Genomic DNA, 576,716 nt, shown 5'->3' on the forward strand with positions numbered 1-576,716 from the left:
TTTATTGTTTTCATCCTCATGTGTACACATATGTAAATCTGTCTTTACAGTTATCCCTTTCCTTTTTATTCTTCATTCTAAAATAAAAATACAGACATTTCCATAGTGTGATGGAAAGATTACAATAAGGTCACATCTGCTAGTCATGTTATATGAATGACTGTGAACTCTCACCAAGAGAACTATTTGGGTTACATGCAGAAGGTTGGAAGTTGTTTTCTACAGATGCATCAGAACCAGACTTTCTCGCCCCTTGTTCTTAATTCTTTATCCTTGGTATAAAACTCATGTGTTGTCTCTGCCTGGCAGAGCTTTTCATCCAGACCTGCTTCATTACTGATTGTCCTACAAGCTCTCTGTATTGTGCACAATATATGAATAAACCTGATTGAGTGATTTCACTTGAACAGTGCTTGGAAATAGTATTTGTTCCACGACACATAGTAATAATATCAACAAGATTAAATCAATTACATTTTGGTTTGTAATTTGTTTTCTGTATGAAATTTTAAACTGATCAGTCTAAATAAATCTGGGTTAAGTTGAGATTTTTTTTACCCTAGAGTTATTGCTTAATGAGGAAAACATACGGCCCAAAATTAAAGCAAAACATTTGTATACCACCTTGAGAGAATACATTTAAATAGTTTTCATTTGTAGCCATCATTACAATAACTTAGTGATAATGCTAATGAGTCAAACTTGCTAGCATGGTGAACTTTTTAGCTACAAGGTAGACATCCCAATGATTAACATATTTTAGCTGTGGTTGTCAAGGAAACAAAAATGTACATGGCATCTCCTTAGAACAGATTTAAAATATGTATTATTATTTTAAAATATGCACATTTTATTCTAGGTTGATGGAGTATTTACATGCTTTGCTTGGTTGAATACTAACAGCTTGTGTTTTTTTCTGTATGGCCCCTGCCACTCTGTTATAGAGGTTGAGCCAAGAGCTGCTGAGTAACAACCGGACGTGGGCTGAAGAGGAAGAAGGGGACAGACAGTAGCTGTCATTTCTCAATAGGCTGACAGAAAATGGCTAAATCAGTTTAAAGCTACTGCAACTAAAACCCATTGAAGGGAGAAGGAAGACTCCCAGCGGGCCGAGGGAAAGAAGGAAGGACTTTGGTGTGAATGACAGTAATCCTTGTCATTGTTAGAGACTGAAAATGCTCTGATTCCCTTCATTCTTTCTAAAACAAAGCTTGAGAAAATCACATGCTCATAAATACTCTCTTGATTTATATCACACTTCTAAACCCTTGTTATATTCTTCAAACACTGCAGAGCTTTATGTATATCAGAGGCAAGCTGCAGATTTGTCTCTGATATAGTATTTCAATGATTATTCAGCATTTTAATTGCTAACAGAAAACCTAGTAACTTCTAAGATAAGATAAATTTGTCATTGTCATCAACAGATTACGAGATCAGTAACTTCTAATGTACATTTGAAAAGAGCATTTTATCTTAATCTTTCAAATTGCTCACTGTTGATTCAATAATTTGAGTAAAGCTCATGAAGAGCAAATGTAACCACATCAATATACACAAAGTTAGTCACCTGTAGTGTTTCTGGTGAAATGCTTGTGCCTATTCCCTCTTTGGCTGCTTTGTATTCAAAGCACACGTCGATTTGACTGGGTCACTTTGACAAGAGACTTTTAATTTCCTAATGGAGTACCAGCAGTGCAGTGGGCGTGTGTCGTTGGAGTCGATGACTCCAACCAGAAAGGCAGAGCATGGTTCCGGTAAAAGGTTTACACAAACACATCATCAGCATGATTTTTTTTTTAGGTTGTATCTATTATTTGAACTACAAGGAGTAAATATTTTAAATACAAATTAGATTCACAAATTTGATTTTTTGTATTCTTTTTGATTTCCTGTAATCCAGAGTCAAATATGTGCATAAAATTATCTTAATATTTTGTTAAAAATCTCTCAGTTCATGATGCTGCCACCACTATGTTTGACATTTGACACCGTATTCTTTGGTGTTGAAAGTCTTACCTGAACTTCTCCAACATACATTATCATTGTGGTCTAGCGGCGCAAAGTTTGTTTTGTCTGACCATAAAAATGTTCAACAGAATTTATTCAGGTTGCACATTTATACACCTCCAACCAGCTGACTAAAACTGCAGGAAGGGTCATCCGGGCTGACCTTTCTTCATCCCAGGAACTGTATAGGACTAAGGTCAGGAAAACGGCAGCTAACATCTCCACACGCCTCACACATCCCAGACACACACATCAAATCTGGTTTTGGAAGGTTAGATTAAGCATCCTATGTGGCTTTCTTGATGCCCTGTTCTCACCTAGAGTGGATTAGAGAAGATAAAATTTAAATTAAATTATGTGGACTCAATTCTTCTTTTGCTTTATCCTTTCTACTCTAACAAAAAAAGTTGGAGTAATGTCTAAAATTAATATATTTTCTCATGTTGGGTGTAATGTATGTGTGTATAAGCTGCATATGAAGTGGGTAAATCTCACTGTTCCTAGTACAAAGTTAGAAGCTAAAAGTATCAAACACAATTTCAAAATTCTGAAGATTTTGTTCGTTTTATGTAGAGATTACTGTTGCTTTTGATGGAAGCATCAGATTGGGAGGCAAGTCATGATTTCCAAAAGTCATCCCACTGACCTGACTGATCTATGCACAAAGCAACTGAGCAATTTGCTCATGATTTATGGAATTAATTTCAGGAAACAATGATGTGATGAAAGTAACCAGCATCATAAAATTTAGCAGCGAGAAAACCCATAAACGCATCACGGATGCAAAACGCGTTCCTCCATTTTTCCATTCTGTCAGAATAAATCATGACATCAGTCGATGAACATAAAGATTTGCATAACATCGTTAAATCAAAGATATTAAAATGTGGTGGATGATGGAAATACAGTTAGATATATTTTTTCAAAAAAGCAAATGAAAAAACAAACTGAATTACATCAAGAGGGATTTGATGGGTGGCATATGAATGTAGGGTGTATACAGGTGCATTTTAATATTCAAATTCAAATCAATTCAAAACTACTTTATTAATCCTAAAGGGAAATTAAATTTTGTTGGAGCTCATTAATTTAGACTCTTTGAAGAGTTATTGAAGATCGTGGTGGGTGATGGCAGGACAGACCTTCTGGAATGATGAATGTTATGCAAGAATATTATTGAATAATGTTTTTTTGTAGTTCAATTAAAAAAACCTGAAACTCATAGATGTAGAGGGATATACGTCCACAAAATTATTGTGGTTTGCAGCTAATATTCACTCAAATTATCAGAAAATTGGAAGATGATGTAATAGAAATAAAAAGGATTTTTAAGGCCCATTCAATTACTGTAAATGCAATTAATGTAAATTATGTGCATGTATTAGTGCTAACAAAACGGTTTGTTCACAAGGTGATGTATTTTATTGTACATTTTAATGGGAAGTTGTAAGGAAGGAATACGTTTGGCAAGCTTTCTTTTTTGTTGCAGTTTGCTCCCACATTGTACTTTTTTGCAAGCAGACTATAATTTGTAAACGAAACAGATAACCATCGTTGCTCCCATTGACTTGAAATTACGTGGGCAGGAGAAAGCACAGACACGGAAAAATGAAACCTTGTAAATCTTGCGCGCTGCATTCTGTCATGCACATTTGTGTTCTAATTACAACTTAAATATCATTTTGAATGTCACGAGCAGCTCATACAACACAGATTTTGAGATGTGATTTTCCTAATTTTGAAACAGTGTCTGCAAATGTGTGACACATGCTGAATGAGATCGGATGCTCTGCATGTTCTGATCTACAACATGGTGACAGCAGCGTCGATAAGCAGAAAACTGTGAATCAGGTACGATTTCAGTACAATCAATACATTGAGTAGTAGTGTTAGCAACAGTGAAAGGCTGATTTTTACCATGATGCCCACCGACAGTGGCTCATGAAGTTCAAAAAGATGTATATTTCCAGTAGTTGGTTTGTATCAGGGCCGGTCTGTATTCACACCAGAGGCACCAGAGTGGTGGCCGGTGGTCTGGTTGTTTGATCCACGTAAAGATTTACTTTACGTGGATCTATTCACACCTGCACAAAAGGTCTGACCCAACAGTGGAAACAAACTCTGGTTCATTTAAAGTAGACAAAATGTTAAAATTAATATAGTAATACCCAAAATTAATATGAATAACCATGTATCTGTAAGATACTTTGTAAGTGATTGGTCTACACATGGTCTTAATCTATTAAGATGCATCTGTACTTCAGGTATAAGGATGTTATGTGGGTTTTACTGCATAGTTACTGAATTTGTATGGAAATATCTCTATAGTTATAAAACCACAATCAACTCAGAGTATTGAACAGGGAAATAAAACCACAGAGTATTGGGGTGTGATTGGCTTTCTTGAGTTTTTTTTTTGTTTCATTATAAATTCTAAACAGCTGGAAAAAAAGTAAAAACATGATACATCAACATCAACACACCACAGTAATCACAAACAGTGTACAGTACCACAAAATATACAGCATACAATAAAAAGAGAAAGAAGTAAAGCGCTGAGAATATCTCATTTGACAAAATAAAATCAAAAGTAATGCAAAATGTCCCAAACGATTCTATCTTTTCTCAGCAAGTGAAAAAGTGTGGAAACAATAAAACTCAGTAGTTCCAAAATTAAGAATCCCCTCTCTAAAAAAACCAACAAATTATATACCACAACAATATTATATAAAGCATGGCAAAAAAAGAAGAAGAAAGTAAGGACAGCGATCAAAGTCTCATTTCTGCTGAATAAAAACAACTGACATTGAAAAAAACAATAAAAGGTTTCTGGCCACAGATAGTGGTTTGAGGTGACCTTTTCTTAGGAAATCTATTAAGGTCATTGGTTCCAGTGTATAACGAAGTAAAAAAATATGGATTCAACCTGCTACCCAACCTTTTTTGGCCTGCTGACAGTGAAAGAAACATGTCTCAATTACGTACCTGAATACTGACAATATGATGTGTCTGTCGCCACATTTAAACTGGTAAAAAATGAAAAAATAAAGACACAACTCATATATTCCAGAAACAACCCCAAATCTTATTTTCTCTCTTCCCTACATGCTCCAAACTAGTTTTACTTCTAACAGGTGAAGTTTTGACTAGACCGCTGCACGTCCTGAAAATCCCATTTTTCTGTAATAGAATAAAAAGCTAGTTTTAGACTTTTGCCAAAGATCCCTACTTTTATAGTTTAAAATGGAGATCATGAAAATGTGAGGTCGACATCCAAAAATACTCTAATTGTAACAAATGAAGCCCAGCAGTTTGTTCTAATGTCATAATTTGTAGTTCCCCATCTGAAAAATGCAATTGAATGTTCATTAAATTTGGAAATTTCACTTCAATTTCAAGTCAGAGATCCCAAGCCAGCTTGAGCTCACCTTCATAAATGAAACAGAGCTGAAACTGTGGGAATAACTGTTTACTTTCAATTTTGATAGCTTGTAACTTGAACCACTATTTGGGAGCAGATTTCTGTTTTCATGCATAAAAATAGAGGAAAAAAAAACAACACTTTTAATAGCTGGTATCTAATGCTAGTTCCAAGCTAATTCCACAGTTTTTCCCGACTTGCTACCAGAAGTAATTTAATTTGAGACTGAAGTCCTTCCGAGATTTCAAGATACATCAAACACAAGAGTAGGAACCAATTTCACCATGTTCTCTAACAATTCAAAACTGTCTCTCAACTTGCATTGAAGGATAATAGCAAAACAAACAAAAAAAAAAACAACAAAAATCCCAGAAACTGACATCATATACATAAATGAAAACATTAAAAACAATTTACAACCAAAATGCTGGCTTGTTTGGTGTTTTTCAAACTGAATTTGAAACCATATGGGATTCTAAAGAGACTGATTACGTACCTGACTCTATTAAAATTATGGATTTTGAAAAGAAATTTATGCAAAACATAAGCAGCTGGCAACAATAATGTAAAACACCAGCAAATCAAATACAGACTCTGAAGCAAAGATTTAACAAACGGTTTGCTTGAAGGATAACCTTGTGTGAGAGGAAATTCTCTACAGAAGTGAGTTAGATAATAGATTATAGTTTTTCCCAATATCCCCAGCAGACAGGAAACAAATTAAACACAAATTACAAAACAGAAAAGCTTACTGCTTAATCATTGAATTAAGACACAAACCAGAACAAGTCACAATGGGTTAATGAAATGGTTTGATTGCCAAAAAAAAAAAAAAAATCATGTTATCCAGTGAAGCATTTTATTTTTGTGTGAATTGTTTTGATGCTGTGAGTTAGATGGAGTTTTTAACAATTTTATTGAGCAAGAAAATTAAAACTCCCCACCCAGCTGCTCTAGCCCAGGTTGGAAAACAAACAACCTGGGCTAGAGCCCATGGTAATCCTTGAAGCTATGAACATGCATCCGTCCCCAGCACCACCCAGGTTATCTCCTTCACAATCATGAATCAGAAACCAAAAAAGTCCTGCTGTCCTCAAAACTGTCATCTTCTGTCCTTCGTCCTTCAGAGTTATTTAATCATCTGGGTTGATTACTGAAAAAAAATAAATAAAAAATACAAGTAAAACACTTCAAATTATTGGAAATATGTCTGACAACTACCTGTTGGAAGTATTTTATATTTTATTATCATTTATTTGCTTTACCTTTATTTTATATTATCATCCATTTTATTTACCTTTGCATTTACATTTTAATGACGTGTTTTGAGTGTTTTGAAGTGAGTTGAGTGTTTTAAAGTGTTTGCAGAAACTCTGGAAGCGGCCTGCTGAGGAGTGAAAAAGGAGGATACCATGAACGAGACACTCCAGCGCCAATTGTCCAGGGGAACTGCAAATCTATAGTCTTACCTTGTTTGTATAAATGAGTTATGTTCATGTGAGTGTGCAGCTGTTTTCTTTTCCCCCTCCCTTCAGAGCTGCACGCTGTCATGTAACTAGGGAGTTCCTAATTCTAATAAAAGCAGGGCAAGACTCAGTTGAAGCTTCAGAGCATAGGTAGAAATCTGTAACTGGGTTTCAACTGTGCTCTCCCTGCAGGTAAAACCTAGTTCTGACTCTTGTCTCTTCTTTGTGTCTGTGTTTAGGTAATTTAGACCTAACAGACTAAATGAAAAAAATATTTTTCTTTAAAATATACTCTGATATTTATTATTAGTGTTTTTTTTTAAATCAGCTCTTTCTTTTCATGTCTATGGAGCCCACGAAGGGACATTAAAGGAAAAAAACAAACAAATAAACAAACAAACAAACAAACAAAAAAAACGCTCTTATGTACATGAGAAAGTTTTTTTTGTTTTTTTCATTTTTTTCCTTCAATGTCCCTTTAGGGATTCCGTAGATGTTCAATTCAACATGAATAATAAATAACAAATATTTGTCAAAGGCTATAAGATACAGATTTACAAATGAACTTGTAATGTATTAGCCCTGAAAATACATACACTTCCATTCAGTTTACACAATCACCTCAGCTTTAATGCTATAATAGTTTTGGTCTTTTAATTGAGTTTTGAGTCTGATTTGTGTTTGTCCTGATTGAACACCAAGTTATGCCAAGTTTCATTCATCTAGCTGTTGTAAAGTTGATGAATTTGGAGACAATCTTCATAATTTGTTATTATTCAAGAACTTAATGCAAAGTCACTGCCCCATTAATAATGAAACAAACCCCTTACCCTGGCTATTCCCTTAGAGAATAGACCTTAAAATACTTTTGTTAGTTTCTAAATCACTGAATGGCTTAGCACCAAAATACTTTAAAGAGCTGTTGTTGTTGGATGAACCATTCAGACCACTCGGGTCTTCTGGTTCAAGTTTACTCTGCATCCCCAGAATCAAAACCAACATTCAGCTTCTGTGCTCCACTAATTTGTAACAAACTTCCAGAAAACTGAAAAAATACTGAGTTTCTTTACATCAAGGATAAAAAAAATCCAACATGTTTTGAGCACCTTTGCTTTTTCACTCAGTCTCGCAATTTACCAACCCAGGACTCTGGACCAGCTGAACAGATTGGGTCGCTGAAAAAAATTCTAACTTTTTTTTCCTAATTCTTATCTCAGATTTCTGAGATTAAAGTCAGAATTATATGTTTTTCAGTGGCCCTAATCCTCTTCCAAATTTTTTGACAAGTTATTGTGGAAGATGACAATAACTTCCAAGAAGAGATCTTATTCCTTATTTCTAATCTTTTTACCACTGTAGGTAGCTGGCCCTGCACAACAGACCAGTGCGGGTAGAGAACTGTAGCTTCAGCCTGTTCTAACCTGTTCTGTGTTGATCTTTTTGTTGAGGAGTCCAGCCTCCTCATTGGCCTTGTCCGTCTTCATCTCCACCACAATGTTGTTCACCTGTGCAGTAGCCCTGAAAAGAAAACACAAAACAGAAGGAAAGTCACTGAGTACAAGTCAACGATTACAGAAATGACATATTTGATGTAAGTGGTTTACTTGTTAATCTAACCAATCACAGAAGACTGTGCTGTTTATTTTTGCTCAAAAGGCAGACAAAGCATGACTGTCAGAGTTTATGCCATTGGTCTCTTTATGTCATCTACTCACGCTTCCTTCTTATCCTTCTTGCCGCAAATCGTGGTCTTCTTGCTCAGGCAGTAGAAGAAAGCTACCAGCAGCAGAAGAAGAAGAACGCAGACCACCACGGCAACCACCACAGCGCTGGAGCCTTCCTGCTGCTTCTCAGCTACAGCGCCACAATAGAGGGAATGATGGAAGGGAAGGAGGATGGTGGGGTTGGTGGGACATTGGGGAGCAGATTTAAGGGAGCGGGGGAAAAGGGAGGGATGATCAAAGTGAAGAGGTGGGGGAGCGGGGATGGAAAAGGGGGGAGTTTTTGATTTGAAGGGGGAGCAAAGAAGTGTGGGGGGTGTTTGATTTGTGAGTTGATGGGGGGGATAAGGAAGGATTGGTGGAGGGGGGTTGATTTGATTTGGGAAGAGTTAAAAAGGGAAAGGATGGGGATTGATGGGATCCAGGTGAAGAGAGTTAATAGGTGGATGGGTGGGAGGGAGGAGATAATAAGGGAGTGGGGATTGGATGTGGAGTTAGACTAACTTCTGAATGCAATGACTGAAATGTGATGGGACCCAAACACAGGGCCAGGTTCCTCAAGGAGAAAACACACAACTGACCAGAGCCAGAAAACAACACTGAACATACTCACCCATCGGTTCACACTTGTATTACTATAATTTTGAGGACAAGACATGACATGGCATGACAGAAGTGTTTTTAAACTGACTTTGCCCCATCAGGGCAAAATCAAAAATGGGATTTCATGGCTATTATAACTACTTTTAAATTTTTCTCCTGGTAAATGAAGAAACATGCTTTCCTTTATGGAGCAGTTTTATAGGAGGTTTGATGATGGACCGTTTCTTGGCTTGCAGTGCTGACATTCTGGCATCTCATCTGTTTGCCTGGCAACCACACATTAAACACAAGACTCCAGCTAAATTTTTGCTTCTGGTTGTGAAACATTATGAGACCCTTTATTAGGTACTGAGGGCTTTCTTAAAGTCAGTCCTACCTTCAGAAAGTTTTTTACAATTTTCCCTTATCACCAAAACAGAAACAAGTTTGTGGCATTGTGGATCATTGTGAAATGGATCAAATCTGTTGTAAATTCTTAACTAATTAAGTTACTTTTAATATACAAAAAAAGGCAATTAATACAGCTACAAGACATCTGTCAATTTAGGGACTTATTTCTATAAAAAGATTTAATTAAAAGCAATAATCAAAAAAAAAAAGAATTTGGATTGTAGACTGTATTTCAACTTGCCAACCTGAAACATTTCATTAAGGGAACATAATTTCCCAGCATCTTTCATTTTACTCTTGCAATAAACCATTTCCACTGTGGGATCCAAAACCAGGCTATTTAGGTAAATGCTGTCCACCAACCACGACACTACAGCCAGAATGTAATTGAAAACAGTGAAGTCAAATTAATACAGCAATAAAACTAGACCTTTTCCGCAATAGTCATGGCTTACTAGCTAGGTGAAGTCACTCCAAACCTTAAATGATTAACTGTAACGAATTTTAAGTTAACTGCCTGAGTCATGTCACATAATGTATGAAGGAAGGTTAAGGAATTTCTGATCCCAAAAAAGCTGTGATTTTTGGCAAAAGATTTCTCTTTCATTGCGATTACACGTTAATGCTTATGAAGAATTTCTAAATGTTTTTTTAGAAAAGGCACACATTTAACAAATTTTGAGGAATTTACTCATTTTGAAGCAAGATGAGCTCTATAAACTGGCATTATAACCGTACATAACAGAGTCATAAATTGAATATTTCATAGCAAATACTTTCTACACTTCTATTTCAGTACTCAGAAAAAGTTTGTAGCAATCGTAAACACTTAATTAAGGCATATGTATCACATCTATAAGAATCAATAATGATACAAACAGAGCAGTCCTGGAGGTTGTGATTTTTGAAGGAATCTAACCGGTAGAGGACTGAAACATCGTCTCCCAGGATGCTAGGAAATTTAACCAGCAAGAAAGTTTGAGGAATCTCTCATATCAAAACCTCATCTATTCTTAAGATTCCATCCTTAAAGTACCAACTATCTTCTGGAAACGTTTTTTGAAATAAATTTCTACTCCTTGAAACAGATTTAGTCCTGGCTAAGTGTAAATGATGGTTTAAAAAACAACAAAGGAAAATGCAGATTCCTTGAAAAGGCTTCAGCAGTGGAAATGTACTTTAAGGTATATTTTTTATTTTAAAAATATATTTTTTCAAGTGAAGGTTAGAACTTCTTTTGGTTATTTATCCTAGAAAGTAAGATGACAAATGTTTTGCAAAAAAAAAAAAAATCTCAAAAGTTGGAAAACAAAATTTTCCAAAATCAAGATTGATTTACTGTGAAATAAGGCAAGAAAACCCTCATGTTTATGTTTTGTGTTAAAAATAATATAGTCTAAAACATTTTATTTTAGTGTCTGACAATAAAATGGAGATGTAAATGTGTAACTCCATGCTTCCAATGCAGCAGCATAATCACACGGCAAATCATCTTTATTTAACCTTTATAAAGGTTAAATAAATACTAGTAATTATAAGTATTATAATAATAATAATAATAATAATAATTAGTATTATTATTTATATTATAATACTAATACAGTATGTTGTTAAAAGACATGAAATATTGAAAAAAGTTTAAAATAATAATTTAAAACTTTTCTGTATTTGCAGTAAGGAAATTTTAGATGAAATAATTATTTGACGAAATAGTAAAGCTAAATGACCATTAGTCAGTTTAAGAAAACTTTAGGCTGCGCATTGTACAAACAAAAAGCTATTTTTCCTTCTTATAATGTCCCATTTCTTTTGTCCTCGCAACTATAGTAAAACAAATAGGCTACAAATACACAAAAACATCAACTGCTCTAAACATAAATACATTAACCTGTGTGTGTAAACAGACATCAATACACACACAGTAACTTGCAGCTCTAGACAAACACCATTGACACAACATGTCAGTAGGGTTAGCCATACAGACCTGACGTAAGCACAGGGTTTCCAGAGAGCAGCACTTTGAAAGAAAGAGAGTTTTCAGTCCCATTGCATAGCAAAGCAACAACCAAAAATGACACACACACACCACTGATAGCATTCGCACAAAAAAGCCAAAGCTACTCTATCTACATACAGCACTAGGAAAAGGAGAAAAGCAGAAAATAGAAGTGCAGTTGGAAAAAAGGGGTGACCAAAAAGACACAGTCAGGAAACAAAGAGAGGAATGGAAGGAATAGAATAGAATATAATTCTTTATTGTCCCCAAAGGGCCACAAAAACTTAGTTGCATCCAGGAAATATTGGACAGACATCATACAAAGGTGACGAGAAGAAGAAGAACAATATACAATATCCACAGTGTTCGGTAGCAAGAGGGCAAATATACAAGAATACAGTACGACAGAGGAAGATGAGTATTCTGAATGTGCATGTGTGTGTTTGTGAAAGATGGAGGGGCTGGGGCAAGAGGAGATGGATGGATGGGAGGTTTCTAGATTACAGGGCCTGTACAACAAAGAGTCCTGAGAGAAGAAGTGAGGAGAGGAGGAGAAGGAGGGAGAAGGCTCTACCTTCAGCTGAGTTTGCTGCAAGAGAGAACAAGAAACAGAAGAAAGATTCGGAGTTATGTTGCTGCAACATGGCCGGCTACAATTAGGTGGTGGCAACTGTCGGTAAATCAACTCCCAAGTTTGTGATACCTTGCTGGATTATAGATACACAAATGTCAGAAGTGATGTAGTGGAGGAAAGAAGCTAAGCTGCGAAACCACTCTGGCATAGGTTATGGATTAATACAGAATCTGTTACCGTTTGCACAAGTTACACACACTCTCACATGAAAAGAAGCAATACAAACACCAAGAAAATATAGTTTAGTTGCAACATTTACATCAATTTTAACTCAGTAGTAGTAAATATTCTGTTTTTTATACTTATGTTTTAATTTGAATAACAACTTGAGTAAATTGAGTCAACATGGAAAAATTAAGTTTTTTAAATGATGATTTATTTTATTAAAGAATAAAAGCTATTCAAACCAACCTTATGTCTGAATTGTAATACTCTATTGAGACCAAGATGTCAGTCATGTTAAGCCAGCATTGGAAAACACTTGATACAATGTGACTGTCATTTCTCCTTTGAAGTAACAATAGGTCCAGACCCAGGAGACCTTCTTTGGTAACATGAATAAGACTGTCATGCCACCGTCATAAACATGACCTAACACCTGTCATGTTAACACAGTCATGTGTTTTCATAAAGTTTTCATAAAGTGCCATTCGGTAAAACATGACACTTTTAATACAAAGTTGACATTATTCCAAATGTCTTTGTTATGACAACTTGACATTACCAAGAAATCACGATCTGACATAAATTAGTTTTAAAAGTATTACTGATTAAACTTTAGCTTTAATAACATAAAGCCACATAATTTTTAAAGTAAAGACAGTCTTATTCACAACCCATCAAATAAAGTGTTACCCCTTCTTTACTTTTCTACATGGAATGTGGCAACCCTAGATAACACAAGAGAGTCTGACCCTAATGAAGTGTGTCAGTCATTTTTAGAGGTGCTTAGAATTTCCTGTTATTTTTCTATTCACAGTACAGGCCACAATGAATTTGTGGTACTGTAAAAGTAATCTACTGAAAATGCACACTCTGTTCTCTGAAACTGCAGTGAATGTATGGTAAATGTAAGATATCTTGGTAGGTTTTTTTTAATAAAATAAATTGTGTTGAAAGAGGGAAAGACAATCTTCACACTGACCTTGTTTGACAGCTACAGAGAAGTCCTTGCTATCTTTTCCAAACTCGTTGGAGACCTCGCACTTCACACCGCTCTTCATGATCTCAGGTGTGGTTTTTAGGGTCAGAGAGCTTACCACCATGTTCTCTTCCACTGAGATGGACTGGTAAAAAAAAAATGGAAGAAAGAAAGCAGTGAGAGGAAATGTACTATTAAAATTTAAGTGAATTGTTTTACCAAGCCCCAAGGTTCCCAAACTATGATCCCACTGTTGGTAATTGGGCTGGTTTTAAATGTACTCAGAGGAAATTTTGGTATTAATGATTTGCAAGCTAAATAATAACTGGGACGTAATTGACACAGACAACCAGAAACAAGAGCTAATGGCTACTTATGCTGCTGTTGAAACCTGGATCTGGGAATGATATGAAATAAAACTTAACCTTGTTCCATTTCCAGGTCAAAAAACATGTAATAATTTATTCAGTGATAGAAATAGTGACAGTATTAATGGTAAAAGCTACTAATATGTTTTTCTGCATTTTATTTTTATTTTCAAACACAGTCACTAAATAATTATTACATGGCTCTTAATACATCAGTGTGTGTGATTAATATGTCAGTGGAAAAATGTGCAATTTATATATATATATATATATATATGTGTGTGTGTGTGTGTGTGTGTGTGTTTTACATAGGCTACATCTTAAGGAATTAATAAATGAATCCTATTGAAGCTTATGGTGATATTATTTACAGGAATGTGTCCATTAACTGGAGATCTTCTCTAGTTAATGGACTGTTTTTGTTTTATCCCATGTGCCTCGTTCAGCTTTCAGCTCTTTAAACTCTACCTTCTTGTCAACTGTCCAGTTTTGCTGGTTACTCCATTGGTACCAGTTTATTTACAAGACAATCATTGGCAAAACAAATTTTGTTACTGCTGCCTCTTAGGTTGATGTTAAAAGAACTAGTTCTCTAGGTCACCTGGTCAGATAAAGTTTGAATTAAGTTTGCTGAGCCAGGGAAACATTCAAATACATGCAGGACACCACTCCTGTGGATATCAGTGGATTAAACGTAGGTGGTACTTGTTATAATACATTTAAGAACTTCTGACCAAGATTTGATGTAAAGTTAAGTCAAGTCAATGAACTACGTCCTACTTGTTATGTTTTGTAGTTAATGCCAGAGTGTGATTTCTTCATTTTCCTTATGCTCTTACAAATGATCACTCGAGCAAGTTAAAGGTTCTCCTAATCTAACATGCATCATTATTTTCATCTGAAATTATTCAGTTTTTCAGAATGTTCATTAAAATTTAATCTTATAATACTTAGTAAAGCCAAACTAACTGTCCGAATCTTTTTGCTGCTTCTTGGGGAATATTCACTGAGTTCTTTGTTGTCTGAGCTTTTTTAGAAGAATCAAGCATAAAAATGTGATAATGTTATGAAAAAATTTAAAATTCCATTCTGACACAAATGGAAAGAAACATATCTCTTTCAGGAAACCTGCTGTGTTTTCAGATTTGTAAGTGATACAACAGAATGTAGATACAAAGGATAAAGAGCTGATTAATTTTGATTCTGTCTTTTTTGAAGTGGTTACCTCCTTTCCTGAGGCTGACCATGTAAACTGAGGTTTGGGAAAACCATTGGCCGAACACTTCAGGGTCACTTCATCTCCTTCTTTTGCCACCTCCCCAACAACAGGGGTCCCAATCTTTGGTTTTCCTGGGGAGGGTGAGAGAAAGTTGTGATTAAACAATGCAAACAATAAAGAAATGTTTCAAACCAAGAACACACTGTTGAATTTTGTGATTTAACGAATGACAGGAAGTTAGCAACGTTTCCTCTACAGTGCTTCCATCAAACATACAACATGCTTCCTTTAACTAAAACAGTGCTAAAACATTAGCATTGTTCTACTGTTCACTACTGTTCTCTAACAATACGGTATACTTCGGATATTTAAACTTGATGAAATGACTGTGTAGTTTTTTTTTTTAGATCTGTTGAACACCAAATGTGATAAAAACATATTTTATTGACACCATCATTATAAACCACAAACTCCAATGTATTTTTTGGCTTCTATGTGCAAGAACAAAGAAAGAATGCACATTTACGGTGAGCCTCAAGCTGAAGAGTTTAAGTATCTTAGTGTTTTGTTAAAAAGTGATAGTAGGAATGTGTGGCACATGGACAGAGAGATATGAGGTATAATGTGTCACAATGTGAGTATTGCTGTATTCTGATGTGATGAAGAAAGAGCTGACATAAAGAAATAAAACTCTGAAATTGCTGGTCCAACTCTGCATTTGGTCAACAGGATCATCCTTTTCTCTCTCTGGTTTGTTTATCTATATAGATAAGTAGATAGATAAATATAGAAGTACTGTACGTGTCCATCAACTTCTCTCAAAACTTTTTAAAAGACAGAGTGAATAAAAGTTTATTTTTTCTCTTACTTTTTCTCAGATTGGATGTGCAAGGTTTGGATGAATATTTAGAAATTATCTGAGTGTGTTACCTTTCACCGTCAGCTTTACAATGGTCTGAGCTGTCAGTCCCGGGACTTCTGGAACAGCGCCAACACACATGTACTCTCCAGCGTCTTCATAGCCAACATTTCCAATTGATAGAGTGCCATCTTGAGAAAGCACAATGGAGTCCTGAGGAAGAGAGAAATACTGTAATAAAACCGGTTGGATTCACAGTATCACCCCTTTCATACTTTCTTTATGCTCCCTCTGTTTAAAATTGAAAGCAGAACAGCACAGAGAATATCTAGACGGAGGGCTTGGTGGTGTGCTGGGAAAGCAGGGGAGCAATCTTCACACACACTGTTTGACAGTGCAGTGATAACAGATCATCCTCGGTGATAAACCTTTCGTTTGCAATTCTTCTCCCCTTCTTCTCATAGGAATCCTTCCAACTCAGAACAACATATTCCCAACACAGTTTCTACCATACCCACGAGACACAACAACAGATAATAAGACTAGAACAACAGGCCTAATGCTGCAGGAGCATCACACACATAAGAGGAGAAGCTGTGGTAAATAGCAAAGCATTAAAGTATGATAGTATGTGGTTTTATTATAATAGACCACATAGAAATGCTTCAAATAGTGTAAGAAAGAGCAGATATTAATTTAACAGGTTAGTCACAGGAAATAATTACTGAACAAAATTAGTATGATTCGAAAAAAACGTGACATGACTGAGTTGAGGACATACAATCTAAAGATACCTATTTATTTATTTACTTGATTTTTAAGCAAGAAAAGATTAAATGAATGGCTCAGCATAATTACTGTTTCAGAGCAGGTTACTGTTCCGCAGAAAACACAAAGATATGCAACGTAACTCAATAACATAGACACACAGAGATACCAATTTACAAAATAACGGTGATCGCAAACAATGGAGGGGACCAAACGAGGTGCATGAGTCGTTTTAAAAAGTGCCAGTGTTGAGATGGACTTTATATGTTGTGGAATGTCATTCCATGCTTTAGTATAAACAAAGAAAAATCATCTTTGGTCACAACAGTTTTTAAAGTACTGACCAATACTCAAGTATGATCTCAGATATAAATTACTACCTTGTATGTTATTTTACATGTAACCAAAATAACTTTGAAGTTTAAATAATTTTGTTTGAATAATGAAAATGCAAAATTGCATGTAAATTAGCATGAAAATTCGCTTTAATTTTTAGTTTTTCTTGCTTTTACTTTTTGTCTGTTTCAAAGAATATAAGTAAGGTAAAATAAAAAAAATAAAAAACTTTGATAAAGTTATTGTCTTGTTTAATGTATTATCAGTGTACGTTTATTATATCTGTGAAAAATAATGTGAAAGGGGATAAAAAACATGAAGCAAATAGTATTTATTGAAGGCTGTGTTGAGGACTAATACCCACAGCAGCTCTACACTATCCTCTTTCTATTTTGACTATTAAAAATCAGAGTCATAAAGAGTCTAGCTGGATTCTTATACCAATAAGAAAGAAGTCTTAATGTACCTTTTTCCACAGCACAGTGTGATTTTTAGACGCCTTGGTCTTACACTGCCACTTAACCTGCTTTCCCAAATCGATGATCTGATTCCCAGTGGGAGTGACGCTCATCTCGTCAATGTCTAAAGAAAAGAAAACAAACAGACGCTTAGCAACATGAATTGAGACACCTTGAAACCCGAGGCTTGTTACAGAGGGGGTAAGGAAAAAGTTTTAAATAAAAAACTTGCTCATCCATTTAACATCCATGTAATAAGACTCCAGAAATTACAGTACATAACAGAGTATTGAATTTTAAACTTACTCTTAATTTAATCCAATTCTGAAGCCAGAGTTAACATTTTTTCAAGGCTATCAACACTTAATGTGTGTGATAAAATCAAATTAGACACTGTGGTGAAGATAGCATTAAAGTAGATGAACTGTGAAGAAGTGAAGCAGACACTGAAACCCTGAAAGGATTTTATTATCGCTAATTTCATGCAAGACTTTTTAATTTAAGGATTTATGACTCAAATGTGAAAAAAAAAATCTTAAAAGAATGATTCACTGTTAGGTTGAAATAATTTTTTATGTATTGTACTTTGATGTGCATTTGTGTACGTGTGTGTCTCACTCACAGTTGACATTAAGGACCGTGCTGTTTGACTTCTCATCATAATTTTCTGCGTCGAACGCAGAGCACACGTATATTCCAGAATCCGTACGCTTGACATTCTCCAGTATCAGAGAACCGTCCACACCAGAAAGTTTACGTCCCTGTAAATTGAATCACAGATTTAATACCTGAGTGATGAAGCCAGGTAAATATGATGTTAGTTTTTTATGTGAAAGATTGATAATCTTGATATGTTTACATACATCTTTTGTAAAGTCAAACGAAGGCTGTGGGTTTCCATCAGTTTCACATTTTAGGGTGACATTATCACCCTCTTTGACCACAGTAGGCTTGAAAAGATTAAACATAATTTTTTCAAAAGGATCTGCATGATGACAAGAGCAGATGTGGAACAGGTGAAAGTTCAATCAGTGGTTAAAGTTACAGTTATGCTTTACATAAATGATGAGTATGACATTACATTACAATCTACAACCATTGGAGATCAGATAAATATTGTCTGTAACAGCACCGAATATTTGGACAGGCTTTTATGTGCTTTTTAACCCTCAGGTTAGGGGTCAGACAATTAGAGAAATACCATGGTGATTAAACCAATGCAAATGGAATCAGAATAGTCATAATCCCTCCTCAGCAGAGGGAAGCATGGCATGCTCTAAATTAACCAGTTGATGGCTGCTTATGCAGGTGACACAATTTACTAAAATGACAATTTTTGTCCACTCCTTTCATGTCCTATGCCCAGGGCTAAGATGGAAGACAACCTATTAGACATTGCAAAGGACTTGAGACTAGGGCGGAGATTTGCCTAAAAGCAGCAACAAATGACTGTTATCGTACAGCCAGTACGATAATTGAATGGTTTCGAAGAAAGTTTTATTATATCTTACAATAGTTCGGTGAAAAAACAGACCTAAATCTAAAAGTCTGAGGCAAGACTTCAAATGTATTGTTCTCCGTTCTGACTGGAGCTTTGGCTATTTTGTCTGAAGCTCACGGAAAAACAGGCATGCTAAAAACAATGAGCTAATTACAATATATTGCTGGGTAGCAACATAATCTTTGTTGGAAATTGTTTTGTTATCTGCTGTTTACATGTTCTGTCTGAGGCAGAATGAGTGTTCAAAGTTTCCAATTCCTGTGACTGTCCAAATGCAGTCATGTAACGTTAACTAGTAAGTCTAAATTTGCTGAAAATGTGTTCTGTTTCTATTAAAAATATATCAAACAACCCCCAATAAAAACACCTAAGGACCAGTCTTTCTATATTTACTCAAAAAACTGCTCCTAGATTTTCACTCACAGCGAAGTTCAATTTTCATGGGTTCAGACTTCTTCTGGATGTTCTTGTTCTTCTCTCCTGCCAGGCTGTACTCCACAGTACAATGAAATATAGAGTCCTTGTCGGCCTTCGTGGGCTGCATGTACAGTGAGTTCTTTATGGTGTAAAGACCCGAAGTCTCCTTCACCGTAGAAAGAACCATGTAGGTCTCTGGCAAAGATTAGTAAAACCATTAATCATGACATAAATGCCTTTGAGTGTCTTTAGCAAGACAGCATCAAGCTCCATCGTCCAGAGGACACATACTTTCCCTTCTGTCTTTGACCTCAGGAAGAGGCTGGTTGTCTTTGAACCATATGGTCCTTGGAGAGGGGAATCCATTGGTTGCTACGCAAGTGCCAACCTGATTCCAATTTGAGAAAACACAAATTAACTTTTAATGGCCATGTCAAAGTAATGCTTTTGTTGTCCTTAAGCCATTTTGTGACATCAACACTAGTAATGGCCACTGTCTCAAAACAAAGACAAAAAACTGAGTTTACTCTCCAGGAAAATAAAAAAACAACAACAAAACATGAAGATTTTTTTTTTGAAGTCGTCTATATTCCATTCCATATTTAATTATAAAACAACATTGTTTTGTAATACCTAAGATTTATAATAATCACCATCCAGCGCAATGTTAAAAATTTTCAGCACTGCATGAAGCTGTTTGACTGTTTTCGGGCTTCTGGAATCATATAGATCAAATTTGTTTTAACATTTCCAATAATAGGTGCATCTACAAATAAAACTTTAGAATCCAACAAAAATCAAAATCAGAATCAGCCTAATTGGCCAAATAAGGGATTTTACTAGGGTTTCATACATACATAAAATATAAATATATAAACTTTAGAGGAAATAAAATAAGGAAACATGAAACATACACAAGATGAAATACAAACCTCTGAGCTGGTCTGTCCTCCCACTGAGATGGCCTGAGACGGTTTTTTGATTTCTGGTTTCTGGGGAGCAACTGAGATGGAATAGAAAACAACTATTAATCATTACCCTTCATCAATAGAAAGGGGTTTTTAGATGCAACATGCAAGTGCTCACAATCACTGACTTTCTACATTTGTATTTCAAAGCACATACCCGCTGACCTTGTTAATTAAATCTAGTAGTAAATAACCTTGCTCATAGTATTCCTTTGCTAACTGGATTCATCTGCGTAGAAAAGGGTCATACGAGGAAGAAACTCCCACTTCCCACTTCCTACTCAACACAAACACACACATTCAGCCACAGGTGTGAGCACTCCCATTTGTTTCTCTGCTTTATTCCCAAGCTAACTTGTCCAAGGTTATTTTATCTCTTCCTGCAGTTGTTGACTGTGCATGAAAATAAACAAATTAAACCCTCCAGATGGAGTTTCTGTCCTTCGTAGCTCCATGGTGTAGGACCTCTACCCTCTCAAGGACTCTCCAAAAGTACTGGCAGGCCAAGGGAATGGGAAACTGAGAGTTGTTTCTCTTTTGTAACGCAGTTCCAAATTCCCTTGAGAACTGTTTATATTCTGGACAATAGCAGTGCAACTAGATTTATCTCCTCTTCCCTCCCACATATAAAGTAATGTTTTCAGCAAAAAACTATTTGGGTAATTGTAGTTTATGAAAACTTGGCCAGAGGAGGGGAAAAACAACATAAAATAAATGAAAATTAAATGAAGTTAAAAGTCGGTAACCAGTACTACGGTATTGAAATGCTTTAAAAAGTAGGATTTTGAAGTAATTCCAATGGTTTAAAGAGTTTTTCATAAAATGCCAGAGACAGTGCAGGAGCGGTTGATGTTTTCTCCAGATGTGTAGAGTACAGAAATGCAACATTGTCCTCCCACTGTCCCATTGTCCTGAGACAATGGGAAACACACTATTCTCTTGTTTACAAAATATTGTCTGATTGGAAGTGCTTCAAGTCTGTTTGAAATCAAGAACTGTAGAGACTTCTCTCACTCTCTAAAATTCAAATAAAGTTTTATGCTGTTTTATGCTGTAAGTTTTTATGCTGTTACAGAGTGATTTTGTTGGATATAGTGGCTTTTAGAGACAATTTTATTCAACATATACTGCACCACAATAAAGATCTTTAAGCAAAAGCTTGATGTTCTGAGTTCTGTTGTGCTCCTCTTACTGCTTCTTTTCTGTTGTCTGTATTCAGATTTAGTAGCTATGCAGTAGACAAAGTTACACATTTAAGCATAAAAGGGTTACTCCGAGGCTTTTACAGATATTGGTATTAGATTGGCACTCATAAATCCTGGTTATGAGCATAAACAATAAATAAGTGCTATTACATTATTGTTGCAATATTATGCCTGTGATTTTTATCATAAAGCATAATAATCAATATTACATTATGCGTTATGTTTTTTATGCTATAATGTGTTGTGTTATTGTAGCGTTTTTGACTAAAAACTATTATACACTGACACTATAATATTTTCCCTCACAGTTACTCTTTGAATCTCATACATGATGCCTTTTCACAAAGTAATTGCTGGTTTGCATTTCAGATATTATTTAGCAAAAATGTCTAGTTATTGGGAAACATGCATATAAAGGAATAATTCATAGTCTCAGTTTTTAGTCATGTAGCATTTTTAGATGCTACATGTCTATATGGTTGTTTTTCAGTATTTGAAAATAAAAAAAATAAAATACATTTCCTTTAAAGAACAACTGAAAGTCCAATACAAGACACAAGTAAGTGCTTCTTATTTAAGATTACATGGTAAGGGAGGGGCAAGGAAGCATCGCTCTGCACCAGGGTCAGGCCTTTGAATGACGGTGATAAATCTTGACTCTTATTAGGAAGAGATATATGAGACGTGACAAGTATGATTGAACTATTTATCAATTATGCCTAGTGCCATTAAATTGTGGTTAATTGACCTCTGGGGAACTTGTCAAAGGAATTTGGGATCAGAGAAAGCCTAAAATTATAACACAAACCAAAACATCACACAGTTTTTTTTGGTTCTTGAAAAGTCCAGACTATTGCAACAAATTTCACTACATCTCATTTAGGAGACTTAAGTGTAAATGTATACATGTCTCAAATCAATTCAGTATGCATTAGGTGTGGTTAAGTTAAGGCAAGCACAAATGGACACCCACATAAATCTCACAATTTTGAAACCTTTTTGAAGGTGACACAAAAAACTCATCATAAGTAACTTTTGAAGTTCAGTAGGAAAGTTTGATATGTTAAAGAGAACTGGTCTACATACCAAACACGTCAAGAGTAGTTTCGCCTTCTCCAGACCCGTCCTTGCCAGCAGTGACCTGGCAGTAGTATTTGGTTGGATCAGAGGGTTTCACAGACTTGATGGTCAAAGTGAGGTCTTCTTCGAGAGTGACTCGATCAACCAGAGGAGTGCCGGTGTCGCTCATTCGCTCGCCAGAATTTTTACGGTAGGCCACTCTTACTCTTTGATTTTCATAGTCCTAAAAAAAGATTTGAAGAAAACAAAAAAAATGCAGAATCTCTGACAGTGCATTTGTACTTTAAGAGCTTCAATGTGAAAATGCTTCTTGTGTGTAAATATTTTGACACAGTATATAATCCACTTGCTGCACAGTGGTAGCACTGTTGCCTTGCAGCAAGAAGGTCCTGGGTTTGATTCCCGGCCTGGGGTCTTTCTGCATGGAGTTTGCATGTTCTCCCTGTGCATGCGTGGGTTCTCTCTGGGTACTCTGGCTTCCTCCCCCGGTCCAAAAACATGACTGTCAGGTTAATTGGTCTCTCTAAATTCTCCCTAGGTGTGAGTGTGTGTGTGCATGGCTGTTTGTCCTGTATGTCTCTGTGTTGCCCTGCGACAGACTGGCAACCTGTCCAGGGTGTACCCCGCCTCTCGCCCAGAACGTAGCTGGAGATAGGCACCAGCAACCCTCCCGACCCCATTAGGTACCAGCAACCCTCCCGACTAAAGGGACAAGGGTGGACAGAAAATGGATGGATGGATGGATGGATATAATCAACTTACAACGTGCCAACCAACAACAACATCTGGCAAGGCTGTGCCAGAATATGCACAGGGCAGTTTGGCTGTTGTTCCTCCGTCCGCCTCCACCTTCGGATTCACCTTCACAGTTACAGTGCCACAGCAAACTGGAAAACAAGCAAAAGCAAAAGAGTTGATTATATGTGTCATCCTGTTTATACAGACCTACAGTATTTAATACATTTGAATATTATTGAAAGGTTATTTTATTTCTGTAACTCAATTCACTAAGAAAGAAACATCATGTAAATTAATTACACACAGAATAAAGTTTTCTTGCATTTATTTTGCTAATATGATGATCTCTCCGATTACAGCTAATAAAGACATGATATTTAAGATTTAGAAAGAAACAAACACATGGTGGGAGTCTTGTGATGTCTGGAGCTGCTTTGTGACTTGCTGTAATTAATTGAACATGGCACTCTGCTGTCTACATGCAAATCCTAAAGGGGAATATCAATAATTGGCCTTGAGCTTAAGTGTACCTGGGTAAGTAGCACAACAATGTTCCAAAGCACACCATTAACTCTGATATAGAGTTAATGGTGTCTCCAAAACCTAATTTTGTTTTTTTGTCTTTGAGCCATAATTTGGACCTCTGATTTAGATCCTGTTACATGAGTTTAAACAGGATGTTCAGGCTGGAAAACGCTCCAAGAAATGAATGAACTCTTTAAAGTGGGCAAATCGTCCTCCTTAGCGACTTAAAAGATGACCTTCCCTGTTATCAACATTTGATATCTATTCCACCCAGGTTGACAATTATTTATAAGGCTAAAGAGCTAATTAAGTTTTCACACAGGGTCAGGCTGGTTTGTATAGCCACAATTTGTTTTTCCCAAGGATGTTTGTTAAAAAATGAATTTCATTTCAGGTCTCCAAAATATATTCTTTCAACACATCTGTTATAAAACAATGTGAAACCTCGACAGCAAGAATGCTAAGCAAGAATGTAAGAGACAAAGAAAGACATATAGGTAAATCTTTCTGGTGGCAAGATAATGTCAGAAGGTCCAAAATCTTTGAAATATCTAATCATTCTTGAATTGGTTCTGGAAACTGTATATTAGGACCACAGCTGTTCTTTAATGCAAGAGCAGCACGTCCACATTGTTAAGGTACCCCAGGAGAAGCAGTGCAGCCCTTGGGACTGGTGTGCTCCCATTTCAACAGACATTAGGATGCACCCAGTGTCCCAGATTCCCATGAAAGACTATGCAGCTGAGGAACAAAATGGGCCTTGGCTACTTTCTCCAGGGACAGACAACTTATTCCCCAAGAAGACTGAATTACAATATGAGCTGTTGAGAAACAGGATGGAGAGCTGGGGGAAGCAAAGGAGCTCAATTTCTGCAAACACAATCTGCAAGTTCCAATTGTTTTCAATCAAAATGACAAAAAGCTGTAGGAAAAAAACAGTACTATAAAGGGTTAATATAGTTATCATGCTATATTTAATTAGAAATCCGTCGATAAGCATGACCGGTCTTTGTCGTTCCCAGTTTTGACATGCAATTTCCGGGCTTGTCAATATAACTTATGTCAGACTTATTCAACATACGTTTTTTAACAAGTGAGCCATGCTTGTGATAAAACAAAGCATTGAACCAAAGTAGCTAATCCAAAACGCTTCAAAAGCACCCTTATATGTAAACTGTAGTTTAATATTTAAGCTGCAGGCATGCATACGGCTAATGAAATACACAGACCCAATATTCTGTATGATCACATAAATTAATCATACCATCAATTTCTAGACTACAAAATCCACCACTGAATAATTTATTTGTTGTGAAAATCTGCCAAGAGTGGAGAGAATATAGACTTCTGGGAACCGTAGCGGTTTGACAGGCTAGTTTTATTAAGGAGGCAGAGAGATGGAGAAGGAGAGGATGAAAGAGAGTTTTTATAAAATGTCTGCAGAGAAATGAGAGGAGCTAAGTGATGGATGTCTCGTTATCAGTCTGAAGAATAGAAGGGAAGACACGGAGCATTAAAAAATTTGGGAGGAGATAATAGGGTGTGCTGTCAAAATTAAGCACTATTTTAGCTTTGTGTTGTTAGTGAGACACATTCCACTGTGGTCAGAAGCTGAGATTCACCACAACCCACAAACCACAGAGGGGCCAAAGACCAGTGAAGTGCTGACATTTGATAAAAAGATCTCACGTCTCTGTCCAACATTTTACCCTCTCACTTACTTTGCTCGCTTACTTTTTCACTTCCCTTGTCTCTATTTTTAATCTTGCTTCTCTTTTTTTCCACTCCTCCTCATAAAATTATTCAATCTCAAGAGGACTGGTTTTACAAACTGATACTCATGGCCTATGTTTGTAAAGGGGGGAAAGCCGCTAAAAGTATTCTCTATTTTTACGCCAAAACAAACAACAAAGGAGCCAAGCAAATGTACGGGAATGTTTGAGTAAATGAAGCGCAGAGCTTTTCAACAGCACTTAAGGTTTAAGCATCCCGTTGAGTGCTACATGGGAAAAATACACATTGTCGCACACAAAACATTAAAGTAAAGACTTTCTGGCACATGTGCAGGACGTTTTCCCCTTTACAAGGTGAGATACAGTAATTGGAATTCTTTTAGGTTTATAGTAATTATGGCACTAATAATTGCAACTTTTGCTAAAACATTTTTAAGCTAGACCCATGCTACAAGAAACTATGCCTGAGTGGTGAGATACTGTAATCAGACCACCCAGGAAATCTAAAAACAACATTGCTTTGCTTTGATTGCTGTTTTCAAACTCTGTTTTAACTAATGCAAATGTGGACAGATAAGTAAAAACTGTGCAATTTGGTTTGTGTTCATGTTCTGTATGAGTGCAGAATTATTCTTCTCTTCAGTGACACCAACTGGTAAAAAGAAAATCAGACAAAAACAGGAAGAGCAGTAAATGGAGTAAAGAGCAGTACGTTTATATTAGAAAGTGTATTTTCATTTAAAAATGTTTTGCCAGATGTAGTGGGACATACTGTCCTAGAATAAGCAGTGGAAGAGTCGCCTGTGGAAACACAACACCTGCTACTTTACATGTTCTCTGCAAGCAAACCTTACAGTTGGGTCTTCAGAGGTTAAAACTTTGCAACATTTCCACTTTAGACATGATTAAACATATTCAGACAACAAAAATATTCTTTTGAAGGGATGAATTAACATTTCCAATATTAAAATTAGAGATCTACCAGGAATTCACAGGAATTAGATGATTTTTAAAATTGATTAAACCTGATTGGTGTTCAGTCTGCAGAAGCTAAAGAAAATACAACCTTTCTGGTCAGCAACCATACTAGCTGCTACCAGGTTGCGCAAACAATAAGAAGGTGTTATTGAAAAAAGAAGACATAAAGTTAGCTACCTGAAAATCAATAGGAAAGCATTAAGAAGTGATATAAAAAGAAACAGTATTTTCTACATTTCAAGATTATAGAGAGGAAAACTTTCAACAGCCAGCACAAAGGCAGAAGTAAGTACAGCACAGACCGTGCACTATTTTATTCTTTTAAACGTTAATGAGATTTGGGAAATCTCAAACATTACTAGAAGTCTCAGAGTTAGGGTAAGCATCGACTTTCTCTATTTTTTAGCAGTGCAAACTGAAAATTTCAAATGAAAAATGATAAATCCTGGGCAATATCAACCCTCAACCCTTTCATTATCAATAAGAAGTTAAACGTTGTTGTACACCACACTCTTTCCCACACACACAGTATGGCATCGTCTCTGCTTCCAATGTACATAATTAATGGCTTGTCAAAGCACGAAAGCTAGAAAAATGTGTTGAACTGTTTTCCCATATCTACCTATATTACAGGTTTTGAAGAGACGTCTTCATCTAAAAATATCAAAAATCCGAAGTGGCAGATCAGAAATCGGACAAATCGGTGCATTGTCTAGTTACAGCTGCATGTAGCAGTGAAAAAATGGTTCCAATTATAATCTTTAAAAAGGTTTGCAGATAAATAACTAAAATGATTTAATTTAGACGACGACACACAAGCTTTGACAATAGTTGTAATACTTTATACTGCAGCTTACTTTAGATGCCTTAAAGTGCAACAAACATTTTTCAGTTTCCTCACTAGTGTTTGAGCCATCTGTTAGAACTCAGATTGGACAAACTTGTCCTGACCTCTTAGTATTTCTGACTGTTACTGATGTCACATGAGGAGAATAAATTGAGAAAAATTTAAATAAATAAAGGTTTGGCAGAAAACCTTGAGCATTGATGCAATAAGGGGAAAGAAGACTCTTCTTGTAACAATAATGCATGAGGGTAAAAGGGAGATATAGCCTTTTCCAGAGCAAATGTGAAGCTTCCTCACTGATTATTTGAGGATGCAGATTAAACATTCAAATCACATTGGCTAACAATTCATTTTGAGCCATGCAAGTCACACTAAAGCAATCCTATTTCAACCTAGGAGGAAATACTGTAACATCTGTGTCTCATTCTTGCATCACACATTAAGAACATTTTTCAACCACTGGTGCAAATTTGCCAAACATAATCGGTTTACAACCGCTCCACTCTCACTTCCACAACTTTTAATGCCCCCTTTTTTTATTTTACTGAATAATGATGTAAAACTGTTATGAGTTGAAGCATTCGGTGAAAGACTGTTACCATAATTTACAGAACAAACAACCCACTGAGGACAATTAGGTGGTGCTGACGTCTGGTAGGACTCAATTATAAGGCATGAAAATCTAAATCAGCAGAGTCCATCTGCATCACATCCTGCTTCTTCTAACAAATTGCTGCTCACTGATTTTATTTTCTGTCTCCTTCTCAAACGTATCTTTTGGTGCAATTCGCAACATGTTGAGTCCGGAGTGATCAATCAGGCCGCCGCTCTGTGTTTTATACACATGGGGCAGCTGGACAGACGGGCAATTAAAGAATAATTAGGGAGTCTTCCATCCAATCTGAGCCTGGAGCAGCATGTGGGTGTGTGCTGCAGTGTTAGTGTATTTACAGAAACAGGCTGATGGCTATCATATTGTGTGAGAGCGAGAAAAAGAAACAAGGGGGAGCAGTGGGGGCTACTGGAGTGTACGGAGGGGTGGGGGTAAGTGGTGGCAGAGGGGCCTCGTTAGCTGATGCAGGCTAGATAATCGGATTTTGTTAAAGAGAGGGAAAGTGTGTGTGAGGTGTGTTTGGGGTGTGTTTGAGCGGGTAGAAAGGCAGATGGGAACAATATGGTCAGACTGCGACCTGTACACACCTACATAAAACATAAACACACACACACCCTTACAGTACATCTATAATGCATGGGATATTTATGAGCATCCTAACTCCTTTAAAAAAGCTCTGGCTAAGTACGTTGTGTGAGGAAAAGCATCCAAAGTCTGCAGCAGAAGCAGAGAGGAGGAGACCCAGAGGGTTGTGTCAGTCCCACATCTACTGAAAAGTTAATGTGAAACTAACTTTAAAACCCTCCTGTCTGCCTCCTCTCTCTGTTGCATCTCTTTCTTTTTCTCCTCTCTCTCACACACACACGAGCGCACCCCTACACACACACACGGACACACGAAGAGAGAAAAGAGGGAGCCTCTCATTATGAAAAGAGCCAGCTGGAACCTCTCGCTCTCTTGTCCTCTTTTTCTTCTCTTGTTTTTGTCTCACCTACTGTCATATTCTGGACATCATACCGGGAGCCTCTTTCTCTTTGGCATGCCTCCTTTTATCCCTGAATCTCAAAGAGCATCTTTTAATACCCAGTGCTCACGTCTTTTATTTACAACAGAAGCTAAGGATTTGCAAGTTGGCGATATAATAAACCAAAGAAGAAAGGGGGACGGAGGGAGAGAAGAAATGAAAAGAAAAAACACTGTGCTGTACGACAGTCAGCTATAACCCCAGTTTTTTAAGTCACCATATACTATTTTTTTTTTATATATATTACCTGCTTGTCTCTTTTGCTAATCCAAACACAACTCTTGTAAAAAGTGATAGATTGATGTAACTCAGAGAACTGTTTACCTCTGCATAATACAGCTAGGGGTCCAAGAGAGGTGACTTAGACTTCAGACTGCATATATTACAGTGATGGATCATAAAACCCCGCATCAACACTGCCACAGGAAGTGTACAGAAGATTATTCTGAGCCAAACATAGGAAAGGGCAGCGCACACACAAAGTGGTGCCTGATGAACTATGAATGTCAGTGTGTGAGTGGGGGTGAGTGTGTGTGTGTGTGGTCCAAAACTCAGACAGGATTAGTGGCTTTGAAAGTTGGCAAAGCAAACAGTGCTGGGAGACACAGCTTCAATGTCATGAAGGACTTAATCACCTACAGTATGAGGTAATGAAGCTAACAGCAAAAACACAAGCAACTTACAGACATTTTCACATGATGTCAATCAGAAGCTTCAATGCATTTCATTGGGAAATTATGTGACAAATCAAAACAAATACTACATAATTGTGAAGAAGAAAAAAAATAAGACATGGTTTTCATATTCTACAAATTAAAGTGCTAAAAGCTGTGCTGTCCATATTTGGCAAATCAATGTCAATATTTTGTAGAGCAAAATTTCAAGTCTTGCCACAAATTGTCATCTAGGGTTTGAATTTTAACTGGAGAGTTGCAACATTGGGTAATAATAGGTTAAGATTTTTGTTGCAACTTTGTCAAAGAACGAGTTGCTTGAAAAATCTCTTTGGCTAAATAAAAAAAAGTCTAAGAGTGCAAGTCTCTCTTGAGGTCTTTGCAATTGTTCATCAACTATTAATAGATGGAAAAATCATTCTAAATATACTGAAAGAGCTGCTGATCAGTCGAAAGAGTTGAATACTGGAAGTTGCATCATGCTTTTCTGATTACCACATGCTGAAATCCACTCAGCTCTCTACGACATCGTTTCTTCTATATTTCACTCAGTTTGCTGTGCTTTGAATTTTTTATCATGGCTTTTCCATGTTGTGACTTAGCAACTCTTTTTTGGTATGCAAGTGTTGTACTTTTTACAGCTGTAAATAGCTGCCTTTTCTTTTCTATTTAAACAGATTTGCCCAGTTAAATTTATGCTAATGAAAACTAATATTCGGAGGTGCATTCAGCTGGAACTGAGACGAAACACGTTTCTCAAGCTTATTTTTAAAGCAAGAAAGCCTAGAATATTTTTGATTTGAAGCCATCAGAGGATGAAATTGATTGTAAGACTATCTATTTACTCTAACAAAGAAAGTAGCAGAAGCACAATGCAGTTTCACTTCCACAAACAAAATGCTGGCATAGCCTGTGCACAAATCTTTATAGCTAAGGATCAAGTCATCTTCCCCTTATCTAGCCAGCACTGACAATTTCCTGTAAATATTAAGGACTGGAGCAGATTCAAATCTTGTTTTTATGGGCCTCCTTCACTAAGTGCTCACATTAATCTGCTTGCCATGCCATATTGCAACAGTATGACAATACAGTTTGTTTAGGGAGTTTCATTTTTGCAGGCAAACCTGATCTATCTCAGACATTTATCCCAAAGGTGGAGACATAATGGAGTAAAACAAACACTAAAGTGTCCCTGTGTGTATTCTGTAAGTAAATTCAGTGATTTTCCTTTAAGTTGCAAAAACTCACAGCATCCCAAAGACGGTTGTTTACTGTATTTACAGATAAGAAAGAATAAAAAATGAAATGTTATTATGTAATGTTTAAGTATCCGGAATCAAATTCAAACTTCATTGGTGATTTCCTCTTGAATCTCCTAAAGTTTGAGTAGGTGTCAATTTGAGACAGAAATAAGCATGGGTTTACACCACATGGCACATATGTGCGTGTGAGCTGGGTTTGTGTGTGTGAGTCAGGGCCTTTCCGGGGTAGTCTCCCTCTGTCAGGGTGGGACCTTGTAAGGCAAGGAGTCCATCAACGCCTGAGTGATGAGGCAGGAACAGGTGCAGCGCTGGGGAACGGCAGCTGCTAGGAGCTCCAGACTCAATCGGCCAACCAACAATGAGGGCCACATAGAGAGCAGCATGGGAGAGAGTGAGAAACCTCGAGTCACACAGATGACAGACAAACAGCAAGACGGGAAGTAACATGGTTGGAAAAAAAAAGTCATACCGTTTGGAGAATAAGGCTTTTAGTGACCAAGGAGACAAAGACACAGCTAATGAAAACAAGCTAGACGTCTGTCCTCTTGGAAGGGTGTAAAGGTAATTGCATCCTAACATGATGCATGCAGATATGTCCACTGATGACTTTATTGTTCTCTAAATGTTGACCTCTAAGATAAAATTACTGGTTACTCTATTTAGAATTGAACAGATGTTCACCAAAGTCGTAGGCTGGAAGCACAACAAATACGGAGGAAGAAAGGAATTTAATTGAGGGTTGTCAGTTCAATTTATTAAAAATAAACAAAAATAATCAGATTTTATTCTGATGCGAAATAATTTAGAGTTTGGAATTTATTATTAATACATTATCTTTTCCTTCAACATAGAAAGTACTCCTGGTTATGCTTCTTAAAGGACAAAGGAAATGACGGAGCCATGGATTAAAATATGCTGTCACACAAAGGTGCAATTGATGGTTAACAGAGTATAATATGTATTAGCTGAACAAAGTATAGTCAGTAGTAGATGGCAGGTTGAATATGTAGTCTGCTGAGGAAAACTAGGAAAGTTATTTTTTTTCTGAAAGAAAGAATATAACTGTTCAACTGCTGTGATCTGCCACCATGCTTGTTTGTACCGTAAACATTGAAAATACTTTGCCAACGTACAAATCACAGGATTACTTGTATCCATTCATACCATTAACTTTGTGTTTTTTCTTTGTTTTATTTCCTGTAAACACATTTAGATTTATTTGTGTCTTTTCTGTCATTACTACCCAGCATGGATAAATGATCAACTGAATATGACTGTATTGTATTTTAAATTGGTTTGAACTGGGGCCATTAGAGCTGACTCTAATTATGACTTAGTAAAGTATTAATAAGGAATATTAATGACTCATTTTTAGCTTTTCACTATGACTTGAACAACAAAATAAAATAATTCTAAAAGCGTTAAAGTGTAATTGATATTTCTTAAAATAATGTTTTGCAAAATGATTGTAAAGAAAAATTACACTGAAAATTGTACCATCAACTGAAAAGAAAACAAAGAGAAAGAAAATGTAAAACTCAGGCCATCTTAAAAGATATTTGTTGATAAAAATAGTCATACATTTGTCAAAGACCATAAAAATAAGTCTGACCACTGATCTAATAAATGTCCAATATCCTGAAGCACTTACAGCCTCATCCAGTTCTTTTCGTAGATAGATTCCACACACAGTAAACAATAACATAAATTTCTCTCTTTTGGCAGACAATTACAGTAACTATGGCTGTAGTCTCAACTATTTCCTATGTGTCCTATGTGTTTTATACAGGAGCCCTTTGCAAACCTTCCCCATGACAGATTCATGCACAGTTGAGACCAAATGATGTCATATAACCAGATACTAAACACTTTATGAAAGGGTACAACTTTGTTTTTGCACTGATTGACACTAAATCTGAGTTTATTTTCTTTTTCATCTAAATTAGAACTACTAAATTATTTCTGCTGACTAAATGTCAGAAATATTTGGTAATACAAACATTCATTTTCAAAAACAGCATGAGAAGTTTACACTGACATTACCTTAAAGAAGTTACAAAAGGTAAGATTATGAAGTCATGTCTTTGTAAGCTTAAGTTAATTGCCAACATTCATAATGTGACACAATATTGTAATTTGATTTGATCCAAATGTATTTATAAGGCATTTCTATCAAATGCTACAAAAAATATATGTAAACTTCTACAGTTTGGAAAAGTAACAAGACTTATCTAAAAAAATATCTTGTTATTCTGAAATTTTGCTAATATAAATAATTTGTGGGCGTCTTCACTGAATATAAAACAACAACAAAAAAAAACATATACTGATTTCATGTCAAACAGCAAGAATTTAGAAATCGTATTATAATGTTTGTAACTATAGTTTTAATTTGATGTTTTATGGTGTTTTATGGTGAACTGTAATTTAGGATGATGTGTACAATTCCCTGCTTCTTCTCCAAAAACAGAAACTTGATGTTCTGAATCTTAAGACTCTCTGAACATCCAGTAAATCCTTATAAACTTGTTCACTCAAACACCCACGGATTAAGTAAAGTGATCATCAGAAGAGTCCTGGAGACGAAAACTTTTTTTTGAAGATCTTGGCTAAGTAGAGCATTGACAGCAGCACTCTAAAGTCCCAATTACAGCAATCTGAAATTCAGCTTCAGATTTATGAATCTTATCTGATACCCACAGGCCCTTTAAAAGCCTCTCTTCTCATAACCTTGACTGGATGGCAAAGATTAATGTCCGTCATAGACGATATCTGGGCCTCTAATTGGAGTCAAACAGGATTACATGTTTAGTTCTCGCATGTCAAATAGACGTACCCTCATTTTCAGTGGATTTCCTGTATTTTATGAGGGCAAATGTCATATCTGTGTGTCTTCGGAAGCAGGATTGTTGATTAAAGGTGAGATAAAAGGATTCTGGCTATTACTCTGATGCCACCTGCTAACTCCTCCCCACAATTACAGGATAAATGACGGTCTGCTCGTCTTCCTGTCTCTGCTTGTACCGATGCTGCCTCAAGTAAAAATAAAATTCACACCTGGGACCCTGCAGTCACACACAAATTCACGTAGTTTTCACAGTTATACCTGAAGCCTATCAGACTTTTTATCCTGTTTTCTTTTAATATATTGATATTTGAAGAAGTTCCTATGTGATGTCTTCACAAACACAGAAGATAAAACCTGATATGCCTGAAAATTCAATCCCATATAAGTTAAGGCTTCGGTATCCTTTTAATGTTTGGGTTTAGTGTTAACTTAATTTTTCTATTCTCTTAGGCTGCACTTTTATAGCTCTTAGATCAATCCCCTTGGTTAAAATCTGTTTCATCTTCTGTGTCTGAAGTGCAAAACACACTTTCAATGGCACCAATTTGATTAGCACTTAAAACACGTTTTACTTTATGTGGATTTAGAGGTCGTGCTTCGTTTTAAACAAGTGAAATGAGACGAAGGCTGGGGCAGAATGGAGCAGGATGGAGAGAACACAGAAATGAGTTGGGAAGGTCAGATCTTCTCGGGGACTTGATGTTGACGTAATGCAGCTGAGTCAAACACAAGCCGATTTGCAATGGGCTGAGATTGCGTCAGCAGTCTCCCCCTACTGCCATAAGGCTCCACGACGTTCACATTCTGCATTAATGCTGTAAAGCAGGGCGAAAGGGGAATGCAGTGTTTAATGACTCTGCAAATGAGTGAACAGCAGTACCCCCCATAAGGTACCATAAGGCAAGAAGATTTTAAAATATTCCCCAAAATTTGGTGACTTCTCCTTGACAAACAGATGTACATAAACAATGACATGAGGCTACAGAAGTAGTAATAACCCCCCAGCAACAACGATCATGTGCACTGATGACTGCAATATGACATGACTGTCTAATCATCATACCAAAGGTAGTTCAGTGATACACCAGCCCCAATGAGGCTCAGTGGTGAACAAGAGAAGCGAAGGCTGACCCATGGTCCAATCTAACAGACAAGCTAGTGTAGCTCACATTGCTGAGGAACCTTATTGTCAGTTTAAACAGTTCATAACAGTTTATAAAATATGAGGTTACATAGCCACAGACTAATCAAGGTGCCCTATGTTGACCCTTGTTCACTGCTGACATGCCAACAAAAAGTATGAGCACAATAAATGGAGCATGAAGAAAGGAGGGAGGTATCCTGGCCTGATGAATCATGTTTTCACTTCAAACAGGTTTCAGCCACTTGAGCCTCCACAGCTAAGTGGATTTTGGCAATATTTTTTAACAAAGTTATGGTAACAAAGGTTTTCAGGCTTCACGAGTTTTTAATTCATGGAACATTTCCATCTGATTTCTGCAACAAAATGGCACTGAAAGTAACATTAATATTTTTAGATGTATTTTTCTTATCAGGTTGAAACAATTTTATGTGGTCTTTGTTTTACATTTCACAGAAGAAATTTTTATCTCTTCTCTTTTTGCAACATTTTTACAATGTGTTTTATTTAAAAATCTAAAAATACATTTAAAAAATAGCAAATTTGGTAGAACAGATATATATATATATTACTTTTTTAAGACATTAACTTGGGCTCCAAATTTTCCAGATCTCAATCCAGCCATGCATTTGTGCAGGACATTGGGAAAATTTGGAATCTCCAAGGTATTCACTACTTCCAAGTCCAAAATAAATATGGCTGCCTGTGGCAAACATAGGGCTGTTAGTTTTAGTCAAAAAGATGTGCTGTCGGTTTGAATTTTACTAACTTGGTAACACACCAATGTACGACCTCTATTAGTAAGAATGTTGTTGCAGTGTTGCAAGGTAAGACATGCCATCACTAGACTGGTCATGCAAATAGTGCTTGTTTTCCAAATTGAACCTGAAATACTGTGAAGCTCAGTAAATTGTCATTCCCAGATCTCTGACTTCAATGACATGAGTTAGGAGTGTGGGTTTTGTTTCCTGTAGGCAGTAGGGATTGGCACTGGGTCTGCACTGCAGTAGAGGGCAAAAAGGTAAGATCACAGCGTGTGTCACTGTGACTGATAAATCACAGCTTTACGACTTGTGTGCTCTATCATCTCATGGTGGTTTAGGAGCTCAAGACAAACAGTGTGAAGTGGACTACAAGGTTGGCCCGTCATGCACTCTTGTCCACTGAGAAATTCCCCCTCATCAGTCTTGCTGCCCTGGCAACGGGGTGAGAAGTCAACTCCCTTCAAACAGAAGAGTTTGCAGCTACGCAGTAAATAAGAGGATTTGTACGTGCGTGGGAGAGGGAGTGTTTGCCCTCTTCGGACATAAGCGTGCAAGTGGGAAGGTGAAAAAAGGAGAGATGGAAGACAGGGAGAAAGAGTCCACAAGAAGAAGATAAATCCGCCTGATGACACTGCAGTCTACTGTCCTCCCTGGAGCAAGCAACAGTTGTAAAAAATAAAAAATAAAACAAAAGAAATAGACTCAAGTAAGAGATTAAAAATAGAGAGAAGAATGTATGAGTCTGGGGAATTTTAGTGCTGTGTAAGCACTCCTAGAAAGGTTGCTTTGATATATTGTCTTGGTGATAGAGCAAAGTGTCCTTCATCATTTGAATTAGCTAAGTAAAACCCTGCTCATCTCTCACACTGAATTTCTAAGTCATTCATAATGCTAATACATTTCAGTTGATGCAATCTGCATGCACTGACTGACTCCATTTATAGTGACTAAGATTTCCCAAAAGGCAGAGGGAAAAAAGATACACTCGCCAGTTACTTAGTTAGATGCACTTATTCAATTGCTCATGCTCAAATAGTGAATCAGTCACTCATATGACAGTAACTTCAGTAATTATAGTCTAATGAACATAGTAAACATAGTTATCTGAAGCTGAAACCGAGGATCAGAATGAGGACAAAGGGAGATTTAAGTGACTTTAAATGCGTCGTGGCAGTTGGTGCAAAATGAGCTCATCTGACTACATCAGGAACTGCAGATCTCCTGGGATGTTTACGCACAATCCATCCATCAGGTTTACAGAGAATTGTCTGAAAAAGAAATAGTATCCAATGAGCAGCAGTTGTTTTTGATGAAAATAGTCTTCTTGATGTCAGGAGTCTGAGAAACTTAAGACTGTCTGAGTTTATAGAAAATAGGTCAAATAATCACTTTTTGCAAGAAGATAGAAGATGCATAATCCACGTATCTTCACTACAAGATACGTGGATTAATTTAAAACAAACCAGATGGACAACATCAGCAGGAAACCACATTGTGTGTTACTTCTTTCAGATAAAATAAACTGAAGCTCCAATGTGCATGTGGTCTCCAAAATTAGACAATGACAAAAAGGATGGTTTGATCCTGGTTTGATGAGTATTGATTTGAGTCGTAACATTCAGCAAGAAAGCATAGATTCCTCTTAACCATTGTTTTCAGTACAGATGACAGCAGTGCTATGGTGTGGAGGATATTTTCATGACACACTCCGGGCTGCATAGAACTGACAATCCAATGACCTCCACTGTCACTCAATCTTAGTCCATGCCTTTTTAACATGTGGTGGAAAAGGAGATTAACATTTTTAACTTACAACCAAGCAATCTGATGAAATGAAGACAGTACAAAGGAAAATTAAAATAAGGAATGATTCACATTGTTGTATTTGTGCCTCTGCAAATTATGGCAAAAGGGAGTGCAACCCAGTATGATGAAGGTGTACGTAATAAAGTGGCTGGTGACTGCATAAATGTGAATAACACACAAGAATGGATTAAAATATAAACTAGAATTTTATAAGTCTATAACTCAAAATGAACCAAACATAAAGCATCTCCAATTACAGCAAACCACCTAGTCTTGGCTGGCTTTCATTTTTAGGGAGAATTCAATTTGGAAAAAGATTGAACAGGACAAAAAAGTGTGTCTGTGTGTGTGTCCTGACCGACCTAGAAAGAACCCAATCAGTGGATGTCACTAAAGGGGCAGAGATGAGAAAATGTGTTAATATTTAATGTTTTGGGGGCCCCAGAATCAGGGCCTCCACTCTCTTTTGCCGCAGGCCCTCCAATTACCATATTCTATCCTGTTCTACCCACACGATCTCTTTCTTGCTTTTACTCTCCTTCCTTGAAACGCATCTACAGGCAAAAAAGGATGGAAAAGGACCAAGGAATGGAGAGGATGAAGAGAAAAAAATGACAGGAATAGTTTGTTGAACAAGGTTTTTTTAGGGACCAAGGTAAGGTAGCCAAAAGGTTTCGCAAGACTGCATACATATGCAGAAGAGAAATGAGAAAGCAAAACTGAAACAAACAATAAGGAGGAAGATGAAGTGAGCGAATACAAAAGTCCCCTGTGCGTTTTCAATTCCACTCTGCCTCTACCCATTTATCAAAGTAAATGAATTGCCTTAATGGGCCACAATAATATGCAGTGTTTGGCAGAGGTAATCTGCCTGCATATGTTGCCGCTAATCTTGCTGGTGCCTATAATGGGCTGTCCTAATGAGTTGCATTCAGTGATGGAAGTGGCGGAAAACACTATAAATTGCCCACAGGACCAAAATAAAAGGTAAGACAGCAAAGGGAAGATGATAGAGGAAGGAATTGCAAATCAAAAAGAGAAAACTGGTTTATCTATCTGTCTCACATTTTGAGAAAAATGTCAACAGCCCTCCTAGTCATTAAGCATGTTGTTCTTTCATTGAGTAACGTTAAAAATCTGTGAAACTATTGAGCTACCTGCTGTTATGCACAGACTCCATAAATATGTATGTATATTCTCAATTTATCTGCATATAGTTAGAATTATTGCTGCCAATTTATGTTCTCTGTTTTTCTTCTTTCTAGAGAGGGTACCCCTGGTCTAGTGTTTCTATGTTTAGTTGGGTCTTTTTCATGGAAGAAGCCATGGCACATACAGCAATGGGTGCAATTTCTACCTTCATTTTCCCCATTAATATTATCCCTGGTTTAGTGACTCTGTGTATCTATTTTCTGGTGAGAGACATTGGTGAAGGTAATACTCTCAATAACTTTACAGTGCTTTTTTTTTCTGTATGTAATTTTAGTCCTCTCAACCTTGAGTCACTCCCTGCAGATGGTCTCTGATACTAAACCAGATTTTTCTTGTCAAAAATGATGATTTTTTTCTCCACTGCAGATACAGGTTTGTTCAGGGTGTTAAACTGATATGAGTCAACAACTAAAAGCAGTCAGCTGCGCTTTCTTAAATTGCTTTTTGCCACCAGCATTAAATGATCAACTGAACTTGACTGCATTGCACATTAATAATAATTAATTTAGTCTGTCCAATATGATCCAAATCTGGCTACATGATTATGATAGTTTTGTGTTTTGGTTATTAATTGTATTCAATTAAGTTTACATTTGGACTTAAATGAATTATACATGACCACATAAAGTTACATTTGAATCTATTTCAAAGTTTTTTGAGGAAATGTTTTGAATTTATTTTTGTGGTAGAAGTAAAGGAGTTTTATTCTATACTGGATAAAACTGTATTTACTGCAAGTGCCAGTATTATTCTTCTAAAAATGACTGGTACTCTCTACTGCCTTGTTTCCATTGAATTTGTGCAGTGTGCTATTTTATGATACAACAAATTCAGGAAAGTGTTTACATTGGGTTTATTTGGGCAGATGGAGTTCAACCCAAATGGCTAATGTTGCGTCTTTCTAGTGCAACGATAAACGTGACAAACTTGTATGTCTAGTGTTTGCTGCAAGCTGTGACGTTCTTCTATCCCACAGTCAATGGACTATGTTGTGTGAGACCAATAGCTTTACACTAACCTTACCATACAATTTTCTTAGGGACCTACAACTGAATTTGGCCCAGGAATGTTGTGGTACGGGTCAGTTGTATGGGCCATTTTACAATAGAAACAGACAAAATAGCATACCAAAATGCACCCATCCCTGTCTTACCACTCAGTAGAAATGAGGTAAAAACCTTGGTGGTTAATGCTTCTATTTACTGTGGAGTACTTTAAATTCAGTTTGTGAGATGTTCTGAAAGGTCAGTGTTTTGTCGATTTTACATTTTGATTAAATGCATCACAAAAGAAAAGGAGCTGCAATGCTCAAATATTTCTAGAATAAAAACATTTGACTCCATTTATAAAGGTTAGTGTATTCAATATTGAAAACCTTTTATTTTGGGATGATTTCATAGACATGTAACTGGAGTGCTGAGACAGGAAGGAAAATGTTCTGAGCTAAAAGAATCTTCAGTCATATTGTCCTTTACAGCATCTAAGTGTATTAGTTTCCATTTCTCTACTGCACAGAATTGGACAACCATATTTTCCTTACTTTAATTCCAGTGATTACCTTTCTCTAAAATTGGAAACGTTCAGTAAACGTCAAAATATGCATTTATTTCTCATGCAGATTATTTGTTCTTAGAAATGAATTAGAATAGTCTGAGCTTCCAGTCTGACAGGATTTTTTGGGGGGAAACTCACTTGAACATTCATCACAATCCAGTTTCCTACACAATCGTCTCCACCAGTCAAAATAAAAACTGACACTGCAGCTTGAAGCTTGGTAAAGAGTTTTGCAGTTTTATTACTAACTGATTAGACACAGCTAAGAATCTCCATCCTGACGTCAACTATCCGCAGAGCATTACAACCTCCAATGTGGTTTCAGTGGTAACTATGTGGAGTTTAGAAAGGAAGCTACAAAGCTACACTGGTGGTGCAAATTTATAGATTCAGCAAGTCTTTGTTAACAAACTACTTCGTCAGGACGTGTTGTGATTCAACTTTGCAATGTTGTCAATCTTAACATGAGCTTGAATTTGATACTGAATAAAAATACATTACAATTTTTTAAAAAAGACATTAAAGCCCAGGTTCAGGCTCTGAACAGCATATGAGTGCAAACCACACAAACAAAAAACCTCAAATATAAAACTTTAATTGGTTTTGGATGAAGTTGGCAAAAATTAGGTTTAATTTGCATTCCTCTTTCCCTTTATTTCCCCTTCTGTGACTTTATAAGGCCAGCTGGTATACAACCTCAGCATACCAAAAAACTGATATGCGCTCAAAGTATAGACAGGACCCTTAAGTCAGGAAGGATAAAAAGGATAGCAAAGCTGACTTAATAGAAATGAGTGGATAGACATTACAGCTAATCTCACTAAAAGGGTTAGGACAAAGTGCTGCTGCCTCTGCTGTCGCTCTCGTTTCCCCAATAGATCTATTCTTGAATCAATTCATTCTGCAAGCCATTTCCAAACATGCTGTGCAGATAAATACTCTGCATTAAAATAGCTCTTTAGTCCATTTGATGTAATAAAAACCAACTCCATTAGCGGATGTCCATATGTGAGTGTGTGTGTGTTTCCAAAAATATAACAGGACAAGTAGTGTTAGGTAGAAAATAAAAAAAATTAAAAAAGACAGACACTGTGATAGAGAAAGTGAGATTTGCGATAGGCAGTAGAGTGCGGAAATGGACAAGGTGCATTACGTGTTTGTCTGTAGGTCAAATATCACTGGCTGTGCTGCCAATTCTCAGTGTATTTTAATACTAATGAAACTGAAGATGAATATCTATGGGTAACCTATTCACCAGCTCATACTGCTCCAACTCTAAACAGCTAAATCACACATACAAACATCGATATCTACTTTTCACCTCTCAACATCTCTTTCTCAACCACAGTCTCCATCTGTAATCTTTCTTTTTTTTTCCCCAGCTCTCACCTCTTGCTGAATTGTATCACCGAAGTGTTTGGTTGGTCTGACAAAGAGGTCTCTCCCTGCATGGGTGGGTTACACAAACAATGTGAGATGAGGTAAACATAAAGAGGGCCTATGGGTAAATAGCAAAAATGTTCTGGCTCTCTAACCATCTCTCTCTTTAATGGAGCAGGGAGCAATATGATAGAATTGTAAAGATGACTGCTTCCTGCTTCTTCTCATTCTGCATGTAATCAATCATGTTTACATCAGATGCAGGTATAACAATTCATCACGCTGGTTTCACAAGACAGGACAACTAGCTGATAGTAAAAATGACTAAGTTGTGATTGCAATCATTTAAACACACACTAAATTGTGACTGTAAGCTTAAGATTAATAATTTATGATAAATTCAGAACTGTACTGCAACAGGAAATCTCTTTAAAGAGTTTTAAGACCTACAGGTATATTTAAATAAACTAGATAACTAAAAAAGGAATGCATTTTAATACTTTTTGAACAGATAACAGTGAAAACAGAAGATAAATCAGACAAATAGTCATGCCAGTTGACATGCAATTTCTCACAGTTGAAAAGCAGCAAGAAGATAGAAGATCTGATGACTTCTTGTTCTGTCTCATACATATCAACATTTAAGCAACATTTAAGCATCCCCAAACCAGATAAACTTCCATTCAAAAAGCAAAACTCAGACAGATTAATTCCACAAAATGATATATCTCACTTTTATAGAAATAAACACTTTTATTGTGTTTATTTTTGTTAATTTTGATTGCCATGGCTTCTCTGCTAATGGAAAGACTGCGAGGGTTTGCAGTCTACCCTCTACTGAGGGTTTCACAGGAAAAAAAAAACTGCCAACTGCCCTGCAGTTTTATATTTGCTAATATTCAGTTCTTCTTTTGGTTTTCAGTTTTATTGTGATCTATAATCTTTCCAAAGGCCAATTTGAAGCTTATTTTCACAAACAAGAGTGAAAATGATCCTATTTAGTATAATTCTACCCACCTTGGCCCTAATTGCAATTTCAGCTCTGCTCCAGCTTGTATGTATTTTCCATAAATCATTTTGGCTCTACTTCAGTTAGAATTGCTCTGTCTGCATTTTCTGTATCTGTTGCATCCTCTTCCAGGGTCTCTCTCCTCCCCTTGCTTGTCTCTCATTCACTGTCTGTTGCAGTGCTGAGTAGCACTCTGCCCATCTCATTTAGAAGCAGCCCTCCCTTCTCATCTAATGAGGCTTCAGCTTGGCAGAAAAGGGAGAAAAGGCAGAGAGAGGAAACCAGCTGACAGCAGTTCCCTCTTGAGTTTCTTTTCCAATACCCACATGGGATTATGTTAGAGAGCTGGAATAGGGGAAAATGGTGGAACAAATGGATATCCACTCTTCCCCATTAGCCTCCATTATCTGGAAGCATCATTTCATAACTAGTGACTAACAAGGCCGCAGTGGATGTGCCTGTACCAGTGTTGTAGGTGCAATTGTGCGCCTCAGTTGGACCAGGATACACAAATCTGGTGCGGACAGCTCAGAAACCAGTGTGAATCTGCCCTTCTTTGTGCCCAAGCTAAAATGCGAGAGCGCTTACTGAATAAAGAGGGTCTTATAAGGGGGTGAGGGTCCTCCTTAGGGGCCCAGTCAGTCGGGCATGACAAGCCAGTGCCGCTGTAATGAGATAACAGGCCACTGGTGTACGACTTGATTCATTCCTCCTTTCTTTTCTTTCTCTACATCCCTTATCCTTTATGCTGTTTTCTTATCCACCCATTGCTCTATTTTTTTATACAGGCCATCATGCTCAGCAGGCTGGTAAAGCCTGTGTGTAAGGGACAGATAGAGGGATAAAGAGGAATGGGTAAACCCAGTGGCAGGGAGATAGGGTGAAGGGGAAAGACAAGGGCACAGGGGTGTGAAAGTTAGAGCTTCAGAAGGAGCATGCCCCTTTGTGTGTGTGCGTTTCTGGAAATATACTCTAGCAAATGATAAGAGCTCGGAAATCTTAAATTCAAAGAAGGGAGATAGGTGTAATCAAGAGACAGACATATGACGGGTATACAATCACCAGCTCTGTGAAGGCTGAGCAAAGCCAACCTTCAATCCTCAAATATCAGAGAATTACCACTGCTATTTGTGAAAAAGAATTTCCAAAAACATCAATGTCTAGATGTGCAAAGCTGGTAAAAAAATATATAACAAATAGCTGTACCTAGCTTGTTTTATCGTTAGCTAATTGCCATTATAACTTTCTCCAGTTGAACAGAAACAAAACTGAAGTTATTATTTTTGGACCTAAAGAGGAACGATCTAGAGTCAATGCACAGCTTCAGTTATTACAACTGAAAACCAGCGATCAGGCCCGAAACCTGGGAGTAGTGATGGACTCTGACCTGAACCTCCAGAGCCACATAAAGACAGTTACAAAGTCGGCCTTCTATCACCTGAAGAACATTTCCAGGATTAAAGGACTAATGTCTCAGCCAGATCTAGAGAAGCTCATCCATGCATTCATCTTCAGTCGTATTGATTATTGCAACAGCGTCTTCACAGGTCTGTCCAACAAATCAATCAAACAGCTGCAGCTGATCCAGAATGCTGCTGCTCGCGTTCTCACTAAAACCAGGAAGATAGAGCACATAACACCAGTTTTAAAGTCCCTCCACTGGCTCCCTGTAGCTCAAAGAATAGACTTTAAAATACTGTTGTTAGTTTATAAATCACTGAACGGCTCAGCACCACAATACATTAAAGATCTGCTGTTGTTGTATGAACCTTCCAGACCTCTCAGGTCTTCCGGTTCTGGTCTGCTCTGCAACCCCAGAACCAGAACCAAACGAGGAGAAGCAGCTTTCAGCATCTATGCACCACAAATTTGGAACAAACTTCCAGAAAACTGTAAAACAGCTGAAACACTGACCTCTTTTAAATCTCAACTAAAAACCCACCTGTTTAGAATTGTATTTGAAATGTAATCAATTATGGAACTTGACTTAATGCTTTGTTTTGATTATTGATTCTATATTGCATTGTGTTTCTGTGTTTGTAATGATGTAAAGCACTTTGAAATGTCTTGCTGCTGAAATGTGCTATACAAATAAAATTTGATTGATTGATTGATTGATTATAATAGCATTGTCTGCAATACAAAAATATATAGACAGACTGCTTGGATGCCAACACTCGATTTTCTGAATGTTTCTGTTTTTGTGACCAAAGTGCAACAGCTCACAAAGAGTAGTGGGAACATTATTATGAAGTTACAAAAAAGAAAAGCATAATCACACATTTCCCAAGATATTGTGTGACTATACACTGGTAATATGTGCGTTGACACAGAAGGTTTGAATAGAAATGCACCCCTCACATTTTTGCTTCTAAAGCATTTAAAAACATGACAAAACGCAAAAATTTCAAGTAGTAGTCATACTTTAGCGCACTACATATAAGTGCCTTTTTGTCTCTAAGCAGCAATGATTGATGGCCTCAACTGGCCTCCTGGTATGATTTGCAGCTTAACTTTCTCACTTCCTCAATGATTCATTAGCATGCTTCTTCCTAAATCAATGTGTTCTTATCATACAAAGACCTATTTATAGTTGGGGCATACAGACGGCCAATGCTGAGATTTAATCTCAGTCACATGAGCTGACTTCCTGGCTATAAACACTAGCACCAACATTAAGGGCTGTCTGTGGACCCTAAATCCATGTTCTCCTGATTGCCACACAGAATACACTGCAGACTATAACACATACAAAGATACCTTTTAATACCCTTCATCCCACCCTCAGTTCCTTCCACCGACCCTACCTCTACCCCCACACGCTCTTTTTGCCTATTATGGTGGATTAACTTGTAATGCTTGGATGAACTTCAGTAAGTGGGGGGTACAAAGTCACACCTCGATACCATTGCTGGCAGGCAGGCAGATATGGTCACAGGACTGCTGGCACACACACATGGAGCCTTCTGGTCTATGGTGAGACACATGCAGGCATCAACACGCAAACACACGAATGCGGGTATACACACAGGAACCAGATTGCCATGCCACAACAGAAAGAAAGGTACAAAATCCAAACCAAAGCCTATATTAATCCCTATGATCCCTCAGAGATGGAATAATTCAGAGTTAATTACTATTCTCCTGCTTTGCCTCTTTTTTTTCTCCTTGATTTCTAAATCCACTATAGTCCCTCTTCCATCCATGAGGCAACCATTCAACTATGCTGTCTACAGTAGATTCTTCTTTGTCTCGGCTCTACAATTGTATTTATTTTCCCCCTGCTGCTCGCCTTGTGCCTTGGCAGACTCTTCAACACTTTGTCTTGACTGAGTGAAATGAGAAGCAAATATGGTTACCGGCCCTTCTGACACACACACACACCAACCCACGTAGAGGGTCTTGGCAAAAGGCAAATGCCGAGTCTGGCATCGAGGTTGTGTCTTTCTGGTTGGAGTTGGGAACCACAGCGAGTTTTATTAGAGTGAAGAGAGGCACCACATGGATGGTTGACTTCCTGGTAAGACTGGCTGAGAGACTGAGGGGTGGAAAGGCCCGCTAACAACCACCACACTGTGAGATGCTAGCTGTAAAGCAAAGAAAAAAATGTACACAAGCAACCAACAGTTATAGCTGTAGACACAGTAGCTGCACTCTCATTTGTATGCAGTGTGTGCTTTCAAAAAATCCTTCTGCCTCAAACCGATGCCAGTGGTATTCCTGAGCAGATAGCTCATTAGAGAGATAAAGCAACCTTATAATTTAACCTAATTTATAACTAAAAGTTTGCTGCATTCTCACTCTCATTGCTCTGCATTATCTTATGTCTCATCTGGCATTTTGTTGCATGGGCTCTACTTGCTTTAAGAAACATATTGAACAAAGAATGCATTTGCAACTCCCTGTTACTATTTTCTGCACCAAGACAGGCAAAAAGATAAGATGGAGACGAGGAAATGGAGTACTGGGGTAAATAGCTCTTACCTGTGCATAGGTATGGGTGACACACACACATGCACATGGCAAGAGACGGAAGAGAGTTAAGGTATTTGCCCAGTCATTCATCATGGTATAGGTACATTCTGTAAAACACACTAGAGGTAATAACTGCTTGCTATACACACTTGATTTAACCTTTCAGCATTCCTGGATAATTTGCAACATAATGGCACACCTGGCTTCTCCTAAACTCAATTACAGTGCCTTGCAGATGTACCCATACATTTGTCTCATTACAACCACAAACTTCAATCTATTTCTCTGGGATTTTATGTGATAGACTAACACAAAGAGGTGTGTAATTGTGAAGTAATGGGAAAAGGATACATCTTAAAAGTAGAATGCATTAGTGTGCAATATCAATATTGCTAATACAGTTGCAAGGTTTTCCGGGTGTCTCTGTTCAGACCGATTCATTTTTCAATCCCTATTTGCAAATAAAATCTCAAGATGAGCCTGTTTTGGTCAAACAGTTCATTTTAACTGGACCTCAAGCCATGATTATGCTTTGATTAGTCTGTTTGGGGTTGTTAGGTTGTTAGGCTGTGCCAGCACTTGCAGCAAACTGCAAATAGAACTTCTTCTAGCTTTCTTTCAATATTGGCTTTCTTCTTGCCACACTTTCATAAAGGTCAGATTGATCGGAGTACATGATTCGTAGTTGTCCTGACGGCAAACTCTTCCACCTGAGCTGTGGACCTCCACAATTCCTCCAGAGTTACCATCAAGCAAATATACCCCTGATCCAGTTCAGGTTGTGTCCATAACCACTATGACCCTTCATGAAGTTCTTTTAGGGGTGATAAAAGATTCAGATATCACATCCTCCCATTTTCATATATTCTGAAAATTTTCTGGATCTGCAAAATCGGATGAAGATGATAACTTTGCTCACAATTAAAGCACTGAATACATTTGGACATCATGTATGAGGATGGTGACACAGAACTCAACACTAGGGAAATCTCCCAGGGGAAATTCCCTGCAGAAGAAGACTGCCAGTTTTAGACCGAATCCCTTTGATTCTGCAGCCAAAGGAAAATGAGCTTTAAGCACACAGATCTTGGTAGATTGTATCATGTGACATAACAAAGTAATCTTTAATGAGGTTTTCTGGTTGTGTGTTTATAAGGAAAAAGGAACTTCTGATTAATGCTTAAATCTTAGGGTTTTGTTTTATAAATAAACACTGCTTCTCTTACATAATGAAATAATAAAAAGATGCAAATTAATTTTATTTACAAATTATAAGATTTTGGGAGGCAATTGATGGCACAGGGCTTTACTTAGGGGTATCAGAGTAAATGGGGAGGGGGAGACTACAAATGAGTGCGACATATTTGTGAACCATTAAAAAAATATGACTTTCATTTCATTTCACAATTATGTACTACTTTGTGTTGGTTTAGCATAAAATCAAAAGACAATAAATTGACGTTTGCGTCTATATTGTCGCAAAACATGGAAACGTTTGAGGGGCATTAAAAGTTTGGCAAGGCACAGAAACACAGAGTCATAGTAAATTAAGCTTATTCAGGGAATAATATCTTGTTCACACAGTCCGTTGATTTTAACTTAATTTATGAATCTATTACAAGCAGTGGCTTGGCTTTTGCTTCAGGGGATTGTTACCACAGTAATAGACATAGAGGTTATGGTTACAGCAAGACAGGCATTACACTTTGTAAAAGTAGAAATAACTGAGGAAGAGAGGGTCTTTTCTGGGGCATAGGAGGGTCAGACATTGGAATATTGCAAGCCAGGGGGCGAATAACTTAAGCAGCGGGTAGGCAGGCTATGGCTCTGTGGGTCACATTATTATTGATTGCCAGACATTATGAGGACAACATGGGAGTCCACAGAGACAGTGGAATAAATTGTGGCTTGACATCAAAGTCAAGCTGCTGACACTGAGCCTGCAGGGGACAGGAGCTACCCAGCGCTGGATTAGAGTTGGATACATACCTCTCAAGCCCACAGAGAGAGAGAAGAGAGGCACAAAAATAAACAGACAATGAGATCATTGGCCGCCAGTTACCTGATAAAATAAAGGTAAAGACTGAGCATGAAACGGAAAATGGCATAGCATAACAAGAGGAAATGTCAACCGCGGAAAATTCCAGCTCCACGCTTTGATTCCTTCGGAAGTCACTTTTTATAAATTCAACACTTTTCATACAACAGTGTCTTATTCACTGACACATCAAGGCTCACCAGAGACTTTTCCTAAGGTGCATTATTCCAGGCCTCATAAAATTCCAATCTGCTACCCCAGAACATTTCCACATTCATTAAATCTTCGTTTAATCATTATTCACAGCATGACCGATGATGATATTAGAAAAGAAATGGAAGACAACAGATGAAATAATTAGGCAAATGAAGCTGCGATATAAATATTCAATATTCAGTTTCATTTAAACTGATTTCAGGGACACACGTCTTGGGAGTCTGAGCGCATTGGAAATGAAGCGTCTGATAGGGGCGTGAGGTTAGCTGAAAGGATAACCACACGACTGCCCTGACATGACAAGGACACATCTAAAGAGTGGCTTTTCATCGTCTCTTGGCATCAGGCCTAACTCGCACTGCAACATGCGTCACCCCCTGCTGTGTGACTGACCGCACTTCCATCAAGACAGCTGTCAGACAAGATAGTTAACTGGAACTTTGGAGATATTATCTGGAATGCATCAAACTGAAACTAAAGAGACAAAACATGGTCACACATCACATGTCCTGACCTGCATCGACGTGCAGCTACAGGAGAGACAATGATAGAAATACCTTAGTGGAGGGGGTCGGAGGGTGCTGAAGAAGATGTGAGGTATGTGATGGGGGAGGTGTTGCAGGTGATGACTGCAAGGGTTAGTGGAAGAAAAGCAGACAGAAACAGTGGGGTGTCGCTACGCTTTGAGAAAGAGACAATGAGGAGTGAAGGAAGGGGTGAGGAGGCTTGGGAAATTATTATGACTGGATGAATTCAAATCCTTGGAACCAACAGAGTTCTGCAGTTCCCTTTAAAGTAAACACATTAGATTTGAGCCAATAATTGTTTCTTGTTTACTGCTCGAACAGCGCGTATGTTTTGCTGGCAAAAAGCAAAGAATAAAAAACTGTTATCAATTATTTCTTCACCCCCGAGTGCAAATTCAGGCCATATGCTCACATGTGGTCTCCCCTGAGGTCCCGCCACAGATTGGCCTGTGACCCTTTGAATTATGCCTACGTTTGCACCCACACATGCACAGGCAATAATTCATCCTGATGAACAAAAGGAAATAAATACACCCTTCTGCAAGGTTCACATTTTGCACTGACATTTTGTCAATACAGGTTACTGAAATGTTCCTCTTGTGGTGCCCCTAGAAAACTCAGCTCATGCCTCTTTAATGAGGCATGTTAAAAGGAGAGTTCAGATTTGTTTTGAGAGGTTCTGTAAAGTTATCAATAATAGTTCCCTTATCTGTAGTGGAACGATTTGTGTAACAGCGAGTTTGTAGAAAGTAGAAAAAAAAAAAAAAACATAATGCAGAGTTGTAAATGACTAACAGCAACGTACCCACACAAAAATGAATTTCAACTATTTAGAACAATTTAAGGTGAAAATGTTCACATTCATGTGATTCAATGCTATCAAACAATAAACACCTTCTGAAGAGACTTTTGTAAACTGTGTCGCGTGGTTGTACCCAGACCTACACTGGTTGAAGCTTCCTGCTATATAAATTTGCTACAACTACCCTGCCATCCACCACATGGGTAGCATTAGCCTGAAGGGACGTTTTAGGGCATTTATGACTAACTGCAGATGGATTCATCGAGATTTTGGGGTGTGGTAGCCACTGTTTTCACAGGTACATTGTCGCACAAATAGTTTAGCAGAGTTTGCCGTTCCTGATGCAACATCATCACACTTTGACAGCTTTGACTTTGTGTATTTTTGTCTCGATTTTAAATAAGTTGAGTCAACATTTCAGATGCCCCTATCAGACGCTTGTGTCACCATGTTCATGGCTGAATGATCAATCAAAGCAAAATCTATTCTGAGCTTTTAAAATACCAATTTGATGACTCCTTGTTAGAGGACAGATTTAAAAGATAATGATTCATCTGTCAGAAAACGGATGTCTCTTGAAGATACCACATTGAGAGAAACAATGCATTTACAAAGTCTGAAAAACACAAATGATCATGTGAGGATTGATTGAACCTAGTCAGTATAGATGAGAAGCCAGACAGACACTGAAGGCGGGAGAGTGTGGAAAGAAAAGCACGCAAGTGACAAAACTGGCAGAGAGACACAAAGTCAAATGCAGGCACACCAAGATGAAAGAAAAGATGAAGTATAAGAATGAAGCATGTCACTGTGTCCTTGTACAACTTCAATTGTGGCTCCTGCATACCACAGAGGCACACAGTGTGCAGGAGGTTTTGTTCCAAAATGTATCAGGGCTGAACTGGTCTGGGTAACAATTGCAATGTAATTAAATGCTAATCTGTCAGTGCAGAGTGTGAGTTCTGCTCTATATTCTGGGTTAAGCTTAACTTTAAATCCATTTACAAGCAGAAACCCACAATGTCAGCAAACGTTTGTGTTCACTTATCACTGGCATAAAAACCCTATTAATTTGGGGCTTTTGATGATGCAATAAAACAGTTCTTTTTCGGGAAGCAACTAAACATTGAAACTTGACAACAACCGTTAGTGGACAAGTTTAAATTTCTGGTTGGTTTCCTGCCCCCGACTTAACATTTGTGCATGAATAACCCAAACTTACAATAGGATCAATGTCACAGTCATTTCACAAGCTTGTTGTGCCTACGGTAATTTTTCCATTCCAAAACCAGCTTCAGTGTGTTTGGGCACTATGTCCAGGTGGGATTTCCAAATTACAGGATCTCCTCCATCAATATTTCATCCACCAGGCCAGAGGTACTGGTTCAACTGAGCCTCATTATGATGCTATCATCATGCCTAACAGTCGGTAAAAGCAGAACTGAAAGATATTTTTAAAGCTGTTTGTTGTGTTATCATTTCACCCTGGAAATAGAAAAGACCAAATTAATAACACATGATTAATAAATATAAACTTCTCACTAGTACTGTATATGCATTATATAACCATGCATGCTTGTAAACACATACTACACTTTATATAGCATTAAAGCTGAAACAGACTTTCATTTGCTAGAAAAACTTCCTGCTTTTTGACCTTCCAGATAAGGCTTGGAGTGAATGTTTACCGAAGCAGATGGTCCAGGTAGGCGTTGCAAAAGCTGTTTGTTTACAAGAATGGAGATGGAGAAAAACTCATCTTATGGTTGGGAGCCAAAAAGACAGCCGTATGTGTTTGTGTGTACTTGGAGGAGGAGGGTTTTTTTCTTTTCTGATTTTGCTTGGTCGATGAAGCACGGCTATCAGAGCCTCGACTAGTCTGGCATCATCTCATCAACCTCCTCTGTCTCCAAAATCTGGTAATAATAGGGAAACAGTAAAACATCATGGGTGAGACAGGATGGATGGGTGGATGGAGACGGAGGAGGAGGAAGGAAGTGGCACTGAACCAGGATAGAAAGGTGGGGTTAAACAGAGGTTAGTGGACTAGAAAAAAACAGAGGAAATGAATGAGAGAGCAGAACAAGTGTGTCGTAATTTGACTGGTTATCAGAATAACATTTTTTAACTGTCTGCAAGAAAATAACAAGCTGGAATGCTCCTATATATTATCATTGTGGTGCAGTCTAGTCTTAAGATTGTATCCATCGCTGTCAATGGGAGTAGCAAGAGGAGGAAAAATAGGAAAAAATGAAAACCAACCAGATGTTACTAAGCTTCTTTCAATTAGATGGACCAGTAAGGAAGTAGCCTGTACCACTGTGCTGAGCATCATATAATATTCTCCCTACTGTGCTCAAAATGAAAACTTCATGCTTAGATCTCAAGTTCAGAATTCCATGTAACTTTTTCATTGTTATAACAAGACCTGTGTTTCTCAAAGAAAGTCCTCTAAGGCTGTATGGCACAAAATGCCATTAAGAAATGACTTAGCTAAGGTTAGAATTAGACACATTTTGCAGACGGATTAGCAGGCCCGGGGCAAACTTTGACATTTATGGTGAGGAGGGCGAAACAGCATTTTCCAGTGGTTAGCAGAGAAAGGCTACAGCTTGTCCATTCAAGTTCAAGAGAGAGAGCGAAGGCAAAAAAGACAGTGGAATGAGGGGGGGAGTCTGTCATAACCTGGAAGATGTGAGAAGGCTGACGACGTGTCACCAGAGGAATGTGAAAAAGAAGTCAGCCAAGTTGACGGACACGAGATATGGAAACTGTCTGTCACGGGCCGCTTCAGAATTTTCCATGACTCCAACACTCCATGGGGCTGCACAGTGGCGCAGTTGGTAGCACTGTTGCCTTGCAGCAAGAAGGTCCTGGGTTCGATTCCCGGCCGGGGTCTTTCTGCATGGAGTTTGCATGTTCTCCCTGTGCATGCGTGGGTTCTCTCCGGGTACTCCGGCTTCCTCCCGCAGTCCAAAAACATGACTGTTAGGTTAATTGGTTTCTCTAAATTCTCCCTAGGGGTGAGTGTTGTGTGTGAATGGTTGTTTGTCCTGTATGTCTCTGTGTTGCCCTGCGACAGACTGGCGACCTGTCCAGGGTGTACCCCACCTCCCGCCTGGAACGTAGCTGGAGATAGGCACCAGCAACCCTCCCGACCCCATTAGGGACAAGGGTGACCAGACAATGGATGGATGGATGGATGGATCCAACACTCCATCTCCAAGTAGAGATGTTGCTGCAGGGCAAAAAAGTCAACCCTTTCTCTCTATAATGAGATATGAACCAGAGGTGGAGATGGGAGATAGAATGCTGGGAGGAAACACTCAAACTTAAGCTTTAGCCACTCCTAGGTGAAAGCAGAAAGAACCAGTGTATTCAGCTGTATCCCCCATGATTAAAGAGGCGTTCCTGTATGTGTTCAGCATACCAGCACCCTGATGCTCAGCATCCTCCGTTATAAATCAAACCTAGTGCTTGTTCCATTCTAATAGGTTTCACAAAAACAGCATGTGATTATATTTAGAAGCTATGCCCCAGAAAACACACAGAATAAATTGTTTGAGTAAAAAATGGACATGCAGTCAGGTAAATTAACTCAGGTAAGCTAGCAGTCTCACCTGTTTCTCACTGATTCTGGAAGAGTCATTCATGGAGGCAGCAACTTGGAATTGCTCTGTTACATTAGTTCTGATTTGCTCTCGTAAGACTTTTAGGGTTTTAAGTTTATTAACATTACATAACACTGTTTTTACCAGTGAAACTCCTCTTCACACCCACATGTTAAACAAACAGTAATAGCTTCTGGCGATTTGTTCCATTTTGGACTGAAATACACTAAACACCAGCTGAAGCAAACAAACAGAGGCACAGCAGTGTATAGTATCACTGGCTAATATGGTTCATGGACTGAGCCTGGCTCAGTCTGATATGGTTGCTTGTTTCCTCAGTCTGGAGCCAAGTAGCCAACGATTTGGATATTGTCTCATGTTTGTACTGGAAGCCTGGTCTGCCCTCTGCGAGTCGACTGACTGATAATCCACAGCAGGGGCTCTGACCACATGGCAGAGTGAGAGCATAGGGAGACTTGAATAAAGAAACTGCAAAAAGAGCAACCTCTCAATTATTTGTGGAATGATATGAAATCAAATACAGACAAAAAATGTACAAACAATATTGCAACCAACACTCTAAAACCCTGGGAATAAAAATGACCCATTTTTGATGTGTTTTGTTGTTGTTGTTAACATAGAAATGGGTCATAAATTGACCAGTCTAACTCTGGATTGAACCAATACAAGAAGATGTGTTTTAAATTAAATTCTGTATTAATAACCAGATTAAACAAAAAAAAGGTCAATGATTTTCTCATTTGAAACAGGACGAGGATTATATTGTAAAATATTGCCTCTATATTGGGGATATAGAAAACATATGCAATCTTTAAGATTTAAATTTACCATTTAAATCTTTAAATGGTAAAGATTGTTGTAGGTTGTCCTACAACAAAACTTTCAATGAGAGAATTTGAAAAATACTCAAATTGTATATTAAATTGTATATGGTACCGATTGGTCTCTGCTTGCAGCTTTCAAATGTTTTTAGGAGTTTTTTATCCTGTTAAATGTACATAGGATGTGACAGATGGTCAAATGTTAAACGTTTTACCTCCATTCATTAGTCAATAGTCTAGTGAAGTGACTAGACTTAGTAAAGGACAGGTGGGTGTAGTAAAGGACAGACAGAAGGACACAACCAAAGCAAGGTCAGAGAGAAAGCAGGTGCACAGCCCTAGGAGAACAAGTGTGTCGTAATTTGACTGGTTATCAGAATAACCATAAGGTCCACCTCTTTTTCAGTTGCTCTGAGCATGAAGCTTTTATCAGGTAATCTGAGTGTAGAGTTAGCATTAGCTTGGTGTTTCTGCAGCACGCTGACTTTTGAGTGCCTTCTATGCTGCCATGCCGATGGTGGGCTTGGCTTTGGTACTATCCTCAACCGTTCAACCAACTGCCCCATAAACACAGCCAAACATACACACGTCCGCACACCCCCACGAGCAGATGGGGCAACATGGGGTGTGTGTGTGTGTGTGTGTGTGTATGTGTGTGGGTGAAGGGCTCCTGAAAAGGGTGCGGACCCTCAATGGTAGATTTTCTTTGGCCAGCTTTACTTCACCAACATCCTTGCCAAGGAGAACAGGTTTAACTCTGACAGCCTGGATTATATATCACCAGCTGTTAAGCGAGAGGGCATAGTATGGTACCAACAAACAAGCAATATAGCCACAAGGTACTAAAATAATCTAAGCTAATGCAGTTTATTTTTACTAACACAAAAAATAAAATAATTTAATCAACATTTGAACTTGCAAACATTTTTAATGAGTATTTTTTTCAATAATTAAAGTAGGGAATGAGGCAATGCATACAACAAAGACAAAGCCAATGAGACATAATGACAAAGGCAAATCAAAGAAAAAAAAGAGGTTGTTCTGTCCGTGTGCAGTCAGCAAAGAATTGGCTTTAGAGCAAACCCACTGCTGTCCTATCGCCCACTGGTACTCCCTCTTGAAGTGGGATTGGACACACACACACACTCACGCACACACTTATTTATAACCTCTGTTAAGTCCGGATTCCAGGTTGTGTTGGTGTTCCATGTTCACATGCTTTTAACAGCCCTGACTGCCCCAAGTGACGAATGCCCACACACGCAGCGAAGTCTGGTTCCACACCAACTGCTAACACTCCCCTTTGTCTCTCTCTCCATCTCTTTCTCCCTCTTTCTCTCTTTCTCTCTCTCTCTCTATCACACACACACATATACACATATATGATTGGTGTTTTCAAGCAAACATCTGTAAAACCCCACATCTGCAGTTACAGATCTGTCCACTCACACGTTTATACACGCATACAAGTATCCAACCATGTGTGCATAATTGCACATAAAGTTTGAGTAGTACCAAGTACAATCTTTCATCGGGCTCTCGCTTTATTGCTGCCTTCCTTCACTCCCTTCTCTCTGCACCTCATCTCCTGTTCCTTTCCTTGCCCTCCCCACCAAACCCTCCTCTGTCTGTCTCTGCAATGTGTGTAATCAGCCCAGTTTTAATACCTGCATTCCAATAGACTGAAGGAATGCCCTTACAATGTAACATTGTTCAGGTGCAAACAGAGGAGGGCCTAGCTGACAATATACACAGAAAAATACAGGTTCACTTGAAAAGTTATATTTGAAAATTTATTTCAGCAATTTAACTCATACATCAGTTCCATCACAACTGTATTATGGGAGTAGAAGCTGATTTATATTAAAAGAGATTAAATAATAACGTTTTTGACAATGAACTTAAAACCAGAGAATTCCTGCTTTCTTTCATGTCTGTTTTTAACTCAGTCATCTGACTCATTAAATATGCTATTGGACTGAAATACAGTTTGACTTAAACAATTCCAACAAACACATGGTTTATGTAGGGGAAAAAAAGTTTGTTGTAGGTCTGTTCATAAATAATTAGTTGAAGCAAAATCATGGTGTATTCAACCGCATAGTTGCATAAATACTCTATTTACTTTCCTGTCTTACATTTGCTTCCAAATACCTATAACATTTTACAAAATAAATGATATGCTAGTAGAGAAAAGTTAGTTAGCCAACCTGCTAGCTATCCAACATGCAAGGCCTAGCACCTTAGCCAATGTTAGTATTTTAGCAAATAATAGTTGCTGTTAGCATGCCATATAATAGTGTAGCATTAGATTTAGCTTCTTGTGTGTAAAATGCTATTTTGTTTAGGATTTAGCAAGTCTTCTATGTTTGCATCTCAAGCACACCTTTTGAAATTCAATGAATTTAATCTTTTAGGTTTTTAGCTTTCCTTCTGTTGTCATCTGCTTGCTTTGAATTCTTAAGTTTTTTGTGGTTTTCAATATTTTGTTTCTGTACATTTCTTAAAAGTACACAGTCTTTCAATCGGTCAGCTAATCTGTACTCTTCAACAACTGTCTGCTGAAGCTCAGCATTTTTAGCTGTGTTCTGCTTAAGTTTGCTGTATTCTATCTTTAGTACATTTCATTTGAAATGTTTGGTTACCGGTAATTATTATTGATGTTATCATTTGAGCTTTAGCAAATATGCTTCCAAATTTACCTTTCAGCCTTAGTTGTATATATAGATAAATCCAAATTACTCTCACTGTTTCTACAGTCCTATAAATTCCATATTATTATAATTAAGCCAGGTTAAAACATTTTCATTTATATAATGATGCTGATTTCTAGCTCTAACTAGAAATGAGACATAATGAAAAGCGGTGACACATTGAATGTTCCATCATCCTCCCATCGTGCTACAAACCCTCCCCTCTGCTTGCCCCTCTTTGTCAGGACTTATTATTAAACATGTGTCCTCTCTGCCTATGTCATTTACCCGTCCCCACCCACACCCCCATCATACACTGCTGTCAATTCACAGGAATAGGGAACGACACAATGAGCAGTGCAAACGCCTGGACTGCTAATTGACATGAGTAGTTGGTACATCTTTAATCATTCCCCACAAACACAATCTTCAAAAAGTGTATGTGTGTAGGGAACTGGATCAAAGGGATCCACTCAGCTGTCCTGGACCTTCACACCTCTCTCAGGACACAATGTGGCAGCTAGCACATACCCTTCCCAACCTTTACAAGTACAGCATACAATATTCCCACTTCCACTTAAAAAACATTCAAACCCTATTTAGAACATTTGATCATAATGTTGCAACAAGCTGCAGGGGCAAAACGCAAGATGCTCTCAAGGCAAAGATTTGGAAAGTAATTACTTTAGTCCCTAATAACAAGTCTCTAAACCAGTTAAGTACTTTGTAGTTGTAACAATAACTATCCATCACATGTGTTTATCTGCACTGCAGACATGTAATTGGGAGTCATTTAGTCTGATGGAGTCATAACACAATGGAAAGCTATTGATTTTGAATTAAATATTCATATTGGCCCGATGGAAGCTTGTAATACTTTTCCACTAAATGGACAACAGAAATGACAGAAATAAATTTGACTCTATTTCTATGACAAAAATATGGCCATAACTAATACAAAAAGTTAAAATAATGCTTAATGCACAGTATCTGTAACTTAACCTAATGGACTCTATTTTATAAATGTAACATTAGCTCACTCAAATGTCAGTGAGACAAACACCTTTGAACTTATTTAAGTGATAAGTAAGTAATTATTTGTTTTTTCTCAAGACGGAGGAAAACCAAATAACACAGTTGGAAAGTAAGTTGTCTGTTGACTTGACTTTACTGATCTTCAGCATTATCAGTCCTCACTGATAAAGCAGAAAATACAAAAATCTTTTTTTATTTTTTTTATCCATGAACGTGCAACTACAAGGTCACACTAAACGTTACTTTTCATTGTGGGTGCTGATACTGAGATGATCCAAAGTTAGGTATTCTTCTTCTTCTTCAGAAGATCATAATCACAGAGATTATCATTCTAATCTCTGAATCATAGAACATGCTGGATCATAGAAGATGCTGGATATGTTTTTCGAAAAAATGCAAATGCAGGCTGTAGTTTAATAACAACAGTGAAGAGAATTCACTCACTCTCTTCACTGTCCACTTTCTTCTTTATTCCAGAGAGAGTGACCTCTGGAATAATTCCGTTGTTTCAAAATGGTAAAACACTGTTTACGGCAACAGCTCTAAAACCCAGAATCATGTCACATCTGGTTCTAACAGACAAAATTAATGATGACCAATAACAGCAGGTAGATCAGAAAAAAATATTGCTGTTCTTATATCTTCTAATATAATATCAGCAATCAAATTTTCTGCTTAAGGAGTTTACAAAAGCAACCACCAAATTCTAATCACTGAAGCATATCAAAATTGTGATTTGCAGAAAACTGCATATAAAGAGGATGGAGACTGAAAAACTTCCTAAGGACAAGAAGAAAAAGCTTTAGAGCAAAAGACTTGCTCTAAAGTTAGGAACATGGTGTGATTTGAGGAGAAAATTAACATTCAGAGCATAGGAACTCTTCTCTTTCAAAGTCAAGTTCACACAAGCAGAAAGCAGCAAAGGAAACTGAAGTCTTTGGCTATACTTTTAGAGGGGCTCTGGTAAGAAAGAAATCCATAAAACAAAGATGAGTTATCTCCTCAGGCTACAAGACTGAGTCAAAGCCCTGAAAACTGATACTAGATCTGGTCACTGCTGCTGCGGACTTGTTCTCACATGACTTCCTCACTAACATGCATCAAGTCACAGGAAACTATCAACTTCAAAAGCAAACAATTGCATGCAGGTGATGCAGCACACACATATATACCCCTTCTGTTTCTCACACACAAACACTAGAACTAGCACTCCCCTCCTCCTTTTCCTTTCTACTGCAGAGGATTAATGTTGCCTTGCTTGTCTCCCATGTCCCCCTGGCCCAGTTAAAGCAAGAAGATCTCATTGTCAAACAGTGACGAGCCTCACTGGGGAGGGTAACACAGCAGCTTAACCATTAACTAGATTAAAGTTGAGGTCTCATCAGGAGTGCTCTGACATACGGAAGTGGCCATGAAAAATTGTGTAAAAGAAAGAGAAATTCATGTGATTTTGCCACCCTAGATTAAAATATAACTTGCAAGATTTCATTTTACAATAAATATTTTAATGCTAAAATATTTCAATGCTCAGCTTAGAAATATTTTAGCAAATTAGGACAAAAACATATCTTCGTATTTCCTTAAAAAGACATTGGACTCAGGTTTACAAAATAGGTGATTGGCCATAAAATAATAGATGGGTACATAATCAATTCTTAAAGTAATAGGGGGGAAAAACTGAATTGTAAGTTAGAATTGTGCATTTGGGTGTTTTGTCTTTCACACACAAGTCAAAAACAGCAATGTGGAAAGACAGAAGGTGCTAATGAAACCCCAGTGTGTGTTTCTGTACGTGCTAAAAGAAAGTGGCTGTTGTGTGGCTTCAATCGAGGGATGCATTCAACAACTGCTGCTGAGGCAACTGTTGATGTCTGAGAGGCAACAGCTTGCGGGGCTCCCAGCGGGCCCTCTCCCAGCCAACAGTCAGATGGTGGGTTTAGGGTTGGAGGGGCACAGGGGTTAGGATTTCTTCTCTGCTTGCCAGGAAAATGATCTCCTTGGCCACAGATCCAGGGATTCTGCATGGCATTCCCCATTCTTAATTGGTATTCCTCAATCCTGCCGTTATCCAGCATGTCATATCTTTATTCCTGCAGTCATAGATTTATTTTTAATAATATTTGATTAAATTAAATGGCAACGACATGGATTAAATACTGAAAATCCCAACAAAATTATCGTATTTTACCTCTCAGTTTAATGCATCTGGGTTAAATATGGAATTGTTAAAAGAGCTCAAGCAAATCCTGCCTTTCTTTGTGTATTCTAATGAAAAATGGACTGAGGCACAGAGGTACTTCCTCTCATCTTTCTACTGCACGCTCTATCTAAATGGGCTAGCTCTTAACCCCGTATCCTGAAAGAGCTTTGTGAATTTTCAATTTTGTTCCAACCCAAGCTGTATCACCCACCCCCAACCCAATTTGCCAACTGCAGCAGCAAGGACACACATACAGAGACATGGAGTCTCTTTTCAAGGCTGCATTCAAAATTACACATCAACACCGACTTCCTCCCCAAAGACGAGAACAATAAAAGTCCACAGTAGCAGAACAACGCTCTGTTCTAATCACTCTCTCATCCCACTCTTTGATATAACCATGTCCATCCCTTTCACCCTGCTTCCTTCCCTTCCACCCTGCTTCCTTCCTTCCCTGCTAGCAACTCCCACTAATTTCACGGCAGCACTGCTTCAAAGTAAAACAAAAAACAACAAAAAACCCACGCTCATCACTTTTTGCAGTGTCATGCACCTCACCTTTCCATTTGTCATTTTTAAACAATGCATTTTAGTTTTCAAGCAATTAAAGGGCATGTATCACTTTTTTCCCTTTTTTTAAGCTCATAACTTACAATAGCTGTTGATTTTCAAAAACAATAGCTTGAGAGAAAGAAAAGCAGCACTAGAATGCCACTGCAAGTTGTCATAAAGAGATAATGTCAGGTCTGAAACACCAAGGGACAAATAGTGATACTAAAGTTTCCAGCTCAAATTTGGGTTTATGATTTAGAAGGTGATTTATTCAGAAGGTTTGAAAAGGTTACAAGAAGATTAGTTTAGAGACTCAACAAATCAGTATCTTTTGGAGAGATTCAAAAGTGCTCTGTGGCAAGTGTAGTCATCCTGTATTTTACTTCAGCAGGGAATGATCGCATGGGATAAAAACTCTAATTTGAAACATTGAAATTCTGGCATTACTTAGGTTAAAATGTTGCAGTTTTTGATCCAGTTCTTACTTTTATGCCCAAACAATACTCCAAACTACAGTCACCAAAACATTTTAGATTATAGTTACATCTCATCTTTCTCCACATAATCAACATTTAACAGTTCATCAAAAATGTAGCCTTAAGCCAAATAGCCGAAGGGGTCTGCCACACCCTCAATGACCCATTAGTGGATTTACTTTAGCCAGAACATGTCATTTAGCCATAACAAGTACTTCAAGCTAACTAACTCACTACTCATCTGTTGGTTGTAAGATAAAATATATCCACTATAGATGGATCCGAGGTAAAACGTTCTCTTCTTCATTTGGTTCAGATTCAGATTAACACTGGATACATTTTATGCTCATAAACAACAGCTATGCCCATGCAGTCTGCCTTTTCTTGAGCCATCTCTAATGGTCGAGTCATAAACTATGTTGTTTTTCCTTTCCTCTGGTTTGGGATGTTCCTTCCCTTAATCCCAGGCTTCAATATGTCTTTGTTTTATCCTTCTTTGGCCAAAATTGTTTACAGCATAAAGAATGTTTTACAGTGGATGTGGAAAATATGTTCATCAAGTAATTAATATATTAATATGAGAGAATCACACACTGAGGTTTCAGACAACCCATTATCATACATGGATGATGTTTTTTGTGGATATGAGTCAAAAAGCTTTTTTGGTTTCAGGAATAATTTTTTATATTTTTCAATTTTGTTTTGTGCTCTACAAAACATGATGAAATGTGGGCGGTAAAAACCCAATTGAAATACCAACCATGGCGTTGATGGATACAAAAGTAGACAAAGTGCTATTCATAATGAAAAACAAGTGGGCAGGTCAAGTAGGGGGGAGGATGGTCAGTCTTATTTGAAAAATCATTAATAGTGGTCCATAAATCCATTGTGAAAGGGCTCTAGGGACGGGCGTAAAAGCAAACAGACTCCTCACCCTCTAAAAACCAGCAGGCTGTCTTCCTGAAGCTTGGCGGGGTCATTAACAGTTAGCCACACATTAGAGCACAGCAGTTTGTACAGGCAAAGGCTACCTGTTAAATCACAGCAAGTGATGGCACGTAGCAACAATAGGAAACAGATAAGTGCAGTAAATCTCTCATCATAATGGAAACATAAACAGACAGAGAAGCAAACAAAAATAAAGGGACGAATCAGATGGATGATAAGGACAGTGACAGTGAACATAATCTGGTGAGTTCCACCTGTAGATTAAACTTGTGGAGGCTTGTGTAGTCACCTCTTTTTAAAGTAGTACATAACTGTCTGTTATAGCAGACAGTATAACAGACTGTTATACTGCATATATATACAAATGTATACTTTATATACTGCATATATATACAGTACAGACCAAAGGTTTGGACACACCTTCTAATTCAATGGGTTTTCTTTATTTTCATGACTATTTATAAGGCAAGAAATCCCACTTATTAACCTGACAGGACACACCTATGAAGTGAAAACCATTTCAGGTGACTACCTCTTGAAGCTCATCAAGAAAATGCAGAGTATGTGCAAAGCAGTAATCACAGCAAAAGGTTGCTACTTTGAAGAAACTAGAATATAAGGGGTATTTTCAGTTGTTTTACACTTTTTTGTTTAGTGCATATTTACACATGTGGTATTCATAGTTTTGATGCCTTCAGTGTGAATCTGCAATGTCAATAGTCATGAAAATAAAGGAAACTCATTGAATTAAAAGGTGTGTCCAAACTTTTGGTCTGTACTGTACTATATATATATATATATATATATATATATATATATATATATATATATATATATGCAGTATATATAAAGTTATATATTGCAGCTCTTTAAACCTCCAAGCTTGTAAGAAAGAAACAAATGAAAGGGAACACTTTCTTTCATCTGCACTCTGAACTACATTCACCCTATTAACCAACTTTGGAGAATTAAACACGTGTGTGCACTGTACCATGTGCTGATGCCCAGTTGTCTGGGGCTTGCTGCCAGCTCACCCGCCAACATCAGTGTCCTGTCACTTTGATGAAATGGCTTAACATGGTGTTCAGAGGAAATCATAAACTGCACTGGACATTTTAAATGGAGTTCAGAGCTTTTCAGTTTTTTTAAACCTTACTGAAAACAGCCTCTTATCTATAATGCTGCCTCAATGGGGGAGATAACCAGTAAATTGTGGATGCTTGTTTGTGCACGGATTACTCTCTTAGAAATGTGGTTGGAGGGGGCAATAAAGTGAGAAAGGAAGCCTTCTTTCTGTAGAATTTGAGCTGATGACAAACTAAAACACATATTACATGGCAGGTAACAGCATGCTCAGAGGAATGCCACTTATTCCAACTCAGTGATTTACTCAGTCATTATCTCAGTCACACATATCCTCAAACACAACCATTCTGAATCCTCCGTTTCAATCCCTACTCCCCCTAGAGACCCAAATGACAGAGGGGGCAAACATGTGCTTACATTTCCAAGCAGTGACTAACTCAAAATTCAGTTACAGTCCCTTGCGAATTCATACCCCTTAAACTTTTTAACATTTTCACAGTACTAATTTTAAAGTACTTTACTGGGATTTTATTGATAGACCAACTCAAAGTAGTGTACTGTCATGAAGTGTACTGTGTGGATTACTTTGATGTTCCACAGTTTTGAATTTCTATTTATCCCCAGACTCAACACATTGTAGTTTAACCTTTTGCTGCAATTACAGCTTTGAGTCTTTTGGGGTATGTCTCCACCAACTTTGCACACCTAGAGACTGAAATGTATGCCTATTTTTCCTTGCAAAATAGTTTAAGCTCAGTAAGACTGGACAAAGAATATATACGACACAAATTCCTACCTGGGTTTAGGTCTGGGGTTTGATTAGGCCATTCTAACAAATGAATATGCTTTCATATAAACTATTCCATTGCCTCTGGACAAACTGCTAAAGAAGTTCAAGCAGTGTGGATATTTTTGTTATGGACTGGAAATGGTAGAAGGAGCCAACTTGCCCATGCATTCCCAAGCATTGTGCCACTGACAATTCAGCTATAAAGTTTTAGGTATTGCTTGACATCAGGAATCCCCATTAGTCATATACGTGCCCATATGACAATTAAAGGTTGCATGCCTGCACAGCTATAGATCACTGAGTAGATGACATCTATGCATACCTCAGTGTGTGGCTTTACAAACCTGAGCCCCAAACTGCCCCAGGACAGCTGTTAAGGGAGGTCCACTGGATTTTATCTTCCTTTGGCTTAAATGACTCTTTTTCTGGCCTAATACCATAATAATTACCCACGGCTGCAGGGGGTGCACTTCTGATGCGTAGCTGGCAGGGGGTACAGAAATTAAAAAGTGAGGAAATGAGTATGGGGAATTAAGGCAGCCTTAGACAAAAAGGCCAACTCTATGTGTCAGAGGCCGACACCTTGATCTGAACAGAGCCTTGTCAAAATGATTCTTTACACCCAACGTTAGTTTGGATTCTTCTCTTTTCAGCTGTTACAAACACATCTCAAAGCTTCCTTTCCTGGCCAAGATTTTAGAGGAGGTTGTAGTCAAGCAGATAACTGCTTTTCTTGATCTGGACTACTTTATGGCATGTTTTTGTAAATCCCATTCAATTGAAATGTTTCTTCTTAGAGTCTCAAATAATTTTTTGACGCAGAGCAATGCAGGTAAATGTTCTGTGCTGCTTATCTGAAACCAGTCCTCAGCTTTTGATATTATTAACCATCCAATTCTGCTAAAAAGGCTAAAATATTTACTGGTGTTTCAGGTTTTGCTTTAAAATGGTTGTCCTCATACTTGCATGACAGATTAATCTTCCTGACTACATATTTACAAATCAAATTCAAATCCTGCTCAATTTGGTGTTCCACAGGGCTCAGTTTTGGAGCCATTGATGTTTTTGGTTAATGCGCTCCCTTTTGGTCCCTCACTGTTATCTTTTAAAAATCTCTACTATCATTGCTATCCAGATGATATTAAATTTTATTTTTCTTTTATTACGAATACCAAAAGAATTTCATGCCTATTTGGACTTTAATCTTGTAATTTCTAGAGACACAGAGCTCAGCAGCCAGTAGTTGGTGCTTTAATGAACAAGATTGACTAAGTAGTAAAAGCTTTCTTCCATAAACTACTGACAGAGTTGTTAACCCACATAAGTGACAGCAAACATCTAAGTGGTCTGTGTTTGTGTATTTTTTCCTAATCTGTGCTCAACATTGACATAGTTGGAAGCAGCAAGTATGAGACCAGCAATCTAAAAATGTATGTCTAAGAGACACAGTTTCTGTGAAAGTCAATAAGAGCCGCTATTGTTAGACAAAAAAAGACGCTCAAGGGAGACTGAAAAATATGAGATTCCCAAAAAGAAGAAGACAAAATCTTTTTGTTTCTTTCTTTGGAGCAGCATTTCCAGGGTGTGGGACAGCACGGAAGGAGGGAGGGTTGGGGAGGAAGATTGGGCGGAGATAAGCTTAGCACCTGGAACCAAGACTTTTAATCAATGCAGTGCAGCTGTGTGATATGCTGCACACCCAGTTCTATCAATTACAGGGCACATTATGGGTTGGACTGCAGGCTAAAGGTAGGGAAACAGCAGCGCAGGATAACTTCGTCACTTCCAAACAACAGACCCAACTAGAATATTTAAAAAATGGTAGAATGAAAAAGAATGAGAACTGAGAATTAAGCAAGATTGAGGTGGAAAGAAAGGAAGAAAAAAAACCAGAATGGAAGAACCGTGTCACTTTCACAAGAACTGAAAGTGACACAATTAGCTCAGGTTCACTGCTGAGGTTGAATTAAATTTCTGTCTTTGGCAGCTGGAACTTTCCCCAGGTGAAACACAGCCCTCACTAATACGCCTTTTTATTTCTGTAGTGGCAATATCATGCTTTGGGAATGTTCAGTAATTAAAGGGCAGCTTGTCAAAAAGAAAGATAGGTAGAGTGACATACAAATCCAAAGGATAATGGAGAAAATGGCAAGTACTAGTTGACAACTGCAAGTCTAAATACACACCACACTTTTCAGATTTGTTATTGAAAATGTTGAAAACTACTCCATAAATATGTGCTAATTTATATTTGATCTATCACACTAAGTAATAAATGCTGCAATATCTGTAAAAGGTCATGAGGTGTGAATACTTTCACAAGGCACCATAGTTCAGCTTTAAATGTCTGCTGTGAGACAGAGCTACTGGTGAAGGAAGAAAAGCACTGAAAGAGAGGAATCACCAGCACTCAGGCTCCACCCTTCACCCCCTCCCTCCAAAAAGGTAAAAGGCAGGGCTGTAATTCTCAACTTCCAGGATTCTGTAAGTGTATGTGTGTGTGTTTACATATATTTCAATATCATACAAATGGTACTAAGCAATGTGCATGCACGGATTCTAGATTATTGTGATGATTAAAAAAGGTAATTATATTCCCCAGCATGAAAAGACAACAAAAATAACAACAACAGGACCATTAAAGATGAGCATCAAGCGCACTGTATAAATAGTCCTCTAGGGTAAACCATGACCAAAGTTCGTTTAATACAGATCAAATAAGGAGAAATACAGGTTGGATTTTAGAACTACTAAGTGTTTCTGGCAGCACCAAAGGAGAGCTGAGGGTGGAGGCTCAGTGCCAGCAAGGGAGACATAAATCCCAAAGATCAGACATCAAAGAGCTGGAAAACAGCCTGATCTTGATCCAGAGGTATGGTCTTCACAATGAAAGGGACTTCTAAGTCCGAAGGGAGAGATTTACTGAGGAGATTTTAGGATTTGGCAGTATTTTCTTTATGGGTTTTGGTATTTTTTTCAGCAATTAAACATTATCTGCGACAGACTGGCGACCTGTCCAGGGTGTACCCCGCCTCTCGCCCGGAACGTAGCTGGAGATGGGCACCAGCAACCCTCCCGACCCCATTAGGGACAAGGGTGACCAGAAAATGGATGGATGGATGGAATTAAACATTATGAGGAATTAAAAAATATATTCATATTTATATAACATTATGTTTTTAATGTAGACACTACTAAGTGTTTATTGACTGAAACCCTCTGAAGTAGCAGGAGTAGCATGTGAGAACTTCCACTAAGAGTCACCTTTCACACTTCAACCAATCACTTCACGCTCAGCGGCTGCGCAACCGCAAGGACTTTTTATTGCCATTTCGAGTTGAAATAAATAAATTCCGTTCAACGCACAAATGTTCCCGCTTCTCCACCTGTTCTTTTTGTCTTTTGTATAAACTCCAAAACTGAACAGGTTTCTTAACGGTGAAAAATTGGGAATCGAACCAAACCACAGCGAGTGGAAAAGAAGTTGCCACGAGCCGCGGGGGAAACGCAACGCGGCGTGTACAGACAGGTTCGGTGTCGTTCTGAAAGTCGGAGTCAGCGGAGCACAGAAGTGGGGAACTTATAGCCTGCAGGCACGAAAATCCAACCTGCACCAGTTCGCGGCAAATTAAAGTTATGTGTATGGTTTTTTTTTTGTTTTTTTTTTAAAGTAGCGGACTTACCTTGAATTATCCAGAAGAGCAAGGTGCACAGCGCTGTTCTGCGTCCCAACCTTATTCCGGCCATAACTGCGTCTTCAACTTTTCTTTTTTTAGAACAAAGTGCTCACTCTGTTTTTATTTAATTTGGAGGGATAAAGAATCTGTAAATTTGACCCACTAGTAAGTCTTTCGCTTCTTTCAATGCTCCAGCGATGTTTTCCCTCTCCGTATCTCTCTCCCTGCGAAATGAACGCCTCTCTCTCTCTCTCTCTCTCTCCTCTTCTCTCTCTGTTTCTCTCTCTCTCAGAAACCTGATTCGAGTGGCAGTCTAGTTGGTTGATATATTTGCACAAAAGGTGACCCCCTCTTCTCCAAATACAGCCCCCTCCTCTCTTTTCCTCCCTGCCTCCTCCCCTGCCAGGCTCTCCACCTCAGTTGCAATGAAAAGACTTGGTTGACTAATCGCGTAGGTCTGCTGGGGGCCCGCGGGACTGCTTTAAAGAAAGTTAAAAGTGATTTTATCATGAGGCTGGGTGACTCATAGCAGACCCTAAAACTGTAGCTGCGCTTCAAATATTAATAACTAAGTTTCTCAGAGAAGATCTAGATCGTATAAATCAGAAATTAGTTTGCTGCTGCTAAATAACATTTTAACATCACATTAAATGGCCTCATGAAACTGAGAAGTGAAAGATAAGTGCCGTTCTTGCATGAATGACGCCCTGGGAAAGGCCCCTCCTAAATATGCAAAGCATGAAATTCTGGATCCTGTGTCTACAACATGTTGGAGGGACCCCATGTTCACCTGGACCATATTATGGTCTTATGCAAGATAGAAACAATAAACATAGTCTCAACTTTACTTTCACATTGAGAAAATATGAAATAGAATAGATTTTTGATTTACTTTATTCAACAGACTCATGGTCCACAAAGACAACACAACATATAAAGAATAAAAGACAAAATAAAATAAAAAATAGAATAGTTTGTATTACTATTTTCTTATTACAAACATGAAGGATAGAAGCCCCGGAGACTATGCTGCAAAGTGTACCTTTACCTTTGCCTTCTTTTCAAGTATTGTGATAATGAATGCTGTTTTAAAAACATAAATTGTAACTCAGTTTATAAACCCTGCCTGGTGCACCAACTTGGAATAATAAACAAATTTATTTAAGTGATATTAGCTAAAAAGATAACTCTCAGTTCCGAAGAGCCAAGCAGAGAACAAATGCCAATATCACAACAATATTGTCACAGAGTTTAATGATGATGCAGTGCTGCTAGAAGCAGCCTACAATTATACTAATTACTGTTATCTATTAATATATTTTGATTGTTTTATTATTTTGAAGTATATGTTTTACTTGGAAGTTATTTATGTAATAGCGTGACAGTAAAGTGAAAAACTGTTGCAAATGAACTGAATTATATATGGAAATGTGAACCGATTAACTGCTGATTAAGTATGAAATTGGAAAAGAGACCATTTTGCATTTGTACACATGGGAAATCATCTCCATCTAATAATGGTTGGAGGAGAGTTAATTTTTCCAGGTACTCTTACTGTTGGAGGGATCATATATATATATACAGTATATATAGTATATAAATGATGTTTGGCAAAATAATCAGTTTATTTTCAATCATTTTATCCCACAAAATAAAGACTCTTGTTTGTTACACTTTTAACAACTACCTTTTTTCCCCAGATGTAATTCAGAAAGATTGTTGGATCAACTGGACACAAAGCTCTTCAAAGCATGTTAAGCTGTCTGTCATTGTCTGACATACTATTCATTCCTAGACACATAATCCCTCCTGAATTTGTTAGGGTATTTACAGGGTGTGTCCAGAAGACCCAACAAGCTTAGTTTATCTTATTTACAATACTGTATTTATGTCTCAGTACTTGGATTTGGTATAATTTGACTCATAAAACTGTAGCTTGAGACTGGACAACATAACTGGCAATTATTCCAGCATCACCCAGTGTAATAAAACTAGTGTACACTTCAGTGGACAACGCAAATATCTATCTCATATGGCACACTAAAGCATCAACGTGGCCTTCAGGTTATAAAAATCCTACAAAGAGCAGTTGCATTCAAAGACATGCATTCCTAACATAGCTGTCCCATAACAGCTGGTTAATATTTTCTCAGCCCTGTTTGAAGAAAAGCTATACCAGCAACCTGTTCCATGTCACCAAGCGCACACAGCAGTCACATCTTAGGATGGGATCTGTTAGCTGAGCTCTCAAGAATGCACACTCACAGCTGCTCTTCACATAGAGGACACTGGGAGAAGAGTATAAATCTACTGAGAGTTTATTGGGACAGAGACAAGAGGAGCATCTAAAGCCCTTTCTTTCTCTAAAAGTTGCTCATCCCATCTATTCTTGGATTTAACAGCAGGAGAAAGAGGCAAGTCTTCCCAGCAGCCTCCGAACATCAATACAGCCAGTGATTCCTAATATTGACCCACTCATAATCATCTCTCCGGGCTGTTGAGACATAAAATCCACTAACAAGTGTCCTGTCCTGTGGTGAAGGACTTAGCACAGCATGATCCTTTTTTTCTGCCTTACGTAAGACCTGTATCATGCTGCATTGCTGTGAAGAATGCTGATTTAGCCAAGCATGGGCGATTTTTTTTTTTTTTTATGTAAGGCTTTTAGTCATACGTACAGTAGCAGTGATTTACTGAGCTGGTTCATTACCTAATGGATCTGCAGTAGCGGAGAGGAGTGATGAGGACAGAGCTGGGAATGGAATTGGATTGTAGATGTAACAGCAAAGGAGAAATGAAGGGAAAATGTACATGATAACAGAGGACATAGACTGATTAAAAGAGCTTCGTAAACACACACGTTCCAAGTCACTTTCTCAGGCTTGTCTGGTGAGGCAAGGCATGTGAAGCAAACTTAAGACATCAAATGGAAGAAGCTAACGAGGTAATTATGCCAGTCATGTGACATTTCATAATGCCACAGAGGGAATCTTTCTTCAGGGAAATGGCTGTCTGTGTAAAGGGCCTTGTCAAAGTATTTACAACCTCCAAATCTTTATACTTTTTTCACGTCGCAAACACAAAGTTCAACATAGTTTTGGGGGGTTTATGTTGAGACTAGCACAAAGTAAAATATATGTAGGCTACATCAGGAGTATTCTTTAAAAAACCTACTGAGTAACTGATCATAACATCTGATTTGATATTTTATAATATCAACAGACAAAAACATAATTATGTGCAAAGTCTGATAGACTAAAATGAAAAAATGAATACAAGTCAAAGACGAATAACAATAATAACCTTTATTTAACCAGATTTATCCCATTGTGACAAATTCTAGTAGGTAATATGAACAGGGTGAAGTACTTAGAGTTACAATGTATAGTGTTTACAGTATATTCACTTCCACATGACAGTATAACCGGTTCAGCAGACTTTAGAGCAGGGGTGGGCAACTCCAGGCCTCGAGGGCCGGTCTCCTGCAACTTTTAGATGCGTCTCTACTTCAACACACCTGAGTCAAATAATGAGGTCATTAGCAGGACTCTGGAGAACCTGACTGCACTTAGGAGGTGATTCAGCTGTTGGATTCAAGTGTGTTGGACCAAGGAGACATCTAAGAGCTGCAGGACACCGGCCCTCGAGGACCAGGATTGCCCACCCCTGCTTTAGAGCAACAAAGATTGTGTACAAACAAGAAGGTTCACTTTAATTTAAGCTCCAGGTTTAGAACAAGTACATTTTTGGTTTAAACATGTTTTTTCCTCATTCAGTGAAGTTATTCACAGTGAGGAGATTATCAAGAGGTTTTACTCAAGTATTATAATACTCTAAACTGAAAAGTACAGTGTAGTAAAGCTAGATTTAAAAATAAAGTTATTCAAATAAATATAACAGTCAATGTAACTAATTCATACCCACGGAGTTTCTCTTCTAGAGAAGCCACTGAAGGAGCCACCACTACCACTAACTTCCCACTTTTCTCTAAGTCAGTGACTCGATGCAATCTCTCAGGATTCCTTTGATGGAAAACTATTTTTAACCAATTTGAATAATAAACAGAATTTGACTGCATTGTCTGGCAACTAGATTCTATGTAGAACTGGATTAAATCGAGTTTCTTCCATCTAAAGCGTCTTCAGATGACACTTGTGAAATTGAATTTAACTGCCACTCTATTTTCAGAAGATTTAAAGTACTTTGTAAGATGTTTTTATAACATAATCCAGTGTTACACTTGTACAAGTATGAATTAAAGGTATGGATTCTTTTAATCGTGATCAAAAGTGTTTAACACCACAATGTGTATTCTATAAAAATCTGTATTGTAACTTCTTTCCACATCATGCCATTGGCACTAGTACCAAACTACATTGGTTTTGTTTGCTTTGTTGCCTTTTAAATCAAACCAGGTGCCTTTGTCTCTAAAGGTTGCCCGAGTTCTGTTTTCCTCCTTAATCCATCCATTTCTCTTCTGCTGACACAGAACCAGGCTGCAGCTGAACCACACCGAGCCATTCCACATGCCTCTCTGCCTTGGTATGTTCCCAGGGCAGGTGGGGTTTAATCACCTCAGTTTTCTTCAAACAGACATGTCCTGAATATCTCCAGTTGAGGTAGATCCAGAGGGCATTCTGCTTGAAATCCCATGTCTATGCAGCTTACATCTTCTAACGTGAAAAAGGATCTATCCTGCTCCGAGTGATATATGTTCAGGCTAGTCTCTCTTTAAAATAAATTTGACCTAGTTGAACTAGTAGATCATGTTGTTTTTCTCCTGAGTTCTTATGCACAGGATGTGTTTAGAATGCAGATCAGCTGAACGATTTAAAGTTTTGCTTTTAGCTTCAGTTCAACAGTTAGGTGCATTGCATCAGTACTGAAGTCACAACAACCTGCTTGTAAATGTCAGACTTCATCTTCCCATCAGTGATGAGTAAGACTATGTGGTATTTGATCTCCCTCTCCTGGGGCTTCCAAGCCGAGGAGGAAAATCCTCTAATTCTCAGAAATACATAATGGACTCTAAGGGTGTTTTCATCCAGTTGCTTCATATTCAGCTACAGTCTTACACGTTTTCTGAAGGAGCCAGACTCAATTCAATGAGATTCTCAGCTTAACTTGTTTGCGGTTTAAGTCAGCAATTTATTCTCATGGTGAGCATATATTTAATTTGCGCTTTATACAGGCTTAAATATGTTAATATAGCTGTAGTATTATTTGAGTAAATGTCTTGGCAAGTTGCACTTCAACCACATATGTTGTAGCTATTAAACATCTGGCATAATCCAGGCTGGATTTTTAATAAATAACATTTAAATCAAATGGTAGGTTGATATGGATGCAGTTTTTTAGAATAATCTACAGACTTCCAGTAAGACTGATGTCAGGCATCAGGCAAAGCATAATGTTTGATTTGTTTGGGGTCATTCTCCTGTTAGAACAACCAGCTGCATCCAAGTTTCAACCATCTGATTAATACCGTCACCCGCAGAGTGAATGAATTTGTTTATGGTTTTCAAGAACTACAAGTTTGATATAATCAGAGACTGAGAGGTTGCTAGCAAAGAAAGAAGCCTTTGCTCAAAAAAAAACTACTGGAATTTGCTGATGCTCCCAAATGGCTTCTGGGAAAAGGTTTTATTGTTAGAAGAGATTCAGCAATTTGGCCACAATAACAAGAGTTCTGTTTGGAGGACTCCAGTACATACCTTTAAACCTGCAACACTAACAACTGTGCAATGTTGTGAACTAAAACCTGATGGTTAAAACAACTTGATGTTCTAAGAAGACAATGATCTTAAACAATCAGGGAACCATTTAGCTTGTGAAGTGGGCCCAGCATCAATCCTGTAAATAGTTACGCCCTGTTACTTTAAAGTTGGGTCTGTGCCAGAAACCAACCAATTTAAGCGACATCATTTTTTATAAGAAAAGTGGTCAAATATCAGCCCTAATTATGACATTGACTGTTGGTAGCTGTAAAAATTTAACCAAATTTCAGTGAGGGTGTTTGTTTTACCATGTCTGTATGTGTAATTATTACATAAAACTGCTTCCCCAACTCTTGCTATTAAAATTCACCAGAGCTGTGTGTCAAATGCTCATTCCATCTCGAGACCGACCACAGTTTATATGACATTCATGACAATGATGAGTAAATCTCTGGCCAAAACAACATGAGGCAGATGCATAATGGTTTTAGAGCCCATTTCAGGGAAGTTGCAAATCATAGCCTCGTTTTGTTTCTTTTTTCCAAGTAAACACATCAACACATAAGAAAAATACAAAATAATGCAATTTTCTTCAGAGTGGCCAAGCCATAGTGCAACAGATGCGCACTGTAGAGCTTATAGAGCAATCTGTCAAAATGATATTTTGACAGATCCATCCTATACCTCTTGTCCTTTCTGTGGAGATGTGCTTTATCTTAATGGCTGTCACTAAAATGATGACATGCAGAACATCACACTACATAGCAGCTCTGCCAACACAAAGTTGTCAACATGGTTTGACGTGCGTTGAACCTTGGTGTAAGTTGAGTGTTAAACTGTCAAAATTACAAATCAGCCTATTTTTTAGTCCCTTGTTTAATATGATTTCCACCCCCACCCCTTGTCAGAAATGAGGTTACCTGACAGAGGGAATATTTGACACACCGGCCCTAAAGCTAGAAGATAAAGAGAAATAGAGACATGGGGGAGCTACAAAGGGAACAGGGATGTGTAATGAAAGAATAATGAAGAGAGCAGATTAGGAGAGGAAGAGGAGGAGAGAGCTTTAATTCCAAAGTCTGAGGATGGGTAACACGTAGCCCCAGGGAATAAAGCACAGAGAAATAAGAAGAGGAAAGATGAAAAGTGAAGGTAGCTGTAATCTCATATTAATTCTCATGTCCCAACGTTGTGGCAAAGAATGATATGCTGAGGCTCCTTCCTTCGTTTCCCCCATGATGCTTTGATCTCACCCTTTGTTTCTCTCCTATGTGTCCCCACTCTCTCTGCCTTTTTGGCAGGGCCACAGACAAAATCATTACAGTTTTCTGGGCACTGATGCACAGTGGGCCATGAGTCACGTGAAACCTAAGTCATAATGACGGACAATGCACTGTGAAGAATCCATTCTCAGGGAACTCAGCATTACACATGCATTCTTGTATTACTTGGCTTTCCTGCCAACTGGTGTTGATGATCTGTACAGCCAGCAGTGTTGTCACTGAAATGAATCTAATATGATTAACCACAGCATCGTTTTTTTAATCTAAGATACGATGTGGTTTGATGTGAAACGGAAGAAACAACAGCAAGGTTTTAATGACATGAACCGAGCTTCAACACAGCTGTCTTTGTTTGCTGAAAAGTGTCACAGTGGACTGTAAGCCTGTCATGGTGCCACCCACTCCCAGAGTGGCTTCATGGTGGATCTGTCCCTCTGAAAGGAATATACAGAAGAATATGGGAGTTGCCCTGACACTTCTGTGCCTACAGGTTAAGGTCATGTTTGTGGGAAGTGATTTTCATTCATGAGTACTTTGGAATTTTAAAAATATCATCAATGAATTGATTTACTTCAGCGGTATAATTGAAAAAGTGAAACTCCTTCGTTGCGCACAGAGGAATGTATTTCAAGCATATAATTGAGCAATTATTGATGATTATGGCTTACAGCTAATAAAAATACTAATACTCGTTTCTTAGAAAATTAGAACATTACATGAGACCAATAAAAAGGGTGTTAATTCAGAAATGTCAGCCTGCATAGCTGTGAACTGCGCAGTGAATGGAAATCAATACTTAATACCTGTTATGGGCTCCGTCTGCATGACTTTCTATATCTAAGCAGTGTGGCATGGAAGCCCAGGTTGCTATAGTGGCCTTCAGTACATCTTTATAGTTAGGGTCTCATCTTCCTCAAGACAAAACTCCAAAGATTTTCTGCTGAATTTAGGTCAAGCCAGTCAGAGGTAGTGATGCCGTGTTAATGAAACCAGATACTGGTACTTTTGGCAGTGTGTTCAGTTATCAAGTCCTGGTGGACAGCATGAAGCATGAAGTTCTCAAACATTTCCTGGTGGATGGTACAACGAAAAGTGATTACATGCCCTAAAGTTCAGCATTCACAGTGGAAAATGTATGTTGGACATCAAGCAACTTGGATTCCACATCGGTGTGTGATGACGAGTAAATCTCTGGTCAAAACAACACAGTCTACACCTTCTGGGTCTTCCTTAAACTCAACAGGGCTTTGCATCACAATCTTCTCAAAAATGTTTGCTGCATTTTTTTCTACTAAGGTTTTTTCTTCCACCTAACTTTTCTTTAGTATGATTGCATACATTTAGCAATTACGTTTTTCCTGCATTATTGGTTATATGCATCAAAATAAACACTCAAAACATCTATGTAATAAATCTCTAATGTTCCCTTTTGAATGAAATAGTAAACCTTTGATATTCTAATTTAATGAGACGCATTTCTGCATCCACATTTTCCAATTGAGTCTTACCTAAAACATATTCAAATTGCAATTTGTCTATAAAGAATCTCTCTACAGAAGGGGACAATCATTATGTAATTTCCAAACCTTATGAACAGAAAGGAAAATACCTTTATAGCACCGTTACAAAAAGCAGCCTTGTGATTAAACTGGGATATGGAGAGCGATTTTGATTCACCTCTATGTGGCATTCAAATAAATCTCTCACAAATAGTTTGAACCCCCTGAATAGATCAGTGTCACAGAGATGTTCCAAAGCCTCATCAAACATAATTTTCATCACAGTGCAAGGAATACACTTCAGAACAGCGTCTATTTTGTTCAACTTTACATGAGGGAAAATCTATTTCTATGAATTTCTGTATTGAATCATCTTGTTTTTTAGCATTCTTTTCTGATTATTATTGATACAGTATTAAAAACCCCTTTCTCTTTGATATGAGAAAACATAATTGTTTTATGAGGTTTTTTTATGTGAAAAGCAACCTTTTGTTTTCTTCCTCATCTATAAAACATTACCCAAAAGTCTAGGGAACCTTTTTATATTTTTGCTCATATATTGTCAACAACTAAACTTGAATCACTATTTGAGATTGAACATGCTCTTCGTAGAGTTATGTTATAAAATCTAATTTTGCTACCATGAATCCATTTCAATATAAAGTGAACAAACAAGCTTTTGTATTATTAAATTAAATGACATCTTCTCTTATGACTATTTTCCAATATGATGTCTGTTAATTCTTTCTATATTTTGGCTAATCGCAGTAAAAAATAATAAAACAAAAGCTTGAATCCTTCATGAAAGAAAAAAGAGAAGCTGGAACAGAGAGAAAACAAGAACATATTACTTTTATATAAACCCTAAATGTAAATTTTAAGCAGCTTTTATTCTCAAAAACTACAGCTGGCTTCCCTTCAGAAATGTTTTTAGCAAGGGATGTTAATGTCGTTTTCAGAGGAAAATTAATTAGGAATCAGCTCTTTTGCCTTCAAAGTCCCCAGTGCATCCAGCACTGCACTTTATGTTGCGCATTAACACACATTCACAATCCAGCATGCCTGTTGGGCTTTGTGGACTTTATCAACCCTACACCAACTCAACGTTTGCGTCGTGCTCATATTCAGACCCTCAGGCTTTGAATGAGGATTCATAAACTATTTTACGGAATATTAATCATCCTTTGCCACTGAATGAATTGCAAGCAAGTGCAATTTATCTGTGTCCTCCCCAGCGGTTACAGCTGAAATATGAAAGTGTTCCCACCTCTGTCAAACTTAAATGGTGTATTTATGTGCACACATTCTTATTTGCATGTTGAGACCTTCTTGGGGGGCTTGCTAAGATTACACGCAGCATTCTGATTCACTTTTGATGGGTAATATCCCCCAAAAGACGCATTAATGGTTGTGTAAACAGTGGAGTCAAAGTTGCTGTGGATGTCAGCTTTTAAAGAGCAACAACTAGGTCAGAAACATGCAATCTCATCATTTACCTGCTATAAACAGCAGCCAGAGCAACCTTAGTCTTGAAGACAAATGGTCTGTACTTGTAGAGCACCATAGCTAGTCCGTGGTTTATCTTAGTCATTCACATACTGTTTGTGGTAAGCTATACTGCAGCCATAACTTCTGACAGAAGTGAAACAAGGACACATCCACTGACAGATGAAGCAGGGGTTCAAACGAGCAATCCACCAGTTACAGAATGACTATACCTCCTAGGTTAGGAGTTCATTATCCCCTCATCTGTCGCCCCAGATGAGTGGATAATTCTAGGACAGTCAAGTTAAATCTAGTCAATGGAGGACCAGTTCAGGTGATTATCTAAAACAATCTCAAACATTCATAAAAGTCTCAAATATTATTTTCACTGTTTTCACGCCCTAACTTTTGCATGAGATATTAGACTTTTTTAAAACTTAATTTCCATCTATCTGGGTGTAACTGTAATTTGAAATTCAAGCATGCAAAGATGCGTTACTGGATAAAAGAACATGTGATGAGAAGCCATTTTTGTAAACAGGAACCTGAACAGATGTACTTAATAAAGTGGCCCATGTAATTAGAAAATTATTTTTTTTTTTATGACAGACATAGTTTTGCCAACCACTGATAATCAGAATTCAACCAGCAGATCATGATTGACTGCCCTTGTCATTTAGCTTTTACATGGCAATGTGTGCACTTTGTGATCCAATAAAGGGCCCCATTTGTGTGTGTCCAATGAAGCCTGAACATCTTTATTGATGTGACCCCCCTACCACAGGGTGCAGAAAAGCGTGCCCCTCTGAAACACGGTGCTCCAGACAGGGTGTTTCTCACGGAGCACACGCACACGCTGTGCAAGAGAAAAAAACAAAAAAGACTGGACCATCTCCTGTATGTCATGCTGACTGTCAAATATTTCACCCTTTACTTTGCTCTTGTATCATTTCTCCCAGTCATCGGTCTGTTCAATCAACCTGGACCGCATGATCGATTCTGCCATCTCATTCTGTCACTTTCTCCTTCCAGCTGAAACTAACTCCATCTCTCCCCATCTTGTCCATAATGTGGGGGTAATTACCTTATTACAGCCACAACAGGGGTCCGAGGTACTGCAACACTTGATCATACATTAAGGCTGACTGCAGGAGGGCATTAGGATTGGGTGGAGTCAGAATAGGTTGGGGTAAAATAAGATTTGGTGTGGAGAGTTAATTAATGCAAGTAGAAGGACGAGAAGGACAAAAGCATCATCTTCATGTAATGGGTTGTAACTCCTGCGGATGGTACGATAAAAAAAACAAAAGAATAAACAGAGTACATCTACAGGAAAGGATTGACTGACTGGAAACAGAGAAGCAGACTAATGTATTTCAGACAGCGCCAAATCAACTTGGGGCAGGAGATGGAGAGAAAGACCAGAAAAGAAGAGAGAACAGAAAGAGGTTGTTTCTGTCAATAAAAGCAAGAGGGAGTGTTTGCAAGCCGACGGGCTCCCTGTGGCTGGCTGTGTACTTTGTTTAGCTTGACTTGAAGGGCTGGGCAGAATGTTTGGCATGACGAGATTTAATGCAACTCTGTAGCGAGCTGCCAGTGGGAATGTGACTGGTGGCTGAGTTGTAGATCACGCTGCTTAAACAGCACAAGATGAGACAGCTGCATGAGCAGCTAAAGAAGCAGTATTGTGCAGAAAGGGGATTTGTTTTGTAAATTTAACAATATATTTTAAAAGGAATGAAGTCAATATGTACTGGGTGGCTGCTTAAAGGCACTGTTGGCTAAGGTTGTCTGTTTGAATCAATACTTGTTACTGTAATCAATTGGCAGCAGATGGTTACAGCTAGTAAGGAATTCAGCTGAAACATGAGTGGTCAGCTGTATGCCACTTAAGCAGAGTGCATTAGAGGCCCCGGCCCAAAACAAAAACATCAATTAGTGCCCATGTCTGTGGGTGTTTCTGTATCCACTCACACTCCTGGCAGATCACATGTTCATGAATCCTCTGAGTTCATTCAAGGCAGAACAATTCTCCACATCCATTCCATTGTGAGGTAAGCATGACTCGTATAAAGAGAAAGAAAGTTGTAATGTCTTTACTGTCATGTATCATCATGACCTTGTGGTCATTCGTCATCACTTTCAAAATGTGGGGGAGTGCTGATGCAGCAATGGACAATGGGAAAGCTAATAGTCTCATGTGATCATAGAGGACACTTTGGTGAGTCATTAGGAAGCACAGGGGAGCTGCTGGTGAAACTCTGATAAAATCTGCATTCTTTTGCTGCCTCTAACTCGTTTTCTTCTAGGATTGCCTTGTTTTTAGCACCCACGCATATCACCGATGTGTTCATTAGGAAGTGCAAGGACTGTTTTCTTTCACATTTAATGTTTTAGATGAAGGCCAAACAGTTCAGTTTTGGTCTCATCTGACCAGAGCTCCTTCTTTGACATGTTTTTGTCCCCCTTACATGTGTTAGATCAAAGTTCACCTCCAATGGTGTTAAATCAGCAATGGTTTTCTTCTTGTGCCTCTTCTATCACTGCAAGGTTTGTGAAGTGTGCACTTGTTAGTGTGGCAAAAATGGCAGCTTGGCTGATACACATTGAACAGTTTTGTCACATACAAAACTGTTCAATGTGAACATTTTGCCCCCTGAGCAGTTTACTACAGAGCCCATCTGGTGACATGGGTGGCCACATGGTTGGTCACAACTTGCTAAGTCTTGGACACAAGTTTCCCTCCTCCCAATTCCATCAGATAGCCTCAGTAGTTTACTGTGAAACACAAAGTATTAAATTGTAAAACATGACCTTTGTGCAGATGTGTCCATTGTATGTTCGCTTTGAGTGCATGCGGAAATTTGCATTGTGAAGTGCACCTGAGCATGTGGGGGCCTTGACCCGACCCTTTTCTTTTTGCACTAGACTGCATTATCTTATCAAACATCGAGTGATTACATCTAGTGGCTAATTTTCCATACGATAGAGCCATAACCTCAAAATTTAAATGAATACATTACCGCATCACAACCTTTATATGAGCATTTAGGATTTTGAGAGGAAACTTGTAACACAAAAAACATGCCAGCTTCCTCTGCGCTTATGTAAGGTTAAATGATTGAATTAAATGAATTTCCCATCTGTCAGTAACATTTCTCTTTTTATCGCAGGATCATTCTTGCGCCTTTGGCACCCCCCTTTCTAGCTTTTTATCTTTCCAATCGCATCTCTGACTGTAGAGAAACCCCCTGCTCATCTGCATGCTGAGCATCTTGGTTCCAGCTGCGAATGAAGGATTGAAATGGAAATTGGGAAGGGGAGAAAGCACAGTAATGCTCCTCAAACACATACACAGACTCCCAACTGACAACCAGCCCAGAACTCGAGAAATGCAATAAACATGGGAGAAATTTTGGAAATTTAAGCACCAAAAGGAGAAGATTGAGAGGGAATGCAGACGATCAAGAAAGCATGCCCAAACTACTGAAAAAGTAGATCAAGAGCCTCTCTCACTGTCTGATACAGATACAAAGGTGCTCTTTATGCGCACACAAACACAGTCTAATGGACGAGACAAGATTCATGTGAACAAACTTTGACTGGCCTGAGAGACGGCCAGACCTTGAACCTGGGCAGCTGAAGGAGTAGACATGCAATCTCTGAAAAGGTTGGTTTGTTGTGTAGTACGTATAGGTACAGTAGTACATTGTGTACTGTCAAACAGAAATGTACATCTCTTGTCTGATAAATGTGCAAAGTTGAGTTGAATGTTATCTGCAAAACTGCAGGATATTTTTAACAATGAGTTGTTGTCAAAGAATGAGAGTGGTTCCTGTCAGCTCAGAAAATACGAAAGTTTGTCAGAAAATCCAGCGCTTAATCAGAACTGGCAGCAAAAAAAGACAGATCCTCTTCAGATTACAATCTGAATATTGAAATTAATCTAAATTCAACACCCACTTTTCAAATGTCAGAGGCCTGCGGGTGCGTTGCATTGCTATTCATGAGATTCCTACGTCCCGGTGCCACAGCGGAGTGACGTGTGTTAACCTCAGCTGGAACGGCCAGATGGGGAAAAAGGGAGGGCGATATTGAGCGAGACGATGAGAGAACTGTATTCGGGAGAAATAATTTAACAGAGAAAACAGAAGCCAGACAGGCGAAACGCTGTATGTGCATTACACGCCACCCACTTTGGTCAGGCCCTAAGGCGAGTGCACAGTGTTAGCTGAATGTTGCATCAAACCCAGCTGGACCTGGCTGCAATATGAAATGCACTCTTAGAAGACTGGTCTCTGCAGTGTGCTTTTATTTCCACAGTGGGAAAAATACAATTTCTACTGTTCTCAGCAATCAAACACAGATCTTATTTTTAGTTGCTCCTGACATGTCAATGTGACCCAATTTAGTCCCAGAAAGAACCAGAAGCAAAATAATAAAAATAAAAAAAAAACAAGACGGTCACCTATTATTGAAAAATAATCATATTATAGCATAAATGGCTCAGTTATTTGATGCAAATTGCTTATGTTGTAAATGCAAAACAGAGTCAGACGTTTCTCTAGAGATGGTTATTGACAATTAGACTCAGGAAGTTTTGATGGCCAACAAGTGGTTAACAAGGTTTCTGTTTCTCAGTTTTCCCACGATTGTTATACGCAGGCATAACCATTTGGGTGCCTTACAGACAAATGTTTTGTGTTATTTTAGGTTAACAGACTTACACAGCTGTTCAAAGTAAGTCATTTTTGGAGCAGAACACTTCATTTATCACGTCTTGGTTGCTTTTATAGTTACAGATTTTCATGTTTTGCTTTTGTTTAAAGCAACAGTGTTGCTTCAGTAGTCAACAGCTACATGTAAAATTATGCTTTGCTATGGTTTTTCTGACTACAACAGTAAAAAAAAAAATATATATATATATAATCCTGCTTCTCACCCTACCAGCCATGACAAAATTGCTTGTAAAACTGCTCTGAGCGCCGTTTCTCTAGATGTCTTTTAGGCTGTATTCAAATATAAAATTGAAACACAACAAAATGGCCCACTAGGAGGTGGGGGTGGGTGGGTATTGCTTATATCTATTGACATGCTTCAAAAATGTTCATTTAAATATATTAACTTGCAGTGCCTTATGGCCATGGGCAGAGCAACAGCACTGTTTGCAAGTGCAATGAGAAACAATGTTTCTGAATGAGCATAACGTAATTGGTTCAGTTATTAGTTGCAAATTGTTTAATGCTGTAACTGCAAAGCAGAGTCAGACGTTTCTCTAGAGATGGTTGGTGAGAATTAGACACAAAGCTTTGATGGCAGATCAGTGGGTAAAAAGCTTTTTCCTTCTCAGTTTTCCCATGGTTGTTATATGCAAGCATGTCACCCAAAAGCAAGGCTTCTAAATATGTACATTAATACATATTTACAAAATAGTAGAGCACAGAAGAATAATCCATGTTTATTTTATGCTGCTACATCTTATTAGACACAAAAAAAGCCATTGAAAAGTTGATTTTACGAAATTGGTTAAAAAATATAATCTCGTGTAGATTCATTGCATGAGTAATATACTACAAGGATTCATTTCTGTTTATTTTGATCATTTTAGCTTACAGCTAACAAAAGACCCAAAACATAAATAAGTCTCAGATAAAATTCTAAAAATGAATAACATTTTTTAGTTCTGAAATGTTCACCGAGAGATGTATCTGAGTATATTACTACGAAAGGTAAGTGGAAGGAATGATTTGTTCAAACTTGTTCATCACAATTTAGTGAAGAGACAAACCAAGGCGAAAAAATGCAACCACAACAAAATTTACTGAACGAGACCGGAGAACCAGGATCTCTGCAGAGTGAAAGAGACATGTTATGATTTCAACAGCATGACAAAAACCTGGAAATAGATTCCCAAGGTCTACACACACATGCTCAGGCACATAACACTGCACATCTGTTATAAATTCATATGTTTATGTTGGTAATGGTGGGACAGACAGGTCTTTTTTTTTTTTTTTTTCTGTCATCTCTTCTAAACAATTTTTTCTGCACATAGATAACGTCCAATGGTTGGTATGGCAACTTGGTGACCCCAGCATGCCACTCTCTGCTTAAATTTTGTTAGAGATTGGAAGCTTTCTTTGCCCTAAATTTATCTCTGCAAAAAATTGAGCAATTTATGACCCAAAAGTTTTATGTTCATGCTAAACCCCACACAGAATCAATCTCAGCAGAAGGTCTAAAAATGCAAGATGAGCAGACAGTTTCATCCCAAGGAGTATCTCTAACATCTTCACATTCACACAATTCTTAAACCTTTTTTTTCCCCAGTTAAGTGACCTCGATCTGAGATGTGTGGGTTTTTAGGCTGAGCATCCAGGAATCTGGTAGAAGCTGCTCTGTTGGCCGAGTTCTTAAAAGATTTGGACAGTTTCTGACACTTGGCATTTCTTTGAAGACATGCCATCTCTCCCACAGACATAGATATTGGAAGTTGTAGAGAAATGCAAGGTTGGAAAAACACAGAGTTTCTTCCATAACATTCAGCTAGTGTCCAGTATCTCCACAGCCGTTCGGTGTCACGCTGTCTCTCTCTGTCGCTCTTTTGTTCTGCACTGAAGAAGCCGCGCACCCAAGGCATCAAAGTATGACTGACTTTTAAGCTTCTGAGGGTGCACACACTGAAGAAATAATACAGGCTTTCCACATAAACACGTGCACATATTGCACACCGTGCAATTGAGACAGTTTGACTGGCTGAGCAGACAGCATCTGTTCTGCACCCCGTCATCCTCCCTTTGTACCCCACCCTGTGTGACAGGTGGAGGGGATTCAGACTCAAAAGCTAAGCAGCCACACACTCAAGTCACTGACACACACACACGCACGCCAGCGTGCAAACACACCTGCTGGGGGCCGTGCAACAGCGCCGTGTGGTGCCAGGCAGACTGAGCGGCACGTTGCATGTTTACACCACCTGCTGTCAGGCCAAACAGGATGAGGAATTAGAGTTGACAGCACACAGATGAACAGCAACACACATATAGAAGACAGATGTACATAGCACCCTCTGACTGTCAAGTCTTTCTTTCACACACAAATGAAACACCATCCATCTATCAGCTGCTCTTAGATGCAGCAGCAGAGGAGTGTGTGACCCTGACTTCTGTCCAGGCAGGGGTCACTTACTGATATCAAGGTAAAGATTTTAAAAAGTTGCCAGCATGGAGGAGCAAAGGTTTTGTTCAAGAGCAAATGTTGGGTTTTTGATAGTTGTGAGCTATAATCATCGAAAATGCCTAAAATATATACATTTCAATATAATGGATCTAAATGTTTCAATTTTTGAATTGATTTAATTTAACATTTTCAGTGGTATTATGGCTTACATTGATGTGTATTTCTGCATAAAACTAAAATCAAAATAAACAAACTGGAGTAATTGTAAATAACTTTGGCCACAGTAGGAATAATTTCTTAAGCAAACTATTTAGATCACATTAAATCATACTTGATTTTCACTTTCAAAGTATGAATATAATATTTTTTATTGAATTTTTAATCTCACACCAACCCATGCCTACTTTTATCACAGGGGAAGTTTTCTTAGTGAAGCTCACCTCTTCAGTGAAACAGCTTTGACCTTTTAGCCCATAATTTCTGTGAAGAGTCCAGCAAACACGAACAACCCACTGCAGACGGCATGAAACACACAGCATGCCGATTCGAGATTAGATCACCACCAACGGCTTAAGATTCGATATCAAGCGCACAGGGAAGATTTAACTTTCTTCTCAAGTAAGATTTGGTTTTAAAATTGCAAAGTAAAGTGAAACTTGAAATCATTCTTCAAATATGAAAACAATGCAGATTATGAGAAAACATTGCATTCCCCAAACAGGAAGCATAGTCGTTATCCTTACTGGGCGGGCTGCATCTGCATTCCCCCACTGCTCCGTTGACTCAATGTGACAGGGCTCTGGGAATGCCGGGAAAACTTTCTGGGGAATGTCATGTCTTCAGAGAAAACATGCCACAGGGCATGAAGCTGTGGGCTGACAGTGTGTGTAGGCTGTCCTGATAGCGGTTCTATTTGGAGAGGCCTGAGCTGCAGCGAAGCATTTCTTAGTTATCTACGCCTTCCAGCCCCGAGGAGGTGAGAGGCAGGTCTGCATCCATTCCCGGAGTGATCAGGCTCCCAGCTGCCAGAGACCTGGCTGAGAGAGGGCGAGCGAGAAGGTGCAGCCACCCCCACACCAGCGCAGGGCCCTGACTAACTACTTGAGTGTGCATTTGTTAAATGTGGTAATTGCTCAGCAGCAGTGAAGCCTGCTGATAATGACAAATGGTGCACAAACAAGTTGACTGACTGCAAAGGAAATTGCCTGGAAAGAAGGCATATACTCTCCCTATATATAGATAAAATCTACAGCCACATTCATGGACAGTGTGGAGAAAACAGAAATAAGTGTGTCGAGATTCCACACATTTCTATCTTCCACTCAAGGACATGTTGCTTCTTCTCTCCTCTAAATTACAGGGTAGAAGGAAAAAGCACAATCAGGATGGGGGAGCAGGGGGTGAGAACCGGAGGAGGGGGAATGGAGAAGGTAGGAAGCAATGATGGGTTCAGGTGTTTAGAAACAGCTGTTCTCCAAACAAAAACAGCAGGGAGTGGGCGGACGGAGGGCCGAAAGAAGGGAAGATTGAAAGATGAGGGAGCTAGGATAGCAGCATGAAAAGACTACAATGTATTCTCAGAGAGAAGTACAGAATAATTGGAGACTGTTATGACTGATATAGAAAAAAAAACATAAAAAAAGACAGCTGTATACACTCAGTCCGGCGGGACAGCACACAATGCACTGTGTACTGTACACACATTGATAGAGAAGTTGACAGACTGGGAAACACAGTGAGGCTTACTGTCAACAAATAAAATATCTTCCAAACACAGGAGTCAGAAAATACTCGCTTTGCAGACAGGGTGAGCAGAGTCGAGCTTCACGGTGCAGATCCTCCAAAATTCACTCAAATTAACTAAATAAGCATGTTGCAACATCATTACATTCACATATACATGCAAACTAGTGCTTTACAACTCCATCTTCAAGTCCAGATGAGGAAGATTAGTGATAATAAATGCCAAATGCTAATTTAACAACCTATTCTAATTAAATCAAACATTGAAATGGGTTTTCAAGGATTTGCTTTCATTACTAAGTGATGCATTTCAGCTGTTTATTTCACTGCTTTAAAAAAATGTTGAAGCTTTATCCAGCATTAGCTAAAAATTGACTGGAAAGAAAATGCTTTGTAGAAAACATGCGCATAATACAAGGATAACTGTAGCCTTGACACTCAGCCAGTCCGTACAAATGTGAATCTAGGGCTGCTGTCCTGCAACTTTTCTATGCAACTCTGGTTCAACACACCTGAATCACGTAGGTAAATTACCTCCTTAGTATGCAGGTAAGTTTCCGGCTTTCAATTAATGACCTAATTATTTAGTTCAGGTGTAGAGACCTCTAAGAGTTGCAGACCCCACATCTACTGTAGTGTACGGTAATGGTTCCAACTCTCAAATCCCTGTTTAGCCACATATACTGGGGCCACTAAAAGGATCCCCCCTAGTTACTGAAGGGCTACTTCAGAATCAAAGTCCCTACATCTGGAGTAGTTTATCAAGACAAAATCCATGCTAGTTGAAGACGTTAGAATTTCTTGGTTTGTCATTTGGAAAGCCAGTTCATCTGATGATATCTGCCCATTTTCCCCTCTACTTTATGGATTTCATTTTCCACCAGCAACTGCCCACACTGCCAAAAGTACCAATATCAGGTCTAATGGTTATCACCAAGCTTGATGGACAAGCAAACTGCCAGACCTGAAGCCCATAAAGAATCAATAGAGTATTGTGAAGAGGAGACCCATCACAGAGCAATGCAATAAACTAAAAGCTGCTTTATGCCTCTTTGCGTCAATGTAATTCACAAAAAAGAAGCCCAAACCAAGATGTGTGTATATACACTATAATACATGGATGGGTATTCAGTTGGCTAAATTTTCAGCATTAAAAATTCTTATTCAAATTTTAGTCGACTTTAAAATAGCTGCAAGTCATAAACAGAAACTAAATAGAGCACCAAGAGTAATTTATTTCCTGTAAGAGTTTTATTTCCAAACCAACCTTTTTGCTGACATTCATCTGTACTTTGTGCATTTCCCAACACCCCTTGAAGCTGCTGCAGTTCATTTCCATTATATTCAGCCAATCTTGACAGCTTTTATACTTTTAATCCAATTTTGGTTTCCACATTTTTAAAGAGCCTTATATACAACCACTGCATAAAAATGTGGTTCAAGAGCAACAGCTTTTATATTTAAAAAGAAAATGGAGGCATCTCTGTCCAAGATGATTCATATTCTGCAGGCTTTGGCACCCTCTACAGGATTGTAAACACTCAGTTAAATTAAGCGTCTCGTGCCCCGTCTCCATAAGCTTTAATTAGCAGTGCAGACAGCCTCTTAAGCAAACCCAGACAGCCAAACCAAAACAAAAAGGAAACAATACAATGATAAAAAATAACCTTTGTACAGCTAAAATATTCATGTCAGTTTTATGAATAAATCGACTTAAAATAAGGGTTTGCTATATAAAAAAAAAGTTTTTGAAATTTTTTTAAATGAAATTAGTTTCAAGTCCAACATAATAAATAGATTATTTCTTTTGGTAAAATAAATTAAGTGTAATTTTAACCTCCAGGTGGCACTGTGGTCCCCTATATATTTTACTTGCAGATTAACTGTGCTGCTACTGAAAATCTAATCATCTGCTATCATTGTTCTTAAAACATTTGCTCATCATGGGATGACAACCAAATCTCTACAAGCTGAAAAAAGGCAACAAGTGAACACAGTGGCAACAACAGAGCTCTGATGTGACAGAAAAAGAGGGCGCTTTAACAATCATGTCTGGCCATTTTCTGGAGCCTGCAATGGCTCAGTGAAGGAGCAGCTCTCTGTTCATTTCTTAAATATTTAATGAATACAGCACCCACAATTAGGCTTTTGAGTGAAAGTTCATATTTGATCACCAAAATGACATGCCATGCACTTAGCTTACTGCCTTAAAATAAAAAAGCTTTATGCTGAACATGATTTAAAATGTTAATTTTTCCTCAAATAATACACACACCAATTTTGACTTTGTCCAGAAAAAAAGGTTTATTAAACAGACTTCTTGTTTGCAGCTGCAACCTGTGGAGAAGAAAACAATATATTATATTTTTAAATTCAGCTTTCTGCTGCTACAAATGTGTGAGTTTGGGGATGTGGGGCATATGGTTGGTACAAATGGCTAACCATTTAATCTCCTTCAACTCCAATCTAATCAAACTTCCCATCTGCTTAATCTCCCATTTGTTCATCTTTTACTTCTAATTTTCACCCATTTCAGTTTCTGCAATAGTGTTTCAAACAGCGCCTGCAACACATGGGAGCGACTTACCATCAATTCACAAGGATTTAAGAGGAACAGATCTTGGAAAAGAAATCGTTCCGTTACAGTTGTGGGTAATATCAACATTAATACTATAATACAGAGCAGAAGAGTCGCGATGAATGAATAAGCCATTAGAAGCTACATAACGAGAGTTAAGTTGAGCCATGCCAACATCTTGCAAAGTTTAGTGCAGCAGGCAGGAAGGCGGGGCCGGCTCAGGTCTGCTCATCTGCATACTGCTCATTAGTATGGGTAAACAAGGAGAAAACTGGTGCCATACGGCAAACTCGCCAAGCATGAAATTCCCTCCTCATGTTTACCCCTTTTTACCCTTGGCTTGTCAAGACGTTGCTGCTTCTCTTGATTTTTGACAAGGCCCAACTGTGAGGGTTTGTTTTTAAACGAAGGGCAACGATTCTAATAACGTGCTGCAGAAGAAAATCTGCCCTAGGACAAGTGCCGCCAGAAAAGCTTTGCATGTCTAAGTGACACGGGGGGCTGGCGTCTTCCTGCCATTGACACGACGCAGCATCAAAGCCACAACAGCAACCTTGTGATGATTTCAAAAGCTTAATGCTTCACTCCGTTTGTCACTAAATTGAGCTACTGCAAAAACTGAGGATGGAATAACATTAAAATGCTTAGAAGTACAAGATTGAAGCTTTTTATTTCAACAATGAGTCTGACTTACAAACCCGTAACACAAAATGTTCTCTCATAAGCTAGGTCACATCTGGAGAAATCATAACCAAATCAAATTTTAAGCAAATGAGAATTCCTACTGGACCCATCTTCCTTACACATCTATAGCTGGTTTTATAACATATTTGGCATTAAGAGTGTAAAAGATTGTTGAGCTTTATAGTCTGCATGTCGCACAAAAGATAAACCACACAACTGTGAAGTTGGCCTCGGGTCATGTAGTGTGATAATGGGGTTTTCACTGCTTGGTTGGCATCCAGACCAACTCACATCAATCCTTTTAAAATTCTCAACTCTTGTTCAATCTGGATTAGATTATCCGATGCTATAAACAGATTCTTTAAAGCACAGTTCATAATCTGAGACCTTTTATTTGTTGCAGAGTGAGCAAAATCAGTTTTGATTTTCCACTGTTCACTAATTGAGCTAATCCAGATGGAAAATATTTTACTCATACTTAATCAAACAGGAAAAAAAAAAAAAGCAAATTCAATATGTTCCAGATTCTAAAGACTCCAGAAAGTGTGATGCAAAACAGGAAGTTGTTTGGACAACAATGTTTCAACCACTGGCACAACTGCAATGAATGAGCATCTAAACAACTAAAACAGCAGTACAACTGATTGGTGTACATTTACACCAATAGGGTCTCTCTATGTGCTGAAGAACGTCAAAACAAAAATGAGCTGGTTCAAGAAAAAGGGACTGTGTATCTGGTGGCCTAGTTTTAATTTATATGGTAATGCTGAAGCATCAGAGTGATGTATCCACTGTGATACAGGCACGAGAAGGTCCAGTTAAACAAGGACTGGTGCTGACACATTTCTCACCTAGACAGCTGAGCTAGATTAAAATTACTTTTGACTAGTTGAAGAAATTTTTGATAGATTTGTCGACATCATTAGCTGAAGCCCTAGTGAGAAGGTCATTTTATAGAAATTATTACAGAAAACGTTTCCTGCTCTGATTTTGATTTAAATGTATTTTCCTCCCAAAGTCTGCAGTTGGTAAAATGCATTAGAGAAAAAAACACAAACATTCATTTTACTGTTATAAAAAAGGAAAATTAAGAGATGCAATCACTATAGTTTTAGTATGAAACAAAAACCAAATTATGTTCTTGGATTTTTTTGAGTTTGGTAAATTGTGGGACAATTAATACAGAAAACTGTTTCTCACCTGGCCAGCAATTCTGTCCAGGTCTCTTGTTCCCTGGGAGGTCAGTCTTCGGCCACTAAGTAGGAAGACAAAAAAACAGATCAAACTCTGAATTTATTTATACCCCATAGACCAAGTGACAAGAGTAAACTGCTGATCAATTCTCCAATAGGAGATGCAAAACTAGGGAGGGAACAAAAAAAAACTCAAAAGACTAATTTACAATTATGCTTCAGGTGCACTTTAAAACAAATGACAATCAATTGTTTTGTAATTACATCTCAATTGCTGGGCTGCAGTTCAAAAAACTCAGCAGTTCTTAATCATCGTTTTGAAAGTAAACGTTTCAAAGAAAAAAGATGAGAATTGGTGTCTGCTAACAGGCAGTTAGCTGGCCGTTTATGTCAAAGAATAATAGCAACAGTGTTTCCAGAGGGCAGCATTAGCTTCAATGAAGGCACAACAGAAAGGAGAAACGGTTGTTGGGACAGAAATGTTTGAAGTCACATTCTGGGTTTTCCCCAAGACGTCCAATCTAGATTTTGTTTTCACTTGCCTCCAGAGTCATTAATAAAATGTTGGTTTTTACCGTCTCGTTTCAAGCAGTTTTGCTTTCATTAAAAAACATCAAGAGCAAGACAGTCATTAACCAAAGGCTGTTTTGTTAACAAGTTGTGTTTTGCTCATGTGTAATCTGTGTTCCCATTTGCTGCTCTAAAATGCAACTCTGTTCTGAGCTGAAGTATTCTTTCTGAATATAGCAAAGTCAGAAATGGAAAATAAAAAAGCATTTCCCTTTGAATACACAGAATATATATATAAAATCAGAGCTGTAAAAGCTGACAGAATGTTTAGCTATTAAGCAGCACAACTGAAAAAAAAGTGCTTATTTATAAGGAGTTTTGAAGATACAAACTATTGCTGGGCGAAAAACATATCACAAAGTAAGCATTTCATGTCAGTTGATGTCATGATTAGTCTTTTGTTTTAAATATTCCAAATATTGTCAAACTGGCAGTATTTTATCCACAATTTCATCTTAAGCTGTTGTACTCATTTTCCCCTTTTACCTTACTCTGTCTTTTTATTTTTCAGCAGTTATGGAGCGATGTGACAAAACATGACCCGGCTCCCACATACTGAGTTAGAGAGAATGAAAATCATCAGGAGCTCATTCACAGGAACCAAGAGGTCGACACCAGCTACTGAAAACAACCCTGGTAAAATCATTTCCTCGCCACCAAACTTCACACTCCGAGACCGACAATAATACAACTGTTGGAAAATGTTGGCTTTTGTTTTAGTTTGAAATGCCAACAGTTTTAATTGTGGGCTTAGTACATTTTATTTAATAAAAACCTACATTTGCAATAAACAATTAAATATTTATTCAAATAAGTATATGCAAGCTTGAAGCCAAACAAACCTTTATCATTAATTTATTCCCCTTATTATGAAATCTAGTTTTGCAACTATCTGGCTAATAAAGTACTGAGGTTTTCAATAAAATTTCATAGAGTGCAAAAGCATCTTCAACAGTCAACATAATCATAATCAGAACTGGTTTAGTTGCCGGAATAAATACTTTTGATAGTTTACTCAATGTTAAAAATACAAGTTGACAAAATGAGACCAGGTCTCACCTCAGCAAATGGAGAATCCACTGAATCATCTCCAGAGGAAAATGAATCAGTATATTTGGTGTAACCTTTATGAGTTATATTTAAAAAATGCTGAACTACCAAACATTTAATTCAACAAGCCAGAAATTTGCTAAACATTTCTGATGTAAAACAATACAGAGCATTTCTACATTAACCAGTAACATGTTTAAAAACATTCATTTTAATTCAGCTCAATAAAATGTAAAACTATTTACTCTGGAGTTCTAGTGCTTCACTAACACTGATGCAATGCAGGTATACTAGTAAATCTCATCAGTTTCACATCCTTGCTGTAGAAAAATGACATGGACTTAGTTAAAACTTCTGTTGAGGAAAGTATGACATTTCTGCGAAGCTCTCTGACATTTAGACATCAGCTCAAGTTTTAAACCAGACTTATGACCTTTAATTATGGAAAAACTAAGTCAACAACGCAGAGCAAGCAAAATATGTTGTAAAATAAAAGCATTTGGAGGCTGTGTCATCACCATAACGTGATCAAGCTACAATAAGAAATTGATGAAAATGGTGCCTTTCACTGCAAAAAATGAAAAGAAAATGAATCCATCATGCATAGAATCGTACAACATGTGGAATCGAAACTTTAAGGCAACCTAGAACAGGTTTAGGATCTATAATCTACGCTTTCATCTCTTTGAACTGAAATATTGCCTAAAGCAAAAATAAATAAATAAATACTCCACATTGAAAGTGATCAGAACAACCCGTCATAAAACACTTACTCTTTTGCTAAACTCTTCCAAACATTAAATACAGACAGGTGCACCCAAGTCAGAATAGAACTCCCTGTTCACAGATATGTAAGAGAAGCTGATGCATAACATCACTTACCCATTGGGATCCTTCTCAATCATCTTGAGGAGCTCAAGAGCCTGCAGCACCTTGCGAGCCACATTTTTTGATCCAACGCTGTAGTGGGCAGGGCATACACCGTTCCTCTTGCGACCACCATAGATCTTAGTCATGGAGCCAACACCAGCACCCCCCCTGAGATACAGGTGGCGAACTGTAGATGCTGCAGAGAAAGATTAAGAATAATAAATCAGGTATTGTTAACCCCACGCAGAGGCAAATTAAAACAAAAGTCAAGTTGTTCCACATAAAAAGCAATCATGCAAATTACTGCTCTCCTACAATACAGAAAATGATTTCAATCACAAAAGATATTCATACTTACCAGCTCTGATGTAGAACCAGTTCTCATCACTGGGGGAAAGCTCTTTGTGCTTACCCAGCTTGACAAGGTCCACCCAATCAGGCACCTTCAGCTTTCCTGACCTGGAGGGGAGAAAAACACCAGCATCAAATCTGATAAATCTACTTTTTAAATGGAGCCAACAACACAAAATTCACATCAGCAGTTTCCAACAACCCAAGTAATTCAAACATACAAAGAAATCAGAGAAAGTTATTCCACAAATGATAGTATGGAAGAGAGACAAGAACAAGGACTCTGTAAAAGTTCTGAAAAACAGATGCAAAATACAATTTAGTAACAATCTATAAAAATATCAAATTAACAGGTAAATAATACTGACTTCTTCAGGAAAGCCGCAAGGGCACGGACAAACTCCTGCTGGTTGACGTCTTTCACTGTAACACCAGGCATCTGCAAGAGATTAAACATCACAGCATTATACATGACAGTACAACGTCAGATCAGAGTCTGGATAAGATATGCATTTCTTTAATCCCAGAATTAGGAAATCAGATAGCAGCACCATAATATACAGGAAACAGAGTATATTCAACACAAATAAAAAACAGCATGCAAAATAAAAATCAACATTTTTATACAATAAAATTTTATTTATAGGGATTAGAACTATTATTAAAAGTAAAAGCAATTTGAGAGAATAACTTTTAAATGGTTTGATAATGTCACAAATTACAGAGGAAAATAGTAAGTAGTCAGAAGTACATTAGTGATCACATTTGAAACAATGCTATGAACAACAAAGGTCTGTCCACATGTAACACTAGACTGCACACAGCACATGCATTAGCAATGTTCTTCAGGGTGTAAATTAAACATGGAGCTATAAGGCTATGGCTGTATGATATAAAATCTATTATAATACTCAACAATATGCATAAACACTTTGTCCCCACTTGATTCCGCCTTAACTCCACTGCTCTTACTGAATTTCAGCATTTTGTTCAACATAATTGTGCATATGTGACATGCAATGGGATTAGAATATAGTAAGCAATTTCATGTGGGTTCAAAATGGGTAACTGAATTAAGGATGATATTTTTAAAATGACAGAAAAAACATAAGCTTTAAAAGTTAAAGGTGGCTCAATAAGTTATTTCTTTATTTTTAGTTCAAATTTTTAATTAAATGATGATGTTCAAACGTCTGAAGCCATTAGGGTTTAACAGAGTACACAGCAAGCATCCTGTTCAAGAAGCTCCATGTGCTGGCATCAACTGCAGTGAAATGAATTATTATCTTCACGTGACTGCTGGAAAACAACAGTAATGACGTGATTTTAATTTTAATTCAATTTTATTTAACTAGGGACAAAAAGCACACAATATTACGAGGACCTGTGCATTAGCTTCCTAGCTACCGGCTAATTTGCTGACCATGTCCCTTGTTGTGCTTATCCAGTATTAAACACAAGTGTGGGAAATATATTTACGTATTTAATTAAAAAGCAAACTTAAAACAAAGATGCATTATTATACACAATACACCTATAGACAAAGTCAGATCTAGGACACTTGGAGAGCTAACAGATGTAGCCGGCATGTTAGCTTCAGAGTCGCATGTTAGCTTACTACCACACTTGGCGTAAAACACTATTCAGTAAAGCTTATAAACCAATATACTTAAAAAAAAGCTATGATATCCATATGGTGTAACCACGTAACATATTAAGAGGAAAAGACAGTTAAGTGCGGTAGCAGGCCAAATGAGGCAGCATGGGGGCAGCCATTACTACCAGCACACTGAAAATCAGCACTCTTAAAATACTTAAAAACTAAGAGTCATATTCAACTATTTACGACAACGACCAAATACTTCAATTAAATAGGTATTATACCTCAGCAGGGTGAATCTGAAAAGCAAACTTATACGTTCTAAAGATATTTATGAACATAAATGTTATAAGAGAAAAACAGCGCTTTACCTCGCTTGTGGACAGCGGAGGGAAGAGGGAGGAACGGGGTTTCCCACCCGTGTTGAAACGGGCAAATCTTGTTTTTTCTCGCGAGACATAAGTGCTTCCTGTTGCAACTGTTTACAGAAAATAAAATAAAGTAACAATTGAATTAAACTTGATAAAATAAATAGAAAAAAAAAACCAGAAAGTGAAATAGCCACATAAAGACACATGGAAAGTTGACAGTTATTCTTCTTTATTTACCATGCCTATTGTCTTCAATCTCGTTTAATTCAATACGTAAATAAATACTAGAGTAAACATGTCTTCAGAATTCAATGCTACGAACCTTTAACTTTTAAAGATTATGCTTTTTCTGTAATTTTAAAAATATCATCCTTAATTCAGTTACCCATTTTGAACCTACATGAAATTGCTTACTAAATAGTGAAATGAACACTTCATTTCTACTGTGAAACATGGTGGTGATGCTTTTCAAAACGCTTTTCCGTTCTTCAGCAAGGCTTGAAGCTGGGATGGATGTTCACTAAACACTTAACCAGAACTACAGTGGAATTGTGGTATTTAATTCAAAGTACACTGATGTGCTACAATGGCCCAGTCAAAGTCCAGACTGAAATTAAAATGAGAATGTGTTGCAACACTTGAAAGTAACTTTTATCCATCCAATCACAGTTTGAGCTAAGAAAAATAGGCTAAATCAAAGATTTGCAGATGTAAATATAGAAAAGATAAGATAGGTAAAGATAAAATAAGAAAAGATTTATTTGTCATTGTCATCAACAGATTACAACAAGATTGAGATTTGCTCGACTTGAGTTAAGATGCAGGTTATGTGTATATACCCAATATACACATAACCTGCAGAAAAGCAGTTCTACTTAGTATTAACTCATCATCATGCAAATGTGGCACTGTACATATTGACAATGTGATTCATTATACTGTGCACCTCTATTTGTTGCACACTATTTTTCTGTCTTGCAAGCATTTAGTTTGTAATATAATAATACCCAGGTGGTTTATACTAAATATTTTACTTTGTTTTTCATTTTCTGTTTATTTGCAAAGCTGTTTATTGTATTGTATTTTTACAAAATAAACTAAGTTATGCAAAAAATGAATGGTTAGAAGGTTGTACATTTGCAAGTACAATTAAACTTCAAATTATATTTTTATACATTTAAATATAGAGGCAGACATATTATAAAATATGTGTCATAATGAGTTTTGTTTATTTCTGCAAATTGTTACATTGAACTATAAAAAAAACATTGCTTAATGTCGTCAATGTTTAATGTAAATAACATCACATTTTAAAATGCAATGTTAATTAGTTCGAACATGTGAAATTAAGTATTCTCCCATACAATTTACTTCATGAACCTCATAATTTTTAGTTCAACATTGTTATTGGAGTCTTTAATATATGTAATCAAAATGTAATTAATTTTCATGTAATCTCTGACTTCAAAAACCAATTATATATAATCTGTCACCAACCACTATTAATAAACAAATATATATATATATATAATTAATATATTATTATTAATAATATATATGGCGTAGTTTTAATATATATATATATTTAAAGTGAAAGTCTATAAACACAATTCTTTGTTTTATTTTTCTGCTCATTAAATTTAATTAAATTTTTTCAACAAGGCTCCTTTAGGACCTAATTCCAAGATAAACAGTACTTACATTTAAGACTCCATCAGGATTGAAGTTACTAGTCTGATTTCTGTACCTCATATCCACGATGGATATGTGTTGTTGTGAAAGGCAGTTTGTTGATTCAGGTCAGTGTGACCCTGCCTGGAGCATGGCGCTGTTGGTAGAATAATTTGTGCACAGACTTGGGCTTTGAGCATTAAGGCTTCACTCTGCAGTTCAAGGAAAATCATTTGCATTACATTAAAATGAAAGATGAACATTCCTAAAGTATAAATAAAGAATTGCAGTAGATTTGAGCTTTATTCCTTAGTTGTTGTTAAAGGTGCTTTTTTTAAATTATTTGTCTGAATATTTCAAAATCAGTGGATTAATTTGCCATAAGGCAAAAATTTAAGTGCTTATGTAGAGTTATAGTGCATGTGAAAACTTTCGACTTAACCTTTCAACTATGGATAAATTTAAAGGTGCCTAAACTCATGGAATGTATAAATAAAGAAATACACACGACTCGGAATTCCTTCTGCCCATAGTCGAACGGGAAGAGATTTTAATGCACATGTGTGGAACCAAAACATCACATTCACATCGTTACAGAAATCCAAAATCTCTCGACTTCTACTTCTGACATCAGTTTTTTATAGAGTCCCAGCTTTACTGGTGTGTATTGGGAAGCTTTGACCAATGGCGTTACTCCCCTCCATGTGCGTAGCACTTCTGGCTCCGTTTTACACTGGATATGTATTGGAAGTTCCAAGAATTATTAGTTGACCTCCTGGAATAATTAGAGACCTCTTGACCTCAACATCTGCTCCAATTCAAACGAACTATTAGTCAAATTGTTTGTTCCTTATCTGTCTAAACAGAGGTTCTTTCCCAAGTCTTGGGCTCCAGCCCGGTTCCTTCGCAGGCGAGCAGGGGAAGGATCGGTTACCAGAACTTTCTTGCACAACAGCTTAAATTAACAACTTTCCTCTCTTAAGTGATTGTTATTCCACATCTCTCCAAATCTGAACTCCTTCCTGACTTCTAGGTCATATTGATCCAGTCCATTTGACACAGTACATTTCTTTTAGGTTAAAACATATTTTAGTGTGAACCAACCAAACAACATAATTTTAAACTATTAATGTAATTATATTCCTCTACACAACCTACAGAAATGCTTTTCTCCAATCCTTTCAAAATGTCCTTTAGATATAATCAAATTAACCTTGTTTTAAATAAGTGGACACCAGAAATCTCAAAATGTCAGGAGCAGATGGCCTTGCTAAATGTTTATTTTCAAAAAGCTTTGTCAGAATGTCTGTTAATAATAGTTAAAGTAGTTTTAATAAATATATCTTATTTTGCTAATTTAGACATTTTTTTAACATTTAAAGTAATTGATCATTATTTGTTACTTATTGATCATCAAAGGGGCTGCACAGTGGTACAGTTGGTAGCACTGTTGCCTTGCAGCAAGAAGATCCTGGGTTTGATTCCCAGCCCGGGGTCTTTCTGCATGGAGTTTGCATGTTCTCCCTGTGCATGCGTGGTTTCTCTCCCGGTACTCCGGCTTCCTCCCACAGTCCAAAAACATGACTGTTAGGTTAATTGGTTTCTCTAAATTCTCCCTAGGTGTGAGTGTGTGTGTGCATGGTTGTTTGTCATGTCTGTCTCTGTGTTGCCTGTGTCCCTGCTGTAGACTGTCCAGGGTGTATCCCGTCTCTCGCCCGGAACGCTAGCTGGAGATAGGCACCAGCACCCGTCTAAGAGACAAAGGTGTACAGAAAATAGATAGATGGATGAATGATCATTAAAGTCTTAGTAATGAGATTGTACTATAACTAAAGTGCTAGTTTGATCAGGATTATACACAAAAATATTTTCTAGCTTTTTCAATGTGACAGATTTTGGTGAATACAACATAGGTGTTCTAAATTTGATTCTTCATTCATTCCACCTACAAAATAACATACTGATTAAGAGCTCTTATCTCCACCATCCCACACAAACTGAAACAAGAAAGAAAAAAACGAGTGAAAATTGAGTGATTATGGCTTCTCTTTCCTTCACCTTATTTTAGTGTGTGCCTGTGCTCCTTTATTTGCATAGTTGTCTGGATGGCAGAGATGCTGTTGCCCTTTGCACATCTTAGATGGAAAGGGCAGCTATGCTCCAACATTGACACAATTGATATGTTTGCAGAGACAGGAGAGAGATAGAAGGTGGGTTGATAAGCAGGAGGTTTATAAATCAGGTTCATTGTGTCAGTGAGGGTGTAGGCAGAGTGAGGAGGGGACAGAGATCCTGAAGGGAAATTAAAAAAAAGACAGATTAGACTTAAAGAAGACCGATAAGAGCCTTGTATATTGCATCAACCTCATCACAGGGCCTTAAACAGGTAATAGTCCTCTTCTTTTTCTTCTGATTGCCTTCCTGAAATCACACAAACATCTGGGTAACTATGACCTTTTCATATCTTTTTAACCAGTTGCTGAAAAGTTTGATTAATTGTAAGAGATCAATTGATGAATGAAGACAATTAATTACACTCCAAGACTCCAACTAACAATTTGAATTGAAAATTCACACAGAGGATTAAAGCTTAATAATTAGGTCAGTAAATCAATTCTGCCCAAGCACTTCAGATGGAGAGACAGGAGACGACTGTATAAAGTGATTATGAAGTGGAATATAGGAGTTATTCAAACCACGACTACTACTGAAGTGACGTCTCACTTCAAATGTTTCAAAAAGGTCAAACTAATTACATTGAACAGACAAGTCACATAACGAGGCAGCAAATCTGCTGTTTGAATCTTCCTGAGCTTTGCTTTTTTTAACGTTTGTTTGGAAATTGTACTAAAACTTGCTGCCAATCATTATGAATGCTGAAAATTACTTATCGAGGCAGAGAAGTGAACTGGTGTAATTGACTGGTGTGCAAGCAGTGCCCAAAAAAGTACTCACACCTCTTGACGTTTTCACATTTTGTTCTGTAACAGCCACAAATGTTAATGTATGTTTGAAGGATTCTGCTGTATGTTTTATTTGTACATAATTGTAAAGTAGAAGGAAAATTATACATGGCAAAAGGGTGATGTGCTATTGTAGTCCCATGTATAATATTTTACTGAATTACCTTTTGCTCCTTCTAATGCTAGAAATATTTTCAAGCTTTACATGTCAAAAGACTGAACTTTCTTCCTACGATTATTTGCAAAATAGCTTAAACACAGTCAGATTGCAATGGAGAGCTTCTCTGAACAGCAGTTTTCAAGTCTTGCCACAGATTATGAAGTTAGTTTAGGTCTGGACTTTGACTTGTCCAGATCTAACACCTGAAAATACTTTTATATTCCATTCCATTCTGGCTGATTGTTAGTTTAGAAATATCCAACTGACATGTCAACTGTGTCTCTTGGTCTTCATGAGGTTGCTAGTTCACTAAACTTCTTTTTTTAAAAGGTTTTATTGACTCTAGTAGCCTTTATTTGATAGTTAATTGACAGGAAAGTTGGTAATGAGAGTTGGCGAAAGACATGCGGCAAAGGTCGCCAAGCCGGGAATCGAACCCGCAATTGCCACGTCGAGGAGTAGCTAAGGCCTCCACACATGGGTTGTGCTTAACCCCTGCATCACCACAGCACACTCAGCTCACTAAGCTTCTGGAGGCAAATTGACTTACTTCTATTTAGGCATGTCAGAGTAAAAGGAGTTAATTACACTTTGATTTGTCAAACATTTTGAAAACCTTGTGTCCTTTCCTTTTAACTTATCAACTATGCACTACTTTGTGTAGGTCTACTACATGAAATCTAAGAGGAATACATTGAAGATTTTGTGAACATAGCTTGATAAAATGTGAGATGAATTGTGTAGATCTTTGTATTACATGAATACTTTTGCTCGGCACTTTAAATGTTTGGGCCTATTTGTGTCTGAGAGATAGTAAGTGAAAGAATGGCTGCACTGCACAGGAGAAATGAAACAAGGTCAACACTATGAAAGAAAGGAAAATGGAAAAAGCAGTGTTAACATTGTGTTGCCACCCAGCTTGGTGCTTGTTGTTGTGTGTTTGCATGGAGCTCACATCCTCAGAGGAGAAGTTCTGTCAAGTGTGGTCCAGCCTGACCTTTTCACTCCCTGGGCACGTTTCCAGTTCTCCAATACCTATCAAAAAATCTACTCTCTTTACGTTGGGAGGACAAACTTGCATCTTTCAATACTTTCTCCTGCACTCTTGCCAGATGTTTTAAGTATTCTGCACATGAACCCAGTGTGCTTAACCTCAATATTTCCTCAACTCTTTGTCACTCTTTTCTCATTCATATTCCCTCTCTCCTTTGGCTTTCTATTTGTGTTTGACCGTTCTTTTAACAATCTATGCTGCTTGAGCAATTCTTGTGGAAGACCTCTGTGGGCACTCAGGGCGCTGCCAGCAGCTACTGTAGGAGTAAACAAAGCTGCATTTGCATAAGCACTGATATAAACACATTTCTTTAACTTTTTCTTAAACTTAAAGTTTTTCTAATCTATTTTTCGACTTTTAAATAACTTTTTTATTTTGTTTGTTTCCTTTCAGAAATGGAGTTCATTTGGTTGTACTCCCTCTGCCAGTGCACTCTTTCTTTATTTCTGATTGTGGTCAGTGTGAGATTGTGCATGGCGGTCAGCAGCAGCAGAGCTGTGGCTGATGTCCACCAGGAAGCACAGGGTGGCGGGGTACAACCTGGAAGTGTTTCATCCTGTCTCCGGCTGTGCCTGGGCTGTGTTGGGGCCGTGGGTGGGGCAGTGGGAGTTCCTGTAACTCTGCTGCTCAACCTGCGAACACCCCACTGTCTCTACACATGCATGACACTGGTGTGTTGCCCTTTGCTGATCCGACAGTTTACCATGTTCCTGTTAATGCTGCTCACACTGGACACCCACTTGCAGCATCATTTGGCAGACAGGTGAGTCTGACAAATAAAAGAATCAACATCCAAATTGAGCATAAAAAGTTTCCAAATTGGAAAATGTATAAGTCAGATGTTGTACATAAAATATTCTCAATAAAGAAGAAAACATGGGAGTCGTGGTGCTTCTTTTTAGTGTGAAAAAGTTCAAAATCTAGGTACCAATACCAACAACTCTGTTCAAAATAAATCAGCACAAATGAAGACAAACATTTTGAATGTTTTCTTCTATCAATTTGATTTAGATTAGAAACATTACTCTAAAATCCAACAAACATGATAGTATAATTAATAATTCAAAATGTACCTGGTGCCTATGTCTGGCAATCATTGGGGAAGAGAGACAAAACAAGGCACTAATTCTTAAGGGCAGTTCAGAGTAACAAATTAACATGCTGTTAGACTGGAGAGAACCCAGCTAAGCATTCAAACTTCAAATAAATCCAGTCTGACTAAATACAAATGCAGCATTTATATCCCCAACCTCTTTTGGGGAATCATTAATTAGGCACTAATGAAACTGTTGTTTAATTTCACCAGCCAAACTTAGCCCTGATTACTACCATACCTGTAGAATCAAGAAATCACTTAAATAAAATCTGCCTGACATTGAACACATTGGGTTCTGAACAGGTGAGAAACACAGTTATTGTCCATCAGTATGTAAAGGATTACCAAGCCATTTTTAAGAGGTTGAGACTCTAGTGCACCACAGTGAGAGCCATTGTCCATAATTGCAAAAAACTTTTCACAGTGATGAATCTTTCCTGGAGTGACAAGCCAACGCACATCTCATCCACTAAGTCACACAATGACCTTGAACAACATCTAAATCACTGTAAGCCTCATGTGCCAAAGTCAGTGTTCATGATGCAACAGTACAAAAGAGGCTGGGGAAAAATGCCCACCTTTAAGAAGTCATAAACAAAAAAGCACAGTATTGCCTTATGAGCCTGGTGTACATGCTGCTCATGTATTTGCAGCTGTGAATAATTCATCAAGTTATCCAGAGGACAAACATTAGCTGGAAAAGCATAGATGTTGTTGTTTCCAGCAGATCGGCTCTAAGCCATGCAAGGAAAACACCTCTGCAGCCCAGCTTTCCTTCAAGCACAATCCTGGATTATGTCAGTCTTCACTCAGCCAATTCGGCCAATTGGGTTGCCCTGCTCAGCACTTGGCAACACAGCACACTCCTTCACACAAAGCCATTCACAATCCTGTATGCAAAATTGAATGCCTGCCTTGTCTCCATATAAAGACAGAAAAAGCTGTCTCTGTTATGGTGCATAGAGAAAAGCATATACATTGTTTTCCTGGAGCATGAGAGGCTGCTGTATGTGCTGCCGTTCTGAAACTCATACAGAAATGGCAAAATTTGCACAGTCCTGCAGAGGATTTGCCACATGGTTTCATAGCAAGTCCACCCTGATCTGGAAATGACACAAATTGGCAAAAATAAAACTCTTACTGAAATATGTTACTTTGAAATTCTCTTTACGGGGCAATTAAGCATTTGTTTTGCATGTTTGTTTGCATTTCACAAGTTATTTGTGAAATGCAAATTTCACAAATAACTGTGCATTGTAACTTAGAGGAGTTACAATGCACTCCTCTAAGTGATGTTGCATATTAATTGAGACATCAGTTGTTGACACTGACGGCATTAGAGCTATTTCAAGTCACAAGTCAAGTCATCCAGATATCTTTATTATAGACTAGTGTCTAATTTCAGAACTTACTCTAACATTTTTATAACTTTTTGGCAGATACTCTTCAGTGGTGACCCGTCGCCGAGCTCTGTGTGTGGTCCTGTTGTGCTGGTTGGGGTCAGTTCTCTCGTCCTTTGCCCAGTTCATAGGCTCAGACGTCCTCAGCTCCTCCAGAAGTGACAGCTCTGGTCTCAACACCGAAGGTCATGGACTAAAAGCCAACTGGACCACTTCCTCACCCCCTCTTACAACAACCCCTGTACCAAGGTACTTTCATGACCGTGAGGTAATTGGGAAGTTCCTCCCATATGGAGGTTTCTTGTCAAAGTTCTATGTGGAGGATATGAGCAACTTCACCTACGCAGAAATCCACAGCAGCCACTGGGGCGTGTGTGCCCCTAATGCCATCCTAAGCCCGCAGTTCATCGTCTACGTTCATGGAATGACCGTCTTTATCCTGCCCTTTCTCTTCTTACTGGCCATTTACTTTGACTTGCTGTGCAGTAAGCCAAAAAAGCCTCTTTTCAGCCACACTATTCCTGAGAAACGATCCCATTTGCTCCGCTTTCTGGTCCTTTCCATGTCTCTTTTGGTTATGCTTTGCCTGCCACTCTATATCATCCAGGCTCTCTTGCTTTTTAACCCCCATACCCATCTACCTTTTTGGGCCCATGCAGGTGCCATATTCCTCTTTCAAATATATACTCTGGTTCCCCCGATCCTCTTTACTCCTCCAAGGAAGCAAGTGGGGGAGCAGCAGGCATCCTTTCAACTTGCTGTTCCCAACCTCCAGCCTTCACTTTCTCATTTCAGAGGAAAGTCTGTCCACATGGCACTGCATGAGGTAATGCAAACAGTACCGTGGTCTTCAGCTAAAAATTCTCTCAAAGCTAAAGTGCGCCCAGAGGCCTGAGTTTTGAAAGGGTACAAATCTGTATTTTGTGCACACTTTCACAAATAGTAGGTAAACAATCCTGTTTGCAAAAGAAATATTTAAAACAAATAACCTAATTCAAAAAAATATATTTTGTAGCATTTTTATCTAATCATCAACACTTGCTGTACATATTATGAGTTAACTTGCAAACAGAAAAGTCATTTAATTATCAGGTCCCACACGAAATGTCAGGGAAATTAAGTCTCCAGATGATAGCCACTATCCTGATCACAGATGCCTGTTTCCTTTGACTGCTCCTTCCTCTGGGCTTTATTCTTCTCCTTTTATTAATCCCCACTAAGCTAACAACTAGTGATGTAGATAAATGTGTGACAGAGACTAATTAAACATTCCCTAATAACAGTAGTCCAGGGAGGTTCTGGTATTGTAGGCGAAGCATAATTAACCCCTGGTTATGACACAATATTCAAGGCTGCTTTGACTTTAGTTGTGAATACAATGTGATGCTCTTTTGAAATAAAAAGGGTCTTGCTCACAATAATTGGATTGTTCATCTTGTACCATGTTGGTGTTACGAAATCACTGATGGAGAAAAATATGATAAATTCATCTCCCTGCTCATAGAATAGAGTCTTGAAAGACATCTTTTCTTCTTTGCTTCTTCGATTTGTCCTGATAATAACCAGCAATTTCTTTTGAATTTTACCTTCATCAGCTCTCATAATTGTCCTTACTGAGCCACGTACAATGCCTTGTAAAAGTGTTAATAAACCCTTAAGTACGTCAGATTTTGTGATATTACAAAATGTGTGCGTGTGTGTATATATGTACTTTATGTGACAGACCAAATCAATGTAGTGCATAATTATAAAGTGTAAGTAAAATGTTGTGTGGTTTTCAGCAGTCCCCCTCCCCCAATGTCTGTCAAATTTTGAATGAATGTCTGTGAACAAAAATTTTGTAGTCCACAGTCTCTCAAATTGAATTAGGTCTGGAATTTGATTGGGGATTTTTGATACACATTTATGCTTTGATGTAAACAATTTAATTGCTTCTTTTTGTGTGTGTTCAGAGCTGTCCTGAAAGAAAATATTCCATGAAAAACATGAAGACATTTAAGGGTTTGAATATATTCACATTTCTGCATTTGGTGGCTTAAAAATGAAGATGTAGCAATGCAATTAATATCAAAGATATTAATAAGCTAATTAGAAGAAAAGCTGTGAGTCAGGCTATGCGAGAGGGAGTAAGGGTGATAGGGTACAGTGGACCTCCTCCAATTCACGGTTTAGGACTCACCTATCCATGGATTTTCTGTAGAACAAAAGTCCAAACTATGCACAGAAAATGTGCCTATTGGCAGATGTTTTCATAGAAAATATCTGCAAAAAATTTAGAAAGAAAATGCAGCTGAGAAAGCTGAAATACCTGGATACAATGCTACTTGACAAGTTGTTGGCTGACGTTTGCAAAACAGACATTTTGAACACCATTTATTTTTCTTGCCATTCCCTGGTTATATCCCCAAGAGCAGGGAAATGGATGTTAGCTACTGCTTTGGTGATAAGACCATTATGTGCCTTATGGCATCTTAAGATATATTTGGTGTTTGACTAGGTACTTACAAGCATTATTAAAGAGAGTCTCAAGTATTTATGGATGGGTAGCTATGGTCCCTAATCTTTGTGAATACCAAGTAATAACTGTAAAAATCATGTCAGCATAGGGAAAACTGCAAAAAGAGATAGAGAGGGTGTCATGTTTTGGTTTACTCGATTAACCCACATGCGCAGAACACACTAGAGAGACCACAGTTAGTTCAATGATTTATTATAAACACGGTGCAAAAATGTGAAAGACATCCAGGATGGAACACTCGGGAGGGCGGAACCGGACCAATGGTCTTCCTGAAGAGGAACACAGAAGTGAGAACAGAGTGACGGGAGGGAAACAGAAGTTCAGCGGTTCGAGGCCTTACTTGCTGGTGGAAAAGGCGGAGCTGAGAGGGATAGGCAGCACGGTGGATCAGGGGTTGGAGCAGAGAGGACGGGCGACTGCGGCGTTGAAGGGCGGACAGGTGAGACAGGATCTTCGGAAACCAAGGAGGATCAGGTCATGTGGTCTCGATGATTCCTCCGGCTACTGGGAATCCAGATGGACAGAATGCCGGCAGTTCCGCGGCAACGAAACCTGAGGCAAGGCCACAAGAGCAGAATATTAGAACGGAGCTGGTGGTCTGAAGGCCAGCAATAAACTGGATCTACCATTTACGAGCTAACACTCTGGCACTAGAGTGTTGACGATGTCCTCCTGAAATAATCCTCCCAACAAGGTAAGTGGCAGCAGGTGTGCCGGTAGGATCCGCCGACCACGCCCACTACGATGTTCCTGAACGCCCCCTGGTGGAGAAGGCCGCAGGAACCTCATCCAGTCCTCCGGAGATCCACAACAGAGGGTTGGAAAGTACAGGTACGTTCAAGGAAAGAAGATGCTCTTTAAAGAGTTTCTTGAAGATAGACAAAATATGGAAGACAGAACATATTTCCAAAGTACCGAACGGGCAACCTCTTGTGAGCATAATGAAACGTTATTCTCTCATTCTTGCTCTACATCTCACTCCTTTGTAGTTAGAGTTATACTATGGTTTATTATGGGCACTGTTGAGTTTTCAGTCACTACAAAAAGCCTACACTGGAACACATTATTGATAGAGCAATTTGGTAAAGGCAAAGACAGGAAGAGAGGAATCAGAGTGCCCTTTCTTCTGTGGTGCAGCTCTCCATTTGATTGCTCTGCTTGTCTAAAAGCTTTCTGCTTCCTGATTATGCAACACCAAGATACACAAGTCACCTCAATCAATGCCTCATGCTAACAGCATCATCACTGTGTACACATCGGTCTGTGCCATGTGAGATTCCCACTGTCACAAAAGCAAAATAACAAAAGATGTGTTCAGGTTGCATTCACAGATGGATACAACTGTTCCAATGTACCATGTTCCAGCCAAGAAAATAAATAAGCTCAAGATCCAATCAAGTGTGATATTTACTGTAACTCGTAGAACTGAAATATGATGTAGTAAATGGGTCATAACTGTGAAATTCACTGACATGAGCCAGTTTCAGGTCATTAAACTGTTAAACTAGATCAGAAATAAGTAATGTGGATTATTCATAGGCTTTTGGCTGTCAATATACTCCAGAATATCACTAAATTCACTAGATTATGTTGGGTAAAGGTTTCAAGGCCTAACTTTCTTTTAGATTGTTTTCCAATGAGTCAAACTCTTCTGCAAAATCATAATTGGCATCTTGAAGTCTTTAATTTCCCTACTTTTTATTTACTTATTTATTTACGTGGGAGGACCTAAGTTGTGCTTAACAGTGTGGACACATGTTTGCTCAAGAAGTTGGAGAAATACACGTTTTCTTCCAGGTAAACTCAGTTTTTTATCTCGGTGTATCTGCTCCAATGCACTATGTTGCATCAAGGGAAAGTAATAAGTTCACGATTCTTTTCCACTCATTTCCTGTCCAGGCCTTGTACCTGACCATGACAGCTTATTGTGCATTGTGTACTGTGGGCTTAACAATGTGAACACAAGTTTTATCAAAAAGGTAGACAGGTGCAGGACCAAAGAAAAAGGATTAGACATAGAAAAAAAGTATGAACTATATCTGAAAGTAAAGTCTGTAAGAAATAGAAAGAATTTTAGCAAAGTCCTGACACAGGATTTACTTGATGCATTAATTGTCATGATTCCAGCCCTTCAGCTCTGCCTTGGCTGTGCTGATTGCTTATTGCCCTCACCTGCACTGAGCTGGTTCCTACTTAAACAGCTGCTCGTCACCAGCTCAGTGCGAGATCGTCTGTTGCCCCTGTCACAGCTTTCAAGCCTTGTTGTCCCATGTTCCAAAGAGTTTTCTGGTTTCTGATCCTGCCTGTTTTTGACCACAGATTTTTGCCTGATCCTTCTGCTGTAGAGAGTCCTGTTGCTGAACCCTGACTGTTTCTGACCCTGCCTCCTGCCTTTTGGATTTTGGATTTTCACTGCCTGAGAACCTCCCGTGCATGACCCTGGACTGTTTTACGACTTTGTCTCCGGTTGGTGGATTTTGTCCTCATCGTCTGTTTGCCCCCTCAGACCCCCCACAGATCTCCCCCTGTCCATTCCCCCTACCCCCCCCGGCTGGACTCCTGACCCCTGTGGATTCCTCGTCTCTGACCCACCAGTCTTACCACACCCTTCAACACCTTTTACTTTTTTGTAATAAAACCTTTTGGTTACCATCCTCTTGTTGTGGCTGCGTCTTGGGTTCTGGCTGAATCTGCTTTTAACATTACAGTACGATCTCGCCAGTATGAAACCACAGCCAAATCCCAATTGGTGTTCTAAAGTAGAGGATGCTATTACCGGCCTAGAAAGAAATGTCCAGGAGCTCTTACGGGGACTTTCTTCTCTAAGGGATTCCCAAGCCCAAGCTAGGCCCTCAGTTATGCAGCCACGTCCACTTTCTGCCACTCCCACAGTTAACGCTAACAACGAACCTAAGATTCCCCCCCCTGAGCGTTTTGATGGGGATCCTGAACAATGCAGACCTTTTCTAACCCAGTGTTCTCTGCTTTTTGAACTCCAGCCCTCAGCCTTCCCCTCTGAACGAGCCAAGGTGGCCTACGCTATCTCTCTACTATCTGGTAAGGCTAAGCTGTGGGGAACTTCTGAGTGGGAGAATGATGCTGACAGCTGACTCATTTTTAGAGTTTTCTGATGAGATGAAGAGGGTTTTTGATCCTATCCGTCCTGAGAGAGAGGCTGCCAGGAGACTGTTTTCTCTCAAACAGGGCTCTCATCCAGTTACGGACTATATCATAAATTTCCATGCCTTGAAATCCAGTTGTCTTTGGAATAGTGAGGCCCTGTTTGACGTTTTTTACCAGGGCCTGTCAGATGAAATCAAGGATGAGATTGCTACCCGTGACCCTCCCAAGACCCTCGAGGCCTTAGAAAGGCTTGCCACACGGATTGACCAACGCCTGCGTGAACGTAAGAAGGAGAAGTCTTCATCTAGTTATCAAAGAAGGGTCTCAACTGTTCAGGTCAGTCCAAGCAGCATGCCCAAAGTCTTTACGTCCCCCCCTGTTAACACTGAGGAGCCCATGCAGTTGGGAAGGACCAGGCTCTCTGCTGAAGAGAGGGAGAGGAGGTTCAGAAACCACCTGTGTTTTTACTGCGGGGAGAAGAACCATCGAGCTCTTAACTGTCCGTCAAAAGGACAGGCTCAGTAAAGCTCGGGGGGTCTTTACTGAGCCCTATCCTCAGACATCAGAATCCTCCCCATAATCAGTGCACCATCAGATTTCCTGACTCACCTGAAGGGAGTGGAGTCCCTGTTTTCATTGATTCCGGTGCTGACGCTGACTTTATCGATGTCAACCTAGCTCATAAGCTCGCACTGGAATTGGAACTTCTAGAGAAACCACGTGAGATCTTTGCCATAGATGGGCACCTCATTGATACTATCACTCACTGCACTAAACCTGTTTCTGTACTGATTTCAGGAAACCATCACGACAGGATCACGTTTCTACTGACCAGGTCTCCTGAGATTCCGGTGATTCTGGGACGCCCTTGGCTCATCAAACACAGTCCAGTCATTAACTGGTTCACTGGTGAGGTTCAGTCTTGGGGACCATCTTGTCCCACTTCTTGTTTAAGGGAAGCTCCTATCATGACATCTCCATGTGAGATCATCCATGATTACCCAGATTTGTCTAGGGTCCCAAGGGTTTATCATGATTTGCGTGAGGTATTTAACAAGTCTAAGGCCACTTCTCTGCCTCCCCATAGAGAGTACGACTGTGCCATTAACCTTCGCCCGGGAACCACCCCACCTCGAGGCAGATTGTATTCTATTTCTGGCCCAGAAAGAGGGGCAATGGAGGAATACATTTCTGATGCCCTCAAGGCAGGTCTAATCAGAAAATCCTCTTCCCCAGCAGGAGCAGGATTCTTCTTTGTGGGCAAGAAGGATGGCTCTCTTAGACCATGCATCGATTATCGAGGCCTTAATGAAATTACTGTTAAGAACAGGTACCCTCTGCCTCTCATGACTTCTGCTTTTGAGCTCCTTCAAGGTAGTACCGTGTTCACTAAACTGGATCTGCGTAATGCTTACCACCTGATCCGCATAAGAGAAGGAGATGAATGGAAGACAGCATTCAACACCCCTTCAGGGCATTATGAATACCTGGTCATGCCCTTTGGGCTCACTAATGCCCCAGCCGTTTTCCAGGCATTGGTTAACGATGTGTTAAGGGACATGCTAAACAGGTTCGTTTTTGTATACCTTGATGACATCTTGATTTTTTCAAAGGATGTTCCTGCCCATATCAAGCATGTGCGGGAGGTTCTCCTCAGACTGCTCCAAAATAAATTATTCGTTAAGGCAGAGAAGTGTGCATTCCATCAGTCATCTGTATCTTTTCTGGGGTTTGTCATTGCTCCTGGCAGGATTAACATGGATCCTTCTAAGGTGGCAGCAGTCTTGGAGTGGCCAGAACCATCCAGTTTGAAGGAGCTTCAACGATTTCTTGGGTTTGCTAATTTTTATCGCCGTTTTATCAAGGATTTTAGTTCTGTGGCTGCCCCCCTTCATCAACTCACTTCTTCTAAGACTCAGTTCAAGTGGTCTTCAGAGGCTAAACAAGCCTTCTGTAAGCTTAAGCATCTTTTTACCTCAGCTCCCATTCTACGTTTTCCAGATCCATCTAACCCGTTTGTGGTGGAGGTTGATGCCTCTGACACTGGGGTCGGCGCAGTCCTGTCTCAACGGTTCGCAGATGATGCCAGGCTACATCCTTGTGCCTTTTTTTCTCGCCGGCTCTCTGCCTCCGAAGGTAACTATGACGTTGGAGACAGAGAACTGTTGGCTATCAAGTTAGCCTTAGAGGAATGGAGGCACTGGCTAGAGGGGTCCACACATCCTTTTACTGTGTGGACAGACCATAAGAACTTGGAATACCTCAAGTCTGCCAAGAGACTGAATCCACGCCAAGCTAGGTGGGCACTATTCTTTAGTAGATTTGACTTCACCCTGGCCTATCGACCTGGCAGCAAGAATGTCAAACCAGATGCCCTTTCGAGACTTCATCAATCTTCTGTCTGTCCTTCTGATTCTGTTGACCATGACTACATCCTTCCCTCCAAGACCCGGCTAGCTCTTACCAGTATTGAGACCTTGCTCAAGAGGAGTCATCAGAAACAGCCACCTCCAGTTCAGTGTCCTAAGGGTCTTCTGTTTGTTCCTGAAGAGATGGTGTCTAAAGTCCTTCAGTTCTGTCATGGCTCTAAACTTTTCTGTCACCCAGGTATAACCAAGACTCTAGCAGTGGTCCAGTCAGGATTCTGGTGGCCCACTCTCAGAAAGGACACACGAGAGTTTGTGTCAGCATGCGCCACGTGTTCCAGAGTAAAGCCCTCCAGACGTCCTCCAGCTGGTCTACTAAGGCCCCTGCCTATTCCACATCGACCGTGGTCCCACCTCTCAATGGATTTTGTCACTGGCCTACCTCCCTCTCAAGGTAACACTGTACTCCTCACAGTGGTTGACAGATTCTCCAAGATGATCCACCTCATTCCTCTACGCAAGTTACCTTCAGCACCTGATCTTGCTGAAGTGATGGCCCGAGAAGTGTTCAGACTTCATGGCATCCCCCGCAACATCGTTTCTGATAGAGGACCACAATTCGTTTCCCGTTTTTGGGGTGAGTTTTGCACCCTTCTCGGCATTGACATCAGTCTCTCTTCAGGTTTTCACCCTCAGACGGATGGCCAGACAGAGAGGATGAATCAGGAGGTTGAGTCCAAGTTGCGCATCCTTTGTATGGATGCTCCTAGTCGCTGGTCCCAGAACTTACCTTGGGTTGAGTACGCCATCAATGGATTACCATCAAGTGCCACAGGTCTGTCACCATTTCATGTCGTTTTTGGCTATCAGCCGCCTATGCTCTCTGTTCAGGAAGGGGCTACCAAGGTTCCTGCTGCCCACTTATCAGCACGTCGTTGTCTCAGAGTCTGGAGAAAGGCCAGAGCGACTCTCTGCAAGACCTCTGCTGTTTATGCCCGCAATGCCAATCGCCACAGATCCCAAGCCCCACGATACCTGGTGGGTCAGAAGGTGTGGTTATCCACCAAAGATCTGCCCATCAAGGTAGAGAATCGCAAGTTGGCACCCCGTTTTGTGGGCCCATTTCCTGTTACCAAGGTTATTAACCCAGCAGCGGTGCGTCTCCATTTGCCTTCTTCGATGCGTGTACACCCCACCTTCCATGTCTCCAAGGTCAAACCTGTGAGGTCATCCAGGTTTTGCCCTCCTTCCAGACCCCCTCCACCCCCCCGAATCATTGATGGAGCCCCTGCCTTTACTGTCAGACGCTTGCTGCGTTCCCGACGTTGGGGCCGTGGCGTCCAATACCTTGTCGACTGGGAGGGCTATGGTCCTGAGGAGAGGTCTTGGGTGCCTTCTCGCCTGATCCTGGATAAGGGCCTCATTCGCAATTTCCATTGCCTGCATCCGGACCAGCCCAGAGGGGCGTCACGAGCCGCCCCTTGAGGGGGAGGTGATGTCATGATTCCAGCCCTTCAGCTCTGCCTTGGCTGTGCTGATTGCTTATTGCCCTCACCTGCACTGAGCTGGTTCCTACTTAAACAGCTGCTCGTCACCAGCTCAGTGCGAGATCGTCTGTTGCCCCTGTCACAGCTTTCAAGCCTTGTTGTCCCATGTTCCAAAGAGTTTTCTGGTTTCTGATCCTGCCTGTTTTTGACCACAGATTTTTGCCTGATCCTTCTGCTGTAGAGAGTCCTGTTGCTGAACCCTGACTGTTTCTGACCCTGCCTCCTGCCTTTTGGATTTTCACTGCCTGAGAACCTCCCGTGCATGACCCTGGACTGTTTTACGACTTTGTCTCCGGTTGGTGGATTTTGTCCTCATCGTCTGTTTGCCCCCTCAGACCCCCCACAGATCTCCCCCTGTCCATTCCCCCTACCCCCCCCGGCTGGACTCCTGACCCCTGTGGATTCCTCGTCTCTGACCCACCAGTCTTACCACACCCTTCAACACCTTTTACTTTTTGTAATAAAACCTTTTGGTTACCATCCTCTTGTTGTGGCTGCGTCTTGGGTTCTGGCTGAATCTGCTTTTAACATTACATTAATCTCCACTTAATTCATCTTTATGCCAAGTTTTCTGATAAAAGGTTTTATAGAGTCATATTGTTATTTTCTGTCTCTCAAGCTGTTTGCAATTGCAGTTCTGCAAACGAAGTGTCAAAAGACTTTTTAAATTGGTTTTGTTGTCTGTTTTGTGTTGACAGAACACTGGTTTATAACTTTTAGTTTAAAAGTCTTTTTATGGCTAAATGATTTATACAGAAGGGATGTAATAAACAAAACAAACCAATCCTTCTATATATAGTTTGGTGCTGGACACAAAATAAAACAGCTAAAGTCCAAATCAAAACTTTGAAACACCTTCAGAAAGCCCAATGAGATATTGTTTAAGGTAAATGACAGTGAAATACACAATTTGAGTAACTGTCTATGGCTAGAAAAGCTAAATACAGGAGCAGAATCTCAATATAACAAGAAAGTTTCTTCCTATAGCGAGAAATTAAAGTTGGTATAAAGAGTCAATACTTTCATAAATAAGATCAGCTTTAGGAGAGAATTTACTTTCTTGTGCCCAGATAGTTTTTTTAATGTTTTTATGTCTTTACGATTTTGACTAATGGATCTCTGTCACTAGATGTCATCGAGAAAACAAGACATCATGAATTACAAATTTAAGTTTCCCTAGCATTCCAATCAATACCATAAAACCTGCTTCTGGTATATTTATTTTATAGAACATGTCTGAGATTTTGCAACTGCTATAAAACATACATTTATTTTAAGACTTTTTCACATCTTTATCAGGAATGTCAATTAATGTGCACATGCGGTGCTATTAGGTTACGCAAGCAAGATAGGGTTTAACTTGATTGCAATTTTCAGTATAGATTAAAAAGAAGTCTATAAAAGAAAAAATATAATTTAATGTTTAATGTCTCTCCTTTTTAAAGAAAAAATTATGAAAGACAAAGAACTTACATAAAAAAAAATAAACATCTACCGGTACTTGAAGGGTATACACTTCTCTCTGGAAGACGTTCAAAGGAACAATATTCTCTGTTTTATTACTCATCGACCACTGCAGGTCTGATAGCGGGTGCTACCAGACCTCCCTTTGCGTCATCATAAACTGAAGATATGTCTCAAACCGGCTGAATTGTTTGCAGTTGAGAGTGTCAACGCATGCTGGTCGGGCCTGGCAAGTCCATTACTTTGATTGCCGTTTGACAATCTGTCTTTATGACAGGCGACTGTGGAGCTTCGGCATCAATGGGAGAGAAACACATCGATCCATCTCCTTGTGACCTCCAGCTGCTTTCAAATCTAGCCTTGCACACAGATGGACATGTTGAGTGCTCCTCGACAGAATCGGGTATTGATTGCGTGGAAGCTAATGGCAGAGTCATATTTTTCTGTGTGCATCTGACTCAACCCTCCTGTCCCCCCTTTCTTCCCTGCTATCTGTTCTTGTGATTCATTAACCTGGCAGCAGATGTGTGTTTTGTTTATTTCGACTGAGCTGCCAGTGTTAGCATCTTTCATCCTCTTAATATCTATCTTACTGACTACATTTCTGCTATTCCCCTTTAATTGGATTGTTCTGTACTTTCTCAAAGTAATCAGAATCCTGGAACTTTTTCACATTTTGTCACATTACAACAACAAAGGTCAACGTGTTTCAACGAGATGCTCTGTGATAAACCAATACAAAGCAGTGCATACTACTAAAGCAGAAAAGAAAAAGTTTTCCAAAGCTTCCCACAGAGACCTATCTAACCTGTATACTGTGCCTTTTTATTCACCCCAGAGTCAATATTTTTAAGGCCATCTTTTGGTGTAATTAGTTGCAGAACCTTTGAGTTATGTCTTTTTCACATTTGTACATCTTCAGTGTTAATTTTTGGCCAGTCTTCTTTGTAAAATATCTCAGGCTGAGTGAGATCTAAATGAAGAATGTCGGTGCCACGGAATGATAAAGGCTTGGCGTTTGACTGTGCCAACCTCTCATGTAAATATACTAAACTGTAACCCATTCTATTGTATCTCTGTCTGTATGTTTAAAGTGATTATCTAGCTGAAAGGTTAACAGTCTCAGATTTTCCACTCTCCAAGATGTTTTCTTTTACAATTGTCCTGAATATCAGCTTCATTCGTTTTCCCATCAGTGGTAAAGGAATCCCACTGATTCCTTTCCCACTCCCTGCTAAGGAAAGGAATCCCTACTGAATGATGCTGCCACCAACATGTTTGCAATAAGGATGATGAGTTCAAGGTAGTAATATACAGTGTTGGTTTTCTTCCACACATAGCGTTATGCATGTCAACAGGTTCAATTTTGGTCTCCTTTGATAATAGCACCTTTTTCTGCATGTCTGATGTCTACGTGGCTTTTGGCAAACTAAGTTTTTTCAGCTCAACTCTCAAAGAGCCAGATGTGTTAAATACACAAGTCATGGTTTTACAGTGAATACATTCTCCAACCTGAGCAACGGATCTATTTAGCTTCTGCATTTAGTGTCAATTTAGATTTATGATCATGTTGAAGTATGTTTGCACTTAAACCAAACTATTTCAGTTTTAGAGGATATATTTAATAGTTTCTTTATAGAATGCTTAAAGTTTGGGATTTGATTTTTCTAAACTTGTTCATATTTATTTATTTAAGTTTATTTGATAGGGACAGACACACATCAACATAGACAAACTGAACAGAACAGTAGCCCCATGTTTGCTAATAGCAACTTGCTATTGCTATTAGCTTTGCTTACAGCAACAGCTAATTCGCAGCACTTGTCCCTAGATGGGCTTTTAAACAGTGCATCTTAAAACTAGTAATAATCATTTAAAATAGCACAATATAACTCACTTCTTAACTAATTTGATGTGTTCCTTAGTGTTTGTGATGCTATTTGTTCTTTAATGTTCTCCTACAAATGAAATCTCTGCAACACTCACACTACAGATGGCTTCAACATTAAATTACATGCAAGTGGACTCTCTTAATGGGTGACTTCTGAAGACAACTGGCTGCACTGAAGTTTATTTGAGGTTACAGAGCAAACATTGCTAAACCCAAAACACAAATACATTGCTTTTTGTTTTTTAAACCATGTATCATTAACAATAACTTGTGCTGATCTGTCAAGTTAAATCAAATCAAAAGACATTGTAGTTTGTAGTTGTGATGTGACAAAAACAGAAAATTAATTCCCACGGTATGAAAACTGAATGATTCATTTCTTTCCCCCTGTTTCTCTAAATGACAAACAGCACCGGCTGATCACACAGACACAAGAATCAGTCTGATGAGGTTATTTTTGTATTCTTTTTTTTTTATTTTGTCGTGCTTTGTTTCTTTCCCCTATAAAGAAATAGTTAGCTATATATATCAACAGTGGCACATGGACTCTAAAATAAACAGGTGTGAAAGACAGGAGAAGAGACAACTAGGCACAGGAGACAAAGAGAGAGAAATACTGGGAAAGAGAGGAAAGGTAAAGAGGAAAAAGAGTGAAAAATGACAGCAAGTTTATTTTTTCTACAGTAAAACCAAAAAAAAACAAAAACCATGGGAAGTGTACATTTCTTTAACATTTACAATTATAATAATAACAACGGCAATAATAATAACAGTAACAACAATCAGAATTGTTCAAATAATAGCAATAATTATTTAAAAAAATCAATAAGACCTCTGTTTTTTTCATAAAGACAATTTTTTTTTTCATTTTTATATTTTCTTTAAAGATCACTGGACAGTAGTTTGTTCGGTGTTGCACCTCTAAAGGCTAATATTCTGTGTTAGTATAGTTGCTTTATAATGCGTTTCAATAGTAAACAGTTTTCTTAATTCTTAAAAGTTTAATTTAACTCATGTCACTGTTCTTTTTTATACAAACAAAGAATTCAGAGATATGTATACTTGTTCTGTGGACGTGTATGTATGGATGTGTGCATGTAGCTGCATACGCCGGTTTTGTTCTCTTGTTCGCTCCTTTTTGACAGCTCCCCTCTTTTTCTTATTGGAACTTTTTAAACCTTTTTATCCTCTTAATGACATTCTAAAATAATTAAGCTTCTCTTTAATGCCTCTGCAAGTCATATTCCTTTCTTCCTTCTTGGGAACGCAGCCCGACGCTAATCCTTTCATTATTACGGGGCCAACAACAGGGGAACGGTAGGGGGGGGGAACACTGAGAAGAAGAGGGACTGAAAGAGAGGGAGGAGAGCATGGTAACAGGTGTACGGAGAGGATGTTGAGAATCACCTTTTTGTTTCACTCTTGAACTGAAAGGAGGGGTATCACTTTAAGTTTTCTTTAAAAACTAGCTAAACAACAAGAAATTCAGCTTATTGCCACAATCCAGATACTTCTCGCAGCTTTGGTAGGGAATTATGGACAAGCTGTGCTTCGTCGATGAGATACGACCGTAATATGAAAAATCTCTGTAATTTACCATCAAGCACAAAGTAGCTTCTGCTCAAGTTTCCCCTCCACCACCTCCTTCCCCACCCTCCCTGCGCAGCTCTCCTGCTGTCCCCTTCGGTTAGAGATTGGGCTTTGTGAAATAGATTCTTCTATTCTCCAGGCGGTGAATTACAGCAGTCATCTGCCTCTAATTCCCCTTCCACTTTGGCGGCTGCACAGGCGAGGCAGAGAGGGGCCACTTTTCATTGTGTGGCCCTTTTCCTTCTTGATCTAAATAATTATGGGATCATTTCGCTTTTGCCTACATTCACTTCACTCCGTCGCCGCTCTTTCGCTCTCTCCAGCAGTCCGGGACTTACAGTTCTGTATATTGCACAGTCGTTGATGTCTGGTGGGGCCGAGCGGCTCTCCGTCTCTCGGTCTGTCTCTTGGGTTATGCGAGTGTATATGGAGGAGATGGAGTGGAATGGAGTGTGATGGATTGGCTATGTGTAGTACAGTCGCTTTCCGAAGGCTGCCTGTTATGGCGAATTGTGTCGGAGTGTTGGGGTGTGTTCGTGTGTGTGTGTATTTATATATATACTGTATATAAGGTTGGAGGCAGGGAGCGGGAGGGGTAGGGGTATGAGGTCAGAAGAGAAGGGATTAACAAAATGAAGGGCTACAGTAGGTACTCCTTCTTGCCCTGGCTGGCGTCGTTCCCGTTGAGAAAAGCCTCCTGCACCTCGCCGTGTTCGTCCAAGCCGCTGGCCTCATGGGTGAGATAGGAACCTGGATGGGAAGAGCGAGAGAACAGAGAGAGAAAGAAAGAGAGAAGAAGGAGATTGTAGTGGGGTGGTTAGGTGGCAAAGCGTCATGATCATTGCAGCGCCATGCAGCGTTTTCACACCAATCAGCGCTCATATTACTGTGTTCCATACCTACAACTGATTAATCCATTAGTTTACTGATTGTTAGGTCAATACCAGGCAAGGATAGGCTCTCGTGTACGGTATGAGCCTACGGGGCAGAAAATTAGAGGTGGTGGATGGACGCATGGAGTCAGAGGAGGAGGAGAAGGTAATAGAAAAAAAGAGAGAATTATAGACAGAGTAAAAGAAGGAGAAGGAGAGAAGAAAAAATTGGTAGAAAAGGGTGGAGGTAATGTTAAGTGCAGGAGAACAAAATTTTGCTTGCATCAGCCACAAAACTATTCAAACTTATTTAAAAAAAAATAACCCAGGGGGTTTGTTTGGGGTACCGTTTTCACAAAACACGTTTTAATCTGGTTTCAGGACATATGAAGATGGATATGATTCTGCTGCGGTTGCACCTCCTGTATGCATGCATAATAATAATAAAATAACTACATAATAATAGCTGTTCTGACATGCTCCATTGTTCATACACCTTTAGATTCAACACCTTCAAACACAGTAACACCTGTTCATGATTGTAAGTCAAGAAGTTCTGATTTAAAGTCAAAGTTTTTTAAAACAGAGTATTTCTTTCTTGGGGAAGCAGCTGGTCACAAATGACTAACAAGAACAATTTGATTTCATCTCCGTGAGGAAACTATAAAAAGCCTGTTTTGGGAGAAAATCTTTGTTCAAGGGTTTACGAGAAGGCCAAATAACCTGCTCTAAATTCAGGGCTACATCAAGGGCTTTCTGATTTTGTCAAAATGTAATAATAGCCAGAACTGCAGCACATGATGATATAAACACCAAAAATAAAATAAAAATGATGAAATGAATAAAATTTAAGATATAACTGAAGATAACTTAAGTCTGTTTAGGAAAGTTAGGCTCATTTGTCTAAGGCCTTAAATTGAAAATGTTTAAAAACTATGCAGACATCAGTACATGACCTTATTAAAAAATCATTTTTAGAGAACTTTTACAACCATCCTTAATTAACAAATTATATAAATAAATCAGATAATAAATTAAATATTGAGTTCCATCTATGAAACTGGACAGAATAGGAAACGCTTTCCATCAGGAGATAGGTTCAAGCTCAAGCAAGTAACAGGAAAATAAAGTATTTTTGTTATTATCTGTCTAACGTATAGTAGACTCATGTCAATCAAAGTCAAAATGAGCCTGATTTTGTAGCATAAGATCTAAAAATCAACTGTGCTAAGATGCCTTCCATGTAAACAGAGTTGAGAAATGGGATGGTGAGAACCAAACGTCAGTGAAAGGAAACAGCCACATCCAGACTGGAGAAAGGAACTGCATATCATGGTAAAGAAGTTTTTAAAATGAAGAATATGATGTGTTTAAGGGCCTCAGAGAATCAGTGTCCCCGTTTTTTTCTTTTTACTAAAGAAAATACCGTCAAGGAGTATTGCTGAAAATCAGATTCAACCCTTTCTATAATCTCCAGAGAGGGAGGGAAAACTTTGACCTGTTAAACTTTAATTAGTCTTATACATTTTCACACCCAGAGACATGTCTCTTTTAGGGTTAAATAATATGCTTGATGTTTTATTTTTCTGTTGACTAATCATTACAGATTAGTGTGATTACTAATAAGTTAACTCCAAATTATATTAGTGAAAAAGCTCCAATAATTATTCAATTTAATCAAAGAGTTAATATTATTGGTTCTTATAGAAGTTATAGTTTTATTCTGCATATACAAAACCTTTTCACTGGACTTCAGCCAAGGGATGTTTCTGCAGTAGTGGCTATGCTAGAAAAGAGAACAAAACCCATGAAGCGTCTCTCATGTGTTTAACTTTTAAGAATAGGAGATGCCCAGCACTTGATTTATGTGTTTTGTTTTGACTCAGGCCATCTTTTGTTCCGCAATGCAGATTTAGTGTTCAAATAAATACTTAATTTTTTCTGTTTGGTACTATTTCAAATACTATTTCTACTTGCTAAATGCCAGAATAATGAGATAGATCTCCTTAATGAAGTTATTTAAAGTAGCCAGTTCAACTTCACTAAGATTAGTATGCATATAAACAAATTGGAAAGCCCCAGAAGATGACACATGTTGACATTCATCTATTCAAACATGTATACCCAGAGGACAAACCCCATGGGAAAAGTCCACTCATCATACCATTGAGGATAGAGATGGGATCTGCTGAAATGTGTGCATATCAACCGTAGAACAAAAGCAGAAGACTGTATGAAGATGCTGTCTGAAGCCGGTAAGAATGTGTTCAGAGGGTTATCAACAATGACGTAAGTCCTGGATGGACAAGCACTGAAAAGCTACTTAGAGCAGAAGAAATCATAATCCAAAAGCAACATAAAAAGCCAGACTGCAGTTTGCAAATGCCCCCAGTAACAGAGAACACTATGTGGAAGAATACTAAAGAACGAGCGCAAATGGATCTTCTAAATGGATCATGGCCACAAGCATGCAGACAAATTAATTACAAACTGCTTAAGGATGACAAATTAAATGTTTTGGAGCGCAATCATAAAGCCCTGATTTCAGTCCCATGGAAAATGTGTTGCAGGGTAGCCTACAAATCTGCCTCTGTTACATCAGTTCTGTCAGGAGGAATGAGCCAAATATTCCAGCACGCTATTGTGGATCCATAGTGGAAGGACATACAGAACATTTTACACAAGCTGCACAGTTTAAAAGGCAATTCCAGCAAACACTAAGGAGAAGTACTGTATGTACTTTCTTTATATTCTTTTGAAAACGAGAAAGGTTTTCAAAATCTAAAAAAGAAAAATATTACTTTGGCATTCAGCAAACAGAAATACTCTTAATTTTCCCAAAGATAAGACCCTTACAAAAAGAAAAGAAAAAAAAACAGAAAAAAGTAAGCTGTATGTTTAAAAGTAAGCTGCATGTTTTTTAACGTCAGGTCTCAACTGAGTATTTGCTACAAGGAAATTCCTAGACAGTGATTTAGGTTGGAACGGACCTTTTACTGCATCTTCAACAACGTTGTACTTCTCTATCTGGTTTCAACTGAATAAGCAGCTACATGTAACTCAGAGAGGGGCTTGTCTTTGCAAGTTGATGAAGAACTGTTTTGAGAAAAAGGCTTGTGTAATACAGAAGCAACACCAGCAGAAGTTATCTCCCAGCTGAAGAGTCCTTTCAGTCACAAAGTGAGTGACACTCTATTTCTCCTTACCATAGAGGTTGACTGACATGTTGACAGTTACAATGGACCAAAGACAAAGCTCTAATGGCCCCTGTCTCAACATTTATTGGTTGTAACAGTGCTGTCTCTCTGCTGATTGGCGGTCAAGTCATGGTGGATGTTGACAGACAGCTTGTCTGGCCATTGGGTGAGTTATCCTGTTTGCAGCTAGTCGCACTATTCCTAAATAATTTATTGGCAGCTGCTCAACATAGTGTAACACTTGCAATAATGGGGGCACTTATAAAGATAGAAAACAGTGGGAGACTTCCTTTGAGTCTTGATGCACTAACATACAGTAATAAAACATCTAGGTTACGCCTGTCTTTCCTGCTCCACCCTTTCTCTTTGGCTTCTCGGGCCAAGATCATTTATTATGGATAGCGCTTTGCCAGAAAGGAGCATCCAATCCATCCTAGTTTCTGTTGACAATTTTAACACGTTAGTTTAAATGATTGTTTACACAGAATCTAGATGTACCCAACTACTAATAAACTTTTAATAGGAAATTTACCAAAAGCTACAGCTGCAAGGAACCTTGCCAGTAGTAAAAGAATATTTTGTTATATTTGTGTTGTGCATTTGATATTATACTTTACCTTTCTGCCGGACAGAGCACCAGATGGTGACAATGAGGACACAGATGACGGTGAAAACCAGAAGGGCCAGAACGCCACCTATCACTGCATAAGGTACTGCGCTGTGAGTCTCAACCACTGCGCCGGGGTCTGAAAAAGAACAAAGCAAAAGAAAGAGAAAAAAAGAGAAAAACTGTGCATCAGTTCAGCATTGGGTAATTTAATAGGAACGTATGCAGATAAATGGAAGAAACAGAGGACTCCAGGCAAAGAAACTGAGACAAAGAAATAGATGGATCAAAATGAAAGCAGGACATAAAGGGGAGGTCAAAGAAAGCCCGTTAAAACGTTAACATGGGGAGGGTACCAGGAGCAAGACGTGAGAAAAGAAAATTCGATATCTCCCACCCAACTTGCATTATCACCCTTCATCACCCCCCACTGCACAGAATGCCAGACAATCTGAATGAGTGAGAAAAAGGAAAAATGAGAAGAGTGAATAAAGAAATAAGGTAGTCAGCCTTTACAAAGACACTTCTTCCAAGCACCTGTCAGGAGAACAATACAGTTTGAGTGATGGAAACTTTAAGTGTGTTTAGAATCCATGTAGTGCAACCTTCAAAAAAAAAAAAAAAAAAATCAACCCCGAATGAACTAGAGGAGATAAAAGGCTTGAAAAACCTGTGACCATTTTTAGATAGAAATGAAAACACAAGTATGTAATACTGTAAGCCTAAAAACACCTTATAATAACTTCAGAAACTGCTTCAAAGTAAAACACAGTTTAATAAAGAGAAAGAGAAGAAAGTTTGAATGCTCTCAGTGTGTTGCAGTCTTTATCACTCAATGATATCAGAAGGATGCAGTGCAATTAATGGGTGGGATTACTGGTTATCTCAGATAAAAGAGTAAAATAATTACCTTTAATTTCTAAATTAGCCCTTTGTTTTGTCACATATGCACGTTTGTGATGTGAAAAAATATTTTCTCCCCTGTCTGATTTAATCTGTTTTTCCTGTTTTTTTGTCACACTTAAACATTTCTGTAACAAATTGTTCTATAACAGGTTTGACTAGGATTTACCAAAGCCTCAGGAAAGAACTCTAACTCCAGACTGATCGACATCAGTCAGTTTATCTCATCATTGCATCAGTGTATGATTTCTTTATTGTGCAGATCAGGCAGTTATCTGGCCTGGTTGGGGATAGGGAAACTAAACAAAAAAATGTGGTTGATTATTAACAACATAGCAATTTAGTAAACATGCCTACACATATGTTGGTTTGGATGTTTTCTGTAACCGATTCTTGAATTTGAATGTTAATTTTGAATTCATATTATGTTCAAATCACACATTTTATTTTCAGCCAGAAGCAAACCAGCTGGATTCAGATTTGAACACAACACAAAAGAGAATACTCAAAATCTTGCATATGTTCTTTCATTTCCAGTAGGTTCCCTGCATTATTTGCAATAAACTCCATTTTTAATGGGTTAAAATCAATCAGGACACCAGAGTTAACCTTATAGAATGGTAAGAGCTTTTTCACTCATCTCTATGGAAAAGATAACAGGTAAGAACTTGCAGTTAATGGGCTGTAACATTCAATTAGTCTGCTGAAGGAAAGTCAAGCCCTGAGATATTGGGATGATCATGACTCGTTAGCTGAATAAGGAACCTGCAGCTAAATTGTTAGTTTCGCTTAATATACTCGTGTGGACTGCATCGCTTCAACAACAACGACTGTGTGGCAACAACAAAAGCAGCATGCATAAAGAAAAAAAGAAGCTTAAGATTGCATTCGAGATGAAATATACATGTCTGCGGAGTCCAGACAGCTGAGGCGCTGACAATAACAAAAACCTTTTGATGTGTTGCTGGGGAGCCCAACAGAAGGCAAGGCAGTTATTGATTCAGGATCTTTAGACTTCCATTGGACAGAATTAAAACATGAATCATTAATAAAGTGCTAACACACAGATCAAAGGGAGAAGGAGAGATTGATGGAGGAGAAGCAGGAAAAAAATGAAGAAAAGAAAGCTCATTCTTGTATATGTATTCCTTGGGCTCTCCCAAGGCGCTGTAATAAACTGATTAAGTGCATGATCACGTATTGACAGATGCGTGTATTATCAAAATGAATGCATCTGCAGTAACATGACGCATGGGATTCAAAGGCATTAAGACAGAGCGGTTGGTCAAAGCAATATTTCACAGGAGAAGAAAGAACCAAGCACTAAAGTGCACCTCATTCCCCCCATGCTAACCTGTTCTTAATCTGCTGCAGCCCAGAGCTCCACAGGAAATGACTGACATTATTTAAAATTGTGCTGTTTCTCCAAGGAGCCCCATGGAAGATGCACCAACGTTGACTAAACATCCGCCAAAGTGCTTTTCTTTACAGCTTTTCTTAAGACGTTTTTTTTTTTTTTTTTAAACTGCATCTCCTCGCATGCCGCAGGTGAACATCCTCCACCTGCCACAGAAGATGGCAGAGGCAAAAAGAGAGAACAAGAGGGTTGTTCCTGCTCCCTGTGCCTCATCTCTCCTTTTAAGTAACAGAGCAGACAGATAAGCTGAAGATGTGGAAAAAAGAAAGAGGAGATTACAGCAAGCATGTCTTTGTGGAAGAGCATTTATGAGATAAGTAGATTCTTTAGATGGAAAGAATTGAAAACCGGTGGAGATTTTTAAGTTACGCATTCAGGATACCAAAGTAATGGCAGTGTGAGTTTCTTAGACCTGCTGTGTTGCCCTTTTCTGGCAAAATGTGATCAAAAAGACCACCTGGATCCCAACTTTCACACCCCTGTTTTTCACTCCACATGTTGGCGTGTATTTATGCGTGTACGTGAGTGTGTGCAGATAAATATATTGCTCTAGCCCTCTGGAGACCTATGTCAGTCTCTAAGCTCTTCACGCAGATTCATTAACAGTACCCACCAAGCAGCAGAAAAACCAGCCGAACATCACAGACTCGCAAACACAAACGCTGACTGGGCGGTGTGTTTGTTAGCAGGGAGGCATCAAACAGCCGGCGATAAGAAACCAGAGAAGGTGATCGCTGCGCGTGGCGCATATCCGAGCTTACAGAGGCACATATACTAATGCAAATAGAGGGTCGAGGAAGGTCGAAGCACAAAGGAGTGTGTGTGTGTGTGGGGAGGCAGATGCAAGTGTGGGAAGAGGCCACCGGAGAACAGTGAAATTGGTGGTGAGGAGGGCGGCACCAAAAGCTGAGCAGGAGACGACAAAAAGAGAGACGGAGGCCAAGAGAAGCTGTAACCTGCAAGAGATGGGTCATGAGAATAATGGAGGAGGTTGGGGCCACAACAGTATTATTCCTACTTCTTTATTTTTTTCCATTTTAATCTGCATGCAAAGAGCAGTGTTACTCATGTCTCCATTATCACTGAAAATACTATATTAATAAGAAATGACTTTCAAGGAGTCTGTTTGGTAAAATTGATTTATACTTTCATTCTCCCCACCACGGAGCAGTAATGGCAACAATATACACACTCACACATGGGCTGTTAAATGTGCCAGCAAACAAATTACACCATGAATTCAGTTAATTAGACTTCGAGTGAGTGAATTTCAAAATTAAAAGCACAGTGCCAAGATGGTCACAGCTAACAGAATTATGTGAGCGATGAATTGGAGGAAGCAATTTTAGCTAAGTAGCCACAACCAGATCTTAAAATGAAATGGTCTGCTCTTGAAAACAAAATAAACACAAGAATTAAAGAAGTGCAAATTCTTGAAATATAAGCTGGAGTATTTAATGGATATTTCAACACGGAAGAAGGTAAAATTTTTGAATCATATTTGTTTTCAAACATTGATTTCCTATTGGTGATGTTAAATCCCAAAACATTTTAGCCTTTTTACTGCAAAACATTGCAATGCCTAGCCCAAATTTTCATGCTGCTTTAACTTCTTCACTATTCCAACACAAAGTCATGCATGATTTGGAAGGGAGGATGGGGGGGATTGATAAATGGCTTTCAATATTAGTATGGGCACAATTCTATAAATTGTGTCATGCATTTGATTTCAGCCAATAGCCTTTGCAGTAACAGAAACAAGACTTTTGGAGTGTCTACCAGGTTTCTACAATTGATGTATACTTTTCTTAACTCAAGTTCTGTCAGATTAATGAACAGCCATTTAAAATGCTCCTTTGAGATCATTTGAACAAACATCTTTACAGAACAGTCATATTCATATTGTAATTAAATGCAACACAGCAAATAAATTATTTAGGGTAATCAGAAAAAAAGGAGCTGTATAAGAATGCCTGATATAAGGTAATTTACAAATTTTATGTAACTAAAAAAAACTTATAATTTTCCTTCCACTTGACAATTTCGCAGTATTTTATGTTTGTCTATCATATAAAATTTCACTAAAATGTTTTAGTTTTTTGGAACAAAGGTATGAATACTTTTCAAAGGAATTATAAGTTTGATAAATTAATTTGGCTCATCTTTCATTAATTAAGGAGCTAAACCAGGCCATTACATATTACAGTACATTGCAATATGTACATTTTATTTAAGCTTTGCATCATTATTAAGTTTTTATTGATTAAAAACAGCATCATATTAGTAAATGAATTGTTCTTCTTGCAGGTTACAGCATTCGCTTAGCAATCTTGCTTCGAGGGTAGCAGAGGTGGGAGGAGAAAGTGTGTGTGCATGGTTTACCTTCTGGGTCCAGAAAGCGGCTGTTTGGCTTGAGGAGAGAGGTGGTGGGAGGAGTACTAGTAGGTTGGGTGGGTGGAGTGGTAGGAGCCATGGTAGTGACTGACACATTCTCTACAGACAGACAGGGAATGGAATGGCACAGACATACACAAACACTATTATCTACAGCATGCAGGGATACTAAAAAACACAGACATACTGTAGGTTTCACATTAGGGTTTACATAGCACATAATACATGGCAGGCGATTTGCTGAATGTAAATATTAATTGAGTTAATGGGTGCTCTCCTGTTAGCTTTGGGAGACAGACAAAATTACAGATGAACAAGCAACATCAGAGACATGTACATAATATAAAGCAGAACCCATAAACCTGAACACCTTTCATGAGACCTTGTTTTTCCCAGTAAAACCCAAACGAAAATGTTGCAATAAGTGGTCAAAACCTTAAAAGTCTTGTTGATAAACCTTGTGATCGATTTCAGTATTCAGCTTTTGTATAAACCTTATTAACATGCCAAATATTGTCCAGGCATATTTGCCCACTCTGCCTTGAAAAAATTCTTAAAATCAATCAAATTGTGAGGACAGCCTTTTGGACCAGCTCCTCTCCTGTCTCATCAATTTGGAAAAAAACATCCAGTTTTTGTAATGCGGCTGCTGTCTCATATTATCTCCACTTATTTATGACTGCCTTCACTGTACCATAACAAATAAATATTCCTAGGCATTTTTGTGCCCTTCTCTTGACTGGTAGCTTTGTACAGTTAGCTCAGTTTCATCTTTAACCTTTTTAACCTCTCTGAAAAGCTTTGTTAAATGATGCAAATGAGTAATTGTCAGGAAAGTCCTCATGGGGCAGCAAAACATTATTTCAGGATAATTAGATTTACTGTAATTGATCGCAGGTCTGAACTCAAGAGGACTGAATAAAAGTTTTGGAATGATTTATAAGGGTCTTGTTTTTCTTCTTGCACCACAAGAACTTGGTGATTTACCAGGGGCACATACACCTTTGACTTTCACTGTATAACTAATAAAGTCACTCTAAAATAGGATTATGAATGGCAAAGAAGTTTTCTTTTTCGTTTCCTAAGCTGCAACAAAACAAAGTTTGCTGTATTTCAGGGAAGAAATAATCTTTTTACAGCTTTGCAGGACAGTCAACTGGAACCCCCTTTGAAAAGATGTCAGCTCTGCCTTTTCAACATTTTGGGTCATAAAACAGAGGTATTTTAAATATTTCAGAATTTTCATTCATTTTGAAATAAATCCCAGTCACAGCTACAGAGATCTAACCCCAGTAAGTATGATGGTACTATTACCATGTTTCAATGTAAGTATGGTGTTCTTTTGATGATATGCCATCTTGTGTCAAACACAGGGAGTTTTGGTTCAAAATATCAAGCTCTGTTACTTCACACCATCCATATATGCGGAATACACCAGATCGATTCCTGTCAGCCTTTCCTCTGTTTCTGAGTGTTTTCCATGCCCTTTTATCATATCAGGGTCTTATCTAGTTTTTGTAAAGTCACTGTTATTCCATTTCCTCCAATTAATGAGATACAATCATGTGAATGTACAAAGTGATGCAGAATTCTCCATCTAAAATAGTAATATACTTAAATGTGATTAATCCCTTCAAATATCTGAATGGGTTCAAAGCAAAAGTCTACAAGCTTTAAAAGTTTGATGGAAATCTACCTGGCAGACTGGTATTCTTCAGGTCAATCGGAATATATCAGGAATAAATTTGTGACCAATGACACATTTTCCAAGCTTCGGTGGAAGCAGTGAAAGTCTGACAGATGCACACTCGTTGGAGCAGCGCCATGCGGGGGAACTGTCTCATTTGATGCTGAACAATAGCTTGGATCCTGACACCATCCTCCAAATCAATGGCAAAAACACAATGGCGAACGGAGAAGTAGAAAGAGACAAGTTCATATTGCTGTTAAACGAAAAATAATGGCTGACAAGAAGTACGAGGGAAATGAATAGTTAGGTGAGAGTGTGTGTGTGTTCGTGTTTATTAGTGCACGGTCCTCGGCACTTTTGAAGTCAGAAAAATCTGTCTTCATCAAAGTAACTTGAAAACTAACTGCAATATACGAGGCAGAGCTTGTTTTCAAAGATTTTGGCACTCATGCACGGTCATTCATGCTAGGTGAGCACATATGCTTACACAACAATGCATAATTGCTCCCCCCCTAACATACACACACAAAGATGCTGCCCTTTCTGCTCAGAAGTAATTTATTGGTAAGTATTCCTCTGTCTCTTCTCCCTATATCTCCCACTGGCCCTGAGATCATCAATCTCTTTTTGCACTCTTCTTTGTCAGCACTATACTTCGCTGCCTCCTGCTTTGTTTTTTCTCCTTACTTCAAGGCTAGCCTGTGTCTTTCTCCCTTTGAAATAAGTGTGTGATACGTTCTATAAAAAGACTAAGCAAAAGGGTGTAGGAAAAAATCTATTTACAGAGAAATTACCAAACTCCATCCACAGGGCTGTGGAAAAGTCTGCTTTTCCCCCCCTTTTGTCAAACTATGTTATGTTTTGTATTACCAAAATATATTGGATAACCCGAGTAAACACATAAAACAGTTTTTAAATGAATGAATTGAGCAAAAACACTCAATGCAGCACTAAAATAATGAAAGGCAAACCAGGACGTTCACCCTTGAACGGCTTCAAAATGAAGAAAATATATACAATTAAGATTTTGGAGTGATATGTTCTCCCACATCCCACATCACAGCTTCAGCTGATTTGGAGCATTTACTTAAATCCGAATGAAATAGAGGCATGAGCTTAAACACAATGTTTATGGTTGAACCTGGTTCCAGTCTGGCTGAATTAAAACAAAACTTAACAAAACTGGCTAATTATTGCAAATTCTTGATGGTAGTTGTTGCAAAGGGAGGAACAACTAACTATTATGTGTGGGTGCCTTTACTTTTTCCCAAAGGGTCACGTTTGCTTGAATACCTTTTTTACCTTCATAAAGTAGAATTTAAGCTCCTTTTTAAAAATTTAAGTAATATTTGTCTGGTATTACCATTTGTTTGATGATTTAAAATGTTTACAAAAAAAAAGCAAAACCAGAAGAAATCTCTGAAGAAGCCAACGCTTTTTTTTGGCACTGTAAGCCTCAATGCAGAGCCAAAGTGCTCCATGTTTCTGTGTGCCTTGAGCCTTTGGGATGAATATTATAATAGCTGGGATCGCTGCTCTAATTAACTGCAAAATGATTAATGTCTTACCTTAATTTACTCACTTTGTTTAACTTTTTCTTATGTTTTTTTTTCTTCTAGAATCTAATACTTCCTCTTTGTTCTTTCCAATCAGCCGTAACCTAGCCCCTCATTTGCAACCCATGCTTTCACTAGACTTCCTTTGGCCGCCTCAGCTGGCTTCTCTAGTTTCTTTCCTTCGTGGCTACATTCCCTCGCCGCCACTCTTCAGCTTAATTAAGGAGAATGCCGTACAGCTGTCGTTCTCTTGGCCGATAGCATCCCTTTTTTTCCCCTCCACATCATATTGTTATTCATTAACACTATACGCCTGCCAATCAGACACACAGCCCACGTTATTTCCAGGGATGGGTGAGGCAGCACTTGCGATAATGACGTTGCTGCTTGTATCTCATTCTTGCAGTGGTGCGCCTGAGGAGACTGCATCACCAGCATGGATTCTTTCATGTTCAGCTTTCATGATTATAAGGGCCTTGCCCGGAGCATTTTTTGTCTATCCAGTTGTCTATCAGTGAGCTGAGTGCTAGATATTGGTGGAAGGTCCATGGCTGAGGGCAAGGAGGCCAACGCTGTTCAACTGAAAGCTCATTCAAAATTTACTCTGCCGTCAGGTGCATAGTCATGTGTGGAAGAAGGCAGAGCTGAAGACAAATCCGTCTCTGAGTTATCTCAGAGTCTGGCTCCGTCTGTCACTAGCCTCCAACCTTTTTAGTCTCTCCTCTCATTCTGTGCACTTTTAAAAGTCTCACTTCATTAAACGTAGGTCTGTGTTTTTTTATTCCAATCATCTTGACAGCTCATTACAACAGTCAAGAAGACACCGACTAATCCCTGTTCACCTCTCTATCAACGCTACCTGTCCTTTTCATCTTTCTGTCATCCCATTCTGTTTTCAAAGAATCTTAGAAGAAAATTATTAGTCCTCCAGTTCTCTCTGTTCACTTCTCCCTGCTGGTTTTCAGATGTCTATCCATGTATGTAAGCGTACTTTTTATGTAAAAGATTCCTATCGTTCTCTCTCAGTCTGTCTTCATGCATTTCTCCAATGGTCTGCAATTCAATCCTAATTGGTTTTACTGGCTTGGCAATTCATCTCAGGGCTGCAGCTCAGTTAAATTACGTAAGGCGGCCCTGTGGACCTTAGCAGGATTGTGGACTTTTATCTACAGTGTACTGCAAAAAAGTAATATGTCTTGGACTTTTTCACCTCATGTCATGTTACAACCACAAACTTCAATATATTTTATCGGAACTTCATGGGATACACCAACACATAGTAATACATAACAAAGTGGAAGAAAATTAGAATGTGCTTACAAGTAAAAATCTGAAAAACTTGCAGTGTTTGAATTCAGTCCAATTTCTTCTTATTCCCTGAATAAAATTCAGTCTAATCAGATGATCTCTAAACTTTTCGAGAACATCAGTGAACACACCAGACATGCCAGGACTTAAGATGTGGAGCATTTTCAAACAGGGTTAAGTAACAAAATCCAAAGATTTTGGGTATCTCACCAAGAGCCGTTCATATTCTGATAATGTAAAGAGTTTGGCAACAGCTGTAAAGGTACCAGGACAAGACTGTATGCTGACAGGCCAGACTAGGAGAACATTAATCAAAGAAGCAGCCAAGATAACGCTGGCCAGGCTGCACAGCTCAGATGGAAGAATCTGTTGTCAATTTGGCACAAGCAACGTAGGGGACAGAACAACATGTGCAACAAAAAAATGAGTTTTTGGCCTATGTGCAAATCTCCTCCTGAGAGGAATACCAACACCCTAAACACACCACTTCCAAGGGGCAGCATCATGCTGTGGGGATGCGTTTCATCAGCAAAGACAGGGAAAATGGTCTGAGTTAATGGACAAATGGGATAGAGCGAATAAAGGCTGGAAAACACTTGAAATTGGAGTAAAGGTAAGGCCAATAAACATACAGCCAGAGCTGAAGCGGTTTAAATCAAAGCATATTCATGTGCTAAAATGACTGAGTCAAAGTCCAGATTGATATCCAACTAAGAAATAGTTCAAAATTAAAATTCACAGATGCTTTCCAGGCAATCAAACTGAGTCTGAGCAAGGGGATGCCTTATATGTTTTGTGAGGATTCACACATCAGCTCAGTGCATTCACACATCATCATCTTTATAAAATAATGGTCTAAATCATTTTTGGCCAAAAAGGATTTTATATTTTTGCCTGAGTCATCTTTGGCAAAAAGGAGATGGTGTTTTTATTCTTTTCCAGAATCATTTTTGGCAAAAAAAAAAGACACTTTCTTAATAATATCCCTTTCACTTCATTCCTATTCCCTACTTTCTGTTCATGTATTACAAATTCATCCAAATATAATACATAACAGTTTGTGGTTTAAAAGTTACAGAATATGAAATAGTTCCATGAGTGTGAATACTATTGGAAGGCAACTTGAAAAATTCAGTTTATCACTTCGCAGTGGTGGGAAAAGAATTAAAAAACCAACAAAAGAAAATTGCTATACTTTTTTTTCCCAGGAGAGTTTCTACCTTCATGAGCATTAAGTTGGTCTCCCTTCATAAAGAGACCAACACACCTGCATCAACTGACTTTTACTTGAGTTTTTGGTGGAAAATAACTCTCTACGTGAGCTATTTTTTTATTTTGAACTTGCAATAAAACTCTTTATTTTCCGCTGACTCATTTTATATCTTCCAGCGCTCCCTCTTTGTTTTCACCTCCTTCCCCAGTGCACTGTGGGATTCCTTCCGGGAAGACCAGGAGCCACACGAACTGACATTTAGTTTATCTGACGAGCCGAGGTACTGAATTCTAACCCGCCTTCGACCTCTATTGTCCTTCCTCTATAACTTTCACTCTTTTCTTCACTCTCTCCATCACTTTGTGCCTCGCTCACTATTCCCATCATCCGCTCTTTCTCAACTCCGCACACCTCAACGCTTATGCTTCACCCTCCCGCATAAAGAAACTGAAGTGCAGATGGACCTATAATAGGGGGCAAATGGGTGGCAAGGTGAGAAACAGTGGTGGTGTTGGAGAAGTGAGGAGAGAGGAGGAGGCTGAACAGGAGGTGCAAAAGAGGTGAGAACAGTGAGTAGAGCATAAAGGCGGCTAGATATTGAGGAAAAACATATGGAGAGCTTGAATGTGTGCAGTGAAGCAGAGAGAAGAAAGCAGTTATAGAAGAAAGACTGAAACAAAAAAATCAACATAAAAAGCTTTATCATTTTTTCTGTCAAAACAATGATTAAGAATAAGGGAAGATTTTTGCCATAAAGACTGATATTCACAATTTAAAAGTAGTAAAAAAAACACGAATCTAACAACGTGGGTGTTGAAGGTGAAAAAAAGAGAGCATACTCTGGGTAGGTGCTGGAGTTATGAATCATCTTAACATATTTTACAGCACAGAACGATATTTATTTTCCATATTGACTGATGAGCTTCATTTAATTCCCAGAGGCATTTCTCTAACACCTTATTAAATCATCCATGGTGGATTATTTGCACTGACAGAGATGTATAGCTTATGCAACTCTCCAGTTTTGTAGAGCATTTCAAAAGACACACACACACACGCCCACCCCCCCACACCCCTACATACATCTCTGGAAACTTTAAAGCTGAATGTAAAGAGGGATCATACCATATTTCAAAAGAAAGAATTAACACCATCTTTGCCTCATTATCCACTGTGACATTTGTTCAAAACTCAAGAGCAGTGTTTAATATAATGACGTGCGGCAACAGCCCTGATCTCTTTCAGATAAAGGTTTGAAGAGAAACAATCTGCTCGCTCAGTGAGTTCATACTTTTTGTTAAGAACCGTAACACCACTGCTGACACAAAGCAACAGCGTGCGGGTTTAAAAAGCTGATTGCTGTCAAGCTGTTGTGCACAGAGAAGCTGAGTTTGTTTTAAAGTTTGTTTCTGTGCTTATTTTTTAAACAAATGCAGATGTCTAGCATAATATAAATTATTGAGAAAAGTCCAGTGCTGTAAAAATGTATCGTTATATTTATATTCTCAGTTTTTATCACACTGGCATGTTATACATCATCTAACTCATTTTATTACAAGACAAAGGTAACCTGAGTAAATATATTGGCTACTTTCAAATGGAAGCATACAGTGGTTGGTTGTTTGCAAAGTTGTTTTAGAGGACCTGCTTTTGAATCTGCAATTTGTCTTTTTGCATGTTCTCCCTGCACATACACAAGTTCTTGCCAGGTACTCCAGATTCCTGTCATAGTCCATAAACAGTCTTTAGCTAATTGGTTATGCTAATCTGGCTGTAGGGGTGAGTGTGTGCGCATGGTTATTAGTCTTGAATGTCCCTGTGTTCCCCCTGATGAACTGGAAAATAGATTGTTTTCAAATGATTTTTTCATTTAAGAGAAGAAAGCTCACAAATTGAACCAGGTCTTATGTGCAAAAGTGAAAGCCCCCAACCTAATATTTGGTTATGCCACCCACAAATGGTAATGGATCATTTGTATTGTGATGGAGGAATTTTTGTGGAATTGTTTTTGAAGAGTGAAAGTACTTTGACCAAACCATTGCACAACCTTTATTTATTTTTTTTAGAGCATTTCAGTAGATTTTCTAGCATGCTTTCATCATAGTCCTGCTGCATAATCCAAGTGTGGTTCAATTTAAGATTACGAACTTATAGCCAGGCAATCTCCTTTTGCATTTGTAGTAGAGAGCAGAATTGCAAAATTCTGCAGAGTGGAGCATGATGTTTTGTTTTTTGGGTGGGGGAGTTACTTTTTTGCTAGGGCCATGTACAGTATGTTGGGATAATTTTTTTCTCCTAATAACTTAAATAAATAGGTTGTCCGTTTCTGCTTAAAATTGATGACCTACAGTGTGACAAAAGATAGCAAAATCTTTAAATGGAATAATGTTATTTCATCATACACTAATAGGATAGACCACAGAGACAAGAAAACAAAATCTTGAAAGACAAGAAATCAGAAGAAAATGTTTCTCCAGATGCATTTGCAGATGTCAAAGCCTTAAATGTCCAACATCCTAAGAAGCGCATAGAGAAAGAAAAACAAGAAGCTAGTGGGTGGGGATATCATCTTTTATCTTGCCACTGCTGCCACCCTAAAAAACTGTCATTATTAGTGTCACTGAAAGGTTGTACAATGGCATGTACAGGGCATCGATGTGTGAGAGAAAAGTGGTGTTAGTGTTATGGGTGTTGAGGGGTTGCTAACTAAAAGCAGCTCAAAATTGTTCCATAATACATCTCTGTTCTCTGCATTCACCCTTTCTGCTTCTGATCTCCAAATCAGGTGCTAGCCGCAATGACAGGAGCCTCCACCAGGGGCTGGGGAGCTTGGATCAAAAAGTAGCAAGCCCTGCTGAGTGACAGTAACGTTGGTGTAATTAGGCCAAATCAAAAACAAGCCAGAAACCGGCCACTAATGATGAGCTCACTTTGCAGTTCATCCTCATTGCTGTCCTCACATAAACAAAATCCTGTGTTGTCCTCACACCACTGAAAGTTTAGTCAGTCATTTCACGCGGCACTGACACATTACCATTCATCAAAACCTTGCTTTTTCAGACGCAACTGAAGCTCCGACAGAAAGTTTGCCAATTTGTCGCAGCTGCTGACAAACAGACGTATGAGATTTTCCTGAGGTCTGTATTATCAATTCCACTGAGCCATGATGCCAAGTAACCAAACTGGGTTAGCTATCAATAAAGGAGAAAATACCACCGTATTATGAAGTCAGAAAGCCTAGACACTTTGAAAGTATGAAACAATTAAAAATCAGGCTTTTTCATTTTTACAGCTAGTTAAGTAATTTTAAAATTCATTCTTCACATCAGACATTTTGGAATCACTACCTTGAAAACCAAGGTTGAATGCCTTGAACAAACGTAAACAGCCATACTGCTGAGATGCCCGCTAGTCTTGCAAGAAGTTTGTCAGGTAAGATAATTGGTTCTTCTGAAGCATTTTCATAGGTTTTACTTTTCATGAGTCATCTGTCTGCAAAAAGAAAGAAAAACAACTCTGATAATAGGAAAGAATCCAATCAACAATCTTACTCTCTAAATATTACTTCTGGATGTTCTCCCACATCCCACATCACAGCTCCAGTTGTGATTTAATTTTTCTAAGTGTTTGAGCCAAATGAAGGAGATATTGCAGCTGATGTGATTTTAACTTCCCTCCCATCAACCACATGTGTAGCATAACTTAAAACATATTTTAACCTTGTATATATACATATTTACAAGAAAGAAAAACTTACTTACTTATTCATATATTAATATTTTAAATGTCTTAAATGAGGGCAAAGCCAAAGCAAAGACTAAATCCTTGTCTGTGTGAACAAACTTGGTGATTAAAGCTGATTTATTCTGAAATGACATTTGACCAAATGACTTGTGGTAAGAGACTGATGAATCCTCAGTAATGCGATGTAGTAAATATTCTCAAGGTAAATATATACTGATTATAAGTAGAAAAGTGAGACTTGCACAACCTTTGCATGGGTTTCTGGCATACTTATGTATTGAGAAATGAGAGGCCTGACGGATGTGTACATCACAGTGACAGTGGAACATTTTTAATCTGAATCAGTACAGAATCTCAGAGTTTGCTACCTGAATTTCAGTGTTTGATCTTTTGGATATAGGTGGCCATTTTTTACTATGTGAAATTACAGGCAGAGCGAAGGCATTTAGTGTGTGGTTTTGTTGGGTCTACAACCTTAAGCACTACGACAGCTTCTCTTCTTACTTGTTCTTCCTCACAGGATAAATCACTTTACAAACATTTTTGATCCTTTCTCAGTTTCTTTTTATTCACATATTTCTCCATGTCAACAATGGAAATTAATGTTGTGATATATACGTAGGTCTAAAACTATTTCGCAAATGGAAAACTTATAAAAATACCAGATATGTTCTGGAAGAATATAGTCACTATCATTGTATTTAAGTGAAACACCTGGGAAATATAAACAACAAAAAGTTCCTTGACTAACTCTAGCTCCTCTCCAATACATCTGCTTATGCAAAAAAGAGCATTGATCTGAATTTAATTGCAACATATGCTTAGCTGTTGTTTGTCTGCCAAATTTAATCATGTAAACATGTAAAAAAAAAAACTGAACTCTGTTGTCTGTTTCTGGTGTGTCAGTGAGTTTTGAAAAAACACAGACCACCCATCTGTTGCACAAGGTCTGGAGCCTATCCCAGACTTGGGTTGGACCAATGGTAGGTTACAAGGTTAAGAGTCCATTATGGTGCTAACACAAAACACACTCAATCACACACAACCACACTTACAGTCAAATTAGAGACACAAGTACATCTACCATTCACATATTTTACTCTGGGGGAGCAAAACAGGGCACTCAAGGACTGTCCTATCCAGGCACTTTAAGGATAAGCAAACTTTATACAAAAGAAATTGAAGGATAAGTCCAAAACCTTTACTGGTAAAAAAAATAAAATCAGCCGTCTTCACTTATTGCACTCAAGAGATTTCAGTTCCTCAAAATTCCCTGAGGAGAAAATTGAGTCCCAGCAGAGATAATAAACGAGCAACACACAAAGAATATACTAAATAATAATGTTTGGAAGCTTTCTTGTTGAAGCAGTCTGAACATCATGTGGACTCAGTTGCACAGGATATTCAGCAAGAAGATCTGCTATGACCAGAGCAAAAGTAAAATATAATTCATAAAATAAAACACAGCCTAAAGACAAATAAAATGCATCAAGATTTAAAGTGTCTGTTGCTCTGTGCAATAACAACCATATTCTGAAGATGCTGGAAAGAAGAGATGATCAATAAAAACTCAAAAGAACAATCTCAAACAAACAACAGTGTAACAAAGAACATGAAATTACTAAGAACAGTTAACAACTTAAAAGTGGGATGGAAAGGAAAAAAATCAATGGAACAAATTGTTGGCATACTCACCATACACCAACAAGGTGTAATGATCAGCTGCACGACCGTAGTTGTTCTGGGCTTGGCACAAATATGTCCCGTTGTGTGATTGGCTGAGACGGGAAATCTGAAGAGTAGGCCCAGAAATCTCTGCTCTCTCAGGCAAAGTGTCATTTATCTTGGACCACGCGATGTCTCTTGGCCTAGGAGGAAAAATTGAGTGAGAATATTAAAAATGATGCTGAATTCAGTGTATGCGCTCAATATGATATGGGAAAATCACTCATCTAATTTTGATATCTACCAGAAGCGACAAGGAGTGATGTCAATGACTTTTGTAACATGTTGAACTTGATCTTTAGACAAAAATCACAAATTTTGCATTGATAAAAAAAAACAGTTAAACCTTACCATCTAGATTAAAATGACCAGTATTGGGCTGAAAATACAACTTAGTTAGGAATTTATTTTCTTAATCTCAATCCCCCCTCAGGCTTGACAAATTCCACTAATTGGAAAATCTAGTGAAGGGTAGAGAGGTTTTAGGTCACATTTTAACATGTTTTAGATGCTGGAGTAAGTCTTAAAAGTCCCAACGGGAGAAATCCTTCCACTTCATCCAAGCATGCATGCTTTTCAGTTTAACTGTAAACTGAAACCAACTAGACTGACTGAGATCAGATATTGAAAACTTTTTTTTTGTTCAGTTTTGCTAACATATCTCCATCATGGAGGTGATGGAATGGTATCTTGTATTGCTTTTTTGTATTTTGTAATGTTGCATTGACAAAACTAATGATATAATGACCAAAGGACAGTACATACTGCACAAGAGCAGATAAATTAGTTATTTTACTCAAGGCTGCAATAGCAAGAACAAAGTTCTTGCTGGCAAGGACATTTCATACTTCACAGGAACTAAAGCGCAGACCTACCTGGCAATATTCATAGGTCTCTCCCACTGCAGGATATTCATTTCATATTTCTCAGATACCACAAAAGAAAAAAAAAGTTCTGCCCAGAATATGCATCAAGAACAAGAGCTGGAAAAGCTCCCAAACTGTGAATAAAAAGACAAACATGTCCTTTTGTTCTTGTGGCAATGGGGAACTAATTTCCATTCCTGCAGAGTTCACTCATATTCAGTAAATCAGAATGCATTCTGATTAAGGTCTCTTGTCAGAATAAAATTGCCTTTTGAAAATAACATTAAAGCACATAATAAACATTTTTATATTGAAATTCTTAGTGGTCTGGTGTAATACTCTAATATTAAATTTTATGTTTTCATTTGCTGAAAGTAGAACATTATAATTCCAGTTAAACAAAAATAAAGGACTGAAACATCTTTCTGAAATTAATGAACTTTTCAATATTATTTTTGACAAAGTAAAGTTATTGTCAACTTAACTATGTTGATTTACTACCTGAATGCTAATGCATGCACCAAGCAAGCAAGCGCAAATGTTAACTTGTTTTGTTGTCTGAACTGCCATAAATTCCCACAAACTCCTTACATGTCATCTCTAATGTCCATATTTGGACCTTTAGGCTGAGCTACTAACACAGAGATTAGCTTTCTTTTGCTTATATACAGTTAGCTTGAAAATGGCAAAGCACAATAATTCTCCAGACACCTGACTTTAGCTGTAGAAGTATGGCATAAATGGCTCATTTCTACTTCACCAGTCAGAAAATTTCAAATTTCAGTTCATAATATATAGTGTTAGAAAAATGGATATAGTAAAACAAACAAACAAAACAACAACACAAAAAAACCCCATTTAATTCACAGTTCAACCAAGTGATTGTTTCTGAATTATTTGCACAAATGCTTTAACTCTAAAACACTTATTTAGTATAAAATATCTAACAGCATTTTATGGATAATGTTCATAATTTTAAATAAATGAAAGTTATGATATAATTACATCTTCAGTCCATGCATTAAATATGTTAGTGCATTTGTTTCACATTGTTTTATGTTAACGTGTTAAAGAGATTTGACTCCATTTGCAATATTATTCAAGCCAAGCACAGACAAATTCTTGAATCAATAAAAGATTTATACTGAGAAGTATTTGCAGTCAAAATGCAAAGCTAGCTTATGACACAAACCAATATATTTTGCATAAATTGTAAATTAATAAATGGGTGAATATTTTAAACACCACAACAATTTAAACAATGTTCTGCAGAGTTTAGGTGTTGGTTTTGTGAAAAAAAAGAAAGTCAAGTTAAAAGAATGGACTGCAGCACAAACAGGCAGGGGTGCTATAAAAAGAAAGGTGGTAAAGAAGGGTAAAGTGGCCCATAGGGCGAGGGTGAGGGAGATGAGAAGACAGAATAGAGGGAGTTTTGAAGAAGAAGCCGATGGTAACAGGGGGCCGAATCCTGAAAAATAATGAGGAGGTAGGTGGTCAGAGAGCAGCAACGGTGTGAAACGGGTAGCAGGAGGGAGAGAGTGGCAGATGAGAGCGAAAAAGGGTGTCAGGTGTGCAAGGTGGTAAAAAAGACAAAAGCAGGAGGAAAGACTAATATTACTGAGGGAAAAAGAGAGGGGAGATGATATGGAGGAAAATGAAGGACAGAAACAGGCAGACAAAATGATTTGGTCATGAAAGACAGGCAGACAGAGAAGACAGGAGGTGTGAGGATTACAGAGACATCCGGGTGAAGAAATCTGTATGAGTACAGCGTGTGTTTCTGGCTGGGTGTCATGGCTCACGCCACTTTGGACAGATTACAATCCTGACTCATCTGGGTTCTAATCCTTCAGGAAGTCTAATTAAACCCCCATCTTGCTCAGTCCCTCACATGCAAGCCCTCTCTCGTGCTAAATATGCAATACAGAATCTTACTCTCTGCTTCAAACTCATAAGTACACACTTATACCCCTGGCCTCTGTAATCCCCTTTAAAGCTAATTCACAAATAAGGAGGTAAGCGAGAAAAGTGACTCGGCGGCATCCCCGTCTTAATACCAGACACACTAACTGTAACCTTTCACCAAAACATAGTGGCATTTAATTGGTCCTTGTTGCCTAACAAGCGATTAACAAACTTAGAGAAGAAAACATGTGGGTGGCCTTGGAGTGGTGTTTGTGTGAAAAACATGAGATCGAGGTCAGAGTGCAGAGCCGCCTGACGTCCCACCCAGTGATCTCCAAAACACACGCTAACACACATCTATACATACACACAGTGCTCCCAATCAGCCTCTACAAAGCTTCAGAGAGGCTAGGGCCAACACGGTTTTCAGCCAGTCCCCTCAGTTGGATTTCACTAAAGACATCACACAAAAACATGAACACACACACACACATTCACTCTTTGGCTGCACGGAGCTTTACTGGGGGAGCTTTAGTGGACCTGATGCCCACAGACAGACGGACCATCTAGGAGCAGGCTTAACGGCTTAGGGCCCAATATCATTCTGTACAGTGCACAGAGTCCATGGACCCTCTAGGGGAGAATAAAAATAAAGGTTTGTTTCAAAGTTGGCTATGAAAAGTGTTAACGACTGATCAGATTTTGTGCATGTTTTACACATCCAAGTCACGCACCCTCACTAATAAGTTCTTAATTAGAGTAAGAGTTTGGAGCAACCTCTTAAATTCCCATTGTCCTTCACGCTACAAAATTGAACTCAAACCAAAGAAGCTTCTTCTGAATACAAAGAGGATAATTTGATGAAGGCGTTAGTTTTCTTTGCTGTTTACAAAGGCACTTTCTTCTCATATTGGTCGTGCTAATAAATTGACAGTTTGAACAGTTTTAGCTTTGCTTAGGAAAGTTTAATCAAACCTCACTGTAACAGTCCTTGTCTACTTAGTTCTGTGAAAGAAATAACATGAGAAGTACTCAGTCTTCATTTCAAAAGTCAGCTTAAATAAAGAACAGAGAAGTCCTGCATTAATAATTAACCAGTAATTTGAGATTGGGGGACCTGACAATTATTAAATTTTCAGAGGAATTTGGTAGAATAATTATTATCCTGGTGTATTAAAATCTGTACCAATGGGTGATGTAGCACATATGTGGCCACTGTAACTCAGTGAAAGGAATCATTATTATGAAATCAGAAAGTTGTGGGTTAAATTCCAGCTTCCCCTGCCTCATGACGGTGTGCCGCCAAGCAAAGCACTTAGCTCCAAAATTGCCTACTATTCTACATAACTAGGATATGGTTAGAGCAGCTTGGTGAGTGATAATCATAGCATATAAGCACTTTGAGTTTTTGGTATTACTAGAAAATGATACATAAGTTCAGTCACAGCCTATGTACCATTTTGGTTAATACCAGCTTTACTGTGACAGCAGACTTTCAACATAACATAAAAAAACTTATAACCCTTATTTTAACAATATAGACAAAGGATTTTGAAAACCTTTTACACAAATCTAGAAAAAACAACAACCCAAGACTAACTAATTAAGGTAAAAGACGGGATAACATTTAAGAAAACCCAGCGAGAAGAAAACTGCATGGCATTGAGAGCAAAGGATGATCTGAAGAGAAGTGAATAAAACTGGAGGGCAAATATACTGAAGAGGAGATTACTGGTTAAAAAAAAACAACAAACAAAAAATAATAAAAACAGGCCAGTGATTACTGATGTGTAGCAGCTGTGAGGGAGGAGGAAGCTTGAGGCAACTGAGGGAAAACAAATGAGAGGGAATAGCAAGTTCATAGATCTGTAAAAATTAAAGTAATAGCTAAATAAACAAAAGAAGCATACAAATCCCAAAAACAAAGACTAAAGCACAAAGGGAATCATAAAAACAATGGCTAAACAAAGTGCAACAAAACACAATAATCTATAAAAATTACAAAATAGAACAAAATAAGTCCTTAAGTTTATGATGAGTTTGTGATCAAAATATCAGACAGAAAGAAAATAAAGCAGTATAAAGAGAACATTACAGCATTAAAGTGAACAGATTTAATCAATTTTTACTTCCACTGTGTGTATTTTAGACTGTTTCTTCACCCAAAAATAGTTTAAATAGCCCTTTTTCAGTGTGTGTTTCACATCGGAAGATCAATAGTAGTACACTACCTCAAAACTCTATTTCCACTGGGAAAAAATAATTAGCTTCAGTATGAAAATCTGACTAATGCAAGTACAAGTAACACAGAGCTCCTGTGACATTATTGAGGTAATAAACTGGTAAAATTTCACTTCAAAAATATTGAACTATCTCTCTAGTAAAAGAGAAATAAATTGTTAAGTCTTCATAGTTAAGACATATTAACATGTGTGCTGTTAAGAGAAAAAAGCATATAGAGGTAGACTATTTCTGTTGTTTATAAAAAACAACATTGCAAACAAAAAATGTTAAGGAATACTTACAAAGAAAAGCATCTGTACTTAAACCCATCAGCTGACCTGTGAAATTGTCAGGGTCTCAGTATGAAACACCCAGTTTACAGAAGATTTGCTTCCTGCTGAATAGCTAAAGTGTATCAGTTATTGCAAACTTTAACCTGTGTCTCTCTTTATATCTCAACTGCCTTTTTTTTATTGCATCTCATTTCTCAGCTTTAGATGCAGACAAATGGTGATGATGAATGTGAAACACTAAACATTATGTATCTGTAAAATCATTGCGTCTGCCTGAGTTATGGTGTTTTAAGTGGACGTGGCTATATAATGTATACAGCATACCAGTGATATAAATAAGAAATATTAAATAGAATGACACATTTGTTATGCTGGACTGCCTGGTATCTGTGTATTTCTTTGGGTGGAAGTGTGAAGCTTTTAAGCTCTCTGCCTGAGCCAGACTGTGTGTGGAAATGTCACAAAAAGCCCAAATAACAGAAAATTGTCCAACTCCGGGTATAAAGTGTATTAACAGCCATTAAGAAGAACCACGACACTAGAAATCTGTGAGGTAAGTTTTTAAGGGCACTAATTTTGATGTGCAGGATTTACCAACAGTGTGTTTGCAAATTCAGTTTTTACTTTCATTATTAAGAATTTTGTAAAGCAGTGATCTGTGAAAAATGATGTGCAGTCAATATGTTGTGGTTTATGGCTTCTGGACAACTGATCCAAACTATCCCCTTAAGAAAACTGGCACAAGCGGCTATGAATGCCCACGAATGGACAGACGGACAAACAACTAAAAGACAACTAAACCTCTCAGCAATATTAAAGCTGTTTACCCTTGTGGGTTTCTCTGCAGCTATCTGCTGCCTTGTGGTAGATTAGAATTGAAATATCATATTTTAGCAAGTTAAACTTCACTGCGCAAAAGGGTTTTTATCCGGCTTTTTGCATGCTGTTAATTTCTTATGTGCTGATACTGTCTCTTCCAACCTTCCCTGTGTTCTCCTCAAAGCGTCTTTCGTAAGCATGTTCCAATAAATTTTTTTGCACAGGTTGCATTTTGCCCTTTGTAAAAGTAGCCATTTCATGTGATTTAGGGGGTGAAGTGAAAGATACCTGTCTTTTGTCTTCGAAATTTAAAGAATTTTCTGAAGTAACTGTTGCAAACTTTGTCCTGTTACGTCAAATGTAAATCAAAGCAAATATCCTCAGAAACATACTTCTAGAAAATGACTTTCAATGCAAACAGAAACACTTACAAAGGATTCCCAGTGATAGAGCAGGTGAGGCTGAGTGAGTCGCCCTCACGCAAAATCCCTGTGGGAGAAACAATCCGCACTGTGGGAGCAACTGTGGAGAAACATAAAAAGTGAGAGTATGTCAGTATGTGGGTACGATAGCAAAATCTATACAAAAACAGACCGTAATACAGCAACAGTTCAGGTGGAACAAAAAGGAATAACAAAAGACAAAGGAAAATAGGGAGAGATGAGAACAAAAATGAGGACCAAGGGAAAAGTGATAAAGTGGCAGGAAGAAGAATCTTTAACATCTGTTTCCTAGGCAACGAGCCCACAATCCTACGGTTTGTGACACCTATTATCATAAGCAGTCCACCGCTCCACCAGCTGCTGTACCACGTTTACTTTAATAACACAGCAACAGGAAGCCAAATTCACACAGACGAAGTGGCCATTGTTACCAGTTCTGCGACTGGAGAAGCCACCAGCATGCAGAATGTGGCGCCTGATAAATATTAATCATTTGGATCCATCAACAAACAGCTATATGCATGTGGTAAATTAACTGTTCTCAAAGGCTGATGCAGAATTACTTGCTGAGTGTGAATCATATTGCCAAAAGTAAATATTTATGCATGCCTGTGGAATGTTTGACTTTGCAAAATTATGGACATATTGCTGGATAAGAGTCCCACTGAACTGCCAGGCATGCTGATATGAGGGGAAAACAAACGATGCAACAGAATATTGCCCTCGTAGCATTCGATCAGCAGATTGAGGTGAAATGCGCTAATGTCTAGTCTCCTGGTTTAATGTGCACAAAATGTGCAACTATGGGGAAGCTGTTTGGTGAACACACAAAAGGAAAATAAGAATGTCAATAAATTGCAATCCAACTGAACTGAAAGTAACATTATTTTTGTTATTTAATAAAAGATAGTGATATTAACAATGTGCATATTTAATAAATTGTTACAAATAGCAGAGAAATGTTCACTACAGAAATACGATGTGTATATCTTACACTAGTTTCAGATTTTTCTTTTCCAGAAGTGGAAAGTTTGTTGCTTTTGTCCTGAAAAGCCAAACGTCCTGATGACTTATAATTCCTGTTGTCCACTTGTACTACACAATACATTTTATTGGGAAAACGTATTCTTAATCTTCATTTTATGCCAAGTAAAAAACATTTGAGATGTTTCAAAGTGAATTATAAATTTCAAAACATGGAGTAAGGCTGATTTTAGTGACAACATGAGAGATCATGTAAAATTTCAGATCAAACGGAACATAAAGTTATTTTATATTGCAAACTTGAAAGTGTTCTTATTTGTAATGATGTCAGTATAACAGTGAGAGACTAAGATCTTGACAGCATGTGATGTTTATTTTGTTATGAAACAACTTCAAGTCATAAATACAGCAATAATTTTCAGAAGATACAGGCAACATGAAGAGGTTCTTATGAGCAATTTGTGGATCAGAAACCATGAGTGTCTTTGGCTAATAAATCAGACACACAAATATGCGCCTTACCTCTTTCAACTAAAAACAACATTATTGCAATTCTTAGTTTTCCCCAAAACATTGCTAAAGTCTCTTCTCATTTTTCTGTTGTAAACCTAATATTTTGTTTGGTTTTGTCTCATGTGTCAGATAAAAGCCAACTGAGAAATTTTGTCTCTATGTTCTATTTCTTTTCTGAGTGAATTCAAATTTATTGCAAAAAATCTGCTGTTATGATACTAGTCATAAACTGTTAACTGCTAATAATGCTTAACTTAGGATTTACAGCTTCCTGATTGTGCTAAACTAAAGAACTATTTAAGTTTTTAATGAGTCTAGACTGCATTTAATTACCCCTAGTTAAAAATATAAAATGCATATGGTGATCAAACTGAATGGGGCAATTTTACACAAAAAAGAGATTATAAACCATATGGGAGCTGCCATTGTATCTATGGAAACACAAAAATATAGAATTTTTAATCCATTCTTGGCATTAGGGGCAACTTAACATTAGTGAAGCATAAAAACGTCAATAAATGAACAGTTCAATCAGGGAATGGTTTATTTTACACTGATTACAAATTATTTGAAAGAGTCTAAGATTTGTGAAACCTTAATACTATTTGTGATACAGAATCCTGGTTTTGTATCTTATCTTAGCTCCCTAAGAGAATATCAAAACTAGGGAATTAAAACTACTCCAAGAATTTTAATGCACTTCCTCCTCTAAGACAGCATTAGATTTTTACTACTTTCTGCAAATAAGCCTGCTGGGATCAATCCATCCCTAAGCAGTCCTAAGATCATTGTACATACTAATCTAGCAGAGATTTTCATTTCTTCATGTAGATGTTAGTAAGCTCTTAAAACCACAGGCCAGGACCTTGACTTGGCTACGGCTCTATTTCTGCAACAGGATCTCTACGTGTTGCACTTTAATGAGAGCAGGACTCACACTGGGCTGCTCTACATACCTCAGAAAATCTGGTCTAAAATAAATCATTCATTGTTTAAACAAATGAGTCTAACTATGACAAATTTTTGCAGGGGAAACAATATAATGAATACCATTAAAGTATTAATTTAGATGACAGCAGCACAGATGGAGTAATGAGCAGTTTTGAAATATTTAGAAGAGAACATTATGCCTTTTCATTTGCTTGACAGGTTGTAAGAAAGCGCCGTAATAAGGCGCGAGGACTTACAATACACGTCCAGCCGATAATGTCGAACCCTCTTTTGGCCACTCAGCGCAGGGTGGATTGCCTCGCAGTTCAGTGCCGCCCCGTTGTCTTTCCTCTCCACTGGGATGCGGATGGTGCTGGATACGCTGAAAGTCTTCCCATTGTCCTGCTGTGACACAACACCTATGGAGAGGAAGAGAGAATAGATGGGGGATGAATGTGGAAGTTAGCAGTCAAAACACAAATTTGTTCTTTCTTTTTACCCCCAGCAGCGAAATCACAGTATTGAAAGGAGAAGGCAGCGGGGAGGAGATTGTCAGCCAGGGCCTCAGAGGAGGGGGGGGCAGAAGAAAGTATGCCAACAAAGAGGTAGAAGTTAGTAACAGATGAATGAGTTTTTTAGAGCTTCAACAGGCATCCACAGAGGGGTGGATGAGTGGAGAGCAGAATGAAAAAGGGGCAAGAAAAGAGAAAGCAATTTGCATCTACATTTCATGGCAATTATGAGCAGCAGCACTGTTTGTATTCAGATAGCAAATCAACTAAATGTTTTGGGTGTCTGCAACCAAAAGAAAGGGAGAGGAAAAAGAGGGAGAGGAAGCAAAGGATAAAAGAGGGAATATGCATAAACCAATTGAGATTTTAACTGAAGTAGACACTGGGTGGGGGAGTGGGACATCACAGTAAAAGTGTGAGACAAGAAAAGAAAAGGAGGCAATAGAAATATGATTGATGTGGGTATGTGTGCCTATATGTTTGAAGGAAAGCAGACATGAAAGAGGACGATAAGAGCAGAAGGCAAGATGAGGGGGGCAGCGAGGGAGGCAGAAGGAAGGAGGAGAAGAAGCCGGGGCGAGCTAATGGGACTTGACACGGTCACGTACCAGGAGTTTGTGCTTGTTTAGGCAGAATACAATATTACTTTTATCACACTGAGTTTTCAATTATTGCTGGCAAGCAAACGAAAGTTGGCCTAATCGAAGCCTGGGTGATGGCGGCAGTGAATTCTGATGAACAGAAATGAGGGAGCGGCGGAAAGATAGCGTCTTAATTAAAGAGTGCCTCCTATATCTGCTGGGGATCTGCTTCTAACCTTTAGTGTCACAGTTCGTTTAGCTCAAGGCTGAAGGATGAAGAAGGTAGGGAGAGAAAACGGGAACAGGGGAATGAAGGGAGGAGAAGACAGAAGGATAAAGCCACAAAATCAGACAAGAGAAGTAGAGTTCCCATCTGTCTTTATGACTTTTGAGGGCCTTTGCAAACTTTAACTGTGCCAAGATATGTTGCAACTTTGTCAGCAACAGAGTTCAACAAAAAAAGGGAAAAGTATCAGATTAAAAGAACGGTCTAGGAAGTAAGTGGGAGCACAGAAACTATAGTCAGAATGATAAAACAGGTGTATTCTGACAGGGAGGAAGAAGAATGGGGATGAAAGAGAGAAAGAGTGTCACACAACAAAGGGGAATGAGATCATGGCTGACATGAAGTTCTCAGGTTGACAGACTGCTTATTACATCTTCTGTAGCTGTTTAACGCTGATTATTAAACAGTACTATGGCATGACAACCCGTCGTACCTGAACAGGCTTGTAACTGTAATCAAATTATAAGAACTGAAAAATGTGGCATGTACATGTTTTCAGCCAAAGAGTCAATATTGTGTGAAGAAATCTTTTAAGTTATGATTCTTCGCACATCTTGAGCAGCTGAAGCTCGTTCTGAATATGAATATAGATATAGATTTTAAATTTGTCTCATTTGGACGTGAACAACATGCTTTGATCTTAAACATTGTTGACAGTGTTCCAGGATTGTCTTGTATTACTCTCCTTTGATCCCTCATCATCTCTGAGAAGCTTCCAATGCTGAGTAAACCTTTCTTTACACAACATGACACTGCCTTCACCATGTTCTACAATGTGGATAGTTTTCTCACTGTGAAAAGTAATTATTTCAACAAAACACATTTTTTGGCCTGTAAGCCAAAACATTTCATGTTGGTATAATCGGAGAACACCATATGTTTCAACATGTTTGGTTTGTCCCCTAAATAGATTGGGGCAAAGTTTAAACAGGACTTCTTATTGCTTTCTCTCCACAATGACTCTTCTTTTCAATCCTCCATGCAGACCAGATTTGAGTCACAAATTCTTTCATCTGAGCTGGGGGTCTCTGTAGCTCCTCTAGAGCAACAATAGACTTTCTAGCTGCTTCTATGATTAATGCTTACCTTGCATGACTTTTCACATTTGGTATACAGCCAGTATTTCTAGTTATGCTGTTGAATTAAAAGGTGCTCTGTAAGATGTTCAAATTGTGGAATATTGTTTTATAACCTATCCCTGCTTTCTCCCTGACCTGTTTGCAGTGTTCCTTGGTCTTCAAGATGCTATTTGTTCACTAATGTTCTATACTCACAAAGCTCTGTGGACTTCACCAAACAGCTGAATTTATAAGATTAAATAACACACATGGAGACTGTATTTACAAATGATGTAGCTTCTGAGGAATAATGATTGCACAGGATTAACTAGGGATGTCAGATTAAATGGAGCTGGATATGAATACCACTTAATTTGTGGATTTATAATTTCATTATTAAAATTAATTGTTCATACAATTCACAATTCTTCCCTAATTTGTGTTTTTGCATTACATAGAATCCCAATAAAATACATTAGCTTATGGTTGTGACTTGAAAAAAATTCAAGTGGTTTGAATACTTTTGTAAGGATCTGCAAGTTAAGGTTTTTGTATTTATGGACCAATAACTGCTGCAAATAACTACAAGACTTATCAGGATACACAAATCAACCTCTATTCCACCATTTTTTGCATTCTTCCCTACTTTTTGAGTTAGGTACGTTTGATTTACCATCCAGAAATGCACAATGTTACAGTCAGTGGTGCTAAAGTTGCTAAGGGGCCTAATCTCTTATGAAAAACGTTTCAGACAGCTTAAAAAGTCAGTTTCACAATCATTTTGTCTTTGTTTTATTGCAACAGTAAATTACTGTTTCAGTGCAGAGCTGCTTACAGTGCTACTCCTCACTTCGTGCACATTGGAGTGTGTGTAATTATACACGTCAGAAGCCTCTGCTCCTAATTTAAATAATTAATGACCGTTCATGACAGGAAGCCTCATTAAAACACACAGTATAGTCATAATAAAATTAATAAAAGATTTAACAGTCTAACAAATCCAACAGTAAATCAGAGATTTTTTTCTCTCACCAATATTTTAGAAAAAAAAAGAAAAGGATTTCCTGTGATACAGTGCTCTTCTGTGTTTTTTAAAAAATGTAAATGGTCAGGAAGCACCATGTGCCTCATAAAGAAGATGTATACTTTTTCAAGTTGGTTTTATTTGTACAATAGGGTTGATAAACAGTGCAAGGAAAGGCACAGAGTTTGATCATTATCCAGGTGTGGAGAAGTATAGACAAAGATACCAGAACAAGGAAAATTATTTGAGTTTGTAACTATTAGTTTGACATTAGTTAGTGAAAAGAGACTGAAAATGTTTCAGTATGGAAAAAGAATATCATTTAGACATGAAACAATGGTATGTAGTGAGTAACTATGAGCAGCAACACTTTTAATTCCAAAACAAATCAGATAAAAAAATAAAAACATACAAATATATATATATATATATATATATATATATATATATATATATATATATATATAAATTAGGTAGCATTAATTGGGTTCTAAGAGAGAAATCTAAACTAACCCTTTCAGTACCAAAGGTTCCCAAAAACCACTATGTATTTTGCTTAAAAAGTATATTTGGTACCTCTCTCCTGTGCTGTAAGCCTTCATGAGAGCTGTAGTAACATGGTCACAAGCAGTTTAGTGAATAAACCAAGAATTTAAGGAATTTTATATTACGTCTCGCATTAGACACATAAGTCGAGTTAACAACAGAGACTATTTCTCCTGGCTCAAGGTTTCAGGAAGATAGATTTCAGATATGTTATTGTGTCAAGCACCCCTTTAATAGAAAGAAATAGAAAGAATGAGAGGAACTGACTTAAATCAAGGTAACAGTCTAATAAAATGCTCTTGGATTTATCAGAAGCAAAGGACGAAAGGTTAGAGGGTTATAAATGAAGCTGTCTGCCTTTCAGAGTCTGAGATAAAGAGAGGAAGAGAGAGAGCTGGAAATCTAAAATAAGAGTGATCTGAGCCTTTGTGTATTAGTAAGCTTGTCAGATTATGAGCAAATAAGATAAACTTTTTATGTATTATTCCAGACATCTCTGTTTATGTTTATGCATTCAGTAGTCACTTTTATCCAAAGCAACTTTCAAAGGAAGACAAAACAATGCAGTTATGTCTTCATGACTAGAGAATGAAGACCTCTAGTCATGTTCTGTCAGAGTGGGTGGGAGTGTTCAATACAAGTGGGACAGTGGGAAATGCAAAGAGAAATAGCAATAGGAGGGTTAAGGAAGTAGAAGGGGAAAGGAAGCATAGGGTAAGTTGGAAGATGCTCTTTAAAGAGATGGGTCTTCAAGAGTTTCTTGTTGACAGACAGGGATGTCCGTGTACTGGTAAGCCTCAGAAGGTCATCCCACCATCTTGGAAAGAGTCTAGATTTCTTGGGTATGATGTAGGAACTGCTGGCTGACAGTCCTTTCTGGAGTGACCAAGTTGTGACGCATTTCTTTGCAAAAGTTTTGAAGTAGATGAGAACCGATCAACTGGACTTTGTAGGTTAACATCAGACATTTGAATTGTAAACTGTAGCCTAAAGGTAGCAAGTGGTGGCCAACGAAGGGGTGATGATGTGTGTTTGGGAAGGCTGTTTGAAGACCAGACACTCTTTTTAACCTTTATTTTACCAGGGAAGTTGATTGAGAACAAATACTTATTTTTCCTCAGTGACATTTCTGGAAAACCTGCACAAGTTTCACAGAACAGGCTGAAACCTTTAGCTTTTTATGCCAATTTCACGTAAATTTTCAAACTGAATACGAGTCAGGAGTTTTGGGGATCTTTGGATAATTATAGTCAAGAGTGGAGAGCAGGGAAGAGTTATAGCTGTTGAATGTTTAGAACTCTTTTTCAACACTCAATTAACTCAAAATCTGTCTGGTGGTCAAGTGTTTGTTTGTTTTTTTCACCAACTGTAAAAGCTTTCGAGTTGATTTTGAGTGGGATTGGTATTGTGAAGAGTTTCTGGCAAAAAAAAAAGCTCTTTGTGTAAGTGAAAAAGTCTATGTAGAAATTGCAAAAACACAAGAAATTCATCAGAAAAATGGCAAAAATTCATGAGAGGACGAGTGAGCACTTTCTTTGGAAAATAAAAACACATCAAAAATACGCCTGGTGCATTGGTAAGGTACATCCAGTGCATCTTTCCAATATTGAAGGCTAAAACAACTCTCATGCATATAAAAAAGTCCCTTTCCATGTCTACCTTCCAGAAAAGATTCAGGAGTAATATTTAAACCTTTCCAAGGAATGGTTTAAATGTTTGTTCACAAATAAAAAATAGAAAGGTGGTCCATGGATATTAATTGTGCTTTTTTACTCTGATACTGATGGAAAACTATGCCTGTACATTTCTGCTGCTGAAGACATTTTCAAAAGAGTTGCAGCTGTATTTTTAATCTAATCAAAATTTGGCACTACAAAGTACTGACTCAGGACTACTAAATACATATACATGCCAGACTTTTTAGATATGTATTTGTTAAAATCTGCTAACAATTATGGCAAATTTTTCTTTCACACTACATTGTGGGGCTTTGAGGTTATGACGTGACAAAACGTTAGAAGGTTCATGGGGTAGGAATACTTTTGCGAGGCACAGAGAATAGGCTCATTACCATAATAGTTTTTATTCTGGCCAGAGAAAATTAAGATCAACTGTATCCAAAATAACAGTCATAAAACAAACAGGGTAGGCTTGAAATATTTATGAACAAAAGCATCCAAAATGAAGGCTGTGTGACAGCTCAGTGTTTACTGATGATGTGATAAAAATAAGAGACTTGCCCATATGAATTTTAAAACGTACCATAAATATACAGAGAATAGACTATCTTCTCACATCCAGGTAAATTTAAAAAGGCGGATTTGAAGAAGCTTCACAGAACAGATAGCCAGTGACCCAAAACATATTGCAAAAGCAAACCTGAAGATTTTAGTGGTAAAAAAAAGAGGAGTATCCTGCAGTGGCCAGGGTCAATCCCTTAATCTGAGACTCACTGAGGTGCATTTCACTTTCTGAAAGCTTTATTAAAGGCAGAAATACCTGTGGATGCACAAAAGCTGTAGCAAATACTTAAAAATATATAAAAAATAATGCTTTCCGATTTGGTTTCCATGTGGTGCACCAGCTAGAGACTCCAGGGCTCATCGGCATATCATGAGTTAACATTTAATATAATTGAATCAATTCTTAGAGCATTCTAGTAGACAAAAATGAATGTATTTTTGTTTAACACCTCAAAGTGATATAAAATGTGTTACTTTTCAAGAATTGCTTCACCGTACTGTAAATTTGTTTTGATTTTAAGTGTGAATGTACTCTAGAAATAATAAAAATGTGTGAAAACATTTGCAGATGCTGATGATCTGTTGTCTCTGTATAACCTCCTACTAATACGCAACATGGTGGGGTAATGAACTGATAATGACTCCCAGAAACAACAGGACTGCAAAATTACTTCAGTTCCAATGTGAAGAAATGTTTGATTTAAGTGATAAAAATGGAGGAAATGTTAGGTAAAAGTCTGGCACCTTGACAGCTCAAATCCTAATTTTTCCTCCATTTATCCACCCGTCCTTACCTGCTCTTTTCCCCCTGATTCAGCTCCCTTTCATCCTGCCAAGCCATCAATCACCCATCCATTTATTTCCATTTTATTCTGCACTCAGTCTGTGGTGTAAACCTACCATTCTACTTCACCTGTCTTTTACCATCTCATTAACTTTCACATTCATCTCTCCTAATCATCTACCCATCCATCACTCCATATCTAAGCTGTGTCCTTGTACCTGGTATCTCACGGCCGTTGCGCATCCAGCGCAGGGTAGTGGCCGGCTTGCTTCGCGGTGACACGCAGGTGAGCTCGGCCTCGCCGCCCTCCACAGCCTCCTGCTTCACCTCCACCGTCGGCGTTTCTGGAGGGACGGAAACAGATAGCGTCGCCACCTGGTGGTGCGTAGCATCCGTGTACAGCTGGCAGAAGTAGCCTCCCTCGTCGGACACGCTGACGTTGGTCAGGGTGATGCGCACCAGTCGTTGCGTGAAGAGCACCATCTGGAAACGGTCGTCCTTCAGAGCTAGAGTAAGGGGGAAATAACAAGAGAAAACTTACTGTTGTTGAGGTTAACACAAAAAAGGGAGTGAGGATAGCGAGTGCACAAGAGTGGTAGTAGCAAACAGTTGGATGGTAAGAGTAAAAGTCATACAAAGCAGAAAATTGTTTTGTTATTTATGAATTGAAAAGTTTAATTTAAATAATTTTATAAAAATTATTTTTGTGAAAAACCTTCAGACCATTCCTTTGTGTGTTAAGGAGCCAGACGTTGAAATATTTTAAAGTGGTGACAATCTGTAGTTATTCAATCTATCTAAATGTCTTTCAGAGTTTTTCTTTGTTCTTGGCTCATTTTCTGTCAAGTGCTTGTACCATTTGTGAAGTAGTTTTATTGTGTCTCACTCCAAAGTGAACAAGCTCCTGTTAAAATGCCAGACTTTGCTGATTACAAAAGTAGACATCGAAGTAAACATTTAAAAACCTTTTCCACATTTAGTTACATTTAACTGAAGACAAATCTAGTAAAATTAAGGTGAAAAACATTTGTGGGAGGAAATATTTTGTAAAAGTAAAACGGTGCATTAATGATACTGCACAGCTGTGCACACACTTAGCATAATTTTTGAAGCAGCTTTTAATTCAGTTAGGGCAATAGTTTTTTGGAGTTCACACCTGTCATCATTTGACGTGAATCTGATTAACCTGAATAAAGTTATCTTATTCTAGTTTGATTTTACTGACATTTACTAATTAGAATCCTTTAGCTGAAACCATAATTTGGAGGGAGGTCACCAAAGGTTAAAATGACATAATCTCTGAAAGGTATCAGGCAGGAGAAGCATACAAAATAAGTGTGCATTGTTATATACACACCATAGTCCAGCAAAGACACCAATTAAAAACAATTTGAGAAACTATGGAACCAAGGAATATTACTAAAAGTTCAAATTTTTCAGTAACTGAGACAAGGCAGAAACTGGTAAGGAACACCAAAGGAGCTGGAGGGAATTCTGGGTCGGACCAGTCGTCTTCTACATGTGACTGGAGCATCCATAATGGATATAGACAAAATAATTTTTTTTCATCCAAAACTCCATTCAAAATCTCCTAAAACTTTGTGTGAGAATGAGTTGAGGTCTGATGAAACCAAACCTCACCTTTTGGTCACAATTACTAAAGTTTAGGTAAGTTTAACATAAAAACAACAAATCCCCAAAAGATCACAATACCCAAATAAAATATTGTGGTGGCACCATCATCCTCAGGAGTTACTTTTGCCTCACATGAAATTAGATTTACTGAAAAGGGAAGTGAAATTACTGAAAGGCAGATTTGATACAAAACCTTCAGGTGTCTATACAGCTGAATATTACCAGACCTTTAACTACTTAGCGTCATTGTGAGTCCTTGCACAAGACAAAGTCAACAAAACAATGGCTGCACCAGCTTAATATCGCTACCGTGATAGTGATATCAAGCTATCGCTAAAGGTCATTACGTTAATGACCTTTTTTTGACCTATAAATTAAAGATCATTGAAAAAAAGCTAGTTGCACTTCAGTGTGTACGGTGCAGCTTTAAATGAGCCTCATATCTGAATGACTGTAGTCTGGTGTTGTTGCAAGTGATTTCAAAACATATTGTTTTACTCTTGGTAAATCTTTTTTAGTGCACATCTCTGTAGATATAGATAACCTTTTATGTACACTGTCTGGTAAGTATTAACAAATTCCTAAGAGAAACAGAGGCATAATTCAGTGGCATGACATTTTCAGCTTTGAAATCAGTTATTACTTGGCCTCCAGACAGTTAGCTCTGTTTTCAGTGAACAGCCGGTTCTATCTCATAAAGCGAGGAGTCCGAATAGAGTTTCAACATCTAATTTGTGATGTCACTCTTAACAGCTCAGCACACAAAATAGAGGCTGTGAGCATCCCAGATGATTGCTGCCCTGGAATTGATAGCACTGCTAAATCTAAGGTTTCGTTTGAGGAAAAAAAAGAAGAAAGAAGAAAGTTCAGAGCAAGTTTGCAAGGCGAGTCTCCAGAGCTCCAGAGTCGCTTCAGTATGTGGATTGATACAACTCAGCCTATATGTTGGCTCCCTCATTTCCTGCTCATTTTCTCCTGAGTACTGATTGGACTGTCATGAGGTATAATGGAGGCGCTTTTTCTTGTTAGTTTGTTTTTTTCTAATTTAAGAGAAGATTGTTTTAAGATTTTAATTATTGTCGTTTTCCCTGCCTCATCTTAGTGCAATGCAAATAATGCTACATGTTCAATGAGACAAACCTATAGAATGGCCAGCTTTTGACAGGAGCTGAATACTCCAAGTCGTAAATTGACATCAGCTTTCAAAATGCAGCAATTGCAGTCCACCTTGAACCTCAAATCAGTGAGCTACAAAACATCACAGTGCATGAAGAAGAAAGATGGAGGAACATTAAAAGCTTGAAAGTGAAAAGGTGAGCTTGTAGCAGTTTTTCTTTTGAAAGGAAAGGAATCGAGTTAATGGGAGGAAAAATCCTGGTAATACCCAATAATTCAATAGCTGTCTGTGGATGACAGTAACTCTGTGACCACAGATTCACATAAATGCCTCTAAGGCTCAGTTTGTATTAAGCTGACCGTGAAACCACTAATTTTGTGTTTGGTTCTGTCCCTGTTTTGTTTCTTTTGTGTTTGGCTCAGCAAGATAAAAAACACCTCCCTTATGTAACACCCGGCCACCTCACAGCACAATACACAATATCAGAGAGAGAGAGCTAGAGATATTTTTTGTGGATAAGTGTATTTTTGTTTGCTTTCTACAGGGAGTGAAGAGGAAAGGAAAGCAAATTGAAAGAGATAAACTAATATAAGTACATTCTGTAACAGGGCTAGCAAAACTTTATACGGTACAATACTGAATACAATAGCCAGGCTTGGAGGCATGAAGTTAGTCCACTCCTCCAGATCCTATGCCACAATAATCTCTCCACCTCATCCAAATCTTTTTTTCTCTCCCCTGAATGGTGGTATGAGGATTGTTAGAGCTATTCCCCACAGACAGGTAAGTCTTTTTCCTCCTCTCTCCACAAAATGGCAACTAAATGTCAGACTGCTGTTCTAGTCCAAGTTCACCTTTATTGTCCTGTCTCATTTGCATGCTGATGAGGGCTGGCAAAAGGAGAAGAAATAGAGACATGGACCACTGAGGAGGAGAAAGGCTCCATTTGGTTAGTTGCCCTCTTTTGCTGAAGCTGACCGTCCCCACATTGTCATAAAACACAACTGCGACAGGTTGCTTGCTTGCACAACATGTCGCACAATTTTCTTTGCTAACTGCAGTGGCTTTATTTTGGGAGTTCATAGCTAATAGGAATGAATGGAGAAAGATCCTGGTTTATGATCTGGTTGGCAGATGGATAATAGCCACGAATGTATGGAAGTGAAAAGTCAACAAGATGTAATTTATGTTTTTGGAAACTGCCCCATAATGGGACTTTTTATTTGCTTCCATAAGTGTACTGCAAAAATATCTATACTAAACTTATCCTGCTTTTGTCAAGTTTTAGTCACAAACTTTAGTAATTTACAGGGATTTTATGGGACAGACCACAAACCTGTAATGAAGTGTGAACTTGCAATAACCTCAAGCTAATGGATATCTACAGTACTTGTTCTGGGAAGGTCTGAAAGGTTTGTTAGAAAACATTAGTGAATTAACAGCATCAGGAGGAGCAAGGAACACATAAAGGCATAACACTATGAAGAAGTTTGGGTTAGAAAAAAATATCCCAAGATTTGAATTTCTCACTGAGTGCCGTTTCATTCAGCACTGTGGGAAATGACACAACTGCAAACCTACTAAGACAAGACTGGCCAACTAACAGGAGGCCCATGCTAACTGTGGGGAAGCTGCATATATTCACAGTTCTGGTAACACGGGAGACCAAAATGTTACTTTTTGATCTAGACTCAAAGCACTGTGTGGCGGAAAACTAACACTGAGAAAACAGCAATAAAAAACCCATCTTCATTTAATCCTCATTTGGTGATGCTTTATTTTACCAAGGAAAAAGAAAGTGTTCAGAGTTGATGGGGAGGTGGATCGAGCTAAACACAGGGCAAGCCTGTGAGAAAATCTGTTAAAGGTTACAAAAGATTTGAAACTGAGCCAAACGTTCACCTTTCAGCACGAGAATGCTAAACGTACAGCCAGAGTTAAAGCTTGGATCGAGGGATTTCTATATGTGTGGATGCCCCAGTCAAATCCAGACCCAAAAGCAACTAAAAACATATAATATCAATTGGAAACAACTGTTCACAAATGATTTCCATCCAATCTGACTGGGGTGGAGCTATTTTGCAAAGAAAAAAAGAAAAATCTGAGTCTATATATACTAAGCTGGTAGAAATATATCCCCAAAAGAGTTGAGCTACAGCGAGAAGTGATTCTACAAAGCATTGACGCTGTGAAAAGGCGCTGTGAAAAGAATCTAAAAAAGTACACTTTTTAGATTTATATAAGCCAAAAAAAGTTGTAAATCATGAATCCTTCTTCTTCTACTTCACAATTATCTGCTACTTTATGTAGGCCTATCAAATGAAATCCCATTGAAACAGATTGTAGTATGTGGTTGTACGAAAAAGTTCAATGGGTTTGGATACCTATTCAAAGCACTGTGGCAATATAAATGTTACATATTCTCTAAAAACTGCTTCGCCTCCTTAAGCAGTGTATTTTTCCCGTTTCCCTTTTTGCCTCATCCCCCTTTACTCCTCCTGTATATTCTCTCTCATTTTCTCTTTCATTCTCAGCTTTACACCACATCTTTCTCTTTCTCCGTGTTCTTATTAGTCTTCGCCATGCATTCCTGAAGGGTGCAAGTCAACGTCTCATGTGAGAGCAGACAAGGCAGCTCAGCTTAAATACTTAATGGAAATTGCAGTTGTGCTGATCTGATAGAAAGAGAGTCAGGGCTGAAAGTTAGATTCTGTGCCCAAAAGCACCAACTTCAACTCTCCAATTTAGTCCACTTCTTGATTGAGGTGACAGACAAGTGAAGTGGAGAAAAAATCAACAGAGCGGAGTGCTGCATGTGTAAAAAATGAATGGCTGCAATTTTATCCTATTTCTAAATTTCCCCAGCTGAAAATAAAGAGCAACTTCTATATAGTCAAACTGTTTTTCTAGTGAATAGTCTTGATTGTCGAATCAAAACAAATTGCTGTTTGTAGGTTTTTATGAATAGATGGTTAAAAATGTGTTTAAATATAAACTTTTCAAAACAATGTCATAACAAATGATTACAGAAAAACAAAGTATGACTCACTGCTGTTTGCTTTGTTAGCTGGCAACATCAACAAAAAATATGAAGCTAAATTCAACAAATAACCGGGCTTTGTGAATGATGCACAAAGCCCAGTTTTATTAATTTTCTTACGATTGAAAGTAAAACATCTAATACAGTTTAAGCACATTTTATCCTCAAGAAATCTCATGATGCAAAAGTATTGCAATCATTTTCCTTTTAACATGTTTTCATCAGATTAAAGATGAGTTTTAATTTAACCTCCAGACTTTAGGCTATTTATTAAGCTACTGTTTATTACCTTGAACTGATGCAAGCTTTTCTTTCGTTAACAAGCTTCTACGGTTATTGGTTAGTGGCAAATACAGTGATTTGAAATTATGCTTTGTAAAAAAAAAGGGGGGAAGTTCAGGGCATCTTGAAATCAGGGGTGTCTCCAATGATTAGTTTTTGATATTGGGAGTCTGGGAAATTTTCGAGCTGACTAACTTTTCTAAATACTCACCAGCCACTTTGTTAGATACAACTTGCTTGAACAATGTTGGACCCACTTTTTGCATCCTGAACTGCTTTTATTCTTTATGGCATACATTTAGCGTGTGTTCGAAAACATTTCTTTATTAATATGATAGCATTGCACAGTTGCAACAGATTTTTCAGCAAAATGTTAATGTTTCTAAAAATCAGTTTAAGATGATTAGAAGGTTCACTGTCGTCATAAAGGGATGGGCATAATGGTGTGGCATTTAAACGATACTCAGCAGGTACTAAGGAGGCCAGAGGATGTCACAAAACTTGGATTTGTCTTTTAAGGTACTTCATTTTGTTATTTCTCTGTAACTTAGTAAGAGACATTTAATCAAATATTTGTAGGATTGCAAGCATATATTTAATCCTGTGCGTATTTAAAAAAACACCCAAATCTTATTTTTAAACTGTATCAAACCGCAAATAAATCACCAGAAGCCAAAAAATTAATAGCTGAATAATTGATGAGTATAAACGCGTAACTAGCTCTGCATATATTATTGTTTTATTTAATTAAAAGTTATTTCTTATGCAAAAATCAAGCAAAATTAAATTAGTAAAAGTTAAGAATGAAGATGCATTGAGTCAGATTTCTGCTTTAAGAAAAACAGAAATTTTCTTCACCTGTTCTGTGTTTTTAAATTAATCTCACAACTCCTGTTAAAAATCTTTTTTATTTTGACTCAAATTCCACTGGGGAAGTCTGATGTTGCATTAAATTCATAAACTATTAACTGTTGAAAGCATTGATTTAGCTCTGTAGGAGTCTCTTACATTTAATCTTGTTTTAAAGCTACTTAGCTGAGTTTAATATTACATAATGCTCTAAAAAAATTATGCAAACAGATCCAAACTCTGCATAAAAAAAAACTCCATGTAGAACTCTGTGCGCCTGAAAACCTTGTCCTATATCCTACATCATTTTTTTATTCACTGCACCTGCATTATGTTTTTCTTGGGTTTGCCTGTCTCCAATTTTCAGATGAGGATTTCTAGTCTCTACAGAAAGACAGGAAGCTTGCAGTCTCACACATGCAATTACCGTAAATGGCAAGAAAAAGGCACAACTTAAAATTGATTACCCAAGAATACAAAGCTTGTAAAGTTTTTGGGAAAAAGGGAAATCTCACACTTATCTTAACTGTGGATAAGACTTAATGTGGATAAGACTGACCTATGTTGTGCTTCTGGTCCTCTCGCACTATCTTGTGGTACCCTTGCTTGTAATGCTATCTTATCAGATACTGAGCTATGACACAAGTAACCCTTCAACCCCTTACTTGAAAAAGGGATTGGAAAAAAATCAGGCAATTTAGTTGCAAAACTCTAAGTTGCACACAAGCAACTTAGTGTTTGCCTGTGTGCAATTTTCTGCTTTAATCAAGCTAAATGTAATTTGCTTTTCAGTTAAGACCAGAGCAAACTTTTAAGTTTTTGGAGGAAGTCTTTTTTTCCCCCGCTTTCCCTGAATCAAGCATAGAAATGTACCAACTGTCACACAATGAAACAAGCAGAATAATCCTTTAACAAATCATAATCCATAAAAAGTTTTAGTGGGAAAAACAAGATATGAGAAGAGAATAAGAACCACATTTGTGAAACAATAAAATCTTACACAAATGTGGTTATTATTCTTTTCTCAAACAGGAGTTTTGAGCTGCAAGGTAAGCAGGTGCTTTTTCAAAGGAAGTTTGTTGTTTCCAGTTGGCTGCTCAGCCAATCTGTTTGATTATTTCTGCACTGAAATTCAGCAATGTTTGGTTTTGTTATTGTTTTAGGAAGGAGAAAAAAAACATGTCTAAAATTAAGGTAGTGTTAAAAAATGACCTTGTGCACAAATTTCTTCTACTTTTTGCTCGGTAAGAAGACACAGAATATTTCAGTGGCTTTTCAGTGGAAAATGTTATATTTTTACACAGTCAACTTTCTATCTTTAAATAACAATGTTATCCTAATTTGCAGCTAATAATCTTTGTTTAGTGGGTTATTTGGACTCACTTTAATAGACATTCAGTAGGCCTCAAAAGTACCACCGGAGCAAACTTCAGTTAAAATTGTAGTTTGCTGACAGGTTACAAAAAAATCTAAATGATCCGATTGTAACAATACTCCCATATATTTTCCAGATCTCTACATAAAAAGTTAAGGCTCAAGTCTGGATGTTTGGTTTTTATTTTTATCTTCCAGCCTGGCAAAAAGTCTTAAAAAAGCACTGTGGCAGAATATACCAACAATGAAACATGGCGATGGCAGCATCATGGTTAGGGTTACTGATCCTCAGATCAAATAAAAGTTTCTAACAAAGTTGGGATTATAACATCTAAATGCCAGTGAGTTTCAACGTGAACATTCAGTTTCCTGCTAGGAAAAGATGAAAAACTGAAGATGAAAAGGATGAAGATTGCAGAACTAAATCCAACAGAACATGTGTGCAGTTTGGATTCTACAGAATACAACTCAAAATGTTAATATTTTAAAATAGTTTATCGTGCAGTGGCGGCTGGCCAGTAGGGGGCGCTTGGGCGCCGCCCCCTTTAAATTGTTTAGATAATAAATGATTTCTATTCTGAACTGCAAAATACTTAGAAATGTATTTATTCATACTGTGTGTCCAATAGACATGTTAGAATTTATTAAAATAGTAAATACATAATTCTAATTGCTCACATTGTGCACACTTCCTATGTGCAGGGCGCCGTCCTAATGAGAGTGTATGTAGGCGCATCAACTTTTGGCAAGCAGGTGATCTGAGGCTGACTTTTAATTGGTTGTTTAAGGTTTTCCACAGGGCGCAGCGCTCTGCGTCCCGGACACACCCATTCTGTTGTGTCATTACTGGTAGAGCGTCAGTACTGGCTAATTTTTTTTAAAAAACATTGTGTGATTGGACAATCCCCGATTCGACTCATTAGCGCAGCTGCAGTTCGTTAGGTCGATTCACGGTTACGTTTGCATTAAGCAATGCATTTTACTGCTTTCCGTGTTTGCTATTTCAAAGTTCTGGCACGGAGGCAATGTGGACAACAACTGGGGTAAGAGACTTAAAACATCTTTCAGAAAAATGCAAACGGCACGAAAACAGCCGCAGCCACCTAGACAATGCAATGAAGCTAAGTTTTTGGGGGAAACTTAGCATAGCTGAAAGGTGCTTTTCAACTCTGAAAAGAATCAAGACTTTTCTGAGAAACTCAATGACTCAGGACAGGCTGAATGCATTGGCCATGTTGTCAATGGAGAAAAGACTAGTCACAGAGATGACTGACTTTAACAAGAATGTAATTGAGAAATTTGCAGGGCAGAAGGAAAGGAGGGCAAAATTCATGTTCAAATAGTGCTATTTTTTAAGATTTGTTTTGTTTGTTTTTCATTTGTTTGTTTGTGTGCGCCCCCCTCAGTTTTTTTAGCACCAGCCGCTACTGTTATCGTGGTTTCATTGTTTTACATCACAGAGTCCTTTTATTTTAACTGTGCTGTGCACACCTTAGAGATAAATTGTTTTTAGCCAATTCTAAAAATGTGCCTTGTTGTTGGAACATGTCATGTTTCCTCATTTGCAATAATTTGTCTAAACTCTTGTTTGTTGCAGGTAATTTCTGAAAGATCTAGTTCTGACTGCTCTAACACAGCTGCAAGAAAACCATTGAAATTTAAGCTGATGTACGCTATAAACTAGACAACATTAGAGTTTAGATGTGTAGTAACACACACCCACAGGAACAGAACACCCCTAGATAAATCATACAAGCAGATACAGATAATTTAACCATGGAAATTAATTAACTTCATACAAAATGTATTGATTAGATTTGGAAATCTAGTTATTATATCAAGGATAAAGATTGTTTTGGTATAAATTTTATATAAATTGCCTTGTTTCATGTGCAGGTCTGAATGTGCATGTACTCTCCATCTCCAACCGCAATTCTTTACATTCACTTCTTCAGGATGCCTTTTTGTAATTGCTGCTGATTCCAGGGGTCCTAATGAAAACCTCTACCCAGCTAATTATGGACTTCACAAAATTCTAATTAAATCCAATATGACTTGAAGAGCATCCAGTACCTGACAGGATCTTTAACATACAGCAATCTGCTGAAAAATGCCTGCCTGCCAGTTATATTTGTAATATTTCCCTTGCTTGCGGTTCAGCCACACAAAGTGGATAATGATTAATTTCCTTTTCAAGACTCATGCATTGAACTGGTTGAAGTTATTAAACTACATGATGACCAGTTAAGACTAGCTGATACACCAGTTGAAACAGGCTGAGATTTCTGTATCACAAACTCACTGGGTGAACTCTTTAAAGTTTAATTCAGGTTTCAAAAATAAACTATTATGAATATTTGCGTATATGACACAGAGCCGTTAAAAGGTTTTCACACCCATGTAGCGTTTTCAACTTATAACCAAAAATGTATGTGAAATAACACAATCTAATGCATATCTAGGTTAGGTTATAAACTAATATCAAAACAGCATCCTACCCATAATTCGAAAATGGAAAAATTATGCAACAATGGCAAACCAACCAAAACATGGCTGTTCAACTAAACTGAAGGACTGGGTAAGGAGACCATTAATCAGAGAAACAGTCAGTAGGCCCTTAGTAACACTAGATGAGCTGCACAGATCCACAGCTCAAGTGGAAACATCTGTTGAAGAAAACTACTAAGTTTTACACTTCACAAATCTGCTTTTATAGTAGAGAATGTGTGAAAGAAAACTTGTGGGATGATGCAACAGACTTGACATTGAGGTTCATGTTCACATTGTAGCAGGAGAACACATTGATTGAGGAGGGCTTAATACATATCCAGTTTCTTTGTGATACATTTTAAAAGCAATGAATCTCATCTTATCCACCTCATAGTTATGAGCTATTTTCTATTTAGTCTGTTGCACAAAATCCTGAGAAACTACATTCAAGTTTGTGTTTGTAGTGAGACAAACTAAAGAAACCCCAGGGGTGTGAATACGTCTGCGAGGCTATCACAGTGTTAAATGATCGGCAACACTGTGTTAGCTTCTGGGGAGGTGCATAAGGTGCAGAGAAGAAATCAAATATTCAAATGTTTGGCTTGGAGGAAAAAAAAATTTAAAGATTTACTGGTGGAGATCCAGGTCAATATACATAAGGTTGATAAATATAACTGAACTTCAGAAGAATTGACTGGTGGTAGAGCCAAGAGTCAAAGGAAAAATACTTTTGATTTTCCACTTCTGTCTGATTTCAAGGTAACGTTTAGTGGAGATACAGATGGGTATAAAGCAACATCTTTTTATTATGTTTTTTAAGTGATTGTAAGTTTAGAATATCCAAATATTTGCCCTCAAGCTGAACAATTGCCTTTCAAATTGCAAGAGATGTCACACAGATTATGAGGTACATAAATATACCCCGTTATGCCACAAAACACAACGGGGTTTTCTGCTTCATTTAGGCAGCCACACACAAATTTCAAAGGCAACGCTTAGAATCCTTGATCACTGTTCTTTGGCTCGAAGGTTTCCCAGCAGCACTTACACAGACTCTGGCGAAGGTAGCAACTTGCCCTTGCATTTAATTAGCAAGTAAACACATCTAATGTTTGCCCACCCCCAGGATGTAAATTAAATGTGCCTTGATTATAATATTGGTTACAATGATAATTTGCCAAGAAGTTGCTTTTTTTTTAAAAATAACTTTGCAAGGTTGCGCTCTAATGAGGACCGTAATAAGCTCTGATCTCATCAATGGGGTTAACTCTGGATTATGTAGAAAGATTCAAATTATGCTTTTAAAACCATCACACTATGAGTTTAGAATAAACTTCAAATAACTTGGTGATTATCTGAATCTTTTATGTGAGATACTTTTCAAGCAAAAATTAAAATGATCAGGAAGAACAATACAAAATGTGATGGCTTGGTGTGTTCATGCCAGAGCCTCCATCAAAGACTTCCTCCAAATGTCAGAAATGGCAAAAGCATTCACGCAGATGGATTTGAGGCCACAAACCTCTTGTGCCGTTGAAGAAGAGAGTCTGCCGGCGGGGATTCTGGATGACCACAATTGAGCCATCGTAGTTCTGCAGGCGGCAGGAGATCTGGGCAGTGCCTCCCTCCAAGACTGTCACATTCTCTGCTTGCACTGCTTGGCAACGGGCTGCGGGAGAGAAAGATTGATGTTCATAAAGTGATGCAAGGACTGCTTGATGGAGAGCAAAGACACAGAGAGAGGAGAGCGTAGGGAACAGATGCAGAAGAGCAAAAAAAGATAAATTCACAACTCTCTTGAGATAAAATCTTTCAAAATAAGGTACTTAACGCATTGCTCATTTATGTCCCATTTATCATAAAGATACAACGATAACAACAGCAAAAAGAAAGAAAAACAGAAAGAGAAGGAAAATAGACAACAGGGAGATTGAAAGACAGAAAGATGACACTGAAAAGTTCCACATGTTAAATAAGGTTTTTTATGAGCAAAAGCACTATAATTATAATAAGAGGGATAATAACCATCACCATTAATCCCTTACCAACTATTCACATGCCAACAACTACTTTGCCTCTGACTATTCTAACAGATTTAATAAATTCAAGGGTGAAAATATTCAGTGGTAGCTGCATTTATTGGCACCACTGGCGAAAGTGTGTATTAAAATCATCTTCTACTGCAGCTGCATAATTTCACACCGAGAAATTTAGAAAAGTTTAACCTTTTTTAAGTAGGAAAAAGGATTCAGTGTTAAGATGCATCTGTTTTGAAGGAAATCACTGGTGCCACAGTTGTTCCTCCTGCTGGAAAGTCATCTCCTTTAACACTTCACAAGGTTGGACCATATGGTGAGTGAAGCGTTTGACCGTCCCTCTTTGCATATGTCCATGAAAGAATGTTGATTTTGTGCCAAATGAAGAATTTCCATTTTGATTTGTGTTTGGATCATTATTCTGCTGCTAGATCCAGTGACGACCCATTTCCTGTTTACTGGTGCAATCCACCATATTCAACTGTGAGCTTAATGTGATTTTTTACATTTTCATCCTTCGTCTTACTTTAATAGTATTACTTTGTATTACTTTATTCCCCCCTGAAGAGTTAGATGTAACTTTTTGACAGCAAAGTCCCATTTGAGCAAAGGTGTCAGTTCCAGTTAAACTCCCAGAAGAATTCATCAAGCTCAACATATTTACTTTTATGATAAAACAGAACAAGATTTTGATTTGCTTTGTAAAGTACCTATCGCATCCCAGATCAGCTATGGGTGATTTCACACATATCCAAACCCATTCAATAAGTCTGAATATTAATAAATACACTATTCCTTAAGCTCCACAGATTTACTTTTATGACAGTAGGACAGAAAATATATTTTTTTCAGCATTAATTCAGGATTACTGGTTGGCATGTAGATAGCATGTCAAGGTTCTTATGATCAGGATGTGATGCTTTGTGGCAGTGAGCTTGAGGATAGTTTTAATCCTCAAGCTCAAGCTTTTAAATACATTTATTTTATTTAAAAATAAATATGGTTTCTCATCCAGTCTAAAAGATACTCAAATTCAAAGTTTGGACATTTTTTGATGTGATGTTTGGTGTTGTTTGCACTCAGAAACATGATCAACAAGGCTCTAACTTTTTCTTGACTTTTTTAGTGAACTGGTTGTTGACATGGGTTATAATTTTACTAAGTCAGGTTGTTAACCTGACACACAACCCTCCTGATTCTACTTCCATGCTTGGGAAAGGCATTGGCGCACATGAACTGCGCCAAGTGTGATTGACTGGATCCATTTGAGCTCTGGAACCAACTGTGTCTAATTTAATATTGCAGTCTCATTGCATGAGTCTGAAGTGGAGAGCACTGATGCACCATTACACATTCATAATGCAATTCATCATCCAGGTGCGTGCTAAACCCAACTGATTACATCCCATTATTCAAATCTAATGGTTCCTTATTAGAGTGGCAGGATGATGCACCAGCCTTGGCACTTGCGAACGGCTAACTCAGACATTCAGAGACCTTTTCTAACACCAGCTCCTCATAACTGCTCACCTGCAAATGAGAACAGAGATGGAATTCACACAGTGCAAAATTAGCACTCGCCGATACTTCCTTGAACAATCTGTTAATTAAAACTGATTGCTAGCCAACATCTTTAAACAATGGAAGGTGATAAAACAGCAAGGGGTATCTTTGATGTTTCTCAAAGCACCAAAAGTCAGTTACAAAGACATTGGCTATTCTTTGCACGGCCCATGTTTGCTGACAAAACTTAGCCGAGTGTCCCCCTCCTGCTGAGCTGAATGGGATAGTGTGGGCCATTGTCTGAATATGAATTATTTGACGAGCAATTAGTCACATGGTTTGGAGCCAAAGGTTACCTTCAGAAGAGGAGCAGCTCACTGGTTCTCTCCAACTCCTAATTTGCATCCCTATTTGCATTCCCTCCTTCCCCTGCAAAGTGTTGGCCGCGGGGAAGATTTAGGTAAAGAACAACATCAATATTGAACGGCAGTGATGAAACAGGCAATGAGAAGTGCAGAAAAAGGCGACGAGACTGTTGGCACATATACATATCACTGTGGAGTGCAGCAGTGTCTTTGAGCTCTGTAAAACACCTTTAGAAAGCAGGAAATGTTGGGAGACAAAACAGATGGTGGCTGCCACGACAGGAGGTGCTGACTTGACTGCTTTGGGACAAAATAAATGTCTGTATCTGCAACCCAGGTGTTTGTATGTGTGTTCATGTACAATAGGTGGGCATGAGCAAAATGGAGAGGGTGGCATATTGCAATTAAGCTACTTTGACATCATTTAATCTTCCCAACTTAATCCAAATCCAATTCTCTTCTTGATTTTAATCTCTTTTAATTAAATACTTAAAGCTTACATATTCATCATGTTGGAGGGGCGAAACACTGAGTCATGCCAGATACACTGAACAGAAAAAAATAAAACCAAGTGGGAATAAAGACAAAGGAGACTCTAATTCTCCGTGGAACTGAGAAAAAAAAATGGACAATTACCACTAATTGAAGTCATTATTGCTCCCATTCTCTGCATCAATATTGTGATTCATATCAAGGGCCATCAGGGCCTGCCACCGCCATCCCAATTATTTTTCTAATGGAAGCTATTACTCAACACCATAGCAACTGGGCAGGGCTATGCGGCCATTGTTTTAAACAATGCTAATTGTAATATAGTACTGCTATGCATCCCAACAAAAAGTCAAAAGCAGAGAGTGTCTGCCTGTGGGTTGAGTGACCGATCAGAAGCTGAAGTGAAAAAAGGATTTCATATGGGAGAGGAAGAGAGAAAAGAAGTGGTTAAAGGTTTGCGTGTGAAATGATGCCAGAAAAACTAATTAGATGTCCATTTGTACTTTGCTCCCGTTTCTCTTGACAGCTGTCTCCCCTTCAAAGGAAATTAGCTGCAGTGGCATAGCAGCACAGCTCAAAGAAAAGTCACAAAGGAAACTAAAATATTAACAAGCATTTACGGCTGTTTCAATTGGGTTGACTGATTTCCGTGGCTGCCTGCTGAGAGATGCCACCCAGAAACACCTGCTGGCTGGCGGTGGATGGAGATGATGCAGGCTCTAACCACAAAATTCTAGCGGGGAGTTAGGAAGTGAGGGTTTGGATATAATAAAGCAGCTGGGGAGGGCTGGACGAAATATACGAGAGATGACGCATTCCTCCACTTCTGCTCATAACGCAGCTGGGTACGGCACTTTAGTTTGACTGTAGGTTTTATAGGATCTCATTCATATGAAGGCCGTGAGCCTGCGCCTCTGATCTGCAGAGCAGCGCACAATCTGGGGAGAAATTGTGAGGCAGGGGCTGGGGGGATGTGGGTGGATGGGCGAATCAACCCCCGTGACAGAGGTATTAATCTCAGCCCCATTAAAATGTGTGCCCATAATAAAATACTCCGCAAGACCAGCCTCATATTAAAGGAGAATGCCTCAAACAATCAATGTTGTGGTACTGCACTGACGGCTATGATCAACTGATAAAATACTATGAACCTTTTCACCTTTTGTCATGTAATAACTACAAACTTCAAGGTATTTTAGTAGGATTTTCTGTGACAGATCAACAGCACGTGATGGAAGGTGTTCTGTTCATGCCTACATGCATAATGCTAGGTGGAACGAAAAAAAATACTGCACAAAATCATAAAGAAAAAAAATTGTTACGGTTAAGCATGATAGTGATTGCTTAATGCTTAAGGAATTTTTTTTTATCAAGGAAGACAGATGGAGTCACTTACAGGGCAACACAATGGCTCACCAAAGTTTTCAAATTTCATTTGTAGAAGAAATGGAAAACTATTCATTTCTTATGTACTGTTTATGGACTACTTTGTTTTGTCTATCACATGAAACCCCAGTAAAATATATTGCACTCCTTTGCTTTAAAGTGACAAGATGTGAAAAAGTTCACTGCTAAATCAAGTGGGGCAACACAAAGAGGCAATTCTCTTTCCAACCAAGCGAGGGCAATATTTCACAGTAATTAGTCTTCTGCCCCACAACCACACGCCTGGGTGAATAGGAACCTTTATTTATAAGGTTAACAGACATATGAGAGAGGTCATCATTTTGAAATGCATAAACAAATAAATGAATAATAGCTCACAATTTTATACGACAGGGCAGTTCAGGGTCCCAGCCTAATGGTCCTGCAAGAGGCTGACTTATAAGCAAAGAAAGAGAGGGAGAGGATGGAAGAGGATTGAAACAGAGAGGGGATGGGCGGCTGTAAGGGGCTTTATCGAGTTAAAGGAGGGGGGCACATGGAAGGCAGCCAGGTGGACTGCTGGCTCACCCTTACTCACAGTAAATTCCAGAAACTATCTCCCTGATTCAGAGTTAGCAGGCTGAGTTACCACATTGGTGTGCACCTATTGCTCCCTGTCCATGGCTGTAAGGGCGGAGCGAGGTGAAGACTGAACAGAACAGACAAGCAGGATAGGAGATGAACTGTCTCCATTTGCCCCAAACAAGCTCCCCTGTATCCTTGAATCAGCTGGAGTCGCTGTCACCCCATTCATTATCTGTCATTATCTTTCAATTGGAGGCGGGCCAGGAGCCTGTGTTTTCTTTGCATGCCGGCCACGGATTTACAAGGAAATCGATGCAGAGGGGGGAAGACTACAGTGCCTAACCCCTTATGTTGTTGCTGCTTTAATTAAAACAATAACAACAGCTCATGGATTCCACTCATATGGGGTCCGCTGGCAACCATTCCATCTCTTCCCATCTGGATGTACATTTTTTCTCCTCTATCCCGGGAGTCTGCGAGGCGAGCCTGTTTCCACAGTATCTATGCAAATGAAGTGTGCGGTGTTTACGTGTGTGCGTGCATTTGTGTGTGTGAAACACTTGCTGTAGGTTAATCACAGAGTTTTGCGGTGCACTGACTCCATGAAATAGCTGACTTTGAGGTTCTTCTCTCCCGTAACTTCCTCTGTAGACCTCTCCCTCTTTCTTTTCCCAGTCTAAAATTATCACTTCATCTTTCTCAGGGAGAAAGAACTCTGCCAATCATAAAAAGAAATAATAAAATGCAAAGAAAGAAATTCTTCCTTTATAAATAATACATAATCCTTTTACAAATCTTGCCGCCGTGTCTCTCATTACCTCTGTTCAGTCGGCATCTCCTGTCCTGTTTTTCTCCCCTACTCTCATCCCTCTCTTTAAGTGTATTTCTCCTCATTTATTCTCACTGCTCTCCTCTCTTGCTGCTTTTGTGTCTAATCTCATTCTCACATCTGTCTTTTGTTTTTATTTTAACCCACAGTCTTTCCCTCTGCCTGATCTAATCCTTGATTTCTCCTGCCGTTATCATCCTTCCTCTTTTCTTCCTGTCATCTTTCCTCCTCATTGCCTTTATCTCTTATTGCATCGCTCATCGTGCATCTTCCTCATTAGAGCTGTCCTAAAGGTCTCATTTCCTCCTTTTTTCTTCTCAGTCTCAGGAGAAGTGTTGCAAGCCATTCTCCTCTGTTCCTGGTTTCTTCTTCTTTTCTGATGCAGTTTTTCCTGCCCCTAAAATTGCTTCCTTTCAGCCTGCAATGTGCTTTCATTTTCCTTGCAATCTCTCTCATTCTGTCTCTTTTTGTGACTCAGTGGGAATCTTTTCCTGTCTCTCTTTCTGTTCTCTGCTAGTTCTATCTTGCGCACTTTCCTTCGATAAAGTGATTTGCTCTGCAGCTCAAGTCTGCGGGATAATCGTGTTGCTTTTCTAGCGGAAAAGAGGAGGTAAGGCCATGATGCGGGTAGGGGGATGTTGGATGGGCAAAGGACTATATGGGACAAAAGGACAAAGCATATGAATGGAGGAAATAGTTATTTTTTGCAATTTTGCTCTCCTTGTGATATAGATTCCTTTATTTGGCTTTTGTATAGCCCAGGATTTTCCTTGCAATTCACGTAGCTTAAATTTCTTCACTTTACTTATTTCAACCACAAACATTAATGTATTTCACTGGATTTTGAAAAGAAAGACCTTCACAAAATACAGCATGAATGCAAAATTACGTTGAGTCAATACTTTCTAGAACAACCTGTTGCAGCAATTATTTCTGTGCACATCTGGTGACAAGCATTTCTGCCCAATCTTCTATGTGCAGTCAGATCGGATGAAGGCCGATCTGACTCTCTTGAGAGACAATCTTCCCGTTACAGAAAATCAGGGTGCTTGTTTTCCACCACACATAGTTTTTGCATGCAAGAAAAAAGTTGACTTTTGGTCTCATCTAATCAGATAACGTTCAACCTCTCACTGCTCCAGAGTTTCCATGGGTGAATTATGTGATATTGATTCATACCGCAGTCCTGACTTTATGTTTTCCATAACTTCATCCCTAAGTTGCGTAGTAGGCTCCCTGGTTTTTATGGTCCTGTTTGTTCACCAGTGTTGATTGAAAAACCTCTAAAGCCTTCAAAGAACAGCTGAATTTATACTGAGAATAAATTACATACAGGGAACCTGTATGGATTAGGTCAGGGGTCTCGAATCCCCCGGTCAATTAGTACTAACCACCACGGAAAGAACTTACAATATTTCTGTTTTATTTAATATTTGAATCTGAACAAAGTTTACTTTGGAAAATAACCAGATTTTCTCTGTTGCATCTGTCTATCGCTCACTCGGGCCTGACTCCTGTGTCTCCACATGATTCGTAGCCACTAAAAACATCCCAACAAGCTAGCAAAATGAGTAAAAAACAAATGTCTCTGGAAATTTTCTTTGCAAAGGGAAAAAGGTTGAGTGAAGAGACAAAAGAAGAGTCTACAACTTCCAAGAAAAAGAATGCTACATTTAACCGACAATACCTGGAGACCTACTTAAAATATGAAGTTATCGCGACAGGTGATTTCAAGGCACCAAGCCTGCTCTGCATAATATGTGGTAACCGGCTTTCTAATGAGGCAATGAAGCCTTCTAAACTGCCCTAGATGGGACAGTCTAGTTACAGAGAAACAGGCACAGGGATTCCACTGATTCAGCACTCTGGTGAGTTGTAAACATGCCCTTTATGTTTGTTCTTGTTGTATATCTTATTTTAAAGCCATGCTTAAATGCTGCCATAGTGATCAGAGAACAGAGCTATTACTCATGTTATGTTGTTGGCGTGATGTTACGGGAACACTGCTAATAAAGTTGCGAGTACACATTGGATTTATTACGGTATTTTAAAAATACCCCAGTTTTTATGCCAGTATTGTCATTTTATTTTAGTTTGTTTATCCGCCACACCTTGAAAGCCAGTATGTGAAAATCTTGCCTGATATTAAACCAGTCCATGTTTCAACAATAGTCCGGAACCATTAAGTTAGGTGACGTCTAGAGGCGATTGGTTGAAAGGTTTTCATCCAGGTGGTATCAGAGTATTGGTGGCTGAACTCAAATGGCATATTTTGTTTCGTCAAATCACATGAAATCCCCAAAACATCCATGAAAGTTTGTTGTTAAAACTGAAAACAGCACTATACTCCACTATATTTTTAAATGTAAATTTTCTCACAATCACATTAAGATTTCACTCTCCTCTGTCATGAATTGTCTTATTCTCATCACATATACCCTTAATGTCTAGCATCTTGACACTTCATTTCCACATATCTCTCAGTTTGACCTTCATATCTTTATGTCTTATCTGCCCTTTGGCATATTGCAATCGCCTTGCTTCTCTCTTGTCCCAACCCTCTCTTCCATTGGCTGCTGGGTTTCCTTTTTGTCCCCTTCTTTTCCTTTCTGGACCGAGCTGGTTAGCCTTGCCTACTTTGCAGCATTTTATGGTCGACGTCTGTCACAGCCTCAACAATCCTGCGACAAAAGCCGCCACACAATACCCTCTACACCAGAACAGCAGCTTAAAGGAAATTTACAGGGCTATTACACATCTGCGACGACACAGGAGATTCACAACGGCCAGAAGAGCTGAACGTTTTCTCTATTTAAAAGAGAAAAAAACAAACCAGAGGCCAGTAAAACATAATTGGAAGATGTCTGTGAGACAATACTGTGAATACTGTTTAAAACCAAATATCTATTAAATGTGTGTGAACAGCATGATTTCGAAGCCCAAATGAAAATGCTCTACCGGCATTAATTACATAACCAAGATGACTGCCAAGACACAATCCCCTTTTTATTCTTGTACTCCAACGTTCATTGTCAAAATCCCTCAACATTGGCATAAACAAAAAAACAAGGAGTTGAATTAAAACTTCAGCAAAATGCTACTCTAGTTTCCCATTGAGCAGCAGTAATAAAACCAAAACACCCCTATGGATTAAAAAGATGCATTAATAGAAATTTCCCTCCACCTCTGACTTTTCCGTAGCCTGTGTTCAATCAATTTATGACTCTGCTTCATCTCTTGGCCCCATGCAACTCTCTCTGAGGCCCTGTGCCTTGTTTTATCTCTGTACCAATCCCCTCCATCTCTGTCTTTATTCCATACACACACTGAATCCACTGTTCTCCATCTCTGTCTCACTTTTTTCTTTTTCTGCCTTCAGCCACTCCCTCCCTTCCCATCTTGCATAACACTATTGAAAACTTTCGTTCTTTGTGTCAATTAGTTTCTCTGTTGATACATATTGGACTGTTAAGATTTACCTTTCCACATCACTCTTTATTTAAGCACCTTTTCTTTTGGTTTGTCTTGAGAGTCAAACTTTCTTTGATTAGATTTCTCTGATTTAAGCTGATAAAACAAGACTTAAACCACTGTTTTATCTCTATCTCTGCCTCTTAATTATTTTGATTGAATTTACATTTAGATCCTTTGGTCCAGCCACTGTATCATTAAATCTTTCTGGTAGGTCCTACTTTTATATCAACTCCTCCCAGTTCTTAATATTCATTACTAATTCTGGTTTAATTAAATCCTTTCAAACAATTCAAAAACTGCCTTTTTGTGATTCCACAATTAGACATTTCATGTGCTTAGCACCGTTCCTAGTCTAATTTACTATCATGTTGCAAAAATCACTCTCATATTCACAACAGAGTTCCATTTAAAGATAAAAGAAACACTCCATTGCTGCATTTAAACTTACATCTGTAAGGAGTTTCCTTTAAATGAACAGAAATTGCCCTCACAAAAAAGTGGCTTATCTTGTCAGTGGTAGCACGTTTGTGTGCATTCCCCCAACTCATAGATATTTGTTTGGTAGTTTGTTATTTTGTTACTTATTTCAGTTGGACATTAAGTCTGAAATAAAAGTCTGAAATCTATCTATCAGTTGCCCGCTAAAGCAGTGATTTGGAGAAGAGGGTTGAGAAAAATATTCTGTATTTTCCCAAGTGTGCTGGTCTATGCAGAAATGATTACATACTGTAGGTCTGCATGTGATACATTAGTGTATTGAGATTAAGAATGTGGAATTCACTGTCTTCAGCATAATCAAACAGGATACCTAATTATGTTTAAGGAATTTCTAACCATCTGGAAATCAAATTTCAATACTCCATTAGTGCCCCCAAGTGGTCAGGTAAGTACTAGTAAAATTAATTGGAAAGGAAGTCAGGTGTTTAGTTTCACTTTCACGTTCAAGCATCTGGCATGCCGAAGTAACTTGGTGCTCACCAGTGAACACAACACAGCGTAATGTGGAACGTGAAATTGTATATATATATTTTTTTGGATGAAATGTACATGGTAGCCTGGTTTATCTGGTTATCAATTTGTTTATGCTACAGTAGTCAATGCACATTAAGGCAATGCTATTGTGTTTTTTCCCATGGCATCATTTCTTCATATGCCATTGAAATAATAAAAAAGAACTATCTAACACTGGGATGTGGGTGTACTGGATAATCTTCCAATATTGCATTCCAGACTTGTTTCTGCATTACACAGATAAAAAAAAATCCATGATGACAGCACAACGTACAACAAGGCAAGGTCACTACGGGTGTCTGTCGATTCCTTTCTGTATGGTCACCATATGAAACAAAGCCCTTGTGCTGATTTTCTTGACAGTGTTGAAGCAAACAGAAAACCCTCAAAAAACTCTGACATAAGGCAGTCTCTTCCTTGAAACGGTTTGCACCTTGAGTGACTTATAAAGTATGACTCAATGTGTTTGTTATGTGTGTGTGTATTTACATGTATAATATCAACACCAAATAAATCAACACTTGTAACTGATGACAGCTATCAAAAAGCAGGAATATTTTAAATTTCAGCCGAGGTGATTTTGAATTATTGTAGTTTGATGTCGAACCATTTAAAAAAAAAAAATAATTCTTTTAAGTAAAAGGTTTATTCATTAGATTTATTAGATAACTGATGGCTGATGGATTGCTCAACATTATTTTTATTGTAGCAAAGTATTAACTTTTTTTATTTCAAGGAGGGGTGACACATAATCTGGTTCATATTGTTTAAGTGAAGAATAAAGTTCTTAAATATCAAGACAAATGTGCAAAATGATTAAATCAAGGCCCCTAAAATGTGGACTTGGCTTCACAAGCCTGAACTGAATGCAGCACATCTCATTCAATTTACAACTGTAAATGCGTTGCATGAACTTACGAGTGATGCAGAGTAAGAGCAGGACCAGGACGAGGCTGTGCAGAGTCAGCGAGAAAGATCCAGGGAGGAGGCAGCAGAGGCCAGAACTCCGGACAGGCCTCATTGTGTATTCAGGTCGAAGATGTGTGTTATGTGTGTGTCTGAGCCTGCAAGTGTGAGTGGCTGTGCAGATTTGATCAATGACTCTTCTGTAACCCTGCCTGAACTGCTACAGAGACACGGCTCTGAACACACACTCACTCATGCACTAATGCACTTGGATTTGTTCTCCACTGCAATGCTGCAGACACGTGCGAGGCAGCTCGGCTTTTACTTCAGTGCTGTTAGAGACAAGTTGTTTGGGAACGACACTTAAATAAAAGAACTCTTAAAGAAAGAACCCTCTATCAGAGCACAAGCAATGAAACTTGTTTTTGTAGCAAGGACACACAGGACGAGCTTGCAGTCAGAGGCTTATGTGGGTAACACAGCAGTTTCTAAGAGCTCTGGGTAACCAGAGTTAGTATCTTAAATTCTACATCAAAAACCATCAAGAGACAGAGTTAACATGGCAGTTTCTCAGCAGACTATAGCAACTTGTGCCAGTCTATAAGAAAAAATCATTTAGACAGCTGGAAATGTCTGAAAATGCACATTTCCGATGTGAGAAAGCAATCCAAAAATAGAAAGTTATTTTTTTTTTTCTTGTGCTAGATCTTCAAATGGCAGTACAGGGCAATACTGTTCTCTTTCCCAACAGATGCACTTATGCAACTGACTGAATGAACAACAACCTAATTAACAACGCTGTATCACAGTTTCACACTTTGAGAAACCGATATTCTGAAGAAAAGGGGCTCTAATGATCAGCCAACCCTTAACCACACCAGCAAATGGTCTGCATGTCAACATAGAACCACACTACTCTGTACCTGAAAGCATCAAAATCCATGTAATTTAGTTAGATATAGCCCAAAACTGTCTTCCAAAGCAAGTCCAACTTATCTCCGAGGCTGGAAGCAATATGCTACGTCACTGAATCCTCAAGCCAATCTCTCAAATACACTGTATTCAAATGGATCAAAAAGGAACGTTTCTGTGCTTCTCGCCCAGCAAATCAAGTATCAGAAGTCAATGTTCTTCTGAGCAATATACCGAAAGCCAATCAGCGCTCTGGAGAGACTGACTCGCTCACTAAAACTCATCTAGAGATATCTAAAGTTAAATAAAACTCCTCAAGTCGAGTGATGCACTTTAAAGACTGAGAGTGAAAGTACTTGGTCTGTGTGGAATGGCCAACTCACAAAAGCTTCAGCAAGCTCCCTTGGTTTCAGATATTTCTGTTTGCCATTTGTCCATAACATTATTCACGTGGATGCTGGGGTCTCATCAATGCACTTCCTTGTACACACTGCAGCATGAATGGAGAGTGATTTATCATGGTAATTTACACTTCTCAGAATAATCATAGGTTATCAGCCTGCATGATCGTGCGGCATCGACCTTTCTAACACTTCCTATGCAGCCTGCTCCACCGGCTGCAACAGAACTGCTTGCTGGAATCCAGACACACACTAACTTACAGGCGCTGATCTGAAACCTGCTGCGTTTAAGGTCGTGGCAGAGCGCCGCTGATTATCAGAACCTGATGTGATCTTTTGGTGGGGCGTGCAGCTCTGTGACGTGTGTGTGTGAGTGTATCCATAAGCGAGTAAAACAAAGCGTGACGAGCAGCACCGCACACCTCGCTGAGCACTATCTGATGGAATAAAGTGTGGGTATCATTTTAATATCACTACACACACACGCCTCGCCCTTTTTCTGTGTCCCGCTGTAAACACGATGAGCTCTGACGGCGATGGCCCTGACACCTCGGGCAAAGTAGAAAGTGGCTCATCAGAAGTCTTCTCCACAGCGCTTACTTCATCGGTCAACTGGCTGTCGCAGGGAAAATTGCTCTCAGTTGGTGTGCAACCAGCAGCTTGTGTACAGCCAGTCTGAGGCCTGGTGCAGCACAGATGGAAACTAAATGCACGTGCTCAGACTGATCCCTAAATTTGTCTTTAGTTTATCGGTCCTTGCGTCCTCTCTTAGTCCTGCTCCTTCAGTCTGCCTTCTCGCAGCAGCTTGTTAGTTCCCAAAAGTGAGTCCTTGTTTTGTTTCTCTTCATTCCCCGTAATCTACAAAGCCTGTTAAATCCCAAAGTGCGAACGCCGACGATCACATCCATCTGTCCCTATACTGTCCTCTGCTTGTTTATATAAGCTTGGCTTCCCTCCCCCTGCTTAGAAAATGTGCTTTTGTCAGGGTTGGATCAGTGTCTGCATATTTTAAAATTCAAGTTTGTGAAGGTTCGAGATGTGCATCTGGGGATGGTGTCGTTGACAATGGGGGTCTTTCAGGTCGAAAAACAGTGGCGGAGTGTGTCTGCACGTGAATGTGCTTGACTGTCCAGTGTTGGCTAAAGCAGGGTGTACATTTGTTTGAATGTTTGCCTCTTTCACTGTCTGCTGCCCGTTAATGTACCCATGCAGAGTCACAGAAAAACCTCATAGTGCCTCTTTATGTTCAATGAACAGTTTTACGGGTTTTACAGAGCCATGGGAACATCCATGGCTCTGTACGTTTGCATGTTTCGTGTCCAAAACAGAAAAAAAAAAAAAACATGGGCTCAGATTGTCTTCCAAAAGTAGTAATACCCATGAAAACTGCCTTACATTATGCCATAGCACAGATTCAAGATTATATGAATAAAGTAGACTTCTATAACGTAATACTGTTTTACAAAAAATCCCAACTAAATGTATTCAGGTTTTTTTTGCCATGTAACAAAATGTGAAAAGTTTAAAGTGTATTAGCATCTTTGCATGGCACAGTAATTATGTTTAGTAATTTTGTTCGATTTGTTATGCTGATGTAAACATGCCCCATAGAAAGGAATCTGTCCTGAACTTTTATTGTTAGAACCCAGAATTTATTAGGAGTCTAATCAGTCTGTCAGCACATTTTGAACTAACACATCAAGCATAATGCAATTCCTTTGTTCAAGCTGATGCCCACATGTACTATCATTACTTCTATTGACCATAAAACTGGCAATACAAAGCCAATAGCGGGTGCTAACTACACCAGGCTCTTCGTCTTTGACTTTCATTATCCTGTAAACCGAGAACAGCAACACGGTTTTGCTTTTATATTAGCACCTCTGCTTGTCCTTAATCAGTTGATCATAAACTATGTGTTCTAATTTGCTGCAGGCTTTATTTACAAACATTGCCTCCAGTTCAATTGGAAACTCCCTGTTATCAAGTCAAATAAAGTCAAATTCATTTATCAACAGCTTTTAACAAAATAGGGTCATTGCAGAATGCTTTATAAAGCAAGAACGAACATAATTACAGACAGAAAGAAAACACATTGCAAATCATTGCACAAGTATGTGCGCATTGGCATGTCTGCAAAGCTCCAGTGTGGGCAGCCCCCCTGATGGGTGTATTTGTTTTTTGTCGCAATGTGTGTGAAAGCAAAGGAAGATTCCTGATACCCCCCTTCCTCTCTTTACTTTCGGCCTTCCTTTCTCATCGAAATCAAATTTTTAATGGGCTTCATTGGTGCCACCATGGAATAAGTGTTGCCAAAGCACTTAAGGGGCTTAAGTCAGCAGCGTGCTAAAAATATTAAGCACTCAAACAGCCTTACATGGATCCATGCCTGCTTAAGTATGCTGAGGAGGTCGTGCCGGCATTTAATACCAATGGTATTAAAGCACCCCGACAAGACGGTGGAACAGAAATATGAAGCCATACAATGTGTAGCACAACTGGGAGTAGACAGAGAGTTGGGCGTTGAGGCATGAGGAGACATGGTGAATGGATGCAACAAGGTGAAAGAACCGAATGCAACTGATGATTACGGAAATAAGGGGGAAGACAGAAGAAGTTGTGCGCAGAAACTGGGGAGAAATAAAAGAAAAAGAAGCTAGCAATGTGGCGGAGGAAAGATACGAGGGAATTGGGCCAAGGTGTGGGAGGTAAGGGTTGATGGGATAGCTGTGAACCAGCAGCAGAGGGCTAATGCAGAGATTCTATCGGGAGGCTTATCCAAGATTAAATTTCTCTTTGTCCTTAAGGCGCTTCTTGGGTTAGCGGAAGTGTTGAATTTATTTCTTATGTCTCCCTTGAGGTTGTTGCGGGCAAGTGGGTTGGGAGCATGCTTGAATGTGTGTATGTGTGATGTGTTAGTGAGTTTGTCAGGAAGGGAGGGTAGATGTGAATCCTCAGGGTTTATTAGCTGGTAAAGTGAGAAAAGAGGGCATGCGTTTGTGAGAAGTAATAATACATCAAATGAACATCCCCCTGGGGGTGTTCCAGGATAAGTGAACATCTACAGGCAAGATGGGATTATTGCAGACGTGTAAAAGCATAGAAATATAGCTTAATATCTGACTTTTGTTTCTTGGTTGATGAATACCGGGCCCAGCAAAAGTATTAACTTTTTTCACTTTGTCACCCAACAACCATAAATTTGTTTTATTTTTGGAAAGAATTTGACAAAACTTTCGTCCAGATGTGCAAAGTGGGTAGAGGCATAGTCCAACGCACCTGCTGTTGTAACTGCAATGCTTGGCACTATGAACAAATACTCCCTTATTAACAAGCTCCACATGCTCCATATGAACAAATATTTAGATACAAATATCAAGACCTAAATCTATTGATATGAAACTTATGTTTGGTTTGCTTGTTGGTTAAGTTGTCCAATAAAACTACTCATATAGCAGGACTATATTAGTAACCCCCAAAACAGACAATATTCTCAAGGTGGATACTTTTGATATTTTCTCCACTGTTCGTTCTGCGAGAGCAGAAGCAAAGATTAATCAATTCAAAAATGTGATTGAATCTGGTTACTTTGAGAAACATAATAATTAAAAAAAAACATACGTCTTTATGTAGTTGGTGTATTGAAGAAGCCAAAAAGTACACTTTTTGGAGGACAGTTTTGTTTGAGACTATGACTGCAGTGACATGCAGTCATAACCATAAAGGTGCCTAAAAATAATACTGTGAATAATTTGTAAATACATTTTCTGTTCCTTTTATCAAAACAAAACTAAATATCACAAAATGTCCTGATTAAATTCCACATCTTCCATCCCTACAACTTAGACAACAATATTACTTGGTTAGGTGTGTGAAAAGATATCTTTCACCACAGAATGCCAGAAAAGGGGTTTACAAATATGTGTTCACATTGATTCAACTTTTATTTAATTTCAAGATGTGGTTTAAACACTTTTTGCAAAACACAACAGAGACAGGGAAGCTTGTTCTCTGTGATTTTTACAACCCTATTATGACCAGAGTCATATATGGGCCATCTGGATTTATTATGATTTTATGGCTGTGGAACTGTAAAAAAATAAAAAAAATAAAAAGATAAAATAAAAGTGCAGTGAGTGAGTGCTTCTGCCCCTTTTCCAAGACAATTTCATCTTTTAGGATCTGGCAGTTATTCAGCACAAATTTAAATGGCAAAAACCAAAAAAAGAAAAAAACAAAAAAAACATGTCAAAACCTTTCTGCTCCATTATGATAACAACAAGAAGCTGAGGTTTAAGACCCTGAAAATTAAAAGTAGGATGTGAGGAGATCTCACAATATTGAAATGTGATAATACTTCCTGATTAAAGCAAGACTGTCTTGCTAAGACAACACGACACATTTTTTTTTTTTTTTTTTTTTTTTGTGGCAGCAGTTTGGACAACTTGGTAAAACAGTAAAATAAAGCAGTGTTACCTAGACTAACAAGACCTTTACAAAATCTAACAATTTGTACACTCTGATGGCTATTATTGCATTACACTGTTGCAGCCAAATAACTGAAGTTGGCAGATCAGAATTTAGAATTTTTTTTAAACAATAAAACATGTTTTCTTTGGCTTGTACACACAATAGACTCTGGACTTCATTAGTACATCATTCATTTTAAATCTAAATGCTGAGACAAATCAAACCCAAACTGAAATGTTCTCTACTGGTAAGATTTTGTAAAACCCAGTTTATGATTGGGAAAGCCTTTACTCTTTTTTGCTAAGTTCTGTGGAACTTGTGTACCATCTTGTCTTATGAGCTGAATTTACTGTTACACCACTAATTTAAATAAATGCTTTATTGTTGATCAGTTCTTTAAAGTCTAACTTCAGCGTGGAGAACCACTAAAAGTTGGGATTAACGGCTAGTCAAACCGGAGATGTGACTCAAACAAATGATATTTTCTGCAGTTCCACAACTCTGTCTCCATTAGATCATTTGAGTTTAAATATGGTAGCAGTCTGCTATGGAACAGGGCCCACCTTGATTGCTCGTGAGCGCTGAAAACTAATTTGTTTCTCCAAACAGCAGTTGCATTGCTTTTTGCTGCTGCTAAAGTACTTACTGAACACAACAAATCCATATTACATATTAAATGAAAAAAAATCTACCTATTCCTCTTACTTGATCCGAAAGAATATATGGTTTTTACTAGTTTCTTTGAAGATTTTGCAACTGTTCTCCCAACTTTTCCCTGTTCTTCTCCCACACTCATTTGATTGTCTTCAAGTTTATGTTGCAGACGTGAGTTTAATAGCAAGCCTAGAGCAATGCACAAGGTAATCCAAATCAGTTATGAACACACTAATTAGAAAAGCCACAGTTCCACGATCTATGGGCGCCATCAGGGACTGCATTTTCCAAAGGTACAACTCGAGCTAACCTCTTGCTCCTGGGCAAAGGGATCAATACATCCCCATCATTTAGGTGGCTTTCGAGTGACACCTCCCTTCTTACTTCACACAATTCAGGATTACACAGTTTTGATTTCCTTTATTTTCACAGCTTGTTGACAGCGAAGGACTCTGGCAAATGTCAATATTGCTCTCCACATGACAGGCTAATAAGAATACAAAACAGATATCAGGATTTAATTCAATGCCTCTGAAATCCCAAGGACGGATGAAAATGCATGTACAAAAGTGTGACATTGGAAATTATGTCTTACCTTTTCTGTGAGTTTTGTGAATACATATATCTGCACATACAAACTTAAATCTCTCTATATTATTTTAAGACTGAAATATGATTTTGGTAAACAGAATAGGAACCTATCCAAAGGTTTTATAGGGCTAGGGGGAAAAAAGCACGAATGTCTCAGAATTCCTTTTAGTTGTTTCATCCTCTATACATTTACTATGCATCTCCTATGCAGTAAAAGGATCCAACTTTTACTTATTCTTCTCCGGCCAGGCACAAAATTGAGCAAGCATTTTAGCTAAGAAATACCAGTCAGCAGTAAGTGAAGATGAAGAATGATATTGATGACTGGTACTAGTTTACATGATAGTGCTAGCTAAAGCTTAGTGCTGTAGAATGAAATGTTTTTCTTTAGTCTACTTTTACACTCTGATGGCTATGTAGAGATAGAAGTGGAGAGACAATCCACTTCTATCTGTTCATAACAGAATAATAATTTAGAAAATATTCCTCTAAATGAAATCAAATCCAAAAGATTTCAGTGAAAATGTCCATGAGGGTGGATAATTATATGGCAAAAATATCCAAAAACGTCTTGTGCTTAAAGTATTTCGGAGATTAGTGTGTTTTAGAATGTAACGTGATTTTGATTATCAAATGTGAATACATAAAAAAATATGTAGAAATACTCAAACTCAACATGTCAATGTTATCAAGAAAGATAGACAAACTGCTATGATGTGATTCTTGTATAAAAAAAGTTAATGTTTTATATCCCAAAAAATTCCACTGCAAATGTGAAAATTTCTTGATCCGAAGATGCATCTCAATATAATAATCAGGGATTCTTGGTCGATGCAAAGAAAACAAAAATATCAAGGGCTGGTTAAGGTTAAAAAAATAATAATAAAAAAATGTAGTACGCCCTTATTTGTTTTATCAAGTGCAAAAATAAAGCTGCACTGTCCATTCTGGAAGCTACAGCCAAAAGTTATTAAAAAATAAAGAAATAAAGATAAAATGCAACAGCAAGAAATAAGTGTAACTATTATGGTAATTTTACATAAACTAACGTCCGGTTTACTTTGCCCTTTTGTCAGTGAAGGAAAACAGATTTCCACAAAAAGTGATAAAAAAAATAATAAACTAGCATTTTATGAAAGCAGACATTTTGGGGAAAAAAAGTAGGAACTTAGGAAATAAGGCACATACAGTTTGTAAAGTCTACCTAGCAAAAAATTAACAATATGAAAAAATACTACAGTGTTTAGCTCAGATTAGTGTCAAAGGCCACTAGTACCACACTAAGACAGTATTCAACAACGGGGAAATAAGAACCAAACCTGGTGAGTTTTTTTAATGCACTGATTTTTACTGAAAAGCAGTAACTTAGTAAATCACACAAGGTCTGTCGAGTCTGTCGGACTTAAATCAAATAGCACTCACATCAGCATCCGGTTTACTATCTGGGTTTGACGACTTAAACTCTGAGAAATACTCCATGTCGGAATATTTCAATGAGAACTGAGGTTTTCTTTTGACTGAAAGAGAAGAGAATCAATAAAACAGATACATGTTTCAAAATGTAAGAATGTAGGGATTGTTCTACTGTGGAAAACAACAAGACCTTGGAGCCATGGTGTTAGTTCTCATCAAAAATTTCTGATACATGCTCCAAAATGACACTGCAGCCCATGAAAAGGCCTCAACTGAACAGAGTTGGTAAAGTGGTTTACAAAAAAGTGACTTCAGTTTTTCTCTTTAAGCAGAGTGCCATTATTTTCTTAAAATGCTTTGGGTAGTACAAATTATATATTTTATCTTTATGCAACCTTAAACTCTGCAACGCAACAATAGATGCATTCCTTGGTTTTACATCAAGTTTTACCATAATTTCTTGACTGTTGAGCATTCCGCTTTATGAAAATACTGTAGGGGAAAAAAAGGTCATAAACACATAAAACGTCTTGTACTTTTTTATGTGCTTATGTCGCTTACAAAAAACTAACCAATTCCGAAAAAGTAATTTACTTTTCTTTATTTGCCAGCTAGCGCTTTTTCCATGAGCTAAATGTGACTGTGTGGTGAAGCTAACTAAAATTGAAACAACTAACTTTTAGACTTAACCAATTAAATCACATTGAAAAAAAGAGAGAAATAATTAAGCAAATCTTATCACTTCACCTACTGGATGTCACAAACACAGGACCTGAACCCAGAAACTGGCAGGAGAGTTAACTACAAAAAGGTATTTTTGTTTTTCCATTTTATTATTTAGTGAAATTTTTAACAAATAGACTATATAAGCATATATGTATGTGTGCTACGTTGTGTGGATCAGAAGCACTGTTTGGTGTGCCATGCATATCGCGGTTACATTAATTTTTGCGTACCCTCTGATTAAATCCTGCAGACTTCATCACCCTTCCTCAGTCTCTCATTTGTATCAATCTCAATGCACTTTTACCATGCTCTTGAGCTTGTGTTTCCCTCTTCATTGTGCAGCAGTTCAGCCATTTGAAACCCATTGGTAAAAAAAAAAAAAAACGTATATTAGCTGCATCACAGTGTTCAAAGCGTTTGAAAGAAGCTTTTAGTTTGGAAATTACAGTGAATTAACAAAACAACTGGCTGGTCAGTGAGAAGCAGAGAGGAGCAGTTCACCTATAGTTTAACTGGAACACATAATGCACATCACTGAGTGAAATAGGAGGATTTGTAGTATTTACTGATGGAAAAATAATTGGGTGCACTTAATTATACCCTGAATTACTCTGCTACAAATTTACTGGCTATTACATTTGTTTTGTGGACTGGAGAAGCCACCGTTGGATGACACAGATACTAGAACCGAAACTGCAAGTATGTTGGATAATTAAAGAAACACCTCAGCCTAAACATTCTTCTTTTTTTAAAACAAATCTAAATAAATGTAGGAAAATATCACTGGACACATTGTAGCATAACAGCAAGCAACACATTGAGAAGCATAAATGCTTTGAATCAGTCTCATCAAAAGATGAGGTATAAGCCAAGATTTATAGCTTTACTTTATAATAGAAACCACATAAAGTAGCTTTGTGCTTAAAATATGAGACGATTCATTTAACTTGCCTATTTAAAAATTCTGCCAAAAAACATTGTTGAATCACAGATTGAAGCATTTGGCTTCTTATAGTCTGGTAGTGAATGAGTTAAAAGACTTGTCATACAAATCAGACATCCTTTGAGCCGATCCGCTCTCCACATGAAGCCAGCTGTGGTATGAGTGCCTGAGGACTGTCTACAAAAAGTTGGACATCTGACACATGTGTTACCACTAAGAATGCTTAAACTGGCTCCATATGCTGTCAGTTGTATGTGAATAACATCAAAGAAAAATCTGAACAAGTAGATTTAATTTTGAGCAGTAAAATTATTGCATTCCATTATGTTGTCATAACACCTCCCATACTTATTGGAACATATAAAACCTACATGAAAAGCCATAAAATAAGTGATTATTTTGCAGGAGTACAACAACTGTGGAAAAATCAAAGTTTTAATTTGACTCACTTATTCAGCATGGAAAAAAGATCTCTTAAGAAATAATTGTTTTTATTAAAACTACTGAGGCGACAACTATTGTCGCACCTTAAAATTCCTATAAAATAAGCACAGCAGAATTATACTTTACCTTTTTAAGCTAATTGGAATTGAACAGCTTTAACTTATAAGCCATGTATTCCTGTTCCAGGAAGTGATGTAGAAGTTAATTTCCATCAGCACTCATGGTCTGACCTGGAATGGACTCACTATAATCACTATGTACAAGGTCACGATGAGTTGCTGCTGAACAACTAGTTGTTTGATAGCAAGGGAAAATAGCAAAGGGATTTAAAATAAAAATAAAAATCATTCAACAGCATATTGATCCAAACATAATCAAACATTTAAAAAGCAGGCAGTTGTGGTATATTCACTTTTAATGAATAATACTTAGACTCTTCCACTGAGTTGAAACAGAAATTAAATATAAAATCCACTGAAAAACCTTACCAGGTTTAAATAACAACTGTAAACTGCAAAAGAAAAAAGAATATTTAAACTATAGTTTGAAAAGTAGCAGCGATATTCCAAGAAATGTTCTATCTGAAAGAAATAGAAAACATAAACTGTCAAGAAAGCCACCACAGACTATTTTAATGGCAGCTACCTCTTAGTCTGAACAGACAAAACAAGAGGTGCACTTGTGAGAAGTTACCACAGCAGTCGCACCGGTTATTGTATGTGAGAAAAATGCTTCAGAGAAGGCGACAGCTCACGCCAGTGCGAATAATAGCTGTAACACTTGCATTGAGGAAAGCTACAGCAGGAATCCAGATAGCTGCAGTTTTTTCTCATTTGCTCAGATAAAGAGAGCTGCTGGATATAAGGTGTTAGACTTTACAGGCCATCAAGGCGGTAAGGTTTTAACACAGACATGACACTTGCTGCTCTGGGCTCTTGCTGTTTTCCTGGCTGCTTTGTAAAAAAAAAAAAAAAGAAAGAAAAAAGAAAAATAGATATTCGGTTTGAGTAAGAGAATGCATTACAGGCATATTTTATGCATCGCCATGCAAGTCCTCCCCCCGCGCCCCGCCCCCCTGTTGTGATGCAACTGAATGCTAAACTCAGCCATCCCTTACTCAGTAAGATAAATGCAAACAGTGTTTCCTGCCAAGTTGAGAACGTACTGTCGAAGCTTCCTAACGAGTGTGTCTGTGTGCGCCGAGAGCCACATAGAACACTGCTACCTGCTGGGAGTTACACTCATTATCCATGTGGCATCACACCTCCCAGTGACAGGCTGCAACTCTCTGCTCACTGCTTTCTCTGCCGCTGTGCACGTGTCAGTCTCTCTCTTCTCTCCCTTCCCGGTGCATGTGCTAACATTTTTCTGTTGCCGGAGTGCAATTTTGTTTTGTTCCCTGATGTGAGGCCGACTAATAGTTGTCAGAGTGCCAGATGAGCATGTCAGATCCTGTCTCGGCCCTTATTGCTCACTTATACAGCGTCTTGCAAAAGTATTCAACCCAGAGAAGTTTTTTCCACAATTTTATCACATCAAAACAAAAAACGGTGATGTTGAAGTTTTATGTGGCAGGCAAAAACAAACAAAAGTATTACATAATTTTAAAGCGGATTCAAAAAAGACATATGGTTTTCAAACATATTAAAATTAATTGCAAATCTAAATCTGAAGTTTGAAATGCACTTGTATTCAGGGACCATTAAACTGACACATTAAATAAAATCCTAGTCAACAAATTGGAAAAAGAATCCATCAGTCTGTAGCACTGATATCTCTGTGAAAACCTTAGAGATTTGTTAGAGAACAGTGAACAAAGAGTATCATGAAGACAAATGAGCACAGCAGACAGCTCATGGATAAAGTTATGAAAACGTTTAAAGCAGGATTATGTTATAAAGCAACATCCCAAATGCTCAAGAAGCACTCTAAATCCATCATCTTGAAAATATGGCACAACTGAATGAACTGTAAAAATCACCAGCAGCAAAAAAGTACTTGTCTTCTTTCAGTTTCTACAGTCAGATTAATGTATGCAAGCAAAACACTGTGCGATAAAAAGTTGACACTTTTTATTCTGTGAGCTGGATGGACTCTGCACACACTGTCCACTACAGATTGAGTTTTCATAGTCGAGTGGACTGATTGCCTACAACGAATTCCTTCATTTCCCAAAACAAAATGAAGGAATTCATTTTGAATAACTCCTGCTATTCATTCAGTCCAAATGAATAGCAGGAGTTAGTTGTGGCCCTAGCCCAAGTTCTTCTCTAGCAGGTCACCAACCATGCAGCTCAAAGAAGTAGTCTGGCTGATGCGCATCCTTGTGACTAGATGTGCTGACTCTCAATTTCATCAACTCAGTGTCACATAAATAACAATGTGAACACCATTTCCTGCCAACCAAGTTTCTAAGTCACACATAGTATGCATCGTAAAGGTTTACTTTTGCACGGACGTGTCCGGCGGATGTTCGCTTTAAATTCACACTGAGTCTGTCTGGACCTCTGCGGAGTGAAGAGCGATCAAATATGTAGGGGCCTTTGCCATCCAATAGTCAACAAACCCATAAGATTCCAGCCAAAGCTAACTTGACTGAACTTCAACCTCCAGATGTGCTAAGCTGGTAGAGACCTGCAGCCGTAGCTATGTGATGTGATATTCAAGGCCACACCAGCTTGCTAAGGCCAAAGCCTTTAATGGCTCATTTTTGTGTGCTCTGCAGGGGTGATGGTCAGTACACTGCAGTGAGTCTGTGTAGCTGGAAGCAGGTTGCTGTCGTGGCATAAGGTGGTTGATTAGAATTGAGCAGCAATGGGCCACCTTGCTGGAGGGAGCCTTGCCAACCGCCTTGCCCCCATTACGCCAATCCTCAAATGCCTAACAATGGAGTAATTTCACCCTTGCATGATATAATCTTTCCTTTCACCCAGTGACTCAATGGAACCTTTTATGGCTTTTTATCACATCTCTCTCTCCCCCTCTCTACCTTCATCTCTTTCTGTCTTCCTCGAATGCTTACCCACCCCAAACCCGCTAACACTCGCTGCCTTCGTTGCATTTAATTCCAAACCTTTTCTTGCCCCCTCTTCTCTCACTTCTGACCTTAAAGAGTCTCTTTGCGTCAGACTCACTCCTTTTACTCTTTCTGCTTCTTTGTCCCCTTCTATCATTTTCTCTCCCTCTGGAGGAAAATCACACACTCATCAGTTTGCCGGCTCTGCACCTGACGAGCAGCCTCGCGAGGAGAATATTAACGAAGCTCCTCAGCCAATTAACACCTAAAGCACATAACAACCTTTTATGCCAGTGGACGCACCTGAGTGCATGCATGCATTCATGCACAGGCAAAAAGACCAATTCCGTATCTAAACACGTGAACAGAAATAAGCAATTCTGCCCAGCATGCCCAATTTTTCACCAGCTATTTCCAATAAGGTGGTTTATGTACGATAGATAATCACACATACACATACGCTGTTCTCCAATAGTACTCTGGTAGAAGATGGAAGAGATTTATAGAAGCTAGCAGAAGTAATGAAGACAAGGTGATGAACAGCTCCAAGGAAGAGGAGAAAGCCAGATTTATTTACTGTAGAAAAAGGATTGAAGAAAAGGGGGGAAATCAGTGATAAAAGGCTGCAACCAGATAGCCTCGAGCTAATTTGAAGATTGTGGTTGTAGGTGAGAGTGTTCAGACACACGCACACATGCTGGGCACTGACATGCACCCATCATGTCTTTGCCCAAGCAACACAATGCATAAAACATGTGTTGGAAAGGGCATTAGTCCTGAACTTTTACACAAAGTCTCAAACACACACACATTTTCTGGACACAAGTAGGGCAGTATCCTCGTATGCATAAAACATAGTGAAAGAATGCAGGCGCAGGGAGGGGTGGGGGTAAGGGAGATAGGAAGAACAAGTGCGAATGGACAAAAAGTGTATGGTAATGACCCGGATAACGAAAGCCGCCCGCGAGAGGTGGAGAGTCAGATGCAGAGAGAGAGGGGTGAGGATGAATGCGATAAAGTCACAGCAAGGAGGGAGAGAGAGAAACTTTCCTCACGGCCCGCCGCCTTTGGATCAAACGGCGTGCAAATGAAAAATGGAGATGAAATAATTAGACAGGGTGACTAGAAGCGCTCATCTAAATATGTAAATGCACTTAATTTTACTTTGATTTGCTCCACCGCTTCCCTATCACACTCCTACTTTCCTCTTACCATTCTTTCCCTCTTCTGTTTCCATTATGCTGTTTTTAGATTTTTCAAAGCGGTTTTTCTTCTTCTCTTCACTCTCCTTCCTCCATAAAGATGGAGGAAGGCTCCTCTGGCCTTGTTTTATCTGCTATGTTTCATTGCATATTAGAGAAAAACTATATTTACACACGAGGGTTACATTTTACAGACTTGCAGCAGTGTCTGAGGAGGAAATAGTGTGTTCAATTAGCTCATTCACGCCTGTCTGACTTTGATGTAAAGTGCCTTTTGCACAAAAATATGTGTGTGTTGTGCATAATTATTTTGTAAAAAATAAGATGTTATCCTGGGCTGAAAAGAAAATCAAATTTTTTTCCTTCTAAATTTTAAGTGTTTTCACTCCTAACAAACGCAACCTTGTGTTTGTTTAACTTCCCTGAGTGAAATACAGTCACGTTGTCCTACTTTTCTGAAGGTTTTATTAAGATTTGTACACAGGAACTACCAACATGGTCTGTAGAAAACACTTTGAATAATATACAGGGTTGCTCAAGCTTCTAGAATATCCCTCCTAACTGCAGCATAAATTGGAAATGTGCATATATTAGGATTCTATTTTCAGATAGAAGTTCATAAGAGTCACATTTTGCCTCTTTGCAAATCCAGTGAACTCTTTCAAGTCTCCAGACTCTCCAGCCTTACAGCTTTGACCGGCCTTCCTCTTTGTATCATGCTGAATGGAGAAACTCAGTTCCACTTCACACTAAGAGATACCCCATGAGGATATTTTTCCCTCCAAACTCCAATACCAAGCTCAGATCTGATATTTTATTAAGACTAATGACATATAACCAAACAATGTGTACAACCTATAATAGTTTTGCACCAGAACATGGCGAACTGGGGTATGACTAAAATGTAACAAACAGTAGATCAATGGCAGGTATTGAGAGCTTGGTTCTGTTATAGATTCTGATTCCAATCATTTAGAAATGCCTTGATCAGAATGTCAATACTTGAGATTAGCTTTGTGCAATATCACTGAACTTGTTTTCATACATAAAGAATTAGTAACAGGTCAAATGTCAAATTTTTGTGAATGCCATGGAAGCAGGTTTTTTTTTATTTTTTTTTTTTACTTTTTAACAGCTTTTAAGCACAAATAGTTTAGACTTTTATGAATTTGAATATCAGGAAAAAATATGCTAACAAGTGCAGCTGAAAATAGGGAAAATTTCATGCAGCAAACACCATAAGTGTATCTAGTTGCTGCAAAACCTCTGGACAAATATCTGTCCTACTTACAGATGGGTTGAAGTGATTATCAGGATGCTGTAGAAGGGAACCGGTTTGGTGAAAATCAAATAGCAAGGACACTCATACAGCCCAATCTGGTGTATATGTACAATCTGGTTTATCTGCAATCACACACTAATGAGGACATGTAGAGCGATGTCAGGTTCAATACAGTCCCAAAAGACCGCTGCTGTTGGAATGAGCTCAGGATCAAATTTCCCAATTGAAAGACGACCTTAACCACGGCCGCTTTTAACATCTCCACACAAGGCTTCTGCCAAATGTATTCAGCTGTCGTGCACATAAAATACACGATGCCTCAAAACCAAGTTCTCCTTAAGCACTTTTAGTTAGAAGGGTATTATTCTACAACCATTATACAGAGGAGAGATAACAGATCATTATAAGAGATTTTATTACCTCCTTCAGCAAGGAATACTGCATGGGAGAGCAATTAATCAATGCCAACCTAGATGTCTATATTATATGAAAAATAAGAAAATATTGAGAAGTTTGTATATTTATCCAGATTTTAAGGCATGTGTCCTGTTAGATTATGTGTTTATACAGTTTTTAAAGTTTATTTAAGAACTGCATTTCTTTTTTTTTTTTTTTTGCAGAACGCATGAACCTTGCAAGCAAAAAGCCCTACATGAGCCTACAAGGCACAATATTAAAATGTATTTCCCATGCATGTTTAATTATATCGGTATAATGAAATCTAATAATTGCTTCCTTTTTTTTCTATTTTTTTCAATAAACGTTTTATGAAATTAGCGTTTAAATTGCAGCATTAGCATTTTCCCTCACCATGGTTTCTTTTTTTTTTTTTTTTTAAGTAGAGCTTTCAGTCTCAATATGACAACAGTAGCTTGAGGCAGAAATGGAAACATCAAAATGTGACTTGGTTTTTATGTGTGGCGTTTGTGATGTGTCTGTGGCGGATTATTAGAGGGCTGACGAACAAAGACAACCGTCCCTCTTAGAGGCAATCTGCCAGATCTCTGATTTAAGTGCTCCACCTCTTGTATCAGTCTATCACTTCTTTCTTCACCTGTGCTCTTTCCTTCAGTGCAGCTTGTACCAAACATCTCTCACTGGGACAGTCCCTGCTCCAACAAGGTGACTCTGACAGCACTACCTCTGACTTGACTTCTTACGATTTCCCTATTGTAAACTCTTGTCAGTATTGTCAGTTTACATTTGTTTCCTTATAAAATAAAAAAAACACCTTTTTTTAGGTTGACATCTTGGGAAATGAAGTAAATAATTATATTACTTAGACTTTATTATTCTTGCGAGGCCGTTTCTATATTTCCACATTCAGAATTTTGATCATTGAGTCCTGACTTAACTTTAGTTTATAAGGAAAACTAACTTTAATATTTATGAATAATTTAAAAGCAAGAGATTCACTTTAATAGGAAATAAATCACTTTTTAAAGTGGGGTTAGTGAGAAATATTTATAGGAAGTTAGTATTTCACCTGAAATCAGCAGCTGTCAGAACAATCTCAGTTTAGAGAAACTAAAAGAAGTTTTTATGGGGAGAGAGAATAGCAACTCAGATGCAGTTTAAACGTCTAAAAGAACTCACTCTAAACTTTTCTCAAAATTTTAGCAAACATTACACCTGATCACTTTGGCACCTAATGTTGTCACTATCTTCTCCACTAAAAAGTGTTACTGTCCCCTCAACTGAACATTTGTGCTGTTATGGTTACTCCATGGATAACCTCTGCTTGAGAGAACCAGAAGTTGTGTTGTCCCTCTTGACCCAGAGATTTTTTCAACATAAAAATTCCTCATATTTATCTTGAAAAAAGAAAATCTAACCATTATTAGTTGTTAAATCAACTCCAGCAAATCAAAAGTGTTGTGTGTCAGTGTTACTAGAAAACGCACCAAAGCAGTGTGAGATTTTAAGACCAATGAGAAAACCTGGATTTCACAAGCAAAGTTTGCTTGGAAAATGAACATTGAAGACCAGATAATGTGAAAAAGAAAATTCTATTATCGATGACTGGAATGTATGAGGAAAAAATGCATATAAATTATTGGCATGACACCAACTATTTTTATTAATTCATACAGGAATTTGTGATTTCAAACAGCAAGACGACACATAAGCTGTGGTTTACAGTTCACTGCCAGCAGGAGATTTGAGATTGTGAGTCAGTGAGTCAAGATTTATTTACTTATCTATTTACACAACTGAATTACATTTATCTGTCTAGTTGGACTAGAACTTTTTATTTATTTTTTAAAAAGTTTTTGTGGTACTAGTGGTCAGTAAAAAATGAACAGAAAGCAGGGCAGAGATTGAAGGAGAGTAAAACCTGGGACAACTTTTTTAAAAGGTGGGAGATTTTTAATATAGGTTACTTTCTAGCTCAAGCCAACTAAAAATTAGATTCAAGGATTCCTCAAAGATGCCTGAAAGATTCAAAGCAGCTCTCCAGGTATGTTTTTGATGAGGGAATAAAATCATAACATGAAAGCTCAAAAAGGTCATTTTACATAGTACCTGCCATTTCACAGTTTCAGTTTTTACAAGGTCATAAGCTTTCATTTTGGGGTTGATTTACACATTTCTAATCAAAGCACGTTCATCTTTAAGAGACAAAGCTCATCTCCTTCCCGAAAGGTAAGATACCTTAATGTCTTTAGATTATAGGGTAGTGAGCTCAATAATTAACCAGATCCTAAAAAAAAAAAACTAAATCTGGAAAGGTTTAGTTTTATTGAGGAAAAGGGAGAAACATTCTGAGTCTGTTTTGTTTATATCTAGATTCAAGTGTTTTATTTTTTATTTAATAAATTAAATGTGTCACACTTTTGCAGTTCAAAGTATGTCTCTTGTGCAATCATCAGATGGCTATAGAATTTAATAATAGAGTGTTCCCACTCGACATACTGCCTACATGATTCTGTACAGGACTCAAAAAGTTGCCATATTCATAAGCACTTATCACTCTGCCTCCACAGAACTGACCCTGGCACATCACTCTTTTATTCAACGTTCTTCACCTCTTCTTTTCTTAATATATTTTAGCTAACTTCCCCCTCAGGTCTGTTTATTCACAGGTATATCCATCAGTACTTTTAACAACATAATGTCATTATAGCACCCTCTTTTGAAGAAGACTATAGAAAGAACATATGGCTCACATGAGCTCCAGATAAAAATACCCAACATTCATCCATTTACTGCTACGTGATAATTATTAAGTGGCCTTATCTGCACTTTTGATCAATTTAATAAGCAGAGAGGGTCGAGTTTAAACCAATGTGCACACTTACAGATCCTTAAATAGGCTCTCCATTCTGTTAATTGTTTCTCATCTAGACTGCTGATTAGTTCTGATTAAAAAAGCAGAAAATAATGGAAAATTGGCACATTTTTCCTTTATCATCAGTCCTAAAAAAGATTGTCATTCACAACTCAGTGGCTCATAGCTGATGCGAAATGAGACTAAATGTGAAACCCTCTTAAACTAAAAAAAAAAAAAAAAAAATAAAAAAAAAAGATTGATTTATCCACAGGGCTTTCTTTGCCACGTCCTTTGTGCGATAGCTTTCTGGACGCTGTTTCCTTTAACAAGCTAACGCTTGTTCAAACTGATTTAATGAGCCGATCGCAGGTCTTACTACACAACGCATGGCAAACTCAGCTCACAAGCAATACCCAGCGCCCTCATTCCTCTATTTACTCAAGTTTGACAGAGAATTTGTCAAACATCAGCAGAGGGACACATCACACACGGCGCCAAACCTGACCAGTCTAAGCTCAAAATATTTTCTCCTTTGAAAAACACAAGATTTCACATTTAATTTTGCTTGATCAAAAACGCAGCAGGGAAGAACCAAGGGGACTCTGTGCTATTCAAAGAATTAGCAGAAAAAGAGGAATGAGATCCGTCGCACCTACACATGTAGTCGAGTCGCTATCAGACAGAGTTTTATACTTGCGCCCCCAAAACACCTGTTGATAATTCTAATGAGCGGAATAACGCTCCCAGCAGGGGACTAAATTAAACTGCAGGAGTCACAAACAGACCTAATAAGACACTGTGTGGCCTTTGAACACCGTTACATACAGCAGATCCCTGGCTGGCTCTGGGCGGGAGAGGAGAGCGTTGCAGTTATTAGGTGACCTCAGAAACTCCCTCATGGCTTAAAGGATGATTGTATTTCCTTAATATATATGTATTTTCTCATGCCAGAAAACACACAAACTCATGAACATTTATGTCTCTGAGTGATGCTTTTCTTTATATCTTTGTTTCATTTGTGCCATTATTTGTCCATAGCAGCTATTGCTCTGCTATGCCTGCAAGAAGCCATCAAGCACATAAAACTCATATATACAGGTACAACTCTATGATTTAGAAAATTATTGGGAAGTTAATTTTTTTCAACAACTCAAAAATTATATAAATTCATTTAACATGGTGAAATAGTTCACTCATCTATTTAATTAATTTTGGTGAATAAAAATCAAACTCCAGTTAAGACAGTACAGAAAGAAAATACAAAAAAAAGTTTTTCAACTCAGAAATGTTATTTTATGGCCTGCACAATCATCATGGGAAAAAAAGAGTTGTCCAGCTGACAATAAGTGACATCCTCCACAAGGAGGGGAAGCCACCAAAAGGTTGTTGTTGGAGAAGCAGATACAGTGTGCTGTATCCAAGCATATTAATGAAAAGTCTAGTAGAAGAAAAAAGTGGGGTTGCCTTAAAAGCATTATAAAGAAAAGCCCATTCAACATGTAGAGAGTGGAGAGGCATTGAATTCAAGCTGCTTGAAGTCCAGCATTAGGTTTCCATGGCCAGTGATGATTTGGAGAGGAATGTCCTTTGTTGGAGTTGGTCCAACGTATTTTTGCAAATATTTATCACAGCCATCTATGAGAACATTTTAGAAGACTTGCTGCCTCCCTTGTTGACAAGCTGTATGAAGGTGCCAATTTCATTTTTCAGCCAGACTTGGCACCTGCTTGCTCTGCCTAAAGTGCCACTACCTGGTTTAATGACCGTGGTCTATCTATGCTTGATTGGTCAGCAAACTGCCCTGAACTGAAATCCACTGAAGAAAAAAAACAGAGAGGAAGAGAGAGAAAGAAGTTTCACTTTTTGAGCTTAATACCTAAAAAAATAAAATTTTGACAATATTCTAATTACTTGCATACTATATCATTTGGTTTACACATAAGTAACTCTCCAGCTCAAACTTTGAAGAAATGTATAGAGAACCAGAAGAATAAATGATGTGCACACATGCCCCCAGTTATATACAATCACCCTTTCCAGCTGCTCCCTTTTACACACCCAGCTGCTCATACTAACATCCACTGCCTAGCAACCACCTATCAGAAAATATGTCTGATATTTTTTCCCAAGCAGCCGGCCTCTGAAAGACAACCAATCAGGTGAGTGGCTCCCCAGAGATGAATGGCTGTGATCAGAAAAAGAGGTGTGGGTTTAGTCAATAAGGCTTCAGTATCAGCAACCTCAGTTGTTTTTTCTCTTTTTTTTCTTTTTTTTTGCCAAGCTCTTTTTATATTTTTTGACACCTTTATTGGTGTCAGAGCACTCAAACCTCATACTCGTCAGGTGTTTCACCCTCTCCTGTGTGTAGGAAGCACTTCATAACACTCATGCCCAAACCTGCTTTGGAAAACACACTGCAAAGATGTATGAAGTGACTATGGACTTATATATTTTTTAGTTTTTCCAGTTAAGTTCATAGCAGACACATCTGAATTCTAAATAAATACATTTCTATTCAGAAAAATGAAAACTAGTGTCACTTATAGTTTGATATTTTTGTTTTCCACTACACATTAATGTTTATCAAACCTTTCATTTTTCTAAGTTAAATCAAATCTAAAATCAATGCCTCAGACAAAAAGACAGTGTTTATAAAGCAGCATATTTGGAGAAAAGATTGGGTCTTGACAGAGGATTTTATGTCCTCTAGCAGCCGTCAAGAGACCGACAGTAAGCAGTAGCACAGTGATATGAAAGCACTCAACCTGGGACTCTGACACAATGAGATAATAATAAAGCAGAACTCTAACAGGACCAAATCAAAGCTTCATTTTTGCTGTGATGGATTTTCTGTCTTTGGTCATTTAAAACTGTGTAAGTTGCATTCACGTTAGATGAAATGCATTTTTTTTTTTTACCTGATGGCAGAAAAAAAAACTGACCAGCTTGAGATTTATTTTTGGACTTCCAAACTTTAAAGATCTCTAAATCTATAAAATTCAAAGCACGCTACAGGAGAAGATTCCGAATCAGTGTGTTGCACACTGTACAAAACTCTTGCGTGTTCCACCCTGATCCACTATTGAAAAGAAAATCCCATCTGGCAGAGATTTTGATTGGGATCTTAGCAGCCTTTGAGTTGTGATTATCCCTGGATATTACGAAGGATGTTACAACCATCTGACAGCTCAGAGGTTCAGAATATAAAACATGAGATATGCTTAGTCCATAGATGACCATGGTTTCTGGTCAAGCCTAGAAACAACAGAACATGTGGGCAAATCAGCTGAAAACCAACCTGATAAAAATCACCTGGTTCTCCCAATTGCTCCTATCCCACACTGAATCTCCCTGTACTTTAATATCTTTTCAAAAATAATTTTACAATTATTAGTGTCTCTCACAATTATGTTGGAGACAACATGAAAATTCATAAGCAAAATATGCAAAAGTAAAACATACAAGACAAAATGTAGGTTCCTAAATAATGAAGCCATAAGCTTCACCAACTCTCCATATTTCCCTTTCGGTCCACTTGATGACAAAACAACAAAAAAACAGACTGGATCCTCTTGATAAAGTTAAACGGTTTACTTCAAAAACAAAAACGATACAGATGTTACTTATCCACAAAAATAATACAGAATAAGACAAAAGAAACGAAAGAGGTCAAAAAACTGTGTGGCTCCTCTCCAGCTGCCCAACTCACTCTACCTAGCCACACCCTAAAATCCTTAACTGCAATTAGATATGCAAATTTACAAGAGGGCCTTAGGATAGTCTAATATAACAAATTCACATGCATGAGAGATTTAATTGGTAATAATTTTAACCTAATAAATGAATTATCATAACAAATATAAACTGAATCTATCCTAAAGGTCTGAATGAACTAAAACTGCAATTAGGCTTCCAGACATAATTAATAAATAAATAAATAAACATATACTATATTTATAGCATTAGGTACAGGCCAGTTTCTGGTAGGAAGGCATAAGTAAGATCCTTGTAATGATACAGTAGCACAGCACTGCCCCTCCCTTACCTGTTGCTGCACATTGGTAATCAATTGGTTAAAATGAGGCTTTTGAAGTGTGCATTCACACCAGCCTAGGTTTAGAAGAGTCCTGAATCAGACTCTATTCCGGTTGTCTAGAAAGTCTGATTCGTTTGGGAGGTGAGAATGCAAATTTGAATTCCAAAATGGACTATAAAAGCAAACTCCGATCCACCTAAAACCGTAGGTCTCGGTCATTCCTGCTCATACTGCATTGTAACAGTCTGGTTTTGTGGACAGACTCACCCTGCGGAAGCGTAGCTAGTGTTAGCGGCTAACAGGCGATGTCCAAACCAGTAATGTCTATCAATGAAGAAATCCTACAACCGCTAAAATTTGACGCTGCTCCGTTTTTGTTTACTTTTTGTGAAGAAGAAAGTTGCGCTGGTCTTCTTCAGAGATTTTGTGTCGATTCGTTCAGTAGTTCTTGGTGCAGCGCCACCACAGGCGACAGAGGGAATAGGTTTTTCAGTTAGTTTGGGTCGTTTGACACAGTGGTGTGCAGTGGTGGGAAGTAACAAAGTACAAGTACTTCGTTACTGTACTTAAGTACAATTTTCGTGTATCTGTACTTTACTTAGGTAGATTTAATAATGGATACTTTCTACTTTTACTCCACTACATTTAACAGTAAGTATCTGTACCTTCTACTTCACTACATTTCTATATAGCGTTTCGTTACTCGTTACATCCAAGACACATTTCAGTTTTTTATTTGTTCGTTAGTTTGAAAGTATCCAATGGCGAGAGCAGAATCAGTCCGCTGAACCAATCCAAAGCGGGAAATAACCATTAGGCCCTCCCTCAAGAAGAGCAGCACAGTACGCAGGACCTGCAGAATCATTAACTCCCAGAATGGAGTCCAAGGATAGTCATCCTCCAGAAGACCTGCCCCACCCATGGCCTTATTTAAAAGATTTCTTTGAAATAACTGGGTCAAAAAACGCTTCCTGGAGATTCCAATGCCGCCTTTGCCTTCCCCGAAAGCATGAAATTCTATCTTTCAAAAATTCACCATCAAATTTGAAAAAACATATTGAGGTAAGTTAAGTTGCTAAACGCTATCGATGTTAAATTAATTTGTGTTAGTGAAGTTTTATGTAATCTTAGCAAGCTTTTTGTTGAACTCGACTGCAGTAAATAAATACGATTACTGTATATTGTTATAAGCTAGCATGAACTTGCAAGTAACAGTGATTACTGCGGTCGTGATCACGTCTCCCGCCATGAATGTTACATATAAGTTGACGCTAAACTCCTTCACGTCCTGGTTATTGAATAAATGGTAGCGCCATTACAATAATCTCCATGTAACAGTTACAGTCATATTCAATAAATTAGAATATGGGTTCCAATGAGACGCAATTGTCGCAAGTCCAGCGACATTGGCGGACATGCCCGCCCACAGAGTCAGCCGTACCCCCCCTGCCTGGAAGGTGTTTATTGTCAGCCCCTTTCTGTTAAGAGTTCTCTCAAAATAGCTGGCAAAAAAGTTAAGTTCATGTTTTGTTAGGACGAAAGACTAGATGCTTCCAAATCGCTTGATGTTTGTTAGGTCAGTTTAAAGTCCCTTTTTTCAGGGAAACAATTTTCTTTTGAACGTGTTTATTTTGAATTAAATAAAACATTTCAAAGGTATAATAATTTCTCTCTCTGGAATTCTGATGCATAGAATAAAATATCTAAATCTAAACTGTCACAGGGGGTAAACACAATAAAAACATGCTTTATCTGCAGCATTGCTCATTAAAATGGTACATTACTGATTTATTAAAACTAAATACGATAGGTACACTTAATGACATTATATAAGCCGTTAGGTATTATGGTCGGCAAGTACTTTTACTTTTAATACTTAAGTAGTTTTAAAAGCTTGTACTTTCTTACTTTTACTTAAGTAAAATAATAATGTGGTACTTTGACTTTTACTTGAGTAAATTTTTGTCTGTGTATTTGTACTTTTACTTAATACATTGTATGAGTACTTTCTCCACCACTGGTGGTGTGAATGCGAACTACAGTTCTGAAAATTTAACAAATGTTGCAATTTTAGTCCTCAATCAAACGGAGTCTGCTGGACTATCTGGTGTGAAAACACCTTTAGAAGATTACTTAGAAGAAAGACAAAAACAGCTGTTTGAAAATGTCTCACTGCTCAAAAAGCTGGTAAACAGTCACATTCAGCAACCTAAAATATAAATTCCACTAAGGTTCATTTGTTAGGTTAAGGAAAACGTTTGAAAATAAAAACCTTTATGCAAGGGATAAACCTACTTTTTATTAAGCCCATATTTATATATATATATATATATATATTGATCTGATGGTTTATTCTAATCTTAAATGTCATGTTTTCATTAACTGTAAGCAGAAATGTCATTAACAGAAATAAAATCTTGCAAACACCACTCTGTGTGTAGTAAATACATAGATGATGTGTTTCACTTAGTGGATTACATTCATATATATATTTGTAATTTATTGAATATGACTGTATATTTATAGTGTTAGGAATCGGTTGGCTTCTGGTATGAAGGCTTAACAAAATTTATGTTTCTAAATTTACTGAAAGTTAGGTGTTATACTTGGTTCTTAAGATTGGCAAGCCCCTCAGTTCACAAATCTTTTCCTGATTTGGGGACAATGGCTCTGACTGTGGTTTGCTAGAGTGTCAAAGCCTTAGAAAAGACTTTGTAACTCTTCATGACTTTGCTCTTCAATTACTTTAGATTGGGGTCATTTGAGATCTTTTATTTCTACTTCATGCTCCCAGTCAGGGTAGATTTATGAAATTTCTGAGTATTGCAGGCTGGGTGAAAAAAACCTGGTTGTGGCTATTCAAATTCATTTTGGTTTAAAAAACATGTTGAAAATTGTGGAGATGGAGATTTAAATAATCAGTTAATCAAAGGTGATCTGATTTGCTCTAGATTCCTTAAATCACATCAACATGAAGCCAGTTAAATTAAAATTGCTGAAATATTCTCAGTTTCTCAGCTAAGTTCACACTTAGAATTTGTATGTTGGTCCTGGGTACCTACAAGGGTGAAGATGAAATAAAAGTGCTTTGGCCATGAACACAATTATAGTGTACTCTGGTGAATTATCTTGTTATCGTTTCTTTTCACAATTGTGCAAGACTGAGTATTCTTTGCACAGTAAAAAGGAGCAAAACAGGGAAAACATGCAAGGCAGAAACTTGAAATAAGCTAAATGTCACACTACAGGCCTGCAGTCTCTATTAATTTACCCAGGAAACTTCTGTATTTAATAAGGCATACTGGGGATATTGTTTAAGAACAAGTTCTTCCATCAGTCCAGGAGCTCTAATATCACTCTGGGCCTCCACATTTCTAATTATGTCTGATCCTTGGCTAGAGGAATCCATCAAACATTCAGCTATTATCCTACATTGCCTTGCAATCATTTCTGGTGACAGGAAACACTAAAAACCTCCTGCTTTTTGTCTCATTTCATCCCTCTGCCTTCCTTTTTCTATCACTCTATCTGCCCGAGTGGCTCAGCTGCGATCTTTCCATCATTTCTATATCTCCCTGGTGTGTTGTGCTTTTTCGCCTCATTGCTTCAACAGCACCTTTTCCCTTTCTGCCCCTCCCCCTACCTCAGTTGTTCTGGCTGTCTTGTACCTGACAACCTTTTCCACCCCCACCCCTCTTCTCCCATCAACCCTCACCAGCTCTGGCATGATGCTTCTCCTTGACTCTAACCTTTTTCTTCCTTTCCCCCTCCCCCTGTGCCACTTCATGTCACCATGCATCATGGTAATTCTTATCGGAGTGTCATGTGTCTTGCTGCGTATTTGTAATCCCTTACACTATCTGCATCTCCTTGTCTCTGTGTCCCGTGATTCATCTTCATAATGTAGTTATGGTTCCTCCATAGCGAAACCTGTCTTTCATTTTTGCACTGATGCTTCAAAGTATATTTTGTTTAAATTCTGTATGTGAGAAATTTCGCGTTTTTTTCGAGGACAAAGTGGCTGGTGTTAGGGCCAATATTATGTGTTCAGCTTCTGACCCTTCAGTTGCTGTCAAATGCTCCACTGCTTTGTCTCAGTTTGAACCTGTTACTTTGTCTTTAATACATGAGACTGTAGGTCATCTTAAGGCCTCAGGTTCTGCAGCTGACATTTTACCCCCACGACTTTTTAAAGAGGTTCTTCCTGTTTTAGGGATTTCTATTACGGCTATTATAAATAGTAGCCTGATCACTGGTGTGGTTCCAAAACCTTTTAAACAGGCATTAGTTCAACCGCTGATCAAAAAACCTGGCTTAGACCCTTTTCTGTTATCTAATTTTAGGCCTATTTCAAAGCTTCCATTTATGTCTAAAATTTTAGAGAAAGTTGTTTATAATCAATTAAAGGCCTATCTCGATGTAAATAATATTCTTGAGGATTTTCAGTCTGGTTTTAAAACTTTACACAGCACCGAATCTGCATTGTTGAGGGTGTTTAATGATATCCTTTTGGCTACTGATGCTGGAGATCCAGTGATTTTAGTTCTTTTAGATTTGACTGCAGCCTTTGACACGGTGGACCATGATGTTTTACTTTCCCGTTTAGAGCATTATGTAGGTCTCAAAGGCACAGTCTTAGTGTGGCTTAGGTCGTATTTGACGGATAGGTCTTTCTGTGTTGACATAGATGATTTTAGATCATCGTCTGCTCCTTTATTGTGTGGAGTACCGCAGGGCTCGATACTTGGACCTCTTTTGTTTTCTTTATATTTGCTTCCCCTTGGGTCAATATTTAGGAAACATAATATTGCTTTTCATTGCTATGCGGATGATACACAAATTTATGTGCCCCTCAATCGTAAGGGAGTCAATACAGTACCAATTTTAATGGAGTGCCTTGATGACATAAAAACTTGGATGGCTCTGAATTTTTTGAATTTTAATGAAAGAAAGACGGAAGTTATTATTTTTGACCCTGGTACTACCTGCAAGTCCACTCCTGTGGATTTGGGTCCGCTATCACATTACGTAAAGCCATTTGTTACAAATTTGGGCTTTGTAATGGACGCAAATTTTAAGTTGGATAAACAAATCAGTGCCGTTGTGAAAACGAGCTTTTTCCATTTGAGGCGGCTTGCTAAGATTAGGAATATGGTACCAGTGGATTATTTTGAAATATTAATCCATGCTTTTATTACAACACGACTGGATTACTGTAACTCCTTATATGTGGGTGTCAGCCAGTCTTCTTTGTCCCGTCTTCAGCTGGTCCAGAATGCGGCTGCTCGGCTCTTAACTGGATCGCGGAAGAGAGAACATGTTACCCCGATTTTATATTCTCTGCACTGGCTGCCAGTACATTTCAGAGTGCATTTTAAGATTCTTTTATTTGTATTTAAATCTTTAAATGGCCTTGCTCCCTCCTATCTCTCTGAGCTGCTACATATACACTGTCCTCCTCGAGCTCTTAGATCAGCGAGCCAAATGAACCTGGAGGTGCCGAGGACTTCCAGGAGGCAGAGAGGAGACAGGGCGTTTGCTGTTGCAGCTCCCAAACTTTGGAATTCTTTACCTATGTTGGTAAAACAGGCCCCCTCTTTAGCAATTTTTAAATCTGCTCTTAAGACTTACCTTTTTCGGTTGGCCTTTGATTCGGTTTGAGATGCTGCTTTTCTGTATTTATCTGGGTATGTTTATGTATTATATAGAGTGTTTTACGTCACTGCATTGTTGGTTTTGATGTGTTTTAATTTTGTTTTTATTTGTTTAATTTTGTGATTGTACAGCACTTTGGTCAGTGGTACTGTTTTAAAGTGCTATATAAATAAACTTGCCTTGCCTTGCCTTGCCTTGCCTAAATCAATCTTCAGTACGATCTAGCCACTGGTTATACACTGAAGAAAACTGCTTAAAATTAATTTTCCACACAACTTGCTGGGGAAGTCCTGGCCCGATACCTCATTAGAAATCAATGCTTTACATATTTTTGAAGCTTCAAAGTAAAATACCCCACAATATTTCATCAGTATTACAGAGTCTAGGGAGAGTGAAGCTGTTTCTCTAGACAACATGCTCTCTAAGACAGTAAAATTGCAGGGAGGCCTCGATACGCTGCACCAACACTACATTAAATGGAAGAGGAAATCTGCAATAATGACTACCACCAAAACATGCACAACATTACCATTTACTTCTAAAAATATACCTGACTTGACATCCAACTATAGTCCTCAGTTCCTGGTATTTATGTTTCCATGCAGAGCAGCTTTCTGGAGTGCATAGCTAAAATAGCATTTCTTATTCGTTTTGACCACTTGTTGATAATGCAGCATACAATATATTTCCGACATAGTTCCAGTTAATTGTGTAAAGACAAAACAGCAACTGCTTCATTAATGTAAAGCTTTGTTTGAGCATAATGCTTAATGGCCAGTGTTTCAGTTGCTTTCTCCAGTACAGCTGAGACTATCACAGTAGACAGCACAGAAACTGTCATATTGCACATACAGGGAACTGCAGCAGTAAATGATGAATTATTTTAGCCAGCAATGCATACAAAACCAAGCAGGTTTTTTAACAAAGTCCACCTGGCTAAATGTATTGTTGAGGATGTTGCTGAGATAAGGTAACGAACACAGAGATAAAAAAGATTTGAAAAAAAAAAAGAAATTAACTTTGTCAGGTGCTTTCACTACAGATTATTTAAAAAAAGGTTTGGTTGACCTGACACCTCAGATTTTTTAATCATGTCCATCCATCCATCCTGTGCTTTGATACCTTCTTTATTTAAAGCTTACTAAATGGAAATATGCATAATATTTTCATGGTAATTTTTTACATTTATAATTTAAAAAACTCTTAAACTTAACTTTTAAAAAAATAATTGAATTTTATCATGAAAATTAGCAGTAGCCCCTAATAAGCCATCAATGATTTTCTACTTTGTTCATCTCACAGTTTTACCCACTGTAAACTATGGTGAACTGCTTTCCCTTGCAGTATGAAACAAATTAGAATGCACAAAAATATGCCAAGAATAGAAAACTATTTTGATTATTATTATTTTGGCAAACAGGGTAACTTTGTCAGCAAATCTTTGAAAGTTCCCAAATTTTCCCTCTGAGGGACAATAAGGGCTATTTCTATTCTATTTTTATTCCCATATTTAATGGTTATTGTTAAGAATAGTGGAGCAGAGTTCAAATAAAGGACAGGGTAAATGGAGGTGAAAAATATTCCACCTAATCACCTCCCAACCTTCCTAACACACACACACATCCACGCCTGCACGCTCAAAGGGAGCCCACAATTCAAACTGACGGTCCTCTAGCATATTGGACATTGGGGACACAGAAGTTATAGCCACACAGACCAAATGTAACATTAGAAACTGGTGGAAGCCTGATATAAATTCATATGGACGGCATAGAGATGGAACGAGCAAAAAAAAAAAAAAAAAAAGTTAGGATACGAGTGTGGAGATTGTGGTCGCATTATCACACAAACATATCCACAAACACCCCACCTCCCCCACCACGCACACACACGCAGGCTTACTGCAGGGAGCTGAGTGCACTTTGATAATGTCACAGCCCTCAGGCCTAAATCGTCCCTAAATGTTCAACCCCTGCTTGCTTCAAGTCAGCATCTTACAGTTTGGTGCACGTGTATGTCAACAGATGCGAGTGCATGTGCTCTTTTAAGGGCGCTGATAAAAGCTGCCTGCGGCGTCGCGACAAGCTTCACTATGACACCAAATGCACCCTGGAGGACTGTAGACACCCCGCTGCTCACAGACAAACGAACGAAGTATGGTGGGACGAATGCAAAGGAAGGCAGGGGGTGGAAGAAAAAAAAAAAACAAGGCTGATGGTAGATGGAGACCGATGAGAGATACTTACAAACAGAGAGAGTACTGCGCTCAGAGAGAAAGAGTAAGAGTTGAGGTAATTTGTGATGACAGAATGAGAAATGGAAAACAAAGAGGTAGACAAGTAGAGAGAGAAAAAGAGGAAGAAGAGGAGATATGCAACATGATGGATAAAACAAAGAAACAGCATAAGATGAAAGGCGTCACACAGAGTGACAGAGAGACTCTTCATCATAGAAAGAAAAGGTAGAAAGATTATTTAACCAAGCCATGAGAGGGGCAGTAAGTGAACATGTAACAGAGGAAAAAAAGAATAAGTGAAGAGCTGCCTTTTTGAAAGCTATTTGCTTCTAAACCACCTTCCATTAATTCAGCTTGCATTTAGTTCCCTCTCTTTTTGAAGTGCTTCGGTAACAAAGCATTCATCAGGCAGCCAGCACCATTTCAATGCAACTCCAAGAAGGGACAAGGGTATAGAAAAACTGAGTGCAAGAGGGAAAAGAGGCAAAGAAAAGGGGATGGAGGAACAAGAGTTGAGACATGCTTGGTGTGTGATGCCCCTTCTTTGTATTGAGAGTTATTCATCATGAGAAAATGCTCAGCGGAAAGCTGAGATGTCAACTTTCATTGTGAGAAAAATGACTTATTGTTTATTCACCAAGTAAGACAAAGAGAGGCAGAGGGTATAGGGATGCTTTTGTGTATACATGAGTTTGTGAAAGCATAAGCTCACAGTATGTTAATATATGAGTGTAGAAAGTAATACATTAGGAATCAAAATAATTAGTTGTGAGCCATTTGCTCCATCCAGAAAATTAGGGAAATAAAAGCAGAATCCAGTTTAAATGTCACCCTGAGATCCATCTTTGTGTTCGCATAGGGAGTTGGCGACCCTTTGCATTTTCAGGAAGTCACACATTTTTGTCATACTCAGTTGACTGCATAATTGACTGTCCAGTCCTCCTCTTTCCTCCCTGTCCGTTCCATTATTCCCTGGCGCCTTCCCTCACTTGTCTCCCTCTGCTGGGGTTATCTACCGTTTACAGTAGGCCAACTCTAAGGCATCGTTTGTCATTGCTGTCGTCACCCCGTCTTTGTCAGCTCTCTCCTCTCTCTCCTCTGTCCTCTCTCTCCATGCTGCTTATCAGACACTGAAGTCATTGTAAACTGCAGAAATAACCAGAGATGCACCAAATAATCAGTGAGCTGTCAGAACTGGTTAACTTTCCCCTGATCTGATCTGTTTGACTGGAAAATCACTGAAAAGTCAGACTTCTCTGATCATTAGGTCTACAAATGCATAAAATAACACCACATACTCCCATACATATTTGATGGATTTTCAAAACATCTGAAAAAGATCGCTAACATACACTCGTTGACCAATTTATTATATATGTTGGTAAAGAGTGGGACTCAAATGCCTTCATAACTGTCTCAGTTCTTTGTGGCAAAGATTTAGTAGTCTTGAAATTTTGGTCAAAATTAACTGCAGTTGCTGCAGATTTGCCAGCTTGCATGTATGATATGCAAATCTGCCGTCCCACCAAATCCCAAAGGTTTTGGGCTCTATTTGAATAAGGCTCGGTGAGTACAGAGGCCATTAGAGAACAATGTTCAAGAAACCGGTTTGAGATGATTTGAGCTTTGTGACATAATGCTTTATCCCCCTGGAAGTAGCCATCAAAAATACATTAAAATCATATTCAATGGACATTGTTAGCAACAATACATAAGCAAGCTGTTATGTTCAAATGATGATCAGTTGGTACAAATGACTACGTAAGTCTATATCCCTAGTATCTGAATGTTGCAGCTGAAATCAACACTCAACAAACATTTCTTCAATCTGTTTTTGTCCAATTTTGGAGAGAAAAAGGAAACTTTAGCCTCAGCTGAAAGGAAGAGCCAGCTTGTATGTTCGTATGTATGTATGTTTTACGGACAGAATTGGTAGATTGGACTTAATAAATGTCATCTGTTTCAGCAATTAGAAGCCTGATTATCTCGTCTTCAGAAACATCATTGCAAAAATGAATTCTCATCATTTTATGTTTCCCTACTTGTCTTGTATAGTTAATTAAAATTAAAATGTAAAACTTTAAACTTGGCATCAGAGAGCAAAAACTACCTCATCTCCTTGCCTTTACAGCTGAACCCCATAGGCTGTGATAGTAAAGCTCATTCAACACTGGGACCAATAAACAACACAGTAAACACTCAGCAGAGGTGTTGGCCCATATTTACACTCTGAGCCTCTATAAAGTCCCATGTTTTATCCTCGCTGTGGTCCCATTATTTTGCCCATCAGTGAGAGAAGGACTATGTGTTTTTTTAATCAAGATTTATTAAAACAGCTTAAAATGAATTGTTCCATATTTCATGTCTTCGCTCATCCAGCAAACTTGTTTTGAATCCGATCACAGTTGTTTACAGTAAATGAGGTCCGAAGAGGTGGCTCACGAAATGCTCCGGTAATAAAACATGACAACGAATGGGGATAAAATGCAAATGCTGTGCTGATTATGCACCAGAGCCTCTCTAAATTGTGAATGTTATGAGATGCTACTCCTTGCCTTGGGCAAACAGACACAAAAGTCTCACCTTTTCTAACTCTGGTGGTCAAGCTGCCATGCAGGTGTAAACTTTTTAATTTCACCAGCAGTGTCAAAAACAAAACTTATTGAATTGACACGACTGCAGAGCAAAAATACCTCACCATCCCACAGAGGACCCTCAGGGAGCAATACACGCTAACCCTTTGAAGGCTCACAATGATTTCTTTCTTTTGGAAACTTCAAAGAGAAATATTTGTGCATTTCTTTTTTTCATTTTGTCAGAAATGTTCTCTGTCATTTCTTTTCCCAGTATAAAATCTTAATGTCACTTCACACAAAGACTCTCAGGTTCCTGCAGTTCCAAAGAGCCAGTAACCAGCAGCCAACCAGCGCTGTACACAGAACAGCTGAAAGAAAAAGAGCTAAAAATTGTATTTCCAATTGTTCAGTTTTCATTAGCATTTCATGTTATAAAATTTTAATAGAAAATCTTAATATCTTTACATTACAATTAAATATCCATTAATCGTGAGTCATTTTAAATCAAAACTATCCATATTGAATCTATTAGAGACAAAATAATAATAATAAAAACAAAAACATATGGGAGAGCAAAATATACAACGTAAAAACCTGTTGCTTGTCCCAGATCAAGATATTGCATACAGTCTGAATACAATCAGACTGATCCAGATCCTAAGAGAAGGATCCTAGAGAAGTTGAAACAAAGGAATCAGATACAAGTATTTTCCAGGCACAGTATCAATGATAAGATAAAGCATGGAAGTATTTTAAAAATTCCAGATTTTTTTTCTCTGCCCTATGATTGTGTCCATCTATTAGTTCCTCTAACCCTCCCTGTGTCCACCCATATCTCCATCTGCCCCTTCACAAATCTTTTTGTCCATATTTCACTACCTACATTTTCATTTGCTCATTCATTGATCTATTTGTAAATCCATCCATCCATTTGCAAAAATTGGCTCAAAAGGACAACACTGGAAAACTGAGTATAGGGAAGTAGAACTTTTGACATGAAAAACATTGAGGAACCCTGCTTGTATGTGAACACCAGAGAGAGTCACAACAACATCACCGTTGCTTCTGCAATGAATTTGTCAGTTCGACTGAGCCAGTGTTTTTTCTCATCATTGGGTCTTGTTACGTCAGGCTATCATCAGTCTGCTGACCTGTACACACATGCCCAAACACAAACACACCTATGCACACACACACACGTCTCTGACAAAAACTGAATTCAGAAACCCCCCTGAGATACTCGGTGCATGAAAAGGCTCTCATCCAAATGGCTCATGTATTCAGGTTGGTCCCCCAGTGGACCTGCCCTGTATTGATAGAGCAGAATGGTGAAGCCACTTGTCAAAGCAAGAGACAGAACAGAGCGACACAGTTCTCACACTATCTGAATGACACACTGGACAAAACAACAATGCGTCCCACACTTTCAGGTGCAATTTAACTCAAGAGTGGAAATGATCCCACTTTCGTTGTTTACCTTTGGAAAGATAAACAAAATCTATCTTGTTGGAATAAGACTTGTTGGAATAAAAAAATTGGCTACTTTTTAATAAAAAGGAGAAAAAATCAATGAGGAAAACTTGGGGAATAGGAGATGAAAAGAAAAAAAGGTTGGTGATTTTCTTATAACACACCTTTCATCTAGCTTGTCAACCTTGAGATCTATAAATGATGTGTGATGGTGATGTGTGTGTATCAGGAAAAATAAAAGCTACACAAGTTCATGTTGGTGGTTGGGTGACAGGTTATATAAAAGAAAGAGCGGATTGGTGCCGAATATGTACAAGAGTCACAAAGAGTCTTACAAGTGGGTAAAGCAAAATAAATGAAAATCATGGATTAAAAGTTTTTTTTTTTTTTTTTAAAGGTCTCTAAAACCTATTTTAAAATCCCCTTCACACTGGACCATGTCCACAACATGACATAAAAAAACAACTAGAACATGATAGTGTTTGGAGGGACTGAAAAAGCTCTTTTGGAGTATTCTAAGAACTCAGTGTCCTCCCTGTTATGCATAACCAAACCGACAGTGCCCAAAGTCATTTATTGAAATATTTATGTAGAAGCCCCGGCAACATACAGTATTTAGTGATAGAAAATGAGGAGAGGAAAGAACAACGTGAGTAGCAATCCATAGGTTTTAATACACTGCACTTGGCGAGATATGTGAAAAAAGCATACAGATAACATCAATTTAAAATTACTGTGCAAAATTGCCTGCTTAATTGTATGTTATAATTGTTTTAAAGCAAAACTAGCCATAAAAAGTATTATTTGTTAGGCTCTTGTACTTCTATGACCCTGTATAGAATAGTAGGAAAAGCAACTCCTCAGCTGTTCACTTTAAACAGTCTCATTGATTTGACACAATGATCTGTATTAAACTTTTAAAAGCAATCTATAATGTGACAGATGAGCTGCTATTCTCTGTTATTGCCGATCCTCAATAAAGTTCAACAAAGCACTACATGCTAATAAGCGAACTATAGCTAATCCCTGATAAGTGCAAACACATCTTTTCAATGCAGAAATGTTTAGTTACCCTAAAGAAGAACTGTTTTCTGTTTCTGGTATAACATGTATTGCAGCAGCTAAAAGACCCACTTAAATAGAATCCATTATCAACTGTCAGCTAAAGCCTGTCAGTAGCTTCTAGAATAAGACACACATTAACTTGAAAAACAATGACTTGTCCACAAACCCACAGCTTGAAATTTGACAAGATGGATTATGTCATGAGCCTGACCATGTGAGAATCCAGATGCTTCACAAGTTAAATGACTCATGAGCCATTTGCAAATATGAGGTTGGAATAAAGAAGTGACAGAGCCTGCAGTTGGAGGACGTAGGCGTGGTATAGTGATGAATCAAACTAAAGGCTTTCATCCAGGAGACTGCAGAAAGTGTTTGTAAGAGAACATGACCTTCTGGTGTTTCTATTAGTTCCACCTCATTAGTTTTAATTCTAAAGTTTAGGCATCCACTTTACCTGGCAGGGTGAAAGAAAAGGTCATGGTTAAGGTTCGAGAAGACTCCCGACACAAAACAGTTACAACAAGTAGTTTAGAGACTCGCTGTGACAGGAGACCGTAGGATTACCTAACTATATTAGCTGTGAATGTAAGAAAAACAAACTTTTAATACCCTAAGTGCATAATGTTTACTCCAACAAAATGCTAAGATATTCTTATTAAATTACTCAAAAATATAATTACCTGTTTTCCAATTGTATAATAAATTTCAACAGCCCCTGGGGTTACACTATGTTTTTTTCAAGTTAATGTGCCTAAAACAGGGCAATTTTCCCTTTTATGTGTAGTTGCTGATGGGTGGATTAAATTAAAAGGGGAAGTGTGGCTCTGGCTTGACAATTTGGAGGGGCTGGAGTTTCGAAAGAAGATACTGTACTGATGGAAAAACGGTGATGTTCTGTATTGTCGAAGCATAAAGCTAAAAGAAGGGCAGCAGGAGGACAGCAGGCTCAGTCAAAGGATATGCTCAGGAACAAGTGCCTGGTGGGTTTAAAGGAATAAACCGAATGGCCCAGAGAGAAAGTATTTCAAACTATGTGTGGGTTGATGTTGCTCAAGCGCTGTGCACTTACTCCTAGGATGAAATATTGTCTTAAAGATTGACTTAAAGTCTATTCTTCGTTTTCACATATATTCTAAAAACATAAAATTACATAGTGAAATATTGAAGATGTAAAGGTATGTTCTGGTAAATCTATTTCTAAGAGACATATTGACAAAAATGTACACTATGTGTAAGTAAGACCCAAAGTAATCCACAGATGAAACATAAAAACAAGTGCACATAAAAATTAAGTGAGATGTCAACGGGAAATAAGTACTGAACACATGAAGAAAAAAAAACAGCACAAAGTTACAGAGAGACAACAAGTAAGCTCAAAGGAATCCTGCCTCCTATCAGTGCAAATCAATACAAATCCGAGTCTGATCAAAGGGTATAAATTCAAGAAAAAATATTATGCTAAGCACGCAGACAAGGAAACTCTGAATTGGTTTCAGAGAAAGAAAATAAAGGTTCACGACTGGTCCATTGGACTAGTGTCCCATTAAAACTCTATGCAAGAATTGAAGATCAAATTGAATAAAGGCTTACAAAACCTTTAAGAGTTGAAGAAATGCTGAATGGAACAATGGGTCAAAATAACAACAAAAGCTTCTCTAGTTAGTATTTAAAAATTTGTAGTAAGCTTGTACAAACCTTTTCTCTTTTCCAATTTATAATACATAATTGAATTTGTGAATTAAATTTTATTGTATTTTATCACATTTGATTTTATTGTATTTGGATCACTTGGGCTCTTACCAACATATGGACATACATTTTAAGCCAATATGTTTACTTAGGTAACATTTACATGTTTATTTTTTTAGGCTGCATTAATTATCTGAATAAGAGGATACAATGAAGTTCTCATCTAAGCAAATTCCAAATAAAATCTCTATTTAATGTGGATTCTTTTTAGCTTAGATTCTTATTTTTAGTTAAATTAGCAGTATACTTGCTTGCTGTCTTCAAGTTTGGTTTGTACTTTTTATTTTTGGATTGTTTTGTAGTCCTTTCTCCCACTGATCATTAACCTTTGTTCTTCATTCTGTTTTTTATTTTTCTGCCACACTTTCTCTGTGTAAGGTCATTAATTTTTGCCAGCATGTAAGCTCCTTTGCTTTGCTTTGCGTCTTCCAGTGTAAGAGCCTCTTCATTATCTGCCTCTGTTGCCCCTTCCTTCCACTGAGCATAGTTACGATGCGATTCAGCTGTGCCTGGTTTAATGTTTCAAATTTATAGTTATCAAATTACCTATCTCTACTGTCCCTTTGATCTACTTTTTTATTTTTTAAAGGTAATTTTGCTTCTTTAGGATTTTGTTGTTGTAGATATAAAGTCCTATAGTTACAAAAATTTACCTTTTTCCAACAAAATTGCCCTTTTCCTTTATAAGAAGCATAAGATTTTAATAACAGATCATATTATATTTCACCAAATTAATGCTGTATAGATAACTTTAACTAACAGAGATCATGAGGGAGGAGGGATAGATAACCTCATGCACTCTGGAAAATATTCTCTTATTTCCCTCTTGGACAAAACCAGAATATTTAAAAATTACAATTTTAAATGAATGTAAATTAGTCACTCAAGCCTTGATAGTTTTTAATTTATTCCTCAATTAGGAAAGGGCCATAATTATAATAGTAAAATTATTTCAAGTTGCAATGTACAGCAGTCCCTGACATTGTTGGGCTGTGATAATTTATTTGCACATCAACAAAGTTTTTCTATGCACGTGTCAAATGTGCAGTTGCTAGAAAAGGTCTGAAAATGAAAGTGAAAAAAGCATATCACACGTTTCAGCTCTTGTATTTTTGACGATGATAACGAACAGTACAGTTTTAATTATGAAGCCGACAATTTCATAAAAGGACCTCGAAGAGTGTGTCCATATGCCACTTTTCTCGGGTTGAAATAGGCTGTCAGGGCACAGGAGAACACTTCATCTCAGCACCTCATTAAAAACCTGCTCCCACACACGTGAGAGTTAATCACACAGCTGTCAGCAAGCCTGCAACTTGTATAGTGACAAAAGGAAAAAAAAACAGAATAACAACACTTAATGTCTGACTGATACGGTTCCATAAATGGTCCCTTCTGTTTTTCTTGTGATAATTTCAATCTGTATATTAGCTGAAGGTGGAAAGGCACAGACATCCGTCATTCCGTCTTGGTTGTTGGTCTGACACTTATTTTCCATTTAATTGGGGACCATCCTTACTGTTCTCCTAAATAAAGCTTTCTCTTGCAAAATAAGGCACAGGGTCTCTGACCAGAGAGTGGAATCTCAGTGCTAAAGCCCCCAAGACATTGGTGCCTATAGGAAATAACACAACTTAAAAATACATTTACTCTAGGAGTAAGCAACACTGATTTTCTAAAGGGAAATTCTAACTAAATATTGTAAACTATAGTAAAGTTACAATGGCTGAAGTAGTAAAATAAAGGCGAGGTGCACCAATTGCAGTTTTCCCGGTCAATCAGCATTTATCATTATTTGGCCGATACAATTTTTTTTTTTTTGTCTGAAATGTTGTTAAATGTAGCAAGAAAGTTGCTGAGTTGGTAACAGTGGGATGACTATTAACTGCAAATTTGCAAACATGACCTGGTGGGTCATCTATCAGTCAAACCTCTCACAGTAAAGCAGAAGAGTATGATCACCAATCTCTAAAAATTATGGAAATCGGCCGGCCGATAAATCAGTGCAGCCTTAAGATAAAGACATAAAAATAATTCAGCAAACGCAAAAGCCCACCTAACTGATACCCCAGCCTGACATGTGAAACTGCTGGAGATGATCTGAAAACTGGCGGCATGTCTTTTATTCAATAAGGGAATAATATAAAAACATATAAAACTCAAAAAAGTCAATTTTACATAATAGCCCCACTTTAAGAATCACCAAAACATGCAGAAAAAAGTTGCTTCATTCAATTTAGGTTGTGTATGGTCCATATACTGTGTTGCTATATCGAGTCACAGATCCTCATTAGTTCTCTCTCTTTCCTTGAAAGAGTTATATCCTGATTTTAAGGTTAGTCTACAGTGAGTGGGGAATAAGAGCCATGACTAAAGAAATGTATTCCAGTCTTGTGTGTGAGAACTTACAAATGGTATGTTTCTGGGGTCAGAAGATAAGGCCAATCAATGAGAGGTCAGGATGAGTTCACATAGATCTGACACAGCTTCCCATTAAGTCTTGTCTCTGTATATCAGCGTACCTGCATCTGACTCATTGTGCTCGAGAGTGTCTTAGGGATCAAGCATGTGTGCATGATGCAGTGTTTAGAGGTGGCTGAGTACATCTCTCACTGTGTGCAATCTGCAGCCTGACTATAGTTGTTGTATCTCCCCTCCTGAGCCCCCTTCCCCCTCCCCTCGGTTGGCTCATCTCAAATGGCAATTTGTAAAACATGGCCCTCTGTTAGCCTGCTCCCTCTCTCTCCCAGCCATCCCTTGCACCACTGCTCCTCTACCTCATCCGTCTACCCCTTTTCCTCTTCACATCACTCGTTTTACTTCCTTTCCTCAACCTCTCTCTCATTTCCATACCTCCTGTGCCTTCTACATCTTCCCTCTGTCTGCTTGTTTATCTCCCTCTGTCGTTTTGTTTCTCTCCATCTCTCTCATTTGCCCTTCTGCTTGCAATTTTTTTTTCTTCTTCTTCATTATCAGGATGTGTTTTCTCTCAGTCCTTCGTGGGTGTAGCACTCTGATTACTCCTCCGTCTGGTCCCCTACAGCTAATTTTAAGATTTTCTTCTATAGCGATCTCATTCAGCTTCTTAATATAATTAAGAATTTGTTTCCCTGCTTTCAGAGACAAATTGAAAAGATGCAGTCAGTGTTGAGTCTCTACTTTACACTGCATGCTTTGTGTCTTGCTACTCACCCTGGCTTCCATCCCAAGAGGAAGTTGGAACAATCAAAGTGTCTGCTGTTTTGCTGTCACTCAAACTTTAAAGTAGAAACCCCACTGCTGGTTTGGCATACATTTGTCACTGTAATGCCATGGTCTTATTTTAATCAAACAGTAAGGAGTATAACATACTAGGGAATATTGGTTGAATTTAGCAGGGAGAAAGAAAGATATTTGCATTTCAGTTAATAGTCAATCCATGTGCCAACATTGCCAGTACTTAAGTGTTTGTCTCGGGGCCACTGACCAAATATATTGGCACTGATGTAATTTTATTGGACATTCTTCCGAGCTAGCACAAAGATTGGTTTGAAGCCAGAAAAAGAAACTTTATCCACATACTCAGTCCATCACTTTAAGTGTCCAATTAGCTGATATCTTTGTGGATATATTTGATCTTTGGTATTTGATCCTTTTTCTCTTTCTTTCCAAGTTACTTTATTCTAAACCTGGATTTTTGTGGTATAATGAAGACCTCATCAGAGCCACAAGATGAAAGAAATTGATCTAAACAAAGCTGTTCAACATGCTGTAAGAGCTGCTGGAGTTAACCTTTTAATTGAGACTCCATCAGAAATCAGCATATTTTTCAATAACATTTAGGAAAATCGAGTTTATCCATTTTGGTTCACTGCTTTCTAGTGGTGCTTTTCTGAAATTTAAAGAGATTATATTTAATCAGGCAAAGTAATCTACATGTGCAAATGAGCATGCAGCCCTGAGAATTAGTATTAATATTACATTTCCCAATTTTGTATCATTAAAGTCAGAAACTTTGAAGTACTTTATACATACATAATATTTTGTACAAGTGTTTGTTGGTTAGAAAATAATACATGGTCTTAAAAAATTTTTTTTTCAACTAAAGACCTAAATAAAATTAGAGCTGAAAATTAACTTGCTAATATCGACTAACCTAAGCTTTAATGCATTAAATATTTTTATGCAATCAATCATAATTCTTCTTTTTACACACAAAAGTCCAGACTTGGAACTTTGTATTGTGGTACCGGTATACCACTAAACTAGCTGGGTGGGTTTGTACCTATCAGATGGTTGAAAAACCTAAATATCCAATCAAAAATAATACATTTATTGTTGAGTTTGTGTCTTTTTATTGCACAATTTAGCAACAAATATTTTTTTTGTTGAAAATGTTGCTTATTCTATCAATATATGGCTTTCGATTAAAATGTGATAATCATCATTTGTCAGTCTCATTTGACCAGAGCTGCTTCTTCCACGTCTGGTGTGTCTACCTGATTATCGTTCTCCTTGCCTCGCCTGTCAGTTTTGGTGGACGGCCATGTCTGCGTTAGAACTGCTGTCAAGTCACACTCCTTCCATTTTCTAACAACAAACCAAATGGTGCTACATGAGAGTTTCACAGCTTGAGAAATGGTTTTTATTCCACTTTTTCCCCTGACCATAATGCTGTTTGTTCTTAATGTTCTCTAACTATTTTTTAAAACTATATACAGTTAGACGTTTTGCTAATTAGGTGACTGGTGAAGAAAAAGATCTGCAAATGGTTTTATTTAGAAGTGTGAGAGTAAAGGAGGCTGAACAGAAAGGCACACCACAGTTTTAATTTTCCGTCTTTTTCATAATAATGAACAACGCTGAATTAATCTGTCACATAAAATGCCAATGGAATCACTGAAATGTGAGACTGCAAAATGACGAAATGTGGAAAAGGTTAAACTTGTATAAACTTTTGCAAGTCACCCTGTCTCACCTGATAAACTATGCAATAAAATCTTAACAAAACATATTGCTCCGATTCTCCTACTCTTTCCATCAATGTCGCTGGTATTGTAGAACAAAGCCAAAAGGCACATTAACAAGAAAAGTGACCCATGTCTGAGTACCAGAATCTTATTGACGGCATTAATTACATTTTGTACTATGATTTATGTTTTTTCCTTTACTGTGTCTAAGGCAATCTTTACCTGTGTAACGCTCCAAAGCAGCAAACGGAGAGCGAACCTTGAAAATTGAAAGAGGAACTGTTGAGGGGAATGACAAAATTATAAAGTATAATAAGTGATGCTTAAATGGAGACCATGAATAATAACCTGAAGGACAAAGAGGAAAAGAATGATGAGCAGATGACATGCAGAGTATTTTTCTTCATTTGCCTCATTTTCCACCAATGACCTCAACTGTTTTCTTTTGCCTGCTATTTACTTTCATTTATTAACTTTGTTTCTGGCTTCTCTTGTATTTTGCATCTCTGTCCAGAAGTAGCTCCCTGTTCTTCCATCTGAGTACTCCAACCTTAACTGGGGTAAACAGTCTCTCTTTCATCTTCATTATCCATCTATCTGGCCCCTTTTCCCTGTTTTTTTCATCTTTTGACTAATCCATCTATCCAGCCACATGCCAACATAGCCTTCTGTATGTGCCACTGTTCATTTCCATGACAACGTCAACATGAAAACCCAGCCCAACTCCAGAGATTCCGCACATTTGCATCTCATTTGCATGTTTCCCGAGCGACCGGCAGCATTTGACTTTGACAGCGGCAGGGAGACTGGCATGGCCCTGTCCAGTTTTCCTGTCCCTCCTGTTTGTCCCCTCTAACTATGCCTGGTGGTAGGTCATCAGCTCACTCTCTACTCCTCAGTCTTTGTTCCCCTCATTCTGTTCTCTCCCATAATTGCAGCCACCTGAATGTCATTCTTTTGTTAGTGGCTGTTTTGAAAACAGATCTCTTTCACAAGTCAAACTGCTCTTTCTATCACCTCCTTTTCTGTTTCTTTCATTTACAAACATTTTTTCCCGCGTCGTCATTTTCCAACCCTCTCTATTTCCACCATCAGTCTGAAAGAAGCTGCGACTGTATGTCTTTCATTCCATGTCTGAATAAGAGTCACATTTTCACCCTATTTGGAACTGAACAAAGGGCTTTCCATCCATTTCTTTCACAGACAAACACAGCTGCTGGTAAACACGTGTGAAAACACGGGACACACTGAAAACCATGCCCACAGTTATTTACAATCTGTAATAAGGAGCTACTGTGCTGGGTCCAATGCATTAAAATATGCACATATAGCATGTTTATATTTTTTCCAAGTCAAAATTCCATCACTATTTTATAAATTTTATGACAAACCAGCACAAAGTAATGGATATTTATACAGTGGAAAGAAAATAACAGGGTCTTCAACATCTATTTGAAAGTAAAAATTTGAAAGCATGGCCTCATTTGTGTTTAGTCACCTTTAAGGTACCCTGAAATAAAATCTTGTAATGTCAGAAGCCACCCAATTTGTAAACAGAGTGGCACAATTACCTAAGTTTACAAGCAAGGTGAGTTAAAGCATAATTTTTTGGTTGAAGCAGTTCATGGTAACTCTGGAGCTGCTACACAGTTCCCAGCTTAGGTGAGAGATTTGTCAACAGGGCAACAATTACTTGTGCACTCTGCAAATCTGGCCTTTTTGGACATATGGCAAGAAAAAAAGCTGCTGTTAAAAGACAGCATTCAGAAGTCCAGTCTGCAGTGTTTAGCCAGGTAGGACACACAGCAAAAATGTGGAAGCAGGTGTTCTGTTCACGAGAGGAAAACTGAAATTTATGGCCAACATGCAAAACGGTCTGTGTGGTGAAAATCAAACATTACACAGTGCCCTGAAAACACAATTCCCACCATGAAAAATGGTGCCGGCGGCATCATTCTGTGGGAATACGTTTCTTCAGAAGGGATAGGGAAGCTGGTCCTGGTTGATAGGAAGATGGATGGAGCTAACTACAGGGTGATCCTGGAAGAAAACCTGTTAGAGGCTGCCAAAGTCTTAAACTGGGTTGGAGGTTTACCTAGAGGGACAACAGTCCCAAACACACCGCAAAAGCTGAAATAGAATGGTTTAGATCTGAGTCTTTTCATGTTTTAGTATAATCCTGTAAAAGCTCAAGCCTAAATATGATTGAGAATTAGTTTCAATACCTAAAAACTGATCCACATTCAATGAGACTGAGCTTGAAGTATTTTACTGATGTATAAAACTGGTAGACATAACCCCAACACACCTGCAGGTGTCTTGTTAGAGAAAGTTGGTCCTATACACTTTTGACTCGGGGGAGCAGAATGTATAAGAATGATGCAATTTCACTTTTCATTTGCCTGACCCTTGAAAAAACAAGTTACTTCCCATCTGTTTTACAAATATGCACCACTTTGTGTCATCCAATTGCCTGGAATCCTAATAAAATACATTCATGTTTGTGTTTGTAACAAAAAGTGACAAAGTTACTAATACAAACATGTTTTCAGGGACCAAACAATATCCATCAAAGTTATTAAACAAAGAATCAAAGTCAGGCGCACTACAAAAGCCATTTACACTCCACACACATATGCACAGCCAAAAAGACATCCTCAAGTAGCTGTGAAATTAAACTTCTGTTTCATTTTGACTTGTTAGAAAAAAACTCTTTTGAGTGGTTAACCAGACACAAAAGTGCTTTTCACCACCCTTTTGTTCCATGATGAGGATTTCCAATTAAACAAATTCTCCATAACTGAGATTAGCATCACTAATTTGCCTCCTCCACTCCACAACAAATTACATTCTAACATCAACAATATGGCAAAGTCACCTCCAGTTCTCGGTGGTCGGAACGAGAAATTACAAAGTTAAACTGACGTGAGATTATGACAGGCGACTGAATTGCGTACGTCATTATCTGTTTCTCGTCCTCTGCTGTGGAAGATTTAGAAGCGAGCTCAGGATGTGTGTGGTAATTGGCTGGAGAAGAAGTTAATTTGTTTCTGCCATCATTACAGGCAACTTGTGGCAAAACAAAACTCAGACTATATCTCTGTTCTTTCTATAAATGCATAAAATGCTACACTGAGATCCAGATGTTTATGTTGGTTTGGGTGTGCATTAGATACCTAACAACATGACTCACCAAATACATATGGGAACATTTCTGTCAAGAAGTGGAACAAGCATTCATTAATGCTTGAGACTATGTGTGGGCCGAACTTTGCTTCCATTCAGTTGTTTGTCAAACAATCTTTGTGTGTCAAAGGAAAAAGAACATCATAACTTTCTGGTTTACATCTGACATTTTAAAAAGCCAGCCAGCAAAATACAGAGAAAGTTTTATGAAAAGAGACTAACTGTCCAGCAGAGCTGGGAAAAAGACAGACTGGCAGCTAGAAACCCAGAGACATTACAGTTAGAGGAAGAGAGAGAGAAACGGATGGAGGAGAAAGTATTGAAAGAGAGAAAGAGGGTAAGAGACAGAGAAAACACAGTAGGAGGGTAAAGTATTCTGATGATGGGAGAGGGAACAGTATTCAACGAATCATGGGGAGAGGAAGAGCCTGTGCAGTTTCATTGATTTGGAGCGGCAGGAGGAAGGGAAAGTGGGTACAAACGGGGGGAGCAAGGAGACAGAGCGGCTACTGTAGGAAAATGGCTTTATAATAGAGTTAAAGAGTAGGACAGATGACGCGGAGACCCAAAGACAGTGGGCTATAAAGAGCCAGCCTTGAAGAAAGCAGCGGATCAGACAGAGAAACCCTCAATTTTCAGATTTTTATGTGCTGAACTTGAACTTCAACTCTCCAAATGGCACCCAACACTGAATTAGCATTCTGCAGTGCTTCTTAAACTGCATTCACACTGCATAATCAACACTGTGGTTGTCAATGATGAGAGTTGGTACATAGAAACACTTGGATCAATAAGCTTTCACGAAAAAGCTTTGACTAAACATCATAATCCAAATGACAGAAAAACTGATTTACGAACCTTTCATAACATTTTGTATACAGGATTTTTAAGGTGACATCGTTCAGAGACTCGACCATCACTAAATCATTTTTATTATGTTTTCTGCACTTAGTGACGTAAGAAATTTATGACCATACCAATAACAATTTTGAATTTTCTTTTAAACAAGTTGAGACTGCTAAGAAGAGAGGAGTGGAGACTGATGAGACAAACTGAGAGCCATGTGACGATACATAAATTTATGGTTATTTGTAGTAAATAACCACTAGCCATAAAAACAAACCAGGAACACATTTAGCAAATGTTCAAATACTGATATTATGCAGGTTACTTACTTAATCAGACAAAGAAGAAAAGCAACATAAAAAAAATGAGTGAACTAAGATAATATGGGGTTCCTCAATGTTCCAATCTTGGGCCACTTTTATTCAGGTCTCTCATAGCTCAGATTGTAGAGTGCTACAACATCTCTGACTATACCTGTGCTGATAACCCCAGCTTGATGTTTCTGTGCCATCACATGACCACAGTCCACTACAGTCACTGAGTCAGCATCTATATAATATCAGTAGGTGGGTGAGTAAGAATTTCCTCCACCATAATGCAGAAAAAAACATAAGTCACTCTTTTTGTCCCCAAAACTGAGACCATGCAAGAAACCTCTGTGTAAATTTTGACAACCACATAAAGTCTTTCATTAAATCGGCCTGATTCTATCTTTAAAAAAAAAAAAAATATATATATATATATATATAAAAAACATTGCCAGAATAAAGCGATTCCTGTCCAATTAGGGTATAGATAAACTGGCTCATGCTTTCATTTTCATAAGGTCAAAGTAATGTAACAGAGGTTTTAGTAGAGTCTACAAAGAAAAAAAAAACAATTAGTCAGCCACAGCTAATCCAGAACACTGCTGCCAGAGTCTTGAGAAACAGCAGGTAAACAGATCATATCTCACCAGTTCTTAAATCACTGCAATAGCTCCCTGTTGGTTCAAAGATTGATTTTAAAATCTCCTTGATGGTCTATAAGTCTTTGAATGGTATTGGGAATAAATACTTTTCAGTTCCTTTTACATGTGTTCCTTTATTCTCCAACTAGGTTAGTATCCAGCAATCTTCAGGAAACCATTTGACAAGGTCACATATCAAGGCTAAATAACTTCAATGGGGATTTGATTTTTTATTTTTTTCCCCAAGTAAAATTTACCTTAAAAGATTTTTCTTGACAAGAAAATAGCAACAGAAATAGCTACTGCAGAAACTCACTCTCTCTCTTTTTTGCCCTATAGATTTTACCACTGGCTCATTACATCTCTGTTTAGCTGTAGTGCTCTCTTTGACAAATCCAGTAACAGACCCACTGCTGCCAGTAACTCTGTAGGCTGTTTCTGTAACATAGAAAGTACCCCTGGACCTGTGTTTTGCTTTGTTTTTAATCTGTTTTTCTCTCAGACCCATAGTAATCCCAGCATATGGCCACTAATAATGACTCAGTGTCTGCTGGAAGCTTCTTTCTGCTAAAAGGTTGTTTCTTTCCACTGTTGCCACATGCACATCCAGGATGAGATTTGCTGTAAAGTTAATGACGTGAGACTTTGAGATGCCTGAGATGGACTGGTGACCTGTCCAGGGTGTACCCCGCCTCTCACCCGAAAATAAATGAATGAATGAATGAATGGATGGATGGATGTCATTTGGTTATAGGGATTATATAAATAAACTCATTTAAATTTAACTAGATGCATTTTTTTTTTGCAATTTAAGTTCTGAAAAAGCACTTTTACAATCAATTTTTTACCCTTATTAATTATATTCTAAATGGTACCTAGAGCAAACATACCTAAAGATGCTAAAAATACAACTTTACCTCCTAACCACGTACAATGTATTTTTTTATTATGTTTCATGCATGAATGTGCCCATCAATCTTAAGGGTAATTCAGAGAAGCCAATTATTCTAAACTGCAAGTTTGTGTTGATGGGGGGGGGGGGGGGCAGACTATCCAATTATACTGTTGACAGTAATTTATAGAAAAAACATACAAATGGAGTTTCAGCTTCATCCAACACTGAAGAATCAACACATTTTCAAAATAATTACATTTTTCAGTATTTTCTTTCTGAGAACTTGCAGGTTTTCTGCATTATGTCAGCTGCAAACTCTTAATTCCCTTGGTCTGATCAAAACCAACCTGGTAGAGTTGAGGGATGGTGTTGCAATGAATAAAAAAAACAATGTACTGATTGGTGCACTTTATTGATGTAAACTTGTTGTTCTATACATAATGTTCTAGACAGTATTCTCAATTTTCTTGGAAATCAAGGTCATGCAAGGAGTATGTGCCAATAATATACAGACTTTCTGAGTGTTTCTAAATAGGAGACACTACACAGAATGAGATACGTAATCAGACATTCAAACAGAACCACGCAGCTCTACAGAAATGAGAAGGCTGAGTGGAGAGAGAAAATAGAAAGAGACAGACAGAAAGATGAACAGATAAGCCCAGAGCTCAGAGGAGTAAACAAGACCAAGCTGCACTTTTCTGTGACCTCTGATGACCCGCTGACAATGTGACTAATGGCCTCAAAACATGGATCAGGGGAGATAGAAATACACGTAGGTAAGAGGCTGTGGGCAAGAACAATTCATATCCAAAAGAAAAAGAAAAATCAATCTTGGCAATGACTTAGAAAGTGAATATAATCCTTCAGGTAAAAGTGTTGGTTTTGTCTTTTTCTGCCTTCCTATTTAAAGAGAGACCTCAAAAAAGTCTCTGTATCCTAGCTTTAGCGCTGACTATTTTCTTTATTATTTTGTAAAAAAGAAAGACGTTTCCAACTTCTATGGTCTCATTTACATCAAGAATAATTTGAAAACCCAGCCGCATTACTGCAGCTTAAAGGAAAGATGCTTTATTGCATAAAAAGTCATATGTTCCTCCGATGCAAACCAAGATGAAGCATTCAGCATTTGGCACTGTGGCAGATGGTGGATCATGGTATTCTGTTATACTGAATATCACATAATCCACTTGGATTTAGTAAATCATATCAGAACATGACATTATTATATACTTTCATTGTCATTACAATATGCTGCATTATCGAGAAGAAAAAAAAAAGTCTAAGCCATCTGGAGTACAGAATTACACAATGCAAAAGCAAATACAACAGAAATTCTCAATATTACTTCTATTACTAATATTTTTGTGCTACAGTGTTATTAAGAGATTCTGAGTCCATTGGATCTTTATGTATGTGTTAAAAGTAATTAAAAACAAGCTCAGTAGGTGCCTGTATGTTTTTATGTAATTAAGTACATTCTCTCCAAGTGTTAAAGAACAAATAAAATGATGTGGAAAAGGTGTAAACTATGTGATGTCATTATTAGTAAGTGTGAAACAGCAGATATTTTGAATCTAAATGTGTCATATGTTTGCTAAAACAAAAACAGGAACAAGAGATGAATTTTGTGTCCCCTTACCACAGGAAGTCACTTCCAAATATTTTTATCTCTCTTTACAAAATAAAATAAATAAAAAAACTCAAGAGGAAGGCATTAAAAACTAAAGTAGAAGATTATACACAGCAGAAAGTAAAACTTTTAGAGCAGATTGAGCAAATTAGGAGACAATTTGAGCTTTTGGTGATGATTACCAGATAGAACAAGAAAAAAAAACTGCTACACATCTGCATGAAGACATTAAATAACTTGAAAGTGAGATGGTGGGTTTATTTTGCAGCCTTGTACCCAAGGGGATAATGACTTATGAAGCTGCCAATGAACTCCTTTGTATAAGTATCTAGGAGCTTAATGTGAGGTTTGTGCTGTGAAGTTTGTGCTGAGGGAATTTAGCCATGGTATGTTTAGCTCAACCACATAAAACTGAAGATGGACAACGGACATGCAGAGAATGCATTATGTTGCATAAATTGACTTCATTTGTGTACTGTTTTTCTATTCATACTAAACACTTAAAGTGCTTTACACTAGAGCTCCATTTACTCAGTCGTTCTGACAAACACATTTATGGGTCGATGTTTTCCTGTTGGTAAATTGATCTTGATTATTGTCTTTCTTTCTAGCAGATTTCATTCTGAATCTTGTTAATTGAGGGCTTTAATGAAGTGTCTGAACTGTTCTTTTTCCACATCTGAATGAATAACTCCAATGATGATCAACAAACAATATTAGGGTGCACTCATATATATCAAGATACAGATGTAGAAAATAGGTAGTCTATGTTCCTCTTTTCGAATTTGATTTTATTTAAATGCTGATGTCTGTGCTCTTACAATCTTATTAACATTTGTTGCTGCAACTCAAAAAGAGCTGTCTAATAATTTTCAGCAACTCCGGTTACAAGGTTAATTTAACTCCCCTTCTAATCCTATTATATGGAAATTACAAAGGTTGAAAAATGTATGTCCAGACTGGCAAGTGACAAAATTCAAGATTGAAATGGTACTAAGCTCATGCAAACAAAAAGAAATATGTTGTTAAAAAGAAGGCAATGTGGTAAGCCAGGTACGCTCACACATCAATTACTTCCATGCCCCCAAGGAAAAAACATGTTTGAGTGATTTATGGGGCTTTTCGTATAATAGTCTGTGTGGTAGACTGAATGATGGGGAATGGAGTGACTAATTGGTTTTGCATATAAAACAGTAATGAGGACCATACTTAGTGAATTGGAGCAAACTGAACTGGGTCTCTTGGAGTGAATCTCAATGGAACCAGCAGGAGCAGCTTCTCAGGACTGGAGTGGCAATCTGATCAGCACTCAAAAGTTTAATCAGGTCAACTCAGAATATTTGTTTGACAGTTTTTGGTTTCTTGTTTCCCATCAGGCATGAAAATGGCATAACACACCTTTCCTTGCAATAGGCGTTCATGTTGCTGGAATCATTTTAGATTTCGTCACAACTGTCAAATTTAAACAAAAAACTCGAACACTTTTGATTCGATAAGATAGACCTACAAAGAGTGTTGGTGTGTGGTGTGGATCAGAATTAAGCAATTTGGAGAAACAAAATTTAGCTGTCTTTACAGATGCTAGTTACCATTAAAGGCACCTCTTTTAAATAAGAAGGATTCAAGGAACAGATAGTTCAGTTTATGTTAACACACTTTTGCTCTTAACAGTTGAAGTAATCCCATTGTTTTCTGTCAATAATAAATAAGTAATTTTTTTTATCCTGCAGAAAAAAAGAAAAGGCACCAAACATAAAATGAAGTGTGTTGGTCCAGGAGGCAACAAGTCAGGATTAAATTTATAGAAAGTTTGGGGAGGGGGTGAGATTAATAGAGTGATTGATTGCCCAAACCGAGGGATAAAAAAGCATGGTGTGCTATTTTTCATCAGCCTCGGGTTTTTTTCTTCCTCTCAACAAGTTTCATCCTCCTGTCGACCATCCTTTCATTCAAATCCTGTATCCTTTTGGCACTTGTATCTCTTTTTCTAATCTAATTTTGACACCATGCATATCTCTGTCTGTCTCACTCTCACTCCCTAAATGTCAGATGGAAGGCTGAGGTTATAACAATCCATAGCAGTGGATACAAATCTCCCCAGTAGCTACACCTCGTGTTTAGCAACCTTCCACCAACATCCAAAAATTATTCTTGGTTTTAGCCATAAACCTAACTTGCCACTAAGCATTGTAGAGATGACCAGACATCTAATTAAGATCCGTTTGTCTGTAGACATCTGGGCTGCTCTTGTAAACTACCTAAAAATTAAATTTGTTCTAAACTATCGCTACTTAATTAAAATCAATACACTAATGTTGACCTCAATTTTGTCCAAAAGTGAATGTTATAAGACAAGTTTAAACATTAAAGGGATACCTGTAAAATAGAGGAGAAATAAACTGTTACAAAGAACATAGATAGCCGTTGTTGTTGTTGTTAATTTTATTGCCGAGTGCTTTTACACGGACATGCCGGTTAAACTGTAAATAAAGTAAAAACAAAACATCAATACTTAGTATTGCAATATTCAATAAACACAAACTTAAACACAGATTTAGGAGCTAGGCTTGACTTGACTAACCGGTTATAAGGCAAAGTTTACTCTTAGAACACTTCGTAATATAATAAACATTGGCATTCAAATATCAGTGCAACACACAGCTAGCATTTGGCTAATTAGCTCTAGCAAATTCACAGAGTACACGCTTAGAACAGATAACAAAAACTCATCACCCCACAGCTTACAACGTTAATATAACTCACCACGTAGGGCAACACTCATGAACGCCAGTAGAATATGATTTTATGGAAGATTCAGCTTGTTAGCTTCAGCTAACGGCCGTCTCAGTGCATTACTGGCCTGCCGTAAGTTTCTTCTATTGTTTCACCTCCCCTCCCGTACCAATGCAAAGCAACTACAGAGCCCCCTAGTGGAATGGGAGGTGTGAATCCACCATAAACTCTCTGCAAACTTCTGTCAAGCAAAACTCTATAGAATAACATTATGTGTCAGTATTTCTTTTTTTACTTTATGCCAAATGAATAATTAACAAACTGAGATTTTCTGATGCATTTGCACTTATCCTTTCATATGGAGACCTTTGGTTTCAAAAATGCTTTCCAATGCTATATTTTTGGGAAAACCAAAAATGACAATTTACTTTTAATCGCCCGTTGTTTTCACAAACAATAAAGAGCAGTAAACAACAGACAAACATGATTACTTATTTTTTATGGGTAGTCATTAAATTTTTTTTCCTTCCTGCCACAAGGATTAAGCCACCCAGTAGTTCATTCAGTCTTTAGCCAAATTAAAGAACATGAGCAAATAGATGAACAAGGAACTAAAGTGGCAAAAATATATATATATATATATATATTTTTATATAAATATATTTATATATTTTTATATAAAACAATATTTTTTTTGCACATTTTTTCTGAATACATTTTAGAAGTTTCTGCCATAGGCCTATGTGATCATTGTCTTCTGGTTCTCTGAGGTTGCCAATTTCTCCCAGCAAAGCCACATTACAAATACAGTTCATATATTCTGATTTTCAACCACTGTGCAAACAACTCAACTGGTAGGTCATAACGCATTCAAGCATGTAAGCATATAAAGATCCCAAATGTCAAACAAACTAACTGACTGCTTAAGTACTGTTGTAAGGGTTCACTTGAGTGGGAAGAGAGAACCAGGAGTGACAGCACGCTGGAACAAAAACGGAAAGTTAAGCCACGAGAGACAGATGTGTGCAACGGATTGTAGATTCCATTAAGATTGTAGACACAAATCCTGTGAAGAAAAAACCCCAAAACTACTACCTTTAGCTTTCAATCTAAGTGGTTCCATTAGGGATGTAAACATATTTCTAAATATTCATGAACATGCATGTGTACATTGTCAGTGTATCATTGGAAAATCTGTTATTAGATGCAGTTCTTGACGTTTTTTAGATTTACTTTTGAAAATTTGGTGATTTCTGATTAATGAAGATGGACTTTTAAAGTTGAGTCTGTGAATAAAGTCCTATAGGACTATTTTCTTTTTCTGCTCTTCATGTAGAGCAGTGTTATTTTCCCGCCAATTATTTTAAAAATTAATTATCATATGGCATGTAGATTAAATCTTAACTAGTGTACAATATTCACACTATTCTGATTTGCAACAAAGTGTTCTGCCGTTATTGTAGGACAGTTGTAAGGTTTTCTTTTTCTTTTCCCCTCCAGGGGGTCTTTTGTGGGCTCTAGTGTCCCTTATACAAAAGTAGGCTGACAGGAAAGGGGGAAGGAGAGGAGGGAAGACATGTGGCAAATATCGCCGGGTCCGGGAATCGAACCCGCGATGGCCGTGTCGAGGACTCAAGGCATCCAAACATGGGTCGCGCTATGTATGTATTGTATCATGACGTTCTTCTGAATCAAAGCATTGAATTGGATAGACTCATGGCTGAGTGGCAATGTTGAGTGGCTTCTAGTGTTGTATGTTTAACATTATATCCAGACATGCTTCATATAATCCACATATAATCCTCGGCAACATGAGGCTGTTTGCAGTCAGATATCCTCTTTTTATTTGGTTTTAGTATCTTGTAAAAGTATTTGTAGCATTTATTCTTTTTCACACATAGCAAATATATTTTAGTGAGAGTTTTTATGAGAGAGCAACACAAAGTAAAGCATAATATTGAAGTAGAAGAAAAATGTTGAAATTTTAAAACTGTTTCAGTTTTGAAATATAGATATCTTATTTTTGTTTATGTAGAGACCAAATATACTGCCAATTCCTTTTAAATAACAAGCACAAGGTTAGACAGTGTGTGTCTGTTCACCTCAATTTTCAGCTGTTGGCAGTAATTCTTAATTATCTCTACTTCTTGATATCCTATTGTAGCTTTCACGCTAAAGCCGTACTGTAAAGGTTTTCTTCCCAGACTGTTCCATATGCCACTGCTATTTTGCATCATTAGCATGGTTTGTTCAGGGTAGTGTTTTACAAATTGCCTAAATGTTCTGTTCTACTCACAACAACTGTGCCACTTTCATAAAGAGTCAATATACTGAATTTTGTAGTAGTTGCAATGTGAAAAGTTCAAGGGATAATAACACTTTTGCAAGAATACTGCAGATTTTATTCAGGTCAGTGTGGAACCTTGTTAGAGCAGGCAGTTCTTAGTTTGATCATTAAAAAAGTCTGTTTCTCTTCTTTGAATGTGTCTGATTATCTCTGTGTTGGTCCAATCTTAAAAAAACTGAAAACCTTATTATCACTTGAGTTAGGCTTTTTTTTTACCACAACAATGTTAAAAAGACCCTATTATTCACTTCCAGATGTTTTCATTCCCCACTCTGCCAGCTCCTTGAAGTAGACTAGAGAGCCCTCTTCTCAAAGTTTCTTCAGGGGTTCAAGTCTCTGAAAACCAGCTACAAATTAGGGGAAAAGCTGTACCCAACACACGTTACTAAGAGGCAAAATCGATCAAAAACTCCTGAGGCTTTGAACATGCCCCACTCCATTTTTAAACAGTTTTTTCCTCCCTTTGCCTTCTCTTGAGTCTCTCCGTGTCCTCATGTTGCTCCCACTCGCTTTCTTTGTCATTCAACTTTGCTGTATTGTCAAAGTCAGAGAAGAATGTTGCACTTAACGCCCACATTTCCACGCTTGATGTGTGGTTATGCAAACATGCAAGCATGGAGAAAGACAAAAGTCACGTCTCAATACACTTTTGGCTGCCTACGTATGCGTGTTGCATGAAGTCCTGTATAAAAACATGCATTTTGAACATGTTCAAACACAGACCCTGCTTCATAATTTTCACTCTGCACCTGTCTCCCACTTGGTTGCGGTATCTTTCTCTCCCTCCAGACCTCCCTCTTCTCTCTTTCCCTTTGTCATCTACCTTTACTCCTGGGAGGCAATTACCGTTTTCCCCTGGACTCAAACTAATTAGCTTAAAAACTCCCACAAATAAATAAAGCATTTGGTGATTGTGTGTAAGTCTCTGCTTGCGCACGGGGGTGTGTGGGCATGTGTTTGCGTGCATTCACATGTCTGCAGACAATTTGTGCACCAGTGTGCTTGCGCCTGTGAGTAAATGAGTGGAAAATGAAGTTGAATATATAAATACTAATATGGCACAGATTTAGGCAAAGCCTAAGCTTTAGAGGCGGGTTCCTAAAAAAATATGGCACTGAAGTGAGAGCTGAAAACATGCACGCACAAATGCACATGAAATAAACTTTCAAAGGGAGCTCAGTATCGATCAAAAGTATGCACGCCAAAGAGACGTACATCTCCACCAGCTTAATTTTGATCACATATGAAACGCAAACATGAACGGAGCAGCCTATCTGACAGCCCGTTTTGCTCCAGTTGCAGGGCCAGTGAAATATAAAATGACACCAGTAATGGTAGGCAGCTGTGTTGCAAAAAGCATTTCTACTTGTCACTTTTAATGATTCACTGACACTTTTCTTTTCAATCAAGGCTGAAGGAAAACAGAGAATGGTGATAAAACAGCAGCTCCGGGCAACAACACAGAGATACAGGTAGTGCCTGTTATGGCCACCAAAAAGAGGCATCTATATCAAATAAGTGTAGGAATTATCCAATTTATAGTGTATAGAAAATTGACAATCAAAAAAATAATGTAATAAGAAGTGAATTGTGATTTGGAGAATCCACGAAAACAATATTTCATGGCCTTCACATTGAGGATTTTGCCTAGGCACACCAGAAAACACGTCTCAGCTACACAAAATAACACACACAAAGGAATTCATAGGTACATTAGCAAACCTGTAGCTTTAAAGGATTGACTCAAACTATAACAGAGCTACATAATGGTGTTTTTCAGTAAACAAAACATCAAAGTAAATATACTGCTCAAAAAAATAAAGGGAACACTTTAAGTGTTAAACACCTGTTTAAGTGTTCCCTTTATTTTTTTGAGCAGTGTATAATTATTTCAGCAATTCAGTTTAAATATCCAGTGCCATATTTCAGAAAGATTAATTATACATAGATGTATTTCAAACCTTTAATTTTGAAGATTGTGGTTTAAAACCCCAAATCCAGTACCTCAGAAATTAATATTAATATATGTAATAAACTAAAGGAAGATTGCTAGGGAAGAAATGCTATGGCCTACACCATCACAAGGAATACTGCGTGGCAGAAAAAGGTACACACGTGCTAAGGATAACCACAGCCTTGAGAGGATTGTGAAGGAAAGCCCTTTTAAGAGGGCATGAAAGACTCACAATGTGTGGACTGCAGCTGGAGTCAGTGCTTTACAACTCACTGATGTACCCGGTACATGAGCTACAAATGTTGTAATTATGTGCTAAGCAACTCATGAGCCAGAGACATCAGAAGCATTGTACATGGGCTGGAAAAAATGGACCTGACTGTTGCTCAGAGAACCAAACTCCACTTTTCAGATGAATGTAAGTTTTATATTTTATTTGGAAATAAATACCACAAAGCAATAGAGAATCCAAGTTGTTTGAGGTCATTTATGACGCACTCACAGTCAGTAAAGATTTTGGAGCCATGTCATCTGCTGGTGTCGGTCCACTGTGATTTGTCAAGACCAAAGTCTGAGCAGTTTTCAACTGGGAAATATTTGAGCAATTTATGCATCCCTCTGTGGACAAGCTCTTTGGAAATGCTGATTTCCATCCATAACCACACAAAAAAACATGCTAAAAACACATCACTGTGTGTGTAGTAAATCTATGCTCTTTACTTTTGTAAATGAATTACCACAGTAAATGCACTTTTCAACTAGATTGTAATTCATTGAGATGCACCCATGATTCTTGAGTTGCTGATTTCTCATGAGGAACATGGGGCTACTCTTAGTAATAGCACTGTCTCTCTGCATCCAAAAAAAATGAACATCAACAGACCCGTGCACACACAAAACACTTGGCAGCACGATGGAAGAGAGACCATGTCCCATTTTTAATAACAAAAAAGCTCAGGGGAGCTGTGCGTGTTGATAGCTAAATGACACTTACAGGTTGATGTGTTGCGGATGTGGCAGGAGAAAAATAACAGGCTGCCAGACACAAGGGAAGGAGGCCAGGCCTACATGGGGAATTCATGCAGCTTTGAGGAGCTGATTAAAGTGCCAGGCTGGAAAAAAAAATTTAACTAGACACTGAGGATCAGGGCTAGCCGGGGAGTCTCCGTTTGCAGGGTAACAATTCTGATCCCTGCAGGCACAAATGTTGTGTTTTTAAAATTGTGCACGCTCACTGCAGGACCATAAAAATATTTCAACTTAAAGAGCAATGGGGCAGATTGAAGGGTTAACTCAATTTAAGATGCTGAGAAAATCTGTTCTCCATCAAAACTGCTACAAAGTTCCACATTTAAGTGCATTTTATTATACTTTTAGAAAGCATTAACGGGTAAGTGTCATAAGCAGAGCTTTTCATCTGCAAGGTGTACAAACAAACATGAAAGAAAATTCTGTTGCCTTCCTGAGAGGTTTCAACATGTCAGTTTTTCATAAAGAGCTTAGACACATTACATGTTTCTATATTATTGCTAAAAACAGCACATTGGTTAAAAAAAAAAAAAGGTAGAAAATCATTTTTCTTCAGCCTGGAAATGTTACAGCAAATATAGACAATTAATTCACTGCAGTTCACATGCAGAAGACCCTTAGGCCAAATACCACAACAAAGCTTGTGTTGCGCTTAAAGATAACTGGAGGAAGATGTGATGGCTTCAGACGCAACTGAGGAACTGACCGATAAGTTAGGATAAAGTTTTTATTGCCTTACTTGAGTATGTTTTAAATATTCTGGAAGAAAAAGTCATATTTCTCAAAGCTCTAGGAGAATTACATGTTATGCCTGTAAGAATTATTCAGCTCATTATGAAATGTTATGCTACAAGGCAAAAAAGACAAAGTATAAAAACCCCAAGCACTAACATGTTTCTAATGGATTAAATTAGTTGTTAAATTAATTTCCATGTTTACCACTTAGAAAGTTTCCGTATTTGGCAGGAGACAACTTAGCCTTAGTCTGATTTTACCCTTGTTTGCCATTTTTTAGGCCTGCCCCAACATTTAGTCCAATTAAAAAAATAAAGGTTTGGTTGATTCATAGTACTTCTAGCAATTTAAGATTTTTCAGAAGTGCACTAGATATAAGTAGGGAAATGTGTGACCGCAGCAACAGACATAATGGTAACATTACTGAATGGGAATCAGCCCTAATAAAATCATTTTCTAGTCTAAAGCGACTGCAACAGAGATACATTTTTTCTTTTCTTTGTGCAATTTGAATTTATAGATTAATTGCATACATGTGCAGAGTGCGGAATGTGGAGAAGACAGTGTATGAAAACAACAAAAAAAACAACAACAAAAAAACCAGTCTGAGTGACTTTGCTTCGGACTAGAAATGTGAGCTGATCACAGCCGACCCTGGTGACTCTATAAAGCACTGGGCTGTAGGTTAAAGATATTAGTGATGTGAAGTAGGAATAGGTGAACAATGAAAAACTGTGTAGTACTGTACATATTTGCTTATCTGTGTTTGTAGCCCTTTCGCCCCCTTTTCATTCTGTCCCACTCCCTGACTCATATACATCTCCATGGAGATTGCCGCCTGGCAACAGCTGGAGGAGAGCCAGTTTCCGTGGTGACACTAACGCCCAGCAGTAAGGGCCGATGATGTCACAGCCTGTCCAGGATGGGCAGGCTGTTGCAGGCAGCCCAGATGATGAGTGCTGTGAGAGTTAAACTCTCCTCCTCTCCTTTATCGTGGTTATCTATCAAGCGTCGCTCCTCTTCAGTGACGGATTCTCTGTTGTTCATCTTCATTAGAGGTGTTTCTGTGCTGTCTTTGTTCATTTCTCTTTATCTGCTTCACATTCAGTGGCTCAAGCTCTCTTTCTGTTTTACTCTCTTAATTTGTCTCTCTGTCCTATTATCTCTCCCTCTAATTTTTCCTACTCATTCCTTCTTTACATCTTTCATCAATTTAATACAACTCAAGAGGCTTTAATGGCCTTTCAGCATTACCTTTTCATAACACATTGCATATATGCAACTCCACTTAGATTAAAATGGACAAGACTACACCCCCATACTTTAAAATCAACATTATGTTAATGCATTCAAGCATGAAAGTCTTTACATAAAAAGGGCACATTTTGCTTTTAGGCTTTTTATTTTGCGCCAATGTCTTAAATAGCTTTTATGTACTTGTGACAACTTACTAAGGTAGAGATACAAACCAAAGTGAGACATTTCCTTGCATCAAATAGTTATCAAGAGTGAACCAAGAGTTTTTACTAAGTAGAAAAGATCTCTTTTCAATGTTTTGTTTACATCGCAATGTAAAATGCATAATCCTGTCACAACAGAAGAAAAAAACTAAAACTGAGATTTTGACAGGCTTGCAGAAGGTTTTTGCTAATTCAAAATCCTCCTAACAGAGTTGTTCTTAACATCTAACAAGCAACAAAGCTTGGCTGCTGACTCTTGATTCACAACCCAGAAGACATCTTTACCTTTAATATAACTCAGATGCAAATAACTCCAACTGTCCACCATCTATCAAAATCTGGCATGAGAGCCGGATTTTCTATGCAGTGTATGCAACCACGTGGGCCTAAGATCTTCATTAAAGGTAAAAAGCCTCCTGCATCTCACAACCCACTGAGCTCACAATTATGTATCACCACTCTGACAAAACTTCTACTTACAAGTTTTTCTGTCCATAAAAGGTATGTCGGGCCAGAAGTTTCTTTGTTTAACCACATTTCCTTCGTAGACGACTCTATTGTGATCGTCCTAGATGAAGTCACCGACAAAGCTTTCTGAAAGGTAAGACTTGTTCTGTGTTTCTAAGGTTTTATTTTCTGTTTCTGCTTCCTGTCCTCTCAAACCACACCCAGCAGTAACAGACCGTCCCTCATGTTGACCCTGGTTCTACTAGAGATTTCTTGCTGTTATAACAGATGCATTCCTCTCTACTGTTGCTAGGTGCTTGTTCAGAATGAGGAATTGCTGCAAAGTCACTGACTCAAAGCAATCAACTGGATGGCTCAAGATAAACTGCGACCAAGTAGCATTTTATGAGCAACTAAATTTTATTGTGATGGATGTTAAGAAGGATTGAACTAGACTAATCTGACTGTAACTACATGCATGGACTCCACTGATTTGAAATTAATTCAGGTTGAAATGGATTCTAAATGTTTGACATGTTGAGTGTCATTTGTTGTAATTTGGCGCAACATAAATCAACTGAATTGAACTGGTGTCCTCTGGTGCATCAATAACCTTGACAGAGAGGTGTGAGACGGTGCTGGGTCCCTGTTGGGAAGTCTAGTCCTTGCCTGCCATTGGGAATGTTAAAGCACTGCAGCATTTTTGCACTTGTTGTTTGTTGTGCACCTCTAGGGACCTAGCACTACCCCTTGCTGCATCAGGAGGAGGTTTGGGGCTAGAATTTTAATGAAATGATTCAACTTAAATCGTGAGGCGGGCTTCATTATCAAGGTCCACCACATATAGCAGGGAGGTAATTTTAGTTGAGTTAAAATAAAATGATTACATTTTAGGCTATAAAGACATATACATGGAATTAAAGAATAGTAAAAATAATAATTAAAATAATTAGAATAGCAAGCGAAATAGCACATGTCAGAAATGAACAATTTACTTAAAAACATCCATTGTCTATAATGACTCTGAGTGTAAATAATGATGTTAACAAGCATTTTAACAGTGGATATTTCCCATTATTACTTATGTAATGTTTTTTTTTTTTTTTTGGTTAGACTGTTGCAAGAGGAAGGTTTTTCATATTGATCTCTGTTATTGATTTAATATAACATCTTAATGTTTTGTACACTTAAAGAGATTATTAGACTACATAAAATACTGTGTCATGGTTGAGACTAGAGGGCAACATTTTTGTGTAATGCTTTGGCATTGTAAAATAGAAACAATAATTTATAATTACATCTGATACGTTAATTTAAAATTGCATTTATTTTTAATTTTTATTTTACTAGGATAATAAAAACTATTGAGATTTAAAACCTCTTTCAATAGAGTCAGGAAAATGGTAGAACTATCTGTGCAATGGGACACACTAATGAACTGTATTTACTCAACCTTAACACTGCTTATAATCCCTTATATTTTTCTCTCAGTTTAATTTCAGCTTTGACTTTACACATGTTTTCATAATAAGATTGTAATCTCTTTAAGGAGTTCTCAGAAGGATAAAAATATTAGGCAAGAATGCAACACACAGATTCAGACAACTGTTCTTGTCATGGTTAGCTGGTGACCTCAAGAGAAAATGAGAGCTGGGAAGCCAAGTAGCGAAAGAATTAAAGCCTAAGAGGAGAAACAGGCATGTGATGAGGAAAGCAACAAGGCAAGAGAGTGTGGTCCTGCTTCAGTTGGCGCACCGACGTGATCTGAAATGCTCCGTGCTCAAAGGAGACTTAATTAAAAGGCCTGCACTGTGCCTTTAGCTAGGCTAATGCTAAGAGTAATGAATAAAATAACATGGAGGCTAATGCTAGGGGAAATGCTGCAGACAGTAGAATCTAGTTACTGGGGTGGAGGAGATCAGCACTAAATGGCCTGGTTTAGGCAATTTGCTCCAGAGAAAGCAATTACTCAGTATAGCCATGAAATTGCTGGGAAAATAAATACAGACACTCTGTGGATTTTCTGGTTTCAAGTATGGTGAAAAGATTTGGCACACATATGGTATGCATCTTTGTAGCTTCAAGTTTCGGTAAAAAATGGAGGCGCTTCTACCTTCTTGTCACACTCAATTCAGATCATCAAACAGCTGGACGACTCAAGAAAAATTGCTACCAACTAGCATTTTATGATCAACTGAAGTTTGCATACAGATACAGATCACCAGATGCAGATCACCAGATGCAAAATGTAGTTTTCAAATAGTAATTTAAATAATGAAGGGATAAAAGTTATTCATAACAACCTGGGCTATATGAAAAAGTAGTGCTTCCTAAACTCAAAACTGATTTTGCCATATTTAATATTAAAACAATTAAGTGTTTGCAATAACTGGCAAAAGGTGTTTTCCATTTTTGTTCTTAAAATAAACATTTGGCTTCAGGACTTTCTGGTAGAAAGCAGAATTCATGTTTCCATTAATTGCCCAGATTCTGAAGTAACAAAGCTAATCCAAGTTATTACACAGCCTGCTCCGTGTTTGACTGTCAATAGGACGTACATTTTTTAAGATTGTGTTGGAGTTTTATGGTCGATGTAGCAGGACACATACAGTACAGACCAAAAGTTTGGACACTTTTGGTCTGTACTCAGTTCAGACCAAAAGTTTGGACACACTTTCTCATTGAATTCAATGAGAAAGTGTGTCCAAAACTTTTGGTCTGTATTGAGTACAGACCAAAAGTTTGGACACACAGTTGTGTCTAAACTTTTGGTCTGTACTGTACCTTCTAAAAAGGTCATCAAGATATTTCTGGCAAATGTAAGATGGGTATTTCTGTTATTTTGTGCATGTCTGTGACATTGTTGCTCATCAATTGTTAAGTTCCATATGACCAGGTGTGATGTGTTGCTTTTCAATATCTTTTGGTATGCTTCAGGTTTTCTGTCACAACCCATGACTTCCTAATTCTTGGTGTGACAGTAATCAAGCCTGGGTAAGGCTGGTGAAACTAAACTGCTTTCCAAAAAAAAAAAGGTGGCTCATCACATTTAATTTGTAATGTAAAATTGGGAAAGATACATTTTTCAACATAGGGCCAGATAAAAACTGGGTTTTATATCTATGAAAGTCTTGATGTGAAATGAAAATTTTTTAATGATTTGACCAAAAAAAAGAAATGCAAAACTGGTTAAGTTTGTAAAGGGAATAAATCAGTCGCAGCTTTATAAGCCCTTTTTAAAATTCCTGTAGAAAGTGATTTCTGACACTTAATTATTGCACAGAACTGTCAATGTTAGATTACAAATTCACTTCATAACAAAAAACTACTTTCTCTGTATTTTTGTTCTGGCACAAAATGATCATCAAATGATAAACAAGTAAAAATGTGAAAGATTACAGCAAAAATAGCTCAATTTAATTACTACAGTGATTGCAGTAGAAAAGACACAGATGTGATTGGAATAACTGTCTTCTTTTAAACATGGTTACCTCCAAAGAAAAGTGTGCTGCCGTTATGGATTTGTATCAAATGCATTGAGATTGCTACTTGTAATTTTGGCCTTGAAAGAACTTTTTCCTGCATTATCAAAAAAGCTTCAAGGTGATGTATAATCACAGTGAAGAAGGCTTTAGGACATCCAAATGTCCTAAAAGCACCAAAACAATCTCTTCTTGAGAAGAATGCAACAGCGTGGTGACATGACAGGAAAAGTATATGACGAGAGGAGGAAACTCAATCTGTCATTCCAAAACTGAACCATTCTGAAATAACTTTTGTGTTGGGTTGCATCTGGCCAAATGGAGGCATTTAAGTCTTAATTATTATCAAGAACTATGACATGAAGAAAAAGATGAATCAAAACTAACTTTAACCATTCAGGTCATATTTATAATACTTTTCAGTGTAACTGAGCTAAACGATAGCATGGTGGAAAGATCTAAAGATCTTGAGAAGAAATAGGAATTAGTGTTTGATGCATAATCCATACATTTATTCCTGTTGGAGGCACCTTGTCATCACAATAAAGCAGAAATTGCATCTTAGATAAATATCTATTACATGTGTGATACTACAATTAATAACCTCGACTTGATTTAGCATGTGTTTGACCAAAAAAGCACTAATGACTAAGTGTAATATAATTCAATACTTAATATTTTAAATACTGTAGATAAAAATACTGTAAATAAATTCAGTCAATATAAAATAATAAAAATAATAAATATATTCAAGCGGTTTCTGCAAATGAGATGCATCCTTCAAAAAACATTCATCAGAACAATTCATAGAGGTGGATTCTGGACCCATGCGAGAGAATACTCAAATTTAGAAAATCCCATTGAAATAATGCTGCTGATGGTATCTATAAAATGGTAGACAGCATAGGCATGTGAATTCCAACATGCAGTGCAATGCCCCTTTCTCATTTCTTACACATCTGTGAACAGCCTTCAGGATTAAGTGCTGACTTTAACCTCTTGGCCTTCTGTCAGGTCTCTTATCCCATTTTCTTAGCTTGTTTAGTCCTCTGCCATCTAATTTGTCCCTCTTTCTCCCTGCCACGGGTCTTGTTTTTCCTTCCACTCCATTTGTTTCCTGTCCCTTCTGGTCGTTGCTCCTGTTCATCTCCTTCCCTCTCGTCTTGCTGGCTGTGTTGTGCATGCAAATAGCCTGACACAAATTAACAAAGAATGCTCCAGCATCCACAAACAACACAAGCATTTCAGAGTATCCTAATGGGAGAGCTGGACGATTGATTGCTTCCCATCAAAAGCAGTGGTTACATGTAGATAAGAGCACTAATCCAGGTGCATGTACAGATAAACAAGTATCTCACAGACATATTTGCCACCTGTTGCAATGTTGAAGACATGTGTAAAAATTCTCTTTTATATACTTTTTAAAATTTTTATTTTCAACCATCAGAGAGAAAAAAAAAAGAAAATTATTCAAGCTTTTAGCTCACGTTTTCTTCTGGGTTTTTTTGGTTTACTTCTGTTCACAGTGACCTTCAACCAGTTCGAGGGCAACTAAACTAAAATGGTTTAGAAGATTTATTTGAGCTACTCACATACAGGTGAATCTCACTGAACTAGAAGGTCAGTGAAATGTGAATGTGTGTTTTGCATTAAAGAAACTAAAGCTTACATAAAGTAAATACACATTACAGATTGAACATAGAATTCCAGCTTTTATTTCCAATTTGTGTTTTTGCGGTCTTACAGTGTTACAGTGTTGGTCTTTTTTTAAGACCAACAAAAAAATAAGTCCAATACAAAAATGATAACCTATTGAAAACTAAACATACTGTAAGCATAACATATAGTTGGGTCTCCTTTCGAATGAATTGCTGCATCAATGTGGTGTGTAATGGAAGAGAGCAGCCTGTAGCTCTGCTGAGATATAATGGAAGTTGAGGTTGTTTTAATTGTTTCCTCCAGCTTATCGGCATGGTTGGGTCTGGTGCTCTCGAAATGAAATAAAGTTTGTCAACAGAGGGAACTAAAGTGCTATAAAGTTTTCTGGGTGCTGCACTGATTTTGGACTTGATAAAAAATAAAAATAAAAATTCAACACCACAAGAGGATTTCATGGCTCCTTAAATGTTTGCAAAACAAATGAAAAATTCACTGTCATCTAAAAAGAAGACACAGAGCAACATTTTAGGGTTAGGGTTAACCCTAGGGGTTGTTTTTTTTTATTTATTTATTTTGCAATTTAGTTGTAAGGCATAATATGCTAAATTAACAAAAAGCAATACATGTTTGGAACATATATAATACAATGTGTGTAGTAAATCTACATAATGTATGAGTTCAATTATTTTATTCAAATTGCTTATATAAATTAACTTTTTGAGAATATTGTAATTTATTGAAATGCACCTGTAATGTGGCGTTGTTATGACAGCACATCAAATCCCTTTTACATAATGGGCTATTTTGCAGCTGAATGTAAGTAATGCACTTTTTGTGAGATGGGTTTGACATTTAAAGTGGATGATCTCAATGAGAACATTGCCCACCAGACAATACTACCACAAAACCTGTAAATACTGTCATATTTTTTCTGCTCTATGCACTAAAACTTGAGACACATGTCTGACTTTATCTTCTTTGGCGCACATTTTTAGAAGCTCGTTTTAAGGTGTATTGTAAAGATGATCAGCTTAACGAAGAATTATGGTGAACACGAGACAAACGTGGACAAAATTTATTACAAAGAAACCCAGAATTTGTTCTGAGGCCGAGGAACCGTGACAGCAAGACCAGAACATCCATCTAAATGTTAAGATAGAGATAGAGGAAGTTGATTGAGCCCACACTTTTCTCACAGCTCATCGTAAAGAACGCACACACACATGCACACGCCATTAAAACAACACAGCGAGGCATCAGATTCAAGGCCAATTAAAGTGTAGTTGACACTTTATTGGAGATATACGGGTATGCTTAGCAGACTTGGTGTCAGCGTGCGTCTGCGTGCGTGGGTGAGAAATGGCGCCCAGGAGCGTAGGTTTGTACGAGCTGTGTATGTGTGCACGCTTAATCTTTTACCCACTTAATGTTTGAGCTTGGTGAATACACATGGGAGAGCCAGTCTGTGTGTAGGCACGGCTTGAAGAACTCATTACTGCATTTGTGTGAATCCAACTATCTCTTAAAGGATGTTTGACTCCTGTCTGGCTGAGATTTCGCTGTATGGGTGTGTGCGTGTGTGGGGGTGTTTGGGGGAGTGCACGCAGGTGTGTGTGTTATTATTAATAGATAGGTAATAAAAATCTGAGCATCAGACAGACCTGTGTCTCATTTTAAATGTAAAAGTCTGGCTTATAATTGACTTACTGACCTCAAAATTTGTGTCTTTAAAGTGAACTGTTTCTTAAGCACCTGTAAGCCAATCTATCTTTGTAAGCAGTTGTATTCGGTGTAGAATATTATAGGTGATTAACAGACTCACAAAAGGTAGAGCGGTTCTCCTCATTAGGGCATTTTAACACCTTCCGTTCATTATTGGAAGCCTAACCCAAAATCTACCATCAGCTTTCACTGTGACCAATTAATGGCCAACCTGCTCCCTCAACTTAACCCTAATCATAACTTTATTTTTTTAACATGGCTGAAATTTGGCTGAGGCACTTGACTCTAGCTCCCAATTTGTAACACACCCAAACTCTCCACTGGAGGAGTGCATTGGAGGATATGTGTAGATTATTTTCAGAATTTGCTGGTTTATTTGCCAGCCTTTTAACTTTTATGCTTCATTATGAGGTAGAAATCTAACAAGATTGTCCATGTCATTTAGATGCCATTGTATCTCCTTGTGTTTTACTTTTTAAAAGTTTTGTATTATTGTTTTCCTTGTTTGTTTTGTTAGCCAATGACAAAAAATAAATAAATTCAGTGCCACAACTAAGCATGGACCAGAGTTTTAAGCAAATTATTCCTATGGCGGCTAAAATAAGGTCCATTAGTATAATTTTGTAATAATACAAGCAACTGTAGTAGTAATTTTCCAGGGCTTTTTATATACAAGTTCTTCTCTTGATGGAGTAAGCATCCGATAACAAGTTGATACTGGTTGGTTATTCAGTCCAGCTAACTGCCTGGTTGGCCAACATGTAACAGCATGTTTGACAGCTAACTTGCTGTCAAACATGCCAGTTTTTGTTTTAGTAATACCTTAACAATGGGCGACACACCTATTTTCAGTTATGTTTCATAACTGAAAATATTTTCAATTTATTCTGTCTTGTAACCATGTGTAGAACTTAAGACATTTTTCTGCTGTAATCGGTCGATGGTTCTTTAGATATATTTTATTTCTCACAGAATGGCATGATTAAATTAATTTGACTGCATTGTATTGGAACTTTACTTTGACCTCATTGGACTGACGTGATTATGTCTGTCTGTGTAGAAAATGAATTCTTTTGACTTGTACTTTTGCTTTGTTGTGAAATGGCACTAACTGAACTCAAATAAGTTGGCAGATTACAGCAGCAGGTGGGGATGGGTAAGAACTGTGCTACTTTATCCGTACAGTGAGAGACTCCTTACAGTTTCTCTGGCTGCTCATTAAAATAACTTAACTGCAGAAACAGCTTGACAACCGATCTTTATTGTTTATGAACCCTGCTAGTTTAAAACTTTTGAATATTGAATCCCAGGGCTGGAACATACTTCTCTCTGTGTTTTACTTGAACTATTAACCACAATAAAATCTGGTTTTAAAATCAAGCTTAAAGCTCGACAGAAAAAAAATAAAATGTGGGGGCCCAGCATTCTAATCTCAACAAGCAATGTAGGTTTCTGGTCTTTGGGCTCCTTGAATACAGTATAGCAAGCCCCCACACACACGCACACGAACACAAACTGCCTGAAACAATTCACCAATTCAAGCTCCTCTTCAACAACTGCCTCGCTGTGTTTCTTCCTTCTAATTTGTCCTTTTCTCTGTCTCTCCTTCCACTCCTCCCACATTGGCTTTGCTCTCTGACGGTCATGACAGTTAGACTGACAGATGCACAATGACAGACAACACCCTCTGCGTATTTCAAAAGGCCCCACGCATGTGGGTCTACGCACACATAAGCTCGCATGGAGGGGTGCACTGTACCCGCACACACTAATACAGTACAGACACGCATTTCATCATACTTCATGCATTACACATTGTGAATAAACAAAAAGTCCAGTGTTTTAATAAAACTGCTAAGAGAGGATAATAGTGGCAACCCAAGCAGATTAGAGAACAGACACATGCACGCAGTTCCAAGCATCCATACATATACACAACATTTTGCCAATCTGAAGAAAGATGAATCTTGGTGGTGTGCCCAGTGTGTGTGGGCTGGTAGAAGCATCAGAATGCAACAGATTTATAAACTGACCATCATGACTTGATAAGAGGAACCAAATGTTGACCGTCTGTGCAGTTTTGCAGGCCTTCTCGTTTTTCTATGTCAGGCCGCTAATGGCACAAGCATTAAATATGAGACAATTCAAAGCTATTTGTTTCTCCTACATTCACAAAGGTGCTAAACCTGTAATGTACACATGTCCATACTGCCTACATTTTCTACATCCCACAAGCCGAGAAACAAGCATATGAAAATCTCAAATGGAGCAGAGTTTGATGAACAATGCTTGGACACAATGTCAATAAAGGTGAACAGGTCTCACTAAAGGTGGTAAATTACGCAGGCAGTGCACAATAGATTGCTTATATTTCAGCGTTTCCACCATAGCCAGCCGGCCGAAGAATCCCGCTTCACCTGAATTTTCAATACTGCAGCAATCTGTGGTGCATAATATTGCTTTATGGTATCACTATTGGCCAGCCATCACTCAGATTGACACAGCAGGAGTCGCTTTGTTTTTCGTTCTGCTTTGTGCATTTGCTGCCGTAAGCGAATGTTACTTTTCGTTTTAAATTCAAGAGCGATTGTGCTAAACAATAAATGCATTTCAGCATATGAAAGGCCTTTGGAACACTTTTCTATAGTAGGCAGAAAATTTGGGGAAAGGGTTTTCTCCTTTAACATATTGTCCCTTACCAGTTAAACTATGAATCGAGGCTTTTTATTCGATGGGGCTAAATATTTACGATACAGTCTAGTTTTTAGTTTTTCAGTGTATGATATTTTCTGCCTTCATCCTTCTTTTATACAAGGCCAATTCATAACATTATCTTAATGTAATGGAAAAACAGGTCTAAATTACACCTACTTGATGTGAAATCCAATTCAATTAAAAATGATTTCTGAATCAACTAAATTCACTCCAATCACATTCAGACCCAAATGTATGCAGTTCAGTCAAAATCAAATTTAAAAACAAGACAGACAACTCATTTGATTGCATGGAATCATTCTGCAGAAATTTTACACAGGTAAGGTCCTTTTTGCACAATGTTGTCTATTGTGTTTATGCAAAAACAGAAAGAGAACATAGCTAGCACTCACTGATGCCGTAGTTTCCAAATCTTTTTGGTTTGCATGTATAGGGACATGATGTCAAACCTTTGTGTCCAGACAAAATGCTGTTACCATGGAAATGAAAGGCCAAAATGCAACAAAACATCTGTATTTTAATGTGCTGACATTATTGTGTAAACAAGGCCTAAACCCGCTAATATCATTCTTAGGATTTTTTTCATAAATTGTGAAAAGGGAGAGCTGATGCATATTTGGTTCTAATCCCACAGAGAAATGTTTGAATGATCTGTAATGGTCAGTAATTCCTCCATAAAGAGAGAAGTTACATCAACTTAAACAATGCTACCCTCAGTTCAATAAAAATTTATGATGATAAATGGGGTGCTTCTCTCACATTACTGAAAAGAAAAACTGTCACAGGAAAAAATGTTTTGGAGACATTTATGCGCCTGCACATCCATGTACTTATACTTTCACGCAATCAATAACTATTATTCAAACAACAACAAAAAAACATTAAATATGGTGACATCTTAGGTTATAATAGCCAAGCTCAATTTGGTTTCTGATCAGTTAATGAAAAATGTCATGAAGAAATATGCTTAAATGATGAAGTCAATGCATCACAAGGTGGCAGCCAGAGCATGTTAAAGAATGATGCCTGCAATGTGAAATCTGAGTGTCTTATTGGACCTATGTGATAAGAAAACACTGAACAACTTTATTAGTGCTGCACTGATAGAAGAATTTGCTGGTCCAAGTTAAGCATGAAGGGAATGTAAGCACAGAACAGCAATACCTGGCCTCTAAACCTAATGCATTCACCGCAAGATTACTATGTCATCAGTGGCCCGTGTTTTATTATGTAAGAATCTCATTTAGTCTTGTACTTGAGTCGGCCGGTCGGTATTGAGTAGCAAAGTAATTGATGAGGCAGCACTGGGAGAATCCGCTAGGACACTGACAGCTTTAGTAGTGGCCTGTGTTAAATAGAGTGCAGTCCTACACATTTTTCATGTCCAAATGATCAGCTCATTTTTTAAATATTAGTATACAGGCTGATCTTAAATTTACTGCAAATACATATCAACTAACTTACAGGTTTTAAATTTTAGAGGTCAATAATAGGTAAATAATAGGGCAATCCATTACTTGTTTTCAATTTAGAAGGCAAAAGGTGATGACTAAATCCTTCACAAATCCTTCAGAGTAACAGTTGCAGTGAACTTTGTAATTAGCTTCACCTTTTTACTGAGTTATAGGGAAAACTTTAGTTATAATTCCTTGATTACAACCATCTCCAGTCTCAAGATTAATATTCCAGCTATTAAGGTAATGTCTGTTTTAATACCATCTACAATTCAGATAGGTATTATTAACTAGTGAGATTTATTTATAAATTAAACACACATTTCCCTGAAGCATTTAGATACTAGAGATTATTGGTAGACCAGTAATAAAATTACACTTTCTTAACTATCAGTATATCAATATACAAAATCCACCTGCAGTTAGTTAAAAGTGGGGTTTCAGCGCCATCATAAAATGATGAAAATCAAGTTTGCAAAACTGTTCTTGTAAAAAGGCTTAAATAACTGTGGATAAATCATGCACTGCCTGATAAGTCACATGATTTATCATCTAATTGAACTTTAAGGCCAACCTTTATCATTGTTAATGACATTTTCTGTTCTTCAATACAATTTTGTAATAATAATTGTGTTATTGCCCGGTTTTAGTGCAACCATTTTCATCTGGCTCCATATAAAAACAGCATGTTGCACATTTCTGGGTAAATGTAAATGATTCTTTATCTTTGTTGTGTTTGAAAACATTCAGCTTTTTTATTTTTTACACTTGGCTCTTGTCCACCAGTGTCTTCCAGTAACATATAATTACCCAATTCTTTGAAGAATCTTGATGAGCTACAACAACATTCAATTTCCCATTGGGATTAATAAAGTATTTTTAAATTTGAATTGAATTTGTAATATTTTGACCTTTCCTATCAACATAACATTTTTGAATACAAAAAACCTGGTGACCCACTGGTGAACTGCTCTGGCACCCGACCACCAGGCTTTGTTTAATGGTGGAAACCCTGATCTGTCTAGGCTCTAATTTATCCACACTTCTGCAGACCATAAAACTATTTAAATCAAATACTAAACTTTTGCAGATTGCGTAGGAACCCTGACCTCTACAATGACTTTACCACATCATTCCTTTCATTTCTGTCTAAATTCCATTGAAATGATTTAAAGGCCAAGAAGAAATAAAACATCACAGCTTAAAGGAGCCAGCACAGGCTCTTGTAAAGATAAAGCCATCTGTGGGCACCGAAAATCATTAAAAAAAGACTTTTAAATCTTTAAAACATGATCATGTAAATGTTGTTAGCTCTATCTCTTGAACATGAGGCACTTCAGATGCTCACTTTCTGACTACCCACAACTTGCTTCTCAGAGTGAGCTGACATCACGAGTTCCTCTGCGCTACTCACAGAAACACAATGAAAAAGCAGTCTTCCATTCTCACCAGGACACACACACACTCACATAAAAGAACTACATGTAAGCCCCCCACGAACACTGGAAGCCACAAACTTATCACAGAGGCATATATAGCCTCTCTGTCGTGCACAGAGCGTTGAATCCAGCTATATCCACATTTTCCCATCGAGATAGAGTAACGCTACAGTGGCAACCAATTCCATTCCGTTTTTTTTTTTTTTTTTTTAGCTCCGACTCTCTCCTGAACCCTCCTTTCCCCACTTTCCCAATCTCTCACTCAATTCCACTTTCTGCCTTTGTATTCCCTGCATCTTGTCTAACGCTACTTTCAGTTTTCCTTATTCAGTCTCCACCTCAGTCTGTTAGCAGCTCCCTTGTTGCATTTGCTCCCTATCCCAGTCTTTTTTATGCTCCAGAGAGACTGCTGACAGTAACCACTATACAGTAGGTTGCAATTAATCTTTCAAATAATTCTCTTTCACCAGAGACAGAGGACACACTTACAAAACCGACAGGGGAGAGGCAGCAGAGGAATGAGACAGCCAGCACAAACAAAAATGAGACACAAGAGACAACATCTATTTCTATTTTATGCATATGAAGAAAAATAAACTCATGCCTGTATAGCTGTAGCCACATTTGTTTTGCTTTAATATTGTGCTGTAATATTCACTCTCTGAGGCGGCACAATGTTTGGGTGCCAACACGTCACTATCTCAGAAAGGATAATTAATCAGAAATTGGTGCATGAAATAGGGAGTCCACATTTCATAATACATACAAAACCCTTTGTTGTGACATGCGGTGTTTAACACAGTGGCAGAAAATCTAATTTGTTGAGATGTTGGTAAAATTAGACATTCAAAAATGCTCAAATTTTGAAAGGTCATTTGCGACTGTTGAGACAGGAGAACATTGATTGAGGACTCGGCACTTGAATAAACACGAGCCCCCTCTCTGCTGTGCACAGCTCGCTCTGTTTCCTTTTTTTATTTATTTCAACAGGAGTGTGGGATGGTTTTTGTTGGTTTTTCCATGGCCAGGCAACTCTTACGGTGTACTTTTCTCTGGATTTAGAAGAGTTTCAATCTGAGAAAAAGGATTAAAGGTTTTTTTTGTTGTTTTTTTTTTTTACTGTTACACATCCTCAAAAATGTTCTGAACATTAGAGAGAACTTTTTACTGCAAAGAGCGGCCTCCGTGATTATTCACATCATCAGAAGTGTAGAGGACACTCTTGACTAGAGAAATTTTTTTACCTCTATTACCATTCTCTTCCCAGTTAATAGTAAAAAAAATATGAATGTGTATCTGCATTCAGTGTTTTTCACATTTCCAGATATTTTTACCTGTTTATTATTACTGTGGCTATAGATATGGGCAAGTGGAAGTACGGTAAATGTTTATTTTATTCTAGTGATTCCTGTTTTAGAGGACCAACACCAATTTCCCTTTTTTGAATTATGTTGTAAAGTCTTTTCTATTTTGAAAAATGGCTCAACGAGGGATGGCATGTTCCAATATGGTTTCTCATTTTGAAGAACTTGGGGAAAGAGAAAGCTAAAAGTTACCAACTGAAGGACTTTAGGGGGGTTTCAAGCTTAGATTTTGTTTTGCCAAATTAAAAAAGGCAATTTGAACCCTGTCTTCAGCATTAGCTCTAATTTGAACTTTAACAAAGCAATATTCATCTGCTTATATGTCAAATATGACATTTTCTGACAGTCAAATTCTTTCCAAAGAAATTGCCTTTTTTTAATTGGAAAAAACAACAACTTTTTAAGTGTAGCAAATAACCAAATAAAATGATCAATGACACAGCATGAACCATCCTGTCAGACGGATTTAGTAGGATGCTGAGTCGAGCTTGTGCTTGACTGTGCACGACCATTTCCCCGACTTTCCAGTGTCTTCTAATTACACTATTTAATTAGCATTTATCCACTTACACATATTGCCCGAGTGTCTTGTATTTTTGTTATACAAGTGAAATATGCCCTTGTAACATTAAGTCCTTCTGTATATTTGCCAGCAAAGCAAGAGTAATTAAGACTAATTGCAATTCTTCTGATTGAATTTAAATGGAGAGGTAAACATGCAGTCAGAGGTATATTATTGAAAGGAAAGTGTCAGTTAAAAGATGTTAGCTCAATCAGCCTACAAGAACAGATGACAGATTGGATGACGGGAACTGTGTCGTTTGAAAATCATAGAGACCAATGATTTAAAATGACGTAAAAGAAGAAAATAAAAAAGATGACAAAACGAGTTGAAAACAGACCAGTAAAGTATATCAAGATATCAGCTGTTTGTGAAAAAGGAGCAATATTGGAGAAGGAGACCGATAGTTGTTGTAGACAAGGAGAAAGGATCAGATAAGACTGATGAGAATTACAGAAGCGCACTGTGACACACAGAGATGCCGGCATGAAGTCACACTTGACTCTTATTGTCAGCAGAAGACAATAACGGTTTAGAGGCAGTGTGTGTGTGAACAATGCTGTAATGTGTACATCTTTGCAAATATTTGCATGTCTGTTGGTGTTTGCTGGCAGCTCTACTTTCACAAGAAGGGAAACTGTTGGAGTTGAGTAAAAGGCTGAGAAACCACAGCAACAACAAGCAAGGACAAGAACAAGATGGTGCTCAGCATCAACCACAAATCTGTGAGAGCAGAAGGGAGTGATGTTGCGCAGAAAGAGAGATTTAGATGTTAAGTACATGATCAAGGTTGTCTTAAAAAGCAGTGTGCAGAAAAATTATCAAACAGCAAATCATGATCTTATGAATTCCCAATAAGTGAAATCCTTTCAGCTCAAGCAGAGCAGTATGCATCAAAGGCCAAATGTTAAGGTATAAATTCCTACAGTTAGTTTGAATAGATTTTGCAAAAATGATGTTACAATTACATCAGTCAATCAGTTCTGAGATCAAAAGAATGGTGATGATATGACAGCAACAGAATATCATCTTTTGCAGGTTTGCTTACTTGTGATATTGGAGCCGGATCTGAAGCTGTGATATGGTAGCCATCATGGTTCCTTCAAACCTTCCCCTAATGCTTGATTGCTGCAATTTGCATCAAAATTGTATTCCTCTCTGAAATAAAAAGTCAGTCACGTCTGACCATGAAGATATGAATTTTTTTTTTTTATATTCAATCACAGGGACTGTTTTCCCTGGGGGTGTTCCATGGGGTCAGATTTTAATTCTGCGTATAAATTCTGGAGAAAATCAAAGAAGTGCTACACAAATATGAATCGAACAATAAATCTACACTATCTAAAAACTATTTAAAAATTTACATTTTATTTTTGTAAATTAAGATAAATACTTTTGAGTGTTTGACTAAATTAGTTACATTTTAACATCAAAAGTAATAATAAAGACATTTTGCCAATCTAATTCATGTTAAGAAAAAGTAAAAACTAAGTGATATAAACTGCAACAGAGCTGAAGCAACTACTGCATCCCCATCATTTAATTTTAGTAATAATACTAATTAATGTTAATTTGAATGTTAATAGCTAATATTTAACAACCTCCAAAATTCCTTTTTACAGTATTTGAGTCAATGTATGCAATCACAGATGGAATAGCTCTTACAGCACAAATTCTGTTTTCCTCATGTGTTGCCAAAAAGGTTATATTGATAAAAGCACTACATTTAATGAACAAATAGTCAGGTTGTCAGTCATATTGCTCAGTTTCATATTAAATATTAAACTGAAAAACTGATTAATGTCATGAATTGTGAGTTTATGGATGGACCAAAATGCAAACTGGAGCTGGGAGCATGGATCATATTGAAAAATGTTTAATAAAAAAATGATGGACAAACTTACAAATATAACAAGGAGCCAGAGCAGAACAAAAACCATAAATCCAATTAAACCAGCAAGCAGTGTGAACAGGAGAATGCTTTAAATACTGTGAGATTGAATGTTGGAACCAAAGACCTCATGAGCTAACAGGTTGCAGGTATGAGGGGAGAGAGCAGAAGGCAAGCTGAGGAGAGAGCGAGAGAGAGAGAATGACACAGGGGGTGAGGGAGAGTACAGAAGGGACTAGGAAATGAAACAATTACAAAAAAACTGGACATTACAATTAGGAGCATTATGGATGAGCTTCAAGTTCTGATCATACACAATAAAGAAGTCTTTTTTTAATTACACAGTCTAAACAAACATACGGCCCACATTAAGTGTATGAAGTATCATTCAGGTCAGCAAGCACCAGAACCAAACAGAAATAAAAAAAAATAAGGGTTAAGTGCTTATATTTCAAAGACGCACTGTAAAAAAGGTCAAAGAGGGATTTTTTCTCTTTCAGTCAAAGCCTGAGACATAAAACTGAGACACAGTCTTGGCGATGGCACGTGGACAGATTAATTAAAGATCTTTATCTTTCATCTTGCTGGCAGAAAAGAACAGAAACAGAAGAGACAATTGGATAAAGGCAGACCCTGAGATGAGGGATGCTAAGTAGAAAAAAAGGATAGATTGTTGTTTGGAAGGGAAAAAAGGAAATGTGCCAATGGCGTGGAAGGGAAGAGAACAGACTCTGAGAGAGGAGAGGAGGAAATGAGACACAATGTAATGAGAAGGAAAAGCAAAAGGGTTGGAGCAAAAGGTGTGGTGGTGGAAGGGCATTGGGGCTTAGGCTGATGAGGTCTTCTGGTGTGGTATTTTTACCACTCCCCGATGATCGAGTGACGAGAGGTGGGAGGTGGGGATGGGAGCGGAAACTGTAATTAAAAAAAGACAGGGAAGAAAGAGACAGGGGGGCTTTGTAGCTAAAAAAAGGAAAGGGAGTGCATAAATCTTCGCTCTCTCTAAATGAATGTTTTTAGCCTATCTACAGGTGGATTTTAAAATAAAAACCACCTTATGACAATAAAACAAATAAAACACAACGACTTGCTTACACTTACATCATCATAAAGCGAAAGGCTCCAAATTATCCCCAGTTTCACAGCACTTTAGACGTTCACAGTAACACTGTTTGCATTAAAGCGAGGCGGCGCTCAGGATGCAGTCAGGTAATACAGCAAATCATTACTGCAATTATCCCCTTCATTACACTGTGATATCATTTTTACTCTTTTGCTTTGTGGAACGACTTTGCATTGCTCTTCGTTTATTTATGTAAACACCTGTTAATGACCAGCAGTTTAGATTTTTTTGTCAGGTTTGTGGAACAGCAAAGTGCTAATTGTCGTTCGCATATCGTCTAGCCAGTTACCTCATTTTGTCAGCATCAAAAATGAGCAGATGACAAATTAAAGTGTTAAATCATGTGTGGGTTTCATTAACACGTTTCACCAAAATTTGCCACACACACTTGTACGCACAAATGCATGCCAGTCTCAGTCAAAACTTGTCAAATTTACACTTGGCTAAAAAATCTACACATACAGTTCTGTGTATCAACACTACAAATCAGTGTGTTGCAACTGGCTGACTCTGTTGGCTCAGAAGAGCCCACTCAGCAGCTGTAAAAGAAAAACACACACAAAAAACACAATTGTACCAACAATCAATGTCAAAATTGATGTTTGACCCTGCAGGCTTGAAAGAGCTCACTCATCAGCTCTGAGATTTACAGTAATTCTGCAAACTGTAACGTCTTTCCACAATCATCAAGTTTTGTCTGCTGTTTATAACTCTGAACTACAACTGTGTGGGCCTCCGAAGCTGACAGTGCAGTGATGAAATCTTTGCCCACTATCTTCTGATTTGGACTTTTCAAATCAAGCTTAAATGTTTCAGGGGAATAAATACTTCAATATTAGACAGAGATAACCAGAATAAGCACAAAAATTATTGTTTCGCAACTGTGATTTAAATACTAAGGAAAAAAAGCAACTCCAATCTGACATGAATGAAAATGGAAGTCCCATTAATGTGGTTGTGCCACACTTGGCAGCGCCAAGTTCTATCAAGCATTGTGTTAACTGGAGATACTCTTTTACCTTGATGTGCAGGAAGTTTGCTGCGCTGTTCGTTGGAAAACTGTTTTAATTAACCATTTTAGGAGGGTTCCCTAGTAAGTATGTATTGTTTAAGAATATACCACAGCATCTGAATTAGACTTCGACTAGGCCACTAACCCAAATACGCTTTAAGTGTGATGTCCCAAACTTATAGCCGGATATTATCCTTCAGAATTTCTGATGAAGAGCAGAATTCAGTACCGCATGTTGTCCAGGTCCTGTAGTGGCAGGGCAGCTCTGGAGCATCACAGCCACAAAAACATTTGACTCTCAGCGTGATGTTCATGTGCTGAAACATTGTTACTTTATTGCAAAATGTGTAAGGACACACGCTTTCCAAAACTTTCCATGCAGTACATTCCAAACAACTTGGGGATGATCAAGATCTTCCTTGTTAAATGTCTTCTTTCTGTTCTTTCAGATTTGCCCTTGAAATTAGCTTAGCAAAGTTTCTTTATCACGTGGAGCCAGGAACACTGACCTTACCTGTAGCAAATGAAGCCTCCCTCTAGCACTTTCCAATTTGTTCTGGGTTCTGGGACGAGTCATCTATGCATCATAGGACTAATTCTGGTAGGCTGGCCACTCCTGAGAAAGTCCCATTCAGTTCCATGTTTTCTTTTTTGGTGAATAATAGATCACACCATGGTTCACTGGACTTCCAAATCCTTTTAAATGGATATGTAACTCTCACAAGTCTGACAAGTTTTATGACTTTTCTCACCTGGTCTTATATCCCTTTAGCTTTAGCTTTAGATATGTTGCTTTTTTGTTTTTTTTAGCCCTTTTCATATTGTCAAGATATTTTCTATTTAAGCAATTTATTGATTCTATGGGTCCATTGCTAATCAGGCTTGGGTTGATCATAATTTTTCAAGGGAGAAAATTATCATTTGACATGACACCAGTTTGGTTTGTGTAGCATTTTCCATGCAAAAAAACAAAAGAAATCTGTAAATTTTATTTTGTATTTAATGATCCTTTTCTTCTAATCATAAAATGTATTTAATGATTTGTAACATTCAAGTGTGACAAACGGCAAAAAGAAAGAGTAAAGGAAAAGCAAATACTTTTTCTTAGCACTGTGTATGAATATAAGTTGAACCCTTAAGCCCTCACTGTGCTTGTTAATGAAGGACTTTCAGAGATGGTTTCTGGTTGTCTATGGGGCACTTAGGATTCAGGTCAACATCACTTGACCCATGCGGTCAGGCAAGCTGAATAGCACTGTAATAGGCCTAGCGTCTGAAAGAAAAAGTCATTATATAGAACCGACAGGCTAAGAAAAAGAAGATGTTTTGATACTGAGACTCTCTTCTTACTTTCCTGTCATACAGCTCCACCTTCCATGTCCCAAAGTCGAGCTTTCCTCCACTTCAGGCATTGCTCAGCTCCCTTCCATCATTTAATCGTGCTGCACTTTTTCTTTGCTCTTTGCGTTATCTCAATTACTCCAGTTCTGTTTGTGCCTTGATGAGATCAGTCGTTTAAACGCCTTTTCATCTGTATTTTAATCTTTCTTTTCTCATTCTGTATTTCATCCATCTCCGTCTCTCTCTCTCTTGATATACTTCTCATCATTTCATTTTTCCCTCATCACTCTCAATCAACTTCTTGCCTTGAGACATTTCCTCTCCTTGTATAAAACTCCTCTGCTGAAATCCATCTCCTTCTTTCTTTACTGAGTATCAGGTATAGGTCAGTTTCTGGCACCAAGTAAAGGTATAGTTTTGAAAAATTACCTGTTTTAAAACTGCTGAAAATGTCTGCCATGTATTCCTGGGGTTTAAAGTTATTTAATAACATGCTAGAAAAAAAGGGCTGCATCAGGGATACTGATTTGAGTTTCCTGGTATGAGGCTTGGGACTCAATAAGAATACTTATTTTATGTAATCAGGATTATAAGGCAGACAGTCATTTTAAACTATGAATGCGTAAATAATTTAAATTGCCCCAACCGACCTAAGGCAGTGTACAAATGACTGGTTGTCATGGTAATCTTATGCACAGCTCATATGTCATCTTTATTGTTTCGACAGTAACAGCAGTAAACAGCTTCTAAGTTTGTCTGTTTTTATTGCTATCATCGACCAGCTTTTACAGTATGTAAACCACAGACCGCAGCTCTGATGATTCTGTTGTTTAAGGTGCGTATGATTTATTAACCGGGGATGTTGGTGGACTAAAAGCTTTCAAGAGCTCGTAACTCGACGTTTATGTTTACTGCAACATTACAATAACGATCACAGCCAAATGACTTTGGGTCTTTCTGAACCAAAATGAACAGAAATGATCTTTGGATTGTCAGTTTTATTTGTGTAGCTGTGGAAGCTGTGTAGGATTTATCTTTTGGGGGTTAGATTAATATTGTGGATGTTCACTCTGGTGCAGATCAGATGACGTGAAAATTAGAGACAAAAAAACTAAAAATAAAATAAGTAAATATATACATATAGGCGTGTGTGTGTGTGTGCGTGTGTGTCCATGCTGTGACATTGGACTTTGCCACACTGTCATTTCCTGTTTGTTGTAAAGCATCGCTTCAAGAGACATGAGGGTAGATCTTATGAAGCTTTACAAGCATACCAGATTTCATACCACACGCTTTTGCAAAACCCTTAAAATACTTACATTTCATGCAAGCCTGACTCATGTCCAAACTTTGGCGACTTTTGTAGATGTCTAGGCCTCCAAACAGCCAATTCACTTGAGAAAATATAAACATTCAGAGAATGTTTATTCAGGCCTAATAAACAGACCTGTTTGTTTTTGGTCATGAAAAACATAAACCCATAGGATATAAATAAATTAAATATCTAACTAAGAAATTCATTTTGCATAGCTAATTAAGTTAATAATAGGTAATGTACAACTGGCCAAGGTGTGGCATGTCTGCTCAGCAGTCAATTTCATGTTAATTTCTGCGTTTTCCATTAAGCAAAATGGCAAATGTAAACACTGCAGAATCATTTCAAGAAAACCTGTAAATTTACAGAGTTTTTTATGCTTACTCAAATCTTCAAAATGGAATGAAAACAATAAATACATTTAAAGGTAAAATTATTATACATGTAATACTCAATGTGTTTCTATTTTAGCTGCTGTTAGAATATTTGCTTTTCATTCAAGTTTAATAATTTTGTTTTTGGCATTAATACCCAAGGTTCCTGTCAGAATCTCGATCAATGCTCATTAATTTCATTCCATGACCATTACAGATGGTGATAATGCTCAATGGCAAAAAAAATGATTGTTTTCATCAAATTTATTATTTTCTCTTCCCTTCTCATTTCCCTGGTGACCATAGCTTATGCCTGACCTTGCAGGCTCAGACAGTGCTCCACTGGTGACCTAATTCTGAAAACTGGACTCGGGTTCAGCTCTGCTGCCTCTTTCCTAATGCACTCTCACTAGAACTGGAAGCCTGCCAGGCAGCCAAGGCCAGTGCTGGTGAAACACTGTTATACAGCAGCTCCACAAACACGCCCCATCGCTTCATTACTGGAGGTTAACTCTTAACATCTTTGGTTGATCTTCGTATCACATCTTAGTTCCTTTAAACTGACCTTTCTGCTTTGCCGAAAAGATTTTAAAGGTCAAAGATACAGGATGAGATTTGAATCTATAGATGTACTGTTCTGAAACAGCGGTATTTTACAAAGGTTTGTCTCAAAGCCCTTTCGTTTCACACCTTATAGAAAACATATAGTCCAAGTTAGAAGTAAGGTGACCCTGCAGAAAAATGTCCTCTGCTTCACTTTCTTTCAAAATAAGAAAGAATTGTATGTAGAGAATTTCATCTAAATTAAATATTGTCAATACTTAAAAATAGTTTTCTAAAACCTCTGAATTCACATCAGTTTTATTCTAGTGACAATTAAAAACAACATCCTTCCTTCAATTGTGTAAGAACAAACATCCTGATGTCAATCAATTCAATTTATTCCATTGGCTATATTTCACCAAGTGACACAGTTCAAAACAACAATGCTATGATAATGATGGCATGCAGAAAAAAAAAAATCAGAAAATCCTGATGATTGTTCATCAAAGGAAATCACTTGATTGTATCCAATCCTCACTTTAATCATTCATCAAAAACAATCACAGGTGTCAGCGGAAGGAACAGAAAAAATCTCCAAAAGAAATAATACCACATGAGATTTTTAGCTCCCTAAAGTAGAAACACAAACAAGAGAAAAAGTTCTCACTGCGCAGTTTTGTTATAGTTTGTATTTTAATTTTTGTACACTTTCATGTAACAAATTAGCTAAAGTTTTGTCGCCATCTCTTGTTGCATAACCTGCTCTTCATTATGATCAGAAAAAGGCCCCAACTGTCATATTTTCAGTGAATCAAATTAACATATCTAATGAATATATAAACACATAAGTAAGTTATAAAATATATAGCTGATATTGCAGTAAATCTTACTCTACATAGGCTGATAGTAAACTGAGGTTTGTAAGAATCTTTATAATCCCATCATATAATCACACTTGTCTTTTGTTTCAATGGCATTTTAGAAAAATGAAGCTCCAGCATCGCATTTCTACACATTTATTTATTTAGCATGCATAATATGATCACCAAATGAGCCATGCTGAACAGCAATTACTCAACGACCAGCAATGACCCAATAATAGCATTGCTTAATCACATGCAGTACATGAGTTACTCACATCGGCATGCTGGATGCTGAAAGTGAAACAGGCAGACCTTCTTTTTTGTGAAAAGGGAGAACATGCAAAATCCATGCAAAAAGACCCCAGATATGGGTCAAGACAATGGTTCTACCACTGTGCAGCCCTATTCCTAAAATATTTATTTTATAAATGAGGATCATGTAAGCAATAAGCAGAATTGCAAAGTTATAAAAAGTAATAAAGCAGCTAAATTTTACATCATGCAGTTTCTATAGTATGAAGCCCTTTTGAAGAGATGGTCAGAGAATGTATCAGTGACTTTGAAGTTTTTTCTGGGATAGTTATGCAGCTAAATCTAGCTTTTTAAGGTAATATTGTTTTAAAACTACAGTTGAAAAGTATGAGTGGCATGTCTACCAGATCAGTTAATTGATTAACCCGACTAGCTTGCAATAACTCTGCTAAGCTACAAAGGTGAGATTAGAAAAAGGGAATGATGTCCTGTGCAGAAAGCAAATTCAGATGGTGTTTATTTTGTATTTTTGTTAACTTCATGCTTAAAAATCAAAGAAGCAAAAAAATATGTAACACTCGACATGATTGGAAGTATAATAAACACTTTTACTGCAATACTCAAGAAGCAAAGAAAGGGGAAAGAAGGCAAGCACTCAATTCTTAACACCATCATCATTATTTGGATAGGATATTATTTTTGATCCTATAGGCTTTCAGACAAAGAACATCACTTAATCTAAAGAATGATAAGAGGGAGAAGGTTTAGATGTTTGTTTTCCCCTTTAATTTCATGCCATTTCTCTTCAATCTTGCTTTGCAACTCAAGTGCCTTCCCTGCCACACGCCTGCTGATGGCCTAAACCTGCGAGTTTATTGTTTTGCACACAGGAGTGATTTCTAGTGTGTGATGATTACATCTGGAAAAAGGTCTGAGGCATCCGTGTTACACTTTTGTTTCTCAGGTATGATGTGATGTGTAATGAGGTGGCTGGATATTTGCCCAGGGTTTGGTTCCATCCGTTTGTATAAACTAAAGTGGGTGGCGCCGTTTTATGTTGTCCTCAGACAAGGACAACACTTCATGTTTGAAGATGCTGTCCTTATGTGTGATTTTTTTTTCTGCGAGTGTGAAAAGTACACTGAAAGCAGGGGTGAAACCTATCAGTGTAAATGAGTGTCGGCAAGTTTTCACATGTGTCTGGGTACAAGAGACAGAAGGAGATGGTGAAAGGTTAGCGCTGAAGAACATCTCTAAATATGGCACGAGCTGAGATCAAAGGACTGCAGTGGTGAAAAGGGGGAGAAACAGGGGGGGAATTATTTCTGTGCAACGCAACTCCACAGTTCTTTGCTTTTCTCCTCACTGTCATATTTCTCTCCTTTGAAATTGGTTGTTCTTCCTCTTCTAGCTAAATGCCACACTAGGTTGTGCTTAAAAATCTATCCTCTCTCTTTGTTTTGGCTCTATAGACAGGGGCAACCCTTCTTCCAATATAAATGCTGGAACATGCATTGTAGGCCTTTGCATTTGTTTTGAAGATTATGCAGAGAGAAAAAGCGGTCTGTCCATCCACCAATCTGCTCATTCAACGTCAAATCATGCGGGTAACTAGACTACGCCTAGTTCCACCCATGAAAAACCTGTGACTTTACCAAAAGTCTGTCTTATGTTAACACTGCAGTCATAGAAACTATATCCTGCAGGAAACAAATTATTCTAATTGCAGACGTCTAACAGGCTCTGTACCCCAACGTAGAAGATTTGTAACATGACTGATGAAGACATGCTTCACAACAGCAGGCCTTCATCAGTCTATTGTGTCGCCAGTGTACAAACGAGCACGAGAAGGGGCGACCCCCTTCTATTTGACAGATGGACTGAGAACAATCTGTAAGTACACTGAGGTTGAACTGAAAGTACATAGCCAGCCTCAGCGGGACACAACTAAAATGAGATTGTGCCTAAAAGCAAACAGATAGATGCAGAACATTATAGATAGGCAATAGACACAGAAATAGCACTGAGAGTTTTTTTCTTCATTTTTCTCTATTGATTCATGACCACAAAGCAAAATTTCAAGTAAAAGAAAAAGGAAAGAAAATCTTTCATTACAGCTTCTTTAGGGGAAACTGTTGTATTTATCCAAAAAAACCCCTCACTAATATGGATGTCTTCTTCACAGATATTTAAGTGGGCTTATTTGTTTGAGTTTGAATTTTTCGTTTGATTTTCTCCTTCCTTTCCAAATTCAGCTCCCAAAGGAGTGTGTAATTCATCACACTCTATCTCTGTGTTGTTCCCCTATTTTCTCTAACACTTTGCCCGACTCTTTGTACACGGGTGGAACAAATGGAGATCAGACGGACTAAAGCTAAGTTAGGCCCCTCATTGCTCTGACAAAGCTGTAACATTACCCCTCTCATTTAACAGGCCCTCTGATCTGCTGCCTTGCTCACCCCGACACACACAGGCTTAAAAGAGAACATTTTATTCTAATTCCACTCCTTAACAAACAAGCATTGTGCACGTACACACGTTTGGAGTCTTTCATGCAAGCTTTTCATGCACAAGTGACATTTCAGTCCTTGAACAAAGTTGCCCAAAAGTATCTGATGATTTTGTCTGTGGTGCTCTTTAAAGAATTGTTCCCTCAGGCAAAAGAGTAAGTCACTTTTTGGGGGGCTGGGAGAAGTTTTCATGTTGTTGATATTTTATAATAATAATAATAATAATAATAATAATAATGCATGTTTATAAAGTTTTTTATCTGAAGAACATCCTACATTATAACATTTTTGTGTCTTCCCATTTTCTAATACCACAACAGGGCCTCATAAGAGTTCCATGCTAACAGCTAGCCAACATTTGAAGGCAAATTTTAAGACAACTCTGTGTAGCAAAGACCCACTGATTTGCTATACATAACTGAATTACCACACACTCTAATCAAAACTCTATTTCTTTTTAAGCACTAAATTCATAAAAAGTCCTGCTGCACTCTGAAGATGTAAATCTTCATTTTGCAATTTGTCATTATGTTGGGGGCTTCAAAGTCCAAAAAAAAACAACAAAGATTTAATGCATCTGATGCAACAGCTCACCAATTACACGGTGACACACTTAAGTTGTGTCCAGTCAGATTTCTCATACAATGAAATTGTTAAAACTTCAGGTGACCACTTGTGTGGTCTTTCTTGCTTGCAGTGACTGTATCAGAACTTCAAACTATATACACTATAGTGGTTCTACATCCTACTCCTTCAACTTTTCAAACTATACTTCTCATGTTGAACAGACAAACTGTTCAGAATAAAATTGCAGATAGTAATTCCTATTTCTGCTTTTAAGTTATTTATGTCACTTTATTGGTATTCAAAGATAGGTGGATATATAGCAGTAAACAGCACAATCATAAGGAATGGCAAGTATACTTACTTCATGAAAGCTTTTCAAACATCTGGAGTGGTAGAATAAACATTATAAATATAAAGAGCTGCACAGCACATGGTAAATGGATTAAATTTATATAAATGACACTTTTCCAGTCCACTCAGAGCATTTTTATGCTACATGTCACCTATATCCATCGGTACTTACAGCCTTTACACAAACACACACTGATACATCAGTATATACATTGTGCCTTCCTTATACACATTTGTATTGGCTTATTTGTTTCAGCTCATCAGAAACAAACCAAATAAAAAATAAAAGCATTCTGTAGTGTAATTTTTATTAACTGTATGGTTTCAATCAAAATGTATATTTTAAGTGTAGTTATTCAGAAACCAACCGGTACAACAGGTTTTATTCTAATTTGTTGGCTATAACCTGCATGTACCAAACTGTCTAAATGAATGTAGTAACAAGGAGCTTTACATGCACAGCCATGAATGTGAGAAGGCACACAAAAGCAGATCAGCTAAGATGGAACATCTTTTTTGTCATTTTAGTTTATTGTTTTTCAACTAAAATTACAAAAATGACAAGTTTAAGCTTTTTACTATTGATGTGGCTGTTGACAAAAAGTATTTTACAACTTCTTTTAGTAGACTTGTCACTTCTTTAAAGCCTAGGTATTTTCTGTGTTATTGCAGTAAAGGGGCAATTTTCTGTATTGATCTTACAGAAACTGACAAATAATTTCTCTTCTTATTGTCTCCCTAGGAGTGAAGTAGTTGTGTGGGACTTATTTTTTTTTCTTTTGAAATAAACTATTAAAACGACACATACACAAATCATATACAGCAAGTACTTGCTCAAATAGTGTACCATGCAAAAGGTTTGGATACCCCATGTTAAAATCTGTTAATGGTATTTGAATTTTCCAAGCATGCTAAAAATGAAAAGATGCAAAACATGTATTTTTATAGGGTTTTAGATAATTTAGTAATTATTTTGCATATTTTCAAAAGAATTATGTAGAACTATCCAAACCATAACTCATGACTCCTAACGTTTTACCAAAGTCTAAAGCCCTAATGAACTTGTTTAATTTGTCACCCCTTGTTATGAAAGGTTAGTCAATGTAAGCTGCAAAGTTAACTCAAAAAGTTACACTATAGTTGCACTAAACAACTACATTTAGCCGATTTAAAAAATAGAATTCTTCAAAAATTACCAAAGAAAATATGCACTGCAGCTGATCAATAGCTGGTTGATGTTTGGAAGATCCAAAAAACTCCAACAGCAAACTAAAGGTAAATATAAGAAGAAGAATAATAAGCAAGTTTTTTCTATTGAACTATACTATTCTGCTGTTCAAAAACAGATGCACACATATAACTTCATTTTTTTTGTATTTCTGCTTTAACAAAATAGAGGTCAAGGCAAGGCTACAGCAAACCTAGCTGTCATGAATCGAGATCCTTCACAATATTCACAAGGTTGCCTTAAAGACTAATAACAAAGTCCAATATCCATACCAAACACTGATGACTATATTCAGTTCATAGTGAAACACCTAACCTTTGTAAACACTCAATGTAGACACAGGAGGTCCTTTACAAAAGATCAGAGCAAATATCTGAAAGCTTTGTATGCCTTGGGGCATGTTGCTCAGACGAAGTTTCCTGGAGAAACTCTTTCCTGTGTCCTCATAACAAAATTCAGCATCAGATGTCTGACAGCAGAGAACACCATACATACATATGAGACACAGCCACACCAGGCAATGACCCAAATTAGGTTTGAAGGGAATGAGATTCAAAATTTATTGAGAAGAACAACCCACCAGCTATTAGTCATCATGGCGGTTTGATTGCAATTTGGAACGAAGCCATACAAATCTAAATAAAGTTGATAAATTATTACAACTCAAATACAGAAAACGGAAGCTAAGATTAAACAAGACATACACATTCTGGCACTAATCAAGCCTCAAATTGGACTGACGGCTTCTTCAAAAAAGTGTTAACTGTAATGTTAACTGTAATGTTAACATTTTTTGTGGGGATAGAGCTCAAAAGACTAGCAAAAGTATGATCAATATACTTTGTAGATATACATTTGACATTTGCAAGAATATGGATCAATATCACAAGCAATACCTTTAAGAGTGTGAAAAGTAAAGTTTTTTTTCCACAAAGTTTTAGAACCAAAAGTTGGGTTTTTACTCATATTTTAACCTTAAGTGAATGACCCATATTTAAGAATTGCCAGGTCAGGCTGACAACAGTCATTTAGTGTAGAAGGTATCACTGATTACCGTGTTGTTTAAAAATGAATTTAGAAGAAGCATGCAAAGATTCAGAAAGAAAGCTGTATTTTCTAGAAGCAAGGCAACTGTTCATTTATAACATGGAGTTAGACTTAGTCAATAACAAGAAGCTTAAAGTTTTACAGCAAGACAGCCTTGTTTAATCCTCTTCAAAGTCCAGTTTTATCCATCAAGGTAGCTGCTGGATTAGAAACCGTTGCCAGTCTTCTGGAAATCTTATACTTATCAATAAGGGTCTATAGACAGAGGTTGTTTGCAAGTAGAATGTCACATTTGCTAGCCTTCCTAATTATGTGAATTATGTGAATACAAGATCCCAAAGGCAGTTTACAATGGCATTTTTGGGGGGTATTGGTGTCATTAGTATTATTTTGTGATGTGCTTTGAAAGTTTGCTTAATTTGTTTCACCACAGCATTCCTCTATAAATAATTATTTTACACCTCTGGTCCTAGTGTAAATAATTAGTGATCAATCACAACAGAAATGCTGCCTGGGCCGTCGGTACGGTTACAATAAATGAATCAATGATTCAACAGTCTAAGTATTAACAGCAAATCTAAACGTTTTTTCTCCAGTATTAAGTTTGACGATGCTGATATTTATTTTCAATGAATCCTACATAAATCTTGTTACAGTGCACTCTGACATTTTTAGGCATGCACAACAAAACTAGGTAAGATGTAATCTGCCTGGTAAAGCAATGAAGGTTATGGTGTAATCCATAGTTTAGGAGAAATCTTTAAAATTAATTGTCTTTTTTCACACAGCTAATCACCCGCACAACAACTCCCAAGAAACCATGGTGCAGACATTTTTTTGACATCAACCTCTCTACAGGCCACCAACAAAAAGAGGTAAGTTGATCTGCTCTCTAAGAACACAGTACCACAGAATTTAACCTAGTCAACTCAAACACTGCTTTTTTCTCTTAAGCAGCAGAATAGTTATATTTTAAGACATTACATGCATACCCACGCACACAAACTCACCCACACACAAGCATTACAACATGATGAGACATTACGATGTGTCTTGTACTTCAATCAGCCAATTAACCTGGAGCAGTGTAGAGCTAAACATTTGGCATTTGCCAATAGGCCTGCAACCTGTCATGATAATTACTCTTGGAGAGAGCACAAGCACATCCACATATCTGTATTTACACACATGGCCTAAGGTGCTAAATATCTCACATGTCATGTTGGAGATAATGGTGGCTGTAGTCCAAACACAATCCATTATTTATCCCTGTCCAAACATGGACAATGCTGAAATACTGTGTCAGTGCATTAACACACATAAATACAATCACACTTACACAACAGAGTGATGACAACTGAATGTAGGCAATATAAATGGGGTGATTCTGAAGAATGCCCCAGGGCATCAGAATACTCAGCGAAATGAATGGCCTACACACATTCTTGAGTAAAGGCAGAAAAAAAGCACACTGAGACTGAAGCAGATGAATAAGCCCAACATGTTGTGTACAATTGAGACATTTCTTTCCCAGAGACAGAGCGCCTCGGTTCTGAAATGTCAAGATAAAATGACGTGACTGTAAAGGAGGAAAACATGGGGAAATGTTTGAAAGAGAAAGAAAAGAGAGAAAGACGGCAAGGGGGGTGCAAAAGCCCATGTATATTTGATCGAGAGAGGAAATGCAGAGAGATGAATAAAGAAAATGCAGAGAAAAAAAAAGAGAAAAATGATGGAGAGTTACAGTAAATTGCCGCGGCAGCTTTTGGAAGTACGCTCTAAGGAAAAGAGAAATAAAGTGAAACAGAGAATAAGAGGTGGAGGGGCTTAGAGACAAGTGCCGCATCAAGAATGGATTGTTAGCTGGTAAACGACTGTCACTTTTTTAGGGAGATAAACTGATGTGACACCTCTGTATTCTTCCTCCCTCCTCATCCCTTCTTTTTTCTCACTTGACATGGCCTGACAACTCTTCAAATATAATAAAAGAAAGCTAAAAGTTTCTGCCTTTTTGTTCCCTGCTGCTCTGTACCATCTCCAGATCCTCCACTGCGCTCCTCTCTCTTTTTTCTTTTGCGACAAACTCTCCCTTCTGGCAAAAACAGAAACATATAAAAAAATAAAAACAAAAGCAAGAGGGGAAACCGTGAATAAAGACCTCGATTTTATTGCTCTTGTCTTCTCTTTCTCACTTGCCTTATGACAAGATTAGATGAGGGAAGGAGAGTGAGCCAATAAAAATCAAAGGAAAGAGATTTCTTTCCCAGAGAACAGAAGAAGTAGAGAGGGTTAGAGAATAGAAAGGAGTGAGGAAGACGCAGCGTGTAAACGACACTCAAAGGGATCAGAGAGGAGGTACAAGTGGAGAGTTTGGAAATGGGGAGATCAGCACTGAGATGAATAGAATGACACAAGTTGAGTGAAAAGGCTTGTGATCAGCTGTCACTTGGGATCTGCATAATGAATATGCATGAAAAATGCATATTAAGTTACAGAGAAAAACTACAAACTTGTATGAAAACAACTCAGAGTGAGAGGAAGTTTTAACAATCCTTTCTGATCACTGCCAGAGGAGGAAGTTTTAACAACCCTTTCTTTCTATTTTGTTCCTACGGAGGCAGATTTTTTGCTATATTTTTTTTCTTTGGACTTATCTTTTATATGCGTCTGATATTATATATACTCATGCAGTGCAAAATTATAATTTGCCTACTACAAATCTGATGCAATATAAATGCCTATTTCACAGTTTTCATAACTTTGAACTGGATTTTATTATCCTTATTCTAGAGCATGGGTCCGCAAATGCAGTACTGAAATTTTAGCTATTTTTACAGCAAACATGGATAAGAGCATGCAGTATAAAAATAAGAAAATGATCCTAAACTTATTTGTCAGAATTAGACCAGAGCAATGACCTTCTGCCACTGCTGTCTGTTGCACAAAATCAAGCCTGACTTTTTTTTTCTGAATATCAGCTGATATTGATGATCAGGTATTGGCTTATCTTGGACAGCAGAACCCACAAGTCAAATTATTATGATCATTAGATCACTTCACAGATTGTTTAATATCTGTGGTGAGATATTGTAAGATATGACCCCAAATCTTTAAATATAACCGCTGCTCTGTGAATCATGGGTGGAGCCTTGGGACCTATCATTGGCCACCCCCTGCAGTTCCGCTTCAAAACAGTTGGTAGCAGCAGTGAAATATGCTTAGACAGCATAAACTGATAAATTTAGGTGTTCATTTATTCACTTCAAGGAAATATTTTCGATCATATTAAATGATCTGGAAAGTTCCAATGCTGTTGTCCAATCTGGGTCTGGCAGGGATCAGACGTTGGCCCTGCTGAGTGAGCAATGGTCCAAGCCTGGCCACGCCTTCAAAAAGGTTCTGGCTCCACCATTGCCATGGATTATTCTGTGCAGTGGCTCCCTGACTTTGCAGAGTGAAAGTCGGATGCTTTGAATGCAGCTGTTTCCAGATGTTGTCAGACAGCGTTTTTTTAAGAGCATAAAGCTGCCAGGTTAAAAGCGTCAACACGCAGGTTGAAGCTGACATTGAAAATTAGGTAGATGGATGAAAAAGACCCCGATATGAAACATGTTGCAGATTATTCCAGTGGCCTTGTAGTATCCCTTTGGTAAATTACTTACACACTGTTTATACAATTCAAACTATCCGACATTCTTCACCTAGTTCCTCATCTTTCATCTTTCTTGAAAAATCTGTTTTGTTGACGTAAAAATAAAAAGTCACAGCACAGAATCTACAAGTCTACCATTTGGTGCAACTACTAGTTTCCACTAGAGTTAACCTTGAGACGCACACAAAAAATCCTGCAAAAAAGCAGCAACAAAGACTTGTTTTATCATAGCAAGCAAAAGAAAGTCAAAGAGAAGATAGGGAAACTAAGGTGATACCGAAACGGGAGGGTGAAAAGCTGGAACAGCACCAGAGTGAGGCAGAACAAAGTAGTCTGGATGCTTTGGAGCAGTTTGGTTGCAGTGTTTTCTCTCTGTGATGAGGAAAGTTGTTCAGCTGTGATAGCAAGGCCACTGGAGAAAAGATGAAGAAAAACTAAACAATGTGAAAATTAGGCCACGCAAACACTCACACAGACTCTCACACACAGTACAAACACATGCACATGTGCTATTTTACTCCCCTCAACACATGTTATTCACTTGAAGGGGGCTGCTAGAAACACAAAGCAAGCCTCCACTTGTTGGCATGTCACTCAGGTCCCCACAAACAGCCTCACAAACACACACATGCATCTGAACTGCAGACTTTTATGTAGGCAGTGGTAAGAATAAATAAAACACAAGCATCCAACAAATAAAATAAATTTTTAATCAATGAAGTCAGCTGAATTAGCACTGCCATTAAGTAAACAAGAACAAGCCTTGGTTTGAAATATTCATGTTCGGCCCTGAATTCATTAGACTATTAGGAGGTGCAGTCCCCCAGGGGCCTGATTCAGATCTGGGACAACACAGAATGATATATATATATACAGAAAACACTACATTATATTGGGGAGCGGGTGGGCTGTGAAGCAGGAGGCAAAATCAACTGCTCACCCTAATATAGATTTTTTTTTTTTTTTTTTAAAGATTTTTGGAAGAGGGGTTTGACACAGTGGGGGTAAAAGGGAAGTGTGGAGGAAGACTGGAGAAACTAAAAGAATGACAAAAGTGAGGGATTAAAAGAGGGAAAGAATCAGGGGGGAAAGGAGAGGATTAAAAGATCACAAGACACATAGTTTAAAGAGCAAAGGAAGCAGAATACTTTTGCATGTATAGGTACATGCAAAAGTAGTAGGTAGTGTGGGGTGACAGCCGGAGAGAGAATTTAATTCACAGTTAGATCAAAGGAGGTGTGGAGAAAAGATGGGAAACATGGTTGGGGATGCTGCGCTGTGGCTTAATCTGTGGAGAATAAGAAGGGATTTATATGTACAACCCATGTTATGAAGGTTTAGCGTGTACCAGAAAGGAAAGGTAGATAGCAGAGATAAGGGGGTTCTGAGAAACAAACAAAAAAACATGTATTATGGGTTAAAAAAGAACAATAAGGGAATTGGGGGGGTGGGGGGGTAGTAATCAGACACATGAGAGTGATGGAACAGATGAGAAGACACAAAGTGAGGCCAGTGAGTCAGAAAAGACATAAAAAAGCGAGAGAAAAAGGAAAGGAAAGGACAATTAAGAAAAAGGGGAACTATGGGCAACGGCTTAATGACTTTAATGAAAGCACTGAAATACCCAGTGGACACTTTAGATATGACTCCGGGGAACTTGCAAGAATAAAAAGACAGAGGGAAAGGGTGGGGAAAGGGAAAAATGAGAGGGAGAGGTGAAAGAGAAGATCCTGTGAATAACTGTAAAAAAAAGAAAAAGCAGCTCACACAAAGGAAGCCATTGGGCTGCAATTTCAGCTGAAAAATTGAATGGTGTCTGTATGCATGTGTACGAGGACGGGTGAAGCAGGGACTGGTGAATACAACAAAACATATTATAGAATTTTAATATGATGAAAGCTCTGGGGGGTTTGGCACAGTGTCTTAAGAGTAAATCTTCCACTGCCTCAGGCGTTTATGGGACTGTTGCGGACATTGGGTTTTGCCTTTGCTTTCATTTTTTAAAGGGACAAAAGTCTTTTTGTGCCCCTGTGTGCATTTGTGTGTGTGTTTTTGGGATGGAGAGGCACATGAGAACATTTTGTTACATTATTTGCAATGCTAAAACAGCTCCCTGCTGATTTCATAATTCTCTAAACCAGATCTATGCAACACCATTCAGTGAAACTGAACATTTTCCACTATATAAACAATCTTTTCAATCTCAAAGTCACAGTGTGACAATATTTTGAGACTTGTGATAAATGGTGAACCAAAACAAATGCAGCAACAGTTGAAGTCTTGTCTTGTTTAAGAATATAACTCAAACTATTTCCGGTGTAACAGGAACCATGGTCTCTGCATCACAATGCTCTCAAAGGCTGAAGTTGTCCCTGTTACTTGCGTGGCTTTTTCTGCTGCACTTTTTCCTTCGACTCAACTCTCCATGTACAGCACTTTGTAAGCAGTCAGATTAATTAATAATGACCTTTTGATGATTCCATGAGGGATAATTCTCAAGCCACAAACATGACTATGTAGACCATAACTTGACATTTTCACACCAGCTAAATATTATATGCTTCCATAGCAGCTGTAAGCCAGAAATAATTTATACAAAATTATGATTCACTTTTAAATTTAATTACACAAATAAATGAAAATTTGGATGAAAATCTCATTTATAAATATGTAACTGTGATGTTACAGTGAATGGTGGTTTATTGATTATTTTGTTTTTATTAGAGTTAATTGGAGGGGGAGATTATTGTGTGTTCAAATTAAATCTAATACGCATATTCCATGAAGTTGGTGGTCAAAATACAAATTTATTGAAAAGAAGATGGGATTTGAATGTATCTATCCTTTTTGAAACTATTTACTGTCTTGTACCTGTTTCACACAGTGGTAGATAACACTGTTACTTTAAAGACTTATAGGTCCCTTGAGATTTTTCTTCACATGTATATGTGGGTTTGCTCTGGTTTTACCACACAATGTTAAAAACATGTCAGATAGGTTAATTGCCTTTAGGTGTGTATAGTGATTTCTCTGTGTTGGTCCTGTGAGGAACTGAATATCCAATACTCTGCCTCTCGCCTGTTGGCTGATGTGATAGGCGCCTCACAACGCTAAACAAGGTAAGCAAACAGAATATAGATGGATTTATGCTAGAAATGCAAGTTTATTCTTTTTTTTAATAGTAACATTTTGTGTCGTGGCCATTTAGATTTTAGATAACAGATTTTACCTAACTTGAAATTGCACATCATTGTGACAATTGTGCAAGCAGTCCTTAATGAGGCAGTGCCCACAATCTAGTTCAGGCAATCAGCTCAAACTGTGCTGCAGCTTTACACATAATCTTTCACACACAGAGATTGTGACATTTACATATCCATCCATCCATCCATTTTCTGTTCACCCTTGTCCCTAATGGGGTCGGGAGGGTTGCTGGTGCCCATCTCCAGCTACGTTCCGGGCGAGAGGCGGGGTACACCCTGGACAGGTCGCCAGTCTGTCGCAGGGCAACACAGAGACATACAGGGCAAACAACCATGCACACACACACTCACACCTAGGGAGAATTCAGAGAAACCAATTGACCTGACAGTCATGTTTTTGGACTGTGGGAGGAAGCCGGAGTACCCGGAGAGAACCCACGCATGCACAGGGAGAACATGCAAACTCCATGCAGAAAGACCCCGGCCGGGAATCGAACCCAGGACCTTCTTGCTGCAAGGCAACAGTGCTACCAACTGCGCCACTGTGCAGCCCGACATTTACATATACCTAACTAATTTAGGTTGCCGATTTGAGCTGCAACACCTCACTGTGCTTTTGCTTCTTTTCAGCTCACCCACCACCCCAGCATCTCCCTGTGGGCTCTGAGGTGAGACACATTCTTCATACATCCTGAAATAGTTTAAAGACATAGTTATCACTTCATTATATGTGAAGCAACAATCCTCAGAGAAATAAGATCAGTGCCTAGATGCAAAACCCAAACTCATATATTTTGTGTAATACAGTAAACTCACAGTCATGTTCAAGATAGAAATTTGAGATGATTTGAGCTTTGTTTTGTCTTGCAATATCCTGCTGGAAGCAGCTATGAGAAGATGGGGTCATAAAAGGATGAACATTTTCATCCACAGTATTCAAGCAACATCTAAACTCCACTGCCTATGTGAAGGATCCAAAGCATACCAACAAACTATGTACAAGACCATCAAGCCATCAATAGTAGCTTGGATAACTGGGACAAGGCATGACTGATCCAAGTTTTCGTGTTTTCTTATAAATCAACATGTTGCAGCTGAAATCAAAACCAGGGAATGTTTGTTTTCTGTTATTTCGTTCAATTTTGGTGAACCTGTGCAAAATGGAGGCTCCATTTGTTATTCATAGCTGACAGGCGTGGCATCTGATTTGGTCTTCTGCAGCCTATCTACTGTATTATTTGATATACACTGCTTGGTTGTGATGAGTGATTATATGAGCAATAGTTGTCATTCTATAACTAGCAACTGGTTCAGCTGTTAGCCTTTGACTACTATTCACATTTTTACCTTTTTTTTCCATATGGCCAAAAGATTGTTTGTTGTGCATAAAAAAGCAGAAGATAAATACTTTCTGAAATTATCCATCCAACAATTGTACCATATGCAACATCATTCAACTCTGTACTACCAAATACTAATCCTCACTTTGATCTCCAGTATAACCATGCTTGCCTAAACACATTAATTTTCTGCCATGTGATTAATTGAATCACTATTTGGATTAACAAGAAATTGAACAGGAGTACCTAATAAATTAACGCATGAGAGCACACTTGAGCTCACTATCAGAACTATAACATGATGGTGAGACATTGACCTTGGGGTAGATCTTCAGTCATTCATGAATTGAAATCCTAAGAAATTATGTGCAACCACTCAATAAAAATATCTCTTCAGTTCTAAACATGAGACTTTTAGACATATTTTGTTTATATGCCTAAATCCTGACACTAACTTGGCCTTTGAAGTCACTGAGTGACTTTTTCATCCATCTTATGAGGTCTTGAGATGGAATAGTTCCTTATAAGTTCAACACACAAACTGTTTTGATCGCTTGTTTCAGGTTGTGAATTCTCCTGGGGAACGAAGTCAAGCTGCCTTGTAGTTGTTTGACAGTTATAACCTCCTGATCCATGATCAGAACTGAAGCTTTTGAGATGAGAGGTTAGCCGTCTTCCAGACACAAGAAAAGAAGTTCACTTGTCTTTTATTCAAGCACTTACGAAGGTGAGACTGTGTATAGCACAGCTCTACTACTGAACATCTTTCAATCAATTTACTATAAGGAAGAATAAAAAGTGAACTCACAAATTAACTTTACACCATACTGTCACCCGACATTATCATTTACAAGACCGTATTATTTAAAAGTGTTAGACTTCAGACTGGCCCGCGAGACAGAGGCAGGAGATGGCACTTAAAACACTTGTCCTCAACCTCCTGTGCATCACAATAACATGGTTTGAAACAGTGTGTCCATCTACCTCTCCATCTATTCCTCCCTCCCTTCCACCGGCTGAGTGAACAAGACAGACTGTGGCAGACAGAAAAAGGCTGGAGGTGAGACAGGGGTTAATTTAGTGCTTTAAACAGGACAACCAATTGGATTACCGGCTCTGAAGATCAGGCAGCCACTCTAAGAATTAAAAAGGACACACCTCAAACACATGGACAACCCGAATTAGTCTCCCACCCTCTCGCACTCCAATTACTATGCCGCTCATGGAGACAAGCATTTGCAGGGGCGCGTAGGGAGGCCAAACAGGGTTTGCTTTGTGTAGTCAAACCCTATCCAACTTAAGCAAATGCGAAGAGTTTTGTTTTTAAAGTGAATTGTATTGAGCTTTCCAAAAAGGACAAGGGTGACCACAAAAGATGAAGGTTAAAATAATACCCTCACCCACCCCTCCAACATACTCACAGACACATGCACACATAAAAATACGTCACAACAAGATGAAAGAGAGTGGACGGGATGGAGGGGTGATTGATTTTCATGCAGCTCTAAAGCATGTCCCTCTGGAGGTCTGGATAACAAGTGAGAAAGGGACGGTGGTAAACAAGGCAGAACATTTGAAAAGACAGAGAAATAGAGAATAGCAGACCAGCATACAGTAAGTTGCAATAAGCATTTCCACCCCTTGAACTTTTTGTAATTGTTTCATGTTGCAACCACAAACTTCAAGGGATTTTAATGCGATTTGATGTGACAGATTAACTCAAAGTATCAAGTAGTCTTTTAGCATTGTGTACCATCAAAAAATAAGTGTGGCATGAAGTCTTTCAGGTATGTCTCTAATACTTCTGTACATCCAAAGACTGAAAGTTTTGCCTAGACTGTGGTTCAAGCTCAGTCAGATCAACAAACATGAACATGGATTTTCTGCCAGGATTACCCTGTATTTAACTCAATCCATCTTTCTGCCAGTGATGAGATTGCTTGAATGACACAACAGTTTCAGTGAGACGTTCAAAGCTTGGGGTATCATTTTATAACTTAACTTCTCCAGAACTTTATCAGTGACCCATGTCATTGGTCTTCATGATACATGTTGTTCTCTAATGTTCTCCAACTTCTGAGGTCTTCACTAAACAGCGAGAGCTTAAATTACACACATGTGTACTCTTACATAACTTCCAAAGGCATTGCACAAGATTTTATTTAGAGATATCACAGCTCAACAAAGCTGCATGCCAAACCTTCCAGATTATAATCACTTATATCTTTCTTCACAATCTAGTGTTACTTTGTGTTGGTCTTACACATAAACACCCATTATGTTACACAATGTGAAAAAGTTGAAGACAAAGACCTGATACTTTCATTTTACTTTGTTCATAATAAACTTTTTTTTCTTACTACTATAATCTCTTCCAGTGTCTTTTTCACCAAGTTACAAAAGAATACACATTTTCTGCAGAGCAATAGAAAAAAACAAACAGACAAAAATACAGAAAAATGCAGTGATTGAGGGAAAGATGGGGACTTAAGGGAAAGGTGAGTGGAGTGCAGAAAAAAGTTGGTGTATCAGAGTCTGGAAACCACCACAGAAATTGGAAAAAAGGTGTGTGTTTGTGTGCAGGTGATTGGCTGCCTATCACCTTGTCAGCGTGTGTGGTGGAGTCCTCACGAGTGTGTGTGCTAGCAAGAAAGGACAGCTACAGAGATGGAGCAAGAGGTTGGTTGGCGGGGGGTGAATCAGACCAGGATAAAGGGCTTTACTGCCATGAATCTCAAACTAATAAAACCCAGCTGGACACAGGGGCTCAACCTTTGAGGTGAGGAATGACAAAAAGGAACAAGGAACATGCAGAAGTGATAGGAATGGAGAACAGAAAAACAGGCAGCTGAGAGAGATTAAGGGAAACAAATAAGAAAGAGGAAAAAAGTCATCATTCAGGCTGACATAATCACACAGCCTCTGAAACTTCCTAATGAAACAAAAGAAGCAGGCTGTAGAAAGTACTTCCAGACAGGACTACAAAGGAAGAAGAAGGATGAGAGAAATGAGAGGGGAGAAATGTAAAAGAAGAAAAAAAGAGAAACAAACAGAGGTGGCCAAGGGGTGTTCGAGGAGCAAGATAAAGGTAGGATGAGAGTGGGGAGAAGAAGGAAGAGAAATGAGAGCAAGGCCGCACAATGTTTGTTGATATCCCATTTTCCACAGGAAAGATGAAAGAGAGAAAGAGGGGATTAGAAAAGAGTGGGCAGAGGAGACGAATGAGCTAGAGATATGAGAAACCAGTGTGGGGGGGGCAGAAACAAAAACCGAAGACCGAGTAAGGAACAAGGAAAAGGGAAGGTTGCAATGGAAATGCCGGAAAGGAAAGAAAAGGAGGACAGGGGAGAGTTCTACTCCACTAATCTGCAGTGTGGGGAATGTTTGTGACGTGGAAGAGTCATCATTACTGCAATCTAAAAATAACATTGGCATTGAGCACCAGTGGCCTGAGAAATGGAGCGGGAGCAGAGAAAGAGGTAATTACAGCAGGCCTATTAGCATGCACGATGCCCTCATTAAATATTCACATAGGAAATTGGGACGGAGGAGTAATGTTTCTGGGCAAATGCCAGGCATGCCGCCTGCCATCCAGCCCTGAAAACTATTTGGTCATGCAGACAGAAGCGCAGATAGGAGAGGAGGCTACCGAGTCATCCATCAGGACAAAACATACACAATTGGAAAAACACAAATGCACAAACAAAGGTGGTCATGTATCCATTTCTTCCTGGCTATCAAAAAATGTATTTAATGAAACCCAGTCTATTTTCTTTGAACACAACATAATTAAAATAAAACTGTACATTAGCAGAATAAACAGAACCCAGGGGAATAGTTAGGGAGCATTAAGTGCAACTGAGCTAACTAATGAAGTTACAATTAAAAAGATGCTTTTTGTGCTAAAATCTTTATCTTACTATTTCTCCAGTAAAGTTGCTCCTAGTGACATACCCTGCTGGTCAGAACAGAAACAACAAAAACATCTCAAATGCATCATTAAAAGCCTTGAACTAATATAAATTCATCTTGTTGATGAGTGTATGTCATTGCTCTTTAACAAAGCAGAAGTAAGGGGTCAGAATTTAAGTGTTTTTATTCACCATAACACACATAGACACTGTGATCCAAGCAGCCATACAGGTAATTAGCCAAGATAGATGAACAGCCAGACAGCGACGCTATCTAATGAACAGTAGCAACAGATCTACTTTACTAACACCATGTCCTAAACTACAAAGTTGCAGATCAAGCTGGTGTTCAAGTCAAGAATAGATTTGAACAAGTGTGCAGCCTCTACACCCAAAAGGCTCATCTGAGTACTTCAGATCAACCAAAAGATGAAAGCAGGAACAATGTTCTCACATTATAAGAAGACTCACCTGGAGACGCAAATCTGCACAGACATTTTGACACAACATTTCACCGGCACTCCAGGCCATCAAAGTGAACACACTCACACAAACCCAGGGTGCCTTTAAACCCTCGCTAACTCAGTGACATTAATCCTGTCTGACATTTTGACACAAATTCAGAGCAGAATGAACAAACACACATCCACAACACATTTAAAACTGAACACAAGACTTCTGGCATTGACACAAGCAAACTGTCTGAAACAGAAGCAGATATGACAGTCTTTTTCTGATATCATTGCCTTTCTGTAATGACATCAAACAGAAAGGCACCACAAACAAACAGATAAGCAAGTACTGTAAGGTGCTTTGCCACCATAAACTCGTCTACAGTAATGTGGAGAGACAGTAACTAATTGTTGTTTTCACTGAGAATGAATTTAAGCTTTTTTTCACTTTTTTATTAAACTCTTTATATAATACAAGTCAGTTTTCAGCCCCCTTCACTCTTATGCCTTTAAATAAAATCCATTACAACTAATTTGCTTTGAAATTAGAATATGAACATTTTCAACAGCACCCTTACTTCTAGTTTGTACTACGAGTAATGATAAAAAGATAACACATGACACCTTATGCATAAACAATGTATGTTGGACATTGAAGCTGTCCCTTACAAAACTAGATGTTTTTATTGTGTTGTCATTTTTTTTTTTAAAGTCCAAGATAAAAGTGCAAGTTTGTGTTTCCAGGTTTTTGTAGTTTATCTTTTTTTTTCTTTTCTCTTCTTTCATAGCATTAAGCTTAAGAGAACTTTGCTGAGGTTTACCGATACCAAGAATAATTTCTATATACTTTTACAAACATTATCTGTTTATAGTAGACGGATGCCTTGGTCAACTATACTCTCCTTTCTCCTTTTACAAAATTCAAATAATTTGGAAATCACAAACGTGATTCAGGAAATGCTGAATGATAGAGCAATGATGTTTGATCCCAATTAGGGACAAGGACAGGCAATACTGGATCGAAACTTTACTACAACGATAAACAAAAGAGGTCACTCAGGCTCTTGGATGCTAGTCAAATTATCAAGAGAAATAGTCATTATTGTTTTTTTAAATAAACAGCAAACTATTCTTTTCATCAAACAATACTTCAATTTAGGTTGAAACCAAAATAAATGAGCTCCACTGAAAACAGTGGATCAAGTAAACATCATCACATTCCTGGTAGTAACACAGACATATCAAGATGTTCAATCTATTATGTACTGGATATTTCTAGTCACAAAAATCTCCACTGCAGATTAGAAAATATATTGTTCTAGCAGCACAGTGTCTGTTTTATCAATCAAGTTTCACCGACAGGGTTTTAGAAACAGCAAGTTACGGTAGACACAGATAGAGACAATGTCAGAAAAACAGACACAGGAAGTCAATAACAGAGCCAGGTTCCCATACTAAATTAGCCACAGTCACACCTTGGCACACACTCACAGCCAGCTTCCCGAAACTAACAAGTACAAACATGACCTAGCCTTGTCCCTGAGAAAAATCACAACGGCGAGTTGGCATACAGTGAAACAGCTCCGTGCCAAACATGGACACCCACACGCAGCGTACCTGCAGCACACTGACATGTGCATGCAAATGCAGGGAGCTTGGAAATGGAAAACACTGGATCAGAATTAGCAATCAGCGTCCACAGTCAGGGACAGCGATTGTAGGAGAGCCATCTGGCCCCCATTGCTAGCAGTAACACTTGGATGCACATGTCCATGGTTCACAGCCATGCAGGCATTAAGAGAATTCACACAGAACTTAAAACAACAGTTACCTCAGTGGTTTTTATGTTTGTATGTGTTGCAACACCCTTTTGTTTTCTACCCTCAAGCACTTAACGTGATCTCCAAGTGTTTTATCAAAGCTTCTTATATGAACGCGCAAATAAGTGCTCTCTTGCTTTGATCAATCAATCAATCAATCAAATTTTATTTGTATAGCACATTTCAGCAGCAAGACATTTCAAAGTGCTTTACATCATTACAAACACAGAATCACAATGCAATATAGAATCAATAATCAAAACAAAGCATTAAGTCAAGTTCCATCAATAAATTTGTAATTGATTACATTTCAAATACAATTCTAAACAGGTGGGTTTTTAGTTGAGATTTAAAAGAAGTCAGTGTTTCAGCTGTTTTACAGTTTTCTGGAAGTTTGTTCCAAATTTGTGGTGCATAGATGCTGAATGCTGCTTCTCCTCGTTTGGTTCTGGTTCTGGGGATGCAGAGCAGACCAGAACCGGAAGACCTGAGAGGTCTGGAAGGTTCATACAACAACAGCAGATCTTTAATGTATTGTGGTGCTGAGCCGTTCAGTGATTTATAAACTAACAACAGTATTTTAAAGTCTATTCTTTGAGCTACAGGGAGCCAGTGGAGGGACTTTAAAACTGGTGTTATGTGCTCTATCTTCCTGGTTTTAGTGAGAACGCGAGCAGCAGCATTCTGGATCAGCTGCAGCTGTTTGATTGATTTGTTGGACAGACCTGTGAAGACGCTGTTGCAATAATCAATACGACTGAAGATGAATGCATGGATGAGCTTCTCTAGATCTGGCTGAGACATCAGTCCTTTAATCCTGGAAATGTTCTTCAGGTGATAGAAGGCCGACTTTGTAACTGTCTTTATGTGGCTCTGGAGGTTCAGGTCAGAGTCCATCACTACTCCCAGGTTTCGGGCCTGATCGCTGGTTTTCAGTTGTAATAACTGAAGCTGTGCATTGACTCTAGATCTATAACTCTAGATCGTTCCTCTTTAGGTCCAAAAATAATAACTTCAGTTTTGTTTCTGTTCAACTGGAGAAAGTTTTGGCACATCCACACATTTATCTGTTCTAAGCATCTGTTCAGTGATTGGATGGGCTCTGAGTCACCTGGTGACATCGTAATGTAGAGCTGTGTGTCATCTGCATAGTTATGGTAGCTAATATTATTTCCTGTTATAACCTGAGCTAGTGGGAGCATATAAATATTGAATAAAAGGGGTCCTAGGATTGAACCTTGGGGTACCCCACATGTGACCTTTGACCTCTTTGATGAAAAGTTTTCAATTGAAACAAAGAAATCCCTGTTCTTTATGTAGGATTCAAACCAGTTTAGCACTGGACCGGAGAGTCCGACCCAACTCTCCAGTCGATTCAGTAATATATCGTGGTCAACAGTGTCAAAAGCTGCACTGAGGTCCAACAGAACCAGCCCTGTGGTTCTGCCACAGTCCGTATTTATATGGATGTCATTGAACACTTTTACGAGGGCGGTCTCTGTGCTGTGGTGAGCACGAAAACCAGACTGGAAGGAGTCAAAGAGGTTGGTTATAGTTAGGAAGCTAGTTAATTGTTTACACACAGCTTTTTCAATAACTTTGCTGATGAATGGGAGGTTTGTATGTGTTGCAACACCCTTTTGTTTTCTACCCTCAAGCACTTAACGTGATCTCCAAGTGTTTTATCAAAGCTTCTTATATGAACGCGCAAATAAGTGCTCTCTTGCTTTGATGCATATAAGGTTGCTGAAAAGAATTAATATGAATGAAAAGAAGAAGAAAAAAACATATTTGTAGTTTTGCCTTCTGTTCATAAATGTGTGTACAATCCAGACTTAAAAGTTATCCATCCGTCCAGCCATGGAAGTAGTAGGTCCAGTAGGAAAAATCTGAATCGCTATTGTTGAGTTCCAATTTCTGGACCTTCCCCAGGGTCTTCTCGCATTGGGACATGCCCGGTAAATTTTCAAAGGGGGAAGCATCCATGAGCAAACCATTTCAAATAACTCCTGCAGAGAAGCTGCAGCTCTACTCTAAGCTCCTCTGGATCAGGAGCGCCTAGTCTAAGGCCGAGTCTAGTCACCCAACAGAAGAAGCTGCTTATGTGTGAGATTGTGTTTTTTCAGTCGTTAACCATATATTATGACATTAGGTGAGGGTCAAAATATAGAAAACCAGAGTAAATTGAGAGTTTTGGTTTAGCCGTTTCCTCACTATGAAAATCTAGAGAAGAGCAAATGCGACTGCAAATGAGCCCCCAGTTTGTCTATTCATCTCTATCCTACTTCCTCCCATTAACAAGACACTAAGATACTTAAACTATTCTCCTTGAAACAGAGACTGGCTGCTTACCAAAACACAAACCACTGTCGGACTAAGACCTCCATGGTCATAAAAACGTTTCAGCACAGAATGTAGAATCGCATCATCTGCAAAAAGCAAAGCTCCAGATGTTTCTGACTACATTCACTTCATCATGAAAACACTAGATGAACTTGTTCCCAGTTGTGCTATTGAGTCATAAATTCTCCTAATCTTCAAAACAACGCTTCAAACTTTACTGAATATTAAAGTTTATCTTTGATGACTTTGGGCCTGATCACTAGTCAAGTGATTGTACTTTATTTTGTCCTGCTGATCATTTGCATCTTATTCTTGCACTTTTATCTTCCTCTTCTCCCAGTAAACTGAGGCAGATGGCTACTTTGACCAAGTCTATTTGACATCCTTTTCTATTTAACCAGGCAAACATACAAAAATAATCAATGTCTAATCTTGAATACCTGGCTGTGTCATTGTGTATATTTTTCTTTCTCATAAATAGGTGGAAAAGTTTGTCTCAAAGAGGTAATAGATCAAATCTTATTTTATTTACTCCAGGGAGAGTTTTATAGTGCTGCATTTTTATATCCCTGTTACTACTGAATGTAAAATTGTTATACGGGCACCGGGAGGAATGGCAAAATGTTCTGGCAGACTGAAAAAAAAAGTTTAAAAGAAACAGAAGAAGAAGAAGAAGAAGAGACAACACGAGAAATAATGCAAATAAGCATTACTCTCCTTCATAAAGACATTATAATTAAACTTGATGAACAACATAGGTAAAATCTACACCAAACATACAAACTTCCCCACACTTTAAGTTCAATGCAAGAAACTGAAATGGTTACTGTTTAAAGTTGCATAAGTCCCAAGTTCTTGCAAGAACTGTGAGCTTGACTCCTGTTTTTTTCTGTTAGGAGATCAGATTTGATTTTTCTTTTTTCCAAACTGTGGGTTGAAGCCAAACTCCATGCCCGTAAGACTGTGGAAGTGCAAAAGTTGAGGCTGCATGTCAGATTTGATATCCATATAATGTCTTGTTTTTAAATGTGAGTTTATTTTGCATTGTGTTTTTTGATTAATGGGCCAAGTTCTTTGGCTTCTCTCACTAAAGTCAAGTAATATGTCGAAAAGGGAAATTTTTGTGACTTTTGCTATTGTTTCTATTGGTTTTTCTTTGCGTAAGTGCTAACATTTATTACAGAGGTTGACTTATGTTTCTGTTATACAGCTTTAGGGCCTTTCAGAGTGTACTGTCAAAATACACAAAAGCTGTATTGCCCCGAAATGGATTATTGTGAACCCTGAATCTCTCTTCCACTGACTCTCAGAGGGTCTCTTCTCCTGAGTGGTCTAGTTGTTTGGTCTTTTATTTCTTGTGCTTTGGAGCATAAACACTATCCATCTGTCCGTACATTGTTCATGTCTGCTTATCCTCGCAGGCTGGAGGAAAGGAGGCTGGCAATCCCCAGCAACATTTAATTTTACAATTTAAAACCCAACATTATAACCTTAATTAGACAATGTACTCCTTCTGATTCATCAGATGTTCTGAAGAGAAAGCTTGTGATTTGAAAATGCGTTAGCGTTAAATTAGCAGAAAATAAGAACTGTGGAGGTAACATTATCTACAGTTCATATTTTAGTCAACTAAGCTTTCTGGGATGGCCAACATGTAATGCTGTGCAAATTCAAACAATCTCAAAAGGAATTACCTTCCATCCATCCATCCATTTTCTGTACACCCTTGTCCCTTAGAGGGATCGGGAGGGGTGCTGATGCCTATCTTCAGCTAACGTTCCGGGCGAGAGGCGGGGTACACCCTGCACAGGTCGCCAGTCTGTCACAGGGCAGAATTACCTTCCCTCTGGTACATTTCTCTCTGAAAGGTCCAGGGTAATATCAAATTGCCATATCTTTCTGTCTGAGCCATTTTCTGGTGTGAATTTTAACCTGACTAATCTATTTTCACCCTTTCAGTTGTACTGCAAACAGAGGGGGAAAAATAGGATGTAACAAAAGTGGCTTCTTTCCTAGAAAAGATTCCAGTACAGTTAGATACAGTCACTTATACTGCCTGTACGTCAGTAGCCAGAGAAGAAACTGTCGCTAAATTGTTAATTAATATCCTGTATATAACTAAAAAAATCCATGTACTACGCAGGTACGAAGCAGGTGCAACATTATAGCACTTGTGATAGCTTATTTACTAAAGATAGCTTATTTACTAAACTATAAAAAGAAAGATAAACTACATTGCAAAAATGGCAAACTGACTTCAGCATTGTATATTAGTAATTTGCATGGTTTGCACAATTAGCTAAACAAAGCATCAGTTTCCATTTTTATTCCCTCATTTCATGTCTTATCTTAACCTATGAATTTCCAAAATGATGCAGTAACCAGTCAATGTAGCTGAAAATCTCCCAATGCCTGTCCTTTTTCTTAAAAAAAAAAGGACAAAAATTTAAATAAGAGACAAGACCAATATAACTTGAATATTTACAAAACATCCATCCATCCAGTCGTCCATTCATTTTCTTTAAACCCTTGTCCCTACTGGGGTTGGGAGGGGTGCTGGTGCCTATCTCCAGCAAACGTTTTAGGCGAGAGGCGGCGTTCACCCTGGACAGGTTGCCAGTCTGTCGCAGGGAATGTTTACAAAATAAAAGAGGGAAATAAATGTCCAGCAAAACTTAAACCTAAGGCACATTTGAACATAACTAAAAAAAACTTCTCTTCATTCTGAAACTATGTTGGCACAAAACACCACTAAGTTTCAGAAAAACATTTCACCAAAACCAATTTGATAAGTCAAAAGAGGTTCCAGTCCTTTGCTAACTGTCTTCTCAGTGATTCAATGAAGCCACAATTTCCAGATCTCCCCATCCACATACCAAACAGAGACCAACAGTGCATCCACAGTCTTACACATTCATTGTATAAATCTTCTTCCTACATGGTAAGTCTGAGCATCACCCCAGGCTGTGAATATGCATGCATATAAATAGGAGTCCCATTGTGCAAATAGGAGTTTCTCCTGTGCGTCCTTGTTTCTCAACCATATGTGCCTCGCCATGTCTATGTGCATGTCTGTTTATTTCATCCAGAAATCTTCACCCAGCAGACTGCAATGCAGTGTCTCAAATGTCGATCCTATAAATGATATGAGCAAAGGTGCTTGAAACTGGAGGGGTGGCAAAGGTCACTCAAGCATGTTTGGAAAAGGTTGAACAGGAAAGTACAAAAGGAACCCATAATGAAATTCCTTTCTTTCTAGTTCATGAAACCCTAGTGAAAGAGAAAAAAAATGTAGTTTGTTCTCTCAGTTCACAGAACAACACTCTGGTTTGTTCCCCCAGCTGCTGCAGATGCACGCAGTGGCTGACTGATGGTTTGAAAGGACAATGTAATTGGGTTTTGTAAGAGCCTCTTCCCTGGGGAACTGCCCCATGTTTGCTTGTGTGATATCTGTGACACAGAATGGCCTTTTCTGTTCAAAACTTCTGAAATTTAGATGAGAAAAAACTGATCGTTCAGAGAAGATTTGTAATAACCATTGTGGTTGATAGTAGTCAAATGGCTATGATATTGACACATAGGTAGCTAGTAATTTGTCAACATAAAAATAAATAACTAATTTGTGTGTTGCCTTTTGCTAAAGCCATAAAAAACATGGAACAAAAGCTGTTATTTGAGAAAGAATAAATAGACACGTGAGCTCACGTAGCACCATTTCTCTTCACAGCAACCCCGGGAAAGTCATCTGGCTGGCACAAACTTAACATTCTGGTAAACAGAAAGAAAACCCTCTCCTTTTTTGTATTTCTCTAATCTAATCACAGTGATCTTGGGCAACATGCCCAGGATACACAATGCAAAAACCACTGTGAGAACAGGATTTTTAAATTTTTTTTATAAAACAGTAGACAGGAATGCATAAACCTCACTGCTTAACTGTCTTTTGATTTTGTTAAACATGTTGACACTCGATTTAGATCTTATCACATGTTATTTGAGAGTTTAACCGTTTCAAACCACTTGAAGTATTCAGAGATATTTGGCAGTTTTCAACACACTTCTTCTAATCTAATCACTAATCTAACTTAGACTTGGTTGCCATTTTGACTTGGTTGTCTTCGGGTCTTTTTAAACACCTGAATGCTTAGTCTCTATTTATTGATATCAACATTAAGTAAAATTGTTACCTTTTACTTCAACCGACTAAGACAAAATTCTAAATACCCAAATAGAATTTACTAGATTATATGATTTGGCCAAAATAAAACTGTTCCTGAGCAGATGAATAGATATAAGTCAGTTTCAAATATATCTTTGTCAATAAGACGTGTGCAGAATGTGTTTTGTTTTCTTTTCTTTGTTACAAGTTGCTCAGCATTATCTTGGTTTATTTTTAGTTTGAGCAGATATCATTACACTTGTTTTGTGTAAGTGCTAACACAATGGCTAGGCCAAAAATTTCATTCTTGTGATAGGTTTTTGATTCAATATCAGACTGATTATGAGTGTAATTTATGTACATTAATATAGTGTAGATTATGACACATACCCAAACACTAACATCCATTAAAGCATGTACTGTTAAATGTAAATCAAGAGGTCGATATTCAAAGTAAAGAAAACTTTGGAGCCAAGAATTTTTGACAGGGAGAGAAACATACTTTATTAATAGTAGATATGCTGACTTGTCAAAGTATGAAAAGCACTATTGTAGTAAATGAAATTAATGATGGCAAAGTTCTCATTAGTTCCTCTAGCTCTTTATAGTCTCTCACAATGTCTTGACAATGACCCAGCATGTTCACCAGCAGGACCCGACTCACGCCCCCCCATCTCATTTCCAAATTTGCACACACTGTAGTTCCCCACTCAAACTCTTGCCTTTCATAGCCATTTCCACCATATATGAGAGCAGGACAAGAGAAGGTAAAAGGCATTAACAAAATGAGGAGTCCTTCCTTGAAAGCCATCATTTTAAACTGATGTCAATTAAATATGACTCGTGACCCAGCTGAATAATCTAGTCATTGTTTTATTGCAGCCCAATGTTGTATTTTATCTTTATGGTTTGTTAGATGGGCATTGGATATATTGGTGACAAAGTGTGAGTCGCATAATCAAATTTATAATTTGAGATTAACGAGCCACGTTTGCTTCAGATGTCCCGATGCCATTAAAACCTCTGAAACAGATTCGCTGGCGTGTCACACAAGTTAGAGGGAAGCAGACTAAGTGGTCTTTAAATAATTGTTTTTGTGCAATGTTTCTTGATCATTCAGTGACCTGAGTCCTTTTTCTTATCTTGCCCTTTCTGTTGGATTTAGATCTTGGGACTGATATGCCCATGAAAGAGGGCTGATTTTGTGTCTACTCAACAGTTTCTATATTCATTTGAATGTAATTTTGTGGTATGGTATGTTTTCAGTTTACTACAGGAGAAGACCAGATTGATATTTAAAATATTCTGTGATTTCAATGATGGCACGCAGAGTTCATGGGGCTGTTTCAAAGAAAAACAGGCGCAGGATCCCCATTCCTCAACCATACATAAGTGCAGGCATGTAGTGCTATATAAATATTAGTTCTTTCTTTAACATTTAGACTCCCTGTTCTCTTTTCCTTCTCTCTCTTTTGTGCCAGATAATGCAGCTGCAAAGAAAGAGCATTTTTTGCAGATGGAGGGGAGCCATGTCAATTCTCAAACCTCCAGCTGTTTTTTTTTTTACAAAGTGAGGTACTTTTGAAAATATTTGTCATAAAACGATGGAGAGAGAGGACGAGGACTATGAAAACAGAGAAAAGAGAAAAATCATAAAATATTAGTCAGTCATTATTAACACATTTTTCCAGCTGTGACTGGTCAAAATCCACATTGTGAAGCAGGTTCCATGTCACCCTTAATTAGCAGCCAGCTGGCTGCTTTATAGCATTGAGTGTCACTTTATGAGTCAGACCTTTGAGAAAGTGAAAAGAATGGCAAGAATGTACGTGCAGCGAGATATATGCCAATAAATCGCCTGGAATCAGCCAACATCTGACCTGTTGACAGCATATCAGAAAAAGAAAAAGTATGATTTTCTTTCTTTTATCAAATGTATCCAAACTATTACATTTCACTATTTAAGGTCAGTAAACAGATTAACTGATAACATATTTTTGTTTGAGCCTAATAACAAGAGAACTTAACATAATTAACAAAAACCTACTTAATTGAGGGAAATATTTTTTAAAACTCCTGTATTTTTTTATTTTTTATTTTCCGATGTATTCAAAACTATTGTTTCAATTCAACAGGTGGTCACTCATGCACAAAGCAAGCCAACAAAAAAGACATTTGAGGCTCTGATAAAAACCTCAAAAGTAGAAATCATCCAGTGTTACCCTTGACAAAATTTAAAGAATCCTGTAGATAATATGATTTCTCGGTATATCAGCCTGTAAAATTCAAACACTGATGATGACACAAAAAATATTTTGTGAATGCTGTTACCTGCTGTTTAATAGATAAAGGCCCACACTGGTGTAATGGCAAGACGCTACAGTTATCATATCTAGTTATACAAAAATGCATGGTTGTCCCCTTTTAATGTTATTTTGATAAAGCCGTGGGGTGTTGCAGTGGCCAGAGGTGTCGGCAGAAAGAGGGACTCGCACAGGAGGAAAAAATAAATAAAAAATAGGAGTGTGAGAAGCCCCCAGATACAGAGAAAAGTGGTTGTGTTTGGAGAAGATAAGGCCAAGGAACTAAATCACATAGTAAGCGAGGTGGTATGCTATTAAGCAGGACAAATATGCCTATTCAAACAGCTACTTTCACAGCCCAAATGAAAATACGCCAGGGCAAGAGACGGAGGGAAGAAGCGAGGGAGAGATGAGGAGGGTTACAAGAAGGAGAAGACAGGGAAGGGTAAAAGGGGCAATGGAGGGAAGGTGCCAAAGATGGATTGTTCCCAACAGAGGCAAGGCAAATAGATAAAACAGAAAAGGCACCATTTCATTTGTCTAATTATATTTATCTATCGCTTGCTCACAAACAAACAAAAGAGACAAATGGTCCTGACTGAATAAACTAAAGACTGACTGGGTACAAACAGACATGAAGCCACACAAAGCGCAAACACACATTTTAACCAAAGGCATGCTGCAAGAACATGAAAACATATCCAAGGGAAGGCAAAAACTAAAAGCAAGAGCAGAAAATACAGGAAGTGAGAATAGTGGTGAAGAAATGAAAGAAACACTGAGTGCGAGGAAGATAGTAGGGCTAAGGGCACAAGCCAGATTGACACTGAAAAATTAATGCGCAATTGCAAAGAGGGATGTGAGCAAGACAGAGATGGAAAGGGAATGTTTGAGTGACACGAGGATGCAGGAAGAGAACATTGGCCCCAACGGTGACAGATTTAGGGTTATGGTCTATGCGCTACCTCACAATCACACATTCAAATTTTCCAGATGTCTTCCATTTCATTTCCTTTTTATTCAAGTTTGGGTTCTGACACTTTTTCTCCCTTTCTATTCCTATTTCATGCTTTCTTGTTTAACTTCTCCCATTCTCTTTCTCCTCTGTGACTTGTTCTGTTTTGGTGTTACTGGATCTCAGTGCTGCGCTTCGCAGACTTGCTCATGACATACAGGCTGACCGATTGGAAAAGTGGGTGGGATTGTCTAATGTTGCACTAGATTGATGTGCAGAAACTGTTGCCTACTTAGAATCAGGATCAAACACACATTACTGTTTACAATAGGGCTACAAGATATTTGAACATTTTGTGACAGCAAAAATATTAGTAAATATTGCGATAGTGATACGAGTCACGATACATTAATATTTTCTTCTTTCCTCACAAGTTCATAACACTGGGGATGTATTAATCAAGCGTTATTGCACCCCAAGCAGTCCTTTGCTATATGAATATTGCACACATGATATTGCCATGATGATATTCTTGCAATGTGTTGTGCAGCTGTAGTTTACAGTCACTTTCTTATAAAGCTCAAAGACCGTTTCATCAGTTATTCATTTTATGTCGTAATCATTTGCTGTTTTAAAATTGCACAATTTTTATTTAGTATGGTACTTAAGTTTTTACTGCTATTTGTCATGCATTCTTAATGTAATATTCTTTGAACTAATTTCTTTTTTTTTCTCTCTTAAACAGTTTGAATTACTCTATGCGTGAATGGTGTCATACAAATATAGTTAAGTTGCCTTGTGGATCATTCTCTGATTTGGCCATTAGTTTTCTGAATGTCTCACACCGACTCTTGCACATGAAGGCACACATGGGCCCTCCAATGACTGTTCATCTTCGTAGATCTGATTGTGTCAATTTGTCTCAGTGTCACGCCACTTTCCAATTTGCCATCTGCCTGACAGGATCTTATTGATTGGCCCACACACTTGTCATTCTTCCAGTCTCTCGCCCTCCCATCCAATCTCCACATCTCCATTCGAGAATAGTTTTCACATATCCCCTCTCCTTACACCTCCATACATCCCTGCTTCCTCTCTTTCATTATCACACCTCCTTTAACACGTATATGTCTCCATCTCTCTGCCCTTCTCAACTCGATTCCCACATCCCAACCTCACTTCTTTCCCTTCATTTCACTCTGAGCTTTATAGTACACACAAATCAGAGCTATGGGCTTTTATGCTGTGATCAGTAACCCAAATGGAAATGCAGGCATAATAGTGATTACCTGTCATAGCAAGGCTTTGCTTATAACAGCACAGGAGCATCCATCGTTGACTCGAAACCACAGACTAACAATCTTAACAGCCCCTGTAACTCTTACAATTCTTCCCAGTAGTCGGGATCTGTGTTGCTCTCTTCCACGCCTGAAAAACTTTGGAAATTATTATGAAGTTCAATTTCGAATGATGAACAGGGAAGGAGTAAACCAAATCAACCCAAAGGATACAAAAAAACACTTACTGAAGTTTCTCTTTCTTTTTACCTCTACAATTTTCCTCCCTGCATTTAACCAGCCATCGCTGTCATTCGGTGTGCTGCAGTTTTCCATTTTATATAGTTATTTTTACATATACTTTGAAGTGTATTCCTACATAACTATGCGTGTGATTCAAAGTCTCCTGGGAAACATGCTGAATTTGGAACTCCATCACATATCCTGCTGACAGACAAATCTTGTCACTGTGCAGGAGCAATCTATCAATGTAAATGCACTCTATTCATTCAAAGGAGAGAAAAAAAAATCATTTTTCAATTGTTTGCTTCAGAAAATAACTGAGGGAATTTCCAGATATGTTCCATTTAAGACAATGCACTCAAAAAAAATATCTAGCCCTGTGTGGTTGTGTTTAAACCCATCTGGCTTTTATGTGACAGACCAACACAAAGTTGCACATAATTACTGAAGTGGAAAGAAAGTGACATAACATTTTTAAAAAACACAAAAATTAGAAAAGAGTAGCATGTCTGAAGGTGCATTCATCCCCTTTTATTCTTATATTCCTAAACAAAATCAACTGTTCACCAACTGTTCAGTTTAAATCTAGCCTTTTTGTGAAGGCCTCAGTATTTTTGTCTTGTATGACATTGTGGAGAAGCTTAATGTATGGGCTAACCCATAATGCCATATAAAAAACCTCAGAACATTTCACAAAGCAGTGTTCATTCCACCACCTAAAAATTAGAAATTGAACAACTGCAAACCTGACTGTCCACCTAAACTAAAACTCCAAACAGGAAAAGCACAAGTGAGAATTCTCCACTTGCCTGTTTAGACACTAATCTTGCTTTCAGAGTGCCACACTCAAATATTTTTGTTTTTTTTCTCTCTCTTTGACATCATTAGAAAGCTTAGAATCCACACTTTCAGAATCTGTAAATAACTCAAAATACCCCCGGGAGGAGACTTGTTCCTAGTTTTGTCGTGCCCAGTCACATATATTTATGTGTTAAAATGACCCAATAAATCCAGACCAAAGTCCAGTTGTGAATCTCTAAGAGCTCTTGAGAACTGCTGTCCGCACACACTCCATCCAATAGCTGACTAAGCTTCAGCTATTTTACAAAGTCGAGTGGGCAAATATTACAAAGTAATGCCTCTGGAGGAGAGAATCCATATGCACAGTTTTATTTATGAAAATAATGATTTTTCCTCCCCTTGAAAATGGTAAAACTACTCTGTCCTCTATATCCCAATATAAAGCCTTTAGCTGTGTGAATATAACGTGATACAATGTGAAAATGATTGCGGGGTTGAATACCTTTGCAAAGTACTAAAGACTCAACACTAAATGTGCTACAGGTATTTTCCTCTATTCTTTGCATTGTGTTATTCCTTGTTCTTAATATAAAAAACCCCATCAGGTTAAAATTCAGTGTCAGGTTTGTATATTATGTCAACAGTTACACAGTGTGCTCATCAGGAGGAATCGGATGATGCAACAGTTACAGATTCTGCATGCGCTATTTCAGCCTCTTTTTTGCATTCAAGGTGTAAAACTGTCATCATTATTAGTTATTTTTTACAAGAATCTGTTCTTTTATGGTTAATGCATAAAAATGATGAAAAGGCTCTTATCTTCAAATAAAAAAAAGGAATGCGATACAGGAACAGAGCCGAGCACAGATGTTTTTCCCATTGCTCATTTCCAGTGTCTTATTTGTCAGAACAGATCCACTAGGTAAATAATCGCAAGTTTTGTACCATTGTACCATTTGAACCCATTTCAAAAGAGCTTTTGTCATTTGGCTTTTTTGGTCTATTAATCCTGAAGAGTGTTGTTTTTATAAGCCTATTACCTTTTATTATTTTCCGTTTTCCAGGAATGTTACCCTGACAATCCCTTTGCCATTTTCTACCCTGTGCTTAGTCATATTTAGTTGTTAAAATAAAGCACACATTGCCAGAACCCTTTCCAGGATTAGTGCGTAATGTCATGATGCAATCCCACACCTTTTTTTTTCTTCTGACAGTAGCTGCCATAAAGCACAATGTACCCAGAGAGAAGATACACACAGCAGATGACATGTCGTCATGATCAATCAAAGCCTGGTGAGACGTGGAGAATAAAGAAAAGGCCCATGTAAGGCTGTCAACTAAGTGATGTCTGCCGAATGCAAGCATTGTTAACTTTGCAGCTATATGGAGACCCCTCAGGCCTGATATTTCATAAACGGTTTCTATTCACACATATAGTTTGTTGAAAAATATGTTAGCCTCTTTAGAGATTTCTTCTGTTTTTTGGCAAACTTGAACATTTGATTTAATCAAACTTTTTTTTTTTTCTGCCACAGAAAGACACCTGAGTAACCAAGACCAAATTCAATATGAGAAAAAGCTAACCAAACCTGCTTTAATGTGACTTAAGAGCTGGTTGTCCCATCCTTGGTGGCAACAACTGACATCATGCCTGTGCAAAGATTGTTTATCATGTAGAAGATGTAAAATCAATGACAATGTACATGTAGAAAAATGTCAAATTAGCACTTTTAAAAAATAAAAAAACGTGTAGTTATATTATGTCCAGTGAAATTAACATAAGACCACTACAAAAGGTAAAAGAAAAATATATTTTCACTGTTGGTTTTAAGGACCCCAACTGCTGAAATCACATAGATATGTAATAACACATATAAATATGTAACTGCAAATGATTTGCAAAACTGAATATAAGAACATTTCTAGTGTTTTTTAAAGCTGCTATAAGCAAGGGTAACACAACTCATAAATTTATTACAATAATAATACAGAACAAATTACAATCTGAAACCTGAACCTGAACAGCAGAGGCTCATATATTTTGTTGTCTGATTTTACAAAGAATAAGCAGACCAGTAGGTAACATTTTAATAGTCCAAGAAACCTACATGCGCACATCTATTTTTACAGATCAACTAGAACATTCTGAAGAGTGTAAACATCTGGCTAAAAACCATTTTACTTGGAATAAACCATTGGGCTGCTAGAGGACATTGGAGGCAGAGGACTATTAGTGTTGTTTTTTCATACAGCAAGGAACATCTTAAGTCTTTATTTCCATTTTATAAGGTCTGAATGAAGCTACAAATAATTCCTGCTCGAGTCCGCAGTGAAACATCTGCGACATAGACACAAACATTTACTTTTTATTTGCATTTTACATTATTGTTAACATGTTTAAAGAAAGGTAAAACCAACTTTTGAAAAAGTTGATCATAATAATTAAAACCAGTAACTGTTTCATCCCTAGTGTGCAAGCTAATGTAATATAAAGTTTGGGCAAGAAGTATACACAGAACAAATATAAATGTCACTGCAATATTAAAGCTTGAGCTTTAATTTAGTTTGGGATTTGTTGGATCAAATGGATTAAATCTAGGAAGATACCCACTTAAACTCTACTCTATTCATCAGTGCAGAAGGAGTCAACTTTCCGAGCCCAGGTTTCTTATTAGTAAACAAAGAACAGTCTGTATAACAGGACTACAGCTGGAAATTCTGAGAAATGTGTGCAGATCTTTGAAAAAAGTCTTAAAAAGAAATGCCTTAACAGTTGCTGTCTAATCATTTTTAAAATATTTACATTTTTCTAAACACTAATTTTTTATAGAATGTATTTTAAATTGATTCTGACTGTACCTTTACATGCAAGGCATGCATTTCTCCAGGCCAGTATTGCAAGGAAGTACTGCAAGTCTAAAATTACTGCAACTACTTCCTGTTCTGGAAAGTAGTTACAAAGAATTGAAAAGAATCCAGAAGAGGATTTTGAATAATTAGTTAGTACTGAACTGGTTCAATGCTAACATTGATCGAATAACACGTGATATTTACTTTTCTTAGTGAAAAAATGTGTGGTGTTCATGACTTTTTTCTCTATATTTGAATACAAAGCAAATTATGTAACTTCTTAACACCGTTATTTTTAGGAGGCATTAGAGAAACAATAATTTTGACTGACAGGAGAAGACGGTTGTGCATCTAAATTACACTTTTTCTGGTGCAAATAATTCATCATTTGGGTCAATCGGTCATCTGTGAAATCCAAGAAATTCAAAAAAATGCTTGAAACATTCATGGAGGTGTTTAGGTTAATGACGAAGCAGCATTAATTTTAAAAAGAGGTCAGTGAAAGAGAAGGAAAGAAATAAAAGATTACCTTTATAATAAATCACACTTGTTCCTTACCATTAATCAGTTCTTCTTCACTCTTCAAGTGCCTCATTTCATGGGCTTCGTTTTGTGTGTGTGGGGGGGTGTGCATGTGTGTGTGTGTGTCATCCCTCCGTTTTGTTCCCACTCATGAAACCTTTTTTATTATATTTCACGACCTGCTATATTTCATCATGTCTCATAAACGTGAGAGCAAAAACTAAGAATAGCGGGACATTTATTAAATTGTTTTTCCTCCCAATGCAGCCAAATCAATCAGCAGCAGCAGCAGGAAATTCAAATCTAATTCCTCCGACGAAGTATGGATGTAAACACGTCAGTAATCAAAGCCAGCTGATTCAGGTACAGTCCTCTGCAGTGAACACACCTGAAATAGCTGACTTTGAACTGAATGTCATCTTTTTAAAGTTGCTATTTATAAACCACATTTGCATGCGAGTCCGGTGGCACCATCACTGGATGCATAACGAGTAGGCTTCATTATTATTACATTACAGGCTTCCTGCAGAGAAAAGCAACCGCCCATAGAAAATGAAAAGCAGGTAAAAGGAATAGATTTAACCAAGAAATGCATAGCAAAAATCTGAATAGTGTGGTGTGCTTGTATTTTCAATCACTTAAATGAAATAACCCCAAATCAAATAATTTTTAGTATAATTATAGCTGCACTACAGAAGCCTAGAAGTTTATTAAAGAACATTAGTGAACAAAAGGCAAATGAATATGAAACACAAAATAAAGTTTGAAAGAAGTTCAGCAGGTTATAAAACAATATGTAAAGTTCTAAACATCTCACAGAGTTCTGTTCAATACATTATCCAACTATAGAAAGTATTCAGTTCTACAAACCTAACATTAATATAGCAAAAAGGCCCATGGCAACCATGAAAAAGCTGCAGCGATCCACAGCTCAGGAGGGAGAATCTGTTGACACAGCGCTATTAGTCATGCTTTCCACAAATCTGGCATTCATGGAAGAGTGGAAGAATGACATTGCTTAAGAAAGTCTGCCACATATCATGTAGGGGCCACTACAAAATGTGGAAGAAGGTGTCAGGTTACAGGAGACCTAAAAATAAATTTTGGCTTATTCATAAAACACTGCAACACACCTTCCACACTCTGAAACATGGTTGTAGAATACTTTTTTTTACACCAAGGACATCAAAGCTGGTCAAAGTTAACAGTAAGATAGATCAGGCAAGACATTAGAGTGGTCTGACTTGGAGTAGGACAGTGAACCTACACATACAACCAAAGCTATAATGGAATATTTCAGATTAAGCATATGCATGTGTGTCAAAGTCCAGACCCAAATCTATTTGACAAACTGTGACAAAACTCAAAAACCAGTGGTCATAGATGTTCCCTATTCTATCTAACTGAACTTGGGCAATTTTGTCAAGGAGGATATGTTCTCTAAGTGTACAAAACCGTTTGGATTTTTATTTGTAAAACTGTTCAAAAAAACATGTGTCCTTTTGCATCTACTTCCAAACTGTACACTAAATTGTGTTGGTACATCGCTTAGAATCCCAATGAAATAAATAGATTTGTGTGGTTGTGCCATTACCACAAGTGAAAAAGTTCCAAGGATACTTTTTTTTTTTGTTTTTTTTTCTGGGCACTGTACCAAGAGACAGTTTCAACACCCAGTCTTTTACGCTCAAAATCTCCACCTTTATTAGGGATTTTCAAGATCAAAATCTATAATGCCACTACAGCTCAGAGATTCTGTTGTCAAATCGGCTGCTGCTTGTTCCTCCCAAGACAAACAGGCCTTGGCTAAGATAAAATTGGCTTTGAGCTGTTTGGGGGCAGATTTCATCTCCCTGTTAGTGGAGGAAATGTTGCCCGAGGCCGAGCAGCTGATCAATATTATCAAGGTGTATCTTCCAATGGAATCAATCACATCTGACAGCTTTCCAATGGGACTGAAACGCGGCCGTCTCCGATGACGAAGTGCTGAGACCCGCACAGGTCGCTAATAGGGCCATGCCAGTCCCTATTCAGGTCACCGCTTTTAGTTTACTCAAATGAATATTATGTATTAAAGACTAAATGTAAAGCTTTTTTTTCCCTTTTGCACTAATTTGACTGTTTTGCATTTTTAGAGATAAAACTAATCATCGTTTCACAGAATTTAATTGTAAACCGACTATGAAATGCACTTTTATCTTATTTTCCCTCTCAGGCATAATATCTCATTTCCACACAGTAAAATGTACAGCAATAGTCCTTTAATATATTAATACTCTATTCATGTCCCCGAAAAAAGGGGACACCTAAGGGCTTTGATTGCTGTCTGTAATCAGCCTCAAGTTTTCTTCCTTTCTAAGCAAATGCCACACTTCCAGGCTTCTGATGAAACAACAGGCTTTCTAATTTGGCATTAAATGTGTCGGCAGGTGGCAAATGAGTCTCAAAGCCTGCATGGCAGTTCCGCCAGCATGACCACCCACTCTAAAAGCACGGCCATCCTTGATGCAGGCAGCCTGTGACACTGCCATTGACCTGCTCCGTGTGCGGGGTTTGGCGAGAATCAGCTGGCTCTCGAGTGGAGCTTTGTTTGATGAGAGCAGTGCTGCTAAATGGGCGCGGCTCAAAATTATGCACTAACTGCCTCCTTTATCAGAACCCAACCATCCTTGTCCCACTCCTCTCACATCCCCTGGGGTTTCCGAGGTGATGAGAAAAAGAGCTTAGCCAATTGGGATGCTCAAGCATGTCAGGACTGTGCTTCCGATGTGTGTATCTAAAAGCAGGCAGGTGTGCAGTGCTTGCAGCCCAGGTTTCCCGTTCATCACCGCGCTCGGGTCTCAGGGCGCGGCTGGAGACACGGGTCGTCTCAGAGGACACTGATTGGCTCAGTGGGGAATGATGAGCTTGAGGTAGATGAGGTGGAAATGAACCAAACCTGACCCGTCACGCAAGTACACGCAACAAATACACAAGTACTGCTACATACACACTCAAACAGATAAAAGCTTTGTGGATATGCTTTAATTCAACATTTCATTTACAGTTAAATTAAATGCAGAGACCCACTTCATCAGCACATATATCCCACAGCTTGACAACACCATACAAACACGAGAGCTCATCGCTCTCATGTTTGTATTCCCTTGGGCTTTTTGCAGCTGTGCATGTTGATGTGTGATGATCTGACTTTTTTTTTTTTTTTTTTTATTAATTTCCCAACTTCCCACTGTGTAGATGCATGAGTGGTTTATGTTCCTGTGTGATTCTAGTTTCTGGTCTGTGTGTCAGTGAAATATTTTATCTTGCCAAGTTGTATCAGGTTTATGCATCTACATTTGGCTGCAGATGGAAGAAATCTTTGATGTTTATGAAGGTCCGGGTGCTATGTATGTGAAAAATCATTTCTGCTTATGTTTCTGTACTCTAGTGTCTGTTGTGTGAATATATATGCAAATACCTGTGCCTTTCTAAATACCTCACATGCTTTATCCTTTGACTTTACAAATGCTGAGATTATGTTAAGGAAAACTTGGAAAAACTAAAAAAAACAAAGCTAATTCTGAGGTGTTGTGCAGTGCTTGGAAGTTATTTCAAACAAGAACTTGGCTCACACAATTCAGGGAAACTTCTACTTGCAGGAGCATCTCTTCATATAAGAATATAATTTAAAGGTGTATTCTCTAATTTCCATCAAAAAATCTTAACTCATATAAAATGTATTTACTACATACAAATAATTTGAGTGTTTATCGATGAGACAAAATCCCAATTCCAAAAGACTGCGATACTTTTTTATTAAAATACTGCAATATATGCAACCCTATTTATAGGGTTAGGCATCCACACTTTGAATGGCAGCAATACCTTTGACTGGTTGAATTGATTTTCAGCATCACTAATGGCCACACTTGGGTTTTAGAGAACAAAATGCTAAATGTCACTAGGAGTGTTGTGATGGTGGGAATGCTGATGGGGATACAGACAAGAGAACGATGAGTTTTCTTTGGACTACCTCCAAATGAAAGGTAAGACATCAAAGATTGTCTCAGAAGAAGTTGAGTGCGATAGAGGGTTGTATCCAAGGCAAATTGAAAGTTGTGTTGTAGAAATATGTGTATATAAATCATAAAAGTATTATGAAGTGAAGCCCATTCAGGATGGGGGAGATTCAAAACGCATGTGGTTGGATTAATTTCCTCAGGAGTCACTATCCACATACATATCATAGACATGAGCTACAACTGTGGTATGTCTTGCGTTAAGCCACAAATGAATTACAAGACTTCTAATATCTTAAAATTATAGCATGTCTACTTTTAGTCACGTAAAAGGTTTTGAACATCATTTAGTTACTTGCATTATGTATATCTGTTAGAAGTAAAAAATCCCTGCCAGTACAGAATAAATCTGACTGACCTTGTCAGCAATATTACAGTGTCAGTATAAAAGAACTGCATTGTGTGTAATGAAACACATATTTCTTTGCCAATGCTTAGGAAGTACATGGAAAAAAATATTTCGGTTCTTGCTTACTGACAAATGTAGTCATATGTAAAACTACACTCTATAGTCATAAATGTGTGTATACATACACATTTTCCCCACCATGTGTGAAAGTGAAAGGGCTTTGTGGTTTGTCTCCCCTATGGTTCCTTTAGTGTCTGACTGATTGTTTCTCTGCAACAAAGAAAGAAAACCTTCCAGCTATCTGCTGAGCAGCTTACATAAACTCCTGAAAAGACTAAAGCAAAACAAAACAAAAAACTCAGCGACTTCTGAAAGTGCAGATTGACAAATAAGTGCCTGCATTATTTTGTAGGTTTGTTCATACCCCCTGAGGTCAATCCATAAACCTCAGAAACTTTAAATAGTCCCTTACTTTGTCAGAAGCAGTTGGTAATTTCATAAAATTAACACAATGAAGTATTTTTTTAATCCTGGTCTGTCCCACACAATTACTATCACCCCCAGTGAAGATGTGCAAGAACTCTTAAAATAACTTTAACCTTTTATTGCAACAGCGTAATGTCACATTGAAAAAACATTATGTAATCTATGTTTCAGGAAATAATACATTTTTCAGTATAAATAATTTAAATAATTATGCTTTTTTCATTCAATAATGGGCATAAGAATTATTGTTCTTAACAATAGTCTTCTCCTACAACATTTCAAAAGGTTAGAAAATCCAGAGAGAGATCACAGAAAATTTCTCTTATCCTCTTCAATTCATCTCAATCCATAAGTTTGCTATAGCATTTACTGTAGGCCTAGGACCTGAGATGGCCATTAAAGGTGGCTATGGTCTTTCTGCTGAAATACCCTATGGCACTTGTAAAGGACAGCACATTTTCTTTTATTGAAAACATTGTGTTTGAAAGAGTTCTTTCTGCCACTCTAACATGGTTCCCTGGACCTTTGGAGGAGCAATGGGTCCACAGCATTACAGAACCTGCCATAACATTAATTGTGGACATCAAATTCTTTTAATTACTTGTTTTATGTCAGAACCATTCAGTCAAGCCTTTCTTGTTGAAAATGGTTGTATAGTTGTAACAGTTGTATAACTTTAGCAAAGCACGTTTCCAGTGAAAGCCACAGCAAGATCATTTAACCTCCACGATGGTAAGGCAGGAAAGACTTCCCTGACATGGCTCCTGAGTAACCAGTTAGGAAGTAGATAGCATCTGTTTGTTAAGGACACTTGGTGACCCCAAGATGCAACTCCTTACTGCAGCTCTCTTGGTCAACACACATGCTTTACTTAAATGGCAAGTTGTCTTGCCTTGTCATTACTAATTTGAAGATAGATAGGCTAAGGTAGAAACAGGGCCATGAATTACTATTTAAAAAGTTTCCCGAAACGCAGATCAACATTTATTTTTGCACAAGTTGTCAATGTGTGAAAAATGTGCTATGTTAATTTGACTGAAACGTGTGATACAGTTTTCTATTAGTCATGTCAGTAGGGCACAAATTGATTTTAAGAACAGCAATTCTAGTGTAGTCACACTGTCTCTACTGGTCTGTGTGGCTTTTCAACAAAACAGGTTTCTGGTGTACTACAAACCCATGCGTCATGTTTGCTTGGAAGCGTCAATCATTGCATGAGCAAGTGATAATTCATGCTGACCTCTGAATAACACTGTGAGCTGATTCAGGCCCTTCTTCGTGGTGTGTGCTACTACAACTACAGTGTAATGTCTGCTTTACAGTCACCCTGCCATCCAGCTACATCAATTATGCCAATAAGAAGGCTCCCCTGCCAACTTTCCACATATATTACAAAGTGTTGACACATCGCTTTTCTCCCTATTGTGTGATTGAAGTAGGAGATGCACTACTCACTCAAGTAAGACGAACTAATGCGACAAACTGAAGCTCATGCAGATCATTAAAGGGATATCAAGGATCAGTGTTGCCATCTTCATCCTATTCAGAACATTATTTCCCATCAAAAGTATTACTTGGTCACAAAAAGAGACACCACAGAGTGAGTGTATCTTCCTTTAAGAAACCGCCTTCCTGTCTGACAATCAAAAGGCAGTTTAAGGAAAGAAACACATAGGATGTTTCAGCAAATGAAGTAAAAGAGTAGGCTACTAGAGAAGCATCTATTAAATATGTAAATATTTAATATTTACTGAGTAGTTTGTCGAATAACACCACAAGTTCCGAGATTAGTATGAGCCATACAAGTCATATTTAAAATTGAATATCTGTTTAAGATCAATAAAAACAGATTTTTAAAACGGAAATGTCAGCCTAACTAAATGTATGACCATATACTGTGCAGTGTATACACTCAGTGTTTGGCTGGGGGTCTCTTTGCATGAATTACTTCATCAATGCTGTGTGGGATTAAAGTGATCAGCCTCTGCAGAGTTGTTAAAGAAAGCCCAGGTTCTTTAATAATGACTTTCAGCTCGTCATGCTTTGTTGAGTCTGGTGTCTCGTATCTTTTTCACGATAATAGCCCCTAGGCTTTTTTTGAGGTTTAGGGTCAGGGCCGTTTGCTGGCCAATTAAGCAAAGTGTTACCATGGACAATAAACCAGGCATTGGTGCTTTTGGCAGTGTGGGCAGGTGGAAAGTCCAACTGGGAAGTGAAAATCTGATCCTCCAAGAAGCTTGTCAGCATGAAGTGCTTTCAAGATTTCCTGGCATAAGACTGTGAAAACTTTGGACTTCATGAAACATGTACAATGCCAGCAGATAGCATGGCTTTCCAAATTATCACAGATTGTGGAAACTTTATGTTGGACCCTGAATCAAACTGGATTCTGGGCCCCTGGGTTCGTTCTGTAGACAGATCGGACCTGTTCAGACCTTGTATTATCACGCGTCTTTGCTGATCCAACTGAAAGTGGACCTCCTTAGCAATAACAATTCACAACTGTTATGAAAATTCATTCTTAGTGAATAGATCACAACTGCATGCTTTGCATGCAAATAAACACATGTTGATGTCACAGAATGGGTTATAAGCTTGTTTTCCTTTTTTGACCAGACCATCTCCTTCCATTAAATTTTCCATTAATATTTTTGTATACAGTATTCTGTAAGCAGCCAGTCTCTTTGGAAGTGGCCTTTTGTGGCTTATCCTTGTATCCTTGTGCAGGATGTCAAAGGCTGTTTGTTGGATAACAATCAATACATTTCTGTGTCTTATACAATTACAATTTTCTGAGAAACAAAATTTTTGAAAATAAATTAAAAAACAACTTTAAGATCTGATACACTGTAAGCAAGTTATATTTATATCCTGATGTACCTCACTCCTCATCCAATGACCACTGGAGATAGGCAACAGCCTCCCCGCGACCTTCCAAGGATAATAGCCAATGGTTGGATGGATATAATGAGTTTAATTTTCCCCCTTCCATTTGTTCGCCCATTCATTTACAAAACCTACTTATCCGTGCTGCTTTGCGGTGGGCTGGTGCCTATCGTCAGCAGTCGTTGGGGCACAGGATACCCGTCGGTCAGGTCACCAGTCCATCACAAGGTAACACACAGACACACAGGGCAAACAATGACACACACACTTTTACTCCTTATGGCTATTTCTAGAGTGTCCAATTAGCCTGACATGCCTATTTTTGGACTGTGGGAGAAAATCAGGGAACCTGATGAGAACCCACGCATGCTCTCTTATGAGAGACATCTTTTTTCAAAGTATCTTAGCTGAACTTTAACCAAACTTCCAAATTAAGTTTCTTGCACATTCTGTCTTTGAAAGCTGGCCAGGACTATAAATACAATCTATCCTAGGTAGAAATATTACTGGTGTCTAAGAGTGGGAGAGATAAACCATACATGGCCTCTGTCACCATCAATCTAAATGACCAGGAGCCCCACACAGCCTGTCATTTCTCTAACACCGGCTGGCCAGACAGGACTGAAAAGAGGACTCATAAAGTCAGCATAACTGGACTAAAGGTGAAAATGAATAGTTAGAAGACAAATTGAAAGATTTAACAAACAAAAAAGAATATCAATCCTCATAAAGTCCACGAAGTCACAGGAGGTGCTGAAAAACAGAGTCACTGTACAGTGGAAGGGTTGAAAAATGACGGCTGAAAAAAATAATGCTCATCCTGTAAGCTTAGAAAGACAGAAGAGAGATGCCGTCAGGCACCGAAGGAGAGAACAATTAGATTTATCTGCTCATTAACAGAAGGGATAATTGACTACAAGAGTCTGCAGTGATACACTAGGAGACAGGGGGAGAGGGAGAAAATGAGCCAGGGAGAGAAATGAGAGCAGGTGGAGGGAAAAAAAGACAGGAGGCAGACAGGGAAAAGATTGGGAAGAAAAGGGAACAATGCAGGGGAAATAAACAGGGGAAGGTGAAAAATGAAAAGAATGGAGAGAAAGGAGAAAGAAGGATGGCAGGGGGAGAAAATCAGCCCACGGAGACAGCTGAAAAAAAGGATTAGTGAGAGGAAAGGGAGTACTGGGAAGAGCAGGAGTAAATGAGAATAAATGTACAGCATTGTGTTTGTGCTGCTCTGTGCAAATTATGTCTACTCTTTTTATTTAGTTTCATTTTCTCAAACTTTTTTACTTCTGTTGTTTGACACCAAGGCACGTTCTCACACGTCTTGAGTATGGGAGGAACGAGTTTCACCCAAGTTGTAAGTAGAGACTGTGGGAATTCAAATTCAGCGAAACAGGGTACATTCTCATTCTCTCTCTCTTTCTCTCTCACACACACATACATGCACAATATAAAGCAAAGTACTGACTCCAAACCATGGCTGAGTAAGGCCTAATCATGGTCCACCTGCAGCCCATTTTCAACAACAGTTGCAATCAAATCAACACAGTTCCCAGAAAAGGGTGCAGTTCCCTGCAGATTGGCATGTGTGTCATTAGCGATTTCTGTTGAACAGTCCACCCCTCTGACAGGCATGTATTAGTTATTGAAGTTAAAATAGTTACTGATGTCAAAAAAGTGCTGCAATGATGGTGACAGAATCTTTGTCTATTCAACTGTTTTAAAGCTTTTTCTTACTGATTATGTTGTTGTTCTTACATGCAAAACGATTTAATGAAGAATATACATTCAGCCAGCAGTCATTTTCTTTGTCAAGTGTTGTTTAGAAGAAGGTGTAATTGCCGAATTGATTGCTCTCAGTGCAATTATCCAGACTTCCCACATGAGTTTTGTCAGGAATAATTACATTCAAAAATCAACTAAAACATTGTAAATTAACAAGATGAACTCTGCCTGTTGGAGCCTGGTTCTTCCCCTTGAAATCGGTGTTTAAGCGGATATGTATTTGGTGTAAATTAGGCATGGAGCAGTTTTGCTTTCAAAGTATCTCCCATTTTTAAAAAGCCATCTGTTTAAAACTATTTACATTCCCTGTTGTGCTGTTCTTTTAGCTTAAACAAGTTCCATGATGCTAAGCAAAAACTAAACTGCAATCTTGAAGCAAGGTGATTTCTCCTGACCCTAATTTCTTTTGTGAGCTGCTAGTCAGCTGTATACAACAGTCAAATGAGGGGATGCAATTGAGTTGTTTTTTGTTTTTCTCGTTTGAGGAACAAAAGTTTAAAATTTTACAATATTAGAGTCTGGGTACTAAAAGAACACCACTTACCATTCTCTTTAACATTTAGATCACATTCTATATAGAAATGTTTAGTGTCTTTTTGGCTCCAAAATACATATATGACACTTGTTGTACAATTCTTGCAATAGTTTTGGTAAATATAACATTCATACTAATGGCCAAACATGATCTAAATGTTACCCGAGTCTGACAATTAAGTCTGAATTAAACTCAATCTGTTCTAGAGCTAGTTTTGGTGCATTACTCCCAAACACTTCCTCTATGCATGCTAATTACAATAGACTAATGTTTAGGCGCACATCAACTTAAAAGTATGTAGACTACATGGTTCAATTCCAGCTTGACCTACGCCACAACTCCTGAACCACTTTAGATTGGTAACTGAGATTGCTGAATGACACTTTTTGTTTGCTTTTTCAACATAAATTCAAAGTAAGTTACCAAGCAGTGGGTTTAGGAAAGATAGAGAAGAGGCTAGTCCTGCCTCTGGGAAATCTCCATTTTTTATTTTTGTGTCATCTAAATTACCACTACGTTCTAATGTTTGCAGTTAGCTACATTAGTAGACCCATCAGACGGTCAAATAAAGGGCACATTTAAAACTGCAGATGAAAAATAACACAAGTAATTAGCATGCTAATTAGCTTGTAACCCTCCTAGCAATATTATATACATAGTGGCAGAGAACTACAGCTATCCCTAACAATATGTTCCTTTACTTTTATTTAATCTTTAAAAGCAGCTGGGATTAGTTCTTGTTACACTGAGAGGTGTGGTGTGGAAGAAAAAAACTCCTCAAAGTTGGCTGTAGCATAAACAAAGGTGGTTTATTAGGCCTCCTTCAGCACGGCTCACAGACAAGACAAAATGACATCTTCACAAGCTTTCTCCCTCTTTTGGCTCAGCCAACAGTCCTCTTATATACTGTTGTCCCCACCTTCTCAATTAACTGCCCAGCCAATCAAAGTCCGGCAAACATGGGCCTTTCTATAAAAGAGCTGGGTTTGAGGCGGGCCTCCTCTTTGGTAGGTTCCAAGATGGCCGCTACAAGGACACACCCAAAAGGTAACAAACATTTCACAAACAAAAGGATCACATACACATTCTAGAATTTAAATGTTACAGAAAATATTATTGCTTCTTAACATTTCTGTAAAGCATCTTCTTTATTTTTATAAAAAGCCATCTGTTTAAAGACTATTTAAATTCTCTTTTGTGCTGTTCTATTGTAATTTTCTACTATAAGATAGTAGAAATTAATGTGACACTTCATACAGAATATAGGCTCCTCTTAATTAATGACAAACATTCTTCCAGTTATATGGTTAGGTTTTCTATCTTTTCATCTATTCATTCGTCTACATTTCTTTAAACCTGACTGTATCCTTAAATTTCGGAAGTACACAGTCACCCACATTCTATGTAAAGCTCTTTGGGATTTCGAGCTCAAGAGAGAAAAAACTTTGACTTCGACTCCACGACGTAGAAGTCTGACTCTGAGCCAGACATAGCAAGGTTTTTGGGATGACTAGACAAGAGTCAAAGCTGTAACACGTCATTAAGGCTACATCACTTATTGATCCTATCGTGGTGGATGGAGCCCACACAAAGGAGGAATGACAGAAAGTAAAAGGCAAAAGAAAAAAATGCTAAGATCAGAATAGAAAGCCAGCCTTTGTCACCTCGTTCATTTGGTGGTATTTTATTTCTGCTGACGAGTCAATGAATCTCCAAGTAAAGCATCCATTACTCTCTGTTGCATCATGAATACAGCAAAGATAAGAAAGAAGTAAAACACGTGGGAGATAGAGAGGGTAGACAAGGAAAAGTTAAAACTTCCCTACCTCCTAGCACTGTGAGCTAAACTCACCTCATCTCTTTCTCATACTTTCCCTCATCTCATCAGGCACTAAAACTGCGTTGAATTGCACTTATACAGTATACTCTTCAAATGTTGGTTTTAAATTAGAAAATGCAATGGTGCATTATTGCAAATCGAATAAAATGTGTTGTGATGGCAGCTACGTGAACAGGATTTATTCCTCTAATGCAATTATGCATGCTGGTAATCAAGTGTTATATGTCGGGTTTTAATTAGAATATTCCTGAAGTTAATGAAACACACTCATATTTATATGCTTGAACTGCACTTGCACATATTAATAAACCTCCAGAGCCCCATCCACTCAAATCCCTGTTATTTTTTTCTCTCGTGAAGGTCACTTGAAAATAGTTATTTTTCTTCTTTTGTGACTTTAAAGGGCAAATGTGCAATAGTTTTAATATATATGGTAGTAACTCCTCACTATACAATGCAAATTCAAACAAATATTAAACTGCACGTCCTCTTAATAGACTATGTTGTTTTCATGCTATTTGTTAGAAATTATCTCATGATGTTGTGGACCCTAAATATTTAGAAATACTATTTTTATACGCCAATAAACTGAGAGGAACACATTTGTTTCCATATTAACACAACATTTTATCACATGTAACAAGAGTGGAAGTATATTCCTTGTCTACATAATGCACTGTATGGAGGATTTTTATGTCAACCACTCATTAAATTTCACCCACCAGGGGGATATGTTGTACCCGCTTTGTTGCTTTGAGGAAATGTGGTTTTATGACTTCAATAAAAAAATATGTACCAGCAGAGGTCTGCTTAAAGTTACTGTGGATGGACCAAAGTTTTTAATTTATCATATTTCAACTACCCACACAGGGGTCACAACCAAAATAAAAAGATATAGGATGTAATATCAACTTTTTCAGCAAACAATATACAATGAAATGAAATTATATGTGAGATTTAAGCATATTTGTAACTATCTCCATTATTCATGAAAATAAAGGTACTAGGTAGAAGCACAGGTTTGAAATGGTGGTGCAAACTGGTAAAAGGACCTGTGACCCCTCAAATCCCAAACAATGCGAAGGTTTAGGGGAACTTTGCAACATAGCAATTAGACTTAAATTTGGAAAAATCTCACTTTATTTCACATACTTTTTCCATGACTCTCAGAAGGCAGCAGCGAGCTTACATTGGCAGGCTTGTCTATTTCTTTGAAGACTAGCAGAAAGAGGAAAATAAGACCAGAGTAAATAACATTTCAAAATTCCTCAAGCATGGATGTTAAAAGCTCCAAGAAGGGCTTTGAGATAGGTTAGAGATGTGTTTTATTTTATTTTAGACTAAAACAGTATTCCTCCTGTGCGTGTCAATTCAACACCGTAGTAAAAAAATGCCTTGCTTGGATGTGAATCTTTCCTCCTGACCACTTTGTGTCTAATTAAAGCAAATTTCTGGCTACAGAGGTGGTAGGTCGAAAATTATTAGATGTATTTGACCTTGGGGATTGTTATGCTCAAAAGTGTTTTGTTAATGTCCCAGTCAAAATATGTTGGAACACTTCTTATTTTGCTAATTGAGAAATTCATCAAATATTAACAACCACTGTGTCAAACCTTGAATGCAAATGTGGTGGGTTAGTCACTGAAAATAAAATATTTGCTTATGAATGGTTCAGTCAATTTTTCATATCTGCTTCATTCTTATTGGGTTGTTTCGGGGCTGGTGCTCATTTCAAGGAGACAACAGATGAGAGGCAATGGGATGCACCTTGGACAGGTTGCATGTCCATTGAAAGATAACCGACAGTCAAACAGGTTACATGAACATGCACTCAATGTGTTGCCTTAACATGCAGTCAGTCAAAGGTGAAGACGGGTTAAAAGTGTGAGTGGGATCCTTCATGTCTGCCCCAAAATTCAATTTGGTTGGTCTTTTACTTTTATCTGACAGATAAACATGCTAGTAAAGACAGAGAATTGGAGTCAGTGCTTTAGTGGGGAACGTTTTGAAAGGCAACTTGGTCTTGGTAGGACCCAAAGAGGCAACTATTCAAAAATCCAACACTTGGTTCTCACAGAACACCTTGCTGCCACCTTTCGTTTAAACTTGTGACCATTTTCAGCAGTTGTGTGTAAAAATCCTCCATCAGCCAGGCAGAGTGGGACTCTGCCTGACATATCTTGGGGGTTCCATAAGTGGTGGCATACCTTGGTTTATATTCAGGGAAGCAATTGTTCTTAATATCAACATTGTCTGGTGCTGGAAAGTATCTGATTTCACATTTTCTTAGTACTGAAAACCCTCTTTCATTGATTAAAGTTAGGTACTTGAATAAGAAAAAGTCCATAAAACCTCTGTTTTCTTAAGTATTTTGAATATTTATTTCTGTTCTCCAGGCACTATGCATTAAACTGCTTGCCAAGGATAATATTGGTTAATTACTCTGTCCCACAATTTATATAAATCTTAGTTATCAAGTTCCTAAAGCTCATTGAGACCAATGTAGACATTACAATGAGGGAAAAGAAAGGAAATTTTGGGTTAATCTCAGTTGATATAGTTATTCCAATATTCAATCATGGTTTTCTGATATTGTGTAAACCTAACTCACATTATGTATAAGCTAATAAGAGACAGAATTGTGGAAAAAAAGAGAGATTGACTAATCTAGAATTCTAAGTCTTCTCTTGATTTTGAGTTTCCATTTTTGCTCTCTGTTATTTATGCCAAATATCTGTGCTTCCCCCCCCTCTTCCAGCAATGCTGCACATTTCAAATGTCTCACGAGAAGTGTGAATGTAAAAGTGGAAGCGAGGTTGAGCTTCCAACAGTTTGGCTCCTCTCAAGTTATAACAGTATAAAACTAACAACACAACTTTCCATTCAGGCACAGGCGTGCATGCGCAAACACATACAAGGATATGCTGGTGTAGCAGGCCTCCATGCTTGACAGGAAAAGGAAATGGCTTTTCTCCATTTGGAGGGCCACAAACAAGAGGTACTGCCAGCCTATTTCAGATAGCAGTCTTCTTAAAGAGCCCCTCCATCTATGAATATGGAGATGAGGATTTAGGAAAGTAAGAGGGAAGGAGGGAAAATTAGAAAAAGGGAAAGATCAGAGAATAAAAAAAAGAGAGGGCAAGATTCTGTTTCCTGGGGATGCTTTTCTCTGTGCCCTCTGGACTTTGGCTGGATTTACACACTGGATTCTTTAGTGTGTGTATGGAGAATGTAGGCTCTCCAAACGAGAAGTGTTATGTAGATACAGAACCAGAGGTGACAGGTCAGAGAGTAATCACCAACATGCACTTAGTTATGAGATGCAGAAACAAATTCGCACACCAAAACACACAGGCAAGCAGCAAATCAGCAACTTTCTTCTCATCCATCTCCCCCTTTCATGCAATTCCCACTATCTTCTCCACTCTGGTAAACACATCCGAAATCATATACTCCCATGCAGAGCACACACACCTATGAATCAACCAGGCGCACTTCTCCACCTGGCTCCTCCGTCCTACTCCGTCATCCCTTTGGTTCAGCTTCCCCTCATTTACTGCTGAGCGGCTATCCGTTGCACTTTAGATAAGCCTATATGGCTTTTCTTTCCCCCCGCATTCATTTATATGCAGCTTTCCAGCTAAACAAACAGCCGTCAGTGTACGGCAGATTGCATCTTCGTATCACCACCTAGAAGCTATTACACAGCACATGAATTATGGATTGTTGTAGGTTTACGGAGGAGGTCAGCGGGAAACCACAAAGGCCAATCCCCTTGATCTAGTAAGATTATCGACAACAGTAAATTTAGGAGTTCATGGTCATTATAGTTACGGTTAGCACTGAGGGAGCTAATAATATATGTGCCCTGACCTCTAACCTGAGCACAGTGAAATTGCATGCAGATGAGCTGAATTACATCACTAGTGATCATCACCAATGCCTGCAGCGCTGTCATTTCATAACTGTTCTTGATATTACTGTAACTGTAAGCAGGCTATGTAGATTCCATTTGCTCTACAATATGCAACTCTTATTTCATCCTTATAGTTATTATTGCATCATGGGAAATGTTTTCATCATTGTGATATACAATATTTAAAGGATAATTATGCCTTTATTTCAGAAGCTGAGATGATTTCCTTGGGTCCTAATTCAGTGTCTGCAATTCTTTGGTCAAAATAATGCACGCTTAAGACAAAAGCACTTGCATGGCCTTTTTAAAGGGTTATTTTATTTTATGGCTTGTTTCAGGGTTGTAGATATTTCCCTCCTCCGCTCTTTTAAGCAAGGAAAGCGACTTTTTAAGATTTCAGGAACACAAATTATGCAAACTCTTGAAACTAGCCCGCAGCACATTCTCCAAAAGCACACACAAAAAACAGATCGACTGTATCTGCGTGGTTTTCTTTTTACATTTTTCTAATTTGCCGTTGCTACTTTATGATGCTTTTACTTTAATGTATAATCCATTCAAAAGATATAATATATCAAGTTGCCATGCACATGTATCAGTGAAGCAGGCAAGTTTTGAAATAAGTCGGATTTGTTGTTTTTAACTTCTCAGACTTTAGATACCAAATAGGATTCTCATGAACGCTTGACTTGAACCCATTTCCACCTTTACATTAAGGAAAAAGTCTGCTTTTTGCCCCTTGATAATATAGAGCAATATCTGTACGCTCGAATGAACAATGACAACATGTGATTTTTCTTGTAATGTGGGTAGATTGCTTCACTGCATTGCTCTCATGTAAAAGATTAGAGAAAAATCCACAGTTCTTTATGGCATGCAAAAGGCTATTTCAATTTTTTAGTCAAAACAACCATCAGTCCTCAGAGAATTGAGACAAATCAACTGCTTATCTTTCAAGTACCAGCCTTCTTACTGTAAGACTCCCTCTGAGGCACCCTGTAGGCTTAAAGGTTTAAAGCACTGACCATGAAGTGCAATATCTGTCGTCTAAATCTGGCTCCTGTTGAATTCCCTTACCCATATCTGTTTTCCACATTTGTCCTCTTGTAAAGACTCCCCAAATACCCACTTTGTGTTGCAATCCTTCACTGTAGTCCAGGGACGAAAAAAGGTCGGAGAAAACACAAAGAAAATTAATGATAAAAGACAGCAACTTAATTAACTGCTTTATCTGCCAAATTCAGACTGCTGCAAACTCATTAGATTCATCTGAGATTCAGCATCTATTTTACCAGAGAACGAGGACTGTGGTCTCTCGTCTTTTATACAGTAATTACATTAGGAGCAGATCAACAAAGTGGAGTATCCAGAGAAGTGAAGTTATGCCAACGAATGAGCCCTCTAAAGATAAAAATAAATAGTTGGATAGGAAATTAATAGACGTGAGACCCCAATTCTTCAAAGTTCAGGATTTTTTTTTTCCAAAAACCACATAAAAAAACAGGCTTCAACTAAAAGGTCAAATATTTGTAGGCTACAGATCTTGGTTTCTTAAAAAATAATTACTTTTGAAAATTAATCCAAAATTGCCAGTCCAGTAGCACACAAGGGTTTCAGCTACATAATGAGGTTACAGAAATGGATGAAAATTTAGTCTTGGAGATACAACTTCTCATCAAAAGTCAAGACTGTTTACAACTAATTAGTTTTTTCTTTCCTTGAAAGATGCAAGATTTTCAAAACTAGACTGGCAAGACTATATTTAATAAAGAATTTAGGGGAATAAACTGAAAAAGTCTAAACAGTAACAGATTTCATGCAAGTAAATTTTAAAGAAAAGAAGGCTTTGGCATGTCTTTGAAAGTAAAGTACATGGTACATGAAATCACAAAAACAATATTTTTCCATTTTATTGTGCTCTCGTTATTGGTTAGTTTGTGTAAAACATATTCTGAAGGGTTAAATGAAAAAAAAGCTATGGTTTGACCTGCATGGTGATGTTTCAAGACCTTCCTCTCCTGATTATACAAATTATGAGACCATAAATGTCTCATAATTGGTAACCAGAGTTTGAACATTTAAATATGCTAAATAGTGCTCAGAATTTCAGCCAGAAATGTTAGATTTTTCTTTTTTTTTTTAAGAATGAAAATAAAGGCCAAGCATGTTTGGAGAGACCTGTCTTATTGTGTGTTTAAAAGAAATCAAAGTTATTTGGTGAGTGAAAATAGAAAAACTTTAAAACTACATCTTCCTGTTTATAGTAACTTTTGCCTTATCTGTATTATAAGTATTTTAATTTGTTTACTTATAAAGTTATTGTTCTTGTTTCCACAATAGAGCCTAGTAGGTAATAACATAAAGTTTCCCAACTGTCAAATGGATCAGTAGATACAAACCTGTACTGAATTACATTACAAATTTAATCTATTTTCTCCTCTGCTCACTGAGTGTTACCTTTATTTTTCACCACAATATAAAACGGGTTAAACAAAATTGCTACTTATGCAATTAAATTAGCAGAAGGAGAAAATGTGTTTACTCTGTGTAAACTCTCGTGGGGAAAAAAAAAAATCCTTTCTCTTTGTAATACAAATACTGTGAAGCTATTACAGAAAGTTTTCAAAGCATACAACTCTTTCCATTTGTTCAGAGAAAGAAAAGTTTCTGTGAATTGGGAACTCTACATGTGGTAATGTGACTTCATGGACACACTGGCTTCTCATTTCTCACCTAATGCATGCTGGGAATGGCTCCAGCCCTCGTGTGACCCTGCACATGATAAGTGAGCGTAGAAATAAAATGGATGGATAATTAGAGAAACAGACAGCACTGGTAGCAATGACACTGAAATCACATTTATCATCATCCCCATTATTGTAATCATAATTCCAGCCATTATAATCCTAATCACTGTGACACTGTTCTTCTTCAGTGCCATCATCACGGCTACCCAGGAGGATGGGATCTTACAATATCACCTTCACCATCATCGTCTCAACTCCAGTTGACGTCACCTCCACAACCGCACGCAGCTTCATCATCTTGTGTAGTTTCACACACCTTGTCAGCTCTCATTTCTTAACTGCGGCACCATATAATGAGACCCATAACCATTATTGTTCAAAGGTCTCCTGTTCCAATCCTTTACTTTACCAAATGACTTTCCTTTGCCCCGACTCTAGCGCCATCTCTTTTTCCCATTCCTCTGCTCTAATTACACACTGTTTGTTTGGCCTCCTGGCTGCCCCCGTAATGCAGAGGAGAGGCGTCATTAAAATGATTTACGAACGTAATCCCCCCCCCCACGTTCTCTCCCTAAGTTCCTGCCCCCTGGCACCCGTCAAATATGACTCAGGCTAATATCTCCCATTGGATTAAAATCAGTTTCGATTAATCCTTTTAGCTCGCAGCCTTGTTCTCTTTCTCAAACTGCCCTTTCCACATCTCCAACTTTCTGTCTTTCGGCAAAGATTTAAGGGTAAAAACTCAATTTTTCCCATCCCTTCATCTCTCCCATTTCTTTTCAGACTCCCAGACAAACTTTATTTCCTTGTGTAATTATGCAACAGCAAGAAACTCCACAATCACTTCAGATGCCTGACTCAAATGGCATCTCCTTTAGATCAGGGAGGGGAGGCAGATACTTTCCCTCCTTTTTGTAATCCATTATCAAATTCACTCATTGCTTTCAGTTTCCACAAACTTTATATTTGCCTTATTTGACCTTCTGAGACCGACACAAGGAAACACACTGCGTCACTTGAAAAAGTGCATAAAACCTATACAACGAGCAAATACAAACAGCAGGATTAAAATCAGATTCAATTAATCCCCTTTTCCCATTGCCACCTACTCAGCAATGCTCCTTTTCTTGTACTTTCCACTTCACTAACTTGCTCATTTTACCCCTCAACCTCTATCTTCTTGGGTTAAAATGGATTTTTGAACGTTTGTGTGTGAATATGTATGGGTGTGTGGGCAGGTAAATATTTCTTTTTTCTCCTCAAGACTTTTCTGTTATCTCTCTTACCTGATTTTTTTTTCCCACACCCCCTCTCTCCGCTTTTAATTAACACTCTTTATTTCACAGCTCTCTCTGCTAATCTCTTCATCGGAGGGCCTATAGCACTAGAGGCTGAGCTTTCACTCCCACCACAGGCTCTTTGTGCTCCTTCATAACAGAAACTGCAGCAAACACGAGTCGAGCGTCGCAACACACACGGATAATAATTCCCCAACACATGCACACGTTCACCCACACACATTTCTTGAACCATATTAATACACTCAAATGGAAAAAGCAAAAGTAACAATGCGCAGGCAAAAAATATCTCATCTGATTTATAGCGAGGAACATTCACGTTCTCCCTGTGCACTCTGTGCTTCAGGTGCTGCAGATCTATCAGAGGTGTTCCATGATTACCAGTGCAGCAGAACATTGACTGACGCATGCACCCGAGTTAAATCTTTAGAGTAGATCTAAACCGATTAGGAGAGGTGTAACAAGATCACGTCACACGTGACATAAAGTAATATTGAAATGCCACAATATTTTTCGTCAAAGTAAAGTTCGTCGTGTGAATAAGATTTAAAATAGAAAATGGAAAATAGAGATTTTCTATTACACTTTTCTTATGCTTTATAGCTATTTTAATTAGATTCCATAGGAGGTGCATGAGTGGTCAGAGCTTTCAACCTGTTGAAACTTGCTGTCAGTTGGCTAAAAGAAGTCTACTGACGCTTCATGAATAATTGTAAATTGTAATGGGAAATTGCAATAAAAAAGAAACTTGAGATGAAGAGAAATAAAAATAAGGATTTCTAGGCTTAAAACAAGCATTCACAGCATCAAAAGGATCTGACAAATGAACAGAAGAGTACCGTAAGCTAGGAAGGTGATTACTGCGAGAAGGATCAGGTGAGTCTAATTGACAGATCGAAGTGCAGCTAAGAGGAAGACCAAACTGAAGCTAAATTTGCACAACACCGCAGTCTGAAAACTTTGGTATGTTGATTGAGGAAATGTCTCACATTTAGATCAGACTGGCAAGACACCTTGAATCCGCTGTGGTTGTCATACCAGGACACTATATGGCGCTGTGATTTTAGCATGTCATCAAAACACGCAAACACTTTTGACCATCCAACCAAGTGCTAATGTAACACATATCTATTCCATATCAGAGGTTGTGTCAAACTGAACAGGTTACGTGGCACACACAACCCAGAGTCATGCAGCATTGTTTTTGTCGTCATCTCCCCATGTATGCATAGAATAAACTACGCATACATGTGGATGTGCTACTTCACACCTGTAGAGTACTACACAGCTCCTCTGATTCCTGACTTCAAAAAGTGCCGGTGTCAGAGATTCTAAACTCTGGAGACATTTAAACGCGTGGCTGGATCACCACAAAAAATTTTACTTTTCACTGAAAACTGAGAACAGAGATGCTAGAAGGAATCTAATTGGAGGAAATGCCTGAAAAGAAGCACAGAATCCAAAAAAACTATGCTGTCACTAATCATAATGTACTGCAAAACATCAATGTCTCAAACTATCAAATGTGACAAATTAATTCAGGATTAGCAGGAAAGCAGGAAATAAAAAACTATTACACTATCAAAGCAAAACTGAACACATAAGAAAAGCTACTGAGTAACTGTAAACAAAATAAGAAGTTGTGAAAAAAATCTGTTTTCTCCCTTAAATATTTTTTCTGTTTATCTTTTCTCCGTATCATTTAAATGTTTCAGATGGTTGAACTAATTTTCATACTGGATAGAGAGTAAATACAAAAACCAGTTTCCAAATGATGATTTCAATCATCCAAAAGAAAAAAAGCTACCCAAACTAACCACAGTCTCTGTGAAAAATAATTCTGCAACAATAATCCTAGGAATCATTTGTGACTTCCTTAACAACAACTTACATCAGAGGTTTGCAAATACTGGAGAAAAGCCTTTCACTTAACCACAAAGAAAATTTAGTTTACTCTCCTTTCCAGAGAGGTTTTAATTCCACCATATCATAGGGTTTTTGAGTACAAACAGCATTCTACAGTGTCAAATTTGAATTTCAGTTTAGATTTCAGTTAGATTTTTGTAGGCTGTTCCAAAATTTTCTTTTGCCTTCAAGTTATTTAAAGGATGTTTTGTACTTTGGATGCCCATCCTCCAGCATAAAGAAAGTGTGACAGTATTCAAGATCCAATACCGATGCCTTAACATTCTCATGTAGGATTTCCTGAGGAAGAACAAAATGTATGATATCTTTACTGTATTTGTTAAAAAAGATTGATTTACAAGAAAATAGCCAAATCTTGTCTTACATCACTCCTACTAGCTCTTTTGTTTCACCTCATTTTAGGAACTTGGAGTATTGACAAACCCTCACTAAGTGATGACAGCTTAATCAAGAGAAGTAATTCTGTTTGTGAACTTAGATACCTCTTTATCAGCCATTATACTGTCTATGCTTAAAAGCAAAGCAAAATGTGACATTTGCAAAGCTGAAAATTTGTAAATTGTCTCTGAAAGAAGGATTTGTTGAACACCCATTTACACACATGTAGGCCAGGGAGCTAGTCACAGTTTGTGCTACTCAGTCCGTGGATCCAGTCCTGTGATGTCTTCGACTGCTGTGAAGGAGCTTTGTCAAGACTAAGAAAATTACTCCTAATGATGTCAGAGTGATATCGTCAGGGGTTATGTCTCAAAACAGACTGCGTCTGTTACAAACTAGGAGTGAAAGATGGTTTATCTCATCCCCTCTTGCTTTTGTCTTCTTAAAACAGACTTCCAATCTTACAAGAGCAAAACAGAATCCCACTTGTACCAAGTGGGAAATTCATACAGAAAAATATTGTATCACAAGGGGTGAAGTGCCAAAAATATCAACTTCCAAATTTGGCCTCATCAGATTTATTTTTACAGAACCATTGAGCTCCATTTTATAATTCCCAACTTTATAACACAAGTGAACTTTAGTTTAGATTTTTATGGCCAATTTACTTCATTTGTATGGGTAGCACATCCATTTCAATCATAATAAACCTTAAAACGATGCATTATGAAAGAGAGAAAGTGTATGACAGGACAGGTGGGTTATGGGATATGGATAGTGTTGCCAGGTTTTAATTTGCATATCGACTTTGCTTGTAAAAAACCTACAGTGTGAAAGACTATTAAACAAGTGTTACTACATCACAAACAGAATGTCCATCTTTGCTAATGAGTCAAAGAGCAACATTGTGATAAAGGCTTACAGATTAGGGGTGTGCCCCTTACCAATACTGAGGTAAACCAGGATTTTTAAAATTTGCGTTATAACATCTAAAGTGTTTTGAAAGAGATATCAGAGATGGCGCTGGAGAGACTGTAGCGCTGCATAATTTCCAGCATTGCCAGTTGTGAAAAACATGCATAATCATAATAGGTTTCATAACTTTTAAGCACTTAGAATGATTGTTGCTTTCCTGTTTTAAAAGAAGGTAATTACACAATATTCAATATTTTTGTTTCAGAACCTTTGTATATTGTGCTCACACCTTTTCCCTTACTCTCTACAGCGCCACCGCTCCTCCTTCCCACAGCGTAGCCTACCATGGACGTGCAGGCTGGTAATCTGGCAACCGGCTTCTGCAGATGGCAGTAGGACCACAGGGAGAAGGCACTGGAGCTTGATTGTTTATTTTTTTTAAACTGATTGTCTCATTATACTGTAAGGACATAGTGACAGTTTTGACAAATATGTAAGAAATATATATATTTTTAAAGTTTTGTCTTGCTGCTTTAAAGAAAAATTTATGGTGGGATTTAGGTGTAAAGTAATCGTAATCCATTTGCTGTCAATAGATGGGTTTTTTTTCTTATTTCTCTGAAGCTTTTGTTTGAACGCTAATTGCACGATGCTTGCAAAGACCTTCATTAGTGTACTGAACTGAGTGTGAAAACTCAATATGGCAAAGATAAAGATAACATCAAAGAGGGAGCAGCCCCAAAGCCCTTTGGGCGGCATTTTATTTGGAGACTTAATCTTTTGAGCACATCGTGCTGTTGATCTCAACCAATTCTCAACAAAGCTTTATACAGCAGTAATGGATGTGGGAATTAACAACCATCTTTCAACATGATGGTTTTACTCTGGGGTCAGTAGAAAGGTTAACATATAGTAATTTTAATAAAATCAAGATGCAACGTGAGAAAATCATGCATGAGTTCACACACGAAGATGCATAAAAGCCTTGGAGGGACTGCTGAGGCTTACAATGTACTAGTTTCTCATAAAAGTATGTAATTACAAAACTGGCTGCTGTAGAGCTGTCAGAAACTAATGCCAGTGCTGCCAATGTCACAGCAAAGAAAGAACAAGTCTGGTTTGCATCCAGCTAAGGTCACTGAGGATTTGTTAACATCCAATATAGAGTAGTTGTGTTAACATGTCTTACATCTGCCCTTGCACAAACTTACCACAGAACGTTGATTAACATGACAAGTATATACAGGAGAATGTGCATAGAACAAATATATTTCCTTTTTTTAAAAAGTTCTTCTAACCTATGTTTGTATTTTTTTGTCTTTCCATGGGAAATTTAATAGAATCACTGCTTTCCTCTGTCAGTAATGACAACGAATCAACATTCGTGCCCTGAATAAACATTTTATGAATGCTGTAAGCTAGATTTAATTTCTGTGGAATCTCAGTTGTACCACAGTTCATGATATGTATAGATTAGTATAGCAAGTTGCTGGGCTCTTCTGAAAGAAAGAAAGTTTCACTGTTGTGCATATAGCTTGCAGGAATGGAAGTAAAAGATGCTTATAAAATTCATGTCATTCTTACATCTAAATACAAAAGAAGATTCCCAATTAATATGTCCGTTGTCAGGACAATGTTGCTCTAATGAACCATGCGTTTATTGTTTATTGTTATTTATTGTTTTATTTTGTTAACCAGTGTCCAATGAAAGCCAGTAGAGTATTTCTAATAGTCCAATAAACTTGCCTTCAGGACCTTTTTGCCAGTGATCAGAAATGTGATGTTGATGGGATTAATGTTAACCATTAACATTAAAGAAATGCAACTTTTAGTTTTTCACGGTGTATTTTGTTTCAGCAACACATTCTTCACACACCATACTGAATATTGATCCAGAGAATCTGATCAAACATAATAAACTGCTGTGACAAAGCTGAAATCACATAATGTATGCCAAAGATATCAAAGTGTCTGAAAAATTACTGAGAAAAGCTCAAAGCAAAAAAAACAAAAACAAAAAAAAACTACAGGCTCTTAAGGAGTTTGTAGTTTAGAATACAGTACAAACTGGAGAAATTACAAGTTAATCCCTTATTTATACATTAAAGCTTCTGTCCCAAATATGTATTTGATGTGACTTTTCCTCACAAAGCTCCATCTAAAAGTTTCTGGTGAGTGAAAAAGTGCACCCTCCTATCTAAGGCCTTTATTTGGGGTGTTTTTTTGAGCTGGTAATTTAATTGCACCTTATTAAATAGAAAAAAAAAAAGAGTAGAAAGGCAGAGAGACATCATTATGTGGTCTCTGGTGGTTATAAAGGGGAGGTTGATTTGTGTTTTGGTGGGGAAGGTGGGTGCAGGGTTTGGGAATGATTGTAAGAGGAATTGGGGTGGATTTTCCTGGGAAAATGTAAGAGGTAGGAATGTTTTACAGTGTAATGTTTTTATTTTTTTCTAAAACAATAAAAGTTGAAACGCAGAGAGACAATAATGACCATAGAAAACTACCCTCCTTTTTGGAAAATGTTCTTCTTTTTCGAACGCACCTAAAAACACACACAAACTACAATGTAAGCATGTTTGTAAGGTTTCCTGAATTAGGATACTGATTCTGGCATGTAAATTCTGTCAATATTAGCAGACAAAAAAAAAAAATCCTTTTTCACAATCAGTGGATTGCTTTTGATTGCTTTGCTTTTTAATATATTTCTGTAATCCAAATTCTCAAACGTCGTCATTACACTGAATCACACTGACTATGATTACACTACTGCACTGTCTAGAAGGTTCGCATCACATAATTGAACAAGTGTCAAATACTGTAAAAGGATCCAGACAATTGAAGAATGTAAATATGCCAAAGTGTCTCTGAAATCAATGTTGCATTCACTGTCTGTGAATAGCAGCTACGTTTGCAGCCTGCAGCCGTAAAGCACAGCTGCTTCCAACCTGAACTCTAATGGCGTGAAAAACAATGTTCTATCACAGGAGATGATGTGTCATTGAGAGGTGCGCAGCAGTGCAAGGAAAATCAGCGCTACCTTTGAGCAAAGCTATTAAGTGTGTAATGCGGCACACATCCATGTCTGTTGTTGCACCCCTCAATGCGCCATTCTCAAAGATGGTTTCACTCTTTCCAATCAGGATTTTATTGTCCTGTAATGACTACTTCTTCCATAAAAAAGGTGCTTTAAGGAAAGATGAAGGAAATAAAGAAAGATTCGGAAGATATAGGTAGTTAAAGAAGGAAAAACATCCAACAAACCGAAGCAACAAGGGTCATTTCAGGGTGAGCAAATGGGAGACAGTCTGCAAGTCTTTTGCTTCTTCTCGTACCAGAACATTTCATCCCTATTGTTTCCATTTGAAAAAAAAAAAAAAAGTTTTAGCTTGCAGCTGACAAATCAGCATTCAGTAGCTGTTTGCTTTGTGTGCTTGTTTTTTGGCCCATTAAATAAGCCTCATTAGAGGGCAGCAGCAGCTAATAACAATGTCTCTGCTGCACCAAGCTTTTTCTTGTACGCTGTCCCCTTATCCTTTTTTTCCAATTTCCCTTTAAGGCTGCTTATTGATTTTTGGCCCTTCCTATTCCGTAACATTTTTATTAATAACCCAGAACATTATCAAGAATGTCACAACCTAACATTTTTACACCACCAATTATTAAAGCTGGTGGATGCATGTTTGCAAGCGCAGGTCTCTCCTTGACTGCGTGCCTAAACTCATTAGACACATGCAGCTTTTTCACGCCTTCTCCTCTTGCATCTAAGCTCTACCACAAACTCTTTGCCAAGCAAACTTATGAAAGACAAAAAAAGAACAAGAAGAGGCTTGGGCCAAGTGCAAAAGAATGTGGTTTGATACAGAGTCCGGGCAAAAAAGAAGAAAAAGAGAGATTACGGGGAGAAAAGGGAGGCTCTAAGAAGCGAGACAAAAAGGACACAGAGGGAGAGAAGAGCAGGGCAACAGAATGGAGGAGGAAGTGCCAAGAGGCAAGCCTTGGTGGTAAATTCAGAGGCGGACAAGATGGAAAGAGACCAGGACGGAGGGGGGTGAAAAGGCAGGCAGAAATACGGATGTGCTGAGGGGAACAGAAATGAATAAAATATGGAGGGAAACAGATAGGATCGAAAGGTGGCTGAGGTGAGTGAGAGAGCAGCTGGAGCTATTAGATTCTCTGCAGGCAGTCGCTCTCTCTTCCCATCACCACTGTAGTTATAAACTCTAGCTCAGTGGGATGCTGCTAATGTAAAGTGCTCATTTATATCTGCTTTTGTGTCATGCACATATATGTGCAGTAAATATATATGCGAAGCCCCATCTGCGGATCTGAATCTCTATGCGTGTGTGAGGGGGGGAGAAACCTCCCTGAAAGTGACGGTGCACAGCAGAACATCACAAATTATAAACGTGCGAGTCTGTTGGATCCACTGACAGCCACAGAGTTGGCTCTCTTTGGATTATACAGACACTTTTTGAATTGAATCCTTGCTTGGAATACATTGCAGTCAAATTACCATACCTGCAAGATTTCAATATTTCAAGAGGTCATCTACATCTTTGACACCCGGGTAAGTAAAAAAAAAAGTGCCACCACAGCCAAATAGGGCAGGTTACGTCTAAGATGGAATGAAATTTGTCATTCATCTAGATCTTTTTTGTTGTAGATTTTGACTACTTTTCCACAGAGTTTCTATTGACACTTTGGGAACATGCCTAAGGCTGCAAAATACCACAAACACCAGAACACTTATGCCCAGGCTGAGTTACACCTGCAGCAGGGACTAGTGTTGGGAAGTAAACTTTGCTCTATGGTTTGGTATTTTTGATCATTATAATGATAAAAAATTTCCATATTACACTGAGCAAAAAAACAAAATAATTAATTTGAAAAGATCTGAATAACTATTAGCTAAGTTAATCACATTTACCACCTGAGATTATCACCAGTCATTCATCATCAACAACATACAAGAAGAAGTGCAAAAAGGAAAATTCTTGCCTCCATTCCCGACAAGTAAATTAACAAATACACAGCACATAAAGAAAGCTGCAGGGTTTTAATGACAGTAATTTAAAAAGCTTGGAGTACAATACCAAACAGACCTGCACAGGCACATTATTATGGAGTCATTCCAATGCAGTGACTGTAACTCGTAGAATGAAGTACACATATTTTCCTCATGCATGTTGACATATTGGATATCAGATTATTGAGGTTTTGACTTTAAGATGTGATGTTTTGACTGCAAGAGCATTTCATATTCACCTTATGTCAGGAGATTCTGACTAACCAAATGGTAATGAGGCATTTAATATTGTGCTAGTTTAGTGATGTAATTTAATTTCGCAATCATTTTAGCCATATTATTTCTTTTTGCTAGGTCAGAGCTGCAAAACTGTCATCCGAAATGAAAGGACTATTGAGCCATGGCACAGTATAGTTGTACAACAGAAGTACTAAAAGCTCAGTTGCAGTATGTCAGCCGAAAAAAGCAAAACACAAAGCAGCAAAGAACGGCATCAAATTTTAACTCTAAAACAAGGTCAATAAAAGTCAAAGATTAATACTGAGTAAAAGTCGGAAACTACAAGCAACATTTCAGGTCTAATCATGGTATTAGCAAAGTTGAAGACACTTTGTCCCAAGTTTGCAATGTTTTGTTCCAAGCTTGACAGTGTGATAAAGAGATTTGGTCACCATCTTGGCATTACAGTGGTGAATGAAAATGCTGCTGCCAATACATGGATGAAAGAAGTGAAGAGCAGAATATTACAAGCAGAGATGTAATGGAAGGTAAAGGGTACCATAAAACAGCATTGTAAGGCATAGGTTAAAAAAAATCCATATCAGTTCACACCAGCAGTGTCAGATTGGCGGCTGAATCTCCTTGTTGTCATTTTCTATGTTTTTTCTTCTATTTAAAATGTTAGATAATTCTGTTAAAACAATTATCCAGATGTGGTGCACCTAAAAAGAAAATGTCACCACAGTATTTAGTTTTTTTTATTAATTTTGAAACAGTTTCAGATAAAATTTATTCTATTTTCTAAAAGAAAAATAATAAATTAACAAATTTTATTTTGTTTACAGTTAGGCAAGTTAATTTGTTTACATTAGTACTGCGTTCCTGAGGTGGGGACGGGCGTGGTAGTGGCGAAGCGGAACCTTTGTTTGGGGGGCGTTGCTTCCAGGTTGGTTTTGGGATGGACTTCCGGTCTGCCCTAAAAAGCAATCTGGATGCTAAAGGCAGCGCTACGTTCCACTGCTGACTCCTGTCTGTTTGTCCTTTAGGTCAGTATACAGTGGTAAAAACCCACCAAGACAACTTTGTAAGATGTGTATATATTGATTGACGTGATGTATCACTGAGTCGCGGTTTCTATGCATCGTTTTGTCAGTATTGTCGGACGGGGGTAGTTGGTAATGTGCCGGCTCGCTCTGAGGACCGTTATGTTTTAACGTCTTCATGTGGGGCCGTTGAAATATAACGTCTTCTTGTAGGACCGTTATATTTTAACGTGTTGGTGTTTGAGAAGTTTTATTTGTTTGTTTTTTTTAAAAAAAAGGAATACAGTAAAATTACAGTGAAGCTTTGCGGCAGTTGGTTTGTCCTGTTTGGTGTATGTGCCGCGGTTGTCTTCAGCAGTGTGGGGTCGACTTTTGCCTGTCATGAAGGTAGACCAGTGGCAATGTAAAAGGATTTACTGTGTTATAATACAAAGGTTTTGTGTGTTAACAAATAATAATAAAGAAAAAAAAGCAATCTGGATGCTAAAGGCAGCGCTACGTTCCACTGCTGACTCCTGTCTGTTTGTCCTTTAGATTGCATCATCACTGTTACAGCAGTTCTGACACTCAGGACCTGTAACACAGAGATCAAGTCTATTATTTAAAGTTTTGGCACAATTCAGTACAACATGTTGAATATGTGTTGAAAGTGCTAAGTGATGTATGTAAGGTGACACAACACACGGTATTGCTCCTGATGTGCTTTCCTCTTATGTCTGGGCTCTCCAATACTGTAAGATGAATTGACCACCTAAAAACTACAGGAAATTATGCACCATAAGTGATTACTTTTTCCACATGCTTTGAACACTGCAATGCAGCTAAAATGTGGGGTTTTGCTAACAAATTTCAAAAGGCTGGACTGTGGTGTGATGAAGGTCTGAAAGGTACACGTATCATTCACAATAGGTTAGGAGTGAGTTTGTTGACATACTGTATATCATCCTGTAGAGAGTGCCTCAAACTCTAGCACCACCAAAAACACAATTCTTTGCTTATGATCTTTCAGCTGAAACTATGCAACAAAGTTTGGAATTCAGCAAAAAGAGAAAGGCATTCTTGGAAACTGAAATGTTTCTATCAATTTAAATATAACCCCTCCAGGACAACCTTTATCTCCATTGAAATAAGCAAAAAGAAAACTTTCTGCAAAGACTTGTCGAAAAAGCCTGAAAAAGACAGAGAGAAAAAAACTCAATAAAACTGCTCATGAATATCAGTGTAAGTCTAGATGGATATCGTTTTCACCTTCTGGTAGTGGATATTGATCCAACAGAATCTTTTTGGTGTGTGTAGTTTGGTAAAAGCACTGCTTTTTGATACCAAACAGAAAGTTTTCTGAATTCAATTATGCATTTCTTTTTCGTGTGTTTTTTAATGTATATTTGGTTCTTGTTTTATTTTTATTTTTTCATACATTTTTATTTGCATTTTGATGCAAGTTTTCAGCCATAGGCTCAGTCTGCAAGTGCAACATTTGCCTCACTGATTAGCTTTTTAAATGTATTCATGCACATGGTGAATTATGAAACATAATTCATTATCTCCATGATGACATGACAGGTTGTATAATAATACAATACCTGGTGTTGGCACAGGGTTTAAAATGTGGTTGGTTGGGGAATGTGTATTTCCCTGCTTGCCTGTTTTTGAATTTTCCCATCATTCTCCAAGCTTGAAGACATACGAAAAGGTTAAATGCTTATTCTCAACTGGCCAAACCTTTTCTCACAATTTTCAACCAAAATCGCTTGCTGCCTTCCCATTTTGTTATCTCAGATCACATTTTTTTGTAACTAGTTTACCCATAAATGAATAGTACCAGTTTACTCGTTTTTTATTTTTACGTTTCTTTGGTGTTATCCAGTTTACCACAGTCTCTGGCAAATAGCATTTGCACAGACAACCTCCTGTGTGCTATACACAATTACAGTGTTAGAAATTAATTTGACAGTTTGCAACCTAGCAACCCACAAACCAATTAATGACTGTATGTGCAGCACTGCTTTCTGGACAAGCATGAAGACCAGTTGTGGTACATCTAGATTTTAATCTGCATCAGGTGTGGGCATTTACTGTAGTGACACCAGATGCAACATGTTATATAAGACAATTAAAATGTAACACCCAACAAATGTTCCCTAAAAATCATTCCACTTGGTCCTTTGAAATAATACTATTGTGCACACTTGTATTACAATAATGATATATCATTCAAACACAGGAAGGTTTTCAACATGTGGAAGAAGGTGCTCTTCATTGCAGAGTTTCAGCTGAAAGATCATGAGCAACGAACTTGTTCTACGATGAAATGGTGGATGAAGCAAAAAGGCAGATGGTTTGATAAAACATTCACTTGGTACAAATAATGTCATACTAATCAGATTTTTATTTGTGTAGCATTTTTGAACCTTTCATTATTGCCCTCTCTCTTCACAATTATGTACTATTTATTTTTCTCTATCACACAAAATCCCCAATAACATAAATTAAATCCTGTATGTGTTCCCAATATTGTGCTACGCTACTGTTTTTGTGGTGGATTCCTACTGCTTGATGCTCACTAATACCATATTATCAAAAAGGAGTTTCAGCTGAAAGCTCAACACTCCCAATGTCTGTCATAAATATAGCAGCATTAAACAACAATACACATCTGTCCAGAATGTTAGTTATCACATTAAATTATGCAGTTTATAAGGAAGAAACAAAAACATAAATATGGATAAAAACACAGGGTTGGTGTGTACAGCAGAGCAGCAATTTACCACCTGCTTTTTGTAATATAAACAATGCCACGAACTAACAACATAAGATCCTGTTTGACAGGATGTTCCGATATTTTTTTCAGATGTTCAGATAAAACTGGCACGAGTGATTACGGCTGTTATATCAGCTGCACAAAATCCCACATAAACCAGAAGGAAAAGGGATACGGATGCGGAATGGTGTCATTTGCTCTCATTATGCTGATGCTATGTGGATTCTCCAAACCATGTATCTGCAACACCAACGGTGGTCAGAATTGTGTTTGTATAAAATATATGAAAACAGATTACAAGGGATAAAATGAAAATGCTTGATAGGTCACAATGCACTCATCTCACCTCTCCATCCTCTCAGTGGCAGGTCAGTGTAAGTTGGTTGGAGCCACATAATTTTTTGGGAGGATCAGAAGGTTGCGCTTTGTACCCACCGCTACTCCCACACACACAAACTCCTCCCAAAACCCACCTCTATCTATCTGCCCACCCCTGACCATTCCCATCACTTCACAGCTGGATGAGCAAAGCAGCAGCAGCTACCTACCTGGTGCTGTGATTGACTGCACTGCTGCTGAACGCGCTTCACTGTATCTGTGCCGTGTTTATTGCTTCTTTCACCTTCACAGTAATTGAGTCCCTTCCCTATGCCAAATATGCATCATCAGAAGGGCGGATGTGAGTGTGTGTGTCCAAAGACTCTGGATGTGTGTGTGTGTGTGTGTGTGTGTGTTAGTACACAAGGGAGAAGAGAGTTGACTGGCAGGCTACATAACTCAATTCAGGAATTCTGAGGGAGTCTGATGGCATTTTTTCCTGTGTGTTGGAATGCGTGACTGAGTTTACCTTTACTGTGCCGAGCTATGTAGGAAGTGATGGGTCCTGGTATGGGAAGAAACCCCAGACTATGCATATCACTACAATGTATTCTGGGTGTGAATGCAATTTAGGGGGGTCAAGAACCACCCAAATCACATAATACACGACCTTCACAGCAGTTACAGCTGCAGGTGTTTTACAGTATGTCAGTAAAGGTTTTGCACACCTGGAAGTTTTCATCTGTGAACATCAATTTTCAAGTACCGCCTTTGGTAATGACTTGAATTTTGGACTTTGACTGCAGCATTCCAACACACAAAGAAGGTTTGATCTGTATGCTTTGGGCCAATGTTCTGCTAGAAAGTAAAATTTCCTTGATAACTGGATGCAATCTGCCGGGTTACCTTGGACAGAATATTTTTAAACTTCTTTGAACAACTAATGGAACTTTTTGTACTGCTTGATAACTAGGAACATTTGGAATCGAACAGTCGACACACAATCTTGTGATAGCAGGACTTTTGTATTTGCATACACCTTTGTATTCACAGTCCAACTGGGGACTTCCAGGTCGACTGGAAGCATGCTTCAGTATACGTCATGCTGGGATCCCTTCTCTGTCCCTGCATCCTTAATGTTACTATAATGAAATGGTCATGGAGAGAGCACCACATATTTTTAGCCATGTGACATCTTTTTAGACATTTTGCAAAGAATGGTACAAGAGTATATAATTCTTCACTGTGTCTGATAAATATTCCTCCAAAGCATTCATGCTGTCGATACAAAGACCGGATGGCAGAAATGGTCTATTTGAAGCAAAATATCAACATTACTGTTCTAGCGCATTTCTGTATGAAACGTCCTACAAACTTTTGAGCAATCACACAACACATCACACATGACTCTGTGCAAGATATTTTAACTCAGGCCTGGTGTCAAAAGGGGAGGAAGGACAGCTCCTGACGAACCAGAGGACACAATTTTCATCATGAGATTTTGTCATCATGAGAGCAGTTTCGGGTGCTTTGAATGACATATGGGTGAACCTCAAAGGGGCTTAAATACATATGCATTTGTAAGATTTTGATTTACTGAAAAGTTTCAAATGCATATATTATTTTCTTTTTACTTCACAATTATGCACAACTTTTTGTTAGTCTGCCACATGAAATCCCAGTAAAATAAATTAAGGTTTGTTGTTATAAGGTAACAAACTGCAAGGCACTGTGCACAAATACACAATACCAGTCACACCTGTAAAACAGACAATACGCCAAGAACAAGCCAAGTAGCACAAGTGAATTCTGAAGTATGATGGATGTGTGAGCCACTGAGGTTAGGGAAGCGATGAAAAAAGTAGAGTAGGCAAGACAAAAATGATGATGTGTGCATGTTCGTTGTGGAGAGATGAGGAGCCCAATAGGTACGATCAAACACTGAGGAGTTAAACTCTCTTTTCCTGCTAATAGTAGGGAAAAAACGTTATTTGCAGGCTTTTGGAGACATAAAAGAAGCAGAAGAGGAGGGCTGGAGGAGATGAGGTAGTAAAAGACAGTCACGGGAGGAAGAGAAGGAGGAGTGGGAGATGGCTGAGGGGACTGCAAGGTGTCTGAAGGGCATGTACACTAAAAATAAGCTTCAAACCGCTAGAATATTGCTGCGCCGTGTAAAATGCAGAGTTCAGCAAGCCCAGAGCAAAAGGGATAGTGAGAGAAGGTACATCTGGAGGTAGAGTTAAAAAAAAGGGAAACAAGCATTTTGACTAAGAGAAAGCAAAAAGTTACAGGAACACAAGGAGGAAGTGGAAGTTTAAGTTATTTTGAGAAATGGGAAATGGGATAAAGAAGATGGGAGACATAAAAAAAACATATTGGAAATGATTTGTTGGGGTCTGTGTAAATGTAAGAAAAGTGAGGGGAAATATAAAGTGCCAGATGAAAGGAGAAAACCATTTTGCCAATGCAAATGAGAGAAGGAAAACGGAAACACAGGCGTTCAAAAGCTGGCCACCTGGGTCCCGTCAATCCTCTGTCTCTCTTTTTCCTCTTTCTCCCTCTTCAGCTCACTTTCTATCTATTCACACCTGGTTCTGCCATCCCCGTAGCCTACAGCGACAGTGTGAGAGATAGGAGGAAGGAGGAAGAGAAGACATAGATGGGGTGCAAGCAGCAGGGAGGCAGGGGGAAAGACTGCCAAAATATGCATCAGCAAGCTATCTTGGCAAAGAAAAGTCCTTTTTCCCCTTCACCAAAACGCGCCTTTCCAACTATCACTGAGCTTGCCTGTCATTGCTAACTATTAGGAACAGTTGGAGCAGATGCATGCGGACACATGCACCTGGAGCTCAGAGTGTCGTGCGTGGCCATGGGCACTTGTACTTAGACACCAACAGAGTTAGACGAAGAAATACAGCCGCACAGGGAGGGGCCGGGGAGATAGAAATAAAAGCTTTTGTGTGATCATAGTGAGCAAAAACAAAAAGACATTAAGTCACTGCTGAGGCCCTTGAACAGGCTTCACACTGCAGGAGAGCTGGGGAAGAAGGATCAAAGAAGAAGAAACCAAGAAAAAAAACGGTTAAGAATAAGAAAAATATTAGAGAAGGTGAACAGTAAGTACAAGCAAAACAGGTTTTACTTGAGATCAAAGGGCACAACCAATGGGCCAGGCCTTGTGCTTTTGTGAATATGGTTTTCAGGCTGGGTGTGTCTGACTGGTTGTCTTTAATATCTACTGGAAAGCTGAAAAGAAAACTAATAAGGGAGCACTACACATACAAAACACACAGCAGGAAAGGAAGCACAGTTCACTGATTGTGATGGAACACAAGCAGACCTGAATTTCAAAATCTGTACAAATGCAAGACATTGAATATATATATATATATATATATATATATATACACGCACAGTACAGACCAAAAGTTTGGATCCACCTTCTCATTGAATTCAATGAGAAAGTGTGTCCAAACTTTTGGTCTGTACTGTGTGTGTATATATATATATACACAAATAAATCATTTGGCAATTTTAAAATCATCTGGGATGAACTTAATTTTTAGTTACCAACAGTTTATGATTATTTCAAATTTTTCCCACAAGTTCATATTTATTTTTTTTCAGACCTCAAACCAAATTCATTTCCACTATAAACAAGGCTGAGTTATTGTTGATTCACAAGTAATACTGTGTATAAATTTTCCAGCCCCTGTAAAACAGCCTAGCTAACAGAATTAGACTGCAAATATTTGATTTAAACTGGATTGCAATGAATTTAAATCACAAATACTTCTGTTCAGATGATTGTACTGCAATAGTGTTGCCAGCATTATTCTCCAGATTACAGATCATTTTAGAGCATATACATTTGCAGTGTCCAAAATACAGAAAATGTAGAACTTTTAGTAAGACAGCAGAATGTGCTTTGGTTAGCCGTGTTGTTATGTTTAAATGCGGGATACTAATTTAAGTTCTATGGGTATTTGTAGAATAAACTAAAATTGTCATTGGCAGATTAGAGCTTTACAACATCAGTGTTTGGAAACTGGCCACACAATCTCTGACTGGTTCATCTCTCATTATATATTCACTAATTATAATAATAAATTTTTCCTTATGTAAAGTAGTAAACAATTTGTTAAAAAGTCTTTTCTCTATATTTAGACCCAAAAACAGTATAACAGTAGTTAGATGCGGAATGCTTCCTCATTTTATGTCAGTTAGTCCTGGCACACAGAAATTAACTTTGCCTTCTGGTCGTTTCTGCAGACTCAAGCATACCTTCTGCTCACAGATTGTTGAGCTTTCATCTTTTCAAATCGAGACAGCAAGCCACATATATCAAAGTCTCCCAGCTTCAGAGGGGCCAAATATAATCAGATTTATCCAGTTCAAGTTTATGCAAACAGTGTATTGTAATATACTTCTTAGCATAATGAAAATACACAGCAAGCTTTTTTTTATGATATTTATATTATGCTATATATGTTAAATGCATACCTTTCATTTATTTTGCAACATTAAAACATAAAAAAAGTAAAGTAAATTTGTGAATCACTTTAGATGGTCTGTAGTATAGCCTGGAATCCCGCTGACTAAAACAGTGGGCAGAGCGACATGGATACAAAAAAAAGGGATAGATGGTAGCCATCATGGCCTTTGGGAAGAGAGAAAATAATCAAGAATGAAAGCACATTCCCCCTTCAGCTTTCTTTTATTAGTTTCTCTAGCAATAAACTATGTTACTGTATATGCAGTCAGGAGGCGACGGCTCCGTGCTGTGTGTACTCTCTCGCTCTCCCAACTCTAGGATCTCTATTGCAGACACAGAAAACACTTGCTGCCCATGCCTACAGAGTTGACAAAAGCTAAAAATGACTTGTGGAGCGATCAACAGAACCCCACTGGCCGATCCAAGCTGCTTCACAGCTCAGTTCGCCAGTATAGCCTAGTGGGAAGCAGTTGCTATGAACTACCGTTTCCTCTGCAACTGCGTCCAATGCCCAAGGTCTCTGTCAAACTCACTCAGTATCACAGATTGTTTGCCTGTTCCACTCCTCTGCAGCAATGACCAGAAAGGAGAGGCATGGTCCTTCTGTAACTGGTGATAACATTATTCGTCCGCCAGATGGACACGAAGATAGGGACACATCTGTGGATGTGACTCAAGCACCACTTCAATCTGCCGTTGATGGTTTATGGAAGGTCAGGTGAGTGGGTCGGACCTGTTAACAGCCATCAGGTGAATCAGCAGTCATGCACTTGAAAGCTCCTTGAACTGCTCCATAGAAAATGAATCCAGTGAAAGCTCTCCTCAAGGTTGTTGGTGCCAGGCCATTTCTTAAACGGTCTCACCAACTGTAACAATGTGTGCAGAAACAATTGCAGCACCAATCCAATTTGGCAGAGCTACTTTCTTTTTCCTCTTTCCCTTCACTGCAGGCAGCCACACAGCAGTCCAACTTCTGTTTAGATTAAAGCAAACCCTCACTTGACGACCTTATGAATCTTAAAAGAGCCCAGCAAATGTTTGCGGTAAATCTTGGACCAGCAGATTACAGCAGGCTTTTTTTACCCTCTCATTTTTAAATCTTTGTCCATCTTTTTCAGACTCCCACCATCCTGCACATGGGAACAAGGTGTTTGGGAGGAACTTTTTTTGAGGATTGTTTTCATATGCTCTAAATTAATTGCCTCTAATTAGGAGTTGTTTACGGTTTGCTAATGAAGTGGATCAAAGCTTAATACCCCTGATATTGAGGATCTTGTCTAAGTCCCAAGGAAGAGTTGAGGAGAAAAGCAGACAGCGGAAAGAGTAAAAGGGTATTAGCAAAGTATAGTGGATCTAAAAATCTCACATCCCTGTAAAAGATGACAAGTTTTTGTAAACATTTAGACCAACATAAGTAAAAGTGACACTTAAATATTTAAGGGGGGAGGGGAGGAAGTAATGAGGCTGCACAATGTTTTGCTCAAAAAGAATTCAGCTGTTCTAGAATACTCTGACATTTTGTAGTTAGTCCTCAGAGAACAGTGTAAATGGTCAGATAATAGTAGGAAATAATTTTCAAGCTGCATGAATTTCTACCAGATAATCAGTGTGTAGTATCTGTGACAGTAACCCTAAGTAATATTTATGCCTGGGCTTAAGCTGCTCAGCGTATAGAATCTCAGTCATCATCCCAATACCAGTATGTACAAAAATTAAGTGGCAAAGAAGTGGTAGGATACAATATTTAGTTGTGGTTGTGATGAAGTGACAGACATACTGAAGCCCAAGGAGTTATTATGGGAAATTGTGTAATGGTAAAAAAATTAAATAAAATCATCCTTAATCCAATTGAAAATTTGTGGATGGATATGAACAGGAATGTTGTTGCAAAGTACAGTGTCTACGTAAACATGTGTCATCCTGATAGACTACAACCCAAACAGACAGATGCTGTAGAAAGACGAAAAGTTCTTTAACAATTGTTTGTTGAAGCAATACTTCAACACACTGTTTATTCCCTCCTCCTCACCCCAAAAAAGCAACCAGTGTGTGTTCATTTAAGTTTAAAAGTACATATTAAAAGGTTTCCAAAACATCAGAATGATTTCAATTAGGTTCTGCTGTTTTTATAAAAAACTAGGCATTCAACAGTTTTATAAGAGTTTTGTCAACAGCCACTTACCCTCTGCCCAAAATAAAATGGGAAATCTAATATTTATCTGCCAGCTATTGATGTTATCAGTTGTATTTACTGCAGTGATAGGAGTGGTGTTTTTTAAAGCACATACACAAAATTGTGTTTGCATGGCATTTGTAGAGCTAATATATTTTAATCTTTTGCTTACTTAATGCATTCTTTTTCAGCTAGCATCTTTGAGCGCTGTTAGAATATATAAACATTTGCTAATATAATCAAGGTTTGATTATGTTTGAGTGAAAAAAGAGCAAGGAAAATGTCACAACAGTAGCTAAGCCAGACATGGTAATAACTACAATGAATTTGCTACTCATGGGAGAGACATTTTAAGGGTTTTCTTAGACAGAAAACTCATCGGAGTCCTCTCTGGCATTGTTGTCTCCGCGCTCTGAAAATCTCCATCTGATTTCCCAGAAGATAAAGCGGCGCTTTCACTGGCAATTTTCAGCATCCGACAATCTCATCAAAGCAAACCTATTAATGGTGATGATATGAAGGAGGATTCTAAACGGCAGGCGGATGAATAGCCCAGTGCGTGTGTGGGTGTCCAATTCTTCGTGTAGGATGGGTGAAAGTAGGAGGGCTGGACATAAGTTTGTGTGTAACATTTTCAACACTTGTTTGGCTGGGTCTTGTGTGTGTATTGTGTGTAGGTGTAAGAGGGCATGTATACACTGTGACCTTATTGATCATGACAACTTGTCCCTCAGGTGTGGTCACCTACACAGTGCTTGCCCTTTCTTCATCTTTATCTTTGAATATTGCCATCCATTTCTCTGTTTGTGAGCTCCCTCCTTCTCCTGACACCAGCACCCTGTATTTCCTGATCTTTACCCTCCCCTCCTAACATCCCTCTTCTTTCCCTCCTCACCTTTTTTTGCCCTAGGAATCAGTCATCCTGCATCACTTTCCCTTTGTTTTTTTTTAAACACTCTTCTATTTTAGCACAGAATCCTGCAATCATTCTCTCGTTTGCTGGACTCCTCTCAACCTGACTTTCTCCTCTGCTCCACTGGTCTATGACACATGCCCCTGGTGCTTTCCCTTCCCCTCTTGCTGTTTCTTTCTCTTTTTTGATACAGTGTGCAGCCATGGCTGCAGACATCGCTCCCTCTCTCCCTGTGACGCTTTCACTCTCCCTCTGTGACCCCATCAGTTCCTCAGTGCCCCAGCTAATCCTGGTCACTCTTCATCACCCAGCCTCCACCAGACACACCGACCTCCCAAGGTGGTGAAGGAAAATGTGGTTTCTTATGGAGTTTCTGCACCCAGGCTGAAGTTTAAGCCCATCTCTGATCCTCCTTACCACCGAATGAGCACCTCATTACCAGCCATCCGTCCCTCCTCTTGTCTCTACATTAAGTCTTCCAGATGGGATGCGCATTAGCCTTTTGCTCTGGCAAAGTACACAGCTTCTAGCTCTTCAATTTTAGGCACTTGCCCTTTTCAGCTCAATCAGCCTCTTTGGCCCAATCACAGGTAGCGAGGACTCTGTTGCACCGCTTGAGTGAGGATAATCACCTTGGTTACCCGCGTTACTGGAGCCCGCTGTCTAACCACGTTAGCACTGCGCCCTGGGAGCTGTGGAGACAGGTGTCACAGCAGCAAGGGAGGGTGTTAAACAAGCCCAAAAGTGGAGATATAAACATTTACTCCCAGCCATGGGAGACTCGATATTAATAGTGAATAATGCTCACCCCGTGGTGCTAATATTTTCATGTTTTTTCAGACGCAGAAGCCCCTCTCACGACACCATTATTCAGCACTGACTGCCTTGACAGAAGTACATCTTGTGTTCTGGCAGAAAGAATACTTAGCAACTGTTTCAGAGAGTTGCACCAAGAAGTTATACCGGGACAACTGCTATTTACTGATTTCACAGTCCCAAAGCAAAGACAAATGTACACAGAGAAGGGTCAGCTGCTGGAGAAAAGCTTCTGGCTCAGGGGACGTTGGGTCATAGCACAGTGAGAGATTCACCCAGCTGGGGCCTTTGCTTTTTTTTTTTTACACAAAAGCCAATCAGATCAGATGAACCTAAGAGCACCAGATTGATTGGCAGGCTTCAGATGCCAGCAAACGGAGATGTCCTTGGTGTCCTACTCTGCATCGAAAAAACTTGCGCACCAAAGTTGGTGGAATGCCAGTTGTTCTCAGAAAGCGACACATAAGGACGACATAGATCACCATTATGATAATCACGGGCAGCACTATCTGGGGAATAGTAATGGGAAGGAGATGAGGTGGCCGCCATAAAGAGTGTTTCTACATTAGTATTTGCCCTGATTAGATTGACAGAAAGTTTAACTAATGGACAATTTAAAAAAAATGGTCAAATGAGATATAAGGATTCGATTACCATTTGGTGTCTTTGTGTGACCCTTTTAGTCATTGTGCTTTGTGTTTTCAGTTTGCAGAAACCTATCCCTAAAGGCGAAGCTCAAACCAAAGCACATTCCAGTAAACAGGATGTGAAAAAGGATGTGTGATGTGTGGGCTCAAAAGGACATGTCAGGTCTAATTTCCCTTTTCTATTAAAATCAAAGCAAAAACATTAAATCCTATCAAGACCAGGCTACGATACTAGAGTAGCTTATTGACTGAGTGAAATGGCAGATGTTTAAAACAAGAAGCTACACAGTTATTAGGCATAACATATTCTAAATCAATTGAATGTTGATGATTTGTTATGACACTTGTGTTAGAAGCAGGAATAACTGGAAAGTCTAAGGATTGTTAACAGGTTGGCAAGTGACAAATTGTGATGGCCAGTAAATTAATTGGGTCAGACCATCTCCAAAACTGAAGCCCCTCCAGCTGGGCAGTTACCAATATCGGTTTGATTTGATGAGTAAATGTTTTTAAAGATCAATTTCAATCTAAAGTCTATGTGGGCCAAGTTCAAGTCAAGTCTCAAGAGTTTAGCGGGAACATTTAGGTTAAGTCTTTAATCTTTCACCACAATTCCAAACTAAGTCCCCAAGTTTTATGCTTCAAGTCCAATTCAAGTTCACGACTTTGAGACCATACCTAAGATATGCCTAACTTTCTTGCCCCAGCTCAAGAAATTGACCTGAAATTGCAGGCCAATTTGAGGTCAAATCCCCAGTTTTGGGGGGGCATGTCCAAGTAAAATTTCAAGTTTTTAAGGAGCAAGAACCAAAACAAGTCTCAAGTTTCTATTGACTAAAATTAGTTTTCTCACATCACATGCATGTCACCAAGTCCAACTTGGTGCAGGAGTAGAAGCAATGATTTTAAATCCCTAACCTTAAGCCTGACTTAATACATGGACTTTCACATTTTTGTTTATAGTTATTATAGTTATATTTAATTAAAAAAGTAAAAATACAAATTATTACTTATATTAGCAACCTCCATATGGTCCTACAGCCATCAGCAGAAATAAACCATGTGGTCAGAAACCAATATTCAGAGCCAACAGGAAGATCTTAGCACTGTCAATCAACCTTGTGTATTGCTTGATTGCAGCATTAAATAAAACCCCCCAAAAATTTAAAGATGAAATAAACTCTTTTTACTTGCATGTACTGTCAAAACATATACCAGAAAACCCATCTGTGTGACATTAGCATGACAGTCAGTCATTTGTACACAGTAAACTCAGAGGGGACCATATTATTTCCTCAAATGATCTACACACCCCAGTTTTCTTTCATTGCTGATTATATGAGATAAAGATTGTTCATGAACCCTAGCCCCACACCTCAAATCTGAGTGAGATCACAAGTATTCAGAGCATGAGTGAAAGTCAAGTATAAAGCACTTATGTTTGCAGCTTAAGTGTGAATCAAATTGAAGTTGGAGACTTGAATAGCTGTCACTGATATTTATCAAATGTGGTCTAAGTAAGTAACAGTTTGGAACACACAGCAGGGTCATTGGTGGCCATTGATGGACTTAGGTAGCAAAGATTAATCCCTGTAGTCCAATCAAAGAGACAAATTACTAAAGTTAAGGCTGGTTGTTAGAATAAACAATGTTTCACAGCTTGTGTTAGGGGTCCAAGGCTGCAAATCAGTAAGAGTGACAACACTGCATGCTTTACAAAACAGCTAATAGATCACAGGGTATTTTCCACCTTACATGCATTTGGAATTGGTTTTTGAACCATGCATGTTCAGTGAGAAGATTCCCTCAAAGAGTGACAAATTATTAGAATCCATTATTTCTGGTTGGCTATTTTGAGAAAGTAACTGATAAGCTTTGCCACAAAGCAAAACTTTTTTAATAAACAATTTGAAGAGCACAACAAGAAGTCTAAGGTTTCAGCTTGAACTCAAAATTTCCCAGATCTATATCTAATAAGCAAAACATTAGATAGCTGTAAAAACAAGTACCGTTCATTGAGGACTCATTTCGAAACTACAGAACTGCTGATACCATCTTAGTGCCAGATAGCATGTTAGCAGTCATTCAAAAAAGGTGGTCATAATGTTATGCCTGATCAGTGGGAGGAAATGAGTAGTCAAGTAGAATAAAATATATCACCTGTGCAAACCTTGAAGCTTAAAGACTTCTCCTTCGGAGTAATGGACCCATAAAAGCCCAGAGGAGAATAAAAACAAGCCACAATAAGCTCTGTAACTCTTTTGGTTGTGGCTTTCCCCGGGAGAAACACAATTTGTCTATGGAGCTTATGCTGAGGCAGTTGCTCAGCTGAGATAGTGGGCCACCCTGTCAGGGCCCTTTAGGACTGCATCAGTTGATCAAACAGGGCTGTGCACAACAGCAGCAGGCAGCATACCTTTAAAAAAAATCCTCATTTCTTCTTCTCTCTCCTGTCGACAGGCGCAGTAGCACTCTTTGCCAAGTTTCGGTTGTCCAATTATTTAAACTTACAAAAGACAGTGAATCAGAGGGGGATCGAACACAAACAACATCGTAGCAACACGGAGATCTGATTTTGCACTGATTTATACCGCAAACCAGCAGATGGCAGGGCAGAGGGCAAAGAGGCAAGATCTCGCTCATTTTAATTAAATTGTCGATGAGAGGGGTTTTTTTTCCTCCTTTTTTTTTGGAGGGGGCGGGGGTGAATTATCCTTCAAGTTTAGGATCAAAGGATACATCTTTCCAACCGGTGAAGGCTTTTTCAGCATATTAGGCAACAAAGAAAGGCACAGAAATAGCAGGGCCAGCGCAATATGTAAAAATGTAAAAAGGGTTTCTGAACTCCTGCGTAAGGCAAACTACGCCTGACAAGCATCAAATGCTGCGTTTGGGTTCTGACAAATTCTTACATAACCAACACTGCTCTGCTCAAAGAAAATCCTAATGTGTACATCTGTTATGGACCTATGCATGTGTGCATGCTTCTAGTTGTATACATACAGCATTTACCTTGATGCGTCTGTTTACGTGCCAAGCTTCCCTTCTGTGACTCAGAGCGACATTGATTTATGCGTGGCTTCTCTGCGTTTGTCGGTGCACTCACTAACACACAAGCACACACACACACACTTAGACCGACTGTAATTGGTATTCAAATCTCCTCCCACAACTACGTCCAACTGCTGCTATTTTTCAGCCACTGGAGCCGAAGCCAAGGTCCAAGCGGGATGATGGGGAACAAGCTCAAACGGATGGGTCTCATTGCACACATTCGGATAAACAAATGGAGGTGATTTAAAGCGCATGGTGATAAGGCGGGCGGTAATGGAGGCAAAGGAGAGGAATGGGGATGGGGTGCAAAAATGGGTGTGATGGAGGGTGGTGATTAAGCGGCAGAGGTGGAGTTAGGAGTATTTGTTACAGTACGTGGAAGTTTTAGACTGCACCTTCACAAACATACAGCGCTGACTCTGTGTGTGTGCATGTGTGTGTCCCTCAGGCCTGCCTGTCAGACACACTGTGAAGTCTGCCTGACTTTCTTCTTCCACCATTTCCCTCTTATGCCTTTCTTGCTCCCACATTCTCTCCATCCCCATCACCCCTTGTTCTATAAAAGGAGGGACAAGTCTTCACAACAGAATCCTCCACACAAACACCTCTGCATAATAACTTCAATCCATGTTTTCTTTCATTTGCGACGCACCAATCAGTTAGAAAATATCCCTTATATTGTGTCTGATTGGCTGATTGGTGACTGGAATATGAAAAAGTTGATATTTGTGAAATTAATCGAAACAAAGAACTGAATAATTGAGGTCTATGCATAAACCAAAAGCGTGCCATTTGACACACTTTTCAAAAAATCAGAAAAAGGTAAGGAACAATCAAAAATGCAAAACTGAAAACCATATTGCAATTCCTTTTTTTGCTGCAATTAAAACTACAATGTCTATCAAAGATTCTGCATTAAACTGATTTATGTCATATATTATAGTATTTTAGGAAAAAAAAAAGAAACATATGTAGAAAAAAAGCTGAATCAGTAAGGTCAAACCTCAAAGAAAATCAGAAATAGTGCTGGCCAAGAAAAGCCTGATTAGTTTCCACATTCCCTTTAGAATGGCAAAGAACAATAAATGTTGTTTTCTTTATCAGAAATAGTTTCAAAACAAACAGCTTTGCAGTGTCTTCTTTACCACCTTCTGCCTTTAACATTCCTGAATCCCCCCAGCCTCATGTTTCTCCCCCGGCTCCTGTCAGAGGCTAGATTAATGACAATGATCAGCGAGCAACCCCCAGCTGAGGGTGCCTGCAGCTTAGCCAAAACCCTGCACTGTAAGCAGCACACGCAGCAGCTTCCAGCATCATTCAGACAAACACACAAACCTCTAACACAGAACTCCATTTAGACTAACATACTAACACCTACAGCTCATGCATATAAATCAGCCAGCCCTGATCCCATAGCAGACACACAAAAATACTCTCTGGGGAGGAAATCAATATGCAGGCGATGCTAAGGCTCTTATCAGTCCAACCATGAAATTTGCAATGGAGCAATGTGGTCCTCTTGTGTGAAACAAAACACATCATGACTTCAGTGGCAGTGACAAAGGTAATACCTGACCTATCACTTAACCCTTTAACAGCCTTCAGAATGCTGGAACAAAACCCTGCAAAGCAACATCTGTGTGCATCACTTCATCTCATTCACAAGTACTTATGTGTTATGGGTGGGACTTAAACGGCTTTGTTATGAGTTTGTGCTTCAGTTCCCTCCCAAGCAGATGGCTTGGGGCTAAAGTTGTTCTATAATCCAAATTTCTGTATTTGCAGAAGGTCCACTTGTACAATCAGCCTGAAGAAGCAGTGCAGGACCATCCCGAGATAAGGTGCTCTGCGGGAGCCGCTGCCAGGGTTTGTAATACGACTGTTAAATGTTATTGTATTTGATAAGGAGGCGTATCAAAGGTCTGTTCAGACACACATCTGTGGGACATAAAGGGAAGCGCAAACACTTCCTCTTCTGTTCAGCGTTGTATCTGACACAGGTCTGATCCACTGCGGGAATTTGCACTCATGTAGCTGTCAGAGTGTTCAATCGGAGCAGCATGCACAGGGGACTTATGTCACAGGCTCCAGTCCTGCCATGCACATACAAAACCAGGACTAATCAAAATGCTGTGACGCACCAGGGTCATCGGAGCATGGGAAGACCCATTCAGAAAACAGATAAGCGGGAGCGAAAAGTCACAACAACCCGCGGGTTTCACTTTTGTCTTGATCGAGGTCTTCCAGGGTCTTTCCAGCTCAGCAACTGGAGCGCGGTGACTCACTTAAAATAAAACCCCCGGATTGCGTAAAATCGTCTCTAGCAATAATTATCATGTGCTGAATTTTAAGCATTATGATTTATACACGTGCTTTCGCCCTTTCCTCCTTCCCGCTCCACTTACTCCCTAATAAACCAAAGCAGTTGGAAACATCATTCAGCTCAGAGAGGACTTAGACAAACTTGCCCACTGACTGAGTCGCCCCCCAACAAACTGACGGCTCTTCCATCCCCATTCACATCACACTCGCTCACTCTTTCGTCTCAAGTCTTACCGGTGTTCACCAAGCAGGCGGCTGTGATGATGGCGAGAGGGACGCAGTAGTTCCACACGCTCAGAGCCATTGTTGATATTCCTCTCTGATCTTCCTGAGTATTCCTCTTCCCCGGAGAAATCAGTGTCATGAACCCGCAGGTTCACACTCCGACGGAGCCTTGGGCGGCCGTGCACCACAGCGCGCGCGTGTGGCTGTGTTTGGATGTGTCTGTCTGACAGAGCGCGTGAAACTGCGCGTGTGTTTTACGAAGCGCTTCCTCTCTGTCACACGCGCGCACTTTCTCTCTCCCTCGCTCTCTCCTTACGAATATGATGGCTCTGCCGTTTTTTCTCGGTTGTTTTACATTGTAAATATATTTGAAAAGCTTGCCAGCGGGGCGGGCCCCGTGTGTCTTTCCGACCAATTACAGCGCGCAGGACCAGGTAGAGGGGGAAGCGGCTTGCGGATGAGTGAGGGCTGGGGCTTAAAAATATTGGCTAAAGGAAATAGGAGGGAAATCGGTCAGGAAAGTGTTGCATCCTTTAAAAACAATGTGCTCAAATGTAATTAATTATCGAGTCTTTTTTTCTTTTCTTTTTGATGCAAATAAATTATTTGCTGATTAATTTCTATGGACAGAAACGTAAAAACTACCGAAATACAAATAGGTTTAAATTATTTCTGGAAGTCTGGGGCTGATTGAAAATATTTTATGAATGGGCTACAGATTAGGAAACATGTATTTATGCATATTGCATAATTTGCATAAATTGGTCATTATAAATCTGAGCGAACAAAGATTACATGTGGTAGTCCTCATGGCTCTGTTCTTGGGTCACTGTTAAGTTATATGCCTCAGATTATTTGACAGATCTCTTACAAATCATACAGTATGCTGTTGACACACAACTATATTTCTGTCTTACCCTGTGACCACTGTCCCATACAGTAACTGAATGTGCCAAACTGATGTTATGGATTGTGTATCAATAACATTTCCCCAAGGAATGTTTCTCTAACTTAATGCGGTTGTTTACATAGAAGCACTTTCTGCAGCCAACCTCATATCCAATTGAAAGAAACCGTGAGAGATAGCATTTATCACATGTTCATCTGCACTAAGGTAACTGGTAGTAAACATCCCATGTTTTGTCAAAACAACACTTATTGATAGTCAAATCAAATAATAAATTAAGGAAGTCATGTTTGATTTTATGTGTAAATTCCAATGGCAGCATGAAAACATACTTGAAGTAACTGTGGTATTTCCATTTAAGCACCTTTTTATGCTATTGTTTATTTTTAAGTATTTTCCTGCAGGGAGATTTTCTCAAGCTGGTATTATTTAAGTCATTACTCACCCGTTTTGTACGTGCAAAATGCGTCCGACACAGCGTTCACGCTAACATCCAATGAGACTTTGTGCCCCTCATTAATCCTCTGGCAGCGAAAGACTTGGGCTTTAACGCTGATTTCTCCATTGTTTCCAGCAAATAACTTTAAAGACCTGATTTTCTTGCCTGTTGTCAGTGTTGGCTGATAAAGCAAATATGATTTCAGGTAAGGCACTGAGTTCCACTACCTCTCCCGTTATAATGCTGTTTGTTTATTGGAGGTTTCCTCTACTTCCGCATAGGGGCGGAGCCGGTGTTCTGTTTATCTGTGCTACCCGTAAATCCGTCCTAACTTGTGGTAATGCGCATGCGCACCAGAACACCGGCGTTATGTCAATACGGCGCTGCTTCTTGGCTTATTTACGGACTCACACCAGAATTACTATTGCTAAATCAGCCTGTTTAAAAAATGTCAGAATAAACGGTTCACTGTCAAAATAGGACCCAGTAAAACTAGCGTATGCTTTTATTTGTAGTTATTATAATGCTGTGTAATGTCCAAAAGGCCAGTGGATGCCTGGTGAAGGTCAGTTAACATTCACCGGTTTGTTTTATTATGTCTCAACTATTTTGTTGTTTCATTTTCACCATTGCATTAGTTCACCATACATTACTGCTTAAAGCTGTCTATCCTTTTTGTATGCAATCTGCCTGTGATCATTAATGTTTCTGAAAACTATGTTGAATTATCCTGTGTGTCAATTTTGCCATAGAAATAAATTTGCCTCGCTTGAGGTGATAAATGAATAGTGAATGAAATTGGCTGCATGGCATTATTTGCTGTGCTTGATAGCTACATTGCACTTCACATTAGATTTTAAACAGAAAGCAGTCAAGATAAGAGGAGCTATCTTTAATTATGCATTCACATGCAACTAGGGAAAAAAAATGTCTCTTCTTTGATCTGTCAGAAAAATAACATATTTTTGTGGTGGTGATAGGATGTTGTTGAATTTGGGGCCTGCAGGCCATCAGGCGACCGAAGCATTCGCAAAACCTTCGTATGCGTTGACCCGACCCTTCATAAATGCCATGCTGAGTAGATTCTCTATTTTTATCAATGTGGAAGCTCTCCACTGTTTGCCAGACTTAACTTTACAAGAAATTACTTTTGTTTTTTTAGTGATCAAATCATGTTGACTCTATCCCTTTAGTTAATCTTGTTGCATTTTTTTTATTTATTAAAAAGACATTCAATTTAAATAACTGACTTTTGTTCCAAACAAGGACTCATAAATGCAATCTGTGCTTTGAGTGATCTCAGTTTATTTGGCTAAATCTTTGCAAAAATGCTTACAATGGTCTGAAAACAAAACTTTTGCTCCAAGGAGCAAAAGTCTGGTTATCTGCAGTTTTTCTGGTTATTAGGTCGTGTTAGAGGGACTCTTTAAGTTTACCCGTATGCCACACTTCGCCCATAATTGTGTTTTCCAGTCAGAGACTTGCTCCATTATGAAAATTGTTTCTCTTTCCTCATCTCTGACTCTCCCCTCCCCTAATCTTGTCAAAGGACCATGTACTTGTGAGCCTGTGAGGCTTGAGTCATCCATTTTTTCTCAACTGTATCTTTTTCGCCCCCCGCAGGTAAAAGCTGGAATGACATGTCATATGTCTTAAAATCTGCCTTGGCCTCTCATCTGTCATAAACCCTCCAGACATTTTTTTCGTTTTTGGCTCAAGTAGACTGAATTTCCTTTAGGCCGTAACACATCAAAGTGGTATATTGATATTAATATTAATATTTTTACCCCTGACTTTCATAAAGTTGCTCTCAATTTTCATATCTTACCTCTCCTGACAGATATGCCAGACGGCCTTAAAGTCTCAGTTTCATGCTCTTCCCACTTAGCACTTTAATTTTTTTCGACACATTTTAACTCAGTTGTTTTGGCAAATGATAATTTCTGCCCCACTCATTCCCTAATTTCTAACTCGTCCAATTTTTCCTTGTCAACCATTTTCCAGAGTGTTTGTTCCCAGGTTGGCAGGGAAACAGTGGCAAGCAGCTCCCATTCCTGCACCAGATGGGGTATTGTCAGGGAGTAATGAGGGGAAAACACCTGCTTCTCCCGTTAACTGCACTCCTTCATTTTCGGCCGTTTTCATTCAGCATATGCGGGATGCACGTACAAAACCAAGTTACCGTGACGAGAACAGCAGCAGTCAGTGACACATGGAAACAAAGTGCCTCAGCCACGTTAGTGTCATGTTTAGCTCCCTTGTACGCAAAGGTTTGTGCAAGATTATTATACCATACTAAAAATACAGAAGGGAAGAGAGCTGCCTGACTTTACAGCTACAAATCTGAAACGTCATGTTTACCAATACGTCCCAATTACTTAGAATTTCAACAAAAGTTAATTTGTCAATTTCAATTTAAAACAATTTTAAAATTGCATGCATGAACAGTGATATAATGCAATGTATTTGACTGCAGCTTGCAGCTTATGAAAACCCCAAATTCACTCTCTTGCAGATTTTTTAAAAATATTAGCGTAAAGTTCAGTGGAAGGAAGAAGTGTGATAGAGCATTGAAAAAAGGTCAGGATGCACAGAATTTGACTTGTTTAAAGTCCAGTGTGAATTTTTCATGGTCAGTGATGATTTTGAGAGCCATGCCATGTTCTTGGGGTTTATCAAGTCAAAAGTTAGAGTAACCATCAAATGGTAAATTACAGAACAATTCATGCTTCCATTTGTTGATGGAGTTTACGGAGATGCTGATCTCATTTACCAGCAGGTCTTGGCACATGCATATGCTGTCAAAGCCACCAAGTGTTAGTACTTGCACCAGCAGTTACTTTGACAAGAAAAATATATCTTAACTTGATTTTTTTACCCCCAGTAAATAAATGCACTTAAATAGGTTGAATTCTATTATCAGTGTGAGATTGTAGTACATATATAAAAGGTCAATTTATTTAAGGCTTTTACAAATCTTTAACAGAGGTTCCAGGCAACACTGAAAAAAATAGAAATTGAGCTGTTTTGTATTCTCTGCACTGGCCTTGCCTCCATCTGAGATGTTGTCCAGTGTTTCAGCCATGGGGCACTGGAGAGGTCAAAAAGTTATTGTAGAATACTGTTTTCCTTCCCCCCCAATCAGACCCTTGCACCTTAGGGTCAGCTCTTCTGTGTCAAAGTCCTGATAACATTGTCGTTTGAGCCTATTCAGTTGAAGCCTCAGAAAAAAAAGACAACTTAAAAGCACTCAGGGTTTCACTCATGACTGACTCAAAGGCCAAAACAACCTGGTGCTCACTGGCATTTAACATGCAGAAAGGCATTTTGAGTTTCTCCTTGTTTTGTTTAAGGGCCTTCTTATTTTTTGTCTCTCAAGCAAGGCCTGACCTGAGCCATAAAGTAAGCAGGATCTTACTTCATGACTAGAAATGTGGAGAAAGTCTGTAAAAGTCTCAACAAAGGATAGCTGCAGCAGCTGTACAGGGGGGCTTGAATAATCAGTTTAATAACATTATCCAGGGCTGTGCTCTGTGGTGCATGGAACAGTTAATGGAGTGTCATTGTTAAACCGCTGCTTTGCCCATTATTAACAACGGCCTACGGTCAACCACACAGCCATAATAAAACCGCATAAAATCCGACATAACTTCAACGGACAGGCATAATGAAATTCTCAGCAATATGAGCACAGTTGTTGTAATAAGGAATGGTTGTGCAGTGCAGTGTTAAGGGTTACAAAGCAACAGAGGAGAAAATTAAAAAGATGAAGTTGTTGTGTTGTATACGATGGTTATATTTTAGAAAGAAATAGAAGGCTAAATTTAGTCAAGTCGAAGCAGAAGTAGCAGCAGCTTTTGTAAAAGATGGGGAAAGTTTCAAGGTTACCTGACCCTACGGTGATTCTTATTTTCTGTACTGAAAATACAATTCTTGTCAAGCTCACTATGCTTGTTAAGGGTTGGGGGGAACAATAGTGGATAACTTTAAGTAAAGATCATTCCCTAAGAGTAAAACCTCGCAGACTGCAGAGGAAGGTCAGTAAACAGGTTGATGCAAACCTAGGAAGACAGAGGATCGAGAAGATGTGCAGCCAAGCGAGTGTGCATGTCCGGCCTTCGCCACATTGTCAATACTCCCCAGACCTTTTTTTATACCTCTAAAATGAAACAAAATCAATGACACACTGGAGGTGGGTAAATAATATTTTTAAAAGCCATTTAATGTCAAAGAAATCCAAAAGTGCAGTATTAGAAGTGGAAAGTGCTTGAGTGCTGCCACAGTAAAGAGATTATAATAACCTTTCCCAAGTACTTTATGATAGTTCCTCTTTTGGGAACAGAAACAAATCAACACTCTAAACCATTCTCTTATCATCTAAATAGTTCATTTATGATAAACAGCTGAGCAATTATGCTTGCACCTGAAAGGAAGGAATTGTGCAAGGAGTTTTTGTAGCTCTTTAGCAGAAGAATCTTCATCTTGATTTTTGCAAAGGTGGAGCTTACAATTTTCCCCACTGCAGAGTAAATGAAAAGAAAATTGCCAAACGGTTCTGTTCGAGATACATAACTGCACTCTGCACTCAGAAGCAAAGCTGCAACGGCATCACTAAAGCAATCATTTGCCCCTCAGTATGTTTCATTATTTATTTTTTACACCCGGCTTGTTACTGATTTCGATTTTTTTCTCCACAGTCTTCCAATATCCCCATTTACCTCACCCTATTCACTTCCCCCTATTGGTCCCCCTTTGTGGCTGCCCATTCCATCTTCCTCTTCTCTTGCTCCGACTTTCTCATCCCGCAGCCCCGCCTGAGCATTCACACCAGCGGCTGTTTGTCTGCGCTGGTGGAGGGAAGGGACTCCACACTTGATTTGTAGATAGGCTTTTTCTGAGAGTGGTCATCACTGCAGAGAGGAAGACAGGGAAAGACGGAGAAGAACGATTATCAGTGGATCGATCTCGCAGCAGGCACTCAAAAAGTATAAGTGAGGAAATTATAGGCTGTATCAAAGCGCTGGAGGCACACATGGCTGTAGATATGAAAGTCAATTATCCGTTTCTGTGCTGTCTGAGTGTCTTTGCACACACCTACTTGTATACTCACAAGAAACACTCACGGAAGACAGTCAAGGAAAACATCTGCATGAAGGATAAAACTTTAGTTCATGCAGTAAGAGAAAAAGTGTTCGCATTACATTTTTATGTGTTTTGGAAAGCAAAGATAACAGCAGGTAAAAATCTTTTCTTTCTATTATACAGAAATATGTGAAAGGTCACGGATGAGGTCAAGTGGGTCACAATTGCTGAGTTTAGCAAGCAACCTTCAGTTTGCCATGCTAATTGTATTATTTTGAAAAAATTAACTATGAGTTACCAAAAATATCCTCATTAAACTAATACTCTCCTATCAATGGCTGTTATATGATGTTCTAAATTGTTGGAAAGTTACCTGCAGCTGCTTTTCACCTTAATAAATAAAATACCAGATTATGAAGGTTGCATTTTTTCCATTTGCAGTAACATTATTATACATACATCTGAATGTCTGCCCTCCATGTTTCCTGACATGATAAAAGCAACCTCAATCTTTATCCAAAACAAGAATCTCTTTTACACTGCATGCTACATACATTTTTCTATTTCAAGTGAAGGTGTGTTTGTTCCAGGGTTCAGTATAATTTGTAGAAACTTTGTTCCCTCTTTACATTGACTAAATGCTTCAAAATCCAAAGAGAAGAACGTCCAGGTAACAACAGAGAACAACATCACTGTCATGCAGGGCTGTCCCCTCCGTTCTATTGTGTCTCTAAGCCAGAGAGACAGACATATGTCTCCCATAAGACAGCGGGATGCATCAGATCCAAAAAGGCACTTTGTTCTGAACAGACATTGATGTGATTGATGGTGGATTCTCTGATGGACTGTAACCTTCTCCCATTTCCCATTTTATATCCCCTTCTTAGGCAGACATAGGTCATAAAGATCCTATTCAAAGCATCAAACGTATTCTTCTTTTTGACATTTGAGAATCAACCAGAGGTGTGATAAAATCTGAGTTCAATCAGTTTAATTCTTATAGAAAAGAGTGCTTGCCTTCAGATTAACTCTGTTCCCACAAAATGCACAATACAATTATTAGACATGTCGTTTTTCTCTGTAATCTTTTGCAAGGCGTAGGATTTTTCAATAAGATTCTTTCCATAAATATTAGCCATAATAAGAAATTACTCCTTCTTACTTGAAACCATGAAAAACTCAATAGGAAGGTGTAAGCTTTAGATGAAATTCATTTCTTTATAACTTATAAGATGGATTTTGTATTAAGAATTCATGAGGCTGGCTGGTTAACCAATATTAAAGCTAAAGTAGCTGAGAGTCTCTACATGTGATTGATTTTTAATATTCAGTCTGGGTTGTGCTGGCTGGCTCACACATAGCCGACATCATACGGCAGGTTCAAATAAAGGTGCAGACACCAAACAGAAACTCTGGACATGAAATAGCCTTTGTTCTGCCACATGACAAAATGAAATATTGCAGCCTTAGTTATAATAAAGGCAAACTGCAAAGAGGGAGATCCAAGTAGTGGACAAAAGGGAAGCAATTTTGAGTAAATAAACACACACATTCACCTCTATTCAAAGACATATTAGCCATCACTTTTTGAAACATGATTTAAGATCCTATTAACCAAAGTGATTTCAAAGCGGTGGCTCAGTAAGTGTTCCTGCGAAAAAGAGGCAGACAGCAGCTGAACAAATCACCTTCCTCCCTGGCTTTGTTTATATGATCAGAACCTAGTTCTTCCACAAATAAACTAATCTGGGCATGTTAAAGAGAGAGAGCGGCTGAATACATGCACACAAAAAAACTGCATGATTATTTCATAATGCAGTGTTTGTGATGTTTGAACAGGAGTTGGGGACTTTTAGGAAAAAATATTGGAGGAAAAATGGTCATTCCCCAAAATATGATCCTGCAAGGATTCAACACCTAAAATGGGTGTATAGTGTACAGCTGATTCCAGTTTGTCTAATCTGTCAATGCTTACTTGAACAATTCAGTTTTTTTATGTCCAGGGATTACATTATGTGCCAACTCTTCTGTAAAAGTTTTGTTTAAGTTAAATGTAATAAACACTGGCCATGACCTTAAAAATGTCTGGCAAGTTGTTTTGGAAAGGTGGCATCTTAAAATCACAGGTAAAATGAAGGAATTGCAAAATTATTCCAATTTCGGCATCAAAATGTATTCTTATCTCAGAACAAAGGGTGTGAGGGAACATGCTGTTTATTGTTCCAGTTATTAAAATATGTAACTTTAATATTTTTTTAATTATTTACTTATTTATTATTTACATATTTCATAAATCTGTCACCATGGCATGACAGTATAACATATCACAAGCGAAATTGACACCTCTAAGACCCGCCCCCTGGCTCTGATTGGTTGTTTCTGACTGGGAGCAGCTGACTTATTTCTGACTTGGCAGGAAAATTAATCTGAATTGTGTTGTTTAAAACCAAAGGCTTTTAGAGTATGAGAAGACGCCTGTTTGGAAAATAAAAAGGCACAAAGATTCCAACAATGGTTCCTTACATGGGGCCCTTGCTGCTCCTGATCCGCTTGGCCCTGCGGCACAGGAACACACTCACAGAGAGGATGAACACAACCAGAGACGCTGCAGCCGCGGAGGTCATCAACCAGAGTCGCCCATTAGTAGTCTCATACCAGGCAGCATCCTCTGTGGGACAGACATGAAGGGAAACGTGCATGACACAGAATCTAAAATCAGCACACCTCATAATGCCTCGAGGCAAAAAGTATCTCCAGGCAACTTCCTACTTGAATACATGAGAGACCATGCCAGGTATTCACACAAGTCATCATACTGACCTGTACAAAGTCTGATTGTTAGAATTTCTAAAAAAATTGGAGATTATACCCCGGATGTTCCAGGATTTAATAAAAAATAACTGCCTTTTCTGAACCTAGTCTTTGCAGTTTTGGACAAAACAAACAAATGCTGAAAAACAATGCAAGAAAAAACCCTTTGTCTTCTTATATACAGTGTGTTAAGAGGATTGCTGTGGAGTCACATGGAGAATGTTTGCCTAAGGTTTGTGCAGCTGATGTAGTGAACTCCTTCAAAGGAACCATAGAGGTATGTGGTGAAGTCTCACCAAGACATCAGGGAGGACCACATAAAATTCCTGTATGCAGAGATGAGTTTAATAATTACTCCAAAGAAATAACCAGACTTACAAAGGAGCACCAATGACTCATGGCAGCGGTGTTCATTAATCCAAACTGGAACACAGTATTTTAACCCCAGTGGTTTAATAAATTCTATTGGTTGTAAATTCTAACACTGCAGTAAATTAATAATTATCAACAGACAGGTCAGTGATAACAATGATGAAGACAAATGGAGTCTGGTTTTAGATTAGATATATTAAAAATAAAATAAAATTGCCTGGTTTCAAGCAAAGAAAGACTATCAGTAATAAAAAAAAGAGAAATTACACAGAAATATGTATGTCATCTAAATGGAATACGTAATAATGTACGCTCTGTCTATTTACATCTGTAATGACTGAGAAATCAACTCAGAACATCTTAATTAATTGGAATATCACCAAAAAGCTAATTTCATTCATTAATTTTATTCAAAAAGTGAAAGTCTTGATATATTATATAGATTCATTACACACAGACTGATATTGTGCTAATGAAAACTCAAGATTCAGTATCTCAGATGATTATAAAACTTACATAATGCCAATAAAAATTATTTTTAATACAGAAGTCACAGGCTTATGAAATGTATGTTCATGTACTGTATAATATGCAGTCATTAATTTGATGGGGCTTGCTTTGCATGAATTACTACATCAGTGAGGCAAAAGCCTGTAACTCTGCTGAGGTGTCAAGGAAGCCATGCAGCTTTACATTGTTGTCTTTTTAATCTTTTTCCTTTAACCATACTCAATAGAGTCACTGGTTATTATTCTGATTATTATTCCATGTCTGTATGGGGCAACTCGTGAAACCCTGACTCCAGCCACAGACCACACTTTATGAATTTCTCCCAACCTTATGCTGCACAGTCCTCGCAAGGCTGCGGTTATCCCAATAGATTGTTCATCTTTTTCTATTATTTTTTCCTTCCACTCAACTTGCCACTTGTATACATTGATAAAGCCCCCTGTGACCATAATCCTTCTTTAGCAATGGCCTTTGATGGCTTACCCTCCTTGTGGAAGGTGACAGTCTCAAATCATAATTTTTTCTACAATAAAAGAAAATACCATTATTTTCTACAATAATGGTATTTCTCTTTACTGTGTAGATTACTGTGTCTTTACTGTGTAGTTAACAATAGATATCTTAATTAAAACATTTTATTGGTTGTATGTAATATTTTGCTCTTATTTAAAAATTTTGAATATATTTTTTGTGCAAATGAATATTCATTTTTGTAAATTACTAACTATTCACTTCATGTTTATATTTGAATCAATTCATATGCACCTGTAAACTGCAGAATAAAATCAACTCATTTGAGCATTTAATGAATTTGGCCTAATAATAATAACTGCTTCCTTTAAATCTTAAAATTTTCACACTTTTGATTTTATGCAGTTTATTACAGTATTTATTGGATGTAGGGTATATTCTGTCATCATATGTGATCATCTCAAATGACATTTTACATGCAGTTTTATTTCTCACACATGCTATGTAGGGAGTTTTGGTAAACATCTTTACCTCTGGAAGTTCTGAGGTTCAACACATCCTTTTTCCTCTGCCTCAATATGAAAGCCTAACTTTCCTTTGGTTCCCATAAATTTATGGACATGAAACAGAAAACATTTTTGTACCTGTCTCATGATGTAAGAACATCCGCATGAGCTGACCTTTACTGTGACATTTAAGTGGCTGATAGAAGAACCAATAGATTAGCACAGATTTCTGTTGAGAAATGAATTCCCCATGCAGTTGTGAAGAAAAGCCCAGTCTTTCTTCAGAAAGAGGAAGAGGTGAAAATACTTTTAGGACTTGGCTAGGATGACGACGAGGAACGATCACCCAACTTACCGGGAAGCAGGGTGATGCTGATGGTTCGCTTCTTGGTGAGGGACTTCACTGAAGGATGTGTAGCCATGCAGGTGTACTGTCCTTCATCCATTTCACTCACCTTCTTCAGTGTGAGTGTAGAGGAAGGCAGAATCCAGTCATTACCCTGCAAGAAAGGGATAGAAAAGAGGTTTTAAGAAAGGGAGTGTTTTATTGGTCAGGTTGTTTTCAGCCCTGCAAGAATACAAATTAAGAGCAATTGATGCTCCATGACAGAGGAGAGAAATAAGGAGGAAACTCAGGGATGTCAAACACAAGCAGTGAGAAAAATATGAGGGAAAACAGGTGGTAATGGAAAACAGAGTAGTTATTTTTGGTGTTCTGCAGAGGGATGAGCAGTGGGACATAGTAAATTAGAACAAGACAAAAAGAAATATTGAGACTCTGATGGAGACAGAGATACAACAAAGTTCTACTGGTGTGAGTTTTTCAGAGAGCTGTCCCAAAAGTCTTAAATGAACTCTATTTACCTGAGCAGTAATCCCAATGAGCGAACTTACATCGACACAAGTCAATAACCCAAATAACAGCATCATCCACGAAGAATGATGCTGCAAGAGCTCACTGTTAACACAACACATAATGAGATGGCAGGGGAGCGGCATGAATTGTCGACACAGATATAGTAGCACTATTATGAGGTAGAGCCTAACCTGGGGGGGAACAAATAATAGGCCAAACACAAGGATTGGAAGAACAATGAATGAGGAAGAGGGGGGTAAAAAAAAAAGAAACAACAAAGAAAAAACATTATACCATGCAAATGACTTGGCTCTTGGGAGCTACAGTTCCTGCCAAGAAAGTCCATTTCAGTTTGAATGGATCTGAATTAAGAGGATTTCCCATAAAGGCCAGGTCTGGCCAAAGAAGCATTTTGTATGCAAATCCACTGGCGCCCAAAAGCAGCATGTCGTTCCTGCCTCTGTCCTGCTGTCATTTCTGTGGGCCAAAGCGCTCACACCGGCTGTCTGTCAAACTGGGACGCTTGCTGTCTAACATCCACTCTTGTCAAAGACACAGAGGGGTTTTTACAGAACAATTACCTCTAATCACGTGTGAATAGAGAAACTTCTATGACTCTATTTTATTTTTCTGAATGTGACTTTTCTGAAAGTTGATATATACAAAACCAGCCTGTCTTTTCTAAGATTATTACTCGTTACTAAAAATGACAGCAGAGCATTGTTGGCAGATAATGACAAAAACCTTAAAGCCCTATATGAGATCATGTAGAGGACAAACAGCATTAGCGCCCTGACAAGTCCACTGAATTGGATTTGGACTTGTAAACCCATTTAAAACCTGGATTAGTGATGACCCTTTAACAAGCATTAACCCTGAGCCAACTTAGTGAGAATGAAAACAAAAATGAGGAAAGTGAGCAAACATATCTGCCCTTCCAGATATAACAGGATTTGGAGACATTTTTGCTAAGGTAGTACAGTTTTTGACAGCGATGCAGGAATAACATAAAAAGTCCTTTGTACCAAAATAATTAGTTTCTCGAAAAAATAATAGGTTTATCTTTCATTGTCAGCAAGGGCTAACTTGTAGATCTTTTATGGTTTTTTTTATAAGAACATGTTTTAATTAATTATTAGAAATCACAGGAGCCAGGGCAGAAACAAACCAAAAAATCCAACGAAAACAAACCAGCAAGGAGACATGAGGAGAACACAAGTTAGAATGAGGAAGTAATGGGAGGAACCACTGATGAGTGACTGAGAAAGAGGTGCTAAGTACTGAAACAATGGACCTGAGCTGATTAGCTAACTGATTGCAGATGTGAGAGGAAAGAGCAGAAGACAGACTGAAAAGAGGGAGAAAGAGAGAGAAAGTGGCACAGGGGTTCAGGGAGAGTACATAGGGGATTATGGAATAAATCTTACAGTAAAGCAAACTAAACATAATTAAACTAGAGTAACTAAAAATAACTAGAAACAAAAATAAACATAATAAACTGGCATCCCTAAGAAACAACTGAACTAAAGAAAAACAGGAACAAAAGAAGTTCACAATCAACTAACATAACCACAAAATTCAGAAGATTGAGAAAGAAATAGTCGCAAGGCGGGGACTGCAGCTAGAGTCAGAGCAAACGTTATGAAATGTCATATTCCTTGTGCAAGTCAGCCCTGAAACAAAGATAAGGTTACCAATGGCTAAGGAGTGGCTAAGACTTAACACATTGTCAAAAAGTACCAACAGTTGTTTTAATGTCTGTGGTATCACTATGCTTTGACTGGCCCATAAGCCCCATAGAGAATCTGTGGAACATCTTGAAGATGAAAATACGAGACACCAGACCCCAAAACGCAAAATCTCTCACTTATTTTTAGACACCTGTACCTTTCAAACCCACCACATGTACTAGGTGTATCACCTGCCTACCCGTGTTCTTCAAAAATGTGATTAGTCAGATAGATTCATCTTGTTCTACACGCCAATTGTCACTCTGGCATTTTAAAGCGAGACATCTTAATTTCCTTTCAGCAACACTTTCTTAGTTCAGTAGCCTAGCTGAATTATTCAATGCCAGTTAACCAAACACTACAAAAATAATTAGAAATCTATCCACATAATTGTTTTCAGGTTGACTGGTTCTTGTCTAGACCTCATTAAACTATTAATCCTCTGTAAGTGGGCAAGCTTGCAATTCCCAGCGAGAGGTGAGGCTAAGCCAACCAGTCACTTAAACACAGAACTCCTTTCGTTTAGAGGATAGAAAGAGAGAGAAAGACGGCACGTAAGGGGAGACTAAAGAGACTTGAGAAAGTCAGGGAGAGAAACAGAGATGTGCTGGAGGAGGAGAGACAATTAACAGAAGGCTTGCACAAAGCCAAGAGGGCGGCAGAGACCTGGTGAGGCTAGAAAGAGAAGAGGGTAGAAAGAAAATATAAAGAGGTCACATCCAGAGATGGGAGGAGGAGAGAGACTGACAAGTTTCCAAAAGTATAATGAGGACACCAGCACAGTGTGCATACCCGAGGTTTTCTCACCTCTTTCTGCCAGTAGTAGCTTGGCTCCTCTGACGAGCTCGCTGAACACTTCAGTTCTACATCCTCCCCGAGCCGCACCTTCAGGTCCTGCGGGACGCCCAGGTAGCTGGTGTAGCCTTCCATAGACACTGACAGTTCTCTCATATCTGGAAACACAGTGCAGATGAGACAGCATGATAAGGCATTAATGAAGCAACTAATTCAATGCATGCTGAGGTAACCTGTCTGAGTATTTGGGAGGTGACTAAACGTATGTTGTCCGTACTAGTGTCTGGAAAAAGCTCAGATGTTTTAAGAATAGTTGTGACCATGTGGCCTCCAATGCCTCCAATAGATGCTGACTGTTACGAGTGATCAATAGTAACGATGATAGGCTTCATCTTATCAAAGTCTTTAGAGAGGCAGTGTTGTGAATAATGACTCATTTTCTCTTCCATTTCAATAGATGGCCCACGTCCATCCAGCTCTCTTGCCTCCTTCCATCCTATAGCTCATTCTAATCTTTTCCTCTTATTGATTCCTCCCATGAGGCTGCGGAGCCGATCAAACAGCATCAGGGTCGATATGATGGCCACTGAGAAGAGAGAGGACAAATCCTGGCCAGCTACACAACATATACTTAATTCAAGTCTCCCACATTGGTGTTGTAGTTTTAAACTGGAGCCTAACCAGTGCAGTGCCTCCCTGTTTGCATAGAGCATAAAATAAAAATCGCTCAACCTTTCTTGGGTAACAGCATTTGCATTAGATCTTTAGCATGTGCTGTTTTATGACTGCTGCAACCTCTAAAATACATCTTTTCTGTTGCTCACTGAGAGGAATCCATTGTGTTTACCTCCTGCTAGTTGCAAACATGAGGGAATATGTTTCAGACACCGTCTGTTTAGCCATATAGCCAACAACTTATGTGTTAGGATGATATGTGTCCTTCTTTGTTAGAAATGGAACTCACAATTTGTCACATTTCCTGTTTTAAGAGTGAAACATCAAGTTAATTTGCATCACATAATTTGATCTTTATCTTACTTCTGTAAAACATTAATAACACCAACAGCTGAATTTGATTGTAAATGTCATTGAAGTGCACAGTTTAAGAAGACTGCATCTATAAGCCAAACCCTCCCATTGCAACCAAGAAACTCACACTGGACTTTGAAGGTCAGCGGCTCAGACGCATTGTCTGGAGCAGTTGTGTTTTCATTGTCTGACACACAACGGAAGGGCACCCCAGAGAACCTTGTTGGATAGGGAATATGAAGAAGTCCGCTTTTCTCCTCATCCTCGCCATAAAAATAATCCCCTCCGCAAAACCACCTGCCCATGCTGGCCCCCCAAACTTTACGCCACAAGTTCCTTGAGTACTGGTACTGAGAAAAGAAAAAAAACGAAAGAGACAAGAATGGTTTATCTTTCAGAATATCACAACATAATCAAACTGTCTGAAAAACAAACATCTATACATAGTATGTGTAAATTCAGATATACTACAGTATTTACAGTGCCTTATAAATGGTCTTAACACTAGCAACCACAAACATTTATCAGCACATTTTACTTGGATGATGAAGCACTATGAACACAAATAAAAACAGTTTTGAAGTAGTAGAGATAGGTTTAAACCAATGTTAGGTCATAAAACATTGAACTTTGAATATATCACTGTTCTTTTTAAAAGGAAAGGGAAAGAGTATGGCAGAACTATAAACCTCTTCAGGCATTATATTTCACCATAGCTGACAGGCCGATTGACAGGGAGAGTATTACTAGTATTAACCAGAGAAGCAGCCAAAGGAGCTATGGAGGAGCTGCAAACATCAGCAACTCAGGGGAGAATCTATTGGTGGCACATTTGTTATGTGCTCCACAAATCTGGACTTTATGGAGGGTTAGAATCAAGAAGCTCTGTTTGTACCTTTGTCACAAACTACGGAGAAAACACAACAAACATGTGGTAGGACGTGCTCTGGTTAGTTGAGACCCAAATCAAACTATTTGACCAACAAGTAAATTGCTTTGTCAAGCAGATTCTTGATTGTTTTCAAACAATAATCTGTGGAAGCACTTGAATACTGATGGTCACAGATGTTCTAGAGTTCTAGTTATTTTGAATCAGACTGGGGAAACATTTCAGTCTTCATATGTGCAAAGCTGGTTAAAAATATGTCACTTTAGCAGAGGCAAAATCATAGTCCATCCACTCCCTTATAGTGCTATAGCTACTTAGTGTTTGTTTCTCAAATGGAAGCTGAATAAAATACATTGTAGAGTGTTAATTCAGTGTGAGAAAATGTGAAAAATCCTAAAGGTTTTGAGTACTTTTACAAGGCACTCTTTTCATCTGTTAATGGACTTCAGTGCACTATGATTAACATCAAAATCTCAGCAAAAATGTATCAACCGAATTCAGGTGATACATTAAATTTCTATGCAAAGGCCTTTAATTAATAAAACACTAATTTAAAAAATCACAGAAGTCACAGTCTTCTGACTATATGGAAGGGGGATGTTGAAGCACACATAGTGCAGCTGTACAGTAATCAAAATCTGGATCCAGCCAGGAATACCAGTTGTAAAATATGTAACAATGTTGCCTTTTTGAATTAAATAAGATAACCTTTATACCACAATGTCTCAGTGGTAAATGAATTAAAGAAACCTATCTGCATACCAGATGAGTGAACAATCAAAATAAAACAGAGCAGAAAGCATATGACACTTTACTGTAAAATGAAAGTGATTGGCTTGAACTTTACTCCAGCTGGAAAATTCCCCAAACAAAGGGAAATACCTGAACATATACATATTAGACTGTCTGAAGTATCACATCGTGTGACTGAGCTGAGTTCAGTGAACTTTTCAGTGGTGAACCATTGTACAAAAGCAGTCTGGAGAGCAAAACAATTCTTGAGTAACATTACACAGAGCCAAGGCTTTAAACTGAATTTGAATGTGGGACTCGCCCCCAGTTTACCCCGTCTAAATTATTCTTCATTTTAATTTGTCTTGGAAGGCAAAGTTTAGATGTTAGAAAATCACCACAGTAGAGGACATTCAGGTTCCAAGTTGTAAAATAGTGGAAATTGATTAAACCATCTGAAGTACTTATAAACAGTTTATACCTGTAGATTTCACTGTGTAATATATATATATATATATACTGTATATCATATATCAAAGACTTTCTGAACTCTGAAGTTAAGGCTCCTCTGAAAATTCTAACTTCCTTAGTCACAATTTAGACCTCAGGTGATGTTCTTGATGTATTTCCAACTGGGAAATATGAAAAAGCTGACTTCCTTGTATAAAAACAACACAAGATTATCATTGACTTCAGAAAGCCAAGGAGCGAAGGACAAAGCATAGCATTTTAGCAATTTCACCACAAAAAAGAATGGAGAGTTGATCCATTTACAGTTACAGTGTGCATTCAGTATCATTTCAAGCGCAAACACAAGTGACATAAATGGTTAAATAAGCATTGCTATATCATTTATTTAATATTTAAGTCCTCCAGATTTTTCCTTGCAGGAGTCCCTGAGCAATTGCAACATTTGTCTACAGTAGTCCGACTCTGATTTTATGAGTTACTACATGTTTGAACAGTTTAAGCAACAGCTACGGATATTGCCTGTTACAGCAACTGCAAGGTCCAGTTTTTTCCTTTAGCCTTTGGCAAACACCCTAAGGTCATATTATATCCACCCACTCACATAACATCCACAACTCACCGGAGGAAGGTACTCAAAGTGAACCTGGCTGACATTGAGGTCAGAGTCTGTGTACAGGCATTCCAGTGTGACTGACTCGCCCTCCAGAATCGGCTCAGTTGGGCCTTTGATGATCAAAGTTGCTGCATATGGACACAAATAACAGATATACAGGTTAATGATTTGGATGAATAAAAAGTATTGTTGACACAATGGGGATCCAATAACTTTGTGACTTTACATATTACCAATCTGCAATACATTGTTAAGATCTGTAGCACACTCCTTCTGAAACATGTATCTGTTGATGCTGTGATCTGAAACCAGTTTGACCAGTTTTCTGTTACCGTAAGCTCTAATGGCTTGACAATATTTTGCAAACTTTCCTGCCGTTATGAACTAAACATGACCTTCTGTGCGCATAAAACATTAAAGTATTCTGCTTCAATATTTCTAGGAACAATTTTCTGTCTTTTTCTGAGACACAGATGGGAAAACAAAGTGTTTCCTCAAGAGACAGAATTACTTAGACAACAACAAATTGAGACCTTTATAAAGCTAAACAGGCTATAAAATATGGGCTTTTTGAGTAATGAACTCAAAATATTGAGTAAAAAAAGAACACAATAAGCTCTTTTACAACAATTGTAAAACATTGAAACATAATAAACGTATTTACCATTAGTGCCATGAATCACGACCACCAATGCAACAAGTAGAAGGGCTTTCATGGCTGTAGGAAAAGGCTTTTCAGAGTTTGAGAAACAAATGTTGAGGTCCTGCGCAGCTACTAAACAGAATGAAAGTTTGCTTTGTATTAGTAGATCACAGAGTAGGCGTGTCTTTCTCTGTGTTTTTTGCAGGAAGTGCGTTCGAAACAGTTTGAATTTTTAAAAGCCCTTATTCATTATTTTCGTTTTAAAAGCGAAAATAAATCGGGCTGAATAGGTAAAGTTTTACCTTTTCAGCCGAGACACAGCTTAATATGTCTCGGGGTTCATATTAAGCTGATGTGCGTTTACGCATGAATTGTTATGTGAAAAGTAGAGCAGCTGCCGCTGCGCCAATAATCTTCATTTATTCTCAGTGCGTCAGTTGTATCTAAACGGAACCGCGCCTACCACGTTTAGGTGTTTTTCTGTATCTTCACCAAAAATTGAAACTAACCCTCACATGCTTTGGTGGTTTTTAGGCGTGATATGTAACACCAAACAAGCCAACATTTTACGCTGCATTTATCTTGACCTTTTGGTCAAAGGAGAAGTTGAAATAAATGTTTTGTCTTGGTCACACACCATGAAGCAAACTGCGTCATCTAAGAGAGTAGGAGTTTTTAAGATAAATAATTATTGAATACGTTAGTAAGCATAGACAGTAGATCACATAATAGCAAAAACAATAATAACAATGACAACAACAACTTCTACAGTATTATTATTAATAATAAACATGTTCTACAAATTATATCATAACTAAACACTTTAAGGTGGGATCAGCCATTTATATTGCCATGCTTTTCCTTTAAATGCTTAGATGTGTGATGTGTTTTGCTTATTATGTGCAAGAGAAAGAACGATGTCTTCCGCCAACAAATTTAGAAGCGCTCTTCGAGTGGTTTAGATTGTTGATGTAGTTCCAGAAAATGTCCAGCAGGAGGCAGAGCAAAGGCGACTAAATGACACAGGAAACAGACAGAAGCTTAGCGGAAGTACCGTGAGAGCTCGGTGATTTGTTTTTGGATGTCTGGATTAAAACAAAGAGTTTATTTTTCTTTCTAACGAATTTGTATGTTATACGACAATGAAAAATGGGCAGGTAATCTTCATTTAACCTGGTAAGGTTGTATATATTAACTCATTTAAAGAATAAAGTACATAATGTCCCCACCGCTACATTAGCAGCTAATATTAGCCAATGAAGCTAACGTCAAAATTGACAGTAGCTTTTGTTTTGAGCACAAACAGATTGGGTATTAACGGCATCTTGCGTGCTTTGTCGTTGCACTGAAATTATTAGGCTGTCAGTTATCTTTTTTGCGTTGCGTCATTTATTGAGTTTGGGTTAAGCGTCTCTGTTTGGATTTTTTCCCGAAAGCGTTGTTTCACGGCTAAGATATGATTAGCGTTAAGTAAATCAAAAAAGTAGATGTAATTGAATGTATAGTTGTTGACAAAGCAAATCAAGTAGAATTATCATTTTAGAACAAGTCATTAAAATCATGTCTATATTGCTACTATCAATATTATTACTATAAAAACTGAACGAATATTTGTGACTTTTATTCAACTAGTACTCTTCATAAACCACTGTTTGCTGCAATTTAACTTAAACCTGACTTGTTTTATTTATATAATCATTTCTTTCCGTGATGCAGATTATAGGTGGCAGTGTCTATACAAACTAATCCATCACATCTGTGATATTAGACGGTCATTCAGGACTCCCAAAGTCCTTGCCCGTGGCCACCAGCATGGCTAACAGCACCCCAATAATAGTGAAGGGTCTGACCTCAGGTCCTGCAGGCAGGAGTAGTCCGGAGGGATCTCAGGTTAGTGTTTTTTTCTTTTCCTGTGTTTATTATCTTTTTGTTTGTTTCTGCTAATAGGAAGGCTTTTCATAGTTTGTCAAAGTATTTAATAAGAAGTAAATGAAAATGCAGACATTATTTGTACATGGACATAAAATGTTTTTGCTGGAATGTGACAGAAAATATGCAAAGGAATAATGACCACTTTGAAGACAGGTTTTATGTGTTTCTAAACAGAACAGCAAGTGAATCATCACTTTGCTAATCTAGAAAAAAATGATCTATGTAATGTAATTTTCTTCCAGGTCCTCAGTAAGAAGAAGCTGCAAGACCTAGTGAGAGAAATTGATCCAAATGAACAACTGGATGAAGATGTTGAGGAGGTCTGTCAGAAATTCAATGCTGACTTTAAGGGGTACTTTGGGTTTTTGATGTGATGTTCTGTTGTGTTATTGGCACAAAGAGTTTCCCCATCTGTAAACAAATGTCACATTTTCATTAATTTTCAGGAAACTGAAGAAATTCTCCGACATACTTGCTACTCAAACAGAATCCTTGGTTTAAGAGATTTCGTTCATTATTGATTTAAAAATGTTTATGTTTTTAGATATAGCTGAACAGCACATTGTATATTAACTATCAACACTTTAAATTTGTCACTGTTTTCCATGAGGACCAACCTCTGTGACAATGCTATCAAAGTTTAAATTTGTTGATGCTGTTTTCCATATCAGTCTATTTCATGACCTGTCTGCTTCTAAATCTGCCAAGAGTGGAATAAATCTTTGGATTTCGATTAAGCAACAGCATCAGACATGACACCCTATTGTGTAGTTGTCTGGAAATTATCCTGGCAGACTTGTGATCAGCTGATGAAGCAAACTGATGCCAATACATAAAAGCTGGCAACTGTTTTGTGATATAATACATCTGTCTACTGCAATTAAGCAAACTCACTTACAACATTTATACAGAACTTCTGTGAAGATGTTATAAGTAACTTTGAAAATATGTTATTTTCTGTTTACTAAAGTTATTCTTATCCCCATTATTTGAGCTGTTTTAAGAGTTGTTTATGTGGGACTCTTTTCAGATGCTGCTTCAAATTGCAGATGATTTCATAGAAAGTGTAGTGACAGCAGCGTGTCAGCTGGCACGTCATCGCAAATCCAATACGCTGGAGGTTAAAGATGTTCAGTTACACCTAGGTAAGTTTCTGATGGCTTTTTGGCAGAATTGTAACCCTTCATATTTTAAGAATTGAGAGAATTTGTTCCTCAGACTTTTGAACGAAAAACGTCAAAGCCACATCATTTGCCAAATAATTTAAGGGTATTGATATTTAAATACATATTTAAAGTGAAATAGAAAAAAAATGATTTATATTTTTAGAATTGTATTGCCAGTATAGATTTCTGTCTCAGTCAAAGGATTCTGCTGCGCTTAGATATTCATATGAAAATTAATGGATGTTTTTAAAGACCTGGGTGCTGATTACTTTTTATATTGTTTTTCTCTAGAGCGTCAGTGGAACATGTGGATTCCAGGTTACGGATCAGATGAAATCAGACCATTCAAAAAAGCTTGTACTACAGAGGCTCACAAACAGGTAAACAATAACAGGATTTGGTTAATTTGGGAAAATCAGAATAGTTATTTATGTACTTGTGCATATTTTGTTTTGGGGCTAATGAATTTATCTTTGTTGTTCCAGAGAATGGCACTGATTCGCAAGACAACCAAAAAGTAGCACAAGAAAGCTATTATGTTGTACTAACTTTGTGTATTTTTTTTCTTTTTTTCTGGTTAATGAAATAAAAGTGGTGATGGTGAAGGGTGTTTTTTTTCTTTCTGAATATAAATTGTAATATTGTCTCCCTAACATTTGACTGTCTTGCAAAAATCATCTTATGAAAATTGGTATTCATATTTTGTTCTGTTTCATTACCACTAGCTAAGACTGGCAGAACTCCAACTTAAAATCTTTGTCAGTAAAAAAAAAATGTATGGATTTTTTTTTTTGTATTGAATATTGCTGTCTTTGGTTTTGCTTTTGATACTGTTGAGCATGTTTTTGTGAGTGTTACTGACTCTTCAGCCTTCTAAAAATGATTTGTAATATTTTGCCAAGGTACATGTTAAGCATGGAAGAGTTCCTCTGTTTACTCACTGTACTTTGTATTCCCCTTTCCATTTTCTGACAGTTATTGAATTTTCAGTGTCTAAATAAAAGGATGCTGGTAAAAAGCAAAATGATTTTAAGTGTGAATTACATATTGTTAAACTAATGCATGAGAGACATTCCATACGGAGGGAATTAGTGTGTCTAAGCAGAATTCCTATTTATATGTATTTTAATTTACAAAATAATTTAAATAATTTTGTTGGGTCTCTGTTACCATTTAGAAGTGAGCATCCCAGTAGATGTAAGAAATTTGTATCTGATATGAAGACGTAACTTAGGTTTTAAAAAGTCACAGTTGTATAAAATCAATAAAATTTTACATCATGAAGTTACTTTAGTTTAAAGTCCAGTGTTTTCTCTTCTGTATGGAGCATAGAGTAATTCACAGCATCTTAAAAATTCTGTGAATTTTTAAGCCACAATAGTGGAGCTGTAATAAAGATTTCTTATGGGTATGCATATAATAAATAGAAACAGCTGTTAACACCTTGCAATTTATCTTAACAAAATAAGAAGTCACCCCATTGTGTACATAAACAAGGGATATAACCCTTGATTGTGTAGAGAAAAATTGTTAGAGCAATATCCAGAGGCACCCAAGAGATTTTATTTAATTTTAACAACAGCACCTGGAAATCAGTCAATTTTGTTTCACTGACTTAGGCTTAAGATGAGATCATAAAAGGTGGTGTTTTTAATCTAAATAAAGACATTTTGTACCTTTACCACTCCGTACAGCAAACAAATAACAGGAAATACTTAAATAGCTCTCTAAGAAAAAGAATGTAGGTAGTGCAGTGGCTTCCGCAATTTTTCCAACCCCCTTATTGTTAGTCACACCATCAGTGTGTTTGTGCATCAAAGAATCATTTATTGGCTATTTTTACAAGTGATAGTTTCCCCTTAAAACACTAAAACCACACTTTCTGACCTCTGAGATATTTCTTGTGGGTGCTCTCAGAGTGAGAAACCACTTATCCAGTGTCATCTACAAGTCCAGATGACAAAAAAGTCAATAGGAGAGAAAATGCCCACGTTTTAGATTGAATGTGGCCACAAAAGAGTCCGATTTTTAACATCTTTTAGATTACTTATGCAAAAAGCAAACTGCAAGACATTAACCTTTATACCCTTTTGCTACTGAACTGAGGTTAACTAATGACATCATCAGTCCATTAATAGCATAGGCTGTGCGCCAAGCATATGTTAATAAAGGAAGAAAAACCTGTCTGAAAGTACAAAACTCATAAGAAATTGCATCATTTGCAAGAGCAAACCTTAAGATAGGCTTAATACTAAAATACAACATGCTCGACAATGATGTCCTATGTAACATAATTTCTGTAAAGACTGACAAAAAAGTGAAACTGCTAACCTTATACTTGAGAGGATATTAATTCAAGTACAGAAGTATTCAGACCCTGCAAACTTTTTTACTTCTTTAGTTACAAATGGATGGACAGTGACATCTGTTTTTGCAAACATAAATCTTCAAGGTGTGATGTGGACTGCATTCACCCCCAATCTGATACCCCTAAATGAAAGCAGGAGAAAGCAGAGGACGTCAGTTTTAAAATTATTAATAAATAGGGTAACTAGTGTGTGTTATAAAATGTCAGTATAAAACTAACTGTCTTGTAATTGACATAGATGTTTGGTAGAGAATATTAGTGAACAAACAGCATTGTGGAGACAAAGGAACACTGTTTAATTCAACATCAGTTAGACACCACTGCACCTACCAAAACATGACAAGTCAGACAATGAGAGCATTAATGAAAGAACCAGGCAGGAAGCTCATAGTAACAGTTGTGGGAATCTTTCAATTCATGCTCTTCACCGATCTGGCCTTCATTAAAAAGTGCCCAGAAGAAAATGGCATAAGAAACCTTAGCAATTCAGCTCTAGAAATATAGATGGCACAGACACAAAGCTGCTCTGGTCAAATGAGATCAAAACGGAGCTTTATCACTTACAAGCTAAATGCTTTGCATGTTGAAAAACACTGCACACCATCTCCACTGTGACACCTAAAATAGTTTTAACATCATACTATGGATGCTCTTCTTTAGACGGTTTCCCTGTAAGCCACTAGAGTTGATGGAGCTAAACAAGAACAATCCTGAAAGAAAAATCTGCAAAAAATGAGAGTGGGATAAAGATGAGCAATAATGGCACAAACACATCCAGAGCGGCATCAATCTGAGAATTTGAGGGAAAATTTGCTGTTCACAGATATGAAATAAATTTTATGTAATGGTACTATGACAAAATATTAAAAAGTCCAAGGGGTATGCAAATGTTTGCAATTCATTGTAAATGTCAGACTGCTGGTGATGTCAGCTAAAGTAATACATTCTAAAACAATCATTGTAGCTTTCACTGTGTTTAGATTCAATATTGAGTCATTATTTTACAAAATTATACACAACTCCACACAATAGAAATGAAAAATATATATTTTGAGTGTCTTCTAGGGTGGTCATACATTACATCGCCACTATAAATCCAACTTGCCAGCAGGCGGTTTCTCTCCTACCAGAGCATGAGTTTTATGTCAGTACAATATTTATCCACAGCACTTGTTTTTGTTCTTGGTTGGTGAGCTGGCTTTAGACACACTGTTTCTTTGTAACTGTAGTGTCTGTGGGGCAACACACTTGACACCATCCCAGCCCTCCTGCAGTTCTATTTCCCCGCTCAACAGACCCTGGTAGACCCGTCGAGTGAGGAGCTCGAATGACTCTCTCACGTTTTGTCCTGTCTTTGCTGAAGCCTCGACGTAGGGCATCCCCAGCTGTCCGGCCAGTTTCTGGGCCTCTTCCCGGCTCACTGCTCTGTCCTCGTGAGTGTCCTGGTCAATCTTCTGACCTACCAGGACAAACAGAACCTTCTGTGGTTGCACTCGCTCGCACACCTCAGCGTGCCACTCCTTTATATGGTCAAAGGATGACCGACTGGTGATGTCAAACACCAGCAGGCCTCCGACAGAGTTCCGATAATAAGAACGGGTCACTGATCTGAGAAGAGAAGTGAGAGAGGGGGGAGAATATAGATAATAAGCGAGAGACGGCCATCGGATTTTTAGCATATAAAAACCTTTTAAATATTTCAATAGAAAGTCCAAAGTTCAGATTATCCTTCACTTATTTCCTTCTCCACTGAACTGTGTTGTACGAGTTAAATTCTTTCAGATAAGCGAATGGAAAAAGAATCATTCTCTTTGTTGGAAACTGATAGCTGCTGTGTTTAACCATCAACAGGTATGTAGATCCCCCATGAGTCACTGACTGTTTTTTAGAACAGGCTTAGTAAGACATCCTTCCACCGATGCAACTTTATTACTTCATTAAACACACATCTCATTAAAAGCAACCTTTTTTTTCCATCTTTTTTTAGCTGATTGGTTCGACTGCAGACCTGAGGTAAGTACAAACAGGCACAGTGAGCAATTTGTCACAGTTCATTCAACTGGACAACAAAAATAATTAATTTAGAGACAGAATGAAACAGGCTACTTCTAATTCTTGCATTAAATATGCTGAGCAAAGAGAACGGTGCCCTGTGAAAGAATTGCACTGACTGCATTTCTGTACACATTGCACACTGAGCTGGTGATGGCTGAAAGCAAACACAGATGAACAGCTTGGAGGCAAGTGGAGTGGCTGGAGTAGTTTGTTTGGGCACTGTATTTGCATACACTCCTGATGTTGTATGGTCTTCACAATGAGAATAGTGTTTTCAAGATAACCATCTAATGAAAACAACTGAAGGGTCATGCCATCAGGCCTGATGGTTACAGAAGTTTTATATATGTATGAATATATATACAGTATATATATATACACGGTATATATGTAAGTTTAATATGTATAGCTGTTTGTTGCTTACTATCGTTAAATCCCAACGCAGAAACTTGATTAAATTAGGCATCTACATGGAATATCATATAGGCAACTTGCTGGAGTTGACATCAGGATGTGGCAGAAGGATCTCTGATTGAGGCTTGATTCTTGTTGCTAAACAAGTATTTCAAAAACTGCTGATCTATTCGGGTTTTCACACATGCACGTGTGTGAAAACCCGTAAAGGGGGTCTGTCGTAAATGGCTTGAAAAAGAGAAAAATGTCTACTGACCAGTTATTGTGTGTACAAAAAAATGCCTTGACAATTTCAGAGGTCAGAGGAGAATGGGCAGTCTGTATTTGAAAGGTTAGAAGGGTAGCAATAGCTCAAATTACCACTCATTACAGAGGTAGAGAATATCTTGTCCGATGAGGCTCAGCTGTGACATTCAGCCGGTAGGGTCAGGTTTTGGTGTAAACAAAATGAAAGTATTCGTCCAACCTGCTTCGTATCAGCAGTTCACACCGAAGGTGGTGCTGTCATGCTGTGGTGGATATATTTACATGGGTACTATTAGTACTACCAAGACACTGTTTAAATACCAGTCTAACTGAATATTATTGTTGACTCCGTTGACCACAGTTAACCTATCTTCTGGCAGCTGCTTCGAGGAGAATAATGCACCATGTCACAAAGCTCATCTCAAGCTGGTTTCTTGAACATTACACGCCCCCACAAGCTCCAGATTTCAACCTAACAAAGCATGTTTGGAAAATGATGACACAGTAGATTAACATCATGAATGTACAAGTGATAAAGCTGCAGGAACTGTGTGATGCTATCGAGACAATATCAACTAAAATCTTTGAGGGATGTTTCTGTCACCTTGTTGAAAAAATGCCAGAAAGAATAAGAGAAGTTTGGAAGAACAAAAGGATCTCCAACCTGCCAATGGCACAATGTATCTATAAAGTGGCTGGTGAGTATAGTCATACATCTAACAGTGTAGAGCAGGGGTGTCAACTCCAGTCCTCAAGTGCCAGTGTCCTGCAACTTTTAGATGTGCCTCTACTGCACCACACCTGAACAGAATAATTAGGTCATTAAGGCTCTGGAGAACTGATCGACACAAGGAGGAGGTAATTAAGCCATTTCATTCCAGTGTTTTGTACCTGTGGCACATCTAAAAACTGCAGGACAGCGACCCTTGAGGACTGGAGTTTGACACCTGTGGTGTAGAGGAACTATTGACTAAACTTCTGCACATGTTAAATCACATATCACACGATTCTTACCTGAACCTCTCCTGCCCAGCGGTGTCCCAAAATTGCAGCTTGACCCGGACCCCCGGCTCCACCTCCAGGAAGTGAACGTAAAAATCTACACCCACAGTTTGGTTGATTGACTCCAGGAACAAATCCTCGGTGTATCGCTTCAGGAGGGATGATTTACCCACAGTGGAGTCCCCCAGCATTATGAACCTGAACTGGTACTGCCACAAAGTTAGGTCCATTGTTGCTGGAAGTGAGAAATGATCTAAGACAAACACGGTAGGTGTAAAAGTTTGAAGTGAACAAATAGAATACAGTAAGGTTTATGTATGGTGAAGAGAGAGGTCAATGTTAAAATTAGAATAGCAGAAGTAGTGTGTGCAAGAGATGATCACTCCCACACCATCTTCAAGTAGGCTGACTCCTTACCTCTGACACTCCAAGTGTTGAGAAATACCCAAACAGCCACTCCTTATTAATCTTCCAAATAGTGGTACAGTCTAAGATAATTTCCATCCCAAAATACAAAGCATTTTGTAGCCAGAAAGTCACCTTTTCATGATGGCTCATCAAAGCCAGAATGCAGCAAAATCTCCCTCATAGATAACCCCAAGAATACTATAGTTCTCATCTAAGCTGCTGAAGGTAAATGCTACTAGCATGTGCGTAAGAGTAGTTGCGCAGGGGTGTGGACTTTTAAAGTTTGCCTGTTGATACTTGATAAAGGGAGGGGCGAAGTGCAAGGACACAGGGAGGGCCATTTTGGAAAGGGAGGGATATATGTGGGAGGTCTCTGAAGTAGTGTGTGACACTATGTAAAGGAAAACTACAGTTTCCTGTTGATAAAAACACTTATATGTATGTCATGAGGAAACATAAAAGTGAGTATGAGCATTGGATTGTCTTTGCCCACACAGTTTGCAGCTGTTATACTTATTTTTATGATCTTGCATTTGAAGTGTACATTGCTACCAAAAAAGGGAAGTTGATAACAATGGGGCTTCAATTCCCCTGAGAAAAGCTGAGGATAAACTTGATGCTGCAAAAGACATAAAGCGACTCAGCTCACATTTATAAGGACACTTCATTAATAATTCTTTACAATTAATTTAATTGTAAATTTAGAAGAGTGAACAAAAACCCAAATTTCAGGTTATGAGAAATTTTTAATTTCATATAAAAACAATTTATGCATACACCTTTGTGCATAGACAAAGGTGTATGCATAACCTTTATTTATGCCACAAGATAGAATGAGCCACAAAGCTCATTCTAAAGAATCTGTCTGTTCATGGAGGGCTGCCACCAAGCATTTTTATGGAACTTAAAGCTGCTGCATGTAACTTATGAAAGTATATATAGATTTTTTTTTACATATTTGTTGAAACTGTCACTATGACTTGATAGTATGGTAGGAGACAGATAATCTGAGAAAAAAAAAATCAAGCTCCTTTCCCTTTGAGGTGGAAATAAAGCTTGAACCACCACAGTGTTAAGTGTTTATTTTTCTTAATTTACATTATTAGTTTTAGCTTACATTATGTTTAAGTCAGTGATTTTATTTAGACAAATATTTTCTAATGGGTGCACACTTTAGTTAATATTTGTCTGAATGGTTTACTCACACTTGTTCTTTTGTTTGAGGTGCTGCAAATCCAGACCAGATGGAGAAGGAAGCCTGGAGCATACCATTTCTTTTTCTAAACGACTTAGGGGGAGGACTTGGTTTAAAATCGACTTTAGTTATTTATTTTGCCACTTTAATAGTCACTTATTATCTGTGCTAAGCTAAAGTTGGTTTTCCTTTATTTGTTTTATATATTACTTTAGCTAATTTTGTAATTTTTGTTCCTTTGTTGTGTTGTGCCTCCCTCATGTGGTAGATTTTGGTTACTCCACCCCCATTTAAGCAGCCTTTTGTTCTTTGTTTGCAGGTCAGTTTTGTTTGTGTTCAGTTGACCTCAGTTGTTTTGGACCCAAATTTGTTATTTGTCCTTTGGCTTATTTTTTCATTGAAACTTTATGTATTGTTAACTATTTTTTGGAATTATTAAATTGAAACCTTTTCTAATTTTTGAACACATTTTGCCCTTGTTTAAGTCTGGTCCCTTACAGCTTTTATTTTATTTAGTTTTCTAAAACTCTGGATGCTCCTATAAAAACACACATATTTTATTCTAACTTTTGTTCTTCGTTAATGTGCTTGCCTCTTCAACCGCTTGGGAGGACTAACAATGTTTCAAAAATAAAGTGATGATGGACATCATGTTGGGAAAGATAACAGCATTATTGCACACTAAACACATTTTATTGCAGATACATTTAAAGGTTATTATAGACGATTATGTGAGTTTATGTTATCACAAACAACAACAACAACAACAACAACAAAAACCCATTTACTAAAGTAGTCATTCTGAGATTAAATGGAAGTTTTAGCTTAATTGCATTGATTAACATTGCCCTAGGAAGCAGTTAATTTCTGAGTTGTTGATTCCAAGGTGACTAATGTCGCCTGAAAAGGGCAAAACACTACATACACAACTTTTATCACAAGAGCATAATTTCATCTAAATACAGCCAGACCTTCATTGTAGCTCTGAGTTTATAATTTACACCCAAAAGCATTGACTTTGGTTTTACATGGCTTATCTTTGCTGCACTCTTTGATCATAACTCAGAAGGTTGTTATGATCCTTCTGTTTGGTTTCATTTTTGTTTTTGTTTGAAGCATGTCTTTTTTTCTGTTTTGCTATATTCAGTAGGTTTTGCCATATTCTGTTCTATGCCTGTATTTATGATTGCCTCAAAGGTTTTGTCATCTACATTAATTCCCTTGAAATTCAGTTTAAGTATATTTTATTGTGTTCTGTTCTTCACTGGATTCAGTTTTTTAGATCAGTGCTCTTTTTGATTTGTAGTTTCTTTGTGTCTCAGTTGAGTTCATAGAGGTAATCAGCCCCTTTCCCGCAGACTACCTGTTTACCTCCTATCCCAGCTGTAACCTGTTAGTAATCAACCACCTGCCTCTTCCCTACCGTCGCTCTCCCCTGTTTTTAAACTCCTGGATTTTTTATTGCTCTTTGCTGGATTCTTCCATTAGCCCATAAGTGATTATGTCTGCTGCATTGCCTGTTCCTTTGCCCGCATTCAATAACCTGTTCTCCATCCACTTATGCTATTTCTGCCCCTAAAAATGATTTAAGTCAAAAAGAAATAGAAATGTTCTTCAGCTGCATAAGTTTAGAAAAAATATCCAGATTTTTCTGGATTGGGGTTGTCCAAAACTGAAAACTGTAAATTAACAGCTCATCACATCCACTTCCAGAGTTTTGAAAATGTTTCAGTTGCAGTAAGTTTCCCTGAAATTAAAGAAAAAAATGTTGTGAAATAAGGAAAATAGCAGTTGTACTTGTCACTGATCATTTCATGGTGTCTACAGTGATAAAATATTGCAGTGTTAATAGACATTAACTTCAACACTCATTGCTCTTTTAATTCAGCCCTATGTCTATCCATTTATTAAGCAATTAAGCTCTAAATGTATAGATACATCCATCATGGTTATTACTTTACCCAAAGGTCAATTAGGCTTACATTTCATAAAATTTGCATTAAATTCTCATCTGTAACCTTGATATAATCATGTTGTAACTTGCAAATGATAGAAGTGAGCACAATTTCAAGTTATTGGGATTATAATTAAAAGTTGCTGAGATCATCTTTAAACTTCAGATCAACTTTAGAAGTTCATATATGGAGGAGAACAAAATAAATGTAATATAACTTAGGCATAAATTATACAAAAGCAATTTTTCAGTACCAGCAGATAAATGTATTGGTGAAAACTAACATCTTGAAATAAATAATTTACTAGCTGAATTTCATTCCAGGTTTATAACATAAAGATACTAAGTTTTTTGCCCTATTCGAACCAAATTTATTACAGCTTCTTTAGAAACTTCTTATTTCTTAGTGGTTTTGAATAAAAGTGCTGCTAAATCCGTGTAATGAAGTTATTTCTCCTTTCTGTGTCACTACAGCCTCAAACAAGCTTGATAAACTAAATAGAGGAGATCCCAACCACACCCAGTCACATCATTCCAGAAATTACATTTTAAATAATAAACATTAGGAAGGTGTTTATTGATCCCAAAGAGGGAAAATACATCAAGATCAGATCTGCTGAACTCCCGTTGAAAATGCTGCAGCACATAAAGCCGAAAAGAAGCATGTAAACTATAGTAAGCTGGGAAAGAACAGTAGAAAATTAGAAGAAAAAAGAATTCTCCTTGAACTTATCAAGCAAAAATTATATTTTAAAGCCAAATCTCCTATAAATCATAACCCTGCAGATGGCAGTGGTCCATGTGCCAGCCAGAAGTACGTACGTTTTCATTTAGAATATCACCATTTACAAATAAATTTCTTATGCTCTTTGAGCCAAAATCTCCATTAGCTTATCGTCTTTTGATTCATACCTATTTTGATCAAGTGCCTCGATCCATGCACTCCTCAGATCCAATCATATCCACCAGGCATCATACATCATGTGATACCAGTCACTTATGCTTACACTTAGAGCTCTGACCAACCAGCCCTGAAGGTGATTCTGATGCTACAGGGGTGTGGAGCCATTGAAATTTCTGTGATAACAATGTATGGCATGTAGAGTTAAACTTCAAAAAATATTAGCATAAACAGTGTTTATTTTGAGCTCTTTCTGTGAAATTGCACACATAGCATTAATGAATGACTTTCAGAATATTTTACCAAACAAATCATGACAAAATGTATTGCTATCAGAAGTCAAGCCCATAATGATGCTGGAAGAGATGATCTGCAGAAGGGATAGCAATGTTTCACAGGAGGACCTGGACCTCGACCTGGACTTGCCATCTATATCATTTTACTATAGTTTTACCCTTAGAAATAAAACATCACTGATTATGTATAGGGACAGTTAGCTGTATTATTATTACTCTTATTATTTTAACAATACATATAGATTTTTTTTCTTGTAGTATTTCTTTTTTTTTCTTTTCATCAACTTACTTTATTATTGTTTTTGTACAGCACTTTGGTGCAGTTTTACACCAGTTTTTAAAGTTCTATATAAATAAATTTGACATTGACATTGACAGTGTATGTATTCATTTGTGCCAAGATTGCTGGAATTAAAAGTGGATGAAATTAGCGCTAAGTTCATAGGTGATACCAACATATATGGTTCCCATGCTAATGTACAGTAACTCATAGCCACAGTTCCATTATGGAGTGTGTGTTGGCTTCTAATAGAGTATTTTGGTGACATTTGAAAAACAGGTTGGCTCTTCACATCAGATCGACACTTGTCAGAACCAGAACATAAATTGCAAAATCTATCTGAATGCTGCCATAATTCTTTTTAATACAGCTGTTTCCCCCCTCACTCTGATGAATTAAAGGCAGGTTAAATAGCCCTTTTAAATCTTTGGGTCCAGACCAGTGGGCTTCCAAGCTTCTGTGCTTTGAACACATTTCTCTTACTTCCTCATTGGAAAAAATTGCCTCATAAATTTGATCCATATGAACCATAATCAAGACTTTGCTAACATTACCTTCTTCATGGGTGATCATTGTTTTATGGACTGCCTGTTTTCTTTAATTTTATTTTACATATTTGTGGTAGAGAAAATTACTGTTATTAGCAATAAGCACAAAGTAGAACTTAAAAGGAAAAGTTGTAAAAATTGTGATGTATGCCTTTTAAAACTGCTTTAGCACAGCAAAAATCTAATTTACTTAGGTATTCATTTGATGTCCTCAATACTTTTTTACCATTTAAAAAAGCAAAGGCCATAAGACAGATAGCTCTGGGGTTTTCCTACAGCCTATATAAGACTTAGATGGAGCAGAGAGTTTCATGGGGCAAAATGTAAAATCTGAATGAAATTCCAAGAAAATAACGATTACCTGAAAAATAAGGGAGAGCATTAAGGAAATTATTACAACATGATTCATTACACCACAAATATGACTGAACCATGCAGGTACATGGTGGCGTCTGTAAGATTTTTCAAAAGCATCATGACTCATAATAGCAGGAAAAAATACCTTTATTTATTATCATCTCCTCATGCTCTAACTCAATGACCTCCACTCTTTCTTACTGTACATCCTGGCCACCAAAATGAAGTCCTTTTTTTTCAAAGTGGTACTGCAGCTCTGAATTTACCTTCAATGACAGAAGATTTCAATGAGCCAAAGCATTTTGGAGAAGTGGTTCTTGTTTTGTACAATATAAACAATTTCTGAAAAATGCCTGGTAAGGATATGAAACTCCAAAATATCTTTTCATGTTTAAACAATATGTTTTATACATAAATTGTTATTCATAGTGATGCGAAAACCTTTAGAGCCATATTTTAGTGTTTAACTGAAATCTGTGTCTGTCTCTCTTCAATATATTCTCCATCTCTTTATAGTTTTCCTCCAACAACCACAAATCACTACAAAATGGGGGAGGATAACCTGGGATTTTAATGCAGAAACATATTCAGTATACTTAATATTGGAACATGTTGGCTTCTGAAATTACATTGATTGGTGATCATGAAAGGTTTAAAAAGAATCTTAAAAATCTATAATGCAATTATGAAATAATATTGAATTGAATGTGTGTGTTGATTTTATGTAGTGTAGACTGTTATTATTCATTTAATATTCTTTGAAAATATGCTTATCGATTTATACTTCTGTTCTTTCAACGTGTATTTTTGTGTCTTAGGCTTTTCTGTGGTGTTTTTAATGTATGTAATATTGGAATTTTTCTGTAATGCTGGTAGTGTAGACCACATGAATAACTCTACTATGGTAGCAACTAATGGGGACCCTTAAATAAACTAAATTTAACTACACAGTTGGATTTGAAATGGTTGCCCTCTTTCCAAATCTCACACTCCCTCCCATTTTTCCCGGGCTGTGCTCTGGCATGTCATTCACCTGTCAAGATCAAATAGAACGCCAAGCCTTCCCTGCTGACATAATGTAATATGAGCACGGTGTGAAAAAGAAGACAGCATACCACAGGGTGTTTGGTTTCTGGGTTAAGTTCAGTGGATTTGGCATCTGTAAACAACAAGTGAAAGTGAGATCAACTCTGTATCCCAACAGCTTCTCAGTGTCACCAATGAATTTTTAAAAAGTAGAACAAAATGTTTACTTTAAAACTTTTCCTTCACATGGTCTTAGCCTCACCTTCCCATCTAAGAATGTTGTGAGCACACTCTCCCACTGCCAGTTGCATGCCCGAACACACCCCTGCACAAAAACAAATACAGTAAGATTCAAAGATAAGTAGGAGGATTTAAATTAAAATAATAATAAAAACGATCCCCATGTGCAAACAGCTCTCATGTGTGGCACAGCTTTTTTTACTTGTAGTTGTACACTAACAGGAAAAATAAGGTTTTCCTGATAGCTTCTTAGATGGTTAAACAACTTTAAATTCTTTAAGTGGAGACAATTAACCATATTTATGTCATTAGAGAATAAATGCATTAATGTCAAAGGGAAAGTGATTTTAAGTGCTGTGTAAATATGAAAAGCACTGTATTTGAGCCCCAGAGGTATATTCTTTCATAGATTTTCATTTGTATTAATGAATTGGGGGTGTGCACTACCTTTCCAGTTTACCTGTGCATGGTTATAGAGTGCACCTGGTTAGGTTAGGTTGGATGGGTATGTGAATAACACATAATTATCTTTTCTGAACAAAATTCAAGGTGACTGTACTTTACTGAGTGCAGAAGTTGTCTAGCATTTGGAAGTTTGTAGGTGTGCCTCTGGGCAAGGCACTTCATCCTAGGTTGCCTGCTGAGCTGAATGTTGGTGTGTAAATGTAGAATACATTCTGTCCACTTACCATTTATTTTTTATGAACAAGTTTTCCATTCAGTGCATAGGTGTCAAAATAATATCCAAATCATATGTAGTAGTCTATAGTGTGAATAGTTGTTCAAAAGTTGTTGTCTTGCATGTTCATGAGTGTTAATGGTGTAACAGTATAAAATCACTTTCTCTTTTCCAAGTAAAAATCTGGAAGCAAGAATACTGATTCTGAATGAAAATGTCAGCCATCCTTGAGCAGTCCTGAGCTCAGTTTCTATAAAATTTAGTCGAAAATACAGTTTTGTGTTGCTTTATTGTACTTTTTGCTGTTTGCAACTAATGAAATCAATGGCTTGCATAATACATGTTAAATATTTATTATAAAATAAAAATTAAAGTAAAATTTATTGTTAATTTTGGCTTGCATTGATGATAGTATGTGGTGTCACAACAAACTACAAATCCCACTTGTTTTCAGAAATGTAACTACAACACATTCAACTCAGTCCCAAATCTGAGATCTAAGATCTGAGTACGTCATAAATATTAACCACTTCTCTTAATATTTATGATAACCTAAAAAGAAAAAATGGTAAGATTAATTCAAATAAAAAGGACCATTATCTTTCCTAAAACATTAAAGAATTGATTTTACTTTGGGAGGAAATTGCATAATCAATCTGCTCATGAAAATGGACATTATATGTCACTGTCTGTATGTTACTGATATTAGCTAAGGAGGCAATACCTTTGAAAAACACTGCTGGTGCTTGGTTCTTATCATAGTTATGCAACAGGAGCACCTGGACTGCCCAAGAGTGAAAAATCATGCAGTCTGTAAAAGTAGTGTTCAAATCAGGCAATACTGTCTGATGCATTTTAACAATTGTCTATCTCTTGTAATATTTTGAAGAGAAATTATTTGTTTTCACAACCATTCTACTGGAACTGTTATCAGTGACAAAAATGGGATTTTGTCAGGATAATTTCGATCTGTGGCTTACAGGTCACAGTACGGGTGAGTGAGTTTTCTCTGTAGTGTGTGACATGTTGTGATTGTATTTGGAACAAAGTTTAGCTGCTGTAGAAGTGAAGAGTGAGTTGCTTCCGTTGAATAGTATTTTCACACAGGCCTTAGCCTATGCATACACTAAAGTTGTATTGACAGAGCCACTGGATGGCTTATTATGGTGGAGATCTATGGGTTAAAATCTTTATTTTCTTTACACATATGTTCAGCTTTCACCGTGCAAGATCTGTTTTGCTGTTACTTTTCTTAAATCACTCTTTTAGGCTAATCAAACCTTAAAATTCCACAAGAATATGAACTTTAGTCATTTATAAATAATATCATAAATGCTATTAAATGTATTATGTGGTAAAACAAAGGCTTGGTGTTGCTGACAAGCCACTGTGTGATGCTGCCAACGGAGCTGAATCTGATATAATTTCATTGCAGATGAGATATTTCCTGATGAAGGACAGAAACTCTACAAGATTCCTATTTTATGCTCTTAAAGGAGTACAGCAAATAAGGTGCGTAGTAGAATGATAGTGACATTAAGGAGACATTAAGATGTCAGAGTGCTCAAATAGGACTCGATGCTGTCAGTCAGAATCTTTCACAAGCTATTTTCATTTCTGAGTAACAAATAAGAAATAAGATCAAGGCGAATGGGTTTGACATTGCGCTACTGCAGAGTTCAGGTTTTTCAACTAAACAGATGGGAATGAGAGGGGGCCTTAAGGTTAACCTGTGCTGTAAAATTTCTCATTCTCTATGCTGTGAAGAGATGATGGGAGGATGAATGTCATCAAAAAGATGATTGAATCGCTGAACCTCAGTAAATTAGGTCATCAGTGAAGCTTGCATTGATTTATTGAACACAGTTATTTGGCTTAATTAGAATGTTTATGGCTTATGGCTAATAAAAATCCAATATGATTCTTGTCAATAAACAGAATATGACACAAGGCCAAAATTTTTCTTTTCATAGCAAATATTGTAACAGTACTGCACAAAGCAGCTGGTGGCTCTGCTGAGGAGTTGAGGAAGTGTAGGTTCCTTAATTAACGAACATGTTGGATCTTTTGTCCCTTATCTTTTTCTTGAATATACTCAATAGATCATCTGAGAGGTTAATGTCAGTTTGCCAGTCATTAACTATGTTTGGTATATTTGGCAGTGTGGGAAGGTACCAAGTCTTGTTGGAAAATGAAATCAAAATTTCCGTAAGCTTGTCTGCAGAAGGAAGCATGGGGAGCTTCAAAGCTTCCCAGCAGAAGGTTTCTCTGACTTTGAACTTTGTTAAACAAAGTTGACCAACAGCAGCAAACCCCATGGTAAATATTTCCTTAACTAAGCTCCTATGCACTTTTCCCCACCACATGTTATCCTTCCACTAATTTTTTCTGTAATATGTTTACATTAATTAAATTGTAAAAAGACAATCTTTGTAACAATTACCATTTGTGGCTTGCCCTTCTAGTGGAGGAATTCATTAACTGTTGGACCTCTGTAAAGTCTGCAGCCGTCTATGTGATTATGCACGTCACATTATGGTAAGAATAACATTTTTAGGTAAAAACAGAAGCAGGGGTGCTCTACTATTCAAATTCTAATGGTTGAATTGTAATAGAGAAATGTATTGCATGTGTGAAATAAGGGAGGAAACACAATATTTTTCAGCGAGTGAGAGGAGCTCATATATTTGAAATTTTAAAATGACCTACTATCTTCTCTTTCTCAAAGATGACTGGCTGTCCTTACTTTCCAGTGCCCTTTGAGACTAGAAAATTAAATGTTTGGCATATGTGGATGGACTAAGAGAAGATGGACGGATGTAGTGCTGCAGGAGATAAGAGGTTGAATGCTGTGGGAGTAAGAGTCGTGACTGAAGTGATATAATGGTTAGAAAAGCTGCATGATAGAAAGTCTTGCTGAAATTTCAAGAAAAAGCCATGTGCATGCTGTGAAAGTGCAACTATAAAGTTCTTGATTTTCCCAATTTGTCCCATCACAGAAACCGTTGCAAATGGCCTGTGGCTTGAGGGAAGAGGGACAATTGGTGACAGTAAAAGGCTGGTTCCCTGAAACATTAAGCTGTTGCTTCAAATTTCAAAGTAACAATTTTATTTTCAAATGCTTCATAATGTAAAATGCAAAGAATAGGGAGAGTTTCTCAACAGTACAGTACAATCCAAAATATAATACTGAAAATGTTCTGCTATGTTTGCAGGTATGGAATTAAAGCTTGTGAGGCAAGGACCAAATGAATGTAAAAACCACAAATGCTTTTGTGCCTGAGTTCATTTAAGACAGAGGAGTGCCCACAAAAAACCCCCCCATTTATGCTCAGTAAAATGTGAAAAGGTTTGTAACGTTACAACCACAAACTTGTCTGTATTTATAGGGATGTTTTTGTAATGCCGGAGAACTATATCACCTAAATCTTAAGACTGAAAAGAGTAGTGTTCAGAATTATTTGGTTCTGCTGTTGAAAGCTGCTTCCCAGTTTGGCCCAGTTAGTCAGCAGATTCAATGTACCATAGACGTTTGAACGTACAACAACATGCCAACAGGTAAGCTGGTGCATAAACACTGGCATGCATGAAGAATTTTTTCAGGTTTAATAAGACACCTGAGGGGTCAAGGTTCGCCTTGTTAAAAAAAGGATTAAACATTTGCAACTCTTTTCTTCTAGTTTTGATTAATGGTGAGGGCCAAATGTGCTAAGGCCTGTATAACAAAAAATTAGGAGTCTGATAACTTTGTGTGTTTTCCCACCGAGGCTGGGATCACACACCAAGAGACAGACCTGGAAGCAGAAGCACATTGTTTACAGTAAGAAACACTGTTGAGGTCTAATCAGCAGTATGGGAAGTGACAATATGATGAGTATTACTGTAAGGATGGTCTTTTACTTTGAGAAGTGAGCATCCTTCGCGTATAACAACTCCCAGTGATGAAACTGAAACAAAGTTGTCACATAATCGAGAAATATTTGTGTCCAACTGCAAAAACATATGGCAAGAGAAAAAATGATGCACCTTTCAGCCAATTTGTTCCATTTCTGGAGGATTTTTTCTGGGGCTCATTTCCACAGGGATGTTCAGACACAAATTATTAAGAACTCTCTGATCATCCTGCAGCAGCAACACTCTATAAGCTGAGGAGACAACATGGACACAGATTCCCTGCAACTACTGTTCTTTACAGTATCGATAAACTAATTATGTACTATAATGCAGCCTGTCAGTTTAAAAAAAATATTTATTGGCTTATTAAACTTCCACCCACAGTGCCTAGTAAAAATATTTCAATCCCTTTCAACTTTTTTCACATTGGTCATTTTAGAACCTTGAGTTATGAGTTAAATCATCAAATAATAATTAGCACATAATTATGCATAGTTTTCAAAATGGTGTTTTTCCTAATAAAATCTTAGAAATATGGTTTGTGTTTGTATTTATCTCCTTTTACTCTTATGCCCCAGTAAGATCAGATCCAAACAAAGGCATTTAGACATCAGGTTAACTAGTGCAAACCAGCACCAGTTCTACTTAAGCAGAAAGGAGGTAGAGGAAGATTAATCCAGTGCAACAGTCTATCAAAACATTGTGGGCAACATGGTTAAAAGTGCAAAGTTTAGTTTTAGTCCCGAAATATTTTATGTAAAACTTAGATGCAATATTTCAATATCATTTCAAGAAAACAAAACACCAAAACACACTACAAAATATCAGAAAAAAATTAGCATTACAATGGAAAACAATCATTCTCATGTTCCATGATTACACCCAATGTGAGGTTGCTGGAGCCCCACCTGTGATTTCAAGCTAACGTGGATGGTGCAAAAAATTCCTATCTTCACTTTGAACTGGAAGTGTCATAGCATCTTTGTAATGACATGCTCTCATTGTGCCCCACTGTTTCTCCCAGCTGAGCTGCTAACACAAAACAACAGTTTAAGCCACAGATATGCAAGGAACACAGATGCTTTATTAGATCTTCCTACTGATTGGAAGAGAACAGAATGCAGTTTGGGGCACTGGAAACATAATGCTGTCAGAGGAGGTTTGAAGTATGGTTTATGAAGGGAACTGCCACAGGCGGGTTAATTATCTGACTTGGTTTATGAGAGTGTAATGCTTGTCTGGTGCAGTTTTTAAGTTGAAATAAATTTTACAGTCCATTCTATGAAACGAATAATTGTTGCATAACACTAAGAGTTACCATCTTTAATATAAATCAGGTATATTGCGTGTTTCTTTTTCTTCTTTCACATTGATGTGAACATGGACAACCTGAAAGAAAAGGGTTACTTTACAGCGTCCGTTCAACAAATCCATTATTATACCCTCCGATTTTGCTTTAGTCTCTTGAAAATGACTTGTTGTTCTGCTTCACTGACACATCCATTTGTGCAGGTACAATGGTTTCAAGCCCCTTTTGCTGAATGCTGCAGATATCTTCCATCGCTCCGGGCAGCATACTCGCTTTCATATTTGATTGAAAACCTCAATTTCTCTAACTCGCTAAAAACAACATCCTAGTATCAAATCATAGAGTGAACCAAGGGAGTAGACACTAAACGTGACATTTTGACTTGGCAAAACTGGGTTTCTGCTCAATGTCGAGGGAAAAATTGCTGGCCATCAGAAATGATGAAGCCCCCTTTGCTGAAAAATACTTGCCTCTACAACACACACTAAAGACAACACATCATCATCATCATCTACTAAAATCCATTCTTACTTCATTACCTGCTCCAATGACATCTAATGTTGGCTACCACTAAAAACCATAAACATTCAGAAGGGTTTGGAAAAGTTAACCAAGCAGACCATGTCAAAAGGAGGCAGATGACAGAACTGATATACATGCACTTACATACAAGTGGAATGTTTTATTCTCTGAACTGCTAAAAAGCAATACTTGTTTTCATAGTTAATATACCTGGTTGGTCCCATTATCAAGACCCACCAGTTCTCCTGCAATGTGCAAATAATACATGCATTCATTATCAAATAATTGCAATTTATTGTAAATTTGATGCTAATAACATTCATTGAAGATGAAAAGGACAATACCCAACATTGCAGCTATAAAGCTATATTCAAAGACAACCCTGCCTTCCTTAATATCTTAGCAGAACTATAGATCAATCATTCTTGCCAAACAGCATTAATGCAGTAATTCATGTTAAAGGAGCCCAAATCAAGTATGAAGTGAACATACTTTAAAGGCCCACATTTCCTTATTAAAATGTTTTGCTACTTATCATAATAAGTAAAATTCTTATTTTATAATATTCTTATTTAATGTGAATTGGCAATAAATATTTCAGCATATTATGACATTAAAAATACCTACTGACCTACTTGTTTGCTGCAAAAGAGGACAAAAAGTGTCCAAACTTATCCAAACCTCTCCATTTTATCATGTTTGTAAAGCATAACCCTGTTTGTTGTTGCTTTCTAACAAACAGAAAAACTGACTGTCTTGTTTTTGAGTAACAGTTTCCTCCAGTTTCAAGCATATGAACATATTGTTACCTTTCCTAAACTTCTCAGTCAAGGACAAATTTGTTTTCTTTCCATTTGTACGAGTGTGGTGAGAATCATAAAGGCTATTTCAATATGTGATGACCTAAATTTCTATAAATAAAAACACTTTCCGTGCCTCCTCATAAATTGTTTTTTATTGGTCATATGGAATATTCTAATTCCCTATTAAATTTATTTATTTTTGTTTTTATTAGCTATAAACTTTAATGATTGTAAGTAACATAAACAAATGCTTGAGATTCATCCTCCTGAATGTAAAGAATCTTTATGGTTTTGACTTGAACTGAATCATTGAAAAAACTTCCTATGTGATTAGTTTCTAATTCGATACAACTGTAAACATTTTTTTTTACTTTATTTGCTCTTTGTACATTCTAGCTACCTTACCACCAGATGGCTCTAGTGTTCCATGTAGTTTTCTGCAGCTAAACTTATTGAACCTTTAACAAACAGAACAATATTTAGAAATAATGAGACCTCTGAGTTTATGAGAGAAAACATGTAACCAGGGTGTGGAAATACGCAGATTAATACAAATAAAACCATGGGTTTGCTCATATATCCTAGCTCAGTAATGAGATAAACAAGCCATTCCTATTTAAAATCTCAATTTACATGGTAACTGTGTCTCAGGGATATGAAAGTTTTCCTATGTATTCACTGCTACGCTGCTCCAGTTTTGCTGTGGGTAATGAGAGCGGTGATTCTAATTCATTTCTGTCCATGATCTTGATCTAATTAAAGGCCTCATCCTCGCCACCTCATTTTCTTAAGCTGTTCCCTTCAATTACATTTGACAACTGAGTACAGACACACATTAACCTCCTGCATCAAGGCGCACAGGGCTGCGTTCATTTCTTTTTGGTCTCAAAATGAAAACCAGGGCTGTTTAAATTTAATTCAACCTTCCTGAATGTATGCAAAACACATCTGGGGAAAGCCCTCCATCTGTCACGCAGCCATTTCTTCACTTCTCTTCTTCATTGCGATTAGCAAGGCAGCATCAACCATTTTTAATGTGGTGACAGTGACAGAAGACAGTGAAGAAATGACTCATCCTTATTTGTTATTTTCCCCAACACTACTTAATTTTAATTTCTTCAAAATAATAGAAGGTAGATAGTGTACGGCAAAAAGACATATAAAACTGGAAATTTTCACATTTTCAAAATGATTTAAAGTAATCATAGTAAGCTGATTGAATTTGGTATTGCTACAATGTCATGAAATCCCTGTGGACTTTTATTTTTATTAAAAAACACATTATTCTTCACTAAATCACGAGGATATTATGTTCTCAAAATCAAAATATTATAAACTGCAAAAATATCTGTTCCTGGTCTTGTAGTGTTCCTAGGAGATTTTTATTTCTGAGGGTTTAATTGTTTTTAGAGTTCTTTGTTATTCACAATAATTCATATTTTGCACACAGTGTAACACAGTGTTTTCCCAAATAAAGGAAATTTTTAAAATGATAAAAATGTAATTTTGGAGCTTTATGATAAAGAGTAAATAACTATGATGTTTTAAGTTAAAGCTTTTCTGTCTATTGGGAAATGATTTCTTGTTGGAGGTGTGCACTCTGTCGATGTTTTAAACGATTGGATATGATCCATAAGGTTTGGCTGGGATGTACATATTATATCTGTCTGATAGTTTACTAAGTAAAATCTAGGGATGCACTGATCCACTCTGTTCACTTCCAATACCTATTCACAGATACCTCAGATATCTGAGGTTTAGTATCAACCAGTATTTATGCGATATGGAAAAACAGTGCTGAATTCAATTTAAACTTGTTTTTTTAAACACAGTCATAAACATGTTGAATTACAAATTTATTTGATAACTGCACCAGTACAACACACTTACATACACCAATAACTTCACAAGCTTGGTCAAACATGTAAAATCAACACAACTGTAACTTGTTCAGTCAGTGCAATTTGGATTAGTATAATAGGCAACCTAAAATTGACAAAGATACATTGACTGCTTGGTCAAACATGGAAAAATAAACTGAAACAAATCTTCTTTCAAATGGTTCAATTCATTTAGAATTTCTAAGTGTAATATAAAGTAAATAATGACTTATGATGTTGCTCAGAGCAGAAATCATAGATTTAGACTGACTTTACCCTTATGGATCAGGTACACTTTCACCAATACCCAATCTAGAATTTTTTTTCAGTATTGGGACTGATACAGATATTAATATGGGATTGGTACATCTCTGGTAAAATCTGAACTCATTTAGCATTTAGACTATAAAACAATAACTCAAACTTTACCAGTCAATGAGATGATGGCATGTCTGCTGCTAAAATTACACTGTACACAAGAAGTCGATGTGATTGTATGTGTATACTAGTAAAAATCTGATTAGTAATATGATTTGGTTCTTTGATGGAGTAATTTAAGTTTGATAAATAAAATCTGGTCAGAAATAAGTTAAAATGAGCATGAAAACAAATAATGAAATGAAACATTGGTTTGAGGATTATGTGCTTGATTCCCCACAATCCAACAAAGTTAAAATGTCTTTGAGTAAAATGTCTTGGAGCTTTAAAATCCCCACAAATAAATTATTTATAAATGGAGAGGAACATTGGTGTTTCACTGCAGTCTTGAAAGGTGTACCATAGTTTAATTCATGACAAGACAAATGACTCTCAAAGCACATTGTCGTACATAACCCCTCAGGTCGGTGGAAAAGTGAGCTCTTGGGCAATTAGTGCCATAATGGCTGCTCATGTACTTGGTAGACTTGATAAACAGTGATTGTGGCAGCAAAGGTTTAGACACGTGGGTATCCAAGATAATTATAATGATCTGTGATGCTCTGCACCAGAGCCAAAACATGCACATAGAGCATTTTAACATGGAATGTCTATAAATTAGAATGACAAAATGTCAGAACTACATTTTTTTTATGTTTCAATGGCATATTTTTGTCTGAAGTTTGTGATTATAAAGGTCAATAGTCTGTTGCATACCAAAGGATGCATGATGGAGTCTCATCCATCATGCCCAGCATCAGGGTGGTGGGCTGTAGCATTAAATAAAAGAAAAATACACTCACCAAATAATTAGGAAACTTGCTATTTATATATAAACAGAGAAAATTGTTCAACAAAACTCAATCTGAAAATAAACCAAAACACCATAATAAACTAACAAAAACAGGAGAACAATCATTAAAGAAAATGGCTGTTTATCCTCACCTCTATAGACAAATAGATGTGTTCACTGTACTCAAAAATCACAGAAAACGGGGAACAAATGCAGTTTTAGGGGGCCAAGGGAAATGAAGCTTTGGTTGATTCTGAGAACCTGGTAGTCCTTTTTAAACACATTAGGTAGGGAGATATTAGATATTGCCTTGAGAATGGAACACACTAGAACCTAAAGACAGAATACTTAAAAAAATATTGAAAATAAATTAAATATAGCTAATATTGTAACATTTTTGCAATACATCGCCCCATCATTTGAGGTGAAGTTAACATGTACCCTTAACAGAAAAAGTCATCTCAAAGCATAATGTTGTCACTGCCTGCGGTGAGGGTGTTCTCTTGGTCTAACACCTTTCTCTTCCTCCAAACACATCAGATTGGCTTGATGCCAAAGACCTCAGTTTTGGCATCATTATGACCCAAAACTTTACTAAATCCTTTAGATTTTCCTGGGAAGAACAAGATGAGCCTGCCTGTACATGTGCCTTCATTAGCAAGCAGCTACAAGTATTCAGTGCTTTGTGGCGCATAGTGGGTTACCAGAGCTGTTTTTAGTTGTACTGTATTCCCACAAAGTACATCCCAAGTCGTTATGGGATGAAACCTCATTTTGCTCATAATGCTCCTCACCCTATGATTGAAGATCTTGACTTCAGTAGTTGTGTGTCAAGGACTGGTGACCTACTCAGCAATAATACTCCAGGCTGTGGTTCCTAAACAATGCTCAGTTAGTATTAAGGACTGCAAGATATTACCCACACCATAACAGCACCACCTCCAACTTGAACCACTGACACAAAACCTTAAGGCTTCCGCTTACTTCTTCCAAAAGCCGAACGTCGATGAGCAGCCATGTGGATGTGGATTATTTGTTTTCTCACACACTTTTCATACAACGGCACAGACTACCTGGGGGACACCCCTCCATTTTCAATATACATCACACCAATACCCGCTGGGGTTCCCTCTCCCTTCCTGTATCCTCTGTTTTACTTTTATGAAACAATCACAGAAAGCACCTCACACCTTTCTGCATACTGCCACCTCCGTGGACAACAATGTGATTTTAGCCATTTGACAGTCTTACTATTATAGTATTTAATTAGTGAACTGCATAAATACACATAATTCCTTACTGTGAGAGATAAATGTTCCTAAAAGTTTCATGTCTCCTGCAGATACAAAAACCAGATAATAGAAGCGGACTAGTAGAAGTAAAATATCAACACTGTTAGTGGAGCACATTTCTGAATAAAACATGGCAGCAACATGGCAGTGTTATGTGACCAAGCACACAACACTTGGCACAGAGCTCTTTTATGGCACTGTGATTTTTGCATGTCATTAAAACTTGCATGTGCCACATGGATCCTTTCAGTATCTCTATTAACCATAAAGTGCATCTCCGTCTCTGACGAAACAAGTACTCATGTAAGACAAATGCATTGTGTATCAGAAGATGTGTTAAACTGGAAGTGTTAAGCATCACACACAATACAAAGATATTCACCTTTCTTTACTGTTATCTGCAGTGTGCGCATAGAACAGAGATTGTGATCACTGGAGAAGTGTAAGCAAACAGCTGGATCTCAATGAAAATGTTATGGATTTGCTGAAAACCAGCTCAGTGTAAACTGAACCTAATACAGTGGTCAGTGAGTTTATACTTTAATATGTTGCTAAGAGTAGATTTCTAAGGAATATCCACATTTAGACATACTGTATAGTCTGTCTACAAAAATGACAAGACAAGATTTTTTACCAACTTACAGCTCCAATGCTGACACATTTCTCCATAAATAGCATTGACGCAAATATGAAACCAAGGTTAAGGTAGGTTATAAACACAAAGATGTGAGTGAACAATAGTCTCTTTAAGAAGTCCAGCTTATAGGGCTCTGGGGAAACCCACATTGAGTTTGTTGTCATTGTGTTAAACCTATTTAATACTCTGTTTATGCTACATGCATTCACGCATGTGTGTTTTTGTGTGTATTTGCACATGTACATCTATGGGAGTGTGACATCCACCATTCTCTATGCTGAGCCACAAGTTATTGGGAAAACAAATGTCAGTTGAAGGGCGTTGTCTTTGCTGTCTGCACTCAAAGTATTTCCTCCTTTTCCTCAAGCAAATGTAATATGACTGTGAGTAACAGCAAGGACAGGCACTGATACAGACTTTATTGAATAATGTTGCACAATAAAGAGATGAGAGGGAGAGAAATAAAGAGAAATTGTAACTAAGTGCTTTGAGAAGCAACAAGAGAAAGAGGGACATTCAAAAAGAGCAAAAAAAAAAACCCTGACTCTTCCCAAAGGGGCTTGAAGTCTGGATCAGTGCCCGGTATACCACTGCACTGTCATCTGTGAGCTTCCTTTCCACTCGTATGTGGCCAGCATATTCCATGATCATCTGCTGTTATCCAAGCCCTTCCTCTAACATGTAGCCTAATGATGTATCATATCTTTCACTTTTATGTGCCACCTAGTTTGTCCAATATTTCTTTCTTTCTTTTTCTCCCTGACTGTAACCTCTGCTCCTCCCATCTCTCCCCTCTCCAAGCCAAAACGCAGCCAGAGCTTGAGCCTCTGCCATGTCCATAAAAACACACGACAATATGTAGTCCCCCTCCCCTCCTTGTTGCCGCAGACCCCCCTCCAGTGGAGGTCTGTCTGGTGGAGAGAAGGAAGTGAGGAGGGCTGATTAATTTGGAACACACGCCCCTCTCTTTTTTCTAAGCTAAGCCTCCTTTAGGAGGACAAGCCCGTTCAAAAGATAGATGGATCATGGGAATGCATTTATCAAGCCATGTATTCCATTATAAATGTGTGTTATGTGCAAACAAGCCTGAGTGCTCAGAGTGGTGGCCTTTGACCAGTACTGCTATTATATGTTTTGTTAAGAGTTTTTTTATGGTGCGATGGTTACAAGATCAATATGTCAAAGCCAGACTGACCAGTGATGGATCTTTTTGTTGGGTTTAAAAGGAAACTGCATCAAAACTTTTTATAATTATTATTATTTTTTATTTGAAAACCACATTAAAAGTGTAATTCAACAAAACACTTTTCTGCTTTTCACAGCAGAAAAGTGAATATATAGTGCTTGATATTTTCTCTATTGGTACCATTAATGATTTCAGCTGGTCAAACTAATTTCAATATCAGTCACAAATAAATACCAAATGCAGCTTCTTGATGTTGATTTCATTCATTAAAGTAAAAATGCTAATCAAACAAATCCAGTGCCTCATGTTAAATTGGAATCAAAATTGGGTTTAATTGCAGGTTTGCTACAAGTAGTTTGCTTCAGTAATCGGTGTAGGCATTAATCATTAATTAACTGTCATTTGGCACACAATTTTGGATTGTTTTTTTTACGTGCCACACCCAGGTGTGATGATAGTCTATCTGTAGAATGAAAAAGCAAAGAAAGGGTACATCATGGATAGTCAGTCCATAACAGCACACTATCCTTCTTCCCCCCAAAAACACACATATATGTGTAGATATATGTATTATATCAGAAATGTTTGTAAAGTGTGGATACCACTGCAATAGCCACAAAACGAACAGCGTTTCGGAAAAAGAACATCATGACTACATAACCTGATGCTTGCACTACAATGAAGTGAGACTCATTTGCTCCTGTAGTGTTAAGAAGCAATAATATTTTCTGTAACATTTAAATTCTAGAATGTGTATGTGATCCTTTTGTTTGTGAAATGTTTGTTACCTTTTGGGTGTGTCCTTGTAGCGGCCATCTTGGAACCTACCAAAGAGGAGGCCCGCCTCAAACCCAGCTCTTTTATAGAAAGGCCCATGTTTGCCGGACTTTGATTGGCTGGGCAGTTAATTGAGAAGGTGGGGACAACAGTATATAAGAGGACTGTTGGCTGAGCCAAAAGGGGGAGAAAGCTTGAGAAGATGTCATTTTGTCTTGTCTGTGAGCCATGCTGTGCTGAAGGAGGCCTAATAAACCACCTTTGTTTATGCTACAGCCAACTTTGAGGAGTTTTTTCTTCCACACCACACCTCTCAGCTAAGGATAAATTGCTGTAACAGATAGACACATGACTTCTGCTACCTACCTGAAAAACCTTTCAGGTGCGTGTGAATTTGTGACCTTAAACTGCTGGGTAATGAGCAGGACAAAAGCACATCAGCAAGTCCACCTCTGAAAGGAAAAAAAAATATCTTGACTTGAATCTCATCGAGATGCTGTGGCATAATAATAAATAACCCTTTCAAACTTGAAAAGCCAAAATTGCTGTTGAATGAACATAATTCTGCAAGGAAGAGTGGGTCAAAATTCCTCCACAGAAAAGACACATTGCTATCTCATATCTTAGAGATAGTTGTCTCTGAGTGACACAACCAGTTATTAGGTTTCGGGGACAATTACTTCTTTAAATATGCCCAGGTCTATCTTGGATAGGTGTTTGAGCTTGATTAATGAAATTATTATTTTTAAATTACTTGTTGTATTGACTCAGGTTATAATTGTCTAATTTTAACATGTACTTGAAAATCTTCAACATATACAAGTGACAAAAAACAAAAAAAAAAACAGAAGTAGAATGAATCTCTATTGGGGAAACACAGTCTTGTAATTCTCATGAGGGCCCATTAGAAGTTAACATTTTTTGATGCAAAGTTCTTTTTGGTGAAAAAAGTAAAATAAAATAACTGTTATTCTGCCATTATTAATTAAACCCCAGTCTTTTTTTCCTAAAATAACTGAAGTGGTAATCAGCCCATTCTGGACATTGGCTACTCCGTATAATAACTAATCATATAATGATTGGTTTGAGATGTCTCCTGATGTCTTGTGACCTCTGTGGAGGAGCATTCCAGCAGGCCACGTGTCATCCTCAAGTCAGATGCTAGACAAGGCTAAACAAGCCGTCCTTTTATCACTAAGTCAGTTATTTCAGCACTGAAGACAGTTCCGGCTGCTCACACCATTTAGCTGTGACAACATCATTTACAGGCAGGAAAGGTGTGACTGATTGCTGATAACTCAAATGCTTAAGAGTTCAAACTAGCTTGTGACCAAGCAGCGTTCACCTTTTACATGAACACTTCAGTCATCTTATCTAAGCCAGGGAATATCTTGGTGTCCAAAATGTATTCCGTAATGTAAAAGAATTCCCAAATATTAAAAAGATTGTTGACTAAAGAAAACAGCTATTTAAACGTGAAAAATATTGATTTCAGAATTTACCATTTTAGTTCCTTTGGAAAATGCAAAATTGAGAACAAGGGAGGACAACATTTAAAAAATGTTTGGGGAAAACAAAGAATCCATAATTCAGAAATAACTTATTTCACTAAATACAGTAAACTAGTCAATGCTACTACATGTTTGTTTGGAGAAGTGAGGGTGGTAAAATCAATTCATTGATGCACCTGGCTGGGTTTCCTTATTCTGACTATTTACCCAATGGAATAATAAGCTGAACTTGACTGCACTGTTCTTTAAGTAGGATCAGTGCAGTGAATTTTACCCTCCAAATAATTTGCAGCTGCTGAGAGATCCATAAACAGATTAATTTGTGAGCACAAAATCAAGAGTAGATATAGGTCGACTGTTTAGCTAATGACTAGCTTTTTGATACAAGGTCAAATAACTTTGTAGTATAACATCCAAATTGGTCAAATGACATTTGGCCTTGAATATCTTTTGTTACCTTCTTACATTTTTAAAAAACTAGTACTGGCATCAATCAAAGAAAACACATATTGATCAAACTATACTCTGTTACAAGATTGATAAGGCAAAATTTCCTATTACTGCCATTTCTTATAGCTAACAATGATCCAGTAATATGTCTGTCTCCAGTTCAGTCCCATTCCTCATGTGGACCTTCCAGTGCCCACAAAGACACCACAGTGTTGCACAAAGAACGGTTCTATTTTGGTGTCCTTATCAATGGAGGATCTGTCTCTTGTCAGTATCTCAGCCTCCTGCTCAGTCTGTGAGACGTCTTCTTGAAAGAGTGCAAAGACAATGGATTACTTGATTGGAAGACATATCACTTTGGGTCACATGTACAAGAGAATGCTGGAACATGACCTAACCAGAACCAATGTGGCTAAGCCCTTGTGGATTATGACCTGTTTGGTAACAAACTTTGATCAAACAACAACTTGCTTTATGGATGAAACGTTTAAAAGTAATTTGTGACATAATGGGTGTCATTGAAAAGAAACAGAATGCATAACTTGTTTGAGGCATCAGAAAAAGAAAAGCAGTTGTTACCTAATGGTCGATCCCCTTTTTGCCTGAAAACGAATACTGGTGATTTTGTCATGTTTACATTTTGTGCCTTTTAGTTTTTGTTGTATATTATGTGACTTTTTCAGGTGTAAAATAATATTTTCTGTCATGGGATCAATCAATCAATCAAATTTTATTTGTACAGCACATTTCAGCAGCAAGGCATTTCAAAGTGCTTTTCATCATTACAAACACAGAAACACAATGCAACATAGAATCAACAGTCAAAACACAGCACTGAGAGTGCACCGATTGATAAATGTGGAATGAATCAATTCCATATCACCAATAATAAGTGGAAGACAGTAAAGGAGTACATTTACTTGAGTACTGTACATTTTTTAAGTACTTGAATATTTATTTTTTGACTTTCACTCCATTACATTTCAAAGACAAATATTGTGCTTTTGATTCCACTAAATTTTTCTGAAGGTTGTTGTTACTTGTTCCTTTTGGCTCAGAATAGTTTTGTTGTCTACTGGTGCTGTTATTCTTTACTAGAATACCATTGGTCACATGCTATGCCACAAGAAGGGGAACCAATCACAGTCATCAGGCATATCTGGAATTTGGAATTGCATCATCATCATTAAATGTTGTGAGCTGAGCTCCTGATTTAATTCAAACACAGCTCCACAACAGAGATGGTTGGAGCAACTCAAGTGCAACCATAGCCATATCTTAGCTTGTTGTTTGATGTTTGTTCTTTGTTAAGTATTTTCGAAGTTGATAACCTATTGGGATTTACACATCAAATCATCTTTTGAGTTTACATAGAATATTCAAAAAAGGAGAAAATATCCATTTTCATCCAGCTAGCAGTAGCTGTGTGGATGAAAATGGCTTGGTGATGTCAGAGGTTGGAAGAGAAACGACAGACTGATTCACAATAACAGAAAGGCAACAGCGTCGCAAATAGCCACTTATTACAACCAAAGTATGGGTCACCCAAGTGATCAGCAAGGTGTACCTAGTAAAGTGATGTTGGCATGTACCTACCTACATGCACATGCCTGATAATGATTGTCTTTTTTCCATCCAGTGTATTCAGAACAACACTCCATAAGCAGTGAATCCTTACAGAGTAAACAAAACAACCACATCCACAGTCTACTTAGCTCTTCCTCTTCTTTACCAAGAAATTCTTATGGAAAGGGCGGGATTAAATCTGCACAGAAATAAACCACTTAAGACTGTTGACTCCAATGCCTCCTGGTATCTCAGCAGGTGCTGGTGAGTCTGACTCATGACTTTTTCAGCATACCTCTCTCTCTCAGCTGTATCCCCCCTCTTGTACCTTTTGTAAACTATCCAGCATGGCTGCCATAAAAATGGTCATTAAAGAAAGATTATCTTCCTTTCCACCTCTCTCTAAATCTCCCACCATCTCTCATTGAGTTTGGAATGCACCAGTGCAGTCACCCCCGCTGAGAGTAACACTCATATTGGGTAATTTTGTCTTACATAAGGGAGAATACTGCGCACAACAAGACATGTAAAAACAACATCAGGCAAGGCCAGAGGGAGAGAATGCAATCCTCAGCTATTTGTAATGGAGAACAGGGGAGGGGCGGTGGGGTGGAAGATGGATGTGATTTCACATTAATTGTGTGGGTTCACACAAGCGTGTGTTTGTGTGCGTGTCAATGTGGATGTGGGTGTCCACGTAGGATAGGAGGTGTTAGAGGAATTTGTGAAAACTATGCTGATTTTACAGGCACAGCAGGGTTTGTGTGCACACACGTAAGTGAGCATGGATGGTTTGAGAGTGTGTGTGTGGGGTAGGGTTGGCAGAGATGTGGGGTACCTACTCTTGGCTGGGGGTAGGGAGAGAAATCTTCAGTGTGATGTTGAATTTGCAGAGGCTGAGCCAGAGCCAGAAACAGCCTGATGAGTTCTTCCAAAAGTCAGTTGTACAGCAAAAATGTTGTTTCTGCAGAGAAAAGAATTTGCAAATGTCAAGCTTTGGAAATTTTTTAAAAATCAGACATTATAAATACCTGGAAAGGTCAAACTGTGTAAGTTCGGCCTCTTTTTGCACAATGTATTTAAATGTGGAACTTAACACCTGATTGGTAAAAATACAGCCACGCTCTCACAAAATTGTGAATCAACCTGATCGTCATACACCTACTTCTTATGATTCATGCTTGCCAGCTCACTCTAAAACACATCACTTAATTTAAACTCAGTGACTTGGATAGATCTGAACCTTTCTTTCTCATAACCTTAAATAAGGACTTTACAGACTGTATAAAAAGTATTCACTCCCTTGAGTGTTTTATCAACTTTAATAGCCTTTTCAAATACATAGAACATACTGTATATACATGTTCTATTTGCTAGTAATATAAACAAAACCTTCTTAAACACGAAATAAAAACCATTTTTGATTTATTTAGGAATTTGTCAATAGGAGGACTGTGTGGTATCTAATCAAACTAGATGACAAGCATGTGGAGAAAAAATCTAAAATCTCTTGGAATCTAATTTGAGTAAAATGATTGGTGGACATCCACTATTAATTTGATCCACTTCAAAGACATTGCAACATACCCAACTTCAGAATATCTGACTTCTCTTGGTGATGTTTTAATATTTTTAAGTCCTATGATTCATTTAACAACTCAATGCCCTTATTGGCTTTCAGTTTTGGTGGTAAAGAGCTATTTTACAATTATTAATTTGTTTTTTTACATGAGATATTTTTTATACACAACTTTACAATGACAAAATGAAATTTCTCATTTTTTTCCATCACAGGATTGATAAGCTCAGGGAGAGCTATATCTGCCACATTGTGTGTAGCTACAGTCTGTAAGACCAGTCATTACTCATTGGGCTCCAAAATACTTTCCTGCAGCCACATTGTGGTAAAATGCATAATACTGCATTCCTATTTTTCTGCTGTGTTTTTCTTTGCCAGCTCCCCCCAAGCTCAACTGTTTTATTTGCCAGGGACCTCACATTCCCCATCACATCTGAGGAAAGAAATGGCTCATATTGTGCTCCTCTTAGATATTCTGCTTCTGCTCCTCACCTTTATATATGATGTGTCCTTTCAAAATATGTCAGATTTAGTCCCTCTGGGAAAAGTCACTCAATAGATCTAAAATGTAGATAATTCTGTTGGATACTCAAGATGAGAACTTAAAAAATTACTCTGAGCAGCAAGGAATAGCTTAGAAATATAGCAAATACATTTTTTTTTATAGAAAATTTCCAAATTAAAAAAATAAAAAAATAAATAGGAGGGCAAAGGCATGGGTTACTAGTATTGTACATCTGACCATTATACAATGCAATACTTTTTGAACTGAACAGAAATAGCTTATTACTTGTAATTTGTCTATCAAATATAAGTGAATATAATGGAATTTTAGGTTTCAGCTCATAACAAAACGGTGTTTAGAAATGAGGTGTTCAGGCATGATATGCAGCCTTAAGATGTTCCAGAAACATTCTGAGGGGGTGTATGTAAAACCTTCTTCTTCTCTGATTCTTTGGAAAATCCCTAGCTAACTATATATTGAAAGGGATGAGAAAATAAACAAGCATGCCCATATGTGAAAACAGCTGCACTGACTTTTCTTCTTCTTCTTTTTTTTTTAGAAAGGGAGGCGGGCTGCACAGTGATATTAGCTGTTGGTCCATGTGCTTCATTGCTGCTTTGTATAGTCCTGTTCACTCAACCATCAAAATGTTGATAAATCTAAACATACATTAAGATTCACTGACATGAACTTAAAAGAATATAGGAGGCCTCGTGCAATTTGTGATGTAAACTTAGCTCAGGAATTTCTTTGATGTCTTGTGTTCTCTCGGTTTTTGACCAAAAAACATAATAGAGTATTTTCTCAAAAACTCATCACGACTTATAGTTTTAACTGTTCAAGGAATGCATTCATGGCAATTGCTCTTTACACTCCACCAATGGGTGACTTCTTTTTGATATGGGATGTCTGTTACTTGTGGAACAGAACTGGAGCTCGGGTGTGTGATAGAGCATTACCAACCAGAAATTGTTGGAAACATTTCCACACAGCTTTGGCTCTGGAGAGAAAAAAAAAAACTTGTGGAGAGGGGAAGGGCTTTATTTTTCTCTGAAGTTGCCCGCAAAGAGGCGTCAGGCAGTGCTAAGAAAACTCGGTGGTGAGTCAGAGGGTCACCTCTTTCGAACTATGAGCTTCAAAAGGAGAGGTTGTCTCTTTTAGATATGTTTCCCTCCGACTGTCAAATTTTATTTGAACTTTTAAAATATACTGGCTTGGAGAGAAACCGCCAGGGTCAGAAAAATCTAATTTCATCAAATGTTGACAGGAAGGAACAGGAAGTAGAGGTAGCTAACTAGCATGTACCACACATCTCAGAAAAAGGGAGAGACTCCTCCTCTTTGATCTGGAGTAAAATAGTTACTTGATTCTGCTAAAAAATGCCATGTGTGCTTGGAAAATACATCATACCATCCCTTTAACGTCAAAGTTTTCTTTCATTCAGAAAAATCATCAGAAATGTTTCGGGCTGTTCTTTGTTAGATGAGCTCTCCACTTAATACTTATCAATAGCCCAGAACTTTGTCCACTGGTATCCAATCTGTGCAAAATCTTAAACCAGAACAACACTTTCTGTCAGGTCCTAATCAGTTTCTTCTTTTGGTGGCACAATTACCTGACAACATTTTCACAAACCACAACAGCAAAAATAACAATTCACAAATGAAAGAATAGAAAAAAACTCAACCACACAAACCCTTCTTATACTCAGTTATTTTTCTGTCTATATCTTTTGTGTATGTAAGGTTTTTGGAGTGCTGTTAGTTTTTTGTTTAGTTAAGATTTTGATGGCAGAATCTATGCTATGTGTATTTATGTACAAAGATAGAAATAAAGAATATCTTTCATTTCAGGGGGAAAAGGAGTAATAATGTATGGAGTAAAACAGATTCAGGAGCATATTGAAATTCCACCTGGAATTTTATATCAAGCTTAAACATTTCCACCTGCAGTGGAATGGCGTTATCAAGGTGGAAGGTTAGAAGGTGGATTGGGACATTAAGATAGCTTTTAACTCAGGTAAATGTAATTCAATGTACTGCTTGTTAATTCCCAGCAGCCTGACAAAGATGTGCAAAAAGCCTTTACTTTAAAATCAGAAAGCCTCACTTCAGGAAGACATCTTGTTTCTGTGTAATAAGATGAAAAATGATCATTTCTATTGGTCACTGTTTAATAAAATGGGAACGACAAGAGAACATGCCATGCGAGTAGAGCAAGATTTTGTTCTTCATTAGACAAGGTACAAGGCAATAATGTCTCAACTCAATTTGACAAATAAAATGTTTTAGACAGCTGAGACTGTGACATACAAATCTGGACAAGGTCCAAAGGTTGTCTTATCAGCATGAATATTGAGCAGGATAGTAATGGAGGCAAAAAACAGTAGGGAACTGCATCAAAAAGTGGCATATTTGGCTCACAAATCCTCCTTAACAACCATTAATTTTACCATTTCTATGCAATCTGATTCATGGACTTTCTAAAAATTATTTTTAGAGATAAAATAATCACTAAATCTTGTCCTACTTATTTTATTAGTTTAAGTGTTATATTTCTAAAGATTATTTTATTTTTACCAGAATGCAAGAAACATCTCTGACACGTAACAGTTTAGGATCCAACATTTTTGTCTGAGCTCTGTAATAAGCTTTCAGTGACTCTTTCAGATGAAGAAGTTCTATTAAATTGCTGCAGCCTAAAGTGAATTTATGAAAACCTCACACTATAGATGAGTTCCTCAACTGCTTTTCTTATCTATGTTTCAATCACTTCCCCTTGTTTAAGCCAGCAATTCACTCTCTCTAAAACCCAAAGATGAATCAAATACCCAGCCCTGCCTGTACAACCATGATGCTGACCTGAATTCCCCCTGCTGTGTTTTACATCCTCTTCTTCATTGTTCCTCTGTCACCACCACCCCACCCCTTAATTTCCTTTTTCCTTCTGTCTATCCCTCCAGCTGATCTTCTCCTGTAGGTGAACCGAACACACTCCATGTTCTGTAAGATTAGTGTTTCTTTTCAAGCTGTTCTTTACTAATTGCAACATTCACTGCTCTTCACCTGTTTATCAAGATCTCACTTTGTGAAAGCGCTTGCATGCAGGATGGGTGTTTCCAAGGTTACTGCAGAGGCTCTAAATAACTGTGACAGCTGTGGCTGGGGAATTTAGTCAAGCAAAACGGCATCACCTTAAATACAGAGCGCTGGTAAACAACAACCATTATGTCCCATTATTCTTAAAACTAACAAGCTGGTGTCATGATTCAGATTCTGATTCATGGCATGTGTGAGGAAAGCCATTAATCTTCTTTATGTTTTATGTGGTTCATAAACCAATCAGTCTCATCATTTTTCAAAATGATTCTGAAGGATGTATTTTTTACATTTTCATTGAGCGAACTCTGCAAACTTTGTCACCCAAGCTTTGGGGGATTTCTGCATGTTTCTCAGGACATGGATTAAAAAGATAATTCAATTAAGCACTGTAAGAAAAGTCAACAAGTTGGATGACTGGACCGCTACTCAAGCCAAGTTGATGATACAATTACTATTTTACTTGACAAATGTTACTAAGTACCAGTGGATGGCATGGGGGAAAACAAATCTTGCAGAAACTAGTACAACATAAACACTTATCAAAACCACATCTTCTGACAGAGTGATCAGTCTATCTTATGAATCAGTTGGACAATACCGTCACTGATTTTAAAGGTGAACTCACATTATTTTCTCTTCCCATTTATACTGGGACCCTGCAAAACGTGTGCTATGTGGGTGTCACTCACACGAAGGGCATTTTTTTGAACATTAAATCCTGTCATGTCAAACAAGCATGTGTCACTTTTGATTTGCTCCTGTCCTGAATAATGCCTGTGTATTGGTTTCTATGGGGTAGGTCCTATTATCTGAACCTGATATATTAGCTTTACTGTGATGTAACCATCTTGTTTAATTTTATTTTTTCATGTTCAATGATCAGTTTACTGTTTCAATATTCACTCTGAAAGAAAGACAGGTATATGATAGTGTAATGATGGTATAAAATATGTAAACCGCTTGGGAGCATTTGCTTCTACTGGAGCATTCATCAAAAGTTACTGGTCAACCAATCAGAAGTATGCTTGAGATAACATAAAACATATGTCATATCAGTCAATAAAACAAGAGTTTGAACTACACTTTAGTAAATGGGATTATGGGACAGTTCCATCCAAAAATGTTGGGACATTAAGGTATTTTTTTTCTTTGCTTTTAGTGTAGACTGTCAACATTTGGATTTGACATACAAATTATATTTGACAAGAGATTATCACTCAGATCCCCTTAAGCATTTACATGTGAAACTGAAAACTCTTGAGATACCATTAATTGTAATAGAACACCAACTTTTTACATGTTTTATTTTTCTTCTTTTAATAAAGGTGTTTTCATTAGAACGGAAAAACATAAAATAGATCAACATAAATTATTAATTCATATCCAGCTGAAAATACTTGCAGAAACGGAATCTAGTTTGTGACTCAAAAACATTTGTAATATTTCCTTATGAAGCTTTTCTGTTCATTTTGCAGCTGCCATCATGCTTACTGTACATCCTCAATGAAAATTTATGAGTCCCAGAACACACTATGCTAGCCCAACCCATGACATTCCTCCACTATTCACATCCATCTTGTATGTTTGGGATCATGAGCAGATCCCTTGTTTTTAAAAATTGCTGTCTGTCTCTTAGGTATTCCTCGTTTTAGTCCGTAAAACGTGGACACAGAATTTTTGAGGCTCATCTTTGTACTTTTTGGAAAATTTCAGTCTGACCTTCCAATTTCTTTTATTTTTTCTTGTTTGTTTTTTATTTGTTAATTGGTGGTTTGCACCTTCTAGCCCTGTACTTTTTGTCCTTCTCTCTGAAGTTTGTTGTTGATATCAGCTGTTTTATGTCTTTTCTTCAAAGGACTCACTATGTTTCTGTGGTCAACTGCGAATGTTTTAATTTGGTTTTCAGCCATCGGATGTTGCTTAGTACCTCAGCTGTTTCTTTCTTCTTTATTCCATTGTACATGCTATGACCAATGTTTCTGCAATGGCTCTTATGGACTTCCCTTTTGTTTAGCCTCAGAATTGCTTGTTTTCGACCTACAGACAGCTGTGGGGTTTTTATGTTGCTTACAGCTCTAATTTAAATGCAGTCTGCAGGCAAAACCAAACTCATTGCAGATATTCAATGTTTTATTGGAATAGTAATTGTAACAGTTATAACACCTAGGCAATAAAATGAGTACTTGTGCTCCCCTAAAAATAAATATACTGAACGTTTTCAGACTTTTAAAGGCTGTTGTATGATAACTTTTCAGGAAAAGCCCCAAAACAGTCACTTCTAACAGTGCTACAAATCTGTGACTGCTCCATACCTCCTGACTGAGAAAGTGCAGGCTATGGATTGTAATCTCCTCAGTAGTGTTTCTGCGGCCATCTGTGTCGCAGTGTTAGTGTGTGTGTGAAGCGGCCTGTGTGACGTCTGTTTGGTGCCCGTGCGGGCTGGTGCTGCATTCATCTTTCAGTCACCCAAAAGCAGATGTCACCAGGACAACGGGGAGCGGCAGATTGTGGTAGCGACTACGCGGTGGCAGGTTGAAGGTGTCTCCGCCCCACTGGGCCCACCAGATGGAAGCTGAGGTCATTATCTGCTGTTCAGTTTATCTCCTTACTGCCTTGCCGCGCGTCTCTCACTGTGGCGATGTACTGTAAAGAGTCTTCAGGTCAGTTACTGTGTGATCGTCATTAAATGTAAACATATCATTAGGAGTTTGACGTCATTAGGCAGCTTATGCTGTTTGTCCTCCTGGTGATCTAAGCTCATTATCTCTGTCTTCCCTGTGGATTGTCATAAATATTTTCTTACCAAGTCATAGGCATACAAATTTGATGGAAATATGAAGACAATTATGCGCAAAAAAAGCTCTCCAACAAGCACAACTGTTACATGACCCCAATTATAGAGTGCTACCACTTTATTATAAGGAGCAAAACTAAACCACAAACAATGATGTGTTGCCAAACAGGACATATAAACCAAGTCATCAACTACAAACAGAAAGTAGGGCAACCTGGAAAAGAGCAGCCCTCCATAGCAAGCAGCAATTTCTAGTTTGTTATGCTGCTAGAATCCTATAATAAGCAGCGAGGACATAGGCAGATCTAAGTTTTATGTGCTTTGGTTCATATGTTGTTTGTTTGGCATTCTGCAGACAGCAGTCTGTAATGCTGAGTTTTCCTGTCCACTGCAGCATTAACAGACTGTCTCTCAAGTCAGGAGTGTCAGCAATTATGCCTCAAACTGCCACAGGCTGCAGCATATTGAGCAAATATCACTTCCTGTGTACCGAAAGCTCCTGCTGATTTGCAGCTTTCTGTTGTGTTTCTCTCTTCTAAATATGAAACAGAGCCACTCCAGATGTGTTATGTTGGGCATGCTTAAGGTCACTGAGTGTTTCCTATGTGCCAGCGGCATAATGTTTGCAGCTCTGGTGCAACTCCAAATGTGCCAGGTTACTCCTGTTTGTTTGCTCTCATGGTCAAAGTGGCTTAGCAGCATTGTGCTGTAACTGTTTAACTGGATACAGGCAGCTTCTCCCGCAACTCAGTGAGTGCCAGTTGTTTACAGCCAGTGTGAACATGTGGCTCACAGACGTGCTGAAAACCAACTCACTGAGCCGTTGCTGGCGGCTAACGAAGAGCTTTGCTTTAAAGACCTACTTAAAAAATTAAAGATGACACTTTAGTTGCTTGGTTTAGTGAAGACTTCCTTTGGAAATATTTTAATTTGCAGCAGTTTTGCTGATCTTTTCCATTTTATTCATTATTGCATTACTTGTTTACTACATTCATTTGATTTAGTAAATATCAAATGGATTTGATGCAGTATATATCAAATAATGACTAAGATTCAAAAGTTCAAAGTTTTTCAGACCTTTCAGTCTTAGTCATTACATACATAAAAACAATGACCTACCAATAAAAACAAAGTATTTTTGGTTTACAACAAAGGGCCTAATGATATCCACAAATGTCATTATGAAATAAACAAATCTTGTCTCTGCAAATGATCATCCTGCATGTTTTTACATGATAATTAGATGCACATAGTTTTTTCTCAGTATCTGAACCAATTGTATACGGACTGTATATCAGTGTTTAAACCTCTCTTTCATTCATTGCATGTAGCACTGACCTGAAGACACTTTTTGGTCCGTAAAACATGCTGTAGTGGAGAAACTAACTGCAGACTGTATGTGTACTGGGACTAAATGCCCAGGAATGGCACATTTTCATGGAGTCTATCTGAATACCGCCAGAATTTGTGGTTTTAATGTCATTTTTGGCAACCAATCAGCATTGGAGACACTTACAATTACAAGTTACTTAATTCAAGATGTAACAAAAAAGTACCAAGTTAAATTTTGTGGACAAATTAGTGCAACCAATCATGTAACAGTAATGTAACTAAATTCATGTGCTGCCTGGTGATGGGAAGAGTTGCAAAGACAGGACAATTTCGTTTTTTTAATAATGGAAATAATTAATTTTATCCTTTTAATAGTCACTGGTAGAATGCTAATTATTTTTATGAAACTCCAATAAGATATTTTTTGCAGAAAATATTCCACTTTGCTATTTTTATTGATTTCTTTGCCACTAAAATCAAAATTCTATCCAGCTGTTGCTGTCTGTATTTTCTTTGACTCTTATCTTTTCATTTTATGTTTTTGGCTGTAACTAAATCAGAATCTCATTTATCTTGGGGAAAAAAAAACAAAACAGAAAAAGAACTGCATTGTATACATTCCAAAATTGCAAATGCAGAAAATATAATTTCAGAAAATATAATTTCATACAAAAAATTCCACCTTCAACCTATTAGTGCTCGTAATAGGAACACAATTTGCATACTTGTATGCATACAGTAGATAAGCACAGTGTGTTTTCTGTGGTTCATTGCTGTTATAATCATTAAAGTAAAACCTGTTTATATTCCTTTTGAGAATTTTCAACTTGTTCACATTCCCAATGACTACAGTATTAAAGTTAAGTGAAGTTTATATTCTTTATATTGCTCTCATATTACTCCTTAAACAGTATCCTGATGGCTTTAATGTTTATGTGCTTCTTGCTACTGCCCACACAGTGACTTCTCATATCACCCATAAATAATTCTATTAGGATGAAGATGGCTCAGTGCCCAGACGGAAACTCAGTGATTAACATAATTCCCGACTATGAGGCACACTTCTCTGCTACGAAGCCGCCTGGGTGCACCTTCACTCCCCCCTCCAGCGCTACATCCATTTTTGTCCCCTATAGCATTTTAGTGAGTGATAGAGGGGCTTTGGAGCTCTGGGTCTTCCATTTACATGTCAAAACCTCCCCAGGCCCTGGATGTAAAGGACCCAATTTAGAATGACAAAGCTCAGTCAGAGACAGCTGATCCACAAAGCAGGGCTGGTTAAGTTCTTCCTCTCAGTCACCAGCTGCTCCACTCACCAATACCACCTCTATTCAGCAAGCAGACAGGGAAATCCTGCCATGTGCATTTGCATGTAGACTTTGAGAAATAGAGAATTATGTATATTTCTACGGTTTTTGCTTCATAACAAAACTGCTACATGTACAATGCAGTGAAAAAAGCTTGCTCTTTGCTTTTCCAAACAAATTTTAATGTTTGACAATAATAACCTGAGTTGAAACATAGCATGAATGACTTGATTAAGGTTAAACTACATCATTTTTACATGATTTAAGGCCATACTTTGACTTTGAGATCCCTCATTTTGTTTTGTTTTTGAGCCATTCAGAGATAGACTTGCTCGTGTGCTTTTGATCACTCTCTTGCTCCATAATCCAGATGCAATTGAGCTCAAGGTCAAAAAATATCCAGACATCCTCCTTTAGGATCTTTGGATGGAGACACTAATTTCCTCTACTCTCACTTAAGGCAAGTCATGTAGATCCTAAAGTGGTGGACAAGTTCATCACACAACCATCTTCATTTCTGACTGTTGGTAAGATGTTCCTTGCTGTGTAACAGGACACACACTCTTTAATTATCTCCTGGTTGAGTTGTTGATGTGCTCATGGAGTAACTTTCTTAGGTTGGCCACTCTTAGGAAGGTTCATCACTGTGTAATACTTTCCTCATTTAATCTAACAGTGATTTTTTTGAGTGTCCATTGAGGTGGTTTTAAAACAGTTTCCAGATTGACAGATGGTTTTATTTCTCATCAGGGCTTCAGTTTTGCTGGATAAAGACATGATAAATGAGATTTTAAAGCCTACTTCAAGATGTCAGACACCTGCAAGCGGAGAATATTTGTCTGCAGTATTGTCTTTTGAACAGCCTTCAATTCTTTAGAACTTGGCGTCTCAAAACGAAACAAGTTTTTTGGGTTTCCTCTTCTCTTTTAAGGTAAAAATAGGTCATGCAAATAACCTCTCAGTTCCTGTGCCTTTGTGTGGTTGTTGAGTTAGCAGATTTAAATTCCAGTGGTAAAAATCCTTAGGTTTCAAGATATATATACAGTATATATATATATATATATATATATATATATATATATGTTTGTTTTTTTTGTTTTTTTACCTATTTGTATAAAGCACATAGATCATCAGATATACTCACCAGTCACTGCTTTATAAGTTGATGTGGGTGCAGCATCTACAGCAGCATTTTATCCCTGAGCTTCTTTATTTCAGTGTCTGACATAAAGAGACACAGGGATCTGAACTGGAAATACAGGATACTGGCTGGAACTTGTAGGTCACACCCTGCATGTTTTGCCTAAAATGTTTCTCATTATCTAAAGGAAAAACATTGCCCTTTCCCTCAATACATCCTTCAGATCTCTACCTCATGACCTTAATCTACAGTGTAAGAACCACTGGAGCAAAAAACAAAACAAAAACCCCAGATCTAAATAGTTATAACAGTTGAAAGAGGAGACAACTCCAGAACAGGCCCAGATGGTAAGGTATCACTTGCTCCTACTGCTCCGAGGAACATATTACATAAGTAGATTTACAACAGCAAAAAAAGGGACATGTTTCATTAGCGTCACTTGTGCCAGATCTATATTTGGAGCATGAGCCCACAGAAAGAGACAGGGATGAAAATAGCCTTTAATAACCCAGATTGGGAGCTTCAATCCACTCCCTCCCCTTCTCTCCCTGCCACCAGTACAGTGACAGACAGCACGCTCTGCAGAGAACTTCTCAGTTCATCCAATCACAGCGCTCCACCGGAGTGGGCAGGAAGGAGGAGAGTGTGGGAAAAATGGAATGGGGTTAAAAAGATGGGCAAAAAAATGGCCACAAAAATGAAAGTAGCGCACGTGTGTGGCTTTAGAGGACATCCAGAAAAAAGAAAAAATCAAAGAAAGAGCTGAGTAAGTCAAGTGCCTGAGGCTGTCCACATACCAAACATGGGAGAATGAAAAACAGATTCACCTTAGGCATCTGTAAATGTACTCATATTGCTGCATATAATCTTATTTATATGCAGCATAAAAATCTGTTTTCCTATTTTATGTGTTGTCTTATAAGATAGTCAGAAGGTTATAATATCCTTGAACAATTAATCAATGCTAATAATTCAGTTAAAAAATTAAAAATCCAACCTTATATGCATTATTTGTATTATATATTGTAGTTGTTTATGTTAAAATGAATAATTATGGTTGCATCTAATTAAAAGCCCTAATTCAATTTCTTTGAGAATTCAAATGTAATACAAAATCAATAAAAAATATTTTAACACAGTCTGCACAGACATGGGAAAAACTACTGACTCAACAGCTGTGCATCAGACAGTCACTGACACCCTCTATTGGTGCGGGTGACTGTGCTAGAGTTGTTTAAGGGTTCTGTGTGAAGTTTCCACAGTCAGTGATGATTTGGGGGAATGTCATCTACTGATGTGAGTCAACTGTTTTTCAAGTCCAAAGTCACTGCATCCTCCTACGGGGAAATTTTAAATCACGTCATGCTTCCCTCTGCTATAGCAAATATTAAAGAGGCACTGACTTCATTTTCAGTGTGACTTGACACATGCCCTAAGCACTATTACCGCCAAAAGCACTATTACCCGATTTAATTACTATGGTGTAATTGTACTTGATTTCCTGGCAAATTAACCTGACCTCAACTTCATAGAGAATATATGGCGTATTGTCAAGTGGGTGGTGAAAGACAGAAGATCATTGCATAAAAATTGAAGAATGCTGTTTAAACCACATATGTGTGTTTTTCTGAATCTTCAGCTGAGGCAACGGCTCCAGGCCCACCCCACTGATGCAGTAATTTATGCCAAAAAAAAGCTCGAAGTCCTGAGTGCATACTGTAGAATACATACATTCTTTTTAGTAGAATGACATCTATAATCTTCTGTAATACTCCCGATGTATGATAAGCTGTATTTATGGTTTTCATCAGTTTGAATCCAAAATTAGCAAAAAAATAATAGAAATAAATTACTAATATCACTCTGAATTGATAGAGATTTATTGCACCATAATTTTGAAAATTTCCAATTTATGGCAAACTGCCTGTATGAACTTGTCCGAACTGGTTTCATTTTATTTGAGATGTCAGAGGTGGGTCTATTGAGAGCTAAACATTCAAATCTGCTCATCATGTATGTATTTATGTTGGTCTACATGTGCAGAGGGTGAGGGGTGTTTGGTGAAACCCAATCTCCTCACATTGTGATGCCCATCACCCCCAGAGAGAAAGCAAGAAACAACAGGCCCATCTGTCCTTAACAATGGATCTGCCCCATAGCAGGCGAAACTCAAAAGACTTCATTCAGTCCCCAGGTTCTCTTGGTGATGGTTCGAGGAAAACTAGCCATGACATGCTTACATTCACAGCAGACATGTCTGTCTCTGGTTTGGACAAGCTCAGATTTAATATCATTCATGCATCAAGATGCACATATGTTTTCCACAGTGGTGTTGCCTTTACAATGCTGTAAAAAGGTAGCTATTATCTCTTATATTCTGTTCTTTTTCCTTTTTTGTCACATTTAAATGTTTTATTTCATAATCATTAAACACATTTTAGTATTAGATTCCATCTCATGTTAGACCAAAAGAAATCCCTTCACATTGATGATCTCCAAGACTGTGAGGAAATGTTTTGTGGACTGATGAGCCAAACGCAGGACATTTACCGTATTTACAGAGCCATAAAATCTGCTTTTTTCTGAAAGAGAATCTTGGATGTTAGAGTTATTGAGCAGGGCAATGACCCAAAAAACACCAGCAAGTAAAAAATAAATTGTTCTTTGATCAAAGTCCAGGCCTAAATCCAGATGTCATGTCATGGCATGACCTTAAAGAAATTGTTCTTTAATGATTTTTAGTTGGTGTGGTCTTGTTTTCACTATGTTTGGGTTTAGATAACTTCGGACTTCTTTGTTATGTTTTTGAAAGTTCTTGCCATACTCAGGTAGTTTCTCTGTGTTTATGATACATCTATGAAATCTCATCCCTGACACTGCAACGGCACCACAATCCACTGACTGTTTTAAAGAAGGCCTTAAGACATTTCTTTTAAGCAAAATTTTTGTTTCATTTTCTTAGATATTGGTTTTAATCTCTTTTTATTTATTAATTTTTGTAATTATTTTTATCTATTGTTTTTGCCCTTTGAGGTCTAAAGCTATAAAGGGAATTATAAATAAAACCTATTATAATTATATTTATTGTTATTGTTAGAAAAAACATTACCATACAGTTAATTCCTTTCTTTTTAGCTTCTTAGTTATTTATTGTGTTCTTCACTCTCTGCATTTTGGCTTGTTCTCTTATTGATAGCGTTAGCCTTTTCTCCTTAGTTTGCAGTTCTTTTTGTTTCTAGTTTAGCTCCCTCTGTGTTAATTAGTCTCCTTCCCTCAGCCTTCCAGTTTGCTCTCTGCCTCAGCTATTCCACAGTCCCTTGGTCAACTCACCTATACCTAATTTCATTTACCATACTTTCCACATTGTAAAAGCTCACTGGTTTTAGTTGTCCTTTACTGGTTCTTCCCTATACCCACCTGTGCTCCTTGTCCTGCTCAGGTGGACAAGGTGCTCCATCTGAGCTGCTCCAAAAAGAGTCCCAAAACGGAACTTTTTTTGGGACAGAGTTCCTGTCCCAAAAGACAGAAACTCTGGTCTTTTTGTCACAATCAGTCCCTGTGCTTGGGTTCTCTTCTAATGACTGACACAACACATCTGTTCGCAAAAGCCTCCAATGTGGCAAAAGCCACATTGGAGGCTTATAAGCCTCCAATTTAAGCTTATATAAATAACCAGAAATTTTATATTTCTGGTTATTTTTGACAGAAAAAAAATGATTTGAAATACTTAAGTGAGACTGAAAAACAAAAAGGTTGAATACTTTTTCACAGCACTGTATGTTTCAGTTTCAATAACCTTAGCCTGCCTCTTTGTTCATGAGATATGTTGAGCTACATGGTCCCTAGTAAACAATATACTGATACATTTTCTCTCATACTGCCTTTTTCCCGGCCTGCTTTATCTGCACTCACCCAGTTAATTATTTATTTTTCTCTTAGATTTCTTAGAATACATTCCTGAGACTCTGCCTGGAACCACAACTGGGGGTCACAACATTTCCAAATGACATTTCACTTTATTTCTGTTGGAGGCAGGTCTGTGCTCACAAACAAGAATACAAATACAAATGTTTTCTTTTTCTTTCAACCTTTAACGTCTTTTCCGCTTCTGGGGGATCGTGCCCTTGTCATTGCACTCACAGGACAAGTCAGTGGGAATACAAACAGTTTACCAGAAACAAAAAAAATAGATCTAGATTCTCAAATGATAAGGTTTGCTTGTTGAATCAAGCACCAAAATTAGCCATTTCCACCATCCAGAGTTGATTGGTGTAAAGATGGTCATAAACTTCATATTGAACATAGTAAAAAAGATAAAAAATGTGTAATTTAGAAATGCTTCATGTCTATGGTAACACTATTCTGGTATAGGAAGATATCATAAGCAGGGGTACTGTCTAACATGCGCCCAAAATAAAGAAAATAAAAATAAAAGTATGTGAAAACTTTGCTCGAATGTAAATAGTACTTTTTCTCAGTTTTTGTCTCATAAAGATGTAATGCATTGGTCCGTGCGCCCAAGCGCATGAAATGCATCTATGGGGTAATTTCCTTTTCACTAAAAGAAGAAAACAGGGTTGGATCAGCAGATTAACTCAAACCTGCTGATTAAAAATAATCAAAAGGTTTGATTATTTTTAAGGTGATCGAGGTGTGTATGCAATCACTCATGTATAAGTAGCTGCGCAAAGGTGTGCCGCGAAAAGGTGTGCCGCGTAATTGTGGAACGCTTTGGCTCTGATGGAGAACATCGCCAATGGAAGGATTCAGAGGGAGCGTTTGTTCAGAGATCATATTGATCTGTTGGGAAATGTTGATGATGGTTTATAAGCATTGAGACCATTATGTGTCCTCAAAACACCGTTTAAGTAAAATATAAAATTATTATTATTATAAATACTTATACTGCTTGGAACAAGGACTTTGCCATGGCTATCCCCAGAGGGAAGGGCCGTAAAGTGGGGGTGGCAATGGCCCCTTTGCACTCCCTATTCCAGCGCCTGTGGTCAAAATTCTCTTTCAGTCATCTGTTCACCTGGATTTTGACTGCAGTTTTTGTTAAACTTGCTCTCAGATGTTTTAGCCCATCCACCAGTGTCAATGTGTCTAAACTAATTCACACTTGTTCCAGATTGAAAGTTAAACAGAAGCCTCATTAAGTCAATGTAGGGAGGTTATCTTTGTGACAAAATAGGGAGGTTGCTTTGCTAGGAAGTTAATATAACACAGTGTCAGAAGGATGACAGCAGAGTGCCAAGTGACCTGCTTTGCATACACTAGATTGGAGTGGATTTGGCTGGATTGTCTTTCTTTGCAGTGAAGACAATTTTGCATTTAATAGTAAACAACCAATGCACATTGAAAAGGATACATGTCTGTGCTTTCAATCCACAAGCCATACATTTTATTTAAGCTTTTTTAATGTATTTCATCTTACTGGAGTAAGAAGGACTTTTTCGGTACCATTTCTTCAAATTGTGTTACAGGTGCAGGTAGTAGTATTTGGGTCAAATTTAGCAGTAGCTGCAAAGTTGATTGATGATTGATTACTTATGTTATTTCAGGAGAGTTTGTGAGGAGGAGAGGCATGGTCAGATGGATTTCAGTAAAGTAAGGTGAGAGTTTTGGAAGGAAGAGGGAAACATCTCACTGTGAGGGGATGAGTCTCTGACTTCAGTAGGATGACTGCTCCTCCTAAGGTGCAGGTGGTAAGTGTGGCACTTGTGCAGTGAAATCTGTAAAACACAGTCAGTAGATCCATTCACTGAGCACCAAAAAATCAGGCTTGTGAAAAATCAATGTTATAGGAATCATAACAACATATCAAAGTATACAAGTATATAATGTCTCAGTTTTAATTTTGGTAGACATATGTCATATGTCAGATGACTACATCTGCATCTTAAAGTCTGGTTTACATCATACATAGAATAAAAGACAGTTTAGACTTTAAGACAAACTACCCAACATTGTTTAAATTGGGAAAATGTGGAAAACCTCTAACCAAGCATGCAATGGAAGAACTTGTTTGCTCTCAATGTTCATCGGATGCGTTTCTCTGATGATTACCCCCTACGTCTTTCAGTTTATGTTTTGCAGTCGCTGCTGATTGTTAGTGTGATTGTGCAGCATGTTTGCATAAGTGCACAGACTTTGAGTAAATACATTAGGGAGATAGACGTGTGGGTGTGACAAAGAAAACAACAGGCCATGTGACAGTGTTTTGTGTAGGTGACGGTCTCAGAAGTATTGCAGGTCTTTATTCCACGCAGCACAAACACAGCCAGCTCTCCATAGGAGGAAAAAGCACCAGTCATTCAGGTTCAGGGCTTAAGCCAAGACTTTCCCCTCCCCCATTCCTAAGATGATCCCAGCACACACGTGGACACGCCTACACGTTGTGCTTGCTCAAAGCAATACAGGGGTAGGCTTCCATCTTCACACACACATGCACACCCAAATTGTGCAGTGGGTCGGCCTCTCCCCCTTTACACACTCAATTGTCTTCAGTGCCCTCCCTGTGTTTATTCACAGCGACCCCAGTGCTGATACAATCTCTTTCTATCTCAATTACATCAGCCAACTCCCCATCTTTCTCAGCAAGAACTATTTTTCCTCTTCCACTTCCACTTGTGCACTGCTGGATGTTCAACTTTAAGGATATGTAATAACACAGTTCTATTCATTCAATATAGCATAATAATAAAATTACACAATGTTTTGCTAAGCTTCATTTGTACAGTTCAGAAGTTAAACTAAATTAATACAAAACAACGGTTGTTTAGAACAAAAGAATTACAATAACACGCTCCATGGGAAATGATTAGGTGCTTACAGTCAGTTGCATCACCAAAATAATAACCTAAGCTCATCACATGATAGAAAGCTTCGCAACGCATAGCCTGATGTAATTTATCATACAACAATCCAAATCAAACAGACCTTGTTAAGTGGGATTTATCACTTGTGTCCCCCGTTTCATGTTGATTCTGTATTTACATGTTTAGGATTTTTATTCAGAACTAATTTCACACTTATTTGTAGCCTTCTGATGTGCAATATTTTGTTATGAATTGAGAATAAATAGAGATAGAAGGTGATGAAGGACTTGGTTCTTATGGTGCTTAGATCCCATTAAACAGGACAGTAAAATGTGTCATTTTTTTCTTTGTTTGGAAGGTGTTTACTTGCGTTTCTGGTTCAAATAGTACCAAACTAATATACCTTTTCAAATTTTGTCTAGTAACAGCCAAAAATGTGTATGTATTTTAATAGGATTTGATAGGAGAGACCAACACTGAATGGTGTATTAATGGTAAACACACCATGCCCAAAAACAATCATGACAACATGACATCAGAAAATTAATGTCAGTATTAATTTTCTGACATTCACTGCTTTTTGTATGTTTTCATATTTTGCATAACCAGAATTATTTTATGAATCACATCTAGGCAGAACACCCTCCACATGTTTGGGGACTTTTTATTTCTTTTGTGAACACCTTTCTTTTGCCACTCTTCTCTAAGTGATAGATTGATGCAAAGCACAACTAATACCTGAGCTTTGGATCTCAGTAGCTCCCTTACAGTTAGCATGAGCTAGAGTTTCAATGTTTTTGGATGATGGGTTGAATACTGCTCCATGTTCAAACCTTGGAATTTCTTTGATAAAAGAACTCTGCCTTAAATCTCTTCATAACTTTATCCTTGGCCTGTCTTCTGGTTTCATCGGTCTGCGTGATGCATTTATGCTCAAGCTAATTTACACAGGTGGACTTGATTTACTGATTGTGACCTCTAAAAGCAATTTAATTAGTTGAGTAGAAGCATCAGAGTGAAAGAGACTTAGAACAAGTGGATGACACACTTTTCATATTCTTATTAGAATTTAGAAAACTGTAAACTATGCAATATTTTGCTTCCAATTCCCAATTGAATGCTGCATTCTTTAGATAAAATCTCATAAAATACATAGGATTGGTTTCGATATAATTGTCAAAAAAAGTGATAAAACAGCAAGTGGCATTAATATTTTTGCTAGACACAAGACATTCTAAATCTATCATGCTTAACACAGCAAGAGCAAAGAGACCAAGATGCCAGCAAAGTGGTTTAAAAGATTTATTGTAAAGGGTTGCAGAAGGGAAGAATCAGTGAACTCAGCATAATGGGTCCTGCTCGGTGGAGCTGTTAGGTTAGTGTCGTGAAAGGTTTGAATTTCTGGTAATGATATTGATTATTGGTCTTGTACTTAGTTGAATGTGAGAAATTGGAGAAGTACTATGGATCCCTGAGCTCTCAAGAAAAGAGCGTTGGATTAACTTCTAATTCATAGCAGATAAATGGAAGAGGGCACACAGACAAGTGAAGCTTGTGTTTGGAAAATGATGAACCAAAATAGAAACTTTGTTGCATCATATGCCCTGCGATAACCTAAAATGATAATTGAAGTCGACTCACCAATGTTACACCTCTGGGAAACAACCAAACACATGACAATCTGGCCAAGTGCCGGCCCTCTTATCCTCAACCAGTCATTAGCAGAACACAGTAAACAGGAAGAAGAGAGGGAGAGACCAACAACCAAATTCCCTGGAATCATGACAAAATCACGGTAGCATAAGAAAAGCATACTCACACAGTACATTAACCACCACTGCAGCTTTACTTATGCTATGTGCAGAAGTAAAAAGGTGAAGAAGAGCATTTTTTAAGAATAACTATATCACAGATACAGAGTAAAGAAAGGTACCAAACATGTAATTTGCATAGATGATTATTGACACTTAAATTATAAGTAGAGGCTTTCTTGACATTAATTACATTTACAAATGATTTGGCTTGCTGATTGAAGGATATTATCATATTACTCAAACCACTCCACTGTAACCATCTTGTATAGTTTTTCATCAAACTTTATTTATGCAGTAAAATAGCTTGATGATCCTCACTGATTGCTTGCCTGGTGTTTTTCAATCAGGGTTTTTTTTTACTCTCTTTTCATTCTGGTCAGTTTCTTTTGGACACCACTTCATTTTTCTCAAATTGTTTTTTTTTATTTTGTGAGCTAAACTCTCCATTCTTTTCCAAAAATGTATTATGAATAAATGTTCCAGCGATAATAAAAGCTGCTGCCAGCTGTTGACTAACCTCTACTGCTACAGCATAATTTTTATGCACAAATAATTACTGAATTGGGGTATTTGGAAATCATTCTTTATACCATATAATGCAAACAGGTCCGTTCAATTTACGCAGACAGGAGACAGGCTTATTTGTTTGCTTTTAGGTTTTGCTATTTGTGTGTTTCCCCCTGTTTCCTGAATATACTGTATAATTGTGCCTAACTGTTCAAAGTTCTGAACATACACACGAGGAAAACTGAAAGTGTTACACTTATTAAATCTAGTGGCCATACACTTCCTGTGACAGACAATAACAGGAAGTGGTTAACGAAGGTTTACACATCATCCTCTACACTGAAAATGTTTTACAGATACTTCTGCAGCAGCAGAGCTTTTTCAGTGTCAAACATCACAAGGTCACTACTACAGGATGCTCCAAACAAAAAACAGATCTCAAAATCAGGATACAAGTAGAACAAGGTTATGACTCCCTCTTGATCAGTTCATGTGACTAAGCACTGCAAAAGCACATTCTGTTTTAGACTCTGTTGGTTTAGTCAGACAGATCTTTGCTGAGTTCAACCAGTAAGAACACATATCACATATGTTTGACGTGTATTATTAGTTATACATGAATCTAGAAACTTGGTTAGACAACAAGGTTACTGCAAGTGAACACAGATTTGACTAAATATTGTACTGGTTTTGAATGACACAGTTACATACTAGTCATTATGCCCTTTTATGATTTAGAATCAGGTTTGTCTCCAAATTGTTGCCTCTGCAAAGGCAACAATTGAATACTTTATGCAAACATAAAACAACAGTCACACAATAAACATACTCAATTCTATATAAAAAATGGAACATATGGATGTACAAACATACATGAGGAAAGAAAATATGTGTTGTGATATCTGTGGATATTATATCTAAAATGGCAAGAACAAATTAACAGAGATTACAATTGAACAAAACAATAGGATTCATTCAAAATACATGATTTAGTGGGACTTATAAGAGGGAGGCTTAACAAAAATTGAGTAACATCATTATGTTGCAACAACCTTCTGCTCAAGTTCATAATAAGATTCATTGTAGAGGATGGAAAATGATTTGTGATTTTATTTTTGACTTGTTGCAGTTTACCTTTCAGAGCTACAAAATGTTTTAGCAGAGAGCAACGTCAGGACTGTTCATTGATACAGAGATGAAGAACATCAGGAGTTACAGTTGGCATTTTACGTAAGCTGGTATTTGTTTAGAAACTAGGGTTAGTCCTGGTTATCTGGACTGTAAGGACTGCACAGTATTGAAAGCTAGTTTTGGATAGGTACTAACCGCTTCATTAAACATGGATTACATTGTTAGCTGACACCATTATCTCTGTCAGCAGCTGTCATTCAGTTACATTTGAAGTTGCCGGTCTTTAGGCACATTTAGAAATAAATGGGAGGGCTCACCCAATTCACAAACTTTATTTCATAATGTAAGACATTATTATAGTGTTTAGTCTTAACATTAAAAGGAGGCTTGCAGAGAAGGAAATTTTTATCTTTGGTGGAGAGTGATAGAGAGTCAGACTGTTTTATTTGAGTATTTTATTTGTTTGATTTTGGTCATTTGGAGAACGTCATATGCCACACTTGATTTTAAATCCTTTCTAAACATATTTAGAATCAATTTCCACACCCTGGCTAAATGTTTATGCTCTTTGAGCCCATTTAAACTCTCTGAATGCAACACAATTTTACAAGATGCCAGGAAAAGTGTATTAAAACCCATACCTAATTAGCATTCACATGTGCAACTGCCAGCAAAGCGATGCAACTTTTTTCTCTCACTCATTCTGTAATTAATGTTCTTCGGGGGATGTGTAAATATAGTTGCTCGGTCTTTTAGCCAATTATGCAGAACAAAGACGGCGGATGTCAGCAGAATCCTCGCCGCTCTGGGAGCTCCCAGCCCAACCAGAACTGACCTTCAGGCTTTCACTTCTTTGCTGCTCCTTATCAGCCCATATTACTTTGTTATTGTCATCCAGGCAGCACAGCAGTATTCCAAGGACAGTTCAGGGTGTGAATTATGCCAGAGACTTAAGTTTATTTTTCCAGCATAATTACCTTACCAAATGAAGTCTGTGACCTACCACATCAGTTTGTGTCTGAGTATAATTGGCACAATTTCTCACCCTGCTAAGGTTATAAAAGATAAGAAATAAAAAATAATATATATATATGGTCTAAATAAGAACCAGACTTATGTGTCAAATACTATAAACGTAACACTATCAATTTAAGAAATCTACTTTGCTCAAGAGTGAACAAGAGAGTCAGGCTAGATTTCATGCAATAGTCAACAAATACAATCTCTATTCCATTTTGTATCTCTCTTTCTGAACACATTTCATTTTTGTCAAAATCTTTTTCAAAACATTTTAATGATTTATAATAAATTTCAGCAGTGAATCTTTACTTCACTCAGCATTTTTGGGTAATGCAGTTGTTTATGTAGCTATTTTGTCGCACGCTGTCTTATAAGCCAGATAAGTATGATTTAGCATGATGCACACATTCAGTTATTATGTGCTATGGTGTTTTCTTATAGTGCAGCCTAGTTTTCCCTGCTTTGTCATTTGCTTAGCTATTTTCATAAAAAGAAAAGGATCTGTTTCATATTAGCCAGAGACCCAACACAACTCTTTTCAGTAAAAATATTTTGAAGAAATTATTTTACTATATTCTATATTTCTATGAAGAATTGCAGATGCAGAGTAAGGGAAACAGGGAAAGTATGAGTCAGATTGTCCATGTAAACAGATGTCTTATTATCACCAGTTGGATTTATAATTGCTGTTTGTGAATGCAGTCGTAAGTCATCCATTGACCCACATTCATGACGCAAAGAGGAAGATAATCAGACATCTTGATAGCGTTGATAGTAAATCAAGTGCTTATTTGACTTTTATTCATGCGAAAGCTTATTGTGTTTGTAAATTTTGCCTTGAGCTGACAATTATGTCTATGACTTTTGGAATATACTTTAGTATACCACAAAGCAGCTTCTTCTAGCATAACACTCTTAAGACCGCTGAGTTAAAATAATCCAATTTTGGTGATTGTGCTGACTAAGTCCTTGGTGAAATGTTGACAGATCCAGCCCTGGGTTGAGATATGAGTTAGAGTGAAGACACTGACTTAGGTTTTCTATCCAAAAAGTGGATTAAAGTGACTAATTTCTAAAGTTAAGGATGCCAAAGAGTGAACTGAAAATAACCCCTAACTTGAATTGCTAAACATGTGCTATTTGGTTCAAAATGAATGATTGTTTTACTTTAATCTTGCCATTTTCCTTAACTTGTTTATCTTTACAGGTCACTGCTGCCTATCTTTAATGGTCACTGAATGACAAACTGGCTACACCTCGTTCATCTTCAGTCGCATTGATTATTGCAACAGCATCTTCACAGGTCTGTCCAACAAATCAATCAAACAGCTGCAGCTGATCCAAAATACTGCTGTTCATGTTCTCACTAAAACAAGGAAGATAGAGCACATAACACCAGTTTTAAAGTCCCTACACTGGCTCCCTGTAGCTCAAAGAATAGACTTTAAAATACTGTTGTTAGTTTACAAATCACTGAACGGCTTATTACCACAATACATTAAAGATCTAGTGTTGTTGTATCAACCTTCCAGACCTCTCAGGTCTTCCGGTTCTGGTTCTGCTCTGCATCCCCAGAACCAGAACCAAACGAGGAGAAGCAGCATTCAGCATCTATGCAACACAAATTTGGAACAAACTTTCAGAAAACTGTAAAACAGCTGAAACACTGACTTCCTTTAAGTCTCAACTAAAACCCACTTGTTTAGGATTGTATTTGAAACATAATCAATTACAATTTTAATGATAGAACTTTACTTAATGTCATGTTTTGATTATTGATTCTATGTTGCATTGTGTTTCTGTGTTTGATATGATGTAAAGCACTTTGAAATGCCTTGCTGCTGAAATGTGCTATACAAATAAAATTTGATTTGATTTGGATTTTGGACAGTCCACCAGTCCATTATGGTTCAAGAAGAAACACACAGGGCAAATAAACATACATGCTCACACCCAAAACTAAAGGCAATTAAAGAGTAACCAATTTACCCAACATGAAAGTTTCTGGATGTTGGGAGGAAGCGGGAGTACCTGGAGAGAACCCCCAGTATCATAAGAACATTCAAACCCAATCAAGTTTCAAACCTAAAACCTTCTTGCTCTGCCAAAACTGCTCCACCATGCAGCCCTGAAACTAATGTGTAGCCTAACTCTGTATTACAATTATCTAATTAAGTCTACAACTTGAATTTAAGTAAAACATAAAATAAACTTATTTTTTATGTGAAGTTAATTTGATGAAGATGCCCATCAAACAATCATATCAGCCCTATAAGACATTTACACCTTGACAATATCCTTTGAGTTCATGGAGCATTGCACAGTTCAGCAACTTTATTTAATTATTTACTTAATTGAACATGTCATAAATAAGACTTACTTTCTTCACATCATTTATTATTCATGCAACAAATGTGTTCACCTAAAAGAGGTACAATTGGATAGGCATTATTTTGACTGCTGCTTTACTAAATGCGTGTAGCCAATATTTTGTTCACAAATGAAAAAGCTGTGAAGAACTGTGATCAAGGTGTATTTCTATCTCTAAGTGAACAAAGCTTGGCTTATTGATTTTCTAATCTCTTTCTGCCTGGTTCTGCTTTGGATACAACTAATCCAGTTTATGGTAGATTTCAGTAGGCGATTTGTCCCTGAGAAAGCCCCTCTTTGCATAGAATAACAATAGAACTTGAGACAGTTCTACTTAACTTTGATGCCAAGTTTCCCTTTAAGTCTCTGATGAGTAGATCTAATCCACTTGAATGTCATTTGAACGGCTGATCAGGGGAAGTGATCCAATTCAGGGAAATAGAACCCGCTGTAAAAAGGAACAGGCTTGTGGCATGTCTTTGTAGAATAATAGGTATCACAACAGGCAAATATTGGTCAAAAAACCTAGATATCTTGAGCAATATTATTTCTATTATTTGCATGATCCTCACAAAATAAAAAAATAATAGTGAAATAGAAGGAAATCGATTCATGGTTTTCTCAAATTTCTCAGAGAGTCAAGCTTCTCTTCTTGTCAAAACAGGCAATTAATACATACTTGCTGAAGCCCCTCTCATTTAATAGTTATGCCATGGATAAGTATGCATCCTTTATGGATTATTACATTATTCATATAATATAAGATGATCCAGTGAGATCAGGGGTTAATGAGTTGTTGGTAGGAGAAGCTTACTAGACAGTTTACCACAAGACACAACAAACTTGTGGAAGCAGGTGCTTAGGTCAAATGAGATAAAAAAATGAACAGTTTGGCCAATGCTGAAAATGCTAGATCAGATTAAAGTAATTCCATGTTGTAAAATGGTCCAGTCAAAGTCCATGATTTTTATCAATTGGGAGTCAGTAGCGAACTCAAAATTTTGTTAAAGGTTTTACCTCAGGAAGTTGAAAGCTGATAGAGACACATTTAAAGAATCTTTGAGATTTGTAGCTGTTACTGCAACAAAAGATGGATCTACATTACAGCATTGACTTGGAGAGGGGAACTGATCACATACGTCATGGCTTTTAGATATCTATGGATAAAAAAATCAACTCAATTCTTCTTCAACTTTAAACTTTCAAATGTAAAATTACTTTATGAGTCTATCACATTATATCCTGATAATATGCCCAGCAGTTTCAGGTTGTAGCACATAAAATGTGAAAAAGTTTAAGATTTAATAATACTTCTGCAAACCACTGTTTAAGAATAGATCCTCTGTTCAACTAGGGCTCATCAGTGATTAGCTTTTTGTCCTCTTTCATGATAAAACCCATTTTTATCTCAGTCTACAGGCATTGAGCCACAATGAACTGACATAGATCACATCGAACAAGGGCTTCTATTAGAAAAGACCTTGTCTTTACTGTCACTACTTGTCTTTGTATTGAACCATTTCTAATTCATCTTCCTGACTAAAGATGATCTTACCACAATGACAAAGAGTCAATGAGCTCTGGTACAGATTTACAGCACAAGACGATGCTGTGACCTGTGATGAAAAATCTGTCAAGACAGCTGGAGGTGTGGCTCATTGACTGCACAATCTCTCAAAAGTGGGTCACATTTTTGCAAAGACAGTTCCTTATGTCTGAGTTAAACAGAAGGAAAAAACGACACTTGCTACTATCTGCAGTAGACATAAATTGGTTGGTGCTAATGGGACCACGCTGGGGGCTGGCGGTTTTGATGGCATTGTTTAATTAGATTTAGTCATGGTTGGATCCAACAAGAAGAGGGGGGGGGGTGAATTGGCTGCGCAAACAAAGTGGACATTCATCAGTGTTTCCAATCACACCGGATGTGATTAAGTTACACACCCTGCAGCTTCAGTACTGGAGTTAGCGTTACACCAGTCGCAAAGGCAAAATTATGCACAATGTTCTTACAGGCACAAAGGTCAGAAGGTGTTGCAGAATGTTTTTAAATGTATACCCAAAGGTCATATTTACATAAAGGTTTCATACTTAAGACAGATTATCATGCCTGCTGATCATATCAATTGTTAAGACACTAAATATAAGATTAAGTTTGATAAAAGAAAGAAAGAAATTGCTGAGCAAAATGATTTAACGTAAATATCTGACTGTTCCTGAGCAGTATCCATAAATTTTCAGTATTCTGTTTTCTTTTTCTGTCTGTTATGGAGAAATTTAAAGCTCAAATATAATTTCATTTTAGAGCCATAAATCTCTCAAATTAGATATTGAATATTGCCTCTCTAGATTTTTTTCATGGCAGATAGCAATTTTCAAGGTACTCTTTTAAAATCCTGTCCATGACTCTCTTGAGTACAGAAAGTGAGTTCCATATGTGGATGATGACCTGTCATCCAGATCCCAGGTGTCTGAAAGACTGTTGCTGTACATGGCATACTGGCTTTTTTATTTATTTATTTTTTACAAAAAATAACTTTTGACAGGTATATGACAAATAATAGTCTGGTAGCTCTAGCATTTAAGAAAATCTTTTGCTCCAGTAATATGAAACAATTGTAGGGAACAACACAAACCCGAAGAAACATCCAGGCCATTCTGAGTACTGCAGCTGTTAGTCATGAGCATAAAGTTCATTTTCTAAGAACATGCTTTCTTTTACCAGAGTTTGCACTTCTGTCAGTGCAATTTGTCTATTGATATTCAGCATGATCAGCTGTGAAAGTTAGCAACAGCTCACAGAGTTTGAATTGAACAGATGGTGTCTTCTACTTTTGTGCAGTTGCACCTCAAAGCAACATGTGAACTGATTATGTGGAGAAAAGTGAGACTTGCAGAATTATTGTATTTCTTATTAATGTAAAGGAGGCTGTGGTGATGCAAAAGTTAAGGGAAGGATTAACTCCGTGCAGTAAGAATTCCACCATTTTTTGGCACAATAACTCACACACCATAAGCAACTGCTCAGAGGGCATTTCATCATGTAAGTTTGAAGAGTAAGTTTCATCAAACTTACTCTTTATCACCAAGTGAGCCACGTTATAATATTGACTTCATGAGATCAGTTTTGATCTAGAGGGTTTTGTTATCTCATATGACCGTTGTATTCTGTATTGATGTCCAAATTTGACATTACACACTCATGGTCAGCAGTTGTCTGCAAACTGTGTCCTATGCTTGCTTTATTATGGCAGTCCTTTTGACATATTTTTTTGATTTCAGTCATGATGTGGAATAAACAATTGTGACATGCAAGTCTGAATGCAACACAAAAAGAAAAGTTGAAGGGATAATGATTTGGCCATTAAAGAAGAAAAACCCAAAACTTCTTTTCCTTCCATTTATTTCAAGAGTAAACAGGAAGAGAGTGGCATATTGTGGGGGATGGGCGAAATGCTTAGAGAGGAAAGCATTCATGTGGGAGGAGGGAAATAAAGGAAATGTAATGTAGCACTTTTTAAAAATGATTTTCCAAACAGACTCAACAAAAGAAAACAGCAAAAAGATGACAAGAACTGAAACCCCACAGCCAAAGAATGTGTTGTGATTGACAGGTTTTTGTATTCTTGTGTGTTTCAAAAATAGCTCCAAAGAGGAAGGCAGAAACATGCTGTGCAACATTTTGTTGTTGATCGGTCTGACACGTCACACCAAAACGCAGTGCTTTGAACACTGAAGCACAAAACATCTGCAACCGACGATCCTTGACCATCATGGGATTTGCAACTTGTTGGCAGGCATTAAAAAGATCAACAGCAGACATTTACAAAAAAGAAAAAGCTGCCAGTCTCTCGTCAGTTGGCACAGGCACACCATGCAAATTTCATGACCACAGCATGTTACTGCTGCCAATTCTTTGCTTTCAGTCAGCATCAGTGTACACCCACAAAAGCCTGGGGTATCCATCTTTTATAATGCCGTTTTTTTGTCTCCATATGACACAACCAATAAAAGATTAAGGGAGATGCTTAATCCTGCGGGTCTAGTCAGGTAGACACTTCAGTTGCTGCTGCTGTGATGATGAAACCTGCAGTGAAGGGATGGAGAGAGGCAGCATGCAGACTGACAAGCAGACAGACAACAGTGGCTGCTAATATAGCGGAGAGGGAGGTGCTGGTGGCCTGTTGCCAAGGTGACAGAGGCCAGCCGGGTTCTGCCTCATTTGCAGATGCAAACGAGACCTCACAGCTCCTAAAGACGCATGCTAAGCCTCCTCTGGAGACACAAACCGAGCAGCCTCCTCCCCGGAGAATGGCTCCTGCACACACCTGAGCTGTGAACAGAGGAGAGGGGGAAACGCAACAATTTATTTGCTTTTCACGTTTGCTTGTGATGTGCCTCCTTTGTGCCCTGTCTGCTCCTTTGGGGAAAGAGGGATTGCTTTTAGTTGTCCTAGCGTCCACTCTACCCTCCTCCCTACAATGACATCTTTCCTCCTTGTCTCCTCTCCCATTTCATTGATTCTCTGTGCTGAATTGGGTTTTTCAATGAGGGGGATGGAAAGTGGCATGCGCTGTTGAATAACAGCCCTCAATCGACGCAGCACTCCACCCCAGCGACAACAAAAAAGGCAGACTCCTTTGTTTGGCTGGAGGTAAACAGCTGGGAACAGATGATGCTAGCCAAGTGATTTACGTGGCCACAGTCATGGCGGTGACATGGTTTTGTTGAGAAAGAGGCAAGCAGATGAAGGGAGGGGGAGGGAGAAGTGAAATGCAAAGAGACAGACAGTGGTTCAAGTCAAGAGGAAGGGAAAAAAAAGGAGAGGAGTTGGCGTAATTGTTTGTTTGGGTTTGTCAAGGGAGTGCTTCCTTGAAGACACCTGGAGAGTAGAGTACAGATAAGACATCCAAACCATCATTGTGCTACAAGAGAAAAGAAATTATAAATGAAATGACAGGTAACGTGGAGTGGTACTTTTCCATTTCTTTTGCTGGTTATCCAAACACAATCATTGTCTGTCATTATAGTTTTGAGGTACTAGACACAAATTGCCATCATGAAAACTGCCTCACAAATGAGCCTTTCCACGCACTTCTGAGAAACGGCACATATGCCACACAGACCAAATCCTGAATGGTTAAATGGTCATGAATAATTAGGGCATTCTCTCACTGAGCAGATGTCTCTTTCTGCAGAGTACTTCTTCTCACAAGAGTGAACGTCAGTGAAAGATATGCCTTGTGGAGAAAGAGAGCAAGGATTTTGTATAACTGAAGAGAGGAAGATTGAATTTTGCGGCCTCTGATACCATATAATGTGTGCAAACCTACTTGCATGCATATATACCACCAAGATTTAGTGTCTCACGCCCCCAGGTCCCTTCCCCCAAAACATATAAGCGGAGTGCACAAACATTATTTATGAGCGTTCCCACTTGAAGCCCTTAAGTCTGGAGAGATTACACAGTGAAGACTTACCTCAGCTGCATATCAGAGTGTCAGTGAAGCCATAAATTGCTCACCTCACAATTCAGATATTGATAGGGTAATCGTCAGCTCTGAAATACACAGTGGTAATTTTCCACATGTTATAGATCTCAAAAAAGGCATTCACATAGAAGATTGCACCTCTCTCTGTAAGAATTGGTCTCAAACAAGCTTGTATTTGCATCACATTGGTGAAAGTTATGCTGTTGATTTTCAAAACAAAGAAAATTATTCATCCACATTACAAAAGTGATGAATTACATCATACCTGTAAAATTACTCTGTGAGGAGTTCATTGGGAGTTTGTTTGATACTTGCTTTAGACCTTCATTCTCTTTGTTTTCAGAAGTAAATAGGTGATTTTAGCTCAATTTAGCTATGATTATAAAGTTTTGGAAGTTGTAGAAAAGTTACTTAAAGATGCCATAAAACAGTTCACAAATGCACCTAGTTACAAGACAAGGTCCAGACATGTGAGGCATAAAAACATAGGTAGATTGTATGATCTCAAAGGTGCTTATGATTATATCCCTAATTTGGAGGAAACCAGCAATTCTGTTTGCACTTAGAAGTCCAGATTTTAAGCTGGGAAAAAACTCCTATAATGTACACAACTAATAGAACAATCAACAAAGTTCCCCATTAACAGAGATAGAAAATGTGAAATGGAGAAGTTGACATCAATCAACCCAGCATACCTCTATCAGAACCAAACTCAGGAATGGTGTCTTTTAGCTGGACCAGACAGATAAAGTTGTCTTGGAATTCTCCATCTTCCTTGTGAAATAGAAATTTGCAAATTGAAAACAAATACACTTTTGGTGATTAGTTAACTACCAAACTTGCCTGCCTTTTTAAAGTAAATAGCTAGATGCATATTACACACTGAATCTCATGGCTGGTTGCATTTTAAAGAGAGCATTAGTGGTTGACATTCCCATTGCTGTGAAACTATTGCCTCTTTTGGCAGCCACTCTTGCATGCTGGATTAGCTTTCTATTCGAAACCAATAAAAATCAGCTAGCTCTTACAAACCTAAATTAATTATAAAATGAAAATAAAATTATATTTGTTTTCCTACCTAGCACTGGGTTCACCTGGTGTTGTCCACTGCTTCTGTAGCATCACGTCTAGACCAATGAATTTTGTTGCTCTGATGCGATTGGCTAGTTGACTTTCTGTGTTAAAATTTCAGAAGAGCAGAGTCCCAATGGCACCAATAAGCCTGCCATGTTTAAAGTCAGTTAAATACATTTTCATCCCTAAAGTTGTGCATGAGTTGAATTTTACGTCACCTTCTACTCCTCTAGATGCCAAAATGCATTGTGATCAGCTGATTGGCTGTCTATGTGCTCATATGCATTTTCAGAGTGATGTTTACGTATATATATTAAATCATTTAAAAGATATGCACTGCCTAACAGAAAGGAGTATACTAACTAACTAACCTGACAGACTGATTCAACAGACTATTAAGGTTTGATTATAAATGCCACGTTATTTTGCCATAACTTCATTCTACACAGTTATGTATTTAGCCTTACACCTGTAAAGGTCTGTCAGAGAAAACAAGTTAGGCATCAATATATGGATTTGTCAGGATGGAAATCAAATAAAGGCTGAAGGAACTCAAACTGTAGGATTTGCAGCAAGGGAAACAATTATTGGTTATTATGAGGTGGATTGAATTACAGAGATGTGGATTTGGCACAATCAATAACGAGCAAACAGTTTACTGCTTGAAGCTTATTGATTTGCACAGCATCCTATGCATGCTAGAGGGATTTTGCAGAGCCTTGATGAGTCAAGGTATAGATGTATTATGGCAGGGAACAAAGAAATGAATTCGAAGGAGCGAAGGACAAAGACTTCCCTTTTTGCTTTGAGTGTTTGTTTTCTTTGTGCTGAACCAAGTTGAACCCAGGAAGCTGCTGTCTGTTGCAAAACCTCCTATACTGTAGATGTGCTACTCTCTGTCTGATCTGCCGATGAAATAGTTTCACAGACAGCGTTATGTCGAACACACTCCTGCTGTCAACGAAAAATCATTGTGCACAGATAAAGCAGAAGTGTTTTCCAGTTACACAAAACCTTTTTGCTTTTTGTTGAAACCAGACTTTGCATCTCAGTTGAGTGCAGAAATTGTCACTTTATGAGTCACTTTAAGTTTGATGCTGTCTTCAGAGAAGAGTTCACACACGCACTCAGAGTTCCTGCCAAATAACTTGCAGGCAGTCTGTAAATCAAGCAGCTTTGACAGATGCTGAGTAGTCTCTTTAATGTTCATAAGGTTGTATGTATTAAGTAGTAACACCTTTATTACTGTAAAAAAGACAGTTACAATTGTCAGCTCAAGCTAAGGAATGTGGACATCTATAAAAATTCAATAAATGGCCAGCAGTTTATATTCATTTGGTTTTTATGAGGAAGTGTGCATACAAGTCTCCAAACAGCCAGGAAATCCCAACAGGAGGAAGCTTGTGGCACCTCATCAGTGATAAAGCCATCATTGTCCTTTTTAGGAAGAGCTGTGAATAAAATATTTGGCTTACTGCCCGCTGTCAAAACAGTGGAAATCTAGATTCAAAAAACTATTTTAATCAGGTGGATTGTTTTAATTCAGTGGCATTTTGTGGAAATGACTAAGAACAGTAACACAGTTTTTCTAGGTATTAACTGCATAACATTTTTTTTAAGTTACAAGTTGGTCTGTTATTTTAGGTGTTTCGGTGTTACAAAATAGCACATGAGACGAGAGTGATTAAAGTATGTTTTTTCCTTCTCTCATTTCAGGAGAAAATGGAGTTGTTAAAGCTAACTTGGGAATGGCTCCTAGCTCTATTCTTCCTCTTGGCACAAATCATAATCTGGCTTTATGTTGCCTTTTTGGAACACAAGTCACGCTTCCAAAATTAGATGTGGAGGTGTCAAGTGTTTTGCTTAGTTTTGGAACAAAAAGTATCACTTGGAAACAGTTATTTAAAGTGTCCCGTGAGTAAGTGTAAGCTTATGTCCATTTTCAGTCAGCATGAAATTCCTTTTCCCTTTAGTCCAATTACTCAATTACTAGATTTTACACAGTTTTCCTGAGGGTAGTTTTGACTCCTGAGGGATATTGAGCAATTTATTAGTTTTAACCTTGAACTAGGAGATTTCTGTTTATAAAATTCAATAAATTTCAACCTGTTAAAGTCCATACATGTTAGACGAGTGACGAATGTAATAATTGGATTTGAAATCTGCCATTAAGATACAGTATGTCAACAAAATGAACTAAACATCTGTCCACATATACAAAAAGCTGGACACTTAGTTCAAAATATTAGCCCCTACAACCATAGAGCAACTATTTTTAAACCTAAGCTCTTGGAAGTTGTATTGTACTGTTGATACTAGGTGTATTATTTTTGGTAAATGGAAAACAATTTGTTAAAATGAATAGATACTTAAAGCTGAAGTCAGTTTTTACATACAGTATAACATATTGACTCCCAAAAAGACTGACAAGTGCTAAATGGAGCATAAAGAAACTCAATGGAAATATTTCATGGTACTAATACACCACAGTATTGCTTGTCAAACTGAACTCTGGTTCACAAAGAGCAGCCCAGTTGCAGTTTTACTTCAATCTATTATTATGAGCCCCGTGCCTGAAGTTGAGTGGTTTATGCTTGATACCTTGTATTTATGTTTCAGATCCCTTATTTTGACATTAATGCAGGTAGCAGTTCTTGAGTTCCTACTGATAGTGCTTTAGGCCCTAGCCTTTGTTGCTATATTTAGCTAGCATTTAGATCACTCTGGCATTACTCACTAGCAGCCCAGTCTTCACACAGCAGTCAATTTCAGCTACAGATAGAACAGGAGATGTTCCTCCCTTCACATTCGAACAATTATACACAAGTATAAACACTTTCTCATTTAGGACGGAGATGGGTTTTGTGTCCGAAAGAATGGACCACAGGACAGAAGCGAGACTTTGTCAAGATTCTGACTAAACCTGATAAGACTGTGTCATTACAAAAAGTAACATGAACTCTGTACTGACATGGGACAACAGTCAGAGGAATAAGTTATTATAACCCCAAACGTATTTTAAAAAACAACACAATTTGCAAAGGCACGTAGAAACAAAAGCCTTAATTTTTGGAGACATATCCTCTATTCTAAATGAACTAAAAAAACAAGTGTTTGTTCAAATGATAATTATAGTAAACACAAGCAGAGCAAAAAGGGGAAGCTTGTAAGCCAAAAAAAAAATCATCTTCAACTCTTAACTATGAGAGTTGCAGCATCATGTTGTGTGGTGTTTTGCTGCAGGAAGGACTGATTCACTGACTCAGACATGTCAGTTGTTTGGGGAAATGGGCCAAAATTTCAGCACAATATTGTGAGAAGCTGTTTTTAGACTACACAGCATGAACAATTTACTTCTTCCAGATAAACTGAGACAATAGCAGCAGCACAAACAGACCTTTGCACTGGATTTTCAAACTAACATTATCTGACATTCTAATGTTCATATATCAATCTATGAAAAAAAGTATAAGAATTTTATTCTCTTCAGTCACTCATTGAGGTTTGTAAAGAGGACTGCAGTCTCATCAGACATTAGCATGTGTGTAAAAACCAAATGGGCACCCATGAGTTACCAGAAGTATACAAGTTGCATGTCAACATCCCTTAAAGTTAATATGACAATGAAGTTCATTTTTAAACAAGTCATTTCTACCATCACTTTATTGAGAAATGGCTGTTACACAACACCTTTTGCGCAGGTCTTTAAGTGTAAAGTACCCTGGAGAATTTGTCTATGGTTACATTGCTCAGTTGTGGACTTTCTGGCACCCTGGTCTCATCTCCCCTGACTAACACTAAGCAGCAGGGTGGAGGTCAACAAAAAAGCTCCAGATAAGATGGACAAAGACTGGAGCAAGAAGGGAGGAACTAGAAGAGGGTGTATTCCCTGACCATGGAGGATAGTGTCTTATCTTGTTGCTTGCCCTCTGTGTTATCTCTTGCACATGGATGTGAAGGCTGGGCACAGTAAAATTTGCAACTGGACCCTTTTGTGTCATGATAATGACTGTACCGCGTCAGTTATATTGAAATTCGTTGTCTAATTGGCAAATAGACCATTACATGTAAAGGAAGGATGTGGGAAGTAATGTGTTATGTACAAATAGTAAATGTAAATGGTCTGTACTTGTACAGCACTTTAAAATAGCAAATATTTTGCCCAAATCTATGAGGATCCAGTTAATCATGTGCAGGCAAAGCATACAAAGGACAATGTTCTCTTCCTTCAAAAGGCCATGACTGTGTTTTGAACATAGCAAAGCCTAATGAGGAGACAAAAAGTTGTATTTAAATTTGAACAAAAGTAGTAGAACAAAGGAGTCAATTGGGGATACCTATGGTACTTCTTATTGATTCATCATGCAAAAAAAGCAAATAAGAACGTATTTATGGTGTGACTAACAAATTATTTTCCCCTCACAAGTGCATTGGCCACTCTGAATCTGATACTCCCTCAGGTGAAGGGAGTTTTTAATATTGATCATTTTAAAAACAGCCCTTGTTTTTACTTTGTGCCATGAATTTGGCATGAGGCCAAAAATGTCAAAGTGGGCATCCTGTGTGTTAGGCTGCTCTTACACTGGAAGAGGCAGGTGCTACACACTGCTTTAAAAACCCATCCATGTGTATTTTTTGTTTGACATAAGAGCAGGGTTAAGCTGAACAATGCTTCACCTTTCACCCAAGATTAGCATACTTTAATTTGCATATTTTAACCTGAGTACTGTCATTTATGTTCAGCTGCAGATTGAGGCCAAATTCTCGCAAATTGGGTAGGGGATTGCTGGTTTACCAAAATATGATAGAACTTTTAGCCACACATAACCACTGGCTGTGTTCAGATTGTGGCCTGACAAAAATGGCTACTTCTTTAGGTCTTGTAGCACACACTATCACCAAGCCTGGGCATGATATCAAGGTGTAAACACTTTTTTTAGCTCCGGGCCCAATTCCAGCGGCATAAACTGTACTTGCTGCTTCCTATGTGTAAACAGCTGCTGGTGATCTATTATGTTACACTATAGTTAGTTAATCCTTCTGCTCTTTAGATTTACCATCTAGCCACTTGTGTTGCTTTTTAAATTACTTTCTTAGATTTTCCAGAAACAAACCCTTGTGTTACTTTGAATGTATGATTCACTTTAATAGTTGTACATAAAAGAACATAAAAAAGGGGAGAAAAAATTCTCAAATTGTAATTAAGACATTATGTACAGTAGTACAAGTTTAATTGAAAATTTTAGCAAAACCTGTTGCAGTTTGTGGTAACTGAGTGATCTGCAGACAAACACGGTCATTCGGATTTATTCTTGAGAATAATTATGACTAACTTTCTCTAAAAGGACAAAATAGCTGCAATATATCCAAAGGAAACAATTTTGAGTATATATCTATGCATTCTTCTTACGTTGGCCAGCTATATATATTTATTTTTATTAGTGACAGCAAATCATAACCTGTCAACCATACTAGCACTAAGCTTGCTAGCAATTGCTGTACGTAATGTGTAACTAGTTTTTCAGGCATTCATGTTTTTTTCTCTGTGGTGTTGTTGCCCAAACCTGACCAAACAGCAAAGAGCCCTTCTACATGAAACGTGGCTGAGCTTAAAGGTAACCAATAAAAGGGGGGGGGGGGGGGGGGGGAATTTAATCACACACCAAAAACAGTGACTCTGCTTAAAAATACTTATTACCCCAGGATTGTTCAATGAATGGAAACTTGTATTTGATTGAAAGAACAACCAAAAAGACTTATTACGTGGTAGAAAGTGAAACATTGCATGGCATACTGTATAAACTAGGCTACTATGTGTCACAACTGTTGTGAGAAAATAGATGAATACTGCTGGTCAGAAATACATTGACTTTATAACTTGCTGAGGTGAGAGAAATGTTAAATTTCAAATTAAAGTATTTTTCATGTGTAGTTTTCTTCACGTGAAAAAAACTGTTGGTGAACTTTTAAATCCCTAGTTAAGTTTCTGTTAACTGTTCAAGCTATTGGTCTCAAAGAGCTTTTATCCCTTCTTCCTTCTTTACACTGGATAAATTGCTAAATTAATCTTCATTTGATGAACTCAAATTGAAGTAAATACTTTTTAAAACTACTGACTTCTTGACTGTTTTTTTATGCATTGAGGCCCAAGTTATCCTTGTGATACTGTCACTCTTCAACTTTGAGCTGTTCTCATTTTTCTTTTGTTTCAGGCTTTTTTTCTCCATATATTTGCTTAGTTTAGAAATGGAAATCACACATCATCAATATAATCATTGTAAGTTACATGCTTGAATACAATTCAAACAAATTATGGAATATAGCCTTTAACCTCCACCATTCCTTTATTCACCAAAAGTATTAGCAAAATGCTGACATAGATCTTTATCCTTGTGAATGAAAAACTGACACAAGCTAAGTTGTTGCAATAAATGTTTATGTTGAAAGGCTGACAAAGCACTAGATTAAAATGAGTTACCAGTAGGAATCTGTTGCCAGAGGTCCTCAGCCAAAAATATTCATCTGAGACAAACTTGACAAGTGGTCCATTTGAGGAAGCATTTCTGTTCAATCTCTAGCTCTTTCACTGTTTACACAGGGCTGGGTTATGTAATTGAATCATCCAATGGTTTCTTTCTTTAAAAGGTCAGCACTGTTGAGATTTCTTGTTAGTGATCATTGGCTCAAACACAAATGAACCAAAGTAGAATTTAAAAGATGTGTCTTGTTAAAGAATCAGTTGAACAGAGCGTCCAAGGCTTCTGTTTCTGTTTGTTTATTAATACAAGTGCCCACGTAAATCAACCAGATTTTCATTCCGAAGGCACTTTTTGAAGTGGCTATTTTAGCAAAATATTTGTTTTGCTGTGAGTAGGGTATTAATATGGGTAGATAGCAATGGTATTTTAGACTTCATTCTGTGTCTTCTGTTCTTGATTCTTGGTTTCAAATACCAATATCCAGGGATGAGCCTAGAGTTGATCTTGGATAAGCCGCTAGCCCTTGGCTTAGGGCTCCACCCCCATCTTACTGGTGCTTTCTATCTTTCTTTCCCTCTCTCAAACGCACACATACAGTGACTCCAAAAGCACAACAGATACTCATTGCCAATTTAATAAAGAGAGACTTTGTCGAGCGTATCTCTCCCACTGCTTCCTGGACAGAGTGACAGCAGTGTGGGTGAGTGGAAAAACAGGAAGTGGACAGGCAGGCTACAGTCAGTGGATTTTTTTTTTGTGTGTGTATATTTGTACGTGTTTACGTCTTTGCTGAGGATGTGTCCACGTGTATGCACAGCATATGTGTTAACCCACAACGACATCTGCTCACCAGGGCATTGCTCAATATTCAGAGTATGGTGTAACAGAGATAGGCCTCTCAGTCAGGAAGGAGAACTTGTTGTTTCCTGATGGGCATGTCGAGCTGTCAGCATTCGTGTAGGAGTAGGATATGGTCCAACATTAACAGACCTCATGTTAATGGGAGAACCAGTGGACAAAGGGGGAAGAAGGAGCAACAGATCAGAATTAAGCTTTTGGGAGAAATCAGTACTGATTGATTTGTGTTTTTTGGTGTGATAGAACACTTTGGTTCTTAAAGTTCCTCCAGTGGATTAACATATCATCAGAAAATTCAGAAACACCTCAGTGTTACCTAATAATACGCTCAAAATTAAATTCACATTCGTTGCAAGTGGATTTTGTCATGTTTACAATGCATCCAAATTTATGCCCGTTAAAATGTGGATGCATTTTAACTGGCATATAATTTTGAGGAGGATGGAAAATGTTCAAATGGGTTTAAACATAATTAACAGAAAAATGCAACATGTATTCTGTACCCTACTCCAATGAATTCAAATTAAATTCAGAGTAACCAAGTAGTTTAATCACTTAACTAGTAAATGAAGTCCACAGATGTGTAATTTAATCTCAATATAAACACAACTGTTTTGTGAAGGCCTAAGAGGTTTGTTAGAAAACATAAGAACAGCATCTCGAAAACCAAAAGACACACCACACAAGTATGTGAACCTCAAAAAGAGGTATATACCTATAGAGGTATGTTTTATACCTAAGAGGTATAAAACAAGCAAAAGTTCACAATATTATTTGCCACTATATAGACTCAAGGAACTCACATAAAACCTCAATAAAAGACACTGACATTTGTGGTTGTAACAGAAAAATCAAAATACTTTTAAGGAGCATAAATGCTTTGTAAGCCACATACCTAGAGCCCATTGATGTATTTTTTAGGCTATAAAACCACACATTCTCAGTTCAGATGTGGTTTTGCACTTTCCAATGTAGGAGTAGGTAAGACTAACCTTATATGATTAATAACAATTTTAGAATCAATAGAAGTGATGCAGATGAGGATACAGATTACATTCCATGACGATGCGATGTTCTTGACTAATAGTGACCTTTTGACAGATTCTCCCACTTGAGCTGTGGATGCCTACAGCTCCTCCAGAGTTATCATGGACAGTCATGTTTTGTTGTCATGTTTTTAATGCTAAATTGATGATGTTCAGACCTTGGGATATTGTTTTAAACCCTAACAAATTTAAATTGTTATATGATGAAATGTGGAATTGAGACTAGGAGTATTTTTGGATTGCACTGAAACTGTGTGATCTTTATAGATTGAATCATAGTTAACTGGAACACAGCAGGCTTTCAGTATGTTTGTTGGCTGACTTTCTTATATGTAAACTAGCCCATTTTTTGTTTTGAAAATCATGATTCTTAAATAGCCTGTTAGAAACATGGGCATATTTTCTTTTATGTTGCAGTAGATAGCTAAGGGTGTCCTATACTTCCTAGGCTTATCTCTTGGGCTTATACACTGGTGTTTTAGAAAGCTGTTTAAACATGACTTTACATGTAAAAAAAACAAAGAAAATTGTCTTTTAGAATGTAGCTGTAACAACCACCCTCAGAGAATTAATAGAGCACACGCTTCTTCTTCTTCTTTTATTATTATTATTTAATATTTAAACATTTAACGGCTGTCGTTCTCAAACAATTAACATTTTCTTCACAAATCATTTTGAGGCTGTCAGAAATGTTGAAACTGCTTGAATACTAACTGTTTGTCCAAGCAGATATCTGCTGTGAGTGAGTCATACTGCAAATATAAAGAATGACAGCGCTGACTTTCAATTTGGGCTCAGCTGTTTAGCAGTCTCATTGAAACACACAAGCAGATGACCACAATGAAAGCCGTGCGTGCATGTACACACCTGTCAGTGGTTCGGACGTCCATAGAAGACATTTGAATTCTCCAGCGCGTACGCAGAGGAAATTGAATTGCAGTGGGCTAACACGGTGTGACATGAAACCTCGGCTTGAAAATAGGTCATTTCACAGGTTGTACAGTATTTGAACTGCCTCAAGTGTTATTGCACCAATGTATCAGAAGATGAGACCTGCCTCTGTGTGACAGCTACGGGGGATCTGCAGGTGGTAAAGAGAAAAATGTAATTATGCCCACAATCCACATTCATGTGGTTCTAAGATAGGTTCAAGTATTTTTCTTAACCTAAAACTGTCTTAAAATCTGCTCCTAATTTCTGTCACTTACGTAGAGATGCACATTGCTGTGAAAAAAATCCTCCTTACAGTTTTCCTCTGCTTTGTTTATTTTTTTCCACACTTACATGATAAAGGCAATTAAAGTTTAAAATCAGGCAAAGATAACAGGACTATATACAAAATGCAGTTTACAATCACCCTCACCTGCTACTGTTATCTGATTCAATGCATCACCTCTTCTCTAAAGCTGAACTATAGCCCCACCAGCTTTTTCTCTTAATGTATGAAATCATCAGTTAGAAATTAAATGTTGTGTTTACCTGATATTGCCATCTAATTGAAAAATTAATGAAAAATGTACATGTGATTAAAAAATGCAGAAACAGAAGAAATCTACTTGAGGGCGCTGTATGTGTTTACTGAGAATATCTGTGTGAAAGAAACAGATGGTGAGACCACAGGTACCTGAGCATGCAAGTGTGGCTTCAGGCATGTAGACAGTCTTTCCCTCAGTCCGCTGTTGTGATGAGGCGCTATGTTTGTATGTGGAGGCAAAACGTGTCAATGGGTGATTTAGCCCCACCACAGACCTGACTCCTCCTGACATGTGTGAGGTGAGTCAATTAGCTGACTGAAGAAAAAACATCCCTGCCCCCTCTCACTCACTGCACCCCTTCTTCCAACCAACCAGGGAGCCAGTTAGGTAGCAAAAACAGCTCCTGTCTGCTCTGGATAATGGGAGTCACTGGGGGAGGGTTGCTAGTCGGTGTTGAGGGCGGGAGGGTAGTGGGGGTGATGAGGTTGGATGTCAAGAATGTGGCTCATGGTCTGCTCTTTTGTGTGCTTTGTACAAGATGAATAGGTCCGTGGCAGGGTGGTTTGCTTGCTGGCTACAGTTCTTCGTTGACTTGTGTGTTTAAAAGGCCTGAAGGCCTCAGCCAACCCCTCTTGAAATGAAAGAGTCAAATAATGAAAGCTGCTAGGTGAACAACTCACTAAACAGTCACTATATATAGACATAAGTATTTCAGGGAGTTATCTCCTGTATGGCTTATTCTTGTCTAAATATTACATACAGCTTCCTAATCTCTCCTCTCCTAATTCTCTGTCTGTGTGTCCATGCCACTGAGAGCCTCCTATCAGGATAGCTATTGTTTGCTAAACTGGAATGGGGGCTGTTTTTTATGCTCACTGTTTCCCATATTCCCTTCTTCACTCGTCCCCGTTGCCCTTTGTATCATCAGGCTAGTGCAATGAAAATATGCTACAGTCACACTGCTAATTATTTAAGAGTCATCACCTCATTAACAGCACAGGAAGATAATGAATGATTAATAGGTCATTCTTTACTTCATTGTCGTGTTCTCCCACTCCCACTTTCTTTAATAGCTTCTTGTTTGACAGGTTTTGCTTACTGTTGTCCGTTTAGTTAATGCATCCCCCCTCCAGCACAGCAGTGCCGTATATAGATGTTCCTGAAGGTAACTTGAAACATCATTGCTGGCTTTAAGGCAGGAAGTGAGGTGAAGGGGACATGATTAGTGTTTGGAACAGCCAGGATCCCTTCAGGCAAGTAAATGCTGAAGACTGGTGATGCCTGGAAATGCAGGGAGTGCACTTGTGGTGTTGACTGTAAATGAGTAGGATTGCATTATAATGTATGCTTAAGATGAAGAGGACTCTGGTGGGGTTTTCATAGCTTGCATTAAGTCTTCACTAGTAAGTGTTTTATGAAAATGTTAAGTGAAGTCTTAAGTGTTCATTCTGAGCTTCAGTTTTGATCGTTTCAATATTTGACAGACTTTCATCTCATTACTGAAGACCTCCTCTCTCTAATGCTTTTACAAATTAACTTGGCATGATATCTGACAACATGAATCCCTTTGGTTTTATTTATGTTTCAAATTGATTTCAATTGGTTCCCTGCTGGTACATCTTGCATATGTGTGTTTGGAGAAAGGAGGATATTAAACAGAAGTATGTGGCAACAACTCTTATGTGGCAACCAGACTGACTCAGAAAGTATGACAAACTTGTTTCTTGATTGCACTCCCAAAGTTGAAAATATTATCAGTAACGTCACTAACACATGCTTATGACTATTTAGCCTGTTTTAAGAAAACATTCATCATTTCTATTTCTCAGTATACAAGAAGAGTATTCAAATTAGACTACATCTTTCCTTTTTTCTAAAGCACGGCCTCTGTCCTCTTTCTGATTTGATGGTGTACTTTTCCTTTGCATTGCACAAATACAGGGTTCACCAAATGTAGAAATCAATTTGTGTCTTGATCACTGCAATCTACTTAGGTTGATTTTTTTAGGAATTTTGATTGGGACTTGACCAGGAACTGGATATTATACTCTACAGTGCAATGAGGCAAAACAAACAAACTGGCTGGAATTAAAGACTAGACCGTGATCAAAAATGGAAAATGAAGAGAATAAAAATATTGCAATTGAATTTTAATGCACTAGGCTTGTCTCTTAAGTCAGATGGGGCTTATGCTTGGTGTTAATTTTGTCTATCAGTCAGTCCGTTACTGCAGTCAGATCCACTTTCCTTCACAATGAAGGAAAGAGTATACACTCTTCTGTGAAGAGAAGAGTATACACAGGGGAGAGCTGGAAAACCTACCAAGTAACATTAGATAGTCATTAAGAAAAATAGATTCTACAACTATTTTTATTTAAAATAATTTATTATTTATTTCATGTCAGAGAAGATGGTTACAAAACAGAAAAAAATAGTTGGCTGAAAGCATAAGTTCAAACTCACAGTTATCAACATACTCCAAGAGTAGACACAGGTATAATTCACTTTAAAGAGCATTACTTGACATGTACTGGCATGTATCCACTATAAACAGCTTATCATAACAGCTTCATAGTCATAAACATGGCATTAGGTTATTTTTAATAACTGGAGGATCATCTTCTACAAGAAAAAAGATTATGTTAGCTCAATATAATGTCATGCTAAAACTCTCTTGCTCAATTCTTGGTCAGTGTGATTTATCTGCAAAAAGGTCAGATATCTGAGTGTTACACTGCAGTCATATTCAGTAATTCAGAATATGTGTTCAGCTGGGGCCCGGTTGTCAAATTAAAAGTACTCTTTGAAAATAACTTTTGGGCAAACATTAAAAAATACATTTTGGGGGAGGAGGGGTTCTGTTATATTATAATGTTATTCCCTCATCCAAAACATACCTAACATGTTGCCTTGATTTTCTTCTATGCATTTTGAGAAATCCTTAAATCACCACCCATTCAATCAGAGCTACAGTCTCCTGCCAAGTTTCTCTGTCATAGACCACCCTTGACCCTTGCCTTGACCACTCAGCTCCTTCAGACTAGTGGCAGCAGCAATTAGCAAACACCTGGTAGAAATGCAAGTCTGCTGAGCTTGTCATAGGAAGTACTGCTCTGTCCAAAGCTTCTAATAACCAGTGATAACAGCATATTAAGAAGCATTGTGATGACATGCTGAAGGCAGAGTGGAGTAGAAGTTTCTTAAAGAGTTATGTCCCAATTTAAAGGCGTAAAATTACAGAAGACTAACAAGACTTGAACATGTTTTTAAGTCATGTTAAACATATACAACATTTTTATAACAACTAAAAGTAACATAGTTATTTGATTGTGCTTTAAAATGAGATTAAACATAGAGTTCACTAAGCATTCATCTGTGTGTAATGTGTTTCACTTCGTGATAAAATTCCAGAAATAAATGGGTTTTTCAGTAATAATCAGTTTTTATGGGTCTATACATTGTTGACTGGAAAAATGCTGAAACAGTTCTAAATGAAAAAAAAAAAAAATTCTTTGAGCTGTCCTTGATTAATAATAACTGGAACATCATTAGTTTTAGTCTGAAAGGCAACTTTTCATTACTTCTCTTGAATGTTTTACTATTCAAAGTAAAGCACTTTGAATTGGCCTGGTGCTGAAATGTGCTATATAAGTAAACATCACTTGACATTCTTATTTTAATATAATCTCTATCAGACTCAGATGTGAACAGTCATTGACCTTGAAGCTACACAGACGCAGGAGAGGACCTGACTTCTAATTTGAGTTATGCAGACTTGAATACCAAAAATCATAGATGGTTCACACTTGGAAATAACATTTTCAGGCCACTTTTTGAAAGCCTATGTTCACACTGAACATAGGCTTTACCCTTCTGAAAACATGATGCCTTTCAATGGAAATCTTAAAGACCGCTGTTCTGAAAACCTTTAAGTTTATTTTTCCTCATTTCAGTTTACATTTCTTTTACTAACAAGGGTATATGGCCAAGAAGTTATGAACACTTTATGAAAATAATGTGGCTCTTTTGCGGATTTGCTTTGTTTAGATTGCAATATGTTTAATATTGTGGGACTTTGGGGATTTTCCATTCAGAAAAAAAAACAGTAACAGGACTGTTAAGAAGGGTGTCATCATCCAACTGTGACAAGCTGCAGATTCCCAGAAAAATAGCACTTAATTCATTATCATGTGGTGCAATCCAAGCGTGTTGTTGAAAAACTCTTTCAGTGAGCCACATTCCAACCATGTCTGTATCCAAACCAATACCCTCACACCAGGGCTCATCCCCCCACTCATAGCAACTTGTCAGTGAATGGCAGTTATCGAGTACCCTCCTCCCCCACCACCACCTCACAAACACCCTTCCATCCAAAGTCCCTCACCCCCTTCCTCAAAACATTGGTTCAAATCCTCCCACACTTCTTCCATCTCAGCCTTGACTCACATTTTAAGCTCTTTCATTGCTCTGTAGAACAGTTACTGTTGATTGGTGGTTGAGAAAGGACACGAAAGCTTTGGGAGTATTTATAGAGACTCTCTCATTTACCAGAACAATAACAACCCTCCCCCACACTAAGTGAGAAAGAGAGTGTCAAACTAACTTTTGGTTTCACATCTCAAGGGAAACAAATTAGTGCAGAGTTTCAACCATTCAGTGGGATAATGGTATATCTCTGTTAGAGTCATGGCAAGGAGAGTTTGAAGGCTAAATATATGTATAAAAAAGATAACCTCACTGAGCTTGTGCAATGTGTACAATGTCCTGTAATAGTTGCTAAATTCAATTCTTGGTAGTAACACTTCCTCCAGTAAAAAATCTAATTTCTTATCAAAAGGGCCATCTTATTGTACGTTACATGATGTGAGTAATAGTTCTCAATAAATACATGCAACCTGATGATGTGATGAAACAACGTTTTTTTCAGTGTGAAGTGATGTGGCACAGTTTCTGAGGTATTCACTCAGCTTTGGGAAATTGAATTGCATGATACATATCAGGATCATTATTGTGCTAAGATCAGTTGGTATAAACATACTGTAGACTACATGCAGTAATTGTTTTCAAGTGGATAGGATTACTTGAGCTAATCAGTATTATTATTGTTTTTTTATTAATCCAGTAAAAACAATGAGCTGATTAGATTGTTTAAAATCCTACTGATAGATGGCTAATATGGTTGTTGGAGAAGAAGGTGCAATTGGGCATCTATTTGAATAAAGGCATTGTAATATTCCTGTAAAAAGTAAAAGTAACTTGATTATTAGGACTTGTACATATTCTCTGTTCATTATTACAATTTTCTTTCTTATTTAAATCTAATTTCAACTATACAAGACACAAAGCAGTTTTACCAAGGACAATGAACAGAAATTAAGCAAAAATGACAAAACTGATCTTTTTGCTTGCATTGTATTTATACGAGAAATAGTAGCAGTGAACTACTACTACTAGTAGCAGAAGGCACTTAATAACTGATCATCACCACTGCCTCTATAAAAGCAGAACTCTTGGCAATTAACTGATCTAGAGAGTACAGTTGTGTATGGACCAAATTGCTGCTGCTGCTGCTCAATAATTTGGACAAAGATTCTGGGACCAATTACAAGCAATTTGAAGTCCATCATTCCACACTGAGGTAGATTGTTCACAAGTGGGAAACATTTAATGCAATCTCTTTACAGGCAGTCAATCTTCCCAGGAGTCATCATTCCAGCAAATGTACCCCAAAAATATGCTATACTGTATATTGCTTAGACTCTTTGGGTCTCTCTTGGAATGTATCATTGTTATAGTTCAAGGTATTACAATTAGAAAAAGGCTAGGGGTTGCTTGGAAGCGTGGACCAGCCTCCATGCTCAGGCTCATGACTTAACTCTGCCACAGTCTTTAGAAATGGGGTCTGTGTGGGTGTGCATGGTCCATGTGTTTTTAGGAGTTTTTTTGTTTTTAATTGACGGTCTGATGGGACACCCCACACCCAACCTATAGTCAAACCCTTGACATTGGCTGCAACACTTCTGGAGTGTTGCACTAAGAACACTGGAGGCTTAAAAGATATTTTACATTGCAATTTGACTCATTGAAATTGGGCATCTGTCTCTTTAAGAAACTCCTGCTCATTCTGTCGCTCTACCTTTAGCTCCTATTCACAACAGTGCTTGGACTGTTGTGAATACAACAGTATTCACCCCTGTTGAATACAACAGTATAGTTGAATGCAACTGAAAATGTTTTGAAGGACGAGCTCCTACAAAACATGCTTGAAACACAGTTTGAGCATGTGTTTTGTTCTGGCCTCTGCCACAAGTCTGAAAGTGGTTGAGTGGGGAAGACACATGGAAGGATACTCTGTGAGGCAGAAGCTTTCAGCTAACGTTGCACCATAGTGTGACAAAAACATAACACTCTGCTGTATGTTTTGTGCTTGTCACGAGCAGCGATGTTTTTCTGTCCCCAATCAATGCCATGCTGTACCATTGTCATAAGGACATATAACTGAGTACGGGTCGGTTGAATGTCCACTTTTGCAATGAAAGCAAACAAAATATCATTCCAAACCACAGTGACCCATGCTGTACCAATCTCTGGAAACAAGGCATAAGCCAATGTTTTTCAATCCCAGACCTCAAGACACACTGCCCTGCATGTTTTAGATGGTTTCCTGAGTCAAGTATTCTAAATCAGGTATGTTAAAGCAGGGAATTATCTAAAACATGCATGGCAGTGTGTCTTCAGCACTAGCATTGGGAAGCACTGCAAGTTCTGTAGTTTTCAAGAACTGTAGTTTATGAGCAGGAAATTAACATTGTTTAGATTGGTCATAATGTAAAGGGCACTAACATGACCATGTTTTTTTTTTCCAAGTGGTTTTAAAGGAATAATAATGATCAAATGCAGTTCTCTTCCTAAGAAAATTTAAGTAGTCCTTAAATCTAACACTCCTGTAATTAACATGCCAAATTTACCTTTGTGTCTACAAGGTAAGCGAGGCATTGACTTTGTCCTATGTGTTTTTATCAGCTAATAATGGATTAAATATTTTTTTTTACCAAATTGTTTTCTTTTTTTACAGAATCTATAAATAGTCTGAAATACTTCAGTTCAGATTTTGTCAGTTTATACTTTTGGATTAAAGCACTGTACTTACTTTTTCCACACAGATCTTTTGAATTATGGCTTTATCTTTGTTTAATAGATAATGACAAATAATGACAAGAATCTGAATCGTTTTATTATATCTTGATATATATAACCCTGTAATTGAAGGGATGTATTTTCATACTCCCACAAGTAGCATGTTTAAATTTAATACAAGAGCTGGGATCATGTACAGTAACTGTCCAGTAATACTATGTTCCTGTGCAAAACCCAGCAAAATGATAGGTTTTTGTCTTGGCTTGGGGCTATTTCTTACACTTTCACTTCTACCTTTAGAACAGTATTGGGAATATGGTGTGAATTGTCAGTTGCTGGTTTTAGTTTTACAACCTTTAAACTGAGATGTCACAGCCAGTTAATAGATGTTTCTGTAATTAAATGTTAGCTGTACCCTCTGTTGTAGCCTTGAGCACAACCCTATTGAATATCTTTGTCTGTGTGTACTTGGATACTACAACAGAATGCTAATTAAGTACATTTATTTTGCACCTAAATTGAGATTACAGTAAGTGGAGTGTAAAGTGAACAGGATGCTTGAAAATAACAAAAGAGGTTCATATTTGACAACCAAACATAATCTATGATCATATTTAATAGATTACACTATATATATCCAAAGAGGTTTGTTTGTCAGATTAAAAGTACCTTACAACCTTAACACTATGGTCCAAACCAGACACAATATTGGGTTCTGCAGCACTTTTGCCAACAAGATCAATCTAAGCATATGCTATACAATAACCAATATAGGCATGTTGCATATCTATGTACCTAATGGGCAAAAGCTCATCTAAATGATTACAACACAATTTTCTACTTCAACAACACCCAGCTCAAACACTAAGCTTTTACAAAAAAAAAAACAACAAAAAAAGCTAATTAGGTGCTAACGACTCACACCTGGTAAACATGCAGCAACTCCTGCTCACACAAACTACCAATCAGATTAAAACCCAGACTTTGCTGTTTCCAACAATACCAGAATCACCATGCTATGTGCAAAACTCACTGAACCAGCAGCCAAAGAAGACAAAAAAAAACAACAAAAAAACCCAGCTAATTTCGTAGCTAATTTCACGAAGCTAAAAAGATAAATTCAGTACTACCTTTGCTGTTTTATGGTCATAAGCCATGTTAGATGTGTCAATCACCCAAATCAACCAATGGGCTGCAGAAACTCTGCGCTGTAGGTTTGCTTTTCTGACTCAATGCTCAATGCTTTTATAACCAGAACACCCAGGTCTGTGCTTTTTAGTAGTAATTCACTCTTATATTGTTAAAAAAATCACTGTTATTAATTGCAAATAATATTTATAGCAAGATATAGGTTGGGGGGGAAAATAAGTAAATAAATAAATAAAGAGAGAGAAATTTGTAATTACACACATAGTGCCAAAATCTCCAAAGCCGGCAAATTTGGAATGTTCTGGAATTTACCAATACCTTTGTAAAATGTCTATGCTTCATCTTTTTGGAATGAAATTTGGTCCAGTAAGTGGTCAGAACCTGTATTGTGAATTACTAGAGGTTCCGGGTTTCCACTGCATGCTTTTAAGGAAAATCCACATTACGTAATGTATTTTATTAGAGTTTAATATTTTTATTTAGTATTTTTTCACTGTGTGCCATATGTATTTGTTCTTTCTCAGTAATATGAATGTTGATTTTTAGACCTCTAGAGTACTCTCTGGAATGCTACTTTTATTTTGATATCCGAAAAGGTCAAATACACCTTGTAGTTCCTGAGATATATGGATCTAATTTTGGGGATGTTTTTTTTGAGAACTGTCCAAAAAATATACAAGAAAGAGGCTCAGATATTCAGTATGTCTCATTAAGACCATATTTGTCTTATTTTTTTAAGGGGTTATTTTTCTAAAGCTTTTTTGAGCTTTACGTCATGATACAATGTCACTCCCAAATCAAAAATGTAGGGAGTTTTGATTCTTTGATTCTTTTATGCATGTTTGAGAAATCCTTGAATCACCCCTGGCAGCCATTCAGGGTGTGCCTAAATGCTTGCTCATACCATGCCCCACCTATTTACCTTGGACTTCAGTCCAGCTGAACTCCTGCCCCACAGACCACCCTCTTCTGCCCTTCCCCCACTCAGCCACAGACTAGTGGCAACAGCAATTAGCAAGCTACTAGTGGAACTGTGATTCTGCTGAGCTTATCATATGAGCTTATTGTCATTTCAACTCTCCTAAGAATGGTTTTAAAAGGCTTAATGAAGAAGAATTGTGGTGATGACGTGGTGAAGTTGGCGTGTCCGAAAGGATAGAGGCTCCTTAAAGAGACAGAGGCCAATTTCAAGACATTAGATACAGCTATGATGCAAAGTCAAATTCCTATATATATATATATATATATATATATATATATATATATACACTGTTCAAAAAAATAAAGGGAACACTTAAACAGGTGTTTAACACTTAAAGTGTTCCCTTTATTTTTTTGAGCAGTATATATAAAGCACTATTTAAGTCTGATGTCATTTCATTTCATAAACTCCATCTTCATAAACGCTGAAGGTAACATAGTTAATTGATTGTCCTACCAAAAGGACAAGAAAATACATAATGTTCTACCCTTCTTTATTTGGTCAAATCTGATATAATGTAAGTCTTTGATGTTGTGTTTTAATTTCCTCTAAGTGGAAAATAATCATAATTAACAGAAGAAAATGCTTGAAAACATCAATCTGTGTGTTAATGTATATTAGGTGTGTCCCAATGTGAATTGCGTTATCTGTTGTCTGCACACATTTATGCATGGAAGGGCACAAGTGAGCTGGTGGTTCTCTCTAGCAATCATTGGGTGAGAGGCGGTGTATACCCTGGATAAGTTACCAGTCCACAACAAAGAAAACACTGGACAAACAACCATACACACACACTCTTACCTCAGGGCAATTGTAGAAACCAATAAAACTAAGACTCATCTTTTTGGTCTGAAGAGATCCCACACATTCAAAAGGTGAACATGCCAACTCCATGCAGAAAGAGACTAGGCTGGAACAGAAATATGAAATAGTATTAAAATGTATTGAATGTAATCCCACATTGTAAAGTTTCAGCTGTGTAGAGCATTATCAGAGCCGTATTTTTCACATGCCCTTTGACCAAAACATTGACTTTTTGACTGGCTACAAGAACCATTATGTTGTTCCATTATTTCTTTGTTCAATGGCATCTGCTAAGTTTCTTTTTCTTCAACAAACTTTAAGAGCCAGGGAAATTGGTAGTCATTGCATCACTTAGCAGGCAATTCCCTTGTGCCGTCTTCACTTTAATGCACTTCTGTGGTGCTTTTGCTTTAAAGGAATTTGGAGCAAAGGCACACAGCAAAATCGGGAGTGCTAATTCAACTCTCAGAGTGTTACACTTGACTCTCTTTCTGAGTTTATGCAATTCCCATGGATTATGAGATAAAATTACACTGTTATTATTTTAACTCTTTAATCATGTTAAATATTTGACATGCCAGTTGTTGTTTTATGACACCACATAAATGCATTTTTAACTCAAAGTTGTGTTATTCCGTTTCACGCTGTTAACTTTTTAACAGACATTGTGTTATTTTATGACACAGTAAAGTGTATCTTTACCAATAAAAATCATGTTTCTCTCCCATGCTGTGGTGGCGCAGGGGGTTAGCACGCCCCACATTTGGAGGCCTTAGACCTGCGGAAGTCGCGGGTTCGACTCCCGGTCCCGACGACCTTTGCCGCATGCCCTCCTTCAAAAATGGCGCCGGCTCAGCTGGCTGCCTGCAGATACAGCTCCTGTCGTGTGTGTGTTAATCTGTGTATAAAAAATTCTTGCTGTAACTGCGAAATAATTTCCCTGCTGGGATGAATAAAGTAATTCTTCTTCTAATGGTGCTATCATTCATTGTGTTGTTTTATAATACATTAAAAGTGCATTCTGTGTTTACAAGCCCAACATGCAAGTTGCCATATCTAAATTTTTTGTAGTCAAGGCTTTAGAAAGTAATCATCTTGTACTGTGGCATCTCACAGTTATGGAGAGGAAAGTGCAGTTTTAATAGTAATTTAAGAATCAGTTACCATGGCAGTTAGGTGAGAACATCCCCTCTGTCAATACACAGCGGTGAGGAAGAGAGTGCGTCGCAAAACCCCATAAAGCAGTTTGAGGATGTTGTTTGATATATAATTATTTCCATGTTCAGGAGATTTTTTGCAGTGTTTTCTTCATTTCAAAAGTTTGATTAAAGTATTCTAAAAATATACCAGCTTCCGTAACGGAATAAACACATAAAATTAAACAAGCCTTCCCTAATTGAAGGCTTTTCAGAGGAAGACTTATCATGCAAAACATTCATATTTGACAAGTTTAGCTAAAATATGAGGCTGTACATGATAATAAACTAATGGGAAGTTAGGCTCTTTTCAGAGAGCCAACTCTTGTGGCATTGGTCCCAAAGACGAGCAGGCTCTTTGGGCTCCTAAATTCCTCCCAAACAGTTCCCAAACTGTTCTTAGTACAAAGTTTCTAAGGATTAATAGAGGAGCAATGTTGTGATGACATGGTGAGGTAGCATGTTGGAAAGACCATGGGCATTATGTTCCTGGAAAATACATAATACTGCCCCTTTACGGAAAAAATAAATATGATTATTATGACAGAATTAAAATGTGTTAATAATGCAAGTCATTATTTTTTGTTTCAGAAGGTGTCATGAAGTTTTTCAGTTAATTTGTCTTTGGTTTTACAGTGTAGCACAGAGGTGTCTCTCAGCTGTCTGCCTATTTCTGCCTACCATCACACAAACATTCTGGCGCTTGTGTTTCTTCTTGCAAAGATGCAGCCACACCTATACGCCTTAACAGAAAGTCAGAAATCAATAAAAGGCTGAAGGCAATGTTTGCGAAATCGCTTCTCACTAAAAACACTGACTACATTGAGAGGGAATAAATCCATGAATCATACCAAAACATGTAAAAAGGGTAGGGCAACATTTAATCTTTTGCTGACTACAATCCAAGTCACAAATTACACATTTCCTAGAATGCCACAATACTCACATATTTGGATTTTACACAAATATTTATTTTCACCTATATACTTATGAACAAAACAATTTATTTCTTAACTCTTCCCCCAGCCAGAAATATGGCAAGAATGCCTACTGAGCTCAGAGTTTCCACTGGTAAAGTCAGAGGTTACACAGCAGCCATGATGTTAAGAGTGCCTACTGAGCTCAGTGTAGTTGCTACATATGTAAAATGTAATGAATGTTGCGGGTATGATTTATTTACAATTCTGACTGTCTGCATCTTACTAACCAGTGGCACATAATCTCTATTTGTGCACATGCTTCTCTTGTTTGAATGCACAAAACGAAGGGAAATACATTTTCTCAGCCTGCACTGTTAAGGGTCGTTAGCACTGCAACAATTTGCAAATCCCACTGGTTTTACGACTTGCAACTAGAATGTGATCATCTTTAGCCCCCCACAGAAAGTCTGCTTAGGGTTTCATACCAAGATGAACCAAACTTGTTTATAAGCACTGTGAGAAAACTGAAACTGGATAACTATGCTAAAATTGGTATGGCATATACTGTACTTTGGAGCTTTCTGTTGGTGCAAAACTAACATGTTGAAGTTTTTTTTTTGGATCGGGACCACATTAGAATGTGAAAACCAGAAGAAACGGCTAAATATGAACTGGTAAAGCTTGGTTTGGGCAGTTCTTCAGTGATAACAATTTTTGATATCTGAAAAGCTTCCTCTGTGAAACAAAGAAGGAGATTCTGCTGCCATCAAAATACAGTGTATTGTTCTAATGAATAGAGTATTATGCATCCTCTCATGTGAGCTGAATATATTGTTACACCTCTATTTTAAACTGATGTAATGATGTGACTCAGTTGAAGAAAATTGCTATTTGATGCAAGGTTTATTGTTTTATTGCCAGAAGTCTTTTGCATTCCCATTTTCTTGACTCAAAGAATGATTGAATAAGGCTTACCAGAAACTTATGTTAATTCTGTGTTTTTGTTTGCACTGCCTGGTTGGGTGATTTTCTCAGACAGTCTCCACACCTGGGAGTGGCTTTCTACAACAGTGGTTAACCGGACAATGTCACACAATGACAAACCTGTAGCTGCTCGTTTATGAACAAATTAACCTTACAATAGACTGGGTTGCTTCAACCAAAAGTGCTTTCATTCATTTGCATCTGCAGGAGAAGGGTCGTTGTCCTAAAGTGAGCAATCAAGACACAAATGGATATGAGGAGTGGATATGCAGACACACACTGACACACATGCTCAGACCTGTAGAAAAACACACGTATGCATCTTGAGTCACGTAAAACACTATGAATGAGGCAAGTGAACATCCACGAGTGGCTGTGGTTACACTGCAGCTTGCAGCCTGAGTGGCTTAGAATAGCACAGAGGCAACATTCCTCTGCCCTCCCTCTGCAGCCAGCCAGCAGACTGCTGGGTCACATGGACTAACAGGGATCTCATGGATCTTAGAGATGAAGTGTGAATACACTCACAAGGGCAACACGCTTGCAATGTAAAAACACATGTAATGAAAAGTATAGAGAATGTCTATCTATCTATCTATCTATCTATCTATCTATCTATCTATCTATCTATCTATCTATCTATCTATCTATCTATCTATCTATCTATCTATCTATCTATCTATCTATCATCTATCATCTTGTGAGTAAGTATTTGGTCCTTACATGTTTCAGATCAAAAGCTTCGGAAAAAAATATGTCTGTCAAAAAGCAAAATGTAGTTTTCCAATTATTAATATCTATTAACTGTATGCACCACCTTTGGCAGCAATAGCTGCTAATATATTTGTTACATCTCTATGGAGGAGTTTAGGTTCAACTGAGGTTTAACCCAAAGGCAGTTGAGCATAAGATAATAAACCAGTGGAATTTGTGTTTTTTAGTTTGTCTAGGACTTGAAACAGCAAAGCAGGCCAAGACAATCACACTACCACTACCATGTTTGGCAGTAAATGGACTGAACTTATATAGCGCTTTTCCAATCATTTTGATCACTCAAGCCAAACGCTTTATACTAGAGTCACATTCATCCATTTGCACTCATAAACACACACACGGTTATACACTTATATGTAGATCTCACGTAGGTAATTTGGGGTTAACTGCTTTGCCCAGAGGCACATCGATATGTGGCAGGAGGAACCTGGATTTGAACCTACAACTTTCCGATTTCCGATTACAAGACAATTACTCTACCCACAAAGCTCCTTATAACCTTCCGATCAACTCTCCGACTATAGGCATGATGTTATTTTTCTGAAACCATTAGTTTTACACCAGATTAATGGCACACTTTCAAAACGTTCCATTTTTGACTCATTAATCCAGCAGATATTTTGCCCAAAATCGTGTCCGTCAAGATGTTTTTTGACAAATGTTCAGGTTCTTCTTGATCCACATGTGGCTTTGGCATTGGAACGATCCAAGGGGCCATTGTTACAGATGTTTTTCCATGTTCTTTTGTGGTGTCCTTGCTGAGTCAATGCACTCTCTGAAGGATTTTTGTAGATTAGCCAATCCTGGGATAGTTCACCACTAACAACTGACATTTGTTTTGTCAATTGGTGGCTGAAGACCTTGACTGTGGTTTCCAAAGTCTTAAAGACAGTTTTCTAACTCTTTCCAGAATGATAGAAGCTTGTTCATTTTTTTTTTTTAATTTTGTGTTCTTTAAAAATGTCTTAGCCTGCTTCATTTATTTCTTGATGGCATAGATCTAGCAGTAATCAGACCCTGGTCTTGCTAGTAAAATGAACAAAAACAAACAAACAAACAAACAAAAAAAAACTTATAGCTAATTCATGATGTGAAACGGATGACTGTGGGTGAGGTCAATCACTTTTACACATAAGCTTGGGTTGCTTTTTCTCCTTTAGTTCATATTTGAAAACATTCTGCATAAGCTTCTCTTTGTAAAATATTAATATTTGTTTGATCTATCTATCTATCTATCTATCTATCTATCTATCTATCTATCTATCTATCTATCTATCTATCTATCTATCTATCTATCTATCTATCTATCTATCTATCTATCTATCTATCTATCTATCTATCTATCTATCTATCTATCTCACTGTGTGTGCAAACAATGATCTCTAGAAAGAAAGAGTGAGGTGGATGGTATTTAAATTGACTACTGTTTCCCAACTCTCCAACGGCCCCTTTTTTCTCTCTACGCCCATGCACAATTATATCAAGTAGGGCCAATAGGAACAAAGAAGCGACAGCGCCGAGGCTCCACCTCCCCTCTGACTTGCCTTCCTCTGAGCTTTTTAGATGTACATAATCCCTGAGTTGACCCAGAAAATAGGCAGTCGTTTCAAGATCTGATGCAGTAGTCTTTGTGCGCACCGTCCCCGCTTTGAGCATGAAGCGTAACCCCGAGGAATACGTCCTGTAATCCGAAGGAGCTTCGCCTCGCACAGGAAAACTGAAGTCGCGCAACTTTGAGAAAACGCAGCGGATACGGGTGAGTGAAATATGTGTTTAGTTTTATTTAGTAATCGGATTGATTTGTTGGAGAAATTGGGGTTTTTTCGCTGTTTGTTGGTCTCAGTGACTCGTGCTGCTGCTCCATTGTTTGCATTCCCTTGTTTCAAAGTCGATCATAACAAAACGGAAATATATCATTCTGCAATATCGAATACAAACATTTAAACAAATGTAGTGTTTAGATGCGGAAACCTAAATATGAATAAAACACAAAAACAGATCCATGTGTTTAATCATGTTTGCACGCCTCGTTGGGTTTTGTGGTGATTCAGCTGTTGGGGAGATGTTGCATGATGTCAGTGTTCTTTGTTGCAACCTTACGTGCAAGAAAATCTAACAGATATCCACCTCAGCTGGTGTGCATTATAGGTGGGATTTAAAAAGCGGCGTTTAAGTTTAGATTTTTCTCGATCAGAAAATGCCCCCCTCCTATGTTAACCTGTAATTTTAAACCTGGGCGTTATTTGCTTTGGCACAAAGAGGGAAGCTTTTTGGAGATTTAAGCGCACCAGCAGGGTTGTGTGTGTGTTTATGTGTGTGCTTTCGCCAGCAGGCAAAATATCCATACACGTTTTGTTCCGTTAGGATATTCCCATATTACACATTTAATTTATAAAGGAGTTTTGCCAGTTTACAAGAAGTCCTGCATTAGATTTAAACAACCAATCTCATAACATTGTTTATTTTTAATTAGATGACATTACATCTTAGTAACAAACCTGCTATGAGAGTTTTGCTGCTTGTCTGTTCCTAAATTACACTGTTTTCTGCTCATATGCAGGAGGCATGGGAGATCATATGATGATGTCCATGAATCACAGCTCAGCAGGCACTGGTCTCCACGGTTACAGAATGGGCATGAATGGCGGCCTGCAGGCGGGTCACCAGCAGCACGCTAACCAGCAGGGCATGAGGGCGCTTCCCAACGGCCAGATGATGCACTACGGAGGCAACCAGGCCAGCATGGAGGCCGCCATTAGGCAGCGCCAGGGCATGGTTGGCGGGCCCATGAACGGACAGCTCAATGGAGCCCAGATGGGTCATCACCAGATGACCTCTGGTAACATGATGTACAATGGACAGCCTCAGCAGCAGCAGCAGCATCACCACCCTCAGCAGCAGCAGCAGCAGCAGCATCATATGCACCCACAGCAGCATCAACAGCAGGCGCCGCATCCACAGCAGCAGCAGCAGCAGCAACAACAACAGTTCATGAATGGAGGGTTAACATCTCAGCAGCTGATGGCCAGCATGCACCTGCAGAAGCTAAACACCCAGTACCATGGACACCCACTGGGACCTATGGGTGGGAACCACATGGGGCCTACAAACCAGTACCGCATGAACCCAGCTCAACTGGCTAGCATGCAGCACATGGCCGGACCGGCACTGGCCCTAAATGGAATGGACGCGGATATGATTGACGAGGATGTCCTGACGTCACTAGTCATGGAACTGGGCTTGGACCGGGTCCAGGAGTTACCGGAACTCTTTCTGGGCCAAAATGAGTTTGATTTTATCTCAGACTTTGTGAGCAAGCAGCAACCTAGCACTGTTAGCTGCTGAAAGGACCTTTGTTTGCAATGGGCCACACTTGGAGGAGGAGGTGTAAGCATTGTCCAGGAAGGATGGAGAGAGGCTGTTGGTTTGATTTTAATTTCATGAGCACAGACCAGTACAACTAAACTGAAGTTGCAGTGCTGGATGTGCAAAAGAGAACTCTGGATATCCACAGCTTGTGTTTGGTTGTGGCTGGAGACCGTTCACCATCCTGGACATGAATGTAACTAAGAAATCCTTAAAATCTCAAAAGCCACTGAACAATACTATGACACTATGTAGCCTCTAAGTCTGGACTCTCTGACAGTTTACCAGTAAAAGAGGTGTATTTATTTATTCCTATCTGAGAAAACTGATAGACAGAAGAGTCACCTTCTCTGTTCTTGGGATCCAAGTGGTTTTTCTGATCCTTTTTTTTTTATTATTGTTTTTTTTTTTTTTTTTTTTTTAAACAAGTTTGGGTAGGAATATGGAAATTTAGGATCTCTGCTCATGGACTTTCCTATTCTGTTTGGCTTAATATTAAAATTATTTCATTAAAGAAAGCAATGCTCATTTTATCTTTAATCACAAAAGTGATACAGTGGATCATTAGTGATGAAATGCACACTTTCAAGTAAAATGCTTAACTCTTGGTAAAGTGCGGCCTTTTTAAGATGTGATGTTCTAAAAACAAAATCTACTGCTTGTACTGTATGAAGCTGTAAAACTCCAACATGTCCACACTGTTTGTGTTCTATTGGAGATGTAGAACCGCCTTAATCATGCAGATTTTTATTTATTGGTTGTTTATATTGTTCCCTTTTTTTTTTTTTTTCGGTGGTCTTTGTGAAAGGGGGTTTTGACGATCAATAAAAATGGCCTGGATAGAAGTGTGGCCTGCCTTTCAATTCATTGCTTAGCTCTTCCTATAGTCAGTAAAAGTCAGAGATGAGGTGAGGGGACAAACCAGATATTTTTCAGTAGGCTTGGCCTCAGAATCCAATATGGCTGCCTTCATTTTAACCTTTTTTTTCTCATTGTTTTTTCTTTGGATTGATGTGATTGACCAAATTGTCTTTATGGCTGCAGCTGTTTTTAAACTCTACATTACACACTGCAGTTAATTTGCTCCTGAAAAACATGTTTTTACTAGAAGTGAGCTTTTCCTGGTTAAATAAAGGTCTTGCAGAATAATGGAAACTAACATTTCTTGTGAGAAATGACTAACAGCAGCCCAAATACAACTACCGGTAGTTTGAGAACCATGGTTCTGGATCGTTGATAGTTCTTGCCCATTCTCATTTCTGTTCCGTTTCCATAGGATCCAGGACTAGACAGTGAGATTTCTATAGATGAAGGCTGATTTTTGTGTCTGGTGAATCTTGTCTTTGTTAATTTGATCATGTTTTTGCAGTCTTTGCACTGCTCCAAAATCTAGTGATTCCACATATTTTGTTTAATTCCAGGGGCCATTTTTTAATGAGGTGCTTTTCCACAGGTATTCCACACAGAATGTGTGTTGTTTATTCTCACCAGACCAAAGCAAACAATTCCAGGAAAAGACCTGATGGAGTTTAGCAAACCCCACACATTTACATGTTTCATGCTTGGATAGAAACAGCTTTTTTCCTGCAAGCCTCATAGGTGACTAGTTGACTCCTAATGGTTTGTTTTATGACACTTGGTGAGTCCAAGGTGTCACTTTTTGCTGCAGTTCTTCAACAGTGAGCTTTGTTTCTTTTACCTCCCTTAACATTCAGAATGTGGTGCATTCATTCATATTGAAGGCAAAGGAGAACACCGTTGGACGTTCTGTTAAAAAATCTTACTACAACTTTGGCTATTTCTTAGAAATCTGTTGGAATTTCAGGTTAACATGTAATTCTTGCCACTGAAAATAATCTGAGTGACAATTTGGTACGATTATGTTTCTCTACTGTTTGCAAGAGGAAAGTTGCATTTATCAGTTTAATTCTGACCTTGCATTTTGGGTAATTATACCCAAAAGTGGATTTACCTTTATTTGGATATTAACTCTGATGACACGATAAAGTAAATGACACAGTAAAAGCAAAGGAGCCGAGTTAAGAATTTTGATAGTAAAAAAGGTTATTTAAACTAGAATGTCTTATTGCAAATAGTCCTACCCAACATAGATAAAGAGTAGCTGAAGAATATGCCTGTTTGCTGTGAGAAGTAAATTCACAAAAGGTTTACACTATTTCAAAATAGCAGTCATTTAGCCTGCTGCCTGACTGCCAGTTCAGCCACAAAACCAATCCCCTAATATAATAGAGTTCATTGTGAAATGGCGGTAAAGACACTTTCTGTGGTAGCAGAGTTGTTGGAATTGTTTTGTGACTCCAGGCTGAGAAAATGCTTGATTGAGGTTGTGTTGGGAATGTCATCACCGCGGTTAGCTTTTTCCACACTGTCAACAGAGGCATCTTTACCAGCATCGTGAGTAACAAGGAGGGAAATGAGAGCAGCACTGTAAAAATAGTCCTAGCTGATTGTTCAATTTTTTTTTTTTTTAAACTCGGCTCGCCTCTTAAAGCAAACCCCCTTGGCTCAATTATCCACTTGTGTTGATAGCCAGAGGGCTCAGTTTGAAAACCGCATCGCTGATGACACACATTGAGATGTGTTTGGCTGAATGGAGGGTTTGATTTGGGGAAAGTGAGCATGTTTCCTTCTTTAGTCTAACATTGACGAGAGAATGGCTCGTAAGTAGGCCAACAGTCTTGGCACATTGCTCGTTGACAGTTGCAGGTGCCCAATGCCAATCTGGAGAGATGGTCTTCTGGTGTGCTGGCACACAACTAATACTATGTCTCCTTGTATATCTCATAATTGCATGCTACTCTTTGAGCTCTTTGTTTTGCCCCAATTAAATGTGAGCTTTGGTATTTTGGTTGTAATTCCATAGGCGGACTGTTAACTGCGCCGAACAACCCTGTTTGCTTTCCCAATCCCTTGTTATGACTGCCACTTGCTTCACCGAGGCCAGTCTAGACGCAGGCTAAGTAGGGTGGGACGCTTGCAGTTACTTCTATCTTTTTTTTTTCAGCCCACCCACAGCAACTGCTCGACACAACAGTGTGTCTTCCTGTGGTAGCTCGCTGTTCTCTCTGTATAAGTCAGAGACCCAAAAGCCGCATACTAACAGAAAGGCAAAATGAAAGACAGAAGACATACAGTAAGAAGGGGGAAGGAGAGAGAATGTAAAGAGTTCACTATTAGAAATTAGCTGGAGGGATTTTCTTCATTTCTACTACCTGGGGAAATTTTTTTCTCATCTGGGTTTTTCCCACAAAACGTCTAGGACTTAATTCAAAAGTCTTCCCTGAATGTCTTCACAATGCATTTAAACTTCCTTATATATCTCCTTTTCTCTCAAACCAAAGAACTGAACATTTGCTGCAGGTCTGTATCAAGTGCTGTCTAGTTTTTTTCTCTTTTCCAGGCTCTGGTCCAGCTGGTGCCAAGCCTGAGCTCACGTTAATCTCCGGCCCTGGCGCCAATGACAGATAGGTGGTCATTTGCTGTTGTCACGCATGACCAGGTCTCCCACATGTCCACACACACACTGAATCTGTGCACAACCTGATCAAACAGGCTAAGAGGGACACCTCGGTATCAGTGTGTATCCAGGAGAGAAGATAAAAGATTTATGTCTCATCTCAGCTCATTGTGATCCCTCCCTCCCTTCACCTGAAGTGTGTTAAGTGGGCTGCCTTCAATGCTACCAGTAAATGAGTAAATCAGGTTTTGCATCTATGACAGTGTGATTAAATTAACAAGAGCTGTCACTATTTTTCCTCAATACAATGAGGGGGAAATTTTTAAAGAAGAAAAGCTGAGTTTTGTCAGATGAGAAGTGATGTGTCATACAGGAAAAGGTTTCTGTATGTGTAAATATTTTGTGAAGAAGGCACGTGTTTGAGCGTGCCTACTTTACCATGGCAGCTAAGGTTTTTTCCCCCCTATTTGGAGTGCTTTTTGTTAACCTTGCCTGCGTGTTTGTGTTGGCAGGGGGCAAATAAACAGCAGCTCCCTCTGGACAGGCAGGGTTCACAGTGTGGACATGTTGCTCAAGCCGAACTTCCTGATTTTCTAGCTGAACAGTCACCTTGTGTATCCTCTTGACATTTGGTCAGTGTGCTGTGATCTTCCCTTTTCTTCACTTCAAATGAAGCAGTGACCCAAGATCTATATTTAAGCAGTTGTAACACCTCTTATCAGTTGACCATAAATAGAAAAACACAGTTTTAAAATTATTATTGAATCACTTACAGTCACTTGATCACTTACGAAAAAATATTTACAGATGCCAAATTGTTTAAATTCAGCCACATGGTTTCCTAAGATGAATGGCCTGTTTAATGTCATGCCACAACATCTTAAGGTTCAAACTTTCCAATTCAAGCTTTTTGTTTTGTTCATTTATTAAACATGAACTTTGTGTGCTTCACATCATGTCTTACCCAAGAACACCTGAGCTTAAGGCCACCAATTGATGGTCGAACAATCTCCTTCATTACTTCATTTCTAGCAGAGCGCAAAATCTGTATTTATATTAATTATGAAAAGTTGACCAGGTTCTGAAGCAGGGAAGCAGTTCAAGATTACGAGACAACTCTGCACAACAGTTTTTGTCAATGTTATGTTCTTTTTTTTAAAAATAATTAATTTTGCACTAGATGTAACCACATTTTACACAGGTTCCACTTTTGTTTTGTCAGTCTACCAAATACTTTCCTTATAGTCCTGGGGATCAGCGAGATGTTTTGGCAAATGTGAGACGAGTATTTGCGTTCTTTTTTGGGCAGCAGCGGTTTTTTATCCTTGGAAGTCTCCCATTTATGCCAGTTTTGCCCAGTCTCTTTGTTACTGCTCAATTATAAATAATCACCTCTACTGAGGATATTTACGCCTGCGGTACATTAGATTTTGTTCAGGTTGTTTTTGTTTTTCTGTGACCTCTTGGATGAGTTGATGATTCACTCTTGGAGATATTTTGGCAGGACAGCGATTCCAGGGAAGGTCCACCAATGTTCTATGTTGGGTTTCATTTGTGGAAGATCCCCTTCACTGTGAATCACTGCTAATGCTGGTGCCATTGATATTGTAGATTGATAGAAACCAATAACTCTGTGTCTCTTGTTCTCTTGACTTGATTTTAGATCAGGACATAGCTCACTTATTCTATTTTAGTGATTTTCTTTATATTTTGCAGGTCAGGACAAATCAGGGCTTGCTTTTCAATGTTTTTTCCAACGATTTTTCCCTTTAATAAGCAGAATAATTTAAAAACTGATCTCTTTATTTACTCAGGTTATCTTTGTAAAATGTGGTTGGTGAAACATTTGTGTGACAAAAAAAAAAAATGAAAAAAGAAAAAATCCACAAGGTGGGTAATACATTTTTCCAGCACTATACATCTAGATATGTCTCAGTGATATTTTACCTCTGGAACCTTAGCAGTTAAAAAAAAATACTGATTATTGCATGTTGGGGCAGGTGACATAGATGTTGCCTAGTGACTGGGAGCTCCTCCTCCAACCCCCTTACCGAAATCTGGGGTTGAGTGTGTTGTCAGCTCTTTGAAGTCAAAGGGAGGTGGTGTAAATAATTTATTTGCCTTCACACAGCTGACACTTCTCGGTCTGGCTGGCTAAAGCATCAAGGTGTCCTAACAATGTTAAAGGTGGTAAAGATTGAAGAGTTGTGCAGTTTTTAACAGTTGGCTGAAACGGATCTGAAGCTGCAGTTTCGCAACAGAGGCAGAAAGGAAGATGTTAACCCTGTTACTATTACAAAACACAAGGAGGCAGATAGAAATCAAACTGATTCAACCACAAAAACAATCTTAAATCTCCCTTTGTAGACCAGGGTCCTCCTTTTGTATTTTGCAGAATCAGCACAACGTGCCTTTCAAAAAGATTAGTCACTTTCATTTTTTTACCTTTTGCCATGTTGCAACCGCAGTCTCCGTTTTACTTTTAAATGATTGACCAACACTGCATAACTGTGACAATGTAGGACAATGATACATGGTTTTCAATATTTCTTTGCAAAGAACAATCTGATAAATTTTGTGCATTTGCATTCAATTCCCAGGGGCCAATCTGTTCTAGAACCACATTTCTCTGTAATCACAGCTGCAAGTCTTTTGGGGGAATGTCCCTATCAGCCTTCCAAATCTAGATATGTTCTTGCAGAATAGTTCAAGCTTCATCCGATTGGATAGGAAGCATCTGCAAGCTTCTCCAGAGCTACCATAATTAGCTTGGCTACTTCTTTGATTAATGCTATTTTTTTCCCAGACAGGATGCTTAGACGATAAGATTGAAAGGTTCACAGTTGTGCCATGTTCTTAAAATGATGGGTGATAGAGATACTGTTTTATAACCTGCTTTAAGATTCCCCCCAACTTTATCCCTGATCAATCTCGCATGCTCCTTGGTTGTTGCAATGCTGTAATGTTCTCTGACAAAACTCAGTCCTTCACTGAACAGCTGTATTTATGCTTAGATTAAATTGCATACAAATGATCTCTAAATGGGCAACCTCTAGTGGATTTAATTTAGGGGTAACAATGTCAAAAGGGAGCTGAATGCAAAAGCAAACACTTTTCAGATTTGTCTTTGTAAAACATGTTGAAAACCATGTATAATTTACATTTTACTTTATGCACTACTTTGTGTTGATCTATCACATCAGACCAGATTAGAATGCATTAAAGTTTGCAACATATTGTGAAAAAAACTAAGTTGCATGAATAATTTTGCAAGACGATGTGTTTGAAGTATTGCCTCACAAAAAGTGCTCTTTGTTTCAAAGTTTCATCAAAGGGCTAATAGGGAAGTTCACACTGTTGTGTTCATCTCCTGCACTTTCTGAAAAATTGCATTTGACCTGTTTAAGGCCAGCTGGGAAATTATTTGGGCCGACCCTGGGGAGAAAGATTCATAGGGATCAAATGGAAGCGAACAGTATTAACACAGTTTATGTTCTGTACACAGTGTCTTTGTGAGCAGGGCTTAAAGCCTGCTTGCTAATCTGGTGGTGACAGTGGCAAGCACATGCTACCAAAGGCCGACTAATAAGCAACTGGGGGTGGAGTTACACTGAGCAGCTTTTACAAGGCTTGTTGAATGTTTACCTGGAGGTAAAACTGATGGTGTTACATCAATGTGTTTATTACAAGATGGACGCACAATGCACATAATTCTTTGTTTATGTAGTGTTTATGTCAGTTTACTTGGGAAAAATCCTTATAAATCAGCTGTTTTAACAATTTATGTCTGCTTTTTTATGCTTCCTTATTTATATAGGTGCTCTCTTTGCACCTGCTCTTGTCTGTCAAAAGGTTTCTTGCAGGGAGATCCCACACAATAATTTTCTGAGTTTTTCTTAATTTTATTTTTGTCGATTCAAAAAAGAATAATGCAAAGTGAAGAAGTCCTGTTCTAAAATCATGACACTTCTTTACAATGACACAAAACTCAAATTATGAGCCACTGTTTTAAAACAATTCCAGTATCTTTGAAAGCTGATATAAATAAGGGGTTGTTTAAGGCTTTTAAAAAGTACTTTTTCTGCTTTAAATAAGCCACGTTCAGGGTTTTAAATAAAACAAATCTAATACCAGAACCATGTTTTCGCAAACATGGCTGCAAAATCTTTTTCGGGTTAGATAGACCTCTGATTCATTTTGCTTAAATGAAATGTCTAATACTCAAGGAAAAATAGCTCTCTCACAAATTTCTTCCAGTTGTTGTGTTGTCATTCTTTAATGATAAGTAACGTTAATCAGATGTTAATATCAGACTAAGGTAATCTGAGAAAACACAAAATGCAGTTCAAAATATCGATTTCATATATTTACAGAATAACGCTATCCACACCAATCGACCCTACATGAAAAAGTAATTATCCTCCCTTAAAGATAATGATTTGACTCTGATTAACCATTGGTCCAACAATTTTTGAAACTCTTGGAAGGAAAGCTGAGTTCAAATTTATGAGCCGCACCCAGGTCTCATTACTGCCAGACCTGCAGAATCAAGAAATGACCCAAATAAAACCTGTCTGACGTGAATTAGTTAAAAGATCTAAAAAAAAAAAAAACAACACACCAAGCCCAGATCTAAAGAAATTCAAGAACAGATGAGAAACAAAGTCTTTGATATCTATTGGGCTGCAAAGGGTTACAGAGCTGGTTAAAAGGTTTTAGGATAGCTAGGAAACTATAGTGAGACACATCATCTGCAAAGTGAGAAAACATGGAACAGAGGTGAATCTTTCCAAAACTGACTGGTCTATAAAACTATTTGAAGAGAACATCAGTGACTCACCCAGGACATCACAAAAGAACTCAAAGTACCTTCACTAGCCTCAATTAAGGTGTGTTTATTGTTCATGATTCCACAAGAAAGAAACTGAGCCAAGCTATACCCATGGGAGTTCGAAAAAAAGAAGAAAAGAAGAAACACACACAATAAAGTCTCATCTCACATATCTAAACATCCTGTTAATTTCTCAGACTTTCAGGGAAATATTCTATGAAGTGACAAGAAAAACATCACACTTTATCGAAGATGTGCCATAAGACATTAAATCAACATTAAGTCAAACACGATGGTGGTAATGTGATGATCTGGGACCGGTTTGCAAATTGAAGATTGATGGCTGTAAACAATAAATTCTGTCTTCCACCTGTAAACCCTGTCAACAGTCTGCTGCCTCCAGCTGACCTGTACTTGAGTTATGCAGCAGGTCAATGAACCAAAGTACACCTGAGCGACTCAAAACAAACCAACCACACAGACAAACATGCACACAAAATTTCAAAGTCTGGACATTAAACAACTCATTCATCCACAGAAACACAATGCCGTGGCTGTATTCAAATAAGTGTGCAAAGAAGAGTGAGCTAAAATTTATCCACAGATATTTAAAAGATGCAATGGCATTTATCACAAATACTTGATTGAATTGTCTCTTTTGGTGACCCACCCAAACAGGTTTTCAGGATTCAATCGTATTTTCACACAGGGCAAGGTTGGTTTGGTTATTATTATTCCTCTTAATAAATGGAATCTCCATTTGCAAATGGCTTTTTGGGTTTACACCAATCTTTGGTGTTAAAACTTCTATAATTATCTGAACCAATTGTATGGACAAAAACATAAAAGAAACTATTGAAAATTTGACAATATGAACATTAATTTATAAAGACAGTTGAATATTATTTCTAATTAACATACAACAGTCACTTCAGACAGATTAGCAGCGTAATTGAAAAGTATGGTGCTCCATTGCACCATTGTGTTGTTTTTCATATAAGCCTGAAAAACAGCACAATGATAAATTGCTCAAAGAGCTTGGAAACCTTCTGAAACTGGAAGAACACTGTGGCATTTGCACCCACTGGATTCTCAACTGAAGATAGGATAATGAAATTGGCATCTGATTTTTTTAATTTTGGCCCTGAAACTCCCAACTATCTTCAGAACACAACATGTCAGACTTGTTGAAGAAAGAAAAATATGGCAATGTAAAGACCTGAGAAAGTCGTTTATCTTTGCCACAGTTATGACTGAACTGCAAGCCCACAGGACTTCCTTTGATATATAGTGAAACTGTTTTGCTGTTTCATAGAGTGTCTGACTTATGGGGCAATAACGGTAGTGGTTGAAGGAGCTCTGTAGAACAATAATGGTAAATACTAAGGGCAGGATTTCCCCAGAGTATCACTATCTGATGACAAGAACCAAATGAAAGAAGAGTGGCAGCTGACTAAAGAAAAAAAAAAATTCCAATGTAATGTTGGGAACTAACCTGAAACCTGAATTTACAATCTTCACAAAAACAACAGACACCACAAGGAGCTGTTACTTCTATAAAAAGCACAAAACACTGGCTACTATTACACATCAACAAGCGCATGCATCAACCACGAGCTCTGAGCTCGTCACATGTGCTAGAGCATAACAAACACAGCACAGATTGTGTGTGTGTGTGTGTGTCATACGCTCACGTACACACAGACACGCATTCATGCTCCTCACTGTAAAAGCCTTGGTCACTGTTTTCAACATTATGCGGTACTCTTTCCTGTTTTGACTCAGCGGGTGTGGTTGAAGTCTTCTGTTTGCACAGAGTTGCTTCACTGGAAGTTATTCTTTGGCCACGTTTTCAGTGATCATTTAGTAATCTATGGACAAAATCTACCCTACAATTGCAAGAATGCTTTTATGCAGATGATGGGTGGAGTCTATGCATTGGCTTGATATCTAGGACCTGGTGTACTTTTCTGTTCAGCTAACTCAACTTAGAAACATATTATACCCCTCAATTTAGAAAAGTGAGGCATATGTATGTTTTCAGACACCAATATCTCTGTTGAATCTTGGTATGTCTTCTTTGTGCAAAGTTGATTAAGCTTTATCAGATTGGGTGAAATACTATTTGTGATGAGCAAATTTTAAGTCTTGCCACACATTCTCAACAAGATTTAGGTATGGACTTTGAATTGGCCACTAAACAAATGTGCTTTAATCTAAACCATTCCATTTTAGCTCTGATTGTATATTTAGGTTTGCTTTCCTGCTGGAAGGTGAACCTTTGCCTTAATTTCTAGTTTTCTTGTGTTTTGCACCATCCAGTTTCCCCGACTCTGCTGAAGAAAACTATCTCCAGAGCATGATGCTACCACTTGTCACAGTGAAAATGTTGAATTCTGATCAGACCACCTTCTTTCACTTGTTTAATGTTCTCGACATGGCTTGTGGCACACTGTAAATTGACATTTCAAAGGATTTCATCTTTTTATGCTTTCATAAAGGCCAGACTTGTAAAGAGTACAAATAATAATTGTCCTGTTCACATATTGTACCACATGAGATGTGGATCTCTGTGAATCCTCTAGAGCTGCCATAGGTCCGTTGGCTGCTTCTCAAATTATTGTTCTTCTTGCTGGGCTTGTTGGTGAGCTATGTGATGTTGAAAAGCTCCATTAGTAAATTAGGTGACTTCTCAAGGCCAAACTAGATTTTATTCATGATTATCGGGGAGCAAAATACAAACGCATGTTGCATTTTCAAACGTTTGCTTTTGTAAATATTTTGAAAACTATTTATTGATTTCTTCTCCCTTCAAAATTGGTCTCGCATAATATCGCTCTCATAAGATCGCAGGACAATACATCAAGTTTCTGTAGCTGCAACATAAGATGTGTAAAGATTCAAGGGGTACGAATGGTTCTGGAAGACAATCTAATGTATGTAATTGCCAGTTCAAAGCAATCAACCAATCAACCACTTCAGGACATTTAGCCCAAGGTTAATCAATAAAAGTAAGCAGGGCTGTTAATACCTTTTTGCTGAGGGTCTAAAAAATGATAATTAGAAAACCACCCACAATTGGCATAACAAGCAATTAAATAATTTAAATGACTCCTGAGTCTATCATGAATACCAATTAAGGAGCATGATTGCATATGTCTGGCCTTTTTATTATTTTTAGAAGGATGAGTTAATTGATTGGAGAGAAAAAAGAAATCTAGTTGTGCTTAAATCTGATATCCTGCAGGCATGGCAGCCTGAGGAGTTAGATCTGCAGTGGGATCCTTCCCAGAGTAACTAACTGGCCCAGAATTGATTAGTTTAATTCATTATAACCTGTCACTGTCCAGTTGAGCTCTTTAGACATGAACAATTGATGCAGCTTTGTTAACAAATACTCTTAAAAACCATGCAAGTGCATTTTTAGAAGCAAACTATTTTCTATACAGATCTAAACTTCAATTTCTAAATAAAAATTAGCCCAAAGAAATACAGCAACAATGGATTGCTAAAGGCTTAACTGGTCTTAAATTTATATTATGAAGCTGACAAGCTGAACTAGCAATCCAGTTTGAATGGCAAAGTTGCATAATAGCCTGTAGTAAAAACTGACAAACTGTCTGCAACCTTTCAGCATGTAAAACTTTAATTTTCTTATTTTCATTCTAATCTTTAATAGGAAAGGCTAGCTGGAGACCTGCCTGAAATCTCATAAACCCTGTAAACGTAGAATTAAAGTAAGTCTTCACTCAGGTGGAGGGCATAGTTGTAAAAAATGTGTATAAAAACAAGGAAATTGAACTTTTTTCTTTTTAAAAAGCACCTTAGACTCCAATTATTTTCTCTATCTTGAAACGAGCCTGAGGGGAAGCTTTAAATAGCAGAGAATTAATGAAATAACTTAGGAGCAATGCAGTCGAAGCCCTGATAATGGAGACAACCGCATGAAGCAGTTACATGGTGTAAAAATATCAGAACATCAAGCTGAGACTACCAGATGGAGTTGGGCACCCAAGGTAGAGCATGTCAGTGACAAAGCATGACTTACCATAGAACACTAAAAACAGATCTGTACTGCCCTCTGTCGGTGGGCTATGTTGTTACACTATATTAAACTAGTAACTTGGATTAAAGAAAAAAAAAAAACTTTGCCTGACTTTATTTTATTTGTAATATTTGCAATAAGAAATCTTTATGAAACCACCAATCAATGTGAGCATATACTTTAATTTAAATAACTGAACATTTTTGAGACAAACTTAACAAGAATATAAACAGACAACTACATATCATGTTGACATTGCAGGTCAAACAGAAAACAAATGGAATTATAAATTTATTAACATGCTAAGTATGACGCGTCTCGTCCCGTAGGAGCACTAACGAAGTATAAAAATTAGAAAAGTACAAATAACAGCATTGTAAACAACATGTAGAAAAGAGAATAAAACTGCAAATCTGGAATAAAAGTTAATCATTCTCCTTTCATAAAATGATTTTCCCCCTCTAACAAAATTAATCTTGTAAATGTAAAAGTTGTGCCTCAAACTGAGACTAATAGCAAAATTCCCAATTATTGGGATGCCTGTAGTGTTTTCTACTTTTTTTTTTTAGGGTTTTTGACTTTTTCAAATAACCCAACAATTAATATTGAAAAATACATTATAGAAGTACAAAATATGAAAATGTACAGGTTACGTGTATCATTGTGGAAACAGGCTAAAAAACCCTTAAACGTTTTTTTTTAAAAAAAACAGTCACAGGAGTTTTCAAGTGAAACTGAAATGATTAAATATTGAGTAAGTTTTCTTGACTATCAATACAGATAACTGCAAAATTGAGAACACCTTCCTTGCTTCCAAAGGTTTTAAGAGGGAAAGCTGAAAAAATGAAATGTACTTTATGATTTAATCATAACCAGCGAATATAAAAAATATCTAAAGCTGAAAAAAAAAAAAAAAACGGCAATAACTTCATAGAAACTGATGTGGCCGTTCATCAATCTCATAAAGGTTATAATGGTTTTTTGCAAACAATCTGAAACCCAGCCTTTTACACTGAGACCTTAAGTCACACATTAATTATTAGAGTTAAAATATAACTGAATAAATACAGATTATCTGGAAAAGTTGCCAGAAGAAAACTTATGTCTAAAGAGGAAAATTACAGCACAAAATTTGAAACAAAACAACTTTGCAGAGATGTGTCCAAACTGTGGGCATTTAGCCATCATGCACAGCAACATGATGAAATAGGTTGAAAATTAAAAAAATAGCATATGAGCAAAACCACATAATTCCAACTCTGGTTCCATAAACTACTGAATCAAGGATTGGACTTTGATTTTCCTCGACTATATTGAAATGGATATTTTTACCCAAATGACTGTACATAACCGTGCTGCCTGTGAGCTGGATTGTGCTACACAAAAACATTCCTCATTAGATGAGGAAAAAGAAGAACATGAAGACCAGACATACAATGGTCAGATGAAAATTGCTACATCAGTATATATCCTTTATGAAGTGCATGGTATCCCGACACTAGAAAAGGGAGACGGGGTAAGACGGAAGTCCTTTTGGAGGCTGCGGCTGGTTTCAGCCTCTTTAAGCTCGTTTAAGCTTGTCGATGTGGAAGGTTAGTTTGAGAGCGGGCCCAAGCTTCAGACCCATGTATTTCATCATTACGTCGCTGCGCAGCAACAGAAGGGCTTTACCATCAATCTCCTGCAACAAAGGGAGAAAACCACATAAACCACTGTAAGTACTTCAGAAGTGCATGATTGATACTCATTTCTATGGGAAGGATTAAAATAATTACAATAAAAAAAGGCTAACTTTGATAAAAGAGTAAAAAGAATGCATACATGTTTTCTGAAGAGATCAGCGTGAGGAGCCAGAACTGGGTCAATATCTCGAATGTACTGCATGACTTCCTCGACGGTCCACAGATTTGGGTCCTGACCGCTGGGTCTGGGGCTCTCCCGAAAACTGCCTGAAAAAGAGATAAAAAATACAAAATTAAGACAAGGAAGGTTAGGTCTGAAATTTGTATTTTTGAAAATCCAACAATTATTATTATTAATCTTTTCATAAAAAAACATGTTTTATATGTATTATTCAATTAGAAAGGGGAGACAGAGACAGGCAGCTCAAGCCACATTTCACACATCTGTTACATGCCAATTTGAAAATCATTGAAAAGTATATTTATTTCAGTTGCTTAATTTAAAAAAAAGTGAAACTCGTGTCATTTATGTAGATTTATTACAAAGGGTAATATCAGAAGCACTTATTTATTTTTACTCTGATGATTATATTTTCTGGCACATAAAAAATTCATATTCTGTTTCTTAAAAAATACATGATTTTTAGATTGTACAATAAGATTGTTTAAAGTGCATACAGAAACATACAGATATCAGAAGCAATACAAAAACAAATGCAGCACATTGATTTGATTTCTGATCATTCGCACACAAGTATGATATTAGACAATCTCTGAAAACTAGACAGGCAGAATGTTTTCCAGATCGTTCCACCTGCAGAGCTGTTATGATGCAGCAGCTTGGAAGGAGATCTGAGGCAAGGCGTCAGACTTGGAGAGTTTGGGGAAAGTGGGATCTTTTTTAAGTGCTCCAATGCTGAAACATTATTCTCACCTGCGCAAAAAACAAAATTCAAACGATTTTAACAGTGATACTGCTCCAACTTTCAGGGGTTTAAGTGTGTGTTATGGCCTTAAGTAAAAGAACAAGGCCCTTATAAGGGGTTATTACCCGTTTATAGAAATCTCTTCAAGTATTCCATTAGCTTAATTAAAGTCTAAGGAAATTGAAAGATGATTAAATGATTAACCTCTTGCTCCAAAATTTAATACCACTTTCTACCAAGCTATGAGCTATGATTTAACTACCTCCTTTTATATGATTATTTAAAGCTTTACTGGACCAGTCAAAGCAGTCATTTTTGAATTAAAATCTTTACATAAAATGTGCTGAACTGATACTTTAGAGCCATTTAATATGTATAAACCTAATTTTCGGAGAAGCTCCATCCATCGTAAATGTACAAATTCTAACAGAAAAAGGCTGCAAAACATTAAAAAAAAAAAGATTGTAGGGAAGTATGACCACTACTGAGCCTTAATTCATTTCTTTCTGTTTTGAGAACACAAAGCTCTCAATTAACATTTAAAAATACAAAATAATCAATAACCAAGAAGATTTATTCAATCAAATCTGCTTTAATTTTCTATTATGTTAGAAACCACAACCTTTGTAGAAATAGGGATTTATTTATTTATCTTATGAAAATTAAGCCTACAGAACAGAAAGAATTGACGTCAACATAATTATGCCCTCATTTTTAAAAACGTTTATATCGGCTTTGATAATTGACCACACACAACCAAGTAATGCATCATTTTAAAATGTAAACTCCAATTTCTTTCACAAAAAATGCACACTCGTATTAATATATAAGTGATAACAGTGTTTCACATGGGCTGCCACACTAAATAAACAAATAGAAAGTCTCCTGCTAGACTAAATGACTATAATAATAAGTCTTGCATACCATCAGTGGAGTGCCTGGGGAGTTTAGCTAGTTTGGAAGTTAGAGGACCGTTGAAGTCCTGTTGGAAGCGCTTTGTGCCTTTGCCTGGGCCCGCAGTCAGGATGTCTCCAAAACCTCTCCTCTCTGAAATCAGCACATATGGAGCACAGATCAACTGCTAATTCAGAGTTATAAAAAAGTTGCTATAATGATATAAATGAGCTGACCAGATGGCATAAAAAGCATGGGGGAAAAAAAACAACAAAAACAAAAACAGGCTCCTCATTTAGGGAAGAATGTAGGGAGGCAAAAACAACCTGGGCAAGGCCAGAGAAAAACACTCTGTGATGTAGTGGCTACTCATTTAGGGCAGATGTTTATACAGTGACCAGGCTTTCAATACGAGTTATATGCAATTAGAGCAGGCTAAGACAAACAACATAAATTGGAAAAAATAGAATTATTTTTAATGCATTACTGTCAGGACAATTGAAGCTTCCCGACTAAAGAAAATCTGACATGCAGTTAAATTGAAATTGGGAAAATTCCAGCTGGTGCAACCCACCTAGTGATGAGATGAACATAAATAATGGCATGTGGCGATATTCCACATGACAAACCAACATGAAGCAAAAACAATTTAAATTCTGTTTTTAATCAGTCTATTAATGGTTCATTACCAAACTTATATTTTGTTAACCTGGAGTTTCTAATCATTGTTTTGTGGCTCAACACAGTTGAATATGTTTCAGACAGCAAATATAATGTTCTAACAACATTATAGCTGCTATAAAAACATGCTCGGTTATTTCTGAAAGTATTGTTATAGCCATTTGTAGCGCCAAATGGCTCAAAATGTTGAATAAAGGTGCATCTCACTGCACATAAAATAAAAAGCATTAATGCCCCCCTCCTCTCTGTTTTGATATCATCGTTTGATAAATTCTGTTCCTAACATGTTCTCTTAGTGGTTTCCATTAATCACGGGGACATAAAATTATTGGACGATTTGGTCACCTGCTTCAGAAACTAAGAGCTAGGCTTAAAAAATTGTTTTCTATCAAGAGCTAAAAGCTGTTGTCCTATCTGTCTGCATACTGAGACTTTCAAGCTCTTATCTGAAAAATATTCCCTGTGGTTACAGCTTTGATATTTTTTTTTTATTGAAGTCTAGACACTAAATTAAAGCCTAAAGCACTGTATGATGCAAATGAGCGGCCATGATGGGAGAACAATGGATCTGACCTGCAGAGTATGAGTGGCTGTCATAGTGAACACTTCCTCTGGCCACAGGCTGGCTGCCGAACAGAGCATCGCAGTGAAGGTTGTGACAGAGTTTTTCCAAGAAACGGAGGACGTATGTGACACTGCTGACAGTGGGAAGGGTCAGAGTGTGCTGCTGCTGGTCAAAGAAGGCTGAAAAAAAAAAAAACAATATGGTAGGTGGTTGTGGCAAATCACTAATTTATTTTTAACATCTCAATTTAATATTTATATGCCAAACATTCCCTCATTTTCCCTCCATTTTTTTAAATAGGTCCTCAACTTGAGCACTGCAATCTGCTTTGATTGAAGTACAACACTGGTTTAGAAAAACAGGTCAGTTTATAGCAAAGCCTGAGATGAAAAATGCGTTCTTTTTTCAATGTTCAGTCCACACCTGAAATGACCTCGCCCCCTTGTCCCGACTTGAGGCAGGAGAAGACTGTAGCCTGGTTGTGGGCAGAGTCCACGCAGGCCTGGACGCACTGCTGCAGCACTGAGGAGGCTCGGCCCGGGCCAAAGTGGTCCGGCAGCTGCTGAATGCGCCGCTGGTCTAGGTGAGGTCCCACCTTACCGTACTTATTTAGATAAACACAAACTTCAGGAAAGAAAACAAATACAGAAAACTTGTTTTATTAACCAATAAATCAAAACTTTTTACAAGTGTGTAAAGGTATTACTGTAGATAATCTATATCAAAACAAGTTTCTTTGTAACATGCAGTGCCGGGTTTCCCCCAGAATATTATAGGCCTGGTGGCCCGTCATGCTTTACGAGCCCCACTGCCAGGCTAAGCCTTTCTTGTTTATGCTTTTAGAAGAATAATGATAAATTTAAAAAAACGCTTTTTTTCCCCTTTCTTTTTAAGCCGGATTGCAAGCGTCTCTGTTGCTTTGAGCGTTTCACTGGCAGAGCAGATTTATTCCTAAAAGATATGTTTATAGAAGATAGGTTTATAGTTTATGCATTTAAAACCGGACCAATCACACCGCTTTCACCTCTGCACATTACCTCGCGCGCTGCAGCACCTGGATGTCTTAAGTTTACCTCAGCGCGGCTCCCGCACGCCTCCTTTCACCCTAACTGGACATAGGCTGACCTGTATGAATTCTTACATCAACCCCCTGTGAGGAATTATGTTTCTTTGCAGAGTTTTTGATCAAGGTATGAGTTTAAACCCCACCGCGTTCGCTCTGGTTGCGCAGCTCTACATGAACTGCAGGAATAACTTGTAGTGGCGTTTTCAGAGGTGTGTCGAGAATGATATATATTTGTGGACAAAGAATTTTGTGCGGCTTTTCCATCTCAACACGCTGCCCAGCGCCCGGCTCTGCCTGCGCTGATAAAGTTTATGTATGTGGTCCCAGTAGGTTGGAGCGTTAGCGGTTAACGAATCAGCACTAACCTCATCATGCAGGTTCAGTCCGGTGAGAAGCTATCGCGTTCGTCTCGTAGTCACGCATCACGCTGGTTTTACATTATTTTATTATTATTTTTAGGATTATTTTTCCGGTTACGAGGCATCAAACCATATCAAATGCTTTGTCCACTCAGGCTGAGTTAATGTGAGCGGCTGCGCAGAGATCTGGGAAACTCGTCCCATAAACTGGACCAACCAAAATAGTTTCTGTGTCCCTTTGTTAAAAATTCAACAAACATGAAATAGAAGAGCTGCTAAAGCCACATTAGCAGCATTAAATTAAATCTCCCATTTGTTGCGCATCTCTGCGCAGTGCAGGGGATTTAACTCATGCAGGGCCGGTCCAAGGCTGTCTGAGGCCTTGAGGAGAATTTGACTTAGGGGCCCTTCTTGTTGCTAAAAACATCAGCATCTCTAACAGCTTGTGTGTTAGATTTAGTGAAGTCTGGGAGAAGGGGAGTAGTTTAATTGGCCTACTTAAAAAGCAATAATTTATAATCGCAGTTTACTAGTTTGTATTTGTGGGCAAACAGAGCTCAAACTCAAAGATTAAACTCACAGCATCAGATTGTTGATATGGTAACAAAACAATTTAACTATGAATATTGTTCTTTGAACTTTTACAAAGTAAACTTGCCAGCTCCTTAAAATCTTACATATAAATGTTAAACAATTTAAAATCTTTTAATTTATGTATGCTGAAACCATTGATCATCTCAATAAACAAATGTTACAAATGTTGTATCTGTGGTCTGTGTTAAAATATTAGCATATATGGGCCCCTGAAGCCCCGGGGACCTTATGGAGCTGCTGACTTAATTTGGATTAAACAAAAGTGCAAATAATTAATATTCATTTTAATTGTGTTTTTTGATTTGTTGTTTTTAAGACCAATTGTGGGTTTAAATATCGTTTCACTGGCGATGTCTTTCCGTGACATATAATTACCCAGTAACATTTTTACTTTCCCTGTCTACTTAATACCTTTTAGTACAAAACACGGTGGACCACCACGGCGCCCCGACCACCGGGCTTAGCAAGTTTTCTGGGGGAAACCCTGCGTGGGCGTAACAAAAATCATTCCTTTCTCCACTGTAGCTGCATGAGAAATCTTAATGTTCCCAAATAGTAGAGTTTAGTGGCAGAATCCTCTCCCTTTAGTTCTGGTTAAGGCTGCACATAAAGCAGCACTAACATGAGTATCGGCCGATATCAGTCATGTTTTAACACATCAGCAAACAGTTGGTCCTGTATGAATTTTGTTTGGTCATGTAGCAGTGATTAGCAGTGTGGTTGGGTATTTTTCAATATCAGCTATATATTGGAACACCAATATATTAATGTCAGATATCAATATTGGCCCAAATGTTCATATCAGTGCAACCCCTGTTTAAGTGTGTCTTTTTGGAGTTGTGCTACATTGCGGACTTAGTTGCACACATAAACATTTCCTGCATGTGTTCAAGTGTAAAACAACACTGTATTTGTTTGGTACATGTGTGAACAAAATAGCATATCCTGTACAGGAATGCAGAACAGGATATGTACTAATCTAATTTTTGGTAGATTAGATGTACCGTTACACCTCTAGTAAAACACAACCCTGGATATTTTACTAGGGTATTATATGGACATGTGGGTGTTATATTCCAGCTCTTCTCCACCAACTTATTACAAAACTTGTCAACTAGTTCATTAAATTATGCTAAGACAACACAAAGTAACTGATAGTGTGCATGTAAACAAAAGCAGAAAGATGTCACACTGAGCTCATGTGAAATGCACTTAATATTCAACAACAAAACTAAATGCTAAAAATAGATTTTATTTGGACCCATGGCTATTTTTTTTTTTTTTTTTTTACCAGTGGGCGCCTGAAGTGCAGAGTTGGGAATAGTTGCGTTGTCTTGGGGTACAGTACTGGTGTCCGGCTCTGGAGTGCTGCTGGTGGGAGACGTTGGGACTGGATTAGGAAGAACTCGTGGTTTTCTCTGTATGAACATACAAAAATTACAACGCTTTAGTGACGAATTACCAGAGGATTATTTAATGAGAAAATTCATTCAAATACACACCAGACTAGTAAGAGATTTACTTCTCAAAATACATTTGAAAACTTGTAATTTTCCTCCCAATTAACAAATATGCACTATTTTAAGCTGGTGCATCATGTAAAATCTGAATAAAATACATTGAAATTTGTAATTTAAATTTCTACGATATTTTAGCAAAACTATGTCAGCTATGTCAACTATGTCAGCTATGTCACCATAAACTACTGCTAACTTTTCCAATTGAAAATGTTCATATATTAGTTTCCAACAAGATATAAATCAAAACAATCTAACAATTTAAGTTAAGCCTTTGCTTTGATTAATAAAGTGATGGCAATATTCAACTTCCGGGGAAGTTAATAATAATAAATGTGAAAGCTGTGACAGATTCCTGACGCAACCAACATTTAAATATGTAAACGTATACTTTTTTGTTAGGTACATGATCACATGCTTTATACAATACTCTTACAAAATGACTACCCTATTTTTTTATAGCCATTTACCCTTAAAAATCTATAATCTTAGATCCTAGTGATCTACTTACGCTAATGTTTCTGGATAAATACCTTGCTGCCAGGTTTGGGCCCTCGTTTCTTTGGAATCTTGATTGGTTCTGGTTCTGGTTCTGCCTGGGCTTGGGCCTGGGCCTGCTGCAGAGCAATCCTCTGAGCCCAACTAGCAAGCAGTCTGCCTCTGGTTCTCCCTGGTCCAGCTACTGGCCGTCCTGGACCGGTCAGAGAGTCCTCAAACCAGCCATCTCGCTTTCCCCATCCCAGCTGCAAATACAGTGGAGAGGTCAGAGCAAGAACTTACTTACTAACATAATAAAAAATCATTTTAAAAAAGTAACACAATAAAAACTGCAACATCACAGTTGCTTCAGAAACATGACAAAACATGGACATGCTCGGCTCATCTTAATGATCATTAAAACCCAACCAGAAGCCTTCATTTCAGAGGGTAGTCTGATTTTCACAGTCCAAAACTGGAAGGAAAGCCTTACGCTTTTAGTCATTAACAGACAAATGTAACCCTTACCAAATGTTTAAAATAACCCAATCACATTGTTATCTTCTCATCAACAACATAATTTAACAAATAACAAAAGCCCTTTTCAGGCTATTCTTTCATTCTGTGATCTACATGCAATCAAGATGGAATAGGGGTTGAAGTCGACCCTTACAAGCATCCATGTACTCCCAAGAGCGGCTAGCAACATGCTACAATAGCTCAATGTCTTTATGGCTCACTGTTCCAACACAGATGCAGAACCATGTACTGCCCGACTCTTGCCTACCTTGCTGCCTGGCTTAGGACCTCGTTTTTTGGGGATCTTGATGGGCTCCAAATCCTTTCCTGGCTGGATGCTCTGCGATACCAATGTAGAAGGCTTTTGGCTCCAGGATCCCGTGATTTTTGTTTTCCTGCGGCCGGGCTTCCGACCTCTCTGACCTGGAGGTCTGCCCACCGTCGGGGTGGGATTCATTGCTGGGGTTTCCACACTACCTTCTGTCGGTGTCCCAAGGCTCTTTGGCAGCACAGCTGAACCGGCAGAGATTGATAAGCACACAATGTACAGTTTGAATAAAACTCCTATCACTGATATGTACACTCGCTGTATCTGAGACTGTCTCAATCTGATTGTCTCCTGCAAATGATGAATGCAAAACACAGTGATATAAAAGTCCAAATTTCTTCAATTTATGTGATGAAGATGAAAGCCCCCCCATACAAAACGGAATGACACAGAAGCTCTTTGTGTTTTCTGAATTAAGCAGCAGCCCAGGCACCATTACAGACATGTACTTTGTTCCTAAAACTTTTCAGAGATATTCCAAGAGGACCTTTTGTTTTGTTTTCAGAACAAAATGTTTTTCAAAACACCTGAACTTGTTCAGCAGTGTTACTCAGAGGTCAAACAAACTCAGATAGCTTCCCTCTCTTGGGGCTGCTTCAGGAATGACAAAGTACACTTCAAACTGTAGAGTTCTTGACATTGGGAAAGTAGAAAGGTGAGCGTAAAGAAAAAAAGCAACACAAGAGCACACATTTTAACAATAGTCACCCCACTGTTGCCAACTTAGCAACCCTTTCACTATATTTAGCTAATTTTCAGATCCCTTAGTTTAGTAGTTACGGTAATTTATTAGTTTAAATAAATTAACTACTAAATAGAGTACCGTATTTTCCGCACTATAAGGCGCACCACATTATAAGGCGCACATTCAATGAATGGCCTATTTTAAAACTTTTTTCATATATAAGGCGCACCGCATTATAAGGCACATAGAATAGACGCTACAGTAGAGGCTGGGGTTACGTTATGCATCCATTAGATGGAACTGCGCAAAAGGGAATGTCAACAAAATAGTCAGATAGGTCAGTCAAACTTTATTAATAGATTACAAACCAGCGTTCTGAAAACGCCGTTCATTCCCAAAATGAATAAACAGCTGTTGCTTCCTCCACTTCCGCACCATTGATTTGTTCATGTTAAATTCTCTCGCTGCTGCTCTATTCCCGTGTTCCACTGCGTGACTGATCGCCTTGAGTTTAAACTCTGCGTCGTAAGCATGTCTCTTAATAGGAGCCATTTTAGGGTCTTTACACAAAACCCAGTGTGCACCGCGCGCTTCTTCTTCTACGGGGGAAAATGAAGTCGGCGGCTGCCTACCGTAGTTGCGAGACCTGTTGTGGCTCAATATTGGTCCATATATAAGGCGCACCGGATTATAAGGCGCACTCTCGACTTTTGAGAAAATTGAAGGTTTTTAGGTGCGCCTTATAATGCAGAAAATACAGTAGTTAATTTAGAGCCAGGCACCACTGGCTCTAAACCAGTGGTGCCCAAAGTCGGTTCTAGAAGTCCGGCATCCTGCACGTTTTAGTTCTCTCTCTGGTTTAACGCGCCTGGATCAAATGATGGCTCATTACAAGGCCTAAGAACATTGACATGCTGAAAAGGTTGTTACTACCACCAGGGAGAGAACAAAAACATGCAGGATGCCGGCCCTCGCGGACCAACTTAGGGCACCCCTGCTGTAAACCTGTTATTTATACTGGAGATGACTTGTGCAGTTACAACAAGTTTGTGTTGCTTCACAGGTATTGTTAGAAGTTTTTCAATAAAAATAATATTGGAACATTGAAGGTGTATAGCAGGGGTGGGTAATCCTGGTCCTTGAGGGCTGATGTCCTGCAACTCTTAGACGTCTCCCTGGTTCAACACACTTGAATCCAACAGCTGAATCACCTCCCAAGTGCAGTCAAGTTTTCCAGAGTCCTGCTAATGACCTCATTATTTGACTCAGGTGTGTTGAAGTAGAGATACATCTAAAAGTTGCAGGAGACCGGCCCTCGAGGCCTGGAGTTGCCCACCCCTGGTGTATAGCATACAGCATAGGCCAAAATCAGAGTCAGCAGGTCAGAGTTTTTAACGATCGGTGAAAATAGCAATCGGTGCACGCCTATTGTTATTAGGCGTGCACCACCTAATAGACCTGCATTATTTGGCAGGGCTAAACATTAGCAAAACACACAATGTGGTAAATATTGGTAAATGTCATGATAACAATATGATTTGCAGCATAGAACTACTCAACAAAACAGTGCTCATGTCTTTCTGTTTTTTGTTGCATTTCCAAACAGATTCCAGTTAATGAATAACAGTTTTACTGGCTACATCTATGGATACAACTTAACCGTAGTTTCTTAATAAATTTACATCCAGGCAATGTAAATGCCTGATTGTTCAATAACAAGCAGGCATCAGCCAAATTATTCATGGCATACAGCCTGATACTGGTGCTAATTAAAAGACTAATATTTATTGCAGTTCAAACAGTTGTTTGAAATATAGTTTTTGGAACATGATTTGTTAGGTTTCCTGATTATACTTGCTGCTCACTAGTGACATGCAGTACAACTTAAAACTGATTCCAGTCATCAGCTAAGCATTGGAAATCTGAAATTAAAAATGAGAATATGTCGAACAAAAAAGGTTTGTAACTGCATTTAAGTTAGAGATGGATACAACTAAAACCTGAAATGCACAATCGCCTTTTAAATCTTCCGATTAAATATTAACAGCCAAAAAAATTCAGTCAGCTGTTTCCTCCAAAACTCTTCTGTAAAAACACTGTTCCTCTGATGGTGGTAAAACTCACATCAACCTCTGAGAGAACAACCACACGGTCAAACATTAAAGAGAGCCAACAACATTAAAAGCTTAAAACAAGCCAAGCAAGCGATGCACTTTGCCATCAGGAAAGCTCAGGAATGTGTGCTGTGCATGCAAAAACAACCACAGACAAAAAAGGAAGTTAAAGTGTAGTGAAGATTTCTGCTTTTAAATGCACCTGCGGGTTTTAACACATACACGCTCGCACACACACGCTGCACAAAGAAAAATGTAGCGGTGTTCACCCTGAATCGACCACTGGCAGATTTGTGAGAGATATGGCCACATTCATTAGCACAGGTCTTGGCCCGTGGGGTTGTATTTAATAAACACTTTCACACAGCAGCAGCGGCGATCAATGCAACGGTCGTCTGCAGGCTGCTGCTACGTCTCAGGAGGGACTAGCAGCTCGGCTGGGAGAAAATCACCTGATTGATCCCAAACTGATTCGACGAACTCTTGGTAGCATATTTAAAAGTGTAAAGAGCTTGAGGTTACAATCAATTGCAGTTGTTGTAAATACAGTCAAATGAATGCATTATACAAGCAAGCTCCTGTCTTCCCCCTCCTTTGAGTTCACTGAGTTTACAATGACACCACTGCCAGCATCATATTACAGCAACGTTACTTCCAATAAAGAGGATTTTAATTTCTCACCACTGCAGTAATAATTTTATTAAATTAACTCACCCCACAGCTCAAACACAAAACCCCAAAGTTTGAGGCTGTCTGCGCTGATGTCCTCAGACTCACCCTCTCTTGATGTCCGATCCTCTTTTCCCTCGCCTCCTCTGCAATACTCCTCCTTCCGCTCCTTGGTGATCCACCCCTCTTTTTTTCTCCCTTCCCTCCATCTAGTAACAATGTAAACAATTCATCTTTCAAGGCCTGTCTTTTCTCTCTGCTTCCTGCCACTCTGCTAAAGGAAACTCTTTCCAAGGTGTTTAATCAGACTCTGGATGCCAGAGCGTCAAAGGGAGAGGGGCCTGTGGAGGGGCACCCAGCCTCGTTTCAACCACGTCACAGTCCAGTCTGCCAGCTGGGTGGCCGCCAGACCTTCATAAAACACTAGCAGTCCACAGAAAGAGCTCAGCCTCCACATTCCCCTCCTTTCTTTCCCTCCTTCAAATGCGAGGGACTCTACAGATGAGAAGGGCTGACCTTGTGGCAGACAACCCTGGTCTCGATACTTCCTATGAAGTTTCCTGCACAACAAACAGCTTTGCTCTTGTTTCAACTCCTAACTGAATCTCATGTCTTGAGCTAAAAAGAAAAAAAAATAACATGGCTGCCACTTCTGAAATGTTACAGCTTTAAAAACCAAGATTTCCCATTTAAGCAAACAATAAAAATAACTTATGAAGTTAGATGTCATAGGTGTTGTAAACATGCTCCTTTAGATGAAAAGCAGACCCAAAAGAGTATAAACAGCAATGAGACGAGGCCGTATGGTGCTAAAATTGTAAAGGCAGAATTCCAGTTAGACAGACTCCTGGCTTAAAGCATGACAAACATATTTTAGAAAGCTTACCGACACAAAGCAAGTCAAAGAGAAATCAGGATATCTGAACCTTCTCACTGCAGTGTTCATGCTCCCTGTTAATAGTTACAGACATTTTTAGACTAGAGCACATTTTTAAGGGGAACAAAGTTGCTGTAGGAGGACGTGGTGAGCGAATGGGTTTGGCAGATTTGGAGCCCCATTAACACTGTTCTGTTTTTAGCTGCCATAGAGGCCATGCACATGCCTCAGATTGGCTCGTGGGAGTGGTTTAATGAGCAAAAAAGGAGAACTGCTAGAAAAATATTCAGAGATGCAACGATTGTGCTTTTTCTGGCCAATACTGACTTTAGATTTTTGGTTCTAAAGATTATTGCTGATTATCAATTCTTATATCTGGCCAACTGATTGCCGGATGTCTGGAAATATTTTGTATTTCCCTTTTTTTAGATGTTTAAATGCATGGATGAAAAAGTATGATGTTAACAACTTACAAATTAAGAAGTACATAACAAGATATCAGCAGTTTTAGTACAAAAGATGCATTTTGTTCAGTCATATTTCTTTTCCGGTTTAAAGTGCAAATATCAACAACAACAGTAAAATTAATTTTTGTAAACAAGTGGAACACTTCAGTAGTTCCTGCTTCAGGCATTCAATGGAAAGTCAGGTGTTTTGGTTTAGTACAGTTCCCAACATACTGACCATACCATGCAACTCTCACCAATGAAATGTTTTTCCATTTCATTTTTGATATAACTGAAAATGTAAATAAATAATATAAAAAAGCAAGACCTTTTGTCTAATAAAGACATTCTTAAATGTTTATCCAGAGGTTCTGCAGAGTCGAATCCCTCCTCGTTTGAGTAAAAAGTAAAACTAAAAACAGCAACAAAAATAAATCAAAACCAAACCATTGCCGCTGATGCGGCCAGTTCTTTACTGGTTTTACACAACTGGTTTGGTTTCTCAGAGACAGTGTGGAGGACTGCGGTGCTTCCACACAAATCTCATTATTTCTCAGATTACAAAATATCTTATTTTATTAACCATGCTAATCAGCTGGCAGTGACCTGGGATATCACAAGACAACAGAGTCAGAAACTGTGTTGATGGATACAGTGACTGTAACCACAGCTTCATCCTGCACATTGGCCATCTTAAACTATATGATAGGTGATAGCAATTAAAAAAAAGGAAAAGCAGAAATATGAAGTATTTCTGTGCCAATTTCAGGTTTATTAAACTCCTTTTGTCCTTTATTGCTTGGTGCTTAAAGTTATGTGATTGGTTGTTCCTTCTCCACCACTGGAGATAAGACACCACCCCACTGTGGCCCTGCAGGGATAAACGAGAATAGAGGACGGATGGAGGTATGTGTCCACTCTGTGAGCCTTCTTCTGGTTTCTGACCACACTGTTTTTTTTCCCTTTGGCTCAGTGAGTGAAACAGCACCAATTTATCGGTACCAGCAGAAATAAATTGGAGTTAAGCAAGAAACAGCAGCACTACTTTAGCACTGGAAACAGTTTGGTGGAAAGAAATCCCACATTCTGGTCCAACTTTAACACTTTAAGACATAACAGTCCACAATGGCTTCAATATTGGTGAAAAGACCATTCTCTCTCTTAATGTTCCTACTAGTCGTACAAATAAAAAAACAAAATTATGCAAACTACGCAACAGCTGGGGTCCAAACCTTTGGTGCCAGGCGGTTGAAGGTTGTCTCCAGTGAGGGCACACCAGCCAACTGGGAATATGTCCCGTGAGTCATAGCGACAGTAGTAATCAAAGGCTCCACGCCATCCGTCAAAGGTGACCAGCACCTCAACTCCACGCAATGCACCGACCGTCCCCGGGCAGATAAAGTGTGGATTTTTCCGATCCACCGCCTCCAGCTTCATTCCCACCTGGAAAGAGTTTTGCTCTGGAGCAGGAGGCTCCTGCTGGGGAAGATAGAGGCACAAAGGGAGTCAGATGTTGATTATTGGGTGCAAAGAATATATCTGCTGTGATAGAGATGGAGAAACTTGTGCTCCGTTCTTTTGTGAAAGATTTGACCTTCTTATGCACATTTTAGCAAATTCTATTTAAGAGCTTAAACAGCAATGAGACTATTTTTATACACGTATAAAAATAAAAAAAGTTTTATAGTCCTTTTGCTGTAATTATTTGTATTTGTAGGCAGAGGCAACGTGATGATGTGTGAGAGCAGTTGCTATAAACAGGGTTTTGCTGATATCTGAAACAGAGAAAATTATAGTTGATATTTTTACAGTCATTAACCTCTTCTATTAGCAATTTTAGCGTGACTCACAGAACTGCAGACACTGTGTGCATTTCCTATAGAATATAGAGCCTAACTTAACTGACATCTCCAAATGGTTGTCAGTATTTCCAAATCTAGCAAGTTTCAACAGAGATTAAAAGTCTTGCTTCATCTCGCTATCCTGCAGACTAAATGAACTGCATGTTTCAACATGTTGCAATAAGTAAAGTCTCCTCCTTAATGGCATCTTACACCTATGTTTCCTCTAAATTCACTGTAAACACGTTCCAGTCAGCAGCTAATTTCCCAGGGCTGCCCCAATCCAAACTTTTGCGGGACTTGCAGTTTTTTGTGTTTCTATCAATAAGAGAGTAGCCAAATAATAACTAAATATGTTTATTTTACCCTCCACACATAATCAAGTATGTTTTTTCTGAACAGGTTTTTTAACTTTGTGCAAGTACCTTGTGAAAAATGCGAGAGGGAGCCATTTCAGCCCCATTTAATGTCTTCAGCAGAAACATGGGCCAGGAAGACGCATTGAGACGGAAACCTGAAAGAGATAGTCGTTTGTTTTAGGACTGAATGATTAAATCTGTGTTACAAACCACAGGTAGGCAGAAATGATAACTCAACAGGAAACAAATGTTTTTACTTTAATCAGCCCAGAAATATGTAAATAGTTCTCCTGCTTGTGAATTGATAAATATCCTGACAAAGAAAATTGGTCACAAAACTGTCAGACTTCACTTATTCTTCTCATAGATAAAAGAAGGAAAATTTTTAACTACTTTTCAAAAGTACAAAAAGAAACCACACTAAAGATTATGTTTTTTTTCTGAATTAATACAGAAATAACTAAGGCATTCGAAAATGCGACATAAAAATATTGACATGCAGAAACATAATGCAGTTACTGACCTCTAGAGGACAAACTACAGAAAGCCTTGCTAAAACAAAATAAGAAGCCTGTGCATGTTTTCCTCTCACCTAGTGGCGGCTGGAGCATGCCTCCGCTTTTTTCACAGCTGCCAATCGGTTGGATCTCCGAGGAATCCACCAGGCGCCAAAAGTCGTTCTTATTGTCCGACCCGTCGAGGCGCAGTCGCAGTCGTGAGCCCGTCAGGCCGACCACTGTGGCGATGCAGGTGGACGTGGTGTTCCTGGGGTCCTGGGCCTCCAGCTTCATCCCCACCTTGAACTCGTTAAGTGGAGGAGTCAGACTCTGTGTGGTGATGACAGATGGGCCAGGTAAAAAGCGCTAAAACTCTACAGTGGCGAAAGGAGAAATTTGAGCTAAAATTGAAAAGCTGTGATCACCTGTTTGAAACATGAAGAAGGAGCGGCAGTAGAACCGGTTTCTTTCAAGTATTTCTCCCAGCTGAAGTGCCCTGCTGCAGAAAAAGTTGCAAGTATGAGGGTAAATCTACTGCATGTCAGACCAGAAACATAACATAACAGGCTTGGGGTTTCTATGATCAATATAAAAAATGCAGCTATAATTATTAAATGACATAAATAACAGAACATCATTTTTAAAGCAGTGACTTGTCCAGGTTATTGGTACCTTGGTACTGTGAGGGCACCCGGGAGGGCCGTCCACTCCGAGCATGCTTGATAATTCGGGCATCTTTCCATTCTAGAGCTGCAAAGCAAGGGTTGCAAAACAATCTCTTTTTAATTCCTCATTTGTGTCTTGCAATAACTGTCAAATATCCCTGCTCAACGTATCATCTGGGGATGATTTTAACATCCTAATTCTATTCTTAAAGAGTAACATAAAAGTGAACTATCAAGAATGAGAAGAAAGATTTACTGCTGCATATGGTTTCCAGACTCCTACCTTTTTGTGGCACAGGTTTCCTCATGCTCCAACAATTTAGACCAGCTAACACACCAGTGTTCTCCTCTGGAAAGACAAAATAATCTCATATAAACAAAATAATTCATAATAATACTATACATTTAGGAAATCTGTGTATCTAAAAGAAAATTAAGACAGTGATGACAGTTGTGCCATTAAAAAACAGGAAATAAGCATTGCAGTGTGAATATAATTTTTAATCTTAAAGCTCAATAACTTGATGGTGCCTTTGTTTTAGTGACATGATGCTCTTAGCTATTTTAACCCAGCATGATACTGACTAATATGAAAAGGACATAATAGTGCATCGAGTTCCACCAACAGTGTCCCAGTGTGTGAATCATTAGTATGTACTTTGATGCACCTTCTGAGTTTAATAAAAATAAAGACAGTTGGACATGTTTTGATATATATAAATGGAGATGATTCTATACTTTTTTTTATTTCCAAACAGATTCAAAACTACAGTGGAGGTTGCTCTTTTATTAGATATCATCCTCATTGAAAATGAAATGCATCAAAATCAGAAGCAGCTGATCAAACAGTAAAGAGAACCAGAAATTGGTATTGGCCAGCAAATCCAGATTGGTGCATCTCTACTCCTAAATGTAAGGACAGTAGTTTAAAATTAAGATTATTTAACAGGTTCTTAAAGTATGTAAGGGAGACAAGAATAGAATTAGGATTGCAAAAGATGAAAGGTTAACAACACCTAAAATCAGTGAGCAGCATGTTTTGAATCCAGTCAACGCCCTGCCAGTCATCATAGGAGCAGGTCAGGGTTAAACTCATATGGACAAGCTCGTCAAGAAACTCACCATCCTACTGTAAGCTTAATAGTATAACAAACATACCCATCAAAATATAATAATAGCAATCTATGCAGCAGTCACAGCATTACTATAGGTTAAAAACAAAATAAGAGAAACAAAGAAAAACCAGTTAATAATCTAGCAAATCTTTGATTGTTTCCAGTAAAAACATAATCGCTGTATGAATGCTTTCATTAATTAACTAAGCCTGAATAATATGCTTTGACAAAGGATTCAGTTTCCGTTAAATTGTGCAAGTCTTATAAACAAGCTTACCTTAAAACTTCATAACCGTTGGACAGCCTCTCTCTTCCCCTTTCAATAGAAATGCGCCTTTTTCCTCCGCCAAGGGGGATGGCGTCCGAATTAAAGCGACCCCGCTCCTTGTTTTTAAAGCTGGAGAAGCGACAGGAAGACTGGCGTTAGACACTCGTCCCCCCTGATGCTAACACAGGGGTCCTGCTGATTTACCTGTCTGGCTTCTACATCTGACGGACTGTACGCTGTTGTAAACAGGCACACTGTCGCAGCTTACATTCTCATAAATAAATCCAGATCCGTCCCCAACACAAAGCCAAACACATGGAAACCCCCTCCTTCGTTTTCTCCTGTGCTATTTTTTCATAATATTTTCATTTAGCAGCAAAAACATGCGAAGTGCTCTGCATTACAGGTAGTGTAATATTTGAAATTAAAACAAGTAGTGAATGAAATACAACATGCATGCAGTTAGTGGACACGCAACATCCTACAGGATACGCTAAACACATGCAACCAGACATGCCCACTGCACTGGAAGCTAGCCTAGCATGCTAGCTCCCTGACCCGATGAAAAATATTAGCATTAGCAAAACCGGAGCCCAGCTGGACCGCTGAGTTCATCCAACGGTAGTCCGGACTCGACCCTGAGCGGAATCTGAAGCGAGACGCCCGTCGGTTGGTCCGGGGAAGTTTACCTTGCTTTGTAAGGTAGAAATGTATTTCAAACGTAGATTTACCGCTTGTCCGCCATTTTTTTCAACAAGATGAGGAGGGGGTGTTTTGCCAGCATTTCTACTTGGACGGGCAGGCAGGCGGACGGTGAGACTGCAGCAACAAACTGCAGAACAACGCCTACTAGCGGCCATACAATATAATACATATCTATCTATCTATCTATCTATCTATCTATCTATCTATCCATCTATCCATCTATCTATCTATCTATCTATCTGTCTGTCTGTCTGTAATCAACAATAAATTAGAGTCTGGCTCATTTTTCAGATTAAAACTCGAAGTGTGAACTGAATTAATGATGATTAACAAGCATCAACTCTGATACAAGTATACACAAGTATGAGCTTACTATTTATTTTATGTTGCTTTCCGGTGATGATGTAGAGTTTATGTGTATTTTTTTATATACTTTATATTATTAGACTTACTGCGTAAAAAATAGACAATGTGAAACTGAACAAATTGTTTTCATTTATTAACTTTCTGAGATGAGCAACATATTTTTCTAATGCCTAAGTTGTGTATTTTAAACCATTCAATAGCCACAGCTATCTAATAGTCACATATTCCAATTGGAGTAAGGTATTCCTTATTGGACTAAGGAATACATGGCAATTAAATGGCTATGTGAATATTTGATTATTTATAGCGAATTTTGCTCAATGTCTGTTCTACTGGACACACTCTAGTTTAAACGATGCTCTTGTTTTATGCGTTAAAAATATGTCTTCATAATACCAACAAAAACATGATTATCATTACATGTTAAGTTTGATTTAGTATTCTTTATACATTCTCTTCTGTCTGTTCTCTACTTTCTCTTCTGAAGACGGGGAAAAAATCAAAGTACGGCAAAGCATATATTGCCAGAGTGAAAACGGTGCAAAGTTTTATAATTAATACTGCTAAGTTATAATACAAGAGTATTTGAGGCGCTCTACTAAATCTACATTATCTAAAAATATGTTCAAAATAAACTCAAAAAGTGTGAAAATTAAAATTACGCACCATTTGGTAATATCACGCCAATTAGTGGAAGATAGCAACTGTAACTATGTGATTTGGAGAGACACCCAGCAGTTCAATTGTGTGTAATGGTCACCTGGCAGCACAGCTAATGCCCATTTCAGCCTACGCTGGGCAGGCCATGGCCTATTGGCCCCCAGCACACACAGGCAATTATGTTTGGTTTCACACGGTGAAAAGGGTTAATTGGCAGCGCCCACGTGCCTGCTTGGACCTGTTTCACGCTTGTCAGCCTTCATTGCATCAAAGGAAGCTCCAATCCACCGGGTGCCAATATTAGAACACGCACAGACACACTCGCACGCACACCTCATGGCCTTGCTCCTTAAGTGGAATCTGTTAATGCAAGACTTATCGGTAAGGGGACTAAGCACACATTCACAGAACTAAAACGTTCAAAGACCTAAACCCTTATAGGAACAGAATTGTGTAAAAAAAAATTTAAAAATGCACAACACAGAAGAATAAATGTGTATTTTGGCCATGCAAACATATTATTGTTTAAATTGTTGCATAAACCAAAAGACCCTTCAAATCAAATTTGGGACTTGCTTCCAAGTAGCACCACTAGGGGTCAGTGTTGTCTTTTATAAACTTGGCTTCATAATTCTGACACTTTAGGTCCTTCTCATCATGACTCTTATCTGACTACAACGCACTTCATGCATCTAGTGCTTATCTTGGTATCATCTGCTATTATTAACTCATCTATAGTTCCCTGGATCCTGAATGTTCTTTTCCATTGAATATGTTTTGTTTTGTCTTTTATAATATACAACGTCTGGTCTATATCTGTTGAGCATGGCCCCTCTTTAGTTCATGATTGAGTGGCTCATGGGCTCTCCATGTTGTTAGAGTTCTTTATTAGAAAATCTTCAACCACTGAGCCAACTAAATCTACAAAGATCTGCTCTTTATAAACCTCTGGCTCTCTAGATTTAACACATTAGTTTGGATTTGTTAGATCTTGTTGCTAAAAAAACTATATAAAGACAAAAGTAATTAACATCCTATCTTCAGAAAATGTAGAAAAGTATTAAACATGTACACGCAGATTGAAAATCACACACAAGTATTTAATGACAGTATTACAGACAAGATATTTTTGGTTGGTTATAACAAAAAAATCATATAATTATATACAACATACTGAAAAGTAAAACTACACAATCTCTTTTAACTCACTCGTAAATGTCTCACTTATAAGAAAATATTTGCTTCACTGTAGCATATAATGTAAATATACAAGACATTTGTACATGTGCAGTTTCTACACAAAAATATTTTGCAAAACATACATTGTGTTAAAATTTTATTCATACACATTAAACTTTTCCCTATTTTGTTGCCAAAGTGCAATACTGATTTGTCAGTTAATGTCATTAATGTCTTCCTGACATTTGCCAAGACAGAACAAATCAATGGACTTCAGTATTAGTTGAGTCATTGCCACAGTCCTTTTTTTCCTGATTTTTTGAAAGCAGTGAGTGTTTTATCTGCTTGGAATCTCCTGCTTTTGCTCTTTTCCAGTTATCACACTTAGCAAATTTGGCTCTCATAGCTGGCAACTAATTTTTGGATTAACAGACATCTTGCTGAAGGTGTCCACTAGCCAATGGCATGGCTCCATCATTGCGGCCTTTTTCGACACTTGCAGATAGAGCAGTGAAGATCTTCCCCGTACTGTGCCTCCTTGTCACTTTCAGCACTTTGGCATGATACAACAAAGTCACCCTTCTTGCACACAAATGCTTTGACATTCATGCACACTGTGAGCTGCACACTGTGTGTATTCCTTTGCAACTAAGCCTCCGAGGGCTTCCTGCTCTCGTCGTTTTCCACGGACGAGGACATGCATGTGTGCACACAGTCGTAATACACACATCACATCTTTTCTAGCATCCTGGGAGGGACATGCAAGAGAAAGAGCAAGAGCATATGTTGGATCGACTCTTGGTGGGGCGGGGTGTGTGGGGGGGGTGGATATTTCTCTTTGGATGTTGTCTTACAAGCTCTGACGGCACAGAGCAGAAAGAAGGCATTTTTTCGTCCAATTTATTAATCCTTTTAGGCAATGTTCTCTGTTCAGAAATGCAAATTGAATCAATCTGAGGCTGACTTTAAGACTTTTCAAGTGGGATTTAATTAGAAACCAGGGCCTGCAGTTTTTAATGAGAGAGGGGGTGGAGAGATGGAGAAAGAGAGAAAGAGCGAGGCATGGGGAGGGAGAGTGGGTTGCGGTTTTGATCTGGGGGTCCTGCTGGAGAAAGGATACACAAACACCCTAAACATAGACACAAACCAACATACATGCACGCACGCACACAAATGCATCCCGTAGAGCAAAGTATGAGGCGGATGCCCGCTGTTTAGTTTTTCTTCACTTCCTTCATCTCGATCCTTGTGAGAGTTCAACCAGGGACCTCGTTACTTGTGTGCACATCTCGTAAACTCTAATAAACCTTGTCTATATGAGCACTGATGAAGTGTAGCTGCATGCTTATGTTAACGCCAAACTGTTTACAGGTGGAGAGGCATGAAAAAAGACACACAAAAAAAACACTGAGAAGGATGGGGAAAAAAAGGCAGGCTGAAGGACGGTCCATGTTTTAAAGTTTTCCACATCTCGGTGATAGACTGAGATGCTGAATGAGATTTAAACCACTGCACTAAACATTATGTGTGATATTTACTTGCAACAGTTCAGCTCTCATTTATAACGCTTAAAGCAAAGAAGCTGCACTCTTACTAATGGAGAAAATGTTATCAGGCCATGGCATGTTTATGAAAGGACCATGCTTTTAAAAACACTTTTCAACAAAGACGAGCTACCAAGCTGCCCCTTGGTAAAGTCCACATGACTCAGATCCAGTGTTTTAACACTTGAAGTGATATGTATGGAACAATATGTCACCTACACAGTGGTGCTGCTGTTTTTAATGGTGTTTTAGAACTGTAACAGTTTCCTGAAAAGCTATTCTTCTGGGGACTTGCACATAACGTGTGTTATAGTATTGCTTCAAATGAAAACATTGTTTCTTTGATCATAAGATATCATCATATTTGTAAGAAATCTGAAACTAAACAACCATATTACCAAAGTGTGTTGGCTCATACTTTATACTTTGACTGAGTGAAACACATTTCCTATGTCCAGTAAATGTCTTTTCTCCACCTGCTTGGTCCTAGTCAAAGTAACTAGTCGCTGCAGCATATTCAGTAGGTATGTCCAGGAGAGACCACCCATCTATTGTGAGTTCAACCAAGAGACACATTAGAGCATGCACACATTCAGGTCAAGTTGGAGCTGCCTACTAATGTAAATAAACATTGAGTTCCAAATATATTCAAGCCCTGTTACATTTTTTTCATATTTTGTCACATCACAACTACAAATTTATTTCATTTCATTGGGATTTTATCTGATACAAATGCAATCTTGAATAAGATGGCAATGTGGAAAAAAATGCTACATGGTTTTCAAAAATATTTACAAAATCAAAATCTGAATAGGTGTGGATTGTTTCTTTGAAATGCAATGCAGCCAATTGTCTTCTAAAATCACCTAGAAAATAATGTCCATCTGTGTGTCTTTAGTATCAGTATGAATACAGTTAAGCCTCACAGATTTGTTAGAGAACATTAGTGAACAAAAGCTTCATGAAAACAAAAGAACACAGCACACAGGCCGAGGATAAAGTTGTGGAGGACTTTAAATCAAATTTAGGATATAGAAAATAACAATATCGAAAGCTTTTAACATCTCACAGAGCACTTTTCAATCCATCATCTTCCTACTGAGTATGAGGCAACTGCAAACCCAAAAAGTCATGTTCATGAAGCTGAACTGACAGGCTGGGCAAGAAAAGCACCAATCAGAGAAGCAGCCAAATGACTTACAGTAACTCTGAAATTACCATAGGTAATTCTCATGAAAGTTCTCATGAGCTCTTTATTCAGTCTGACTATGTTTAAGTTACTTTGCAAAGAAGAATGGGAGCAAATTCTGTGTGTTGATTTGGAGAGTTGTTAGAGACAAACCTAAAAAACACTGTACTTGTACAGGGTTGGCATGTATAGAGAAGACCCATATACAGAAAAGCCCCATATATATACAGGGCTTGTATTTGGTATGGTTGCAAGAACAGCTGCCTTTATTCCTCCAAAATGATTCTTGCAGACAGTCCTCTGCTTCAATGGAAAGCTTTTCTCCTAATTTATCAGACATTTTACTGCCACTTGGCTTAGATATGCTGCCTCTGATACATTTGGGAAAATCTGGCACTGTAAAAAGGGGTGTGGTGTAGGGGATGTGGTTTAAAAGCTCATACTGTTTAGTCTCTCCCCTCTTTTCTCTTTCCCATTTCTGTTTCTTGTCAAATTGAGGGTGAGGCTAAAGAGATTTGACTTTTTTTAGTGACTTTGCAACATCTTCACAGTCACCATGTCTATTTTTTGAATGAAGAAATGTGAACTTGTAAGATTTAGTTATATTCTGAAGGCACAGGCCCAATTTCCAAATGACCTTACATTTTAGAAAAATCTGTAACTGACTTAACTGATTTATTTCTGGCATCAAACAACATTTTTGATGAATATCAATCTGTTTTTCATGAAATGCTTGCATGCTTTCAAGAGAAATTGCTTTATTGCTTAAAGTGTCCAGTGACATCATGATGGCCACAGACACGGGGGGAATTTACTGTTTAATATTGATAGACCTTCCAGCAGCCACATATTATCTCACACATAAACCACATCATGACAGATTTTCTGATTTGATAGACGAGATACCACAAGGCTTTGTTTTGGGTCCATTTTTTTCTTTTTCCTATACATAGACATACACTTGGACAGATTACAAATGAGTATCATGATATCGTATATCACTGTCTGCACATTATACTCAGCTGCACTAGCCATTTTGGGGTGACCAGGATGGAGTTCGTCCTGTAACTGTTGGGTTGTCAGTTTGAATCCCCCCTCTACAATCCCCTCTCAAATTTAAAGTTAATTGAAGTAGTGGCACCTTTAGTGGCTTCATCGAGGAGAGAACTGCATCTTAACAGATAAGCTCTAAGCTGGTTTTAAAAGCTGTTGGACAAAAGAGAGCACATACAGTTAGTCACAACAAAAGTGCAGCCAACAGGAGAGAGAGGGTTAAAAACTGAAAGAGAGGGCCAAGTGCATCATTCATAGAATGTGAATGTTAAGTTTTTTGCCAGCAGTAGCTCAGCCAATGCCCCCTCCGGGAAGGTGTTGCAGCTAAGCAGAATGAGAGACCAGAGGTAGGTTTTTTGAAGAATGAAAAAACACAGAAAACATAAAGTTAAAATTTGAAATAACACAAAATAATGCGAATTGGAGAGAAGGAGGAGAAAGCAGCAGAGCAAAGAGAAGTGGTCAGTTTGTTCTCTATCAGCCCAGGCCCATAGAAGCATTACTAGAGAGTTAAACACTAACTATAGGTTTTACAAAGAAGGAAAGTTTTAAACTAAGTCTAAAAGTAGTCAGGGTGTCTGCCTGACTAAAACTGGGAGCTGATTCACAGGTGAAGATCCTCATACTTAAAATACCTGCCTCCCACTCAAACTTTTAGAAATTATAGGAACCACCAGTAAACCAGTCTGAAAGCAAAGTGTTCTGTTAGGAACACATGGAACAATCAGATCTCTGATGTGTAATGAAAAATGATTATGAGGGGTTTGCACGTGAAAGAGAGAATTTAAAATCCTATTCTGGATTTAACAGCCACCCAATGAAAGGGATCTAAAAAAGGAAAAGTACAATTTCTTTTTTTAAATCTTCTTCAGAACTCTTGATGCATTGTGGATCAGTTGAAGGCTTTTTGCTGCATTTTGTGTACTTCCTGATAATAAAGAATTACAGTAGTCCAGCCTTGAAGTAAGAAATGCATGGACTAGTTTTTCAGCGTCCCTTCTGGACAGAATATTTCTAATTTCTGCAAAATTCCAGAGGTAAAAGAATGAAGTCCAAAGATATCTGATCAATATGGGATTTAAAGGCTATTTGTAACACTGATGTTCTTTGCTTTATTACTAAAGGCCAACTTAATGCGATCCAGGTGAAGTGATTGACTAAGCAGTTTGTTTTTTTAAGATTTAAGTTTCTGTCTTCTCAGAATTTAAAAGTGGATAATATAGTCATTACCACCAGCATGAATAATAATCTTACTGTATTTAATAGTTTTATTTATTTTGTTTTTGTTTTTGTTTTGTTTTTACCTGCCCTGTCCAGCAAAGTAGCAATCAGATTTGTTGCCTGAGTATCAAGGAGAAGCCCAACACACTTACTTTCACAAGTGGTGCATTTAGGCTTTCGTTATAATAGTCTACTTGGATTTAATTTCTTTGGGATACCTTTTCATCTTAGAATTAATTTTAAGACTTTCACTTTCATTGCCCTTCTTGTTGAAGCGCCTTCCTTTACTACTGAATATTTCAAGCCACATACTTCAACTCAAGCCCTGAGGTCCTCAAACTACTAGTCGTCGCAAGGACCAGATATTATTATGTATTATGCTAAAAGTGCCTTTTAAACATATTAAAACTTTTATACTTGTTTGCATTCTTTTGAAGAAAGCAGTAAAAAGATTGTTTCAGAAGTACAGCCAACTTGACAATGTCCTTTCTGAGACATCGCCATGGTGCTTTCTCTCATACTTTGTCAGTCTTGAGGAAAGATAACAAAAGATAAGTGTCATAAAGTTCACATCAAGCTTGAAATTCCTATAATAGATAAAAATAAAAATGAAATGATATTGCATGTTCAAAAACAACAATTATGAATGCCACCGGAACTGATGTACAGCTTTTAAGAAACAGAAGGAGGGGACAAATGTGAAGAGATAACTTACAGGCTGCCACATTGAGGCATGAATTCAGCCATTAATGCCACAGCTCTTCTATGCCTCTCACTAAATGTTTGACAAGTAGATGATACTGTCAATTTTTAAATAATACTAATTAATCTCCATTATCGAAACATGCAATTAATCCCTCACAGTCTCACTGCTTTCTTCTAGCTTTAAATTTAATGAAACATGAAAGGGGAACCCAAAGAGCAAATGCGGCATTGCGGTCCTTGCAGAGAACTCACTGAGAGAGTAACATCAGAGAAGATAGCAGGCAAAGAGACAGACGGGTGGACATGTTTTGACAAACAGACAGTTGGTCCAAAACTCCTCCTCTTCTCAACGCTCTGCGACTGTTCTTCGTCTCTCTCTCTCTCTCTCGCCGAGCACGCCTTTGAACTCGGTCCTTCATTAACAATCTGCTGATTAACATGCTTGGGAACACAGGGGGTAGATAGATCAGAAGTAAAAAGTGGGATGAGATAGAGGCAGGGAGAAAAAGAACATAGAGAACACAAGTTAAATGTGTCTACTGTAACCATGTTTCCAGGTCACAGCAGCGAATAAACGTAGGTGGCTGCGTCTTTTTTTGATTGTGTCAATCCAGGAAAGATGTGCACTTCCTGACACAAATGGATAATAAATTATACATTTCCAGTGCAGGACTTTATAAAAATACATAACACACGCACAAAGAAATTATGTCTGCATGACGAACATCCAGGTCGCTGATGTCACAGTGCTTGTAAAGTCTGACACTAGATGGCTTGGATTGACATGTGGAAGCGAGTTTCAAAGTTATTTGTTACCACTGTGCAGGATGAGCAATTTTAGACAGTCAGACATAGATTCTGTAGTAGTTCTATACGTTCTAGCAAAGTAACAAGTTACTTGAAAGTACCAGGAAGAACACTCAAAGTTCCAGAAAGTTCCTGTAATTGCTATAGAAACTAAACCTTAAGTTCTTGCAAAGTAGGCTCTGTGACGTATGCTAACAACAAATTTGATGGATATGAATCTATTTCTGGCCAGTAAGTTCAAACAGAAAGGTTGCAAAAACCAAAGATTTTGCAAAGTTTACTAAAAAAAAGAGAGAGAAGAGGAAAGTAATGTGATGCAGAAATTTGACCCAACCTTATAAGCATAAACTTTTAGAAGCCACAAATATGTATAGTCACATTAAACTTGGGGCAAGAATACACCCAATAGGCCAATAAATCATACAACAGTATTTTTGATTTTTTTTAGAGACAGCAGAAAGTAACTCCTTTTAAGTTGGGTGGATTTCATTTTTTTTAATTTATTTTTTATTTTTTTTATTTTTTTAACAAAAATACAACTGTTACACAGATGTGGGGAGTAAAGTCTTGTGGTGCTGGCAAATCAGAAAATTGCTACATTTTTTCCCTAAACAGAGTTGATTTAATGCCATTTAAGGGTTAGGGTGACTTCGAAGTCTGAGTCACAATGTTGCACTTAACCTCATAATTTTGGCTGCCACACTTCCTCACAGCTTATAGTTGTTAGTAGGAGGCAAGGGACAGATAGTTTCATCAGTTCCATTGCAACTTTTTTAGAAACTACAAAGTCCAGTTTCATAATTAATCTGCTCAGTGTGGTCCGATAGAGATGCTGAGGAAGAATGCAGAGAAAGAGAAAATGAGGCTGGAAAACACAGAGAAGGAAAGACAGACAGACTGACACAAGGGTGGGGAGAAAGTGGCAGAAAAAAAGACTGATGGACAAAGGCAGTGAGTGAGTATCCCTCTGATGGACAGAGAGACAGAGACAGACTGACAAAGAAAGAGAAAGAGGGATGGGCCTGCTCTGAATTAATGACTGCGCTCATCAGAAGATGAATGTTCTCCCGCGCTCCCCTCGGAACTCAGCTTGCAAATGAAAAGAAAGTCGGTCCAATGAAGAATGAATACACAAATGAATAAATAAGCCAATAAATAAATTAATAAATGTGAAAGGCAGATTATGATCGATGCACATGGAGTTGTGTGCATTCATGCCTCAGAGTTTTGAGATCATTTGTGTATTATGGTTGCCTAGCGGAATGTATCAACACTTTTTGATGTTTGAAGCGTGAAAAGTTGAGTATGTAACCACGTTTTGTTTGCTATGTATTTTTTGTGCTACGCACATATATGTCATATGTGTGTTGGTTCATTTTCCTATGCATGGTGTTTGTGTCTCTATGAAGTTGTGTTGGTATTTATTTGCTTGTGGGTTTGTCACTGGTTGGTGATGGTGTGCACAAATCCATTTTTATTAGTGTGAGATTGGACGTGTGCATGTGTGTGTCTGAGCAGGGGGCTCTCTGGTGAGTCTCCTTAACATCAAACAGCTGGAAGTAATAAAATATTTAGGAAGGGCTGGGAGTCTGTGAATATTAATAGTGCCTTTTCCTTATGTCTCTCAAATCTCAAAACTCTCTTTCCCCCTTTTTTTCTGTTTCTCTTTTTCCCTCCCAGATTCCCTGTCTACGCAGAATCACTCAAGCTCTGTCTCTCCTTCTCCGCCGCCACATCTCCTGGCTTGTCCTCTAGTTTCTTGCTTCTCTGGTCCAAACTCGTGCTCAGATTCTCTGCAGTTCAGTTTCCAGTATTTTTGACCTTGTTTATCAGAGTATCACAGATGTCTAATCGGGGGCCAGCTGGCATCCAGTGAGATGGACGGATAACAAAACAGTTGCCCTTTGCCTTTTTGTCATGTTATGGGTGTCAGGATCTTATTGACACCAAAAGTCACTGAAATCACTATGTCAAACATGTAAAGTACATCAAATATAAGAAAATGTCCAAGCTGCATATAATCTGATAAGGATGCAGATCAGTAAAAAAAATATGGTAATCGTTGATTTGCAAGGGGCCAGAATGTGTCACAGACAGTGGTCACAAGGCTGGACAGTCAGTCAAAACCGTAAGTAAAGGTCACTAGACAGTAAAGCATGCCTCGCAGGGTAAAGTTTTCTCTACCTGTCAGTTCGACTGTCTAGTCAAGCAAAGCCTGTGAGATGTAATTATAATATTCTGGACCTGCCCTCTAGGATCTGTTAGTTATCTTCATAGATGCCCACATCCTGTCTAAGTATGAAATAAGTGCACCAAGAAGAATTATATAGAACTCCCATTCAAAATGTGCAGCAGACTACAGCAGAAGAAGATAACTAAAGTCAAAAAAGATATTTTGTTATCTCCACTTGCAAAATGTATTCATTGGGGACAACAATGACTCAAATGCTGCACTGTATTATTTCAGTGTCCTTTTTATTTATTGTATTTTAGTAGACTGTGCAATATCAGTGCACAGAAGACTGTATTGAAAAGTACATATGTCTCAGTGGTCAAAAAGACCTCACTGATTGACTCACGAGAGTAACTCTGCTGCAAGGATCAAACTTGCCATTTTTAAAAAGTTACCACATCATATTCCAGTCTTTAAGGAAAACGGCATTACTGAAATCAACACCTTGGTCCAACAATGACAGACAAATATTTTTTTGTGATTGGTGGTTGTTGAAAAAATACACAGGGAGGTTTGTGGCAAAGAAATCATGCTATGTTACTTTTCAGGACCCCTTGCTATGATGACCCCACCCATATAGCGGGGTGGGGGGGGGGACACAATCTCCATTGTTTCGGAAAATGACCAAAATTGTGGGTTTCTAAAGGAAAAGAGCCATAAATCTATACTTGGTGAGCTAAGCTTTCTATTTTATCTGACTGTTGGACGCTCCAGCAACATCCTGGAATGCACGTCATTATTTGTGATACAACTACTTATCTCCTCTTCTTTTTAGAAAACTAAATTATTTATATCTGTTGTGCATTTTTGACCAAATCTTCGGAGAGGACTCAAGAATTCAGACTTCAGGTGATGTTATGATTTTATATTTTTATCTTTTCCAAGCAAGTAGAAGTTCACTTTGCAGATAATGATTGCAGAGGGGAAAAAATATTTACAACCCTCACCCCCCAAAGAACTCCCAAAGCCTATAAAGTAATAAAACTTAACTTATAACAAAATTGAGAAGGCAGCTATAGACCCCTGGCTATGGAGCTCTAGTGTTCTCTTCCTGCTGAGGCACAAATTGCACAATCCTTGTGAGGAAGTTTCTACTCCTGGCTTTATCCTGGAAGCACATCCTACAAGAAAAACCACCATTAAGTGCTATTTAATCACAACAACAGATGACAAGTAATTAAAACTGCTCATAATCTTACCAGAACCTAAATGTTTTAATACAGCCAAGACATAAGCATTGGTTGCAAAGACCATTTTGTTTTCATTTTGTTCTCTTCTTAAAAATAGTATGACAAATACAAATACATGATAGGTATTTTCTCAACCTGTATAAAAAGAACCACAGACGTTACTTAGTTTTCAACTAAATTCTTGCAAGAATTGAGAAGGCACAGAGGATCAGCTCCTACAAGCCGATCTTTCGTTCTACCATTCTGCTGCAGAACTTGTCTTTTTATTAGCAGGGAAAGGAAGTGAATGGGATGTGGGAGAGTGATCTTAACAAAATAAAAGTGCGGGGGCTACCCTGATAACAAGGAAGGGAAAACAGAAACTAAATTCTACACACAGACAATTTTGCAACTAAGGAGTATCTTAGGAAGTTCTCCTAAAGAAGCACCTGCAAAAACATGCTTGAGGTCAAGGAAATATTAGTTATGTCTTACACACAGTTTAACAAGTTCCTCCTCTCTGGGGTGAGAACACTAAACCTTTAAATAAAAAAAACAACTAGTAATGTAAAACTTCTAATGTAAGGAAAATAACAAAAACATAATAATTCTAACAATACCCATGTGTAGTACATTAGAAATGGAACATCCCACAATCAACCTCTTATAAGGCTTTGGAGGCCTACTGCTCTGCTTTGATACTGTAGCTTGGAAAATACATGAGGATAAAATGGAAACAGCACAATGTGCACATTTTTCTTTTAAGATTACATAACCAGCAGGTGATCAAACATTCACTGTAGAGTACAACACTCTGAAGCACATTTTTTAAGCCAGTCAGATGTAATAAAATAAAAAAAAATGGTGGAATGATTGGTTGCTTGTCCACAAACGTTAAGTTACTTACGAAGTCAGACAATTACTCCTGTGCTTAACTTAGTATGAAACATTGCTGTCAGATAGTTTTTAAGTTTCTCCTCAGAAAACCTAGAAACCCATAAAGCAACAACTTCACCTCATAGTTGTTGCTCTTATATTCTTGGATTTAGTTTAATCACAGAATATTGGTATATATCAGCATATTTAAGGACAAAAAAGCAATGTATTGTTATTTTATCTAAAATAGAATGCAAGGGTCTTCAAACAATGGGTGAATCCACTACACTGAGGTATGTGTTGAAAAGAATTGTAATTATCAACATTTAGCCTGCTGACCTTTATTTCTTAATATCTCAATGCTATATCAAATTATAAAGCTAATTATAAATTAGCTAATTAAAACTGTATGATTTATGAATTAGGGTAATGCAAAGTAACAATAAAGATTGGACAATTAATTACTCAGTTTTCTTAGTTCTGCTTTTAAATGTTCAATTAAAATAAACTCTTAAAACATAATTAGTGATTTATAAAGGCTCGCTTAATCTTTTGTAGCTGTATAATTTATACACAGACAGTATACATAAGGATTCTGGGTATAGCTATGTAGAAACCCCCACTAAGACTAACTAGTGACTAATTCTCTTACATTCTTAATTTTGCATTTTACTATGTAGCTTTATATAAATTTTTGTTGTGTTGTTTTTTTTTTTTTATCATTGTCCTAGCTGAGTCTCCCTTGTTTGTTTTTTTTTATATAAAAAAAGAATGTACTAAGAATTCAGCAGAATTTTGTGGCTAATTTCTGATGTTGAGTTTTCATAAAGCATGCCTCTTCAGCTGTTTCAAATTTTTCTTTTTGAACAATAACATACAGTAAACTCTCGATTTACCGGCCGATCTACGTTCCTACTCTCATCTATGGTCATGAGCTTTGGGTCATGACCGAAAGAACGAGATCGCGGATACAAGCAGCAGAAATGGGTTCTGGGCACGTACCACCGGGAGGAGGGCCTGGAGAAGACCCAGGACACGCTGGAGGACTATGTCTCTCGGTTGGCCTGGGAACACCTTGGGATTCCCCCGGAGGAGCTGGAACAAGTGGCTGGGGAGAGGGAAGTCTGGGCCTTCCTTCTGAAGCTGCTACCCCCGCTACCCGACCCTGGATAAAGCGGAAGACAATGGATGGATGATGGATGGATGGATGGATGGATGGATGGATGGATGGATGGATGGATAGACATACAGTATGATGTATGAAACAAATTTTAGCAAACATCACATTTGCTAAAATCATCACTATGTTTTGACAGTACAACCTGAGACAGATAATCCGTGAAAAGATCGAGATGCTCTACCTCCTCTGAATGATACTATTGCTGTCTGAAAAAATGCACTGCTCCTGGTCAAAAACAACCAATCAGAGCCAGGAAGAAGGTATTGGAGCTGTCAATGAAGCTTGTGTACTCGGTGCTAAATGTGCTAATGGAGGAGAAACAAATTACCGTCTGTCATAACATAGTTTCAATTAACATTTAAAAAAATATATAAAAGTTAAATATTATAGCTTTAAATAAAATCAGTTGTTTTCCAACAATATTATTTACTATGGGAAAATAGTCTTTCACGTCCAACTTATTTGCCTCCTTAATCTAAAAACTAATAACCCTTAACAGGAACTGCCATCAAACATCTGGTACACCTTGCAGTGAGCCTTTTACATCACTATAGAGGAATTTTGGCCTACTTTTTTTTTTTACAGAATTGTTTTAATTTAGCCACGTTGGAGGATCTTTGAGCATGTTCAACATGTAACAGGACATGCCACATCATCTTCATCTGAGCCAGGTTCAGACTTTACATTTGGAAGCGAAAGAGAAGTAATTTTCAATATAACATTGTGCAAGGAAATACAGTACATATGAACCAAACAGAAATGTTCATATTTTAACAAAGTATAATTAAATCAAATGCTTTGTTGGGCCGCAGTGGAGTCTGAGAATAAATGTTAGAGAGGGAGTGGAAAGCAGACACCTTTCAGCTGATAGTGAGACAGGTTTGATGCAAGAAAAAAAGGAGACATGGTTTGAAGGACAAACAGATAGGAAGACTGGCTGCTGTCAGCATCAGTCACAGCAACAGCAGCAATGTAATTATAGGCTCTGATTAAAATCAGTCTCATTTCTGCCATTCACAACTCATTTTGCATGGTGAAAAGATCTGAGAGTCCCTGACACCTTAACTGCTGAGAAAAAAGAAGAGCACATCAAAGTGGACAGATGGACGCTGTCTAAGAAGAAAAAAACAAAAGTAAACCAAGACGCAGTAAGGAGCAATAAAGTACTATTTTGTGCACCACCTTCTGAAATTTATATTCTCAATGCTCAGTGTTTTATCTTCTGTAGAAGTTGTTACAAAATTTAAAAAAGTGTGATTTTCTCACTCAGCAATGGTAGGAATGGTTGCAGATACTCATATGCTGTCATATAATGTGAGACACCTTAGCCTTTATCAAATAAAAATTTAATTTTTTGCAGTCAAACACAAACAGCTTGTTTTGCAAATGCCTTTGCCAAATGCACATCTGTAAACTTCTGTACTATTCTATTCTTTTCAACTTTTCTTTAGCAAAAGAAATTTGAATAAACTCCCACGATATATAAATGCTCAGCTAACTCTCCTTTATTTAAGTATTGTGCTTGTTCTGCCGCCTGCCAGAGGTTGTTTCTGTTTGCAGTGAGCAGGTGACAGAACAATATTGCAGCCGTGGTTAATCTAGTTGAACAAGGTGAACATTTTCAAACAACAGGTGGGATAAAAATGACTGATGTTAATCTATGTTCTATCCTCCACATGCATTAAAATCCGTCCACCTGCTGAATTAGTGTCGTCATCAGACAAGACTAATATGTTTCAAATGCATCAAACTGAGGAAGTATAATGGTAATGGTACTCACAGATTTGTCTCCAAAAGTGAGACAGTGAACCAATTATACTAAATTTGAATCCAATTAAACATAATCAAAGAGTTAGTTATAATTCATGAGAAAGTAACACTGTGTGTGTGCACATGCGGGCTGGGTGAACATGCGTGTGGGGGTGTGTGTGTGTTACTGTTCGTTCAAAGTGTGGTGACGGTAACTACTGGACCACCAGGCTCTTCAAAATTGGCTGTTCCTGCGGGAGAAGTTGTAGTTGGTAACTCATTTTGTATAAGAGGATCATTGTGTAGCAAACATCAATGATTTCCGAATGAAATTATTTATCTGAACCAGATAGATTAAAATTCCCCATTGTCTTTTCTCCTCATTCATTTAAATGGCCTAAAAAACACAACTCTAATCCCCTATTTTACAAAGCAGGTAATAAAGCCAACTGAGCCAAAGAATAGGAATTACTATAAAACTCATGAATTATAAACAACAGTCAAAGATAATAGCAAACAATAAAAAAAGCTAAAAACATAAAGATTTTGTCCTGTTTCTGGCAGCAACAGACTTTGGAAAAAGATTCCTATTTAAAATACTTAATATTTAAAAAATATATTTATATATATTTATGTGGGTAATTAAATAAACATCACATATTCAGCATTGTCAGATTTAAGTTTAAATTGAAATAAATTAAGTTAAGTTTAAATAAATAAGGAAAATTTACAATAAGAAAGGAACACTTTAAAATAAAATTGCTTCTACAGTTTAAAAGCAAGATCTCTGAGAGCGCCTGCATTTCATTTATAAAATACTTCAATGTTTTGTTAAAACCTCTGTTTTCAGTTTCCCTCTTACTCTTTTAACCTTGTTCTGGCATAATTCTGGGGTATAAGTTGTGTGTTTCATAAACTCCATGTATTAGTGCAGTCTTGTAATGCTGTGAACTAAGAGTGAAACTCAACAGATAAAAACAGAAATACATTTTTCCAAAAACAACAATAAAAAAACATCAAATTACTATTGGGATGTCATATTGTTTGTTATCTGACATTAAATAACAAATCAGCAGAAGATTAGACTCATGAATTATAGATTTTACTGGTTCATTTGGGTCTTATGACACTTATTACATCTCTTAAAACAGCAAGAAAAAATATAGAAAATTTGACTCACAAAATCTTTTCTTAGTTTCTTAACATTCAGAAGGGTGGAGTTAGTGGGAAGAGTAGGCTAGACCTTTTAGCACTAGCATATGATGAGTGAATGCTGCTGATGGTTTAGGGTTGTTAGTGCAATCTTCTTCCCATGTATTTAAATAAAGTGCAAAATCCATAAAAAAAACAACAAAATCTTGCCCTATGCATGAATAATAATTAAAAAAATGTATAGGAAAGTTGTTAAAAAAAAAAAAAAACTAAAAAATTAGATTTCTTTTAACCATACCATAGTTAACATGTGGGTGTATTGCTGAACAGCCACAGAAATATGCATGGGTCATTTTACAATCTTTCCCTAAATTAGTTCAAGAGCCCTTCCTATCTAGCCTAAACCATGCTGATTGCGGTTTCTGAATCTTTCAAAATTGATAACTTATTTCCCCCAGCTTTTAGGAGACAAAGACATGTAAACCACAGAGCGAAACAAAGTAGATATACATTCAAATTAGAAAGAAGAGAAAGGACAGAGTGATGGAGGAAGAATAACAGAGTCAGAAGAGCGAGGCGTCAGAGAGAATTTATGAGTGGGGCTTGTCTGTTGGAAATGGGCCTGGTTCCTCTGTGGTCCACTCCTCTGTAATATTCACTACTCCTCAGGCTCCCATGTGTCTGACTGTGGGTGCACTGCACACATATGCACAAATGCACACGTATACTGTACTATCACGTGTACTATAGTAACACAGTTTGGACATATGATCACTGCCTCCCTGTAAATCCATTATTCATCAGCTGTGTCATTAAATAGTTACGATGTCCCTTTATGTTTGGTCAGTTTCCCATTTCAGCAGGGTAAGGCAGTTTATTTGTACAGGACAATTTAAGCAAAACGAAAATTCAAAGTGCTTTTCAGGAAGGAAAATAAAACAACAAACAAAAACTTTACATTGCAGTGACAAAGAAAGGGAAAACAACAAGTTTAAAGACAGACTACAATTTTATGATGTTCCAGTTATTTACCAAAGGCAGCTCTACACAAATGGGTTTGCAGTGTTAATTTGAAGAAAGTCAGTGTTTCAAAAATTTTACAATATACAAGCTGTGTAGATGTGGTAACTTATCTTATTAGAGGTAATAAAATGGGCTAAGAGCATGCAGATATTAAATAAGATGGACACCAAAGGTGGAGCCTTGGAATATCCCACACATAATCTTTTGCAACTCCAATAAAAAGTTACAATTAAAACAAAGAAGTCTCTCTTCCTTAGGTAGGTGTCGAACCAGACAAGTTTTGTACCAGAAAACGTACTCTATTTGTTTTTATAGTGGTAGTACTTTTATTGTTTTGCCTTAGAAGAAGGGGCTTGCATTCAGAAATTTAACCTGAAACAGAATAGGAAACCACATATCTTAGATACCCCCAAACAACTCCAAATATTCTGGACACAAGCCTCTCTCAGATAGACAGAAAGGCTATGAAAAAGTTATGACAGAAAGATACATCAGTGATTGGAAGGGCTGTGGTAGTTTATAGGGTGAGTAATTTTTACATGTGTTAATGTTCCATTAATGGAACCACTTGTCAAATTTTGCAGAATTATGCTCCAATTTCAAGGGGATCAAATTTTCTAGAAAATATGTTATTATTTTGAGAAGATGGTGTCAAATCCCATTCAGCAAAACTTACATCAGTGTTGCATCATAGTAAAAGACCATGGCCTTGACAGTTGTCCTTGGAGTCCAGGATTCAAGGAAACACAAGGTGGTTTGTGAAGGGCAGAAACACATAACAGTGATTACAGAGTCATGTCTAAATCTGAGGATTCTGAGTTTCAAATGGATTAAGAAGTTCCCATCAAACAATGAATGTTAGAATGTTTAATTTAAACCAAACACATGAAAGCTTGCCAGTGAAAATGGGCAGAATCATTAGTTTCTTTGGAAATGTTTTTAATAAAATGAAAGTGAAAATTGTTTACAATACATTAATTTGTGACACACAGGCAGGAGGAGGAAGGAAGGATCAAAAGGGTGTTTAATCAAATAAATTAAAGTCTGTGAAAGACAAAATACCAAACAGTGTAATGCAAATAGTAAACACAGACACAATGTGGTGCTTAGTAGGATGCACATCAGGAGGATCTGACAGATTCTGAGGAAACACATTGAGTGCAAGTACTAAGGAGGTGATTGCTGGAACAAGGAACAGGGGAATTGCTAATTATTGTGTAGCAGCTGTCATCAGCTTCCTCACACAGTCCAAAAACATCCATGTTAGGATAATTGGCCACCATACATTGAGAGTGAGTGTGTGTGTGTGTGTGTGTGTGCATACTTGTTGTGTTGCCCTGTGGTGGACTAGCATCTGTTTAGTCACTGGTCTCTTGCCCAGTGACTGCTATAGATATTTTCAGTTTTTGCAATGTGTGTGTTACCTGAATGGCATGTTCCACACTCTTTCCCATTTTGACTTGTTAAAAGATCTGGGAATTTGTTTCAAATTTTAAACCTCCCAAAGATAGTTGTGGTAACAAGGTCAGTTGTAAGATTAGCTAGCATATAGGTAAGCAATATTAGTTAGTGAGAAAGAAAGAGAAAACTCAATGGAAAAATAAACAAGGAGTGAGTTAGTTAGACTACAAAACTGGAGCAGAACTTAGTGGATGGAAAAAATAATTATAAAGAGAAGGAGAAAAAGAATTGTAAAAGACATATGCTTTAGATAAAACCAAGAGATAGGAGAGACAGCTGAAAGGGCGATACTTGTTTAAGATAAATATAGCTAATAGTGAGTGAGAGAACATCTTCAGAGGACACATAAGGAAGTTATCAGCAAAGATTACAAAAAGCAGAGCAAAGACAAAATAAACAAAAACAATGGTGGGACTAAAAAAATAAAAATAAAAAATGCTTTAAAAGTGTCAAAAAAGATATTGGTCTAAGTGATCACCACATAGCAGTGTTGTGGTCTATGAATGCTAATTGTTTTTTACTGTGAAGATGTGTTTTTCTGTATATGCTTTCATGTTTGTATGATGCAGAGCTCTCTTATATAACAACAAGAGACAGACAGTGGGAGGCTGAATTCAATTGACAAAATGTAGAAGAGGGCAAATAATGCAGATGCAGTAGGTAAGGGAGAAGCACAGAAAGAGCTTCTCAGACTGTGAAAGCAAATTGAGAGAGCGAAAAGATTGACAGAATAAGCATACAAAAGGAACAACATTTGGTCTACAAAAGAACCAAAACGCAAGAAGGAACTGTTGCCTCTGATACATCACAGAACTACAAGAGCTGGATTCACTTGGCAGACAGACAGCGAGACAGACGAAAGCCCTCGCAGTGAGTCAGTTCTCAGAAGTGGTCTTCTGTGATCCCCGCCACTTCCAAACAGCATCAGAAAAGAGTGTTCCTCCGGCTGCCACCCGGGCTGCCGCCATAGGGGCCGAATTCAAAGATCCCCCCAGCTAAACCATCTGAAAGATGTGGAAGGGTGGGAATTTAGGATGCTAAGTCCCAGCAGTGTGGAATCAGTGCTGTAGCAGACTATATATACCGTCATCCATCCCACTAATCAACACCCCCACTTTCTCTGTACTTTCCCCCATGTTTTTCTAAATTTCCTTCCCCCAAATATCTTCTCTTCGTTCCCTCATTTCCTTACTTTGAAGTTCTATAAAGAGAGATGAGAACCCCAAACTTTCCCTCTAAGTCGACGTATGTCTCTGGCTCTTTCTCCCTGTGTCGTGTTTCTTCCCCTTAGCACACAGAGAAGAATTCAAAGTGTACTCTTAATGGCTTACATGTGTTTCGATTAAGAAGCTGGCATGCACTTCCCATTTTAATGGGCTTTCCGTGCTCTTAGTTCACTGTGGAGCTTGGCTTTGTGGTGGGGCTTTGGAGGTAACAGCTTTTAATTGCTAGGCTATGGCCGGAATGTGGTTAGTCAGATGGCAGGAATGTGGCAAGGCATACACATATTTGTGTCTGACCGTTTGACACATATGTGTGCACAGATGGTGAAACAACATAGATACAACTTCTACACACACACAAAGAGTGATGTCAACAACGGATGCAATACAAAAGGTTAAGTTAGGTAAGAGAAAATATATGTGCGGCTTGTGCAGAAGTTAGTGCCTTGATGTTTATTCTGATTTTTTTCTTTGTGCAAGAAAAAAATAATTAATTTATGAGCAATAAATCAGTTATGTTAGCAACAATAGTGAAAAAAGATGCCTAATAAGTTTGAAAGTTGTTAAATATTAGCCTTTTTTTTTAATGCAATGTTCAACAGTGGTTCAATTCACTGTTTGAATTCAAACAGGTCATCCATGTGTGCAACACTTAGAATGTGTTGCATGTTTGCTTGTCATTATTGCCATGAAATAATTGTGAAGTGAGACTATTGCCCCACAACAATGTTATTTTACATTCAAGAACAAAATGGTTATTTTATCTGATTATTAACCAAACCAGATTAAGACAGAGCAACTCCCAAGAAAAAGCTGGATTCTTTTGTTTTTTGTTTTTGTACTTGGACCCCGTGATCATAAAGAATGAAGTAGATTTCCTGTTGTTGGTTCGAAACCCTCAGAGAGAAACCCCACAGTAAGGGTCTCAGCACTCAACAACCCCAAGACAGCAATTTGTTTAACCAAACAGTAAAACAAATAGCAGATTTAGCGTTGACGGATCTACGAAGAAGATCCTAATCATTAAATAATGCCTGCTTTTTGTGAGAGATGCTGGTGGATCCAGGATTGCATACAAGAATTGAAGCATCTTTCTGAGAGGATTGTTGGGCAGGAAAGAAGCAGGATGAATTTGGACAACTGTGACTGGCCATGAAAATATCAAAGTATATTTTTGTTTTACTATGGGAGTAACTTGTATGCCTGTATCACAAAGCAATTTTTTTCTTTTTAATTTTTTTTACATAGATAATGGATATGTAACCCTCTGGGTTCCCAGAAATGTGTGTGTTATTGTTGTTTTAAAAATGACAAGGTTAACAAATTTACTGTATGTAAATTAATATCTTAAAGTAAGATATAATTCCAAGTCTTATGGTGGGAGGTGAAATGAGTATGAGTTCATTAAAAAGAACTTAAACAGACGTAAAAGACTTGTTAATATGTGTTGTTAAAATGTGGTGTTCTGTTACTTTAAGAACGAACCATACGGTATAGTTTATATGAAAAGTAGAGTTCAACACGAGGAGTGACAGACAAAAGTGCTGTGTATACGTTTGCTATTGGGTGATTGCTATTCTCCTGAAATCTGATTGACTGGGGGGCGGGACAAAGGGGAGAGCGGAAAAAGAAAAAAGAAGAGAGAGGACGTCAAGGATGAGACTCGGTGAAGAGTCGCTGGAACTTTGGGTGAAGAGTCGTGGAGGAAACACTTGCTCGTTGGTGAAACCATGAGTCGTTGGACAACCGCCTAAGGACCGCGAATGGACCGAGAGTGACGCGTTCGGTGAGCTGAAGGCCAGGGTTTTACCAAGGAGACGGTGGACCCGGAGAGACCTGCTGCACCTGCGTTGGGCCGCGGTTTGGATTTTCCTCGCCTTCGTGGATAACGTAGTGCGGGGTTCGACTGCTTTCAGGAGACAGGAGTCGTCGGGAACTTACCTACATCAGTCGCTGTGGGTTGAGGACCCGGGGTGAGTGGAGTCAATATCAGGCGGCTTTTATTTGTTTTATTTTGTTTGGTGGGCCCACTCATTAACACTGGCTGTTATTGTATGTACATGGTTATAAAAAGTAAGAACTCATATGTGTTCCGGAATGTTCTAAATAAGTTACTTCAGAACTCTTGAGGTGGTTAACACAGAGGGAGAGTCCCTATTTATCAACCTATAGGTTGGTAAAGCCTTGTGTACTTTTATTTGTCATTTGTGTTAATATTTCTAAGGGTAAGGTCTAGATACGGTTCCCACAGTGATACCTGTGGTGTATTTTCATTTCCATTCTTGAGTTAGTAAATAAATTCTTTATCCTTATCAAGTGTCCTTATTAATGGGTCAGACCTACTCAGTTTCACTGGCTGGACCGTGGGGTGTTACAGTAAGCTTTACGAACCCTGAGCGTTAAATCTAGCATAGATGACAGAAAGTGCTACATAAATGGAGGCACCGCTGGGATTAAAACACATAAAACAATAAAAATAAATAAGTAAACAATAAAATAAACTTGTATGTGAAAGCTAGACCCCAAGGTTTATTTAGTTAAGCTGTTTTTTATGTTAATGTCTGACCCACATTACTATCTTAGTTAATTTGAATCTGTAGTCTGAAAAAGGAAAAATAAGAATTAATTAGGACTTTCCAAAGCAGAAATAAGTAAGTAAACCATTATCTACAGAATGTCATTGTTGGAAAATTGGTGTACAGGGGAGGGCTTAGATGCGTCCCATGCACTTGTAGTGAAACAGGTCCCTGTCGAGACCACAGTTAGGCACATTGAAGAAACTTTAATGACTATCAAAGCCCTAGGACGAGTTAGGGTGAGAGGACGTATGTTTAACCCTCAATCACAGTCATTGATAGTTTTATGCGAGTGTAGTGAAAGAGTACACACAAAAACTATACCTCTGGATGTGCCACCTATTGAAGGAGGTGAACTGTGGACATTGCACGGGCCTGCAGATGAAGAAAATGTCAACCCGGAAAAGAGACAAACAGATCCTCTCTCACAAGGAAGTTCCACATCAACTGAAGAAGCAGCAGCACCAGAAATGTTGTCAGCAAATCCTATGCCAGGAAACTCTGCAGAGTCAATCATAAGAGCAGTTGGTGAACTGCTAGCAAAGACAATGAGGCCTGCCCAAGAAAGTAATGTCTTCAGGCGTCTCCGAGCATATTCTGGCATAAGTCCCACACCTCCAGGAGAGGAGAGTTTGGATACATGGATGGAGCAAGCACAGCTAATGGTGGATGAGAGTGACTGTTCCATTCGAGAAAAACGGAAAAGGATCGTAGAAAGCTTGAAAGGACCTGCTCTGGAAATTGCTCAAGCCGTACGGACTGATGATCCAGATGCATCCCCAGAGGAATATATTGAAGCTCTGGAAAGAGCGTTTGGATCACCAGAGAGTCCTGAGGATCTCTACTTCTCCTTCAGAGCCTTACGTCAAAGCACAGGTGAAAGTCTTTCAGATTTTTTACGGAGAGTGGAGCGAAAGCTAACAAAAGTTGTTCAGCGAGGAGGGATAACTCCCAACCTGAGGGACAGTGCACGTGTGGAACAGCTCCTTCGTGGAGCCACAGAGTCCGAAATACTGCTACTACAGTTACGCCTAAGAGAAAGAAAGCGTAATCCTCCTCCCTTCCTGACACTGTTGAATGAAATCAGAGAAGAAGAGTTTCAACAATCAGTGAGGAAGAAAAATATGGCTCCTTCAGCTAGATCGATTGTCAGGCAGGTGAGGGTGGAAGATGAAAATAAGTCAGAATCTGAAGTTCAGGAGCTGCAGGCTCAAGTCAAAATGCTGCAGTCCCAAGTGGCTGAACTCACAACTGGACAGTTGAAAGCCACCTCGAATGCTCAAAAAGTATTCCACACAGATGAAATTAAACCCAGAGAAAATTATGAAGTTCAGGCTTTAAGAAAACAAGTTGAGGATGTGCAACATCATCTCAATATGATGACTGTGACACACACAAATCCTCCTCAGTCTAAAGGTGCAAGATGGAGACCGGAAAACCAAGCAAATAAAGTGAATAAAGCTCCCTCTCACCTCAGTAGCCCAAGAACTACTCACACCAACCATGACGAAGAGGATTTCTTCTGTTACAGATGTGGGGAAGGAGGACATGTGTCTACTCATTGTACAGCCCCTGAAGACAATGGCAAAGTCATTCAGAAACTGATTCGTTCTCTGAGAAGGCAAAAAAGAAATAATGAGATAAACAAACAGGAAAAAGAGACCTCAAGTACCAACTGCTCTGTCAAAAGAAATGCAGTTGAGACCCAACATGCTACAGGCATCCCTAAGGGACTAGTAGGAGAGGCCTCGCTCAGTAAAGTAATCATTGAAGGTCAACCAACCAATGCCCTGATGGACAGTGGTTCTAGTGTTACCATAATATTTGAAAGTTGGTACACAGACCATTTGTCCCACTTACCTCTTCATCCTATTTCCAGCTTGGCACTTTGGGGACTCAGTGAATCCTGCTATCCATACAAGGGCTATATAGCTATGAATGTTGAGTTCTTGGAGGATGGTCTTCACACAGAGCCAACGACAGTGTTAGCCCTAGTCTGCCCCGACCCTAAGGGTCCAGACCAGGCCCCAGTAATCATGGGAACCAACGCCTGTCGTTTTCATCACCAGCCCAAGACTCCAGATGAAGCTGAATGCCATGGACAGGCTCAGTCATGGCGAGTTTCTGTCAGTACACCAAAGACCTTTAAACAGAAACACCCCTCACGCCAGCTGGATGATAATGTTGGACACATAAAATGGATGGGTCCTGGACCTCTTAAGATCCCCCCTGGTGGTTCAGCCCTGGCAGCCTGTAAAGTCATTGCAAAAGTGTCTTGGGAGCAGGATATGTTGGTGGTTGAGCCTCCTGAGCAGCCCTCTCTCCCAGATGGAATACTGGTGCCACCATGTGTTCTCTTACCATCTGACATGAATGTAAACAACTTCTCACTGGTGCTAAAAAACGAGTCAATCAAGCCCAAAGCCATCCCTAAGGGCACCATTGTGGCATGTATTCATAAAGCCAACGTTGTGACCGAGTTACACAAAGGCCAAGAGTCAAGTCAAACAATAGATCCTGGATTGTTTGATTTTGGCGACTCTCCAATCCCAAGTGCCTGGAAGGAGAGGCTTGCTCATAAGCTATCAGAGAAAGCAGGAGTGTTCTCCCTTGAGGAATGGGATGTTGGACTGGCCAGAGGAGTCGAACATACCATCCGCCTCAGTGACTCACGACCTTTTCGAGAAAGATCAAGACGTCTTGCCCCTGCAGATATCGATGACGTGCGAAGCCATCTGCAGAAACTGCTGGCAGCAGGAATAATAAAGGAGTCACGTAGTCCTTATGCTTCGCCCATCGTGGTTGCAAGAAAAAAGAATGGCTCGATCAGGATGTGTATTGATTACCGCACCTTGAATGCACGAACAATCCCTGATCAATACACCGTTCCTAGGATTGATGAAGCCTTGGATTGTATGACAGGAAGCCGCTGGTTTTCTGTATTGGATCTTCGAAATGGCTATTACCAGATTGGTATGGCTGACCAAGACAAGGAGAAGACAGCCTTTATCTGCCCCCTAGGGTTCTTCCAGTTTGAGCGTATGCCCCAAGGCATTACAGGAGCCCCGGCTACCTTTCAACGGTTAATGGAAAAGGTTGTTGGAGACATGAACCTCCTGCAATGTTTAGTATACCTGGATGACCTAATAGTGTTCGGCCGGACACTAGAGGAACATGAGGAACGTCTCCTCAAAGTATTGGACCGACTACAAGAATATGGTCTGAAGGTGTCTATTAATAAGTGTCAGTTCTGTCAACCTCAGGTCAAGTATGTTGGCCACATTGTGTCTGCTTCAGGAATTTCTACTGACCCAGAAAAAATTAAAGCAGTCCTTAACTGGGAGCAGCCTACGGATCTTAAGAGTCTTCAGTCGTTTTTGGGTTTCTGTGGCTACTACAGAAGATTCATTGCCAACTACTCTTCCATTGTGAGACCCCTGACAGACTTAACCAAAGGCTACCCTCCTGTTAACAAAGGACAGAAAGCAGTTGACTCCAATTCAGTCTACCTTAAAAAATCTGAACCCTTTGGAGACAGGTGGACTTTGGCCTGTACTACTGCTTTTAAGAAAGTAATACAGTGCCTTACAAATGCGCCGGTCCTGGCATTTGCCGATCCAACTAAGCCCTACATATTGCATGTAGATGCCAGCTTTGATGGGCTAGGTGCTGTGCTCAACCAGGAACATCCAGAAGGATTGCGTCCTGTAGCCTTTGCCAGTCGAAAGCTGAGAAACTCTGAGAGAAACTATCCGGTCCATCAACTCGAGTTCCTCGCACTCAAGTGGGCTGTGGTCGATAAGTTACACGATTACTTGTACGGAGCCAAGTTCACTGTGAGAACCGACAACAACCCACTGACCTATGTCCTTACTACGGCCAAACTTAGTGCTGCAGGTCATAGATGGTTGGCTGCCCTGTCCACCTATGATTTTGGCATTCAGTACCGACCAGGCAGGGAGAATATTGATGCCGACCTGCTTTCCAGAAATGCAAACTCTGAAGAGGAGGGGTGGATACCCCCATCTGGAGTGAAAGCCCTATGCAAAACTGTAAGTGTTGCTGGGGTCTCTGAAAACATGCGGTGTGTGGATCAACTGGGTGTATCTCCATCCGCTATTCCTGATCTGTATGTGTACCCCATCTCTCTTGGTGAGAACCCAGTGCAACAGTTCAGTATGACAGACCTAAAAAATGAACAAGACTCAGACAAAGCTATTGGAAAGATTAAAAATGAGATAAAATCTGGAAATTGGCCCTGTAGCTTCCAGACGGATCATCAGGAGGCCATTCTGCTACAGCGAGAAAAGGAAAAGTTGCAGATAAAGAATGGACTGATGTATAGGAGAACTTTAAGGCCTACAGGGAAGGAAGTGTTCCAGTTGGTGCTTCCACCAAAACATCGGCTTCAAGTATTAAAGCAGTTGCATGATGACTTTGGGCACCTTGGTATTGAAAAAACAACCGAGTTGGTGCGGAATCGGTTCTATTGGCCGAAAATGGCACACGACATTGAGCATTATGTCAAGACCTGTGGGGTATGCGTGGCTCACAAGACCTTGCCTCGCAAAACCAGTCCCCTACACCAGATCACAAGTCGGGGCCCATTAGACTTGGTCTGTATAGACTTCCTGTCAATCGAGCCAGATTCTCGTGGGGTGGCCAATGTTCTCATTATTACTGACCATTTTACTCGGTATGCTCAGGCCATACCCACCAGCAACCAAAGAGCTACTACAGTTGCTAAAGTTCTGCTAGAAAAGTTCTTTGTGCACTATGGTCTGCCATGCCGAATCCACTCTGACCAAGGTCGTGATTTTGAGAGTTTACTGATCAAAGAGCTCCTTAATATGCTGGGGATAAAGAAATCAAGAACTACACCCTATCATCCCCAGGGAGATCCCCAGCCAGAGCGCTTTAATCGTACTCTCTTGTCTATGTTGGGCACTCTCGAGCCAAAGGACAAACAAAAATGGAGTCAGCATGTGGCCTCTATGGTTCATGCTTATAACTGTACTCGTAATGAGGCCACAGGATATTCACCATACTTCCTGATGTTTGGCCGGGAGGCTCGCCTGCCTGTGGATGTGTGTTTTGGTTTGTCTCAAGCTGGAGAAGAAGTCATGAAACATCATCAATATGTGAACAAACTGAGAAAAGAGCTACGTCATGCTTGCCAGCTTTCGACTGAGGCTTCCAACAAGAATCATCAGAAAAACAAGAGAAGCTATGATAGCAGGGTATGTGCTCAGAACCTGGAGGAAGGAGATCGGGTTCTTATTCGAGCCTTGGGAATCCCTGGAAAACACAAGTTAAAGGAGAAGTGGAATCTGCAACCTTATGTGGTTGTTGGGAAGCTCCCTAACTTACCTGTTTATCGGGTAAAACCCGAAAGTGGACGAGGTGTAGTAAAGACTCTCCACAGAGACCATCTGCTACCAATAGGGTTTCTGGTGAGGATTCCAGAAATCCCTGAAAGAAGCTCCCTGCCTCAGAGACCTTCCACCAGATCCACTGATGTATCTACAGCAAAGTATGAGGTGCAGCATCCCGCAGAGGAAGTGAGAGATGAAGATTCTGAAGAGGAGGAAGACGTCTCTCAGCAGTTCTGCAGAGGAGTTGTCCAGGATGCCTGGTTAACACGTCCTCCAACGGTCCAGTTATTGACCCTTGCTAATGACAGATCTGATGTCATCTCGGAAGGAGATCTTGGTGGACCACCTCTGTCATGCAATGAGGAGGGATTGCTTGATCACTACGCAGTTGTAGAAGAGGACCCTGTGGCGGACACAGGGCTGGAGGTGGGAGACGTCCCAACATCTAGTGTGTCTGATGATGAAATTAACTCTACCTGTGTTCCTGCTACTAAACGACTGGTTAAGCCTGTCATCCGACTGAGCTACGACGAGCCGGGAAAGCCCACGGACAAGCCATTGGTCATTGTGCACAGGGGGGTGAGGATATACATAACCAGAGATCCTGAGGAAGATCCTACAATTTTCTGTCCTCCGCCCTGCAATGTCCCAGTTCATAGAGTAGCAAGCTGCAGCTTTGTGAGTTTGTAGCATACAGAACTGTCTGATGGGGACATCAAGACATTTAACCCGGGGAGGGTGTAACCTGTTGGGTTCCCAGCTAGGAGGGTTTGTAAGCTCTTTTAACACATAGAGTTGTCTGATGGGGACATCCAGACATTTAACCCGGGGAGGGTGTAACCCTCTGGGTTCCCAGAAATGTGTGTGTTATTGTTGTTTTAAAAATGACAAGGTTAACAAATTTACTGTATGTAAATTAATATCTTAAAGTAAGATATAATTCCAAGTCTTATGGTGGGAGGTGAAATGAGTATGAGTTCATTAAAAAGAACTTAAACAGACGTAAAAGACTTGTTAATATGTGTTGTTAAAATGTGGTGTTCTGTTACTTTAAGAACGAACCATACGGTATAGTTTATATGAAAAGTAGAGTTCAACACGAGGAGTGACAGACAAAAGTGCTGTGTATACGTTTGCTATTGGGTGATTGCTATTCTCCTGAAATCTGATTGACTGGGGGGCGGGACAAAGGGGAGAGCGGAAAAAGAAAAAAGAAGAGAGAGGACGTCAAGGATGAGACTCGGTGAAGAGTCGCTGGAACTTTGGGTGAAGAGTCGTGGAGGAAACACTTGCTCGTTGGTGAAACCATGAGTCGTTGGACAACCGCCTAAGGACCGCGAATGGACCGAGAGTGACGCGTTCGGTGAGCTGAAGGCCAGGGTTTTACCAAGGAGACGGTGGACCCGGAGAGACCTGCTGCACCTGCGTTGGGCCGCGGTTTGGATTTTCCTTGCCTTCGTGGATAACGTAGTGCGGGGTTCGACTGCTTTCAGGAGACAGGAGTCGTCGGGAACTTACCTACATCAGTCGCTGTGGGTTGAGGACCCGGGGTGAGTGGAGTCAATATCAGGCGGCTTTTATTTGTTTTATTTTGTTTGGTGGGCCCACTCATTAACACTGGCTGTTATTGTATGTACATGGTTATAAAAAGTAAGAACTCATATGTGTTCCGGAATGTTCTAAATAAGTTACTTCAGAACTCTTGAGGTGGTTAACACAGAGGGAGAGTCCCTATTTATCAACCTATAGGTTGATAAAGCCTTGTGTACTTTTATTTGTCATTTGTGTTAATATTTCTAAGGGTAAGGTCTAGATACGGTTCCCACAGTGATACCTGTGGTGTATTTTCATTTCCATTCTTGAGTTAGTAAATAAATTCTTTATCCTTATCAAGTGTCCTTATTAATGGGTCAGACCTACTCAGTTTCACTGGCTGGACCATGGGGTGTTACAGTAAGCTTTACGAACCCTGAGCGTTAAATCTAGCATAGATGACAGAAAGCGCTACAGATAGATTTACGTAGATAACCATTAGAGGTGACAATTGTAAATGAGAGGATCTTCTGCATCTATAAAACTTTGTGCAGTCTAATGGCTCAAGCAGGGATATGTTTAAATAGCCCAAGATTGTTGAAGTAAAATATAGTATACTCCACTGTATGAACATTTAGTTATACAGAAATCTTGTATTTTCAATGTAAATCGACAACTAATATTGTCTGAAATATGTTTTCAGACAATATTATTATATTGCCATTATCTATCTATCTATCTATCTATCTATAGACTAAAATTTAACTAACAAAACACCAATGGCAAAATCAACTCAGTTCGTTCTCACAGTAAAATAAAAAAAAATTATTTCACTATACATATGGTCATACAAATTTGTTGCATTGTAATCTATTTTTGATCTATTCTTCAGTAAAACATTTTTTTTTTAAATACAAGCAATTCAGTGTAAAGAAATCTTTAATACTAAAACACACACAGGATGTAAAATCAACTCAGTCTTCTAAAACTAGAAGAACAAAAATGGGCAAGAACAAAAAAAAAATCTGTAAACTCAAAGTGGAATGAGAATTAATGAAGGGTTTGTGGGGTTGTGGTTTCTTTGGAGGAAGCATGTGATGCAATCATCACCTTTTGTCCAGTGCTTGGCTAAAGTGGGCCATGCCCCCGCAGTTTGTGGTCTACCCAGAGGGCCGTGCCAGAGCACTCGTGTGGGGGTGTGTGGTCAGTCCAATCAGGATGGGGCAAGAACAGGGCAAGGAGACCATGTGACAGGAGCGGTCAAAGTGGAGGCTGTGGGAGCGAAATAAAAATGTTTATTTAGATAAGTGTGAGAGGAGGTGAATTGAGCAGTGTATATGAGACAGGGATGGACACATGAATCCAGGTAGTTAAAAAGGAGGAACTGACATCCACATGAACACGCCCGCACACACTCGCTCACACACACACAGACACCCCTTCTCACAACCACTCCAAGTCACCCTATTATTATCATTATGCAAGTGTGACTGCAAATGGTCCCCCTGAGCAACAGCAGCACTGAGCAATGAGCCCATAAACAGATATGTGTAGCAGTGCTGGCATTTCTGATGAGGCAGCAGCCACACACACACATATACACACACACACTCCTCTTTCCCTTCGACCTCTGCTCTCTGAGGGAAGGCAGTGCGAACACACAGCCCGCCGTAGGGACTGAGCGACAGAGTGCCCAGCTGCATGCCAACTGCGCCTGCAGGCTGCCCTAACCTACGCTCCCAAGGGAGCAAACTGCCTCTACTACTCTGTGTATCACCATCTCTTCTTTTCCTTCGCTTGTCCTCCCTCTGAGCCTCGCATTGTCCTTCTCTTTCCCCCCCCCAAATGTTAATCTCTCCTCTCTCTCTCTTTCTCCTGCTGCATGGTCCTCCTTACCCTTCTTTCTCTCTTACTCTTACTTCCAGTCTTAGAGATTGAGTGACAGGTTGTGAATTGCTCTGAGGCTATACCCAGATAAAAGGCAAGAAATGCACAAGCACACACATACACAGGCACAAACACATACTATTCACTAGGAATCACACCCTCTGTCACACAGATAGACACAAGTCCTTCCATTCCTGCGCCGGTTAGAGTGATACACACTCGCAACACTGAATCTGGAGTGACAATTTCTTTGTCCGGTCTCCTCCTGATACCTGTGTTATTGGTCACTCACTACAATAGCACACAGCATCAGTCAGTGTGTTTGCAGCTGTATGTACGCGTGAAAGGAGAAAGACAGATCCTGGAAGAAAAGGGGGGAAAAAAAGTGTGTGTGCATGCATGATCTTTCATATGTGTGTTTGTATATCTTTGACAGGGAGAGAGCTATTGCGTCTCACAGTGTGCGGTGTCAAGTCTGGCTGTGTGAGCTGACACTGATTATAGTTTTCACAGCTCACTCCCATCACAGGCAACTGTAGCCCCAACCAAAGCCCCGTATTTCAAAAAGTTGCAACACTGTGTATGAAGCACAATTGCTTTTATGCCTCCAGCAGTTTGTCCATTGGCTTCCTGGAACTGAAATTTAGAAACCATCATGTCCAAATACCAAAAAAATAGAAAGAAGGAAAGAGGGAAAAAAACAGAGCATGAACACCTGTCAACAATCAGATAAAATAGGTTATCTGATGAAAGGATTGAGTATAAGTGAAATATTGCAAGCTTAATTTTGAAGTTAAGACATTAGTCAGTTGTGTATTTTGATTTGTGAAATACTAAGTATTTCTAAGTTCTTCAAAAAAATCTGATGGGAACCGTACAGCTTTTATTAAAAATTACCAGAAACATCCAGTTATAAATCAACAATCTATCTAAGTGTGATTGTTCAGACATGTCTAAATAATCAGACGTATTGATGTCAAATAATAAGATTTTAAGTCATATTTAAACAGATAATTAAAACAAAACTAAACAGATTTTAATCAGGATGAAGATGTTGAGCAAATAACGCACACAAATTTTGGAGTCTACAACTTGTTGTGTTTGACCAAAGAAGCATCCCGACAAAGGTTACCTATTTTTTGCAAGTGCCACCTGGGTGTTTATGGGCATAGGTTCAATGGCCATAAATTAAATGGACTCATCTTCTACCCAAATTGTTATTTAATAAGGGTAAAGTTAGTGTAGTTAGCCTTTTTGAAAACAATTTACTTTCCATTTACTGTGGTTATCTGATATTAAAATTTCTTTCATAATCTCAGACACCTGAGTTTGACAAAAAACTAAAAATAAAAGAAACAAAAGCAAAAGAGAAGGAATCTATAAGGGGGCAAATACGTTTACACAACACTGCATAATATTTTTACCTACCTCTAAATTATTTAAAACTTGTCCTAAATGAAAATATGGCTATTAAATCTTGATCACCGCAATGAAAATCATCCACCCAAACAGTTTTTGATTTAACGACAGGTTCGGTTTGCCATTGTTGAGACACATGCTCCTCACTCTTGTGCCAAATGATAGACTTCACAGCAGAGTGTATAATTATTGTAACAAGCCTTCTGTTTCACCTTGCATACACAAATGATGAGGATGCATTCAGCAAAAAAATAAATAAGTACATAAAAATGACACTGATGAGGGCTCACATTCAGAGGCTACCAAACCATGGTGCGTCTTTCTCTAAAGACTTTTTTCGCACCCCTTTTTCATGTGCTCTCTCTTTTCAGTGTCATTGACTGCTTTATGCTAGATATAAAAAGCAATGCATGGCCAACGAAGCGCATAATAGGCAGATTTGACTAACGTGTCAGTGCAGAGGAGTGAAAAAAAGAGGGAAAAGGAGAGGGGGAGGAGAAAAGAGAAAATACAGAAGAGAAGGGGTACGGAGCAAAAAGATGGGAGGGGAAAAAGCGACAGGCAGGTGGTGACCTGTGCCTTACCCTGCCATAGAAGCAGCCGCCCTGGCATCTGCAGGCACAGTGGGCATCAGATGACACGCTACATGACTCTCAGACTGTGGCTGAAGTAGATTGGACTGGCACGTTCACGTCGGGTCGAGGTGGAGGGACTCTGCTGTCAGATAAAGTGACTCTGTGTCAAATGAAAACAGATGATAAACTGAGTGGATGTCCAGCCTGAATCACCACAGAAGCAGCCACGGGCCAAATCCAGCATGGTGCTTTGGGTGAACTGGGGTCGGCCTTAAGTCAAAACCTGTGCGTGCTCGACGAGGGATCGAACCAGGCTAGAATTGAGAATCCAGCCATGCATCACGCTCTCACTCTGACTCACCCCCAGTTTCGACTGGAGCTGACGTGAACGATGCTGCAGACTCCGTAGAGAATCTTTGCTCAGAGCCTAATTCTTCACTCTGTCAGGCACACCACGAGCGTAGTGGACTTCAGCTGATGTGTGCTGACATGCAAGTGTCTGTATAGAGTGAATATATAATCCAGCACTGTGGTTCTGCCATCCATGGGTAAACTCAGAGCTGTGTAACTCCTACTGGAAATGATGCAATGTGTTCGAAACACTGACCAGACATTTCTGCAAGTTTTTTTTTTTCATTCAGCTTAACAACTGTCCTAATTACATTACCATGTCAGATGATTCATGAGGATTTCATTATGAAAAGCTACTGTACTTGTGGTAGCCTACAAAATGTACAAAAGGTCTGTTTGATGAATTTGGTTTGATTGGTACATCTTATATGAGAAAAATAGCACTTAAACAACAAAAAAATAGTTAAAAAGCATTGGCAAAATTGTAAACTATAGTTACATGTACTTTCCTTGTAATTTTTCTTAAACTGTGCAAACTCTATTTTTGCAAGCGATGAAATAAAATAACCTGAGGCTAAGTCTCTTAAATTTTTTTCCCTTGACATTGTTACATTTTATGGGTTTTAGACTCAGAAAGGAAGGTTCAGTATGAGATACTCAGAACAAGACCTTCTTGTATTGTACTGAAGTCTAAGATTATAAAGGAGACAGGTGATTGAATAACAAAACCCTTCAGAGAAAGTAAATACAGTGCCATGCAAAAGTTTTCACTTTACCAGAAATTTTAATCTCTTAGGATTCTAAATGATAGACCAACAAAGAGAAACACATAATTGGACAGTGGAGAGATAGTGATGCATGGTTTTCACATATCTCAAAAGCAAAAATGTAAAAAAAAAAACAAAAAACTTTATTCATCCCCCTGGGTCTGAATAAGCTTGTGGAGCCACCTTCTCCTGCTGTCAGAGGGTTGTCTTCCACCAGCTTTGCAGATTTAGAGACTGATATAATTTTCTAAAAATTTGAATGGGTAAAGTTTTATAAAAAAAATAATAATAATAAGTCATAGACTTTCAGTTTAATTTAGATTTGAAACTGTGGGTGAGTCACTCTAGCATTTTCATAAGGATAGATGAACAATTTTACTTTACTTCTCACTGTATGTTTGGTGTTGTTCTGCCAGAAGATGAAGGTCTCACCCCAGATTCAAATCTGTTGTAGCTTCTAACATGTTTTCTTCCAAGATTACCTACATGGAGCTCCATCCCATTTCCCCTTCAACTCTGACTGGCGTTCTGTCAGCACATTCCACAGCATGATGCTGACACCACAATGTTTCACTATGGCAAGGCTGTGTTCAGATGATGCACAGTATTGATTTACCTCCACATTTGGCATCAAATTTTTTCGAAGTAAGTCAAATAATTAAATTTACAGTAACAGTAGACATGGCGGCTTTCTTTTGCAATAGTTTTCTTTTTTTCTTGTCACTCTTCAATAGATGTAAAGACCTGTGTGTGGACAGATTTTCCGATCTGACATAGACCTGTTGGTTGCATGTTTTATCAATGCACTCCTTGCTCTGTGACTCACTTGAGGTGAGCAGTCAGGTCTTTGCGGGTTTAAAGTTAGACCTTTTCCATTTTCAGATGGCTGAATAAACAGTGCTTCATGAGCTGTTTAAAGCTCCAGTATTTTTTTTACACCCTAGCGGTTCTTTATAACTTTCTACAATGCAACAAAAACATACATAGAAATTTCTGGTGGTAACATAAATAAAATAAAGTGAAATGGTTTGAGCAGTCTGAATAGTTTTGCAGGGCACTGTAAACATTACAAGTCCTGAAGGTTTCCTTCATTACAGAGGGCCGGAGGATCAATAAGCGACCCAATAGAATGGAAGAGCTTTTCATGTAATCATCACTGATTGGCCTTCACCATGAAAATAATGCATCTCAATTTAAAAACCTGCAGTCCCCTCTCAGTACTGATGAACCCTTGTGGTCATGATTGGCTCCAGATGTCTGCCCTTGCTGTTTTTTCCCAGGACTGGGCCGCTGCAGGATACAAACACCGAAAGGAAGAATAGTAGTTTGCGGGCTGACACATGTGGAAGAAACAGGTGTATGCTGTAGAGAAGTGGTCGCAGAGTCCTCCTCTACTCATCCCCCCACACACACTTCAGCCCGCCGCTTCTTAATGACTGTGGTATCGCCCTCCTCTGTGGCTGCGAACCACCCCACTCGCTTTTCTGAATGTTTGAAATGTGCCAGCCAGATGTTTGGGGCTTTCACCTGTAGGAGGCACAGTCTTTGACAGGGCCTCAGCAGATCTGTGATGAGCAGACACATGTGTACATACAGCCATGTGCCCAGCTGAAGAGAGCATTCAGAATATGCCGACAGCTGGATCAGCGCACACTCTGCAACATGTGGACACACAGCCAGACAGAATCAGTTACACCAAAATCTTTTTTAACTTGTCATTCATCACCATGAGGTTTACTCCCACATGAATTTGGGCACTTTTGGGGTGAGGGGACATCCACTACCTGCCACCTTTGTGCTATAAATTTCTCTGCCACAACCAACTTCCCTCTAAACCCCCGTTTTTTTTGTTGTTTTTTTTCCCCTTTTCGAAATTTTGTGCTATTACACTTTAGCATTTTGTAACTGGAGACTGACTGTCTGGCTGGTGTAAGCTAATGGAGAAGAGCGAGCGCGTGGAGAGACTATAGGAGAGACAGCCTTGCTTCCTCGCATGCTGCTGTCAGAAACCATACGGGCCTGATTAATGACAACAGCCACAATAGCTCTTTATGCATTCTCTCCCCACTTCTGGCCCTCTGCCAACTCACCCTCAGGGAAAGGGAGGTATACACAGTGTTAGTTTGAGACAGAGACAGAGCGAAGAGACTGAAGTATGTGATATTTTCTGATTTTCTGTGCATATGTGAGATGTGATGTGCTGAAAGGGACCATTCTAGGAGTGCTAAAAAAGAGCAGTTAAATGCTGGAGATCCAATTACTGAGTATTAATGCAAAATAATGGGAAGAATGAGGAGGTAATAGTGTAGAATTCAATAATAATGCCTATTTACAATCCTCAAAATGACCTGAACATAACCCTTATTCTACGTAGTAAAAGGTTTGGGAACTTTTGTTGCACAGATAAATGGAATCGGAATAAAAATGGAGATAAAACTTTACATCTCTACTAGATTGTGAGTGAGTGTTTCCATGTGTGTGTGCAGGCGTGGGTGTGTGTGTGTGTGTGTGGCTAACTAGCAGCTATCTCCCCTTGCTCCTAACACAGAAAGGTTGAGAAGAGCCATCTTTCATCTCCTCTGCATCATCACAGCGTCTGCATTATTAATGGGCCTGATTACTGTAATCAAAAATTCTTATTTATTTGGAGGAGTCAGAAGAGGCGGAGGCAGAGAGGAGGAGGCAGGGCGGCCCGGGCTTCTCTCTCCAGACAACAAACCTTTGGTCTCTAGCTTTAATTTTTCAGAAATATAGAGAAACTGCAGAGCCCTATCTTCACTAAGTTTGGAGCTAAGCTATTTAGGCTCACATAAACATGCAAATGCCTAGGCGAAGATGATAAACTTTTTCTTCTTTCAGTCTTTGAGCATCACATGCATTTACATACATAATCTTCGGAGTTACACTGGTGTGCACACGCACACACAGAGGATCTAAGAAGTGTTCAAGCCTGACTATGACATTAGGGACAGAAAGAATGAGACATATACAACCTGCACTATTCAACTGAAAACTAAACAAATAAGTTTGGTAAAATATAAAAATAAAAAAGCTGTGATAATTATTGTTGAGTTCACGTCTGCTTTCAACATGATTCTGATATAAATTTTAGCTATTATTGAGATTTGCACCATTCTGATTAACAGGTGGGTTTATGGGGTTTGAAGGGTATCAGTCAGGAGAAGGCTACAAGCAAATTTCCACAGCTTTATATCCCACCACCTATTTAGTACACTTGTTCAACTTCTTGTTAACATAAATAGCAAAGCAGATAATCTGATTGAAGCAATTCAATCAGTTTAACACTCCAGTTGTGCTGAAGATAACTTAATAAAGTTTAAACCAAGCAGTCAAATAACAAAATTAGATTTAAACGACTCTGATCTTGGTATGACTGTTGGTGTCAGATGCACTGGGATTAGTATTTCAGAAACTTTCATATTCACTAAGAATATGGAAATCCAACCATCTGACAACTCTGGAGCAAGTATGTAATGGGAAAATGTGATTATAGACCAAAATCTTTGGAAAATGTTCTTGGAATAGATGAATCTATGCAACAGAGAAGTAAGGCAGTTTTCAGGACAAACAGGGTCTGACCGTGCACTAAAAGGTTGTGTATAATAGTTCAAAGCAAGTGGCAATCTGAGCATGGTAAGTTTGGCATAATAACACAACACTTGCCCAAATTGCAAACATCTGCAGAGTAACAGAAAGTGGTAGCAGCATCATGCATAGTGGTTGCATTTCTTCAAATGGAACTGGTTTCATTATCTGGTTAGGTGAAAATATAAACAGTTCCAAATACCAGATATTTGCTAGAAAACTGTAAATAAAGAGATTTTACTTTTTACAGCATAGTGACCCTATGTAAATATCCAATGAATTAACTTATGCAATGATATTTCAAAATGATTTCAATTTGCCTGTTCTCCAGTGCAACAGTAGGATAAATGTCCCATTTAAGGCAAAAACATTTAGAAATTTTAATTATAAAAGAATGACATTTTAACAGTGGCGTGTACAACATTAAGATCCACTATATTGGTAACTGTTATTCATTTTATTTTAAAGAAAACAATCATGTAGAACTCTACAGCTAAAATGGATTCATCTCAGCTCTTCAGCTGCATTGTGGCGTCTTTTCCACCTCCATCCCTTTCTTCAGCAAAGTCTGGCTCATTCCTCGCCTTTTTCATTCTCCTCCTCTCCTGCTTCCTCCAACATCCACTCCACCCTGTCTAATCTATCCAGGCACTGCCATTTGCATGCAAATAGTCCATTACCCAGTGGCAGGGAGACACAGCCAGGAGCTCACTACTAGGTAATCAAGGACAAAAGAAGTGTAGAAGCGATGGGAGAGGGAAAAAAAAGGGAGAAAGACAGCAGGGAGAAAGCAGTGAAAGATCACAGGTGAATTAACATTGAGAAAGAAGAGCATCTAGAGACTTGGCAGAGTGCAGGGAGGGGAAAAATGAAGGTTGAAGTGAGGGGAGAAGAAATACTGCGCAAGTAGCTGAAGATGACGTGTTTGAAGAGGTGATTGGAGGCAGGGATCTTTGTAACGTAAAAGTTACAAGGTAGGTTGAGTGAGTGTAGCTCAGAGTTTTAGGGGATCAAAGGACAGCAGTTTGTCAAGCTGTCAATCAAATGCAGGTATACAAAATGAAACAACAGCAAAAAATAAAAGAGAATTGTTATCCACAAGAAAAAGGTTTCCTCACTTCCATACTGCCAGAATTTTATAAAACAGTTTGCAACAAATAGTTTTTCACAGGAGGGGTGCCCAAAAGGGCATTTTTTTTTCAATATGAAGAAGGTACTTTTTAAAGGAAATTAAAGCCTTGCCTTGACATTTTGAATATAATTAATTATCTTCTCTTTTATCCAGCTGTTTTGGGAAAAGCTTTTCAATATTCAAATATTCCTTACAAGTACTGTCACCATTCCGAAGATGACCAAGGACAGACATTTGTCCATGTTTGTGACAAATGTAGTTGAAACTGGCCAGATGTCAGTATTAGATAAATTCATCTCTTTGCAGAGATACATCTGTTTAAAGCAGTGATTTGTCATACAACGTATACTAAGCAGGAATCTCTAATGACACAGTGGACAATAGTGTAATCTAGAAGGGCATTTGAAGGGCAATATTGTTGGCTCTAAGGCCAACAAACTGTCTTGTAATGTTAAAAAAAATCTATTTAGCACAGACTCTTGAAGAGAGTTTGTACAAACGCCATCTCTCAATCAAATTTGATAAAAGTTGGACAGTAAGGACTTGGCTCAGGTACTTGTTCAGAATATCGCTTCATTATTTTCAAAAGTGTTTTTTTCCTCAAGGCCCCTACGTCCTTCAAGAGAAATTTTGTTTTTCGTAATAAAATCCATTTTGGATTTTTATCTCCTTGTATTATTTTATACATCTGAAGAGAATGAAAAAGTATTGATGTTCAGGTACTGGCTTGTGATTTTCATTTCCTGAAAACATCGTCTTGTTTTTGCAGAAAATCGGTGTCTTGATATCTTCAAGATTTCTTAAATTGACTTTACTTTTCTACTTGTCAAAAAGTCCTTGATTGCATTTTTGCCAAAATGATGGGTTGATGAACAAACAAACAAACAAAAAAAAACCAAGATGAAACAAGCACTCTGCCAAAGATCCACTTGCAGCTCTGAAGCTTTAAGTTGCAGATCCCCGATCTGGCAGATCAAAACTGTGACCATATCTTCATTCGACTGAAGCTGAAAGTGGAACACAGTATTTGCAAATTCATTGTCACAGTAAAACTATGAAGTTAAAAAAAATAATATTGGTCCGAGAAAATAATTAGTTATGGTTTCTGTGCATGTCATCATTAGAAACTGATTTATTATTATCTCTGTATCTCTTCAGTACAGGGGCCAAAACAGGGGTCAGAACCAGTTCTGCAGGGACACTGGTCCCTAATGGCCCAGTCTATAACATACCATCAAACTTGATGGTGGCATCATCATAATATGGGGATCCGTTTCTCAGATGGCTCAAGGAAGTTGGTCAAAGTAGGCTGGAACATGTATTCAGCATAAAATAAATATGCCATATATAATAAATTGATGTCAACATATGTGCTACGTCCTAACAGCTGCAGTTGATCTACTTTGGTAAGGAGAACAGGGACAAATTTCAAAGGATTGCTGTCATTTGTCATCATTTTTAACTGCAACTGCTATTTGTAGGTGAAAGCATCACAAGTGAGTTTTGTCATTTGCAATGCAAATAAGATTGCTGTTAATCATGAAGAGTTCAAACAGATGACGACATCTATGAGAAATATTTTATGAAGTCTGACTCTGCCCCCCTGCATTGTCCATCCTTTTCTCCATAACCTTCTTGCAGTTTTTCTTCTGCCTCTGTCTTCATCACTCAGTATCTTCTCTATCTCACAGTCGGTGCTGCTCTTTTTCTCGATAGATGCTTGAAGTAGCTAAACTTCTCCTTATGGAAGAAGAAGAAATGAATGAACGTCAAAGGAAATGAGCCCCCCCACTGCTGCCACCACCTCCGAGTCCCCCCAATCCCTCCTCTTCCTCCTTTTTCCTGCGAAGCAGTTGATTGCGGCCCGTTTGATGTCCTAAACGCGGCGTGCTAAGATTTGCTCTCTGTTCCTCGCCGAGCCCGTTTGAAGCTCTGTGTGAGCGACACACATTTTCGACGTTACACTCTGCTAAAACGGGCAATTATTTTTTTCTCCCCCCTTTTTTTTTATGTTCGGCTTTGGAATCACAATCCGTAAGGAGGAGGAGGAAAGAGACAGGGAGCGATGACTCGCACCCACTCATTCCTCTAAGATGTAAATATGCACGGTGCAAAGACCTTTCTTCTAAGACAGACACTTTACTGTTTTCTAAACTTTTTTTTTGCTTTTTTCTGTCACAAACATTACTGAAATTACACCCCCTGCAGATATCACCACCATGCACCTATTAGGACCCATATATTACTGTCAGCAGTGCCTGGTTGAACCAGCCTCAACCCCTTCTCTGCATTTATAAGCTCTTTTATTAAGCTTCTTGTGTCAATTGTAGGAATATAAAAGACTATTCCCTGAAATAAGTTCTTTTGTAAAGGGGTTTATTCAATGTACCAAGCACTGCTGAAGCTGCCCCGGGCTCGCTTCTTTCTACACCCACTACAACAGCTCCAAGACGGTGGCTTAGAAAAGAAGCATAGCCTTGGACATGCTCCTCACCCACCCACTCATATCCATGTGAAGCAGGGATACCACTTATGCAGATTTATCATTTTACAGACTTGTATTTAACACCCAGTTGATCCGGAGCATCTCTCAGACTATGATATCTTCTTGGCTGCAGGTTCAGCTTAATTTGAAATGAATGCCAAGACGCACATGCTTGCATACCCACACCCAAGCGTGCACACAGCGAGACTCATAACTCTCTCTGCTCTTGGCCTGGGCCCAACGTTGTACTCCCCTTTTATGACCCTTGCTTTATGGTTTATTTAAAAAGTAACAGTCCCTTTATAGGTCATTAAAGCTGAAATAAAACACAACAGACGGCCCGCAATGGATAGAGGAGTAAGCAGACTCCAGCCAGATTGGCGTGAAAGACACTCGCGCACACAGATGCAGACAAAAACAAGCGTATGCAAGGGGGCATCTGAGGCCAAAGGTTGTTACTCTTCCAGATGACTGCAGCGGCTGTACATCATCACTTCGCACATCAGTAATCTGGCTGAATATTGTGCCATGTATCACATGCACTATGCACACTCGCATCCATGAATAAAGAGGGTACATACCATGGGGAAAGAAAGTATTGAACAAATCTATGCTTTTTTCTCCATATTGCACAAAAGAAATTTAAAAAACAGTTCATAAATAAAGTTATGAGTAATAAAGTGGAATGGCATAGGGAATACACAAAAAGGCTGCAAAAAGGTATTGAAAGCCAAGAAGACAGCTAAAATCAGTCAATGTCTAAAGAATAATTCTGCATGCTTCAGTGTAACTTAATAGTAGCAGATTTAGTTCCAATTGATGGGGTAATAAGAGTCTTCTCATTATCAAGGCAGATATCAAAGAAACTCTTTTCCACCTTGTTGTCGCTACACTATGGTCACCATATTGCTCATAAATGTTGTCGTATTCCAGACATCCCACTTGTCACTTTAAGTATGCCTATTGGTCCCTCTAAAAACGATGAAAACTTGAGACATTTTCATCAATCAAAGAAGCCCCCCAGGATGCTTTCTTTTCAGAGCATGAAAGTATCTTTTATATTCACCCAATGCTAGACACACTGGTGGCATTGGTTACCGCCGTATTTCTAAAATTTTGAATGTTCCAGTGAGCTCTTTTGTGACCAAAATCTGGAAATGGAAAGAACAACATTTTACCACAAACTTGCCTTTCTTAATACTCGCAAGAGGAGTCATATAAACATTATCCAGAAAAGGTTTCCAAGAGCCAAAGACCACTTGCCAAGAGCTTTAGAAAGATCTGAAATTAGCAGGTCCAGTTTTTCTTTTCATGAAAGCAATGAATAATAACAGTTTTGCACCCTCGCTGCTCAAGACTCTACTGTGTAAGAAAACGCATGTTGAAGCTTGCTTAGAGTTTAATGTGAAGCAATTGGAAAAGCCAGTGAAATACTGGGAGAGAGCAGAATGGTCAAAACATTTAACTCTTAGGATTTTATTGCACGTACCATGAATAGAGGAGGGAAGGAACATTAGAATTTGTATGTGATGACAGTTTTACAGTAAACAAATATTTATTGCTATCACAATATTTATTGTGTTAATAAATAAAAGCACTGAAATAGATTCATGTGTAAGTGACAAAACAGTTGCATCTGTCAATATATACAAAAGATGAATAAAATACATTTTAATGTCTTATTTTTAATCAAAGTGTGTGAGTGTGTATGTGTTTGCAAGTGAAATATTTGCTTTTTCTTTTATAGACCACTGTGAATTCTTTTAATAACTGAGAATAACTGATTGTTATTTCGTTGGGCAAAGCACTTGTTCTGCCTGAGACATCTTGGCAACTATAAATAAGTCTTTGTCTCATTTAGTGTAATGACCTTGGACTGATGTGTGAAGAGCGGTGCTGTGCCTACATGTGTGGCTGTGAATGACACAAAGACAAGAAAAGAGGCAGATGCAGTGAGTAGGTGTGTGCATGTTATGTTTTAGTTTGTGTTATGATATTGTAGTTCAAGTTCTTACAGTGCTTGACAAAAATATTCATGTCCCTTAAATAGTTTCTTATTTTGTCACATTACAAACACAAATGTAATTTTTTTTCTTATTGAGTTTTTAATCATATTTTCCAATATAAGGTGGCACATAATTGTAAGGTAGTAACCAAAAGAAGCATGTTTTAAACATTTGTTTTCAATAACACTAGGTCAATTCTTTACAGAAATTGACAATGGAAACTCCCTTCCATTGTAACAGGCTGCTTTTACGTTGGAGCCCAGTCTACCTTTGAGTTGGTAGGCTGAGCTCTAACAGTCAACTTCTATCACCAACAATCGGAGCTCAAATTAGAGTCATCTCTTCAACAAGAGAAAAGGATGAATTTAAAGGAAGAACAACAAGCAGGCTATGTTGGATCTAGTAGAGTCAGCTGAGCGCCCATGTATCAGCCCAGAGGAGCCTTTACTGGTGGCACATTCCCACAATCAGAAGTGAACAGTGGAAACAGGACATTAAATGATCAACATAAGACATGTAACCATTGTTATTATTACATAAAACATGTGAAAATGCCTTGAAAAAAACGACCATCAGGCAAACTTGCTGTTGAGGAGTGTTCCCGTTTGTTGGCATTATAGCCACTATTGCTATCTGTTAGCTTCTTATAAAATAGTATATGAAACAACACTCACCATTGCAAAGACTAAACCATATTTACTGTGGAGCTGTTTGGTACTGAGATTCTGGAAAGGAATCTGGTGGAAACGGCTGAGGTGATTTGGGCTTCTAGTCAAGATCCCAGGTATTGTCATTCAAACATGTTGGGTGGAGACCCCAGAACAGATGGGGTAACTCAAAATGAGCTTGCTAGTGTGGCAGAACGGATCCAGGGATGGGTGTAGGATCGGTGTTTTGATGAAAACACTGAAAAGAACCAGAACCAATCTCATCTTTTTTCCAAAAGCCGATCAACTTGCATTGAGCCACAGTGACAATGAATAGAAGCAGTCACAGGACAGTTGTTTTCACTCAAAACAATTTTGTATTGATTTGCACTGACCCTAACCTCATCCAAGAAAACATTGCCTCAAACAGCCCTAAAGGAGTTAAAATATGCTTTCTTCATTTTGCAACATGCTTTTGTAAGATTTGAGTTATGTGTCTGCTTTGTCTCATTTATTATCAATTTATATATGCATAAACATGATACAAATGCACATTAGTACAAATTTCAAAATTGCTCATGTTCAGGAGTATAGTCACAACAGCTTCTCCTCTGTCTCTCTTTTCTTTTCCTTCTCTCTCTTCCTCTCTCTCTGTCAGCTCATCCTATTCTCATTTAACCGACCATAGAAAGAGGAGGTGGAGGGGCAGCAGCGGCGAGCAAGGCCACAGTCTTATTAGTGATAATGAGAGAGAGCCACTCTGCCAATTTACATCCGTAATCTGATATTAGCTCTTGCCACCCGCACTAAAGCGGCACATGCATACGCACACGGTCGTGAACAAAAAGCACAAACACTCAAAAGCAGCCGCAGAGCCGCACAAAATCACATGTTTGAAATTACTTATTCATATTTATGAAAAAGAGCAAAACTGCTTTTGGGCGAATACCAAAGTGCCCCCTGAAGAAAAAGAAAATATTCGCCAATTTCAGAAATAATCAAATTCAAAGAAGATAGTGGGTAGTAGCTAAATAATGTCCATAAATCGAACAAGTCACAATGCCATCTAACACGTTCGAGAGAATAATATTCTATCTCAAAAAATCTAAATAGTCTGCCATGATGCGGCAAAGAATTTGTGCTGTAATGGTAACTTATTAAAGATACTTCTAAAGGGACTTTTGTCATGGAATTCTCAGCAGATGTTGGCAATGACCCACGTAACTCAGAAATCATAACAAACAAATCTATGAAATCTGTGAACTATGTTATGTATCATAAAGTCTAATGGCAAAATAAATATTGGACATACAAAAAAGGCTACAGAAAGGCACAAAAGGCTAATAAATGAGATGACATTTGTCTGTACTTAGAATTCAATCTTTCTTTATCAGTGCAAGTTAATACCAACTAGTTCTATCATAGCTGGTAAACTACTGAACATTATTTGGAAGATTTCATGCAGTATAAAGTTAGACTAATAATAAAAACACCTTAGCAGTGCTGCTAGATGATAAGCTCCATGCATTCCTGATGCAGTAAATCATACAAAAGGCCCAACCAAGTACTCAGTGCATATACATACTTTTCAAAAGTCTTAACATTTCTATTGCTTTTGTTTTTAATAACAGAAAATGTGGAGGATCCCCTGAAAAGGGTTGTGGACAAGAGATGTTTTTAGTCTCAAAGATTTAGAGACGTTTTGTAAGGCACAGTGAACAAATATTGCCAAGTGAAGCTGTAGTAGGAGGGAATTCTGGGCCGCAGACAAAGGCTTTATAGTGGTGAAAGATTTCAAACAAAGAAGAATGAAACGGAATACATGATAAAGATTTATTTCACTGACACACTCACACACACACCCCTGCACACATATGTAGAAAATGTTTTGATTTGATTTATCATGTAATTTTTAATACACACAAGACCTGCCGCTTTAATAGGGTTGTCTGGACTTTTGACAGTCCGTGTATGCATCAGGTAGCTGGTTCATGTTTTGTTGTGAAGCCATCTTGTGGCATGAAGTTGGATTGAAATTCAATTCAGCATCCACTATGCTCTGATGCAATAGTGTTCTTTAAAAGAAGTTGTTTCTAGGCCTATACATCATTTATTTTTTTCTTCACCTTTTCATGTTTTTATGGTAGAAAGCTGCATGGAAGTGATGCAAGAATATGACGATCTGCATCAATCAACTAAATATGACATGCAGCACAAGCCGCATGTCATATTTAGTTTGTATTTGTTAATATTAGAATTTTAATGTAATTAGTTTCAAATGATCTTTCCCTAGATTTCAATGTTACTGACATGCAAAGTACCCAAATGTATTCCATGAGGGATACACCTGTGTTGTCAGTCTTTCTTTTTTCTTAATAATGTCTTTTAGAAACTTAGCTCTTTATGGTTGTGCACTGGGAGGGATTTCTGGGCTTCAGGCAAAACCTTGATGGAGAACAGATCAGAAAATCTGCCACAATACAAGGAAGGAGTTTTAATTTCAGTTTATGCCGATCACATCAATGGGGTAATAATCACTAAATACAATGATTAAAGTGTAGCAGAGGCTCTGGGAACATAACCAAATGTAATCCTAATTGGAAAATGGTCTACTAGATTTTGACTTGCACCTATTTATAGACTTTTATTTCCTTCCTAATCTATGTTTTTCTAAAGTTCCTTCAAAGCATCTCATGCTAAGCAAACATTTAACATAGCTGGTGGAAGTGGTGGCTGGTTCTCCTGATATACACATATTAAATTCAATTTTTACCTTTGTATTATGCCTCTGAATATTTTTTTCTTCTTTTCACACTGACAGCTGTTTATTAAAAGCAAGAACCTTTATGCATGGCCTGAAGATTGTCCACAAACAGTTTGAGCAGCACAGTTAGGATTTTGGATGTTAACTTGGCCTCCAAATTTGATACATGGAGATCCACCTTGAAACTGAAAAATCTTAAATGATCAGCAAAGGGAGGATCTGGAACCTATCAGACATTGGTCATAAGGTTAAGCCTAATTTGTGTATATTTTCAATTTATATAATCTCAAAATGCACGCCTAGTATTGTTTCCTTCAAATGTGAAATGACAACACATCCTTATCACATCACAAACCCAAAAAAACACTATAATTCTTGAATCCAGGCAACTGACCAATCAAGGAGATTCTCTCAAGCGAACACTGAAAGATTTTGTCGAGCAATTCCTGTCGACATGGTAATGAATATTCAATATAAGCTGTAGCAGAAAACCTTTCAATTCTTCTCTGTCCCTTGTGTATCAATTAGATACAAACCACCCAGAATCAGCTAATTGTCTTGAGCACTAAAGCATGTATGAAAGGTTTCCCACTGTCTATCCGCAGGCTAAAATATGAGTTTCATCTCCAAGGGTGACAGAACATTATGCAAGCCAGAGGGGGAACCTTTTAGCTGTAATATCACACACTTATACTATATTGTCATGTACAGCTGCAGCTCTGAGATCTCTTTCTTTCATTACACACTGCCATTACACTTCTCCATTTCTGCATAATTTCAATCGAGATTTCATCATCCAGTCGTGCCTGGAAGTCGGGTTTTAAGTGCCATATGGATCTGGAGAAAGCTTCTAATAACAGCACATCTTATTCTAATCTAGTCAGATCCAGAACATTAAAAGCAGTTTCCCTAATGCAAATAGAGTACATTGTTGTCATATATCTGGACAGGTTTTGGCAGTAAGTCTTCCAGCGCATTGTCATTTGTTTACTGCTTTTCAGAATTAGTGCAAATGGAGAGTTAAAAAAAACACGCACAACTTGAGTTGGATTTGGCTTGAATTTCCTAAATCGATGATAATTCATTTAAAAATAAGATATTAAAAAAATCTGCAAGAGTTTTGCTTTTTTATGTCTTTTGATGATGTAAAATGGATTCTAAACAAGTGAGTTTAAGAACTGGTCTCCTAATAATCTTTTTAACACCAAAAAACTGCTGAACACTAAGGAGTTTTAATAATGAATAAAAGACCAATTAAAAAATTTAAAGAGATTCAAAGGTTTTCTTTTTTCTTTTTTCGAGTATTATTTGTTACACTGGGAGTCCCTACAGTGGGGCCAGGTGGTACAGTATCTATAATTAAAACAAACTAGATGCCATGTTTCAAAGGTTGCCAAGATCTCCATGTTAGTTTGATACCCCCTACTGACCCTTTCACACACTGATAGTGCAACAGTGGTGCTAAAAAAGACCCCTTGCCTTTGCTTGTTCTCTCAGACTCCAAACAGAGCTAGCATAATGCTGCTCTGTGGGTGCTTTCAAACTGTGCTGGTACTCCAGACTTGTAGGTGTGGTATGTTGCATGGCAGCATTGGGGAGTCACATGGATACTTTGCTAAGCCTGCTCTCTTTTGCACAAATACTTTAACTTTGCCTTACGAGTATCGCCATCTGGGATTTGAACTTCCAACATCTAGGTGATCTAGGGGTGAGTGTGTGTTCTTCTGTGTTGTGTTTCCCCCTTTTCTCTCCTTTCTCTCATTGCTTTTGATTATCTCTGAGGGAAAGGCTCCTCCTGCTGTGCTGCTCACTCACCTGTTTTCAATCACCTTATCAAGCCATGCTTCCAAAGAACCAGCAGGGCCTCTCTGGGCTGCCTGATTGTCCAACTTTGATGCAAACAACCTACCAGAAGTTGCCTTGAGTCTACATCAGAGTCTTGCTCAGACTCTAAAGTCCATTCTTGGTTCATGCAGCCACAAACAATACCTACCTAGTTGCCACTGGTTCTGCTGCTCCATCTTGTTAATCTTTATTTCCCTGCCTGTCAGCCTTCACCAACAAACAACTAGATATCAACAAGTCCATCAGTGGAAACATAAGAACTCACATACTACTACCCAGCTCAGCTATGCTATAGTTCACAGCCCTTTTCCGTTCACCAAAAAGCGAAAGCAGAAAAATTACAGTCTCTCGCTTGCTTTTAAATGTTATCCAGAGATATTCGGGATATGGAAATAAAGCTCCAGCTTTGCATTTCTAACCATCTGAACCTGTAACATATGCAACTTGATCGCTAACTAGGTCATCTAAAAATATTTCATAATCCTGAGATGTTATGTATTTTACAAATGTATTCTTCTGTTACAGAATTGTCCCAAATGTCACAATGACTCCAAACGGTTTTAACTAATCATACACACAATAGGTGAAGATTCACTCACCCCAGCATGCTGAGCATTTAAATTGGCTGAGATAGCAACTGTTGGGCTGATAAGTATTTTTCCCTCTAGGAGGAACTAGGTTTGGGAAAAATATGCCAGTAATTTCCCAGTTCAAGCAACTTGTATTGGCACAGTTTGAATTGTATATTTCACATCCCTCATCTCAACATGCATGCGCTATGCAAAACAGGGTGCATCATACATGACAAACATGTTTCAGTGATGTGATAGGACTTAGGTTTTTAAATACGCCACTATAGTAGTTTAAATAAGTAACAGTGGGACAGCAGCTTTTAGAATAAGAAGCTTTCATGAGAGGGAAACACTGTACAAATTAAACATTGTCATAACTTGGCACAAAAGTAGTTATTTTGATTTTTGTTGCATTTTTGTGTACTTTAAACACTAGTGCCAAGTTGTAGCAGAAAACCACACAAGGGGAACTCTAATTTGTCAGACTTCTTGAAGTCTAAATATGGGTCTTAACGCTAATCTCAGGGTCATTGTTGATTCATGTCTGAATTCTTCTGGTAAAGGAAAATAGAGTACATTTTTAGAGTGTCTTGTTCTTGAAAATCATTTTGGCTTCACAGTTGTAGAATAATTACTAATTTGTGAAAAGGATATTTCATTGAGAAAAGCCTGAGAAGCTGAAATTGTAGCAAAAATTATTTGCAAGGATGACAAATGCAGAAAACCATAATTGTCAGACACATGACAATGCCAGAATGAGAGGCTATACTATATTTAAAATCAAAACCCCATTTTAAGAGGCCTAAATTATGGAGGTATTCCAGTGAGCTGTCAGCTCTCATCTTAGTGTAGCCACTTTTGTACCAAAAGCAAGAACAGTATTTGAATTTAGACGTCTTGCTGTTTTAATGCTGCTGAGTCAGACTTGGTTAATCTCGGAAAATCCATTTTGGTAAAGAGAAGGAAAAAAAATAGAGATTAGACGAAAACCAAGTTTGGCACGGCAGAGTGAAGTACCTGCAGAACTTTCAAACTCTTCAATAAATCACAATGCCTTTAATTAGGGTTTACCCATTCTAAAATGATCCCTTAATCTACACTTTGAAGAGAATGCTTCCCTTTTAGCCTCCACTCCAGGTGCATTTAACTTTGTGCCAAGAACCTCTTATAGTTTCAAAATGGGCAGAAATGCCACCAGCACTGAGTTTTCAGTTTTCTGTCTGAGAGGGACTTCTTCTGCCTTTCAGTATTGCGTGCTGTCTCCTCTGCACGGTGCTGGGGCTCTGCAGCACATACACTTTCTCACCAATTACCTGTCTCTATCTCTACGTCTGTGCTGTGTGATTGAGAGATGGTGTGAGGGGAAGAGAAAGTGAGAATGTGTGTGTGTGTTTATTCACATATAAGTCCTTATGTGTGTGGTGGTGGTGTGTGTGTGTGTCTACATCACATTCTTCTGCCTGTTTCCCCCTCCGGATCTCATGTATAATTTATGAACCTCTCATGAATATGCTAATTAGCCGACGTGCAGGGAGAGGTGAGAGGGCTTCCCCTGTTCTATTCTTACATTCGTCTGATGAGGGGGGGACGGGGAGAGGGATGGAGAAGCGGCACTGGGGGAAAAACTGGTAGAGTTTGGGTTGTTGGTGAAGAGGGAGAGGGAATAAGTGAAAGAGAGGAAAGACGAAGGGCAGAGGAGGAAAATGCTGGAGGAAAAAGTGTGGAAATACATTTATTAAATCCTGGGCGTTCAACAAATAGGTATTGTGGCAATATGGACGGTGGCGAGCCCATGTTGTGCTATATTGTGTTGGAAACAAATGAATCACCCATGCTGAGGGGACGTGGAGAGGCGAGATTGGAGGAGGTAGCTGGAGAAACGGGGGAAGATGAGAGGAAACAAAAAAAAAGGAGGGAGGGGGAATAGTTGTCATTGTTCCATCGACATTTCAGTCGTGTTTCTGAGAGCCCAGACAGGCAGGCAAATAGGACCGTTATTCCAGTTTCAATTGCTTCTCCCATAAATAGATGATAGCAGCCAAGTTTGTGAAGAGACACAGAAAAACACCCTTCAGAGTATTGCTGCAGACAAAGGCAATCTGAGGGTGACGCAAGCTCCCACACCTAATCAGATAAATTGCAGGGAAAGACAGGTAGAAGGTAGAGAGATTAATCCAATAGCTGACAAACGAGCCAACTAAACATCAAACGCTTCGTCTTCAAAGTTGCATAACATGAAAAACCCTTTAAACCACATCAAAGTCCTCACAGACAGCTGAGGGAAGATCTCACTCTTCTTTTTCCCCCCTCTTTTCTTGAACTCTGTCAGTCTATCTGCAAGCTTCTCTCCATCTTCTTCTTCAATCAGGGGGACTGAGTGTGATGTGAAATTGTGCATTTTATGCAATGCATGTGTTTGCACATGCATGCAAACATGTGCACACCGCCTGGATGAATGCACATGTAGCTGAGTGTGAGGCTACATTTTTGAGAATGCTTTCGTGTGTGTGTGGGGGCGTGTGTAGGGGTGTGTTTGCGTGCGTGTGTGTAGCGTTTCCCTCCTGGCACCCTGTGGGTATTGGGAGCATTCCAGCGGGCAGCTGATGATTCAGCATCTGTCGCCCTGCTTATGTAAGAGAGCAGACATGGTCCGGATGGCTGACTGGCTGAGTTAACTGACTGACTGGATGAATCAAGTGAAGGCCTGACCAACTGACTCAGTAAATGAAATCAACAACTTACAGACTGACAGAATGACTAAAAAATGCTAACAGACATGCGTTGGTTGCATTCCATCAAATTAGGCGGAGTGTAAAGTGATGCTTAATGATACTGACAGGAGTTTAGTATCAGCTGATGATGCTTTAAGTGTATGTCTGTGAATGCTGTTGTTACTGGTTTGCAAGACAATCTCTTCAAAAAGGAGATGATAAGTTTTGAATTGCAGCGCAAACAATTAAAAAGCCTTTCACTGTTCTTTCTGGCACCGTGTTGAGAGCAGAAATTGTTGGTTTCAATAAAGAAAAGCTTGATGTTTCTGCAGTAAGTTAAAACAAATGTATATGCCTTTATGTCGAGAATCAGAAGAAAAAAATATTCCTTAAATATAGGAAAGCAGAAATGGAATTTATTTAAAAATATATATTTCGGCTGTAAAAATTAAACCTAATGTAAAAGCATTACTCCAACTCCAGACTACTTAACTATAAAAGCTCTTTATTGGTCAGATAGTCAAATTCCCTGAATGAAATCCAATTGAAAATCAGTACCAATGCCTCAAAATTTATGTTCACAAGATTTCTCTGTTCAGGATTTAACAATTTGAGTATTTTGCAGCAAAGAATTGTTAAAAATTACCAATTCTATGATAGAAATTCACTGCTAGAGACATACTGTTCAAAGATATGCCAATTGTAAAACAAATGTTGGCTTTTTGTAAAAATATAACAAACAAACAAGAAAATAACACTGCAACTTCACAGTAATGCATTACTTTGTGTTGGTCTATTATATATAATATATTCAGGGGATATAAATAAATGATGTAGGTCTCAATAACAGCATGTTTTAATTCTGGTTGTGATCTAATTGCATGTTACTCAATAGTTTCCATCTATTAATCGACTGCTGTCAAAAAAGTCAACAAAGTTGCAAAAGCATGAAGGTGAAGAATACAGGCGCTCACAAAAACAGATGGAGATGTCTTGAAAATGATGCCCTAGGGTATGGAGAAATATGAGTTCAGGGAATTAAAAAAAAAAAAAAAGAAACTTTGCAGAGAGAGCTGTTGCTAAGATGTTGTTATGAGTTAACGTTGATGATGGGAATACTTCTACTCAGTATTTAAACTATGATCCCCTGCTCTGTGAAAAAGAAATAAACAGGAAAAAGACACATTCTTTTTTCTGTTTTATGTGGGTATTTTTTCCAGACAGTCCAACACAAAAAGTTCCATTTAAATGAGTACTGAAGAGGACAGAAAGTATTATTTAAAAGTCCCAGACATTATCACTTCATTAGCTAACTGAAAATACCAAGGGGAACACTAAAACCATTGGCTTTCTTTTGAGCACAAACGATTTACCAGCTGGTTCATTCGCACGCACCTTTCCTGATCCCTTTTTAGTCGACTCACCAGCCTATTGATGCTGACCAACCAGTCTCTTGGCTTGAGCACGGGATAACTGACTGTAATGGCACACTTGCTGGCTGACTGGAGCTAAATAGACCTGATGGTTGACTGAATGTCTAATTACACGTCTGATTGGCTGGTTGCGGTCAGGCCAGGAGCAGTGAGAACAGGCACAGAGGCAAACCTGGGTTCATTACAGTAAACTTGGGACAGGCAGCAGTGACAGGCAGAGAGAAAGAGAGAGCAGACACTGGAAACAGCTGAGAGTGACATGAATTCAACAAACTACCATGCAAATAGATGCTGTTACAGAGACGGTCTGTACCTTACATATGGGTAGAATAACAAATACTGTGCACACATGCACATAAAATGGAAGCAACTGGTGTAAGGACATGCACAAACAAGATCATGCGAGTGCACATTTACATTTTTTAGATGTAATGGAGGCTATGAGCAATGAAAAAAAAAGTAGTCTGCTTGTTTTTTTGTGGGAACCCTCTTAAATTGCGCTCCATGAAAATACTATCAAAACTCCTGTGGTATGCTGTGGCTGGCTAATGACGCTGAAGTTGGTTCCTGAGTCCCAGCACTAAATTAAGGGAACATTTCACTGTTTGCTTTAATTCTGGACTGCATTTAAATATAATACATGTAGAGTAGGAAAACATACTCTTGATTTTTTAATTCCTTCATAACCGTTTAGTCAACGCAAATGGTGTCCATCATGTTTTTCTTTTTTTTTTTTTTTGCCTTTGAAGGGTTATTGCACAGTCAAAAGACACAGAAATTCTGAAAAGCAACAAGATACATTTGTATAATTTGAAGTTTAAGGGGAAAAAGCACTCACTAAACACACTTTTTTTTTTTTTACAAAGCTTTAGGTTTAAAATCAAAATATTTTCGAGTGGCTTGTATGTAATCATTGTTACAACTATTAGCCATAATTTGAGATTCATGAACACTTTAATCTATTTTTTAAAAGCAAAAAATAGCACTTCCAATGTTTGATTAATTTTTATTTTTTATTTTTTGTATTAGGACCAACTCAGATTAAAACACTGTTTTTAAACATGATAATGAACTCATGGAAAGTTTTATTTATTTATTTTTTTTAGTTTCAAGGACCGCAAGGATTAATCTGAGACAAATCAAATCAAATGAATTAGACTGCAGGCAGAGCAGTGGAGATGGACAACAACTGTGAGGAGGACCAAAACTGTCAGGTTGTGGAAAGGTGAAAGACAAACTGAGCTTTGACACAAAGAAACTGTAAATAAAGTAGAAAGGAATATCACTGATCTAATAGAACACCATTTAAAGCACACAAGACAAAACTAATGAGTAAGTAAACCAGTACAATGGAATAAACTTAAATGGCAAATTCTGAGAAATTTAATAAACAACAAAGGACTGATCAAAAACAAAAAATCAGCTGGAACCCATAGAACCCAATGATCATAACAGTGCTCTGTATCGGAATGACCTCCACAGCCACCAGAAAACCCAACAGAGGATCTTTGAAATAGCTACATCATGAATGTGCAACAACTGTGTGATACAATTATGTTTATAAGGACTGACATGAGGTCAGATGAATGCTTTCAAATGTTTGGTAAATTTATGCCATGAAGAATTTATACAGTTATAAAATCAAACATGTCAGTTCAACACTTAATGATTCTGACAAGTTAGATTAGTAAAAATGAACTGATATTTGTAGAATAGGCTTTGTCGAAGTAATACCATTTCATACTATACCAGATCATACCAACTTTATTTATGAAGTGTAAAACAAGTAAAAGTGAAACAAAGTGCTACACAGAACAACGCATTTAAAGCAAAAAAAATGCAAATACAAAAGAAGCAAGAAATGCAAATACATTGAAAGTAAAAAAAAAAAAAATACACACAATAAAGATTAAACACAATGAAACCAATTAAAATGAATCTGTCATGCTAAATTTCACTGATATTGAAAGTGAAAGGATTAAAATGGGTTTTAAGATGAGTTTTAAAAGCAGGTGGTGAAGGAACTTCTCTAGTGTGTAAGGTTGCTGTGTTTCCAGGTGGAGGGCCTCGCCCAGGATGCCCAATTATACAAGAACTACAACTGTTCAGGTGCCTTATTGAGCCTGTTTGATAGTCTAGGGAAAGCATCAGGTACATCGATGGTTATAAGGATGAAAAGAAAAAAAAAAACTTGAAACAAAAAACAAAATGTTGAAACATTAGAGGATTAACCTTCAGCTGACAAAAACTACTTGGAAAAGTCGCCCCCTTTCAGTCCTTGTGTACAGAGCAGGTCAGATCACATAAACACTAACACTCTGACGCCCTGCCTGCTGCACACACCAGACAAATGTGCAAAACTAAGTCACAATAACATCCAGAGTGAGTGGATTCTTCTCATCACCTTAAAGAGGAATACGCCTCCAACAACACATGAACACATGTACCCATCGCACTTTCCAGTTCACACAATCTCAATTTAGTGGCCGCTGACAGAGGGGGGGAAAGAAGAAGAAGAGAAAAGGAGGGAGACAACAGTGGGCGTGAGAGAGAGGGAGAAAAAGCAGAAGAGGTGTCGCCTCCCCTCCCTGATCCCTTATGCTAAGAGGGATTTGCATACATTTTTAATCAAAGCAAATTAGATCATAACCAAATTAAATCACACTTTCCAGCAGCCCCCTTCTCTGTCTGCCTCCTATTCCATCCTCCCACCTATTCTTCATCATTTAATTATAGGCACTAATAGGTATGGTTAGACCAATAGGATTAGAAAAAAAGAAGGCTCTGCATACATATGAAGCTAACTTAAAAAAAAAAAAAAAAAAGAGTACTGCATATATAAGGGACATGTTCGCCTCTATTGCTGGATTTCCACATATACTATCGACAATAAAGTTTCTGGCTATACTGCTTTAAGTCTGAGCAACATTTGGTGGTTTTGCTACTATTGCTGTCTTACACGCACCAACAAATACGTAGCAACAAATCAATTCAAACTCAAACAAAGCAAACACCAACGTTGGCTAACAGATCAGTCACACACCACAGAAACCAGACACCTCCTCCCACATTCCTCTCCACACCCTATGCTGATAAACAGATTGGAATCAGCGCCCACTGCCATCTCCTGCCAGCAGATAGTTTCCACAGTTGTCCAATAGCTCAGTCACAACCCTATTACAGACAGTCGTCATGAGCTTCACCTACTCTGCAACAATACATCACAAACATGATCTGTTGCAATTTGCACACACGCCGGCGTATTGCTGTATGTACATAAACGCATGCTTACGTTCACATGCTGGTATTTAGTCTGTTTCTTGTTAACATGCTCATAGTGCCAGTGGCGCTATTAGAGATGTGGATTTTTATGCTCCAAAATATAACAAGAAAAATCCTATCATTAATTCCTCAACTAATTAATTCACAAGAGGAGGAAGAAAGCAAAAATAAAAGGAAAGTAAAATCATCACACTTAGAATAAATGCTAATACTATAGTAGTAGTATTATCAACCTCCTTGAGCATTAGAGTTTGTTCTCAGTTTTTAGCGACATTTTGTGTTGAAATATGTTGTTTTAATTGACAAATTTTAGGACATTTACGCCTTCATTCATTCAAAGAAAAAAAAAAAGCGATTACATAAAGATAATATCTATCTCTTATTTAATCTTCTTTTAATCTCACATATAATAATTTTTATGGTTCTTTTTACTTTCTGGTGTCTTTATATATTGAAACTCCTGAAATATTGTAATACTTTAAGTGTCATTAAATACAACTAAGGCCTTTTAGTGAAATTAAATCCATCCATTTTGTGTGCCCCGGTGCCTATCTTTAGGGGTCAGTGGGTGAAAGACTGGCTGCACCCTGCACAGCTCATCAGCATCACATCACAGGCCAACCGAATCATTTCTATGGGATAATCAGGGTCTCCACTTGACATAAAATGCAAGACTTTTGGAGTGTGGGAGGAAACAGAAATATCGAATGAACACACCTGCATCTTGTGCGGAGTGACATGCAAACTCCATGAGACAAATACAATCCTTTAAACATGCACTTTGCAAAGTAGGAAACAATATTTTAAAAGGCTTGACTGTGCTTGCTTCTTATTAATATGAACTGTCTCATCGTTGAATGGTTTTTGCTATTTTTGTTGACTGTGTAAGGTTGATTGTAGGATGCATCAACCTTACACTTCGGAGGCGTGCTTTTGAGGTCTTTTGTCTTCACAAATTGGCCACCAAGAGGTTCAGACCCTAACCTCCAAAAAAGTCATAAGAATTAGCATGAGAAAGCTTCACTCTTAAATTCACAAAGAAATGCCAACTAAAGTATTTTAGCAGCAATAAAAATGATGCTTTGAATTGACTCTAAATATAGATCCGAGCAAACCTTTAATTTCTCCAGATGCTGAGGGAAAGAGGAAACGTCTTCCTCAGGTGAAATTGATATGGTTTTAGTGCCGCAATCGCAGGATGAAACAAACCACCATTCTGGTTTTCAAAGATAATTCAAGAGGCAATGTGGACATGGACATCTGTTCCACAGATAGCTCATAAAAAATAAGTGCCTGAAACATTTTAACCCCATTACTATTCACTACTGGTAAAAATGCAGAGGTTTATGCAGTCATCACTGACAATTGATAAAATGTAACAATAACTGAATCTCAGCCAGCAAGGCTTATGAAAAACATATATAAATAATACATTTCTTGGTTAGCTATTGCAAAGAGGATAATTCTCCAAGTGATACATCAGTTGAAATGACTCAAAGGACTCATAAATCCAGAGAAGCATTCTTATTCACTTATTATGTCTAATATATGCTGCAATTTTATGTTTATGAGCTTCTCTTGGGTGTAGATTATGTGCCACATCTTATTATTTCTGGATTGTAGTTTTTTGTTACTTTTAATAAACAAAAACCTTTTTCGTGCAATACCATATACTTTAACCGGCCTACTGTTTTCAGTTATCTAAAATAAACATGTAAACTTTCTAGAAGGCATTTGTCAAATATATTTATATCTGTTGACTGTGCTAAAGGTGAAAGGCCAAATGCCTGTAAAAGTGCATCACATTCCTGGTTTGGGTTTAGGCGTAATAGTTGCAAAGTCTTGCAGCAAGTATTTGAGAGGTTTTAAAGGGAGTTTGAGAGGAGAAGTGCGGAAGTCCACTGGGAGATGTGTGCACTGTATTCTAAGGTGTAAGTGTGTGTGAAGAGGAGTGTGTTGAATGGTGCAGAGAGTAGGGAGCTGGCTGATGGGCAAAGGCATACTGCCTGCAGGTTCAATCTGCCCGTGAGTCAGGCATCAAACTTTCAGGTCCACACATCAATTATTCAGCGCTCTGCATTGTCAAAGTCTTAGCATGCCACAGCGCCACACGACACAGCTGGGTGCAAATGGTGCTGCAAATTAGGCAATGAGGAGAGAACAGGATCTGTGAAGTAGTTACGCTTTTTTCTCTTTTTTTAAATGAGGGAGATTTGTGTTAAAAAAGAGAGGACAAATAAAGAGTTTGGAACAGGAAAGTGGCTAAATAAGGCTTTTATCTAAAGGGTTGGATTTTAATTGTCACTAACCCATCCACATTATTTCGCAGAGAAGTTTTGCATATTCCGTTTATCTTTTTATGTTGCTTGCTTTTACTAAATTGTTTATATATTTATATATTATCTTTATTTTATCACTTTTATTTAGTTGGTCCATATCATCAGAACAAAACAAACAAACAAACAAACAAGCAAACAAATTTTCTCTGAAATAATATTTCAGAATCTTAAATATATGAAAGAATTAAACATGAGCAAGTCACAGTAAGTATTTCAATGGTTTTACAAAGCAGACAAATACTTTTAAAACCCTTTTCTGACAAAAAAAGAACCTTTGAAGTCTTGTCCCTCTAAAACACAAAGTCAAGAATTATACCACTGTCTATTTGTAAAAAGAAAACAGATAGTTTCAAAAGCCCATAATGGAAACTTCCCCTAAATATCATGTATGTAAAATAGTTGGGCTACAGCAGTCGCTCTCTCTGGGCAATTGTTTTGACCTCAGACTGTAATACAATTTGAAACTGGGCTTTAGAGGAAGTAAGAACACAAAGGGACGAGAGCCCACAGTTGATGACATACTAGTAGCTATGAAGTGCAATGATAGGTTGAGCAGAGTCAGATGCCAGATCTTCAATGCAACATATATTGTTTGAGAGCCAGAGGTTTTTCAAGTAAGAAAATACGGGTACGTTTTTTTTTTGGGGGGGGGGTTATGTTTTTCGCATCTTCTCAGATTAAAATGTTATTCATTAATTAGTAATGTCTGCCTTAAGCTGCAGCTCTCAGGACAAAACTTCTCTTTAGACACTAGACAAATCTTTATGTCAGATTGAAGGTGGTAACTTCCTTTATCTCTTCTACTTGTATTTTGTGAATCCTTTGTTGTATGCACTTATGTCCCAGTTTGGTGTTTCGTGCATAATATCATTTCGCTTCAGGAATTTTAAACTTCATTCTTGGTTTACTTTTGATCCTTTTTTCTCATGCTTCTTTATGAATATAACTGTCATAAGCTACAAGTTAGAAGTTGTACAACTTTCCAATAGGAAAGAGAAATTAAATTTAATAATACAATTTCAAGTATTAATAGGAGCAGAAGCAAATTCATCATTACATTATATTTGTCTATGGTGCAGTAAACTTAGAGAAATCAGTGTTTCTCAAGTCAGTAATCATAATAGTTTCTGACGAATTATAACCACCACATTTTTTTGGAACATTTATTTTCTTCAGCATACATTTTAAGCCTGTTTTTCACCACAATGTTTTCCTTTGAACTTCCATGTGAGCTGGTTCTCATTAGCTTTGCTGGCGGCATTGTGCTAATACTTTATTAAAAGTGCATAAAACAAGGGGCCTGTGTAAGTTCTCCTCATTATGATATGGAGTTGTGCTGATGCTTAGGCCCATCTTAGTTTTTATAACCGTGAGTCATGTCCCAATGGACCTCAAAAATATTGTAAAGATCAGTAGGCACCTTGCCATGCAAAATAGAAGCAAAAAATATTTGCAAGTCAACTATGCTACTAGCTGCACATAATAAACTGCATTAAGTATGAACAAATTTTGCATGTTTTTTGCATCAAACCTTGATCTTAACTACATACAAACATATATTTTCTATACATATAACACATTGAGTGTTATATTACAATACTTTGGTTCTTGTAGTTTTGATGATTATATTTTACAGACATTGAAAACCCAAAATTCAGTGTCTCATAAAATTAGAATTAAAATATGAAAAAGGGCATTGCTGAAAGCTCATGGTGTCACACGCTAATCAGCTAATTAACTCAAAACACCTGCAAATGTTTCCATAGCCTTTAAGCAGCCTCTGACACTCTGGGTGAGTAAACGACATGATTGCTGACTTGACAGATGTCCAGCAGTCATTGACACCCTTCACAAAGAGGATAAGCCACAAAAGGTCATTGCTGAAGACGCTGGTTGTTCACAGAGTTCTGTATACAAGCATGTTAACAAAATATTGAGTGGAAGAAGAAAGTAAGGTAGGGAAATGTGCACCATAAACAAGGAGAACCACAACCTTGAAATGATTGTCAAGCAAAATCCATTGCAGTAGCTTCACAAGGACTGAACTAAGGCTGGAGTTGATGCAGATTAAAGTAAATTTTGCACTTTATTTGGAAATAAATGTCTCAGGGTTTGGAGGAAGAGTGAAGAGTGAACCCATGTTGCTAATTCCAGTGTGAAGTTTCCAGTGAGTGATGGCTTGGGGTGCCATGTCGTCTCCTGGTGTTGGTCCACTGTGTTTTCTGAAGTCCACAGTCAATGCAGTCAGTAGGCACTGACTAGAATCCTGAAGTTCCAGAGGACTCCAGAACTTTATGCTTCCTTCTGCTGACATGTTTTATGGAGATACTGATCTTATTTCCCTGCAGGACATGGAACCTGCCCACACTGCCAAAGGTACCAAAAGCTGGTCCAATAACCATGGGGTTCTTGTCCTTGATTGGACAGCAAACTAATTGGTCTGACATGATACTCTGATATTGTGAGGCTCTTAATTATAGTTTTTTTTTTTTATCTGTAAGCAATAATCATTAAAGATGAAAAAAAGAAGAAACATCTTGGAATATTTTGTGTGAAGAATTTCTACAAAATAACATTTCCAGTTTTTAAAATGACTGGCAATGAATATTGCACCTTTATGCAATATTCAGATTTTTGAGATATGGATGGAGTACATTGCTTCTGTCATGATGTCATAATTTCAGGGGGGGGTTTATATACTGAAGAGTAAACTGACAATCTGGGGAAAAACATTGTGCTCCATGAGGTTCCCCAAGTGATTAGGCCATTATCAGCTGAATTAATCAGAAAGTAAGTTTCACTATCAGTTTCAACATGTCAATCCGAGATAATCTTTCTCAGTGCAAATATAACAGTTGTTGTTGCGCAACCCCCCCCCCCCCCCCCCTCCTTTCTCGTACTTCCTCTTCTGAGAGGGGAGATGTGCTACCAGCTCTCCTTCTAACGGGTTAATTGAGTTTTCTAAATCTGCTGGGATTTACCCTGTCCAGAACTGAAGTAAACTCTGTTTAAGCTGGTTTCGAGAAACGATTCACCTGATTTTTGACGGCCTACATCCAGGTGTCCCACCCTTCTTCTCCCTGTGAATTAGCCAGACTGAGCAGCCTACAGCCAACTAGTTTCACAGAGCACACCTGTTAACGGTCGCTCATTCTCTATTTTACAACTTGCATTTGTTATTGAACCAGGTAGGTTTTAGTGACTCGGGCGAGTCCCAAGGATGATGTTTTACATTTGGGCTACCAGCAACCTAAAAACATTTTCCACCTCTTCCTCTCCAGAATCAAACATCACAGCTATTTTACAACCATCAAAGAACTTTAAGGTGACTCATTAACTGAATGTCCACAACATCTTTTAGATTTTCTTTATGCTAAATATTTTATTAGTAAGGCAGTTTTGCAAGGCAGTACAGCTTAATTCAGTAGCAGAAATAATCAAATAAGTAAAATCAATCATCGAGTCTATCTTTCCCTACTGCTGACACTGAGAACTAAAAAAGGGAACCTTTGAGAGAGACGGACGGAGTTTGGCGTTTCGAACCCCAGACCTGGCTTGATGATGAAGAAGGTGCTGCAGCAGGAGGAAGATGTTGATTGGCGAAGGCAGGGATCTCTGTAGGTCTGATGAGCTTCTTCTCCGCATGGATGCTGAGGTCACACAGGACTTGGTGCTGGCAGGAAGGAAGGCACCAGTTCTTCTTCTTTGTCTTTGCCTTTGTCTTCATCTTTGTCTTTGGGGTCTGAACCCAGCCGATGAGAGAAGTGCGATTCGAAGCCACAGGTTGTGGGCCTGACGGGTTGGTCTCCATGAGCAGGACAGTCTTCGGCTCCGTGGCCCCGGCTCTTCTTCAGCTGCAGAGTTCTTTGTCCATCTCGATCTTGGCTCGAAGCTGCCCGGAGGATCCAACAAAAGGTTCCTCTTTTGCACCCACCTTTTATAGGGTTTATCCACCCCCCTGGTGCGCCTGCACCGGCTGTCTGCTTAGACAGATGATCTCATATCCATCACTGTCTTCCAGACATTTCCTGATGTCTGTGCTAATGTCTCAGGGTTACTCAACCTCATATGTCCCTTGCCTTTCACCTTTCACCTACCATCTACCTCCAACATATCAGTGATCTTTAATTGCAGTTACACCTTTTTACACCATTTCAAGTTTAATGTCAAAATCACATTTATATCACATTTATTTTCTTTAGCTTCTCTGATTTAGCATTCATTTATGATTTTATAACCATAACTTATTAATTATCCTCAACTTATTAATACTCACATTAATAACCCTTAATGTGAGTTATTACAGATGTTTTCTGAAAAGAAACCAAGAATAATCCATGATTCTACTTATTTGATACCAAAGTTAGTTACTTGTTTTTCTTGTAAGTGTTCTCACAAATGTAAGTATAAGTATTATTACAAGTAAACCAATATTAATATAAGTATTTTACTTTGAATCTTATCTAATTACTCAAAATGTTTAGATTTCATTCTTTAAAACTTTTCATGCTTTAAAATAAGGAATAGTCTCAGCTATTTTTATAAATCTGCAGGCTGGAAACTTCCTCTTTTTCCAGGAAACCTGCTTTTCCTGTTTAATGACTCTCTCTGACTGACTATGATTTCTTATGATTAGATAGAAAAAAGTAGAATTAAAGCAAAGTTTGCATGAGACAAAAACAACACACACAACCAGATTTATTTTATTGACACTTAAGTCTACGGTTGGGCCTAGATGTCACTTGAGTGATTCATTTTAAAGATAACTTTATTTATTATTACTGTTAAACCAAAATCTCCAGCATGGGGAAGTGGGATGAGCTCGGATTTTCTTGACACAGTGTAGCTTGCAATCAAATAATTTTAATATCCAATCATTGCTGCAATATTTGTGTTACCGTTGGACAGTGGTGCACATAAGATAAGATATACTTTATTGACCACTAAGGGAATACAGAGACTGCCAAACATGCACACACAAAGCAAGAAAGATATAAAACGTCTCAGCCCAGACAAATTTCAACAAAATGAGATAGCCGTAGTAAAACATGGCATATGGGCAATAAAATTACACTAAAGAGTGCATGAGTTTATTATATATCATAATGCAATTAAAATTAAGTAAAAGTAGCAAATAAATTAATAGGACATAAATTAAAAAAAAAACATAGAGAACACTTTCCCCTTAAACAATCAAATAATTAATCAAGAATTATTTATAAGAAAAATGGAAGTTGAGAGAAAAGATAATTTAAAACTGTTGTTTTACAACAAAAAACTACAGTAGTAGTAGTATTCCCCTGAAGGTAATTGTTCGTAATCTGTAGTCAGTATGAGATGGGTTCTGCAAGATCCTTTTTACATGTTTGATTACAGTGTCCTCTTAGACAGATTTCAAGGGCAGAGGCTGAAAATTCAATCCAAATATTTTCATTGAAGTTTTCACTATATTTCCTAGTCTAGATTTAGACTGCACAAGTGAGCCAAACCAAGCACCCATACCATATCTAATTATACCTCCAAGAATGGCATCATAAAAAGTCTGCATGATCTTAGATTAGACTCCAAACAATCTAAGTCTGCATATATTCTTTGAGCTAGTCTGGAGCACAGCTAGTCAACATGATCATTCAAGCACAACGTACGGTATATTATAATAGCAAAACATTTAAAGGTGTTCTCCTGTTCAATAGCATTTTTGTCAACGTCCACATGGTCATGTGCCTCCATTCCCATGAGAGCTAATTTCTTTAGCGTTACTGTTATTCAACAGAAGATGGTTATTATCACACTAAGTTTTAAGGTTGTAATCTCATTGTGACACACAGAAAGGCAGACTGTTTGATGACATAGTTATTGGACTGCTTTGTACATGAATTAGTGTACAAAGTAAAAGGTAAAAGAAAGCTGACAGTCTCTAGGTATCAACTCAATATTTCATTTCAGACAAGGTGTAAATGTAGATGTTGAGACGTGGTTGCTACAAAAAAGAATAAAATTATTTAACTGTAAGACCATTGATACCCATATTAACATTTTTCTTTTCTTTTCTTTTTTTACCAGCAGAGGTGCACTGTGTAAAAAGCTGAGATGATATCTGCAAAGAGAACCCGTGCATAGGACATAAAATCCTCTAAATGCTTGTTTACCAAGTGGGTTACAGTGATGACAGTGTCTCTGTGCTAAGGCCATGCTTACAGACAAACTGTAAGGGGTCAAGGAGGGCAGCAATGTTTGTCTGAAGTATAGTAACAACAGTTCTTTCAAAACATTTCATAACAAACCAGGTTAAGGCCACTGGTCTGAAGTCATTGTTAAGCAAAGGACAAGACACTTTTGGAACAGGAATAATAGTAGACTTTTTCTAAGGAGCAGGCACAGCATGACTGTGTTAGGATTGAAGATACCACACCAGGCAGAGGACGGTTCTGAGGAGCAGTTCCTGAGCATGACAGCTGGGAAGCCATCAGGCACTGCAGATTTCTGGCTAAACAGTCTGCTAAACGTTTCCTGCAAAGGCTTAGGGTCAATAAACGACATCAGAGAAGTCAGTAGAGTCACTAGTGCTGATGAAGTTCAAGGCCTTTTTACCAGCTAAGGAAAGCCCTAATTTTTACACCTGAGGAAAATGTCATTAAGTTTATTAGAGTTAGCCACTTAATGTGTGTTGACCAATCATTTCTTGCCTGAGTTCATGTTTGCTATGCTTTTCATCCACAGTGTTTTATTGTCCATGGAGGATAAGCTTTGCTCAATAATACGGCAGTGCCTCTCCTGTGCTTCAACTCCCTCTGTGCTGCAGCCACACCCACTCTTTCTTTGTCTCTAAAACACAACTTTTTCCTATTAATACATGCTTTAGCCTCCTTGGTGACAAATGTCTTATTATTGGGGAAAGGTAGGACTTGTTCAGGGTACGTCATGTGAGAGCTGCACCAAATAGTTTTGAAGAAACGTTTAAACTATCCCTGCTTTATAACGTGACTAAATTGTGTATGATGAAGTGTAAATACATAGTAAAACGATGCTGGGAACAATATTTTTTCTTCTGTGTCTTGCTATGCCATTGAAATGAAAGAATGATATGCAATAGAGTGATGAAACATCAAGACTGTGTTTGGTATTGTCACGACACAGGCCACTTACTCAGTACGTATTCAAAAGGATGTATTGTGTGGTTTCAGTAGTATGTCAGTTAACTTCCTGGCTGCTATTTTGGAGGATATAAGGAGCATGGTGATAATGAGGCAGTGCTGCCTGAGCTACACAGCAAGGTGTTTTTCAATGCACAATGCCAACTTTCTCTGGTATTGTAAACTGTGGAAATCAGGGACAAAGTGATGAGAAAAACGTTATCATTATGAGTCTTAAACACAAAACACAGTGTGAAAACAGAAAATATCAAGGCGAACGTGAAATGGAGAAGTGTGTGATTCAATATTACACTATACCCATCTTTACCCAGATCACTTTATATCAGGTAATTAGCTATTACTGCTATATTTAGTAGTGGAAATAGGACTTCTTGAGGTTTTATTCCAGCAAGAGCTTTCATTTTTCCACTCTACAGTAAAGAATTTATTTGTGGAGTGCATGAGTGATAGTTCTCATGTCAACAGATTCTCCAACCCAAGTTGTGTATATCTGCAACTCCTCCAGAGATGCCACTTAGCTCCGTTTCTAATTTTTTTTCCCCGACCTATTGTGTTCCTTAGTCTTTAAGACCTTGGTTCTCTAGCAAACCTCACATTTATGTTGAGATTAAAAAACACTGAAGAACTTGATTTACTATTCAAATAATTTCTGAGGACTGTTGGTTGGGCTGAATTTCATTTAGCAGTGCTTTAATAAAATGGGCAGTATATACTGTATATAGGCATGCTCCATTTTTCTATGTATAAGAAACATATAATAATAATAATAATGTATAATTTTCTCTCCATCTCAAGATGCTTTTTGCTGGTTTATCTTATAAAATCCCGATAAAGTTCATTACTTTAACAAGACAAGCTCTAAAGCAATAAAAACGTTGCTCTTTACAATTACCCTGCTGCAATGCAATATGCAGTTTTTGTTCTTGTCACAGATTTTTTTTTTTTATCTACTGTAGGTTTCTAAACTACAATCAGGTATTCCTTAATCTCTAATTTAAATCTGTAGACTGATCTTGGTCAACATATCCATACTGGTCCTCCCACTATATCCATACTTTTTGGATATACTAAAAAAGTATGTTAGTTTTGTCACATCCATGGATGTGACACAACACTCACCTAATGTGTTATTACTTCACAGAGTTATGTTACATAAAGTTTTCCAGTTCTGACCTAACGACAGATCTAATCATCTGGGGTAATTGAAAACAACCGTGTGGGTGTGCATGGCCTTTAAAGTAGATGCAGCATTCTATTTTTACATGATTCTTTGGTGTGCTGTCAAGACTGAACCTACTCAGGATGTAAATAAGTGTACTTTGTAGGTTAATGAGTTATTAATCTTTAAAAGACTTATTTTCAGCGGCCCTCTCAGATAGTAATAAAAGAGACAACTACATACGTTTTTGTGAAAAGGAACATTGAAGTAGTCTTTAATTAATATGTCAATGTGATGCATTCAGACAGTGTAAATGAATGATGAAGTGACAAAACAAGCAGGGGACAAAGAGGTGAATAAAAGAGTAGCAAAGACATGACAGAAAGAAAGATCTCCCCATGAGTCCCCATAGTTTCTGTCTTCTATTCTCCACGCCTATTTTCTTTTTTCTTCTGCAACTTAGATCATTCAATTTTCCATGCTCATCTCTTCAAAAAGGGAAAATAAATAGTGCTGGTTTGGACTCTCAAATTATAATGTGACATTTGGTGGAAAATGCATTGCAGATGCCGATGAAGGAGATAATGAGATTTAAAGGGGCTTAACACCACTGGAGTGGGCCAGAATGGCTTTCCACAGCTCTGCAATTGACTGCGTGGCTGACCCCAATGTCAGCTTGTGTCACTTATCATCTGTAAAAGTGCAAGGCACAGCACTGTAGGTAGAATCTTTTATTTCCAGACAAAAGGGAACACCATTCCCAAAACCCATTTTTACTGGACTTTTTTTTCTTTTTTAATTGCTGAGCTTTATAGCTTCAGAATGGTGCTCGGATTTTCAGCTGATCATGCTTCATCACATATGCACTCTAACATTCAAGTGCATCAGCCCGAGTGCAGAGAAACCCTCTGCACACACTCGCATGTATTCACACAAAGGCATGACTTCTCACATGTGTGTGAGGCAGTCGTTTGGAGAGAGCAGCGAGGCGACTGACAGCCAAGACAAAGTGCTGATGGTAAGCAACACTGAAATCTCAAAAGTCGAGATGGATGGTTGTGTTTGTGTGTCTGCGAACAGTAGAAGACAACTAGAGTTAGAAGGAGAGTTTGGATTCTAAGATTCTGTCAAGCGGCTTCAAAAAATATTTCCAAAAATTTGTCTTGTGTTGATCCTGAACAGGATTTATCAGAATTTTAAGTTCAGTGCTTTGCAAGAACTTTTTTCTTTTCAATTTCAGTATGTTGTTGTAGCTGTTTTGACATGGCCTTTCATGTTAGTTAGAGAACATGGGTGAGCAAAATGTATAATGGAAATCAAGGAACACAGCAGTCAGGTCATGGATGAACTGTGGAAAAGTTAAAACAGTAAAACAACATCCCAAGCTTTGAGTATCTCAATTTTCAGCATCTCACTGTTTAATCCATCATGTTAAAAAGCTGCAAACTCACAAGACATGGCTATCCAAACCCGAAAGGCCAGAAAAATAGAGCATTAATCAGACCAGCAGTTGATAGATCAATAGTATCTTTACAGGAGCTGCAGAGATGCACTGCACAGATCTGGTATTTAATAAAAAGAGGCAGGAAGGGAGTTTTTTTTAATTTTATTTTTTTTAAAACAAAGCAATAAGAAGTCATATTTGCAGTTTCCTGTAGGTCACACTCTGGACATATCAAACAGGTGGAATAAGACGCTCTTATCAGATGAGACCAATTTCCTTTCTTTCTTTTTTTTTAAACTTTCAAAACTGTATGTGTGGTAGAAAAGTAACACAGCACATCAAGCTGAAGATTGCCATGTTGAAATGGAGTGGCAGCATCATTCTGGGGGAATGCTCTTTTTTTCCAACAGATGCAGGTAATGAGATGATGACATAAGTTAAACACAATGCAATCCTAGAGGAAAGCACTGCAAAGCACCTCATGGGATTTGTTACATCCCATGAGGGATTTTAAAAAATATTTTAAACATTCAGAAAATTGGATAAAAATGTGAATTCAGAAGATTTTTAGTTACATTTAGCTTCAGTTTTATATATATATATATATATATATATATATATATATATATATATATATATATATATATCTTAAATAAAACATTATAACATTAACTAAAATTGCATATAGAAAAAGACGATCCATAGATAGACTATACAGTGGAGTGAGAGTTTAACAAAGTACTTTAGATAATTTATTTCTTTTTTTATTATTCTCCTGTGTATTCAGTTTTGGTCAGCCTGGTATGAACAGACCAGTTCTAGTGATGGAGGATTTGAATTCTTCTAACCTTGGCCTTTAAAGGTCCTCTTTCTCTGCTCCAGGGCAAGTCAGTGACCTCTCCATCTTTGTGCTTCCTCTAAAGACAGGCATAAACACACATCAAAATGTTTGTGAAATTACACTTGTGAAAACCTTCAGAAACTAACCTCTAACCTTAACCTCCACCCACAACATCATGCTCCCAAATGGATTCCACTGGACAATTGAATCCAAGTTCTCTAAATCAACACCAGCAGACATTTTTTTATTTATTTATTTTTTTTAAAGATGCCTTGCAATTCAATGACTGGCTGATGTGATGGACATCATGCTTTATCTGGGCTTAACCAAAACATTTGACTTTGCAACTTATTTTCATGTTGGTTGAATTCAATATTGTGCATGAACGTCATTAAATGGGAATTTTCAGTAGTTGCATCAATGCGCTATTTTTTGCTGAGAGTCTTATATCCTTCCCACACTGAGATAATTTGGAAAATGTGTGCACCTCTCATCCACAGGCAAATAGCTTTTTTTCTTTTTTTTAATAAAATGTCTTTTTAACAACAGTGGCATAAGCTATGTTTAAATAGCTCGTGTTACTTTACTTCAGTGAATTTGTATTTGAATCCTGGCTAGTTTAGTGCTTAGCAATTTTATGTGATGAAGCATGATCAGCTGCATTTTCTTTAGTGTTCAATTACTTTCATTTTTTCTCACACAGTTCTTCCTCAGTTATTTGTCCCAACAGTGGTTCACATTCAATTAGACTCACCTTACTCCAGTCATTAACATGCTAACCTCCAGGTTTTTCGCTGGGCTTTTTCCATGGTGCCTTCACTTTTGCTCTTGATTTAATCCTCTGCCTGCCACCCATCTGTATTTGGGTCCTGCACAGCCACAAATCATTAAAAAACAGCTTCATTGGCTGAATGTTTACTGTTCAAAGTTAATTACAATAAAACAAAAAAGAATCAATAATGCAGAGATTTGAAAACAGAGGTTTATACCACCTCATTGCAAACATTTGGCAAAAATGTGCCAAAATAAAGTTGTGATGCAAATTGATAAATTTTCTCCTTGTTTTAAACACACAACAAAATTGAAAGCACATAGTTTTCAGCATTTTCCAAATGAAAGAATATTTCTTTGCTTTGCTTGTGTTCCATATAACTGATGATTAAGCTGTGCACTTTTGCCCCTTCCCATTCGGTCCCTTCTCTTACTCAGACTCTTACACACTGACCAAATGGGCTGAACAGTCCTGTTCATCAGACCATTCCCGATATACCTGATGTGCAGTGATGCATATGCATGCCAGCATGGCGCCTGTAAGCAGCCGTCTTAATCTTGAGCTGCTTGAGCAGGCACAGAGAGGATGTGACGAAGAGTGGAGCAGAGAGGGTGATAAGGGGCATCGAAGAGAGACCACACCAAAGATCATCTATATTTTATAGACCTCTCAATTAGTGTCAATGTTCACGGGTGGGTTGTTGGGGAAGGCATTCCCTGTCTGCTGAGTCCTGCTTATACCACTGATCCTTTGCTTTACCCCACATGCACTGAATAGGATGTTGGATTTTGAATCACCTGCGGGGGGGTTGATTCCTAATGAGGAAGAGACCACTGAGGATTCTTGAGAGCAGGGTGATGCGATGTTATTTCCAAAGAGTCATGTTATAAATGTGAAATCAAATATAATAAATAGAGATCCAAGAGAATATCCCACTTATCAGAGGCACATTTGTATTAATTTCTGACATGCAAGGTGGCATTTTAGATAAAAGGAAAACCTAATGACACATTGACTTAATTTTAAAGTGTCAGTTCACTGTGAATTGGCCTACTATAAAAAACTTATTATTAATATTTTTTTTGTTAGTTGTTTAATAAAGTCAGAATTTTTTCCTGGGGGTCAGGAAGAGATTTTTTCCTTCTTGAGTTTAATTTTCAGAATCTTCTCTTCTACAAAATAAGCACATTTTTAAGTTTGATTTAACGCTGTAGAGAAGGGAGAACCTGGCCAAAATAAAACATTGAAATTAAAGTAAATTGATTGAAGCATAATGAAAACATTTGAAACAACTAAATAATACAAATGAGATTAAAAAAATTTAAATATAAGCGTCTAATTTGTGTTTCAGGTATTGGCTGGCTGGCTGGCTATGGATAGATGGACGGAAATTAATATTTGTTTAAAACCTTTCTGTCTTGACTTGGCCATATGTTTTGGATAATTATCTATCTTTCTGGAATGATATGTTTCCAGTTTACTGAAAGAGGCTCACACATTTTATATTAAAATTTCATGGATATTTTTTTTCTCTTTTTTTTAAGTTTTAAAAATTCACTCAAACAGGGTTCCCGACAGGATTTTACAGTGCCTGTAGAGGAGAAACAGGCACACAGCAGAACGGATCCTCCAATAAATAAGCACACTCAAATTAAATATTGGGCTTTTCTCCAATTTTCAGTATACTGCAAAAGATAGGTTCTTATTTTAAGGCTTTTTATGAAACCATTTACCAGAAGTGCCATTAAATGTGACTGGGACTGTCTAAAGAGAAGATGGTTGGCAATAACGTAGCAGACACTTGACTTTAAGCGGAACCTAAACTTGTACATTTGTGCTTTGTGTTTTTTCTCCACAAGGAAAAGGTATCCAGTGTCTCATTCCTTCTTTCTCTATTTCTGCCTCTAACCCAGCTGGAAGCTCCAGCTGCTGGGTTAAGGCTCTGGTAACGCTCCCCTGTGGCTCATTTAACCAGGAAAGGAAGTAAAAGAGGAGAGGAGAGCGCGTTGAGGCAGAAGGGACAAAGTAATGAAAGTGTGAATGGATGAGATTCTATGAGAGAAATGCTACCAATCAAAGAACAATCGTCAAAAATGAGCAACAAAGACCGGACAAGGTTTAATCTAAAAAGAGAAATGTGGACAAGAAAAAGCCAATAATTGAGTAAAAGTAGTTGTCTACATGAGGAGTCTGAATAATTGGAGTGCATTGTTTAGAAACAGAAAAGACTTCTTCAAACTTTTTAGTATTGTAAGCATGGCAAGGACATGAGTAATGATCTTCCTTTTTCTTTGTACTTGACTTTTACATTTTTTTTCTGCCCTGTGTCTGTGTTATATGTATGGTAAGCCAAAAAAAAACAAAACAAACAAAAAAAACAGCTAACATCCTGTGCAGTCTACACTTTTAGATTCCCCAGAAGACAACTAGCAGCATTAACCATCTTTTGTCTTCATCCTTCTTCCAGGCTGAGCCAAGCAGGTTTCTTGTGGCATGGCATTTAAGATAATCAGGTTACAGCCCAAAGCTGAGAATATCCATGTAACGTAAGTCTGCTTGCTGACAGGAGGAGGTCAAACGGTCTCTAAAGAGAGAGATAAACCTTCTGAGAGTGACACTCCATATAGGATTTGCTTTGTAGCCTGGTTAGTGCCACGACGGGTTAAAGGTTAAAATGAAAGGCCATTTAGTTATTAGTTTCACCGAGAAGGTCAGAATACAAATATGACCTCATGTTCATCTGTGCATGTTTCTCCTCTCTGTTTTACCATTACCTTACACTGACCTTGAGAATGCCTGCTGAAATTCTTGCTTTTTCATATTTGTTTATCTTTTTTTCTTATTCTCCCACAAACTTGCTGAAACAGGACTGCCAAAGGAGGCTCAAAAATAAAGGCACCTCTATTCCTGCCAAGGGAAGAGACTTTGTGTTCAGGAGTTCAAGTGATTCTGTCAGAGCTGGGGTGGATAGCTGTCAACCTTGGATCAGGGCCCCTTCCTCTTTTCTTGATGCATTAGGAGACTTGCAGAAATTGCCTCAGTGAGCACTTTAGGGTATGCCTTGGGCTAGGATTACCATGGCCTGAGAATTAAGAAGGAAGGCAAAGGTTGAAGGGCTAAGTGTGCTCTGGGATGTATACATTTTTACCCACTTAGAAACAGATGCATTTTTACCCAAAACTTGAACTGTATTGAAATCTCTTCTGTACTTTTACAGTATAACTCAATATTTGCAGAATAAGCTGCTTCAGTAGAAAAAAGTATAATGTATATGATGGAAATATATCATACTCATTTCATTTTCAGATGATGGATTGAACAGTACTTCATAAGACGATCAAAACTCTGGTTATTATTTTATAACCTAATCACAGGTATTTTTTCTGGCAATTAACCATTTTTAATTTATTAACAGTCACAAAGAAGATTTAAAGTTACAGGCCTATTTTTCTTTGATTGCTTAGATCATATGGGTAAGTCAACTCTCATGAGCAATTATGACTCCAAATCCAGGTTGCAGTCCATTCATTCACTGACATACAGTACAGACCAAAAGTTTGGACACACCTTCTCATTGAATTCAATGAGAAGGTGAATTCAATGAGATTCAATGAATTCAATGAGAAAGTGTGTCCAAACTTTTGGTCTGTACTGTATATAAAGGTGTTTGTCAAAAATAATGAAACCACCATACGCAGTTATTAAAACACAGACTAAAAACCTTTATTTCACTACAGACAACCTGATACTAATTTCATCACAGAATCTAAATTGTTTTTGTACAGAAAAGAAAAAAAAAATCTGATCTGGATATTCCAGGAAGAGTTGATTATGTAGGTCAGTCAAAAAACTTTCCAGTAGAAAAAAGTGAAAACCAAGGCAAATTTATTCACCACTCATGCTTTTCCCTCGTTTTTTTATTTTATTTTTTATCTTTTTCCTTATCTAGATTTTCTGTTTCTTGTCTGAATTAAAACAACTAAAAGTGAGGATAATTTTACTATTTTTGCTAGAGAGTGTGGTCCAACTCCAAATATAAGAAATCAGTTGTAATAAATGAGAATGATCTTTTAAACTTCAGTTTTTACTGATTGTGACAGACTCAGTGAGGAAACGGCTCTAGCATGATTTGCTCAGTTGAAGCTAATTTAAGTGTGGGTCTTCTTCTCTTGGCAATGTCATCGTTTGCATCTACCTTCAGCGCTCATTTGATGCCAAATTCAGCTCAAGTATGTAGATATGAGCTGCTGTGTCTTTGAGGCAATAGGAGCGCTGATCTGGGAGCAGTCTCAGAGGCCGGCTGAGGAGAGCTGCAGCTCTGGGCTCTGGTGAGTAGTGAGAAATTAATTAAGAGTGAAACAGCAGCAGGAGGCAAGATAGGAGGAGGGGGCAGCTGTGGGACTGAACGAGAGACAGAGCATGAGAGACGCCATGAGAAAGAAAGAGAGAAGGAGCCTGTAGGAGTGGGCCTCCTGGAGGATCAAGACTATTATTGCTGTGATCATTGTCTAATTTTCCCTCCTTTGCTCCCCCTCCTGCTTGTCTTCCTTATTCCATCTGCTTGTCCTTCTTCATTTCCTGTCAGATATTTTTTTTCCTTCTTGTTGCGTCTTCTCTTTTCTGTCCCACACGTCTTCTCCTCAGTACAGTTTCCCCATCTTGTTTCCGTCTTAGTTTCTGGCCTTCACATTGAAGGCAAGCTGCTTGCCGGCAGGCGCTGTGGAGGAGAGAAAGCAAGTGAGAGCCTAATGAGATGTCTTTCGCCTCTGTCTAGACTGGACTGCTCCTGTCGGCACAGAAGTACCACCACCACCATGTTGCTCTGTGCTATACACTGTTTCCTGTCTGCCTGCAAGCTGCTGCTGCTGCAGCTCTGGGGACACCACAAGGCAAGGTTTGTGTATGTGTTTGGAGAGTGTGCGACTGAAATGTGGTGTATGAGACATTGTGTGACTGGAAGGTGAGTGTGAACGCGTGGCCTTGTGTGTGTGTGTCAGTGTGTGTGTTTTTTTTTTTTAGATTTCTACTGGCTGAGCTCTATTTTGTACGTTTGTCTTGTTTGTGTATATTGTGCACATTTCTGAGTGACAGTGTGTCCAACTGTCAGTGTACCAGCTCTATAATTCTAGTTTGTGAGAAACTGGCCCTTGGGTAGACAATATCATGATGGATGCCCTCATACAGACTCACACACCATCCTCCACTGTGATTGCCTGTTAGGGTTCTCCACTCACAAGCTGACAAAAAAGGTCTTTGCTCAAGACCCACAATACTGCTCGATGCCCTCTTGTGTTTCCTCATCGGCAAGCCCATTGGCTGAACTGCACCACAGGGATCCCTGCTAACACCAAGGACCCCTGTTGTTCTGGAGAGACCTTTCTACCAGCAAAGTCACAATAAGGACTCAGTTACACATTTTGAGTAGTGTTCATCTAAGATATTGTAATAGAATGTTTACTTTTTGTCTTCTGCTGGTAAATATTGTCAGTAATCAACTGTACTCCTTCCTGGGTGAGCATGCAATCTTGGAAATGTTCCAGTTTAGATTTAAGACTCACCACAGTAGTCAATTTGCCGTCTTCAGGGTATTTAGTAAAATCTTTTTAGCAATGTCCTCTCCTGTCACTGCCTCTACAGGCTGCCAAAGTTGATCAAAGGTTCAGCTTTCCACTGATTTCAGTTCTACCTCTCACAAAGACAGTTTTGGGTCTGCATCAACGATTTTATATTCACCTCTCCTCAGCTCGCTTAAGGGTAGCACCATAAGGATCCGTTCTTGGTTCTCTTCTTTTTTTGCTTGACTTTGATCCAGCATAAGATGACTATTGTCATCTTTCACTCTTATTTACTTTTACATGTTATATTTGTCAAACAGAAACCTTATATTAATGCATCGTTTCAGGAAATAAAAGAAAACATCTTTATTTTTAGTGTAAAATCACATTATTTGGTCAAAATTACATCCTCTTTTAAAATGTTTTGCAAAACTTTTTTGAATGTCTTATTAATACAAACAGATAATTTTTGACTGGTTGTTTAAAAAGGTGACAGAAAAATCTGTAGGCCATTTGCCATTTCTACAGATTACATTTCACACTAATGACTATTTGGTGCAGACGCACGGATATATTCAACTTAATGTACGCAGTAAATGTAATTAAATCAATAAAATAAAGAGGTTCCCATGAGAGCATCTGAGTTTTATCTCAGTCTTGGGCATTGTGCTCAATGTATCTTGCTGATAATGCGTTGAATAATCAAAGAGACTTTGGACCTCTGTAGGTCACAGAATTGATCAGCTATACCACCGCTACAGAAGAAACATATCTATGGGATTTTCTTCCGCTGAAGGGAGGACTTGCGGATCAGAAAACCGCTCCTTCAGAGAGTCTTGTCAACTTCTGATCACTTAAGTTGGAGAAATATTCCTCGATTTCACAACTTCAGCTGAAGTTGTGCTTGTATCTCTAGTCTCCAGTGTGGCAGCGTAGTGTAGATTCAGCATCCAGGTCAACATCGAAGAAGCCATGAGAAGTCATCTGTCCGAGGCAAAAGTCCAAAACTACAATACAATAACATTTATGCAATTCCACACCAAAGATTATGTAAGTGCTTGCATAATTCTGGTCCATACAAACCATTAGGAATTTGTGAGGCTGTGCATTCAAGCCACAGCAGGTGAATCGTTGACAATTTAAGTGGAATTGTTTAATTTCATTGTTTATATGTAGTTATTGGGGCCGCAATCAGTGTTTTTTTGTCTCTGTGGAGAAACATTTGCATATATTTATTTGCTCGCTGTGTGATGGCACAATATCTCTGTTCAGCTCTTTTGGGTATTATTTAAAATGAATAAAAATGTTACTATCATTTTAAAAATTGACAGGTAAACATAGATTATGAAGAGATCAGTCAAAAATGATCACCACTCTGAATACAATGTGTATTCTTCTTCTGGATGACAATTTGATCAACAGACTCACAGCCTGGCCACCTCTGAAAGTTTTCTGACTGCACCACTGCAGTAGAACCCACAACTTTGTATTGTACTGCTTTAAGTTTAGCATGATTGCAGAATGTGATTATTTACTAGTCGGGACCAGTTCATGATGTCATTTTTGCTCAATAGTTCACCTTAAACAGAAATATAAAGTAAATTGGTGTCAAATAGTCTTTTTTATGTGAAGAAGTACAGCAACAGGGAAGAAAGAATCCCCCAGGGGTGATCTAAATTGTCATCTAAAATTTGCCAAATTTCTTGTTAAAATTCTTTATCATAAAATAATCAACTGCAGTACATTTTTCAATATTATGAAACCAATACCATGTTGGAAAAAAAGATTAAATATTTTATAAACTAATTTTCAATCTGAAAAATTTATTTTCTTCCTTGTGGAGCATTTTTATCATCTTTCGGGTGTCAGAAAATAAAGTCCATTAAGGAGCCACTGAGGGGGCAGCTATTAGCAGGTAACATACTTGTATGAAGGTAGCGGACTTCATATCGTCTGTCAGCTTAGTTCCCTGTGGGGGTGAGCTGTGAAAAGCTGGAGCTTGTCTCACAAAGACCTTCCTCTTTTTTCTTTCTTTGTCTCTTTACATGCGCCTCATAATAAGAAGCTCTTTTGAGGCATCTCTTAAGGTAACCTGGCCACTGAATACACACACTGTGTTCATTAAAGTGCCACTTTGCAAAGGGCAAAGAAACAGAAGGGTAACGAGAGAGCGAGAGAAAATGAAAGGAAGCAAAGGGTGAGAAAGAGCCGGTGAAAGAGAGATGCGGAGCTTGTTAGCAGCAATGCTGAAAGTCTGCTGCAGTTATTCAGCTGAGTGAAAGGTGCCACAGATTTTTGAAAAACTCCCCCATTCTGTCTCTGTTTCCCCTGTGCTCCCTCCCTCTCTGAGGGCTGATTCCAGGTGACAGACTGACTCAGGGTCAAGGAAGACTGCACTCTGGGTAACTCTGCTCAGCACACACGTTTACTGTCTTTCTACCTCCCCTTCAGACACTCACACACACATACACGTACACACACCCCCGCACACACACACACCCACACACACAGAGAACATGCTCACTCACTGGGCTTTCAACTGCAGGCCTCATTAACTGCACTACAGCTGCCCCTGTATTAGAGACACTCCTCTGCACGCTTTCTCTCTCTCTCTTTCTCTCTCTCTCTCTCTCTCTCGATGTCTCCAAAAGCCACATGTACATTTCATCTCCCTTCCCTCTTTGTCTTCTGCAACGTTCAAACACAACCACAGCTACACAAATTTATGTTTTTTTTTTTCTTTTTTTGCCTAAATTTCGATATATATTGTAGCATCATCTATTTTTATCTATCAGGCTGAAGGTATGACCAGAAAAATATTAATGGTTAAGGACTTTAAATCTGTGTCACCAGAGAGCTTCAATGAGACGCCATTCAAAAACGAAATAAATTTCTAAGAAGTGTCTTGCTCAGGTATATATTTTACTTTCAATTAATTTAACTTAAATTTTATGTGCTATACCAACACAAGATTGCAACAAAAGGTAAAACAGAAGGAAAATGATCCATGGTTTTCAGTGTGGAGTGCATTTGTATTCATTCCCTTTAACTTCAATATTCTTTAATAAAATCCACAGCATCCAACTGCTTTTCAGAAGTTCCCAAATTACTAAATAGAGTCAAATTATCTAAAGTTTAATCTGAGTTCTGTGAACACAACAGACGGCTCAAGGATACAATTGTTGAGTTCAGGGTTTAAGTCAGAGCAGTGACCCAAGTCTTGAACACTGCATGAAGAACTGTTCAAACTGTCATAAGGAAATGGAAGGAATATGGCAGAGCTGCCAAAATACAAAGACATGACTGTCCACCTCAACTGACAGGTCAAAGAATGACAGCACAGCTCAGGTGGGTGAATCAGTTGATATTACGACTATTATTGTGGAAAGAATTCAACAAGAAGTTCTGTTTGTCATAAGTCATGTAGACATGACTCCTATAGAGACAGACAACATGTGAAAGAAGGACCTCTCATCAGACGACACCAAAATTGAACTTTGCTTCTTACATGTAACACCCATGACCCTAAACTCATTTGTTTCCCATTCTGAAACATGGTGATTCTGTGTCTTTGCCTCTGTGGTTGAATAAGAGTTAAACCTAAACTTATTTTTGAGTAGGGGTTACAGGTTTGGATGCAGGTGCTTTTTTATTTTTACCCCTCCGGGAGTCGAACCAGCGACGGCCACGTCGAGGACTCAAGGCCTCCAAACATGGGTCACGCTATCCCCTACACCACCACTGCATGCCCGTGCAGGTGCTTTTAAAGTGCTTGACAGTACACAGCAATGCTCGTGTTCCAGCAGCTTCCACTTTACGACAGAGATTTGCCATGGAGGTCCCTTGGTTCTTGGTTTAAAACATGTTGAAAACAATTTTGAACACTTGGAACACCACAATTATTTGGTATTAATTTTATAGCATCCACAGTAAATTGAAATCTCAGTACCACAGCTATTTATATAGATACTTTTTTCAGCTACACCCTAGAAAAAGCAGTTCAAGGACTGTGCTTTTGTCGACAAAACAGCACAGACTACATGTACTGTACCTCTTCCTCAACCCTTCATTTAGAATGCTTGTAACAGTATGTACTTCAATGAAGCTAAACATGTTGCTGTGTCATGAACTGAAAGTGGAAAAAAACATATTCAACTTCAAGAATCAGTCAGAAAAATAACCAAGGGGCTGCAGATGTATAAGATTCAAAAACATAAAAAACCAAAAGCTGTTCCTCGACGAAATAAGGAAACAAGAACAAAACCCTGAGCACACTGTTGAATAGACAACAAATGTTAAAGAACAAACAAAGACATTTGGAGGCTTCTGGCATTGTGTTTATGATTTTTTCTAAAATGATTCTCCTGTTTGTCATTTTTAACACATCATAATTTCTACAAAATGTCCTCATCCAGACAACAACCTAAAATGCTTTAAAAGCCCTCCAGTGTGTGGCTCTTTGACACAACAGAAAATATAAGGTGAAAAATGATCATAAAGTAGATGTCATTGAAAACAGGGGTTACCTTGTAGATAAGGGATATAATTATTTTTAACAAGTTCTAAATGTACATGAAAAAGAAAGGATTCTGAAATATTTGTGTGCTTATACTGAACAGAAATACTGTTCTGGGGCTCATGACCTACTGTTTGAAATATTATTCAATTTCTTTCACTGCCTTTTACTATTTTTCGATGGTAAAGAAAAAAGAAATGTAGTCGAAATGCTAATTCTAAGTAAATACTGATATTTTTTTGTTTTACAATGGTAATCATTAAACCTGCAACCATGCCATCTCTACCACAAAATCTCCACATCAGCCTGAGCTAGCTTATTTGAGTTTGACAGATCATAATGCAGACTGGTTAGCAATTTTCAAGTACTGTTATAACTTAAAACTTGGTCATTTACCTGATTAAAAAGCAAAGACCTATGCTGCATTGCAGATATTTAGTTGTTTACTCTAAATATCAACACCATGCTCTCTGTTTTGGATTGCAGAATGCTATTTGGAATATGTCAACTCTAAAGATGTGACAGCAAAAATTTCAAACAGGTTTAGCACATACTGTACCTTCCTACTAGCCTTCCAAATTATTCAATTCAGAAGCTTTCAAGCACTAGGTAGTGAATGAGTGGAAATTTTGAATACAAGGCTGGTGAGACTCGGACAAAAAGGAACGAGAGAGAGAGAAATGGATTTCTTGATAAAAATGAAGAGACACACTAATCCAAAGCCTAAAATGATCTAAACCAGAAACTAAAAACATAGACCTCCAAAATTGTAGAATAATACTTAAATATTTAAAAATTGTGTTAACACTCCAAACAAAAATAAAGAATATTACTGCTAAAAAAACATAGTGATGATTTAAAAATTAATTGTAATAATTGTGCCATTGCACGAGGTGCAAATATTGAACCAGCCAGTCAAATGGAACAAAAATCAATTGCTGCTCTTCACATTTAGATATAGGGAAGATGACATGCTGAATTTAAAACTAAGTATCAGAATGAGAAAGAAAGGGGACTTAAGTCACTTCCAACATGGCATGGTTGTTGGTATCAAATGAATTTGGTACCAACAGTTCAGAAACTGCAGATCTGTTGGGATTTTCATGCATGACCATCTCTAAGGATTTCAGAGGATGACACAAAACGCAGAAAACATGCACAAAGCAACATTTATGTGAGCAAAAATGCACTGCTGGTGCCAAAGGTTAGGTTAGGCCACGTTTGAAGAATGACAGATTGGTAATTTGTAACCTTGTCCAATGAGTCTCAGTTACAACTATCACATTCAGATGGTTGGGTAAATGTTTTTGGTGTAAACAGCACGAAAGCATGCATCCATCCTGCATGGTATCAGTAGTTTAGGCTGCCAGTGATGGCACAAAGTGGTGGAAGGTACTTCCTTGGAATACTCTTGGTGCCAATTTAGCACTGCTAAGAAGCAATTACATGATGCTACCATGCCAAAATTGAAAAATTGGAAAGAATGTTTCCAACACCTTGTTGAATCTATGCCATCAAGAATTAAGGCACAATGGCGTCCAAGTATGTACAGGTAGGGTGCAACTGATAAAGTGACCAGTGAGTGTATTTCCTAATATATAGTCTATGTGATTAGAAAGTGTGTTTCTATTTTTTTATATCATTCTTCCTCAATGTTTGAGGAAGTGAAGTAAATCAACAGATAAAGAAGCGTGCAATGAGCACTGTCACCACTCTCCCTGGATATGCATGTGAACACATATACGTGCCTGTCCCCTGGGACCTTAGACTGCTTCAACAGAAACAGCTTTTATTACCTGCAGTACTGTGTGCAGCTCCAAAGCTGCTACCATCAGCCACAAACTCATTAATTACTCTTTAGTATCAAGCCGTAATTAGAGACAGCAATCAGGCTCCTGCCCCGCTACCTCCTCCTTACCTCCCCCCAGCCCCTATTAGCACTCAGCGCTGTACAGTGTACTAGTGAGCTAAGTTAGCTGCTGCTGAGATGAGCTCCCCCACATATGAGATTAGGCCACATGTGGTTAGATAGGGGGGATGAAGCAGGCTCAGTGTGTGCTGGAGGGAAAGAGATAGCGAGGAAAAAATACAAGAGGGAGATGAGGTGATGCTGGCGCTCAGGTGGAGCATTAATTTGCCATTAATTATGTCATCACCGCTTTAGGTCACCCCTCCCTCTTTTCTCTTGTACGCACTTCTCCTCATCTCCCACTCCTGATGAGTGGATCATAACAGAGATGGAAAAGAAATATCTGATTAGATCAGTCTTGTCTGTCTGCACTACAACAAGGTGAAATGGGGTAATGTGGGAAGAGACAGGAGGGAGAGGGCTGGGAGTCATTAAGGACAGTGATTGGTTTAATAACACATAAATACAGAGATCAGGACGATCTCATGAAAGGTAATTTTCTTTTAATCAGAAAAAAAATCTGTAGCATTGAACTCCTAAAAGACATTTCGTGTGTCCTGTCACCAATTTTATTTTCAAAAGCACAACAAAATGAATTTAATTGGAGGAAGTTCTAAAAATACATTTTTGACTATTAAACTTTTGAGTTATATTCAAGACAAAGTTTGAAGTTGCTGTTGATATTTTAATTAAAAGTAATATAGATAACCCTCAGATTGAATATTTATTCAGTTGCAGATACCCCTGACCTTAAAGCATTATCAGCATAAGTTCAAGGTGTGATCTTAAAATACATTCACAGGTCTGCCTCCGATTAATCTAAATGTCGGTTACCTTATAGAAGTTCCCAAAGTCATAGAATCATCATCTGGCTTTCACTTATTGCTTAAAGAGATAGTTATAGTTTTGTATGTAAACTTCTGATTTTGAAGACACAGAAAATCTCTAACAAATTCTTGTCATTAATTGGTGTTTTGCAAATAGAAATAATTTTGATAAATCTAGCTAATGTAGAAAAGAGACGTTAGGTCTGATTTAGCTTCTGACAGTGAGAAAAAAAATCATGTGTTGTTTTATTCATTGTACGAAAGCTTCTTCTTTTCAAATGTACTTCTATCATTTCAGCCTTTCCATCATCATGGACAAGACCAAACAGCTGTTAAAAGGCTTGAGTGTCCAGACATTATCAGGCTGGAATTAGCTTTAATCAACCAAAATGTTAGTGAGATGGTAATATATGCTGCTGCAACCATTTTAAGAAATAAACTAAACAGAAAAGTTGGGATATTTATGTTGATTGAGGTTGATTATTCTCTTGCAATGGCAATGAATCTTGGCAAATAATGTTATATTATTAGAAAGCATTCCATTTTCAGATGATGGATTGAACAGTTCTCCAAGAGATGTTCACATCTTCGAATGTTATTTTCACATTCTAACCCTGCCTTAAAACGCTCTTCATGGTGCGGTTTGTTCACAAATGACCTCTAACAAACCTCTGAATCCTGCACAGAAAAAATGTTTTTTCAGATTAAATTTTACACTTTAAGGACTCTGTTCTGTGACATCGAAAGGCAAATAACTCATTTTTTTTAAGAGTGGACCCTGAAAACATAATCATGCCACTATAATGTTTATGTGAATTTTTTGTTAAGAAGCTCAAGTGATATGAATAAGACATTAAAAGATAATCATTAGAAAGAAATAAACTGTTTATGAGTGTAAGGTATGATACTCCAAAAATAATCACTACTGGCAGACTAAAGCTCAGGCTACTCCTAAACTGATTGACATCTCATTTAATACAGGGACTATCGTTAAACAACAACTGAGTCGAAGTTATTAATGTTTGCTGATGCTATAAGGTTTGTTTACATCAGTGTAGGGAACATTAAAGCTATCTAAAGTAATATGAAGACCGTTCTGTAGACGCAGTTTATAGAAAGTGGCAACTAATCCTTTGTTTTTTTGCTGGCTTTAATTATTCAATAATAGTATATCTTCCATGATGGCTTTTAAATATGATTTTCACACATTTATAATGTATTTATGTGGTTCAAGCTGCTGAAACATGTCATTGTTGTTTTGGAAAAAAAGGTGTCTGACTGTCCATCATCTCAGTTCTAACATGTTGTTTTCTAACTATTGTCCAGGTGCAGTGCAGTCCCACAGCTTTCAACCCTGTTTTCAACAGATAATCCTCAGAGGCCTTCCCGACAACCTCTTCCACTACTACCTTTCAGCCTTTGCTCTAACCCGAGAAGGTTTTTCAACACCTTCTTCGACAAAACTCTTTATCCGTTTATGCTTTTGAGGCTTGAAAAACCTGTTTTTGTGAAGTTTATGTATTTTTTTGTCCGATCACAGGCCTATCAGATATGTAAACCATTCATATCTCTAGCATCATGAGCCATCAGCACTATGTTAGGGGTTTCTGGTTTGCCACCTCCAGCCTCAGGTGAGGTCAAGCATCATGTTTTGACCATCCAAAGCAATACAGAGGACCTGCTTGTGCTAAGTAGGAAAAAATGAATTGATCTGAGTAAAATGTTTTTGCCTAGTTTTGGATTTGCAAAGCAAAGACACACAGGTTAAAAAATAAATAAATAAATCTTCAACTCACAAATGAAGGCTTTCTCAAAATTTCAAATACTATTGAGCCCAATATTAAGAACTCACCAAACTTGGAAGCAGTTGGGAAACTCACTGATGACTATGTGCTCATACAGTATTATTCATAATGTT

The 576,716-nt window shown here is 38.0% G+C and overlaps 9 protein-coding genes and 1 long non-coding RNA gene across 25 annotated transcripts; 4 read left to right on the top strand and 6 right to left on the bottom strand.

Annotated features, from left to right (window-relative positions):
• Positions 1-3,425: 3,425 nt before the first annotated feature.
• bcam (basal cell adhesion molecule (Lutheran blood group)) lies at positions 3,426-68,475 on the bottom strand. 3 transcript variants are annotated; one of them, XM_028012437.1, is made up of 17 exons: positions 68,144-68,475; positions 23,324-23,448; positions 22,568-22,784; positions 20,241-20,311; positions 19,600-19,696; positions 19,315-19,503; positions 18,254-18,375; positions 18,013-18,151; positions 17,399-17,514; positions 15,900-16,041; positions 14,976-15,100; positions 13,386-13,527; positions 12,182-12,196; positions 11,596-11,628; positions 8,613-8,751; positions 8,319-8,415; positions 3,426-6,584 (listed from the first exon to the last, which is right to left on the bottom strand). In XM_028012437.1, the coding sequence occupies exons 1-17, from the start codon at positions 68,205-68,207 to the stop codon at positions 6,582-6,584; spliced, it is 1,836 nt and encodes a 611-aa protein (XP_027868238.1). In that variant the 5' UTR covers positions 68,208-68,475; the 3' UTR covers positions 3,426-6,581. The 3 variants fall into 3 exon arrangements, with proteins under 3 accessions (XP_027868238.1, XP_027868239.1, XP_027868240.1); XM_028012438.1 differs by lacking the exon at positions 11,596-11,628; XM_028012439.1 differs by lacking the exons at positions 11,596-11,628; positions 12,182-12,196 and having other exon boundaries at positions 68,144-68,474.
• Positions 68,476-89,321: 20,846 nt separating this feature from the next.
• On the bottom strand, positions 89,322-96,397 carry rps19 (ribosomal protein S19). Of its 2 annotated transcripts, none has more exons than XM_028013115.1 (6): positions 96,311-96,397; positions 94,708-94,778; positions 94,347-94,447; positions 94,001-94,184; positions 91,506-91,560; positions 89,322-89,380 (listed from the first exon to the last, which is right to left on the bottom strand). In XM_028013115.1, exons 2-6 carry the CDS (start codon positions 94,776-94,778, stop codon positions 89,351-89,353), a joined length of 441 nt encoding a protein of 146 aa, XP_027868916.1. In that variant the 5' UTR covers positions 96,311-96,397; the 3' UTR covers positions 89,322-89,350. The 2 variants fall into 2 exon arrangements, with proteins under 2 accessions (XP_027868916.1, XP_027868915.1); XM_028013114.1 differs by lacking the exon at positions 96,311-96,397 and adding an exon at positions 96,224-96,295.
• Positions 96,398-118,014: 21,617 nt separating this feature from the next.
• cadm4 (cell adhesion molecule 4) lies at positions 118,015-346,551 on the bottom strand. 6 transcript variants are annotated; one of them, XM_028012103.1, is made up of 10 exons: positions 346,215-346,551; positions 168,099-168,245; positions 156,008-156,295; positions 149,013-149,174; positions 146,317-146,407; positions 139,750-139,922; positions 128,532-128,642; positions 123,840-123,968; positions 120,053-120,131; positions 118,015-119,903 (listed from the first exon to the last, which is right to left on the bottom strand). In XM_028012103.1, exons 1-9 carry the CDS (start codon positions 346,342-346,344, stop codon positions 120,091-120,093), a joined length of 1,272 nt encoding a protein of 423 aa, XP_027867904.1. In that variant the 5' UTR covers positions 346,345-346,551; the 3' UTR covers positions 118,015-119,903; positions 120,053-120,090. The 6 variants fall into 6 exon arrangements, with proteins under 6 accessions (XP_027867904.1, XP_027867907.1, XP_027867902.1 ...); XM_028012106.1 differs by lacking the exon at positions 128,532-128,642 and having other exon boundaries at positions 346,215-346,550; XM_028012101.1 differs by lacking the exon at positions 120,053-120,131 and having other exon boundaries at positions 346,215-346,550.
• On the top strand, positions 260,907-277,399 carry LOC114141540 (uncharacterized). The gene is made up of 5 exons (XR_003594868.1): positions 260,907-261,019; positions 270,023-270,109; positions 275,935-276,005; positions 276,720-276,757; positions 277,023-277,399. It is a non-coding gene; the product is annotated as an uncharacterized LOC114141540 (long non-coding RNA).
• Positions 346,552-351,748: 5,197 nt separating the features above from the next.
• Positions 351,749-365,240, bottom strand: LOC114141535 (uncharacterized). Its single transcript, XM_028012107.1, has 7 exons — positions 365,083-365,240; positions 364,425-364,546; positions 361,841-362,063; positions 360,697-360,842; positions 357,659-357,803; positions 355,157-355,301; positions 351,749-352,461 (listed from the first exon to the last, which is right to left on the bottom strand). The coding sequence occupies exons 1-7, from the start codon at positions 365,132-365,134 to the stop codon at positions 352,374-352,376; spliced, it is 921 nt and encodes a 306-aa protein (XP_027867908.1). The 5' UTR covers positions 365,135-365,240; the 3' UTR covers positions 351,749-352,373.
• An 821-nt stretch (positions 365,241-366,061) lies between these two features.
• Positions 366,062-369,183, top strand: taf12 (TAF12 RNA polymerase II, TATA box binding protein (TBP)-associated factor). 2 transcript variants are annotated; one of them, XM_028012112.1, is made up of 6 exons: positions 366,062-366,237; positions 366,778-366,951; positions 367,236-367,313; positions 368,024-368,138; positions 368,451-368,539; positions 368,645-369,183. In XM_028012112.1, the coding sequence occupies exons 2-6, from the start codon at positions 366,874-366,876 to the stop codon at positions 368,678-368,680; spliced, it is 396 nt and encodes a 131-aa protein (XP_027867913.1). In that variant the 5' UTR covers positions 366,062-366,237; positions 366,778-366,873; the 3' UTR covers positions 368,681-369,183. The 2 variants fall into 2 exon arrangements, with proteins under 2 accessions (XP_027867913.1, XP_027867914.1); XM_028012113.1 differs by having other exon boundaries at positions 366,071-366,237; positions 366,842-366,951.
• Positions 369,184-369,700: 517 nt separating this feature from the next.
• Positions 369,701-374,931, bottom strand: rab42b (RAB42, member RAS oncogene family). 3 transcript variants are annotated; one of them, XM_028012111.1, is made up of 3 exons: positions 374,785-374,931; positions 374,257-374,479; positions 369,701-372,135 (listed from the first exon to the last, which is right to left on the bottom strand). In XM_028012111.1, exons 2-3 carry the CDS (start codon positions 374,472-374,474, stop codon positions 371,685-371,687), a joined length of 669 nt encoding a protein of 222 aa, XP_027867912.1. In that variant the 5' UTR covers positions 374,475-374,479; positions 374,785-374,931; the 3' UTR covers positions 369,701-371,684. The 3 variants fall into 3 exon arrangements, with proteins under 3 accessions (XP_027867912.1, XP_027867911.1, XP_027867910.1); XM_028012110.1 differs by having other exon boundaries at positions 374,257-374,500; positions 374,662-374,931; XM_028012109.1 differs by having other exon boundaries at positions 374,662-374,930.
• Positions 374,932-456,516: 81,585 nt separating this feature from the next.
• Positions 456,517-459,173, top strand: cited4b (Cbp/p300-interacting transactivator, with Glu/Asp-rich carboxy-terminal domain, 4b). Its single transcript, XM_028012108.1, has 2 exons — positions 456,517-456,713; positions 457,518-459,173. The coding sequence occupies exon 2, from the start codon at positions 457,523-457,525 to the stop codon at positions 458,300-458,302; it is 780 nt and encodes a 259-aa protein (XP_027867909.1). The 5' UTR covers positions 456,517-456,713; positions 457,518-457,522; the 3' UTR covers positions 458,303-459,173.
• An 11,666-nt stretch (positions 459,174-470,839) lies between these two features.
• Positions 470,840-490,644, bottom strand: LOC114141533 (polycomb protein SCMH1). Of its 5 annotated transcripts, none has more exons than XM_028012099.1 (17): positions 490,511-490,644; positions 489,831-489,950; positions 488,722-488,787; positions 488,446-488,523; positions 488,199-488,269; positions 487,869-488,103; positions 487,343-487,431; positions 486,309-486,555; positions 480,226-480,470; positions 479,495-479,704; positions 478,736-478,862; positions 475,849-476,049; positions 475,434-475,604; positions 474,210-474,332; positions 473,174-473,293; positions 472,499-472,626; positions 470,840-472,358 (listed from the first exon to the last, which is right to left on the bottom strand). In XM_028012099.1, exons 3-17 carry the CDS (start codon positions 488,744-488,746, stop codon positions 472,239-472,241), a joined length of 2,190 nt encoding a protein of 729 aa, XP_027867900.1. In that variant the 5' UTR covers positions 488,747-488,787; positions 489,831-489,950; positions 490,511-490,644; the 3' UTR covers positions 470,840-472,238. The 5 variants fall into 5 exon arrangements, with proteins under 5 accessions (XP_027867900.1, XP_027867899.1, XP_027867896.1 ...); XM_028012098.1 differs by having other exon boundaries at positions 486,309-486,552; positions 488,199-488,272; XM_028012095.1 differs by having other exon boundaries at positions 488,199-488,272.
• A 23,796-nt stretch (positions 490,645-514,440) lies between these two features.
• Positions 514,441-522,051, top strand: LOC114142217 (uncharacterized). Its single transcript, XM_028013360.1, has 3 exons — positions 514,441-519,846; positions 520,600-520,817; positions 521,922-522,051. Exons 1-3 carry the CDS (start codon positions 514,441-514,443, stop codon positions 522,049-522,051), a joined length of 5,754 nt encoding a protein of 1,917 aa, XP_027869161.1.
• Positions 522,052-576,716: the final 54,665 nt, after the last annotated feature.

This window comes from Xiphophorus couchianus, chromosome 3 (assembly GCF_001444195.1).
Source record: "Xiphophorus couchianus chromosome 3, X_couchianus-1.0, whole genome shotgun sequence".
Taxonomy (NCBI): Eukaryota; Metazoa; Chordata; class Actinopteri; order Cyprinodontiformes; family Poeciliidae; genus Xiphophorus; species Xiphophorus couchianus.

What these genes read in the sequence shown, in the direction of transcription:
- cited4b (XM_028012108.1), top strand. Translation starts at nt 457,523, where the DNA reads ATGGGAGATCATATGATGATGTCCATGAATCACAGCTCAGCAGGCACT.
- LOC114142217 (XM_028013360.1), top strand. Translation starts at nt 514,441, where the DNA reads ATGAGGCCTGCCCAAGAAAGTAATGTCTTCAGGCGTCTCCGAGCATAT. An exon ending in TGGTCATTGTGCACAGGGGG is followed by an intron (nt 519,847 to 520,599) that starts GTGAGGATATAC and finishes CAACCGCCTAAG; the next exon opens with GACCGCGAATGGACCGAGAG. An exon ending in CTGTGGGTTGAGGACCCGGG is followed by an intron (nt 520,818 to 521,921) that starts GTGAGTGGAGTC and finishes CCTTTTGTCCAG; the next exon opens with TGCTTGGCTAAAGTGGGCCA.
- LOC114141533 (XM_028012095.1), bottom strand. Translation starts at nt 488,746, where the DNA reads ATGAGGAAACCTGTGCCACAAAAAG. An exon ending in GGCCCAAACCTGGCAGCAAG is followed by an intron (nt 478,863 to 479,494) that starts GTATTTATCCAG and finishes ATGTTCATACAG; the next exon opens with AGAAAACCACGAGTTCTTCC. An exon ending in TGCACTTCAGGCGCCCACTG is followed by an intron (nt 476,050 to 478,735) that starts GTAAAAAAAAAA and finishes TCTTTCCTGAAG; the next exon opens with TTTGTGTTTATCTAAATAAG.
- rps19 (XM_028013114.1), bottom strand. Translation starts at nt 96,280, where the DNA reads ATGTTCATAAATATCTTTAGAACGTATAAGTTTGCTTTTCAGATTCAC. An exon ending in ATTGAGAAGGATCCCAATGG is followed by an intron (nt 91,561 to 94,000) that starts GTAAGTGATGTT and finishes CTTCCTACTTAG; the next exon opens with TGGCCGAAGACTGACCTCCC. An exon ending in TGGACAGAATTGCTGGCCAG is followed by an intron (nt 89,381 to 91,505) that starts GTGAGAAACAGT and finishes TCTTCTCCACAG; the next exon opens with GTTGCAGCTGCAAACAAGAA.
- bcam (XM_028012437.1), bottom strand. Translation starts at nt 68,207, where the DNA reads ATGGCCGGAATAAGGTTGGGACGCAGAACAGCGCTGTGCACCTTGCTC. An exon ending in GGTCAAAGACAGAAGGGAAA is followed by an intron (nt 19,504 to 19,599) that starts GTATGTGTCCTC and finishes AATCTTTGCCAG; the next exon opens with AGACCTACATGGTTCTTTCT. An exon ending in ACACTGTGCTGTGGAAAAAG is followed by an intron (nt 16,042 to 17,398) that starts GTACATTAAGAC and finishes TCTCTTCCTCAG; the next exon opens with GACTCCATTGTGCTTTCTCA.
- cadm4 (XM_028012101.1), bottom strand. Translation starts at nt 346,344, where the DNA reads ATGACACTGATTTCTCCGGGGAAGAGGAATACTCAGGAAGATCAGAGA. An exon ending in CTTCTTCAACGGCACAAGAG is followed by an intron (nt 156,296 to 168,098) that starts GTTTGTGGCCTC and finishes CCCTTACTCTAG; the next exon opens with CTCTGAAGGACGACCGTTTC. An exon ending in CAACGGCCGTGAGATACCAG is followed by an intron (nt 149,175 to 156,007) that starts GTACAAGGACAC and finishes TCCTCTCCATAG; the next exon opens with GTGTTGTGTCACAGCAGGAC.
- LOC114141535 (XM_028012107.1), bottom strand. Translation starts at nt 365,134, where the DNA reads ATGAAAGCCCTTCTACTTGTTGCATTGGTGGTCGTGATTCATGGCACT. An exon ending in CAGCATCACCCTGCTTCCCG is followed by an intron (nt 355,302 to 357,658) that starts GTAAGTTGGGTG and finishes TCTGTCCCACAG; the next exon opens with AGGATGCTGCCTGGTATGAG. An exon ending in AGGAGCAGCAAGGGCCCCAT is followed by an intron (nt 352,462 to 355,156) that starts GTAAGGAACCAT and finishes TCCTCTCTGCAG; the next exon opens with TGATGACCACTCTCAGAAAA.
- rab42b (XM_028012111.1), bottom strand. Translation starts at nt 374,474, where the DNA reads ATGGACCTAACTTTGTGGCAGTACCAGTTCAGGTTCATAATGCTGGGG. An exon ending in GCTGGGCAGGAGAGGTTCAG is followed by an intron (nt 372,136 to 374,256) that starts GTAAGAATCGTG and finishes TTCTCTTCTCAG; the next exon opens with ATCAGTGACCCGTTCTTATT.
- taf12 (XM_028012112.1), top strand. Translation starts at nt 366,874, where the DNA reads ATGGCTAACAGCACCCCAATAATAGTGAAGGGTCTGACCTCAGGTCCT. An exon ending in GTAGTCCGGAGGGATCTCAG is followed by an intron (nt 366,952 to 367,235) that starts GTTAGTGTTTTT and finishes ATTTTCTTCCAG; the next exon opens with GTCCTCAGTAAGAAGAAGCT. An exon ending in TGGATGAAGATGTTGAGGAG is followed by an intron (nt 367,314 to 368,023) that starts GTCTGTCAGAAA and finishes GACTCTTTTCAG; the next exon opens with ATGCTGCTTCAAATTGCAGA.